The sequence below is a fragment of the Psittacula echo genome (genome assembly GCF_963264785.1).
Source record: "Psittacula echo genome assembly, chromosome: 4".
Classification (NCBI taxonomy): Eukaryota; Metazoa; Chordata; class Aves; order Psittaciformes; family Psittacidae; genus Psittacula; species Psittacula echo.
The window spans coordinates 81,183,117-81,759,832 of record NC_137738.1 but is presented as its reverse complement, the minus strand read 5'-3'; the positions used below and the strand labels follow the sequence as shown (position 1 = coordinate 81,759,832).

Here is a 576,716-nt window from a genome sequence, read left to right as displayed (position 1 = left end):
TTTGTTATTTGTAATGCACCATTGTTTCCTCACAGTTTCCTCCTTACTGAAAAGAAACCACTGGCTGTCACTTATAAATCTTTAGAAGAAATATATTACTTGGGTTTGAAGAAATTGTCAATAATTTAATTCTCACAAGTATTCTGTATTATGGGTCAAAATATTGTACAAAGTGTACTCTGCATCCCCAGCAATTCTCTCTTTTGTAGTGGGTCCTTTACAGTTTTACTAGTTATTCTTTACAAAATCACTCTGACACTATTGGATTGAAATATTTTGTTCTTGCAAAGAACCATGCCCTTTGTATACTTGTAGCTGTTAGCTATTACATTAGCTGAACATAGTTTAACTACAGTTTTCATAGTCAATTATTAATGAATATTTTATTCTATGTACTGTATTATTTTGCCAAATGAAACTGTTGTGACATTAAGTATTGTGCAGGGGTTTTTGAGGTTAAAATGAGAGAAATTGCATTTGCAGCAAAATTAGTCTATAAAATCTGTTGTGTAATTACAGGATAATGCCAACAACGTAGTCCAGTGCGTAAGCAAACCGTCTTACCTCCTCATCCCTTCATTAGGGTGACTGATTAAGCACTCATAGAGCTGAATCCTAACAGGGCAAAAGCCTGCATCTCTGCAATTCAGGCTGTATTTACTTGCACTGCTAGACTTCCATATTCTTTGAAATATCAAGCTTTTTTTCATGTTTCTATTTTGACCTACTCAGGTCCTAACACTCATTTAAAAATATGTGCTTTTCACACAGACAGCCACCCCAGGCTGCAGTGACTTTCTGCAGGCAAAATTCAATGGGAGAGGCTTTTTTGTTGTCTGAAACACTCCAGGGATTACTGATGTTAGCAACTATTTTTTATTTTTTTTTGAACCTTCAATCTGCTTATGATGCTTTCAAATTCCTTTTTGCTGAAAGCACTTTGAGTCCAATTTTCTGAAAGCACTTTGAGTCCAAAACATATATTTCTGCCATTACAATTGACATGGGTTTTAATTTCAGACTAAAAGAATGTTGATTTATTGTTTGGTTTTTCATGATGCTTTTAGAAAGGCTACCTTCTGCCTGACCTTCTAGGACAGGGTGTCCTTACAAGGCTTTTGGGGAAAGTAATACATAGCTTTGGTGCTGAACTGGAAGCTACAGACACCTGCTAAGAGCCCCTCTGTAGCATCCCTTAGCTCTACATAGCCAGAAGATGGGTTCAGCTGCATCTGGACAGGATCAGAGGGAAGGAAGGATTTTCTGGTCAATGGATGGCGCCCTGAGAACCTGTTTCAGGCTCTGTGCAGATTATTCTCTGTTTCAATTCATTTATCTCAAAGAACTCATCACAGCTGGAAAGTTGTATACAAGGAGGCCTCTTCGTTTGTTGGCTAAGCAGAAGTGAATGATTTCTAACAACTTAGGTAACACTTCTTCTTCCATGTCTTAAAAATCTAGAAATTGATTCATCTTTTATATAATAATCCTTGATGGTCACTTTACCCTTTTTTCAATTAAATGATGATCAATACTGGGTAACCTCCATTCCCATATATCCACTCGTAGTTAGTATTCAAGCCAAATTGTTGGATTTTTCTCCGCTGAGATAGATATACACTCAGTTGATGGTATCCCAGATATTATCTTCATCCTCCTCTTACATGAAGGCTTCTTTATTAATGGCAAGAGACCAGTTCTTAATCATAAAAGATGATTTGTCATGAAGGAACTGTGTTTAGATTGATGTTTTCAATTGACACACGAATTGCAATAATATTGCACTTCTTCATGATCTAAAAGATCTTTATAGCAGCAAAACAGGGACATGAAGTGGATATGACCATGGGGGAATTGTATGTTCAAGTGGTAAAAGGCAGTGTAATGTCTTTAGATTCCTCAAGACACTTTTGTGAAATACATGTGAGGATGTGTTGGGAGTCTTTCTGCTGACAAAGCCCAGCTACAAAAGATTGGAGAGGCCATGGGGATCTGTGGAGAAATTTCTTGCTGAAATTTCTCTGCTTCATGTTGGATTATGAAAAAAAATTAGGAAAAATGGCTTTAAGCCCTCCAGTCGTGTTGCTATCTTCTGCTTAGAATGGAAAATCAAGACTGAAGTGTTCAAAAGATGGACTATGTTAAGATAAAATAGCAAAATTTGAATGCATTTAGTCAAAGCTTCTCTCAATCATGCAGCATGCGTCCCCATTGGTTTGAAGTCAGAAAGTGTAAGTTGTTAAAAAAATTACATGCAAGCTCAATCAGCTCTTCAGTCTAGAGTTTGAATATCCTACAGACCAGCTTCCAGTGATTTCAGACAATTGCTTGGCTCATACTGGGACAGAATCACCAATAAATGTTTCCGATTGTATACTTCATTACAACTTTTCAATGCATCTTTAACTTCTTGGACCTAGAATTCCCTATGCACATTTGATTGCAGCCTAGCGTCCGGTGCTGATAACCCTGTTTCTTGATGTAAAGGTGCTCAGTATAATTAGAGACTATTCATGGCAGCTAGCAACACAAATCCTTTTCCAGATGTTGGAACTTTCACACCATTGTAATTTTTTAAAGGCAATTTGTGGCATCTCTCAAAAACTCAGAGACAGGCATTTACTGCTGAACCTGTGCTTTAGCAGTCTTTGCCTTATTACAGCAGATTTTTAAAGTCTTTTGACTGAATTCTTAAATGGCAAATAATTAGGAAAGGAGAGGTGAAGAAAATTCATCTAAAAACATTTGCTGATGGCTTTGTAGATCTCACTGTTCTAACTAGAAAGCATGTGAGGCAGAGACAGTACTCATGCATGAGGCAGGGAGAAATAGCATTATTCAAATGTTAAAAATAAACTTTGCAAGACTTACTTTCCCCAGTTTTAAATATGGATTCTTTCAGCAATTAGTCCCCATATCCTGCCAGGTCTGTCATGATTTATTTCATTGTTTACAGAAGAAAGGTTCTGCACTATATACTGAGGCATGGGCAACCTTAGATACTTCATCTAAGACCTCTCCATTTATGTGGCAGATAATTGGAATGATAAAAGCAAGATCACCACCCTGAAAATTGACAAAGAACTGTTCTGGCTTCTGCAGGCCTAGGAATTAAAATTTCTCAAATTGGTTTCAGGCATTCTGTTCTGCTGTAAGTAGCTGCCTCTGACTGTGTGCTGAGTGTGTCAGTGAGCAGGTTCTTGCTGCATGGGGAAATCATTAAGGTAGGGTACAAATTTAAAGCGTCTCAGCTATTCTATAGTAACTGTTGTCTAGATACACATTCTGCACAAGGGGTTGAAGCAGATGTAGTGGGAGATGGTCCAGGGCTTTTTCTGGCTGTCAGTAAGGAAGGCCCAACAATAAATGACAAAATAGCAGCTTCAGGAAGATAGCACAAAAGAAAGATATAGATAGTTAATAAATCTTACATTCTTTCATGTGTTGGGAACCTTGATTTCATGCAGCATCAGATGGACCCCAGATGGATTTTCCCATGGCATGCTGGGCAGATCCCACCCATGGAGAGGTTCCCAGCATCTGGAACCTCTAAAATAAAGGTAAGAGTAAATCTTTACTACTCATTTTTTCCTGTTCTTTTTCATAATCCAACATGAAGCAGAAAAATTCCAGCAAGGAATTTGGACCTTGCTCCCGATGGCCTCTCAAATGTGAGAAATATTAGAGTGAGGAGTTCTGTGGGCTTTGCTGACAGCTCATGATGGCTGAGAACACTGTGAATGCACACAGAGTTCAGAATTTTGTGAGTGAATTCTATGTAAGCCAGGAAAAGAGTAGCCTTTGCAACTTTGCTCTTAACACTGCATTTATAACTCCCATCCTTGCTATATGTTCTCACCAGCACAGTTCTCAAATGGTATCTGTGGGGGACTGGATGCCTTATTTCTACCACACATGTTTTTGACTGAAGCTACTTTGCAGCATCAGAAATTCCTAGGGAATATCACTAGCAGCTGCTGTGGCTTCTTCCTGGAAGTGTTTTCACCTTTCCAGTGGTGGTACTTTGGCACGTGTGCCAAGAAAATAACAACATATAGAATTCTATAACCGCTCCGGGACTTTCCTGAAGGGTTTATTTTCCCTCCTTTTACTCAATATGGCCCATTATAGTGGAATAAAGCATTATAATTTTGCCTCAAGAAGACAGAAATATCAGCTCAGTGAGGGGTGTGCTGATGTACACTCATGCCCTACTTATCAGCTTTACAGAGGTGTCAGGAGATGCTATGTCTTCAGCTGTGTCCACTTTGCCTTTCTTAAAATAGGAGGGCTGCCTTGTCAGCCTATATAATCAAGCTTGAATTGTATGGTGTGGTGCATGTATCCTTACTACAGCAGTATGTCCCCAATGAATAAACTAATCCTCTTTCGGCTTTATGAATAGCCAAATCTTTTGGCTATAGGATATCAATAAAAGGCTGACATGATATTCTTCCTCGGCTCTGAACGGTATGGGCAGATTCGTCTGCTGCCATATACACTATGATGAGGGATTGGCACATGTGGGAAAAGATTGCTTCTCTGGAGGATACATGCCAGATAAAGTAGGGATTTCTGCCTATTTGTAAGAAAACATCCTCTGAGATTACATGAGGTTTAGTGTTTTAACTGTTTATGTAGCTGAGCTGACAGAGGGATGTAGAGAGACTGTCACTCTAAAAATTTCAAGTTTAAATTACTCCCTAAAGCACTCATTGCTGTTCGTGGTTTTTAAAACTCATACAACACGTTGAAACCAGAGAAAAATCCAAATACAGAATAAAACTGAAGCTATAAATTTGCTGAAGTTACCAAAGTTATTCTGAAGCTAATTATAACTGTATGCAAAACAAATGAAGTGAGAACTGAATTAATGAAGACTAGCTACCTCCCACAGGCTAATGAGGCATGCTTTATACCAATAGCTCTTCAAATTGAAAAATTAACCATGCTGCAGGAAAAAAAACCCAAAACGTAAGCAAGCAACAAAAAACATAAATTATTAAAAAAGAGTTGTGGAAGTTTGTTAAGGACAGCACAGAAGACAAGAAAAGCACTAAGATACATGCTCCCTAGCTGTTTAATAGTCTTCCTTTTCATACTTTTCTAAGAATCTAGTTACCTTTTGTTCTCCTCTGCTTTGACAGGCACTTTTAGTACTACTGGGCTAGAGAAAACAAGAAAACCTTGGTGATTTGGGGCAGGCTTTTTCAGTCTGCCTTGAACATTTTCCATGGTATTTAATTTTAAGAGTACGTGCCCAGTACTGTGTAGTAAGAAAGGCAGTTTTGTTGGCTGAAGCTGATTCTCTACCTCCCAGTATACAAGCAAGGGTTATTTTCTGTTTGTGTTCTGTGGCCCACTTCAGCTGTTCCCCATTAAGCTATTATTTCTTCCCTTTTGTAATCTTCTATTTCATTTTATCTGTCTGTTGTACTCTTTTACTTTCATAAATCAAAATCCCCGTATTCAACTTATTTCTTTTCCTTGTTGTTGTGCATCTGCAGCCATATTTTTTGTCTGGTGCAATGTGCCGTCTTTGCCACTCACTAGCAGAAATAATAATAACAAAGTGTTTGGATCAATATCTCGTCTGTTCAGGAGAAATGTGTAAATCTATGCCTTAAAGAGGCTACATGCTATCTGTTTCATGGAACAGCATATTTATCTGCTAGATTTTATTTACACAGGGAAACTGAATTTCAAAAGCAATGAAAGTATTACATAAACTTATTTGATAATGCCTGAATCTAAATTTGGAACATTTCCCTGAAAAATATACTACTTTTGAAAGGCTCCTGAATCATCTGCAATCAATATTGTTTTGTTGCACCTTTTGTTAAGCCAAACTGAAAATTTACAAAAAAGGAAAAAATGGAAAGGTAAACAAAATTGAAAAGAGATACATTGTAGCAGCAAGGAGGTGAACAAAGTGTTCTTGACCACCACCTATCACAATTCCCTTGCTTTATATATGCACATACAGTATAGTAATTAGAGTAGTAAAACCATCTTTCAAGAGATCCATTTCACCTCTCACCATCAAGGAAACAAGTTTTAACAGTTATATGAAGCTGAAGAATCACATTTTCTATTAATATACTTCAATAACTGCTTAAAATGAATAAAAACTATTTCTGGGGAGAATTTCACATAAGAAACAGGTTTTAAAGGAAAGACAACTTCTTCCCACAGACCACAGCAGGACCAAATCTTTTTAAACCATTCCTGGCAGACTTATGTTTTACGTGTTCCTGAAAATACAAAACTAAAAAGCCCATCATGCCCTCTATTTTCTGTTATTGAAATGTCTCTACTGAAATGACAAATTATACCAGTGCTTGATTGTTCTCTACTTTTAGAAAATTTCCCAAGGTTTAAGCTGTTCATACTGGTTAGGTAAAATGAGAATTTATCTTTCGGTGTCAAATCTTGCAAAATGGTATGAAGCCCTGGAAATTCTGGAGGGAAAGCTGGCCAGCTTCCCCTTGTTATGCAGTTCCAAGAAGTCTGTCTGCTTTAGACAAGGCATTTGAAATATGATAGCTAATGTGAAACCTCTCATTCCTTCAGAGGCATCTTGCTTACAAGTAATAGCAAGTCTTGGATGGAATTCACTTACTTTGTGGTTGGTGTAAATCCCAACATGGCAAAGAGCAACCTCGTAAAATGGACTGTTGTTCAAACCAGTTCTCCTAAATGCACGGGAACTTAAGAGGAGGATTTTATTTGATTTATTGGTTCTTACTGGCTAATTATCACAGCTTCCAGCAAATGCCCAATAAAATGGAGTTGCAAAGTCTTTGTCACTATATTGTGCAATTAGTTTAAGTAAAAAGGTAGTAAATCACTTTGCTAATCCTAGTGTATTTTAGTTTTAGACTTTAAAAATAATTTATGGTATTAAGGTCTACTTGAGACTTCTGTGTGAAAGTAGAACTGATTGGTTAAAAGGTGCAAAAATGGCAGTGTTGTTTCCAGGTGTTTGTGAGAGCTGTATTCTTGTAATTGAATCATGTCTTTGCTTGGTTCTTTATCACATTACTTCTGAATTCATGCTCAGTGACATTAATTTTGGTATAACACATGACTTATATCTGTTTACTCATTCCTTTTTATCCCTTCTGTCACACTTCTTACTACGGTTTTATGACATAATAATGAAAAAAAGGTTAACTCATCTTTCTGATGAGCTTTTTGCACAGAAAATTTACTGGTGTTGGCTCTGGCATAAGTATATCAGCAGAGATGAACAAAAGTGTTTCTGTTCTTCCACATTTAAGTTGGTTCAAACTGTCTGGTTGAATGATTTCTACATTGCTAACCTTAGCTCAGGGAAAAGCCTTGGCCTCTTCTATAGGGCTGAGAAAATCAGTTTTATATGAAGACAATCTCATTGCAAGAAACAGGAATGGGTATACATGCTACTTTCATTAAGGGAAAGCTTCTTTCTGCTCCATGGCAAGGATAGTTCTAATTGCCCATTTTTGAAAATGGATCTGAAAACTTACAGTGTAATCACATATATCAATTTTCAAAATTAATCCAAAATATAAGTACATCTCTTTTTAGGTGTGTGCCTTCTCATATAGAGAAGCAAAACATTTAGCATTTGATAGTCCAGGGGACAACTTCTAAATACTATCCAGAGAATGCAGTCAGTTCTTTTCTCCTTATCGTTACGTGATTGCAAAGTTATCAGAGATGTATCTGTTTATACATACATGCACATTATATACCTAGGCAAACAGGATTATACTTCATGACACTTTCTTCTTGAACCTTTCCTTTGCATGAAAACTAGTGTGAAAATACTTCAATCACTTATATATCAAGTCTAATCTAATCTATTCAGTAAACTGTTGTCTCTATTTTATCCCGTTTGCTTTAAAAGCACTTTCATTTGCTTTAAATGCACTTTATCTCAAAACCAAGAGATACTATTTAGCTAGTGTTAACTTTTTGTGAAAATTCTTTGTGTTGACATGATATACACTTCTAAAAATAAGTTACTTCTGATTCACTGATTCAGATAGCGGTCCCTCCTGTATTAAGGAAAAAAATCCCTTTTTTAAGGTGTTTGTGAACCAGTCAGGACTAGATTTATCCAACTTAAGTTTTGAAAACCAGAAGTTAGAAGCACAGATGTTGGCATTAACTCCTGGCTCTGAACAGAAGCAAGATGGGTGCTTCCCCATTCATTCGTATTAAGACTGGTAGGATGAATCATGCTTTGAAAGAATGTATCTCTGAGTATAGAGAGAGCCTAAACTGGTAATTTAGATGTGATGCCTAATAATGTTTAGAAGAGTAATAGCTGGTGAGATCAATTTAACCCTCAGGAAGCATGGCTGGGATCATTTGCATTTAGTGTCTTGTTTCTAAATGATCATCATTATTTATGGTGAGCTTCAACATAGAATCATAGAATCATAGAATAGTTAGGGTTGGAAAGGACCTTAAGATCATCTAAGTCCAACCCTCTGCCATGGGCAGGGACACCTCACACTAAACCATGTCACCCAAGGCCTCATCCAACCTGGCCTTGAACACCGCCAAGGATGGAACATTCACAACCTCCCTGGGCAACCCATTCCAGTGCCTCACCACCCTTTCAGAAAAGGATTTCTTCCTTATATCCAACCTAAACTTCCCCTGTTTAAGTTTGAACTCATTACCCGTTGTCCTGTCACTACAGTCCCTGATGAATAGTCCATCCCCAGCATCCTTGTAGGTCCCCTTCAGATACTGGAAGGCTGCTATGAGGTCTCCACGCAGCCTTCTCTTCTCCAGGCTGAACAGCCCCAACTTTCTCAGCCTGTCTCCATACGGAAGGTGCTCCAGTCCCCTGATCATCCTCGTGGCCCTCCTCTGCACTTGTTCCAACAGTTCCATGTCCTTTTTATGTTGAGGACACCAGAACTGCACACAATACTCCAAGTGAGGTCTCACGAGAACAGAGTAGAGGAGCAGGATCACCTCCTTCGACCTGCTGGTCACGCTCCTCTTGATGCAGCCCAGGATACAGTTGGCTTTCTGGGCTGTGAGCGCACACTGAAGCTGGCTCATGTTCATTTTTTCATCGACCAACACCCCCAAATCCTTCTCTGCAAGGCTGCTCTGAATCTCTTCTCTGTCCAACCTGTAGCTGTGCCTGGGATTGCTCCGACCCAGGTGTAGGACCTTGCACTTGGCATGGTTAAACTTCATAAGGTTGTCATCAGCCCACCTCACAAGCGTGTCGAGGTCCCTCTGGATGGCATCCCTTCCCTCCGGCGTATCAACTGAACCACACAGCTTGGTGTCATCGGCAAACTTGCTGAGGGCGCACTCAATCCCACTGTCCATGTCATTGACAAAGATGTTGAACAAGACCAGTCCCAACACCGATCCCTGAGGGACACCACTTGTTACTGGTCTCCAGCCGAACATTGAGCCATTGACCACAACTCTTTGCCTGCGGCCATCCAGCCAGTTTTTTATCCACCGAGTGGTCCACCCATCAAATTGATGTCTCTCCAAATTAGAGACAAGGGTGTCATGTGGGACAGTGTCGAAGGCTTTACACAAGTCCAGGTAGATGACGTCAACTGCTCTGCCGCTGTCCATCAGCTTCGTAGCCCCATCATAGAAGGCCACCAAATTGGTCAGGCAGGATTTCCCCTAAGTGAAGCCATGCTGGCTGTCACCAAGCACCTTGTTGTTTTTCATGTGCCTTAGCATTTCTTCCTGGAGAATCTGCTCCAAGATCTTGCCAGGCACAGAGGTGAGACTGACTGGTCTGTAATTCCCTGGGTCATCCATTTTCCCCTTCTTGAAAATGGGGGTTATATTTCCCTTTTTCCAGTTGTCGGGAACTTCACCTGACTGCCATGATTTTTCAAATATGATGAACAGTGGCTTAGCAACTTCATCCACCAGCTCCTTCAGGACCCGCGGATGGATGTTGTCAGGTCCTATGGACTTGTGTACGTTTAGGTTTTTAAGATGGTCTCGAAAACATAAGCAGGTGCAAATGATTCCCAAACCTTGTAAAACAACAGTTCATTGAACTTTCTTTAGCTTATTTTTGGACAGTCCTTTGTTCAAAGATATATTGGGTTAGCTGTGATTCAATGTATCTCTTGTAAATAGGCCTGTAAGCATGTTTAGCATTTGTAAGTGGCATGTTTTTTTTAGTTGATAGCGCGGACAACCTTGTTTTCTCCTCAAACAGCTATAAAGACAATGTTCACCCTACCATTTAATTTGGAATAGCTGGGAAAGCATCTCCAGAAAGATAGTCATAGTTCAGATAGTAAATTCTTAAAAATTAAAGTTTTAGAAATAAGAAATTAATCTTGCATTTCCCTACCCTGGAAATTTCAATTCAGTTAATGTTGCTGGAATGAGTTTGCCCACAAAAGTGGAGACAAAGAACACAAACCAAGCACACAAGACTGCTCATACATTTTGCTGTTAGTCAAGTTTTAGATAAATCCTCTAATATTTTTTTGTTTGTTTGTGTAAAAGGAGTCCTTATACAAATGCCTCTCTAAACTTTACCTTTCCTGTTGGTAAACCTGGATGGAAAGAATAATTTCATGTGTCTGTTGAGGTCTTGTCTTCTCTGAGCTATGCTTTTATACCTTGACCATCTCTTAAAAGACATCGCTGGAAAGGATCCCCTCTCTGAATCTATACTTGAACAAGGATTTATCACAGTTTATGCCTTTTGATATGCTGTACCTAATCCTTTTCTTTTGGTGGCTTGTTTTTTCATTTTTTTTTTTGTCTTCTTTTTCTTTTAATACAATTTCTAATTTTCGTAATTATTTTAAATTGCCTCCATTATTGTGAAGTTATGCCATGTTGACTTCTTTGTGATGTTTCTAAAAGCATTTTGGTAAACTGTGAACATTTGTTTTGAATTTTTAATATGTTGTCTGCCTAAATTTTGCAGTTTTGGCTTCCTTTTCCTTTTTGTTTCTCTCTAGAAGTTTTTTTCATTTTTAACATAAGTCTTCTTTTTCCAGTTAAGCGCTGCTACAGTGGCTATGTTACTTTTCTTACTCTTGAAAAAAATAATTGTAATTAATTCATTAGGATCTTTGAAAATAAATTTTAAACCAGGTCTGCAAAGTTGTCATTCATCTTGTCTGAAAAACTGCTTTGATTTCACACACAAAAAGTGGTTTCTATTCAGTTTCTATTGCAGTATGTGAAATCTGATTATGTTTTCCTCCTTAGCTTCTAATCACCTTCAGTCTTTCACGGTCACTATCACTGTCCTAGGTGAGCAATCTTGATACTACACTTATGATTTCAGCCTTGAATTTCCATGCCTATAAAATTATTATGTTACTTGTTATTCATTCGTTAACCTGATTTGACTGCAATTTACAGATGAAACTGTCCTAAACCTGGTTAAAACATTTCGAAAATAAAACAGGCAGTGTAAAAGAAGTTAGTCAACCATCTCAAGGTCCCTTCATCTCTAGATGAAAAGTATTTCTAGTAAAGCTTGGAGACTCCCATAAGAGTGACCTTAGAGTCTAATTGCTTATACAAATTGTAGCTATAGATATATCATATATATCCAAATATGTATTAGTGTAAGATGTAATTCTATGTACTTTTCTTTAATGTAATTGTAGCTCTTGGTTATTCAAAGCTTCTCCAATAGAAAATAGCCTAAATATTGTTAAAGATATCTGCTATTGTAAGATTCCAAGCAAAGCAGATGATACAAATATAAGCAGGTAAACTGTAGCAATGGTCTAGAAATCTAATCGATAATGTAGGAGACATAACAAAGATATGGGACTGGTAAGAAACACCTTTTCTGCCCTTCAAGTCTCTTTACTCCAGAAGGAAAATATGAACAAGACTTTGAATTCTCTTGTTCTACTATAAGGAAGATCCTTTTTACTTCAGTTTGTCCAAAAATCCCCAGACAAAAACTGAATGCAGAAAATAAGAGAAAAAAGGAGAAACTTGACCTAACTTAGAAGAAGGGCAGGGCAAGAAAAATTAAGTCCACCTCTGGTATAGCTGGAGAGTTCCACAAGCAAGATTATGCTTAAAATCCGGGGAAACAGTTGAAAACCAGGAAAACTGAAAGGCTGAGAATACCTTGAGCTCTCTTCAACAGATAACAGTAATATTGCCTGCTGTTCCCAGCAAAGTGAAATTGAATTGCTTTCTTGCTTTTAAATCTAACAGTATTAGTGTATTACTCTCAATAAATTGAAGTTTGGATGATAAATCCCAGTGTAAAAAGCTACTTTCAATTCCCCATTTATTGGAAAGGAAAAAGCCTTTATGTAAGACATCTCCATTAGAGTTCTTCGATTTGTCATACAGCTCTTAATGGAGGATGCTTAACCCACCCTTAAGTTTCACAGTTATCTTGCTCTAACAAAACAGATAAAGAGAAATAGAGGAAAAGAAGCAATCTGGAAAATTGGGTTTTTGTTGACATTTGCAAGACTTGAAAGGACTAATATTTCTGTCAGTAATCCACACTCTAGATTGACAGTCAGCCAAAACACCTAGTCTGGATGCAGACTGGGATCATCCCATTAGTCTTATCTCCAATCCTTTTCTCCAGGTGCGTTCAACTAGGCAGCAATCTCACTTGTTGTGTTGCTTCCCTTTAGAGTCCTCAGTAGTTCAGCGGTGATGGTAACACGCTTGCTGGAATTTTGGTAGTACACAAGGCCTGCAAAGTGTACTTTGAAAAAGTATACACTCTTCAGCTCTTTCTGTTATGGTTCTGTGTCAATTGCTATTTTCATTAATGGCTCCAGTTTACCAGAAAATGTTACGAACTTATACCTGCTTATTTGTATTTGAATTCACAGTCAAGATATACTTGCTAAACCTACATTTCTACAGAATTTCTACAGTGTATCAGGGAAGTCTGCCAGAATTTATGGGAATCAAAGGCTGGTGTGATCTTCACGGAGCAAGACATTAGCCTGTTCTATAGATGGGCTGAAATACCCATTGCAGTGGATCTGCTGTGCTGAGTTTGCTAAAGGATATTGCAAAAAATACAGTAATTCGTAAGGAAGTTTTACTCTTTCCTGCCCCAACGCTTGACTGTAGAAAGTACAGATATATTCCAGCAGCCAAGCAATATTTTCATATTTCTTTTACAAATGAACTATGGACTATCTGTTTATAATGAAACCCAGCTTTCACTAAAACAGCCAATTATCATGAATAAGTTTAGCTTTTTCCATTGCATTCCAGAAACACCAGCTTTACGGGTCCCTTTAATTATACGGGTGAGCTATGATCCCCTGAAGCAAAAAAGGAGTTACTGCATGACATTTGATGATATACCATACAATGATTCAGCGGAAACTGTATGTCATTGTAATTCAGGCCTGCACATTTTCTGGTGCCTATACATTGTGAAGTGATGAGAATTCATTCTTCACTTTATCAGCTAAGGTAAGAATACTTTTCTAAAGTTAGAAGATAGAAAATATCAGTAATTTAAGATCTAACTTCTTAATACTGGCTTCATTTTAATGAAATTAAAAGATGAGCACATTTTTATTAAAATGTTAAACTTACAAGGCAGCACTCGTCCAGCCTGCTTTGTTAGTCAAAATTGGTTATGTTCAGTTAGTATAAAAATATATTGCTGCTTTTTTATGTGTATACATATTTATCAGCAGAGGTAAGGTAAAATTCTGCAATAAGATCAGAGAGATAAAATGCAAATAATTAAATGTTTGTCTTTCTAAAACAGGATTAGCTATTATGAAGTTTAGAGATAAAGCAACTCACTGAAACCATAAAGGTTATTCATAGTATAATGTGCTTCTGTTCTGCTTTGTCAATCAAAATTTACCTTACTCTATCAGCTTCAGAGGAAAATGCATCGCTATTTGGTTCTGCTTGTATCAGTTGAAAAATCTTATGTTGGTACTCAGACACAAAGGGATCTAAATTAAACAAAGATATTTGTCTCTAAATTACATTTTTTAGGTTGTCAGAGGTCTTCTGTTGATCTCCAGCTTTTCCAAAGCAAGATTAAGTAACAACATATTTCTTACAGAGACATCTTAATGCGGCAAGTGACTGTGGCAACCAATCAATCAAAAGCACCAGAAAAAAACTTTTTTCTTAACTTCAAGTGCCTCTGCATGTATCCACTGCAGGCAAGATGGAGAAGTTTAAACACTTGTTTAAACATAGTTCATATGGAGAGTAGCTGAAATCTTCTATCAGCCTTCAGACTCTATTTCATGACAGTGCAGACAGTCCTTGAGCATTCTCTTGCAGTCTCCCAGAGGCTGTCTTGCTATAACTGTATAGCTTTTATTTTGGGATATCCACAATCCTGAAATGAAGCATGGAATGTTTCTGTGAAATAGATTCTAACTGAATAAACAGCCACTTTTCTGTGCTTAATGTTTCTTTTCTCCATGTGCTGAGATGCGAAGATATCAGAATAGAAACTGAGGTAACAATAAAAGAAATAAAAAACTTTGGGCTTATTTAATTATCAAAACCTGTCCCTGCACTACCTAATAGTAGTAATAGTAGTACTATGCTCTGAAAAGTATAGTTTCTAAACGCAATTAATATGTTCAAAAATCTATCAGAATTATAAGAATTAAGAAGTTTTTCTTAATTTATAGGAACTTCAGAGGGAAATGTTACAGGTATATCAATACAGCACAGTACCTAGCATAATTAGTCCCTGTGACTGCATCTGTAATACTAAACTGAGGAGAGTTAGGGAATAAGACTGAGAGCACATGTACCCAGGTTTGCAGCATGCAGTCCCTGGCATGATTTTGGCCTAGGGCCAGCTAGCACTCTTCCAGATAAACCCCAAACCATGTCTGAACTTTTGTATGGGTGAGGGAATATTCTCAACAGGCAGTTGTACGGCTACATGCACTCTGCAGAGCACTAGGAATTTAGAGATTATTTCTTTCACTGGGGTGAAAGAACTGCGAATGACCTGCTAAAAACTCATGTAGCAGAAAACACTGCTGGCAAATTACATTCTGGTTAAACAGCTACTAATCAGTTAGTTATTAGTTGGTGCTGCTAACTAATAGCTAAAGTATACAGGATGACAGCCATTTTCCTTTTCCCATATGTTTTGTCTTGTAAATTGGAAAGTCAGCTGCTTGCTTTTCCATTGCCATTAAAAAAAAATTGCGTTTGGAGTACATCTACAAAGATTGTTGGGCACACTCGTCGCAAGCTTGCTTTGCTCATTTGCCAAAACAACAGGATACTAGCCCAATTCAATCAAAAGAAATGTAAATTTAATTAGAAATTAGTGCCATACTGAGTCAAAGACAATACACCTGCAGCTGGTTTTGCACAAATGCGCCTATCTGCAGATTGTTGTTTGACATGTAGGCAGAACGTGTTTATGATACTATATGGGACCCTCCTTTCTCTATCTAAAGTCCTATTCTGAACAGACTGTACTATTAAGTGATATGATTTTCAGAGAGTGAATATGGTCGGAAGAATATCACAGGCAGGTAACTGAGAAGAAACTATTAAAAATTGAATCAGTTTACCAAAATTTCTCTCTATATAAATTCATACATACAAAGAAGTCATACAAAAACAATGCTAAGATATAATTCGATGTTCAAACTGTCCATTTCGGCATATTAGCCCAAGACAAAGGTGACTTTCAGTGATTCAGATGGAAAACTTTTCTGAATATTTAGAAAGTCTGGAATCTAAAATTTGTTTGATGTGACAAATAGGTGAAAATAAATGGTAGTTTTCCCTAAGTGTATAAAGAAATAGATGACAATATCTATCTAGTATCATATAGTTTTTCATCTGTAGACCTCAAAGAGGTCATGACAACTTCAAAGGTGTTTAGACTATATTCAAATGTAACAGAATGGAAGACCTGTCACATTTGTGTTCTACAAAGTAGTTTCTGAAGTGCTGCAGAGGATAATAGACTTAAGACTTGCCAGTGAATAAAGCAGACAAAACTCACAATAAATAGTGGAAATAATCTATTTTAATGTTGTTTTTCACAGTACTTTTTGTGGTTGTTTTTTTTTTTTTTTAATTTAGCAGAATATACCTGTTTATATATCTCTGTCTGCTAAGAGATATTAGACTCCTTTTAAAATATAAGTAAAAAAAAACAAACCAAAAAATTCCTTTCTTTCCAAATCAGGGTTAGATGCTGGAAAGCATTGACTTACACATATCTGATTGTGGTACTCTGAAAAAAATCATACCTTCTGAAAAATTTCTTAAATGTTAGATAGTCCAGATTACAGCAAACCAGATGAGAAACATTACTCACAGTTTAACAGTGAAGTTTATGAGGACAGATACAGAAGCTCTGTCCAGGGATGAGTACTTGCTGGAGGTGAAATATTTGGTATGTGGATAGTTGCAGTCAGCAGCCTGATGTTTTACCATCTCAGGAAAATACTCATAGTATAAATACACTTTTAATAGTAAGAGGTATAGAGTAACAGTTGCAGAACCCTTTTCATCCATGAGTACATAGTTCTGTAGTCTTTCCCAAATTAATAACTTTCAAAAACAGAACTGATAAAGGCTCCATAGTAGAAAGCAGGCAGAGGTCTACTTGGATAGAATGGACTAAGCAAAATCATTGGTTTTTTTTCACTCAGTCTTTGAATGTATTAATGGCTTTGAAAGATCTAATGCTTGTTATTTGGATCAACAAAGAGGTGAAAGGGTGAAAAATGAGAATTACACAATTATAGAAATGTTTGTCAGAAGGGACCTCTGTATGTCAAGTAGTCCAGCCTCCCTCATGAGGCACTTTATTAGATCAGGTAAGCTTTGACTTTGTCTGGCAAAGTAATGAACTCGGCAGTTTCACAGTCTCTCTGGGCAACATGTTTCAATGCTGCACTATGCTAATGGTGAAAATTTGCTTCTTTAAGTCCAACCAATACTTTCCAAGCCACAAGTTTATGTCCCTGTTACTTGAGAGTACTGGGAAGAGGTTGAGTCTCTCATATTTTGCACTGCTTTTCAAATAGTTGCAGACAGATATCAAATCATCACTTAATTTTTTCTTCACAAGACTAAATAAGATATCTCTTCACATCTCTTTCAAAGCCATAAATTTTAGGCCCCTGACCATCTCTGTAGCACATCTTAGAAAGCTGTGTACTCTTTAAAGTTGAAATGGATGCAAATGGCTAACTTACCTCTTAGAAGAACATTAGCCACTTAAGTTAACACACGGTAAGCTAACTGCAAATGATGAAACTAACATCAAAAGGAAAGAAAAACATAGTGCATAATTGTGATGAGTGCAGCTGGCAAGGTTTTGCTAGCAGGGGACTGCAGGCATGGCCTCTTGAGGAGAGGCTGGGGCTGCCCATGCTGGGCACAACTGGTTTCAGGCTGGGTCCAGTGAACCCACTGTGGGACAAAGCTAAGTCCCTGAAAAAAGATGGTGGTGCCTCCATGTAATATGTCTAAGAAAGGATAGAAAATATCTCATGAGCATGGGAGGAAGGAGAAAAATTAGAGAGAAACAGTAGTGTGAACAGCAACGTCAGAAAAGAAGGGAGAAGGTGGTGTTTTAAAATTTATCTTTGTTTCTCACTACCCAAATCTGTTTTAACTGACAATAAATTAAATTAATTTCCCCAAAGCTGAGTCTGTTTTTACTGTGATGGCAACCAATAAGCAATCTCCCTGTATTTATTTCAACTCTTGAGCTTTTTCATCCTATTTTCTCCCCCATCCTATTGAGGAGGGGAAGTGAGTGAGCAGCTGGGTGGGCAACAGGCTGGTGGCTGGGGGTAACACAGCACAACAAGAAAGGACAATAACTGTTAATACAGCTTGGACAGTGTTCCTGCATTAAATTTATATCAAACCAAGAAATAGAAAATTAATAAAATTTTTTATCTCAACTAGTGATAAGCAACCAATTCTAATGAAGTCTTTGAGCCACTGACTGCTGCTGGCTGATGATTTAGTTCTGTTTCAGTTTCTGAGCCACTCTGATTTAATCACTAAGAAAATTTATTAATACAATTGTCTAAGTGTGATGAAAATGTACATTAATTTTCTTAAAAACATTTCACACTGCATTCGTGAACACAGATAGCAAGAGAGGTAGAAAATACATTCTAGTGTTCTTCCCCTCTTCCCCCTGCCTAGTGCTAGGTGATTGCATTAGAAGTGGGATCCACCATTAAAAGTGACTACAATGGAGGGTTTCCTTCCTGTGAAAAATCTTGCTTTTCAAAGCTTCGTTCTGTGCCAAGTAATTCTAAAAGAGTCCCATTGATTCCATTGATTTTTACTCAAGTAAATTACTATTATTGATGTGAGCTTTCTTGACAAGTATTTCAGTAGGTAACTTCTTGGGTGTGGTATCCTCAGGATTTCAGCTGTTTGGCATTACTGTTCTGTGTATCTATCTTCCACTTTAATCCAAAAGCCATGCCAGCAGATGGGATCAAAACTTTCTTTAGAGTTAATGCTTATAGACACTAAATAAGATAAACTGAAATAATCTTACTTGAGAGTATGTATCACAAGATAGATGTTGCAGTCTACCTAGGCATATCCATGTCTTACTGTACTGTTGAAAGAGAGAACCATATGCTACATGAAGCAGACCACCATACCATAACGGTAGATTTATTAAACTGCATTAAGGCAATGGATCCTAAGGATATTTGGATGGAATGCAGACCAGATTCTTTTAGACTCTTTTCTTAGGTTTGGTGGGCATTTGCTGAACTAAGAGTACTTTGATCAAAGCAGTTCCTACAGCTTTAGTGAATGACATACACACTCACATACAGGAGAGTAAATGGGTTTCACATCCTCTGAAGCGTCAAAGTATCTTTCAGACTTTCAGGCTTCTTGTCATTGTTTTCCCTAAAGTATATAGCTACAGCTGTCAAAAAATCTCTTTTTCAACAGAATTTAGTACAGAAACAAAGTGCAGAATTTTAAGGCCTCAGAATGTAACAAAAAGTATTGACAGTAATGAGGATGCAGGAGTAAACAGGATTGTTAACAATGGAATAATTTACTTGGTACATACCTCAGATTTCTACACAGCAAATTCTATTGCTTGCTAATCTACTTTATAGCCAGTTGACCGTTAGTTTACTACAATGAAAACTCATGCTACAAATACCAAACTTGTTCAAAATCCAAGATACGTACTTTTGAATTATAGCTGTTCTGCAAGTTACTCTCTACCCTTTTACTCTGATGATGGATGAACTAAGATCTGTAAACATTCTGCTTCAGAACAACATACAAAAACTGATGCATTTTTATAAGGGACTAAAGGTTAATTCAAACCTACGGTCTGAGGGATGCTGTCAGTTTGTATTTAACACAGGGATCTCTGGATTCTTTTCTCATTTTTTATGCTTGTCAAATAATTTCCTCCACATGCAAAGCCTTCCAGCACACACATGCCCTGACTAAGAAGGTTAAAACCAGTTTGAATCCTAGGGTAGCTCTTGCTTGTATTTTTTAAATGCAAACCTTCTGATACTATTTTCCTGATGGCCAAATTCCCATTCTTTTCCACCTATGCATCTTGTAGGAATAAAATGGACAGCCAAAGTAATCTTAGGCAGGATTGACTCCTCTTGGTCAGCTCAAAATAAGTCACCTTACTGTGTGAGGCAAGATCTCCTCTGTTCTTCTTGTTCTGATTTTCTCTGAAATCTTAGAGTCATGTTACTTATCTTTTTAGCTGGCATCATGTTGGGTGCCTTCAAAATGTGAAAGAATACTCTGTATTCCATTGCATTCTTTGCCATCTCTCAAATTAGGACTGAAATAACTATTCAAGGATTACGAATGGGAGGCCATGCTGCTAGAAATACTGCTTAATTTCCAATGGAGATCTCCAGTCACATTTTGCTTTGATGACCATGAAAGATACCCTCCTCCTCATTAAATACATAGAGAACTTATATAGAGACTGGCTCATGAAACACCTACAAATTAGGGAAAGTGGATCTTACTCTTAGTGCTGGAGTATTTTTAAGATCTTGGGTTTAGTACCTCAGTCTCTCACGCTAACAGAGCAATCTGCTGTTGTTTTGTACATAGCTGAAGCTGTAGATCTTCCAAAAAATTGTGCATTTTTTTTTTATTACATCTTACACTGGGCAAGGATCAAAATAAATTTTAAAATTTTAAACAGCAAGTCCTAGGTTTGTGAGGAGACTTCTGGAAACCAACTCAAACCTTCAGTCTTTAGAACCTCTTTGTTTCAGGATTCTTAGGATATCACATCCCTGATTGTACTTAAACTGAGATATATTGCATTTTTTTTGTTAGTTGTTTAAAAAATTAGATTCACTAGGGTAAGACATATACTCAACAACACTAAAATAGTTTTTGAGTTACAAGTAAAGAAAATCTTAGGATATTAAACTATTTGGCATACAGTTCAGTAGCACAGGACACTGTAACCCATACAGCAGTTGCTATGGGAAGATTATTAATATTAATAGAAAATCTGCATTCTGCATTAGTCAGTCTGTTATACAATAATATTATTCATACTTGATGTAAAAAATTGAGCAAAAGGAAAAAAGACCAGAAAAAATAATTTTTCATTAAGTTTCTCAGATAGTACATAGATATTCACAGTTCCTATCTTTGCTGATTCACACCCATTGAATTAATAGGAGCTTTGACAACAGTCTCATTAATTTTTGGTAAAAGTCATCAGCTCAGAGTGTGCCCAGAGTATGTGCATAATCATGGACAAAATGCAGATTTTTTTTTTGCAACAAACCTTTTGTGTATATTTAAGCATGTGCTTAACTGCTTTGCTAAGCAAGAAAGGTCTTGGTGGTAGTGATTTCTCTCTGCTGAGTCTTGTGACCCTTTGGTACTGTTATCTGTCTTTTGACAATTTTAATGTTTGTGAGTTGATGGAAAATCTCAATTTTTCAGTTTCTTATTAACTGGCAAATTTTACAGTCAAGATAGGATGAAGCTACTGTTGTCTTCTGACTTCTTTGGTGAAGTTAAGCATAAATGCTTTGCTTAATTCAGGTTTCTACTCAGGTGAAATCTCCAGGGGTCAAGCAGAGAAAATATCCACAATAATTGACTCTTTCTGTACAAAGACCATCTTTATGAGTTCCTTACTAATGTAGGCAAAAGAAAATTCACTCTCTTATATAGGATTTTACGGACTTTTCTATTTGGGTCCAGTTTTCCCAGTAATCTGCATTCTTAAACTTTATATATTGCATGGTACCATTCTAACATTTACTGGCCAGACATAAATTTGCAAACAACTGCAATCTGTTTTATGTTGCTTCCCTTTAGAAACCTTCAGGATCTTTTTTTACAACTTCTGGTGTATTAGCATGTGTACCAAACCTTACTGCACTCGCAAACTGTTTGTTTTTCACAGCTGTCATAATAAGCATTCAGGTTTTTGAACACAGCTTCTACCATTAATCTTTTTACTAACTAGTGTGTTTTTTTAATTTTGCCTATCTTGAACTTCTAAATGTTAAGCCTCTGGTTTATTTCCTTTATCAGTTTCTCTGACCAGCCAGAACAGTCAGGGATCATGATTCTGTTACTCTATGTATGTGTCTGGGTGCTGACAGCACTGCCAGCTCTGATTGTCCCTGCCCAGTTGCTTAGCTGCCCATGGCACAAGACTCCACGTCAGCCTCTGGGACCATCACCCCCTTCTCCAGCAACACTACAGCAGGGCTGCTCTGCAGCAACCCACAGGCCTGCCCTGCCGGGCCATGGGCCCCACAGAGCTGGACCTACCCACAGCCCCCAGGCCCACATCCTGGTCCAGCTTCTTCCCAGCCCAGTCCCTACGGAGCTGCCCCATGACCCTGATGCCCTCGGCTGCCCTGCTCCTGGCTGATGGAGTGGGATGGGCCCTGCTTGTCCTGACGGACCCTCAGTAGGGTCTACCTGCAGTTCCTGGCACCTGACCCAAAGGAGATGATGGCTTCTGCTGTGTCCTGATAGTATGTGCTCCTCCTTCTGTAAAGCCTAGTTCTTCACTGGGAATGTAACAACCCCCCCCAGTGCTGTCTCAGGATCTTATGGAAAAGAAGTCTACATTTTTTTTAGAATCTGAATTTTAAATCTAATCATTAGCTCCCAAATCTTCAAAGAGAAAAATAAATAAGGCAAGTGTTTGGTATATTTGTAAATGGATTTCGTACTTGTCCACAGTTATAGTAGCATTTTAAACATTCTGAGATTTCTTCTTTAATGAACCATATTGTTAATCTAGTTTTAAATGCCTCTTTTTGCCTATCAGGTAGATAGCACTCAGCAAATTGTTCACCAATTTTTGCTTCAGTGCAGCATGCCACTTTGCTTATTTTATTTATAGATCATTTGTAACTTCGAGAAAGCTAGTATTTGTATGTCATCCGTGTTCTTTAGTTATCTGTCTGGATTTGTTACTAAAACTCTCATTTTACATTTCTTAGTTTGTTCTCATCTAATAAAAACCCCAAAATGCCAGCCATCTAGTGATGGATGTTCATTGTTTCGTGGCATTGTTAGTTTTCGTGGCATGTTAGTTTCTGACTTGAACAGGTGGAACTGACTCTAGCTGTAGTGCTGCAGAGGTTAGAAGCTGCTAGGCATCCACACTGACACAAAGATTCAAAATAGTAAGGAAGATTGGAAAAGAAAAAAAATCCTAGAAAAAAATCTTTGGCAAAAGATGTATATACTTTATTCTCAGCTTTCATGTAGTGTTCCTCTAAGAAGCAGTACCAGGTAGGACAGAAGCCTCTTGGGTAGGGGTGGTTGCTCTTTCCTTCAGCAGCTGCTCAAGGAGAGAAGGTCCCAAGAACTGCATGACATGAGGAGAAACAATCAGAGAAGGACAGCAGTGAGGTGGGGGCTTGCAGTTAGTACAGACACTGACTGGAAGAAGAGGGGGGACAGAAAGGCTTTGGTAGCCATGGAGAATGAAAAAAGTATCCCATAGATCAGAGGAGATTGTGCAGATTGTGCTTCATCTCAGAAAATCTTTGAGTTAGACAGCTGAAGCCAAGTCAGCAAGTAAAGGTCCATGGGGCAAGCATATAGTATCCAAAAGCAACATGGTATAAAACCGCAAGAGATTCAGGTTTTACACGATACAATTTGTTTGAGCATTTGCTACTTAAGATCTACACTAGTTTACATAAGAAAAATAATCTGGTCTTTTTTTTTTTCTTTTTTTTTCTTTTTTTTTTTTTTTAAATCTAAAACTACTCTGTTTTTCCAGCCTATCAGTGTAAGAAAAAATTCCATGTAGACTTGCTTCAAATCTATGTGCTTCTATCACACCATCGAAGACAGGGCTAGCACAACCCTCTCGGGCAGAGACATCCTGGAGAGCTGAGTTGGATATTGCTTTCACCTTGGCAAAAGCCAAATCATCACTTTCAGGAAGACCCATAGATTTCAGTTTGTATTTGGTTTATGTGGTAAGGTTTTGCTAGCAGGAGGGGGGCTTCAGGGGTGGCTTCTGTGAGAAGATGCTAGAAGCTGCCCCTATATTGCGCAGAGAGAGTGCCAGCTCCAGCACCAGCTGACTTCAAGAGGGATCTAACATGACCCTAACAGTGATGCTGGCAGCACCTCTGAGTTAACATATTTAAGAAAACATAAAAAATACTGCACAACAGCACGTGCTAGAGAGGAGTGAGGATACATGAGAGGAACAACACTGAGGACACAAAGGTCAGTGAAGAAGGAGGAGGAAGAGGTGTGCCCCCGTGGAGAGCCCACAGTGGAGAAGACCCCTGATAGTGCCTGTGGGGGACCCATGCTGGAGCAGTCTGCTCCTGAACAACTGTCTCCCATGCAAAGGACCCACACTGGAGCAGTTTGTGAAGACTCACATTGGAGAAGCTCATGAAGGATTGTCTCCTGTGCAAGGGACTCCATGCTGGAGCAGGGTAAGAGTGTGAGGAAGAAGGAGCAACAGAAACAACATGTAATGAAGTGATAATAACCCCCATTCCTGTCCCTTTCCACTGCCCAGGGAGAGGAGGTAAAGAATTTGGGAGTGAAGTTAAGCCTCGGAATAAGAGAAGGGTGGAGGGAAGTAGGGAAGATTTTGTTTGGTTTGTTTGTTTTAAATTCACTCTAATTTCTCACTAGCGTCCTCTGTTTTTAACCAGCAATAAATTAAATCAATTTCCCCAAGTCGAGTCTGTTTTGCCTGTGATGGTAATCAGTAAGTTAAGTTCCTGTCCTTATTTCAACTCACAAGCTTTTTGTATTTTCTGCCCTTGAGTTGTTGATGGAGAGGGGGTGATAGAATGGCTTGGTGGGCACCTGGCGGGTAGCCAAAGTCAACCCACTACACAGCATGAGAATGTCGATGCTTATCATCCTCTTAAGAGAAAGGAAGAGAGCCCCACAGGCAGTGAAGCAGGCAGCAGCAAGGTAGATAGTGTGGACAGCTTTATCAACTTATAAGACTACATCATGTTTTTATGTTATGTTGTTACTCTAAGACGACTGAGGAAATTGTGCTTAATGTAGGTGGTCATATGCAACCTCCGGTTGATATATAAAGGCAAACTCTCAAAGAAAACTCTCACATTGCTCAAACCAGGCGAGTTTTAAAGCATCCTTTTTCCTGAGGAAAGATGGATCATCAAAAAAACAGGCTAGTCAGTTTAATTTTGTACTCCTGATGATGAAATTTATGACCTCCTGATGAGACCATATTTGAAATTGAGCAATCAGAAGAAGAAAGTGTGAAACAAATAGTTGTTGACGTGATAAGGAGGGGAAAGCTCCAACTATTGAGGCCCATCTGTTGCATTAAAGATGTCTGCCTCCCAAAAATTGTAATCTGAAATAGGGTGTCAGACCAGGGGACATAACAAAATGCAAGAAAGGGCTCACTAGAGGGGTATACAATAAGTTGGATTCAGTTCAAGATTATGATACCTAAATGTAAGCACCCACTTGTTTTTAAAAACATTCTCAGTGTTTTAAAATAGCATTTTAGTCAGTGGAGGCTAGTCAGTCCTGGATGTTCCCAAGATGCAGTTGTCCACAGTAAGAACCTAAGAGGTGTTCAGTTTCCAAGAAAGATGCATCTGGATGTTCCCTTGATGTCCTTGGGTGTACAAGACATGAGGCTGTTAAATATGATACAGAACCTGTGAGAGATTCATGTCCTTCTGAAACAGCATCTGAAGGCAAAATGGGATATAGCACATTTCAAGCATCAGTAGGGATCTGTCTATATTAGCAATTTAGTTTACATGAGGAATCCTCTTTTGAAACAAATCTCCTACCATTCTGATCTTCAAAGCTTTGGTTCATGTCACAGAGCAACCTTGGATCACATTGACGTGACTTTTCTCAGATGAAGTTAAACTAGAAAGCATGCACATCCAGAGTGCATTTATTATGTTCTAGCTGCCGGCAGGAGCTTCTTCCTTGGAATTAAATTAAAGCTAGTCTGAAATAAGTCCCCTGAAAAGCATTTGGAAATCCAGTCCTCTGCACCTAGAGTTTTCTTTTAAATGTCCACTTCTATCATATACGAGTACTTCCTAAATAGATGCAGCTTTTGTTTATGCAACTGAAACTTACTCTTTGTGTTCCAGTCAGCTGCAGATTCCTGAGTTTATGCATGGTAACTTCAACCTAAGTTTATGTGTGTCAACCTCAAACTGAATTCCATATCACTTGGCAAAATCAAAAAATGGGGTGTCTGACTTTGTAATTCCTATCCAGGACATGGACTTGAACACCATATTATTAATTATAATTACCTAAAAATTGTCTTGTAGGGATGTTGCCATAAATTGTCCTCCCTCAAGCCATAAGAACTTCTCAAGAACACATATATTAGGCATTCACCAAACTTACTTTATAGTATATGTTACTGACATAATCTATGAAGCTTCATTCTTCATGGAATGAAGGCAAAAAGTGGTCCTAGTTAGAAATATTAAATTACATTCTATATGGTTCAAGAATAGATAATTACTATTGAAATATTACCTGTTAAAATCTCAGGTGGTATGATCCTCTTTTCTATTGGTTAAGAATTCAGGTGAATGATATATAGCTTACTTAGAGTAATGCTAAATAATGTTATCTACAGAACTGGAGACTCAAACAATTTGTATGAAAAGGAATTACTGTAATCATCTTACTGAAGAGCACAAATATACTTCTGCCACATCTTAAAAAAGGACTAATATTGGGCCTCTGCCCAGAAAATTGAGACACTCATAGAATCACACTATTGTTGAGGTTGGAAGAGACCTGGAGATTGTCCAGTCAAACCAGGAGCAGGTCAAGTAGAGGAGGTTGCTCAGGGATATGGCAAGTCAGATTCTGAATATCTCTAAGAAGAACTGAGACTCCACTACCTCTCTGGACAACTGTTCCAGTGTTCAGTCATCTTTACAGTAAAAATGCTTTTTCTAAAGTTTAAATGAAGTTTCCTGTATTGCCTCTTGTCCCGTCAGTGGATACCAGTGGGAAGAATACAGCTGTGATTGCTTTACTGCTTCCATCAGGCATTTGTACATGTTTATAAAATCCCCTTCTGAACCTTCTGAAGGCTAAATAACCACAGTGCTCTCACCCTCTTCCTGTATTACAAGTGCTCTAATACCTTAATCATCTTCATGGCCCTTCACTAGACTTGCTCTAGGACATCTCTATCTGTTACTCTAAGGAGCCCAGAAATGAAAACCACATACCAGATATGGCCTTAACTTTGCTGAGTAGAGGGGAAGAATCACCATTCTTGATCTGCTGGCAACGCGCTTCCTAACACACCCCAAGAAAAGGTTGGACTTCTTTGCTATGCTCGTACATTACCAATTAATGGTCAAATTTGTGTCCATCAGGATCCCAAGGTTCTCTCAGCAAGTCAGAAGTCTGACTGAAGCCAGCACAAACATCTACAGCTCTTCCTTTGTACGTATTTGCCCTGTATCTAAAAAGCACTATCATCTTTTCAAAAAAGATTTCTCCTCTTTTGGCTCTCAGAGCTGTAATTAAACCAAGTGTTCAGGTCACAGGCCCACATCCATAAAATACCTTGTTGACTTCTACTTTCTCCCTAAGTAGATAGAAACACACATTTGGTAAATCACAGGAGATGCTAACAAATAAAAGCTGTAGCCTTTGCTGGGGGAATGTTCTGTCCTCTCCATTTCTCAAAGCAACGGAGAAACCTCTAATATTTTACTTTCAAATGGGCTATGTTGCTGTCTTGGCCACTTTATTAGTTCCCAGGGTTGCTGTCTGAGTGGGGAGGTTGAGGAAAGTTCCAACACATGAGTTGGGAAAACAAAATCAGAAGGATTTCATTGGGATGCCAATTTCATTGGCATGTTGGTATTTTGGAGCAGTTCTGCCGGGAATGGCCAGAATATTTGCTGGCTTAATTTAAAATGTCTTCTGCAATTGCTACTGAAAATAGCCAATTTGTCTCTCCTCAGCAGAGATTTGCTTTACATGGTGACATCCCCACCCGTAAACTGAAAATATCTAGGATCTTGTTCTAGTTGAAATAGGCAACAGGCATCATTGATTTCTTATATATCTCAAGTTTGCCCAAGATTCCATGAATCTTTCTGATTCTTCGTGATCTTGCAGCTTCTGTATTGTAAAGGTATTTAATCATGTATATATAACTTTGTGTGCAGTGAATAAGGTAAAAATGACTTTTGTATTTCGTAGAATGGAATTTTAATTCACTAAAGTTATATTTTCCAAATATTTACCAATATGCTAATATTTACTTCACATAGAACTAATAAAATTTATTCTAATTATATAAGTAATTAAAAAAAGACTGTTATGGGCATTTAAAATGTAAAGCATATGAAAAAATATTTATTGATTTATGATGGTATATGTTTTTAAGATTAACTAATAAAATGTTCCTCATTGTTTTGTAGTGCACTCTTAAACCTGATTTTAATGGCTATTGTGGGGGTAGATTTTAAACGGATATAGAAACAAGGCCCTAATATCTACAGCTGAGCCTGCCAAGCTGTAGAAAGCAACACTTCTGTCCCATTGTAGACATAAGACTAATAGTAATCTTCCATAACCCAATGCATAATGCATCCCTTTAAATATTGAAACAAATTTGCCTGGAATAGCCTGGATCTCTATAATGGAAATGGCTGTGTTAATGTTTTACTGATTACTGTATATTTTTTCATGGGTTGTGTTTATTAGAAATATTTTGAACTGAGAAGAATGACTAGAATTAAGTAATAATTTAGTTTTGGCACTATTTTGTCTGCAGAATAAGCAGCTTATTTTTATGAAAAAGAAAAAAATGTTTTCATTCTATATGCTGGACTGCTTCAGTTTAGCATATAAAATATTTCTTTAGGTGAATTCAGCACATCTTTATAGGAGATTGCAACTTTAAATTAGGTCTTAAAGACTTAATAGCAGTTATTACTTTAAATAAACCTAATAAGATCAGGCTATATCAGTGTAATTTTATTTTAAGTGTATTAGTTGGTTATCCACAGCTGACAAAGACAAAAGAGTTCTGCTTAGGGCGCTCTTTCATCTGCACTGATCCATGCTAAAACCACCAATATAAGTTCTACTGGAATATTCTGTGGGCTTGAAACCAAGAAGTAAATATAAGATAAAGTGGTTAGCTAAGAACTGTAACCATTGCTACTGTTTAGACATGTTGCTTTTTAAGATTTGAGCACTAGAAACAAAACAAGTACTAGAATAACTCCTGGCTTGTCTTGTAAAATGGTTACCCTTTCCTTCACTACAAGAGATTTTGTATCACATGGTTCAGCATCTTGAAATGTCAGTAGCCAGTTTAGATGGAGAGATTACAAGCAAAAACCATAAATTAATTTTGCTTCCTTAAGTCTAGCAAAAACAAGGAGAAACATTAGGAATAATTGATAGTGACAGGATGAGAGAGATATAAAGAGATGGACTGGGAAGTATTTAATGACTCTTTGTGGTGTTACATCTGTCACACTTTTTGTGCTACATTAAAGTTTCATTATTTTCATATTTCTTGTGTTCGTATTTTCCCATCCCCTTCTTTCTGCTAAATTTACCAAGTAATACAATGTAGATAATAGAGAGCTATTGCTGCAAATGTCATTGAATCTGTTACTGGACTGAATAAAGTATCTCAGCCATGCATTCCTTTTCATAATACATTTTCAATTAGTGGCTTTGCAATTCTATACGATATAGTCTCACTCTGGTGGTTTTTTTAATATAATCGTGTACAATGCAGTGAGTTCTAAACAGAAATTGTGAGACTTTCATTATGCAACTATTAATAACCTGAATCAATTTCATTTACACGAAGACAATTGTTGCACAAGTCTGTTTTCTGAAGAAGTTTATTCCTCTAAGGGCTTGTCTTCTACAGTATCTTAACACAAATGGATTAATTATGCTTATCTGAAAGATAACAGTCAATCTGAGGGATTCAGGTTTTCCTTGTTTCAGTCTTCTTCTGTCCATCTCTGTTCTTTTATTTTTACAGCCTACACATGTAGCACAGTGTTATGATAATTTGGAAAAACATTATATCTGTCCGAAGAAGCTTTAAAACTTACATGCTCTTCAGGAACTCTGGTTGTTCAGTCAGTCTGGAGAGCTCAGTTAAGACAAGGTGTCTCTCTTCAGCAGCAGTGCCTAAAGCCCATTTATGTCTCCTTGGGATTTTTGTGCTCTTCACCTCTCTTGTAATCTAGTCCTAACTGGACCTTTCATAAGAGTCATGTGTCCCACCAGTCACTATTAAGACTTGTTTGTCCCTGCAGCACAGCTATCTGGGTCTACTGCAGTGGCAGCAGTAAGCAGCTCTTCTGTTTGGCATAAGAGTAAAAGGGTGCATGGGCCACTGGTGGTTGTGAGTTCTTGGTGCTTGATGGAATTGGTTCTGCTGGGTCCCTCTCCCCTAAATGTTCAATGAATACCTCTTCTCCTTCCTCCTCCTAGTCAGAGCTGGGCACTCCTATTGCAGAGCTGCTTTCACCCAGCTCACTAAGAAGCAGTTGTTTGTAAGATTCCCTTAAGTAGGGGTAGGCTCAGAGCTTTCTTTGGTGGCTGCGTCTGCTTTCAGCTATCTGTCACCTATTTCCTTGGCTTATACTGCTAGACTGACAGTTGGGATTTATGTGCAACTTTTCCCTTTCTTTCGCAAGTTCTTAGAGCCACAAACAGAATGAACCTTTTCATCTATCTTTTGTTTCTTTTTCTGTTTAATGGGTTACTGCTGCAATTTGTTCTGATCCACCATCCTTTCTCAACAGGTAAGGCTTTGCTAACATCATTGCCAGCCAAGTCCAACTCATGACTATTACCACATCTCATCAGAGAGTTGCAGAACTGGCACTACTCCCAAGATCATCTAGTCCAATCCACCAAGTCTTGGGAAGCAACAACTTTCACTAGACCATGTTGCTCAAAGCCCCTGACCTTGAACACTTCCAGGGATGGAGTATCCAGAACTTCTCTGGGCAACCTGTGGCAGTGCCTCACCACCCTCATTGTAGAAACTGCCTTCCTCATGTCCAAGCTCTCAGTTTAAAACCATTGCCCCTTGTTTTGTCACAGCAGACCTTGTAAGAGATCTCTGTCTGCCTTTTTTTGTGAGCCCTCTTTGTATATTCAAAGGGCACAATAATGTCTTTGTGGAGATGTTGTTATGGCATGAAATTCTAAGAAGCTGAGCTGGAAGGCAATGTCCAGCTTGGGCTGAGCACTGGACTAGCCTGGTACTTCTGCTGTTGCACAAGGACTAAGTTCTGTCAGATGAGTGATGCGTACTTGATCCTCAGAGGTGTATACACCTTCAGTCTCTAAGAGATCCTTCAAAGGTGTGCTATCTAAAACTCAGCCTTTGCTGTCATCAGCAGTATAACTGGTACATTTTTATTAATTCTCTGATGGAATTTCATTTTCAAGTGCAAATTCAAGATTTGATGCTGGATGTGCATTTGTTTTATAGTCCTATTGCAACTATTGCTTGCCACTATCCTTAAATAGTCCTCCAAAATATTTTGCCAAAGTTTAACTCATGTATCAGCCTTGGATCTTGATTTCAATTCTGCAGCTTATTTAAAGACTACGTTTGTTGACCTTCAGGCTTATTACAAAACTTTTTCAGTTTTTTGCCTGAAGATGTCATTGTGAAGAATTTATAGTGCTTGTTCTGTGGGGTACCTCTGTACTCATTAGCATTTCTCAATATATCAAATTTCATTGTTATTTACATTACACATGTGCTTGAAGATTTAATGACAGAAAGATCTTCATAACACTCCTCTTAAAAAAAAAAAAAAAAGTTCATTTGAGACAGCATGTGCCAAGACTTGTGGAATCCTGATTTTGCCGGTGGGATTCTCTTCCTGGGTTGCAATTGTTTCCCTAAGATTTTAAAATTTCTGAAGAAAATGTCTATATTTTCTAATAGTGTTTTTCTTAACAGCTTCTGATTATTGAGACTCTGATGGGCTTCTGTTGTTTACTGAAGATACTGGTCATATTTTAACCACAAAAAAAAGAAATTTGATTTATTAGATAAATAATGCTATGTGTAGATTATGGATCCATCAGAATTTGTTGTGGAACTGGAATGCATAAATACATGTAGCTAATAAATAGACAAGTTCACTCCACTGTCAACAGGACTTAAAATAATGGAGTTCCTCACTCAGGTAAGACAAGTAGAAAGTTGACTGAGATAATAACACTGGAGGCTGAAATCCAGACTGATGCTCTGCCAGTAATGCTTTTTTTACTTTTTCCAGAATGAAATAAAAAGAAAAAAAAGTTCTTTTCTTGCTGATAATTATGAAGCATGACTCTTTCAATGATCAGTTGCAGACGGGTTGCTATTATCTCAAATATTTAATCTGGAGATGCTCTGAAACGTTAAAATATGCCCCACCTATAAGTGCCTTTTAAAATAGAGAAGAGGAAGGAGCACCCAGACTTCATAAGAGCTGTACTAGTCATATTCAGCCATAGAAGCTGCATAGTTATTGATACACAATTCTTTATAATTTTCTCCTCACTCAGTTGTCCATGGACTACATAATTTCACTTTTATGCTTGTTTTAATCATTATATCCCAAAGTATTCCTCTGTCAATACAATAGTGTCATTCACTAAGAAAATAATTCGTAGTACTCTAGTTTTAAATCATCTCAACCTGAACTCATGCTAGCATGAATAAAGTAGACAAAGCTGTTTTAATAATTGTGAGATTACAACTGCTGATAAAATTGCAAGCTCTCTAAATTGCAACTTCAGAATCAGCAGAAAACAGGAGGAAAAAAAATCCCTTCTTCATGAAGGGTAGCATTTTAGATTGCTATTTCGGTGAAGTGCATTAATTCAATTAACAGATTTGCTGAAATATGGACGCTACTGCTTCTGTAGGTGTTTTTATAGGTATAGTGCAGAAGTGTTTCTGCATTATTATTTACAGACATATCTGTTATAATGTCGTACTCTATCGTTTTGGATTTTTTTTGAAATTGTCTTTTTAAAATTATGTTTCGAGAAGAGAAGAAACAAAACAAATGTGGCATTTGCAATTTCAGGGGCCTGGATATAGAAATCCTTCTGTTCAGCAGAGAGATGTGTAGCGAACTTGTCCTTAGAAATCTATTTTTTCTCTTGACATTTGATTTCTCTCTTATTTTAATTTGCTTTCCAACTGCCTTCAGTGGCTGTGTGTGACGAACATTGAAGATGATGGCTCCAGAGAAATGGTTCTATAGCAAATGTGATTATATGGACTGCATATGGAGCTGTGTGTATGCAGGGTGGGAAGAAGCATGGTTTCCTTATAGTCACACACAGAAGTCATATATAAAAGGTTTTCACACTGGGTTTGTGGGTTTTTTTCTCCTCAAAATTAACCTTCTGTATTTCTTTTACACTTATCTTCATGGTTGGTCCTAGGTCAGACTGAAGATTAAAATCTCCTTCTCTCCACAAGCCTAACAGTTCCTCTGATTTTCCCTGATTTTTCATTTCTCTCAATAATAATTTCTTAGATATCCAGCCTATTTTTAAAAACTGCAGATGTAAATAAAATGGATCTGAAGAAGAGACATTCATTAGCATGTATTCAGGGATTAGAAAAGTCTGTCTGATTCACAAAGCAGAAATGGCTCTTAGTATCCAAGTCCTCTTCTAGACAAAATTAGCAAAGGCTGCAGCGAAGTTAAAGCCTGCTGCTTGCAAAATTGAAAATTGGTTTCCTGGGGCTCTCTGTAAACTCTTCATTACTTTACCCAATCATGGTTCATTAGCAAGTTAACAGACAGAAGACCAGCACACATTGAGATATGTTCAGAGCCAGCACTTCCATCTCCTTGAACATCACTTCAAACTTGAATGTCACAGCAAATTAGATATTGTGTCAAACTGCATCTTCTTGTCAGCTGCAGTACAGATAGTGCACAGATCATGGCCACTTAACCTCTTGAAATTGTCAGGTGCTTTTTATCACACATTTCAAGGAGTACCGCATACGTTTGATTCAAAGTGACTCTGAATGAACAAACAAAAGATCTCAAAAGGCATCCAAGAAAAAAACAATTTAAAAACCCATAGTTAACAGTTTCATGTAAAATGGACTTAATGTCTCTTATTAACTGAAACCTAATTTGCTAGAAGAAAACATACATAGGTGACATTATTGCAGTTAAATGGAAAGCTAAAAATAGATACTAGGTTTTAGGGAAGTGTTTGCATTTTAGCTACAACATAATTTTGAATTACAGTTGAATGCCAATTATCTAGATCCCCACCTGAGTGCCTGTGTCTGTTTCCTATTAGCTACCATTGTGTTTCTCCACAGTGTTGCCTGATTTTCCAGAAAAACTTTTGCTCTAAATAGTTCAACACAGTGAAATGAACTGTATAAAAATTACTAAAGAATTAAAATGCTTCTGTGCAGCTGCTGTTTGTATAATTTTTCATGCTATATTTTTCATGAGCTTTTATGAATTTTGAAAAGAAAAGGTAAGCTGGGCATTAATTGAAGCAAACTGCTGAAAACTAGCTGTGGAACTGGGTCTATTTACTACGGTTTGCAGGGTTAGTGGGAACAATTAGTGACACACTTGGGTTTGTCCCATTGCAACAGGTGCAAATAACTGCAGTGGCCTGCATACCAGCCACCTTATCATGGTGGTTAACTTATGGTTTGGACCATTTGTTAATCAGTGGTGATAGACCCTCGTTCCCTATGCAGTTAAGGAAAGAAATTTGTTACAGTGTCCAGAATAGAAAGAACAGCTACGAGAAGCGCCTAACTGGAGCACATAATGACTAGTTCACTGTATTAACTGCATAGGGAGTGTACAGTGTGCAGCAGGCCTACAAGTGTGATTGCTCATTGCCCTCTTGAACATCTGTGCTGCTGCAATCTTAACACTTAAGCACCTGTATTAGGTCAAGTCAATATGGCTACCAAGATGTGTAAGCAGAATTTTTAGTGACATCTAAGAGTAATGACAAATGATTGACAGTCCCCAGACAGGGACTGATTACTTCTAACATCCCTTTGTGAGTAGCTTAATTTTGGGGGGCTTTTCTGGGGCTACTCAGTGGAATTACTCTATTTGTTGTTTTCAAGAACCATTTTCAGTGGACCCCTAGGCTAGTGGTTGGATACTCTGTTGGTTCTTTCTGTGTAATACTAAACAAAGTACTTTTGGGAGTCTGATGATCAGACTAGAACTACATATAGAGTGGATGAGTGCATTGGTATACCCCAAAATCAAGATCTTTTGGTCATTTGCACAGAATCCTGGCAAGGACACACCACAGTTCCTTTCCAACCTGGGACTCAGGTCCTCTTTATGTGGGAAATGAGCAGAGAACTTGTGTGTGACTGGGTTTTTCTCTGGGAGTGCATGAAGGCATGAAGGTGACATAAAACTTGAAGTTTCAAAGCTAATTTCTTCAGCTGATCCTTGGCTTGCCTTTGCCTTGCCTTGTCAAATCCTGCTATTGTAACGGGGAGTGAACATTCTGTGCTTCCATTGCTAGTGGTATTCACTTCCAGATGACTGTTATTTATTATCACAAATTCAGTAAAATATGGCAAACTGCAATTCTGAAAATATGCTTCATACGAGGTGCCTAAGGGAACAACAAAATATCCTCATGCCATCATCAGTGCAATTTCCACATAATGTATCTGTCAGTATATACATATGCGCCTATCTTTATGGGGTTCTGAAATCTGTTTGATGAATTATAACCTATTTTACTCTAAAGACAATCGATCAGCTGAGGGTTGGCCTTTTGTTAGAAATGTTAACAAAAAAATAAATCACTCTCTAATTTATTGTCAAAATTTCAGTTGTTCATAATTCTGACACAAAGAAGTTGCAACTATTGTAATACATAGAAACTAGAAAAATAGCACAAAATAAAGCATGTTGAAAATTACATTACCACAGCACTAGGTGGGTGGTGACTCAGCTGAATACTTGAAAATCCCAAGTCTGAAAACTGTTAGCATCCTTTCATGAATATACACTTCAGACAACATGCATAATCAGATAACCTATACAAACTGAGGATAAGAGATAAATGAGTGGGAGGCAGGGCAGGTATTGTGGCAGGCTGCGGTCAGCCATGTTGTTGAGAGGTCCCTGGCTGAGAAGCAGCAACCAATGAAGATATCAGCCTCATGGAAACTAACTGGAGGCATAATAAAAGGGATGGAATATATATTTCCTTTTGTAGCACACATAATAAGGCTGAATTAAAAAGTTTATACAGCTAATCTATGCATACTGTACCTGAAAATTTCTTCTTATAGTAGATGAAATTTATATACAAGTCTATCTTACGGTTAAAATGATTTTATCTAATTTAATTATCAAGCAATATTTTGGAAAGCTCTTGATTTGGGGATTATAAATGTGCAGACATCAATAACTAAATATGTAGTTCTGAAATCACAGTTTGTCCTTTTGCCCCCCTTGAAATATGATTTCCTGTCTGTTGCATTGATTTTACTATTATGAAAAAGGCATTCTCTCTTAATTATGAATTAGCCTTAATTAGAATGAAAACTCAGGTGACAAAAAGTCTACACTAAGATTTAATTTCCATATTGGATTAGGTATAGAAATCCCATATTGGTTTCTCCTGAAATAGTGTGTAAGCACTTATTAAGTCTTTATCAGAACTGTAAAGAAAATGAACTTGTAATTATATTTAGATTTTGCATAGGAATCTAGGAGTTGATCCATTGTCTGTAATATGGACTACAATAGCCTGAGAAGACAATAAGCTTCATCATTAAGAGCTGAGGATGTTACTTTTTTGATTGGTTTGTTTTCATACAGTTTCACAACCTTCTTCATAAGACTAAGGCTGTATCTACATTAGCAAGTAATTTGGCAGAGTAGTAGCAGATCGCAGGTTGAATCCACTGGTGTTGGGGCCCCACATCAGCTCTAGTCAGAGGTTTTATTTTGGATTGAATTTTGTCTAGTCACCTCGATTGGATGTCCTTATTATGGATGTGGTTTAAAATTGCCTAAAAGGCGAACAGTTTTGGATCATCACGTTTTCCACTTCCAGATGTTACAAAGTACATTCATTGTGTACCTAGTGCATAGGCTTCCAAAGTGAACCTTGTCTGTGAGCATCATATCTGCTCTGTGGAGTGAATTACTCAATGTGTTAAGTGTGGATGGTGAGTGATAAGTGAAAGCTTCAATTCAAATTCTACAATTGCTCTGAACCAAATGTTAAAGGATCTGCAGCCTGCGTGGTACAGTAAGGTCTGATAGGCATGGATAACTCCATTTTCAGTATCAGTTTCAATGCTTTGAGAACTCCATATCATAAACACTTGCCAGAACTTTTCTTGATAACCCACAGAGTGTTCTACCTTAGCAACTCCCAGGATTAATAGTACTGGGAGCTCCTATGGTTCTGATTTTGAAAAACAGGATAATAAATCAAGATTTCACTGCCAGCACGTCAATAATTAGTGTAACACTGAGGAGCAATTACAGTTGACTTAAAAGTGAAGCCTTTTGCATCAGTATTAAAGTGAGGCCAAATTTGAAAAAAAATGTTACAGATCCTGTAACCTTAAAATAATATCACTGATGCTCTGACCTGCCATCTTCCTGGCCAGGGTTCTCTAATTTAGCTGATGCTAGCACACATTAATCTGTGTTACTAAAGTGTTTTTGGATGCTGAGGCAGAGGAGATATTTAGCTGATCAGTGGTTACTATCATTGCACTATGGGAATGGCATGTTATTTATTCCTGTGGGAAGCTCTTCCGCAATAAAACGTAAAAATATTAAAGTCTGCCTGAGTAGGTGTTGCCTTCACATGGACAGCGATGATTCCTTAGGCTGGTCACATTTTACACTTTACTCATCAGAGCAGAGCCTAGGCTTGGTAATAGTTAAATTGTTTACTGAACCTGAAAGAACCTATTTACATTATGAAGTCTTAGACTCTGAGTCTGGGTTTTGGAATTCAGTATCAGCCTTATGGTCAATCATTTTTGAGGTTTTTATTTCACAATTCACTAGCTTATGCCTTGAACAAATGAACAATTAAAGTCCTAACGGAAAATTCCATTTCCATCCCTGTATTACTTAAAGCAATCGGTTACTCTGCAGCTCATTGCTTTTGCAAATTAAAGTACTGAACATCTAAACAGGTGGCAAAATAAATCTTCTGCTGTATTAGAGAAAATAGGGTGAATTTGTAGCTAAACGTGGTGTGTGGAGTGAGAAAGGCAGAGTAACCCTATACAGGGTGCACACTTGTATAATGCTGCTCCTAAAATTATATTCTGAGCTATGTAATTTTCTTTTCTGTTGGAGACTGACATACAAGAACACCAAAAGTACAGACAACTTTGAAAAAGAAAAAAGAGGAGAAGTCTTCTTAAACATGTTCTGTATCTTAAAGAAAATTCTGCTAACCTCCAAACCTGAGACTGCACATTACAATTATTGCTCTTCTAACAGTTGCTTATTATTGGCAGTGTTCAAGGCCAGATTAGACAGAGCCTTGAGTGACATGGTCTAGTATGAGGCGTTCCTGCCCATGGCAGAGGAGTTGGAATTAGATGATCTTAAGGTTCTTTCCAACCCTAACCATTCGATGATTCTACGATTTACATCTACAGAAGTATTTATAGACATAATTATCACCAAAGCATCACACTAGAGAACTGCTATGTGTTCATTAGATAACCAATTAGTGCTAGTTCACTTTATAACAGGACCCCTATAGCTTTATAGCAGGATTAATCAAGTTGTCTTTGGCAAAAATTTCTCAGAATAGCATGGCAGACTAGAGATGTGTGTAATCACTCTTCCAGTGGCATTCCTAGGCCACTATAGAGGGGTTCATGACAACCTTATTTGCCAACTTCATTGTTTCTTTAAGATGTGTGCCAGGGACTGCTCTTTGACATTCAACAACAACAGCAACAGAAAAATATTAAATTAAAAAAATACATTGGCTCAAAGAGCCAAACTCAAGTAAGCCCAACAAAAGTGTTATCTCATTGGGTGACGCTGACAGCACCATTGCTGTATGTATCTATCTGTCATTATACATGGCAAGAAAATATTCTCAGGCTAGTATTTGTCTGTGTTCACATAGCTGTTGCCTCTCAGAGAGAAGAAAAAATTAGAATTCCCATATATTCCCTGCTATCTCACTGTTATTTTTTTTGTTTATTGTTGTCATGGTTTAGCTGAACCCACGACAATTGCGTTGCTTCATTTTGAATGGACAGAGGGTGCAGAGCAGGCTGGTGGACATGCTAGCTGGCTGCTATGTGACAATCCTTTGACATTTCAGCTGGTCACATGCTCCCATTTCTTTCCTAGTGGTAACGCTGCTGTAAATTGCATCTCAGATTGAGGAGATTCAGAAAACTGATAGCTTATTTTTATTCTGTTAGTTAAGTGCAGTCTGATGATTTCCACTTCTGGACCAAGAGATCAGGAGGACCATGGCTAAGGGTAGAGAGAGGGAAGGACAAGGAAGACAGCTTCTGTAGAAGGAAATTTTAAAGAACGACCTTTTCTTCAGCCGGAAGTTGTGTCCTTCAGCTTAGTTATGAAAGGGGAGCAAACTAGGCTCAAAATTTAAAATGTATTGGTTTTAAATCTCTGTGATTTGAAATCTCTTTGTTTTTGAAAGCAGAAACTGGGAAAAAACCTTGCAGTCCATACATGGATAGCATGTTAATCAGGAATGTGACCCTGTCCTGGAGCTAATTCACAGCACAGAGAATTGTCTTAGTTGTCATGTTAGTCTCATTTATCAACAACTGGTTACTTGTCATATGAAAGGTATTTACTTATGTCTTATGACACTGATTATGAAAATATGAGTAGCAATATTACTTGCTTTTTGTAGCTGAAATAGTCTTTCAGTATTTCCTCTAGGTGAAACATTGAACAGTAATAGTGGAAATGTGAGTTACCATATGAAAGAAGCCCTCAAAAAACCCCACTCTTGCATATTTTCTTAAGTAAGACAGTATCATTTTAAACACATAATAAATAATTTGGCCTTCTAGGAGTAAGTTAAAAATTGATCTGCTGAAAAACGTCATCTTAACAAGGAGGTAAACACTTTCTATTCAATTTTTAAGAGCTGGCATTTCATCTGCTGTTTTCTTACTAGTGTGACTGACTACTAAAATTTGAGAGGCAAGTTTTGAAAGGATTATAGGAAAGTTTTGTGTTCATGCTGAAGGAACTGTGTTATTAAATAAAAAATGGTGTAAATGTAAAGAAAAACTGAAGAAAAAAAAATCTGTTTGCTTGATAAAGACCTTTTGTATGTCAAAAAAGTATATAGCCAAGCTCTGAAGTGTATTATGCAATTGAAAGTAATGTGTTATGCAGTGTTGCCTCATGAAGTTTAAATATATAGTTACCACCATAAAAATTGCTTGTGTGATGTTGCTGCTGCATGATGTTCTGTTTCCTGAGAGAATCTGAAAGTCAAATTCCCTAAAAAGAGATCTTAAACCAGCAGCTCCGTTTACATAATTTTCTGCTGAAGCTTTCTGCAATGCTGACTGCTTCCTAGTCTTGTTTCTGAATGAAATGAGTTAGTTGACTGCACACTATATTCCCTGCTATTTGAAGGGTAGGAATAAATTATGGTCCCTCTTGAGGTATGTGTCCTGTATAACTAGACTTTGTATTTTTATTTGATGCATAACATTATGTGAAATACACACAAGAAAATCTGAAATCACATGGAAATGAGCAGATTTCAGCTATCCAGACAAATCTGCTCACAAAAGTGAAAGATATGGCAGATTTAGTTTGTATATTTTTTTCCTGAATTCAGGCAAAACATGACATATATTAACAAGGGTCAAACAAGTTTGATCACAATCCTCAAAGGAAAGCATACCAAATGCTATTCCATGAAAAATGAAATAAAATTTCCTATTTTTTAGTGTACCTTTCTAAATTTTGATTTTCCAAATGTGTATGTAAAGTTTTTATGTAGTAAAAATGTGGATATACAGTCAAGTAATTCAATAATATAATTTTAATTTACAAAGACAAAAAGATCTTGTCGTTTATGTGGAAACACATGCATGGATTTGTATGAAGGAATTTTTTGAATTCTAAAGTACAGTCCTGACATTTTTGGTAATACTTATAGCTGTTATACAGACAGATTTGAAAATAATGCATATAAATATATACAGCCAGAATGTAACATTACAGGAACATTTGCTGGGTTAGCTTGTTTTGCGGTTGCTCTGCTTTATCCTACAAGTGCAATGATACACTGACACAAGTAATGCTTAGTCATAACTGACACTACATAATAAAAATATCAAAGATGTAGGAACAAAAATGTTCATAAATGAAATATCTGAGACAGGAACTTGAAGAAGGAATTAAGAGCTACTGCAAACATACCTGTCCGGCAGTTGAGCAGCTTGGTGCTTCACTATGCTTTACATGAGAACAGCAGATGAAAACTGATGATATACAGCTTCTACTAGTCCTAAAAGCTTGTTTCCATATCACAGGTGATGCAAATCTTGTTTTCTTTGGAGTTACATCACAGACTAATGTGACCTCTTGAGCATAAGCTCTAAAAGGAGGAGCTATAGATGTGTAACTATTGGACTCAGCAGGCTGCTAATTTTGATCAAAGCCCTGGGAACATATTCTTGTGGAAGGACATGAAAGTGCCTAGGGAAGAATGAAGATGGAAATCTATTCTGTCTGCTTATGTTAGGACAGAGAACTTTTTCTAAAGTTGTGAAAGTAGTGCACATCACCTTTTTCACATCATAGAGAAGACTAGTTGTAGAGTAGTGCACATCACCTTTTTCACATCATAGAGAAGACTAGTTGTAGAGATAATCTTTACCTTGATTTAACTGCTGTTGATTAGTGTGCTCAGATGTAAGTATAAGAATGTTACAAATCAAATTGTATCAAATAAATAGCATGCATATTCTATTGAGACTTGAGGTAATTGGAAGAAAGCTGGTCTTCAGCAGAAGTGACAAACATGTTTGTGAAAGAGTAACTGTGGAATAAATTCAGAACAATTTCATAACTGTGACTGGAAATATTCCATCTCACTGCCAAGAAGTCAGAGATGCTTGCTAAAAGTCTTTATGCTGAATAACTTCGTATGAGCTCTTTTTTCTCCACGCTGGACATATAGAAGCCCTTAATTTGCTGTAGTTGTGTCAAAACTCATTGAAGTCAGCCAAGACCTTAGCCATTAAGTTCAATGGAGTTTGGAATCGTTCTGTAATATTTAAGTGTTTCAGTATTAATGTCTCTTCTTCTAGTCTATTGATGTCCTTATTCATTCCAAACAGAGAAGGCTACATTTTGTATTGGCTGAAGTAATGTTTTGTTCTTTTCTCTGGGATGATGGGAACTGGCAGCCTTGCCCATCCCACCCTGGGGAGCCTTGTGCTCTGTACTCTCTTCTTGTTTATGGTCTTACTAAAGTTCATAGTAACACTGAAGTGTTACTAAAATTTACTTTGGAACTGATGTATAAGGTAGGTGGAAATTCAAGGTGGGTAGGGCTAGATGATAAGAGTACTGGCAATGAGAGAATGAAGCAAGACCAGCTAGCACAGATGCCAAGGACAATTTTAACTACACAGAGAGGAAGTCAAACTATTGACAGAGAGAAGAAAAATTTTGAAAGCCTTGGAGATGAGAAAGCGTGTAAAAAACTTTCCCATGAACACTGGACAGTGCAGTTCGGTGATAACAGTCTTAAAATAGAGAGATTGATGGTAGTTCTTTCTTTCAAAGAATGCTTTCTAGCACTAACAAGTTTCAAAGCTCTCCCTGAAGTAGATCTTATATGCTGACTTCAAAGTAAAAATAAATTCTCATTGGTGTCATTGATAAAATCAATTAGGGTAGTAGCTTTACTTTGTAAGGAGAAAGCTCTTTACAAAACAGTGCTTTTAATTGTAGTGCAGTTACAAGCAGCAGCCTTCAGTCAATTACTGAGTTACAGCACCTGGGTTAAAATGAACCAGTTTTGAAATCTGAATCACTGTTTTAATATATGTCAGGAGCAAAGAAATGGAAAAAGAGAAAGGTTTCAAACCTCATCTCTAAAAAAGTATCATGTATTAAATGAAATCTTTTCACTGTGTCTCAGCTACCAAGTAACAAAAGAGACTATAAATAAGAGGTGAGAAGAAAGGAGTGCAGACTCAATCACTATTCTGTTAGAAAAGCCTTCTCCAGAGTATGAAATACCTCCCATCATGGTCACCACAGTCAGTTGTTCTTTATGACAATCATAAACTAAGCTAGGTCTGCCCTGACTCTTTGCTTTTTTTAGTCAGACAAATATTGGTTTTACTGAGAGCTAAAACTAAAATCCAAACAAAGGAATAAAAGTTGTAACAAGGTTATTTGGCGCTTTTTTTTTTTATTTGTTTTCTTTTAGTTTGCTTGTTTGTTTGTTTGTTTTCTGTTTTTAAATGCACTCCAGCACCTTGAAGTTGAAAATATAGCCAGTTAGCTATGGAGAAGAATAGGTGGAATAGAACCATCTGCTGATCAGGTTTCAGCAGCTAATGGAAATAGTTACTTTAGCTAATATCATTAGTATCTAAAAGAAAATGGCTTGACAAACAGAGAAAACGAAATTGGAGTTGTAGGCATTTTAAATTACAGTTCTCCACACCTCTAAGTGATACCAGCTAGTGAATGCTCTCTAGACAGATGGTGGGAGTAAAATCTCAGATTCAGTTCTGAATAGTTAGAAAGACAGCGCAATCCTGAGCAATGCTCAGAGAAAGAAGTTACACTTCCAGTGTAACTGGTACTCACAAGTGGATGAAGTGCTGCTTCCAGTGGAGTAAGGAGTGACACTTCACCAAGAAAAAGCAACAATCAGTCTGTTCCTCCAACCTATGTGATCTGTCTCAGATAGATTGGACTTCTCTCTTTTGCCAGGGACAACTATAAAGCATTCAAAGATTCAAATTAGATTCATTTTTCAGTGATGGTGAGCAGATGAACATCAGTGTGTGTGGCCAAGCTGTTCTGAGCTGGCCAAGCTGGCATATAGAATCATAGAATAGCTAGGGTTGGAAAGGACCTTAAGATCATCTAGTTTCAACCCCCCTGCCATGGGCAGGGACACCTCACACTAAACCATGTCACCCAAGGCTCTGTCCAACCTGGACTTGAACACTGCCAGGGATGGAACATTCACAACTTCCCTGGGCAACCCATTCCAGTGCCTCACCACCCAAACAGGAAAGAATTTCTTCCTTATATCCAATCTAAACTTCCCCTGTTTCAGTTTTAACCCGTTACCCCTTGTCCTATCACTACAGTCCCTGATGAAGAGTCCCTCCCCAGCATCTCTATAGCCCCCCTTCAGATACTGGAAAGCTGCTATGAGGTCTCCACGCAGCCTTCTCTTCTCCAGGCTGAACAGCCCCAACTTTCTCAGCCTGTCTTCATACAGGAGGTGCTCCAGTCCCCTGATCATCCTTGTGGCCCTCCTCTGCACTTGTTCCAACAGTTCCATGTCCTTTTTATGTTGAGGACACCAGAACTGTACACAACACTCCAAGTGAGGTCTCATGAGAGCAGAGGGGTAGGAGAAGATAACCTGTAATGTTTTAAAATACTTACAGGTTAATATTAAAACCTTGAACTTAAGTAACTCGTTTATCTCCAAATATTAATCAATTCTCATGTTGATGACTTAGTCAAAATTATCAGTGGTTAAGAGGTCTTAATCTGTCTTTCCAATCAGATATGGACATCTTCAAGTTGAGGAGTTATTTTTATTCCTAGATGGATGACAAAGGGTGAAACAGCTATATGTTTGAGGCACTGTACCTGGCTTAATAAACTGAAAGATTTGACCACACTCTACATCACCTAAGTGTTCTTGTCTGCTTTCCTCTTACATGCAGTAAGGCCCTATCTAGGTGGATTTCTGCTTGTCCTCCAGACTGAACATATTCCAGAGACCAAACACATCTCCTGAGTATGCGAAGTCTAATATCTAGGCCACTAGCTGACCTTCCCTGTTTTAAGAATGTTTTACATTTTTCTCATTCTATGATTTGTTTCAGTAGTTAGCTTATTCAGTTATTTCTTCCCAGCACTCTTATTATTAATCTTTAATAACTTTTTCTGTACATGTCATGGAAGTGAAATGACCAGTTCAAAATAACAGGGCAAGATGTCTTTGAAACATAAGGAATAACATTAAGACTGGGGAAATATGAATAATTTCTTTACTTTGTCACTAACCTACAGTGTGTCCTTGAGATTTCTATATTTCTAGATTCTATCTGTAAAATGGTAAAAATAATAATTAAATATATTCTATGCATACATGTATGTGTTCCATTTTATACATAAAAGCCATTTTCTTCCAGCATTTTACAGCCTTTAGTATAGGCCTGTCTGTCAAGCTTTCAGTGTTAAAGCTAGATTACATTAAACAAAACTGGCTACTCTTACAAAGGGGAAACACCAATCTGCTGGGTGAGACATACGAAAATGCAGACTCACCCATCTGCCCCCTGGAGTTCTGCAGGATATACTCTTTCCTCCAGCCTTGCTTCTTAGTCCAGTGAATTTCAGCATTTTCCCAAGCCCCAACAAATTCTAAAGAAATCCTTATGCATTCCCAAGGTAACTTCCTACAAGTACAGGCAAACTCCATCCTCTCTCTAGAGTACCAAATTCTCACATTGTCCATCATTCCTGCATCTCCAGGATGTCCTCTTGCAGTGCATTTTCAGGCTTTGCCTGGCAATAAAGAGTACCTTCTCCATACAGAAGATTTGGCTGAAAGAGTAAGCAAATGCCAGAATAGCTGGTTGTTCTCTGCTTCAAAGACTGAGTCTTTTTTTAACCTCAAAATGCAAACACATTAGTCTGCGTATGAACAAGATAAGCACACCCATATGCTCTGCCAATCCTCCTACCCCAAGTTTGTAAAGTCCTTGCATTATAGGGAACTGCTATGTCCAAAGTGGTTCTTTATAGTTCCCAGCCCACAGGTGACTGTCTTTTGGACTGAAGACCCTGTAGTTCTAAAACTAAATTGATTGCTTTAGTCTTGCACCTTCATTACTCTAAAAATGAAAGCTCTTTGAATCTCTGATTTCTTAGCCATGTAAGTTCTACGATGATCCCCCAAAGACCAGCTTGCCAAATAAAAATACATTGTCCTGCAATAAATGTTATGAAAAACCTACTACTTAAAAGAATATCTCCTCGTTATAATGAAAAATATCAGTTGCATTACAGCTCGTAGGGTTTCTTTCTTATGTTTGAATGATAAAGGCTCAGGAAACTGATTGCTTCCTGTCAGCAAGAAGGTTGTTCTATGAACTGAAAGTTGTGAGGATTGGACAGGCTAGGGCTACATGGGATTCTGTTTACTGGAAATGTTAAATAGATACTTAATGACCGAGAAGGAGTTTTGTAACTTTTACAGCAATTGCAAAGGAGTTGCACAAAACATTTGGTACCTTTTTCATGAAATATTTGGATACATTTCTACGAAATTTAGTTGTGATGATGTAGGCTGTGGCAGAGGAGAAAAGCAAAACAAACAGAACAAGTTTAGTCTATTACAGAAGACATGTTGATCTAGGACCTCCAGAGACTGCAGGATTGATAAAAAGTTGGTGGTTCAACAGTGAATTGCAAGATAGAATAAAAATAGGAGGGTGAGATAAACACTCGTGACTGGAGAGGGAGGAAAAGAACTTATAAGTAAGTCATAGGATCCAACATGACTAAAATCTATTTGTAGATTTATTATTTAAATAAAACACCAAAGGATGGTATGCTGTACTGTGGTCAAAACCAATTAGCGATGGTATGCTGTACTGTGGTCAAAACCAATTAGCATAAGAAATCCCAACAAAACTTGATGAAATAATGCAACAGGTGACTGGAACCTGCTTAGAAAGTTTACTGAGGTTCAACAACACTGTCTGTGAAAGAGTCTAAACTGCACAGGTGGAAGAATAGCTATTCAGCAGCTAAAAAGATCAGAAAGCCCAGTGAGATATTATTCCTGAACAAAAAATTGTCCAGCCAGTAGAATCTGCTTTATATGTTGGTATAGATAAAGACGTATGTTTTCACTCCAGGTTGCAGGGTAATGTTGGAACAACTTTACCTCATTTTAAATAAGCTAGGTCAGGTACTGGAAAGAGTGTAAATGCAATGCTATGCAGCAGTATGTATTCTGCAAAGGCAATTAGAGTTCTCTGCTTCTATGGCTAGCTTCCTTCTAATGAGTTTGCTTGCTACTTGCTTATCAAAGCAACCTAGTTCACAGAAAGCTATTTCCAATATCTTTGTAGTCTTTAAAAGGTCCATGTACCCAGATGTCATGATAATGTAAGACTGAAACAAATGTTATTGGACTATACTGCCAGTTATCTATCTGGTAACGAAACGGATACTGAACAAATTGTACTGAGATAGGTAAAATAAACAAAAAAGTCTAAAAAACAGATTGTGAGGGAAATACCAGCTACCCAAATAAATGATTGTCTTCATTAAAGGCTGGAAATAACACAGAGAAATCACTGGCTCAGTTACATTCCTCAAAAAAAATTTCCTGGGAGAAAATGGTCTTTGGCCTGCTCTCAATTCTCACTACCAGCCCCCATAACATAGGTGGACTTCAAGAAATTGCAATTTTTCTGGAGTAATTTCATTTTTACCTGGAGTAACTCTGGAGTAAACTTAAAATGCACAGATTCAGATATGGAGGCACTGCTTCTCTTTGCCAGGACCAGGCAACACTGGCATTAAAGGCAGGCGTGTACTCTGTTCCACGAGGGAGAAAGAAAAGAAGCGAAAAGATTAGGAAGCCTGCTAATATCAGCATACTAACAGTTCCTGCACATCATCTTTACATCAAAACATGGCAAGGGAACCCCCTCTTAAATTATTCCGTGTCCATGCTCTATGTTAGCTTCATTAATTGAGTCTGATTTTGTATGAGATAGACCAATTTGCTCCTTACTACATAATACTAGGACAGCTACTTGTAGATATATGTTGTTTGTCAAAGGCTTATACTAATCAAACCTGCAGCAGTCTGGTTCACTTTTAGGACCCTTTTATGTTCACCTTCTAGTGAGTTTAAACATTTTTTACTTGACCATTAAATAATTTCTTCTTCAGGTTGAAGTAAAAAAAGTATTAAATTTCAATTGCATTTAAGACCCTTGCAATGTTTTATCTTAACTAGACCTTAAACAAATCCCTCTTTAACTATACTGTTTTCCTTAGCAAAGGGAAATCTCTGCTGCTACAGCAAAAATTGCCTTTTCCAGTGCAGCTCTATTTTGACTTGTAATGAAATTCTCTACTACTGCTGAAATTGGCATCTTCTAAAACATCTTTTAAGATTTTTTTTTCAATGACAAATGTTCTCAGAACTGCCCTCACAGCAAGGTTTCTATTCATAACAAGAACAAGCAAATAGAAGAAAGGATCCACACAATTCTCACCTACTGTCTTCAGTATTTCCAGGACAGAGAGATCAGTCCATTGATTATTTTTGAAGCAACTGTCCCATTCACCCACTTCAAGGTCTTTGCTGGGAATGCACACAGATAAAGTACCTATTCCATAAAGACAAGAAACTACATATACAGCATACTAGAGTTTAATGCATTTTGCCCCAGCAAGAAGTCGTTTCTCCATAAAATGTGTGAACCTAATCTTCCTCAATGCAAAATAAAATATGTCAATTTAAATAACTACTTATAATGTAGTCAGTCATTCCAGCAGGGTAGAAATCTTACTTGTGATGTCCAACATGGCAAAATTCAGTCTAAATAACTAAAATTCAGGAAAGACAAAAGCAATGAAAAATCAGTTCTTAGAATGGAAATTGTCAGAGGCATTTATTTCTGTCACACAAAGATGCATACACATACACAAAATATTCAGTCTATTTTTTTTATTCTTTCCTATAACACAACACATAGAATCACACCATTGAGCAACTATGGGAACATTAGACATTCTATTATTTAATGCACATCCACCTCATGCACAAATGGGGTCTAAAACCTTGGGTAAATTTCAGCCCTAGCCACAGCTTCTTGACACATTAAACAGCAACTGGAATATGAAAGGAAGAAAGAGTTCTATACAGCAAACTTAAAAGCCAAATAGTAGATTTGATCACATTTCTAGAATCAAATTAACAGATCTCCCACACGTATCTCAGACTGTGATTCAGGTTTAAATCATGGTTAAAATGAACCTATTCAAGAGGGTTTCCAAGCCTCTAGCAAAGGAAAGGAAGTTAAAAAGTTGGTTGTTGTATTGATCAATACCTTTTTTTAGGTGGTATTGGTTATGATGTCCAGTGATAGGACAAGGGGTAATGGGTGTAAACTGGAGCATAAGAGGTTCCATGTGAACATCAGGAAAAACTTCTTTACTGTGAGAATGACAGAGCACTGGAACAGGTTGCCCAGGCGGGTTGTGGAGTCTCCTACATTGGAGATATTCAAGGCCCGCCTGGACAAGTTCCTGTGTGATGTACTCGAGGTTACCCTGCTCTTGCAGGGGGGTTGGACTAGATGATCTTTTGAGGTCCCTTCCAAACCTTGGGATTCTGTGATTCTGTGTGTCCTGGTTCAGCTACAGTTGCATTTGAATGTCTACAGTGAAATTTCAGCCCTCAAATGTATCTATAATTACACATGCAATCTCTGCAGCTGTTTCCAGAAGCACAAGAGTCTCTAGAAGCACAAGAATCTCTACAGATAAGTCTCAAGTAAAACTAGGAAGGATAGTGCTTTGTTGTAACTGAGTAAAAAAGCAGATAGTCAAGCTACATAGTCAAGATACTTGCCTCAGTAATAATACTATATACTTTCAAGTTGTATTTATGGAAATCTACTTGAGTATACTCTGAGGCACAAAACATGCTTTTCCACTGAATTCAGAGTACAAGAAATAACTGACAGCACAGCCGGCTTAAATGCTTCTTTGTGTAGGAAGACTGGCACCATGGAGCGTCATTGTCTCTGATATTGTGGCCCAGTTCTCACTCAGATAGTGATATGATAGGTAGGATTCATCCCATCTTACTCTGCAGTGAGGTGGTTAGTAAGCTGGCAAGCTAGAAAAGCTGTCCAAAATAGGTGAGATGAATCAATGAACAGACATATTGGTTTGCATCCATTGATGGCAGAAGAACTCTAGCATACTTAGCTGAAATACAGCAATTACATGAATTAGTCACAATGAATCCCTACACATATCAATCTCAAAAAAAATTTGGTTTACAACATCTTTATTGATACTTTCACCAAAGTCAGTCTCAGTATTATGTTACTGCCATTGTGATAAAGACATATCAGGGTCCCTAGCAATAGTTGTTAGCTAGCTTCAGTCAGCTGAAACTCTTTCTGCTCTGTCTGGCAGAATTTTTTAAAAAAATCCCCACTAAAATCTTTAATAATTATAATGAAAACAAGATGAAAAATATAAAGGAAGAAAATACCAAAAAACCAAAAAACCAAACAGAGGATAATGAGAAAGAAGGAAGACTCAGGAATAAAAATAAGAGAGGGAAAAAAGAAGAGTGAGGACTAGTGAAAGAACAGAGGTGATCAGTTAAAGAGAGAGGGAGAAAATAGCAAAGGAGATGGAAATCGGAAAAAAACCCCAAACAACCAGAAAGGAACAGGGAAGAGGTGAGAAATAAGATGAATTACTGCATTTGTTATAGTTAATGCAATTGATTTAAAAGCTGTTCATTTTAATGTAAAAAATTATACGAAATCCCTACTGTGTAGTAATAATATTCAGTTATATCTCAACCTTCCTTTTGCAAATTTTTAAGGGCAAAGCCCAGTATGATTGTTTAAGGAGTAGCAAACTAAAATAGTCTACAGGTTGATAACATTTATATCTAATTCTTCTGAAAGGTAAATTAATTCAGCTTGTTCATGGGAAAAAGAAATTAAAATAGAGGCATTTGTTTGATTAGTTAGGACTGTAAAACCAGTTAAATTTTGCAAAAACTCGTCTGTAAAAAGACATCATGACTTCACCCTCAGCCGCAACATAACATGAAAATGTTATTATTGTAACAAAATAATCAAGAAGAGACACTCTCATTTGAGTTCCTATTGTTTACTCTATTTCTATTGAATCAGCTTCCTAACTGAAGTAAAATCCTTGTCAGCATGGGACCATTAAAGCCGGTAATTAGAACAGGAGAAATCCTGATACTTTGAATGAAACATGGCAATATCCATTTCATTCAAAGGATTCCGTGAAGACAGGAGACTACATATTCAGCCTTCTTTTTGTTTGTTGTTCCTTAGTCTCAACCTATTACAGATTCTCTAAAATTACTTTATATAGAAGGGAAAAAAAAAAGAGTTGTGAAAGGTTATCAGCTTGTAAATTATTTGGTGAAGAGTAACATAGAATTGGCCTGCTGAGTATACATTATTTCTGTATTTTGTGCCTGAAATGATGTAAGAAAGCAGTTTATAAGTAAATAAGGTATGTCCTTCTTACCAATCATATGCTGTCATAATCCAATTTGCTGGGGTAAAATCCATTTTACAGGGAGACAAAGAATATATAGGCTGGTACACTGATAGCATATAAAACCTCCTAGTACACAATATACTGCTCAAATCAAGTTGCCACTTTAAGGTTATTGCTTACTCACTAGCATTCGCTTTATATTTTATTGTGAGACACTATGCAAATTCAAAACAAGTTTATTTCACAGTGTTTCTGAGAAGTAAGATCCAGAGTAGCAAACAAGAGACAAGCTAAATATATTTAAAACATGATCAAATTCACCAGTAGCAAGGATTATAATTACAGATAGTACTGAATGGATAGGGGTTTCTAATCTCTGAAATACGGTTCAGTTGTTGTGGTAGTTGTGGGTAAGGACCACAAGATATTGGTGTTGAATATCAGATACTGATACTTAAATAATGGGCTCCTGTTTATAACCTTTTTTTTATATTTCAGCTTCCCAGAATAACCAGCTTCACAGCCCTTTAGCAAGATACAGTTCCATGTTAGAAGAAGCTTTTTCAACAAACTGTCAGGATTGCAGTTCTGGGAAAGTGAAGTGCATATTCTGGTATGCTTCACAGTGCAAGGGAGTTATTCACAGTAAATTTACAGGATTAACAGCTTCTTCTTATGTCTGTCTAGCTGTACTTTTACTGCACAAAAAAACTAATCACATGTCCATATCTGAATGGAATAAGAAACTCCTTCTGAGATCTGAGACCATTTATTGCAAACATGTGACTCTTCATGCATATGTAGAGGTCTGAGTACCAGCAACATTCAGAATAATATCAAAACTTAAAAAAAATTTAACCTGTAAGTATTTTAAAACATTACAGATTATCTCATATAAATGCTCTCCATGATTAAATCATAAAACTAATATTTTTATTGCAAGCTGTGAAATGGTTGTTGAACTGAACAGATTAAGAACATATAGTATCTGTATGTAGAGAAAAATATATCACTGTAGTGCCTACAGTCTGAGACAGTTAATAGTGTTCATTGCAGCTCCAATCTTTTGTTAAAAAATAAGACAGAAAAAGAATATTTCAGTGTCAAAAAAACCCAACAAACTCCAACGAAACAAACCAAACTCTTACCCTAACTCCTGTAGATTGTTAAACTGAAATTCCAGAGTTATAAGTTAAATATGTATGTATTTTGAAAAGTTTTCCATTAAAAATCGAATACTAACCATATGAACTTTGGCTCGCAGTGAAACTTGTCAGCAAAGATAAGCTAGGCTTCAGTTCATTTGACTTTTAAAGAATAACTATGTATGTAGTTGGTAATTCTGTATGTTGGATTCAGATATTGAGTATATCCATTTACATAGTGATAAATGGATGACATTCCGTAATTGTTTTATGAAAACCCGTAGAGATTTGGAAGGCATGGACCTACCTGTGCTGACTCTACATCAGAAAGTATGAGCATGAGAGCAGTTTCCATGCATTTTTGTACACTTCCGCATTTTGCCTGCTTCTGTTTTTCAAATTTTATTGTTGGCAGTTTCTCTTTAAATGCATCTTTACATGAATGTTTGATTTTTTAAATATTTTTTTGAATAATTTTTTTTAGTAATTGTTTTAATAATTGTTTTTAGCAGCCAAAAGACTAATAATGAGGAATTAGTTCTAATAGACAAGGAGAGAAAGTCTGTCATTAATTCTTTGTACTTGAATGCACTGGCCATCAGCTGTCTGGTATGAAATCACAGTATCACAGTATCACAGTATGTTAGAGATTGGAAGGGACCTCAAAAGATCATCTAGTCCAATCCCCCTGCCAGAGCAGGAATACATAGATAAGGTTACACAGGAATGTGTCCAGGCGGGTTTTGAATGTCTCCAGAGAAGGAGACTCCACAACCCCCCTGGGCAGCCTGTTCCAGTGTTCCGTCACCCTCACTGAGAAGAAGTTTCTTCTCAAGTTTAAGTGGAACCTCTTGTGTTCCAGTTTGTACCCATTACCCCTTGTCCTATCATTGTTTGCCACTGAGAAGAGCCTGGCTCCATCCTCGTGACACTCCCCCTTTATATATTTATATACACTAATAAGGTCCCCCTGCAGTCTCCTCTTCTCCAAACTATAGAGACCCAGCTCCCTCAGCCTTTCCTCATAAGGGAGATGCTCCACTCCCTTAATCATCTTAGTTGCCCTGCGCTGGACTCTCTCCAGCAGGTCCCTGTCCTTCTTGAACTGAGGGGCCCAGAACTGGACACAATATTCCAGATGCGGTCTCACCAGGTCAGAGTAGAGGGGAAGGAGGACCTCTCTCGACCTATTAACCACCCCCCTTCCAGTACACCCCAGGATGCCATTGGCCTTCCTGGCCACAAGGGGCACAGTGCTGGCTCATGGTCATCCTGCCGTCCACTAGGACCCCCAGGTCCCTCTCCCCTACACTACTCTCTATCAGGTCGTTCCCCAACCTATATTGGAACCTGGGGTTGTTCCTGCCCAGATGCAGGACTCTACACTTTCCCTTGTTAGATTTCATCAAGTTTCTCCCTGCCCAACTCTCCAGCCTGTCCAGCTCCTCTGGATGGCAGCACAGCCTTCTGGCGTGTCAGCCACTCCTCTTGACCCTGCCTGACTGGGAGTTCAGAATAGGGCATAACAATGGTGAATTTTCGAGTCTGTAAACCTAGCAATTTTGATCCATAATTCAGAGAAATTACGAGAGCAAGAGATCCTAGGAATGAAATAAGAATTAGAAACCAGTTAAAGCACACAATGAAATTTTATTTTGTACTTAAAACACAGATGAGAGCAAGGTTTTGCTTGGTTTTTTGGTGTTGTACTTTGTTAGAAAATTGATTTGATTGAGTGCACAAATTTCTCATTCATAGAGCAGGAAGCACTTTTCAACTTAGGTTAACCTGGGGAAGATCCCTGATAACTAAGCCGCAAAAGTGTTGGGTGTCTGTCCCTTTGAAGTAACATAAATGTAGACCGATTGAGGGCAGCTGTTTTTCAGAAGTCCAGACCCTACCTGAAGTCTAGGTGCCCAAGGTAGAGGTCTCAAGGATGTACCTCTCCTAAATGAGAAACTGCATTCAGGAGTCTGGGTCTACCAGCAGTGTTACAATCTGCCTGCATGGTTTTCTTAGGAGGGATCTGCTTTCTGTATTAATGTTCTCTGGCAATCCAACAGGTGAAAATTTATTTTCAAACCAGAAACTGCATATTTATAACAGCATGATGGTTTACCTTAGCTTTGGTTGGGAGACTAATATCTGAATTCTCTTCTTTTTCCCAGACTTTCAGATCCTTCTCACACGGTAGGGTCTTAATTCTGCTTCTTATTGATTGTTGCTTTTCCTTGTACCTGGAATTTTCAGTTCAATTCATCTCTCTCCAACATTTTCAACCCAACGTAGAAAAATTCATACTCTAGTATGTCAATGGAACAGTGCATTTAACTCCACAGCATTGTAGATTGGAAGTCTTGTTAGACTTTGCTTCATTCCAGGAATAGGAGTCGAAGGTACAACTTGTACATTTTCTGACCCTGTCCCCTGAGTAATCCACACTTTCCTTTGCCTTTTTTTTCACTCAATTTAAAGAAAAGTGTCGATTTTCTTTTGTTCTTATCTTCCTAGTTATCTAATTGCAGCTAAAAGCAATCGTGATTATTACAAGGTGTCGTGGTTTAAGCCCAGGCCGTAAATTAGAACCACGCAGTCTACTTCCCTCCCTACCCCCCCAGAGGGATGGGGAGGAGAATCAAAAGAATGTAACTCCCATGGGTTGAGATAAGAACAGTCCAGTAACTAAGGTATAACACAAATCACTACTGCTGCCACCAATAATAATAATGATAAGAGAAATAACAAGGGAAGAGAATACGATACCGCTCGCCGGAAAAGAGCCCGACAGAAAAGAGGACGTGCCTTTCCGGGTAGCTCCCAGTTACATCCCCCGGCATGACGTGCTGTGGTATGGAATACCTCTTTGGCTAGTTTGGGTCAGGTGTCCTGTCTCTGCTTCCTTCCGGCTTCTCCTCCTCCTTGGCAGAGCATGAGACTCACAAAGTCCTTGGTCAGAGTAAACATTCTGACCAGCAACTGAAAACATCGGCTTTATCAGTATTATTCCCAGGCCGAAAGTCAAAACCACAGCACTGCACCAGCTGCTAAGAAGGAGAAAAACTGACTGCTGCTGCTGAACCCAGGACACAAGGTTTGTAGCATTCAATATTATTGTTGCTTTAACTATCACTTATTCTTTGCAAGGGAGGAGATTAGTTTGTTAGTTTAATTTCTATATGTAGTTTTGTGTTTATCTTATTATACAAATAATCCCTATTAGCTAATAGCTTTATTACTTCCAGGGATAATCCAGTTTATTTGTTAATGACTTGGAAGCCTACAGTCTCTGCTGCCTTGTATTAGAACATTTATTAACTGCAAAGCTTTCAGGTCTGGTATCTGACCACCTTAATTGTCACTGTAATTGATTTTACTTTTGACTTGGCATAGTGATTCCTTTGTAATTTGTTGATGATTAATGGCTGTCCTCTGGTTATCCTGCTTGGCTAGGCCTAAGGCATAACCCAGGCAATTAGTTTGTTTTGACTCTGACTTGTCCTAAAAGATGTAAAAAACTATTTAGTTCAAATTTATCATATGGGGAAACAGGAGACTCAGCACATTCATGTCTTCAGCCTCTCAGCTGAGCAGATAGAGGGCTACAGCTAGCTTTGCAGAATGTCGGTTTTCCCTTTTAAAGAGAGATGCATGAGGACTTAGCTTTCTATGGTTCTAGGGTGGCCCGTGTCATTTATCTTGCAACAATGGTGGGCATGGTGGGAAACAAAACTTCTATGGACAAGCCACAGGCAAAAATTTGTGCCCTTATACTTTAACGTATAAATATGTATATTAGATATTTTTTTATATATATAAACACCCGTAATCTGTAAGCTTAGAACTGGATAATAATCTTTAGTGTTAACTCTAGTTGTAGCCATTAAAGACATGGCTAACAGCCAAAATTGGATTATCCACCATGGAGCATAATTCTGGAATAGCTACTGAAAGATCTGCTTAAGCCAATCAAGACATTTGACAGTCTGTTAAGATAGAAGGGACAGATATGCCAACATCCCTTTGAAAGGCTTCCAAGATTTCACCACGTTGACATGCAGTTGGATTTAGCACTTTGCAGCTTGTTTTTTCGACTTCTTTCTCAGCTCCCTCCCTTCTCTCTGAGCACACTGCTAATGAAGGCAAGTGTGGTGCAGGTGCACATGCTTTTACCAGTTGTTTTATTAACTTGACAGCAAAACATACAGTGAAGCCTTAAAAATAAAACCCCATCAGAGAGACAGGCATTGCAAAATGAAGAAATCACAGAAAACAACCCCTTAAAATGCTTATTATCGTGTTAAATCTATTGGGTTTATCTACATCAATAGAGACCCAAATGTAATGTCTAAAGTATTGACTAAATACAAATCAGAACACAGATGGATTTTTTTTTCTAAATTATTTTGAACAGTGAAACAATTCTGTTGCATAAATATCTGCGTTCAGTATAAAAGTGTTGGTAGCTCAGTTATGGGAACTATAAAAAGCAAAACAACCAAATTTGCTGAAAACTTTGCTGCTGATTCCAAAATGCAGCTCCTTCCAGGGATAAAGTCTTCCCTTAAGCAGCTGTACCAGAACTCCAGGTGCAGTTTGTGAGCACAGACATGAAAATCAGGGCCAGACACATAGAAGTGACCTATTCCTGTTCAGGCTGATGTGACATTTTGTTCATACCCAGTAGTCTGTCTGCAGCAAAGAGAAGGTGCTGCGGGGCTGCCTTTTGGGCTAAGGAGCAGCCAGGAGACGCTGAACAGCCAGGACTCTCCAGCCAAGGCCGTATGGGGCCTGGCACTGTCTGAGCAAAGACTTAGGATGTCTGATCTGAAGGTGATACCTGTAGACTTCAATCCCCTCCTTCCAAAAGGCGTTCACTGATCTGCCTGGGGCCACTTGCAAGTGAGACCTGTATGTCACCAGATCCCCCTTCTCTCCTATGGGTAAGTCAGAGACCTCTCCCTGTGTCTGCTTCCAGGGGACTTGCAAACTGCTTCCCATATCTCTGCTCATCTCCACTTCAGAGACTGCCTGCTGTCTGGACTCCTTCCCAGTTTTATTATCTTCCTCCAGTGTAGAAAATGACTTGGGAATTATGCTGCTATCAGACAACCCTGCTTCTGTAATTGGTGGGGCAGGGAGAAGGGGAATTTCTGTGTTTCTGAGTTGAATATGACCATGCAAATGTTGAATAGCATGTACAGGTAATAGGACCTAGTCTGTGCTGGATCATTTCACAATACACTGAAGTAACTCCAACAAAGCAATTCAGGTAAGCTGGTATAAAACCTCTGCATATTGTGAATCATGCTATTCAGTGACTTTAGAAAAAGAGTTTACCAAATCAAGTTTCCTCTTATAAAATGAGAAAATCAATGCACTTTATAAACCCTGGATTTTTCTTTCTAACCTGTGTTATAACAATTTTGAAATCTATAATGGCAAATGTCATATCTGTAAAAGTGGTAAATTTCAAAACTATTAAAAACGTAGGGGACATTCACTTCTGAAATGATGTATGACATGACCTTCAACTCTTCATACTTTAATAAGAATGCAAGACTAACTAATTAGACTTCAAGATGACAGATAAGTGCTAATTATAATTCCTTTTGAACAGACAAAAGAAGGTTTTAAAAACAAATGCTTTAGAGAGGTGGCAGAACTTTGGTACTACTAGCAGCAAGATAGACAATGTGTGATGAAAAATGAATATCTTCAAAAGAAGTAGTGGGTGCATCTCAGTTTCAGTCCAAGATTAAGTTGTAATAAATGCTGTGAGAAAAATGACTTCCTCATTTCTCATTTCCAAGTTAAAATTTTACACAAAAATTTATTTTTCTATTGTTTTCATTAAATCTAATTTAATAGAGTTGGATTTGAAATATGAGGAATCTGCTATTCCAAAGTATTTTCTTCAGAAGAAAACTTCCTTAAAAATTATTAGATTGCTCTGTACTTTATATTTTTACAGATAAATTTACAAAGGGATCACTCGTCTATTCACTGTGATAAGGGAATTCCTTGGCTTTGTCACCTAGAAAGATCGTGAGTCCAAATATGTGCTTGTTAAATTTGGATAACTGCACTTTTAGATTAAATTAAGCAAAAATGTAAGCTCTAAAAAAGAGGTGATCCAAAAAGAAAAAAAACATTAAAACCCCTCACATTTCTGGAAGCATATGGAGCAAAGAGAAAACTAGTAAATGAAATTACATAATATTCTGCAATCCCAGTCTTTCGTAAAGTACTCTGTGATTGTATTTGGCTTGTGTGGCAAAGTAGCTGGTTGGCTTCTGTGAGAAGCTGCAAGAAGCTTGCCCAGTGTCTGATACATCCAATGCCAGCCAGCTCCAAGATGGACCCACCAATGGCCAAGGCCGAGTCCATCAGTGATGACATAGTTAAGAAAGGGAAAAAAACCCTGAGCAACAGCAGTTGCAACTGGAAAGAGAAGTATGTGTCAGAAACAGCTCTGCAGACACCCAGGTCAGTGCAGAAGGAGGGCAGGAGGTGCTCCAGGTGCTGAAGCAGAGATTCTCCTGCAGCCCACGGTGCAGCCCATGGTGAGGCGGCTGTACCCCTGAAGCCCATTGAGGTCCATGGTGGAGCAGATCTCCACCTGCAGCCCAGGGAGGACCCCACACCAGAGCAGGGGATGCCCAAAGGAGGCTGTGACCCTGTGGGAAACCTGCACTGGAGCAGGTCTGCTGCAGGACTTGTGACCCCATGGTCACAAAATGGCCTGTTCCTGAAGGACTGCATCCTGTGGAAGGGACCCACACTGTAGCAGTCTGTGAAGAACTGCAGCTCACGGGAAGGACTTGCATTGGAGAAGTTTGTGGAGGACCGTCTCCCATGGGAGGGACCCCACGCTAGATCAAGGGAAGAGTGTGAAGAGCCCTCCCCTGAGGAGGAAGGAGTGGCAGAGATAACCTGTGGTGAACTGACCACAGGCCCCATTCCCTGTCCCACTGTGCTGTTGAAGGGGAAGAGGTAGAGAATTTGGGAGTACATTTAAGCCCAGGAAGAATGGAGGGGTGAAGGGGGAAGGTGTTTTAAGGTTTATTTTTTATTTCTAATTACTCTACTCTGATCTGGTTGGTTATAAGCTAAATTAATTTCCCCAAGTCCAGTCTGTTTTGCCCATGATGGTAATTGGTGAGTGATCTCTCCTTGTCCTTAACCCATGAACCTTTCAGCATATTTTTTTCTCCCTTGTCCAGCTGAGGAGAGGAGTGACAGAGCGGCTTTGGTGGGCACCTGGCTGTGGTAAATAATTGTTCTCAAAATATTAGACTGCTTTGTCAATTCAGCAAAATATTCTCCGTTCTTAGTTTACCACCCTGAAAACCAGTGATGATGAATAATGCTTGTCTAAGCTCTTCATTAGCAAGACAGAGGTTTGTCAAACAGCAGAAAGCAGAAATTTTAGCTTGTTTTCTTGAAGAATAATTTGCATTTGCCTTTTATTTTGTCTTTCCTGTTTCTAATGGGTTATTACTGAATTTTCCTTTCCTGTGTCTTGCTCCACACAGACAAAAGGAATTTGTCAGACCGGAGTATTTAGATAGCTGTTTGCTATTCCACTGCATTTTAGGATTAATATATCCTCCAGTACATGTAAAAGAACTCATAATGGAGTTTGGAAATTGCCAAGAGGTGGGTTTTCTACCACCTACTAGACTGGCAACCTGAGAGGAATTTATTATTTTTCTCATTCAAGTAAAGAGTGCTGAAACTGGAGAAAAATGTGTGTCTATATATTCCCTCCAGTGTACCTTGAATAAATATAGAGAAACACTGTAAGGAAGGAAAAGTTGACTGAGAAATTATGATACTACTCAACAGTGCTCATAGATTCCTTTATGTTTTTTTTTAATATTTTATAGCAATATAAACCCATATACTCATAACCCATTAGTGTCATGTCTGATTTAGTTTTTTCTTGTGTACAATCTCAATTCTAAAAGATCACCATAGGTTTCTGGACATTTTTGCAAAATTCTTGTTGGTATTAGTTTCCTCTCTTGCTTTGTCCTTGTTGCAAACCTTTTTCTACTTACCATCACATTCATTACTATCCTTTCCTTCTTGTCCAAATCTGTGCAACAAAGTATAATGCTCACTACTTCCAACTTCTAATTTATTCCCATAATACCAAGTTTTTGTGTGAAAAGGCCCTCTTTGGAAACCCCTGAGGCTATTTGAGAACTCACTAGGTATACCTACGCTGTCAAATCTTATATATACTGTGTTCATTCCTGCACTCTCTTTCAGAGTAAATTGGTTCCCTTCTTGACAAAATGTTTCTGGAAGTAGTTCCCAGAACTGCGTCCTGTAGAGATGTAGAGTTTTCTAACACAGAGACCCTGCACGCCCCAAGCTTCTCTTTGGTGAAAAGCACCCAGGGCACAAAGCACATATCCTCAGCCTAATACTAGAAGAATCTGCTATGTTGAATCTGCTTTTTAGATCTGCATTGTAATATCAGATGATTTGAAATTCTTTCAACTTTAAAAACTTACAGAAAATGATTATTAAAAGCTTTGGGTGACCACTTTGGGAAAGGAGATTCGAGCCAAGTGCTAGGCTGTGTGGAAGTGGTCAGTCACCTCAAAGAAGGGCTGGCCTTCAGCAGTTTGTACATGAATAATGCCGTACAAGTTGGCCTACGATGCAGGTAAGTTATTACAGCAAGTGTCTTCACCTGTGTAAATAGACCATGGAACACAAATTAATAAAGAATATTTAATATGAACTATTAATAATTATACAAAGATAATAACCCCCCAAACTTTCTTTTTCTTTGTGATTCATCATTCTCCAGGCCATTTCTTTACAACGACATCATCCCATATTCATCCTATTCTTGTCACTCATTATTTACTTCTATTCTCTGTAATTTGCCATATATCTTATCTACAGCATAATACCTAGTTACAATTAACTAAGTTCTTCTACAGACATGAAATTTTGGGAAGAGTTAATGTTAAATTGGAAGTTTTAATAAAACATTTTTCACTGAAGAAGATGTCTAAACCTGTTTTTGCAATTAAATACATTTAAATTTACCACTATCTTAACAGTTAGAAGTAAAAGAAGAAAACATAAAGCTAATCCCTAAATCCATATGAAGATGTAACAACACACGTGTTTATTTTTAATTTATCTGTAAAAGTGAAACAGCACTCTCTGTCTTAGGGACATGTCTACAATAAATCCAAGAATATTGTATGGGTAGAAGCCCATTTGAAACATACATACAAAAATATGTAATGCCTTTTTATTTCAGAGAAGAGCCAACAATTTGACTGAAAATGAAAGAAACATTCCTGATTTGTTCATACAGAAAAAGTACTCCAGTGTTTTCATACAAAATATTGCAAGAATTTTATGCTGCAAGCCACTTATACACTAAAGAACAAAAGAAGCAAGATTTAAGATGACTGAGCAAAATGAGATCACCATGACAGAACAAATAACAGAGCAATCCCTCTGAAATTTGCAGGAAATAGACAGAAAGGAACGAAATACTGGGAGAGTGATGACATGAGAGGAATGGAATGAACCCATAACCTATCCCAAGTACCAGCAGGGAAACCTGGAATTGGAACTGCAGGCAGAGGGATTCTGCAAAATGCAGTAAATTGTGCAGATAAATTAAAAATCCCCAAGCAATGACTTAAATCTGGTCTAAGTTTATTAGTTATTAGGTAAAATTATGTTAGGATTTCTAAACCAAATTTCTAAATATGGAAACCACATCAGGCTCAGAAAATCCCTCCTGCAGGGATTAGTGAGATGGGACAGCACTTTGAAATGCCATGTGCTCTTCATCTATCTTCTTCATCCAAATCCACTAACAGCTGGTGCTGGTGCTGGAGTACTGGGACAGATGAGCCTTTAATAAGAACAGTATGCTCGTTCTCATGTATTCAAGGGGTGCAATTTTATGAGAATGCACATTTTGCTGTACTACTCCAAATACTACTGGAATAGGTACTTGCCTCTACAGAGGGATAGAGGTATTATATATAAAGATATGTATGTAAAGCCTGTTTACCCCAGTATAAGTGCATCACATGGAAGGGAGAGTGATGAGAACTTGGATTTATAGTGTATTTAAATTACCACCAAAAGAGTTTTTCTGTTTGCAGTCTGGTTTTAGACAAATTGCAATTGTTTCTGCAAACAATAAATTAACTGGGAAATGTGACGTGATGTGTCACAAATAACAGCTTTCACAGGTCACTACATCCACCTGCCTCAGCTCCTCCTCTTGCATGTCAATTAAGTCACCTGTGCTCTCTCTGGAAGTAGTATTTATCACCTCTGATGGGCATCTACAATCACTAGAGAAGCAGTAGAGAGCACTTACAACAAGAATGATAATGAGAGGGTTTTGGAGGCTGACAGATGCCAGTACCATACAATTTACTCCAGTCTCATATTGCTGTTGGCTTTTGATGTCTGTAAGTCACAGTGTACTCTGCCTTTAATCTCTACACACAGAGCTTTAGCAGCACTTCTTAGAGCAACTTAAATTGAAAGGGAAGAAATGCAATTTTGGGGGGTGGAGAGAAAAGTGGGTGGAATTGAATCTGTGTTTTACAGGCTCTCAGGAGCCCAGGAGTACTAAACTGGTTGTTTTACATGAAGAAACAGTGCATGGGAATAGCTAGCCCATTAAAGGGTGATCAAAGATAAGAATTACATGGGTGGTGTGTAAGCCAGCACAGGCAGGATGCAGGAACAACCACAAAACTATGGACGGAATGCAAAGAGTAAAATTATTTTCATTACCTCACCAAGAGGGGATCCCTGAAGCAGCACCTGGGCAGAGACACACAAGTGGGTACACAGGCCCTGCAGAGTTTGGTTCATGCTAGATCACTGAACCTGCTGGTTTTGCCCGTATATCAAGGATTCACACAGGAGTAGTTGATCACTGTGCTTTGATCTTTCCCGCAGCAGGGCAGGAATCTCAAGCCTGTTCAGTGAGATGCCTCTAAGTCTGCCGCAGACCTATGTGATCTAAACACAGATGTTCTGCTTGTCAAACACACAAGACTAAGCAACAGTTAGTATGATCCATGTGTTTTTCTACACCTCAGCTTCAAGTCACTTGAGCATGTTTATATTTTTCCTTGCTGATCTTCTGTTATTTTCCCAGAGGTGGGAACTTGATTTTTCTGTGCGGTGAAGTGATATTGCCAAGGCAGTACAGAGTGAGCAGTGGTTGTGTTCAATTATTATTATTGCCTATGTCAGCTAATACCCAACGCTACTGCAAAAGTGAGCAGGTCACAGACATCCTGCATATTAAACCATTCACAAGCTTCATCATGATGTTGTTATTCAGGGGCAGTGGAATAGGTTGGGACTAAACCTGTGTTTACATAGGAGACGATTTCTTGAGAGCACCAATGCAATATGTTGCAGCAGTCGCCAACTAGTCTGTAGTACTACATGAAAATGGACAACAAAGGGCTGAAATATCTGAGGGTCAAATAGAACATCTATCCTTCACAAAAGTTCTGTTTCACAATATGTCAGGAAGTGTTTTGTTAAGATGCTTTATCAGATGATGTATACATGTAAAACTAAGAGTTTTGTTGGAGTTTTTTTCACGGCAATATGAGACTATCTTGTGGAACAACAAAATAATGATTCGGGCCAAGACAGGAACCAAGGCACCAACATTTTATTTTCAGAATAATAATAGTGTTATTCCATACTGAACAAAGGAAGAGTAGTTTCATTGTTTGCACATCTTTTTCCTTGGCAGAAGGTGCCAGGTTTGAAAATTGCCTTTGTGATCCTGCTTCAAAATCAGTGCCAGGTTTGAAAATTGCCTTTGTGATCCTGCTTCAAAATCAGGAAAACGATTTTTCTCTCTCTCTCAAAACAACAAACAAACAAACAAAAAAACCCAAAAAAACAAACAAAAAAAAACCAAAAACCAAACAAGCAAAGAAGAGAAAATATCTGTCACAGTTCTGCCAGTTGAATCTCTTTTCCCTCTTTTTCCCTCTTTGTCCTGACTGGTGCAGGAAGGTTGGATGTATGGTATTGTACCCATAGATGGGTGCAGCAGCACCCTTAGAGGGAACACCATGTACTCCAGCACAGTACGTGTTTTTCTGGCTCATAAATCTCATCTATCCAATTGGCTTAAAGTTTACCAACAGAAGTATTTTTTCTGAGAAATGAGAAAACAGGTTTTAGCAGCAGAGGTTTCTGATTGTCACCACATATTTCTCCAACAGAGCTGTGAACATAAAATTTAGTCCCTGGGGGCCTAATTTCTGGTTTGGGTGTCTAAACTGTCTCTAGCTGTGGCTGTGTAACTAAATCAGGTGTGAATATGAGCCAAATTCTCCCTGAAGTCACAATCTGTAGGGAACTGAAATGGTTGTTTTGATTTTGTGATCACTATGTCATGTGGATGACTAAAGTATTTCTAAGAACATTGCATTTCTTTTTATAGTAGAAATATTTGCCATATTTCAGTGTGTGTTATTTCAGTGGTTTTATTTCTATATTCATTTTTATTTCAGTGTTTTTCATGTATTATTTCAGTGTTTATTACAAACTTAATGTTTTAATATAAAGTAGTTTATTTAAAAAAAACTGGTTTTTGTTTAATTGTTTAATTATAATTATTAAATTATAATTTATTTGTATGATACTGACAACGAGTATTTAGATTAGGAAATTCTTGGGGATACCTTCCAATCATATTTATAAGTAGATTCTCCTTCATAAACCACCTTATGGATTGGACATTAATTTGAAATGATACAAAGACTTTGGGGAATTACTTCTCTGTAGTAGAATTTTGACTGCATTATTATGCTGTCAACAATATAAGCTTGCATGCTAAGTTTGCTATTTTTATGCTTTTGAGTGGGTGCAAGCATCAATGTATATATCTTTTTACAGCTGAAGTGTCAGTCACCAGTCTCTTGTTAAAAAGCTTTCCTTTACGGATGGTTCTGATGATCTTAATTTGGGGGATAAGCAGTATTTGTTTGCTTCTCCAACTCCATTCTGTCCCTCTGAAAGATTATCTTCAAAGATAATCTATTTGATTGCTTAATAACCAAAGTACAAAACTTGTATAATAGCTAAGCTATTAGTGAAAATGGCAAATGGTCAACAGTCCTTAGCATAGGGTTGTAAACTTTCAGATTAGGTTAAGAAAAAAAAAAAACCTCTTAAAACTGTCTCAAAATACTTAATCCAAGTCCTCCAGGGTGCTGAGCATCCTTAAAGGTGTAACTTGGAGGATTCATCTGAGACTTGTAGCTGTTCAGACTCCTTACTTTCGTTGATTTACAGGGGAATATCATCCATATTAAAAAAAATACATTTAATCCATGATATCCCATTAAATTTTCCTAAAGAGGCATTCTCTTTGGCATAATCACAGCTTGAAAAAGCAGGCTGTAACACCTTGGTGTGTGATCTGCCTCTTCTGCTTTTCCAAGTAATAAATATTCTCAAAGCTAGTCCCATTCCTATTGATTAGCACAGGTGGCTGAACAGATGAAAAATAAGCTGAAGGTAATATTCTCATTTAATTTTTGAAGCTGCTGCTAGCTGGACTTTCATTTTCCTTTTGGGGACAAATAATTTCTGGAATGAAGGTACAGACATAACTATGTTATACAGCCATATTGTTATATTGCCAAGAGATACCACAGAACTGATGAGTGATAGCAACAGCTTTGCTGACATTACTGGATCATGTGGTTATGTCTGTTTTATCACACCACCTAGTGTATACATTCATGTCTTCAGCATGGGTTAACCATAGAAATGTCTGAGGGGCTCCTGCTCCTTACTATAAACCTCCATTTCTGTCTCCCAAGATACTACTAGCAGGGAGAAGCTACTGCAAGCTTTTTCCCCTGCATCACTATGGAAACTCATGAAGATACTATGAAAAGGAATTACAATTTCTTTTCTATTCTGATGGCTGGGACAGCACAGAAATGTCCCACACAAGCCTTTAATCTGGAGTATGTTGGCAGGCTCTGGTGCACATGCTGACCTCCACCTCCTGGCACTTGGAGCTCTGATCCTGTTCCGTGAATGGAGAGGATGCAATTTCCAGACCAAACCACTATATGCCTGCTTAGTGATAAAGCTGACATTTACATTCAGAGAAAACACATAAGGAAGGTTGTTCTTCTGAGAATAACTCAAGGGAGCCTTCTGCGGCTGATTCGTATTCACATCCTGGCAGGTAAAAGCCATGAGGAAAACCATGCAGGTTTTCACATATTTAATTTTTCCAGAAGGTGTGACTGTAAAGCAATCATGGAATATTGAAATAGTGTCAACATTCAAATGGCACTGCAGTATTTGCTCTCTGTCTTAAACGTTCATAAAGCTGTCCAGTAGCTGAGCCTCTATGGCTCACACATTGTTGTGAATTCACATGCACTGAATTTTTACTGTGGAAATTAGTGAAATGTCTAATTTTGTTTCATTCTTAGCCTCAGTACCTGATCTGAAACTATACTTTTGCAACTTTCTTTAAAGCTTATCTGTATCTGTTAAAAGTCTCATTCTTCATGGTTTTTTGTTTGTTTGGTTTTTCTTGGTTTTGTTTTTTTCTTTTATTCTCAAAACTGACAATGAGATTTTTATCTGTCATTGCCTGAATTAGGTAGGTAGCCTTATAGATTGACACAGCCGCTGGGTTTTGTCAGTCACCAAATATCACCTCTGCTCAAGCTTAAAGGATTGTACTTCCGATGCTTTGTTCACACTTGTCCTTCTAGCTATTTACAGCTCAGCAGTTATTCTGTCTGCACCATCAGCTCTCCTTTTCTGATATACATCAGTGCTCCTTCTGCTTCCTTTTTCTGCTGGCAGCGTAGTGCTCACATCCTTTCTGCCTTGAAAGCTGCCCTGTCCTTCCAGCATGCCTGTACCACTCAGATCTGCATGGTCAGTGGGGATTATCACTTTGTCAAAATGTTCCTACTATCCTGCTGGCTTTTCTTCGGCATTTGTTGTCATTTTACAGTTAGCCTTTTTTTTACTGAGTATACCCTTGATTTGACTGTGTTTCCAAATAACTTAATCTTATGCATAGAATTTTCATAGCTTGTTTTCTAGTTCTCAATTTTGCCTTTTATTTTCGCAACACATTCTGCCTATATTTTTTAACAATTTCGTCAGTGCTTTGTGTTGTTCTGTTTTTCCCCGTTAAAGTTCTTTTTTCGTTATTTGCCCTGTTTGCGTCTTCTAAGAACTCTGCAACTCAATTGTATTTCTTCCTCAAATACTTCTCCTTACCTCTAGAGAGATTTTTGTAAAGAGATTATTCTGTGGCATCCTGAAAATCATCATCTTCCTTGACTCTCTTACTGCCTGAAGTGGTTGGAACAGTACTTGTCAGAATCAAATTAACATTTTACATCCATTTTTTGTTGGAGTTTAATATGAACTTAATATTTTTGTGTATGTAGCACATAATCTTTGCCATATTGTGTAATTCTATAGACACTGACATCTAACAATTTACATCTGTGCCACTGCCTTGCCTGGATTTTGGTTAGATTGTCTGGTGAGTTTTGCATAACGACCACTAATGTCACACAGTCTCTTAACTTTCCCAGTTATCATTTCTGTGACCAGCTGCAATGCCACATGTAAGGTTCACATTTTCACTCATTTTCACACTCAGGCAGTCAGGCAATCAGGCAATTTCAGGGTTTTGGAGGCAATCCTGAATCTCAAGGCACCTTGATGATGATTTGAATATCTAAATAGGTAATAGAGTGATCTGATTGAAATTCTGATGAGTAACATTTTGTGGGGGAGGAGAAGGCACTAAAGAGAGCTAAAATGGATGTAGCTAGAAAACAGAGAATATTTCTGAATGTAGCGGTCTTTTAGAAAACAACAAATAATGTGTTATGAGATAGGATGAAAAGCTATTTTTGTGACAAAATGCTGCACAAGCTATATTCATAATTAGCAGTACATGAAACAAAAAATGACCTCTTAAACAGTCTTCAGCTTCTTCTTGCCAGAGCAAACTGAGAGGGACATGTTTAACACGTTTCATGTGGAATATTTTAAAACAAGAGGAGAATGCTGTTGTTGACACGGCCTTGGGAGTGTTTGTATGTGCAGGCTTCGTGCAAAGCGGTATGGGAGCACATTCCAGCAAATGGAACAATAGGGGACTGAAACAGTGTTTGCCTCCTTTCGTCAGGTTTGGGCATTTAAAACCAGAGCCTTACTCATGCTCAAGCCATTCTTTATATCGGTAAGAGACACACTGTGAACAGAAATGCCTCTTAGACATATCCCCTCATTTTAGTTGTCTTCACTTCCTGCCGGTTGTCATTGTCTCCCTGTCCTGTTTCATAAAGGATTTCTTGCAGTTCCTTGGCATATCACTCTCCTTACAGCTTACTATAATCTATAAAAAGACAAATTTGTTCTATGGAGAAGGAAATGTTGAAAGCCAGCTGTGTCTGCAATGTTTCCTTCCTTTATCCTCTGAACTGGATAAATTACCCTAAAGTTTAGCTTCTGTTTACAAAGTAACTCTTCTCTCCATGCTACTGCTTCCACCTGCCTCAGACAGTTGTTGAACTACAGTGTTTGCTTGCTAACGTTATTGAGTATATTCAATTAAATACCAATAGAGAATTTATTTCACCATTGACATTACTATGTTGCTGAAATATTACCTCTGTAGTACTTTAAATATTTCCTATGGCCAGCTGCTACATATGTGAAAGTGAGATTTGATAAACTGAGGGCTTTCTCTGGAAGAATCCTATTTTTATGAACCAGTGAAGATAATAGCAGACCATGGTCTTGCAGTCATGACAGCAAGTAACAGTATAAATGTGAGTAAACTACAGTTAATACTTTCTGCATATACTTCTGTATATAAGAACAGTTAGGAATAATCACAAAGTATGTAATGTTAACCAGTGATTATGTTCAGAAATAAAAGTACACACCAGGTTCTTTAAATTAGGAATTTAAAGTGGAGAGTACTTCATTCTCACCTAAAAAGAGAATGGCAGCTTTAAATAACAAGAAAGCTTCCTGGAAAAATCAGCCTAGAGTCGTTTAGCTTCAAGCTGGTTTTTAATTTCTTTTTATATTATTTTTAATTTGGGCAATATTCACTTGACAGGTGTTTCCGGGAACATACACAAAGCCTGAAATACTTTCAGTTAAACTGATAACAAACACTTCTATAGGGAGAGATATATTTCAGAGGAAGCTGTAGTTTAGTTTTTCCAGATCAGCCTCCCTAAGGCAGTCCAGAAAGTCATTCACATATGTAAGTTGAACCAAAGACTAGCAGACTTATACTAGTTTTAATGATTTCATGTGTTATGCATCAAAAGAGTTCTGTTTATTTTTTATTTATTGTTATTTTAGGGCATTGTGTTGATGGAGATTAAGCTAGAAACCACTGTCAGTCATTCCATGATGCTTCTTACCTGCATCTTTTTAGCTTTTTCTAAACATATTTTCCTCTCTCCTTCCTTCCATTGCTTCCTTTGGTCTTTCTTATTTCCTGCTTTCCATATTTTGCTATAAATCCACCTGTAATCATTTAAATGGTTTGTTTAAAGTAACGTAATACTTTGTAAGAATGGACACAAGCATCTCCTTGAGGGCAATGATATTTCCATAAAGCAGATTTGTGCAAGGTCTTAACTTTCATATTGTAAATATTCTCCTTTGAAATACTCATTTTAACTTAGATTCTTATTGTAAACAAGTATCTGTTTCAAGTAGTAAATCATCAGAGGTGAATACATGATGGATACGTGGAGGTACACCAGTGTGTACCTCCAAGATTCAGTGTGAGACAGTTAAGGTCTCTGGAGGACTGGAGAAGGGCAGGTATAATAGTACGTATCTGTAAAGAAGGAGAATGCAGAGAATTATAGAGCAGGCAGCCTACATTCAATAATAGAAAGTTATTGGAGCAATTTATTAAGCAATCAATTTGAAAATACTTAGAGAATAATAAGGTGATAAGACAGCTAATATGGATTTGCTAAGCGCAAATAATGACAAACCAGCCTAATTTACTTCTTTGACAGGATAACTGGTTTAGAGGACAGAAGACAAAGCAGAAGATGTGATAGTTCTTGACTTGAGTAAGGCTTTTGATGACATCCCCTATGACACTCTCAGGGAAATATGGCAAAATTGCGGGTGATGAAATTACAATAATGCTGATGCACAAGTGGTTGAAAAACTGTAATGGGTTAGTAGTTATCAGTTGCTGCCTGTCGAACTGTAAAGATTTGTCACATGCAGTAAGACAAAATCCTAATCTTGAGTTCTGTGTGAGTCACTATTTTCACTAATATCTTGGGGTGCTGGAATAAAAAGAAGACATTTATTTTCTGCATCCTGCAGGCCCTTAAAAACACATTCACAGGCATGAGGAGAAGTTAGCTGGGCTGAGTAGCATGAATGAGATCACCTCCTCCTCCAACTTTCCCCCACATCTTCTGCTTTTAGTGCTTGTGATGGCAATGAATATTGAAAATTAAGCTCCTCATGTACTGATACTTTTTTGCTTTCACACTCTTTTTCTCAAGAAATAGCCTCCATTAGTTCTGTCATTTGAGCCCATCAGGCCTCTATGTAGAGGTAAACCTGGAGCATGCTCTTACCGTTTTCCATTGCTTTGTTTTAGCTTTGGCTTCATTTGAGTGGTGAATTGAAATCAGGAAGATGAAATCCAACTGAAAAATAAAAAGTGAAGGTAGAAATCAAATTAATGAATGGAGAAGGTCCTGCTATACAGCAGCACTTGGTCTGTATCTTATGATGTACCAGAAAGTGAAAACTAGTCAATAAACATGATAGGTACTTTTCCAAATTTCAGGCAGGTATTCCAAAGAATTAATAGAAGTATCATATGCAGGTAGATAATTATTCTGCTTTACCAATGAAAGACCACTTACATGCTGGATAAATAATTTCTGATACAGAGTATTCAATCTGTAAAATAGAAAGTCCTTCTGAATCATGTCAGAAAGAAATCCATCATTGCTATTGTTTCATATGCATTGACACCCAGTCACACTGTAGTCTCAACTAAAGTTCTGTACCAGTTTTGTACACCATATTTTGAGAAGGAAGTATGAAACCTGGAAAAAGTTGAGAGAGCAGCTAAATTTTTAAAAAATATTACTACCAAGAAAAGATGGGGAAAATTGGATTTTATTCATCTCATAAAAAAGAAGACATTATGGAAAAGGTAAATAAGATTATGTGTAAAACATTTCTTGTAAAAAGACAGTATCTACGGATCTCCACATCCATTGAGAAGGGGAACAAGAAGTAATTGGTTTCAATTTACAGTAAGGAGAATTTACATTAGCAACTTTTCTCAGATAAAAATCATTAATCTTTTAAAAAACATACGAAAGGAATTTGGGAAATCCACAAAGATCTTTACATGTGCACAGTGGGAACCTGCAACAGCCAGAGTGCTTAGTTCTGTTAGGTGAAGGTAGTTAAAAAGACAGAATATGCATATTTCTCTCCTGTTCCTTCTGTTCTTACTGTGTAGAAACTTTTCCTTTGGTCTTGTTCTCAGGCTAGTAGCTTTCAATAGATACCTGCTATGCAACATACTACACACCAGGCGGTTCTCCTATATGATCACACCAAATTTTTCCAGCGAAAGAACCATTCCCTCCAGAGGCTCTCAACTCACCTAGAACACAGGAACATAGAGTGAACTGTGAAGAAAGAAATCAGATTGTCACTGAATGACGACTGAATAGACAAGTAGCTGTTAGGAAGGCTTTAGATACACTTGATCTGTGAGAAATTAGGTTGTGAATTCAGCTGTCTCCCCCTGAGCTCCATTTCTGAATGGTACTGGCTGAAACAGTTCAGCAATCTGTAGCACTAGATCAGAAAGCAGAATAGGTTTGTGTGCAAGTGCAATTCTCTTTTTGGGCTAACAGACACAGTGCCAGGTTACCAAAACTCTTAGATTGCAAAGTGGACTCAGCTTAGGGTTCAGGGCTGTGCATATCGATCTGTTGTGTTAGTTTACTTGCTATCTATAACCTGACATAGCATTGTGCTGTGCGGCCACAACCTGCAATTTCTATGTCAGCTTGTATGAAAACCTCTGAGACTGTTTCTCATTTGTTCTTCATTGCTGTGAACAGGGACTTTTACCAAATATGTAATCTACTGCTTTTCTGATGTATTGTCTCTCATCTCCCTATAAAAAACCCCTAAATCATTAGAAAGCCTTTTGGTCACCTTATGGTTTGTTGGTGAAGCTATCTTGACTTCCAAGAGTATTTTGCACAGGTGGTTAATGGTCTTGACAACATTTGAAAAATTAAATTTCTTATGAAAGGTGGTTAACTTGGTGGTACTTCTTAGTAAGTAGCTTGGATGAAAACAGTTAAACCATGAATTTAGCTGGTTTGACCAATAATGCTGAGTACATTTTAATGTTGTCCTTGTTTACACTAGGGTCTTGCACTACTTGAATAAGGAAGGCAAAATTAAAACAGTGTAATTTCCTAAAGTAGACAAGATATTTATACTTCTGCTTTTACTACTTGTTCTGCCTTTTAATGTGCATGCTAGATAAGTGTATATTAAGATATTACAGCAATAAAAGAGAAGAAAAGAGAGAGAGATTATAAGCACTTTGAGATCATTACATGAACAGGGCTTTGAAGAGCCAAATTAGTTTAAAGGCTTAGAATATGTGCACACTACGAAGTGTCAGCTGTTGTGTGGCAAGTCTTCATGTGCACATGCTCAGCCTTCAGCTTATGGGAGGCAGCCCAAGCCACAGTAGCTACCTTTAGTTTTTTAACATTTGGCATGTACACAGGAACAGTTACCACTGACTTCTCAATGTGCAATTGCTTGCATAGGAAGTTGTGCAGGAAATTCATGTGGCTCTGATGCATATGTGTAGCAGTTCAACGGCATGCTCCTAAATCATTTGTGAAACAAAACAATTGAACAACAATGATTCTGGAAAACTACTTATCAAAACTGTCCTTAGAAATATAGAGCCTTAAAAAAGAGGAAAAACATCCTTCCTGATATCCTTTCTGAAATACTGCCATTCCTAAGAAATATCGCCAAAAGTCACTTTGCTCTCTCTCATTTTATCAATGTGAAGGCCACCTAATAACACTGCTGTTTGTGCCCAGTAAGCCTGATTGATGAAGTAATTGTATATGGATGTCAAAGACTACATGACTCATGATGTTATTTAAGTGAAGGGAAACCTGAGTTCACTTGCCCTTGAGCCACTAAGTCCAGATTACTACCTAAATTCTCTTGCAAATGTATTGCCACCTGTTGAACACATTTTATTTCTTGTCTGTTTAATTATTTGCTTTCAGGGGTCTTTTTTCACTGGATGAACAGAGAAGAATATCCACATCATAGTCTTTCCTGGAATTTTTATCTGCAGCTCTTGGAGTAACAAGCATGTCTGAGGTATGCATTACTTACTTTTGAAACCAAGAAGTAGGTTCAGTATAGTAGGAGGGCTAATTTTTCCAATACCCTCCCAAAACCCATCTCCAGTATGGGTTGGTTAATACTCTGCTGTGATCTGCAGAGAATTCATGACCTCGGAGTCTGAGGGAGCAATGATTTGAATGAGAATGCCCAATGAGCATCCTTCTAATCCATTTAATTCTTTCTTTAGAGATCTCTCTAAAGATCTTCAGGTTTGGGTTTGGGATATTTTTTGTGTGTAAAAGTATGCAGTCATTGCTAAAGATGATCTGTTAAAATTATATCTAAATGTTCAACTATGTGTGTTTATGAAGCATATATGATGCTCAGCAATTATGAGTAAACTTTGATGAACACCTTTTCAACTGGACATGTGCTTTTAAGAAAAAAAAAATAAAAGAAAATAGTTCCCATAACCTTTTAATCCCTTTCACAAAGGAAAAATTGATTAACAAATCTTGAACATGTTCTAGGTGAAATTCTCATTTTGAATTTTTGTTGCGCAGTTACATTTTCTACCTAACTAAAGGAATTGGTTTGGAATTGGTGTATGTATGCTTTAGTTTACAGATAGGTACATAATGAACAGAATTATGCATCAAATACTTCTGTGTTGATACAGATATCATTCATCAAAAGCATACAGTATTATAGTGCTACCACTGCTTTGTAGAAGTCTTTGTAGGAGGTATCTATTGCAAGTGATTTGTATGAACTATATGAATTTATTTTTTTCCCTCTCTCCAGCAACCTGATTACAAGCATGAAAGACTCTGAATTCTGTTGTAAAACTTTTTTCTATCAGAACAAGAAAAGACGTCTCAGGATCCATGACCTGCACTGTCTCTACACTCTGGTGACACATGTAATTTTTGTCTCCTGCCATCAATAAGTCTTGTGTCAGAGTACAAGTAACTAGTGGGTGACACTGCCTTTGTCCAAAGTACAAAGACCTTCCTGAGCTGTGTAACCAAATGAATTCCAGAAATACTTAATCCCTTGTGCACTGCTGCTTGGCAAATGTCTTGAGAGACAGAGTAGGTACCCTTCATCTGAAGAAAAAGAGTCATAAACACAGAAATAAGTCAAAACAACTTCATTGAGAATAAAAATTGCTGCAGTCTGTAACAATGAGAGGGGAAAAGGGCATAACACTTTGCCAAAAAAATGTAAGACAGAATGGTAGGAACCTGATCAAGATCAATAGCCAACCAGTGTAATGCAAGGAAATGACCTGAACTGGGAGTAAGTATCAGGGGAGAATGAGAGGTAACTAACAATATCCATAAATTAAAAATATTCATAGAACTGTAAGACAAAATTAGAAAGAGAATAACTAGTCAATCTGACTATGAAATTGGTCAAATATCTTGAGGGCAGTAAAAGAAAAGGTCAGTTCATTGTGTATGTTAGCATATATGAGAGCCTTTGGATTCTTATGATTTCCGCTTGATACCAAAGCAGGCAGCTGCAGGACCCGCACACATTGTTCTTCACTGCAACCTCACTGTGAGTGTGTTAAGCTGGTAGGTACCAGGACTTGTTTTTCAGGTGGAAGAAACTCCTGTGTCATGCAGTTCCAGTGCACAAGGCTGGGTGCTCAGTGCACACAAGCCCATCAGTCTATCCAATTAAGTCCTACCCTCTCATCTCTTCTTCTGCACAGGATTTGAGGAATGGTCATAACGGAGGTAAAAGGAACTGGTTACTCTGCTGCTCCACCTCAAAACCGTATTTAGACAGGAAAATGGCAGTTTGATGCTAAGCTTGTTCAGATGAACATTTATAAATATAGCTAGTGGAACAACTTACTGAATAGTGTCATAGGTTGTCACCACAGGTGATAATTAAGTAAATTATCCTGCCTCAATTTTTGAAAAGTATTTCTGTAGTGCTGGCAGGGATTAACAGTGTCAGGAAGCACTTTTGACCCATATCAGGCAGGAGATGAGTTCAGATTAGAATGACTCCTTTTGACCTTACACTTACTCCTCCATTCTGAAAGCTTCTAGTTTTAAGAAACTAATTTTAATGGTCCCTAAATTGTAGTGCACACCTGCTCATCTGTGTGACTGCCTATCACCTACTTACTTTAACATTTAATGTGGGAGACATATGGTTTCCTTATACCTGGCAAAGCAGCCCTTTTCTAAACTTCTGTGCAACAATGCTTTTGCTGAGGGTTTAAGACAAGATAGATACTGGAGACTTCTGCAGTCGTATTAGCTCATTCTATGTCTTTGTAATGTTTTATCTGCCTCTTTGGGTACCAGATTCAGCAAACCGGGTTTCATATTGAATATGGGTTGCAGGTGCCATGTGAAAGGCCCAGCAGCTGTGGTTGTTCCTGGAACAGAGAGAACCTAAGACAGAGGGAATAGACACACCAGGAGGCATACAAATACGTCAGACCTCTGCCACTGGCAGTTTTGAGCTTTCTACCATTTTAAGAATATCTAAATAATGGTATACTCTTCTCACATTTCACATTCTTCTTTAAAAATATTTTCTGAAGGTGATTATATTGTATGCAAAGTGTATATATACATCTTATACTTTATAGAAAGCAGTGATACATACACTAGACACAAGTCACTCTTTCCTTTACAGTGCTCAAGCTCCATAATGGCAGCTCAGAGTGACTACTGTGCATCTCCAGTTGCATCTTTGTGGGGTTAACTCGTTGGAGGTTTGGATGTCTGATAGCTTTATAATCATCTTTGCTGCTGAAATGAATAGATTGCAGGAGAAAGCCCTGGTTTTACATGACCTTAGCTATTACATGCTATTATAAAGTAAGCTTTATGTAGGAAATTGTAATTGTGAGCAAATCATAACTTCGTATTCAGTCTCTGCTCAGAAAATTTAATAGTGATTAAAGATTTCTTCTGATTTTGCAAAAAATTATATTGATTGCCTAGAATAGGAAGCCACTTGCTCTATTGTTCCAGCTGCAGTGTGTTTTTAGAGAGGAATCATGCAAGGTTTCTTTGATAGTTGTAGTGTCAAGGTGTGTTATTAACTATGTTGTATAGACAGGACCTGTTTCTTCACCACTTTCTACTATAAGAAATCCTTTCTTTAGAGTATTTTGAAGTCAACACTAAATGACATGACAAAACATTTTGGCCATATTGCTATTTTAACTGCTTATCTGAAGATAATTTTTTATTATCTTCATTATGGGCTTCATTATGGGCTTCAGTACTGAGATATTCAATGTTTTGTCTAAAAGCAAATGGTTAGAGAACACCCAGATTAGTTACCATTCATCCATAAAACAAGAGTACTTATAGGCCATTTTGAAAGTATGAGTTTTATAATAGAGCACTTAGAAATACGATGCACTGTATACCTATTCCTTGAATCTTGTCTGTTAACCATTTAACTGCATCATCCAGTTCAATATTATACATCCTTCACTATATATCAACTTTCTGACTGTTTTATGCCTATGAGTAAACTCATGATTCTCTGTGCATTTTTTTGCCCTATAAGTTTAACTGAGGTCAATGTTCTGAACATTATTACAATCCTCCCACTCAAGACAAAATTATTTGCAGGAAATCTTTCAAGTATCAAGCTATAACTCAAGTTAGGTCAGAGGTGGGGGAGGATGAGCTGCAGAGAGGATTACTTCAATGCCAAATATTCAAGAATAGACTGCAAAACAAACACAAATCATAGTAGGCAAAATCACAACACACTACACATATAAATAAAACACCAGACACATTCTGGAGAAAAGCAACAGGGAATTTAGTTGAACTCAGAGTCAACGTATTTTTCCAATTAGCTTCTAGTCTTTTTAGCAAGACACTGTTTTGACCTTTGCTTTTTCATTTGATCATTTACACATTATAGATTTCCAAAACCACAATGTTTTAAGTGATGGTGTTGATTTCGTATTGTTTACAGTGTAGATATACTGAGAGTCAAAAATAATTTAAAAAAAAAAAGGAAAAGCAGCAGCTTGGAAGCATCCTGGGTAAGAGAGAAATGAGCTGAGGATTGAATTTTTTTTTTTTTATTGAGGCTTCTCCTACTTAATAATTTTATTTGGACTATGAAGTAGGGTCTCCAGATGATGGATGTATCACTTCTTAGTTAAATTTCCATATTTATCCTGGGTAACTAGTTTATAGGTGTCTGTTTGGACTGATCTCCCAGTAATATCTCAGGTCTTGTGCGTTTGAATACACTGGCTTACCTAAGAGATTCCCTCCATTCCTAAGGGACTTCTCTAATCTGCCCCGTCTGCATCATTTGTCCTTGTATTGCTGCTGAGCCTGGTGTGCAATGAATAATTCAACCCTCCTTCTCACCTTAGCCCTGAGGAAAAGATAAATTCATAATCTTTCTGAAAGTTGCAGCTTGAGTGCTGCTCCTCCTATCACTTCTCAACCAGGCTTTAAGCCTCTTCCAGCTGCTCAGACCATGATTTTCTGCAAAACCAAGGGTGTTTGCAAACTACTGCCTCACTCATGTTCCTGCAGTGTTCCTCAGTAGCAGAAGATGTCTTCAGCAGTGCGGAAGAAATCATTTTAGCCCATTGGTTAGATGAAGGTGGTAACAGTGATGCAGCAGGAACTGCTTACCTCCTTGCCCTGAGATGAGCAGCGCATGGTGGTTACCATCATGCAGTGTCCCTGCAAGGCCAACATTTCCAATTATGTCTTTCAGTTATTCAAAGAATAGGAACATCGCAAGAACCTGATCTCTTGTAATGCCACCATGTTGGTGCATGCTGATCTTGCACCGTTCTATATTAATCCTTTTTTGTGACATGCAGATGATACATAGACTACAAAATTGGTGCTTCTATATCCCTCGTGTGCAATGACTACTGGACAGCACCTTTTTGGTTCCCTTTCCCTTTCATTTGGAGTGAGATTTTTTCTTTTCCTATAAAAAACTCAAGGGTGTTGTGTTTCATGGAGACCTATTTGCTGACTGGTGGCTTCAGGTGCTTCTGTCCTCAATACAATTTTGAGAACCATAGCTAGGGAATGAGGAGGCCTGTACATGAAATAATCTTTGCTGGTTATCTACAAAAAGCAGAATTTGACAGGTACTATCACTGGTAAATAAATACTTCATAAAATACATGACTGCTGTCTGAAAATTGTTCAGATCTGCTGATTTTTTTCCTGTTGTGTTTTCTCACAATTAAAATGCAAGTATTTATTAATTTATGTGTATGCGTGTGAATATTCCCCGTCTCACAAACAACTTCTTTAAACAGTGGGTTTCTACCATTTGAGAAAGTGGCTGTCTTCTGTGTAGGACTAGAAGTTCCACAGAAGTCTAGCCATTCAATTATTTAACCTTGAAAAAGTTGATACAGTTAAGGTTAATTAGCCAATTATTTGAGAATTCCAGCCATCAAAGCACTTTATTCTAGTTAAGTATGTACATTCATTAAAGTCATCCCAGCCTTTTCTTTTATTGCTGTTGTTATCAATAAGCCTTTATTGATAAGAGGCCTAATTGTTCAAGAACGGAAACATTTCTCACTACCTAAAATATCTGGGTTATGAAGTAGTTCAAATTATGTGTCTTTTTTCCATTCAATTACCTGGTGTCAACTAACTAATTATGATCTCCTCAAGCAGATGCTTACTCAGGCACGGAAGAAACAAAGACACTATAATGAGAAGGTATTCCTTTTCCCCATGAAACTGATCCTGAGAGAAGTTTTTCATCTCAAATCTTTTGGGCTGCTATTTCCGTGTCACAGCTTTCCTGTCATTTTCCCTTTTTAGTCCTACTTACCTTTTACATCTAGGTCCAGATCTCTTCTACCTCTTCTGCCTAGGCAAGTGGTGATATATGCCATGGCTAGTTTGAAGGGTGAATGCATGCTGACTGGACATCTAGTGAACATGAAATTGTCAGACAGCACTTTCCAGCGCATAGTCAGACAGGAGTATGATGTGAGCCGAAGGAAAAAAGGTAAGAACTGAGGTGTTCCTGCCTTTTCCATTCTCCATTTTTCACTGAGATGCTTATCTTCATAAGACTTTGAGGAACCTCATGTACTTTGAAATTCCTATTGCTCTGTCATATTAACTTGAAATTGTCCTCATGTCTAGAAGTTACTGATAGACACAGAAGCTGGCGAAAAGATCTATCTATAAGCATTAAGTTTATGTGTTTACGTATACTAGTTTATGATTACTAGGCCATATACAAATGTGATTGTGTAAGCCTCAAACTACTCAAACCAGAAGAAAAACCATTGGTGAAGTCTTTGGGTTACTAGAGAGCAAACATAACCTAGATTACGTCACAAAATTCAAACTATATGTATGAAGTGTCAGATGTAAAAAGGCAACAAGGCTTTCTGCTTTTTAAATAATTCCAGCATCCCTGCATGAAGCATGCTTGTAAAACCTAAAATGAGAAATGAGTAACACATAATAGATAGAGATAATTGAGTAGAAAGTGATGATTAGAACGCGAGGGAGTTATCATGTGTATGCTGGCTTTTGTCACTGGCATACAGAACACTTCAGAGGCAGCAGGAAGAAGAAATATGGTGGCGGAGTCTGCCTCAGTGTTCATGTAAAAACTGAATGTATCCTTGAATGATCAGAAAATCTATTTTTCAGCAGAAGTGTTTCTCAGACATATTGTGAGCTACAGTACTTGTGCAGAGGTAGAGGACAATTTTTCAAACTCAAGTTTACTCTGGTCTTACAAATTCATCACAAAAAATGAAGTACAGGAAACAATGAAGTCTGCAGAGGCTTGCTCACAGACAAATGAAAAATCATGCAAATCAGTTTTAAAGTATTAAATTCTGTTAAATGTCAGCAGTTAGATTAATAATTTTTAGAAGCTACAAATCTTTGTTAAGTAAAGATTATTATATAAAGATTTTTTAAAAAATGAAATTGATTCCATGCATATGTCTTGAACTTCTCCTAAACTGTGACAGTATTAGTCTCAAGTGATTCAAGTCACAAGTAGAATAGCTAAAAGTACCTATTTATCCCATGTTTGTTTACAGCACAGAAATGAAAATACCAGACTAGACAAATTGAAAGGGACTTTTGTACAAATAGCTTTATCGATCGCCAAAAAGCAAATAAACTGGACAGTAGAATTCCCTCTACCAAATGACAAATGCATTATAAATCTCAAAGACATTCTTCAACTTGAAAGACTGCATTGTAGCTCCTGGAAAATAACAGAGAACATTGACCAAAGTATTTCATACAGTGGCATGCTATTTAGCAACAAGTAAATGCAGATCTGTAATATTTTTAAAGAAAATTAAAACATTATTGTGGTTGCACTAATATTCCTTTCTTTTCCTTCTTTTCCTGTGATTAGAATTTTATTGTTCCATAAGGATTACTGTATTGCTGTTTTGCAGTTTGGTTAGTCCAGATTTCAACCATTTGCTGTGTTGTTAACTTTTCCACTACAAATTTTAAAGTATTATGGTGCTATTACACTGCTATTTTGAAAATACTATTTCTTTTAATATATTGGTAATAAATATATTACAGCAGAAACAACTAAGTCTTAATTTAAAAAATGCAGAAAAAAAAAAGAAAGAATTTTGGGGTTTGTTTCATGGGATTTTTCTTAACAATATTTACTCTAGCTGCTTTTCAAGGACACCTTCCATATCATTTAGGTCTTTTTCAAATAGAAGCTCAGCTATACATCCATGCCACAATTTGTAATGGCTGTGTTTCTAGATAGTTTGGTGATTTTCAATCTTTCTTGGCTGTGATATCCTCCATCAAGAGGTAAACACAGTTAGGAATGAACTTGGCAGAAGGCATAAATTGGAAAGGAATTTAAAAACAAAATTGGAATTCCTAATAAAAATATTATATTTGAAAATGCAGACAAAATTTTTATTGCATTTGAAAAGCTTCAGCTTACACTAGCAGACTCATGTGACCTAAATCATTAAACTGCCTACTGACAACAGATATCTTAACTCTCTCTCTCCACTGGCAACATTTGTAATCTTCTAATGAACTGCTTTAAAATGCAGTATTATACAGGGTTTCTTAAATCTGATATTGAAAAGACTTTTCAAAAGCAAAGGCAAGACAGTTAAAGATGTCACAGTAGCAATCTTTTCCTTCTTGTGGTTGCTCATTAATGCTTTTCACAGAGGAAATCAGGCCAACCAATCATGCTTTTTCTAGCCTCTAATGTTCTTTGAGAAGCACACATGAACATGAGGATGCCTTTACTCTTGTTTTCACTCCCTATGTCTGATCGCATGAATCTCAGCTGCTTGTGGAACCATGCTTACCATGCACTGAAATGAAACTTCTCCCTCCTCGCCCCAGCTCAAGTATTTATTTCTACAAAGAGCAAGTAGAACCAGTTCACAAGTTCCAATTTGATGCTTTTTTTCCAAGTTTAAAGTACAGGTTTTTGATTAAATGCAGTATACAAGCATCTTCAGGGAAACAGCCTTTTCAAACAAAGTCCTGATCTTGAACCTGACAGTTGATGGGCATGTATGAAAGAATGATTCACCTTTTTATGCACACCCTCAATTTCTGTTGTAGTAGGCAAGAAACTGTGCAGGGCTTCACTTATGCACTGAAATCCCAAACATGGAAATACGTTTTACATACACCTAATAAGATTTTGTTTATAAGTGATTTGGGAATAATTAGGAAATGCAATTGAGTTTGGAGCTGCTGACTGATAAGAAAAGTAGAAATATGCCCTAAAACCATATTAAAAAATAGCCAGGCTTGGCATTCATGCTAATTGCAGTTTATTCATTGAGTTATCTTGTTGAATATGCCATGATTTCAGTGAGATACAACTCAAGACAAATACACACATTTAGAATAATGTTCTACAAATCTACCCTAATTACTAGCTAGAAGCTGTATATGTTTATTGCTTGATTCTGAAAGCTGCACACCATAATCCATTGATACACCTTGTCATGGTTTAAGCCCAGCCGGCAACCCAGAACCATGCAGCTGCTCACTCACTCCCTGCTTTCATCCCCCTGCTCCTGGAGGGATGGGGAGGAGAATCAAAAGGATGTAACTCCCACAGGTTGAGATAAGAACAGTCCAGTAACTAAGGTATAACACAAATCACTAGTGCTACCACCAATAATAATAATAATAATAATGATAAGGGAAACAACAAGGGAAGAGAATACAACCACTCACCACCTGCCAAATGATACCCAGCCCAACCCGAGCAGTGATCTAGCCCTTCCAGGTAACTGCCCCCAGTTTATATAGTGGGCATGACATGCTGTGGTATGGAATACCCCTTTGGGTAGTTTGGGTCAGGTGTCCTGTCTCTGCTTCCTCCCAGCTTCCCCTCCTCCCTGGCAGAGCATGAGACTCACAAAGTCCTTGGTCAGAGTAAACATTACTGAGCAACAACTAAAAACATCGGTGTTATCAGCGCTGTTCTCAGGCTGAAGGTCAAAACCACAGCACTGCACCAGCTACTAAGAAGGAGAAAAATGACTGCTACTGCTGAACCCAGGACAACCTCAATACTGGGAATTGTTAATTTTGAAGTATTTAACAACTCTTTGCTATTTGCTGATTTTATTCAAGAGGAGATGTGAAATTATTGAAAAACTATAGAGACATTTTCCTCTTCTTTCAATAGTGTATTGTACTTATACCATGATTAATAATCCACAAATCCAAACTTGTTTTTTCTTGTACAGAGGCTTTTTCTCTATGATTTGCACCAGGTTGACCGTATTAGAAATATTTACTAATTAAATACAAATGTTAGATTTTTTAAAAATTAAAAGCAGAATGCATCATCTTATGTAGAGTATGTATTTCTGACAGAAATGCAGCATTCTAAGAGCTTTAAAATATAATGACAGTATAATGAAATTAAAGTATAATTTCCCTATATTTTACTCCTGTATTGTGTATTTGGTATTATTAGTTAGACAAATGTTGCTCCAGCTTTTTTCACAGAAGCAACAAAAAGGTAAGAATATACTAAATAGACACTATAGCTGCTAATCTGATGAAAAAAATGCCCACAAGGCAAATAAAGCAGAGCTCAAAAGGATACTGAAATTCAGTATTTTCCGTTGAAGATGTAACTGAAGTCTATTTCTCCTGGAAAGTCCAAGTGAGGGAGATGATCCTGTTCTTCTATGTCTTGTTGCTATTTTTATGTAAGAGACAACAGCTAGGAGAAACAAGAGTCAAGTGCCAGGTGTTCAATGGCATGATCACAGTGTGTCTGCTCTGGATATGCTGAGGAAGGCTATTACATGTGAAACGACTTAAATTTGTCATTTCCTATGTACTTTACTTATGGACAGTTCTTGTTCCCAGATGTGCTTCTCTCATCCATTAGTTTTAATGACTTGTCTTGGTCCCCAGACCTGGTGTGCTAGGAAGAAGAAAGAACAGTCTTGCAATGACTTCAACTCTCTTCTCTTTGAAGCCTGGATGATAGATTGTTCTCAGTAATTCCCAGATTGTTCTCACTTTACCCCAGTGCACAACATCTTGAAAGGTCTGAGAAAATTGCCTATAGGGCAGGAATATTTGGTGAAGCAGATGAAGGGTTTGGGGCTTTTTTGAGTTTGGGTTGGGTTTTTTTTTTTCTTTCTTTTTATTTTTTTCTTTGTTTAAGTCTTCTTCAATGTAAAGCTTCCTATACCGTATGAGTCATCCATAGATTCACCTGCTGTCTGGGGCTTTGAGAGTAAATTCTCCTTATGCCTGGTTAAGGTGAATGGAATTGTCCTCATGCCCTGCTAATCAGCAGATGGTGTTTTCTTATCCTACAAGGCCGAGCAAAGTGTTACTGCCCATATGGGATGTCTAAAGACATGTCCAAATCTAAACATGAACCTGTTTAAAGTAATTTTCAGTATGAATCAATTTCTCTAAACAAGAAGTAATCCTTCCTCTTCCAGATCAAGTTCATGCCATCTGAAATTCCTGTCACATGGCACAGTGAAGAGAGTGAGAGATAAATATATGTAACTCCTGTGTGTAGAGATGATGTCTTTAAGGACCTCCCACCAGTATCTGATGAGAAAGAGTGATAATTTTGCAAAGTGACCTAGTTATCAACTATCTTGGCAGTCAGTTTATGAGGAACTTTTGAGTTTAGGTTAGGTTTTCAGTAGTTTTGGAGAAGTAGTGGAGAAGGTGAAAGTTGCAGCGATGGTCTACCAGCAACTTCCCACTCACATCACATACAAACAGATTATAAGGCAGCAAGGTAGTGTTCTCTCTGCCTGTTAATGGTTGCTAAGAACACATCTGTGACATGACCTTATACACCTCTATTCAGACAGTTGTAAAAACTTTACAGCAGATATTATGTACAACAAAGTCAAGCACTATCCCCCTAAGACCTAGGTCGTGGGTTGGACTTGACTGCCTAGGTGTCTAGTGGTATTTTAGATGCCTTGGAAGATCAGGATATGCCTGGACTCCAGGTGCTACTCTTAAAACATAGGGTCTTGTAGACCCTATGTTGTGTCTTCCAATCACATGTCAGTGTCCTGAACGTTTTATGGCTTCCTGCATCTAATCCTCTCTGTGCATGTTACATTGAGTCACTAGTAAGCAAGGGGGATATGGAAAATCATTGGTGGAAGAAAAAGAAGCCATTTAGTGCTACAGATTATATTCTTTGAGATACTCACATGCCGTAAACTGTGCACCTTTTTTCACCCCGTCAGACCACTACCTTTCTCACTTCCTAAAATCCTGTCTTTTATGACATTGGTGCGTTTGTGCCATTATGGGTACTACTACACATAAGCACGGAAGCAAGGAAGAAGCATCATTATTATAACAAGACTCACAGTTTTCTGCCTTACTTTCCCTCATTGTTTCCTCAGGTATTTCATTTTTTGCACACTTGCTCCTGTGCCATTTTCACAGAAGTGTCTTTGTCTCAAGAAGGAAATGTCCTGCCTACCTGAGTCTTCCCTTCTTTTCTTTTAGCACTGAACTACTTTTTTATTTATCTGTACCATATTAGAGATTCTTTTGTTTACTACTCTGTTTGCTTTATTCTCTTTTGTCATATGTGTTCTCATGTTTTTCTTCCCCATTACACTTATCCTTTTCATTTAATCTCTTTGTTTTAGCATATCAATGAACCTTTATTTGTCCTCTTTGCAATCTAGGTTTTTTCGTTAGCACATCATCCTATTTTTCCTGTTTCTCCTTACCCCCCACCCCCAAGCATTTTTATGGTGTCCTTTGTCTGCCTTTTTCTGTCACATTATCCTGCTTTTGCTCTCCATTTTCTCTACAGTGTCATTTTGGTATAAAAGAAATTGTATTGCATGTTATTTATTCTCTACAATTTTGGGTGAATGGACCTGCCTGTATACAGAGATACATTTACACACAGTATCCTTCAATTACTTCCAAATTGTCGCTATAATTTCAAGTGTACACTATATTTATAGTAGTTGAATTCTTCAATGTTTAATGTACTATAAATCTTTCACTCTTCTTTATTTGTACTCTGTCATAAAGAGGCAGTATTTGAGTTTTCTGTTTCTCATGTGGATGCCTTTAACATCGCAATGCCAGACTGCAGACAGGTATAAGGATGTGCAGGTGTATAAACTGAGGACAGCTGAGTTCTTAATCAGGGAGTTCTCAGATTGCCTGGATAGGAGGAGTGCTTGGCTAGTACAGACAGCAACACTTCCATAGGGAAGGTGCAACTGGGGTCATCACTCTTCTCCATGAGCTAAGAAGCTGCAGCTGGCACAGAAAAAGTATATGCAATGCAGGTGTTTCTAATCCTATCTCTGCTTCTGTTGCCATCGCTTTTGCAAGAAAGGTGACAAAGTCCTTAAATATCCCTGGAGGTTTTTGGCTGGTGTTAGGCTTTGCAGGGAGGAAGTCCCAGGGTTCTGCCTCTGGAATGGCATTTGTCAGGCATGACAGTGCCTCAGAAATGCACAAAATTTGCATGTCTGGTGTGAAAACAGTGTTATCTTGTTGCTTGGTAGAGTGGCTTTGAAATACAGAGAAAACTACTCTTTCTGATGCTGTGTAAGAAAAGTTAAGTTTGTTGTATGCTTCATCGTTGAAGAAGATATCTAAGCTGAAAGTGGTTGCTGCAGAGCCAAAGTTTCCTTGAGAATATGTAACAGGAAAATATGTACTAATGAGGTGACAGAATGGGCACGAAATTTAGTGTACACATGGATAAGCATAATTTTTGCTCTGCCTTGAAAAATTCATTTGAAAGAGATCTTAAGAGGTCACCTAATCAACCACCTTACCCTAAGGTGACCTATTCCTTTTTTGTCTCTTGTGAGGTTTCCTCAACATTTTCTTAAAGACCACTAACAAAGAAGATGCCACTGCCCCAAGGTAATCTGTTCCTGTGTTTCACTTCTGGCCATAAAAAAAAAGTTTTCCTGATGTCTCATCTGAATTATTGCTCCTTGTAGCTTAAGGTATTTTCTTCTCATATCAGCCATGCATGTGGAATAGAGATTAATTTCTTCCTTATTGCAGAATTCTTTAGGGATCTGGAGACTATTTTCAGAATTCTTTCAGACATCTCTTCTTTATGCTAAACAATCTCATTTTTTTTTTCATTTATTCAAAAAAATAGATTTTTCTTTCTGTGTCTGATTTTTGGAAGTTTTTCTAATTGTTCTGCATGTGTTTCCTAAAACTGAACTCATTCTCTTTACTGTATAGTAAAGAAAGTTTTTCCCATGTTGAACAGAGTGAGAGGAAGACGTCACATATCTTTCATCCTGATATTTGTCTTTTTTGTGAGACCATTCAATATATCCTGTCACTTCCAGATTCTTTTCCAAAGTTGTTCTGCAGCCTGTGGTCAGCTATTCTCAGTTCCACATGCTACCTTGTTCTGGTTTTTCTTTTGCTATTTATCTACTCTGCCAAGATCATTTTGAATTGAACCCTAGCCTCCCAAATACATGCAATCCCACAAGCCTCCTGTTGGCAGCAGAGATTGAAAAAACCCAGCCCTGATCTGTTTATTTTGTTCACAGATGCAATTGTAGAATAAGGCTGGATGCAGAGCCAAAGTCTGAGGAACTCCTCTTTATGTGTCATTCTGACAGCAGACTGATCCCAGAATGATTTAATCTTGCTCATGTTTTCTTAGCTTGCTTAAAAAGTTTCATGTGAGCGTCATCATACACAGAATAAGCCACTTCTTTTGAATCCATGTCACATTGATGAAAAAGAGAATTAGATTCGTTTTACTTGAGTTTTTATTAGTAAGCTTAAATTTCCAATTGATACATTTTTAAATACTAGAATTCACGTTATGCTAATTGACCTAAAGTCCATACTGTTTGTTTGCTCCCTTTCTGTCTTCTGTCCTTCATCTGCCATACACAAATTCTTAAAGGTAACTACTATAAATCTGAGATTGCTTTTAATGTGGTTTTCTACTTAGATGAAGTTCAGTTTGATTTTATTTTAAAGTTAGGAGTTTAAAGCATTTAAGTTATCCCAACAGTTTGTAAACAATTTCTTTCACATTCCGGAGTTGGTGTATTTTTTTGTCAACAGCAGTAAGCGTGATGAAAACTTTGTTCACTGGATTCAGTTGTGAATTCTCATGGGTTATGAGAATCTGCAACCACTGGGGACGTTTTGCTGGCAACATTGCTCTTATGTGCTGTTGTTAAAGAACACTGTACTTTGCTTGCACTAGCCACTTCCACCTGATGATCTGAGAAGGCTTAACCAGGCTTTGGGTAAATTTGAGAACATCAGGGCTCCTGTTTCACAGGAGAACTGCTGGCTGTTGTCTATTTTTCCATGGCATTGAAAACCTGTTTATTTTCTTTTACCACTAGCCTTATCTTAGATACAACACTGTCAGGAATTTACATAGCAGTGGCTAAACAATCAGGCAAATCAAAGTATGTTCCATTGGTTTACAGACGTTAATGGCTCACTTCTTGTAGGCGTCTTTTTTGCTGTGCAGTATGCCCATTGAAACAGTGGGACTAGTTAGACCGAAAGATTATTTTGAGATCATGAAGATGGTGAAGTTTGAGTTAAAATCTACAAAAGTCAAAAGAAATACTGTTTATTGCCTTGGGTTTTAGCTCAAACAATTTTTCTTAAATTTTATGGATAGAAAGATATTGTATTATCTCACATTCTTAAGGATGTAGTGTTGTCTACAGAGAAATTAGCTTCTATTTGTTTCATTATCTACCTATAACTTTCATCTGGGCACACAAACTATCAAGAGAACAATTTTTTATATCTATAAATTGAAATAGATTAAAAAATAAGCATATGCTTTCTGTCACCAACTAGAAGATTGATCAGCAATGTGTTATGTCTTTACTGTCAGAAGTCTTGGTGGTATTAATACCTGATATCAAACTATTTTTTTTAAGCAGCTGCATTCTAGAAAACAGAATTTCAGTGATAAGGAGAATTGAGATCATAGAATCATAGAATAGTTAGGGTTGGAAAGGACCTTAAGATCATCAAGTTCCAACCCCCCTGCTGTGGGCAGGGACACCTCACACTAAACCAGGCCACCCAAAGTGACATGATGAAGTAAACATTATTGTATTTATTTTATCTAAGGCAGAATTAAAGGGAATTTGGTGCTCAGTGAGAAAAAGGCTTTGCAAACTGTTTGATACTGTGGGGTTTTTAAACTACTCTCTTACTATGATCTGTACATATTCTCAGTATTCATAGACAATGTTATTTAGGAGAGGAAAAGATAGGAAGGTCTTTTAGGAACTTTGTGCTAAAAAGTCACTAGCTTATGGCTTGTAGGAGCTGTAGGTGAGTGCTATAAGATGCTTAATTCTAAATGCATTGCAAGCTTTGTGGCACATCATGTTGCCTACATTTGCCATGTTCTAGAGAGCTAAATGTTTCAATGAGCAGCTGTTATTTTCTTTTGTTCACTACAATGTGATATTCCTATGCTTTTGTGTAAATGCATATCCCTTCTCTGAAGCCTGACTATTCCAAAAAGAGATGTTACTTCATCTAGTGCAAAATATTTCACTTAGCTTTTGAAAATTTTCCAGGGAAGAAATCTAAGTCTACCACATATAAATATTTGTATTCAAGTTACTTCTCTTCTGCTGCAACCACTATGAAACGCAGTATTTTGTGCCAAGCTGCAGCTGCATTTACAGTGTAAAGTGACATGTGAGAATTTTTAATGAAGATAAGAAGGTGAAAACAGGAAATCATTCAATCCAGTTTTGTTCATTTCATCTTCTTGCATCTATTGCTTTAGGAGAGTGGAGAGGATGGCTTTACAGAGACTTGCAGACGCTTAGAGGTTTGAGTCTGTGCCCTGAAGGGGTAAGATCCAAAGGCTTGTATAGGAAAAGTGAGCGTACTGCATAAGCCTCTTTATGCATTGCCAGTCTTCTCACATACTTGTTTATGTGTGGTTTTTTCCCTTTTATGTACTTTTTTATATCATTATACTGGTAAAACCTTCTATCTTCTCACTTCTAATTTATAACAATATTTTTCTTTTTTAAAGATATGACAGAGGAGAAGTTCTGCTTACAAAAAGTAGACATTACAGACAGATTTAGCATGTAATAAGGCTACATACCGAAAAAATGTGACCATTTATGGTATCCAGAAATCAAAAGTATCAGTCTTTGGTCGTGCATGGCAGTCAAAGGTTTGTCTACCTCATTTACAGCACAATTAACTGTTGTACCAACATTTATAGCTGCAAGCCATGTAATCCCCATGCAGTGTTTGCTCAAGGATTTGGAGCCTTTATTTTTATTAAACAGAAAAAGACTCTGATTTCATTCGTTACAGCATAGGACACACGTCATAGTGTCATGGGTTTAACATTTATTAACATTTATTAACGTTTAACATTTATTAACATTTATGGGTTTAACATTGTCACCTGAAATATTCCAATTAAACCATTCCATAAGAAACTTTCCATAAAGGTTTCATAATGTTACTAATGAGTAATTTCCTACATATATAATAGAACCAACAAAGTTGATGAAGGACTTACACAAAAATAAGCATTCTGAATACTGTATTTAACTAGGAATGGAAGTTTTAATATATCACTATGAATTTATCACATCAGTTGTTTATTTCAGGTCATCCAGAAATAATGGTAACTTTTCACTAGTCTAAATAATTCCTTTTCTGTCAAAAAATGAGCAGTGATTGAATTTAAGCCCTCTAAATTAAATTTTTCACGAAGTTGAATCACTTGAACATGTGCAGCAGCACCAAGAACTGAGAGATCATTATCTTAAATCTGTCTGGAGGAAGAATGATTTACAAGATTTTTTTTGTTTGCTTTTTTTACCAATTCCCAATTTAATCAGCAGATTGCATCCATTCTGAGCCTTTTTTCGTCATAGCATGAAGACCTCTTTATGCAAATGAATTAAATTCAAGATATTTTCTGCATTTACTATATGACTCTGCCCTTTTGTCACAGTAAGAAGGATGACAATACTCATTAAAAATATGTAAGACATTAAAGACTGGTGATGACATATTGTGATAAACATCACAGAAGTATCAGGAAATGGCAGTCAATCTGGGCCCGAGGAAATCTTAGGGCTGCAGAGTGATTGAATCTCTCTAGCCTTCTCTCCCTCAGACTGTTCATCTCTTCTTTTGTCAGTGAGTGTAATGACACTAAGAACAGTACAAAAATAACCAATTCCTCTGGCATCTGTAGAAGTGTGGTTTCAAGATCCTTTTCAAAAAACCTTATTGCCCTATTCAAGCCCTCGAAATGACATTCATGTTCACTCTTTAATTCTTTTTTTTTTTTCTGTCATGGTTTAACCCCAGCTGACAACTAAGTACCTTGCAGCAGCTTGCTCACCTCTGCTCCCTCCCCCAGGTGGGATGGGGAGGGGAATTGGAAAAAGGTAAAACCCACAGGTTGAGATAAGAACAGTTTAATAAATGAACTAAAGTATAATAATAATTGTAATGAAAAGGAGAGGGGGAGAGAGAAGAATAAAATCTAAAGGAAAAAACCCAAGTGATGCCAAATACAACTGCTCACCACCCGCTGAATGATACTCAGTCTGACCCAAGCAATGAGGAGTCCCTTTTGGGTAACTCCCCCAAGTTTATGAACTGGGCATGACATACTGTCTTATGGAATACCCCTTTGGGTAGTTCAGGTCAGCTCTCCTGGCTGTGCTCCTTCCCAGCTCCTCACTGGCAGAGCAGAGAGACTGAAAAGTCCTTGATCAGGGTAAGCGCTGCTTAGCAACAACTAAAACATCGGTGTGTTATCAGCATTGTTCTCAGACTAAAGCCAGAACACAGCACTGCACAAGCTACTGGGAAGAAAATTAACTCTATCCCAGGTGAAACTAGAACACTTTCTTAGGACTGAACTGGGGATTTTACAGATCCAATCATCAGCTCCATTTCAGTACATATTCATGTAAAAAGCTGGATCCAAATATAAGGACAACTCACTGCAATGGTTTCATGTTTCACCAGCAGTGCTTATCAAGGTAAAGATACCCTGCTGGTTTGAAAGTAGTTGTTGTGGGAACACTATAGACTTGTTTCCTCCAAGTCTTCATGTTTTCTTTGTAAAATGCATTGAAAAGAGGTTTTGCTATCTTACAGCTTCTTACTTTGATTAGCAATTGCACTGAAATCAATCATCTGTATTGCCCTATACTGTTCTGGTAAGTGACTACTGTGGTGGCACCTCCTTTGGCTCCAAATGTAGTTTTAGCACTGTTATCTAGCTTGCTTGTTAGGCACAAGACTTCAGTGGATATCTGACAGAAATGAAAACCATGTCCAGACTGTGATCAGCAGTAAAATATGTAAAATATGTAAAATACATGGAGCCTGACTGGCCTTGTACCTCTTCTTGTTTATTATAAGGCTTATGTTCTTTCACTGTTTCACTGTCTATTGCCACACTCTTTGTTATTTACAGAGGACAACAGTGAGCTCTCAGCTGAAGTAGAATGCTGTAAGTGCTAATAAATGCAAATAATAATTTTATGTTGGTTTTGGTTGTTTTTTTTTCAAAATGGGAACCATTCTGTGATAATGTGTCTCTATGTTAAATGAGTATAGATTGATGGGGCTGTAACCCATTCATTATAACTGCCAAAGGACAATGCATGCTGCCTAACACATCACAGAAATAAGCTGTGTTATATGAATATTGTCTCCCTCCTAAACACATACTCTTTCCCAGTCACAGTATTACAGCAGAATCAGCGCTTGTGTTAAGTGCTACAAGAATATCTGAAAAAAATCAGGATTGATTTTCCAGAGGTCCCAGCTCAAACCTGACAGTTCAGATGATGCACAGAGTAAATTCTAGCACGTCTCTAATCTGTTCTTCAACAGTATTTCTGGCTTAAAATTGCGCAGACTTTAAAGATGCAACAGACGAATGCACTTGAGTACTTCAAGACACTGTTTAAGGAAGTGTTAATTGAATTGAATTTTGGTTTATGGAATTGCTTTTTCAGTACAGATGAACCCTGGATAAAGGTCAGAAAGGATAAAATCCCCCCATTGAATGTAAGAATAGCAGCTTGTGTCATTTGCTGCAGTCAGTTGTTTTCTGTTTCAGGACAAGATATACAAGCTGATAAAGGGAAAAGTAGCTAAAGTAACATTTTTATGTATCTTACATACCTTACAATATAAGGTAGTTTTGGAATTTACTTCAACAGTGACATTTGTTCAGTAACTTTTGTTTGCAGTTGGTCAAAGTTTGAAGCAATGGTGCACTTCAGCTGGTTTTGATAAATGATTCCTGCTAAAAAGAAAAAAAAATTATCTTTTAACAGAAAACTGGTCCTAAATCAAAGGCTTCTGCCACACTCCCAAATCTCTGTAGTTGTAAGAAGTTCCTTTACCAACAACTGTAAGTCATTTTCTCTTCAGTGGAAAAAGAGGTTATGTTTTTCAAATAACATTTAATTTCCTTATCTAATTGCTTTGGCATAAACAAGATACAAAAGCTTTTTCTGCTTAAAAACTCCTAACAATTTCTATTTTACATCAAATTACAGTAGCTTTGAAAAGAAATAATGCATCTGCAGATGCTGCTGAATTGCATGAAATTAATTACTATATGTGCAAGTTTTCAGTAATTAATTCCATTGAGGCCTGTAAGATCCATTGTGAGCTGAATTACATGCTTTTTAGTCTTTTCTTTTCTACCTGAAAATTGCTGTATCATATTTTAAAGCAAGTTAAAAAGTGGTAAGGAAAATATATTAAGGTCATCCAGGAAAATGCATTAGATTTTCTCTGTCATGCTCACAGTTGAAAGAAATCAAACTGTTACTGAGCTTGTGTTAGTACAATGTCCAACTGTTTCTAAATTTCTTTCTGGGAAGTAATTATCTGCTACTGATGTCATGACCATTCAAACTTACTGGTATCAGAGTTCAATCCCCACATAGGTTTTAATATAGTAAACACAAATGTTGCAGTCTTCAGAGCTCATGACCACTTATAACAAGCATTTCATGTCTTTTGTTTGGGTAAGCTGGGAAGAAGGAATGTTTCCAGAACATATATCCTCCAGATCTGATGCTGCAGGTAAAGCAGGCAAAACAGTCCTTAGACTGTGAATCCTGGCAGTGCCTAGGTGTAAGCCAAGTGCTTGGTTGATCAAATCAGAAACAGGTCTTAGACATACAGAGAAGATATTAGGGAGCTATATAGAAATACCAGTGTGGTTTGGAGCAGATTCAGGGGGCTGAAAAGGATTTTTAAGGTGAGAAGTAAATCTCGTATGCTGTCTTCAATGTTGTGCTCAAAATAGAAAAATGAATAAAACTTTCAGTCGCCAAACCCATTAGAGCAGGTTGGTGCCTTCAGTCAGACACTCCCTTAGGAGACCTTAGGTGGAAAGAAACTCTGAGAAGAGAGCAGTATTTTCTCTTCCTCAGGCACTGAGGATACGTGACTCAATGGCCTTTCTACTTTTTGCAGAGCCGTGGTATGTGTGCTTCTGTAACCTTTGAATCCAGACAGCAACTGGGTAAATGTAAGGAAAGCATGATCTGCTTTCTAATCAGCAGACAGGCTACTGCTTGAACAAGGCCAGTCAAAAACAGAAGGCAGTTTTTGCTTCTATACCCTCAGTGTGCTGGTTATAGCAGAACAGGGTATGTTGATTAAAATTCGGGACTTTTCCATGTGCATCAGATACAAGGTACATGTAAATCATGTTTAGCTTTTCTTGGCTGAATTAAAGGGTAATTATATGGTTGATGCAGATTAGAAGCACATCATAAAACTGCTTCTAGTGCTTCAATAACCATAATGAAATACAGTTTGGATATTTGGATTTCACAGAAATTTCTAACAGTGGATTTAAATTTTTTTACCGTGTACCTGATAAAGAACGTGTTCTTGCTAAACACATCTGCTTTCACAGCTACTTATATTAATGTCTACATTGTTAAAAGCACCTATATGTTCCTGACATGCAGTGGGTTCCTCAGCCATGACTTATTTACTGTGCTTTGGAGTTCAGCCCACTTTCATTAAGAAATCATGATAAAGCAGGTGTGTTATCCCCAAATAACTTTGTGGTTACAGTATCACCTTGGGAAGTTCAGGATAGGAGTGGATTGTTTCTGTGTGACTTGGAGAACAGAAAAGACATCATCTCTCTCATGCTCCTGAGAGCAGTAATGTGCCAAGGGCTAAACTTGAGTCAATTCTTTTTAGATTTGTCTCATTTTCCGGGGACAATTAATATGCATTGAGCTAAATAAAAGTAAATGTGTCAGTCTTTAGCCCAGTTGCTGAATGACACCCTGAGTTGTGGGAAAATATGATTCAACATGGTTGTAATAGCAATCTATACAAAGTAGGGCTTCTTTAACAGAAAAGACCCCTTAGCCTGGAGATAAAGGTAAGGGGACTTGGATCTACGTTTATTATACTTATATGAGAAGAGTAAACCTGGATGCATCTGGTGGGACTCCCTAAATACAAGTATGTAGTTCTATTTTTTTTTTTCTTTCAGCTGACAAGAAACTGACCATGAGCCAGCAGTGAGCACTCGCAGCCCTGAAAGCCAACCATATCCTGGGCTGCATCAAAGGGAGCGTGACCAGCAGGTCCAAGGAAGTGATCCTGCCCCTCTACTCTGCTCTCATGAGACCCCACTTAGAGTATTGTGTGCAGTTCTGGTGTCCTCGACTTAAGAAGGACATAGAGCTGTTGGAGCAAGTGCAGAGGAGGGCCACGAGGATGATCAAGGGACTGGAGCACCTCCCGTATGAAGACAGGCTGAGAAAGTTTGGGCTGTTCAGCCTGGAGAAGAGAAGGCTGCGTGGAGACCTCATAGCAGCCTTCCAGTATCTGAAGGGGGGGCCTACAATGATGCTGGAGAGGGACTCTTCATTAGGGACTGTAGTGATAGAATAAGGGGGAATGGGTTTAAACTTAAAAGGGGACGTTTAGATTGGATATAAGGAAGAAGTTCTTTACTGAGAGGGTGGTGAGGCACTGGAATGGGTTGCCCAAAGAAGTTGTGAATGCTCCATCCTTGGCAGTGTTCAAGGCCAGGTTAGAGAGAGCCTTGGGTGACATGGTTTAGTGGGAGTTGTCTCTGCCCATGGCGGGGTGGTTGGAACTAGATGATCTTAAGGTCCTTTCCAACACTGACCATTCCATAATTCTATGATTCTATTTGAGATGGTCTGCAGTATCTAGAACAGCTACACAAGGCTGGCAAATATGGCAGTGGACCAAAGGGACTATTTCACTTCATTGGACTTGCAGCTGGAGACCAAATGAAATCCCACCATGCCTGAAGTGGCCATATGTAGGCAAATAAATCACTCACTCTCATTTTGTCCTCTTTTTTGTAGAATGTTTCCTTTATTACTTTCCCTTGAGATCTCAGACCTCAGCGTGTAGCTGACAGAAAATATCTAATCTAAAAGCCTCCCTCTCCTAGTTTGAGGTATATGTCCTAGTTTTGTGTACTAATATTGATGTTTGAGTTGCTTCAAATCTGTCTACCAGTAGGCACATAAGCATTTATAGCACACAGGTTGCATATGTTAGTGATGATGAAGATGATGCTGGGACATAAATCGTGGTATTAGCTTCTTAGTCTCCTCATAGGATGTGTCCCTAGGGACACATGCTTGAGCACTGCTTTTGCAGAGTACTATACAACATTTTGAAAATGTCATTTTGCACTTTGATATACTTTAATTTCCGCCTGCAAATATTTAGTGGGTTAAATAATGTATTAAGGGTTAAATAATAACTGAATCTTTTTTGCTTATTTTAATTAAAACGTCAAAATATTCATAGAAATACAAATAATTTTTCAAGCTTATAGCTTGGAATTGAAAATGAGTTAATAGTTAAAATAAGCCTTTTTTTCCGCCTTGATCCTCTTTTTTGTTTGCAATATGACCTTGGGCAAATCATCTAAGCTTTCTATGCTTTGAATTCCCCATTCACAAAATATTGTCAAACTTGTCTGGATGACTTATTGATCTTAATTAACATTTCTTTTTGTTAACATTGGAAAAGTGCTTTGAAATCCATGGATGGAAACTAGGACACAAGGATACGAGGCCTTTTCTGCTGCTAACAAATCTATTTTACCAGATGCAAGAGATGGATGCAGATATATGTCTATAAAACAGCTATTCTGGCCTCCTGGGAGCAAGTTAACATTTTTCCCTGAGAGGACTTATCTGTTCATAGATCAGATAATCAAACACAGACACATTATGCTGGCAAGGTGTTTTAAAGGAGAACCTTGACTGAAAATAAAGATGCCATCATGTGAACATCAGCACACCATATGAAAGGCCTTGATAAAACTGAGGATTAAAAATAATGGCATTTAAAAAATGTGGGGGTGACTGCAATGAATCACATTCTGCTCTCAGTAACAACAGTGTAAAGCCAGAAAAGCTACATTTTAAATAAAAAATGCTTAGCAGAGGAGAACTTTCAGATTGATTAAAGCACATTGCCTAGATGAGGTTTCTGTGGGTTTACACCCCATGAACTTGAAAACAGAATCTGGGTAAGATGCAGAATCTGTTAAATATTCTTAATTCTTTCCTTATGTATCACAGAATCATAGAATTATGGAACTGTTTAGGTTGGAATAGACCTTTAATATCATTGAGTCCAGCCATTAACCTAGCACTGCCAAGTCCACCACTAAACCATGTCCCTAAGTGGTGCATCTACATGTCTTTTAAATACCTCCAGGGATGGAAAATCCATCAGTTCCCTGGGCAGCTGTTCCAATGCTTCACAACCCTTTCACTGAAAAATTTTTTCCCAATATCCAGTCTAAACCTGCCCTGGCACAACTTGAGGCCGTTTCTTCTTGTCCTCACACTTGTTACTTAGAAGAACAGACCATAAAGATGGAAAGAAGGCCACAGCTACTTTTTCCAACAGGGAATTGTTTTCTGAAAGTGAAATCTAGCCAATTAATGCATCCTCAAACAAAGCATTTTAAGATATGACCAGAAATATACATCCTTATTTCCTTTTCCAAGCTAGCTAGCTGACCACTCTCTTACTTACCCATGTGGGCACCAATGATCTGTCCAGGGGAAACCTTGAAGATGCCAGGAGGAACTGAAAGGCCCTGGGGTGAGCCTGTGGGCAATGGGAGCCCTAGTGGCATTTCCTTGATCTAAGGGAAGCATTCGGGGGCGAGGGGGTGTAGGCCAATCCTATAGCTGAACCTTGAATAAAAGTTGTGTCATAGATGGGGATTTGGATTTTACAAACACATGAACTTCTGTAAAAGCTGAGAATGAGAACAATGGGAACCACCTGACAAAATATGGCAAGAGTCTCTGCCAAGAGAAATGCAGGGGAGGACTGAGACATTGTGGGGCAGTTCACAACTGAAGAGCTGCAATGGACAAATACAAACTTCAGGAAAGACTGGAAAAGAAAATAGACACAGGGGAGCTAAGGAAGGTGTTCTTTGCACGAAGTAGCATCTCAGATTTATGGAGCTTTTGTAAAGAATGAACCACAGGCTGGTTGAGAGCTTTTGAATCAAGACCAGAGAAGAGACAACTGATAGCGGCTTTGTGGTAGGAGTTCATGGTGGGAGACCCCACGTCCTGGGTGGGTAAGCAAAGTTTTCTTTAAACAACTCAGCAAAGTTTCTGGATTGCACTCAGTGGCAGAGCTGCAATTCAGGGGGTCCCAGACAAGGTGGAGCAGGGGCCTACCTTGGGTGATTAAAGGAAAAATGGAAAGCACTGCACTTGGAAAAGAAGAACCTTTTTCAGTGATAGAGGCTGGGAAGCAGCTCCTTTTAAAAGCACTGGGAGTTCCTCCCAAAGGACAGAGAACTGTGCAGGAGCCAGCAGCATGCCCTTGGCAGCAAAGAAGGCTGACAGTGTCATGGGCTATATTAAGAGTCACAGCCAGCAGACAGACGGAATGGATTATCCTTCCCTGCTTGGCACTTGCTAGGTCTCCTCCAGAATACAGCATACAGTTTTAGACCCTCAGCACAACAAAGTAGACTAGGACGAATTAGCTGAGGCCACCAAAATAGTTGGGGGCTGAGCACTTGCCCTGTGAGGAGAGGCTGAGGAAGCTGAGATTACTCAGCCTGGAGAAGATATGGCTTTGGAGGAACCTAACAACAGACCCTAGTGCCTAAATGCAGAGTACTGAGGAGACAGACCCAGGGTCTTCACAGTGGTGCCTGGTGAGAGGATGAGAGGAAAAACTGTAAATTGAAAGAAAGGCTCAGACTGGACATGTGGGGAGTCTTTCTCATCATGAGGACAGCTCAGCAGTGAAGCAGGTTGCCTAGAGGTGTCAGGCAGTCTCTTTCCTTGGGTGGTTTTCAATATCAGACTAAGTAAAACTCCAAGCAACATGATCTGATCCTTCACCTAGCTCTGCTTTGACTGGGAGGCTGAACTGGTGTCCTGGGTTCAGCAGTAGCAGTCATTTTCCTCCTTCTTAGTAGTTGGTGCAGTACTGTGTTTTTGGCTTTCAGCCTGGGAACAACGCTGATGACACATGATTTTAGTTGTTGCTAAGTAATGTTTACTCTGACAAAAGGGGTAAAATGTTTATTCTGACAAAAGATCATTGCATAAGTAGTATTTACTCTGACTTTGAGTCTCATGCTCTGCCAGGGAGGAGGGGAAGCTGGGAGGAAGCAGAGACAGGACATCTGACCCAAACTAGCCAAAGGGGTATTCCATACCACAGCACGTCATGCCTACTATATAAACTGGAGGCAGTTACCCGGAAGGGCGAGATCACTGCTCGGGTTGGGCTGGGTATCTGTTGGTGGGTCGTGAGCGGTTGTATTCTTTTCCCTTGTTATTTCCCTTATCATTATTATTATTGGTGGTAGCAGTAGTAGTTTGTGTTATACCTTAGTTACTGGACTGTTCTTATCTCAACCCTTGGGAGTTGCATTCTTTTGATTCTCCTCCCTATCCATCTGGGAGAGGGAGGAGGAAGAGGGAGGGTGAGTGAGCAAGTACCTACGTGGTTCTGAGTTAACGGCTGGGCTTAAACGATGACAACTGGAGACCTCAGGCCCTTCCATAGCTGAATTACAGTATGAGTCTGTGATTCTAATAAAGAAATTGTAATGGGAATACCAGATTTTGAAGCTTTGGTATATTTTATCTAAACTTTGTAGGTTGTTCTGTTATGCCTCTCACTCTGGAAAGCCTTAAAGTGACTTCAGCTAGGGTCAGGCAGACACAGTAATTCAAGTGCCTAATTTCCATTGATTTATAAGGGACACAGGCACTTAGATAGGTTTGAGGAATTTGGACTAAGGAGCCTCCCTGTTTTTTTCCTAAGTATGATAGGTGAAGAAGCAATTTTTAGAAAAAATATATTTTAAGGCACCTAATGCAGTTCTCCTTTGCTCATCTTTCGTAGAAATGAAGCAGCTGGTAAGAAGGAAATCAGCTTCCTAATCTTGCAGAACTCCTGAACTAGAAAAAAGAAATTAAAATAACAATACCTCTCCCCAGCACAGTATCTTCATCACACCTGCACTCTCAACAAAGCATTCAGAAAAACTGGTTCCCTGAAACAATTTTCTGTTGATTTCATATCACAGCACCATGTGCAGAAAGAAGACCCATTCACAACTGTATGTATCTGCCAGAGTGCACTCCATCCATTTGCTGCTCTTTCTCGTACAGGCAAAGCAATCAAGCCACTTACTAGGGAAAACAGTTTTCCTCGTCATCAATATTAACAGGAATAGCTTAAACTATATCTGCCTCTTTGTGGGAGATCAATGTAAAGAAAATAAGACCAGCAGGAAAATTGCAAGACAGCAGTAGGAAAGCAGAATTAACTTTCTTACTGCCATGTAATTACCTTATTCTGTTTGGAGCCTACAAAGTAACTTTGTTGGGCTCAGGGGTTGTCATAAGTGAAAGGGTTTAAGAAATATTGTGTGCCCTGCAAACAACTTGGAAAATCATACTTTAAAAAAATACTGTCACTTTGTCTAACTATTTCTCTCATTTTGCTATTATTCATTGATTGAGTATGCTTAAAAGTGGGGAGATGGCATGGGGAAGGCCACACATGGGGAAAGGTTTAAGTTCTAGGAGACTGCTGTTCTAGAAGACAGTATAAACCTCCAAATCAAAAAATCAAGATGCATATTCAGTCGTGACTGAATACAAAGTTTAATACAGACAGCTCTAGAAGGAGTATTCTGCTTTTTCTGCTTTGGCCATGTGAGAATAGAAGAAGCTTAAAAACAAAAACAAAAATAAAACCAAAACAACTTAGAAACAGCTTTAAGAGAGAGGCTGAAGGACATATTCTTTCAACAGTACGACGTGGCCCTAAGAAAAAGCACAAGAAGTAAGGTGACTGTACTGAGAGAAAACCTTGGAACATAAGGTCTATTTTTCTCTGGAAGCTGACTTCTGCATCTAGGGACTTTACACGTTCTCTGTCAAAGCAGCAGAATGCATCAAATAAATCAAAAGGATTCAACAACCGACTTTTTCTTCTAATTGCCTTGTTGTGAGCATGCAGGTCAAAAAGGTTAATTAACATTACAAGCTGGTCCACTATTTTGGTAAAATGATTTAGATGTGGAAAGTTATGTTCCCTGTAAGCAGGTATGATCAGGGACTACTAAGCCCTATTCAGACAACAAATGTACTTTCTCCTGGCAATCTGAGAACAGAGCTCTGGCTTGTTTAACCTGTCTTGAAGTTCAAAGCATTGGAGAAGATAAGGCAAATCTCATTAGTGTGCTGAAAGACCTTTAGTAGCCTACAAAACTGGAGTACAGGGAAGAATCTTGAGTGATTCACTCAGATAATAAACATCTCTTGTAACAGACAATAAACAACTCCTGTATCTGTAACTATCTTAAGGCACATAGTAAAGTACTGAAAAACTTTAATGACTTTTTCTAGCTCCTTTCTGGATTCATCCCATTCAGTAGGGCCCTAATATTTAATAGTTTTACTTACTGAAAAGAAGAATGATATTTGTCCTACTCTGGGAGAAGATTAAGACTGGTCACATCAACCAGTGTATGTGTCATGCTTTTGCCAGCGGTCTGGCTTACAGAGAATGATGAAGGAGATAGAAGTGGAGTGTCCTGCAGTGGTTTCTGGAGCTAACAACTAATTGCTTGGAGGAAGGAGTTTTCTCACTCTGTTAATGAGAAGTGTAGTGGTTTCCACCAGCAAACACCTCTGAAGGGTTTATAAGAGCCAGGAGGGATATGTGTCCACCTTCTAGGCCATATGTCCAGTCAGTGCATGCTATCACACAGAAATGAAAAAAAATATGAAAGACAATGATGTGACAGATGGCTGCTTACGGCGGTGAATGCCTTGAATGTTCTGCCACAGCTTAAAGAAACCAAATATATGAAGTGACTTTAATATAAACAATTGCCTCTTCTATCATAGTTTCAATAAGACTTTTACCTTTGTTTATGTTCCTTTATTTCAGATTTTCTGAAGCTATTAAGTAGAACTACTTTCATCAGAACCATTTTAGAATAAAAAGTAGTAAAATAACCACTAACAGCAGAATATTCCTCATAGGATTTAGAAATATTTTTTCCTTTTACAGTCAGAAGCATTGGTTTGAGTAGTCCTAGCTTTAATTTTACAAAGCAACTATGTTAGAATCAAGTTAGGTAGAAAAAAATTATTTCCATATCCAAATTCATTCCATGAGTGTCATGGAAGTTTCTGGACTCCAGAAAGTGGGATAAGCTGTGGATGATTTTCTGGCAAAGAACAGCCATGTACCCAGATCAGCAAGTGCCTGCATGGAGCTTGACATGGATTCAGGGTCATCCAAGAGCAAAGGAGGACACGAATAAGGGAGTGAGAAAGCAAGATAAGACGGAGCTAGAATTTACTGAGTTGCTAAATTGTTGGCAAGCTTTGAAGATCAGGTTCTCATACCTGTGCTTAACCAACTATATGTTAGTTGTTAAGGGCCTTAAAGACATGTATCCAATCACAGTGTGCCAAGTTATTGTAAGCAACTTTAAGCAATAGTATATAAAGAGTTGGTGTTTCTGTAATAAACGGCTTTTGTCTGATCACATTGATCTCTGACTGAGTCCATTCCGTGACAATAAGCTTTTATGCAGCATTTTATACCTGGACTTGCAAGATACGAATCTCTGTCCAAAAGACCAGAGATAGGTAGACTTCTTTCCAGTGATTTTGCTTGTGTACTTGCTCTAGCACTTGTTTCAAACTGACTGGCTTTATTTATACCTGTAATAGTTCTTCTTCAATGATCAATGTACATGTGAATTAAGGCTAATTCTTGTGGAGTAGGAAAAACCAGAAAAGCTCATAATAGCAATCTTAAAGGAGAAAGGGTAAAAATGGTGCAGAGGTTAAGAAGTTCACAATTACCATGTATTTGCTGTATGTTTCTGCCTTCTTTGGTATGGTACCTCTCCCTCTCTCCATGTAGATGTTATCCAACAGATAACATAATTTCATGGATAATTTTTAGATACACCCAAAGAAATAACTTTTTTTTTTTTTTTTTACTATTGATATTTGAAGAATGACCTGGTAGATCTCTGTTTATGCATTACAGTGGAATCACACATTTACTATTAAGACTCTGCTTACGTGTTTGTTCTATCCATGCTTCATATATACAAGACAGAGCCTACCCTACCTGCACTATAAGTGAATTTATTTAGAAATCACCCTTCCTGGTGGTAGCTGATACTCAGTTACTCATCTGTGGCTCCCTGTTACATTAATTGTATCAGAGTGATCATGAAATTTGCTTGATTAACCAACCCATACACAATGTAAGCAGTATTGTAAACACATGAAACATCAGTATGGGATATTTTGAATTCTGACAAGTTCATAGTCTTTTTGTCTAAATTAAAATATGACCAAGTTTCAGTGAATTTCTGGCACTGACTGAGAGCGTAAGATGAAAAAAGAATTTAAGTACTGTATGGAACAACTGTACAATTCAGAGACCATATGTAAACTGTCACTTTGACAGATGCATTCCCCCAGACTATTATAATGATAATTTAATTGAGAAATGAAAGATCCCAGATTTAGTTCCCTGATGACTTTCCAGATTTCTATAGTATGACTAAGAAATAAATCTTGGTTTTTTTTTTCCAGTAACTTCTTCTGTATTTACGATTCTTAGGCCTTGTTCTTAAAACTTGGAATGGAGCTTCTGGGAGACATTGTTCATGTTTTTCTCAGCAGTTTGCCAATTTATGTTATACACCCTCTGGTAATTTCATTCACCTGATCGACCAAAAGCATGTCTGCCAGAAGTGTAGGCTGAATATTATTTGCTCCTAAGTGTAATCAATGAAGCCCTCACCTGAACTGGTGATGTTGATTTGTATCTCATCCAGTTATCTGAACTGGCAACATTAAATGTGATCAATGCAAAAATAAAAAAAAATTGCCTTTGTTTCCAGGGCTATCACTGTGTCTGAAGCTGTACAGTGTCTGCATAATATTTTATTTCCTTACATGGTTCCTTCCTTTCCCCAGGAATCAATATTGGCGCAGTCACTTTAAAAGGCATAATTGAAGGTCCTTGGTATGTAGTGAAAATTGGTCACTAGTGCCAACCTGTCTAAAGTTGCGGTACAATGAAGGAAATTAACAGATGAATCTTACTATGGACTTCTCATATTCAGTCACGTTGGAAATCTCTACTAATAATTCATGTCTAATTCATTCATGTTTGGAAATAATATTCCCAATATGCTTTCATATTTCTTCATAGGCCTGTCTATCACAACTGATATTGGTCATAGAGAAAATCTGGAGGAATTCCTTCTTAGATATGGGACAAGCTTAGCACATATAGTTTAAAAAAAAAATGGCAGAAGCTGATCAGATGAAAGATGAAACCTGTCATAACCAGAAAATGCTTTGTGCAAGTGTACTACCAGAAACCTAGCAAGCTCTCTCCTAATCTTCAGCCTGTTTTAGAAGACCTTACACTAAAGTTAGTCTCACATGTTATTAAACAAAGAAACTAAACTAAATTTGCTTTTTGTTTTGTGTATGTGATGCTGCTGATGTGGCTGTGATTGATAGTTTAAAGATGTAAGTGAAGCAAGACTTGTCAGAAAGATAATCTCTGGTATGAGAGATACAGGTATAGCTGGAATAAACCAGAGACCTCTCTGTGGTCTTAAAAATAAAAATCTGGGAACAAAAATTTATAGTTTTATTTTTTAATAATTATTTTTCATATTAGTGGACACTACTTACAATGAACTCATTAGCTAATGGAATTTGTTAGCACATTTCAACTTTTACAGTATTACACCTAAAACAAATTTTACTCTGTCTCATAAGCAGCAGGTACCTATTTCTCTCTCTGTCACTCCAGGGTTAATAGCATCCTCCTCTTCCTCCCCTCCCTCCCTCTTTTCCCTAAGTTCAAATCATCTCTTTCCCTCAAGCTGTCTAATTATTTGAGACAATCAAGCTAAGCTTAAACCAACTTGATTCTAAGGCGTTTGTTGCCTTTGTCCCCAACCCAAGAAAAGAATTGTCTGCCTGAAAGCCATCCTTCTTCCCAACTATGGAAGTTTTTTTTCTTTTTTTTTCTTTTTTTTGGAGGGGGAGGAGAGGAATTTGGGGTTTTTTGGTGGCCTTTTTTTTTTTTTTTTAATAAAGGCAGTGCTTTTTCCTGGAAAATCTTGTGAACTTCTGTCTTATGTTTTTACTACTGTACTGACAATTCAAACCAAAATAATTTCTAGTTCCTTTCTGTGTTGCTTTGTATGAGATGCTTCTTGAACAAAAGAAAATAAACTTGCTTTCCTTTCAGAAGGAAACGGTCTATATCCTTTCAAAGTGATGTGTCCCTTTCTCTCCACTTCTGTTTATTTTGTTTTGATTTTTTTTGGAGGACAGGATATTTTGTGGGAAAACCTCAATATGGGGTCTCAATCTAGAGGTAAATTCTTCTTAACAAAGGCCATAACACATTTTAATACTAACTTTCTTTAGCACTTCACAGTGTGCATAATGATCCTTAGAAATTCCACCTTTCTAATTGGTGTTTCTTCTGTGAGGAAGTGGGAGAAAAGCAGATTGTTTTGATATGGTTTTGGTTAAACAAATTGTTGTGATAACAGAAAAAAACTACTAAAGAGCACAAATATTTTAAAATAATCTAAAAACTGCTAATAAATCTGCTTTCAGTAATCTTTACTGCTCTGCTTAATGCACAGCAGTGTTATCTTGACAATTAATAGCAAATATAAAATATTTCTTATTGACAAGAATGTTTTTAGAGTTGCAAATACCTTCTTTACTCTTTAATGACAGGCAACATTTGCCTTTCAAAAGAAAGTGCCATTTGGTCCGTAAGATTTATGACTCCATAGGCACAATGAAAACCTTTAATTCTTTGTAATTGACCTTTGAAAATAAACTATATCACCAAGCTATTCACACCACAGAATTTATACCTTGAAAGTGTACTTCCATTGTAGGGTTTCAGATAAAGCAGAGAAAGTCCTGGGTTCGATCTTGTGGCAATCAAACCAATGACAGCTTCAATAACGATTTTTGTGATGAAAGTGTTGTTTTCTATGACTGAATTACTTGTAACATTTTTCAGTTAAGGAACACTTTTAACTTTTTTTCCTATCTCTCATTAGCCTCTCCACCTAAGTTAATATGGCATACATATTTTCATTTTATTCTTACCTTAAAGCCTTATTCTGTGATCTGTGATCTAGCTGTGTATCATTTGGTACGCATTTCATATTAATCTTTCCTGGATTTTTGTAATATAGTCATCTCAGTGATGTTTCTGGGTATTTAGTGGGTACCATCTGTCTGGAAAGATGATCACATATATAGCAATGAGATTTCTTTTTGGATGAAGCTCCAGTTTCCAAAAGCAAAACAATTAGATACTTACAGCAAAGCTTTTACTAAAAAATGTACCGTAATAAAGTAGAAACAAGAGGAAAGTTCATTGTCTGAACATAGTGTTGCTAAAAGTTGTTAAAAAAGGCATTAACTTTCATGCAGTTAAGGAATTTACATGGATCCATTTTTTTTTCATGTGCTTTAAACACTTGGGCTTTCTCCAAATTACCTGAAACAGTAAATTATTTCCTTCTTTTAGATCTTTCTCATGGTTTAAGCCCAGCTAGTAACTCAGAACCATGCAGCCACTCCCTCACTCCACTTCCCCCCTGCTCCCGGAGGGTTGGGGAGGAGAATTGAAAGAATATAAATCCCCCTGTTTGAGATAAGAACAGTCCAATAACTAAAGTTTAATACAAAACTACTACTACTACCACTAATAATAATAATGATAAGGGAAATAAGAAGGGGAGAGAATATGAAACTAAAATGGGAAAGGAAAAAGAAACAATAAACCCAAGTGATGCACAATACAATTGCTCACCACCCAGCGACTGATACCCAGCCCTACCGGAGCAGCTATCTGTGCCTTCCGGTGACTCCCCCCAGTTTATATAGTGGGCATGACGTGCTGTGGTATGGAATACCCCTTTGGGTAGTTTGGGTCAGGTGTCCTGTCTCTGCTTCCTCCTGGCTTGTTGTGCCCCTCCTCACTGGCAGAGCATGAGCCTGAAAAGTCCTTGATCAGAGTAAACATTACTTAGCAATATATAAAAACATCGGTGTTATCGGCATTGTTTCCAGACTAAAGCCAAAACACAGCATTGCACCAGCTACTAAGAAGAAGAAAAATAGCTGCTACAGCTGAACCCAGGACAATCTTAAAAGCATTTTCCAACCTAGTTGATTCTATGATTCTATCATGATTTAAATTTTTAACTATTCGTGCTTTGAAGTTAGAGGGTGAAAACATCCAGTGGTACAATCTGGGAGTTTTAGTGGGAGGTGTCCTTGCCCATGGCAAGGGGGCTGGAACTAGATGATCTTAAGGTCCTTTCCAACTGTAACTATTCTATGATTCTATGATAATCACCTGGCTGATGATGCACAATAAAGGTGGCTTCTTGGGTTTGGTCTCCACCCATTTCATTACACTGTTGTGTAGAATCATAGAATCATAGAATGGTTAGGGTTGGAAAGGACCTTAGATCGTCTAGTTCCAACCCCCCTGCCATGGGCAGTGACACCTCAGATTTTGCTCAAGGCTCTGTCCAACTTGGCCTTGAGCACTGTCAGGGATGGAGCATTTGCCTCTTCTTTGGGCAACCTGTTCCAGTGCCTCACCGCCCTTACAGTAAAGAACTTCTTCCTTATCTCTAAACTGAACTACTCCTTTTTGAACCCATTACCCCTTGTCCTATGGCTACAGCCTCTTATAAAAAGCCCCTCTCTGGCTTCCATGAATGGGCTTGTTTTAAATCACGGTCACCAAAATTTCTTAAAGGGAAAAAAAAGTGACTACACTGTATTAATCTTGTAACTTGATCTCAAGATGATTTTGCTGAGCATACAAAATGTTAAGTAATGGAATAAAGATGGATCATGTAACCTTCTGGACAGAAGACAATACTAAAAAAAAAATAAAATTCAACCCTGCCTTTTAAACTTAACATTCTTCCTCCACAGCAATATAATATTCAAGAGGAGATAGATAAATGGAGTGTTTTCAGAGCATATTGCTCAAAAACCAGTTTTTATCAAAGTACAGTCTGAGCTAGTGAAACATTTGCAGTACAATGTTCACACATACAAAAAAAAGACCTTAAATGGGATTTTTTTTATACTACTGGTCAAGGAAATCCTAATTGTACTGGGTTTACAAGCTAAATAAAACTTACTTTTTTATTGCAGATAACACATATTAAAACAAGACCATAGCCTAGGATTTGTAGGAAGATAGACTTAGTAGCACCTACGTTAAAAAGAAGAGAACAGAGAAAGTCCGAGGATACAGGAATGAAACCGGGATGCTTCTTCCTCCATTATATATTCCTGAAGGTCAATATGAGAGAAAAATATTCTAAAGTTTTCAGCTAGGTTTCTGGCTTCTCTCTCCTACCCATTAACTTTAGACAATTTCTTGAGCAGGGCTCTAGAAGTGATCCTTGAAAAATTAGCATGTTAGTTTGTTCATGCTGAGCTTGTTTAAGCACATTTGAAGAAATATTTCCTTTCTTTAAGTGCCAGGAAGGGTCAATTTTAGGTTCACTGAGGAGTAGCTTGGAGATACGCATCTTTGGTTATGCAAAAGTTTATGTGGGTTTGTCAGAGAAAGTAAAATTAAGCAAGTAAGCAATGGCATTAACCGTCTTAATTCTTGTAGCCGGACTAATCATGTTGTATATTAAGATGTATTATTGTCCAGCAGGAAGAGAATTTTCCATCAATCACTAAGGATAAATTTGGGTATGGAAAGAAGAATATCTGGAAAGACAGAAGTAAGCAGTAAAACAACTAAGATACATTCTGGATAAAGCAACTAACAATAATGAGCTACTTGGAAATGACCAGGTTTTCAAGGGAAGTTTTCAGTGACTTCAAAAAATGGTTTTCAGTGACTTGAACTAATAATTTTTTAATGGTAAGATAGTAATTGTTATGGTTCTTCATCTCTACAGCATTAACTTGATGAATTTTACTTTTTTCCCTGAATTATAGAAATACTGTACTGAAGAGCTCTATAACCATGAGTCATTAATCCTTGTTCTTACATTTGATACACAAATAAAAGCATAAACATTAAAATTAAATATAAATGAAGATTTATGCTTTTAGCAATGAACATTTGATTTCTTTGTACGGACTAATAATTTTTTACTGCTAAATAAACTTAAATTGAACATTTGGCATTTTCAGTTTCTACTAAGTACAGCATTTGGCTCTGTAGAGCAATATAGAGTCATATATCATATGCCGTAATTGGTGAAATTTTAGTTAAACTGCTTCAAAAAGACTTAAGTATATGTCTGCTATTTCACATCCTTGTGGCCCTCCTCTGGGCTTGTTCCAACAGTTCCATGTCCTTTTTATGTTGAGGACACCAGAACTGCACACAATACTCCAAGTGAGGTCTTACGAGAGCAGAGTAGAGGGGTAGGATCACCTCCTTTGACCTGCTGGTCATGCTCCTTTTGATGCAGCCCAGGATACGGTTGGCTTTCTGGGCTGTGAGCGCACACTGAAGCTGGCTCATGTTCATTTTCTCATCAACCAACACCCCCAAGTCCTTCTCTGCAGGGCTGCTCTGAATCTCTTCTCTGCCCAACCTGTAGCTGTGCCTGGGATTGCTCTGACCCAGGTGCAGGACTTGCACTTGGCATGGTTAAACTTCATAAGGTTGTCATCAGCCCACCTCACAAGCATGTCAAGGTCCCTCTGGATAGGACGTGTGTATACACACGTTTGATCCCAAGTGTATATACACTTTCATTCACTCTTTTTCAAACTATCCAGTGTTATCTAGGAACCACATTCAGTTCTTTCCAATGCTTATTGAAGTGCTGTTATCAGAAGTTTTCATGGAAATATCCTTAGAACCTGGGAAAAGCCTTGGCCACCCGGAACTCAGAGGGACCTGAGGAGGGTCTTTTTAAATGTATAGTCAGTTTTCTGAAACATACCCCTGCAGCCATGCTATATTTTCCTGAATATTTTCAGTCTCCCATGTGGGCTGTTAGCTTGTAAAAAGTTCATAATTTCATTATAAAACAGGGTTAGCAAGGGACCAGAAAGATCTGACAGGTTAAATCCGAATCCCCATTCACATGCCGTCCACATGCATTGCTTTGCAGAAGAGTGTTCTCCAAGTGCTGCAAAGCGAGTGCTTGGGCTGCCTTCTAGGACACTTTCCCTTGTTGAGTATGCAGGCAACATTTTCCTGTTTGTCAGAAGAATGAAGTAAACCTGATTAGATTTGTTCTCTGTCTGGGAGCAGGAAATTAACTTTGGAAATGATTTATATGTCTTGCCTGGGGAGGGACTTCTGCCACTCTGAGTTCAATAGTTCGATGACTTGACAGAGTTTTGACAGACTTCTCTTCCATATTTCTAATGTTTAATAGTTAGGTGTAAGGGATGAAAATGAGGCGGAATTTTTAGATTATATTAGTTGAATTCTTATATTGAGGTTTCTGCGTGGTTTTGTTCTACTGTTATCAGAAAAAGTTGGTCTGAATGGGGAATTATGGAAAGGAGAGCTATGCCTGCATTAGTGTGCAGTAAAGCAGATTTGAAGAAGGATACAATTAGGGATGAAGACCTGATGTTCCACACATGTTTTGAGGATTTTCACTTTAGACTAGCTTAGGCTACTCTTTAGTCTTCTGTCATGGGGAATGCTTTTCCCCATGCTTCCATATTGCCTTCATAGGCAAACGAGATTGGTCATAATCCAGATCTGCTTCATTTCTGCTCAAGCACAGAAATTTTGAGTATGTTCAGCTCCGTTCATTATATTCCCATGCAACATGCTGGTTTTGAAAAACAAGCAGTATCCAGAGAAAAAGAAAGCATAATTATAGACTCATAAAATAGTTTGGAAGGACCCTTCAAGATCATCTAGTCCAACCCCTCTGCTGTGAGTGGGGACATCTTCTACTAGATAAGGTTGCTCAGAGCGCCATCCAACCTGACCTTGAATGTTTCCAGGGATGGGGCATCTACTCCCTGTCTGTGAAACCTGTTCCAGTGTTTCACCACCTGCATAGTAAAAATTTTCTTCCCTATATCAAGTCCCTCCCAAGAGCTGCTTAGCCTCCAGCACCACCACTGCTATCCCCAGTCTGATGGCATCCCCTATCTGGCTGGGAGACGCTTAAGAACTCTTCAAGGATATGACCTATTTTATACCAAAACAGTGTAAAAGCAGGGAGAAAGATCAGCTAGGCTAACAAAACTGTGATTGTGAAGCTGTGAGGTCATGTAGTTTGTAAAAAGATGACTTTGTATACCACTTCCAGAGGAAGCAGCTTGTTGGTCTGGGATAAGAGGAATTAATCCCAACACTGCCTTTCACAGTATCACAGTATGCTAGAGATTGGAAGGGATCTCAAAAGATCATCTAGTCCAATCCCCCTGCCAGAGCAGGAACACCTAGATGAGGTTACACAGGAATGTGTCCAGGCGGGTTTTGAATGTCTCCAGAGAAGGAGACTCCACAACCTCCCTGGGCAGCCTGTTCCAGTGTTCCGTCACCCTCACTGAGAAGAAGTTTCTTCTCAAGTTTAAGTGGAACCTCTTGTGTTCCAGTTTGTACCCATTACCCCTTGTCCTATCATTGTTTGCCACTGAGAAGAGCCTGGCTCCATCCTCGTGACACTCCCCCTTTATATATTCATATACACTAATAAGGTCACCCCTCAGTCTCCTCTTCTCCAAACTATAGAGACCCAGCTCCCTCAGCCTTTCCTCATAAGGGAGATGCTCTACTCCCTTAATCATCTTAGTTGCTCTGTGTTGGACTCTCTCCAGCAGGTCCCTGTCCTTCTTGAACTGCGGGGCCCAGAACTGGACACAATATTCCAGATGCGGTCTCACCAGGGCAGAGTAGAGGGGAAGGAGAACCTCTCTCGACCTACTGACCACCCCCCTTCTAATACACCCCAGGATGCCATTGGCCTTCTTGGCCACAAGGGCACAGTGTTGGCTCATGGTCATCCTGCCGTCCACTAGGACCCCCAGGTCCCTCTCCCCTTCACTGCTCTCTATCAGGTCGTTCCCCAACCTATATTGGAACCTGGGGTTGTTCCTGCCCAGATGCAGGACTCTACACTTTCCCTTGTTATATTTCATCAAGTTATTCCCTGCCCAACTCTCCAGCCTGTCCAGGTCCCGCTGGATGGCAGCACAGTCTTCTGGCGTGTCAGCCACTCCTCCCAGCTTAGTGTCATCAGCAAACTTGCTGACAGTACACTCAATTCCCTCATCTAAATCATTGATGAATATATTAAATAATACTGGTCCCAATACTGACCCTTGAGGCACTCCACTAGATACCGGCCTCCAACTAGACTCCGCCCCATAGACTACAACTCTCTGGCTTCACTCCTTCAGCCAGTTCGCAGTCCATCTCACTACCTGATCATCCAGACCACACTTCCTCAGTTTAGCTATGAGGATGCTGTGGGAGACTGTGTCAAATGCTTTGCTGAAGTCAAGGTAGACCACGTCCACCGCTCTGCCATCATCCATCCACTGTGTTATTTCCTCATAAAAGGCTAGGAGGTTGGTCAAGCATGACTTCCCCTTGGTAAAGCCATGTTGACTGCCCCTCATAACCCTCTTATCCTTGACATGCCTTAAGATGGCACCAAGGATAAGGTGTTCCATCACTTTCCCAGGGATGGAGGTGAGGCTGACCGGTCTATAGTTACCCGGGTCCTCCTTCTTGCCCTTTCTGAAGACTGCAGTGACATTTGCTTTCCTCCAGTCCTCAGGCAACTCTCCCGTTTCCCAAGACTTGGTAAAGATGATGGAGAGTGGTCTAGCAATGACTTCCGCCAGTTCCCTCAGCACCCGCGGGTGCATCCCATCTGGACCCATGGATTTATGGATGTCCAGATTGCTCAACTGGTCCCTAACCCATTCCTCATCGACTAGGGCAAACTGCTCCATTGACCTGACTTCATCTGAGGTCTCAGGAGTACAGGGCTCTTCAGGACTGCCTCCGGCAGAGTAGACAGAGACAAAGAAGGCATTCAATAACTCTGCCATCTCTGTATCTTCTGTCACCAGGGCACCCATCCCGTTTATCAGTGGGCCTACATTGCCTCTGGTGTTAGTTTTATCTGCCATGTATTTGAAAAAGCTCTTTCTGCTGTCCTTGACCCCTCTCTGCCTTTTGATACTGCCTTTTCAGTGGTGTCACAGATCTGACATTTCACGGTTTACCTTTTAAATAAAATCACTTTTCTTTCCATCAGTCACACAACCTAGTCAGTAACATTTATTCTCATTTAGTCAAAGTCTTCCTCTGATTAAAGCAGTCTACCTTGTACTCTTGCCTTCTTCCTTTCAGGAGGAAGGAATAGCAGAGTTGCTTCTTAAGGGAGAGTAAGCCACAAGCTGAACAAGCAGGGAATGCGACTTTAATGACCAGACCAAAATTGAGCAAGACTGGTGTGGTAATGGGAGAAGGTCCATTCACAGTCCTAGACAAGGTGAGGTAATGGGTCATGTCCAGGGTCCATCTGGGAAAAGCAGGAGATAAATCTGGAAATGTGAGTACAGCACAGCTCTGAGGGATATCCAGGAGACAGGGCCAGGGAACAGTCCTGCTGTGGCATCTCTGATACAATGACTGACAGCCCTGGGCTGGGCTGAAGTGGGGCTCTGAGCTAAGGGCAGCATGGGTGAAGGTCCGGAGGGTCTGGACAGGGACAGAAAGGGATGGTAACACCCTCTGAGGGTCTTTAGTGAAAATGGCTTTACTAAACATCACCTCCCTCCATTGACAATTGTTCTGATTGCATTTAAGCTATTCTCAATGCTTATTCTCTGTCTGTTTCTTGTTGCAAAAGTGATTACATTTTCTTACTATGAATGGAGATGGGCCAGTACCAAACATTCCATCTGAAATTTCTTGAGCTTTGAAGAAAGTAACATATATGCCTCCAAGTCCTGCATTTATGATCATTCCTCTTCCTCATTATATTGTATATTAATCCTAGTGATATTTCATATATAGCCAGTAGCATAACTACGTTTTGAAATGGGGTTTAAATGTGGATTAGTTACTTATAAAATCCAGTTGTTTCAGCTATTCGCCTATTATATACTATATGCACCACAAAAGGAGCTTAGAATGGATTCCTCTCCAGGGACGGGACCCTATATCATGACCATTTCAGTGTTTGACTTTGAAAACCTTCATTCTACGTTGGAAAAGGCTGTAGGACAGGAAGCCAACATAAACAGCAGTGGTCGTCTAATATAACAAGATAGGTTCATTGCCCTCCACTCAGCTTGCCATGTCCCCACTTGCTCCTGAGATAGGGGTCTGACCAAGCAAGAGGAGGCACTGTGCAGTGAGCTTTGTGAGCTGGAGTACCAGTGTTTGGAGAATAGAAGCGGAATGCTTTATCTGAACTCACTCTCTTTAAACCCAGAAATATTTCAATTTACTTTCCTTCTAGTGCCGAACACTAGAAAAACTATTTGAAGATGTGATTTCTTGTTCAATTAATTTATCTCTTGTCCCTTCAACTAGGTAGATTTTCTGCGGTTTGTTCTGCTTTTATGTCACTGATTAATTTTTAATGTGTTTATGGTTCATTTTGCAAATATGCACTAAAATATGCTGTTTGTTAGGCAAACCCCAACACTTCATATTTTCCAGCTTTGTGCAATGCTCCTGATATGAATGGAGGCACTTCACAGAATTTCTGGGTCATACAGCAGCCAAGCCACTTTTACCACTAATAGGGATGAGACTGTAAGTTATACTCTTTCATGTTTAAAAATTTAATAACCAAGAAAAAAGCAAAATGATATAAGGTTTGGAGGAACAAAGCATATAAATTGTGATGCTTTCTTTCAGAAGAAACAAGAAGGATAATAAAACTCTGCAGTTCCTATCAGAGAGGAGGAAAGATTTTTTTGTCCTCCATGTATAGGATAAACTTACAGTGCTATTGCACAGCCAGAAGATTTTCTTTGTACTTGGAGGATAAAATTTCCCAGGCAAGGTTTTGTTCTAAAGGAGGAACTTTTAACAAAATATACGGACTGGAAGGAGAGGGACGTGTTAAAGACAACATGAGGGAATAAACTGACTATGGTTGACTGGGTGTTGAATATTTATAACACAGCCAGTAGCAGCTCCCTTTGGGCCACTTTTTTACCAAGTCTGGTGAATTTATACGCTGTGACAGGGCACATAGTTCTGAAAAGATCTATATGTATAGCATCAGGTATGGCTGGAATACTTGCAGGCTGTAAGGCTTCATCCACTAAGACTGTGTCTTTCTTGAAAGAGACAAATTTGGGGTACCTTTCCTGCTGAAAGTGTTTAGGACAAATAGCTAAAAAGGAAGATACAGAAGGCTAAAATGTGGGACCTAACATTTTGACAGAAAGATTCTAACCTTTACTTCCCAGATTACGCCAGGTCTTATCCTGGAACCCGTTTCACTAAGCAAGGCACTAATCCTGACAGCCTGTTGGACATCACATTTCTGTCACTTTTCCTCTTCACTGATACATGATGCAGAAAGCAGCATTTTGTTTTTGAGGTTCAGTACAGAATCTGGGCTTGCATCAGTCATAATGGCAGAAGCAGACTGAAATGAAATTCTGCCTTGGTGTGGGATCAAACATCACATACCTTTGGCCAGGATTTATGAATTATTGCCATCCAGGTGGAAAGTGAAATATTTTTTTCCCACTTCCCTACTATCTGCACAGTAAATTGCCAACAAATCTTCCTGTGTGGCCTTTCAAAAGTAGGGAAGATCAATCAGGGGGGAAAAAGTATTTAAAAATAACCTTTAAAAATGAATAGCTTTGAAAAATGTAGCATGGTTGCACAACAGATTCAATTTGTATGAGACTGGGCTGTCAGAAAGCTCGTCCACCCACAGCTTGTTCAAATACAGCTGTAGGGATTGGTGCATGGACGGGAGGTTGCTAGGAGGGACAGGAACCAGCTGACCCTGGGGAGGTGCTTGGGCGGCAGATATAAGGAATTGTAACTGCGCAATAAATCGTTGATGACCCGCATTCCGTGAATGCTCTATGTCTCAGCCCTAGTTCGGAGGGAACTAGTGCTTCCGTCCCTCACCACATGAGTAGCGAGAAACTACATACAGCCAGGTCAGACACTAAGCTGGGGGGGGGGGTAGTTGTACAAATCTGAAAGGAGATGAGTATTATCTGCAATAAATTTCATGACTGGCCTGTGCTGATCTAAACTTCTGGGGTTGAGGTGGAGGTCGTATTTTGGAGGCTTTCAGCTTATTGCCCATCCCAGGCATCATCTGCAGGGCAGCTGATGAGGGTGTCCTATTTTCAAGCCATTTGATGCACGTCTAGGAAGAGGTGAACACTACTCCAGCCTGTGCTGTGCAGAGTTGAAGAGAAAGGAAGCAGAGCCTCCTCTCTCTTCTCTTTCATATCCTCCTCAAACTGGTCCAGTGGATGAGTGGAGGTCCTTCCAAACGCTGGTGATCTACCCTAGATGTACAGTGTGAGCTAGTGACGGGCAGATACTGCAGCTGCTAACAGGCACAGTGATGGTGAACAGTGTCTGTCTGAGAGCAAAGGAAGAGAGAGGAGGCGCTGCAGGGAACAATCAATTGACTGGTGTGCTTTGGGATAACAGGGCAGTGTGCCACTGCTGATAATGTGCTGCAGCTCCAGAGCTGTGCAGGTGGCAGAACTGGAGACAGACTGCCAAGCAGTGCATGACATTTGATGACCACACTTTATGATTCTGTACTGTTTTTGTACGTGTGTCCCTGGAAATGTGATTTTTTCACAACAGTGTTCAGAGGAAGTGCTCTGTCATTCAGGATTTTTATATTTTTGCTGGCAACTACAAAAATCTCCTTAACTGAAACAAACAACACTGTCCTTCATGGGTCTAAAATGTGCGTGAAGTCATGAGATTTTAAACTGATACTGTTTTAATGACATTTAAAAAGACGACAAAGGTGTGAAATCTAGCACAAACAAATCTCTTATGCCACCGGTATTGTAAAAGTAATGTGCAAGTTCCTATTCTTGGAGGAAGGTTCATGAAACTTACTCACAAAGAAGGAAATAATTTACCACTTAAATGTGTGTTAAAAAGTCTACCTCTTCTGATTCATCAAGGTAGCTCAATGAACAGGGCTACCTGATAGCCTAAGACTAGGGTCCGCTCCGTACACTATAAACTGCTATGAGCAGTAGGGGGAAAAATGAGCCAAGCAGAGACTTCAGGCATTGCTAAAATTCATCCTTAATAGAGAAGAATGGCTGCCCAGCACAGATATGTTGTGAAAATGCTTCAGCATTTTTCCTTTATGCTTTATTAATGTCACAACACATTTAAATTCTGCTACGACAGTGAACAATGTAAAATAGTTTACATAAAATAAGAATTCAGACCAATACATTTAGAGAATCATACTGGATATGGAAATGACTTCAGGACTCTGTGTGTTAGCTACACGGAGTGCTGCGCACTTCTCTATTACCCTGACATTTCAGTGTCAGCACTGGCCTGCTACGTATGGCTGAGGATGCATCTTGGTAGTCATAAAATCTAACTCCTTACAAAAGGCACTTTGGAAATAATTATTTAGACAGTTCAGTACACTTCCAGCTAAAAAAAAAAAAAAAAAAGAAAAAAAAAAAAAAGAAAAAGTTGATTTTTTTTTTTAAAAGGATTCAGATAAAAAGAAATGAAAATTGAAAATCAGTGAAAAGCTGAACCAAAATCGTTGCTTGCTATATTTGTTTGGGGAGCAGTAAAAAGAAAAATGATACATACCTCCTTAATGTGTGAAGCAGATGTATCAAAGACATAAGCTATCTCAAATTACCTGTGTAGTACAATGTACCAAAACAAACCCCCTCGTCTGTATTTCACTGAAAGTGGAAGAAGGTTAGCACTTCTCATCAGTGGGTGTGGAAACCCATAGCCATCCAGAAGCCAGGGGCTTTTTCCCCAAATTATGTTTTCCTGCGTAAAGCTAGAGAGCAGTATGCTGTAACCTAGTTAATGTACGATGGATTGTAGAATGCAACAGTCCTGTGGGTTTCAATTCGGAGAGAGATGACTGCATAGGCAGGGCTGTTACCACCTGAAAGTCTCAGCTCTGGTTTAATGGTTGGTAGCACAGAAGCAGCACACCGATTTGCAGGATTAGCAGAAAGCTCAACTCAAAAGAGTATAGCCCACACATTCACTCAAGAGTATTGGACAATTCCAGGTTTGGAAGAGAAAGCTTGTTTGTTTATTCTGGTTGGTTTGTCAGCTTTGTTCTCCAAAATTTCCAGTCAGTCACCTGTGCACAAAAGTCACAGAATTATTTATTTACTAAACCCATGCATTTCAAATACTACCACATTTTGACACATTACTTTATAATAATATATGTTTGCTATTCTATTCAAGATTTATCCTTTCCCCAAAAGAAGAGTGACATTATATTTTACCAGCTGCTCCTGCAGCAGAAATCAGGCAGAACATGCAGAATTGTTACACTTTCTGAAATATGGTAACTATAGCTGAATTCTTGATTTCATTCCAAGAACTACACAAGCAAGCTCCTGTACACACTTCAGAGAAAACAAGGCAGAGAATTGCTTGCTTCTGAACCACGAAGCATGAATGCAGTGCTTATTTTCGCTCTCATTTTGCATCTCAGAGGTAAAAAGAAGCTTTTCAATTCATTGCTGAATTGTGTAAGATGTTTGTTTATTTTGATTGGTTGAAAAGATGACATTCCAAAAGTGTGTACCCATATAATCCAATTTTATAGAGTTTCTGATGCTGAAAGACTGTGTGTTGGCTTTGGGGATAAATGTGCTTTCTGCTTAGCTGTTTATCATTCATGCAATCTCTCACTATTAGAATTCCCTGAACCAACTAAGTGTTTATAACTGCTTATTTAAAACTGCTTTCAGAGTCCTCAATGCAGCACACAAATATGTTATGGTTGTGACTACTCTAATGCATTAGTTCCTGGATGTTATTCTGGGTTGAATGTTTTAAATATGTTTTTTTTCTTTAATCTTCTTCAGCCGTGTCAGTATTAATTTCCAGTTTATATTCTTGGGGGTATTAGATGACCTACTGAGATAAGACTTAGTGAAGTTAATTCTCATTCTAAATGCAATATATTTTTAAATAATTTTCAGTGTTTTCATATGGGGAAAAAATAGAAGCATAGCAATTCCACATACTTTCAAAAAGCACAACTTTATATAAAAATTTCAAAGTGCATCCTTAAATTGAGACACAAAGTATCTGTCTAAGGGATTGAATTTCAGAATTGTCACATACCTATTTCACTTAGTAAGAGAAGATATAAAGATCACCCAGACATGTAAGGAGGACAAAATCAACCGTGTAACAAGTGTAAAAAACTGTGGCAGTATTTCAAGGTCAAGTATAGTGTATTTTGTAAATCCATCATATGTCTGAAAAGTTACAATTTTGCTGTGTGTATTTTCTTCTCAGTCTGTGCTTATTGCACTTTATGGCTCTTGAATATCCAAGTAAATGGAGTTTGACACAATTGTGAAGAATGTTATAGAAAGAAGGTGCCTTTTACCTGCTGTGGCATAGTTGTACACTTACCAAATAGACTTTAATCAAAACCAAAACATGCCCAACCCCATTTTTTTATAGCTTAAACCCCAAGCATCTCACGGGTGTTTATAAATAGGACACGTTTTTCTACATCCACTCGTTTTCAGCTATTATCAAATGAACATGTCAGGATACAAGAGGATAGTTGTAACTTGGTATGATACAGGAGCTGCAATCAGTAAATAACTTCATTCCCTCCTATAGGTTGGGTTATATTTTCTGATCAGACACATGGTTAGATTGGTTGTCAGTATTCCCTCCTCATCTGTTTGCTGTGTTGCTGGCATTGCCTGGATTGGCTTTTGTTTTCCTATTTAAACATCATGCTTAGGCAAACTGTCTTTTCTTGTTATTCAGTTATATGCTATTTCATATTAGGAACAGTCAAGTCTTACGGACAGTCACTGGGAAATCAGAGAAAGTCACAAAAAAACCTCTTTCTTTTTCAATGAGAATGTTGTACTGTTTCAGTGGAAATTCCTGAAGCATGTTCATGCTTCAGGACTTCAGGAATGAATTTTTACAGACTGAATTTTCCCAAAGTCTACGTTTTGACAGAAAATGCTGTAACTGAGCTAGTAATTAATAAGGATGCTAGGTAACCATCTGGCAAGAATATTCATGGGTTTGTGCTTTTATAAAACAGATCAAAAAGCAGCGTGGAAAGAGGAAGACTAGAACATTGAACTAGCTGGTTCAAAGCAGCTGAGTAGAAAGGGTATAAGTGACCCATAAGGCAGGTCATGCCAAGTTCAGTCCAAAGGTCACTCTGTTAGTGGCCAGTAGCAGATGCATACAGAGAGTACTTAAAAGATGGCAGATATAGAAGGATCTTTCCCTTAGTTCACTTGCTTCTGCAAAACCAAGAGTAACTAACTTTTACCTCACAAAAGGAATGCTTGATGGTAGCTGGGAAAGGTGTTTTTCTGATAGTCCCAGGGAAATTCTGGTTGATTCCTTCTCAACACCAGAGCTAATGGTGATGCTTCAGCATAGCAGTGCAGCGTTTACCCAGACTTCCAGACTTCATTGCTCTTCTTATCTCAGGATGTCGGCCAGAATAAAATAAAAATAGCAATTTAAATTGATTCAATCTATTTGACCAATAACAAAGATGACACAGGCTTTTTAGGCCAACACTGCAATAGCCAAGAAAATGCTATGTGCAGCTCTCTTCCTCAATCTTCAGAAACTAACTGAAGTATGGATCTTCTAGGAGGCATTTGAAGACTTTAATTCAGTGTGTGTGCTGTTGGCCTTGAAGTGGCTCTAGTACAGAGAAAAGCCTTTAAGATTTCTTTGATTTTTAAACTAAAACAGAATCCAGCAGCTCTTTGTGTGGTTAATTACATGGAGCAGGTTTATCTGAACTGCGTTTCAGAGAAACACTTTATTGTATGCAGGTTTTGGCACTTTTACCTTCTTAAAATGAAATGCTTGAATCAGAAATAGGATTATGTAAACCCAGAGCTGACAGCTCACACTTCTAATACATAATTTTGTTTAATGTTTAAGATCACCAAAAAATATGAGCATTACTTGAAAAAATAGCCTTACTGACCCTCCTTTTCTAAGGTAATAGAAGTAAATTTGGCCAGATTTTACTGCTCATTGTAATAAAATTTTGCTGATCCATGGAAAATAGAACTTTAAAGGAATAGAAAAAACACCAATGACACCATTAGGCATTTATTTTGTTGGGCATAAGAAATAAGATGCAACAAAATTACATCTCTTTTGATAATACCCAAGTGATGAGGCTCAGGGCATAACTTGGCTACACTGGAAAAGAAGAGTCTTGTTGAAGCACATGAAAGCATTGCACAAAAGCAAAAACCAAAAGTTGTTTTTCTTCTTAAAAGCACAAGTACTTAAGTAATATTATTAAGAATATTTTAATCATACTGCTCTTTATATAATGAAAATGTGAATGAATGTTACAAACAAAAATTGTAGCCATGGAGGTTCATAAATTAAAGAAAAAAATGATTAGTTATTTTTATTTCCTGTAAGGAAACATGAGCCCTAAACAAGTGTTGCTAACATCTCATTCCAGCTCTGGTCTGCTACCGTCAGGGCTTCTGCAGCTCCTACTCTGCATCCTAATGGCAAAGAAATTGAGATTTAATGAAGATTACATGTATGAAAAAATCACACCGTTTGGGAGGTAGATAGATGCAATATAATTTCATTTTTTTCTTGTGACATGTAGAAAATGCCCTAAAAACCAACACAAAATGCTCTGCTTGTTATTTTGGACATCCAAATGATGAAGAGATACAGTTGCAAGAAATTTTGTGCTTAGAAGCAAATTATTCAGGAAGATCAAAATGATATAGTATCTGTCTCTACCCTTCTGCTGATCATGATGCTGGCTTGCCATAGCTACCTGATTAATAACCACTGCAGTTTAAAACATACTTTCAAAATACTGCTAGGGTCATTCTAAATGATGAAAATAATTGGAATGTTGCTGAAGTGCTGACTGATAATTTGGACTACATTGGCCTTTTGTGTTGGTCCTGCTGATTGAGAGTGAATTTTTATTGGTGGCTTTTGCAGGCAACTCTCCTATTTATACAGTATTTTCTCATAAAAATTATACTGCTGTGTGTCGAAGTTAATAACTTCAGCCTCCTTAATGTGAGGCAGACTTTGCGGTGGTTGAGATACAACAGGAAGGGGGAAGTAACCAGAAAGTGTCTGAGTAGTATCTACATCATACTAACATTTTACTCATCTCCTTCATCCTTACATCACCTTAGATTATTGCTGGGTAACCTAAGTCCCTTATTTCCAGGCTAGGGCACAAGGACCTGACACTGTTAAACTTTAGAGAGATCCAGTAATGTGATGTGTTTTCAGTCCATCGTGTGTGGGCTGGAGTTAACTGAACTCACATTTGTCCATTAAATTTTACCACTTTGCTAAACTCCCAACAAAAACTATAATTTAAGTATGATATTTTGGAAGATGGCATTTGTAAGCAAACATGCTACCATTAGCTAGCCATTATATCTTCCAAATTGGCAGGCTTTACCACTAAATCAAATTGAATTTGGTTTCTTGTTCTCAAATATCAGATACCTTGTTTTCAAAGATCCTGGGATATTTGCAGTTCAGGGCAGAGTAGCTGATAGAACTGTCATATATTTACTGATTTTGCTAGCAGCCAGCACAGAATGTGCTGCTGGAATGTCAAAGTTTAGTGGGCCAGAATTTTTAACTAAAAAATAGAGAAAACCTGATTATCATGTATGTGAGTCAGGCAAGTTTTTACTGGGGAGCTTAGTACTTCAGAAACAAACTACAAAAAAGGACAAGGAATACAATATGTGAAAAGCCCTCTAAGATGCTCAAACTTTCAAAGTTTTGAATGGAAATCTCACGACATTGTCATTGTTAGCTAGAATATTTATAATATATAAATAATGAGGAATAAATCTGGAATAATCTAAAAATGTTGTAAGGAGATTGTAAGCATCTGGAGGCTAATCACAACCCTCCCTCATGTCCTGGGTTCAGCAGTAGCAGTCATGTGTTTTTGACTTTCAGCCTGGGAACAGCATGATAACAACGATGGTTTTAGTTGTTGCTCAGTAATGTCTACCCTGACCAAGGACTTTGTGAGTCTCATGCTCTGCCAGGGAGGAGGGGAAGCTGAGAGGAAGCAGCGACAGGACACCTGACCCAAACTAGCCAAAGGGGTATTCCATACCACAGCACGTCATGCCAAGCATATAAACTGGGGGCAGCTACCCAGAAGGGCTAGAACACTGCTCGGGTTGGGCTGGGTATCGTTTGGCGGGTCACGAACAATTGTGTTCTCTTCCCTTGTTATTTCCCTTATCATTATTATTATCGGTGGCAGCAGTAGTGATTTGTGTTATACCTTAGTTATTAAACTGTTCTTATCTCAACCCATGGGAGTTACATTCTTTCGATTCTCCTCCCCATCCCTCCAGGAGTGGGGGGAGGAAGAAGGGAGGAGGAGTGAGCAAGCGGCTGCGTGGTTCTGGGTTGCCAGTTGGGCTTAAACCACGACACCTCACCTCCCTGTACAAACAAGTCTGAGTTGGGCGTGCTTGCATCAGTTTGGGCTACTCCCAGTCTTTGTGGCAGACTTGCAGTTCTCCCCCAAAGCAATATAGGCTGCTTTTTCCATGATCTTCTGTTGTGCTGACAGGAGAGTTCATGGAGCCATCCCTGTCCTGCAGTCCTCACTGGAAGGCTTGGGAAATAATCCTGTGACTCCTGCTGCACAAACAGAAGGCAGAACCAATATCCCCCTTCTGTTGTCTGTACTCAGGTAAGTGGTGAATAAAGCAAACAGGTGCAGGGGAAAAAATGTCTAATACAGTCATGGCTGTTATGGAACAAGCCAAAACGTTGCCCAGGGTGGGGACTCAGGAGTCACGGATTAAAAAATAATTACAAGAGGCTGGTAATGCAAGTCTTTCTTGGGAACTTTCTCTCTTTAGTTACTGGGAAAAACTGCAGTATGAAAGACTAGCAGAGCAGAGCAAATCTTTATAAAATCATTTTCCCTAGCTAAAGCTCCTGGCACTTGACATGGTAAAAGGGCAGCTATACCTTAGCTCACAAAGCTGCTACATTTTAGTCAGAAGGCAAGGAAATATGTAGAGATTTAAAATAAGTAACAGGAATTCAATTTTGGGAGACTGGATTATACCAGGTGCATCAAGCCTGCTTTTTATCGCTCAGTTCAGTGTCTGAGCACTATATGTAAGTAGGGATGCAAGGTAATTTCTTCTGCGCTCTGCATGGTTGAGGCCATTGTGCAGGTAATGAGAACAGTGTGGGCTACAAACATCATGACAGCATGAGTCTGGGACCTAGCATGCAGTTTGAGATGTAGGCACCCATTCTGGCAGACCTGATGTTGCTGGGATCAAGAAAACTTCATGGGATCAAGTGTCACTTGCTTCATAAATAGTGAGTTGTCACTTTTCAGAGAGCTCAGCAACATCCGAACTGGCAAAGTCCTTCATACACAAGCAGCTGTCTCTCTCTAAAGCAGTCCTGAAAGGTGATTGTGGATGGCCAAGGAGGCTCTCAGTCCGCAGGCAAGCCTTGCTCCTTCATATTTGCATGGTCTTAAGAACAGTAATGACAACAGAGTACTTGTTACCATATTCTTTCCTTCCCAAGTGAGGTATTTTTTGAAGCTAATGCACAGCTCAGACTGATGTTCCATGCTGCCACAGTCTGATTTCAGTTGCAGGATTTATCCTTTGTATTCCCACTTCCTCCTGTCTTTTTCAGTTCTACCTAGTGAGAATACTCTTGTAACAAGGCAGGAAGAAATCTGTCACGTACACAGCTCTCCCTCTTGGATGCCTTCTCCCTCTCTTTTTCTCTCTCTCCTTTAATTGGGCTAGAGATAAAACATTTAGCAATCTCTTTCCCTTTCCCCTCATTAGGCTAACAATGACATATTCTTTTTCCAGTGTCTTTAGGAGCACATTGCAGCAGCCACTGCTCATTATTAACACTGCAGGAAGCAAAACTTGGTGGCTTGATCCTGAATTTATGTAGATGCATGTAAATGAGAAGACATTTCCTTGAAATCAGATGTAATACAGCAGTGAAAAATCAATGGAGAAAGATCAGAATCTGGCTTGGTGGTGTTTTGAGCCTCTGTAACTGCTCATGTTATCTTATACCCTTATAATTTCTAATGAAGTTAAGCCTTAGGTACAGTGATACAAACAGATAAACCTCAGGCTTTTTACATAATTTTTTTCAGTCCTTTATGACATGTTTTACCCGACTTTGTGTATCAGTTTTCCAGTTTGGTTTTCTCACTTTTATCTATACACTGACAAAGCCACGTACAACAAATGCAACACTTTTTTCCCATACATATAAACCTAGAACTGTTCTTTCCTTTTTCCCAGCTCCCCTATTTTTACTCTTTCTTTATTACTATAAAAGCATTCTCAAATCCTACAGTCACATTACTTGCCTATATAATATTTGTCTATAGAGCTTATAAAAGAAAAAAAAAGTTACAATTAACCCACAAACAGTATAAGTTTCTGTACGCTAAAGGAAAATCCATTTTAATCATTGATTTGGACAAGGCAGCCCAAGTGGAAGAAGAAACTGTATGTATGAAACTGTATGTAATGAAACACATTTAATAGGATTATTAAGAAACCAAAGTACCTATAAATTTGAAGCCTGCATTTTAATGTATCTATTGTTCCATCACAATACCTTAAGGCACTGGTTAGTTAGCATAGCCTCATATTATGCCCGAGAGTGAGACAAATATTATGACCTTCATACAAAAGAATACACTGAGGCAGAGAGGAGTAAAGTGGTCCACAGAATCACAGTTGCATGTAAATAAACTAAAATTGAGAAAAGCTTGGATGAGAATTGAGTCCCATGTGGGTCATGTGTGGTTTCTCCCTTACATCAGCCTTTGGTTTTATCTCATTTGATCTTCTTCTGGCTCAAGCCTAAGTCCACAGCTCTTCTGTTGGCCAGCATCAGTGGGAAGGCTTCAGCGTCCCTGAGATGTTTCACCCCTCTGTACAGAGTCATTGCTTCCAGAGCTATGCCACAGTAACGCACATGCTCCTAGAACTTACAGGTAAATAGTGTTAGAACCTGGCTGTGTTCCTTTGAAACATGTGCAAAATTAAGGATGGTTTCAGCAAAGGACAAGCTGAGCCCAGCATCCCACGCTAGCAGAGCTTGCAAGGCAGCCTCCATGCTGATTCAATCACTGGCCTTTCTGCTGAGACTTTCAACAAAGGTGCTGTTGTGGGTTCAGCAGTAGCGGTCATTTCCTCCTTCTTAGTAGTTGGTGCAGTGCTATGGTTTTGATTTTCAGCCTGGGAACAGCGCTGATAACACCGATATTTTTAGTTGCTGCCCAGTAATGTTTAGTCTGACCAAGGACTTTGTGAGTCTCATGCTCTGCCAGGGAGGAGGGGAAGTCGGGAAGAAGCAGAGACAGGACACCTGACCCAAACAAGCCAAAGAGGTATTCCATACCACAGCACGTCATGCCAAGCATATAAACTGGGGGCAGTTACCTGGAAGCGCGAGATCACTGCTCGGGTCAGGCTGGGTATTGGTCGGCAGGTGGTGAGCGGTTGTATTCTCTTCCCTTGTTATTTCCCTTATCATTATTATTATTGGTGGCAGCAGTAGTGGTTTGTGTTATACCTTAGTTACTGGACTGTTCTTATCTCAACCCATGGGAGTTGCATTCTTTCGGTTCTCCTCCCCATCCCTCCGGGAGAAGGGGGAGAAAGAGGGAGGAGGAGTGAGCGAGCGGCTGCGTGGGTCTGAGTTACTGGCTGGGTTTAAACCATGAGAGGTGCCAATTAGTGCCAGTTGTGATAATGACTTTTTGTGATGCCAACACCTGTCCACTATGAACTGGACTGTGACCACCATCACATTTCCCATTAGAAGCTGAGCAGCTGTCAGGTGGTAGCATGGATGAATGATGTATTAGCTTCTGTGCACATCAGTAAATCAGACAATTTGTATTGTCTCTAAAATGCCTTTAATGTCAAATTATTTTAATCTCTCTTTAATAATGCAACTTCCTTCCTCCCTTTTACTGTTTTCTAGCTCATGGATTATTTATTCATATAATATCAAGTAACATTGTGTGTCAAAAGAAAACAAAATTCAAGTATTACTGGATTTTGAGCTGCAGACACAAAAAGCACACTTGCAAAAATGTACTTACATAGCCTTTTAGCAGCATTTGGAGGTGTAAATTGCATAATTATATAGCTGACTTCCGGCACAATTCCACCTTGATGGACACAGAGACCTGTGCAAAGAGTGTTGCAATAGATGTGTAGATTTTTAATGTGTGCAGATATAAATACAATGCTCTGGAGCACAAAAGGAGCTTTTCATATAAAGATGCAAAACAGGTATGTATGTGCAGAGATCCTGACCAAGAGACCATTGTACATGGAGTTAGTGACCCACATGGCAATTAGCCTGAACAGGCGCAGGACTGCAATATGCTGTGCACACATGGATCTTCAGTTCTGTGTTGTGCTGTGCACATCCTCTGGTTTCAGGATAAACTCAGCTGGCTCGTTGTATCAAAGCAGTCTGCAGGCAGCTGCCAGTGGGTTGCACCGATTGTACCACCCTTGGGTCCTTGCCTTCATCTAAACTAGCAGCAACAAATTCTCATGTGCACATCTTTTTTTGTTTGACAGTGAAAATGGTAATGGAGTTATTTGCTTTTAGGAAAACCTTGCAAGAGCTTAGAAGACTGAAATATTGGGTAATTTTTACACTGGCAGGATCTGCACAGGATGCTGTGCAGAGCTTAGAGGCCCATTTGATGGTGCATAACTCAGAGTTCCCAGCATCTGAAGGGATGTAAGACTACCTATGAGATATACTAAAAATTCCTTTCCCTTCGAACAGTTCCATACATTCATATATACACAAAGATGCACTCCTGGAAGTGCTGATGGTTTCTATGAAACTTACGATCTGCATCTCTCCATCCCTGCATCTGTGACACTAAAGAGACTTACTTACCATGGAGGCCTTTTTAATACTAATGCTGGAAAAAAGAAGGGGCTAAATTGATAGTCTTCCATATCCTGAATTTATTCAAGAAAAATCTTGGGGGGAAAAAATGAGAAAAAAGATATGTGGGAGCTGGAAGGTCAGTGTATCAGAAGACTTCACATGAAGAAGAGATGGAGAACTCTGGCATGATTTGGGAAAAATAACATCCGTGGGACCAAAGACAGACAATTTTTTTTTCTGTACCTATAACTTCATGTTTTGGGAAGAACATAGCATTTCATTATTTCTTAGAAGGGTGTTGTAAGGAATCCTAACTTGAGGAACATGGACTTAGGAAAGTTTCTACGTAGATAAATTGTGGAAAAAAAAAACCCCAACAAAACTCTTTCCTAGAGACCATATTCAGCCCATAGATTATGGCAGGCAGAAAAGGATAAGAGATGGTCTGAAAACTTACAGTATGCTATGCTATGCAAAACTGCTATATTCATTGCAAATCAAAAATGCAGAGGTCAGGATATAGAGAACAATGCATCTCTCTGGAAGCTGTGTTTTGGCAGAGCTGAAGCATTGGTTCTATGGACAAATCTGAGAAATTTAAATCCAGTGTTAGTGAACAAAACACAGGCCGTGCAAATTTAGTGGATCAGGGAATGGGTGTGAGAAGCAGAAGAAACAGCTTTGATGCAGTTGCATCAGGAACCTGCCTAAACTGATGGTGCCACAGTATAGCATGTTCATGTAGCTGTATTTTGTGATTGTTGGTCAGTGTGACTGTGACTTCTCATTTTCTGCTTTAGGCTTTTTTCCTTAAAAATAATTTAGATGAGAAGCAGAGCTCTGTCTCTGCCTTTTCAAGGCCAGGTTAGACACAGCCTTGGGTGACATGGTTTAGTGGGAGGTGTCCCTGCCCATGGCAGGAGGGCTGGAACTAGATGATCTTAAGGTCCTTTCCAACCCTAACTATTCTATGATTCTAAATACGCAGTTCTATTGTGGATAATAATCAGGAACGGAAAAGAAGAGTTTTGTTAGTTATTTTCTGTAGGCTGCATACTCAATGGCTGTAGTCATTACAGTTTCAAGGACTATTAGCTGAATTACAAGGAACTTGATCCAAACTTGCATCTAGTGGATTTTTTCTAGGCATATGGAAAACATTAATTTCTGTAGGTATTTATGAAATGAAGACCCATTAGGGATTTTTGTCTACAGTTTTGCAAAACCTTCCGAGTTTCAAAACAGGTCGCACATTGCCAGCGCACTGTAAAACTATCCTACTTTATATCTGCAAAATAAAGGATGAAAAATACCTTTAAAATCTCCAGTGGAAAATAAAATCACCTAAGGTACAGAAAAAGACAACTGTGCATGCACAATACACACACACATATATATATATTCACTTGAGACACTGAAAACATATATTGGAAATGTTCATTTTATCTCTCTTGACTGAAGCAGAATGACTTTTCTCAGCAAGATGCTGCATGTAATGTACCATGGAGAAATGTCTTTTCAAATGTATTCCCTGAGTGGTGTGGATAAAAAAGGTTCCGTATGATTTCTACTTGTGAGCTTGTGCAAATCCATGTAGGTCTACTTCAGCCAGCAATACTTCAAAACAGGTATCTTCTGATCTTCTGGAATAATATAAAGTGTTTTCTTTAATAATTATGAATATCTTTAATATAGAACTTGTTAAATTTTTATGTAATAGCAGACCTCATATCTCATGTGGAATGATGACTACTAATACAGGTGTATGCCATATACTAATTTTTTTGATTTTTAAGCATAGCATTTGTTCACTTGTCATAAGAAGATTTAACATGAGAACCCTGACGGTATTTTAGCGTTAAAATATGACATCAAGTTCCAGAAGGTTTTTTGCTCTCCTTAGACCTATAAAGTAAATGGAAGAGTCTTCATGCAGATAATGATTTAAGGAATGTGACAGCTCCTTACATTAATCAAATTGTTAACAACATACCAGATACACTACAAGTTTCTTTGCCTCCAAATAGTTTCATACCTTCAAGGACTCTCCAAAACATGACACACGCAATGCATTGCATATTGGAATACATTATCTCTGTTGTTAGGTCTATTCAAACAGAAGCTGAAACCCCTATATTTTAAGCAGTGCTGATGCAGTGCTTATTTTGTTGCAGTTCAACACAAGCATTTGCCAAAACTCATTGCATTGTGTGCCTTTAATTAATATGCCTTTCCATCTTTAATACCAGAAAATATTAATGGAAACTGGGTCATATAAGCAGTAAAATGAGTTCTAAGAGACCTGAAACAAATAGCATGTGTTTTGGCACTCTGGTTAGCTTAGGTTTTTGAAATGTAAGCAGGATCTACAACTGAACATTAGAAAGAGATTTATTCTGTACAGTTTAATCATCTTGTTGCAGTCTTTGTCAGAAGAAAGTAAGAGGGAACCTTGTGCCATTTGCAGTTCTTGTTTAGTATCTTCTTCACAGGAAAATGCTGCCAGGATATTAAAGTCATCTGTTCTTTTGGATAATAAGGATGTAATGTACCATTCTGACCTTTCCAAATGCTGTGCTTCAAATTGCTGTTCATTAGATACTTTTTCTTTTTTTTTCTTGATTAAAGTCTTAGTAACCTGTAAAAACAGAATGGAATAAAACCTAGTCAAGACATGGCATATCAAGCATGATCAAAACAGAACCACACATTTGTATAGCTCAGGGGCTAAAACAGACACTAATGCTTTTTGTGCTGTATCATTACTGTGTTCCCACGTAACAAGCTAAAATGATGTTTCTCATGACAATCCAGAGTCTCAAGCTGAAGAACTTCTATTTGGTTCAAAGTTTAATTACTAGAATAAGAAAGACTATTTCTGTGATCTGTAGAAAAGTTTCAGAGATAAAGTCATAAAAGAACTGAATTATAATCCTCAAATGGAAATGTAATTAAATGATAAAATATATATGACTGAAGGCCAGATTCTGTTAACCTTATTCATCTTTGTTGAATCGCAGATTCTTAAATTCAGAAATAGATATTAAGGGCAGAGGAAATTGTACATTATTGTCTAGTCTAGACTCCTGTGTGGTCCCAAAATTATCAGCCTTTGTAGCTTCTGAGATGCAGCACATCTTTCAGAAGGATACAGATTGCTCCAGTGGTTAAAAGATCCCATTGTTAATTTGGTGGAGGGGGGACAAGATGGTATTCTTGGCTCCAGCTAACTATACATTTCTTTCTCCTAAGTTAGAGAGCTCTGAACTGTCAGAAATCCTGAAGGCCGTAGTCAAGCTACTTCTTAGTCTTGACTGAATTAACACACAGAGTATCTTTTGTGTTTTGCTATTGGTACATTTTCCCTAAGTTTTGTTCACTTTAGAACTATTTTCTGTGTATCTTTTTGGTTTTCAACAAACCATAATGGCACTTGGGTTTCCAGTCAAAGTTTAACAAATGTGAACAAATAATTCTGTGCCAATTTCTGAATACTATTTACCTGTTTACTCTTACACCGATTATATCTGTCTTCAAATAGCATCTCATTCATAGTTCATATCAAACTTATTATCTATATTGACACACTGTTCTTCTCAAAATCATTATTTTTTCTGGCTAACAGGACTAAAACAGACTAGAACAAAAATAAACTATTAATAAAAACTAAAATTAAGACACAAACTGTCCCTTTGTATACAATTTTTAAAAAGTCAACATACCGCTCACTTGTGTTCACAGTTCAGTTCTGCTACCTGTAAATGCCTGTATTAATGGGACTTTAAACTGTGTGTTTAACACTTTAGGCTTGTTTCCACTTTCTTTTCAATAGTGACGTGGTTTTGCTCCTAGTTAACCTCTGACCGGGAGAGCTGCCCAGCATTGGGACCGATGTTACAGAATTACATACATATTCGGTGGTGTGACTGTTAATGGTGCTCCTGAGAAAGAATAACTCAACACTGGTGACAATGTTATGAATGCCTCCTGAGGGACTGCACTATCTGTCAAGGCAATCTGTTAACTGCTGTTTGCTTTTTCTGTCCCTGTACATCAGTAAGCATTTTAAAAGCGCTAGGTAAGAGCCTTTGTATTAGCACTTATCAAACCAAATGACACAATAGGAAAAATATCTTTGTGTAACAGAGGAAATTGTCTAGTCTGGGCAATGAATTTCTTTTAGTGGTTTGTATCACACCCACAAGTATTAAGAGATGAACACAGGGATGCAATGACAGGTAACAATTCACTTGATTCTCAGGAAAACAGATTAGTATAATCAAGCAGAGCAATAGCTTAAGATTCTGTTCATAACAGACTTCCTTAGATACATTTTTTTCCTGAGTCTGAATGTTAGTATTACTGAAAAATACATTTCCCTACAAAAGAAGCAGAATTTCAAGATGTTGGTTTGTGCTATGATGCTGGGTCCTGGGAGAAGGCAAGTTATCAATCAGGAAGGGTTTACAATGATACTGTATTAACTATTTTCTCACTTTCAATTCATATAGACAGCTCAGTATCAAAAGGAAGCAGAAGAGTCAAAGCAACTAATTTAAGATTCTTTCAGAGATCTAGTATTCACATGGATGCACATGTGGGTAGCTAGGCACATGCACACAGATATATCGTGACCTAAATGTGAATTTACAACCTTTTCTAGTGTCTACATATTTGAATTAGCAGTATGGCATATCACCACAGACTGTTCTGTTCTGTCTGGGGATGCCTTCAAAGGCATTCTTATTGGAGGCACTAAAGACTAGAGATATGAACTAATTACTGTATTCTGACCTCAAGTAACCATGCAAACCATGACAACTGCCTGCTGAATCTATAGATTCCCTGGAGGAAACATTTCTCCACTTTCTTGATAAACCACAATTCTTGGCATGCCTTCCCAACAGGGCAGTACATGGAAAAGACTGGAACTCCACAGCACTGCGGATGGCTACTTTGCCCACCTACATGGGTAAACTGAATCTGTTTAATGGTCATGAATGTTTTGTTTTGAACTATTATAAAACCAACTGCCCATAAAATGGAACCGTATGGCTCTTCCTCTTAGAATGTGATTGCTGTCACTTTACCCTACTTTAGTGCTACATGGAGAACTACACAAATGCATCCTATCAACAGCAGGACTAGGCACTTTCATTTTTTGCCTAATATTAAGCCTACATAAACTTCAGCATCATAGATTTTATGTTTTGTTTCCAGTGGACTGTGAAAAAGAGCCTAGAGAATAACAAATGCACAAATTCCATTCAAAACTAGACAGAAGAAGGAATGAAGTCTACTTAAGCAAGAATAGTTGAGATAAGGTGTTTTAACAGCGTTAACTAGTGGCAGGACATTCTGGCTTTTAGTTAGAAGAATATAATTTAAGTATAAAATTCAGTTTTCTTACTAGGATCTTGAAGAAAGGACAGAGGTTTTACGTTATAAGCGCTCTCACTGTGTTTATGAAACATTTTTGTGTGCTCCCAAATATTTAACCAGTAAGACTAACCCAAGAACACTAATTTATCAATGGATTGTAACATTAAGATTTTTCTTTTGTTTTTATTTCCTTCTGCCTTCTCTTTTTTTTCTTTTCTCTAATATTTTCTTTTTTTCTTTTCCCTTTCCATTCCTCTAATCTTTTCTCTTTTCTTTTCCCTCTTCTCTCCTCTCCCCTTCCCTTCTTTCCAAAAGTCATAATCACTGGAAATAACTTTTTTCTCCTACTGGAGGCACAGAATAGATCCCAAACAACTGAAATTTACACAGCTTATTATTTAGCATGGCAAGAGCTAGTTTCCTTTTGCCTGGGGTTAAAGGAATGTCTGGTAAAAGTACAGTCTATTTTAGAAAGGGAAATAGGTGAATGTTGGCACTAGGATTCAGGGAGCACTTTTTTTATACTGCCTAGAATTTTTGAATTTTTATGACAAAGCAGAAATGAAAGCAAACTCTCCATATTTGCACAGACAAAAGTAATTATTTTGATAATTTTGAAGTCATAAGGAAATTCTAATGCAAAGTCCTAAAATTTAATATATAACCTAAAAACAAATTTGAAAACTTTATTTCTTCTTACAGAGTAAAGTGAAATCTAATGTGTCCAGAAATTAATGGAAAATGAAAACAGAGCATGAAAACTACTTATTAAGACAATTAAAATTGCACTTACGGATATTTTACTGATTTTGGATTGTTCTGTAGCATTTTCAAAAGCATTAATCTTTTATACGTGAACAATCCCCGTCTTCCCTGAAAGTTACCTAAGCGTAATTTCCCTGCCAAATAGATTTGTGGAATAAAAAAATTTGAGTGCACACTGAGTACCTGTGAGGAACATGTGTAAAACTAGGCAGAATCCAGTGGAAATATGACTGCTTCCTTGTCATCTTACCAAAGCCAACACCCAATGACCACCTCAAAAGGCTCCAAAGAGCTACTGGTTCAGAGAGGTCACAGCTGACTCCAATTTGCAGTTACCAATCCATTGCTTTTAGAAGCACAGGCTGCAAGAAACCCTTTTACTAGTCAAGTGGACCCGGAGCACTTGGTTTCTTGTCCTCCTACGATGTAGCTGGAGTAGCTCCAACAACTTTTAGAGCCTCTGTCAGGGATGCTGGGAGCAGTGTCTGGAGCATGGCTTTGGAAGAGTAAGATTGGAAGCCCTGAAAGCCCAGCAAATACTTGACTATTGATTGTCCTACTGGGATTCACGTGGCCCAAAACCCACAGCACAAAACAGAATGGGCAGGACTTCCAAGATCACTGCTTGTGCCCCAGGGCCTGAGCAACAATACCTGCAGCCTAGACAGTACTTTCCTCACCCTTCTCGAACTTCTCAGTGCTCTCCACTAGCTCTGTATTTAATCTCTTCAAGAAAAAACACTGTCCAAAAATTAGCTACTCTGGAGAAGACTTTCAAATTTCATTCCCTCAGAATTAGAGTTTAAGCAGTTTGCTCATTGCTATAGCATCAGATTATACAATGGATTATTTTGTATATCTGCATTCTGTATCCATATATATGGATATATGCACTGCAAATATAACAGACAGCAGTTCAAGGTCTGTGCTAAAACACTTAACATGTCTCTGGTGCAGTGGAATGCTAAAACTTTAGGCACATAAAAACCATATAGATTTCAATGACATTATGCATACGCCATGTTTTGTATTTCCTTAACTTTTTCCTGTATCAGATCCACCTTCTCTTTTAAACAGGTAAAATAAATATCCTTTTATATTTCTCTGATTAAGAATATCAAAGCTCATTTGTTTCATATTGCATCATATGTGTAGCACTGAATTGAAGGCTTGATTCAAAGTCTCCTCAAGTCAGTTATAGTTTGGATTGGCTTGAATTTGATGACTGCTGTCCTTTTTGGCCACTTTGGCAAAAAGCCACTCCATTTCCAGTCCCGGATGAAGAATGCTAGTCATGCACATAACACTGAAGGTGAAAAAAAAAAACTTATTGGGAGGTCAACAACAAAGAATGAGGCTTTCCACTTTTTGTTAATCCAAACATTTGTGTTTCTGCTTTAGGGATTATGGTTCAGCAGATGCCAATTGTTTACATTTCGGGAAATGGTACCTCTGGTATGTATAAAGGGATCATCCTGAAGTGAGTCTGCTTGATCTCTATAAATATTTGGAGGTAGTGTGCTACTTTAATGGAATTAATGTAAATCATGGAGATTTTTATTGGTACACAGACTACACTCCACAGAACACCACCGAATTGACTTGATGTAGCCCATTTATTAAACTGTCTTCTGTACTCTTATATTTAGCACAGTATAATTTTTAGAGATGGATTTTCGAACCTATACACCTATGATCAGACCTGCTGAGGTGAACGGGATTTTTTGTTACTGTAGTAAGATATGACTTCTTCTGTTTTTTACTTGCTTTGTCAGTCTGACACTGAAACTTCCTTACAGGTGTCAATTCTTGGAGTTGTACATAGTACTCAAAGGTACAGGGAGAGAAAGGAGCATCTCAGAAACCATACAGGCAATTCTTATTAAAGGCTGATGATTTAATGACATCTTTTATAGCTTATGGTAAGTCAACCTTTTGTGGTTTTAGTGAAAAACTTACATGACTTCTCATTTATTTTTCAGAGTTATTACATTTATCACTCTTAACTGTCCTTTGCTTGGATCACAGTCATTCAAATCTCTTAAAGCATATGCCTAAATACCTTATTGTTTATTCTTGCATTGCCCTTTCTTCTCCTTTTGTCCTTGCCAAAATCATTTGCTGTCCGTTTTCCAGATTCCCACAGAGAACTAGCTGTGCCAACCATTTCCATGTGATGGGAATACCTGCCCTTTTGTTGACAGGACAGGCATATGCAGTATTCTAGTGATGTATGTGTACCGCTGAAGCATATACATTACATGCTTTAAGTGAATTATTTGCCTCAGTATTTTTACACTTAGCTCACTCTGAATCTGCAGATACTGGAATGAGATGAATTATTGTCTATAGTTCACAAATATTTATAAAAGAACTGTTTTTTTCTCAAAAATATATTATGAGAATACTAAACATATTAGAATATTACAGAAAAAATTCCTGGGGTACAGAGAGAGTAGAAATGCTGATAAAAAGACCTGGAACATGAGAACAGGAGACACAGATAACATTCTTCTATCTAATTCAGGATGTTTTTTCTAGTGCTGGCATTATATAATGCATTAGAAAAGGCTGCAGAAGTCTCAGGTCACTGTATGCTGTTCTGTGGTGCTGTGCAGAGATATAATTATTTCTGATCTCATAGACAAAGCTTACAGTACATAAGTGGTGAAAATGCTTTCCACTCAACTACCAATTAAGCGAACAGTCGTTACAAAAAATCTTGCACTTTGTACTACGTCATTATTGTCACACCTTAAAAATCTCTGGACAAAGATTGACTGTGAGAGGATAGCAAGCTGGATGAGATTCTGTTAACAAGCTGATGAGAAAATGAACATTGAGCCGGCAGTGTGCGCTCGCAGCCCAGAAAGCCAACCGTATCCTGGGCTGCATCAAAAGGACCGTGACCAGCAGGTCAAAGGAGGTGATCCTGCCCCTCTACTCTGCTCTCGTGAGACCTCACTTGGAGTATTGTGTGCAGTTCTGGTGTCCTCAACATAAAAAGGACATGGAACTGTTGGAACAAGTCCAGAGGAGGGCCACGAGGATGATCAGGGGACTGGAGCACCTCCCGTATGAAGACAGGCTGAGAAAGTTGGGGCTGTTCAGCCTGGAGAAGAGAAGGCTGCGTGGAGACCTCATAGCAGCCTTCCAGTATCTGAAGGGGGCCTACAAGGATGCTGGAAAGGGACCCTTCACTAGGAACTGTAGTGATAGGAAAAGGGGTAATGAGTTAAAACTTAAACAGGGAAAATTTAGATTGGATCTAAGGAAGAAATTCTTTACTGAGAGGGTGGTGAGGCACTGGAATGGGTTGCCCAGGGAAGCTGTGAATGTTCCATCCTTGGCGGTGTTCAAGGCCAGGTTGGATGAGGCCTTGGGTGGCATGGTTTAGTGTGAGGTGTGCCTGCCCATGGCAGGGGGGTTGGAACTAGATGATCTTAAGGTCCTTTCTAACCCTAACTATTCTGTGATTCTATGATTCTAAGCAGTAGGAATATAAGACTAGTATTGCACCACCTTATGAAGACTGATGATGAATATACTTTGATTAAAAGATTATGGCTGAAAGTGAAATGTCAAAATAGGAAGTACATAAAAATAAGATAGATCTGAAAAGACAATTAAGAAATTTCAGAGATGATGTTAAAGTTGGCAACTTAGAAACACACTGGTATGCAAACATGCATTTTGACAAAATGCAGATTCATATATTTCAGAAATCTGGATACTAATATATATTCTTTGATTTTAAATTCATTGGATTCATGGAAAATATATAGAAGTCATTGTGTCCATGCCAACAGAAACAGCTGCTCACTGCATAACAAATGAACAAGAAACAGCAAATAGTTGAATATTAAGTGCAATTAAAACATCATTTTATAGCCCCAAAGTGTGCTTGAATAGGCATCTAAAATACTTGAAAAATCCTAGTAGCTAAACTGTCAGTGCTCCCTATTGATGAAAGTCTTACTCGTCATTTAATTTAGATCAAGCAAAACCAGAAGAGTTCAGAGAAAAACAATTTTTTTTTAAATGTGAAATGAACTTGAACTAATCACTAAGCCAAATTACTGCTAAGCACTGAACTAAAAGTCTTCTAATATACATCATAAATATGTATTTATGGGTAATGGGAACAGCCATCATTCTGCTTATTACCACTCAAAAAAAGAATGAACAAACCAAACCCCACTTCAATCTTCTGGAGCAAACCTGTTATCAAACTCTCTTCTGTACATTTAACATAAAGAAAAATTCTAAAGCAATGTGACATTTTATTAAAAAAAAAAAAAAAATACGGAATGTAAATCCTTATCCTTTAAGGCAAAAATGAACCATCAGATTCTTGAGTCTGGGGAGGAACTTTGTTGGCACAGTTACTTCTCCTGAAGAACCCATTGCTTCTGGGTCACTGTTAGAAGTGTCTGCTATTCCTAAATTTTCACCCAGCTCAGATTTGAGCATTGATTATCCAACAGGTCACCTCTTTCTTGGTGCATCAGTGTAATTGCTTATTTCGCCAAATCCACTATGCTGAAGTAGAACAGAAAGATACAGAGCACTCATAGCACACACAGGATTTAACCTCTGCTCCTTTTGCTGAAAGATGGGGGTGGTTCATGCTGATAGTTTTAGCTTTTCATCCTTATGAGAGTATGATTACTGACTGGGTTATTTCTTATTTACATAAACACTAATAATTTGTTGCCTGTTTATATATTCTGGAAAATGATGCATGTATTACCAGCCCTTACTCGACCATTACTTAAAAAGAAACAAACCAGCCAAAAGCTAGGTTCAGTCTGAAGGCTTTAACTTCATGTAGGCACAATGTTAAAGCTATAGAGAGTGGAAAATCTGTTGCCCTGACAAGGAAACCTTGTCTGTTAACAACTGCCTTTCTGCTTATATCTGGGCACAGGAATTTTCAGGAGATGGTTCAAGTCACCCTTTTCAGTCTACATTGTCTCCTGATTTTGCAACTGATAATTCGACAGCCTTTATGGGTAGTTTCTATGAAAGTACTGCTAAAATCCACACAATATCCCTTATCCCTTGCCTGAACTTCAGCTGGCTGTGCTAGGTAACATCTGAGATTCACAACTTTTTATTTTTCAGAGAAAAAAGGTCTTCCATCTTCTCTCACTTTGTGTTTCCATCTTCCACTTCCATCTTGAGATTTCTGCCATTCTAACGCTTCACTTTCTTAGTGCATTTAACTAGGGAATAACTAAAGAGGATCCAGTTGCTTTTATTCAGGAACTGCTGTCCTAACTAAAGTCTTTGAACTTGTAATTATCCTTTGAAAGTCTTTTACTGCACCATCTATGTTGAAAAAGGTTTTATTTCTTAAAATGTCAAATGTAGAAGTACATTAAGTGAGACACTCAGAGCACACAAATGCATCTGTGGAGTCGTGTACTGAATACTACTTTCCAAGAGGATGAAAGTATGCAGAATGTACCTCCAGCTTGGATTACGATTGTAATCCCTATCTATTCACACCATGATATTCATCCTATTCCTCATGAAGACTGCCATTTTTAAGTTGCAAAAGCCTACCATCACCAAAATTGCTTTAATGTATCTATGTGCAAATCTCCTATTAACTCCACAGCAGCAGTGATTAGCAAAGGAAGGGTAACAGAAAGGACAGGGAACTGCAGCTGAAGGACTGTTACACTTCAGATACTTCATAGTAGTATCCGAAAGACAACACTGGGTTTACTGTTCTAGCAGTGGGGAAGTCAGCTCCTAAATGAGATCTTGAAGAAAAAGTCTGCTTCTTTAATGACTGGTCCACTGTGCAATACTGAAGACTTTGGAACTGCACATGTTAAGTTAGTGCCCAATTTTAGACACGTCTGCGAAGTGTAGTTCAAACCAGACATTTTAATTACAAAGTCAGCAGATATCTTATGCTCTCTCAGGAAGACAGAAGGGAAGCAAGAAAGGTGACAACACTAGTTGGATTGACATGTTAGAGAACTGATGAAGACCATGATAGAAGAAGCTGGTAAATATACATACTTTTTCTGTGATCAGAAGAGGCTGCCCTTCTCACATGGGATATTTGAAAAATAGGTCCTATTTTCTCAAATAGCAGCAGCAGAACAAGATGAATTGAGATGAACTAATAAGAACAAGGTGATGCTGAGATGAATGATGGGTTATCATTTCATACAAAAGCTTGAATCACTCCATGTACTTGGCATCCCATTGGCTTTGTCAAATTCAAAGGTTTACAGAGAATATATGGAAACACTTGCCCTTGCTCTTCTTAGGGCAAGCTAGAGAGAAATCAAATACATTCTGTTTGGATTCTGTTGAATTTTTAGCCCTGCTGGCTCAAGAGCTCCTGAGGAAAGAAGTGATATTCTATCCAGTTTCTAGCAGCAATAATTTGCTGCTGTAACAACTTGCTCTGCTACAGCTGTGTTGGCTATTCCTAGAGCTCGTGCTCAGCAGAGTGCTTATGGAGGATGCAGCATTTACCAGCTTCTCCACAGCTGTGTTCAAGATCAGAAAAAAATGTAAGAGAAAGTGGTTGGGTTTTTTTTCCCCTCATTTCATGTATCAGTTCTAAGGTACGATTTAATCGTCTGGAAAATTTGTATGAAGTACAGATACACAAATGGAGTACCAACAGACTTGCCAACTTGTTCCAATGGTGCATCTAAACAATACATGGGAAACAATTCAGAAGAGACATAATAAGAGAAAGGGGCAACTAGGGAAAAGTATGAAGATGAGGAGGTTCTGAACTTATAAGGTAAAAAAACCATCCTGTCCTGCAGAAGTATCAATATTAGTGATGAGGCATAAACCAAAATGTAGCCACTTGATCTTCACTCTGAGCTAGTGGGCTGGAAATTAAAAAATTATCTTTTTACTCTTAAGTGGATTATCACTGATTGAAGTCACCAAAGAAAAATCTGGTGTTCAAGATTTTTTTTTTTTTTAATGAAGCCACATTCCAAGGAAAGTTGTAATTTGATATGCAACATTTATTGCTACTTTTGAAGACAGTGCTGTAAGAAAATCACTCCACATCTTACTGAATAGCTTTTATATTAACAAATCCTCATATGTTCAAGTGCAAAATTACCATGACAGCAAAAGAGAAGTGGTTCTTTTAATTTGCTTTGCTGTTTTGAAAATCCAAGGACCTGCAAAAAAACTGGATAAAACTCATTGGTTTATTCATGATGTAGAAATATCTCTTTGCTTCTACAGGAGTGATAACTGCCTGGATTAGGGCAACTAAGATGATTAAGGGAGTGGAGCATCTCCCTTATGAGGAAAGGCTGAGGGAGCTGGGTCTCTATAGTTTGGAGAAGAGGAGACTGCGGGGGGACCTTATTAGTGTATATAAATATATAAAGGGGGAGTGTCACGAGGATGGAGCCAGGCTCTTCTCAGTGGCAAACAATGATAGGACAAGGGGTAATGGGTACAAACTGGAACACAAGAGGTTCCACTTAAACTTGAGAAGAAACTTCTTCTCAGTGAGGGTGACGGAACACTGGAACAGGCTGCCCAGGGGGGTTGTGGAGTCTCCTTCTCTGGAGACATTCAAAACCCACCTGGACACATTCCTGTGTAACCTCATCTAGGTGTTCCTGCTCTGGCAGGGGGATTGGACTAGATGATCTTTTCAGGTCCCTTCCAATCTCTAACATACTGTAATACTGTGATACTGTGTGGATCTGTGAAATTTGGTGATTACTTCACGTTAACTATAAACAGGGGCACCTCTGTTGTGCCTTGTATATGCTAACAAACGACAAAAGTTATTGGATTGCATAATATTCATGACTAACCTGGAGAAGACTTAGAATCCTATTCCATAGCAATAACAGAGTGAATGGAAAGCTGTTAAGAGAATTAAACCCACTGTACAGAGATGTGAAGCATAAAGCCCTAGTTAATGACATAGTTAACTTCACTTCCCCATCCCCATCAATACAGTTTTGATATTCTTCTTTGGTCCACATTACTCATGTATATCCTTCTCATCCAGCAGTACATGACCTTGTTCAAGTTATTTATTTTTTTCCTGAAAAACTGAGATGATGGTAAAATTATTTTTTTTAAACAGCAATGAAATGTGTTACACATGTATGAATCAAATGAAGAATTTGATGGCTGGATGGCTGCACGCAAAGAGTTGTGGTCAATGTCTCAATGTCCAACTGGAGACCGGTAACGAGTAGTGTCCTTCAGGGACTGGTGTTGGGACCGGTCCTGTTCAGCATCTTTGCTGGTGACATGGACAGTGGGATTGAGTGCACCCTCAGCAAGTTTGCTGATGACACCAAACTGTGTGGTTTGGTTGATACACCGGAGGGAGGGGATGCCATCCAGAGGGACCTCGACACGCTTGTGAGGTGGGCTGATGCCAACCTTATGAAGTTTAACCATGCCAAGTGCAAGTCCTGCACCTGGGTCAGAGCAATCCCAGGCACAGCTACAGGTTGGGCAGAGAAGAGATTCAGAGCAGCCCTGCAGAGAAGGACTTGGGGGTGTTGGTCGATGAAAAAATGAACATGAGCCGGCTTCAGTGTGCGCTCGCAGCCCAGAAAGACAACCGTATCCTGGGCTGCATCAAAAGGAACGTGAACAGCAGGTCCAAGGAGGTGATCCTGCCCCTCTACTCTGCTCTCGTGAGACCTCACTTGGAGTATTGTGTGCAGTTCTGGTGTCCTCAACATAAAAAGGACATGGAACTGTTGGAACAAGTCCAGAGGAAGGTGACAAGGATGATCAGGGGAGTGGAGCACCTCCCGTATGAAGACAGGCTGAGAAAGTTGGGGCTGTTCAGCCTGGAGAAGAGAAGGCTGCATGGAGACCTCAGAGCAGCCTTCCAGTATCTGAAGGGGGGCTATAAGGATGCTGCGGATGGGCTATTCATTAGGGACTCGAGTGATAAGACAAGGGGTAATGGGTTAAAGCTTAAGCAGGGGAAGTTTAGATTAGATATAAGGAAGAAATTCTTTACTGAGAGGGTGGTGAGGCACTGGAATGGTTTGCCCAAGGAAGTTGTGAAAGGTCCATCCCTGGCAGTGTTCAAGGCCAGGCTGGACAAAGCCTTGGGTGACATGGTTTAGTGTGAGGTGTGCCTTCCCATGCCAGGGGGGTTGGAACTAGATGATCTTAAGGTCCTTTCCAACCCTAACTATTCTATGATTCTATGACTCTATAAGAATATTATTCTGAAATGTTATCTCTGTCCACCAAAAATGTATAAGTAAGTCTAATTTAATTTCCACATTTTTGTTTCAAGCACCTCAAAAGAGGTGGTGCTGAAAAAAGGGTAATTTTAGCATGCTTACTCCTTCATCTGATACTCTTTTATCTCTAACATCTGCTTTCTTTGGTTGTCACTTGCAGGATATTTCAGGGTGGCTAGCAGATCGAGACATTACTTCATTATACCAATATGAATAGCTGGGATTTACTTCCTATTTCAAGTGACAACAAAAACTGTTCAAATGTTTCTTATACTAATGTCCTGGTTTAGCAGTAGCAGTCATTTTTTCTCCTTCTTAGTAGCTGGTGCAGCGCTGTGTTTTTGACTTTCGGCCTGGGAACAAAGCTGATAACACAGATGTTTAGACTGACCAAGGACTTTGTGAGTCTCATGCTCTGCCAGGGAGGAGGGGAAGCCGGGAGGAAGCAGAGACAGGACACCTGACCCAAACTAGCCAAAGAGGTATTCCATACCACAGCACGTCATGCCCAGGATGTAGAACTGAGAGTTCCTGGAAGGGCTGGATCACTGCTGCGTGGGGGTGAGGTATCGTTTGGTGAGCGGTTGTATTCTCTTCCCTTGTTATTTCCTTTATCATTATTATTATTGGTGGTAGCAGTAGTGATTTGTGTTATACCTTAGTTATTAAACTGTTTTTATCTCAACCCGTGGGAGTTGCATTCTTTCGATTCTCCTCCCCGTCCCTCCAGGAGCAGAGGGAAGAAAGGTGGGGGGGAAGTGGACTGCGTGGTTCTGATTTACGGCCTGGGCTTAAACTACGACAACTAAAAAGATCTCAAACACAATATTTTGATTAGGACAACAGCGATACTAAACTCTTACTGAATAAATAACCTATCAACTGTTATTGGATAGAGTTGCACTTCTAAAAAGAAGGAATTGAACTTCATAGTTATCTCAATGAGTATTGTTTTAAAGACAGTACAGATTTATTAAATCATACCATAGCTTTTTCAAAATACTGCAATGTATTAAAAAACCCTAAGATTAGAATTGGCTTTCATTTAGCTGATGAAACTCCACAAAATGCACTGGCAGATATTTTGAAGTTAATTTTTTCTGTCTTCCAGACCCTGAGATTTACAAAATAACCTGTAACTGGAGGAAAACAAAACACAGACATCATTTCAACCTGTGCAACTTGAAGCCAGTGACTGATGTCTGCATGGACAGTTAGAAGAGCTGACAACTATGTGGAGCTAATCTAGTAATAGTGTGCTAAATTTTGCTACTCTTCTAACTGAGGCAAATTCTCGGATTCTTTGAATTGCTATTCAAGTAATTCAACCACTCTCTTGGCAATAGCGCAATGAAATGTTGATTTTAAACCTATGAGAATTTAACCCAGTAAATACCCCAGTAAAACCCGCAGTACCCCAGAACTGCTGCATATGAGGTCAGACTATTTTATCAATGTCTTCTAATCATACTACTTGGTGTGAGGAATGATCACAATTTAAGTATTAGGAATTGCATCGTGGCCTTGGTGGTATCTTTAAAAAGCAGAGTTTTTTTTATTTCTGTCAATCCTCTTGTTTATTTTGCTACTGCCCAAAAGACACAAGTTCCATCTTTTCCCAAATGTAGGAATCTGCAGTGCATGTGGTTTAATCAAAGGACATCAACTTTGCTTACAGGGATGGAAATTAAGATGGCAGTTCAGTATATAAAGCTTTTCTGAGAGAAGCTGGGTTTTGCATTTCAGGAAAATGTTTCAACTCTACAGGAACTCCAGATGTGGAGGCCTATGACAAGAGTCTTGCATACAACATTAGTCTCTCCACTCATTGCCTAGAGACAAATTTAGATGAGAGTTGTTGAATTTGCCTGTAAGTTTGAAAACAGTCACAGACGAAGGAGGGCCACATACTGTCCAGATTAATGTTTGTCAGTCTGCTTCTGGACCTGCCAAATGTAACTAGACAATGTCTTCTGAAAGCAGGAAGCAGATTTGATACCAAAGGCTATACACAGGCAGTGTCTCTTAACTTGGGGCTTATGTAAGTGCATATGTATACATATAGGACAGAAGCCTCTACCTAAAATCAGCCAGTCACCAACTCTCCTGCTAAACTACAGCACGTATCCAGAGATCCTCACTCAATTATTAATGCATCTGCTGCTAATTTCATCATGCAGAGTGTGAATTTGTCTTTCCACATCGAGCTCTAAGGGAAGTTTGCAAGAAATATAGAACTTGTCAGCACATGAGAGTCAACACATTACTGCTGTGCTGTAGCCATTTATAACGAAACTAAAATGAGCACTCACTTGTTTGGCATTAATTTAACGTCCCACTTAGCTCCTATCAGACGTAAATAGCTGCTTCATCCATTTAAGCATTTCTGTTCATGCACATAATAAAGTAAGTACCTGTCAAGTAAGCAGAATTTATAACTGAAATAAGAAATGGATGAGGAAATTGAATGTTCTTAATATTAAGGCTTTACAGGGGCGGCATCAGACTTTTTTTTTCTGGTCACAGGTATCTTGCTGTGAGGTTCACCTTTTATCCCACCTTGCAGAGACAATACGAAGACATGACATGTATATGCATATTAGATTGCCAAAAACATTTCTAAAAGGACTATCTGTTCAACTTATGGCACAATTAACAACAGCTGTAGTTGTCAAACACACTCAAACCAATATAAATTAGCTATTCAACCTCTTGGTATTTAAATGGCTTTTATGTCCCCTATTTTAGAAAAACACAGTTTAATTTTAAACAGCATTCTAGTTATGATCCTCTCTTGAGGAAATTTTTTATGAGAATGAATGGAGGTAATGACTACCATTAGTCACTGCCGTTAGCATAATACATTAGAAACAACAATATTTATAACAGGCTATGACATGAGAATTAAAATATGACTTTCTATCACTTATGTATTCTTTGGCTACAGCTGCTTGCTATTTTCTAAAGTTAAACTGATAGAAGTCTGGTAATGGTATATTTAATAGCATGTTCATCATCAGATCTAATTGTTTTCCACCACAGGGTATGAAGCTTTATGTCCTCTACCAACCCAAACCAAACAGCCATACTGCTTAATGGCTGTTCAATTAATGTTTATGGTGCTACTTTTATAACCCAAGTTACAAGACAAAAAGCTCCAAGCAGCAATTTAAGAACCTCAGAAGCTTAATGGGACTTTAACCAATACAAAACTTACTAAAATTCTGTAAGGTCCCACACTTGAGGATGTGAAATAGAAGAACTTAGTCAACATTAGAGAATTCTTCCAGGACAATGGTATAATTGCCAAAGGAGGAGAAATCAGACCTTCACATAGGGTGAATTGATGATTGAGAATCTTCAGGCTGGTTGCTTTGCAACTGGTGTTCATGCTGGGTTAAAACAGAGAAGACTGTTCATCCCAAGTCATGCAAAGGTCAGACTCTGTTGCTCAGATTGCACTTATTCCCCTGACAGTGATTTGCCCTCAGTAACTCAGGTGCTCTCCACCTACTCATAATTCTCTCCCCTATTTAGCAGAGCTCATGCTGATTAAAAGGAAAGAACAGTTCAAAGACAGCTTTCTCTGTTACTGCCTTGGTACATATTAATTTTTGTCTCTCCCTTTTGTACTAAGCCTGTAGAAAGCAATGTAAAACTACTGTAAATACGTTTTCACTGGACAGGTGCCATTGTCTTAAATGATGAAAGTAAATGATTTCTGGCTTGCACTGTTAATTGTATATAGCAGTAATATATTCATTCAGAGCCTCTCATTTTAATTCAGACACCCTGATCTCTGCTTTTAATGGTGCATTGCATGCCTGCACTTCTCTGACACCCAGGCAATGAATCACTGACACTCCTCAGTCCCCCAGGGTAGCTGGACACAATTAGACAAGAAAGAACCAGACTTGAGGGGCGGTGAAAATTTCCTTTAAGGAACTACACATTTTTTGACACCACAAATGCTGATTGACATTCATTGCTGCAAATACATTTTAATAGAACTGCTGTTACTCTGCCTCTCCTCCCAGCCTCCCAGGAGCTTTGTAGATCAACATGATGTTCAGAAACAGGCAAAAAATGCTCTGCAAAGTTTAAAGGCTGTCAAACCTTTTTGGCAACTTCCCTCCATGAGCCCAGCTGAGAAATGACAACTTATCACCTGACTGGCTGGTGTTTAAAGCTGACTGCTTTTGATTAGGAAGCAATGAACCTTCCATTCCGGAGTTCATTTTGTGTTTCGTAAGCACCTCTTCACTCAAAATTATGTATTTGGATTTGATTAGTGTAATGCTACAGTTTTATTATTAGTAGTAAATACAGGCATCTTTTATGGTGTTATTGCACACTTAGGAGAATTTCAAGATGGTTACAGACTTGCTTTTATTTCTCGTGTATTATGGATTGACATTTAAAAAAAAACCCCAATAATAATACATGCCTATGTTGCAGGTACTCACTTGTTGTGCATTGCTCCATATGTACTCATACTTCTCTGCTCCAGCAGGAAGAGTGAGATGAATACAATCCTGCCTACTCAAGGACAAAGTACTGTGTCCTCAGCAGGTTAAGCTGAGCTAGAAAGAAAGTTACTGTGAACTGCAACAGCTAACCCCTTCAATGGAAAACTCCTGAATTAAATTCTATGCTACAGACTTTGTTATTGATACTTCAACAGCTACTGATGTGGAAAAGCACAGTCACCAGAGGTGCATGAATTAAACACTGAACTGCTTTTTTCAATGTCATCTAACTCCATGAGTTGCAATGTGAATGCTCCGGAAAGCCTGATACACTTTATCTTCTGACAGCCTTTCAACTGAATGTCCTTTCACATTATTATGTAACTTCCAATGATCTGCACTGTGAACCTCGGTAATAAAATTCCATTTCATGTCTGGAGACCACAACTTTTTTGGACAGTCAGTTTAGACTTAGAGGGGGAGAAGTGCAATTGACAGGAAACAAATGCAGAGTGAAGTCAGCTGGTCAGGTCAATAAAAGCTAAAAATAGTATTTGACTTTGAGAGAAGAGAGTTCATAACACAGCCTAAAGGCTAGATTCAGTCCTAACTAAACAATTATCTCTGTATCAGTGTTATAAGGACAGCTTAGTCACCCAAACCTACATGCTGCAGAGCGTTGACAGATATAGCTACAGAACTCACCAGTAACACCTATGATTAACTAACAGCTTAACGTATTCATTACGAGTATGGTCCACAGTGTCTTGTATCTATTAGCCTCAGGCTGAATATTCTCCAACATTTAATTCTACCTACCTCTAGAAAAATGCATATACTTATACAATTTATCTTATTTGCTTACCTGTTTTCATAGATCATTGCTGTAGTTCATGAGTACATCAACATATCCCAGTCATTAGGGACGCTTTTAGAAAAATACAAATAGTCTCACTTCAGCTGCAATTCAAGCTATTAGTGGAATATTAGTGTAATATATAATACTTCTCTGGCTTTCATTAATACCAGCTGGCTGTCTCAAAGTCTGTACTATGTTAATTTCCACAGTGTCTGTATAAAGATGCAAGACAAGAAGTTCAGAAAATGTTTTGGATGAGGATATTTAGGTCTTGTGTGCCAGTGATGACTCTTGATTTTTGAGAACTTTAAGTTAAGGCTAGTGAAAGCTGCAGTCTTTCAGCACTTCTGAAAACAAAAGTGTTTTCATTGCTCAACTAAAAATGGAAATTTCTATTCTATCTTTTGAAAATGTTGAGAGTTATCAACAGAATTGCCTTCTCCTAAGCAAATCCCATTCTTTAATAAACAAGCAATGCAACATCAAAGCCACAAGAGAAAAGAAACAGCAAAGATAGTTACAGAAGTACACAAAATCCACTTCTGGGAAACCCCATAGTCCCAGTTCCTTGAGGTGAATGCTGCACATGGGGAGCTCAAAGTGAAGGCCTTGAATGGCCTGTTCCATTACAGCGAAGCTCTTGTGCATTGGACTGTGCTTCTCTCCGTCCACTTTTCAACTTCTTGCTCCACAGCAGAGCACTGGGAACAGAATAGGCTTACCTCAAACTCCAAGGATAAGCATATGTGTCAAACCTTGTGTTCCCTTAACTCTACACAATTTAATTTTTGACATATACCTGAAAAGGGGCTAAACTGCCTTTCGGGCCTGAATTGAGGATATGTATACACACACACACACACACACACATATCTATACAGCCGAAAAACAAAGTCAGAAAATGCAAAGGAAGCCATGGAAGCAGATGAACCTTGGTATTTTAGCATGAAGTGCTGGATTGTTCAAGATGGGGAAAAATTAGAATTCTCTTTCTTCTTCTGCAGATTCCTGTTCATCTTCTAGAAATATATGTAGGGTCTTTCACCCTCCTGGAAAACTTTTTCACTTATTAAAACCTGACGTTGTAAAGCCAAAAGGAATAACTCCTCTGAGTTTCCATGAACATTAAATCATTTTCTTTAGGCAAAGAGTGAAAATGATCACCTACTTCCAAGTCTCTCTTTTAAGCCTTTTTAGGAAATGTAGTCCAGTGGTTAGGAGACTGGGATATAAGTAAAGGTATTTTGGTTTTGATGAGTAGCATTCCATGTGATACAAAGTAAACAGCTTCTCCCTTCCATTTGCTATGTAGAAAGCACAACTAACAATACAGGCATCAGTCTTCTTATTCCACAGTGCTATAATGTGAAAAACATTTCTAAGGGCCCTAGATTACTAGTTAGAAAGCATTAACACACTTAACCATAATGTAAGTAAACCCTTAAAAACCCTACATATTTTCACCCATTTCATAATCTCACTCACAGCCTACTTACTTAAAACTGGAGTGCGCATAACGTGACCTAGGGTTTATTTTCAGCTTTATCTAGGAGGAGGAATCTTGAAAACTATACTGATTGTTTTCTCAAGTCTAGAGATGTGTTACTTTTAATAGCTTTTGGCCACATTCTTTAAGGTTTTTGGAGAGAAAAATCTACACCTAAAGCAAGGCATAGTTCAAATTTTTATTGCCATCTGCAGAAACCAAATTGAAAAATAGCATGGGCAGAAAAATGCCATCACTTTCAGAACACGCAATGAGACGGAATGGAGTCCTCTAAGAAGACTTCATGCTGTTTTGCAGTGCAGGAGACCAAGTTTCAGGTCTGCTTTCTGTTGTACAGTTAGAAGGAGTAAAGGAAGGACTGTGGCTGTAGCAGAGTATGGGAAGTGATGGTGTATACAGGACTGATGCAAGTATTTGCACTGCCATTGCACATAATCTGCCAGAGCAGCTGCAGAGTAATTCTGCATTAGTGATTGATAATGCTTTTGGCAGCTAGCTGAAACCTTTGGGATGTTGCTAGCTATCATCCGCAAAACCTGAAAATGGCCTTTTGTTTCCCATGCTGTTTACTGAAGAAACAAGCTCATTTATAATCACTAAATGCAATAACTGCATTATTATATGACATACTGCTATAAAAAAGCTTATTACAGAAAAATACATCTTTCACATACGTTAAGATCTTTAAATTCTGTTAAAGCTTATTACTGAAGACTATTAAAGATCTTTTTAAAGATCTTTTAAGCTTATTACAGAAAAATACAACTTCCATATACATTCTTTAAGATTTTTAAAGATCTTTAAGGTCTCTTCCAACCCAAACCACTCTACAATTTAGCTTAGATGATTTAGGAAACATTATATTTATACTTTCTAATATAATTAGACGATGTTCTTTAGTATATACAAGAAGACAGCCTTCAGTTACAGGACCCCTTGCTGCCCTTCTCTCCACAAGACCTAATTCATTCTGGATGAGACTGAATTAAATATTTGTATCTGGTCTTAAACAATAGTGGTGTGACTCTTTTTTGTTTACTGTTTTCCAGCCAAATATCCACTGCTGTAGATATATTTACTTTCGTACAGGTTTTCATTGTCCATAGTTTGCAGCAACAATGCTACAGTAACTGAACCTTATGTAAATTAGTAAGTATATGTTCACAACAGCTCATGAAGATACCAAGATTTTAATAGATGAACAAATGGAGAATAGAAGAAAAACCCCAGAAGCTGCAAAGTTTGTTTTTAACATAAACATCTCAATGAGTTAACTCATTCCAAAGGAAGTTGATTACTCCAAATATTTGCATTTTTAAAAACTATTTCTATGTTCAACAGATTGCACAAATATAGTTTGATTATTTATATGTCACTTTTGTGAGCAAGATAATTAAATATTATGTTTCATTACCACAGAGAGCATAAGAAATTATATGATATACAAAATTATATATATATCATATATAAATTATCCTGTCCCAAAGTAATATGCATAATAGGTATTAGTGTATGAGCTCTCTTCCAATGACAACTTAAGGTGAACTAGTTTAAAATAGGTTTTTTTTAGTGATTTTTTCAGACTAAGGTAAGCTGAATTACCTCACATTTGACATAAAATAAAAACATATAGACAAATAGGACAGCTCACCTGATAGACTGGAAGGTCACCATAAGTCTCAGTGCTGGCATTTCCTAAAGAGGGTGGTAGTGGCAGGTCCAGAACTTGGGGCTGTGAGTCCCAACCTGAGGCACAGTCCTTCAGGTCCCACTGATTTATTGCAAATGATGTCGAACACTCTCAATTCCCTGAACAGCATTCAAAAGCTACAGTACTTCCCTAAGGCTCCAAAAAGCTGAAAATCAAGACAAAGTTGGGCAGACATATTCAATGAAGAACACAGAATTAGTTGTCACATTAATATTTTAGCTTAAATGATTTAGGTAGATTCACAAAGCATCTCTGTGTCACAGGGTTAGTCTAAATGACAGAAAAGTTTCTAAAGATCTCTAAAATAATGAATGTGCACAACAGAGCAAAAATGAGGAAAAGGAATAAACTAAATACTGACATTTCTAGGTTTTTTTTTTTAACTTTCTGAACTTTTTTTGGCAAATTTACTGTATAACTTCAGTGATGTAATTTTATCTCAGCTTTCTCATTTAATGTCTTATTATAACGCTACAAATTTATGAAGAGCTGCCTCCAATACCTTTTCTCCACCTGCAATCTTCTACTTGAAATGAAGGCTCATGGTCTATGCACAGTAGTACGAGTATGCTTTTATCAATGTAATAAAAAAGGAGGTTTGTAGCACTGAATTTTATGAACACCAACACTCTTTATGCAGATAATACAGCAGAGTAATTATATTCACCCTGAGCAAATTACTTCTGAGTGCTGGTATGGATGAGAATGGGAACTTGTGAGAAGAGGTTGAGTTGGAGTTGTGTTTCATTTCTTGATAATATTAACATAATCAAGTCTATGACAGAGTAATTAAAATAACTTCTTATTAAAAACAATGGATTGAGAAATAATTTTAAGATATAGGCTAAAGAGGAAGGGATTTTTTTTTTTTTTTAATGCATTAGTTAGCTGGTTTCCTTAACCAGCCAATGGACAGAAGGTACATGCAGAGAGTGTTTTAGAGTACCTGGCTTAGGTACTCTGAATTATTTTCTGTACACTGAGATAACTTCACATAGAGGAAAATGATTCTGATCAGTGGGAATATAGACATTTTTGTATAGCTTTGAGCAAGTTTACTGAGTTGGCAACAGGCAACATTTTGGATGTCTCATGATATTCTCCAAAACAAACAGATTTCTGTGAAAGCATCAAAACATAATTTCTGGGACCCTTATGAGAATTGTCCCTATACTACGATAGGACATTACCACAGCTGTCTATTTGTACATTAGGCAAGACAGTGGAGTTAACTGGCACTGGGAAAGCTAGTCTGATACGGATCATTCTGGTGTTGTTTAATTTGTAATATGGATAGACAGAGCTTCTACTTGCTCTACGTATTCCTTCTGACCTCTCCACCATGCATCCCAAGCATCTATTTCTGCATCTGACTGAAAAAAGACACTGGTCAGGACAGATTCATGGCCTGACAAAGGAAGGCAGTTCTAACATTCTCATGCATGGGAAACCAGCACTAGAGTGTACTGTGATACATATTCTTCAGTATACTTTCATGAACATTTGCTGATATAAGAGGAAATTTGGTTATTTTGTAAATGACCAAAATCTTGTATTTTTTCTGAACTGTTTGGTATTTTGGCCAAAATCCTTGGACTGAGCAGATTCCCATCATGGAAAATGTAATTTGAGGTGGATACAGCTGCATTTATAGAAAGCACTGGTGATTGTAATGGTAGACAGTATTACCAGCCCTGCCAATAGTACATTAACAAAATGAAAGAGAAATGGAAGCATGACAGGTGGAAGTTGTGTAGCTTATTTTGGTGTTTTGCATTTTTTCTGAGAGAGCTGTGAAGGAGAATGAGTCATCAAAATAAGTTCAGATGAAGAACATGGTATAAAAATTACTTTATATTAAAAATGCAAACCCATTTTCTAAATTCTTAACTATATCCTTATGGTTATTTTTGGTTGAATATGTATTACAAAGGCTGGTGTCTTATTTCCATTAGTCTGGTTAAGTAGACTCCAAAGTAGAAAAAACCCCAAACAACTGCGAGTCTAAAATTATCACTAAAATGGTCTAAAATAGAACTTCTGTTTTTCTAGAATTGTCAGCACTGTGAAGTTAAAAAATATTTAGGACTTTAGGATCCAGTCCTATTGTACTCAGTGCTATGGTAAAGACATTGGGTATTATCAGCAGCCTCCAGCCCTTATCAGTGTTCAGATATGTATTTCTTGTTCATCAAAGACATACAGCATAAGAAACTTACAATGGCAACAGGCAATGCAGCTATAGAAAAATACAGCTATAATATAAATGGAAAAGAAAATAATAACAGGCTTTTTCAATGTAAGTTTTGTATATATGACCATGTTAGTGTAGCTGCTTCACTCAGTTGCCTAGTAAAGTCCAGCAGAATTCAAGTGAGGATAGTATACCTGCACCATGGATGAGAGTTCAGTTCTCAAAACAAATTACAGCTCTGAATACATCCTGTGTTTCATTTCCTGATGCAAATTCTTACTGTTGCCTCCTGCTTTGCTAATTGCACTTTATTACATCTCTTCGACCTGCTGAGTGACCTTTCCCAAATTATTCAGCTACACTGTTTTTCTAATCCTCCATTACAAAGAGATTAAAATACCTGCTTCCTTCAGTAAGCATTTTGAGCTCTATGCAGGAACTTTTTTTAAGTTCTGTAGATGCTATTCAAGCTTTTTAAGACCTATGCAGTATTCTTGGTCTTAGAACAACAGCTAGCTATCTTTCTTTTAAATAAGCAATAGATTCCCTGAAACACCTATCCCACAGGCCTTCACAGTCTAGTGGGCAGCCCATTTTTGCCTTGGATCTGCAAACAAGATGAGTAATGCTGTCATTAAAGACCATGTAAAGAAAAGTATTGCTCCTCCTTCAAAAACTTATTAGTCCTAACTCCACAAAAACAAAGTGGTGAGTACCATAAATGGATGAACTTGGGTGCCAAGTTGGGATTTAGAGTGAGTGACAGTCCCAAGCAAGTACCTTCTACTAAGTATTTTTCTTGCACATGGCAAAATTAGTTTTGATGGTACCATAACTGAAGTACTCTTCCTAAGTCAAGGTTATTTCACACTGCCCATAGGCAGAAAATCGTCTGGAACGACATAATCCAGTCCTGAACAGATATGTGTTTTGTTTGAAGTTAATGAAATTATAAAAATGACTGCAGATCAAATTCTGAATTTTATATTTCCTTTTCATTCCTTGATGTCAGCATGGATTTTTAGTGAGTGAAATCTGAGTAAGATCTGCAGGACTGAATTCTCCATCAAAAAAGCTACTTTGCCTAATTGAAATCCAACGCAACAGAGCATTTCTGTCTGCTGTTTGTATCTTTACATCATGATTCTAACAGAGATATTAAAAAGCTATATAATGCTCAAATACCACACAGAATGAGAAGAACCCTATCACATACACATACTCTGAGAATACTAAGCTGAAGTCCTGTATTAGCAGAGAACAGCAGCATTTTATTTGAATGAGTGTCCTTGATTGTCTTTTCAGCTAAATTAGGTATATGAACAATTATGCTCTTCTGGGAAAAGAGGTGAAAAAAAAAGGAGGGGGAGAGGGGGAAAAGAAAGACCTTTCCACTGAATTTTGCCAGTGTTTGTACAGGATTGTTACAAAGTTCAAGAACAAATATAATGAGTTATTATCTGAGCAATGAACATGGAGTCGGAAGAGAATACAGTAAATCACAGTACAAAATACCCGTACATTTTGTTCTGTTTACTGTGCAGAAGCAAAGAAAAAAAAAACCAAACCCACACAGAATGCTAAGAAGTCATAAAAGCGCAACTCAGCAGTTTGCACCTCTGTCTTGCTAGTGGTAACACAGTGTGAAGGTCCTGTAACACAAGGGCATATAACGAAAGTATTCCTGTGAGCAACCCATCCATCATCAGCTAATGCATCCAGCACGGCAAGAACAATGCCAGACATGATATAAGAAGGTACTCTCACACTTTATAATAACACTGTATAATAAGAAACTATACCTCAATTAAATCAAGAGTACGGCAGCAACGCAAAGAAACAAGAAACGTTTTCAGAATGAATTCTGCTCTTATCAGGGCACTCAAGCATTTCCACTATCCTACTCATGCACCCAAATGTTGCTAAAAGATACCAGAAAGTTCTGCTCATTTTTGTTCAGCATGTTGAAAAATTCTTTGGGCATATGCAGGATTGACAAAATCAACTACACAGCTTTTTCTTTCTATTTTTTTTTCTTTTAATATGTGAATGATGACTTATACTATTACAGCATGGGTGTGATCTTCCTCCAATAAACCTTCCTTCTGATTTACAGATTTGAAATATAAAAGCCTGAAATTGCCTTCTCAATAAATCTTGCTATTCTCTGGTAAAGCATCCTAGATTTCAATGTTAATTCTTAACTATTTTAGGAAAGGAGGCACTTACGCCTTTCAGTAAATACTAAACACAGTTCTTTAATAGTGTTTATGTCAGAGAATAAACATTTAAAACAGTGACATGTTTCTAGTAGAAATTTAGAAATCTGCATTTCTAATGCTTAGATTGACAGAGATTGCTTCTGTTTGAGAGTAAAAAACTTTGTTCCAGATAAGCATGATTTAGCGATGTATTTTAACCATTTTAAAATGTTCTCCTGAGTTATAATATAAATTACTTAGACAACCAGAAATTGTGAAAGGACAGAAAATCTTTCCTGTATTCCTTCTGGGAGCCACAGTTTTTAGATTCCACTGTTTCAGAAAATAAATACTGTATACAGCATGTCTTCACATAAAGATATCAGTATATTCATGAGCAAAGCTCATTTGTCTATTAATCACACAGACCAGCAAATCTTTCAGTGGGAGTCATTTTCCTGAATGTCTCCAAAATGAGTGTTAACATCTAACCTATGGAACAGAAACAAAATCAACTGAAGAAAAAGGAAGGGCTTAATGATTTCAAAGGTTTCAGTCAGGTCCCAATGAGCAATAATAACAGCTAGAAAAACGTAATTAGCTAACAACAGAGTGGAAGATGATGATCATCTCTGAAGCTGTAATTGGTCTGAGAAAGTTACCTGTGTGCCTGTTCTGGCTCCACAGACCAATACAGTAAAATGGATAACGTAATACTTTTTTTTTGATAACTCCTGGGTTCTAATAACTGATTGAGGTCACAGAGTGCATCAAAGTTTCTAATGGAAGGCAAAACCCATTAAACTTGGTTTTCTGTTCAGCATTCAAATATTTTTTCAGTTTTTCCTGTAATTTTACTTATTAATTGGGGTTCTTTTTGTACTTTAGTTCATCTGTTGACAACAGAGGTGACTTGAAATAGCAACAAACATGATCTTCATTCTTTTGACATATCTTTAATTACAGCCATCCTTTTTTTTTTTTTGTACAAACTTTATGATCTGTAAGTAATTTTTTTTTTTTATACCTACCTTGATAAAATGTCTCTACAAATGAACTCTGTCCTCCTGAACCAAAAAAATATATATGTTCTGATATTGGGATAAGTGCATTCCTTGTCAAATAGGATGAATTTACAACCTCTTCTATGATTCTGACTGTATGAACATTTTTCCCAAGCTACTTATTCTTCTTGCACTCTTGAGCTATTTCCTGAAGTAAATCCATACTATCATGACAAAACGTTAAGCCTTTTAACTGATACATTCATATGTGCTTAACTGATACATATCATATATGTTCGTGATCCTGATTCCAATGGTATGTTAGTTGCTTATTGCAGATACTCAGTTCATTATCACAGTCCTGGCTGTAGTCTGGCAGCTCCCTAGCAATAGGGAGACACAGCCTCTTCCAGCCTGCCATACTTAGTGACCAGGTCTTCACATCTGTTCTTTTAGAGCTACCACAGACACACTGATCTCTTTTACATGCAGTCACTTACTTTCACTAACATCAGTGTTAGTTGGTTTAGAAGTCAGAACATGTTCAAGTATAATGGAGTAATTATTACTGGGTTATAGACTGAACGTGGCATATGCAGTAAGGATTATCTCCAACTTTATGGCTCTGTTATTCTGAATGGGGGTTGAGGACCTCATTGAGCCAGAAAAACATTGTCGATATCATTTGAGGTGAGGTCAAACCCCCTCAGAACCTTCCTCAGGCTCTTCATTTACTCATTTGAAAATTTAAGACCTTCTTGTATAAACAGCGCAAGATAAACTGTATAGGAAGGAAATAGTTATATAGTTCATTTTCTGATAAAGGTTGCTACTGTAGGGATATCTATTACAGTTAGAATGGCTCTTGAATACATGCAACAAGTCTACTAGACAAAACAGACAAGTAATGCATTTTTCCTCATCTGTTTTCCAGAAGCTTGTCCCTGGTGGTGCAGCTCTGGGGGCTCTGCTCCAGCAGGTGACAATGCTCTCAGCACCTTGGTGCTTTCTTCCTACTCTGTTTCTAGCTGGAAAGAGAAAAGTGTTCCCTCCTCTCAGACTAAATTTCCAGCAAGTGAAGCTGTGTCAGTACAACATATAAAGCTATAGATTCTGTTGCTATGCCATCCACTCCGCTATCTGATCACCATTTCAACAATGTGGGCTGTCAAATGTTGCACAACCCACCTCCAGAAACCATCAGTTTCAAAACTGGCTCATTGATTCTATTAATAACAAACACTTTTTGGAATCTGCATTGTTTGAACATAATTTTCTTTTAAAAATCAAACTGTTCTTACTCATTCTTTTGATATTTTATACTAGTTTTCAGGACCTCAGAATTATGACTGACCTGAACTGATGGATGTGGGGAGCTTTTCACGGAACATTTAAAGATCACTGTTAAGTAGAATAAACAGACTCTCGTTACTCTTTCACAAATTAAGGAGGTGGATTTTTTGTTAAGACATAGCTGACTAACTGCAAGAGTTCTTCAGAAACTGGTGTGAAATATGTAGTTAGCACAGAACAGCACATGCAGTGATGGATAATTTTTCATACTGATTTCCTGAAAATCAATAGAACAAATGTTTGAATAAACAGTTGCTTGCACTGGCTTATTAACCTACTTTTTCTAAATAATTATCGTATATTTCACAATGCATCATTTCACTGATACATACAAATTTTTTTTTTTTAATCTATAAAAATAACGGCTTTAAGGTGGATTTTGAGACAATAACATTAAAGGACATACTCTGTGGTAAAGCTGTATTTACTGGAGACCGTTCCCAGAGAGTTCACACTAGTTACCCTCACACAAAAATCTGATGCACAAGTGAGAAATTAAATTTATGTACTTTGCCCTGGATCTCACCTACTTCAGGTATGATCTGCTCAGTTTTGTGCAATTAATCATTTCAGTAAGGCATAGGAGCATTTCCTGAAGTACGTATATACTAAATTCTATAATGTATAATGATTTATAATCACAGTTATACCAGCATGAAACTGTATTTATAACAGTGGAATGTATTTTTCTGGTCTGTATAGATATAACATATACTGACTGAAGCACATTTGTATAATTGTATGCAAGGTGAGTAGATGGAAGCTTTTTACTGTAGTGGTGCACTCATTCACTGATGTGACTGTAATATGCAGACAAATCTTAATGCCCTGTTATATCACTTTGGCCATGTAGAGTGGTTGTAGCACATAAATCAACACAGTTTATAAGAGTCTTGAGGCAACCCTCTGGAGAGGAAAATTAAGCCCTTTATAACATAATAAAACCCAACTTGTGGTTTGTAAGTGACCATTGAATACACTGAATACACTGAGAGCCAGAAAACATTAAATCAGACAGACCACAGTCATGGAAAAGATGCAGGCACAATAAATGTGCCTGGAATTGTCTATATCTGGTGTGCAACATCATCTGTTTTGTTTATTAACTTTCACCTAATTTAACAATCATGAGAGAGGAAGAGAACTTACACATTTTGTATTGTGATTAGGTTGATATTTCTGAGTGAGTAGATGAAGTCATATATGAGCTGAATTTTTTTATGTTTCCAGCAATTTGTCTTCTATCAATATATAATCTGAAGTCTATACAAGAAGGTTATCCAAGATACAACTTTATGTTTAAATGTATTTAACAGAGAAATGAGAGAAAACTATGCCTCGATCCATGCCATTGCACAATAATACCTTTAATGTCCTTGCCACTCTCAAACATAAAAAAGAGAAACCTACCTTGCAAAAAAATAAATAACAAACTCCTGTCTCTTTATAAACACTTTTTTTTCATACAAAGAAATGATAAATATTCTCATAAGCAAAGGTAAGCCAGTATCGTATTTGTCTATGTCATGTGACTAGTTTGTTTCCAAAATGTAGGCATGCGTTTAAGAAACACCAGCTCTTGTTCTTAGCAGGAGCAGTATACCATACATAAAGTATACCATCTTATATTTATCATTAAAAGGCCAGAGAAGACTTCTTTTATCTAAATACATGCAGGTAATCATACCATATAAAAGCAAATGTTTTGATTGCCATTATACCTTAATCACTATGCTCCTATGCAGAGAAATATTGTGGGAAAGAATTATTTATTTTAAAAGTCTAGCCGAATATGGTTCTGTTTGTGAGTAAAAACAAATTCACAAATAAAATAGGAAACAAGAAAACACCCTGAGATGTGGCAGAGCTTACCTGACCACTTCTCAGCAGATCTGCTGCTTAGCTGTCCAGTGCGGGTGAATCCCTGAAATAGTGAGACAGAATAAACTCAATGTAACCATCACGTAGCCTACTAAATTCATTTTAACATGTCAGATAACAAAAGATATGCTTTATAAACTATTCAAAAAGAGTTAGCATGCAACTCCAGCTGCAAGAGATTTTGTTCACAAACTGAACAGCAATAGGCCTCTACTTTATTCTCATCAAAAAAGTAAACCAATCACATTGACAAAAAGCCACTGTAAACAAAAAGACTGTATTTAAAGGAATAACAGTTTTGGCAACCCTACCATCAAGTCTTCTATGTTTGGTTGTTTGTTTTTTTTTTTTCTTCATCAAAATTTAGGTTATATATTTGTTGTTAGCAAGAGTTGCATTACTATTATTGTTAATTTTAGTTCTGTTTATTACCTTGAGGGTTATATATTGTAGAATAATTTTGTTGTCACTAGTTAATGTTAATTAGTTGTTTTAATAGCCTATATACCTATTAGTTATCTTTTGGTAGGTTTACTTTTTTAACTATCAGTAAATTAATAACTGAGAATATTTAACATTACTGTTGCATACTCAAAATTACAGAGTTACTATTAGTGTTACCTGTTTAACGTTTAGACATCCTTTGAGTCCTGCGACATATTTCCTTAATAATCATCAGCCATCAAGTCTGATAGTCTCAAAAGAAATATCAGCCCTCTAAACTGCCTTCAAGGGCGGTGATATTTAGCACTGAAAATTACAAATAAAGTTTTTGAAGTTGAGTACCAACAACTGGGCAGTGACACTGATGATTTGTTTATCAAGACAAATTGCTATATACTACGAAAAATGCAGTCAACGCACTCTTCTGAGTGAAAACAAATAGGTGAATCTATGCAATGCTTACATGTTGAATGGGATATTTAATGTGCGGGGAAACTCAAAGGTTGAAGAACTAGCATTTAGACAGTCTAACAGTGGTAAGTGGTAATCTTACCTCTTTAAACTCCATTACACTCTCACGAGAGACATGCTAATACAAACAAGTCAATCAGAGTTTGTGTTTAGCAAGATCAAGCTTAGAGGATAGTTTAAAATCCATTTATTGTTCTAAAGCATTTTTTTTTCCATTAACATGTTATACATTAGTGGATACTAACCATGATTCATGTAACAGTTTAGTTTGTTAACTTTTAAATTATTTAACAACCAGAAGTTATTAATACAACTTTTAAAGTCTTACACAAAAAATCTTAAAACAGGCTTGGGTTCATTTTTGTAATTTTTATATAAAAAACATTTTAGGCATCTCTTGAAAGAAATAAAGCAGGCATTTAGAGCTAGAAAACAAGTAATTCCAAATTTAGTTTGTTACAAAAGGTTTCAGCTTTATTGACAAATTATGGCAAACATATTTGACAAAATTATGGTTTCCTATTTAGAGAAGCTTACACATGGAACTTTATGTGATCTTTTTTAACAAATACAGGTTAAAACACTGAACAAATTCAGTTAGCTACATACATACAGTAGCTGCTTGTTTTCAACCCCATTAAAACAGCATTTAAAATTAAATTTACAAACTTAATATTGAACATCTTAATCTAAACTAACATATATTAAAGAAGACAGGTTAAAACATCTTATCTACAGCTTGATTATTGTCTGGTTCAAAAAAAAGGGAAAAAAAAAAGAATCATATTACAGTCTTTCAGCAACCCTAAACAAAAGCTCAGCTAGTATGTAGAGACTCAAGATCTGTAACAGGGTCATGCTTTTTAAGTTACACACAGCAATGAATACAACCAACAGAACATCATCTTTGAATGGTTTATAGACAATGCTTGCCAAAGGTTGTTGTCTCTGTTTTTTTTAAGTCCGTGTTATAAAATAATACTAATGTCAATGTCACTCCAATGTTATAGGAAATACAAGTAGTACATAGGATAATAATAAGCAGTAATCCCTAGGATAGAAAAGAAATGGACTATTACTTGTCTTGTTGCTGTTTATGTGGAGACCACATTAATTGTCTTTGAGATGAGGTCACAGATGAGGAGGACCTTCAATATCTACCATAGGGGTGTTCCCTGTAACCCCCTCTGGCTGACCTTGGAGGTGGCGCCTTTAGGCTGGAACGGGTTGTAGCCCATTCTTCTTGTGCTAAAAACAGAAGAGAAAAAACATGCTTTGTAAATATCTAAACTTGAAGGAACAGAGTGATGCCACTGCTAATGGCTGACAAAATTCTCAAGCGTTTTGGCTGAAAGCTTTAGAAAAATAAAATGAGGACAGTGCCATGATGCATTTCTTTATCCTGCCATAAAAACTTACAGAAAACTAACCACCTACTTCTCTACACAGGCAACCTGTCTATCTCAGGATGAAAAAAGGCTTACTCCTTCACTTTCAGCTGAGAATGAATACCTACTGTGGTGGCAGTAAAGTCAGCTCTGGAAAAATCACTGCACTGAGCTGCCAGCTGAGAATTTATTTGATGTTTTGAGCTTCAAGCATTTAAGTTAAAGCACCAATATGAATAACATTTAATGCAGTTGGTATATTCATAAGATGAGGAGTTGAATCATGAAAAGATAATAGAAATACATTCGATATTTTACTTCCATTTGAGACCAAAAGGAAGAAAATAATGGACGAAAAACAATATGAATAAATGATGTTACTGCATTAAGTGAAAGAGTTTTGCAAAATAGTTTTTACTTTGTATTATCTTTCAAATGCTTTTTCAAATTTTGTGAATGTAATACACTTGGGAAGGCTAGTTCAGTTTTTACAAAACTTGTACAATTTTTTTTTCCTCTCTCCCCACAGACAAGGTATTTCTGGAAGTTAAATATTCCAAAGCATCAAACAGGAAACTACCTACAATTGTGGTCCAGTGGTTGAACCCCAAACTTGAACTCATATCAGATCATTTGTATTCTCAAACAATTTCTGGTCTTGTCTTCCACTGACTTCAACTGATTACACAGTGATTAAAACTGAAATGCAGAAATCATCTAGCTTACATCACATCATAGTACAGTATTACTCCTGTTACAATAGTCACAGAATGCAACTTCACAAGGAAGTTTCAAAATTTCTACATACCCCCCTAAAGTTATACGATATTCTGTCTATGTCTTTGTAATGAAATATAGAAATTATTTAGAAACCAGTGTGGCAAATGTTATTTTCTGTATTATTGTGTTTTATTAGGGATCATCATGTTTGTATCACATGTGTCCTTAGGATATTAATGTCTGTAAAACACAAAAGTAAGGATCAGGCCTTCTGATACTGGGACAAAAAAGAATAGTTTTTAAAGTGCATAAAAACCAGAGATCGAAGAGAGGAGTTTAAAAGATTGAAAGGTGACTTGAAACCAGTGGGAAGGGAAAAGGAAGCTACAAATTGATGACAAAACCATACACTTGTTGTTGCTATCAAAACAAAACAAGCTGATCACTATAGTAAAATAGATCCTTTTTCCTAAGTCTGAAGTGGGGCTATAGTATATCTTTTAGTAACAGAGTAATAAACTGAACCATCCACTCTCAAACTACTGCTGCAGATTTGAAACATTGTAAGTTCTTCCCCCATAAATTTAAAAATCCATGTGTATCTAATTTTTAAGAGATACATAATTTTTATGTTTTGATCCATGCAAAAATTTTGTAAGTGCCTGTTGAATAAATCAACATTTCAGAAGACATTTTCCTTGCTCTGGTCTTGGTTTAGACTTTTGCTACCCCATTCAGCCAGAAAGTATTGAAATGAGTACTCCTGACTCAGCAACGTCAATAAAATTAATCTATATAGAATATAAATGTGAAACCTGCTGAACTGCCAGGTATAAGGGGATAAGCTGTGAGACAATATGGGACATATTAGCTATGGTGAGCAGGGACAAAAATATTCATTTCACATAGCCAAGAAGAACATATTTTTACTACATTTTTCATGTTACATGCAACTTTCTAATTTATTTTCTGTTAGGCCAAGCAGAGATGTTCTTTAGTTCTGATTCCTGATGTACCTGTACAGTAAATCCAACTTCAGTTGATTTTTCTTTTTTTCTTGTATTTCATTCACGCTACTGGAAGGAGAGATTGGGCTTTCAAGCGTCAGGTCACTGCCAGAAAGCAGTAACAGATTCCTAACTTTTAAATAGTGTTTGTTCCAATTCAGTCAAAGCACTGAAAGATTTTGTTCAGTTTTTTAACAGAATTACCTAAATGAGAATAGAGCTTTCTATGCAGAATAAAATACATAGGCTAGCATATGAGAATATTAAAAATCAACATTTCACACATTTCAATGAAGGCTAAACTACATTTCATTGCATCGTCAGCTACTTGATTAATGGAATGATTGCATTAAATATAAAAGGGAACTGGAAAAAAAATATCTCTATTAAGACATGTCAAAGATTTTCTTTTATTAAAGCAAGCTTTTAGAGTGACAGTAACATTTTCCTCTCAAGCAAAGGCTTCAAGGATATGCCTTTTAGAGCAGAACAAGAGTTCAGTAAAAAGTCCATGTTTTGATTTCCTTGGTCTCATTTGCTATAGATAACTTACTAAAGTTCAATCTTCACTAGTTTCTCCTTAAATAGTTTCTTCATATCATTTGGTTAGGATGAACTTGAAATGACAAGACTCCCCAGTGAAACTAATACATACAGAGGTTTTTATTTCTCTTCTGCATCTTGATTAATGTGTCTATTGGTAATAGTATAGAATTCCAAATACACAATAGTGATATCATTGATACAAGAACAGAAAAACTTGTTTGGATTTTTCTTTTTATAGGCATGTGTAATAGTCCAAATAAATTTTGGAGCAATATGGTGACATATTAGCTACCTGTATGGAGTGGTGTGCCGATACTACATTTTCAGTTTACTGTTTCCAAAACCTTTACAATAAAATATATTTTGCTGTCAGTCATATCACACTTTTAGCCCTAACACAGGAAGTATGTGAGTAAATAAGTTACAACCCACATTCTATTAGCAGAAACTTTGCAAAATTGGAATGTTACCCAGCATGGAAAGGACCACATACTGTCCACCCACATGGGAATTCTTTTCTCTGCAGGTCAGGAAGTCTGCCTAGGTAAAGGAGAGTGCGGTCTCCTGGCCATGGTAGGGAAACTGAACTCTTTTTAAATGTTGTATGGGTGGAAAATTACAATGCTACTGATATTTAGTATAGAGAAGCTCTGCAGGCACATACAGTATTATCACATGGTGGCATCATGTTGAACTGTGAATGGGCTCAAATGCAGGTTGGAGAGGATGCTTATTTCCTTCCTCTTATCTTCTGATGATTTTCATTTGCTCCTCTGGGTACAGGTGTTACTGGCCCACTAATTTGCTCATTTCAGCTACTCCTTTAGTGAAATCAACTGTATTTCCCAAAACCAAAGAGTGAATTTGCCCTTTCAATCACATCAGAGCTGTCAACGAGTGTTTAATGTGTTGTTATGCAGATTTCTTTCCAGTTTTGGTTTATGATATTCAGATATCAATAATGTACTGGCTACTCTGCTAGTGTAAATAAAGTATTATATACCTACTGACCTCCTTATTTTCCAAACTTCATTTTAAAAAGGAATAAAAACATTGCTTATGTTAAGAATTATTATTTCTGGCCATTCACCTTTGAAATTTAAAAGTTGCTGCTGCCTATTTTAATTTCTTAAATAACATTTACAGACTTTTAAAAGTTCTTCCTGAAGAAATGGAATTCAATATATATGGACTTTCATTTAGCAGGAAAAGAACCACAGTGGCCCCCTTAAAAAAAATCTGAATACCTGTCAATTTTTTACCTCACTAATTGGAGTATCTAATGTTGCTACAGATCTACAACTGCAAAAAAATGACCTATATTCCAAAGACTCCAGGAGTGAGCAGAAGTAACAGAAAAGAAGTTTGATGAAATGGAAACATTTTAGTTAATGAGCCTGTTGGTTTTTATTAGGCATAATTTTGTTGTTGGTATCTTGTTTTTGCTAATCACTGCTGACTTCCGTGGCCAGTAAGAAAATAATTATCTGACTCTAGAATAAAATCCCAAATGTTTAAAATGGCTATCAAAGTTTGCTTTTGTGAAAAGATAATGCCTTATGAAAACAGAAAAACGAAAATATAAAACATAAAAAACCTGTTAAAATTCTGAAAGTTATTTCTTCTCTGCAAGACGTCATCTCTGCAACTACATTTTCTTATTTTGTTGCCCTGGAGTGTGAGGGGAACACTTGAGGAGAGCTGCAGAGCTGAACAGAGGCTCAGGCTAACATGTATTTGCAGTGGACATCTCTGGAGAAGATTTGGTACCAGCTGGTCTTGCTATGGAACAAGAAACATTCCTGTTGTGATTTTTTTTGTGCACTCCATTTATTTTCTTTTTCTTTAAGCTGCTCAGCATGTTCTCTTGTTGAATATCAAGGGTTTTACAGCCATAAGAAACCAAAGTCTACAGTAGAAAGCTATTGCCTAGAGGGTTAAAGAAGTGACAGCCAATATGATATAGTCCTAAATCCTCAGGTTACTCATTCCTACAGGCAATCAGTTTCCATATAGTAAATTCAAAAAACCTGCCTTTGCAGTATGTTTCATTACACCCTTTAAAAAATGGTATGTTTGCTGTAAAAGTGCTTCAGGTTCAATTACCTTTTCCTGAAGTGTCACTGCATTTTCAGAGAGGCCCTGGGGATAAGTAAGATTTAGATAAAAAAGGAGAAGCTTTATTTATATAAATGAAAGTCACTAAAGTAGTAAAAATACTCACTAAATGTACAACACAAGGACAAACCAATTTCTTGTTCCATTTGAGTCCCCTACCCCACCTCTGGACCGAAACACCTTGATATAAAGGTGAAAGGTACAGTCTTTCTGGCAATACTCATATAATAGGAAATGACTGTATGTTACCCGTTGGAAGAAGCTGTTTTTCCTTGACTAAGAGTATTCTTAAAGTAAATTGCTGCTGTGGCTGTAACAGTTTCTGGTACAGAACAAGAATGGAAATGTAATTTGTAGTACAAGTCTCTAATGCTCTTTTTCCAGTAACATGGTGGACCTATTTGCTTGATTTCGAACTTTAACAAAGAAGGACGATGGTCACATCTTATTTATATCTGTTTGGTAATGCCACCATCAAAATATGAATCCATAGGTAATACACAAACGAAAGTTTTGGGATTACAACTTTTACTGGGAAAACACTGGCCTCTCATACTGTAGGAAAGGATTATATATTTATTATGGAGAAAGCAAGATGACATGGAGCAACACTATGAAGAGTCTCTGAATCACACAATGGCAAAAAATTACAAGATGCAGCCACACCAAAAAAGAAATCAGATTATTAGTAGGTTTTCCTACACAGATTTTTGATGATGAGCAATCTATCTGCATGCTAGTTTTCTTGATGTGGAAAGTTGCTCTTTCATATCTCCGTTCCAGTACTCGACGGTAATATTTTTCTTTCAGCATCTAGGGGGGCTCTTGACAAAGGAATCTATCTTTAGGAATAGTCTTAAAAGACTAAAGCCATACAGACTACCTCAGTAGTCACACAGATATTTGGGCAGCTGTTTAGGTAGCAGAAGGCTCAAAAGACTCTTCAGCCTTTTTGACTCCCAGGCTGATTTGCTTTGTGTTTCAGAACATGTAAAAACAGTGGAATCTGGGTTTTCTCTGAGACACTGTGCCAAAATGGGAACGAAAGAGGAAAGAGAGCCTGGACATTTTTAGCTTAGTAAAATGAAGTGTTAATGAAATGGAAACTGAGAGGAATTTCAGGTGAAGAGCAGGTAAGAGCTATAGCCTTGGAGAGAGATAAGTAACTGGGAGAACCACTAGTGAGTCTGTGAATCAGCATGTCCAGGAGCTGAAGAGATGTGCAGGGCAATCATCGTGGTTTAAGGCGGATTCATTTCCCTCCTTCTGACTCCTGCGCAAAGAAACCCTGTGGAGTCCAACCTTCCTGCTCCCTCAGTGACATCCAGTCTGCCATCCATTATTATCTTCTTACACCCTGTCTTTTTCACTTTTGACTGTCCCCAGTGACTGAAAAGAAATCCACGCAGGCAGCTTAATAACTGACAGTCAGGGGTCCAGTTTTTCCAGGAATTCGGTGTTATTGCCCACTTGAAACATCTCTCAGATGTTGCCATTCTCAGCTAAGAAGACATATTGTATGCTTTGCTTTCAGATACTAAAGTTGTAAGTTATGGCAGCATGATTCTTTATAGCTGAGGAATCTGAGTATGCTTGGACATTAGGATTATTTTAGGTGCACTAATGAGTGTCGTAGCAAATTTTTTGGTGGCTACCTTAATAAGAAATGTGAAGTCATGAGCATAGCCTCTTTAATTACCCTGGATACTTCTTTCAATTTGCTGTATGCTCCCTGTGAATTGATACTTGAAGCTCACCTTTAGGATACATAAAGTAATTGTTATTATCACAGGCAATCAGCACCCCTGGTTTATGATTGATCGAAATTATATGTTAGCATTTTTGCACTACTTTTTGAAATTCAGATTGACTCTTTAGTTACTGCGTTCTTTGAATTATATAAATACTTCCAGTATCTTTTATAGACATTATTGATCTAGTAGCTGAGACTATCTTTAAAGATTATTGTTTGATCAATTCCTAGTAGACTCAGTAGCTCTGATTTACTGTTTAAATACAGGATTTAAGTTAGATTTTCTTCTTACTGGAGAGTCAAAATGAAAAAAAGGTCCCAGTTTTTAACCAGCAAAATTCCTTTGAATGTGGGGTCACGAAATCGTGTAATTTTAATAGTTGTTGAACTATAATGAACTTGTTTGTCTTACTACTTTACCTATGTAGTACTGAAAGCACAGGAAAATTTATAGTGGTCCATCTATCCTTTCCCAAGCAGTGGATATCATCACATAAAAAATGCCTTCTAGTACAAAAGTTGAGAAAAGTGCATATTCAGAGCACTTTTTTTTCTACTCTTCAGTCTGCACTCTGCATCCTTGTCATGGAATTTTCCAGAACTGGGCAACAATACAAGTAATTAAAGCACAGATCATATGAACAGATGCTTTAAAATGAAATATATACATTAACAGTATGTGATTTGCATATGAATATGTTGTTTCCTAATAATTTTACATTTATATTAATTGCTTACACTCTGTAATAGTAAAGACCTTATCACTTCTTCCTGGTAACTTATTTAACATCTGAATCTTGCCCACAATTTTTGGGCACGATTTTATTAATCTTTGGTCAATTATTTTGGGACAGGTGGCCAAGAAGAGATAAAAAGAGCTATTCTGTTTAGATCGTTAAGAAGTACATAACAGCAATTAAGATAATGGTATAATTTTATTTATTAGCTTTCAGTGGTATTAAAAACATAGAAACTGCTTTTAGTTCAGAATAAAATAATTTTCGTTCCCATGAGGAAAAAAACCCCTCTTCTTTGCAAGGTCATTATACTGCATATACTTGGAGAGAGCACACCACAGTAGAGATGGAGTGTAAGTGGAATTTGGGAATTGTGATTAGTAGCTCTACTCCTTGCCTCCTCAGTGCCCCTGGATAATTGTTTAATATTTCGTGGTATGGCTTCCTCAGTGGTAGAATGAGACAGGAATACCTACCTCCCTAGGGTGTTCTGACATATGATTAATTGCCTGAGCAGTAAGAGAAAAGTGCTATAGATGTGCTGAGCAGAAGAACCAATAGAAACCAGACATTTAACTTTAAAATGAGAACAGTGAGGATTATTTTCTTCTAGTAAGCCTTCAAACTTCTCTCTCCATGAAAAGATGGGTGGAGACAAAGTATTAAGCAATGGTTGGAAACTTTGCCCTACACAAGCTGATGACTGAAGTTCAACTAACATTAGCAAAGCCAGGCTTTCACCCCATAAATTCACACAGAAGACAGCTGCTCTTTTCTTGTGCTATAACTGGAGAAGCATTACGTTAGACAAAAGTCAGGAACAAGTTTTGTCTTTGTTTTTTTAAGGCGAACATCTACTTCTTCTTTTTTTGCTCTTCTCCTCTTTTGCTTGTCTGCAAAGCCTGAAACACACACAGGATGTTCTGCCTGTGTATCAATGTATTTAACAATTTTGTGAGAATAGCTGAAGTGGCTATCCTTCAAACCACAAATGGCACCTTTCTTATTTGAAATATGGAATCTTGTCAGAAGACAAAAATGTTTTCAAAACACAGGCTCAAACCCACTATGCTTACTTGTACCATGCTAAACCCCACTTATTTCACTAAACCTACTGCTTATATAGTATATATGGTTTCAAAACTAGAAATATTAGGAAAACCTTGTGATTTAATAACCTATTTTCTGAAATTAGCTGCAACTGTTCTAAAAAACTATTGTCCCTATGTTTGACAGCCCCTTCTCTTCAGGAGGGCTAAAAAATTAGACTGCATGGGTACTCCAAATATGCTTTAGTATTGTGAGCTGCCCTGGCTTAAACTGGTAGTGGAGAATCACAGAAATCCTACAGCTGATTTAGCACTGGAGTAGATGAGGAGTGCTCATCCACTCTGCCAGCTCTCCCTGGGGGTAAAGTAATGGGAGCAAGAGGAGCAGTGGCTACTGGAGAAGATTTCTTAAAAAGCTTCAGCCACTGTTGCAGTGAACATCTGCCTCAGACAGGGAAGGAGCAGCATCAGAGCACACAGGTAGTAGTCGAGAAAGTGCAACAGGAGACAGACTGGTATCAATGCTGCTGTGAGGAGAGTGTGAATGTGACAGTGTGGAGAGAGTTTTATCTTTCTCTTATTTTCAGTAAATTATTTTTCTATCATTTTACAGTGAACATGAAACGTGCAGTGTTATACTGTGTCTGGAATTACATACATAGCCAACAATACATGCACATCACTATTACAGGACTTCTGTCTTGGATTCTCCACTCTACGGTTCCCATAGTGAAAGGCAGTGAAATTGCCATTTGAAATACTACATAAGAAAGTTTTGCATGATTTACTTATTCTTATTCTGTCATAGAAAATGATTTATAATTCAGGAGTCATAGAGGAAGCACAACAAGTCGCTATAAATTAAAAGCACTCTCTTTTCTCATGCTACATGTGGACTTTTTTCAGCGTTGTAGCAGAATAACTGAAGTACAAAAGTTTCAGGATATACAGTCAGTTAAAAGAATGTGACAGATTTAAATATGGAACTTTCTAAAGAATTATAGCCTAATTAAAACACTGATTTGACAAAACAGCAATAACTTCAGTATCATCCCCACAGTAGCTGTCATAGCCAATTCAAAATGTGCTCCTTTTCCTGCAGAACTTCAAAATCATGCTCTTATGAAAATCATAAATCTCTTCTAAGGGAATGAATACTATTTGGGAGACAGCTAAGGTGATTCCTTCAGTAAAAGAATTGATTAAATTTTGCAGAAAATCAAGGAACTGCTTTTGACAGTTCATTCCATCCCACAGAGTAGGAACTGGATCTCTGATACTCTAGTAAGTATAGGAATGACTGAAATAGAAGATTAAAAGAGGGCAATTTATTTGGTATATCTTCTGTCCATATGCAGTAGAAGTCTTCAATGACTCCTGTTTCTGGTGAAAGAAAAACAGCACTGTACAGGAAGACTCAGGATCACTTCTGAGTTCCAGGGCTGGGTGCCTGCCTGTTCCATACCCAGGGAATGACCAGATGCCTCTATCGGCCCAGAATAAAGGTGGTCATGCAGGCTGAAACAAGGACAGCAGGGACAGAAGCATGGCACACATAGCAAGGTTGTTAGCCTGGACAGCTGGAGAGGCACCAGGACTCAGGTGCTATAGCAATATTGGCACACAGTGCATACAAATAGGAATGATTTGCAGAGTGAAACAGCTGATGCTGAGGACCTGATATTCACACTATATGGCTTTCAGAGACTTTCCATTTCAGACAGGCCCTAGTTTGAGCCTCTGAACTGAATTCTCACAAACAGTGGGAAAGTGTCTTCTGGTTTATTTTCGAACAAGAAGTCCTGTACTTTGAGCCCACTCAGTGCTGTGAAAAGAAGACCAATAAATGGAGACAACTGGAAAATCTGATTCATAACAGCACTCCTGATCCTATGCTAGTGGAGACGCACAGGGCATGTGCTAACTTGCCTGTCAGGTGCTCTGTAGAGGCACAGCAGAAAAACTCCACCACATTGGCACAATCTGTGTCCTGTTGCCTCTGAGATGTCTAATCAACGCTAAGATGCTCCAAGACTTAGAAACCAAAGAAAGTTTTCTTTGGTATGTTGCCAATGATATTTTCTACCAGATACAAAATACATGTGCTGAGATGATATAAATGCACAATCAGTGCACATTAGTAAGGCTTTATAATTAATGTTAGCAATGATCTTCACAGTCACAAGCTGTGTGAAGTCAAACACTAATGAGAAGAATCAACCTGTCTTTTACATCCGCGTTATCTATCACTACCTTATTTGAGAATCTGATTTCCTACATTTTAAGACTAGGCTAGAAAAAAGAAAATAGGGTAAAGAACCCATTAGCACCCTGAACATAATGAATATTAGGACCAATGACCTACAACACCAAAGTTAACAATAAAAATGAGAAAGAACTTGGACTTGAGAGAGCTGAACAAAGCTCTTATCTTTGCCTTCAGAGCAATTGCTAAGAATTGCTGCTTTTTCAAAATATACAAATATTACTCTGTATACACTGTAGTATGGCTCCATCTGGCTTTATCACTGTCATAGATTAATCAATAGACAATTTATTTCACACTAGGATGGTAGTTACTTGAGTTCCTCCATGAAATAAACATGCTTATGTCTTGTAATGAAGCATGAGAATTTGTGGCTCCTAAATAACATCTGTTCAATCAACCTATTTATCAGAATTCCTGATGTTTGAACCCTCCATACATTCTTTCTTCCTCAAATTTCATCACTATATATTTATTTTTACTTTTACTTTATTTGTTCAGCAGAAACAATCATTGTTATTAACCCCCCCCCAAATTACTATATAATACACTCCTCAGTACAAACACAAAATTAAAAAATAAGCAAGATAATAAAAAAGTAGTGGAACATTACTGTACATTTTTAGATGTTGGTCCTATAAGGAATTTGTTTATAAAGTGCTGTCTGTGTAGAGCACTACTTAGTAAACTAACTGTTATCACAACTGCAAAGCTTTCATACTGAGCGATTAGCAGGGAATTATTTGTGAAGTAGTTAAATCATTGTGGCAACATGTTACAACTTAAATGATACTTTGCGTTAAAAGGAATTACACGAAAAAGTTAATGTTCTTCAATTTTAATTGAAGACGAAGTTATTTTAAAACCAAGTATCAGTTGCTTACAGGTAAGCAAGCCCTTAACGCTGGAGTACAATATGCACTACAAAATGTAGTAGTTAGAGAAAATGTACACATATGAAAATTTTTGGTGAAGACAGGACACTCCTTGCCTCAATGGCAGCACATGCAGTAATCAGCCTTGCAAGCTTTTCCTGTGTAGTAGCAGGAGTGTGAGTGGAGTTCACTTATGTCTTCCCTTTTTGTGTCGGTGACAAGGTATAGATTAACCTTCCTAACTCTTGCCTAATGCCTTTAGCAGATAGTGTTATCCTAATTTAATTGTGGTGCTTTAGGAAGTTACAGATTTTAAGCCTCCCCTTTAACCTTCTACCTAATGTTTCTGCTTTTCTGGTAGTAACAACAGAAGTCCAAGCGTACTGATCTCTCAGATACTGCCGTTCATGACCTAGCATCAAAAACATAAATCACCATCATTTCCAGGTAATACACAAGGCAGTATATGCACCAGGCTGTGAACCATAGCATCTGAGAACAGGCACACTCCTTCTTTCCTTCATCTTTGCTATGGCAGTTTCAACCTTTTGAAGTGGAGGCAGGAGCTGCTTCTTCAACCTTCTGCAGCAGAAACCGGCAAAGCTTGTCTACTAGAGTCCCCAGCCTCGGGAATAACTAAGACAGAAATAGTAGCTGATAACTAAAGCCTTGAGTGCTCTGAACAGTGCAAGGGAGAAAAAGGATTCGGATAAAACAACAGTGAGGCAGGTCATATATAATTAATATAGCTTATAACGTACCGGATGCACCTTGCTAGCAAGTCCTACTATCTCTGTTATCTTTCTAAAGTGGCCTGACACAGCATAAGAAGCACAACACTTCTACTAAGAATGCTGGTTCCTCTAAAAACCAGGGAAAAGGAGGAAGAAATGAGAACATGACAGTTTACGAAAGGTATTTCGTTTATAGTGGTCCTGTCCAATGAAGGTGCTTTTTGGACTCGGGCATGACATTACAAATGGGCAGGAAGATTCTCAGTTACCGAATTTTTAGTTGTCCATTTTATTCCAAAGGATTTATATCATTAAAACTTTAAATAAATGCTTTCAATAGATACCTCCTCAGATGACAACAGTGCCAGAAGGGAAACCACAATATTATTAAACTGCAATGAGAGCAATGGATATAAACTTCTTGTTCATAAGTTAATCCAATTTCATGCCTCTTGTTTTAAAACATAAGCATCATTATCAAGTTAAAATGACATTGCCACCTTAGTTTAGACTGCTAGATTTAAATTTGCATCTGCAAATATCAAGACCTTCAGTGACCTAAGTATCACATGTTTAGTGAGTGTGATTAGAGGGGAGGATGCTTTACGTTTTTGAAATCTGTACAGTATTTCAAATGATTAACGTTTTAAAGTTCCTGCTAAAGATTTCTTTATCACTCACATGAAGAAGCTTGTAAGGGCTATGTCCACAAGATATTTTCAGGCATATGTCCTAAATTTATCTTCCTCAACCCAGAACAACAATCTTCAAAATTCTCTAGCAGTAGCTGTATAATCCTGACCCTAGAAAAAAATTGTACGAATCTCATAATTCCTTAGTAGTGCATTTCCAGGTGCCCAGAGGCTGCTTCAGGGAATGCTTTAAAGTGTCTCTACTTTGATCCTCTGAGAGACTGGGTGGCAAGCATATCAAATCACAATAGAGTTGTGCTGCATAAGGGGTTTCTGTGCTCTGAGTTTTCATTCACAGAACATTCCTAAGTCATGGGAAATAGTGGGATTCTACGTACATCCCTCTCAGCTGACTTTGCTATTGTCTTGGGATGTTCCTTGGTTGGAGCGGACCAAATTCCCAGGAACCTTCCCATCAGAAACTGAAAAAGGAGTCAAGGCAGTTAAGCTGTGGATTTTACAATGGTGAATAGTATGCAAGAATTCATCCTGCCCAGCCTCAGAAAAATGACTTGGGCCCTTTCTTGTTTAGCACTTCCATCTTATCAAAAGAAAGATGGTTTCCTGAGAACAACATGGTTCAGGTGGGCTTTTCTCTGAAACACCCCCATGATCTTTGCAACCCTACTGTGAACAATCCCTAAATGCGCAAATCTTGAGAACTTCTGAGGAAACAGCGCCCCCAGAAAGACTTCTCCACAAGCTCTTGTAAAAGGAACTTAGAAGAACCCATAAGACAAAAAAACATCTGATACTTCTCAGGCATCCAGATAGAAAGAAAATTATAGCAGGCAGCTCATATAGGGATACTGTGGTGCTGTAAATTACTTAACAAAATACAGAAAGCTCTGTTTTGTACTTTAAAAAAAATTATGTAAGCATGAAATAGCATTGTTATTTGGTCAAAGCTACTTCAGGAAAATGAATAAAAGAAAACCTTCTCAGGATTGAGAACTGTGCTCTCTAACGATAAGTTGGAAGCAAGAGGATGCACGGCAGAAAATGAAGAAATGCCAAGCTATTCAATTTTTGATAATTCAGATACTGTTGTTGGAAAGGATAAGGGTGAAAAGTCATTACACAAAACATCTAAAAGACAACAAGAAGACACCAGTTGTACATTCATGTGCCCTTTGTGTGTGGTGTTATTCAGACATATATTCTGAATTACAGATTTTGCCAGAAAGAGTGCTAAAGCCGTGTTGTGGAAGGTAAAACAAGGTGTGAAACTGAAATGGGGTGAAAGAAAGACTGTGTTGATTACTGTAGCTGAAAAATGGATAGCTGATTTCATACAGTGGGATGGGTTCACAAGACTCACAAAGAATTGCAAAACATCCTGAAATTCTCCCGGAAACAGAGAATTACGGTAAAAGCTATATGAGGATGAGAAGGGTTGGCACCAGGCTGCCTATTAGCTAGGTGGGAGGCACTGAAAAAGTCAGATACAGAGAGAGCATCAGCATATGTACCAAGAATTCAGAAAGTGAGGAAGTAAAGCATATATTCTACAGCTCTGTATATTCAGATTACCTTCTCAGATAAATGACAGTAACTTTGGGATAAAGAAAGCTCATTTACAGATTGCCAGAGCACAGAACTAGCAAATTTATTAGTTTGCTGATAAGTGAACCAACAGAAGCACAAAAACTCACATGTAAATGTATCCGATTTCAGAAAGTAGCAAAATTGCAACCTGGAATATTATTCAATTTTAAAGTTTATTCCGGGTTATTGCTAACACTATTCTAGACCTTTGTATTCAAATGGCAGCTCAGAAAATAGTTTAGGCATAACAGAAAGTCCACACTTATCAACCATACATTTAAAGAAGTCTAGTAAAGCAAACCCAGGCATTTTGAGTTTGTTACAGCTGCTAAATGAGAAAAAAAAAAAAAAGGCTTCATGCAGAGCATAAATTTAGTCATCATTCCAGTCTCTGAACACTTTGTAAGCCTTAGCTAATTAGTCCATTCAAAACCCCTGCTGCGAAAACAAGTAATATTCTTCTAGTTTTACAAACGAGGGATTGGAGGAAGAGTGACATTAAAAGCCTTGCCCAAACACACAAGATTCAGTGTGGGGGTGTCTAGTTAAAAGTTAAACAGTGGGCAATTCTTACTGAGCTCAGACTGTGCAACCTTAGCAATGCATTTGAGAGAAGTGGTAGACAGGGGATCTGTAAAGGGGAGGAAAGGCTTTTCACTGCAGGTATAAAAAAGTACGTACAAAAAGGAAACAAAGCAAAGCGTAACTGAATCCACATTCATAAAGCTAAGATGTTATTGTTACTACTTCTTTAACACTGAAAATGTACTTCAATGAACACTGTATTACCCAACTGTATTGTGAGTACTGGTTATACAAAACATTAAGTTATTTCTAATTATATAAAGCAATCATTTTGACAATGTCTCAGCAGTGTCTTGTGATTTCTGTACAAAGGAAACTGCAACTTTGCATTACAGTGACATTTGCTTCACAGCTGCATGAATAAAATTATTTCTTTCAAGCAGCAATCCTTATATAACGCTTTACTACAACTTTTACTCCAGCAGCTCTGATTTTCACAATGCTCTGAAAGTCACCATGTAAACTTGTGATACTTTATTATTAGTAGTAAATCAAGCATAACATCTCTGCTGAATATACTAGTCTTTAATCTGACAATAGTCAGCTTTCCCCTCTTATTTCAGTGAAAATGTCAAACTAAAGTTTACTGTGCCATGATCTGATGGTACAATGCACTGAAAAATATTGATAGGAAAAGATGTACTAGATTCTATTGTCACTAATATCAAAAAACAGACCTAGAAAATGGACTATACACATCAGAGCAACGTTTTCTTTTCCTCTCTTGCCCTCGATTCCCATGAAATGGAACTATTCCAGCTCAGACACAGACTAAGTAGGGAGATGCAAAGAACACAGCACTCCCTCCACTCATAGTGCTGTGTGTAGCACAAGATATTCCTTTATCTTGGTGCATCGGAGGTTCCCATGGTAGTACAGCACCTTTTCCTTCCACTTTGATTAAATTTGTATTTCAAACTTGCTGGCTGAAGTGATGCATATGACAGTAGCAGATGCATAGTATTGTTGGCACATCAAGCAGACTGAAAATTAACACTGAAATATATTCAGGTACTAATCAGAAACTTCAGTGTTGCTGTTAAACTGATCTGTGACTGTGATTAATTTGCTTTGTAATTTTGACTGAAATTGATTGGACTGTGAGAATGAAGACCTTAAGTTAAGTCCACTGTAGGAGAGGATCTGGCTCGAGATCATCTTAGGAACCTGAATGCCCACAAGTCCACGGGACCTGATGAAATCCATCTGCAGGTCCTGAAGGAGCTGGCAAATGAAGTTGCTAAGCCACTGTCCATCATATTTGAAAAATCATGGCACTCAGGTGAAGTTCCTCATGACTGGAAAAAGGGAAATATAACCCCCATTTTCAAGAAGGGGAAAATGGAAGACCCAGGCAACTACAGACCAGTCAGTCTCACCTCTGTGCCTGGCAGGATCATGGGGCAGAATCTCCTGGAAACCATGCTAAAGCACATGAAAACCAACAAGGTGGTTGGTGCCAGCCAACATGGCTCTTGATTGACTCTTCATCATGGGCTGTAGTGATAGGACAAGGGGCAGTGAGTTCAAACTTAAACAGGGGAAGTTCAGGTTAGATATAAGGAACAAGTTCTTTACTGTGAGGGTGGTGAGGCACTGGAATGGGTTGCCCAAAGAAGTGGTGAATGCTCCATCCATGGCAGTGTTCAAGGCCAGGTTGGACAGAGCCTTGGGTGACACGGTCTAGTGCAAGGTGACCCTCCCTGTGGCAGGAGGGTTAGAACTAGATGATCTTAAGGTCCTTTACAACCAAAACCATTCTATAATTCTATGATCTGTCCACTTTTTCGGTCCTACTTCAGTAAGTCAAAACTCACTCACCCTAAAGATACACAAATCCATTTTGCTTGGTCTTTGTAAAAGCAAAGAAAGAAGGACAAGTATGAGGAAGTAATTTCTGAGTTGTAGTGACAGATTTTTTTCTTTTGATTTCACACTTTTCCTGAAGATAGAATAGACCTTACCGTAGCAGTCATAAGCCTCTTCACTTGTTCCGTGACCATAATCATAATATTCAGGCACACTGTAACAGATTCAGATAGACAAGTCACTATTATTATAGGTAACCAACTCAAAACAAAAACAGAGCACAGAAATGAAATGTGTTTTAACACTTTTACATGATAGCATAGAGCAGCTAGTTTCAGGTTAATGAGAATTTAAAAAACACGAAGAAAATGTATCAGTGACAATAACAGCTATTGTAGAGCACATCACATTTCTTATCGAGCATAAAACATATTTGGCCCTACAGAATTAAACCTAGAAGATGTCACAAACACTGACAGAAATTTGATTTGAAAAAATTAGGTCTGAAAAAAACCCACCCACTTTAATATTCACTATTGCTAAACTGCCAAAGAGGTGTTAATCTCATCTACCCGCAATTCCAAACATTTATGCAGGATCAAACTCAGCGTAGTTTGTTTCCCCCAAAGCTGACTGTATTGTATTATTTGGAACCTTATCTTTACTGGAAACACCAACAGGTTTTCAGCTTTGCTTCTGAAGAAGCTGTATTTCCACTGCTTGTAGAGAGAAACCTGATTCTCCACAGCCTTCTTCCTTATGCAGTCACTCGACACCCATTGAATGTTTTATATAGTAATGAATAAAATGCATAATCAATAAAATGGATATTGAAAGTAGTGAGGGACAAGGAGTTGAAAATCAGACTTAATTATGTCCAACCCACTTTTTCACTGCTTTTTATTCCTGGCGCCGCAATAAAGAATATCTGCTTATCAACTTAAACTTTGTTGGTGAGTTCCTGGAGATTTCCCCGAATCAATTAACAAAAATTATGTATGGTCATATTAACATGTTATCAAAAGATTTCAGGTCATAGTTGCATCCTGATAATCAGCAATCCCAGCTACTACCTGGAGTGGACATCCCGAAAATTTGACCTCTAAGAACTAATGAAACAGAAATGTAATTATTCACATTTTTGCTTGACTGTTATTTACAGTTTGCATTGCGGTTTTGGTACCTGGTACCAGATTCAAGATCTGACTACTACTGTTACCAGATACCAGGTAGACATAACAAGAATCAGTCTCTGCTGAGAAAAACTTAAAACCTTCATGAACTCTACTCTATTTCTTTTGTCTGCAGTGGACCAAACAGGAAATATAACACTTTCCCTGTTGTCAATTTTTTGTTGTCACTTTTGCTTCTTTTTGCTTGGACACTGTGTGAGGTAAAACTCTTGCAAAATGAACAGAAGCAGGCAATCAGCTCAATATTGCATTATTTATAGCAGTATTGCTCAGGCAATTTTCCATATTGGATTGTCATTTACAAAATATTAGTTTACACTTGAAAGAGAAGCTTAGTTGACAGTGGATTGCAAGTAAAAACATTTCACAAATGCAATAAACAACCAATCTGTAACAATTATTTTCTTAAACTAATTTTGACTTCTTTGCTCACAAACTGCCTGTAATCAGATTTTTACTTTCTCGAACTTAGAAGCTATCCACAACTATTCTCAGAATAATTTCTGAGAATAATTCATATGCTTATCTCACTTGAAAGCACTGATTGCACATATCTGGCAACTGACATTCAAGCTGTTTTGATTCAGGACACGTTATCCCCTGACTGGCTAGGCGCAGCTCTCATAGTCCGTTTTCAGCTACAAGTATTTGTGGTTGTTTTTTTTTTTTTTTTTTAACTGAAAATGCAACTGTAATCACTGTGCATTAATTTAGTAATTTAGCCAGAAGTAATTTATATGAGTGGATAGTACACTGATGTCAGTATCTCAGGCAGATGAAATTAATTTGCTGAAGCAGTTGCAGAAAGTGGACATACAAGTGACATGAATGAAAATGAAGTTAAAACTTCTAAAGATTTTTCCCAATACCAGCTCAGCTCTATAGGAAATAATCACTGCAGAGAATTGCCTTCCATGGTAATGGGAACCATCCAGTTGCTTGAAAATTAAGTATATGTGTATATGTGCATGTGGTTATGTATATATTAAATAAATTCATCCTCCTATGGAGGTACTGCAAGAAACAAACAGGAAGAACGCATCTTTTATTTGTTGATCATACTAAGCTTTCTGTACAATTTTGCAATGATTCTAGTAGCCAGTTAAATAAAAATTACAGGATTATGTAAGGTGAACTAAAGTGCTAGCAGCACCAGGGTTAAACCATGTATCTAGTCATATCTACAAAGCTTGTGGTTTACGATAAGGAAACTGCTTGTTCAGAGCAGACAGATGAGATACCAGCCATATCTGGCAGACAGCGCTATGAAAACCCTTGTGTAATACAACTCAAGCAGCAGCATTTTGGCATACTGCCTTCTCTGGTGGGTAGAGGAGGTGTTGGACTAGTGAGTGGAGTTACAGGAGAAGGAACCCCAGAACTCTCATCTGTCAGCAGATAAGATGCTAATATTTCTTCCTGATATATTTTACAAAACAAAGTAGCTGCATCCAAAGGTCAGCTTTAAAAGGAGTGCATCTGGCACCCAACCCAAAGGCCAGCAAGTTATCAACAGCTGTCCTACCTTCAGTCATCACAGAGCATGGCCGTGAGCTATTACCAGCAAAACATCAAGAAACATCAGCAAAACTCAAGACTTGCAAGAGCAGGTCAAAATTCATTTCTACATGATTGTTGTTGCACATTTTTTATTAGAGAAAAACACACAATTATACAAACAATAAGGATGTAAGATAAAAATCTTGAACAGTGAACATTCCAAACTGAAATACATTATCAACAGAATATGAGGTTCCAAATACACAAACAGTTATAAGAAACAAGCTGTATTGCAAGTGTAGAAAGGAAATGATTTGCTATACACTGCATAGTTGATGTCTGTGAGCAGAATACTTAACATATTTCTCAAAACACATAATTCATTGCATAATACATGATAGTGATCCAAGAGCTGCAACTTTATTTCCCTGAACAATACACATTTTTCATAGATTTCAGACAAAATGGTATTTAGTCTCTTGCCAACTCATACTAGAAACTGTTCGGAACAACACCTAAGTGAAGAAAATGTGTTTCTTAGTATGAAATACCTGATTTAAACTCACATTTTGTGAGTCAGACTGCTTATCCATTAGTGTGTTTTTTTAAACCTTTCTGAATATTCACCGTAATTTATCACATTAATTTTATTTGTAACCATTTTATTGTATTTTTTAGCAAAGTGAACAATGAATGATGTTTAATAAAAACAGGTTATAGAATATGGCTTCACATACATAAGGTCTTTTTTTAAATTACTGAATTACAGAGATGTAGCTTGTTCACATTATGCCCAACTGTGAAAGGAAACAATCAGCAAATGCATCCAGCATAAATAAAACTTGTTTATATAATTTTAAAGTTCTCAGGCTGTTCCTGGAAAATACAGTGATCATGAGCTCTAGAAACCTCAGTCTCTCTTGATAGTGCTAATTGGAAACAAGACACCATTATCTGTCATTAGCAGTCATTAGGTTCAAGCAACAAGAAGTGTAATTTACTGGAGTACACACACCCACCTGAAAGCAGGATGCAATACATTTTATAAAGCAGGTAAGATTAACTCATTAACAACTTCGCAGCTTTTACTTCCAAGTTTTCAAAGCACTGCACCATAACACCAGACTTCTGAAACATAAAGGTCTTGATGTGCCATGACTTACTTAGTAACCTTCTAAATGTACCTGTCATGGAAGAATTAATAATGTACATGTGACTGTGAATCTCAGAATTAATTATTTCTATATTTGAAATGGCTTGCAGTCTGAGAAGCCTGATGTAAATTTTCTCTACGTATATGATTTTTTTTGCAACAAAGATCTATGATTTTGTCCTCATTCTTATTATGTGGGCATGAAAATTAATAATAAATATACTGTTAATCTTCATAATCATAACCTAATTATGTTTAACTTTTGGTTTTGGTTAGCACTTTTGAACCTGTTCGTTTTAATGATTTGGGATCAAAATGTCCATAAACTTGTGATGTCTTCATGCAGATAAAGACAGTTAAAAAAAAAAAGAACAGGAAAAATGTTCCTTATTTGAGAGATTAGGGCCCCCTGAGGTGCCTTCCAACCTGAATTATCTGGTGTTCCTATTATATGAGAAAGACTCAAATACAGAGACTCTGCATCTAAACAGCAACCTTAAAAGCCGACATAGGCTTTCAACCTCTCATTAACTAGGGCTTTTCCAAACTGACATCAGCTAAGCAAAAAGGAAGCCCAGTTTGACTGTGTCAACACCATGGGAAACCACACAGCTTACTATCCAAAAGGTTGTAGAGAATGGTGCTTTAAGGGAGTTTAAGCAGAGAGCTGCAAACAAAAGACTTAAGATTGAAGCCATAAAACTGTGACTCTTTGGTCAACAAGTCACCTCCATGAAGGGTGATGTTCACCACTCAGAGATCAATGGCTTTAGGCACAGGAAATCACAACACTAATGAACAGACTGCATTAGCCTTTGCTCAATCTCTTTCTGCACCTGCAGGAAGCTGCTGGCAAGAAACCCTGGGTTAGCAACATTTCCATCTGGTTCCCTGGCTGCTCTTACAACTTCTGTGACATAAGGCAGCAGAATTTTGCAAGAACTGAAGAATTTGAGTACTTCTTGTTCCATCATGGTTTCTTTTTGAGGGGGTTTGCTCTTCCTTTTTCTCTTTTTGTCTTTGCTTTTACTTGCTGAGAGAAGCATCTAACTTTTTATTCTCTTAACTGTGGAGCACAAAATGTGGTTACAGACATACAATGGGCCCACTAAAGCCAAAGCTGAAATGTACAAGAAAGGGTTCATCTGCTTTAAATACTACTAACATGTGAATCCATATAGCTGAAGTGTTCTGTAGTCTATGAAAAGATCCTAAGAAAAGAAAGATCCTAAGAAACTGGAAGCCTTTTATTTAGACCTGTTGACCTACATCTAACTGATTTTTTTTTAATTTTTTTTTTTTTTTTTTTCTGTTAAGGACATTATTGTACCTTATTTTTTCTTTCTTAATAGTTGTACTTTTTAGCTGTGAGAGTATATTCCAGAATATGACAAGATATTTTATTAGGAAATGTTTGGGAAGAGCTAGTCAATTTAGAAAAGAGGCTTTTGGTCAACCTTGGAGTTGTAACTCAGCTATTACAAGAAGCCAGTCAGTCTTCTTTTGTGAAATACTCAATTGGTCCAAACTAGAGATTCAGCTCTTGCCAGTGAAGTTCCGTGGTTCAGAGTCATAAACAGTTGAAAAACTTCCAATCTAGCCTTTGAAGAAGTAAAACTATTGAGTCTTCCCTCTCTGTGTTCATAGAATAGTTAGGGTTGCAAAGGACCTTAAGATTTTCTAGTTCCAACCCCCCTGCCATGGGCAAGGACACCTCACCCTAGACCACGTTGCCCAAGTCTCTGTCCAGCCTGGCCTTGAACACTGCCAGGGATGGTGCATTCACCACTTCTTTGGGCAACCCATTCCAGTGCCTCATCGCCCTCACAGTAAAGAACTTCTTCCTTATATCTAACCTGAACTTCCCCTATTTAAGTTTGAACCCATTCCCCCTTGTCCTATCACTACAGTCCCTGACGAAGAGTCCCTCTCCACCATCCCTATACCCCCCTTCAGATACTGGAAGACTGCTATGAGGTCTCCACGCAGCCTACTCTTCTCCAGGCTAAACAGCCCCAACTTTCTCAGCCTGTCTTCATACGGGAGGTGCTCCAGTCCCCTGATCATCCTCGTGGCCCTCCTCTGGACTTGCTCCAACAACATGAGAGTGGCAGTCAACAACACTCAACAACATGAGAGTGAACCAATATTATATTTTAGGATTGGTGCTCTTTGAAGAGGGATTCATGGCCTTTGTTTGCTTGCAGTCAGCATCTGTACTTCAGACAAATACAGATAAACGAAACTATAGTACTCCTTATAGATATATTCCTGTCTGGTTTAGCTTCAGGTAACAGATTCTTGAGCTGAACTAACATGCAGGATAATTCACAAGGATCCTTAGAGGTGGGATTTAGTATTAGTAGACAAATGTCATTCTTTTACACCTCCTTAAATGTGTCATTTAAGGTCTTGGTCTCCTATCTCCCCTTATTTTTCTCTTTCTGTATATAATTTCTGTCGAGTAATCCCTGGAGTTTACAACTTTCAACATCAACAGTTGATACAATCAAATACTACGCTAACATGATCCTGTCTAATTCTACTGCATTTGTTTTATGTAAGACTGCATTTGTTATGCTTCTCCCTCCTACACAAGGGAAGGAGCCAGCAGGATTTAACACATAGTTGGGCATGAAACAAAAGCTATTTACACGAAGCATTACACTTCTTGGAAGATAGGTGAGCCAGATTTGCATTCACATGTATTGCAATATGTGCAATTTTTATAAAATAATATTTCATAATATTTCATAGTGGAAATGTGTGAATGAAGAAATAACCCTCCAAGGAATCTGAAACTTACACTGGAACATCTCTATTTAACAGAGGATTATATCCATAGGAAAGATTAGAAGTCTTTTGAATAAAGGAACTTCTTGTAGGATTCAGACTTAATTTGTAAATATAGTTCCTTACTGAACAAATCTTTAGAACTAATGGAATAATACGGTTAACAGTTTAGTGAATAACATTTCCCTTTTTCTGAAAGCTCAAGTTTGAGTGTATCCAGTATTTTTGACAAGAATGTCTCCATTACAATACTCCCTGGATTTATTCAGTAGCTTACAACATGCCCGAAGTTAAACTAGACCTCATCTGCCTCAAGCATTTTTCTATGTTTGATTTAATGCTACTACAAATCTGAATTAAAATTTAAAAAAAAAATGAAGCCTGTAGAGTTATACAAGCAAAGGAGTGGAGAGACATCACAGTTGCAAGATGGCTTTGGGTTCTGAACTTTTTGCAAAATCTTAAATAGAGACCAATCTGCCATTTATTTGCAAAAACCACAAACACACCGGCATTTCTGTTAAAATATTCTCCATGCCACTGTACTTTTCTCATAAACACAGAACTATGACTCAGTATTTCAGAATATAATACAAAATGTCTGCAGGCACAGTATTTGCAAAGAGAATGATGCAGAATCTTAGGAATCCTATCCAGTTTTACAGGAAAACTTTTCTCTACTTCAAAGTAATGACATTTGATTCCATTTTGCTCATTGAATCAAATAAATGAGAAGTGGCATTTGAAAACAGTTTCTGATGATGAATGTGATAAGTGGATTGCTGTGAAGATACATAAAATGTCATATTCTAGGCTTCCTGGCTTGATTGATTTCAACAGGTTGGAAATAAAATACAAGAAAATCTTTATTTATGAACAGGTGGATATAAGCACAAAGCCAAAATGAAATATGACAAAGTATAAATACAATGCATACTGGTTAAAAAGTGAGAGAATGCATCGTAAGGAAAATAAAAATGAGTATCCCTTTTACTAGGAACCAGTGCAACCACTATACCTGTTGCAGCTTGGATTATATTTATATGTCTATATATTTTACTATATAGTAATATTTTGACAGTGAGAGAAATGAGTAAATCTCTGATCGTATCACCAAAAGATTTAACCATGTGAAAATCTACTAAATAAATTCATAGTCCTGTCTAGCCATGATTTGAAACTAAGGACGAAACAGAACTATGGACATAATAGAACTTCATTGAACTATGGACAATCCTCTCCACAACTAGTCTGAAGGAACTACAAAGCAAGTAGTCAAAACCAGTGGGACTGACTGATTAAATAAAGGTATCTGATCACTGCTTTAATAATTTATTCCACTTATTCCACATTCAAGATCACTGACCTCTCTCAGTGTTTTCCTTCTGAATGCACCAGAACATGTGAATCTGAGAAATGCTGTGTCCTAAAGCTCCTGAGCAAGACATCAAGCAAGAGAATATGTCTTTGTCTTTAAGACTGTTCAGAAATATTGAATACCTCGTTCCTTGGTATTCAACTCAATAGACAATTAACTTATTATTACTGACCATTTATGATATCTTTTCCTTGGAAATCCCCCCACAGCATTATAGCTGGGGATTCAACTGGAGTGAGGGTAGATATCTGGACACCTCAGGGAATACTGAACTACACTACAAGTGGTAAATACAAACACACTAGAGACACTGGCAGACTTACCAGAAGTCTGCCAGGCTTCTTCCCTCTTCTCAAATGTTTATTAGCAGGTAAGGAAACTAACAGCTGTCATTTGAAGACTTGAATCCAGAAACATGGAGAACTTACCTGCTGTACAGCAGTCATCTGCTATCGGCAGTGGTTTTCTCAATTAACTGTTCTAATTATATTTTCTAGAAGTCTTCAAATGAAGTTATTCTTCAAAAAAATTATCAAAAAAGGTTCTGCACATGATGGAATATAAGAGTAATTTCTGTTATACAGGTAGAAGCTTTTCAGGAATTTTGACTCCAAGATCTTTGAACAATGGATAAGCTTTTCAGTTGTACAACGGCAGTGTAGTAAAGTGCTGATCAGCTACTTGGATTTCTAGACTTTACAGTGATGCTAATGAATTAATGCTGTTACATTACTTACAAGGACAAAGGCTGGCTCTAAACTGGGTGGCTTCTAAACAAGTATCATATCAGTAAAAGCTATGAGCAATCAGAATGCTGCTGCTTTCTATCCCCTAGATTCACAGTATCAGGTTTTATAACAGTTCATTCTTGCATAATCTTGGAAGGCTTATTTACTCTTCTCATGACTTCAGATGTCAGTGAGAAGACTTACAAAACAGATTTTGTACTGTAAGTTGCACTATTGTTGTATGCACTCTGGAACTGCTGTAACAAGGCTACATCAATACTTGAAACTCCTCAGTCTCTTGAAAATTTTCTATCTATGTTGTTTTTTTTTCCCTAATGAAATTTCCCCCTTTTCAGCACAAGTAAGGAGACACTCCAGGCCAGAAAGTTCATCCAGTGCTGCATTTATTGTACTATGAGATGTATTATAGTCTTCAGTTTGTGTTCATTTGTGTATGTAGATGAAAATGCTACACATGAAAAATAATGATCTGATATCTTTATTATGAGATCATCCTGAAGGAATGGACTAGAATTATTTACTATAATTTAACACAGCATAAAAAGTATGAAAGTCAGTATCCTATTCCAATAAGAATACATTTACTTTTTTAGTCCTTGAAATATCAGATTTACTTTAATTGTTCATAAAAGGATTTCTATCAGTCATAAAGATCCCACGAATCAAAATGGAGTTTGACAATGGGATTACTGTCTTTTTATTTGTAACAAAACAGTTTCCTTAGTCCAATTAGATTATGCTGTGTTGTTATCCTGAAGTAAACCTAGTCATGCACGAACAAAAAAAGGGAAAAGGTAACAGAAAATAGAGCTAGAAGGGACTTAAAATGTCACCTAGGTCCTTACATGTAAGTGTAAGCACACAAAATAATTTTATATGAATCTTTACTGAAAATTGTCTAATGTGGTTTTAAAAGCTACCAAGCACCCTAGCCCTGTGTTACCATACTTCACTCCCTTCTAATATTAATACTAATTTCCTGTTACTGAAACACAGGCCATGACTTTTTGCTGAATCCAAAAGCAGCTTGGAGAGAATAGTCCCCTAGGTAGGGTCCATCAAAGAACCAGAAAGAACTATGTACTGCTGTCTTCATAAGTGTATTAGTCTGAAAGCATTACTTTTCTAACAGCACTGTGAAGAACTGATCTTTGGAAACAGATGTACATGCAAGGTCTTGGTATCTGGAGGTCACATAAGGGTAACCAAGATGAACTGTAGCTCAGGCAAATATAGGCTGCTGATGTAAATAATGCCTGGAGATTCAACTGGATAAAACATTCTTTGCTTTATTCCTAAATCATTTTGCAGCATGTCTCTGCACTGAAATGATTATACCACAATCCAATGAACTGGGTTTGTGTGACAAGATTTTGGTAGCAGAAGGGGTACAGGGGTAGCTTCGGTGGGAAGCTGCAAGAAGCTTCCCCCATGTCCAATAGAGCCAATGCCAGTCAGCTCCAAGATGGACCTGCTCTGGTGAAGGTTGAGCCCTTCAGTGATGGTGGTACTGTGTCTGAGAAAACATGTTTAAGAAGGGGTAAAGCCCCCCTGGCAATAGCAATTGCAGCCAGGAGAGAGGAATGAGAATATGTGAAACAGCTCTGCAGACACCAAGGTCAATGCAGAGGGATGGGCAGGAGGTGCTCCAAGTGCCAGAGAAGAAATTCCCCTGTAGCCCATGGTGCAGCCCATGGTGAGGCAGGCTGTCCCATGCAGCGCATGGAGGTCCATGGTGGAGCAGATCTCCACCTGCAGCCCAGGGAGGACCCCATACCAGAGCAGGGGGATGCTCAAAGGAGGCTGTGACCCTGTGGGAAGTCAGCACTGGAGCAGGTTTGCTGGCAGGACCTGCGATCCCGTGGGGGACACACACTGGAGCAGGAACCCCATGGGAAAGACTTGGGTTAGAAAAGTTAGTGGGGAGGAGTGCGAGCAGGAAGGAGTGGCAGAAACAACATGTGATGAACTGACCACAACCCTCATTCCTGCACTGCTGGGAGAGGGGGAACAGGCAGAGAAAAACCAGGAGTAAAGAGAAGCCTGGGAAGAAGGGAGGGTTGGGGGAAAGTGTTTTTAAGGTTTGGTTTTATTTCTCATTATCCTACTCTGATTTGATTGTAATAAATTAATTTCCCCAAGTTAAGCCTGTTTTGCCCATGACGATAATTGTTGAGTGATCTCTCCCTGTCCTTATCTCAACCCATGAGCCTTTCATTCTATTTTCTCTCCCTTGTTCAGCTGAGGAGGGCAGTGATAAAGTGGCTTTGGTGGACTCCTGGTGTCCAGCCAGGGTCAACCCACCACAGCCACATAAGTGATATGTGCTGAACTGTTGTCCATGTTACATTGCTGTGTATCAGATTAGAAATAAATGATTCCTAAATGCCCTGTACTAGGAACCCACACTGCAGAAAAAGGAGCCGTAAACACAAACTGTACAGTGGATAGCACGAACTTAAGAATAAACAAGAATAACGAGGGAAAAAAAGTTTATTTGAAAGGCAGTAACTTGCTGTACATTCAATCTCAATGGTTGAATATGCTCTTGAAATTTTCAATGGGCTGAGTCATTACAAGAATGTGAATCAGAATTTGAGAGCCTATTACAGGTTGAATTGATGGGTGCTGCTATGAACATACAGTTACTGAAATACTACTACATTGATATGGTCATGGCAACTATCTGTCATAGCAGGAAGGTGAACATAGGCAGCATATATGCCCTGAAACTTGCTCATTATATTTTTGTTCCTAGCATTGAGAAACAGGAGCCCAATGCGACTTTGCATATGACAGCATAGCTATAGGTATAAACCACAGATAATTGTATCTTTTGAATTAAAGATAATCCAGTTAGATGAAAGCCATGCCAGTCAACATGAAATTCTCTGATACTGCATCTTTCCTTTCTCTCTTCTTCAGTCCTGCAAGATAATTTCATTTTGGCAGTTACTTAGCACAATGTGTGTAAGTCTTCAGATCATTTAAAAACTGCATTTAAGACATATTAATGCCATTTAGGTTCTGTACTACCACTAACTACTTAAAGAGGAAGAGATGACATGACCTATAATATGTATTTCTGCATTAGAAACAGAAGTTTGCTTGTTTGCTTAGCAGATGCAGGATGGGTTTGCAGTGTGTTTGACAAACTAGAAAGAAGTCATTGTCCTAAAGCGATTGGCATATCAGCATGGAATGTGTGTCCAGAGGACTGTTGCTTATAGTATTACATAAAATATTTGTAAGATTAAGAGTAAATATCTCGCCAAGAATCGCTTCAAGACACTAAAATTGGATCACTGTCATTAGCGAGGCTGAGTCCAGGCAGGCAAGAGAAATGCCCTTTACCTATGTCATCTTGCAGTCACAGCATAGATGACAATATGCAATGAGAAGGCCTGTGTCGCTGTGGGATGGCATATGTAACAGTAATATTTTGTACTATTTTCATCTATCTTTTATCACTGAATTATTTATTCATCTTGTCAGTATGTTACAGGTTTTCTGATATTTGCAAGTCAATTTCCAGCCTACGATGGGAGTTACAGACTCTCCTTTCTTTAGTAAGCACCCACTCAGCAACTCATTTTGCAGCTGAACCATGTTTTTAACAAAAGCCAGACTGAAAAAAGACAGAACAAGTGAACCAACCAGAGCCCTGAAAGCCATTGCCAATATACCAACTACCTGTTCACAAAAACCAGAACTGAATGTTTCTGCCAGGTAGTGTGGAACAAGGAAATTATATCAAACCCAAATTTTAAGCTTTAACAGACAATCATTGACTTTCTTTTGCTTTTCCCTGTTGGGCACCATTGTTTATACTACATATGGTTGTACAGGTTATGCACTACTGGATTAAATAGAACATACTCCTCCTGGTTTGTTCTGTGATAGGGCAGTCAACCCCAGATTTCCTTAGCATTTCTTGGATATGAGATATGGTACATTTGAAATGAAACTGCTGGTGCTGGCAGAGACACAGAAGTCAGTGGAGATGACTACAGATGTGACAGCAGAGCTAAAGATGGCTTTGCTGGCCATCATGATTTTCAGCTGATTCACCAGCAACTGAATCACTTCCACAAAATTATTCTGTTGGTCTTGGCTGAGGAGTTTGTCCACAATTTGCATGCGGTACAGTCTAATCCCCTACCAAACTCTGAGTAACCAAAGAGGCAGATCTTGCAGATTCTCTTGCAAAACTTTTCATCTTTTTCTCCCGGTGATCTAGTGTTATCAGTCCATGAATCCTGGACAGTGGTGATGGTTCAATGGACTTAGAAGCTCCTGCTAAGAAAATCAAAAAGTGTATTATATTTGGAAAACTAATAGGATTCTCCTACATCTTCTGTGTTACAGTGAGTTGAAAATCGATATTTATGTTATTTTTGAGTTTTATGAACTTGCTTGTTGCCCTGTAAAAAACATATCTATTTCTTGAAATGAATATCTGGGTGGGAATGGAAAGGAAGAACGGTTGCCACCACACGTTCCAACATGGTTTGAAGGTAAGAAGCCATTGAGAGTATCAGTGTGCTTGAACTGCTAAGAATCATCAAAAAATGGACAAGTAGCAAACCTTTATAGGCCAGCACAGGAATGACATTTACCTTAGCAATGGAAATTGGACAGCATCTGACAGAATAGCTCGCAGATGAGGGCTGAGTCTAGATAAACAACTGTGCAGTAATAGTAATTTTGTTTAATGACAATTTTGTTAGTCAACCAGAATATACTCCTTACAAGTTTTTAAGTACCAAGTGGAAAAAAAGGGAGTGGAAAATGTAAGTAGATATTAACTGGTTGTTGAGATGTGATGCTGCTGTTCAAAAACATCAGGTGAATTTTTTCCCTTACCTCCCTTCTGCATCTCACCATTGACACCTGTGAACAGGAATGGTGAGGAACATAGATGGCAATCAAGTTCAGAAGGGGATTTTTACTTCTGAATAGCATGTCTAGGATCTGTATTTTTAAACAAAGTTGTCAGACTAGAGTTTCAGGAGGTAAATCTAGCTGGCAGAACAGATTTGAGTGTTCTTTTCCTGATTTCCAAGTGTCCAGAAAGTAGTATATAAACTTTACAACTGCTAAGTATCTCCTGGTGTGTCTGGGCTGGCAGATGTGCTTATCACTGAAAGCCATCATTGCACTATATGGAAGGGAGAGGAAAAAGAGTTTTCATTGAGAAATCTGCACTGCAACATTGCCCATGGGAAGTATGTCAGATCTGATGTCTTCCCTCACCCGTTGAAATGGTGTTTCCTTGTTCTCTTTGGCATTGGGCAAAGCTTTTATTCAGATTACTTTAAAAACTGTATTTTGATATCAGCATGAACAAATTTCTAAAATTAGCAAATTTCTAAAATAAGCAAAGTTCTAAAATTTTTATTGTCCTTGCTAACGCTGCATTTTTTTCATGGAATCTTATAAAAAATGGTTATAGACACGGTTGGGAAGGGTAGACAGTTATCCATTTAAATCTTTGTCTTCAGGTTCTACCGTATGTTCTGGGATAGGAAGATGAGGAAGAAAAAAGGTGGCTTCAGGATACAACTTCTGTTAGTTAAAGCAAGATGGACCTCATCAGTATAGACTGTATTTGTCATAGCCCATAATTTTCTTCTTCCTAAGTCTCTCCAAACATAATAAGGTACAGGTGGCACTTACCGTAGCAAGGGTCCTGATGTTCTCTTTCTTCAGGTTGCTTATTGGGTCCATTTTGAAGTGCTCTTGAAGTGTCTCTGAGTTCATTCAGCCATGCAGACTTACTGTGGGTTTCATTCCAGTCTCATCCCAAGACTCCACCATGGTCTCTTCCACAAATGACTCCATGACCCTATTTTCAGCCTAAAAAGCAGACTGCTGCCATGAAGGACAGAGCTGTCTGTTTGCAAGGATGGCATTGGTAGAGTCTATTAGAGAAGGACCTATACAAAATGTATTTCTGGGCCTGCAACACTGTCCCTGACTTTTAGCACAAATCTTAGGTAATTGTGCATGAAAGTACAGCATTTATCTTTACTTGCATCTGGATGGTCTTGGGGCTTGGTATATTTGGTGCTACTGCTACTAAATCATAATCTTATGTTTTAGCACAGTGGTGTATGTCAATAGTATGCTTATCTTCTCTGCTGTTGGCAGAGACTAAATAATAAAGTTTAAATCAGACTTCTTAGACAATGAAGGACTTAAGGAATATATATGGGCAGAAAGCCTCTAGTGAGGAAATGTGAAGCAGATATTATGCCTGGAAGACTAAGGTATAGGTAAACAGATGTAGTGGTGGCAGGCTGCCCAAACACTATCTTCACTCTATCCACTGGGTGAGTAGGAGAACAAGGCACAACTCACTATGTGCTCTGCTTCAAAGTGCCTTGAATTCAGCTTGCATTCAGGCCACCCATGCCATTCCATTCCATCCCATCTCATCCCATCTGTTTGTGCCCTCACCCCAACAGTCTTCTATTTGAAGCAATGCAGAAAGCAAGGTTTGCTCAATATGCATGGTGAAACAGTCAGACAGTAGTTTAACTTCTCTAACGATTTCCAAATTTATGCCTTTACAAGCCACGAAAAGTTAGTGGAAACTCTGCTCTTACTGTGAACAGAAATCTTGGTGCCCTGTATTGAGCCACTAACTACATTTTTTTCTCATCTGCTTTAGAATTACAGTCAATCCCTGCAGAGGGCAGTAATGATATTTTTCTCACTGAGCACAGACATAGTCTGCAAGTTTTTGTTATTTATTTTTCCCTGTAAATCACACACTGGGTAAGATGAGTAAGTACTCTGAAGCAATACTAATCATCGTTGGGTGTGCACATGCTATGTCCTACTCATATGACTGGAGTATACTAATAACCAAGATCTGAGATGATCTAGATGTATGTACCTTCTTGATGAGCCAAATATTTTGGTCATGCAGTTTCATTTGTTGTATTATTTTGGCTCAGTAGGGAGGCACTTCTGTGAAACTAAATGGCCAACAAAGAACAGAAATCCAAATCGCATATCTAATGGTCCATTTGTTCTTTAAATCTTTGAAATGAGAAGTCCATTGTTCCAAAAGTGCCTTCTTTGAAATCAATAGTCTACTTGTGGCATTCAGCATCACTCAACATGGATGACTGTGTTGTGCCATATATAACAAAAGGGAATCTTTTAGTTGCGGATTTTAAAAAGATTAGATATTGTGGATGTTAGTAGAAAATGTATCTGATTACTAAACTTAACAGCTGTTTAATTCACAAAATTATGTGACTAAGTTTTGGTTTTTGAGTCAGATTATTACTGCCAGTTCTAGCCGGATTACAATACACTGAAACTTGATATATTTGTCATTTAGTTGCCTGGGACATCAACTTGCAAAGAAATTACAGGTTAATTCAGATGATATAAAGCAATGTCATAGGAAAGAGATTTCCAACTAATTATTATTTTTACACTGGAAGCAATATCTCCTGTGACAATTCATGACTGTAGCAAAAGATGAACTGAATTCTTTTCAAAAAAGTTGGAGTACATTTGACAACAAGAATATCTACCTACACAATGGCATGATGGGTGCAACTAGTAATGTATAATTACTTAAAAGTGTTGTTAGAGTACACTTGATAGGGTTCACATTTGGGTGTGACAAATACTTTTAAATATACTTCACTGGTTATAAAAATACTTATGAAGTATTTTCTTTTTCAGCTCAAGTACCATTCACTACAGCAGCTCAGGAGCTGATCGCAATTCTGACAGGCATTTTCATCAGTATAGCATTCAACAGAGAAGATGGTTAAACAAAAAGCAAGCTAAGGTCTTCCAGTCTTTGGAGTGCAGAACCCTCCATTTACACATTGCTTCCTTGCCCTGTGAGAATCACACTAACTCAGTTAAAATCTGTGCCTTGTTAAGATTTAATTTGCCCCTCCACAATCTTACATGTACTCTTAGCAACCCATAAGAGCATTTTCTGAATAATTGGCTGGAGCACCCTTTTATCCTTCAGTTTAACTGTGAAAAAGATGTCAATCCATATTCATAAACATGGACCAACTGTCGAATTAATGTATGAGTGTGTGATGTACGAGTAGATAAAAACCAATCATTTCTGTTGCCTCATTTTAGTGACACAAATCACAAGAGATATGAATGCAATTTTCCCTGTTATCACACAGAATAAGGACATAAATTTCCAAACTTATCAATCCTGAGAATTGCTGAGAAAGTAACTGGCTGAAAACAGGAACTCTGAGCCTTAACTTTAGTCATGCAGTTTCCTTCTATAGTTTGCCTTGATGGTGAATGACAACTGCTGGCAAGTATTTACCATCATAATTATTTGAGTTTTTTATTTCCTTCTGGTTTTGCCTAAAATATTGTAAAAGCCATAAATATCAGATGGCCTTGACAACTTCACACTAGCGAAAGCAAAAAAATTGTAGAAACAAGTTCAGAATGACATCAGATCAGGAAATGATGTAACGACCTGCTTTAGAAAAAATACACTTCATGTGTACAAATTTAAAAGCATAGCTATTTGTATTTTTGCTTCATTTGAATGATTGTGCATATAAACTGATTGCCATTATTACTTTTGACAGATTTTTAAAGTACTGAGATTTTGTAGAATTAAATGTGGAAAATAAAACTGGAAATTTACATGAAATGCTAAGAGGAAAGAAAATGTACTTTGAAAAATTCGTGCAAAAGTACAAATACTTACCTTTGTGTTTGGGTGGCATAACTGTTATCATATGCCTCATAGCTTGGTTCATCATATTCACCCCCATATCCATCATCATATCCCTAAGGGAAAAACAGAATGCCACAGCTTAGAAGAGAGATAAATCAAAGCATATTATCAACTTGCAGAAGTAATTTGTGTCAACATATACATACTATGTTTGCCCCATATTATGTAAAACATGCAGCCTACTGATGAGAATTGTGATTTGTGAAAAACAACATGTACATTGCAAGGGTAAAAAAAAAATCCATTATTCATTTAAGAACTTGGCTTATTCATTGATAAACTGTGGTGTCCAAACCACAGTGCTTCAGTGGGATCTATGTAGAATACTGATGAATGATAATAAAAACAATGATTTCCTATTTTTTATAAAAATGATTTGATAAATACCTATAGATGAAACGCAAAAATGGCAGGAAAAATACATTGACTATACAACATTATTAAGAATATTATTGTGATAGGATCATAATATTCAATGTATTTAACACTCCTCCAACCTGTGAGAAAAATATTTGTGCATGTTTGCGAAGGAAGAAATGAGCTATGATTTTTTATAAATAAGTTACAGTAAGCACTTTTTCCTTCACTGAGCATCCCACTCCCTTTAAAGGCATGCTTTTCTGTGACAAGTTAATAAAGACTTTTAATGCAGATTTATCCCATCTTACTCGGCTCCTAACTGAAGGGCTCAGACAAATGCTCTGTCTGCTTAAGCTAGAGACACACAAGTAACTTCAGAAGGTAGTTCAGCTCATCTAATGCCTGAATCTTCTACTGAGGGTGCAGTGGGCAATTATGATCCATTGTAGCTGCCTCTGAACCAGGGAGTGCTCAGGAAACAGAAAATAAAAAAACTATTTAATCCAGTGGATGACTTTTGATATGCTTTTTTCGTAGAACAGAGTAGGCAGGAAATGCTGCATGGTAACACTTTTTTCTCTCTAAATTTTGGGAGCCAGTATTTTTAGTTAAATAGAAACCAAACGTTTTGTAGTCCCAATAAAAATTTCCTATTATAGGAAGTGCCAAAGGAAATAGGGGGCTTAAAAATCTTTGTTAAATTACAACAGAAGGCAATTTTTTTTTTTTTTTTTTTACTCGCACCCTATGTAAAGTTTAGCTAGCTTGGGCTAGAAGGGACAGCATGAGGCAGCTCCAAAATAACAGCAGTCCAATAACAATTACTCTGGTACAATATCATAATCACACAAAGTACAGCGTCAGTTTGTTACTGTTAATTAAAATCTGTAATGGTATTGAACTAAATTTCACTGGTACACCTGATTTAAGTAAAACATACAAAGGAGGATATATTCAGTTATGTCTCATCAGGTCAAGCACATTAAATATACTTCTTCTTATGGTCTCCTACCCAGCAGTGAGGGTGAGTGTGAATTCCAGGTGGGAGTTTTCACCCCTGAGGGGTGCTGCATGGCCTAAAAGAAGGACAGGACTTTGGATGGTGACTACTTCTTAGGCATTCACATCAGCTTGCAGTAAGGGAAAGCTTTTCCTGAGGAGGAGGGAGAGTCCTGTTTTGGGGAATGGCCTTTCCCAGAATTTGAAGTGTACACAAACCTCATCTTCCATTGTAGGTGGAAGTGCATCAGTTTGACTTGCCTTCATTAATATAAACTCAGAGCAAAAAGTACAGTTAAACACCTATCCCTGCAGACTACAGCAGTATATTTAACATCATATAGCTAAATACACAGTCTTGCTTCTGGGGACAGGATAAGAGAAACAATGAAGCACAGGAGATAGACGTTAAGTCACATTGATCAGTATGCTACCAGGTGGGATCCTGCTATTGTGAAGATGAGGGTGATGCAAATTCTTGTACAAAGCTGAATAGCTAGAGGAAAGACATTTCAGCATGCTTACCCACTGTATGAGATAACAGGAAGGGCAACAATTGCAAATTAGTTTTCTCAGTTTCTTGATGCCTGAGGTGGATTAATGTTCAGCACCAGCAGGGCAGAGAACACTTGTTAATATCTGACATTTCTGTGGGTTCATGTTACAGATTTTAACAGCCTCCCTGAAGGCTCAGAGCGGGTCAATACAGTGCAAATGGTTCAAGTGGAATGGTTGGAAAACAGAGTAAAAAAGCATAATGTATCTATAATAAAGAAAAAAATATTTTCTGGATTATGTTCTCTTATTTGTGTCCACCTGTATCAGAATTATCTTCTAATAATATAGGTGAATTATTTCTGTAAAGTACATACTAGCCTTTTTTGTTTTTTTTTTGACATCCTTGTCCCAAAGAAGCCTTTAGGCATCTAGGATTGAGGTCCAAAACAGCTCCTTTCACATCCTTGAAGTGCCTCAAACTTGTGAAGTACTTTTCTTCTCTTTAACCTTCAGCTCCCAAGAACCTAAAACTTTAATGTTTGTAAGTATTTCTTCCATGCACATTTTGAGAGATGAAACACTCAGGTGTTGTGTAGATCCTGTTAAGATCCAGAAGCTACAAATTTGAGGATATTCAAATTCACATATTCTACACTCTGTGTGTGGTGAGGAGAGTGCTCCCAACAGCAATTCTGTATAAATCCAGAGACCATAACCCAGGATGCCCTCTCCAAATGCATTGCAATCTTCTAGTTCGCAATAGAGTCAGACTCCTTCATGCACTCTATAGGTCTGTTAGTTCTTACACAAATCACTACTGCTACCACCAACAATACTAATGATAAAGGAAATAACAAGGGAAGAGAATACAACACCTCAAGACCTGTCGACCAATACCTCGCCCCCCACTCTGCAAGTGAGCTAGCCCTTCTGGGTAACTCTCAGTTATCTCCTGGGCATGACATGCTGTGGTACGGAAATACCCCTTTGGCTAGTTTGGGTCAGGTGTCCTGTCTCTGCTTCCTCCCGGCTTCCCCTCCCCCACAGCAGAGCATGAGACTCAGAAAGTCCTTGGTCAGGGTAAACATTCTGACCAGCAACTGCAAACATCGGCTTTATCAGTGCTGTTCTCAGGCCGAAAGTCAAAAACACAGCACTGCACCAGCTACTAAGGAGAAAAAAGTGACTGCTACTGCTGAACCCAGGACAACAATCTAAGTTACTAGTGCTATATCACCACTTCACTGAAGGAAAAAGGGTTGATTACCCACGCTGTCAGTGTTCTGAATGTGACTTTTTTCTTCTGTAATTTCTACAATTGCATTTACTTCACCAGAAATTTTCACATGTATGTGTTTAACAGACCATCCACCTGTAAGCTGTAATTCCTTTTAATTGACATCTGTGCTTTTCAAGCAGAAATCTCAGGTAAAGTGACTTTGGGTGTGATCTGATCAATATCTGCCACTGGAGAATCCATCTCCACTCTCATCAGACTATTAGAACACTTGTATACAAAGTTGATAGGGTCAAGCCACCTGGTTTCAGTGAAAGGAAAGAAAGCCCTTCCCTAAATCACAATTCTTTGAAGAGGTCAATGAGAGCACAGACAGGCAGGACCTCAGGAAAAATAGGTTCCTCTGAACCTTTGAAGTTACTGATGAGGTTTAATTTTCAAGGCTACCCAAGGGACTGAGCTTGGTTGCCTGGGAAGACTTTTCCTGTGTGAGGAGACTTTTTACCCATGGTAGCTGCCACCACTCAGAAGAAAAATCTTACCGGAATGAACTGAAGAATATGAAACAAGAGGAATTACTAGAAACAGTCAAAGGCAAACTGATAGCCATTTCTAGGGTAGGATTTTATGCTGGGGTATTTTTATCTCAGGTATTTCTAATTAAAATATCTTTCTGAAACATAAGAAGAAGACCTCTTTACTTTGTGTCAGGGAAAAGGAAAGTGAGTCTTTCAATGACTAGGATTTGCTCTGGCCTTACAATGTTACATCCTTAACCAAAGATAAAGGAACAGAAATACACATCTGGAGCTGCAGCAAGGCTAACAATGTTTATAAAAAATTCTGGATGACTTTGGGGGGGCTTGGTATATTTTAGAATTAAAAATAATAAATAATAAAAAAGGAAAATATTAAAATACAGCTAAATTCAAGAAAAAAAATTGAAAATGAACCTATTTAAGTATCATAGCAGCCTTCCACTATCAGAAGGGGGCCTACAAGGATGCTGGGGAGGGACTCTTCATTAGGGACTATAGTGATAGGACAAGGGGTAAGGGGTTCAAACTTAAACAGGGGAAGTTTAGATTGGATATAAGGAAGAAGTTCTTTACTGTTAGGGTGGTGAGGCACTGGAATCGGTTGCCCAGGGAAGTGGTAAATGCACCATCCCTGGCAATGTTCAAGGCCAGGCTGGACAGAACCTTGAGTGATGTGGTCTAGTGTGAGGCATCCCTGCTCATGGCAGGGGCGTTGAAACTAGTTGATGGTCCTTTCCAACCCAAACCATTCTGTAATTCTATGATTTACTAGTCTTTGCCTACAATGTGAACATAGGCAAAACTCTATGAAGAATCTCAAAATACCACATAAAATTAGCATTGGGAACACTGACTTCAGGAGCAAATACACACTACTCTACCACTGATAAAAAAAATTGTGGTCAGGGAAAAAAAGGATGTAGAAAAATAAAAGGGACATAATTGGAAAAAAAGCTTATATTCTACTACCTGAGAAAAAGTTAAGTATCAATTTGATTTAATGCCCAGGGTACCATTGAGAAAGATTTATTTCTTTAGATTTACTCAAATCCTCTCCAAGTTTCAGATGCTGAAACAAATATGAGATATACAAACAAAATAAGTATCATCAATAACAAGGGTATCATAATCTAATGCAAACTGATCTCTTCAAACATGAATTTCCTACTTAATGTTAAAATCCTATTTCACACACTAACAGCCCACACTCAAATGCACTAAGTTTAAATCACCTCTTCTCTGAATAGCCTTAGAAAATAGGATTTTCACAGCATGCTCTGAAAAATGGTAGGTTTCCACTCTGGGAAACCTAGGATGAAATAATTCTAATAGTTCTAATGAAAAGTCACAATATTTTATGTGTGTCTTGGTGATACTTGATAAAATACTTTATAAGGAAGTAAAAACTATTTTTTATATATATGAGATATCCCAGCTCCTTCTAAAGTGTCAAACTGCAAGATATCTAGACTTTTTATTTAAAAAAAAAGCAAGACACAAACAACAATAAGTCATAGTAAATTGAGTTATGCAAACCTATTTGGCAAAGTACAAGAAAAATGTCTGCAGCCAGAGAACCAGGGCAACCTTTCTCATTAGCTACACCCCGCTGTACACGAAAATTAGTACTATACCTCAGAGAAGGTGAGGGTATAAAAATCCACCTCTATCTGCAACTCTAAGTAAACCCAGTTGTTTCCCAGTAAAAGGAGTCTTTGTATAGTTTCCATTATTTCCTTTTCCTTGGTTCTATAAATCGCTCTCTTTTCTGTTGTGACTTGTCCACATCTATATTTTCTCATACATCCATATCACTTTAGTTTAGAAGGCTAAAAGCCAGTTACCTCCCACTAACCTAGCGGGAGATTCCCATAAGAATCACAGGGTAGAAATAAAACATTTTTAGAGCGTAAAGCATCCCACATACTTTTGATACCTATTTGAGAATAAGCTGAATTGCTCTCCAAATGAGAACTTTCTTTCCAGTGTACTATAAAGAGAACCTAGGACAGATGTATTAAATTTAGATAACTAACCTTTAGGTACGTAAGTTAGTTCATAGCTTGAAGGAATTTAATTTATTGCTCAGAGAAAGCTGAGCTTGTAAAAATCAGTGCTGCTATGCTTAATTTTGAAGCAACCTAAGACCCAGAATGCAATCAGATCCCTGTGAATGACACGTGGGGAGGGGTGGGATTGTCAGAATAGCATCTCAAACAGATGGCATTCTCTTCAGGCATCTCAGGTTAGATAGTGTCGAATGTGACTGATTACACACCTGTAACTCAGGAATTGCTAATGACTATTGAATTTAAGTCACACTTCTTTTGCTGTATATGAGACACTGGAGAGAAAATAGAGAAACACATCTAGGAAGCATTCTCTTCCCAGATGCATGACTTGGCTAGCCATACTGCCTGTTTAGCTTAATTAAGATTTTCCTGAAGAGATGACTAAATCATGTCACAGAAAAATGGCTTTTTTAACCAAAGCTAAACCAGATCATAGCTATTATACTTGGACCTGTACTGCTGTCACTTCTTTCTCTACTTGTTCCTTTTAAAAAAACGTGGCAGACAGTGCCATCACAGTGTGTTCACAGTGATCCATGAGGGCTGAGCTGTTTGAGCCTCTCTGAAGTGCTGCCAGGGGTAGGATTTGCCTTCCATCACTCCTGAGTTTGGTGCTAAGTCCTCAGGTCATTCTAAGGTGGGGCAGCTCTGAGTGGGTGTAGAGGAACACATCTCTATATATGCAATTCACTCAAATAGCAATTTCCCTTTACCAACTATAAAGAGGACTAAAAAATGTAATTACTTTAGATTTGGATTATGCAAAGTTGCAAACCTGCAGTTGGAGTAGATGAATCTCACTGAAGTACCTGGGAAGTTAGTCTGTTGCTAAGCAAGGATTCCCACAATCATAATTCATGCTTAGAAACTGAAATCCTGACTAAATTATTCCATTGGTATGTATGCCCGCTATTATATCTGGCCTTGGGTTCTTCAGGTATACCTCCAGGGTCAGAAAGAAAGAGAAACTAGATATTATCAATTTGTTTAAGATGTTCATCCCCTGCATTAGTGAGATCTACCAAGCACTTTGAAGATGAACTGAAAGAGAACTAAAGTGGCACTATATCAATCAAAGTGATAAATAATAGTAATAATAAGAAAAATAACATTGAAATTAAAATGGGAATACTAATCAGTTGAAAAATCAGAGCATTATGTTATGGACTTCATAAATGCAATATATAAACTAAAGTCTACAATGTCGAGACAACCCCATGTAGATGTGCTTGCTAAAGGCAATGAAGTAATCTTAACAAATTCAACATCTTAATGAAATCATTATTCTTCACCTACTAGCAATGGGAACACCTTAATAACTGAATAGTAAGCCAGAAGTGAACAAGTTTTATATCCTCATGGGAATATGATTGAAATTTCAGTATAATCACAGCCACTGAAATTATGCAGATTCAAAGCAGAGAACATAAATGAGCTATTCATGTCCTCATATTTCAACAGATTAAAAGCAAACCTTGAACAATTAGGGTAGTAAGAATGAGTCAAACTAAACAAGTTTACTACCCAGAAGTCCTAAAATTGATTGTATGCAGAATAAAAATAGGGCACAGGCCACAGAAGCAAGTAGCTGTGCAGTGCCAAAGCAGTGGCAGAAAACAGAATCTCAGATACTTCAAGAAATTGCTGAGTACTCTTCTAAATGTAGGCTTAGGTTTCCCCCACTCCTCTCCTTACCCCCTCCCGTAATTTTCAAACTAAATATAAAATGAATAAATAACACTTAAAATACATTTTGGTGCACTGAAAATCAGAATGGAATTAATATGTAAAAGAAAATCTAATAGAAATGAGACTTTTCTTACTCCTTCCATATTTGCAAGACTGTGGCCTACAGCATAATTTGCCACGGCAATTATTATATTACAAAATTCATCTAACATCTTTATTTCTTCAAATCCTTCTGTTAGCCCTCCTATGCTCCTGAAGTCACATTAACACTTCTAACTCATGTATCAAAACTCTGTATTATCAGCAGCTGCTTACATCTATTTAACACGTTGCATTTTCCCTGGCCTCTAACCTTGCAACCATCAACACTGAAATAATTTCTTCTCCCATTTTACTTTTTTTTTTTTTTTCTCCATATTGCCTCTTCTTATGGAATAGCATCCCAACCTCAATGTCAATCCTTTACTCAGTTCCCATTGTGCAGGAATGTCTCACAAAAACATCTCTTTCTTCCAATATCAATAAAATAACTTATTTTGGTAATAAGCAACAACTGCAGGTGAAAAATAATCCAAGGTAACTCCTTTGTGTATCTGCATTAAACTGCATTTTTTCACATCTGTGATTCCAACATCCCTGAAGAAAGGAATTTTTAATTGTCATCTTTACTGATGACTCGTACTGTTTTACTCAGTACTTGAGGATAATATATTGCAGTAGCATGTGATATACTATATGTGATACATTGTCACCAGCAAGTTGCACTGGTGACAATATATTACATAAACGACACTTAAATGAAAGATTTACTTTTCACATGAACTGAAATTAATAGAGTTGAAAGCAGCCTTCGGCTGCCAAGGGAGGATGGGCTGTAATAAACCTGCTGTTGGTTTTAATCTCTACCATATCTATTATTTGTCCTTCCAACATTTCAAGCAAAGCAGATGGTTAAATCCTTGTGCATCCTGATGCTCCCCTAGCTGTACAATCAATAGATGGAGCAGACATAAAATCTATCTATGGAGCAATAAGATTTCTTGAATCATTGATACAGAAATCAGTATAAGTATCTACCAAGCACTGACAATTCTTCTGTCTGCATTTAGCAAGTTATCGATAGTTGAAAGCATTTCACAACAGTTTGACTTGCTAGTCACAATGCCTTAAAAGTAAACCATTTAAATCTTAAATAAGCTTTATTCTAACGTAGCAAATGAAATTTCCAGGTCTTGAATGGTTGAGAATTCCACGGAGTTCTCCTTTTTATTTCCCAACCTGTGAAAACTGTACTACAGGATCCATCTCAGAGCTTGTAAATGTGCAAGTAAATGCTGAGGTAAAAGCAAAGAGCAGAAATGCTTTGACAAGTGCTTTACAGGACCCTGACTTGTGTTGAATTTTAAATCAAACTTCACTCTGGTATATTATTAATGATGGAAATAGGCAGATTAAATACAACTTGACCAAATGCAAGATAATGCACACTCACAAATACATCCTCAAATTCTATGAACTGTCCATGCCTTTGAATTTACAGAATTCCCTCAGGAAAAGACTTGGAGTCATGATTAACAGCTAGGAGATCTGTCCACTTCTCCTGCAGCATTAAATAAAAAAGCTCTACAAAAATAGCCTTATGTTTTCTATTGCAAGAAAGCAAAATACATAGGTTAATTCTCTGTGCAATCCCATTGTTTTTGATCTGTTTTTATCCTCTATTACATATATTTAACAGTTAATTCCATTACTTACTAATACATGATAGTAAAAAAACCTTCACAGTGGAATTAGAGACAAAATAGTTTAAAGTGCTCAAAATAACACAGCAAATATTTATTTATCCTGAGTATATATGAGAGTTTAGGCTCATTAATTAATGAGCTCATATATATATTAAACATTAATGTTGGAATCTTTATATCCTAATCTTTGTCAGACACCCTCCACCTTTTCCAAAATTACATCTCTTGCTGAATCAAATTCCAGCTGCCCTAGATTGTTACAAAGGTAGTTTATCACATATTTCCTAGAATCTAATTTCATAGAAAAAAAATTCTGAAAATAAATTCAGACAATAAATTTTAAATTGTCTTGCTTCTATAATTCATGCATTTTCCATTATTTTTATTCATTGCACAAATATTTTAACTCTTATATTCATTTTTCTTACTTATAGAAGACCGTAAGGCAGTACTTAGAAGACATAGCAATAGCAATTCTTATTTGTCATTGTTTTAAGCCATACAGCTACGTAGTATTTCACCATGATACCTTTGATTTGCCAAGTTGCAACCTGAACAGTGTGTGTCATCAATTTATGTATTTGAACTGACCAAACTTTATTTAATTTAAACTTAAATTTTGAAGAGCTGGAATAATTAAGCTTACTATGAAAAGCAGAAGTAGATTTTAAATTATGAACTATGAGGAAACTAAAACTTCAGTTGATAACAGTCGCAGCACTGATGATGAACTGTTTTTCTGCTTATGACAATGATTAAACTTGTTATACAAGTGCTGCTTACAGTGAATGCGGCAATGTTTGCACTGCTTCTGTTAATCATGTTTGAACGAATTTGTTCCTGGGAATTCTTCTTGGTCCTATGCACTATAAAGGAATAAAAAAAAAAGTGCATACTCACAGCATCATCCTAACTGCAATATTTCATTTTCTAACAGATATTGGCAGATGAAGAAATACAGTTTAGCATGGTATATAAAATGGAATGTTTAGAGGTAATGCAAAATTTTCTTCTTGGTTTTAAGAGATACGCAAGAAGAATCAACTTAACTAGCACAATCTTGTACAGGAATTACTGCAGAAAGGCTAGGTATAATTGAAAGCAAACATGCAGAATGTGATGGGACTTCTCATTTGTGAATATAATAACTAGCAAAACAGTAAGAAGTGGTTAATACTTCTTGAAATACTTGTAAGTAGTCTTTAAATTGTTATTCCCTCAAGTTCAAGCATGCAATTAGAGAAATTAAGGATCAAAAAGAACAGATCATCGATTAGGAGTCCTTGTCAAATATGATTGCTCTTTTCAGCACATTTTCTAGTACTTTTTCTAATCAAATTGTAACATTGCAGTAGTAGGGATTCATTCCTCATTTCTCTTGGGAGACTGTGTGACAGCCTAATAGATCTTTGTGTCAGACACCTCTGCTAACTTCATCCCATATGACCAAATATATCTCACTCTACCAGTGAGAGGCATTCTCCCAACCCAGTAGTCTCAGATGTCTGTGTTCTATTCTTCCGTTTTATTTAAAAAAATAATTATAAAGATTCAAAGTTAAACGCAATCCTAACACAGACATATACTCCTCAGCAGATGGCACAGCAACAATCCAGAAGCCTCAAATCTGCACAGAAACCCTATATGGATCCTTTTCTTTTCCTTGGCTAAAGAAAACAGATATACCAGAAAAGATGTCCTGTTGTTTTTGACTGTAGTGGATCAAGAGTGTCAAATACTACGAGAAGCCCCCTAAAAGTGAAAGCCCTCTAACATAAGTGGCTCTCAGGTGCTGATAGATGACCTGCTTGAATTAAATACTTAAAAGTCTGATGAAATATTATTCCATTAAAAATCAACCAAGAAAGTCACAGGAAGTCCATACAGAACTCAGAATATGGCCTTCATAGCAAGATGCTCAGCTTACTCAGCAAGTTTTCATGCTGTGCACCAGATTGAATTTGCAGATTTTTAAGGTGATCGAAGTGATGCAAACATGGATCACAATAACAAAATCCATACTAAATACAGAATGAAAATCCTGTTATTATGTATGGCACATTCCTAGACTCTGGTGCAGCCTGACTGTCATACTGCAAACAGGGATGCATCATGATTCCAGATTGTGGCAAGACACATGAAGGAAGGAGGAGTAGTAAGAACAGTTTCCCTTATTGAATGCTACACTCTACCATGAACCATAATCATGTTGGTTTTGCTTAGTCTTCACCTGTCAACTATCATTCATGATAGATAATTCAGAAAATGGACCAGATATTTGATACATTAAATTAGTTAAGTGCATTAAAGACACAGAATCAGGTAAAATTGACATATCGAAAACACTATGTAGTATCTCTAAGTTAATTCTTCTAATGTTCGCAAATGGATAAAAAGATAGAAAAAGCATGAGAAAAGGTAAAAAAGGTCAACAGTCTGTTCATTAAGAGACTATTCATCTCAGAATAGTGATTCTGACCTTTTTTGACATAGCCTGTCAAAAAAAAAAACAAACCAAAAATGTTAAAAATATTGTTGGACTGCCAATCAGTCCAGTACTGATTTTTACTTACCATATAGAACTGGTAGTTCACGTCTAACAATACCTTTTCTATTCTAAATGCCCCAAGCGAGACACTGAAAGCAGAGCTCAGCAATCTTCTCAACCATGTCTAGGGCTGGATTCCCAAAGCTGTGCAGATCATCCTCTGCCACAACTGCTCCAGTCGCTGTGCTGTCTACTGATGGTGTCCAACAATGTAACTGAAAATGGATCTGGAGAATCTCAGTGTTTCTTTTAGTCCATCTCTTTAGCTTACAATTTAATTTTTACTAATATATCACAATTTTTTTCAACTATTTTAGTATATTCACCAATCTAACAAGATTTTGAATACAGGAACATTTTAACATGCACTGAACCACAGAAAGCATAGAATCAGCAAATCAATTAGGTTGGAAAAGACCTTTAAAATCATCAAGTCCAACTGTTTACCCAGGGCTGCCAAGTCTACCACTAAACCATGCCACTAAAGGCCTCACCTACATTGTTTTTAAACACTTCCAAGGATGGTGATTCTACCACATCCAGCCTGTTCCAATGCCTGACTACCCTTTCAGTGAAGAAATTTTTCCTAATATCCAGTCTACATTTCCCCTGATGCATCTTGAGGCCATTTCCTCTTGTCCTATCACTTGTTACTTGGGAGAAGAGACCAGCCACCTCTAGCATTACCATATCAACTTCACTGTTCTGTGCTACACTCACAAATGTTTTAGAAAAGGTGCCAAATAAGGATTTTTATGAGCTCCTATAAACCAACAGCAAAGTTTCTATCTGTCCACTGCAATTGTAATACCTGATACTGCTTTGCACTGTAGAAATACAGGTTTTTGAAATAAATGGGTTCTTGCGTCCTGGGTTCGGCTGTAACAGATATTTTTCTCCTTCTTTGTAGCTGGTGCACTGCTGCATTTTTGACTTTAGCTTGACAACAGTGCTGATGACACACTGATGTTTTTAGTTGTTGCTAAATAATGTTTACTCCTATCAAGGACTTTCCAGTCTCTCATGCTCTGCCAGGGAGGAGGGGCACAAGAAGCCGACACCTGACCCAAACTAGCCAAAGAGGTATTCCACAACACATCACATCATGCCCAGCATATAAACTGGGGGGAGTTACCTGGAAGGGCAGATCGCTGCTTGGGTAGGGATGGGTATATCAGTTGGTGGGTGGTGGGTGGGTGGTACTGTGCATCACTTGTGTTTATTGTTTTCTTTTCCCCTTTTATTTTTATATGGTCTCTCCTCATTATTTCCCTTGTCATTATTATTACTGGTGGTAGCAGTAAGTGGTTTGTGTTATACCTTAGTTACTGGACTGTTCTTATCTCAATCTGTGGGAGTTACATTCTTTTGATTCTCCTCCCCATCCCCCGGGGAGCAGGAAGAAAGGGTGGAGTGAGTGAGCGGCTGCGTGGTTCTGGCTTACCGGCTGGGCTTAAACCACAACAACACAGTTTATTAATGCATTAAGGAATATACACATAAATTCATATACATATCTATATATACACACTCAGGCACCTATCTTGTTCTTGGGTACCAGCAATATTTGCATCCCTTTTATTCAACTGCATTGTATACAATTGTAGACATTGTATACAAAACCATGTGTACATGTTTTTGAGGCTCACTAAAAAGGATGGAAGGCAGAACGTAACGGTCACTATAACTATAAATGTCGTGGTTTAAGCCCAGCCAGCAACCCAGAACCATGCAGCCGCCCGCTCACTCCCCCCCTTCCTCTCCCATTCCCGGAGGGATGGGGAGGAGAATCAAAAGAATGTAACTCCCACGGGTTGAGATAAGAACAGTCCAGTAACTAAGGTATAACACAAATCACTACTGCTACCACCAATAATAATAATGATAAGAGAAATAACAAGGGAAGAGAATACAACTGCTCACCACCCACTGACCAAAACCCAGCCCGCCTCGAGCAGTGATCTAGCCCTTCCAGGTAACTGCCCCCAGTTTATATAGTGGGCATGATGTGCTGTGCTATGGAATACCTCTTTGGCTAGTTTGGGTCAAGTGTCCTGTCTCTGCTTCCTCCTGGCTTCCCCTCCTCCCTGGCAGAGCATGAGACTCAGAAAAAAATGACTGCTACTGCTGAACCCAGGACACTAAAGTCTCTGGTGTGTTGTAATTTCTAATTCCTTTTTCAGAATTGTTTGCAAAAAGAAGCTTTACATCTTGACCTGCCTCTCAGGCCATATCCTCAGTTATATTTCCCTATATGCCATAAAATACTTTTAGTCTGTTTATTTCTATTAATGCAGCTTTCAGCTTTTCTTGTTTGTTTCTTTATATTTTACTTGTATACAGGGATATTTTCATGGTATGAAATAGAGTTAGCAACATCCCTTAATCAATTCCACTTCAGAAAGAGAAAGTAGGAATGGAATGAAAAGATGTAATTCCTTAGTTACTATGTCCTTTTAAACATTGTTTTGGCTCTTCATACACTCACCTTTACCTTTTTTTATGCTGTGATAATGCCTTGCCCTGAGTAAGATAAAAATCTATATGTTTCTCAGGTAATCTTTGTTTTAAAGAGCAACAATATTAAAAAGATTTTTTAAATGGAATTCTCTGAAATTTACATAAGGTGTCAGGCACCAAGCTAAAAATGCCACTACATCAGCTCTAGAAGTACTGAAGGAAGTTTTCATAGCTAAATAACAAAGTCAAAGAAGGTAAGTTGGCATCATCCGCTTAGAAAAGGAGAAGCATATGGATGCATTTTTCACTATCAGTTTAGAGACAAGGTCAGCTAACTTAGACTCTGCAAGAATATCTAAAAAATGAGCAAAATGTAATTCTCACCTTACAAGCTATAATGACAGAGATTGAAGATACTGTCACAATTCTGTAAAGCCTCAAAATTTTCTAAAAAGGGATGGTTCATGCTGGCAATGTTTCATCACTAACTATTCAGCTGGTAGACCACTATTCCACAATGGCAGTATTATCTCCTCATTGGCATGTCCTTGTTCTGTTAATGCCCTGGAGAATATAAAGACATTGATTTAGCTGTGATTGTAATGGTCAATGACTCAGGAATCCATGTGAAAAAAACACCTTCATGACTCACAGAGGCAGTATCAGCACTTTGTGCTTCATTATAGCATTCGGTTGGGTTTTAAAATAAAAAATCCATGCAACTAAGTTTCCCCAGACAAAAGTAGGAATTAGTCCAGTGTAAAAATATATACGATTACATAAAACATCAAAATATTAGTTAAAAAAGCTTTAATTCTCCTCCTTTTTTTTTTTTTTTTTTTTTTTTTTTTTTTTTTTTTTTTCCCCAGTTGAATAAGTTCTGTTGTGCAAGTTTGTAAAACTCAGTTCTGAACACTCCAGGAAATAAATACATAAAAATGTACTTGCTGACTGCAACAAATTTCTCACTTATGGGGATATGGATTAAAAGGAAGCTGACTCTTTTTTGTCACTAGTCTCTGTTTTCCTATGTTATCATAAGAATTATCCAAGTCAGGCTCATGAAAATATTTGACACTGCTGAGTCCAAGAACTCTACTGGCAAGAGGCTGGAGTAAACTCCTTAGCATCTTAGAAGCCTAGAACCTGGCTCAAAATTACAAAATATAGCACTTAATGGCAAGCATCATTGACACAATACTAATTTGTTAGTATTCAAATCAACATTAAGGGTCGCATCACTGGTGATCAAAAGCAAGCCTTCAGCTTTTGAATTGTAGTTATCCTGCCAGTTGAAGAAGGCTGTATCTCAGTTTTGACCTTGAGGCAGACTAACGAATGTATCTGCAGTCAATGCAAGAATGAAAATCAGAGCAGTCAACATAACAGAAAATATTCCTTGCATAAATTAAAAGTAGCATTCTTCGTGTCCATTTTGCCACCTGTAGTGTCTGAGGATCCAAAGGTTTCTTGTATTGCAATGGAAAAATTGAATGCAATCGACAACATAAAAGTGACTTGGTAGTATGGGTAGGATTATTCGGTATGGGTATATGGGTAGAGTATATGGATTATATGGGCAGGAAAAAAAACCCTCGATATAAAAAATTTAGATTGAAGTCAATTTTGATCAGCAACACAATTTTCTTCTTTGGAAGAGGTCTTTCTCATCAGAGCCTGCTGGAGGTCAAAAGCACAATTTAGTGGAGTTAGTTAGTTTAAGTCTAACTCATTTTGGTGCCAGTGTGAAAACTAGGTGCCTCACATCTGACCACAAGGCAGAGAGCTCAATTCAGCAGCTACACAGGTATTTACTGTCATGTTAGACATCCTAGCATATCCTGGCTTTTGCCTCCTAGTCCAGCAGAGAAGAGGTCCCTCCTGTGGATCCTGTGTGACACCATTGGTCTGCTGTGGATGTCTTGAAGGCTGTAGGGTCCTCAGATGACATAAGAACCTGTGCACGGAGAGCCCAACAGAACCTAAATGGGGAGATTCACTTGGAGATGAAGGGTGTAACTACATTAGGGTTTTGAACTGGGAGCTGTCTTAAGCACTGGTCCTCTAAAACTGAGGCTAACTACAAATATCAAGTCTGAAGTCTTGAAGCACCTAAGATTGAGATTTATATTCCTAGAACTTTTCTTCTGGGCAGGCTTGTAGCTTCAATCTTGGCAGAGCTGAACAGCTCAGAAACTGTATACTACCAATTCCTAATTAGTGTCCATTAAATAGAAGTTCCTCACGTATCATACAGGAAGGTTTTGAGCCAGCTGGCATGCCACAAGAATATCTAATACATACATCTATGATTAGTCTGCCCACAAAACACAGCTGACACCACTTCTTTTTTTCCAGAAGTGCTCAATACCACAATACTGCAGTGAAGTGCCAAACCTGGTACGAAACCTATTTTGGCCTGAAGCTACATTTCTAATGAGAATGGTTATTGCTACAATCAGGCTTTAAGCTATTCTGTGATACCAGTACTCTTCCTTAGTTGCAAGTAACTCCTGCTTGGGAAGAATATAAGGCTGTTGTCAGAGGATGTAGGGAGGCAACTAGGATGGCTAAGGCCTCCTTAGAATTAAACCTGCCGAGAGGGGTCAAGGACAACAGAAAGAGCTTTTTCAAATACATGGCAGATAAAACCAACACCAGAGGCAAGGTTGGCCCACTGATGAATGGGGTGGGTGCCCTGGTGACAGAAGATACAGAGAAGGCAGAGTTGCTGAATACCTTCTTTGTCTCTGTCTACTCTGCTGGAGGCAGTCCTGATGAGCCCTGTACTCCTGAGGACCCAGAGGAAATTGGAGGAGTTTGCCTTAGTTGATGAGAACTGGGTTAGGGAGCAATTAAGCAATCTGGACATCCATAAATCCATGAGTCCAGATGGGATGCACCCCCGGGTACTGAGGGAGCTGGCTGAAGTCATTGCTGGACCACTCTCCATCATCTTTACCAAGTCTTGGGAAACGGGAGAGGTGCCTGAGGACTGGAGGAAAGCAAATGTCACTCCAATCTTCAAAAAGGGCAAGAAGGAGGACCCGGGTAACTACAGACTGGTCAGCCTCACCTCCATCCCTGGGAAAGCGATGGAACACCTTATCCTTGGTGCCATCTCAAGGCATATCAAGGATAAGAGGGTCATTAGGGGCAGTCAACATGGCTTCACCACGGGGAAGTCGTGCTTGACCAACCTCATAGCCTTTTATGAAGACACAACAAGGTGGTTGGTTAATGCAGAGCAGTGGATGTGGTCTACCTTGACTTCAGCAAAGCATTTGACACAGTCTCCCACAGCATCCTCACAGCTAAACTGAGGAAGTGTGGACTGGATGGTCGGGTGGTGATGTGGACTGCGAACTGGCTGAAGGAGAGAAGCCAGAGAGTTGTAGTCTATGGGGCGGAGTCTAGTTGGAGGCTGGTATCTAGTGGAGTGCCTCAAGGGTCAGTGCTGGGGCCAGTATTATTCAGTATTTTCATCAATGACCTGGATGAGAGAATTGAGTGTACTGTCAGCAAGTTTGCTGATGACACTAAGCTGGGAGGAGTGGCTGACACGCCAGAAGGCTGTGCTGCCATCCAGCGGGACCTGGACAGGCTGGAGAGTTGGGCAGGGAATACCTTGATGAAATATAACAAGGGAAAGTGTGGAGTCCTGCATCTGGGCAGGAACAACCCCAGGTTCCAGTACAGGTTGGGGAATGACCTGTTAGAGAGCAGTGAAGGGGAGAGGGACCTGGGGGTCCTAGTGGACAGCAGGATGACCATGAGCCAACACTGTGCCCTTGTGGCCAAGAAGGCCAATGGCATCCTGGGGTGTATTAGAAGGGGGGTGGTCAGTAGGTCAAGATTGGTCCTCCTTCCCCTCTACTCTGCCCTGGTGAGACCACATCTGGAATATTGTGTCCAGTTCTGAGCCCCGCAGTTCAAGAAAGACAGGGACCTGCTGGAGAGAGTCCAGCGCAGGGCGACTAAGATGATTAAGGGAGTGGAGCATCTCCCTTATGAGGAAAGGCTGAGGGAGCTGGGTCTCTTTAGCTTGGAAAAGAGGAGACTGAGGGGTGACCTCATTAATGTTTATAAATATATAAAGGGGGAGTGTCACGAGGATGGAACCAGGCTCTTCTTGGTGACAACCAATGGTAAGACAAGGGGTAGTGGGTACAAACTGGAACACAAGAGGTTCCACTTAAACTTGAGAAGAAACTTCTTCTCAGTGAGGGTAACAGAACACTGGAACAGGCTGCCCAGGGGGGTTGTGGAGTCTCCTTCTCTGGAGACATTCAAAACCCGCCTGGACGCCTTCCTGTGTAACCTCATCTAGGTGTTCCTGCTCCGGCAGGGGGATTGGACTAGATGATCTTTTGAGGTCCCTTCCAATTCCTAATATTCTGTGATTCTGTGATACCTTTTAATTTAAGACTTAAATCTTATTGTTTAAGTACACAATATATCTGTAAAGGCTTTGTTTACAGATAGCATTCTAATTTTCTTTTGAAATATTAATTTCACAGAGGTGTAATACATCAGATTTTGCTTTTGCTTTCCCCTTTACTGAGAAAGCAAAACCCATTGTGTATTTCTGTTTCCTGAATCAGCTTCTCTGCTTTTCATAGAAACTAGCATTGATCACAGAAATGACAAGTAGAAAAGCATTTTTCCGCATGACTATTCTGTCTCTTGGATTTTTCAGTCCACATGGTAGAAATGTCATTGATATTTTGGTCTGTTTATTTTTATGAAGTTACAGCATACGAACAACAAGTTACCCACTGAGCTAAGTGTGGTTTCTCCTAAGAAAAGTGTGAAATCTCTCATGTACTGCTCATGTACATCAAAACCAGAAAAGCAAGTGGGAATTTTTGCATTTTAAAATCAGAGAAATGTAAGTAGGTATTAATTCAGAAATTGAAAAAATATGTTATACTTAAGTTGTAAATATTTATTACAAAAACTATCCTATTAATATAATTATACTGATTCTGTTGAATGTATCAAAGAATTCAACTTTCAAGCAAACCAGTGATATAACTAATTGACACTATCCCTGTTATACAGATGCAGAAACCAGAATTTAAAAGAATTAATGTAATTAACATGTTCAAAGTGAAAATCTGTGTCAGAGCAACGAAAAAAACCTTAAGAATTACTTGCATCATATCACCAACACAAATGGTATTAGTAATTTCTTGCTCACATCAGCTTTAAAAGCAGATTTGATGATTTGGTATTGATGCTATTGGAAAGGTTGTTTTATAAACCTTTTAGGAATATCTTCTCAAACAGCTTCACCAACTAAACCACTTCAAGATCCATGATTAGAAGTCCTCAGTCAATGATAAGAGGTTTACATCACCTCAGAATATGAAAACTATTGTTGAAAAAAGTTGTTTTAAAATTGCACTGAAATACATTTCTATTTTGATGAGGTTAAGTGAGTGGCTTTATTCATTACAGTCTACCCTCCTACGATTTTCCCATTATCTCATAACACTCGATGAATTTTCAAACTTATTCTTTATGATTTGAATACTTTAAAGCTAACTTGACAAAGAGAGTATTCTTTTGCTTTGTCAAAACAATTCCTTACCTCATTTCACTAACATATAAGGGTGTAGGCTGTCTTTCAGACCTTCATTTAATGTTCTTTGATCACACATTTATAACAGTAACCCAAATAAATTAGAAAGATTGCAAGACGATGAAACAGTTGGTGTAACAATTACTGGTGTTCATCAGTGTGTCTGAGAACTGACAATATCTCACGATAATTATCTGAAGGAAAAATTTAACTGGCTTGTTACAAAATTATGATTTATCTAAGCATATCTGTTATTTAAATATAGGGTTTGTTTTTTTTTTTAATTATTTTATCCAAAGGGAATAACGGTGAAGAGTTTTCTGCCAATATTGTGATATTGTCATTTTTTATCTGTATTTTATCTTTTAAATTAACCTCACACCATATTAATTCTCTTCCATTATTGGATGACTACAAGCAGGATTGAGACAGGAGCACTGATATATACAAATCTGAAATTTGCTTGTTTAAACACTTATTTATACATATACCTTAACATTACATTTCAGGGTAGTAAGATTAAGTGTGACCAGGAAAATCAAATGTTTCACCCCTCAGAAACAGCCTGTGTAGAATTTTCACCTTGTTTCTTACATTAACACTTGCTTTTGGTTAGTATTTTTAAAAGTCAAGATTATTTCATAATACTTGTTTACATTTCCATTAAAATAAAATTAAATTTTGGGGTTTTGCTTCTTTAGATTTTTCTGTGAATATTTTTCAGATTAAGTTTTTTGTACTCCTGCATTTTTCTACTTACAAAATTCTATCAAGAGAGTTTATAGGCCTTCTGATGTCTGTCCAACCATTCCTGATGGATACTGGCATAAAAGTAAACTAGTAACACAAACAAATCAAGGGAGACTATGATGAAAATCTGGAACTTCTCTGAAATTTACAAGAAGTAGAAATAAAATTAAATCTGCATTTTCATTTAGCCATAACATCTTTTAAAATAAACACAAGTTTTCCAGTGAAATTTTCCTTTCAAAAAGGTGAAACCTTTCCCTTGTTTTGCCTTCTGTGAAGACATATGCCTGAAGGTTGATCTTAAGAACTGCTACTAGTCATGTATGCATAAAAGTTAGAACAACCTTCAAAGAAATTTGCTAAAGCATTTGCAAAATCAATTTACTACCTGCACTAGTAACTGCTAATCAAATAACTTGTGCCAAACTCAAAGGCACCACGACCACTTCATTTTTCAGTCTTGTCAAATACAATGAATTAGATTTAAAACACAGACTACTTATATAACGCAGGCTCCTCAGTGAATTAACATATTTTAAAAAAATTAAATTCCCTAAAAAGAGGTGTGATAGTCAAGTAAAGAAAATAAAGGTCCTATTATATGTTCAGTTGCCAGGTATATTAACAACTAAAAAGAAATTAAAGAAAGCCTACAAACATTTTAAATCATGGAGGAGACATGGCTGAGGACTCTTAGAAGGAAGTCCAAGAGTCCTGGTTGTGCTGGAGGAGCTAACACCTCTGAGGGGTACTGTGGCTGAGGGAAAACCACCCTGGGGCAGAAACTGCTGCGGGTATGTGGCCCATGGGCAACCCATGCCAGAAGAAAAAAGCAAGAGGCAACAGACAAAAACAAGGACTGAAGAGTAGAAAGAAACCACCACTTCTTATGGATCACACTGCCATCGCCAGAGTCTTCAAGAAAGTCAGTCAGCCTCATAAGAGAGGATCATCTTCAAGCTGTAGAATATCCTAAATTTACTGCTTCTTTAAGCTCTGCTGTTATGATTTCCTTTCTTCTTCAAAGACCACTTGACTACTTTGAACTCTTTCCTTTAGTCATAAGCACCTTAGCGAGCCATTTAAATATAACTTACAAATAATAAATTTGCTAACCAATATTGGTGACCTGGGAAGATATTTCTTTTATGTAACCTTCATCACCATTACATAAAATAGAGCAATGTAAGAAAAAAAATCATGCTAGAGTCTAAATATAAAAGTTAGAATGAACAGAAAGATACAAATTAGAAAGTTGTTGCTTTAAGGCATGTTCCAATAGAAACATCAATGCAGCACTTAGCTATGCTACAGATGACCGGTGTTTCTTAGTTGCTTTCAAAACATGTTAAATTGCAACCTCTTGTAAGCTAGGTGCTTATTATTAAGAATCAGATATCTTGGAAACATTCTACCCTGTAGTGTCCATATTTATAACCAACAATAGGATGCCTGTCTTTTTCATTTAGAATTTAATTCAAGATCTTCTGTGGTGAATAAGGCTGTTAAAAGCTTACAATACTGATTCCCATTTTAAGATAGAGAGTTTAGGAGAAGAGGTGAAGGTAACAACCTGAGCCTGGAGGAAGCAGAAGTCTGTAGGATTTAAGTGTTTGAAGCTGAATCATAAAATCATTTAGGTTGGAAAACACCTTTAGGATTGTAGTAAAACAAAAATGAAAGGATCTGGAACCTTAAAATTAAAAACACAGGAGTAACGTCTAGCCTTTTATTCTTGCAAATAGTGAAAGTGATGTTAAGAAATCCTGGGGGAAAAGTAAAATCTCACAAATTAAGAAAAATCAAGGACTGCATCTCCCCACAAAGGAAGGTGGAAGGTGTCCCTGACCATGGCAGTGGGGTTGGAACTAGTTGATCTTTAAGGTTCCTTCCAAACCAAATTATTCTACAATCTTTTGCTATGCATCTTCACATGATGCCTATCCTTCCTGTTAAGCATGGATCACAACAGCGCCTTAAAGCACAAGTATCTGTGCATGTGTATGTTTGAATATCCTGGATGTCCAATTGTGAGATATTTAGACAGTACCTCGAAAACATCCTTATCTTTTCTGTAACTGCATCTTACATATATTATGCAGACTTGATGTCCTCTTTTTCTTATGGATAGAAAGCTTGTGATCTAATTAAGTCAAATAATCTTGCATAACAAAATGAAACTATTTTACATTAAGCTTTGATGTATGTTTCTTCCTTATTCTAAAATGGCATTTCTGTGAGCTGCAAGAAATTTCTAACTGCAGAAATCTTTTCTCCAGCTAAGGTAACTTGATTAGCCCCTTACTTCTACTGACAGTATGTATGTTTGTGCCCAACCTCTGTGCTGGGGTTGAGGAAATTACCTGTGAAGGAGTTGTAAAAAAATTCAGATGCAAAAGCAAAACTTGCTCGTTGGGAACAGCAGACCAACTATCTCCTCCTGACAGGCATGCTCATTACCCTGGCATGGGAGGAAGCAGGCAGGTTTCTGATTCAGTTCCAGTTCTGTATTTTTCCCTGGAGTGGCTCAATGGAAGCCAGGAAACTGACAATCCCAGCCAAGGAAAACTACAGCACATCAAAATGTAGCAGTGCCTCAAGACATTTGATTGTCCTATAACTGCCTCACAGTATTTCTCTCTCCAAGGCACACCCCACAAACTTTAGCTTCAGACAGGAGTAAAAACCATGAGATTTAAATGAGTAAAGGTAACTTATGATCATAATTCATGAAATGCACAGAAACTGCAGGTTGTAAAGATACTGAGTGAAGGAACTAGCTATAAATAAAAACCTTTCAGGAGTGAGAAACATTCCCTAATATAAAATGCAGGTAATATGGGAATATTTCTGCATGCATAATATAGCCTCATCCCATTTCAACGCTTGTCTATTTAAACCCCTAAGTGACCACCACTGCTAACATATGATAAGCAGATAAAGCATTCAACATGAAAAAGATAAATCTAGCAGCAAAATCCTAACTATAAAGGTTTAAAATTGGGTATGACCACACCTTAAAAACCATATTAAGTTTTGGTCCCCTCACTACAAGACAGATATTGAGGTGCTGGAACATGTCCAGAGGAGGGCAACGAAGCTGGTGAAGGGTCTCGAGCCCAAGTCTTACAAGAAGCAGCTGAGGGAACTGGGGTTGTTTAGTCTGGAGAAAAGGAGGCTCAGGGGGAACCTTATCGCTCTCTAGAACTACCCAAAAGGAGGTTGTACTGAGGTGGGTGTTGGTCTCTTCTCCCAAGTAACAAGCAATAGCACATTAGGAAATGGTCTCAATTAGAGCCCAGGAAGGTTTAGATTTGATATTGGGAAAAATTTCTGTAACAGAAGAATTGCTACACATCAGCACAGGCTGCCCAGGGAAGTGGTGGAGTCACCATCCCTGGAGATATTTAGAAGATGTGCAGACGTGGTGCTCCGTTTAGTGGTAGGCTTGGCAGTGCTATGTTAACAGTTGGACTCAATCTTAAAAGTGTTTTCCAACCTAAACTATTCTATAACTATCAAGAAGAGAGTCCAAATGACAGTCTTCTGAGGCTGGGTGCTTTTTGCATAGCAAAATCGAATCGAAGGCAGACCCATGTGTGGAAAGCTAAACTTGTAGAGTACCTGGAAAGAAGTCTGGATGGCATCTAGCAGTTTATCACACATCAAGATTTGTCTCAAATTCAAGAGAAAAAAATCTGGTTTAGAAAAGGTTTCAACTGTTTGATTTGAAAAGATATTTCCTGGCCAAACTACATCTGCACATTATGGCTAGCTCACTATTTCAATGACATTAACTGTCCAATAGTTTCATACTAAGTTTTGCTCAAGTTTATTTCAAATGGCCAAAATTGATGCTAGTATACTCCTAAAGAAAGGGTAAAAGTACATGTTGATGCACAGAACACAGCTCCTTCATCCAAGCCTGTGATTCTACCTGACCTAGCCAGAGCTTCTCTCTGGTCCTTTTGGTTTCTTAGAAGCAGATAGTATTGCAGGTGCTGACACTAGAATTACGCCAAAGGTTAAGTGACAAGAAAGCGGTCCATTACTATCTTTTCATATTGTCCATAGGTCAGATTTTGTGTCTATAACAAATGTTTATTCTTATATTTTAAATGAAAACTAAAGATTGCTGCTCCCTCAAAAAAGAAAACCAACAAAAAACTCCAAATCAGTATTTTCTCCAATTCTGTAGATAAGTCAAAACAAAAACAGATGAACATATAGGGAAATTAGCAATACAAAAGTAGCAGAATCAAGGAGTTTGTAACAACAGCACTAAGAAAACAACATTTTTTTGACTGAGTGTCCTAAGTTAAATATCTTCCTTACAGAAAAAGAAGCTGAACTAAATTTACTGAATGCAAAAATAAACTACTGAATAAACACAGACAACTAATGGCACTCATGATGGTAATGCCTCTCTTCCTGTCTTTGCGTTACTTTCCACATAAGGAGAAAAAATATCTGTATTTCTCTATCAAATGACACTGACTGTAGCTCAGTCTTTCACCTCTACTTTATCTGCATGTTCAAAGAAATGCTACCTACAAAAATGACCAGATACAAAAAAAGAGATATTAAAATCTTCAGTTATTCCTGTATCATTGGGCATAGTTTAGACTAGTTTTATTAGGTTTGTGCTTTGAGGCCAAATTTCTCAAGCATATCTTGCTACTAATTAACTTTGGTAGAGTAGAAAACTTGTATCTAAGAGGAGTAAAATTAAGTCCTTAGGAGCATGGGGAAAGTTAAAACTTTCTGCTAAAACAAGCTGGATTTGAGCTGCACCAGTGGCAAGTACATTTTGCAGGATTAAGTAAATTTCTTATTACTATAACACATCTTATATATTGCAAGACTGCTAAATCTGTGGCATACAATCCAGAAGGGGCATTAAATCAGCACTGCAGGTATACTATGCAAAGAAAGCTAACTCCTTTTATACAGTGTCTTTTTTCTTTTTTCCAAAGGGAGACAGTTATGCCTTGCACAAGTATTGTTAGGGAATAGCAAGCGGAAATCTGCATTTTGTATAAAAATATAGTTATGAAAAGTATTGTGTGTCTTAACTGTAGGTGTAAAGCTGAGCTATCAGAAAACAGGTAATGTATAAACAAAACACCCCACAATATGCAATACTGTATAGTAAGGGAAAATTCTCTTAGATCTACATTACTGATCTTAGTTCAAATATGCTACATCCTCTCAGTATGCAGAACTTACACTGATATCAACAGGAGGTCCACAGAGTCAGCGGAAGCACAATATGAGAATCAAGATTTCTTGTGACCCAATATAGATTCTTCCAGCATCAATATATTATGTAAAGAAGAGTGTATCTGTGCAGTGTTTGCAAATGCATATTAATCTGATGAAAAACATTTATGAAGTAAAATCTAACTTCCAGAATGTAGGTATATGTATAGCCTGACTTTTAATTAATTACAGGTTTTAATGTTCATTTAATGCATTTAAAAATCATAAGTTTTATGAAAGAGCTTACATTAAAATATGTTTGCATATAAATTTCTTTTGTACATTTATGGAACAGAAAAAGACATTTAGGGATTTTGGGCTTGGAAAAATTATAAGTTACTACAGGTAAGATCTAATGTGAATTGAAAGATAGCAGTTACCTATAGGTGTATGCTTACTCTAAATTTAATCTCATGTTTTTTCTAGCTATCACAGAATTATGAAAATCTGTACACTGGAAGGTTGGATCTTGAGATTGTCTAGTCCAACTGCCCCTTGCTTACAGCATTTTCTCAAGACTAGTCTGGTTTTGAATATTGTCAAGATGGAGTCTGAGCAAGCTATTACAGTCTGACCACCTCCTAAGTGAAAGAAGTGGCTTTATTGCAGGGTGAACTTACAGACTTTACTGGCCATAACCAGCCTCACCTGGAGCCTCTATCCACACCCCCAACCCATAGGCACATGAGCCACATTTTAGCTTGGTCTTCATTCCCTGTACCAGTGACACCACATGAGCGCTTGTCTTCATCTCAGCCACAGCTATGCCTGGCCACAGATGCTGTTTATCTGGACCTCAACTGTGGGGCTTCCCAAACTGAGCTTAAGCCTGCACTGGCCATCTGCATGGAACTGAGTTAGTGACTGCACAGGTAAATTGGAAGAACATCATAAGATACAGCTCTGCAACATGTGTATTGTTTCTTTAGATATAAAACATATAACACACATGTATTGTTTCTTTAGATATATAACATATAACACACATGTATTGTGTCTTTAGATATATAACATATAACACACATGTATTGTTTCTTTAGATATTTGTGCTCTCAGATACTTATATTTATTATACAGTACCTTCAATTATCCCATGCACTGTGTTACAGCTGTAAATGTCAAACAGCATATAGATTGTTTTAGGTAATTAAAGGACTCTTCCTTAATAATAGCATTAAATTAGCTTTCTTGTAGTAGGGATGCAAAGAACAAATTAAACTCCAGTTCAGTCTAAAAAAAATGCTCTTGCTTGGTATAATGTCTATTGAGGGAGTGCTCAGCTCAGTGGGCAGCCCATTCAAAGAGAATTTGCCCTCAAGTAGCTAATTTTCTCCTTATTTTTGCTTGAAAAAAGAAATAATGATTTAATGGCTGACATTCAACCACTAATTAGTTTTAGTTTGCATATATTTGCTTTTCTTAAACATTTAATGATTTTCATGCGATATTCACACAGCTAGCAAACTTCTCACTTCTACTAAGCAAATACATGCTTAATAAGGAAACAAAAACCCCAAACCAGAGAAAACAGTAAAGACAAAGACAATGCTCTAAGTAGGAAACTTTTGACAAAGGATACAGTTCATAATTCCAAGCTGTCTTAAACTCAATCTCAGCAGCTTTTTAGTTGATTTTTGCCTAGATTCAGTTTAATTACAATAGACTTTTATCTCAGCAGTTTCAGAAACACTATTGACCAAAGAAATAGTGTAGTCTTGCTTTTGTGACATGAACAATTTACTAACAAATATGGAACTATATAAAAGGTAGCAAAGGAGTCATTACAAATATGTGACAACTAAGATATGTGCTCATCAAATGTGAGAGAGATGAAAATGGTGAAATAAAAAATATAGTCTGGTCACTTTCTCAATCTCTGAAATGTATCTCATGTATCTTTTCTCCAACCATCATATTACATCAATAATTAGAACCTTCTATTCATTTGATGATATATAGTTGTTCTGATAATTTTTGAAGTGTGAGTTTTTAAACTGTAATTAAATAAGAAAGGCAGACATACTGAAGACAATAGAACACCTAATGTTAAAATACGTAAAACCCGGTTAAGTGGAAGTTAGTGATGAGAGGACTGCTGTTCAGATAAACCCCTAAGTCTGTGACCTTTGTATTATATGCTGTTGATAGTCAATAATTCACAACCTAAGGAGGAAGAATAAATTTAGGAAAAGGAAGCAAGAATCACAAAAGCATCTCTGACTGCCATGTGTTGACAAGAAAGTTTTTGTCCAGAGACTATTTTGCTTTCACTACCAATTAGAAGGATGTAGTGCCAGATACCAGAGAAACTGAAGAAACAATCAGCTGATAATTTTCTTCTAAAGATAATTAAGTGTCCAAGCACCTCATTTCTCCAGAGCTGTAAACTTGAGGTTAGTGAGTTACCATAAAAGTAAAAACTGCTAGTAGGTCTGAATCCTATTTTCTCTTATACTGTTTCCTTAACCATACTTGCATGGATATATGAGCAAATAAACCTTGTATGCACATTTATCAACAGGCCCATGGAAGACTGAAATTCATTTATATACTTCTACCACCAAACTTACTTCAGTGTACCAACAAGTAGCTGAAGAAACTTTTTTTTTTTGCCTACATATAAAAGATTAAAAGTAGATATACATTAGAAACATTTGTTTATTTCACTCATTGTTAAATTATGATCAGCTTGTTTTCTTATCAAATTGAGCCACCACTAAACATCACTAAACCTTACTTAGACCACATGATATTGTCAATAGCATAAGAGTTTCTGTTTAAATATATAATAAAAATAATCTAGAAGAAAGGTACTGAGTACTGACTCGTGAAACAAAAAGTTAGATTGCTTCTTTGAAATAATATTGAATTTAAAAAAACTTCTAACTTAGACATGGTTGGAGACAGACAATCAACACAGTTTCTCCAGAATTTCTTAAAACTTGCAGATACCACTTGCTCAAGGTCCTCAAACAACTTTGAGAGCTAAAAATACAAACACCAATGCAAACTAACATGTGTTGAACCAGTCACCTGACTATCTTCTTTCTTCTCTTCACTACAGTTGTTATACTTAGAGAAAAAGCAGATAGCAGTTTCTGATGTATATAGTTGACTGATAAGGAACAAAGGAGTTTAATCAATTGCAGCTGATAATGGTGCCTTCTTTACCGATTTAGGCAAACTGGATGCACAGGCTAATTTCCTCATTAACTGACTCAGCCAAATCTAAGGTTCATGAGAGAAGATTTTGATCTAAATACCTCTTCAAAGTACAAATGGTTTTTTTTTGGTGAATCTACTGACATTTTGATGATGTTACAGTTAGGAATTTGTCAGACTACATCACTGCTTTGGTTGGATCAAGGCAGACAAGAGTGCTACAACATTCAAAGTTAGCTGGAATGTTAATTTATGAAATATTTGTTTAAAATAATTCATATCCCTGACTAGCTCAAGCAGAAAACATATGCAAAGGATGTATTGGTTTATGCGGCCATCTCTGACGAAAAAATATGATTTACTCTCTTTTCCACATAGTGGTAATTGCAAAGACTGTATGACTGTGACAAGCAATGACAGAAAATAAACAATGAGGACATTGTTCCACTCCAGATTATTGACCTTAAATATATTAACAGCCTAGTAAAGAGTATTTAGAATAAAATAAAGAGAAGTTTATTATATATAATTTTCAAGATTAAGGAAGGCTGCTTGAATGAAAATACACAGCTTAGTTCTTTAAAAGTTAGAAGACATGGATGAAATTAGGGCTGTTGAATACATGTCGATAGCCATTCGTAGCTCTTTGTGTATCTTTGCAGCTTTTCTCTAGACCTTAGGAATGAAACCCCATTCCTAGACAATGGCAAACTGAGCAGGACATCTGTATATATCAGGAACAGGTAATCCTACACAGACATAGCAATTGCCAGGAGCACAAACAGGGGTTTGTGGAACAGACCATCTCGAAAGACTGACACTCAGTATCAAATGAGGACGGGGACTAATGGAAAAAGATTTATGAACAGCAGTCCTAAACTTTATATGAGATTTACCAGAAGAGATGGCAACAAGGTCCTTATACTAGGGATAATGTTGAAGGCAAAAGCTTATTCACAATTACTAAACATATTATATAAATGGAAGAGGAAATGGTAGTGTTAATTTTCGTTGCAGGGTGATTTTTTCTTTATTTGGATTATAGAAAGAAAGGAGGCAATTGTTAAGTATATCCATGGCAAAAATTTTTGCATTAAGGTTCAGAATTTGTCATTACTATTCTGATAAACTGTGTCTGATGCTGCTTCTTTGAATCTTCTGATTCCATCACTGCTTTTTACCTGCTTGAAAATTTTGACATCTACACAATGTCAGTCACACTGCAATGTTCTTTCAAATACAACATCTATTCTAGAATTTCTTTGTTTCTTATAAGCATATGAGACTCAAAACCACAAAGTTTTGGCAACAATTAGACTTCAGCAGTCAATCCATTCCTACTTTCAGAATGTAAGCCCAAGGCATTGGCATGACTTAGTCTGAGTCACAATCAGGTCAGTCTTCTTTGTCTATTCACCTCCAGCCCCTCAGGTGGCTATGACCTTTGGGCTATGTTGTGTGAAACAGAACCTGCTATGTCAAGGATTAGGGGAGGAGGTCTGTCAGGTAACATGTCTCCAGATACCTCATTTTTAAGATGCTACAAGCTATTTTTCTGATGGATTTGAAGGTTTGATATTACTGAAATTTTCTGTTGCATGAGTTTCAGAACTAGTTTCTGCCATATTTTTAAGTTATGAGCACTTAAAAGAAAAAAAGAAGCACTGAGTTAATTTTCATAGGCAGGGAGCATGTCTGAACCTTCAGAGGAAATTGTAAGCTCAGATGCCTATTAAGTTCCCTGATCATAAATTCTCTGCCAAGTCAGATTTTCTGAAAAAGTAAGAGCTGTGGCAACTGCATCAGTTGTGTTTCCAATACAGCTGGGAGATGATTCAGATACTGTACAGTACTTGTATAGTGGTAGAACAGATTTTCTCATGGTTTGAAAGCTGCGTTCTCTGGTCCAGGAGATAGTGCCAAGGATCCAGGATCCACACGTTCTGAGCTTTAGAAAGTCTGCTAATTAGGCAAAGGTTATCTAATTTATATAATGAAATGGTTATCCCAGTGTTTTTCTAAACTATATTTTTAATATGAATCTATACTTATATTAGTTAATAGAGAAATAGCATGAATTTTCTCAAAGCACCCTACATCCTATATAATTCTTCCTGCTGTTTCTATGTCAAATGGGCTTTGTGCAGTGTAGGATACTTATTTCTGATCATCACAGGATAGGGTTGGGTTCTGTACCACCAAGCATGTCCTTTGGCTCAATTCAACTTTATTTCTTTTTCAATTTACCTTAAATGTGTACAAACATGCTGTTGCAGCTAAATGAATCACAGACTATCTTACCTCCCTGGATACTCTTTGCCAAAAGCTTATGTAACAAGCTTCTAGATGCAGACCTCATGGGGGAATCTTTCTGTTGATTTTAACAGCCAGTGAATCATCATGCTTTTAGAACACATTTTTTGTGCATATTTCTAATTACAACTTGCACTCAGTCCTTGTAAAATTTTAACTGTGGCTTCATTTTCCTGTCCAGGGCTTTTATGAGCATCTTTTAGTAGAAATCCTTCTGTGATGTTTCATTTCACTTGAGTAATTTTTACGTTTATTATACATGAGCTATTGCAAATAGGCATTTATGACACCTGCACGTGACTCAGTGCTTGGAAGTATAGTCTTGTCCTTGTTACAACCCAAGGAAAAAATCTATGAATGTTTAGCACTGCTTTCTCTAAATGTCTCTTCTGTTCTGTTTTACACACTGCTGGAGAAATATTTAGACTCTTACAACAAATAGTGTAATAATGTAAAATGCTGCCGGAACTAACTTTTATAAAATGGAAGAGGCATCCTTTACAACATTACTAGCATTTTTTTTTAATTTATTCAGCATTTTTTTCAGATACTTTACAATGGATTCTTTAATCTACCTTACTGAATTGAAGACCATAGCTGGCATTTCGGAAAGAGGAAAAAGAAACATCCATGTAAGACTAAACACCTAGTTATGTGGCAGTGCTTGAAGAAGTAATCTTATTGTATGTTTGTGAAGCTAAAGAGTCAAAACCATCTGACAAATGTCTTGCAGTCCTTTTGGGTAGGCAGCACTAAAACAGGCATGATAAATCAATAGAACAAATGGTCAGGCCAGTAATACGCCTCACCTTGTGCTGTTTCTCATTAAATACAGCAGCAATTGAGGAAAAAACATTACAGCATTCAGTGTCATTAATGAAATGTACTATCACAACTAGTCTGCTGACCAAGTATATTGTCTGCAATTTGGTTACTCTAAAACATTTTTCATAGAATCATAGAATAGTTAGGGTTGGAAAGGACCTTAAGATCATCAAGTTCCATCTCTGCTTCCATGGGCAGGGACACCTCACACTAAACCATGTCACCCAAGGCTCTGTCCAGCCTGGCCTTGAACACTGCCAGGGATGGGGCATTGACAACTTCCTTGGGCAACCCATTCCAGTGCCTCATCACCCTCACAGTAAAGAACTTCTTCTGTACATCTAATCTAAACTTCTGCAAGTTATGCAAGGGAATAATGCAACCCTTCCCACCCCAACACCGCAGCAAAACAAAAACACCCACACAGAAGAAAATAGCAAATAAATTAGAGCTGCTCCTGAGAAAGACCCAGGTAAGTCCTTCTACCCTGTCTTATTGCCTTGACGGGAATTTAAAAACATTCTAAATACCTGCCAACTTTCTTTGTCTCTTGAATTATAATTTTGCTATTAGAAGCACCAGTTTACTGCCCTCAAACAGAATGCAGGTCACAAGAACAGGAAATTGTGATTTGCTTGATGCATTTCTGTTTTGCAAGCTGCTTGAGGGGAATCTTTTAATCAGAAGGAAAGAACCCAGTAAAATGCTTGTTCCCTTTTATGAATAAAGAAAGTACACTGGGATTGCAAAGAAATACTGTGATCCTTTTAGATAAATGGTGAACATCACATGACATAAATAAAATAGATTAGCCTACTTCTAATATTTTTAGCTTGAGGTTTTTGTTTTTTTCTTTTTTTTTTTTTTTTTGGTGACTTAACTTCTTTAAAAACGAAAAGAAAGTTAGGGTTAATTATCAGATATTAATTGTAACTTTTAAGCAAAACAAACCAATTCAAGATGTGGGTTTGTACACAGGGCTCTGAAATCTCACCCTCTAACCTTTACATGGATTTACAACTCAGCGGTGCGTAATGAGTACAGCCTCCACTTAATGAAGCCGGATCTCTATATTTTTAACACTCATTTGGAAAACCAATTAACTCTGACTCTATTGAACAACTTGAACAGGAAATAAATCATGTGTTAAAACACTGGTGAAGAGCCAGACTTTCTGTAATTAGAGTACTGATTGCCCAAGGCTGATTGTGTGGTGTGCAGCATTATAGATTGACAACTTCAACTGTCCAAAGCAATTAAAATTGTGTATGTTCCCCTTGTTACACATCCTAGCATCCTGAATACCACTTCATCACATTTATCCTTCAAATCTGGGTTCAAGTTCTTTATGATTTATAAGAAGCATAATATCCCTTCTTCAATTCAGGAAACTAAAGCAGTTCTTTGGGTTTAAATTACATCCAACCTGAGTATACTGCAGGAGTTGTACAGTGAGTCAGGTGGGAGACTACATAAATTTCCTAGACAACATTTTTACAGGTTCACTGATCACATGCAATGTTTTCAAAGAAACTGGAATTTTTTATGGCAAGCCTTACAATATATTTGCTATGACTTTCTTTGCTCTTCCATGTTCATTGTATGTATTAAAACAGAAGACTTTATCCAGCCTCGGGAATCAAAATCAGTCATAGCATTCAGCACTTCTCCAAATGTTTAGTATTACCTCCATACTTTCATTATTTGGTCTGTTCCTGTCTGAAAAAAAAAAAAAAATAAATGTAGGAATAAAGTAGAATACTTACTCTTATCATGACTACCTGTCTGTCTACTGTCTCCTGACACTACTGACTGTCAGGGATTCTGATTTGGTTTAGTTGGTGGTCTGAGTCACTCATCTGTCCCTTGAACTTAGACTAAAATACATACATGAATAAGGTAAGTGTCTATAATGACAGGGGCTAAATGCAATCCTCATACAAACCTTAGAATTGAAGCTTAAGTCAGTTTGCATAACTTCCAAACTTCCTACATCTATAACAGCATTTCTTGACATGCACATATTTCATCTTGAATACCAGCTAGAAATTTCAATTAAGGATAATATGGGTAATTTCTGTTAATAAATTCTAAGTAATAATACATGACCTGTAAGTCATGCTCTAGAAAAACATCTCACAATGACCATACAGTACTTTGACAAAATATTTCAAGCACTGAAGTTAAAAGCAGATAAATAAATTTGGTAAGTAACTGAAGAATTCATCATAAATGAAATTCCTTACAAATTCAAATTCAGGCTTGCAGTGACTACTACAATTAGCGTGAAATCTGTGGGTTTATACATGGTATGTGAGTACTTGATAGCCAGAGGCTCCATCTCAAGAACCATTACCATACTGTTATACTTGGACTCTGAGGTTCTCAGAGTGGCTGCCTTGGTTCCTACCAGTTAAATTTCCAAGGGGAAGAGTCAAGGTCTCTGGCAGTCTTAGCAACGAACTGTGGAAATGAAGGACTAGTCCCTACCTCTGAACCTAACTTGGATTAAATACATCTGGATGATTTTTGTCTACTTATTTCTCCAGAATTCTTGGACAAACCCTACACCAGAACTTTGAAAAAAAAAAAACAAACCCCAAACCCATGAAACCAAACCCAAACCAAACCCAAACCGAAAACCAAACCAAACAACCCCCCTTCTCCCCCCCAAAAACCCCAAACAAACCAAACAAAAACCAACCCAAGAAACTCAACAAAATCTACAACCAAAACCAAGACCAAAACATCACTCCCCCCCCCCCCCCACCTCCCAACAACCTGGTAAAGGATTTCTTCAAAGAATGTTTACAAGCACTTCTGATAATTTTTTCAAGCTGGGGATGGTACCCTATGTCAGGAAGATAATAAACGAAACACATCAAAGAAATGTAATCAGAAGCCCATTTATGCAACCTTAGCTTCACAGTACATTGCAAATGAAAACATAATTAAAGTTTTGAAAATGAGTAGAAGAAAGATAAATGTGTGACAGGTTTCTGCCAGATATACTATTCTTCAGTTGTAAAGGCCTAGAGTAGAACAACTAAGACACTCCTCCCACTGCAATGTTTCAGTGGCTTGGACAGGCATTAGGTATAGTTAACTCAACTTTTACAACAATAACATCTGGTGCACATTCTCAGTAGTTTCTGAGCAACTACTAGTGCTATATGCCTACCACAGCTTATGCATGTTTGTTTTTCACAGATCTACCATAATTCAGAAAGCTTTGAGATAGTCTTAACTTTGGTTACTGAAAATGAATTAACAAGGGTGTTTCCTTGCTTATATCCCTCCTCAGGAGATAAAGAAGCCAGATGGTGTAGGGACACTTGCTGGGAAACTCTCAGCTGGTAGTTCCTTTAGCAACTCAACAGATCAAGGTATCAAATTATTTTTCAGAGCCTGCTACAATGCTTGCATGAATAAATACAGCTAATCTCATATAAAAATCTATTGATGTCCTGGGTTCAGCAGCAGCAGTCAGTTTTTCTCCTTCTTAGTAGCTGGTGCAGCGCTGTGGTTTTGACTTTCAGCCTGGGAATAATACTGATAAAACCGATGTTTTCAGTTGCTGGTCAGAATGTTTACCCTGACCAAGGACTTTGTGAGTCTCATGCTCTGCCAGGGAGGAGGAGAAGCTGGGAGGAAGCAGGCAGAGGACACTTGACCCAAACTAGCCAAAGAGGTATTCCATACCACAGCACGTCATGCCGGCGGATGTAACTGGGAGCTACCCGGAAGGGCATGTCCTCTTTTCTGTCGGGCTCATTTCCGGCGGGCGGTATCGTATTCTCTTCCCTTGTTATTTCCCTTATCATTATTATTATTGGTGGCAGCAGTAGTGATTTGTGTTATACCTTAGTTACTGGACTGTTTTTATCTCAACCTGTGGGAGTTACACTCTTTCGATTCTCCTCCCCATCCCTCTAGGGGGTGGGGGGGGGAAGTAGACTGCGTGGTTCTAATTTACGGCCTGGGCTTAAACCATGACAATTGAAGACACTGTTATATACTTAAGATCTAGGTATAGAAAGAGTTTTTGCTACATGATTAAATCTACTCCTGTCTTATAGCTAGATGCACCTCATGAACAACTAAGTCCTAAAAAAAAAATCCCTCCTTCTCACCACACATCACATGCAAGTATTCAAAACTGAAAATACCTTATTAGGTGTTCATGAATAGAAGACAAAATCACGCTTGAAATGAAAATAGAAGCTTTAAACACTGCAATTATTAATACTATGAACTATTTATAAAAGATAAAAACTTCGCCTAATACAATATGATTTTATTTATGAGAAGACTTCACAAATATAGATCATAAAGGTAACAGGCAAAAGTAGCAGTATGTGTGAAAAGCCTTTTTGAAGGTAGAAATCAAGTATTTCAGCTTGTAAATTTTACTTTTGACACAGGCCCAGAATCTTTCCACTTAGTTTTAGGCATGTGACTGAGATATTTAGTTTGAGAGCATTGTTGCTTTACAATTCTTGTACTATTAACTGAGAAAAAAATGGAATTTTTGTAGATAATTTGCCCTGTATAAGATGTGAATTGCCCTTCAGTGGAGTTGCTAGGGAAACAGATCTGATAAGACAACATCTATTCATCTAAAAGACTGGTTCAGAAATGCTGAAAAAATCATACTCAGAAGAATAATTATCAGCAATCACTATCAAAATAGAAAGACGCAATAAAAGCCACAGGGCTTTATCCTTGGTCCAGTGCTATTCAGTATTTTAATTACTTTGTGGTTATTAAATACAGTTGCATAGAAGACTTCAAGATGGAAAGGTAACGCAAATGTGTTGGAAATTCAAATTCATAACTTGAAAGACATTTTGATATATTGGTTATAATGTTAAAAATTTGTTTTCTAAGGCATACCTGTGCACTTCAGGTTTCTGTAATAATCATTGCTGGAATAAAAAATTATATACTTCACCAGTTCAGTCTTTGTTTTTCTCAGAATTTTTTTTATCAGAGTCACTATTTTTATCTTTCCTCCTATTGTATGTGTATGCACTATTTTATTGCTGATTTAAAGAAAAGAAGCAGACCTTTGCAAATGGCTGTAATGTCAGATGTGGAGAACACCACCACAAATAACATGTCTTAGAGGAAGAAAAAGAGCAAAAAGAGCAAGAAAAAGAAGTAGAGATGAAGTGCAGTCTCAACAGATGTAACATAAAACGTTATGTTCTTAGAAGTAAAAAGGAGACTTTTTCGATTAATATGAAAGTACACAGAGAGAAGGAAAGGATTTGAGGAATGGGATGATACTGGTGAAGATGATTGAATATTTATTAAAAGGATTAGCACAGCAAATCCAATTTCAGCTTGTTCCATATTGCTCAAAGAATTAAAATCATGTAGGAAAAATACATTATACACAATGTGTGATTCAGAAAATGATTAATTCAATTCACATTTAGTATACTAGCGGGGAAACCTTACTTAAAATTAAGAGTAACTTACAAATCCATGTTTTAAGTCAGGTTTTGCCATTGTTCTTCAGTGAAATGAATGGAATGTCTACCAGAGTTTGCACCTCTTTTCATGATGAACAGCTTCTGGTAATATTGAAGAATTATATGCTATATAAAAAAAATATAAAATATATATAAAAAAATCCCTCCTTCACTCTTTTACAGAAAATGTAGAAATATTTGAAATTACAACAGAAGGGTGGGAGAGATACATACATCTTATCTGAAGCAATTTCAACACATTTGTATGAAGTGGTTAGATTTCACAAAAATGGCTGTAACACACCAAAGAAGAAGGGAAGCAAAAAAAAATTCAAAAGATGAGATAGCCAAGAAAAAGGAAAGAAGGGGAAGTATAAGGTAGTGTGAGTAGAAAAGTGCAGAATGAGTGAACAAATGATATAATTAATATTTACTTTTATTCTTTTAGAACTTCAGATTCATATTGAGATACCCAGGATAGCTCAAACCTTACAATATATAGTGCAACCTAACTGAGAACATGACCTTCTTCTTACCCAAGAGAATGACAATAAAAAGAACTATTTTCTTCTTTAATATGAAACCAGAATTGTGCAAGTTGAAGAACAGACAATATTTCCTCTCCATGAGGGCCAAAAGACAATAGGTTGATGTACCAAGGGAAATAAATGAAGCCCCAACACTTACTGGTATTTTAAAGAGCTAATCAGACACAGAGCTTGACCTACTAAAGTAGATTATAATTTTTCTGAACAGGGAGGTCTAGAGCAAATGACTAAAAAAAAGCTTTTTAAATTCTTATTCAATAGTGGTAGTGGATAGAATTTTGTTTTACATTTCTAGATTAAATAACTCATCCACTGCAATCCCCTCCTCCCAGTGAAATACATTAATACTTGTTAGAGTCACTGAAGAGAATTGATTCTTGCACCATGCCAAGTAGATTAAGGGGTAAAAACAGACTGGGACATCCCTACCCCTCTCCCACCAGCACCTTGAGGAGACCACGGAGGCAGAACAAGTGTGCATCTGCAGGCAGAAGAGCCTCTGAGGGCTTGTTGTTAGGAAATTCAGATCTGATTGCAAGAGCATGCCTGTGACTTGTCTGTCGCTAACTATCCCTGTGCAGCCTTAATGCTGTCAAGAAGGCTTCTGCAAACAAAAAAGACAACAAAGGTCGTTCCTAAATGTGCTTATCAATAAGGAGCACAAAGTACAAATGTAAAGTTATGGAAATAATTAGCATGGCCATGCAGAGTTCAGCATGGTATAGGTGCAGTCATAAACACTAACAGCATTTTCTGCAGGACTACCCCAGGAAAATATACTTAATACACATTTTACATGGAAAAGCAAGCTTTTCAAATGTTCCTAAAGTCTTAGAAATTAATTCTGACCAATGAAAATAACAGCAATAATGGCAGAGAGACATCTAAAAAAAGTCTGAAAGATGATACTTTCATAACAAGTATCTAAATTGAGATGACTTATTTCTGGGTATTACTATCTTGCTGTCAGCACTGAAATTGTGGTAATTTTATGAGGTAGCTAACTTTCAAATACTGCTGTTTATCTACACTGCTCAAAGACATTGAATAAAAATAAACAAATTTACAGCCTGGAGGAGAAATTCTGTCCAGTAATAAATAAAACATTTTCAGCTCTACAAATCCTAAGCCTCATGATTAACCTTTATCTTGAGACAAAAGTATTACTCAAATGCAAACAAGACCATTTTTATTATTCAGTAATATAAACTCACAAATATATTTCTAAGAAAGTTGCTAATTAAGTCTACCATCCACATAAAATCAAGCCTGTTATCATCATTCAATGTTGGAGCTAATTTCATGAGTTATAGTCAGCATAGAAAACTACTGGTAGGAAACCTATTTATTTCAGATACACATAAACATATAAAATGATTAAATGGACACAAAACCAGCACATTTATTAAACAACTCAATTTTATCATATTAATGGCTGTATAATCAACCGGAAAGTATAAATTTCCAAGTCTTTTCAAACAAAATAAATTAAACAAGAATGGAAGAGCAGGAAGGGATGGACTATTAAGTTTTCAGAAAAGCACATTTTCCTTTGATTTTAGTGACGGGTTTTCCTGTCAACTGTGGAACAAGGTTGTAATATGGATAACTTGGAGCCTGCACACAACTGTGTCAAGTATATTCACTACCCTAAATCACAAGAGATTTTTGCGGATCTATGGAGTATTTCACAAATTGGCTTTTGTATTATACATGTTAGGGTCAACTGGATATTTGCTTAAAAAAGGAAATTAAAAGATTAAATCCTATTACATAAACCTTGCTTGCTTTATAATGCCTTATTAAGCAGGGGTAAATAGGATTTATGCTAATCCACAAATTTATACCATTAATCGCATTTTACAGTGCATTTTTTTTTAATTTTTTTTTTCTATTACATTTTACAGTCCTTTCAACATTTCCTGAGTTTACTAGACATTCATGGCATAAAATAGCAAGGACGACTGCTTGGATTAAACATCTTGCCCGATCTATACAATTACAATTTGTATGGTCATTACCTGACACTAGAATGAGTGATGAGTATTTGACAAAGACATGGCAATTTGTTAGCATTTGCCTGCTGGCCTGAGTGACACTTTAATATTACGTCCATATTTTGTCCTGGACTCTTTTCAAAGTTTTCTGATTAAATTCTAGGATAGGCAGTTGCTGCAGCCTCTAAAGCATACTTTTGAAATAACTTTGATAATGTTCTGTCATTCATATATTCTGGCACATTCTTTTCTACATAGTATATGTTCCATTCTTTACCTTATACCCCTCTGTTCACAAATCACTGTCACTAATAATGTTGCACGACAATCAAAGTGCTGCTTATTTGCACCGCATATGGTCACCAGCTGTAAGATAACATCCAAATACAAGCTAAACTAAACACTAGCATACACTCTTCTAACATTAATCATTCAGGATTCTTGGACAAGGCAGCTATTAATGATATAAAAAACTGCTACAAGGGCAAATACAACATCAGCCATTTTAGTCTGAAATTGCCCTGTATTCTAGAAAGCCTGCACTTGGAGTATTGTGTGCAGTTCTGGTGTCCTCAACATAAAAAGGACATGGAACTGTTGGAACAAGTCTAGAGGAGGGCCACGAGGATGATCAGGGGACTGGAGCACCTCCCCTATGAAGAAAGGCTGAGAAAGTTGGAGGTGTTCAGCCTGGAGAAGAGAAGGCTGTGTGGAGACCTCATAGCAGCCTTCCAGTATCTGAAGGGGGCCTACAAGGATGCTGGGGATGGACTATTCATCAGGGACTGTAGTGACAGGACAAGGGGTAACGAGTTCAAACTGAAACAGGGGAAGTTTAGATTGGATATAAGGAAGAAATTCTTTACTGAGAGGGTGGTGAGGCACTGGAATGGGTTGCCCAGAGAGGTTATGAATGCTCCATCCTTGGCGGTGTTCAAGGCCAGGTTGGATGAGGCCTTGGGTGGCATGGTTTAGTGTGGGGTGTTCCTGCCCACGGCAGGGGGGTTGGAACTAGATGATCTTAAGGTCCTTTCCAACCCTAACTATTCTATGATTCTATGATTGCTGCTGTATACATCCCAGACTTTGTCCCTCCTCAAGGAACAGCCTGTGGAGGCTGGCTACCATGCACATATACACCTACATATACAAACACTCCCCAACATGTATGGTTTGTTGCTCTGGAAGTGCTAATTTTTGCATAGCTGCATATTCATACACTGCGCAATGCAATGTGCCCTTATTTTTCCTGTAGAAGGGAACTTGACTCTGATTGCAAGGAACTTGCCTCTGAACGTGCAACTATAACAGCTTGATCAACATCAGTACCCCAAAGCCAGTGACTCTGATGCTACTGCTCTCTATAGCTACCTGAGAGGCGGCTGTATTAAGGTGGGTGTGAGTGTCTTCTCCCAAGTGACATGACAAGAGGAAATAGCTTTAAGTTGTTCCAGGGGAGGTTTGGACTAGATATTAGAAAAAATTTCTTCACTACAAGGGCTGTTGAGCATTGGAACAGGCTGCCCATGGCAGTGGTTAAGACACCATCGCTGGAGGTATTTAGTTGATGTCTAGATATGGTGCTTGGGGACATGGTTTAGCGGTGGGCTTGACAATGCATAGTTAACGGTTGGACTCAATGACCTTAAAGGTCTTTTCCAATGCAAACAATGCTTTGATTCTATGACCATATTGATGCACAAAGGATTAAAAGCAAGCATCACCCGTCATATCTGTGTCCAGTTCTCCAAGCCCTTCCTAATGCTTCCTCTGCACAGTGGCTTTGGAATCTCATCAGTAACTTTTGATGTGGTTTCAAGATGTATCTTCAGATTATAAATTGATCACAAAGCACCCAGTGGCATTGTGTCCTTCCTAAGATAGATAGGTTAAGGATTTAACTGAATGGAAAACCTTCAGGGAAACCTAGGCATTGTAGAGAGAAAGGTGATGCCAACAGTAACCTCTTGTAATTCATTTATGCCTCTTTTCCTACTTTTCTCACAGTAATTTTGACTGTGTCATTTATGGCTGAAAATTTCTTATCTTGCTAAACTTAATACCTTACTAATGCTTTACTTCATTACTATTTCCATAGATTTTAGTGGCATTATGCATCAAGCAATATGAGAAAGTTAGCATCTGCCCCATGGCTTTTTAGCCTGGAGGAACCACTTCCAATCAAACCAATAAGCAAAAATGAATCCTGTGATTTATTAATCTATTTTGCAATAGCACTGTTGATTAACACATGAAACAATTTTTGTATTTTTTCTGTTAACAAAATCTGTAGGTGCTTTTCTCCCTAGCTCTATTAAAATGATACATGACTTTTATTTCAGTCTAGCTTTTTTTGGCTTTCGTATAAAACAAAGGAAAATTGCTAATGAAGTTGAAGCCTTTTTTCCCCTAATATTCTAAGTATTAATATATGTTCAACTCAAAATAAGTTCAGCTAATTCTTCTAGTTCAAATCAAGCTCCTACATACACACATTTAGATAGGATGGTGCAGAGGCACACATTTTTTTGTATATTGTATAATAAGATATATTTATTGCATATTGTATTGTTGTCGTAATTGGAACTCCAACTTGGACTTCTGTTAACTGTATTCACCTTATACTCGTAATGAAAAATTACAGTATTTTCTTTTTTAGTTTACTTCATTATAAAAAATATACAACCCCCAAATAACTTCAGTTTATACTCATCGTCTCATATTGAAGCTAATGGACTGTAATTAGAAGGAAAAGGAAAAAATGCTAAACTACATCTCCTGTTAAAAAAGATTTTTATGCATGAGTAATTAATTGAAAACTAAACCCCATAAATAGTTACAGTTAACAGTTATTCCTTTTAAAATTTACTGTTCAGCATGTAACACGTCTAGTGTTAAACAACGCTTTGCCAAACATATAAAGAAGAGGTTTTTTTGAAAGAGATTTCACGTAGGATAGCTTGAACATACAGTAGAATCTGTACAGTGATTCATAGTAATTGATGAGATTGTGTTGGAAATATATTAATTTTCTATTTTCGTATTTGTAAAATGTTAGTAACTTGTGTACTCACCACTTTTTCCTCCCCTATCCTGTAATAGGTACCCAATTAATAATAGCCAACAAAGTGTTACAATGATAACCCACAGCAAAAAGAGCATATTGCCCTCAGTGATGATAAAATTTTACTGCAGCGCCAGCCCCTTCTAACAGTTTGCAATTAATGTACGGACTGCTTTCGAGCTATGCTCTTTGCTGTACTCCATCAGCATCCAGGAAGTCCCCAAGGCTTCTCAGAGCTCAAGAGGCAGCAGAAGAAGAACATTACATAGAAGCCCCTTAGATGTAATCTTTTCAGAGCATAAAACTGGATACTCTGCTCCAATCTCCTCAGTACAGCAGAGCTGGATTTCAGCTCTGTGCTGGGTCTGTAACAGTAAAGGAGCTAAAGTAGATGTTTTCCATCATGATCCCTATTTTGTTCAGTGAATTAATTTCCCCTTGTAGTACACCTGTAAAAGATCATATTCATACTTTGATGTGTATCCCTTTTAGGACTGAATGTTGCAGAATGTATTCTTCCATTCCAGTCAGGTCAGTGGTAAGCTGCTCCATCCACACGACTGCTCTTCTTTGATCTTCAGAGATGCCTGCTCTTAAATGATGTTATAGATGGTTCATACTAGTAGGAAAGCTAGACAAAGTGGTAAGACTAGGCATCCATATTTCATGATCACTGAAATATGTTTTGTTAGGTGCCATTGTGTACAAGACTGGATCTAAGCCTAACTGTATCAGATGCAGTAAGGAGTCATTGTATTACCATCTGCTACACAGCTGACTGAAAGTAATGCTAAGGTGAAATCCTACTTTCCAAAGGTAAGGGAAGTATTTAACCTTTACTCACCCCTGTCTGTACTTGTTCTCAGCAAGCATAAGGAGAAGATGTGTAAGTCTACCATCAGAAACTTATCTTTACCACCCTCCTTGGAATTTTAAATCTGGAAATCTCATTTCAAACACACTAATATTTTGTTACTAACTGGAGTTCATAGTTACATATGGGGAGAAAAGTAGCTCTGAATATACAAATACCAATACTGGCTTCTTGTCCATGTCAATATTATTGTTTTCATTTGCAGCTGCCATTATCTGACCCGTACCTTTCCACATCGGTATTTATTTTTGACATAGTTAAGTATTGAGGCTCTTGATCTTGAAAAGGAGAGTAATATAAAGCAGTGGCTTAGTTTCATTACTGGCAACATCCCAGTGCATATTTCCCAGGACTCTACTATATCACACTATACATTACCTCAGTCGACAGCTTTGGGGCTGTATTTTATTAAAATGTTAAAATACCAGCAATTTCTCTTTTAACTATAAAGTATCTTGCATGTACATTCAAAAGTGGTCTCTGTAGAAAATGTATTCTTTGTGGAGAAAACCCACAGTTCAATATTTTCTTGGCATCATTTTTCCAACAGAAGATGGATTTAATTTGAAAAACAAACACCAAAATGAAACAACCCACAACAAAAGCCCAAACAAAAGTATCTGGTAAAAACTAGAATATATCTCTATTTACCTCTGTATAGCAGTTAATATACTGCCAAAACCATACAGTTTGATTAAGAGTATTAAAAGTTGAAAAAAGCAGAAACTTTTAGAAGTTGCTACTGTCCCTCAAGACTGGGGAACAGTACTGCATAGTGCTGTAACATATGAAAGTGTTCTCCTTCCTAAGAATTAGACCATAATTTGGACAATTAATAAAAGCAGAAGGGAATTTGTTTTACTTAAATGCCTAATACAAAATCTAGAATTGTATGTATTCAGTAGAGACAGTGATTCTGAAGATTGGTTCTGGTTATTTGTTTCAAAATAATATCCAAGGAGGTATATCCAGATGAGCATTATGGAAAAAAATATGCAGTGTAAGACTGTTTTCATCTCTGAAAAAGATTAATTTTTAAGCAACCACCCACCATAGACAGTCTCCATTCTCTTTTCTGAATTTATTTGTGATAAACCTATCTGTGATAAACCTATGCATTCACTGGAACTACTCCACTTTTATAGTACTGTGAGAACAGGAGTCAGACTCCAGCTATTTATTTAACTATCAAAGAATCCCCCATCACCGCTCTATGCTCTGTCATGTTATGTTCAATGAAAGTTGATATCAGCAGTGGAAACTGGCAAGCAAAGATCACTACAACCAACTGCTTTAATATATTTATGAATTAATTGTTACAGATGCATTGTCTGCAAAGCATGTCTGCTACAGCAAAATGTCTAAAGGCAGCAATTTCTTTTACTGAGGAAATGTAAGATTACATATTAGTCTCCACAAAACCATGTTTGGACAAAAAAACATGCCTTTTATGCTTCTTTGATGGTACCCTCCCCACAGAAGAAGTCCTTCTTCCCTTATTTCTTTCAGCCCTGCTCATTTTTTTTGATATGAAGTCTTCAAGACTGTAAATCTAAGTACAAATAGGCATGACAATGCAAAAAAAAATGTCATGAGTATGCTGTGATAAAAAACATACACGGCATCTCAGCTGCAAAATTTATCTGGGAAGATGTTAAACAGCAGAGAGTTTTTACTCAGAGTTTTCCACAACATGGACAATTAAAAATAGCCAACTCACATTGAAAAGAATGTAATTCAGATGCAAAACCACAATATAAAGATGCTGAGTGCAAGCAACACGGGAATTGAAGAATTATTGTGTAAGCTTCAGGAAGCCTCTAAGCTCTGCAGGTAGATGGCTGGTGGGTGTGTGTTCAAAATGTTATTGCTTTCTTATGATTATATTGTTACTCTCTTTTATTCAAAATGACAATAAACCCTTCTGGTTTGAAAGGTCTAAGGTCTTGCTTATCATTACTGTCTCTGAACCGAAGATTACTGGTATAGTGATATCACTGTGTTATATTATCTGGTTATTTAGTTACGTATAGTAGTAGTCAAGGTTGGAACTATCTAGAAAGGGCAGGAAATAAGTAATCTGCTTCACAGTTTCCCACTGCAGATACAACTTCTCAGTTACAGCATGAATAATTTAAAACTGCTAGCACTGAACTGCAGACTTACTATAGTAGCATTTATTAAAAAACATGCTCATTTGAAGCAGCAATTGTTCTGCTGCCAGGGCACAACCCTTCATAACACCCCTTTAACAGGCTGGTTTTTTTTTTTTTTTTTGTTTTTTTTTTTGTTTTTTTTGTTTTTTTTTTTTTTTTTGTTTTGTTTTGTTTTTTTTTTTTTTTTGTTTAATTAAGATAGACCTCTGATTTTTCCAGTAGCTACAAAGTGCAATGCATGAGTACCTTTCCCCATTTGTTTTTCATCATGTATCACTACCCAGAGGCAATCATTAGCTAATTTGCTGATTTACAGTTGCAGTTTATGAGCTTTAAACAATGCTAAGTCATTATGGTTCCATTTTAGTGTTATGAGAGGAAAATCACTGCCCTTTAAGTTGCATAAAAACATTTCTCAACCTATGTGTTTCTAGCTTCTCACACATCTAGAACTGTTATATTGCCTTCCTTGCTAGAATTAACCCTAAATAATGTTCAGTCTGCTGCTTCCTCCTAACTACAGAGATTTCTTTTTTGCCACCGACCACAATCTAAGCATGCAAAATAAGTATACCAATAAGAAGTAGCAGCTATTGCTTACTCAGGTTCCTAGTGAAATCCAAGCTGAAAAATAAATTGGTTACTGCTGCCTATTTTGGTTGGTTTTCCTTAGATGCCTGAGACATTTTTTTAGCATATTGTAAAAGGCAAGCAAATAGAATCACAGAATCATAGAACAGTTAGGGTTGGAAAGGACCTTAAGATCATCTAGTTCCAACCCCCCTGCCATGGGCAGGGACAGCTCACACTAAACCATGCCATCCAAGGCTTCGTCCAACCTGGCCTTGAACACTGACAGAGATGGACCTTTCACAACCTCCCTGGGCAACCCATTCCAGTGCCTCACCACCCTCTCAGTAAAGAATTTCTTCCTTATATCCAATCTAAACTTCCCCTGTTTCAGTTTGAACCCATTACCCCTTGTCCTGTCACTACAGTCCCTAATGAAGAGTCCATCCCCAGCATCCCTATAGCCCCCCTTCAGATACTGGAAGGCTGCTATGAGGTCTCTACACAGCTTTCACTTCTCCAGGCTGAAAAGCCCCAACTTTCTCAGCCTGTCTTCATACGGGAGGTGCTCCAGTCCCCTGATCATCCTCGTGGCCCTCCTCTGGACGTGCTCCAACAGTTCCATGTCCTTTTTATGTTGAGGACACCAGAACTGAACACAATACTCCAAGTGAGGTCTCACGAGAGCAGAGTAGAGGGGCAGGATCACCTCCTTGGACCTGCTGGTCATGCTCCTCTTGATGCAGCCCAGGATACGGTTGGCTTTCTGGGCTGTGAGCGCACACTGAAGCTGGCTCATGTTCATTTTCTCATCGACCAACACCCCCAAGTCCTTCTCTGCAGGGCTGCTCTGAATGAACTGAAGTACAGCATTTTAATTGCTCTAATGGGTACTGATTGGTAATGTGTTTAAATGTTCCTCTGCATGCTAGCAAAAGAGTACAGGGAGATGATGGTGGATGGGACACCGCAAATACCACCCTGCCTAGCTCCTCCCATCACAGGAAGGCGCATCCATCACTGGCTATTGGTCAACTGCATGTTATTGGAGGGACTGTGGATCAAAGGGCTCTGAGCATCAACAGCTGGAGACATGCTGTGGCCTCAGGGATGTGATACGTGGGCAATAGTAACTGGGGAGACTGGGATTCAGGGGCAGGTTTCAGGAAGACTGAGTTCTGAGGACAGCTGCTGGGAGATATATCGTATAAGATTCGAAGTATATATATTCCATATATACTTCCCACTAGCAGACCCTCATCCTTCTCAGCCAGAGAGGGGAGTGGGATAAGGCTGCTGGTGCTGTCTGTGTTTGTGTGAGTGCCATGTGTTTGTCTGTTCTTTATAGCTACACATATATATGTGCATATTTACTGCATAGAAGTGTTTGTATGTGTGCCTCCTGGGTGTACATGCTCAGCCTCTGTTTTAAATTTTGGTGATTCCAACATGTTTTCTGTAAATATGCAGTGGGGTAGAACAGAGCCTCTGGCTGACAAGTGATGCTACAGGAAGGAGATCATCCTCTGGACAAAGCACTCTGGTTAAAATTTAAGCATGTTGTTTTCAATATCTTCCATGTATTGCCTCTAGAAAGACCTAAGAATGAATGAGCGGTTAGGGATTCTGATAAAGTCACCAAACCTTGCTGTTGATATGACTTAAAATTCTCCTAAACCTAATTTAAAATTTAATGCTATACAGGTTTTTCTCAAACACATCTGTGTGTACTCTGGAAACAGAGCAAACAATTTCTAAGGAGAAAGCATCTGGCATCTCAAGTTTCTGGTGCAATTTAGAAAAAAAAAAAAAAGAAGTTGGAATTTTTGTTTGTATCTAAAAAAATGCATTAGGCATGCATTATGAAGCTTTACCATCAGGCAACTAAATCCTACAGTGCTAAATTATAAGATCAACCTCAGCCTAGTTAACATGTTAGTTACATGTTAGCTAGCAGAAACAGTTACACGTTATTTTAGCATAAATAGTGAAAACAATAACCAAGCATCTCAATCGTAACAACAGCACCACGTTGGTTAAACTTCAGTTAATTTTGAAAGTGCTTTGAGTCAGACTTCAACCCCAGGCAACTGCTGAGCAGCAGAACAAGGGTTGGGTTGACCTCAGATTACTTCACCATATTAAATGGGAGGGTAATAGCCAGTAAACCCCAGCTACAATTGCTGGGAGGTGAGTGTCTTCTGTATTTCTACTTTGCTGGAGGATCAGTTAGCACATTGGTCCTACCCCTTCCTACAACAAAGGTCTGCTCCAATGCTGCTAGATTTTATGTTCATTTCTTACATTTGTGTTTCGAAAACCACATGGAAAAGTGGCCCTGCATACAAGATAAGTCAGGCAAGATGCTTGTAATGATCTCTGTTTACGAACTTGCAAATTTTTAACATAGGTAAGATGTTCTCCTTCAACTCACATCAATATAAATCTTCCCTTGCTTTGACCAAGTAGTTGCATATTTTGTTGAGGCATACTAAATATTACTTGCACTCTAACTAAATATTGCTCTGCATCATGTGATAAAGCATTGTACCTATAAGAGGCCCACTGGATCCTTGTTCGTGACAAAGCCCTAGGTAGCCCCAAATGAATTCTCTGACTGTCTGTACTTGCTAATCTGTCCTTAGCTGCTTAATAAATGCTGAGCTGCACGTGCTTTGCTTTAATGTTACCCTTGATGATCTGCACACAATCAGTAGGAACAGCGAGAACTGAAGTGAGCTGCCTAAATCAACCCAAGAACCAGCATCTCACCCCAGACAGACTGTACTCTTCTTTGCAAGCACTTTTACGAAGCAGAGGAAGAATCTAAAAGCTTAAAGACATGAAAAGTTCCTCTAGAGGTCCAGCCTCCAGAGCCTAATTAAAATAAACACTGCAAGCCAGATTGAAATCACTGTAAGATACACCCACAATCATGCCCAGTCCGCTAATAAAACCTGCACACACACACATTTCTTTTGATGACTGGTGAAGTAAGTACTTCATAAGACACTTGGAATTAATGCAGTTACAGTGGATGTGTTTTGCATAAGGGGGATCTGTCACTGCAAAGTATTCATTTAAAGGCATTTGGTATACAGTTAAGAGACTTGAGTTGAAAAATGCAGAGCTAAAATAAAACGACTGCAGAAGCAATTTAAATTATAGTCTGGAAATCTTCCAATTGTCTTATAGAATTTAAGGAAAAATGTAAATGCTTTGGAGAAGGAAAAAAAACAACCTGCAGATCTCTCTGGTTGCTGATGAGATACTCTAGTAAAGGAAATAATTTAAGCCAGTGAAAACTTACACTTTCTGACTTAAATTAGCACTAATGAAATGTACTGTGACAGCACACCTAGTTTCAATTTTGGATAATCCTGAAAAAGGGCACCTTTCTGTGACAACAACATGTAATTTGTTTAATGATAACTTGTGGAATGACATTTTATCTAAGGCAGAAATTTATTTTGAGATTTTTACATTTTGGTATTATATTAAAAAAAAATCTCTGGACACTGACTTAGCCATAATTATTTGAAAAAAAATAACCTTTTTAAAGATTACATTACTTGACATTTTTAAGAAGAAAAAGACGATAGAGTGTAAAGTACTGCTTCGGTGGCTGTTGTAACTGGCCAGGATTCTCTTCGGACTATCCCCTGTACCACTGAGCTCTCACATTTTCTGGAACGCACCTCTGTGACCTTATTTGTTTCCTTGATAGTGCCAGGCCTTCTCAGGAATTACTCTGATATTACTGGTGCCATGATTCAGTCTCTGTGTATGATCCTAAAAATGCCACCTTTTCTTTGCATGATAGTTTAAATAATCACTTGTAATGTAGTTAACTTCTTTCACAAGAAATGCACTGTGGACTTCTCTCACCATTTATATCTATTCCCTCCCTTCTGCAAAAACTTTGCCTTCATCCTTACACCTACACAAAACATATAATAAGAACCACCAATTCCTCAGTCCGCCCCCTCCCGAAATTCTTCTAAGGCCAGTTCTGAATATAATCCTCTTTTCTCTAATAATAAAAATGCACTTGCTATGACTTACTCTTGCAGATTACTATAGCACTGATGATATATGCAGCAAACTAGTCTTCATCCCGGTACATTCTAGCAGTTGGTGCTTGCAACACATTACTTCACCAGTTTAACACATACTAGACTGCTATCGGAAACATGGTGGACTGCTCAATGACTGTTCAGTGACTGAATGCCTTCATGTGCTTCCAAACATATTTGAGCGTATGTGTCACCACTGACCTTAAATTCCTCCAGGGGAAAATGAGGAACTTTGTTCTGAAGGATTTCTTTTTTTTTTTTTTAAAGCTAGCTTATTTATTCCTTCCTATGCATGTGATTAGATGATGTTTTGAAAGTAAACATGAATTCAGCAAAAAGTGTGAGGATGCCTGTATCTGGCTCTGTAGAGATGAGCATCCATGATCACATCCAGATGAGGCTTAGTGCAGTGCTGCTCCAACACTGCCACAGGGCTTCAGAGGATTTAAAGCAGAGGCAGAATATTCTCCTACTGGCTCAAAGGCTCCGGAATTTAACTACACGCAAAGACATCCCAATAGGATTTGCAAGTTCAGATCAAAATATTTAGCACTGAAATAAGTGTTAAAAATGAGCCCAGCAGAATAGCAGGTAAGCCCCCTAATCTTTCTCTAGTGCTACCTACTTACTCTAGTGTAACTCCTACTGCTGGTTGGTGTAAGTAACAGGAAAACAGAGAGATGTTAGTGGGAGTAAAGTTCTCCTAGAAATAAATGATGCAAAAAAAAAGAACTCAATGAGATTGTTCAAAAGCATTTCAGGGGTTGCTTGTGTGCCTGGGGATTTCATGTGAACACTACTAATAGAGCTATTTAGGAAGGAGGAAGACGTCTGCAATCTTGTCATATCCTGAATCATACTAAGCTGGCTTTGTTTTGTCCATTAGATTCTTCCATTTACATATTTGTGTTTGTCTTATAGCTCCCTAGCAGAAATTTAAGTAGTCCAGAAAATGTTGTGCCACTTTGTTAAAATACATAAATAAAAGTGTTATAAAATTCAGTAAGATTCTGCAAGCTGCCTCCCACATCAGAGTCATAAATTGATCTTGGATATAGGTTTGAAAAACAAGGCAAAAAACATCTAACATCAAGATAGTTTTGGAAGTGGGAGGATGACATGCTTGATAAATGAAAATCAGAGAGTGCACATGAAGTTTTCAAAATGCTGCAATAGACCAATAAATTCCACTCAAATGGTTACTACATAATGAATACATTTGGGACGTTACGCACAAAGGCCAGGAAATATGGTCAATTCATGTGACAAGCAACAATGGATACTTTCTGAATCACAGCAACAACCTTCACAGAGTTGAAAACAAAAACATGCAAGCAGATGAATCCACTGCACTTTCTCGCACAACAGAAATATATCTGAAGGTCAACCTGTATTACTAAGCCAGTTTTAGGTATTTGATGAATGTTTTCTTAATAGCATTTCTCTAGCCAGGCCCAACAACTTGTAAGATAGTTTGAGTCCAAGAGAACTAATTTTTTGATGAAACTGGTATGTTCTGAGAAAGAACTAGGTTCAGCTATTCAAAACAGTCAGCCCCAAATAGGTTTAAACAAATGGGTGACCTAAAAGCTTTTGCCTAGTGACAAGCTAGAAAGTGAACATCCCACTCATGTTAACACCATAAACTCACAAGAGGATGTATTTTAAAAATTTTATGGGAGATGAGATTGATGGAAAAAAAGAATGACTTACTAAAATATTCCAGGAAAATAATAAAAAAATTCTGAAGCCCAATGAAGAATTATTCGCTAATAATCCTGGACAAGGCATACATCTCCAGGGGAAGAATTTCATGGTGTTTCTAACATTAGAAATGTATATCAAAAAAAATAGTGTGTGAAGGTCTGTTTAAGTTTTAAATTTTGAGAAGAATGCAATTTGGCATTTTGCCAGTCTTTACTGATGTAAAAAAGGTGGAGAGAAAGATGTACAAACTCATAATACATCATGGCTTCAATTTTGTAGTCATATAAGATCGAGTCCTGCAAGGCGCTGGCTGTTAGGAGACTTTTTACAATGCATCAGGTTGATTGAACTATTTAACTTCATATATTTCAGAAATACACCTTCAGAGGAATCATAGAATCATAGAATAGTTAGGGTTGGAAAGGACCTTAAGATCATCTAGTTCCAAACCCCTGCCATGGGCAGGGACACCCCACACTAAACCATGTCACCTAAGGCCTCATCCAACCTGGCCTTGAACACTGTCAGGGATGGATCTTTCACCACTTCTTTGGGCAACCCATTCCAGTGACTCACCACCCTCACAGTAAAGAATTTCTTCCTTATGTCTAACCTAAACTTCCCCTGTTTAAGTTTTAAACCCATTACCCCTTGTCCTGTCACTACAGTCCCTGATGAATAGTGCATCCCCAGCATCCTTATAGCCCCCCTTCAGATACTGGAAGGCTGCTATGGGGTCTCCACGCAGCCTTCTCTTCTCCAGGCTGAACAGCCCCAACTTTCTCAGCCTGTCTTCATAGGGGAGGTGCTCCAGTCCCCCCTGATCATCCTCGTGGCCCTCTTCTGGACTTGTTCCAACAGTTCCATGTCCTTTTTATGTTGAGGACACCAGAACTGTACACAATACTCCAAGGGAGGTCTCACGAGAGTGGAGTAGAGAGGCAGGATCACCTTCTTCAACCTGCTGGTCACGCTCCTCTTGATGCAGCCCAGGATACGGTTGGCTTTCTGGGCTGCGAGCACACACTGAAGCTGGCTCATGTTCAGTTTCTCATCAATCAACACCCCAAGTCCTTCTCCGCAGGGCTGCTCTGAATCTCTTCTCTGCCCAACCTGTAGCTGTGCCTGGGATTGCTCCGACCCAGATGTAAGACCTTGCACTTGGCATGGTTAAACTTCATAAGGTTGGCATCAGCCCACCTCACAAGCGTGTCGAGGTCCCTCTGGATGGCATCCCTTCCCTCCAGCGTATCAACCGAACTGCACAGCTTGGTGTCATTGGCAAACTTGCTGAGGGCACACTCAATCCCACTGTCCATGTCACCAACAAAGATGTTGAACAAGTCCGGTCCCAACACCAGTCCCTGAGGGGCACCACTCATTACTGGTCTCCAGCTGGACATCGAGCCATTGACCACAACTCTTTGCGTGCAGCCATCCAGCCAGTTCTTTATCCACCAAGTGGTCCACCCATCAAATTGATGTCTCTCCAATTTAGTCGAACACTTTGCTAGGTATCATCTGTTACGAACAACTGACCAGTCTTGTTCAGATATAAACGTGTTTTACAATGCATGTGCAGATGGCCAGCCCTGTCCTGAGGTTAAGCTAACAGGACAATGATGTGAGAAACTGCTGGATGCTGCAGGCAACAGAAGGACAAGAGTAGCTGGTCAGTCTTAGCCTGGCCTACACTGGCAAGGCAACAATGCAAGAAGACACTACCAGAAACCATGGAGACTGAAAAGGCAGAATCACATCCAATAATAAAATCCTCCTTCCTCAGGCATGATTCTCCAACATGCTAAGGCCTTTAGTACTGAAAAGAATCATTTTTTCCATGTCTGTTGTTTCTTATTTTTCTATACCTACAACATCTTCTTCCATCTGCTCCTCCTCTCCAATCTTTCCTCCACTTCATCACTTTGGTTCTCTTTTCTTCCCTTTATTAGTAACACTTGTTCCTCAATACAAGCATAGCAGGGCTTGTTGCTTTGCTCTCATTCTCTCAGCTAGGCTTTTAATCTCTATCTGTCACACAGGGACATGTAATTCCAGTATTCCAAATACTTCTGTCTTTCTTTATACTGCATTCATTTATTTCAACACCCTCTTTGATTCTTTTCTCTGAAAATTCGAGTTTGCTGCATTTGCTTGCTTTCAAAATTTGCTTTCTTTATCTTACTTTATTGCTTCCTCATTTCTTTTTTCCCTTCTTGCTGCAAATTTTTCTTCGAGTCCTTATTGTTGCCTAAATCCAATTCAGTACGCTTGTACCAATTCAAATCCAGAATAAAACTGGTCCACTGCCTACACAAGATGCATTCTAGCATTTTCCTTTTAGATGCTAGAAAATTGTACAGTCTGAAGGTTTATTGTATTCTTGCTGATTCTCTTTCAAAACACTTTAAGTATCAGTGAATGCATAATTTATATGGATGCAAAAACAGTCTGAGATAGTCATGCAACTGTACAATTCTTGAAATATCTGTTTGCTACAGTTTTAGGAAACAGAGTAATTCTCAGGAAAAAAACAGTGTTGCCTCACAAGCTGGAAACAGTATTGCTCTGAGCATATGCCATTGCTTGCAAGATATAAATACTGCTCTTGTGAAACTAATCTGATACACTGTAACTGTATTTTTTTCCCATTTGATTACATTGCAGAAAAGTTCATGCAATCTAATGTGATAATACCGCATTGTAAGTCCATGTAGAATACTAAGTGTTTTGGGAGCAAGTGTTTCTCATATAAATGACCTTTATTCTTTACCGGTATTACAGAAACATACAAAAACGACTGATAAAAAAACCCTCTTTTCTTGTACAGTTTTCCTTTTAATGCCTCACTGAGCGAGCTGTTGTGGTATCAAATGAAATATGAGGACGCTTGAGTCTGGGGCAAATACTTAATGTGTGACATCCTGATTTTCAATTCTGATCCTTACTTTTTATTGAAAATTTCACTCCCCAAGATCCAACCCAAAGTTCTCAATTTGTTCTTCATTATTTTGAGCACTATTTTCATTGTTCCCTTTCTTTCATTTGTTTTCTGCTTTATAATTTCAGCTAGAGACATGGCTTTCAAGTCAATAGAAAATGCATCTATTGTACAGATTAAAGATGATTTTTATATTAGGTTTCTGCTGCTTCATAAGTGTACCTTTCAGTGTTTTCACACAGAAAAGCATGGAGTTTTGCATCTTGTTGACGTGCAACTGTGGGAAAACAGTTTGTGGAGTAACTTTGGTGTTGACATTAACCTACATCCATTCTTTCATTTCAGTGCAAGAAGAAGCTTCTGTTCAATTTAGATTTAAGATCTGCGAAAGTTCAGGTGATAGGGAGAATTGTCTTAATTCAAAGCAAACCCAAAATTTAAAATATGGGAATAAAGCAACTTTGAGCACTGTGTTTGATGAACTGATTCCTTGAAGAGACTTACTGAAAAGTTAATTTCTAAGAGACTTTCTGAAAGCTGCATGCGAAAGTTCCATTTGCTTGTTAAAAGATGTTTGAAATTTCTTAGCTCTTTTGTATCAGTTTTTCAACCAATCACCCTTCCAAAATGAATCCCTTAAAGGACTGGACCCTGATACACATCAATGGCAGTGAGCTTTCACTTACCCTTTACAACCCCTCCCACTGGTCCACACTTTGTTAGAATGTACATGTCTTGGCCCAGACTTGGCTTTACCGTATGTTTGCAAAGTGCCTACTATACACTTGATGACATATAAATAATGCACAATGACTACAACATTAATTCTATGGGTTTGGATACGTAATCAAGAGAAGGAAATATGAAAGGTCTATTCATTTTTTGGCTGGTTTATTTCTCTCTGTGAGCTCCTCTGATACCAAGAGCCATTTCTAGAATCTCTTACATACATTGCTGAAAAAGTCTCATCTGGCAAGATGAATGTGGTTTTTAATATCACATTCATTATGACAGTGATGACATACTGCCTACAAACTGCAGCTTGTCTGGAATTCCGGACAGACCTCACTTCCTTAGATCAGAGATACTGAAAATGATTTCCAGTATGTCTGATAACGTTACTTGTTATCAGTAACAAGATAAACTGAAAGAAACGCCATCTATAATCTGGAATAGAAAGCTTCTGGGTGAGAACAGAGGAGGTGAAACAAAAATCTGAAGAACACAAAACATGGTGTTGGGGCATGACTGAATTTTCTGTCTCACACACAATGTGAAATGTCTTTTTAGTAAAGTCAGCAGTACCAAGAATAAATGCAGGCCAAGCAGATCAAAAGGATCAGTATCCAGATAGTAGTGCATTGCATGAATCAGCAATATTTATAGGGGATGACTGGAACAAAGATTACCCTTGTATTTTTGCTGTCATAAATCCATGGTGAAGGAAAAGTTGTACGGTAGCAATAAGCTTGCAATGAAAAATATCAAGTGCATAGCTATCAGTTTCTGTTTTGCCTTTTAAAAAATGAATTAGAGATACAAATTGTTCATTATCCATATTGTGGTTATTTGCCCCCCAAAAGAAAATCTGTGTGCTTAATATAAACACATTTTTAAATAGTCATTATGCTAATAACTTTCATGTGCAGAGTATATGACTCACTGAAAGTGCAGCTGTGCTGGAAGTACCTCAATGATTTGACAATATTATGAAGACAATTTGCAAATAGAGACCTGAGTATATTTTTACTGCATTCAAAGCTACTTCATGTATAACAACTTCTATTAAGAGAACATCTTTCTCAAAATGAAAAGTTCAACAGAATATATACTTCTGTAAGAACTTTCTGCGGCTTCGTTAAAGAGTATTACAAGAATATCTGATAGTCTAGCACATCCTCTTCATAGACACCAGTATACTCTGATTAGGTCTAGTTGAGAACTTCACAAGTTCTCTAAGTTTCTAAGCTCCCCCAGTTATGCATTCACTATTAATCTAAGCGGGGTCAGAGCACAGGCCTGAACACAAGTATATGACGCTGTAACATGGTGTATCTGCATGAAGCTATCAGTGCTTAGCAAAATCTAACTATGACCAGATGTAACACGCAAATCTTCATTCCTCTGTGCACATTATATCTCTCTTTCTCTCTCTCTCTTGAGCCTCATAGCTGTTGATTTGCTCACTGCACTGAAAAATCTCGAAGATCTTCCACCAATCAGAGGTTGGCTGAAAACTTCCATTATCAGGAAGAACTGAACTTTCTATAACGATTTTGAGCTCTGCAGCTTCTAGAATCAACACAGTTATGTCATGACTTTCATGCTGGGTCTGGTATTGCAGCTGTAAATCACAAGCTGAAGCTTGCCCTACTCCTGAGACAGAAACTCCTCAGGGACCAGTCAGAGATGATGGAGTGAGCTCCAACATGAAGCTGTCACAAGCTTCTTTTCTGACCTCTTACTGCAAAGAAAACTTACTAATTTCTCCAAACAGACAAGTTCTCAAGCAGATACAACTAGTTTAAATGATATTCATCCTTAATGGAAAGAAGGATGTGTATCTAAAAGAATCAGCCTCATTTAACATGTTCCTATAAGTGGCTCAGTCCCCATGCTGATGACATTAAGGAGCAGTGTACCACTACAGGAAATTCTTCCATACAACAGAAAATCTCTGGGAACAATGAGTGTTTGCATCTTTTATTTGCATACTATCCAAATAACTTTGGAATCTTAAATAAACACACATAAATTAAAACATAGTCCTTCACAGCTGAAGATGGTTGGAACTCTTCAGTTCTCCATATCTTAGTAAAAATGATTGTGAATATTTTTAACATCTCATTAAATAACCTGGTTACAACATTTCACTTCTTTTCCAAGCTGCTTATGGGCCCTTGTCAGTTCCTATCTATTCATTCTGAAATGGACCCAACACATAACTTCGGACTAGATTAGTACTTCGAGTATCTTACAATATCTATCACCTCTATTATAGTTTAGTAGGATTGTTAGTCTTATACCTAATGCATGGCATTTTAAATCTCATCACAATTTTATTGTTAAGCAAAGAAATGATAGTCATGTCCTGAAATGACCATCAATGTGAGGCTGACTCAGTTATCTCCAAGGGGTGACTTTATAGCTTCGAGAACTGACAGATTGTTGTGTCATGAAATTCATGCAGGGCATGGTATTGCAGCTGTAAATCACAAGGGCAACTCATGCAGTGGCTGGCACCCTTTGGAATAATCTTTACATTCCTGTTGTGTTCAATAAGCCTCTTTGTTGAAAGATTATGCATGATGAGTTTTTTTTTGTTAGGACCAGTAAAGGACAGCTCCTATGTCTCTGACAGTGCTTGCTAAAATTTAAACAAGGCTTTTTGTTGGGCATTTATCTATACCTGTACCCCTCCAAGGACTATAAAGGACAAGCAACTCTAATACAACAAGTCAATTTGTCTTTTGTGATTTGCTTTAGGCATTTTTAAATCTAAACAGCTCATCTAAAATCCTGGAAGAACTGTATAAATTAAATAAATCAAGCCATCACAGCTGGATTGTACTAATATTTAGGCAATCTACTACATTTTCTGCTTTGTCTGACAGAGACGCCCTGCTCCTGCTAACCAGGTCTATTCAGAAATCATGCCGCAAGAGCAGGTTACATCATGGTCCTGGGGGAACTTCTGAACTTGGCACATACTGAAATGTTACTTTGAAGTTTATGGCTTCCATTGCAGCCCCGGTCGATGTGCAGTAAAAGATAACCACACACATTTCAGGTTCCCCCTTCTCTTGACCTCTAGCTAGGTACTAGAGTAAGGACAGTAATACCTAGGAGATTCAGCCCACTGTCCTAACTTCATCCATGACAAGAATTCATCTGTTTTACATGTGCTTCCATAAGGCCTGAAATTGTTACCACTGCTCCCAGATGGAAGAGCTGTTTCAACCTATTAATGTGACGAATAAGGTGACAGTAGCATTTTTGACAATTTGATAGGTGGTCCAACGAGAAGTATCTCAGGGGATAAAAGCTTGCTTCAGCACATCCAGTAGTAATTTTCTTGAAAGATCTCATTTTCTACCTGGAAATACAACTGTTCTCATTTTGCTATCTGTCTCCTTTTTCTGAAGAGCCACTCTGGATTTACAGTGATGCATTCATCTATTATTACATCACTTGTACTTCTGAACTCAGCTCAGGCGATGGAATAAAACTTGCATGACCACCTGCCAACACAATGTTTGCTATCCTTATTCCTTAAAGACTGCATATTTTTTTTTATGCAGCCTTAAGGACCATGATAATTAGACAACCTATAGATCATTTACGCAAACCTGTATGCATCCTAAGAATCCTGCTGGTTTTGTTAATTTGGTGTTCATTTTCTTTGTTTCCATATTGTCTTCCTCTCAGTGGATGAAGTAGGCTACAGCAACACTCAGTCTTTTATACAGCATCCTTTCTGTTGACTTTCAGACTTTTTTTCCTTATTAAAGAAATGATAAAGCAGCCATAAAATTCTAGGCTGCATCAACCAGGCTTCATGAAATAAATAATGTTTTGAACTTAGAAACAACGTATATTTTTGGATTTTTCACTTTGCTCTTTTAAGAAGGTCAGCAATTCTCTGGACAGTTCAAGAAGACAACCTCAAGTGATAAAACTTACAGTGCAAAATTATCCAGCACTTTTAGCAGAGCAAAATTGTTCTTTACAAAACAAATTATTATGTCAGTATGCATCATTTTGAGAGGATGGAAAATATCTCAATAATTAACTGAAGGAAATTTCCTTCCCAAAATAATGTTCTAATTCTATACCATAGCTACCCAACATCTAAGTCATAGAAATTTGTACACTTACTGTGGCAACACCGATACACAGCTTTAAATGAAACATTCAACAAGATTATCTCCCGGCTAGGGAAGGAAAAGCCTCATGTTACTGAAGCTGGGAAGTTTGTTTTAACATCTTTCAGCTTTCATTCATTGTTTCTGCTCTACAGAATGCTAAACAGCTTCTCAGGTTGTATCCAGTGACCTGTTTGCTTATCCCCAAATATATAAATTCTGATCAAATATGGATGAGTTGGTAGTTTCCAAACAATGTGGAAACTTAGTTCTTAATAACAATTTCTTTCCTCCAACGCAAACAGCAAATGACTGTGTACACTGTATACAGCTCGACTGAGGTCCTGAGGAAAGAAAGCAGATCCCTTAAAAATTTTGCCGTGTTTTTTTTTTAATTAATTCAAAATGGAATTTCACCTGAACAACGTCCTCATTCAGCCAGGGACTATCAAAGCAGTATTGCCTCCTTGCCACACTGTAGTCTGCTTTTCTTCTAGTAAGGTGACAGACTCATCAAAGCAGAAAGGCAGGATTTTTTTAATCACAGAATCATAGAACAGTTAGGGTTGGAAAGGACCTTAAGATCATCTAGTTCCAACTCCCCTGCCATGGGCAGGGACACCTCACACTAAACCATGCCACCTAAGGCTTCATTCAACCTGGTCTTGAACACCGCAAGGGATGGATCATTCACAACCTCCCTTGGCAACCCATCCCAGTGACTCACCACCCTCACAGTAAAGAATTTCTTCCTTAGATCCAATCTAAACTTCCCCTGTTTAAGTTTAAACCCATTACCCCTTGTCCTGTCACTACAGTCCCTAGTGAAGAGTCGATCCTCAGCATCCTTATAGCCCCCCTTCAGATACTGGAAGGCTGCTATGAGGTCCCCACACAGCCTTCTCTTCTCCAGGTCCCCACACAGCCTTCTCTTCTCCAGGCTGAACACCTCCAACTTTCTCAGCCTGTCTTCACACAGGAGGTGCTCCAGTCCCTTATCATCCTCGTGGCCCTCCTCTAGACTTGTTCCAACAGTTCCATGTCCTTTTTATGTTGAGGACACCAGAACTGAACACAATACTCCAAGGGAGGTCTCACAAGAGTGGAGTAGAGGGGCAGGATCATCTCCTTCAACCTGCTGGTCACGCTCCTTTTGATGCAGCCCAGGATACAGTTGGTTTTCTGGGCTGCGAGCACACACTGAAGCTGGCTCATGTTCAGTTTCTCATCAATCAACACCCCCAAGTCCTTCTCTGCAGGGCTGCTCTGAATCTCTTCTCTGTCCAACCTGTAGCTGTGCCTGGGATTGCTCCGACCCAGGTGTAGGACCTTGCACTTGGCATGGTTAAACTTCATAAGGTTGGCATCAGCCCACCTCACAAGCATGTCGAGGTCCCTCTGGATGGCATCCCTTCCCTCCGGCGGGTATCAACCAAACCACACAGCTTGGTGTCATCGGCAAACTTGCTGAGGGCACACTCAATCCCACTGTCCATGTCACCAACAAAGATGTTGAACAAGACTGGTCCCAACACCGATCCCTGAGGGGCACCGCTCGTTACCGGTCTCCAGCCGGACATCGAGCCATTGACCACGACTCTTTGCGTGTGGCCATCCAGCCAGTTCTTTATCCACCGAGTGGTCCACCCATCAAATTTATGTCTCTCCAATTTAGAGACAAGGATGTCGTGTGGGACAGTGTCGAAGGCTTTACACAAGTCCAGGTAGATGACATCAACTGCTCTATCCCTTTCCATCAGTGCCGTAGCCCCATCATAGAAGGCCACCAAATTGGTCAGGCAGGATTCCCCCTTAGTGAGGCCATGCTGGCTGTCACCAAGCACCTTGTTGTTTTTCATGTGCCTTAGCATGCCTTCCAGGAGAATCTGCTCCAAGATTTTGCCAGGCACACAGGTGAGAGTAAGATAGAATCATTCCCCTCTCCCCCCTTGTCAAGTTTTCTACAAAATGAATGTCATGTAAAAAATCAAGCTGAGTTATTTGGAATTTAAGTCCTGTTATCAGAAATAATTTAAGGACTTAGAAGCCTGCTTTGCTTGCAAACTGTGTGTGATGTAAGATCCTAAATTTCTGGATCCTGGATAAAGAAAAGAACCATACTGGAATTAATGACATCCAGGATGGATGTATTTTCTTGAATGATGTACAGAAACACTTAGGTAACTAAGACTGGTACTCACAGTGCTGTACCCTCTAGCACTCTTTAGCTGTCCTCTTGGAAAGGTTGAAAACAGAGCTTTGCATAAATCCAGATCTTCACCAAGATTTTGGTGCCATTGTTTGGGTTGCAAGAAGCCAAGTCCTGCTCTCAGTGCTGAGATCTCTCTGGTGGCGAGGTGTGTATGTTACTTCTGTAGAAATTGTGCAAGAGTTTAATTCTTTCCTTTAAAAGGAAAGACTCTTTTTCACTCCCCTCTAGAAGAGTAGAGTAAAAGTAGTCCTTTCACTCTTTTTTAATTCAGCATTTCATTTGCCCAACACATGAGACATTGACTTTAATTTTTTCCTCTGCTTCCAGGGATTTAAAGCTTCTTTCCCAATGCTCCCTGCTCAAGTGGATACCACAACACTGGACTGCAACAGATTCTGCAGGAGGAAAACACTTGCACTCCTCTACATATTGCACTGTGAATGGAAATAAAAATAGTACACACACTAACCATTGATTCAGCCATACAATTACTAACTACAGCTACAACTGACGTAGTAACCTCACTTGTAATTATACTCCACTACTATACACAATTAGACTATGCAAATACAAGACAAATCACTTGCATCAGATTTTTACCTTAGAAAACAAAACTGAAAGCTGAGTGAAATGAATAAAACAATCAAAATTACTTCCCTTTTGCCCCACTCCATTGCTCTGTGTTATGTTCAGCACATACAAGCGACTTCTGCTGTTTTTTTCAAAATGGCAACTTATAATCGGCACCTCAAGAGAAACAAGCTAGAAAGGCTCCAAATGACTTTCTGGATTTATTTGTTTTGGATGTTTGCATGAAGGGTGGCCTTGCAGGAAAGTGAAACGGCTGTTCTGGGAAAGTGAAATATGACCAAAGTATTGTGGCTTCTAATTTATTTGATAGATGCACTCAGACTCCACAACTGCATTTCAGTGATTCTATGCTTTTCTTTTTTCTTTTCTGTTTCTTCCAGCTACAGTGCTCATATTTAAATATGGCAAAATCTAACTTGCAATGAAACACAAGCCACTTCTGCATCTCCCCTACAGCCTGATTTACACACCCTTTACTTTTATTTGTTTATAATCCTTTTTCTTTACTTGCATACCATCTAGTTAACTGATGCAGATCTGTCAAAATACTTGGAAATCTCAATGTTCAAGATTCAGTTTAAATTTAAAAACACTTATTATTTTAATATTATTGATAATTAAATAAAAATAAAACAACATTGTAAGCTTTTGCATAACTGAGCAATTTTGGCAATAAAACCAAAGTGAGCCAAACCAAACCTGGCTCTGAAGCCATTTCTTGCAATAACACACAAACAGGTAATGAAAATGGAATAATCTATTCTTAAAATAAGTTTTGAAAGAAAGAAGCATACATTTTAACTCTGCATGTAGTTAAGTATTACAAGCAGTGTTTGTTCAAAAAGTACCATGACTGACAGTAACTGGTCGGTAAAACTGAAAGAAATATTTTTGAATTTCAACATCTTTTCTTTTAAATGTAGCATTTCTTAATTTTTTTTTTTTTCTTCTCAGAAAATTCCCAGCTCTAGCGCATGTGAGGACTGGTATAAACGTGCAAAGTCTTGATAAAGACGAGTGCATGAGTACATGTGATTACAGAAATCCAGTGTTGAGTAAAATGATGCAACATCAGAGTTGGACAATTTATTTTTAATATACTGAAATATGTATAATATTTCATTATTACTAAAATACTTCAAATGTATTCTTGCACATTTTACAGTTTAGTCCTCAGAAAGAATAATCAATAGTGTTAATAATTTAATTTTATGCAATTTTTTTAAAAAAATAAGAAAAAAAAAAGACAAAACTAGGAAAAGCTGTGTGAGTCTAATACAGGTCAAGAGAAACTAAAATTATTAAAATCCTTCTGTATAGTACATTAATTTACATCTTGCCCCAAAATAAGACTCACTTTTCATATATCTGGTTGGTTTGAAAAAGAAACAACAATCAGGGACTGGAAAGTCCAAATCAAAGATGACCTTAAAGCTGCTGTGTTCCCATTCAGACTTAAATAATCTGCATTTGACAGACACGTAGCCATCAAAAGAACTGGTGGTAGCATATTATCTAAAGGATGAGTAATATTTTCATAACAGAAACTCAGTAACTGACCCCAAAAGAGTTGGAGGACAGTAGGAACACCAAGGCTAACTTAAAGCACCTTGTTAGGAACTGACATGTAATGTTATTCACTCCACTTGGACAAATACACTGATTTTGAGAATATTTAACTGCGCTTTTACTGTATTGCATAAAGCGGTGCACGGGTATGTTTGCAAGAGGGTCTTGGGATATAAGAAGAATTTACTTATCTAATTTCACTGAACAAACATTGCACTCTTTATGATTTCAGATGTTGCATTCCACAGATTTTTACACCATACTAAGAGCTGCAAAACAACAGCCAGTAGTCAGAGAGATATTAGCTGTCTATGAGCAACAGCACTTAAATGACTATAGAGGCTATTAAAATTCAAGCAACCATAATTTCAACAGGTCTATATGGAGAAAGAACATTTTTCACCTCTAGCCTTCTGTTTTATTGTCCTGGAGCTGTTATACTGCATCTCCCTCTTCTAGTGATTGCTATACTCTCTAAGAGCCCTATAGGTCAAACTCAAAGTACTGTGTTTCATAACAAGATCAATTTTCTCAACATTTTTGCTGTGGTTTAAAGAGGTGCACTAAGTCTGCACCTTTGATAAAATATAACTGATCTGACTGTTTTACAACTGAGCACATTTGAGAACTAAGCTGACCTCTTCATCTGACAAAGAGATATTCATATAAATGCCCCAGTCACTTTGATACCACATTGCTAAACAAAATATAGAACACCCCCCATGTACTTCATCCACTCCATCTGATCACACAAGTAAACCTATTATTTCAAATACTTGTTAGTATCTTTTTTTTCATATTAGAAAAGAAAAAATATGTGTTAAATCTTACTTCTCTGATCCTTCATGCTGATTCCTTACACAGTCATGCACATTGCTAGCTGTAGAGGAGCTCTGTGCAACACCAAGTCCCTATAAACAGACATGCTGGAAAAAATTGACCACATTTTTCTGTTCTGCAGCTATAGATATACGCATATCTGCATCAGAATGCAAGTATGCATTTATATACCCAAGCAAGATTTACTGGAAATGCTGAGGCAGTTGTAGAGTCAAAACCCCTCCTCCTTCCAAAAGCAATACAGGACATTCACATGCTGCCTCTGGAGAAGCAATTGCTGCTGTGTGGCTGCAGGTGGCCTGCATCCAAGGCACATCTGGAGACAGCTTTCTATACAATATACACATGGGGTATATATATGCATTCCTATGTGTATGAAGATGTAGGTTCACCTATATATTTCAGCATCCCTTAAATACCCAGAAAGAACACGCATATTGCTGGACAGGTGCTTCTGTGCCCAAATCACAGAATCACAGAATCCCGAGGGTTGGAAGGGACCTCAAAAGATCATCTAGTCCAACCCCCCGGCAAGAGCAGGGTAACCTAGAGTACATCACACAGGAACTTGTCCAGGAGGGCCTTGAGTATCTCCAATGTAGGAGACTCCACAACCCCCCTGGGCAACCTGTTCCAGTGCTCTGTCACTCTCACAGTAAAGTTTTTCCTGCTGTTCACATGGAACCTCCTATGCTCCAGTTTACACCCATTACCCCTTGTCCTATCACTGGACATCACTGAGAAAAGCCTAGCTCCATCATCCTGACACTGACCCTTTACATATTTGTAAACATTGATGAGGTCACCCCTCAGTCTCCTCTTCTCCAGGCTAAAGAGACCCAGCTCCCCCAGCCTCTCCTCATAAGGGAGATGTTCCACTCCCTTAATCATCTTTGTGGCTCTGCGGTGGACTCTTTCAAGCAATTCCCTGTCCTTCTTGAACTGAGGGGCCCAGAACTGGACACAATATTCCAGATGCGGCCTCACCAAGGCAGAGTAGCACAAACATTTTTCTTCCTAACTGAAAATCAGAGTTGCAAATGCACTGAACATAATGAGGGGAAAAAAAGATTATAAGCATGTAAGACTACTTTTCAGGCCTTTTATTGTGCTAAAACCAAATTTTTTTCAATTATCCTGAGTAAGCACTAAGTATATGGATAGAGGCAACTGGCTAAAAGGCCCATCAGCCAGAGAATGAAATAGAAATGTGCTCTGTAACGTCTGCCTTTGATTTTAAGTGCAGCTGCTAGATATGTATCTCTGCAGTTTTATGCAGAGGTATTTTTTACAAGATGACAATGTCACAAATGTACTAAAGAGACCAACATAGATGAACTCTGATGAAAGCTTACTGCAACAGGAAGTATCTTTAAATACATGCCTTTAAATTTGAGTTTAACTAAAATCTTATTTTGGAACAATCCATAACATTTTTTGATTAATATAAACTTATACCTAAACTGTGCATTTTTACTATATTAATAAAGTTAACCTTTTAGCTACACTGAAAATTCCTAATAAATAAAGATAATACACAAAACAGAAGTACTCTGTCAGGTGTACATGAAATCTATTGCTATAAAGAGCACTTGGTTTACCTAGTATAACAAAAAGTCACTAATCTGAGTTCCCCAAAAGGGTACACTGAAAAACAAATGAGTAAGACTGCTATGCTGGAGGCAAGGCTGGTGTGACGATGTTAACTGCCATGGCATCTTATGACCCAGAGCCTTTCCCGAAACTAGAGCTCAAGGCTTCTGCCTGGCACAGCTGAAGTCTCTGCACTTACCAGTCCGCAAAAACTGACCTGTTCTCATTACCATTGAGTTTGTATGTGTCTGGTTCCCTGGGAACTGCCCACTCATGATGAACCTTGCAGTCCAAAATTATTTATTTTTTAGTATCTTGGTGGACTAAACCTGGATAAGAAACTTTGGGAAGTGAACGAGAAAACCCAAGCCTTCCACCCATACTGAATTCACACAGTAACCAAACTCTCAACAGCTCTAATTAAACTGGACTCATCCCAAGTCTTTAACAGCAACTCTCTAAGTACAAAAAAAAAGTTTGCAACTCACTTGGCAACCTACCATAAAAAAGATAACATGGATGGAGTTACAGTCACATGATAATGTTTAGTCAGCAAATGCCCACAGAGTTACTTTATACCAACCAAGATTCCTCTTCATCAGGTAGCCGAGTGACAAGTTGTGACAGTTCCAAGTGACAGTAGAGAAGAATATTTGGTAAAAGGCTCCTGAACAATCACACTGTTTAATGATTAAATGGTGCACTGCATGATGCAGGCAGATTCTGTCTCTATGGAGAATACTTCATGCATTTTTTATGTAAGATCTTAGGAATGAATATAACTGCATACACCATGAATATTTAAGGACCACATGATCATCTGGATGATCAGTTGAGAGATGCCCTTCACTTAGAGCTCTATATAACAAATATAAATATTTATTAGGTTGTGGTTGTATTAAAGTCATGTATAATACTAAAACATGTACAGCTGCATCAGCATTTTCTTTTCTACTCTGTCTAGCACAGAAAATAATTTTGAACAGAAAACTTGATAATTAAGGTCAAGGAGAGAATTATTTTTGCTAAGTAAGGAGAGCCTGAAGAAGACAACAGAAAAGCTTATTCTCCACAAAATCTTTCTGCAGCATTTATAAGTAGATGTTTTATGTATTTTATGAGAAAAGTTTAGTCCATTGAATACCTATGATTACTAAATTATTATTAAATAATAATTATGACATAAAATAAAAACAAATAAGGAAAATTATATAATAAAGTCTGCTTTAGAGCACATTGCCAGTTTGTAAGAAATTCATAGCAGTGACGAGTACGAAAGCAACATTCATGTTTATTCATGTTTATTGATGCATTGCTCTCAGGATAGTTCCTTTGGTCTCATGAGGCAAGCCTTATTTATTCAGACTATCATCTGTGAGATGGCAAGTACCACCTATAAGATCCAAAGTACAATTTGCACAGGTAAACAAAAAAACTGTAGAACTGCAGGTTCCCAAATACGGAAGGTTTAATGCTGATGGTGGTTTTTGCTCTTAGAAAAACACAAAATATTTGCTATTACTTTAATTCTATATCTGTGTTGCTGGATTTTTTCGCAATAAATATATTTATACTTTCCACAGCCCAAATTCTCCAAAGTTTAAATAACTAACTGAAAAATCCACTCTAACTTTGTGAGACAACCATTCACAGTATTCTTCTAAAGCTCAATAGGTTCTTTCAGGTAATATAAACATTATCCTCCTTATTGCTATTGTAGTAAAGATAAAATTCGATTTTTCAAGTCACAGCAGATGTAACTTGAATATAGCTTAGCTCTTCTTCTAAGTGCCTTGGGCATATATAGGTAATCAATCATATTTAATCAATATGTTGTTCAGCCATGCAGATTAATATGTCTATAATTCCAGCTTCATTCAAATGCTCTTTAGTCTCAGTACATTCTTCATTGATTTTTTTTTCACCCAAAAGAGGCACAGAATTAAGTAAGTGCTGTATCTTAAAACTTGGAAATACCAATTTAGAAAAAAAAAAAAAAAAGGAAAATAATCTCCCTTGATTCTCATTATATCCAATATATTTCACTATTTTAAGGTTGGGAATAAGACTTCTTTGATGTCTATTGTCTCACTGTGAATATCCTATGGGGATTATAGGAATAGACTTCAAAAGTAGCAGAATCAAGTACCAATTGCTCGCTTTAACAAATACATTAAAGCGCTAACACAGGTGCAAGTATGTCATGAAGAGGAAGTACAGCTTTTTATACAGTTTCCATCAGAAGTGGCAGATAGAATGCATTTAAAAGCCCTATGAGTTCCAGTTTAAAATATTAACAAAAGCTCTGCAACCACAATTTTGGGGATCAGAACCACATGTAAATGCTGATTCTTCTTTTTAAAATGTTGAAGTGTGACAAAATGCTTCTTATTGTCAGTCTTTACATTGTCTAGGTTGGCACTGAATAAATGAGCGTAGTTGTTTCAGTTTGAAAACTACTGAAAAAAGTTAATAATCATTGAGCACAGAATAAACAGTTGAATGTGGTGTTTGCTTTCATTTTAAATAGCTTGAAATGAAGGGAAAACCAGCATGACATTAAAAGCACCATCTATCTTACTGTGTGGTTCTTTTCCAGTGACTTTCTAAAAGCATTGCTGTTCACTTATTCCAGAAGATAACAAGAAGCTGTGTTTGTGTGGTTTGATCAATTAAATGAGAGGCAAGAAAGAGTAATTGTGTTTAAAATTGCTTTTTAATCTGGCTATCCTAGGCCTAGGAGCTGTACCAGCTTCTCAGTGTCTCAAAAGACTGACCTATTTCTTGCAAAAAAAATTATGTACTTCATTGTAAATAGATGAAACTCATCTAAGTATTCATATTAAGATGAGTGGCTTTCTGTGCAAAAGTCTCCTTTCTTATCCAGGAGAAAAAATGCATTTGCAAGTAAAATATAAAAGCAACACATATTTTAGTCCCATTTTTTTCATTTTTTTGTCAATTCTTTGCATCTGGGGTGCTAAGTCACTTCTAGATTCACATTAGACCTCTTAGCAAGGCTCATCATAGCTCTAAAAAAATGTAAAGAAAAATATCACTGCACAGCTCATTACTAACTCCTGATTCAGAAGGCAAAAGTACAGCTCCAGAGTCAAATGCAAATCCTTCCAACACAGGATCTGAAAGCAATGGTATTTTTGGCTTATATTTGGGTTAAGTGCTCTTCAAATATTTAGGTTTAATCTTGAGTGAAAAAGTCTGGATGCTCAGATTAAAATATATAATGCTGAACACTGGCTTTATTGCCTCAACAGGATGCTCCTTCCAGTAGAATATCTACTCAAGCACTTGTTAACTCTTCACTTTGGTATAAATCGTGAACCTCAGTCAGTCATGTCTATTGCATAAGCTGCCAGCAAGACCTTACTTAGCCTTTAAAGTTGCTTACTGTTGAGAAAAGACCCCAGAAGTCTCCCCTCAATCTTTAAAGATGATACTAGTGTTAATTTTCCTTACTATATGTCACACACGTGATAAAGTAGATGTCCAACCAAACAAATCTTAACCTTTGTAATGAAAAAGTGGCACAAAATCAGTCTTACCATTGCCCTTGCCAATAAAGATGATGATGCAGAACTGAAACAATACCTGAACTCATTTTCAATTACTCTCTCCTATCTTGGTGCACTGATAAAGAAACATTTTAAGATTTGTAGATGGGACATCAGCTGTCTAACAAGACAAAACTAAAACCCCAGACTTCAACTACACAAGATGAAAAGAGGTAATTAAAATGCCATTCTAGTACCATTCTCTCTAATTGAAACATATCTGCCCAATGCAATGTAGATATGAACCTAATTTACAGAAGTTGTTTGATAAATCCCAAACAGACATCTTGTCATGAGTTCTAACAAAGGAGCCTACTGGAACTCCCTACCATTCACAGCAGGCTTTTCAGCATCCTCAGAGTAACAAAATGGTCACTGGTAAATCCGTGCTTTTGAAAGGTTCCAGACTGAGTCATTGCTGCAAGCTGGTCATGGCATGTATTGCTACACATGGAAAGAAGAATTAAGTAGTAATTCAAATTAATTTATGTACTGCATTTATGGAAGGAGTAGGAGTATGATCCATAATGCATTTAATGGGGAACCACTCTGAGTGATTTTCAGTTAAACAACAAAACAATACAACAGAACCTGAGGTCCAGAAGGCTGCTTTTTAATAAAGTTTTGAATCCCTTTCAGCAACTAGGGACAACTTCAGTATGGTGGTGTTTGTAGATCAGGAATGTAAAATTTTATCTCAGAGAGGGCTAAGCTCAGCTTAGTGAAAGAATCTTCTTTTGAATAAAGTTCACAGTGACTAGGTCAAGCTTCTGCTCTGAACTGAACTCTGGCAGATGTCTCCTTCAGCAGAAAAGGAGCACTTACAGATTGTTCACACTGAACTAAGGTTAGTAGCCTTGAACCGCACTCTTATTCACAAGGTGTGCTGGTTTGGGCTGGGATAAAGTCAGTTTTCTTCACAGTAGCTAGTACTGAGCTATGTTTCGGATTTGCACTGAAAACAGGGTTGATAATACGGAGATGTTTTAATTCTCACTGAGCAGTGCTTACACAGAGTCAAGGCCTTTTCTGCTCCTCACCCCACCCCACCAGTGAGGGGGCTGGGGGCACACAAGAAGTTAGGAGAGGACACAGCCAGGACAGCTGATCCCAACTGATCAAAGGGACATCCCATACTGTATGATGTCATACTCAGCACATAAAGCTGGGGGAAAAAGAACGAAGGATGGGGACGGTCAGAATTATGGCATTTGTCTTCACAAGAATCCATTATGCATGATGAAGCCCTGCTTTCCTGGACATGCCTGAACACCTGCCAGTGGAAAGTGGTGAATGAATTCCTCATTTTGCTTTGCTTGCATGAGCAGCTTTTGTTTTACCTGTTAAACTGTGTTTATCTCACCCCATGAGTTCTCTCACTTTTACCCTTCTGATTCTCTCCCCCAGTCCCACAGCGGGGGAGCAAGTGGCTGCAAGATACTTAGTTGCCAGCTGGGGTTAAACCAGGTTACAAACCCAGGACCACCTCTCTGACCACAGAAGCTGCATGCAGCTGTTAGTTAAGCTCTTCATCAAAATTCACACACAATGATATGATTTTAAAGTGAGTAAGGTTCATGTAGTACGTATTTATTTCTTTTTTCATCTATCTTCTATATGTCTGTACCTCCTCTTCCTGTGGGTAGCCTTCCGAAGTTCCTCTAAGATACTATGTACACTGCAATAAAAGCTATATATCTGTTTCAGAAATAAGCAAAGAAGAAGGCATGAGGTGGGTCACTACCCCTTCCCTTCTGAAAGTTGTTTCAAATAATTTTCTCTTTGCTCGGGCTTGACATTCAAAGTGTTGAATGTGAGTATTTTCACTGGTGGCAAGAGTTTTCCTGAGAAACCTTTAGATATCTGCTTTTATGGCCTCTCAGAAAGGCCATCAGGAAACCTCAAAACATTTAGATATTGGCTAATTACAAAAGAGTGACCCAAACTTTCAAATGCTTATGCAAACTGATTTGAACAGTTAAGATGTTTCAAGGTCAGTCAGCCCAATCTCTGATTAGCAGTGCTGAGCAAGTAGCTAAAGATTTTGTTCCTGAAATGCTGTTTAAACATTAAAAAAAAAAATCTGCTGCAGCCACCCTATTCTATTTCTTGAGTTCACTTCCAGCTCAGCATTCAAATGGCTGCATTCTATTGGAGCAAAGAAAAATCAAAAATATCGATACACACAATCAATGACTTTGCACTCGTACACAACTGCTCAAACCAATGGTGCTTGTACCATTACATTTACTAGTACTGTAGATGAAAAACAAACAAAGAAAAAGAAGAAAATATTTACTAAATTTATAATATTAATCTTACATTACAAGGGCTCTGTTTTGAAATTTGTCACTCTTGGATTAAGAAAAGATGCAGTTCTGCACAGAAAGTGTCATACATTTTGATACCAATGGATAATATACTACCTATCAAGGAAGGATATACTTTTTAAGTTCCCTTTTTAGCAGAGCTATCTTCTCATTAAAGATGGAAATTGTGTTGAAGTAAAGAATAACAGAGACTAACCTTCTTCCCCTCCTTTTCTGCAGCTGTTGTTCAGTTGTGATTCTTGGCATTAACAGAATGTGTGTCCCTGATTTGAAGTGGACGTGATCTAATCTCTACTCTGTAAATACAGATTGTTGAGTAAAGCTTTATCAACAAAGATTAATTTCTGTTTCAGTTTACTTTTTTCTGTTCTAAGACTATTAATTGAATAAAACGGCATCTGCTCAATTATAGCGTATCTTCTCAACAATTCTCCTTCTGATAGGATTACAGAATGGGTAGGATGTTCATTTCACCCTTGGATTTGCCACAGCTGGAAAAAGTCAGACATCATAACTGATAGTACTTTCCTCTCTACCTGGATATTTGTTGTTATGGTGATAGTTCCAGAAGGGAACATTAATGAGGACGACTTGAAAGCTTTGATGTTTACAGAACAATTATTTTTAACATCTCATAAGAAAAGGTGACAGTTCCACTCTTTGCTAAATATGCATCACTGGATCAGCTTCCATGAAAACTACCCGAATTTCTATTTGTTATGTGTCTGTAACATAATGCTAAATACAAATTTACATGCATCTATTTACATGTAATAAAAAGGTTTTTGAAGAACAAAAAAAATATGATTTTCTCACAAAGGATATAATGTTATTCCTAAGAACTCGCCTACAGTAATGAGTGACTTTTAATTATAATACAATCTTTAGAATATCTGTATTGCTCTTTCATGACACCCTGAGATGTAGCCAGCATATATGAGATCTACCTTCTCATATCCAAAACTGTGCTGTGAACAATTCTATGAACCCACATCACCAAAACCACAGCCGTGGAGACACACTGCATCACCCAGACTGTAATTCACCACAGGGGTAAGCAGTAGAGACAGGAATTATTGACCTGGAGTCTTCCAGATCAGAGGTACTCGATGTTCACCACAGAGCTTGCTTGGCTCACACATGTTATGAATGCACGCAGTTACTTACATAATCTTCATAGGCCTCATGTGCAGGTGGCGGGGGTGGTCTGTAGCCTGGGACAGCCGGGGCGCCCCTTGCTCGAGGGGTGGGGACGCCCCTGGCCACTGGTGGGACGGGTAGGGCTCCACGGGTCACCGGCGCTCCTCGGGGTGCTTGGGCACCTCTTCCAGGCAGGGGAGGAGGAATCGCACCCCCACGTCCCCTGAGGGGGTAAAAAAGGAATGATTACCTTGGGGCGAACGGCAAGGGAGGACACAAGTGCCACCGCATTTTACAGGCTCTTACATTTTTACTGTTATTTAAAGTGTCATATAACTTTGGCAGCTACAATGTTAAGCACTTTCAGGCAATATCTCAGGCAGAACTCATATTATGGAAAGGCATTACTTTTACACCATCCAGTGCCTTTTACACCTCATCTTGTTGCTCATACTAATGAAATTCCGGATCATCGTAGTTCACAGAGTTGCAAAGTTACTCCAAAGTAGTTCTAGAAAAGAAAGAGAGAAACTTTTTCTGTTGCTCTCAAACTATTTTATGACAGCAGTCATCACTCTCATTCTCATGTTTATTGGTGGGTGGGAGAGACTGACTGGCAGAATATGCTGCAGTATGGCAGAAACTTGCAAGGCAAAGTAGAGCACGAGTATAAAAGCAGAGTGAGAACTTTTCTGTCCATCTAGTTCAGCACAAGGGAAGTGCAGCATGGGATTCTGCTTTCCCCTACTGCGCAGAGAGAACAGTAGCATACATACAAGCACAGGGAGGTTTAGCATCTTCCTATGCATTTATATGATATCCACCTTGCTGTATAGCACTTGGTAAGTCAGAAGAAGTTGTTACTGGTTAAAAAGAGGTTCTTGTAACTATACCATATGGCTCCCTGGAGCCTTCTCTTTTTCAGGCTGAACAAGCCCAACACTCTCAGGCTTTCTGATTGGAGAGGTACTCCAGCCTCTGACCATTTTCATGGCCCTCATCTAGACCCACTCTAACAGGTCCATGCCTTTCTTGTGCTGGGGTTTCTAGAGCTAAATGCAGTACTCAAGGTGGGGTCTCCTGAAAGCAGAGTACAGAGGGACAGTCACCTTCCCTGACCTGATGGTTAAGCTTCTTTGATGAGGCCCAGGATACAGTTGGGTTTCTGGGCTGCAAGTATGCATCTGCTTTTCATTCCTTAGGGAATCCTTTTCAATCCTTATAAATTGCTCTCAATCACTTCATACTCCAGTCTGAGCTGACACTGGTGATTACCCATGTGTAGGACCCTGCGCTTGTTCTTTCCTGTACTTCATGAGGTTCACATGGCCCACTTCTCAAGCCTGTCAAGGTTCTTCTGGAAGGTATCCCTTCCCTCCAGCTTATCAGCTGCACCACTATAAATATCATTATGCTATTACCGTAAATTATTATCATAAATATTTACGTTAAATACTTCAGGTTTGTTTTTGTGTTTTTTTTTTTTTTTTTTTTTGTTTTTTTTGGTTTTTTTTTTGTTTTTTTTTTGGTTTTTTTTTTTTTGTTTTTTTGTTTTTTTTTTTAAATATTCTCCCAGGGTATCTGACTGGAGAATAAGCAAAGCATCCAAGTTCCTGTATCTGTGCAACTGATACAATCAGTCAGGCATCTTGCAGGAGCCAGCACTCCACTGATTATGCTCTGAACCTAATTTAAAAGCTGCCAGTGTGCTGCAGTGATGTCCAGAACGTTATTATTAAGTCAGGCCCTTCAGATATCTTAGGTGTAAGGAAGACTCATTTCTGATCCCAAAAAGACTTTGTGTGGAAGATGGTCATGAATGCCAAGTGTAAAAAATCCTTTGTATGCGCACCATATTACTGATAAAAAATTCCATTCAAGAAGAACTGAGCGAAAACATGATGGACACCTTCAGGGGAAAAAAGAAAGGTCATAGGCAAGATCAGCCAGTTCAATTACCAAAGAACAAGCCCTCTGTCAGCATGAAATAAGGTACCTCCATATCCTATTTCTTCCAAATAAAAGTAGATTTCTTAGGACCTACCCTGAAATGATGTTTATGGACACCTAGAAGTTGCTAGGTAACTTAGATGCCTGAGGCAACAGATTTCTTAAGGGTTCACATTGAAAAATGTGTCTGAAAGAGTGTATTAAGATTATGTATTGGCCTCACAGAAGAGCAGAGCTATTACCTATATCTGCAAAAATACTTGCAAGAATTCAAGAAATATTCATATATCAGTGGTTTTAGATGACGACAGTCTAATTCATATAAAACTGTTAATCCATGCAATAGATAATTATAATACAATATATACAATATATTGTATTATAGATACAATAAACATACAGAAAAAAAAATATGTAATTGCTTGGCAAATAAAAGTTCCACCCAGACTATGTAGCCTTCTCTGACTATACTATGTCACTGACCATCAATTTAATGCTACTGACCACACCACTGCTGTGCCAACATAGCAATATTCTTTCCTAGAAATATCCTTTCATCAACTTCATAATCTGCTCTGATTTGTTGTTTGATTATTTGTATACCACTCACTGTAGCCTGTGAATTGTAGGTGACAGAACTGTAGGCATAACATAGATCATACAAGTGATCAGAAGGAAAATACTTTGGTTCACTGACCATGATGTGTATGTGACTTTAAATTTTTTTTTTAGATATGCTTGTTTTGCCATTGTTTATACTATCTAAAGCCATTAGCATAGTAGTTCAGGTTACCACACCTTGAAGGAGCTGCAGGTGGCACACGAATCCCTCTTCCTCGAATGCCCCGTCCACGTGCTGAATCCTCAGAACCATTCAAATATGACAGTTCTCTCAGCTGTTCCTGGCGAATTTCATCATTATAATCCTAAAATGCAAAAGGTAAAACTTGCTGAAAGTTTGTATTTTGACTAGGAAAGCACCCAAACCAGAAAGTTTGTGTTTTGAAAGTTTTTATTCTGAACGTTTTGTGTCTTGGCTGAGCTCCCAATACACTCAAATCAGAAATTACATGGACGGCATTTGGGTGAATCATTCTGCAGTATCACCTGCATGCTGAAAAAAAACATACATTGGGAGCGGGCAAGTGCCTATAGTAAGCGGACAGACAAATTTATATGGGGAGTAAAGGTGGCCATAAAGAACATGTACACACAGAATAAAACACACAAGTCATAGTAAGCATAAACACAAAGCATACTTCAAAAATATATCTGTATACAAGATGCAAATGGACTTTCACATATAAAAGGTACCAATCTGAAACAACTTGAAATAGATCAAAAAATGCCTTTTACATATATATTTTTTTGACAGACACCCCTGGCTATCTTTATGCACTTAAAACGCAAATTCCACCTTACAGTGCACCTTAGTATACAGAATTTACACTAGAGCCATTTGAATAGGTGGTTTAATCCAGTACCAATTAGTACCATTGAATATAGCCTTCAATTACTCTGTTTATCTACTAAACAACTTCTGATAAGAGAAAAGAGCTCTCTCTTTCGGATTGATAAGTAACAAAGATATGTTTACTATATAAAATTGTTAAATGATATAAAATGGGCCCATTCCAAGAGTACAGGGTATCAACTTTATCACTGCAAACTCAGTAAACAGAACATCAGATGAATTTCCTTTCTTACTGATACAAAATACGTAATATTGGGCAATTTTTACTTATTTTGTAACCTCTGTCTCAGTCAAAAGTTCCTTTTTTTAGCTTCCTTCCTTTGGTGTTCTGCTCTTTGCCTGCTGATCACAGTAATAAGAGCCCAGTGCATCAGCCGGCTCACTGGCAGCACAACTGTGCAACACATAATTAGTGTTTGAAAACATAAAGGATTACTGAATTTCAGCTATTGAGTTTCTCCATCCTTCGAGAAGCAACTGCCACTGACTGTCATGCAAGAGTCTGAAAATGCTACAGTGCTACAATGCCTCCTGTCTTGGATGAGTGACTGTCCAGGATGTACAAGTGACACCTCTTTTTAGCCAAGTTAAACACCTAGCAAACAGTTAGATGGAATTGCGGTGTTCTTCTCCCTCCTGAGGAGGTCCAGGAAATGTGTTTAAAGACATGATGCTGATCTTCTGTGTTCTAAGAGAGTGTTAATCTGGTCACAATTTCCCTTCTAAATTTCTACAGACTGCAGCTGGAGTAAAATCTATTAATGAAATTCAGAAAAGAACCTCATTTACACTTGCAGCAGAATCATAATTGAAATCAAATCCCTAATTTGCTAGTAAACCAGTTCATGGCTTTGAGTTCACACCAATCCCCAAATCCTTTTTCACATTTTTCTACCATTCTAACATTAATGGTAATAAGCAAAAGACATCTTCCTAAATCAATGCTCTGTGTAAAATACAGAGGGAAAAACACAGACAGAATCAGTGATGTCACATTTACAGCAACTGCTAAACAGGTACCATCTACTGTGGCTTGCTTAATATCATCTGTTATGCATACTGGCTTTACAAGGATTAGGACTTCCCACTTGCTGATTAAGTTCGCCCTTTGGACTCCATACCAGTGCTGGGACTGCACTTCATTAATAATGCAAGAAAATTTTGTAAGAGAAAGATGTGGGGAAGAGAAAAAAAACCCCAACCAAACCAAACCAAACAAACAAACAAAAAAAAACCCAAAGAAAAAGAGAAAGGACCTGCAAGGGACAGGAATTGGAACTGTGCTGCTGCATTTCTCTTTTTTTTGAAACACTTTCTTATGAATGAATTCTACCAGAAATTGCCACAGAGCTGCTATTCCTTCCTCAGATACACATCATTTTAAATCCTACTATTGATGAAACAGAAAATCCAAATAAAATTTATAACACAGAGCAAGATCTGCAAATCTATACCATTGTGCTATACAATGCCCTTAGGTTTTCTACAGGTTATTTACTGCATGTCCAATTAAGAAGCATCTACAATGTAGTTTGAAATGCAAGCTAAAGACAACAAAGTACATGAAGACTGTAATTAAGATGCTCTCTCTTTCAGGATGGGATCCTGAAAGAGAAAGATTTCAATAAAAATTTATAACTCTATATAGATCAATTATCTTATGTTCCATTCATAAAGCATAACAAGGATCATAATTTCTAAACCTAAAATCTGAAATTTTCAACAGAAAGGCTCACTTCAACTCCTTCATTAAAAGAGAAACATAACACTGACTTTATCTTTCATAACTGCTACATGAGTTTAGCTAGAGTATCCTGCTGAATATTTAATTGTAGCTGAATTCAGAGCCTAGCGCATGAGCAAAATTATGCTGCTGAAGCTTCATATATATCTAGTCCCAAGAGAGAGCACAAGATGTTGCAAGACATACCTGTACTGAAGAAAGTATAATGAAGTAGGTACACAGTGCAGTAGTATGCTATGTTTTAGAATAATCCAACCTACTCTTCATTATTAAAATAAGCTCATGGGAAATGTTCTGTACTTCTCAGTTTTTCTTCTAGTTTTCTAATAATCTTATAGCCAGTCTATCAGCTGATAATCTACATTAGCCTATCTGTTTTGCTCTTGTTTATATCCTTAAAGACATTACTACCTATGAACAGCTTCACTATTTACTGATTATACTAAGGGTGCCATTTACTTGTACCACAGTGGTCAGTATTTGCAAAGAACTGCTGTATGTGAGCTAATTACCCACGACTATCCACCTAAAATTGCATCTTGACTTTAGAAATACCAAGAATTTACAACCTTAGCAAAGTCAGTAGCACCATAAACTGTAATGTTTATGTAAGTGCCTGAAACCAAATTACATATTCAGATAAAACTCTCAGTATTCTAGAGTACATGAACATGTTTACTCCGGATTACCAAAAATATGTTTATTAATGTCGGTTGGGAATGATTAATTAGGTTGCCTTGACCGCTGTAGAAACAAAGGAAGCCCATTAGCATCAGAGTCCGACTGGTGGCAGCTCACCCAGGGCCCTTCTGGCAGCAGCAGCAGAGAGGTGAGGCAAAGAGGGAAAAGCACATAAGCTGCTAGAGAACTCAATAAACCATTTTGGTAAAAAATAGCAAGTATGACGCAAGCTGCAAAACCTGATCTGAATTAACAAGAACATGTAGTGACAAGGCAGGACAGTTAATAAAGAAATCAAAGGGTAAGGCATAGACAGACTCAACAGATTTTGGGAATATATATCTATCATTAGCATAATAAAGGCTCACAGCAGTCAAGGATAAATCAATCCCTTAAGGACTGTGATCTCCTGTCCTGATGTGCTTCACACATTAAAATTCTTTCCATGTGTTTGAATGATTTGCACTATTAAAAAATATCATTATTCTTATCTGCGACAGCTGGATTTCATTCTAACTCCACAGTTAAGGGGAGAGTAATTTAGATTAAATACAAGTTACCTTAAGGATGCAGAGTTATGTAAGTCTAGCCTAAAATTATAATTCTTAATACTTTGAAGTATTAATAGGGCTCACTTAGTCCCTTATACAGATGACATTTTATAACACATACACATTCCTTACACAGTTAAGCTAGCCATTTATCATGCGAAGAGCAGACTATCTTCCACAGTGTTGCTACTACTAGGACAGATTTACAGGTATCTTCAGTGCACAGACAAACAACTACATATTAACACTTTGTATTTAAGTAATCAAATTCCCTGATTTTAACTAAGTGAAAAAGTAGTCACAAAAATAAATGCTTTTCTTTTAGCTATTTTCTCTGTAACTCTTAAAGTGCTTCCCAAAGGTCTCAAGGTACCAGTAACTCTAATTTATGGCTGGCTTATGCAGAGGTCCTACGGTTCTAGAAATCTCAGTCTGCATTGCCTGAACTATCAAATACTCTCAGGCACATAATATTCTCTTAAGCTCTGTGTTGTCAAAACAGAGCACCACATTCACAAGCATAGGTAAGCCCCATCCTGAGATCTTCTCTTCTCAAGCTCTGGTAGGAGAAAGAAAACAGGATTGTGATTCCTGCAGCACTTCTGCATCCCGCCCAGCTCCCAGTACCACTAAAATAGCTCCAGGGCTCCATGTACTTGAAGAGATTCACTGAAGCCAGTTTCCCCTAAATCCCGATGTTGCTGCCTTGGGGCTATTTTCAGGCAGTTTAAATTCCAATTAGCTTAAAATTTCCATTGAGTACATGCTTCAGAAAACCCATAGCCAGACAACAGGACACAAGGCTCAATGAATTTTAGATGGAGCTAAGTGACTTGGATATGGTCCTTTGTTTGTTTGTTTTCAGATGCAGACTAATTTTGGACACTAAACCAGACATAGTCCACATGCTCTCTTGTTTGTATGGGGAAGTACTAAGCCCCTGAAAATAACTGGTGGCACCAGTTCCTGGAGTTGCTGATTCTTTGTGTTCTTTGTGGCCTCACAAGAGTGAGCTGTGCTATGATTCAGCTTCAAAGCATGGTAAGAACTACACATCTGGACTCCTGGGGTCAGGATCTGCAGTTCATTAGACTGAAGAGGCCAAGAACCCAGGAATTCCCACTTGCCAGCTGAGTACTTCAATATCAGACTGTTACAAGAAAGAGTAGCAGCACTGGCTGCTCAGCACCAGAAGAGCTTGGTGAACTAAATTCTGAGTCAACAGAGATACTTGGCATTTCCTGATATTTCTTTATATTCTAAGATCCTGTCCAAAGACTCCAATGCATTAAAAATGTAAACATATGGGACTTTTCATTGCACATACCCAAAGCCTTTCTCTATCACTGTCTACTTACTTAGACAATTATGTCAGGGAGGCTGGACAGCCCTCTCCATCACCTAAAATTTGAGTGAGACAGTGCCTCATCTGGGCATGCAAACTAGGTGGATGCAACTTCATTCTTTGTCTCTCTAATACAAATTTAAAGTTCACTGCAAAACATGAGATTAATCTGTAGCTGAAGCCATGCCCAACCAAGCAATTCCTATAAAGTTCCTCAGAACCATGGGAGCTGGCTCTAGCCCACCCTGTGTGGGTGTCTGATAGATATGGCATATGTTCTCAACAGTATATGGAGGAGCTCAAAATGGACAGCTGTTCTGATGTTCCTGGATAAGACCCATACTCTCTGAATCCATGTTTAATATATATGCACGGTTTCCTGGTTACCTGCAGTCAAAGCCATCTGTTAAGATGGCTTTTTGCCCATTTGCAGACTGGTCTGATTATTTCACTAGAGCATAGATGCCAGGTAATGATCGGTTTAGATGGACAGCCTGCAGTGCATCACAAGTGACAATGCTTCTGCCAGAAGTCCTCTTCTGTGACTTCGATATTGCATTAGCAACACATGCCTCTTTGCATTTGCCAATATATATTGGCACTTACGTAAGGCCATTTTGTGTGCATGCAGTTCTCCGGCAGCCAGCAACCCCAATAAATACATAAAAATATAAATATAATCCATATGAGCTCAAGAAATAAATAATTTTCTCTAAGCAATCAGCAACTTAGCCAGACACATAGCTATAAACATCATATATCACTTTTCCTTGCCACATATGCAAAAAAATCGCTGTCTTTACCTGCTTATGGTCTATCTGAGAAATAAACCTTAATTGTGTGGGTCACCCTTAGAGATTGAAAAACATAGAACAGACCATACCTTTCTCACAATAGCAGTCTGAATGTGTTGCAGCCAATACGAGTTTCAGCTTATAAATGCCTATGGGCAGAATGCAAGCAGACATAAGCTGGAGCCACGTACACTTGCCTTTGAGGTTAGTTGACAGCTGGGGGATTTGTCAGCTTGCCATAGACAGCACTAACCCAAGCATGGATGTCATTTTTCTCTTTGAGCATGCACAATTAAATCTGCCTGGCATCATCAGCATGGGGCATGGCACTCTAGAAGCAACACGGAGGGGAGGGGGGATGTCTTGCTCTTCAGCATCTGAAGAGAAGCTGCCAATCCCAAAGTGTAAATTGTGCACAGGCAACAGTTAACGAAACTTTGACCTAGATATTTTAGTACTGGCTAGAACAGAGCAAAATAAGCCTCATCTAATTGTATAATCAAATTAATCTTTTTTTTTTTTTTTTATATATACTAAAGAGAGCTTTCAACAAAAGATTATTCCAGTTTACATGAAAATGCTGCTAGCCACATAGAACAAACACAATGAAGATGGGTGTCTGGTGTTTTAAAAATTTTCAGAAACTTGTATTGCGTATCAGCCATTTGCCCCAATTTGTTCTACCCTCTTGCTCACAGGCCCCCGAACAAATAGATACTGTAGTCTGCAATTCATTTAAATGACAACTACAATGCCACAGAAGTCACTTAACTGACTGTCCTATCCCTGAATTTAATTCTAAGTGAATCCTGGCTGCCAGAGACTAATGCTTATTTACAGCTGTCACTTGAAGGGGATATCATAGAATCATAGAATAGTTAGGGTAGGAAAGGACCTTAAGATCATCTAGTTTCAACCCCCCTGCCATGGGCAGGGACACCTCACACTAAACCATGCCATCTAAGGCTTCATTCAACCTGGTCTTGAACACCACAAGGGATGGAACATTCATAACCTCCCTGGGCAACCCATCCCAGTGCCTCACCACCCTCTCAGTAAAGAATTTCTTCCTTAGATCCAATCTAAACTTCCCCTGTTTAAGTTTGTCGTGGTTTAAGCCCAGGCCGTAAATCAGAACCACGCAGTCCACTTCCCCCCCCCACCTTTCTTCCCTCCGCTCCTGGAGGGACGGGGAGGAGAATCAAAAGAATGCAACTCCCACGGGTTGAGATAAGAACAGTTTAATAACTAAGGTATAACACAAATCACTACTGCTACCACCAATAATAATAATGATAAAGGAAATAACAAGGAAGAGAATACAACCGCTCACCAACCGGTACCTCACCCCCACCCTGCCATGATCCAGCCCTTCCGGGAACTCTCAGTTCTACATCCTGGGCATGACGTGCTGTGGTATGGAATACCTCTTTGGTTAGTTTGGGTCAGGTGTCCTGTCCCTGCTTCCTCCCAGCTTCTCCTCCTCCCTGGCAGAGCATGAGACTCACAAAGTCCTTGGTCAGTCTAAACATCGCTGTTATCAGCTCCATTCCCAAGCCGAAAGTCAAAAACACAGTGCTGCAAAAGCTACTAAGAACGAGAAAAACTGACTACTGTTACTGAACCCAGGACAAGTTTGAACCCGTTACCCCTTGTCCTGTCACTACAGTCCCTGATGAATAGTGCTTCCCCAGCATCCTTGTAGGCCCCCCTTCAGATACTGGAAGGCTGCTATGAGGTCCCCACACAGCCTTCTCTTCTCCAGGCTGAACACCTCCAACTTTCTCAGCCTGTCTTCACACAGGAGGTGCTCCAGTCCCTTATCATCCTTGTGGCCCTCCTCTGGACTTGTTCCAACAGTTCCATGTCCATTTTATGTTGAGGACACCAGAACTGAACACAATACTCCAAGTGAGGTCTCACGAGAGCAGAGTAGAGGGGCAGGATCACCTCCTGTGACCTGCTGGTCACGCTCCTCTTGATGCAACCCAGGATACGGTTGGCTTTCTGGGCTGCGAGCACACACTGAAGCCAGCTCATGTTCATTTTCTCATCGACCAACACCCCCAAGTCCTTCTCTGCAGGGCTGCTCTGAATCTCTTCTCTGCCCAACCTGTAGCCGTGCCTGGGATTGCTCCAACCCAGGTGTAGGACCTTGCACTTGGCATGGTTAAACTTCATAAGGTTGGCATCAGCCCACCTCACAAGCGTGTCGAGGTCCCTCTGGATGGCATCCCTTCCCTCCAGCGTATCAACCGAACCACACAGCTTGGTGTCACTGGCAAACTTGCTGAGGGCACACTCAATCCCACTGTCCATGTCACCGACAAAGATGTTGAACAAGTCCAGTCCCAACACTGATCCCTGAGGGACACCACTCATGGACTCATGTCACTGGTCTCCAGCCCGACATTGAGCCATTGACCCCAACTCTTTGCATGTGGCCATCCAGCCAGTTCTTTATCTACCCAGTTGTCCATCTATCAAACTGATGTCTCTCCAATTGATGTCTCATCAAACAAGGATGTCGTGTGGGATGGTGTCAGATATACAAAAGAATTGATAGTATGAACACAGCATACAGCAGGCTGCAAGAAGGTTGTTGTGGCCACCTACTCCTAAAGAGATCATTATGGATTTGCACTGGATGCTTACACTGGCTCTGTCCTGGGTTCAGCAGTAGTAGTCACTTTTTCTACTTCTTAGTAGCTGGTGCAGTGCTGTGTTTTGACTTTCAGCCTGGGAATAATACTGATAAAGCCGATGTTTTCAGTTGCTGGTCAGAATGTTTACCCTGACCAAGGACTTTGTGAATCTCATGCTCTGTCAGGGAGGAGGGGAAGCTTGGAGGAAGGAGGTACAGGACACCTGACCCAAACTAGCCAAAGAGGTATTCCATACCACAGCACGTCATGCCCAGGATGTAGAACTGAGAGTTCCCGGAAGGGCTGGATCACTGCTGCGTGGTGGAGTTATCGGTCGGCAGGTGGTGAGCAGTTGTATTCTCTTCCCTTGTTATTTCCTTTATCATTATTACTATTAGTGGTAGCAGTAGTGATTTGTGTTATACCTTAGTTATTAAACTGTTCTTATCTCAACCCGTGGGAGCTTCATTCTTTTGATTCTCCTCCCCGTCCCTCCAGGAGCGGAGGGAAGAAAGGTGTGGGGGGAAGTAGACTGCGTGGTTCTAATTTACAGCCTGGGCTTAAACCACGACAAGCTCCTAGGAAGGAAGGGATGTGATATGACTGGTCTTCCTCTGGGGAAACCCAGTTGCTTCAAAGGAGACAGGGGGAAGAACAGGATTGCCACTGCTCTTCCCCAGATGTTTGCTGGTGCTCCACTACTAATGAGATCACTAATTGCTCTTAAGGCTGGACATTTAACTGTTTACTATAGTCTACATTAAAGCCAACGAAAATAACAAGCTATACATAATACCTACGCATCCTTCTTCCTCCAAAATATGGCAGGTGGAACCTATATTGCCTCCTGTTCACCTCTGTAGGTCTGCAGACTGTCAAAGATAACAAGGATGGTAAAAGCAGCTAACAAAAATCAGACATGTTTACACTTGTTTAGTGTGCCTGTCTCATCCAGCCTGGCTCCATCTATGCTCTCCTGGTCCCACATGGCACATTAAACAAAAGATGCTGCTTGACCTGCGGAGACTGGAAAGAGCAGTGAAGGATGGTAAGTCTGGGCAAGAAAATATCTTGCTATGGGCTTGTTGATTGCCCTTTCTTTTATGGCTTCTGAATAATTCTAGAATTTTTAAAAATCCCATTTATACATTGCACATGGTGCCTTGGGACTGAACTTGATACATGACACAGAAATTAGATTTCAAAGCAACATCAGTATTATTTGACTTATTGCAACATAGGGTTAGAAAAACATGAGCTGTCCTTGGAGTCTTGTCAAGTACTAAGTCTATTACAAATGCAAAGCAGAAATGTTCTTAATAATGCTATTAGCATATACTAAAATGTATTAATACTCGCGGTCTAAGTCAGGAAATAGAGAGTATCTTAAGTTCAGTCACCACAGTCCCATTGTAACATCCTGGGAGCAGGTGCTGGTGGAAGGGTGATTCATCACTGCTGCACTGTCTCGACAGAGGAGCTGTGAGGATTGTAGCTTGGTCTGTCTGTCTGGTCCTTTGTTTTTGCAGAATAAGGATTTCTCCAGACTAACCCACGTTATGGTTTAGATACTGTGCGTGGATCCCTTCAAGAACCTTGTGTTTTATTTTGATCATACAGTTTAGCCATAGCCTGTGCCTAGGTAGGTTTTCACAGGTTCAGAATAAAGAAGACCATCTGTATTGCTGATACTCTGACCGGAACAGCATTGTCTCCTCTCCTCATGGCACAGCATCATCACCATCATCATCATCATCAGCAGCAGCAGCAGCAGCATCTCTGCCTGGCACAGCTGCTTGGCAGAGAAGCTGGTGGCACAGACTGGGGCAAAGCTGGACTGACAGTGAGAAAAAGGATGAAGAACATCCCGCCTTTGTCAGTCATAGCAGCAGGCAAGGAAGCTCCTTCCAGAAATCTCAGGCTGCCATCAAGGCTTGGCTTTGGAGAGGCAGTAGTGCCTCAGCATTCTCCCTAGTCAGAGGTCAAGGCAGAAAACACAGTATCTGTATTTCTCATGCACTCCTTCTACAAAGAAATTGGACTAACTTAAACTAAACAATATTGCACATCCTTCCCAGAGCCAATACGTTTTTGCATAGCAAGGAAAAAATAAACCAAAACATGCTGGGAAGTAATAGCACCGTAAAAACATAAGAGCAATTTTCTCTGCTGGAATCAAACATATTTTAAATCTGCTTGGTTTGAACTGCTATAATCTAAATTACTTTCAGTATTGAGAGATTTATGGATAGCCAGTGTAATGACAGAGAGAACAACCACAGGAGAACAAGCAGGTATGAGAGGAGCCCCCCCTTCACACTAAATTCAATAAGCATGAGGAAAAGAGTGAAACAAAGCTGTTGTTAAATCTCAGGGTCACCATCTGAACTGTCGCAGAAACTAAAAATATTAAAATAATCTGGATTCAGCTTTCTGATTTACACCAAACTTCAGGTGACAAAGAGTGCAAATACAGAAATAACAAAAAAAACCCCCAAAACCCAGTGGAAATAAAGGCAAGAAACATATCAAATAATAGAAGTTAAAATCATGCATTATAAAACTAAAGTAAATGGCAAGCTCAATAAACTAGCAAGAAACACTTTCTCAAGTATGTAACTTAAAAAAAGCTGATTTAATAATTCCATTAGGCAGGTATGCATCAGGTATAAGGTGTAGGTTTTGTATTTTCAGAGTAAGATTTAAGACAAAAGGAGACGTGATTAAGGAAATGACAAGCAGTAATGGAAGGTAGAAAATAATTTAGAAATAAATCTTAGACCATGCACCAACGAGAGATACGCTCATTCCAAAGTGTCTCCACTCTTTTTAAAGTATATGGTGCATGAAAGGTTAGGAATAAAGTGCATAAAACTGAGCAAGTGCTATAATTAATGCAGTGATATAGGTGAAAAGATTGTCACAGTTTCAAGCTCAACAATTTAGTATGTAACATGATAAAAATGTTATCAGTTCTTTATTTCTTCTTATTAAATTTGAATAATTTATTTTTGAATTGCATAAAGCCCTGTAAATAAGATTATCCACCAGCAGATGTGGCATCAGTATTTATAATGTCTCTTTTTCTGCTCTGCAGTAAACATTAAAGAAGGTTTCAGGTGCTTTAACACAATTACCACTGGTTTTTTATTTATTTTTTTCTTTTAACAGAATATCACCTAATTCCTGCTTATTGCCAGGTAGCAGAAAGTTCTGCCTCTCCATATCTTTTAGCTTCTCATGTTGCTTCATGGCTGGTGCATCTAACGCTTCCCTCCCCAGCTGGCTGAACAAAAGGATTAGCTTTAATTCAAATGCAAACAATCTAGACTCAATGGGAAAAGTGAAATAAGATCCACAGCTGAAGAACCTTCTAATGGAGAAAATCTCAACAACTGAAGATCCAGACCTAAAGGGGGCCTACAAGAAAGCTGGAGAGGGACTTTTTCGAAGAGCAAGTAGTAACAGGACAATGGGGAATAGCTCTAAACTGAAAACGGGTAGATTTAGATTAGACATTAGGAAGAAATTCTTTACTGTGGTGAGACACTGGCGCAGGTTGCCAAGAGAAGTTGTAGCTGTCCCATCTCTGGCAGTGTTTAAGGCCGGGCTGGATGGGGCTTGGAGCAACCTGGTCTAGTGGAAGGTGCCCCTGCCCATGGCAGTGGGGTTGGAAATAGATGATCTTTCAGGTGCCTTCCAACCAAAACCATTCTATGATTGCATGATTCTATGATCAAGCACAACTATTAACCCAAGGACTGGCACTGTAACAGAGGGAGAGATGTAGGCTGTCATGTGGAATGATGCGATAAAACTTACAATTAAAAAATCTATGTATAAACAGCATCCAGAAGTAGAAGCCAGCTTTTAAACACATACAGTTATATCAAGATATTCCATTTAGTATATGAGTTTCTGTAATTAATCCTAGCTTCTGCATAGACTTAAGTGTTGATCCAAATTTGGTATATTCCTGCATCAGGTAATCATCTTGATGATATGCACTGGATACAGGAGTAAACTGTATCATGAACAGTAAAACCTCAGGTATACCAGAGAGCTGCAAATAGGATCAAAGAAGTCAGATTTAGCTATCATATTGCCTAGATAATACCAGACTCATTAGCATATAACTTACTCAAGTTAACTTCTGACTCGCAAACCCACTGGTGTATTTTCTTATAAAGTGGTTTGTTTTTAGAGAAACATAACATGATAGAATTTAAACTAAACTTTCAAAGAGTTTCACAGTGATAATCTTATTGAAGACTGAATTCTAGCTTCCTAATATCTGGACATATTTCCTGTAATAAAAGAAATAAATAGCATTCAATACTTTTCCATCATTTCCAAGGAATTATACACGGCACAAAAATGAGAAAACAGGGAAGGAGGTAAAATGGGTTTGGAAAATACATGTTCAGTTTCTTTCCTTTTCACATAATTATACTTTTATACTGTCCTGGGTTCAGCAGCAGCAGTCACTTTTTCTCCTGGTAGCTGGTAGCAGTGCTGTGGTTTTGACTTTTGGCCTGGGGATAATACTGATAAAGCCGATGTTTTCAGTTGCTGGTCAGAATGTTTACCCTGACCAAGGACTTTGTGAGTCTCATGCTCTGTCAGGGAGGAGGGGAAGCCGGGAGGAAGCAGAGACAGGACACCTGACCCAAACTAGCCAAAGAGGTATTCCATACCACAGCACGTCATGCCGGGGGATGTAACTGGGAGTGCCCCGGAAGGGCACTCTCTGCTCAGTTGGGCTCGTTTTCGGCACGTGGTATCGTATTCTCTTCCCTTGTTATTTCTCTTATTATTATTGGTGGTAGCAGTAGTGATTTGTGTTATACCTTAGTTACTGGACTGTTTTTATCTCAACCCATGGGAGTTACATTCTTTTGATTCTCCTCCCCATCCCTTGGGGCGGGTGGGGGGGGAGTAGAAACTGCGTGGCTGACTTGCCGACTGGCTTAAACCACGACAGTTCTTTTTTGGCACCCAACGTGGGGCACGAAGGGTTGAGATAACGACAGATCTGACCGGAGTGTGTCTAATCGTATTTGTGATAAGCATTCATTGTTTTGGATTAACAGTCACTCATCACAATGCTGATTTATTGGCTCTCAAAGTTGTTGGTTTTGATCTCACAGTTTCAATATGCCGTGGCTTACTTAGAGCCGGTATTTGCTGTGTTAGTGTTTTTCAAGTGTGGGGCTTGGGCTAAGTTTATTGTCTCATTGTACTTTATGGTAATGACTTGTAATACAATAGAATCATTGATCACAAAACTGATCTGGCTTGTGTTTCCAGTGTGGTCACCACCTTTATACTTTGGGAAGTACATAATAGAAGTGCTTAGCAATAACACATCTTTTCTCTCCTTCTCGGGTGGTCAACCTGTGAAGGAGACATTCTCTTACCCTCCCAGCACCGCCCCCCCCTGACCATTTACAGCATCGTTTGAGAGTTTCAAAGTTTTTGAATGGCTTTTTAATACTGTTGAGACCTGTTTGCTGATTGTGATGGGGGTCACCATGTTGGCACGCATATAGAGTGTGTTTTGTTCACAACCATTACGTCTTATCTCAAGAGTTAAGCAGAGTCGGGTTTGGGCCTTGTCTGGGGTTAGACGACGATATAGGGGGACCGAGAGATCTTCCCCGAGGCTGGACAGCCATGAGTGGCAGGGTGTGTGGGATAGTATGGGCAAGTATCTAGGTCAATGGGCCCCCCCCAGTGCTTTGGAATTTCACCACCGAACAAGTTCAAAATCCAGAAGAATTGGTAAAACACTTAAATGAGGTGTGTTTTCATCCTGGTCATACCAGAGAGGGACAAATCATGTCAACGTGCTGGGGCTTGGCCTATGTTTACCGGGCCTTGTTCAACACTATCCAGCACCTTCAAAAGGAAAAAAATGTCCCTGGATCTGAAGGCAAAGCAACGGACAGCGCAGCTACTCCAGCTCCAAGCACAGCAGCTACACCACCAGTCCCGCTGTAGCCAAAGTTTGAGTAGCGGCTGTACTTGTCGCTGGGGGTGGTGTCATATGTCTATATGTCCTGGGTTCAGCTGCTACTGCTGAACCCAGGACATACAGACATAGAAAAATACTTTAAAATTATTTTATAAGAGTGACCCTACCTAGTTTCTTAACTATTTCAATGCGTACAGTTCTGCACTTGCAAACATTTTTTTGCATTTATTTTTTTATAGTACTTAAATAATGGCATAAAAGTGCATATATGGGGTCCTCCCTGCTGCTTATGAATGCCCATCACTGATTTGTATCAAAATGTCTGTGTTTCTTTGAAGCTATTAATGTGGCCCTTTATCAAAGAAAAACATGATTAGATTTAATCTGTGCTATGAATCAGAAATTCACAAAAAAAGGAATAAAGTTTCTTTTTTATTCAGAGATGAAATATTGTTTTCTTTTTCTTATGTTATAGCAGGTAATGCACATTTGAGAACTGGGTGAAATGAATGTTCATAAAATTGTTTCCATGCCAAATGTTAATCACTTTTATATTGAAACTAATTCTTCAGTCTTTCCTGAATAGCTAAAGCAAAAAGATTCCATTATTACTTATTAAATTTGAAGAAAAAAACAAGTATAGGTATTTAAAATACAGCATATATTGCAGATGAGCTCCTAAGGGAATATTAATAATTAGTAAGGTGGCTAACACTATTATTATCATTATTACTATTATTATTATTATATTAATCCTAAAAATACAAGGTCAGATTGAGGATGTATTTTAACATTTGAGTGAGCCTGACTCACATGCACTGAAGGACTTTGCTGAGCTCAGTGCCACCTTAAAACTGGACTTGCTAATTCCATCTGGAAAGAAGGTCCCACCATCTGTTAGTCAAGTGGCACGTTAAGTTGAATTTGCCAAGCAGATTTCCTACTCAGCACAAATGTGATACATCAATTCAGAGCCCATGTATGAGAGCCACTGACTCCACCTGTGTTCAGGACTTCAGGACAGCTACCCACACGTACAAACCCCACAAACACATCCAAACCAGGCACCCAGAGCCTTGCTGGCTGTTAGGACAATTCCTGATGTTCTCAAATCCAACCCCCCTGATTCTGCTTTAGAATCATGACTGGGGTTTGAAATCAGCCATATATTCTTCACTAAGAAAATAATCCCACTGATTTCAGTGCTTTTCTGTGACAAAAAGCTGGGGCAGGCAGCAAGTTGTGGAGATACAGGATTTTTTGTCATATAACTAAAAATATAACTTCATTTTTATCTAAAAATAATAGCTAGTGCTAATGAATCTTAGCTGTGAACACAAAATTAGCAGCTGAAATGATGCACTGAGTATTGATTCCTCACTTGCCTTCTATGTTGCTAGAAAGCCTATGGTGAGCTACCTTAACACCAAAAGAATAAATAGGTGCCACCTTAAATTACAGGTTTTCCAACTAAAAATATTACATAGACTTACAGTATAAGCATCTGGAACTCAATACAAGTGATTGTGAACCCATTAGTTCCAAGCTGTTATTTAATCATAACTAACCCAGTTCTGCATTATTGATTTTAGAAGCATGGAAATTCGTGCTAGACACTCATGCTTTCCCATTCAAGCAAAATGTCTTAAATTTAATTAAATGTGTCTAGTTTGGGAAAAATAAATATCACTTTTTTCAATATAATAATTCACCTCATCACAGAAAAAGTGTGTGGAAACTAAAGAAATAACAGTAACTTTGTTACTTGTTTTGTCAAATGAAATACTGCTATAAATGGAAATAACTGAGATTAGTTTATTTCTTTTTTCATAATTCAAATGATCAATTATTTGAACTGAAATGTATTTAATTAAAACTGAAATATATTCAATTGTTTTAAATTTTCAATGTCTGCCATTTGTTTTAATGACAAATCTGGATAAGTACTTCATATCAGTGTCTCATTATGCATTTAAATTCAGCACAGCAAGCCAGGCAAACATCACACCTCCAGGTGCTAAGTACTCCCAGCTTCTGATGGCTGCAACTAATCCTACTTAGCAGCAAAGGTAGATTATTTTATTGAATTTAAGACTTCCAGCCCTGGGGTTTATGAGATTAAATTGTCCATTCCAGCTCTCCTGGGCAGCTCTGACTAACCCACTCCGTTATTTACACCCGCCACTGCTCCAGCTAAGTGAGTTGGGTAAAAGTTTCATGATTCTCCTGGATTCGTAAAACCTCCTGTAAAAAAACTTAGGCTGAAAATTACTGTTTTAACCTGAAATTTTGAAGTCCAGGCTTTGCTGATGTCATCCCACAGCCTCGTTCAGGCATTCTGAGAATAATCATACCTGATACTGCTATTAAAACCTCATTTTTTTTCATCTCTTGACTTGGTGATTTCAGGGTACACAAGCTGTAAATTTTAACTGCTCTCAAGTCTGCTCCTATAGGCCTGTTCACCAGCAGCTAAACCATTAGCATTATTTTTCTGGACATTACAAACATGAGAAGACAGGTATCAGTCACCTTTTCTTGCCTGTATATTTTCATTTGAGCATCCACTTCCTTGTCTCTGCTAAAGGAGGAGTTTACAACTGACTTCTAACTAACTAAAATTGTCTCTGGACAATGTGCAAGTCAGCTGGGTGACTGTGAGTTTATTTTTAAATACTTGGCAAGCTGTGTCCCATGACGGATCAATCTCAAGAACACCAAATGCAAGTCCATCCCAATCTTACACTTCCTCCCGCATAAAGAACTGGACCAAATCAAAAATAAGCCTACAATAAATTTAGTAATTAATTACAATTTAATGATAATAATTTCATTTTCAAGTGGTTCTACCTGTTCTCTGGACACTCTGAACTTCACTGTAATAAAGTGCTCCCCTCAAATGTCATTTGTGCTGTTGAGTATATACTTGACTTACCAGACTGGTAAGTACTATCATCCATATCCTTATGAAAAGGGGTTTGAAGCAGAAGGCAGCCGAGAAACATGTTAGAGGAATCTTTATGAACTATTACAATATTTACTACTGACCAATGTATTAGTTATCCTCTCTTCCCAAGCCTATCCCATAGTTTCTTCAATACTGGGAAACCTCCAAACAATCCTTTCTTAATATAAACAGAGCCTTATAAGTGCCACATTTCTGCAAATGTCTGGAGAGTGTACCAGGTCCTCTTTTAAGTGGAAATTTCACCTCATTGATTGCCTTCATTTGGGTTTATTTCAGACTGGCAGAGATTAAGCCTTGTGGAGAGTATCTGTAAATATACCAGTGTCATGGTTTAAAAGCAACTCTATCCCAGTTGAAAACAGGACAATCTCATAAACCTAGATATAAAGAAATTAAAGAGACACCACTTTCCAAGCAATGCCAAATGCACTGCACAAACCAGGAGCACTTAAATTTCTCCACATTTTGTCCTGTTGGCAAAGAAAGCTTTCCTTCACCTCTCCATGGCCATTTCCCAGCAACAACTTAAAATATCCAGAACGAAGGAGAAATGCTCTACGGCCACAGCCTGCAATGCAATGCACCATCAATTCAGTTTTATACAGCCAACACCGTGTTTGAAAATGTTGCTGGTTTTCCCTTTGGTTTTTTAAATCAAAACATCTGAGGGGGGCTCAGGGACTGGTTATGGACTCAAGCATGACTGATTAGAATATCTCTTCTGTATCCTATTGGGTCTCTTTGCTTCTTGCAGTTTCTGAATTTTCTATTTATTTCCCCTAACATAATTCACAGTTAGAAGAAACCATTCATTTGAGAGCTTCCAACCAGAAAATCCTTTAGGTTGTTCCAGCAGTGCACTAGAAAAACTCACCTTCATTCTTTCTCTTTTTTCTTTTGTTCCCCCAGTATCTTACTGGATATTCTGGTTCTTATGGTGCAAGTTGTCACAGTATCCGAGAAATTCATCAGAGGAAAAAGAATATATCCTGATTCAAAACCACACAAGTTTTGGAGGCTAAGATTTCCTAAATTTGCTGGGTCTTATAGGAGAGAAGAAGGGGAGAGCGACTGAGCAGCTGTGCTATACTGAGTTGCTGGCTGGGGTTATCCTTGACAGTCCCACTAATCTTCTTTTTCCCCATCAGGGCGACATGTTTGAAGATTTGGAAAACAGAATTTCCACAGATAAAAAAGAAACAAAGAAATAACCCAAGACACCAGGTTCTCAAGCACTGATGAGTATTTCTAAATAGAAAGTGTTTTTTTAGATTTCAGCAGGTGAACTTGTAGTTTCAATGGTCAAAACTAACAATAAGGTTTTGGCTGGGAACACAAATATTACAGAAAAGCACTCCATGGCCATTTAAGGCCATAACTTGCTTGAACTTGAAGCTTGAAAGAAAGGCTACAGATGGAAATCATAACTGTTCAGACTGAATCTGCTCTATTTTCGTTAGGCTTCAGAAAAAAACTAGTGCTTTGATCAAGACAAACTGACCACCTGATTCAAGAAGTCATTTTTCCATGATTTATTACTTTCCATGGGTACTTACTTGACAGTTAACACAGATCTGTCTTGACTGATGGACAAAGTCTTCAAATCAACAGAATACGCCACTGTTTGAGGTAGAGAAAAGAGATGTGACTTGAAAAGTCATAAAATAAGTGTTGATATAGCCACTGGATATTATTACCGGGTATCAGATGCTATCTTGGCTCCTCTGTGTAGGACTGTCTGCTGTTAAATTTGTAGTCAGGATCAGTCCTTTTCCACCTACACTCCATTTATTATTCAAATATCAAGTATACACACTTCCATAACTAAAACAGACCATAAGGACACAGAAGCCTTTTCCGTTGTATTCCTTCTTCACGCGCTAAGGACCTATACACCATCCAACTGTCCATCCTCCTGCAGTTCCCAGTTCTCGACAGGTACCATAAATCTGAAGTTTGGTGGACAGCAGATATCACTCTTATTTTCAAAATGGGCAAGGAGAAAGAGCTGGAGAACTACATGCTGCTAAGCCTCAACTCAGTCCCTAGGAAGGTGATAGTGAAAATTCCCTTCAAAAGAATTTCCTGACACATGAGGGACAAGCTGGGAGCTACCAGCATGGACTTACAAAGGAGAAATGATGTTTGGGTAATGTCATTGCCTTTTACAATGAGAAGACTGGCTTGCTGGATACGGTGAGAACTGTGGATGTTAATTACCTTAGCCTCAGTAACAAGCCTTGGACACAATCTCCTTTAACATCATCACTGACAAAGTACAGGCCAGATTAGAGGACAATGAGGTGGACTTAAAATGGTCTGGATGACTAGGGCCAGGGGTTGTGATCAGTGGTCCAAAGTGCAGCTGGAGGCCAGCCAAAAGTGGTGTACAACAGCGGCTGGTGCTGGTTGGTGCTAGGTTCAGTAGTGTTCAAAATCTCTCTATGACTTGGATGATGAGACAGAGTATTTTCTCAGCAAGTTTGCAGCTGATACAAGACTGAGAGGTTTAGCTGATTCACCAGAGGGCAGTGCCACTATTTGGAGTGAACTTGATATGCTGGAGAAATTGGCAGAGTAACCTCATGAAGTTAAACAAGTCCAAAGTTCTACTCATTCAAAGGAATAACCCAGGCACCACTGCATGCTGATGGTTCTGGCTTGAAAGCAGTTTTCTGAAGGTTTGCAGGAAAAGACACTGGTGTTCTTGTGAACAACAAACTGACCAGGTGCCAGGAATATGCCCTTGGGGCAATCGTATTTTGGGCTGCATTAGGAAGAGCATTGCCAGCAAGTAAAGGGAGGTGATTATTACTGTCTATTCAGCACTGGCGAGACCACACCTGAAGTATTGTGTCCAGTGCTGGGCTCCCAAGTACAAGAAAGATCCGGAGGTATTGGAATCCATCACAGAGCCACTAAGATGATTAAAAGAGACAGAAGCATCTTTCATATAAGATGAGGCTGTGAGAGTTGGGGCTGTTCAGATTGGAGAAAGGAAGGCTCAGGGCAATTTTCTCAATGTGGATAAATATCTGGAGGGAGGGAATGAAGAAAAGGGAGACAGACTCTTCTTGGCAGTGGCAACAAGACACTTCTCTGACAGGACAACAAGAAATGGGTGCAAACTAAAACACGTGAAATTCAATCTGAACATAGAAAACCATTTTTTTTCTGTGAGGATGACTGAACATAGGCACAGGTAGCTCAGAGAGGTTGTGGAGTCTCCATCCTGGCCAACTGGCTCTAGGTGGTCCTGCTTGATCAGATGACCTCTGAAGGTCACTTCCAACCCCAACCACTCTGTGATAATGTAAAAGGAAACCCTATGTTATAAATTATTTGGCAGCTTGAAAACAAATTTCAGATTCATACTAGTAACCCATACAAAAGTCTGCAGCTGAATGACTCATTTCTTGTGCTGAATTAAACACTCCCTGAATGTGGGCTGAAGTAATTTTGAAAAAGGGTCTGTTGAGCTGTCATCACACTCTCCTGCAAATGTAAATTAATACTTATTCATAGCATTACACCCCCCTCCTTTAAGATGTAATTTAGTCTTCAGAGTAGTTCTGTTTCTTTTAGGTCTGAGATTTTCTTACCATGCAAGCTGCAGATCATCACAGTAGAATACGCCAGCTAAGACGAGCTAGGGTTTACCTGCATGTTCTATTTTGTCAAGACAGCATACATTTACAGCCATGTTTTTAAAACGCACAGTTGTGCAGCCACAAAAGACTGGAAATGCAAAAACCCATACTTGCACAGAATTGTAAATCTACTACTTCTATGTGCAATTGTGTGTGCCTGTATTAGTACTCATCCTGTATTCACAAACACAGATTTTGGAAGGAACTAGTGTTCATTGCTCTGAAAATGCATCTGCATTTTTCAACATGGTACACATTTTGTTTTCCTAACTGTTTTTATACACAGTCGTAAATTAATGAAATATCAAACTCTGTGACTTACTGCAGGATTTTTTTATGGTTACCTTAATGATAACAAGGAAAGGAAAAGTCTCTCTGAAGATTTTTTTTCCCCAGAACAGGGCCATTTCAAAGTGCAGAAATGTTGATGAGTCATGTTACAGAATAAGAGCATAAGAACTTTTTGAAAGCAGTATATGGTATACTCTGCTGACAGTCAGAGACACATTTGCACAGACAAGCTTGTCTGTCTACAGTTACAGGCAAGATTTTAAATGTGAACTTAGTTTCACCTTTTATTTTTTACAGCTTTTAATTGCATTGTGGTAGCATACTTGACTAATTCTGTCCCATGGCATACAAAATGAAGAAAGCATTAGTGAACTCACATGTTTAATGAAGGCAATTAAATTTAAAAATCAGACAATAAAAATATTCAGCAGTGGATTATGCAATTTGTTTCCTGGGAATAAAATACTTGGATTTTGTTTTCTCATTCCCCAAGTGATATGTATTCTAACTGCAAATATTGCTACTCTGACAGTCCATATATAAATGTGTTTATTGATCCTCTGTAATGCCAAATATTTTGTATTTTTATTAATGTGGAATGGAGTGGTCCTATAGCAATTCAGCATTATAATCCTGCTTTCAAGCACAAATCTTGGGTGCAAAATAGAAAAAAAAAAAAAAAAGTGCAACATTTTCTGTCTAAAAATCAACAAATAGCTTGCTGCCTAAGTATAAAGTCAATGATCTGAGCCTCTAGGCTAGTATAAATAGGACAAAAGTAAATCCAGTCCTAGAACCTGATTTTCACAGTAACCTGTGAGAAATGCTAAATTCTTTTTTCTCCCATAATGACAATGGTCTTGTCTTTCATTGCTGAAATCTGATACAATAGATTAATTATCCACAAAACTTTGTAGTTCCTCTCCTTTGGTTATTGTATAGCTCCATGATTGACTTGTTAGTTATTCAGCAGTGAGTGCTGATATGGAAAATACAATATATTACTCCAGTGGAAACTATGGGAACTAGTTGTCACCAGTGATATTCCAAGCTGGCTTCTAAGACAGATGCTGGATAATGAATTTCCTGGATTAAGACAGCAGAATACTGCAACGCTCACCTAAAGTTAATACACCAGATGTATAAGTTTTGGAAAGATGCTCATCCATTTAAGACACTGATGTGATTAAACAGGTTTTTGAAGTGAGATATAAATCATCATACATTATTAGTACTTCTCATTTTAATGCACATACCAAGCCTGACATAAAATTACAGTTTACGTATTTCATGTCCATCTGGCACAGATGAAGAAGATGCAATAGCAAACCAATTTACCAGTTCTTAATTTTAAATTGCTAATATATATCTACAGTTGAGCACTAGCACAGTCCAGCTCCACAGAGGCTGAGACAGAAACAACTAATGAAATTTTCACAATATCACACTTTTTTTTTGCCCAGGTGCACTGTTTCATTCTAAGTATAGGATACACACATGCTGAGGATTTATCAAGGTTACAGGGTGAAAGGAAAATGTATCTCAAATACACTGCCACCCAAAATGAAATCTTCACTGCAATGGCTTCCATCTGGATCACACACAGAGATTTCTTTTTCTCTCATAACAATGCTAGGAGTTTTTTTTTTATTTGTGTGAACCATTCTGTAACAGGCTGATTTTTTTTCATTTCATGAAACAAAAGATTAAGCGCTATAAGATGGATAATATGATAATTATTTAAAAACATATCAGATTTAATAATATGCATTTCTTATCAGACAAATTCAGCTTTTTCAGTTGTCACTCAAGCCTGAATATAATAACATGGTAATGATGCTTCATGCTATTACACCGTATTGCTTTATGTCCACTTAAGCCTTCAGATAATAAAATGCTTAAGGAAGATATTTTATTCGCTGTTTTAGCATTTTCTATCTATGATTAAGTACACCTGATTACACTGTCATATGGACTGATGCCAGTTTAGCATGAGGACGTTGCCTAGCAATTATGTTTGGCTAAAGTATTATATATTACATGTCTTTACTCCAGGCAGAGATTGCACTGCTATTTAAAAGCTGGAAAACATCAAACACAATGCATACATATGTATGCGTGTATACATATACATATATATGTATGCATACGCATATATGTATGCGTGTATATATATATAAGTGCTCTTATGTACTAAATGTCTTCCAGATGATTTGTGTCATTATAGATATGTGCTCTTTTAGAGAACTTGTCCTCATGGTACTAGCAAGAAAATTGAAAAATAAGAATAAACTTTCTATTATCTCATGTTTTTCAGAGAATTCTAATGAGTTCATGGTTAGTCTCTTTTTAAAAGCCATACAAAGCATTTTGTTTTAGCTCTCTGCTGGTAACATCATACCTACTTTAGCAACTTAAAGGAATTTTTGCAATCATATTACCTATATTCAGCCATCAGTTATTTGAAGGTCAGTATTAAAAGATCACCAGTCTGTACCAAATACAATGACTCTAGCAGAATCTGTTGTGTATTTATTTTTATATATATATATACAAACACATAAAACACATTCCTCTTTGTGAGTTTTATTTTAGTCTTTATTTCCTCAGTTTTTTCTGAGTATTTTCCAGCTACACTAACCTGCCAGCACTGCTCTACCCCCACAGCAGGTGAATGGCTCCATGCATATTCTCATTAGCACTATCTAAAGTTGCTGTGATTGGAGTTTATTCTTTGAATTCATTCCCCACTAGGTAATATACACCTTTATGCAATTCAAAACTAAGAAAGAAACACAGTTAGGACTCCTTGACTTCTGTTACAAGTTTCTGTTTAAAATTGCTGCTAGTTTTGCAGGTATTACTGCCAATTACATCTCATTGAAGATGTGCACAAAGTAATCAATTAGCAAAGCTATGTGTAGGCCACACTATGCAATGCCTCTCTCTGCCTAAACGTGTAAATTGTAATTGCAGAATAGAAATATGTGAATACAGGAATGGCTTTGAGATATGTCCCTTGATAGGGATGTTTAGATAATGAGCATGAATTTTCTATAAAGAAGACAGAGAAAAAATATATAGAGAAGTCTTCTAGTCATCACCTAAGACAATTTATAATCAAACTGGACAAGAGAGCCTTGGGTATACTGCAGATCTTAAGACAGAGAATGTTCTCATATAAGGACAGATATCCAGTACATGATCTATCACCTCATTTTCTAATTTTGTTTTTGGTTTTGATATTAGTCTGGTTCTTTACGGTATCACAGGCTTATTTAAAACAGATTCATTTATCTTGTATTTAGTGGTAAACCATCTATGGTAGTTTTAGTGGTTTGGGGCTTTTTTTGCTTTCCTTCAGTACAACAAATACTAGTAGTTTATTCTACAACAGTATAGGAAAAGTGTCAGCTACACACCACACTAGCCATCTAACACAACTAGATTGCTCATTCATCCAGATCTTTTAAATCTATTAGCCTGATGGGAAAGGTACGTGAAGGTTTTCAAATGCCAAATTACTGAAATTTGAATACAGTCTAAATTACTGAACACTTTCATATGAAGCACAAGTCTGCTGGGCACTAGCCTTAAAGTGACCTTGGCAGAGCTATTTACAGCAATGTTTTAGACGCACAATTTAACCTGGAGCAAAGAAAAAGGCATTTATCACATCAGGGTCTGCGTAAGTAATTCCTCTTATTCTTGTGCTTTGGCACCCACTCAAAGGTTTTGTGTAAAGAACACAAAACCACCACCAAGGTCCTATAATCAGTTTCCATAGCTCAAACAGGTTTGTTACAATGAAGTAAGATGTCTGCTTCAATGGATGTCAAAATCAGCTGGAAAAATACCCTGTTCACTATAAACTGTTTCAGGCAGACTGCCACAATATATGGCATGTTATAGAATAAGAATTGTTATTAGTATGAGTAAGTTGCAACACATTCATGCACTGCATATTGTAATGCTCTTCCTCTGCTTACTCAAACACCTGAACAAGCTCACTCACCTAAAGTCAGCCTAAACCACAGGTTTCTTGATTTTTAGCCTGAGGCTGATGGAATATTCACTGTACTAGACACAGCAGGGAAAGAAGCTGCCTCTTTATGTATTCTCTGGGAAGCAAGACCACGTGCTATTTGTCTATTTGTCTATTTGTCTATTCAGTGCTACAGTAAAGGCTGAAGATTGGCTTTCATTATAAATTATGTTTATTTTTCTCCCCAACATAAAAATCTGAGTAAAGAAAAATCAGGGAAAAGAGATGTCTGACTCCAATGAATTCTTCTAACAAAAATCAATCTGAATGCCTTTAACACAAGTTTGAAGAATAACCTATCAGAAGTTATTAAACTTTCTTCTAGTAACTAAGTCAGGCTGTGCCAGTTCCAACAATCATTTTCTGGGACATCAAAGAAATCCCAGAGTCATAACTTCTTATTTGAAATGAAAATATAACATTTCTAGGCTTTTTCCCCTCTAAAGACAGAGCTCACAGTGTAATCTGATTGCTGCAGAGACATGTCAGTGAAAAAGGGCGTGTTGTTCAAGGATTTCCTTCCTATTCCGATCAAAAGGCTCATGAGAAATCTTGTTATGAAAATTCAGAGGAAAGAGAGAAATACGTTTTCCTTTAACTCAGTCTTCTTCTGTTGTGTCCATGGGAAATCCTGAAACCGCTACCTTTCTAGGACTTGAATTTCTTCCTTGAGCCATGTCCTACTGCTTTGTCCTGGACAGCTAAAATCTGTTCACCATGCTCAGGCCAGGAAAAAATTGCATTTATCTGAACAGAGGAAATGAATTTAGCCTGCAGCCACTAGAGATTATTCAAAGGGGAAGGGAGATAAAAAAAGGGTGGGGACTATCTGGAGGGATGGAGAAGATTTATGGAAATCAGTAGGAGTAGATTCCAGGGTTATCTGCTCCTTGTGTTAACAACATATGCAATCACCTGCACTGACTGTTTGCTCTGATTTTTCACATTATCCAGGGGCTATGTGTGTGAAATAATGGGTATGCATTTACAATCATCAGTGAATAACCTTGCAATATCCCTGGTGACACTATCCTCCAATCTCCTGCTTCTCATTTATTATGTGGTAGAGATCTTTGGCAGCTAGCACAAAGCCTGTAGAAGCTGTAAGTGTGATCAGGTCTGCTCTTCATATACAAATGCAGTATTAGAAGATACACGTTGCATTTTCATGGAGGGCTAGAATCACTAAACACAAACTGCACTTAAACTCACCTACACATACAAGTAAAACAAACAAACAAAAAAGAAAACAAGAAATTTTTTGCTTCATTTTTGTTTAAAATGTTTTTGCTCATCGATAAACTCGTCAGAATAGTAACAATATTGTTTAATGAATTCACTGATTGAGTGCATGAATAGCTCCTGCTTGATGTCAAATATATTTAATAGCTGTTTACTTGAATTATTCTATTTAATCCATGTTTATTTGACAGATTTTCAAATTATGTTGCTAAGAAATTTTGTGTTTTGAAAAATTTTTTCATTAGTCATGTCACTGTTTTGAGAAGTAATATGAGCATTAGAAAGAATCACTGAATGCATCAGATGAAGAGCAAAATTCTTATTATTAAACTTGTCACTAACTGGAGACCGTCAGTTATAACCACTATCATCTCACTTTTTATTAACATTAGTAAAAGAGAAAAAAGCACTGATGCTGAGGTGCTGCAGCTGCTGTGGTCAGTAAGAAAGAACCTCTGGCCTCCAAGAGGCACAGGCCCCCAAATGTCAGTTTGCTTCCCTCATGCAGCTCTGTGACAAAACAAGGGAGCCTACAAGTTTATTTTATAATGCAAAATGTGCTGTTAGAGCTGTTGATCTCTGACATACAGGCATTTTTTCTGCTTCCCCTCCCACCAACACTGCTGTCCTTCAGCATTTCTGACATCTTAAGAAAAAACCTATTCTTTTGAAAACTCATCTCAGCACAAATTAGTGGAGAATCACTGTTCTTTCCCCGATCTGTACAGCACATCATTTCCGATGACAGAAGCTTGCAGCACCCAGGCAAGGAGCAGCAAGGAGTAACTTGCTGATGTTGCTTGTAAAGTTGTGCGCATCATGAGCCTCCAGGACACAAGTGCAGGCCGTTTCACTCCTAAAATCTGTGAGAAAATGAGGCCAAAGGTATCTTGGGGTTCTTGCTCTGAAAACCACCACAGAAAACATTAAAGGGACTGGTGGCAATGGTATTGCTAACAAGTATCCAACTGAAAGTAAGTATGAATTTTCAAACAAAAAGCTTTACAGCAAAACAGAGGCGGCAGCTGCAATTTCATTTCTGACAGCTCACCTTTCTCTCCCTGAACTGCCATGCATCCATCTTTTCTACAGCCAGATGGAAAGGGCGTGTGGCCTGCATGTTGGTTAAATTATCTTGCCATTTATAGCAGCATATAGTGGAACTGCATTACATCCAGTCGAGTTATTTAAGATTTACAATAAGGGTAACAAGAGTGAAATCTGGCCATTTGTCTGAAGGTCAGAGTAAAGGCAGGCACTTAAGCTCTGTGCTAATCAAAACTGCAAGCTATTTAAAATACTAGATGAAGAATATACATACATATTTGCACACAAGGTGGCTTAGGATCTTACAAACGGAACTAACAGCAGAGCAGGAAGAAACAGATGGTGTACAAAAACATCACAAGCAAAGAAACAAGACAGAAGGAGCAAAGTCACCACAAAATCAGGACCTGTCAAACAAGTACCGACTGCAGCAAAGACACACTCAGGCAGACACAGGATCCATAGATGTCTCAGGGCACCATGGAGTGCATTACTGATTCTCAGGTTTTGTCAGGATGTCACTGTGTTAGGGTGACTCCAGCAGCATCTGTTAGCCTGTCTTCATCCCCCAGCCATCTCTGCCACTGCCATTGTCTGGCCTGTCAGTCTGCCGGAAGTCTAACCATGGGTTTTCAAAGGCCATGGGTGAAATACACTGTGTGACAGCAATTTGCTCTCCTTTTCCAGTCACTGTTTAATCTGTGATCACTCCTTATTTCTTCTTTCTCAGCCCCAGCTTTTTGCTCTGGTCTATTTATAGACCTCTCATCATTTTAAAGATCATTCAGCTTTCATAACTGTTATTCTGGTTCCAACCGTTATCCCCATCTTGCAGTCGTCACCAGCCTCGCCTCTTTTTCCAAGGAGACACGATTATTTTTTTCAGATGAAAATTAGGAGGAGTTTGCTAAAGGAAAGAATAAAACATCTTTTCCACCTTATGGCATCTATAATAGACAAGGAAGAGCATCATTATCTGATATCAGTGAAGTCCCACTTATACCACTTACAGTCTAGGACGGGGGCACTCCACCACATGTCATCCAGGTATTATAGTATGGATGTCATCATGCCTATATGAAAGGCCAAGTGAAAGGCAATGTAACAGTAAGGGTACCTGAGGATAGTCTTAAATTAATCCCTCTAAAGCTCCTTTTCTAAAAGCTTCGTTTATTCTTCTATGCAAGAGTCACCCATGAATGGGAAAGCAGTGGCACCATAAGGATGATATGTTCAGATTTTTTAGTAAACAGTTTTCCTGTTTACTAAAGAACAGCCTTTTATTCCCCAGCATGCTGGATAAATGACCTGCCAATAAGCAACTTGTAGCTAAGTCTATACCCTTGGGCTACAGACATTTCAAGAAGTCTGCTGTGTTTAGTATAGCCATCTGTCTGGTGTTTCTCATAGCTATCATTATTTTTTCCCTGCCTAAGTGGGTCACTTGTATCATCATCATCATCACTTGCTGTGCTTGTTTGATGTAGTCTGTCCATGTGCACTATTTCTCAGCAATGAATCTTTGCTGCACTTCAGCAACAGAAGGTTATAATAATCTACGTATCTGTACATATATTCCAGCATACTGATATATGATGCAATGTTTCAGGAGGCATTGCTTATTTTAGCATCTCAGACACAGACACTGTGGTCAACAGTGGTCACTGTCCTTGTTGAAAATTATTTATGTAAGATTGACATCAGAATTTTAAGTCATTATAAAGAAAGGAATTAAGGGTAATTTTCAGCTTCTTGCCTTTTCCCCCTTTACTTTTATCCCTTTTCTAAGCTACTGCACAGATTCTTGACTCAAAATTTGAGAAAGCTCTGATGTAGATATGTTAAACCCTATTACAGCAGAATCACTAGTTAGCACCCATCTTTCTCACACATTTATTAGTTGCAGCTTCTTCATTATCAGTTGAGGTCAAAAGACCAAACAAGTAGATCATATTATCCACTTACAAAGCTTTTTATATTTCAAGCTCTTATACCTAATTTATCTTCAAACTCCCCTATGAAACAGGCACAGTAATTAAGTATGATTATGCATATTTTTCTAATTAGGTATCAAGTTGCCTCAATGTTAAATATCTTCCACGAGCTTATACACTGAATCAAAAGCAGGAATCCTCAACCTTCTCCAGTGCTTGACTACAAGTTCACGGGCATCTGGGAACCTACCTACATGGGGAGCTGATCTGGGTTTCGCCAACAACACCAAGCTGGGTGGTTCGGTTGATACCCGCCGGAGGGAAGGGATGCCATCCAGAGGGACCTCGACACGCTTTTGAGGTGGCCAATGCCAACCTTATGAAGTTTAACCAGCCCAAGTGCAAGGTCCTACACCTGGGTCAGAGCAATCCCAGGCACAGCTACAGGTTGGGCAGAGAAGAGATTCGGAGCAGCCCTGCAGAGGACTTGGGGGTGTTGGTTGATGAGAAAATGAACATGAGCCGGCTTCAGTGTGTGCTCGCAGCCCAGAAAGCCAACCGTATCCTGGGCTGCATCAAAAGAAGCGTGACCAGCAGGTCAAAGGAGGTGATCTTGCCTCTCTACTCTGCTCTCGTGAGACCTCCCTTGGGAGTACTGTGTGCAGTTCTGGTGTCCTCATCATAAAAAGGACATGGAACTGTTGGAACAAGTGCAGAGGAGGGCCACGAGGATGATCAGGGGACTGGAGCACCTCTGGTATGAAGACAGGCTGAGAAAGTTGGGGCTGTTCAGCCTGGAGAAGAGAAGGCTGCGTGGAGACCTCAGAGCAGCCTTCTAGCATCTGAAAGGGGCCTATAGGGATGCTGGAGAGGGACTCTTCATTAGGGACTGTAGTGACAGGACAAGGGGTAACGGGTTAAAACTTAAACAGGGGAAGTTTAGATTGGATATAAGGAAGAAATTCTTTACTGTAAGGGTTGTGAGGCACTGGAATGGGTTGCCCAGGGAAGTTGTGAATGCTCCATCCCTGGCTGTTTTCAAGGCCAGGTTGGATGAAGCCTTGAGTGCATTGGTTTAATGGGAGGTGTCCCTGCCCATGGCAGGGGGGTTGGAACTAGATGATCTTAAGGTCCTTTCTAACCCTAACTATTCTATGATTCTATGATTCTGTGATTTTATGATTCTATGACATATTTAGTCATCAGGACTAAAGGAGTTAAAACAACATCACCATTAGCACCTCCTTAATATGCTTAAAATTGCTAGTCATGTGATACAGAACCCCTATGGGACTGTTCCACTCTTTCCTGCATCCAAACCGTCTGTCTCAGTGCACTAAAAACTTTCCCCCTGCATAAGGAAAATACAAAAGATGGAGAAGTTGAAACATATGGATAAATCACTATGCAAAATTCATTATTAATTATAACATTAGCTTTTTTATTATTTTTTCTTTCTTTTTTAGCATACTTATAAAAGTAAATAATAAAATGCTGGAAACAGCTAGAAGAATCCACTTACAGAAGTGCAGTTTAAGCATCAGACTGCAGTTAAGCATTGAACGCTGGGTCAAAGATATCATTAGCATAATTGCAGAACAGCCAGTGGAGCTCCCACAAATGTGAATAACAGTGTAAAGGGCAGGTACATTATTTACACATTAATTTCTCCTGGACTTGAATAAAAAGATAAAAATCATAAAGGGCTCATTTTTTCATCTTCTTCATTCAATTATATCAATTAAAATATCAGTTTACAAAGCACATAAATTTTCATTTGGATCCAGTGGAAAATAGCAAGCAGTGCTTGCTTTCTTGGACTTTCATTCCCTGGTTTCTCTTATTCCATTAGTAGGTCTTAAAGCCAACCTGTGTTTCCAGACTCAAGCTTTATTGGGAAACTCTTCTAATTCTCATATTGCTAAATTCTGGGAGGATGTGGCCTGACTCATACATCCCACATCACATGTCACATGTATGAGAAAGATGAACATACCAAACATTCTTTTTCAAGAATAGGAAAAAGGGCATATCTAACACCTCAGACATTAAAAAGCATTTTTCAAAGAAGAACTGGCCATCCTTTTTTCTACAGAAAAGATGCTTTCTTTTTAAACAAAGTTACGAGTTTGCCATTTGTTAAAGGGCTGAACAATCAGGAAAGAAGTTTTTGAGACATTTGGATCCAAACGTGTTATATCAGATATTTAGAATGATTCAAAAGAGAGATTCTTGACTGAGTTACAAAGCTGAACAGAAGAGAAAAATTCAAGGTCAGGTTTTCATTTTTAATGGCATATCCTAAACCAATGGTTCCAGTTATGTCACTGTACATATATGATGTATGTATAAATGATATAATAAGTGATGAAAAAATCAAGTTTGATAGCATTATTAGTCTCATTTCTATGAAGACATCAACTTCCTGTATTAAGCCACACCAGAGGCCAAAAAGGCTAAGGATACACACTATTAGACACAGAAATTCAGCCTAAGCATATTCAAGCTCAGATCCTGAAACTTCATTCCTGACACAATCAGTCTAGTGATGAGAGATTTAACTTGCACATATACTTAACATGAATAACATCTGCTTTCTTTGGGGGTGGTGGATGAGAAGCAGAGAGGAAAAGAAGGAGAAAAGAAGTTCTAACTGCAAAGTAGGTTATCAGCTGGTGGTGGGAGACCCCCCCTGGGTTCCCCCTCCTCTTCTGGCAGATGGGTTTGGTCACCTGAGGAGTGTGGTGGTACTGCTGCCACACAGCTCTTGCTACTGGGTGTCTGTGTCCCAGTATGCAAGGAAGGAACATTTGCTGCTCATTAGCTGTTTTTAATGAACTGTGTAAAAGAAGACAGGAGTTTGATGATAGGGCACACCAAGTAATCACCTGTTTTGAAACTATCACGTTGTTGAGGACCTTGTCACTGGTTTTTCTTTTTAAGGTCTGAAACACAGACATATCAATTTCTGTGTGAGATGCTATTCATTATTTTTGTTGTCAGTCTCTGAGATTGAAATGTTAACAATACTATTCTTCTCATGTCAGAAACCTTTGTTCACAGATAAGACACAGTAAGCAAGAAGCTCCTAGCCTTTGTTGGTGTTCAATCCTTGCTACCTAGTCTCTGTCAGAGGTATCTAGTATCTGTCAGAGGTAAATTTTACCCTTATTTCAGAGGTACTTCTGAAGACAGTATGTACTAATTACACAGGAAGGCATGAATTTCAGAAACACCTCCTGCGGCCAATATGCTTTTAGATCGCCCTACAGGGGATAGCCTCCATTTGCACAATGGTTTGGGCTTTCTATCTATGTCAGAGTTGGGATGAAAAAAAAAATACTTAGGATACATGTACTGGGTTTGAGTGGCCAGGTTTTGGTAGCAGGGGGGCTACAGGGGTGACTTCTGTGAGAAGCTGCTAGAAGCTTCCCAAATGTCCGGCAGAGCCAATGCCAGACGGCTCCAAGACGTACCCACAACTGGTCAAGAATAAGCCCACCAGTGCTGCTGGTAGCGCCTGTGGGATAACATGTTTAAGAAGGGGGGACAGAAACCTGCGCAACTGCAGGCAGACAGAGAAGTGAGAATATGTGAGCAAATCTTCATTCCCAGTTCCTCTGTGATGCTGTGGGGAGGAGGCAGAGAATTCAGAAGTAAATTTGTGCCCCGGAAGAAGGGAGACGTTGAGGGGGATGTTTTAAGGTTATTTTTTATTATTATTATTTCTTATTATCTGACTCTGATTTGATTTCAATAAACTAATTTTCCACAAGTTGAGTCTGTTTTGCCTGTGAGGGTAATTGGTGAGTGATCTATCCCTGTTCTTATTTTGACCCATGAGCACTTTGTTGCATTTTCTTTCCTCTGTCCAGCTAAGGAGGGGAGTGACAGAGCTGCTTTCCTGGCCACCTGGCATCCAGTCAGGGTCAACCCACCACCAAATACTATATATACTGAGCCAACAAATGAGATGGGACAATGGATGTGGAAAAGTTTTTGCTCACGATACTACTCTTCTTCCCTTCACACAAATATACAGCAAGGAATTGTTTCCCCATTAAAAACATGAAAATCAGAATGAGTGTTCTTTAAAAAATCTTAACAATGACAATTTTATCCTCATGAGTATGTCTTTTAAACTTCTCTCTTCTAAAAACCTTGCTTGTAATTTAGGCACAAACATTTCACTCAGACTGACCATCAGGTAATAGCAGTATAAAGAAGAAAACTTACTGATCATTCTAATTAAGTTTACCCAATAGTGCTACCCATTAGTCATTTAGGTCATTGCTGTATGCTAACTGACTTGGGTTTTTTTCTCGTAAAACTATGAAACAAACAGATTTATGGGTAGAGCAACCACAGGTTAAGCAGGTCTGATGTTGGTTAATAAAATCGGAAAATAATTAGAAAAAATATTACCCATGCCAGATTTCTTTTGGCACAAACAAGCAGGAAAATTAGGCTGTGTAGTTAGTGCCAAGCTGGATAGATTTGTACGATAATTCTGAAATGAGGTATGGGGTTTATGACAACCATCTGCTGAGATATCTTCCACATTCTGCCTAAGTGAAATTAAAATATTGATCAAAACAGTTTCTCTGTGAAGTTGGAAAATTTAATAGTCGAACTGTTACCTACATTAGCATATTACAGAATCTGTCTTCTCTTCATAAACCGCAGATGATAAAACAAAGAGCTTTCCACATGTAAGGTCAATTCTGCCTTTTTTTGATCCAGCATTCCTGAATACTGGAAGCCATTGACACCAAAAGTGAAAGTGAGTCAGAGTTAGCTCTGAAGTTGCAGATACATTCCTGAACATTTCTTGCTCTGTTTTATCTGGTCTTGAAGGCAACGAAACTTCATAGGTTCCCTTTACTCTTTTTTCCCAAAGTTCAGTTAGAATTTATTACAATTCTTTTGACAAGAGAATTCCTGTATTCCGGAATACACTTTCAGGATTTTTTTATGTATTTATATTTAACAATGATCCCAGAATGGAGGAGCATCCTACTGACACCCCAGACTTCATGGTCCTGTTAGAGCTTTCTTTTCTCTTAATTCAGGGCATATTTCCAGTTTCCCTAACCTTGAAATGTAACAAGTAAAATAATGAACTACCTACCTCTATATATGGACTACAACACTACACTCAAAGCTTCTCTACAAGCAACTGGGTCTTCAAACATGACAGGTTTATGGGATATAAGTTAATGTTAGTTATACTAAAATAAGAAAAGAGAAGTTATATTTATTTTAATTTTCTCTAAATAGTTTAGTAACTATTAATGTGTTCAATGATTTAAAATTTATTTAAGGATTGGCAGAGAATAAAGAGTGAACAGTTACTCACACAAAGAACTGAATACCTCTGTAGTTCATTCTTGCAGTTACCTGACTCAGTTACCCTAGGGATTTCACAGCTTCCAGCAATGTTTTAACATTGTAAATAAGTATGGAGTGACTTCTGTATGTTCTCTGTAGTCCTAAATGGTAGACAGAAGAATTTTACAGGAGTCTACAATTGCTAAAACAAATATTAATACATATTTAATAAAGTACTCAGTAAATATTGATGGGGATAAGACTAAGGTTTACAAAATCATGAAGAAGTATGACTATGGATAAACTGAATAAGGAACTGTAACATACCAAACCTCTCTTCTTCCACTGATCAACCCTCCCAGCCCAAGGAGCAGAGGGCAGTCCACTGAGCTAGCACGAGTGAGATTTAAACAGGTGAAAGAAAATATTTTACACGATAGGTAGGGAATTTTTAAAACTTATTTTCACAGGAACATGCAGAGGCACATGGTATTAGCAGATTAAAAATGAGGCAAAACCGTAATCAATTGCTATAATATATATATAATTATACATATATTATATATAATTATATATATAATATATATATAATTATATATTATATATAACAATATATATAATATATATATAATATAATATAATATAATATAATATAATTAGGAATTGTCATTAAAGCTCTTTGCTGAAATCCAGACCGGTTTATTTCTTTCAGGATGCTCATGAAAATTCAAAAAATACAGCTGTAACTGAATGTTTTCACAACATTTTCACAAGCTACAGCCAAAACCAATAAAACAAATCTAATGTCTGTTATTCTGATTTTTCTGTATATTATTTTTAATGGTCCTTTCACAAGGCATGTGGATTATTTTCACGAGAGCAAGCCAGTATTGGCCGGGCGATACAGATTACGTGCATTAGTCTCTTCCATCTCTAAATCCAACATAGCTATAATTAGCATGTTAGTTTTCATGCTGAGTGTTTTTCTATTGATATTATTACTCAAACAAAAACATTCAAAATAATTCAAATCAGGAAAAACTCCAAATCTCTACAAGGCTTTCCTTCTAGGGCACTGGAACTCCTCTATCATTCCTTCAGAAGTTTCCATTTCAAACAGTATGCCTTATCCTTCAAAGGTTTATCTGCTGTTTTCCATGAGTTTTTGCAATTACTGCAGAACTTGGCAGCTAGAATGCTCAGAAGAGGCAGAACTTTTGAACACAGATGTGCTCTAAGAACCAATATAGAAGTGAAAAGAAAAAAAAACATTGCAAAATACCACATTTCTACACTTTTCCTGCCTGAACAATAGTTAAATTTGCAGTGGTCCTGAACACAAGGAAAACATCATAAAAATGAAAGTGTGTTGTTTTTTTTTATTATGTCTTTTCAGTGATAAATTATGTTCATACAGCTAAAAGAAACATTTCCATTTTAAACTGTCTTGCACAGTTTGCTTGCAGAGACTATGTTCATAAGGATATGGGTACCTGGCTAATCTTAGGCAGGTTTATTCCTGAAATTCTGGCTTCGGTAATTTTATCTTTAGGTATTCCCATCTTTTACCATTGTCATCACTATAACTATACAACACATCCAGTCAACACAAAATTAAGTAAGTCCCATTTTGCTTCATTAATCTTAAAAAAATAAGAAGGTAAGTATCACTTGAATGTTGATCTCTCAGTTCTGAGGATGATATATGTATAGTCCATAACCCTTAATCAAAGTGCGCTGATTTCCAGTTTGGACTTTGGACGTTATCTAGGGTTTGAGGAACTTAAAAATTTAAACAAATCTTTAGAGCTAGGAAACCTCAAGAATAAACATGAATGAAAACATTTAATCTGAGCTTGAAAAGAATGAAAAAGTGTGGTTCAGCCGTTTTCAAATTATTTGATACTGCTGAAGGAGTACTCCAGAAAATTATTAGTTTTTTTAATATTGCCTTACTCAATACATCCCATGCGGGTCTGACAGAAAAGTCACAGCACAAAAGACAGAAAATGAAAATTTCATTGTGACAGAAATTTTCCACTTGGGAAGCATTTTCAAGCTTTTTAATTCCCAGCTGGCTGGAGAGAATTATAAGTTATCAGAAATCTCTTATGATACTATCTATTGTTAATGTTTTTAATATCTCCCACAGTAAAAGCTCTAAAAGCAACCAAGCCACTGACATCTTCTTTCCTCTTTCACAACCGCTTTTATCTCATTAAAACATAAATAGAGCTACCTAACTCACCCAGAAAAGATAAAAAAGGCTCTCCTTTTTTGTGCGTCTGCTTACTTCCTGATTGTTTTGGTTATAATTTTTGCACAATAATGCCCCCTTGTTGTATGCTACATTTTTAATATTCTAGGATTGATAGACTGGCCTTTTCTGGGTTAGTGTGGGGTTTAGTTCTTGTATATGCGGCTTCTCATGCTGACTTGACTCAGCTTGGTCATGGTCAGACTGCCATAAAAGAAGATGCCAAAAATTTTTCATTCAAAAAGTGGAACAATTAAGAGTTGTCGAAAATAGCAGAACTCCCTTGGGCATCGAGGAGAGCTCACTTCCACCAGCCGAGGCCTCCTGAGAGGGCAGTACACCCATCCGAGAACCAAAGTGGTTGTGGGTCCTCAGACTATTTTGGAAACCTGCTTTTTGTGATTGACAAATGAATGACGTATGGGATTATGAATAGTCACTATGACAACCTCTGTATTGCTGAAAAGCTCTGTTGATGTGTATTTATCACGTACTGGCAGATTTAGGTCATACCTCTGACAAAACAGGGACAGTGATGAATTCCCCTACCAGCCTGCAATCACTTGCTCAGAACTGAAGACCAAGTTTGCTTGATTGTAAGCCCATGTCAAGCAAGTCAGTGAGGGTAACTATGGTCATACAAGGTTTCAGAACAGGTCTTAAGGTTTTTTGACAAGGAAGTGCAGGAAAGTGCAGGCAAATCAAGTAAGATGTCAAGAAGAGCCACAGAAAATGTATGGATGCAGAACTGTATTCCACTCTTTTACCTTCAATTTAGAAGAAATCCATACAGGAACTTTGCACTACACCCGTAATTGATTCACCTCTATCTCCTTCCACAAATGTTCCTGTGTAGTCAAGACCTGAGATTCCTGGATGAAAATCATTACAACATTATAATTAGTAGACTCAGCTACATAACATTACAAAGGCAATACACTACTCACCAATAATCTAATCAAATGAATGAGATGTCTTAGGCTCTTAATTTCTTGAAGTGCTCCTCCACCTCCCAACAACTTTTATTGTCTTATTTATATGATGTGAAGTACCAGGGTCCCACATTATTGGAAGGCTATTCTGCTTCATGTTTATTCGCAGGTCGCAGACCCATGGAGTATCTGAGAAGCCATCTCTCAACAAACTAAATCATACCTTGAAGCACACAGCATAATGACTAAGCGCTGAATATAATCTGAATGTGCTCTGTGTAAGAGACCACACTTTATCAGATACATTCTGTGCCTAATTCTGTGTCCAAATATACTTAAAAAGCCGCCCCCGTATCTCAGCTCACATAAGTCCACAAAGATCTTTTGAGATCAAGAAGCAATGGCAGCTTTTACCAGCCAAAGTACTAACTTCATGGCTGTATCACACCTGAATGAAATCTTCAGCTTAAAACAGAACACCTCTGTTGCCTTTATTTATAAATTACACTTTCTTGGCAAGTCCTGCTGAATTACTTATGCGAGTGGCGCAACTGAGTTTTAAGTCTGTCGCTACTAGAACAAAAACCTAAATCGAGACATTAATTTTCTGAGAACATTAAAACGTAATGTAAACCAAAATTTTGGGAAACTATTTAAGCAACAACATGAAAACGTTCCTTTATTAATGCAGGCTGTACTACTACACTTAATCAGGACACAGATAATTACGAAATCTGGTTAACTGGGACTTTTCCTAAGGAGCTGAATGAAACCAAATGAGTTCTGACTGGCAAGGGACAATGGTTAATTGGGATGATAATTCCACTTAATTGGTATGCCTGCAGGCAGTGAAGTGGTCTGTGAGGTTCAGAGGCTAATCACAATGCTCCTTTCCTCAACAGACCTGTGCACATCCAAAATCAGTAAACCAAAATGGTTTTAGTGTCCCATGTGGATGCTAAGCACGGCTCAAAGTGTCACACTCTTCCAGAGGTAAGCATATTAAGCCTTTTAAGGAATTTGGTAGTACTAAATTTTTCCAAGTACATTTCATCTCAGAGTAAGGAAATCAATGACCAAGAATTTTGCCTAATGGTGGAATATTTTACTGTCAAAGTTTCTCTAAGCCACCAGATTCCAATATGCAGAAGTGTAAGACTTAGTTTCTTTTGCTTCCCATGGAGTTTTGCTGAACTAAATCCAGCCTTGCTAAAATGCAAAACCTGGAATGTTTATCTCAAAAAATTAAAGTTTTGCTCTTCCTGGATGAAGACGCTATATTGAGGTTCCTCTTGACCACAAAACCAGTTTTCACATAGCTTGTAGACAACATCTTTAAAGCCTGTGCTCTTCCAATTTCTCTGAAAACTCTCAATTTCAAATTTTCTGACACAGCTGCATTAGCCTCATTTCTTTAAGGAAATAGGTAAAAGATACATTTTTTATTATTTTTCCTCTTACTATGTCATAGAAAAATGCTTCATTTTAAATAAACATAAATTAAAAATAAAGACTTTATGGTAAGATAGGCAAGCTTTTGTATAAACTCCATCTTTTCCTGGAGCATATGAAATAAAAATGGAAAGTCAGACAGAAAAATGGTATAGCAATCACCAAGTATCTGGAAATTAATACACTGCCATGTGTATTTATCACACTAAAGAAAATACTGAAATCATTAAAGAGTAAACGTTCAATATTTAATCAGTGTTAGACTCTAGTTAAAAACACAATCATTTCCTCTTATTTGATTCACTAATTACCTGATGCTGATACACAACTTTAAAATATTGACAACTGTAAACATCCCTGTACATGATGGGAGATACCATTTTTTCCATATTTATTTATTTGGGACATTTGTATAATTTGCACAGTTCTGTATTGGCCAATCATTATCTAGAATATGTTTCATCATTATCTAGAATATGATTCCTACATTCCTTTGGTGAGTGTAGTGGTACAATTTGAGCCTGTGGGTTAGTATGCCACTTTCTGGCTTGGACAGTTCAAGACCTAAGTCTTTTAAAAAAGGACCCATATAAACTATTATGAAGGTGGGGGATGTATATGTGGGGAGAGGTTTACACTTCCCTTCCTATAAAGTACCTTATTTCTTTGCAGTGACATTTTCAGGAAAGGAAGAAGTAGGAAATAGGCCTGTTCCCAAGACGAGTCACATTAACTTCATGAAAATGAAATGTCATTAACAGTCTCTCAGAAACCTCCTGAGGCTACAATCTCAAAATCATGCTTTTTAACTGGGAAAGAGACTCTTCAGTTGTTCACTAATTTATATTTATGGCCTTATAATGTATGAATTAAACTAGCAATTTTATAGAAGTAGAATACACCTTAGCAAACCCTATTAAAATAATGAGACAAACAAAGTCCTTTTTATTAACAGCAACACTTTATGGCAATATCAGGCTCCACCTTTTCTAACTTAACCTTGAAAAAAAAAGAAAGTGCTTCTCTGGTTTTAATTTAATTAGTAACTCTCCACTAAAATATCTCAGTCCTGAAATATCTAAGGCCTTGCAGGGGATCTGGTCTTTGTAACGTTAACTGCTTCTCCAAGCATGAGTGCTCTTCAGAGCATGAAGAAATTACTATAATAGATTCCAACTTCTGGGCTGTTTATCGCTGCTATGACATCTGTCCATGGATATTATGTAGTCACCTTTCTCCCTTATTCATGTGCATAAACCTGGAAAACCTTTTTTTGTGCTATACACAGCCCATGGTAAAGATCCAAAAATGAAAGCAAGTCTTGTATTTCCCTGGGACATAACCCCAGGATCTCACTCTGTTAACACTGTTACCAGAGGAATTTGTACTCAGTGGAACTCTACACTGATTGATTGCAACAAAAACTTTGATATCATCCTAGGTCAAAAAGTAATTTAGTTATTCTCCTTCTTGTCCAGTTCCAATTATTTCCCACAAACTACATGTATCATCAGGTAGCTGTAGGCTGCATTATGCTACTTGGGATTGCAGTTTTCTTACTATCTTCCCCAGGCTCAAAAGACATCGGAATTACTGTTCCAAAAATGCAGCAAGATCCTTGCATGAGAACCCTTTCAAATCCTGCCTTTATCTTCAAAAAAAATAGACACCTATGGAAGACCTGGGTAAGAATAAATGCATATGAAAACATAACAGTGAACTTCTGAAAAGACCTTATACTCAAACTGTCATTCCCAGGAATAGGAGTCCCAACTGGAGCATACCTGAAAGACTGTCAGAGACTGCCACACTAACTTATCTACCCTAAGCATTCCTGAATCATGCTAGTTAAATTGTTGCAGATCCATTCTGAACCAGGAATTTTTAGCAACTGTATCCTGCTATTTTCTTTTCCTTTCCTCCAGCAATTATGAGTGCATCTTGCCTTGTCTTTCAACCACCCATTGCAGGGGAAGCTCATTCTGACACTCTCCTTTGACACCAAAAGCATTTATTTTTCACCTTTGTTTTAAATTTTTATATCCATGATCTCCCCAGTCTGAAGTTGCCCAGAAGAGTCTCTCAAGCAATTCTGCAATGGTGAGTAATGGTAACAGTTGCTTATTTGCAGATGTCCTGAAAACACAACAGTAAAGGCCAGCAGGCTTCTCTTGCCGATACCCACCTTCCAACTGGGATGCATAAAACTTCTGAGTTGTTTCTCCTTCTGCTGTATGGCCTTAAGCATTCAGAATTGCAAACACATACCTTAGTCAACAAATATTTCATTTCCATTAACCTTTGTCAAAAGTTCCTGCTCCTAGAGTTTGACTTAGACCAAGCAATGATCTGGGAATGATCTATGCTGTGCTCAAGAACTGAACAACCTTTTGCAAATAAATACCCTGGACAACTGACTATGTGATTGCCACCCCCCACATCCTCCTAGATGACAAAGCCTCTGATGTGTAATGCTGTGCCATTCTGGAGGCAAGCAGATTTCATTGGCATTAGAGTTTTGAAACTTCTTTTCTACTCTTCTGTTTGCTAATCTCAGTGTAAGACAGATGTTACCATAAACCCATTAGCATACATAGTAAGATATTTTGGTTTGGATCATCACAGTCATAGATCTCCAAATTATGAGAGTGCAACATTGTCAGAATAAAGCCACAGACTCTACTTCTCATGAGGACGACTGTATACAGAGCCTGTATTTAAGTGTTGTCAGAAAAAATGCATGAGCAGCCCTGGGAAGAAGGACTCAAAGCTAGGAAATCCTTTACAGTTAGGGCCAGATATTTCTCAAGCAACATGTGTGAAAAGGTGATGTTGTCACACACCCCTTCTCACATCTTTGCAGGTGTTGTGACATTTGAAATAGGCTTTTTAATAGCAATGAGCAAAAATTCAAATGGGAAATTGGACCTTACTTTGTCAATCTCAATGAAATTAAAGCTATTAATAACACATCAAAAGTGTGAGCATGCTGTAATAATTTATCATAATTTCTCTTTGAAATACAGAACATGGGAGGCTCAATATATTAATGGCAATGTGCAGTTTTTATGTGAGTTTATCAGCTGTTGCATATGTCCTCTTATGAAATGCTTTCATCTCATTTAAAATGAACACTATGAACAAGTATTGTTTTCTCATAGACTTTGGAATTATTTTTCGTAACTAAAATAATTACAAAGATTTACACTATAAAACTACTTTTCCTGAAAATTGAAATAAAATATAAGACACCTGATTTTTTCATAGATGCTGCAACCACAGACAGTATCCTACTGCTCTTCATCAACTTTTTAAAATCTTGCTTTTTAATCAATTAATTTAATTTTCTTTAGTCCCGTTTGTTTTCCTTTTGCTTTCCCATCCCGTTATTTTTATTTTTACTATTCTTCTATGCCTTATATGTGGTCTCATCTCCAGATGGGAAAGATCTGACAAACACCAGCTTCTCAAAGAGAAGCTCCCTGGTGGGATCTGACACACAGTATGTAATGGTACCCAAAACAAAGTGATCCCTTTTTTTTATACCCTGTCTAGCAGGGAAAGAAGAGACAGGAAGATGGTTCTTGACTGCAAGGACAATGTTCACAAGAGAAGATTCAGGTCCTTAAGAGTATTGGTGTGCACACGTTACAGACCACTTCATCTGTGAAAGAAAACATTCCTTAAACTGCTCTTACTATATAGGAAGAAAAAATATATAATGGGACCAACTTTGTCTTGGGGATATCTGCTAGATTTTGTAACACGCAACTGAAACAAAACTATAATGTTGCTAAAACAGGCTAGGTTGCAATTACTTGAAGAACAATCTGAGTTCAATGTAGAGCAAGTCAGCAGTGAAACTATCCCAACAGACAGCGTAGGCTCAACTTGAAATCAATTGATGTGCAGGTAGACACTGATCTTGGCTTGTTTTCTGTAATTTTGTATCAGGAATACTATTTTTAAAAAGTCTCCTTTTTGAAACTTGTTCTTGACATCCCTGTCAGAGAATGTGAGTGTGCAGCCAGAAATATTATTGAAAGCAGGGAGCAGTTTAAGAGCATCTTGCAGGCTGCCCACATAACCCAAATGCCACAGATATGAAAAAGGCAGAACTAGGCAATATGCTGTTTAGGTTAAATGCCTATTTCAGAGCAAAACCAACATAAAAATGACAGTAAAAAGGATGGACAAGCATTTTTTAAATGTGACTTTTTAAAGGTGACTGATAGTGAAAGCAAAAGATATTAGTGAAATGAGAGTGATCAGGTAACCAGAGCTTAAAGAATGGTGATCAACTCCATATCATCTGGGGCACTTTAAGTGAGATTTGATACCTTTCTGAAATGTACATTTAGTACAGCTTTTAGGAGAAATTCTACCACCTGTGTGGTCTGGGACTGGAAAGGAATAGCTGTACTTCACAGTTTCAGAATCCATGAATCTGTAAATTCTCCCTTGATTTCCTCTTCACAAGTTCGGGGGACACAGAACTGCCTGGATTATTCCCATCATGCTCAATACATGCCTGAAGATGACTTTAAGTTCCTTAAGGATCAAAAGCTTTTCTGACCTCAATACGATACAGGGCAGATGCATTCTTTCCTACCCTTATAACTATTTTCCCTAGAAATACTGTGAGTCAAAAGAAATTTGTCACCCGTAGAGACAGGAACCAGTCAGTTTATGCCAACGAACACAAACCTCTCAGGTGCAACACATAATGCTTTACTCCTGTACAAAGAAGGAAAACTGCCAGGTTTAATAACAAAAAGTGATTCTCCCTCCCCTTCCTGATTCTTGGTCTCTGATCAGACTGGTTGGGAAGATTCATTTTTCCATAAATTAAAGTCCTCAGCTGCTCATTCAAGTAGTTTTCCTTACCCACCATGGGTGCCAGGCAGTAGGAGAGCACTTGCTGGGCAGAGCAGCTGGATGACCTGAGAGCAGGAGGTGCAACTAAGTCTGGTGGTCTCAGTATAAGGGTAGCTGGATGAAATCTAACAGCCTAGCTTTACATAACAATAGACTACGTTGTATTATAGTAATATACTTTCTCATAAGTATAGTAATATATATCATTATACAGAACACAATACATAAACTATAATAATATATAAGAATATCCTCAAACTCAATGTAGATGCTCTATTCCCCCTGGCCCTAAACTATTGTGCTCTGCTCTGCTTCATCCTTTATCACTGCACCAGGGGAAGTTTAGATTAGATATTAGGAAAAATTTCTTCACTGAATGAATTGTCAAGCACTGTAACAGGCTGCCCAGGGCAGTGGTTGAGTCAGCATCCCTGGAGGTATTTAAAAGATGTGAAGATGTGGTGACTGTGGGCATGGGTCAGTGTTGGACTTGGCAGTGCCAGGTTAATAGTGGGACTCCGATGATCTTGAAGGTCTTTTCCAACTTAAATGATTCCACATAAAATCACTTCTAGCTTAGGAGTGACTAAAGGGCTGAAGTAGTACAAGTCAAGATTTGATATACTGTAAAAATAGTCTTTAACTATGGCCCCTGCATACAGTAATTTACATAAAAACAGGCTCGGGTTTGGCAGAAAATTAAATATATTCAGAGTTTGTTTGTATGCTATTTTAATAATAAGGATATTACTCAGCTGTTTAGTTTGAAATGTGACACAGAAGAAATCACTTTTTTAAAAGTGGTACTACAATACATGATTGCACTACAAACAAAATAGACTTTTGCATTCCAGCAGAATATATGATTTCTGACCATGCAAAAACTGAGCTCTGAGCGAAGAGTGATTAAAAAAATTAAACCAGAGATCTCTCTAAACATACTGCAACATATTCACACTGTCTGGGAGACAGATGGAGATGGTAAAACCGCATTCTCATGCAGGTATGCAACAGCATATCAGGGACTCATACCATTTTATGACATGAATCACCTACTGTACCACACTGAAGATGTGGTAGTGAAGCAGACTGTCAGGATTCCCATCACGCAAATATTTTTCAGAGTTTTATATCACCTCTGTCTTTAACTGTACCTGCTTTCAGTTTGGTATGCAAGCTCCTACCCTGGCTGCAGTTCATTTTACAGACTGACGTAGATCTATTGAGTGCTTTTCAAAGCAAGATACACAGAAAAGTGTAGACCAGCCAATATCCAAGGCAAAATCTGTCTTTCTGATGTGTTTATTGGCAGAAAAGAAGTCTCAATCAAAATCAGAGCAAAATCTTTGTTTAAATGAGCATTGGTTCCTTTCAGTGATGTTTAGCCGATCAGTTTAAGGATAATGACTGAGAAGCCGTTATAGCTGTTTATTGTGTAACTTAGCATCGTGTTACATATGCAATTGACCTTTTTGATACTGAGGGGATTTTCTTAGCCTCTCAGATAACAGCACAGGTTTCTGAACCTGATGTAAACACACTTATTTTACACCTCTTGATTGCTTTCCCCTTTCTGTTTTAACTTGGTGGAACACGTGTGTTTAGTACCTAAGGAAATCCTACAGGCTAGAGACTTCTGACTAGACTAAAACACTCAGAAATAGTGTCTTTAGAACAAACATTATTTATTCACCTCCTCAAAAGTAAAAAAGATGTAAGGCAAATAATGAAAACAATGAACAGCTGTTAACTGTCACTCCAAAAGTATTTTTTAATTTTTCTCTCCCAAGTTCTCATCTCAATGACCTTTTCAAGCCCTCATTGCTTGGAAAAAACTCATTTTCCGCCTGCCTTTTCCTGCCAGTTTTCCTACTGACAATTCTCGGACAGTATATGTCTATTTATGTAACCCCTATCCCAGGATCAACTACTGTTCAATACCTTACTTTTGAATTTTAACACAGTTTATAAAAGTGAAGAAACAGTCAAAAGGAAAATTCTGAACAATAAGGATTTTCCATTGCTTTCAGTTCCTTCTTGTACTGTCCTGCTCAGGCTAACTGTGTGGTAAGTATCCATTATAAACAGAAATGTAAGTAGGTACATTAATCAGAAATAACCACAAATACTGCCCAGCTTGCCACAGTCTGCTTCCAAAAATTTCTCACTTCCTCCAATCTGGACCTAAAACTCTGATTTTCAATGCTGCTGTAACTGAGTTGTTACTCACTGGGTCATTCACAAGTTACGAAACCATGAAAATTATGCTGAAGTTGAATTAGAGTACAACAGACACAAATCCTGTTCTAGCATGTCTAAAGGAGATAGTTCAATTTTTTTCCCTGTGTTTTGTTCGTAAGGAGAGTAAAAATAAACTGCATGCATCAGTTTTCAAACAGCTGAGAGAAAAATGGCAAGCAAGTAGGTAGTCACTGTACTCAAGAGATTTAAATATGAAATATGAGAACTATACTTTCGTTGATGTCTGCATCCACTCTCAACCTTCCTTTCTCAACAAGCTCCTGCCTCTATTCACCAGTGAGTGAATCATTCCCACCATTATTCCCAACTGACTTTAATATACAGTTCTGGGTACCAGACTGCCTCACTCCTCTTTCTCCATAACATCTCCAGTCAGCCCTGTACACAATTGATCACTAGATTCTAGTGTCATCATATGACTCTTCAGAAAGATTATGCCTCATAGAGACTTTCTTTTTAAAAAATATCTTATATACCTACAAGAGTTTCATTTTGTTTTAATCTAAGTCAGCAACAGCTTCCCTTTTTAGTCAATGGACTATGGGCAGCTCCAGAGGGTGATTCCTCTCTTATTAAAAACCTTCTCTAGCTTCAGTCTTACTTTATCTTTGTCTCTCATCTTGATGTTTCCAAAGTGAAGTGTCTATATCTAGCAGGGAGGCAGGATATAAGATACAGCATAATTCTCAGCATTTTTTGTGTGTTAGTATAAGTGGGCTGATGGCTGGGAATGCACTTTGAGGCACCACTCTCACATAAGTCTCTTCACCTGCTTAATGACTACAGATTTTGCTACAGGGTCTAAGTACTGCACCACCTGTGTCCCTTCTACAGATCTTACCCCAAGGGAACCTGTTGTGTTGAGAGAAGAATATGCTCAAATGAAATAAATCAACCTAAAGACACAAATCTCCATCATCAAAATCTGATGATACACCATACAGATTTGACAGACAAAGGATTTTCACATACTAGCTCCTTAAGAAAATTGCTACAGATAGACCTATTTAGGGAAACTTTCTTACGAAAAGGTTTTGACCCCTCACTTACATCATACAGGAAGATCAGGTGTCACTAATACAATTCATTTTATCAACAAACTTTCTCACTGAATATGAAATCAGATTTGTTAACAAATCTATTTTTATTAAGACATAAAAAACATTAAAGCAGCAGTTAGACTCCTTTCTCAATTGTTTTGCAAGTTGCAGTCTTCCTCAACTATTCAGCGAAGGACTTGTGACAGGCTGGTCACAGCATAATCAACACACAGTCATGCTGCTACTGCAAGATTTTCTTTCACTTGCTACATTTCTTTTCCGCTGCTTGCAACCCAATTAACTTCTGGCTAACTGGCCAACTCCAGCTGTAACTGACAGACATCCCATAGTTCTAAAACAGTCAGTCCTTCCCAATTTCATAAAAGTGCTCATCCAGAAGGATGAGGAAGATCCTGGTAATGCCCTTACCGAAGAGCAAATGCCCACATAAGGTCCACAAAAAAGTCCCACAAATGAATGAAGTTGTGAATGTCTGGAATATATAAAAGTTTCAGACAGGGAACACAACACCTACCTGATCCCCCAGACTCCAAACACAAGACATGAAGTCATTAGAAATCAGCTCTAATTGGCTCTGCTGCTCACACAACTGCTCTCAGACTATGATCTCTTATCCAGTTTCCTGACTTTTTCCTAAACAGTTTTTTTTAAACTAACATTACTGTTGCCTCATTTCAGTAACACACAAGTACACCATCCTGCATTTTTCCAGCTACGCAACTGATATTTATGGAAACATTCTGCTTTTTTCTGCATCATTAATGTTACTGATACAGTTACCATCTCCAGGGATTAAAGTCTGTATCTTTTCCAGAATTCCTTTTATTTCTAATGTTCCTTGAACTCATTTGTATTATCAATCACACTGCTGGCCATATATTCCTTCAGAAATATTCAATTAAATATGGAATTTTTGTTTGATAAATTTGATTGCTATTAATACACCTTCTGCATCTTTTCCTGATTTTTATACAGTGATTATTTCTAAGTTCTTGCAATCCCTTTATCACTGAGTCTGAATGAAAAACATATTAAACTTATTGTTCTTCTGTAGAAAGAAGTTTTCATAGTCAACCAACAATCTTTTCTTTCTATGTTGATATTCTTGTTTTTCCTTTAAAAATCTCTCATGCCAATGAAGTTTTGTTATATTATTCCTTGCCACTAGGATACTCTAAATCTTTCAAAACACCAGGAGAATATACAATTACATATTCTTCACTTACTGAAACCTTCTCATGTTTTCACACACTGAACATATTTAGGTTCTTGTCATTGGTCTCACAGAAGTCCGTTCTGTGGACCAATATGCTTTTACCCTTTATACAGATAATTTCTGAACAGGTTTATGCTATGTGGCATGGCACAGCAAATGAGACATCCATTTTTAAATATCTCCATGGATGGAAGTCAAAACTTTCATCAGCCACACCAGAAGCTGTTGAAAGGCAAGAAAGCACACTGTTGATTTATAATTCTCTCTTTGATTATAGGAGAAAGAATATTAAGAATAGTTGGGCTGGTTTTATAATTTTGTATTTACTGGGGGGAAGAGTTTATTGAGTGATTCCAGAAATCTGTTTTGTTCATCATATTTATAAATTATATAAACAAAAAATTGAATTGTGAACTTCATTTAAATTTCATTTGAAGTTATTCAGGGCAATGGAATCTAAAAGTTTCTGCAGAAAACTGCTGACAGAACTCATATTCAATTATTAGAATAAAACTGTCAGACAAACAATGTGTTGATAAATGCAAAACAATACACATGAAAGTACTTAAGTATTGATAAACATAAAAATACTGAGTGTAAATAGCTCTAAACTTCTTCCTATCATTCAGGAAGATGCCTTGGATTTTTTATAAATGCCGTTTGAAAAACATCAAATCAGTGCAAGTGAGAAGTATGATAGTTCTAGAAAAAGCCTCACACTAAACCACAAAGTAACAGAATGATCCATTTCACTAGTGTACTGCTTCTTGACTACAGAGATGAGGCTTCTCTGTGCTGTCCTGACCATCCCATTCAAACAGAAAAAACAAACAAACCAGGAGTTAAGCTAAGGAAAACGAAGAAAGATGTGGAAAGGATAGCCAGAAGTATACCACATGGAGAATCAGAGCTACCTCTGCTTCTGTACAAGAAAAGATGGGGGACTTAGAAAGAAACAAATCCAGAGCAATCTCGGAGTGAGGATTGGTCTGCAATTAGCCACTCTTCCAACCATGCATGAAGATGAGGGCACCCATAAAGCATTAAGCAGCTGCTTTAAAACAAACAAGAGGAAGTGGACTTCCGGGTTTTTGGTTTTGTTTTTACACACAGTGCATAACTGAACTGTGAAACTCATTAACACAGGATGGTTTTCTGAGGCCAAATATTTAACTAAGGTTCAAAGGAGCATTTGACAAGCGCAGGGAAGAGAAGAAAAATCTACCACAGGGTATAAGGCAAGATGGTCCAGACATAGCCTTGAAAAGATTCAATTTTTGACTGCTGGAAGCTGAAAGAACGCAACAGAAGAGAGATTACTCTGTATTAGTGCTTTTCCTTTCATGCTTTCCTAAGCGAGCATAACTCGGTGTCCTCAGAATTGGTTACAATGACATTTGCTACATTAAAAAACCCACAAGACATAAAGTTTAAGAATGCCACTGAAACCTTCTCTTTTCCCCTTTTTAAAAGGAAACAAACAAAGAAAGAGGAAACTAAACCCACAAACCCCAGCACATTGCCTGGGTCTTATTTGCAGAGTGCCTTTCAATTTGAATTAAGGCACAAAAAGAAGTATTTTTTCTGGTTTTTTTTTTTTTTTTTTTTTTTTGAGTCTACCTCCACAAATGAATTAAACCTCAAAAATCACATTGTCATTTTGTTGAAATAAGTGGAACAGATATAAAGTAACCTGGCTAAGCTGCAAACCAGTTCCTTGAAAGAGCGAAACCAAGTAACTCTCATCTCCTTCAGTCTTACAACAGCAGTAATGTCCTTTCTTTCCTCATACTGATGGCTCAAAAAAACACTATTGTATGTGATGGAAACACATAACAACATCCTGCACATCTTCTTTTTTTTTTCATCATTATGACCATGAAGTTGCAGCCTCCTCACTGGATCAAATACCCAGCTTTTACTGATGAGATGATTGGCCAAATCTGTACTCACACACACAGCTCTGAAATGAAATGTCGGATGTGTAGGAGGGTCTGGTGGTCCCTCTGAGATGAAGGGGTTTGTAAAGTCTATGTGCAACACCATAGCCAACTTCTTGCCACATGTAATAGACCTGCTATTAAGAAACCAGGAACAACACTCTATGATTTAAATTTATCTGCATGAATTTTATTACCTACACACAAATAATTGCTTCTGATCTCCCACTGGTAAAAAACCTACACCGTAGCAAGAGGAAGCAGCAAGACAAGCCAATAGAATTGCTGATGAATACAGACTCATCAAGTAAGTTCCAAATATTTATTTAAACTACAGCCATGTCTCTGTAGTTCACTCAGATTAACTGTCATTGTAAAATCCCTGATTAGGTTAATGTCCCTAGTTAAACTGAAAGGCAAAAGAAAGGTTGGCTCTGGCAGCCCCTTTTATATTGATTCCTTTGTGTGTCAGAGGGAGATCACCAAGGGATTGCTCTCACAGACTAAATACGCCCTTGGCATATATAAAAAGGTCTTAATCCGCTCAGAGTGGGAGCACATGAGGCTGTGAAGTAGCTGTACCACTCTGAAGCAGCCAGAGACCTGAGCTTAGGCAAAAGATACTTGCTTGTCAGGCATGCCAACAGGTGACCCACTCATCACAACACAAATGTAAAGAGATTTGAGGAATTATGTGCTCTTTCTGTGGCTATCTGTTTTGCAGCTTCACAGCAGAAAAAAACAGTAGTCTATACATAATTAAGTAAGTAAAATAAGTACACAAATTTCAGTCAGTTGAGAAATCCTGGAGTTTAGTTTTCAACTAAAAAGGTTGTTTTAGTGTACATCTCCACCCCCAAACCTTCACTTTAAGGGATAGTTTTAGGGTGATTTTCATCAAGCTTAAAATGAGTGATTTAAACTACACAAGCGCTGCTGTTCAACTGGTCTATATCGTGCTTAAGAAAACCTCCAGAGCTTATAAAAGTCAAGAACAACTGTCACAAGCTATGCTAACTTTCTTGAGGACACTTCTGTTTGAACATATTTATAATAATTTAATTTGATAATCAATCTTCAGGAAAAATTGCTGTGAAGAGGTAAAACGCTATGACATTCTAGGCCTTGACAGAACCTCTGATTTTTTTTCCTTGATTATCAAAACTTACGTGTGAAATTGCCATAGATATTGCACAGTGGGAAAAAGAGAACCCAGCATAACTCAAATAGCTGCTCAAATAATTTCCTTACCCATTCTTCAATAATTACTGCAGTAATTGTTTTTTACTGGAAGTATGTTTGCAGAATGTGGAAGTATAAATTGTTTACTTTGCTGGTGGATAAAAGATGTCTCTTTTAGGGATGGAGCTATGTTGCTGCTTACCATCATACTTAAGGAAATACATATATCTACAGGCCAGTCAGTCTCCCCTCAGTGGCCAACAAGTTCACGGAGCAGATCCTTCTGGAATTATGCTAAGGAACACAGAAAATAAGGGGTCTGTTGGTTACAGCCAACATGGCTTCACCGAAGGCAAATCATGCCTTACAAATTGGGTGGCCTTCTATGATGGGGCTATGGTGTTGTTAGATATGGGAAGAGTGCCTGATGTCATCTACATGGACTTCTGCAAGGCATCTGACACTGTCCTGCTCAACATCCTCATGTCCAAATCGAAGAGGCATGAATTTGACAGATGAGCAACTTGGTAGGTAAGGAACTGGCTGGATTGTCACTCTCAAAGAGTTGTGGTCAATGGCTCAATGTCCAGCTGGAAATCAGTGACAACTGGTGTCCCTCGGCGATCGGTGTTGGGACTGGTCTTGTTCAACATCTTTGTCGGTGACATGGACAGTGGGATTGAGTGCGCCCTCAGCAAGTTTGCTGATGACACCAAACTGTGTGGTTCGGTTGATAAGCTGGAGGGAAGGGATGCCATCCAGAGGGACCTCGACACGCTTGTGAGGTGGCCAATGCCAGCCTCATGAAGTTCAACCAAGCCAAGTGCAAGGTCCTACACCTGGGTCAGAGCGATCCGAGGCACAGCTACAGGTTGGGCAAAGAAGAGATTCAGAGCAGCCCCTGCAGTGAAGGACTTGGGGGTGTTGGTCGATGAGAAACTGAACGTGAGCCGGCTTCAGTGTGTGCTCGCAGCTCAGAAAGCCAACTGTATCCTGGGCTGCATCAAGAGGAGTGTGACCAGCAGGTCGAGGGAGGGGATAGTCCCCCTCTACTCTGCTCTTGTGAGCCCCCACCTGTAGTACTGTGTCCAGCTCTGGGGCCCCCAACACAATAAGGACATAGACCTGTTGGAGTGAATACAGAGGAATGTCATGAATATGATCAGAGGGCTGAGGCAGCTCGCCTAAGGAGAGAGGCTGAGAGAGTTGGGGTTGTTCAGCCTGGAGAAGAAAAGGCTCCAGGGAGACCTTAGAGCAGCCTTCCAGTACCTAAAGGGGCTTACAAGAAAGCTGGAGAGGGACTTTTTACAAGGGCATTGAGTGACAGGACAAAGGGGAACGGCTTTAAACTGAAACGGGAGATTTAGATTAGATATTAGGAAGAAGTTCTTTGCTATGAGAGTGGTGAGGCACTGGCACAGGTTGCCCAGAGAAGCTGTGGCTGCCTTGTCCTTGGAAGTGTTCAAGGCCAGGTTGGACAGGGCTTTGTGGAATGTCTAGTGGAAAGTGTTCCTGCCTGTAGCAGGTAGGTTGGAATTAGACGATCTTTAAGGTCCCTTCCAACACAAACCGTTCTATGATCCAACCCCAACTATTCTATGATTCTATGATTTTGCCTACTGAGGTTCTTTGAAAGAGCACAAATAAGACTGAACTCCTTGCCAATAATATAGCTATTCAGAAACAAAATATTACAAAACCAGAGAGTGTGAAATGGTATGTAAATAGAGATTTCATTACAGAGCACAGAAGAAATTCCGAGAGCTAACAAAAAATGTGCAAAATAAATGTCATATATCTAGATATATCTAGATATGGTTATGAGAAAAAGTATTACTGTGTACTGTATATACTACAATACAGTCAGTGCAACACGGCATAACAGATAGTTAGTAACTGTGGTTTGTACTAAATATAAATTACTATGTATACAGTAAATGCATGTTTGAAGTAAAATAATTTTTTTTGAAACATTATTTAAGGAAGGACCTTCAAGGGATTAAACTCTAAGATTATTTAATTGTTCCAGCTGAAACAAACTGGTATCAAGGCTTGCTTTTAAATCCCATCAAATCTAATCTTTTTCATACACATTTCTGGTATGAAGAATTTCCTGTATAAAATCAGTAACTTTTTATTTCACTGAAAGCCTCTTTTTCCTCAGTAATCATCCACCTTTAGTTAGGAAGAGTGAAGAAATGATGCTGGAGGCTGGATCAGTGAGAACACTTATTCTTAAATGATTGGTAAGAAAATTATTTTAATCAATAGTATGGACCAAGGTGAAATAAAATGATTAAAGTTAATGACTCAGTAAGAGATTCAGGCATCTAGAAGAAAGCCTGGAAAACATTGCAGCCTGCATTCACAACAACCTGCATTCACCTGCTGCCTCATCCCACTAGTTCCTAATAAAGCAGTCTGATAAACACCCTCAGAAAATACTGAGGTATGCAGGCAGATGATCATGAGCAATTGTCCATCAATTGAACTGCATTAAATGACTGTGAGTTTATTCCCAGCCCTTGAGTGGTGCTAATGTGCCTCAATTTAAAGCAGGTATAAGTGGCTATGAAAATATATGCAAATAAGTTGAACAGCAACTCTTGAAGTGGTAATTGGTTCAATTTCTGACCACACAGTTGTAAACAATCTTTTTAAAGTGGTTGTGCCACCGCAGCTGCAACCTGCCCTCTACATAATAGCTCCCTGTTACAGAGCACTCACACATAAAATGAATGATCAGTATCTGCTTCTCTCCTCCTCTCAAGGGATGCTAAACATGTCAAATAAAAATGCTTCACTTAGAGGGATAAAATGGTTATCAGCAAAACATTTTGCATATATTAAGAAGCATAGAACACCTAAAGATGGTATAGCCCCTTACTGTGTGGAAATCATAGCTTGTTCAGAAAATATGTTTGTATGTTTAGATGTAAATCAGACTGATACAATCAATTCTTGTATGAATGATGTAGCATTTCATTGCTCATTAATGGTGAAGAAAGTTTTGCAGCATTTAATTGCTAGGAACGTTTTAAAATCAGCAGAGCTTGTAAAACTTCTAAGCTCTTTCTCCTTTAAAACATCTCTCCTTCTAGTTTGCTGACGCTGCATCCCATTCTGAGACACTGAGATGTAACATCAGTGTTAGGTTCCTCACCTGTCCCTGGCAGTTTGTAGCCAGAACCACTTGGCAGTCAGATACCTATGAATTTTACTGAATATGTGTTGATCACAGAGATGAATCTGCAAAACATGCATCCTCTTCCTAAGCATCCCTACTGTTTGTACTTTGCACATAGCTAATACTGGATAACTTGCTGGATTACATCAACATCAGTTCCAAGTTTAATCTTTACCCTAAAACCTCAACTTGGGAAAGCACATTTTGGTTTTTTTTTTTCCTAGGTTCCCAAAACCCACAATTGAGCAGGCAGTTATGTTTCAAAACTCCAAGGTATTAGTCCTATTTACTTAATCATGGGTCTTTTGATCTGTCATATTTTAATTACATTGAAATTTTCACATTAAAAGCAACATAAAAATAAAATTGGGGGTTCAATTATTCACAGATATGCCTGCTAGAGGCATACTAATGCACCACCTGAGGCCAAGCTGCCTGCAGCTTTGAAACATGTTAACATGTGGAACAGTCAATGTAAATAGCAGTGCTTAGTTTCCACCTCTGACTTGGAGGTGAAATCTTCACTAGTAAAAATTTTGATACTATTTTTGGGCAAGGCTGCAGGTGAAAACTAAGTAAATGCATTGAAATAAAAAGTAATTGTTCATTAAATCTTTCCTTCAGTTAATAAACACTCAATTATTTCCCCTCCAGCCTATTCTACATTTTTAGCTTCTTCTATTATTAAGTTTTCTAGGCATTTATTTTCAAATTCAGTTTCATTAAAACTTACAGATAAAGTATAAAGGCATTCTTCCATCTTATCGATACAATCGGTGTTATTTCTAAGGGCAATATGTCACTTAAATTTCATAAAATTCATAAGCGATGTCAAAATTTATTTGAATGGTTTACTGCATCCTCGATTTGTTATAAATAAAACTGTTAGATTCTACTGCTTTCATGCCTGTCATTCAATTCTAGTATTCACTGCTGCAATAAATTATGTTGCAACCAGCCAGTTAATTGTAAACTGTTGTAAATCTGAAATGAAGCAGAGGGGATAAAACTAACAAACAAGTCATAAACTAAAACTGTTACTTGTTTGTACTGTTTACTGCTACTGTCAACCAAGTTCAAAATCCTGCAACAAAGAAGCTGTTTTTATATTTCTTCCAGTGCAGCTATTATACTTGTTCTGGAAAATACATATAAAACTTATCAATACATTATGTGTCACACAAAATATATGCTTTCACAGATGCTGAATGTTTACAACAGAATCATACCACAAGTTTTAACTCCACTCTCATCACACACTGTTCTCTCTCCCTTGTTCACCCAGAACAGATTTTCTCAGTACTGAACAGAGTATATAATGGTGTTAAAAAATGGTGTTCTATGCCAGGGGGCATAGAACAGGTACCATCACCACTGCATCAGCTGTAATGCGCGACCTGTCTTTTGGAATGAAGAGGACGTACAAAGATAACTCTAAACAGGAGCCTCTTACACAAGCAAATTAAAGTTTGGCAAAGTCACAAACAACTGGAAATAGGGTTATCAAAAGGACAGAGACTGAGAATCTTTGTAATTAGCCCTGTTACCATTTTTAGCTACGACACTTCAGACTTCTCAGGAATATGTTACTTAACTATAAATTTTCTTTCAGTGTCACGGCTTGGCAGATTTTCACCATTAACTTGCAGCCAAAATGGGATTCCATGTTATGGTGCCAGTACTACAACACTGACCTGATTTGTTCCTCATATTGTATGTGCAAAACAGAGTCAGAAATCATGAAAAAAACAAAAAAAATCTGTGTCTTATGGTTATTTCCCAGAATTGAACCAGTATTTTATTACCAGTATTCCAAACCTGGAAATATAATAAGGGGATAGACCGGGAAAATCAGAAAGGTAGAGTCAACTTGTTTAAAATATAACTCATTTATTAGAGGCTCTCACTTGGTGCCAATAAATTTTGCTATTTAAAACAAATATCCATTTGTTTTTTAACAATTTTAAGTTACTTATTATTTTATTCTTAAAAAAAAGTTTAGCTGCTCTAAAAAATGTGAATCTTTAAAATATAACAGTACTTAAATACTGCACTCGTAATTTATTCTCTTTTTCCCCAGCCCCCCGCACCAAATAAAACATTTAAGTTCTGCCATGAAAATGTGTGTATGCCTCACCTCTCTTACCTTGGCATTTACTGAATCTTCCCATTATTATTGAGATATATGAGCATTATTGCACTTCATTTTTTACCACAAATAGAAACAAGCTTCCATTATATTTTTTTAAGGGATTCAAGTTCTGAACCTTTTTCCAGTGCTAAATAGGACAGACCTCAGACAGTAACTCATGTAATTCTAGTACTACACAAAATAACTTTTATTTAGTATTTAGCATGCATATGCTTCAATTCTAGGATAAATACTAAGTATGATAATGTCATGGAATACTGTATAAATGTGGAGAAAATAAATTTCAGTGAGTTTGATGGTAAATCAATAGGACAAAAGGTAAGCATTTATTTAGTATAAATCAAAGCGAAAAGGTTCCCAGCTTTAGAATATGTTTCTGTGCTCTCCTAGCTGATGAAGGGTTGCTAAACTGTGGCCTGAGTCATGACAACCTGTCTGAACAGAATCACCTGAGGAACGTTTTACTCATGCTGTTTGCTCCACAAGAAATTAATTAACTTCATTAGCAAGATATTTAGCTAAATCATTAGATATACAAAATGTTTTTTACAGACTTAAATGTTCAAAAGTCTCAAAAGTATACTCACATACTAATGACTAATGTCTGCGACCAGAAAAAACAAGCAACTAAACCATTCTTCCCTTCCAAAACCAAGAAAGGAAAGAAAAAAGAAAAAAAAAAAAAAGACAAATTGAAATAATAAACTATCTAGAAAATATATCAGTGGATCAGCTGCTCAACTGTGACAATTAATGGCCTGTGTGGCATCTCCCTGAAAAAATGAAAGATGAATGTTCAACAGAATGTTTTTTGTTTTTCCCCTTGAGCTAAAGGTGCTTAAAGAAGGCACAAATTCAATGCAGCAAAACCATAACCAGTCACAGGAGGATGCTGTAAGCCACTTACGGGAACGAGGAATTTTTTTATTTCTTCCAAGGCATGACTCATACGAGAATACGCCTCTCCAGGTGGAGCAAACACTTCAATTAATACGTGAAGCTCATCACTCAAGTGCGCGTATTTGGCTTCTCCACTTTTCCTTAGTTCTTCCTCCTACAAAAAAAATGTGGATTTTTTTTTTAGAACTGAGAATCTACTTATTTTGTATTGATTTAGCATTTACAGAGAACATGACAAAAGGACATAATACAGCAGACTTCTAAACCCTCTGAGAAATAAAAGTCTAGTACAAGCCACTTAGAGATTTAAAAATCAATTTTGAGTGTTTGAATGATAAAATCAGCATAATTACCATCTATAACAGATTTTAATCAGCATAGTAAAAACATGCTAAATACTCCAGAAACAAGTGCTGAAATATTAAACCTATAATGGAAAAGCTGCTCAAATCTGTCTGAATCTTAGTTGTTCACAATAAAAAAGAAAGACCCATTTAACATTCTGGAGCACGTTACAAAATGCTATTGTTTATTAAAGCCTATAAGCTACTTAATGACTATCTGAAGGCTGCACATTTTAGTATCACTAAAATAAAGCATGCCTTAGGAGTACTATTTGAGATATAAGGTCTGAGTTGTTCCAGTTCTGATATATGGTACCTATACAATCTAATGTACACTGGTTAAGATGGTGATTCACCTCACGTAGATTTATCTTGGCAATCTCTGAGTTCCAGTTTTCCAGCTATAAAATAAGCCTAAAATACCTACTTTATGTTAAAGTAATGTTTTAAACGTCAATCCACTTTTTTATACATGGCTTTGAGATAGCAAATGTAAATTGTAAAACATATTCATAGTAGTTACCTCTACATAAAAAGCAAAGATATAAAATAGTGATCATGTGAATAGCGTTGGCTGTGACAACATAATGAAAAAATGTTGTCATTACTACAAGCAGATAGCAATAAGTAATGCTGAAGAAATGATGAGTTAAAAACTTCAGAATTAATTTTGAAGAAAATATGTATTTGCGCAGGTCGAGGCAGTTCGCGAGGGCAGGCGAGCGGGATGGTGAGCACTTGCCATATGACCAGGGCCCGGTCTGGGAGCTCTGCTCTGGCTGCCCCGGCAGCAGCCAGCGTAGGCACCCAGACAGAGCCGATGAGAGGGGAGGCTGCAGTGCAGAGCTCGGAGTGTAGAGAGTGCCTGCACTGGTCTGGTGAGGGAACGGTGCCCAATGGGCAGGGCTGCACTCGGTGCTCCCTGGTGGAGGTCCTCCTGCAGCAGGGGCTGAGCTGCGGGATGCTGTTAATAGGCTGCAAGATGTCAGGGAAGCTGAGAGGAAGCAGGACTGCCTCCTCCAGGCCCAAACTGTGCAGGCGCCTCAAGCGTCCCCTGCAGCTCATGGAGGAAAGAGGGAGGCTGCTAACCCAGGAAGCTGGGAAACGGTAACAAAGAAAACCAATGAAAAAAGGAGGAAGAGGACAATTAAAAGCAAGTGGCTTCCTCCTAAGGGTGGTGTCATAGTCAGGGGTTTGGGTATCTAGAACATGGGACTCAATTTAGGAGTGTTATAAAAATTCAGTCTTAGCCACGACTGATTCCAAATATTTTATTCAGATTGTTTAAGGGTAAGAGGCAATAAGCAAGCAGCGCTGGGTGCGCAGGGGAGTCTCCGCTCCACCAAAGACGCACACCTCAGTGTCGTTTCCCGCTACATTTATCCTCTAAAGTTACATGCCTATACATATTCATGATCTATCCCCGCTTCGTATTATAATGAGCTAAAAGGTCCTTTGCACATGCGCACTGCCTCCCCATGGTCATGGGCGAGGGTCTCAGGATGAAGTAAATGAGTCTTCCTCTTGTGAGTAGGGGTCTTCAAGATGAAGTAAACGAGTCTTCCTCTTCTTAAACTTTTCACCTTTGGCACAGTGGGACACCCCAGTGGTCACACAATTAGCTGAAACCAGCCATATCTGTAATTCTTCTGGTAACTAGCAAAGATTTAGAACAGGGTGACCTTCCTGCAAAATTTATTGCAGGATGGGCAGGCAAGGAGTATCTCTAGCTAGCAGATATTTGGGAGGCTCTGTCTTTGAACTAACTGATAAGTAGAAAGATGGTGTGAAATGTTATACTTTAGTAGGCTAGTGTGAAACAATTAACTCATGTTTAGTGGGGCCCCTAAATTCCACAGACTTATACCATAGCTTTCTTTCTACAACTTAAGTTAAGCTATAAAGTACTTTATATTTTCCAGGCACTAGCATTTCTTATATCAAGCCCCCTGTATCAGTTTGACACTTACACAAAACTTAAATTCATTCACTCAATATCAACATTACAAAACCTGTAGCCATATAATACACAAACTTTACTTGATCAGCAAATTAAACATGTAAGTTTATTACAGGAGGCCAGGTCTACTGGGGGCTGGTGGAGCTGCTCTGATAAAGAAGGGGAAGAGCAGTTTTGGTAGGAGGCTTGCCAGACTGATCAAGGTTTCTTTAAACTAGATATGTTGGGGGAGGGGGGCATCGTTCCATCCCAACACACCCAGTCAGTTGCCAGCACCTACAATAAATGCTCAGAGCGATGCAGAGATATTCCAGCCGCTCCAGCCAATGAGCCGGCTTCATTTGGAGCTCGGCTCAGATGCCTCTACACAAATGCCCGTAGCATGGGGAACAAACAAGAGGAATTAGAGATGTGTGCACGTCTACAGGGGTATGATATAATAAGCATCACAAAAAGATGGTGGGATGGCTCCTATGACTGGAGTGTTGGAATGGAAGGTTACAGGCTCTTTAGAAAAGACAGGCCTGGCAGGTGGGGAGGGGGAGTTGCTATTTCTATTAGGGACAGGCTGGAGAGTATGGAACTCTGTCTGGGGATGGGTGAGCAGTCGACAGAGAGTTTGTGGGTCAGGGTTAAAGGGAGAACAGCAATGGGGGACATTATTGTGGGGATCTGTTACAGAGACCGCCTGATCAAGAGGACTCTGTGGATGAAGTGCTCTACAGACAGATAGGAACAGCCTCATGCTCACAGGCCCTTGTTCTCACGGGGGACTTCAACCACCCTGACATCCGTTGGAGAGAAGGTACGGCCCGGCACAAGCAATCCAGGAGGTTCCTCGATTGTGTGGAAGACAACTTCCTTCTGCAAGTAATAGAGGAGCCGACAAGGAGAGGTGCCATGCTTGACCTCGGGCTCACCAACAGGGAAGGGCTCATTGGAAATGTGACGCTCGAGGGCAGCCTTGGATGCAGCGATCACGAGAATTTGAGAATTTGGTCGAATTTGAGATCCTGAGGACAGTGAGAAGAGCGTGCAGCAAGCTCACTGCTCTGGACTTCAAGAGAGCAGACTTTGGCCTCTTCAGGAACCTGCTTGGGAAGGTTCCATGGGATATAGCCCTAGAGGGCAGGGGGGCCCAAGGCTGTTGATATTCAAGGATCACCTGCTACAAGCTCAGGAGTGTTGCAACTAGAAGGAAGTGCAGCAGGAGGGCCGGGAGACATCCTTGGATGGATAAGGAGCTGCTGAGGACACTTCAAAGGAAAAAAGAGACTTATAGAAGGTGGAACCAAGGACAGGCGGCCTGGAAAGAATACAGGGATGTAGTACGGTAAGCTAGGGCCCAGGTTAAGAAAACTAAGGCACAGTTAGAATTAAACTTGGCTAGGGATGTAAAGGATAACAGGAAGGGATTCTATAGGTATGTAGCAAATAAAAGACAGACTAGAGACAACGTAGGCCCCCTCCAGAACTATCAGGAGAACTGGCTACCCTGGATTTGGAGAAGGCTGAGGTTCTTAATGACTTCTTTGCCTCGGTCTTCACTGGCAAAGTCTCTGACCGCACCACCCAAATCTTCGAAGGCAGACACCGAGACTGTGAGAATGAAGACCCTAGGCCCACTGTAGGAGAGGAACTGGTTGGAGACCATCGTAAAAACCTGAATGTACACAAGTCCACGGGACCTGACGAAGTCCATCCGCGGGTCCTGAAGGAGATGGCAAATGAAGCTACTAAGCCACTGGCCATCATATATGAAAAATCATGGCAGTCAGGTGAAGTTCCTGATGACTGGAAAAAGGGAAATATAACCCCCATTTTCAAGAAGGGGAAAATGGATGACCCAGGGAATTACAGACCAGTCAGTCTCACCTCTGTGCCTGGCAAAATCTTGGAGCAGATTCTCCTGGAAGGCATGCTAAGGCACATGAAAAACAACAAGGTGCTTGGTGACAGCCAGCATGGCTTCACTAAGGGGAAATCCTGACTGACCAATTTGGTGGCCTTCTATGATGGGGCTACGAAACTGATAGACAGGGGTAGAGCAGCTGATGTCATCAACCTGGACTTGTGCAAAGCATTCAACACTGTCCCACATTTCATCCTTGCCTTTAAATTGGAGAGACATTGATTTGATGGGTGGACCACTCAGTGGATAGAGAAATGGCAGGATGGCTGCACGCAAAGAGTTGTGGTCAATGGCTCGATGTCCGGCTGGAGACCAGTAATGAGTGGTGTCCTTCAGGGATAGGAGTTCGTTCTGGTCTTGTTCAACATCTTTGTTGGTGACAGGGACAGTGGGATTGAGTGCGCCCTCAGCAAGTTTGCTGATGACACCAAGCTGTGTGGTTCGGTTGATATGCCGGAGGGAAGGGATGCCATCCAAAGGGACCTCAACACGCTTGTGAGGTGGGCTGATGCCAACCTTATGAAGTTTAACCATGCCAAGTGCAACGTCCTACACCTGGGTTGGAGCAATCCCAGGCACAGCTACAGGTTGGGCAGAGAAGAGATTCAGAGCAGTCCTGCAGAGAAGGACTTGGGGGTGTTGGTCGATGAGAAAATGAACATGAGGCAGCTTCAGTGTGCGCTCACAGCCCAGAAAGCCAACCGTATCCTGGGCTGCATCAAGAGGACTGTGACCAGCAGGTCGAAAGAGGTGATCCTGCCGCTCTACTCTGCTCTCGTGAGACCTCACTTGGAGTATTGTGTGCAGTTCTGGTGTCCTCAACATAAAAAGGACATGGAACTGTTGGAACAAGTGCAGAGGAGGGCCACGAGGATGATCAGGGGACTGGAGCACCTCCCGTATGAAGACAGGCTGAGAAAGTTGGGGCTGTTCAGCCTGATGAAGAGAAGGCTGCGTGGAGACCTCATAGCAGCCTTCCAGTATCTGAAGGGGGCCTACAAGGATGCTGGGGATGGACTCTTCATCAGGGACTGTAGTGACAGGACAAGGGGTAACGAGTTCAAACTGAAACAGGGGAAGTTTAGATTGGATATAAGGAAGAAATTCTTTACTGAGAGGGTGGTGAGGCACTGGAATGGGTTGCCCAGGGAAGTTGTGAATGCTCCATCCCTGACGGTGTTCAAGGCCAAGTTGGATGAGGCCTTGAGTGGCACAGTTTAATGGGAGGTGTCTCTGCCCATGGCAGGGGGGTTGGAACTAGATGATCTTAAGGTCCATTCCAACCCTAACTATTCTATGATTCTATGATTCTATCTTAAGGTTCTTTCCAACTCTAACTATTCTATGATTCTAAAAATATGATTCTGTATCTGCTTTTTATAGATAGAAAACATAATCATAGAATCATAGAATGGTTTGGGTTGGAAGGGACCTTAAATATTATCTAGTTTCAGCTCCCCTGTCACGGGCAGGGACACCTTCCACTACATCCGGCTGCTCCAAGCAGTGTCCAGCCTGGCCTTGAACACTTCCGAAGCAGCCAGAACTTCTCTGGCAACCTGTGCCAGTGTCTCACCATCCTCACAGTGTGGTACTTCTTCCTAATATCTCATAATTATCTACCCTCTAATCACAGAAAAAGTAAACTAATTTGCTTAATATTGGCTAAGAAGTTATAGCTTTCTGTATATACTAAAATACTTTTATGAACTTTTAGATTTTTTATATCTAAGATATAAAACCAGTAACAGTAGCTTACAATTCTTATTTATTTATTTATCATTGCTTGAAACCAAAAGTTTCTGCAAGATGCTATGCTTCAAACAATACACATCCAGTTCTTTCTATCTACAATAGAAGATCCAGCCCCAAGGACTTACTGATTTTTCACAAAACACACAATGGTTTCATCCTTTAGCTCCAGAACCCTAAATCTTAGTCATGATAAGTCAACATTTTGCAGATGATGATAAAATCATAACTCAATAAATGTGACCCATGATTTTATTTTTGAAAGTTGAAAATTGAGATAATCGTTTTCAACTAAAAAGTAAAAAGATAAGCAGGACAGAAGGTAGAATATCTTTATCTTTACACTTAAAGTATCTTCGTCATTTTATCTTATCACTTGAAATCTCACCAAAATGTCCACAGAACCAGAACATGAAATAACACTCTCTCATGAGACGTTACAATGCTTTTCAGTTCTCTGGAAAAAAACCCAAAACATATGATTGTAACTCTGGAATAATTTGACATGAAGTATTTCAACAGAATTAAGTTTTAATAGTTGTAAAGTGATATACTAGTAATTGCTTAAAGTTTCCTCCATAATGCTTTTTAAAAAGTCTTTTAAAAAACAACAGAAAGCCCCCAAAGTCACTGCTGCGAAGCTGACATCCACACTACTTAAATTTAGGATGACAGGACTACCCCTTCTCTTGCATTTCAGTGGGTTTTGTCTCCTGCTGGTTGCAGCCTAGTTGCACAGAGTTCCCATAAGGAGTCAGAAAGCCTTCCTGGAGCTCAGCTTCAGTTTAGTTACATGGAACCGGAGTCAGTTCATTTCCCGCGATCTTTGCTCAGTGCGAGTAATGGCCCAGTCCTTGGGAATGATCAGGAGACTCTCCCTTAAACCATGCTTCTGATCCAAGCTAAAACACTAATGAATAAACACCCCACGTAGTACGGGTAAGGACCGAGATGGATTGAGACTTTCTGGCATCTGCTACATGAAGGCAAAATGAGTGACATTATCATATATCTATCTTATATGGTGCTATTTATAAGGTTATGTGAGTGCTGTTGGCCTTGCAAGACTGCACCTTTAAGGGTCTCTAATGCATCACTCCAATCACCTATGGACTTTGGCTATTTTTCATACAATTCTGCCTTAACCACCTGTTAGGTCCACCTATTCTCCGTGGTGCTGTTTGTAACTTTTGTCAGATTCTCACACCTTTTTATGTTCTACCATTTCCCACATCATGTGCAGTTTTCCAGAACCTGTTAAGCTTGCACAGCTTTGGCCAGGGTTTACCTAGCAGCCTAGTCATTTGCCTCCAGCTCTATCATGGGGATTGTAACTGCTTAAGCCTACTCATGTAGACATGTATGGAATCACTGTGAAAGACACTGTGCATTGAAAGCCTGCTGCATTCATTGTAGAGAACTACCTTAAAAACAATCAAATGCAGCTTATGTCTTAAGCACTGGATCTTAGGGGGAAAGATGTGAAAAAAAACCCAACAATGCGAAACAAAAAAACCCAAACAAAAAACCCTAACAAATGTAGGACCTGATCAGCTCTGATTTGTAAAATGAACGGAATAGATTTCCTGGGCTTCTGGATCAGTGATGGCAATCTCTCAGGACTGACCCTCAGGTTTATATGTTCTTATTTACTTCATGGTGATGTTGTTTAACTGCACTGCAGGGTAAGTACAGCAGAGAAAAACACACCACGCTCCAGAGACAACTACCCCTCGTCCTATCCCCTTCCACTCCCTTCTGCATGCCAATTCCCCTCATCCGTCAAGACTTACAGTACCATATTCCACACCCAAACCCAGCTCCCCTCACCCTATGTGCTTCAGGATTCCTTCACCCTCATCTGCTGCCCTACAATGTCTGTCACAGTGCTGAAGTCTACCTGCCCTTAACCTGATGCATGGCTCCATAACCTGCTCCCTCATAAAAGATAAGTGTTTTGAAACATCTGCTGTGTTTTATAATTTCCAGTTGACCAAAGCAGGGAAAATGAATTATAAAACTCTATAGCAGAAATTTGAGGAGTACTGGCCTCTGCGAAAGTGAAGCATGCGAGTGGTAAGGCTATAGAAGCCAAGAAAAATGATGAATTATCTCTGGATGAGAAAGCAACCTCACCATTTTAAAAGGATGTGTGTTGACAGAGAACTGATTTCTAGCTGGAACCCTGGCCAAAATGCTTCTATAAAACTACTGGAAGAAACTTGACAGAACAAATGGAGTTTGCATAGCAAACAAAATTACACAACCCAGATCAATGAATAAAAAGTATCCTCATAACACTGAAATAACAGAATATCCAAGAATAATAGAAGCCTGCAGCAGGAATTGTGTAGATCTTAGAGATGAATTTCATCAATAAAATGCACAGAACTTCCTATAATGTAGCAAATACAGTTCTGAAAAGAAACAACAGGTAATCAAAGAACAAAATGAGAGCTGCAGTGGATTTCTAACCTTGCAAGAATTTGCAACTGAAAGCATAGCACAGAATTAGACAAGGATGATAATCACAGCGCTGTTGCTACAGGGGCATTATTCATAAGATCAATGGACAATTCTACAGAAGAAAACTAATGAGCATAAAGATTTGCAGACGTAAATCTATTAATGTTTAATATGGACATAAATGCAAAACTAAAGATGTCTGCAACCATGATTGCAGTAAAAGTAACAAGTGAACTATATAGTAACAACTAACTCAGAACAGGTATTTCAGGTCCTAGGTCCCCCATCAGTGGAGAAACAGAGAACAAAGCAATCCAAACCAAACCAACCAACCAAACAAATGAAAAAAAAAGAAAACAAAAAATGGAAATAATTTGAGAATGGATGTGGTAGAATGGGACAGTTCTCAGCAGGGTACAGAGTAAAGCTAGAATAGCTTAGCCATCCCCCGACTCTTATTTTTAAACCAGTTATTCTCATTCCAGGAAGAAGAATCAAGAAGGTAGAGATGGTGAGTACATGAGGAATGCTCACATAGCAGAGCTAAGAGAGTGGGTGTACAACACCTGCTGTCAGCCACAGAGACCCTCATAAAGAAATACAGCCATGCAGACAGAACATTGCTTCCAACAGAGGAAATCTGTCCAGATACAGGTGACAGAAGTTATTTTTCTATACTTGATGCATCATGAAAATTCTTATAGTTGCTTTGGCAAAATAGAGCAGAGATTTGTGTACATTCAGCACTAGCTTGGGCAAATAGGCCCTTCAGTCCAAGGGTGCTTTATTTCCTGATGCTTTTCATAATGAAATACAAGAACACCTTAATGGCAAAGACGTACTAAGCTGTACCTAGATCATATTTTTGTTTAGATAGGTGAGAAAGAAAACAAAGACAAATCAATAGAAGAATGTGATAACAGAACTATTGAATGACTTTTGTAAAGAGCCCAAACACCTGGGGTGAATGTTAGATGAACAAACAATATAAATTCTGTGAAAGAAAATAAATGTTTAGGAAAAAGGTTAACACAATAAAGTGGTGTGTGCCAAATCTGAGGCTACAACCAGTGACCACTGTGACCAACATCTAGTGATATATGTATAAATTACCTGTCAGAAAACTGATAGAGCAGAGATAGAGTTCACAAACCTACAAATGTTCCTACATTATACAAATCTAAGCAAAAGCTAAAACAGCATAGGTAAGAATCACCCAGTGTCCTGGGTTCAGCAGTAGCAGTGCTCAAACCACAACATGCAGTCATTAGACAACTGCTTTGAGAACTAAACAAGCTAAAAATGAATATAGGCAATGACCTGCAAGTTTGTAAATATAATCCAGGAAATAAACTAACATCAGGAAATGCATAATTACTATAACTATAGATGCTTCCTAAGAATATCATGTTCATCTTAAAGCTTATGGTTACAACTAGGGACCAGTGCTTTCAGGATGTCTTTAGATTCAGGATGAAGACTTAGTCTTAATTAATGAGAATACAAAATGTCATGGTTTTATTTATCAGAGTCTAATTACCAATTTCTTGCAACCAAGTTACATAGTAGGTTATTTGAAATCCCACAAAGCAGTTACACTCTTCCTATGTGCAAAAACATATATGAAGGATTTATTTCTTTTCTCAGTAAAGTTGTAAAAGTCTCATCAATGAATTACTAGTAGTTTAGTTCCATACTAACACTTGCAGGTCAAATTACATGCAGATAAACTGACATATACAAAAACTTTCTGGCATCAGATGCTTTCCCTGGTGTTATGCTCCCCCTTTCACTGCCCTGGGGAGTCCTAAGGTTAATGGCTTCAGCTGGGGAAGGGGCATTGCTGTGAGTTGGCAGCACTGAGTTCTTTGCTGAAAGGCATATAATACTGATGGTGACATTTTATAGAATGTCAGTATGTAAACTAGGGGAGTTGTCTGTGAGTCGTTCAGGAGTTGCTGATCACTGCTTGGGATTGGGTTAGGTATCAGTCAGCAACTGTATTGTGCATCGCTTGTGTTTCCTGGGTTTTATTTCTCTCTTTTTGTTGTTTCGGCATTTCATTACAGTTATTATTAATACTACATTTTAATTATAATAGTATTTTATGTTATTTAAATTATTAAGCTATTGTTATCTCAACCCACAGGGTTTTATGTTTTTTCTGATTCTCCTTCCCATCCCATCGAGGCAGTGAGCAGCTGTGTGGTATTTAGTTGATGGCTGGGGACCATGATAACATGCTACATAAATTGGTCTCTCCATCATTTTGCAACTTCATTCCCTATCCAAATTCACTGTATGGTAAGTTTTACATATGCTGTGTACTTTTTCTTTGCTCTTGTCATGGTTTGAACAGCTCTTATTGTTGCTCAGAAAGTGATTTTACCCAGCTCCCGGAGTTGCACTCTAATAATCAGTAACTGACCTTGATGCCAAGTCCCTGTTTACAGCTCTGGAGCCTTCCTTATCATCCTGTGCCTTTGCTTTCAAGGCCTCCACATCTGTCCCAGCCCTGTACTTTCCTATGCTTGAGTTCTATTCTAGGGGCATACCGCACCCTTTAAATAGAATAATGACTTATTACCACTATCTATTAGTTACAAATATAGTACAAATCTAGGTAAAAGCTAAAATAACATAGTATGAATCAGTTGGCTATTAGACAATTGCTGCTAGAAGTAATTAAGTTCAAAAGGAGCCAAGCCTGACAGGTCCCAAGCCCTGTGCTGCTGCCTGCCCCCACAAGACATAACGGCAACACCATCCTTACTGAGACACAGGGCTGCAAGTGTCAGGGGAAAGAAAACATAAGATTACTTACTGCCTTCTCTGAACAGGTCTGCAAAATACTCCTGGGCTTTAAATCCAATCACTTGGGCTCTGCCACAGTGTGAGCTGTGATTACTAGAGCTACTGCTGAGTATGAGGCTCTTCACAAAGTGACCAACACTAATTAGCACAGACCACACACTCAAACCTCACCATTACTTTAAGAAGGGCTCCTCACTACAGGATTTTGTTCAGCTACACCGGGCTTGCTGGCAGTCAAGTGCCAAATCAACATATTCAGATGGATACAATTATTTAGTGATTTTTTAAAAATAAGAGTAGAGATATTTTATAATGGCTGATGACAGTGTAAGAACTTCAAGAGCTTAAGCCTGTGGCACAAGAGAAAAAAGATCATTTGAGCAATGCAGACACAGCTTTGTTTACACTGGTTGGAAGAAAATGTATTTTCTTTTCCTCTGCTATCATTCTTACTTTCTGGAAATTGTTCTACTAGTTGCATTACATCTTTCTAGATCTATTTATTTCACTGTGTTTGGAGCTAAGTTATCTTGGTTTTATAAATTGTAATCAGGTTTTTTTAGACACAAATATTACAAATGTTATGGACACAAGAAAGCTCCACTAATGTTTTAGGCAATTCAACATGCTAGCTGATGATAAATGATCAGACATCTTGAAAAGAAGGTTAACTGTATTTATGCTAATATTCTACACACTGATAATAATGGTAGTGTATTTATTTATCTGTAATTCTTATTATTCAGGAAACATTCATCTCAACATCTGTGAATTAGAAACAGTGTTCTCAAAAGCCGTGTTTAATAAAAAGAGTATTTGCCATTAAAATATACAAACAGGAAAATTTAAATTAAATAATTATATATATTTTTTCTTTTCCATCATTAAGTTGTATATTATTTTTATTGTTATTATTAATATTGTGCTGTCATTATTGTTACTACTATTATTATTGGTCCTATAAGAATGCAGCTTTTTATCCAAGGAACATACAGACAGAATATTTGTATCATAAGATATGCAAACGGTATTCTGTCTCTAAGTACAGGGACAAATATGAAAAACATTTACAAGTTCTCAAGGTTCTGAATGAATTCTTTTGCTATGCACTATCAAACTGAAATATAAGTCAACTTCAGTTATATAGTAGTCAAGTACTTGGAAGATTATGGTTTTGGTCACCTGAAGAAAATACTAGAAAGACTATCTCTATCATAGACAAAATTCTGGATGGAAAACTCTATGCCTACTGTATTTTATGTATAAGCAGAATGAAAAACTTGTATTTCCAAAGAGTCAACCCACAGAAGGCTACTTTGCAATTACCTCTGACTATGAAGGAAACTGAAGCTTCACTCTGGGAATTCATTTCTTTGTATATTTAAACCCAATTTCACAATGAAAGCTCCAAGTACACACTTAAAGGTAACTACTTGCTTAACCACCCATTTGATGAAGAATGCTTCCTGAAATACCAGCCTAGAGAATAAGTCCACTGATGCACATAGGCACTATTTCAGTAACTAATTGCTGTTGTAGATGGCTACATAATGACATTTCCAAGCCTTTCCCAACCTAACTATGTAACCTACCCCCTTAGCTTATAGCTTCCAAAGAACTTGAACAATCATGACTTAGGCATGATTTTGATCCAAACAACAGATTCCTATTCAATTGCTTCCTATCGCTGAAATCTATAGACACTGGAGTCCACAGTAATATTCCTCAGACACAGAAGTGTCTGACGAGCAACACAGCATTACGGTGAAGGAGATCTGATAGCTATTTCAGGCTTAAGCTTCTTTGGGATTCATAGACTAGTGAGGGACTAAGTTAGATAGATGATCTGAATATACTGCTACTGAATACAGAAGTGTCCCTGCTGCTGTTTCATTTAATCAGGTAGCAGTTGGAGCGTTCATCAAGTTACACATTACAAAAATTAGGAAATAGGTGTTCGTTTTGGGGAATTTGCTAGACAAATCCCACAAGAACCATTTGGAGATATGTTCTGTTAAACTATTCATAAGTGATCCAGAAAACGAGTCAAACAGCAATAAGATTTCTCCAGTGATAAAAACCAGCTCTATCTGTGCACACTATGAAAGAATCTAGACAATGTTATTTCAGGAGAAAGATTTTGGAGGCATTACATTCAGTTCTACAGAAAGGATTTGTCCTGTGTGCAGTATCAATTAAAAGGGCATTCTCTATTACATATTTTTAAGAAAGTAAAAGAAACCAAACTGCAAAACCTGTACGATTCCCCACACACTGAAGAACATTCTGGTGTCTCAGTTTAAAAAAGTATTAGAACCAAAAAAGATCAAGATGAAAAGGATGATTATGAGCATGGAAATATTGCCATATGAGAAGCTGAATATGAAAGTCTTGGCAATTTATATGTCCCTGCAGTTCAAGATGTCCTTAAACAACTAGTACTTGGAAAACCTCTCATCTTTCACTGCTTCTGTTCTTACCTAAGCTTTCAGTTCCTCAACCTGCAGGAGCTGCAGACTGAGCCCAGTCTCATGTTATTCTGTCTCATTTTGAAACGTGAACCTTATCTAGTGGGGCGCGATGTGTTGCATACATACAGAATAAAACAACATGCAAGTTTTTCTCCTATGGTATTTGTAATTTCTTGCTGATGTATTAGGTGTATCTGTTTTATTAAACAGCACCTATAACATAGATGTGTATGCTTAAGGCAGTTATGTGTCAAATATGGAACTCACTTCTAATTATGTTTCTATTATTTGAAGGCTGCACATTTTGTTAAAGGGAACCTGTTACTAATTAGTATTCAAATGAGCTCAATGTAGTATTGCAAGTGCCTCATCTAGAAAGCAAGGCAACACTTCAGCCACTCTGATTGCTCATTATAATCAGAGCTGAGGGAGTGCAGAGAAGGAAGATTTACAGGCACTTTCAGCTTCAAATTCAGGAATCACAACTGCTTCAAGATGTGCAAAGAGCCGACCTCTGCCTTCACTTCCTCACGTGTGGTGGCAGCCTCCCCAGCCCTCCCACACAGTGGGACTTTTTGAAGGATAATGTTGTTACATGTCTGACCAGCCCTTTGAAATTAACTGGGAAGGAAGCCCACGCAAGTGCCAGGCTTAAAAGCTAGAAGTGATCATCCCATTTAACTCCTCATGCTTTTTCTAGTGAATCTCCACCACTGAGCAGGTTTCCACGGTAATGCTTTGTACCCTGAAATGCAATGGTACCCAGGATGCAGGAAAAGTCCTTCCTTGGGATAAAGTAAGGGACTTCCCCTGACTGCCGTACTGGCCCAGGCAGAGGAACAAGAATGGTTCAGCTTACAACAGTTTAAAGACTTGGCTAACATCTGTATTACAAAGTTCATTTTCCTGCAACTGGGCTGATTGCCAATACTTATTTCCTAAAGGCTGTCCCTTGATTAACCACAACACTGCAAACAAAAGTAGCAAATGGATTCGAGCATCCTACCAGCAAATACAGAATTCTCATGCAGTGATATGGAAACCACACTGGTGGAGTGAAGGCATGCTGGCAGTGATAAATGGAGCACTGGGAATTAAGGAGGAAAAGGAAGTTCATAAATAATTGGTAAACACAGTATTTCTGATGGCATTTACACAGGCCAAACTGTTTCAATACCTGAAATGACTTGGAAAATGCACCACCTTCTGAATAAGTATTTCAAATAGCAGATAAATAAAATGCTTAAAAAATAAACCAGTGTGTCAAACTCTTTTTCACAAACACATCCTTTTTTTCTGAGCTACATTTCAACGTTTTGCAAATAAGACATTTCCTCTCACATGTGACAGTCACACATGACTTTGTAGGTTTCACTTGCTTTTTCTTTCCTTGTAAGATTGGGTTCTCCATAATGACAAAGAACACAAATGCCCTTCTCAATGGCAAAATTATTTGTTCCTTTACTATCCACAAATTGTAACTACTCGTACTCTATTAATTTAGACAAATACTTTTTACTGAGAGTGCAAGTTCTTGGATGATTTCTCACAAAAGTGTCAGAAGTAGTTAACAGATGAGTATGTTGTAGCCATATTACATGTATCATGATTTTATGTCTGAACAAATTTACTGAATTCAAATAAAATTGCTTGCAAATAGATTTTTGGTCATCTCAGCTAAGGAGGAGATTTGCTCTGCAAATGGAAGAACATATTTTATAATATTCTCATAATGGAAAACTGTAAGGATATTAGTCCAATATACGCTGTAAATGAGTCCGACTAAAAATCCTGAATTTTTTAATGAGTAGTGATTATAGTAATTCTAATAGCAATTTAGTTGAAAACTCATTTTCATGAAATGTGCAAAGTACTCAGAACAGTTACCATTCAGGGAACATCCAGCTCCTTGCCTGTGGAGCCTAGACCTGACCTCAACTCTGAACCACAACAGAGTGACTTAAGAAGCTATGACTTGTAAAGGAAAAGGAAGTAAAAATTAGTTCTGCCAAGTTTTTTATCTTAAGGTAACTTGGTTTCAGGGGATGACGGTTAGCTTTTGGTTGGGGTAACTTAGGCTGTGACTCCAACAGGTACTCCAGTGTTCCTCACTCTAAGTTTTTAGAATATATTATTTACACAGTAGAATAAAGATGCATCCTCAGTGGAAGGCAGACTGACTCCTTTTGCAAGGTACATAAAAATCCTAGTCACAGAGAAAGTAGCCTGGAGAATGCCAAGGGCTTTCCTCTGGGAAGTCCAGGGTTCAGAATTTCATATTCTTTCTGCTGCCCCAAAAGAGACATCATGTATGCATTCTCCTAAATAGCACTTCCCCCTGGCTGAAGTGGTCACTGGTACTAAACTGGTTTGGCCAAGATGTCAGTGACTAATTGCACATCGGGCATTTCCTCTAAAAGTTCACAGCATGCTGCTCCTGCTACCCTCCCCAGAAGTTCCCATCTCCCACAAGCGCTCTTATGGTGTCCAAACTGGAATGGGCTATAATAAACACATCAAACAAACATAGAATTGAAAGAGTAAAATAATTTTAAAACTCAGTTGAAAGTAGATCACTGTACTCCAGAAAAGGTTAAGTGCCACCAATCCTCATCAGGCAGCTAATTTTACTGCACTAAAAATTAATATTCATTTTGCACTTAAGTTTTATCATCCAGATCATCCTTGGCAATTTAAAGCACTCCTCCAACCCCCTTTATGCCCTCAGATTTACGCAAGAAGAGATAACCTTGTGCACAGGCTCCGAGTGTTGCAAAATTTTCATTAGATGGTAGCCATATCTCAGATAATCACAAAATATGCAGATTACATACACCTATTATAGTCAATACTGCTTAATGTCACCATCAGCTAGTTTACCACAAAATTTCCTTCTATTAAAAGCTTTTTCCCAGGAAACACTGTAACCTGCCTTTGGCTGAAAATGAAGCATTTTATTTGTTTTCCAGTTCTTGAGTGCTTTAGCACCTGTGGTCTCCCTTGTTGCTCATTTTCAGTACCAGTGCAAATGAACATAAAATAAAATTGAATAGCAGCCTGTTTACGGCAGACTTCTTCTGTAGCTTTGAGACAAAAGATGAGGGTATTTTTATTGTATGAGCATCCTCAAATGTTCTGACTGATACTAAATGCTGAAAAAAAACACATTGCCTTTCCTTTCTTCCTTTCCTAACCTGAAAAGAGGCTAAAATAAAAACCGAAATAAATCCTAAATTAGAACTACGTGCACCACAGAAACTGAGCAGAGCTTTGGCTCCTTAACAGACTTAGCTCCTTCTACTACCTTTTCCATTGAACGGGGGTTTTTTTTGTTTCAAAGTGTGCAAAGAACGAGGGACTCAAGTTCTCTGAGGGTATAATCAGGCTCCCTGGGCTGTGTTCAACCACAAGTCTCTGCTGATGTGAAGGGTCTGAGGCACAGGCCTCAGTTTGAAAAGACAGTTATAGGACAGCTGAACAGTTACTTGAGTTCCCCCAGCAGGGTTCATTTACCTTGACTTAGGTGTCCAGAAGTGAGATATTTCAGCCTAAACTACTCATGTGAAGCTCTCAATGGAAGGGAACAAGCACTTTCAGAGGGTAACTCATCTCAAGCTGAGGTTGGTTTTCAAGATGATTTGGAAGTTTAGGTGAATAAATCAGTTTAAGGATCTAAATACCTTTTTGGATCTACTCAAATCATGCTATTAAAGAAGTAAACAAAGTACAGTTGGCCACTATAAAAATATATATAAAAAAATAGGCCTAGCATCAGTTGGGTTCTTTTGTAAAAAAAATGTTAGTATGAAGGGGAGGAGGGGAAGTACTGTAGCCATGTTAGTAAAATCTAAAGATTGCTGGCATCACTTTTGAAACTGGCTGAAGGGTTACAGTCATCATTTAACTATTCTGGAAAAAGGTAACAGAACCAGCATGAACCTGAAACATTGCATATAGTAATTCTCACCTTCAAACACCTATTTAAGTGCTAACTGTTTCTACTGGGCAAGCCGGATGAAAACTGCACTACTTTATTAGCAACCTAGATGTTAGACTGCTGCTGCCACAGAGGGCAAACAACAAGGTGGAAACCTACACAGTCAGGCAAGCGCTAGTTGAGGTACTACTGTTACCAGCTTCAAACATATTTCTTCTGCTATGCAGTGTAATTTATCAACCAGAACCAGTCACTGACTGCAAAAACAACACTGGGCATCAGATCCTGGTATGATTTAAGAGGGACAATACATTAATTATGAGAAACTCCATTTATTTTATTTTTATTTTATGCAAGTGACAGGGGAGTTTGACAATGATGGAGTTTCCCAGCAGAAAAGCCACACAGTGTTCAGTCTTTGACCTTTCTCCCAGGACCTGTGGGAAAGGTGCTGCACAAGAACAGCTGATTAATTAAACCTCTCTCAGCTGTGGTTTACCAATTCACCACCAGTAAATCGGTCATACAAGGACAAGTTCTGCTCCCCTGCATTCTGAACAACAGCAAGGCAGCCATCACATTATATTACTGCAAGCTCCTGAGATGCACAGAGCAGTCTGGAAAAGGTGCCTGAGATGCCTGTCTGGTAAACACAGCTTGATCTCTTGTCCATTAACAGTGCTCCTTGCATTGCTGCCCACCTTGTCTTATCCGCCTCCAGGCCTTGCACTGTCCCTCCCTTGGTCCTTGCTGCTGGCCCCTGTGAGGCTTCCTTCAGCACCTGTGTTTCCTTGGCATGTCCTTCTTCCACATCCTCACAGAGAGCACTCCACCAGACAGGGACTTACATGCAATATGACTGACAGGAAGAAAAGATGTCTGACTGCCTTCATTCCTTCGTTTGTAGGGAAACAGGTTGTTTGCTGCTTTTTGTTAGTTTGTTTTTCTTTAATCAAATGTTATTAGCTCACTATTTCAAAGTAGTGCTGTAAATCCCATTCTGCCACACAGTGTTTGTGTGTAGAAATGCTCAATGGCAAGTAAGTCCTGTCATCAAACATTTCTTGCTGCTGTTGTTTTGGCACACTGCTCATCAGTGCCTGCCTTTGCCAGTCCCTTCTACCAGTGCCACACAGGCAGCAAGGCTGGTAAGCATCCAGCCAGAAAGACAGAAGGTCTCTCCACTGCCCACCACTTCTCTGATCCCCTCTCACACTGGTTTTCAATCTTTCTGCCACCTCAGACACATGCAGGGTGACAACTGAGATGAACCATCATGTTCACTGTAAAGGCAGGGGATCTGATTCTTCCGTGTCTGTGGAAACGCAGATCAGCCACTGCAGCAGCCTGCTGCACAGGAAATAGAAATTAAATTCCACCTTCAGGCAGATAATATGGAAAATAAATTTAACCAACCATCTGCATATAATGCAGCAATGATCCTGAACTATCTAAACAACAGCTTCAGACCATTGGCTGAATTGAAGTCCCCAAACAGTTGGCTTTGTGGGTAGTTTTGTGCTTAGGAATTGCTTTTCTTCCGTTTCTACTGTGAGAATATATTTGACTAAGTGTTGCTAGTACCTTCTATCAGATAGGATGGTACAGGACTCTGGACACTGAGTAGGAATAACCAGAGGTCCTACAAATTTCATTTGCATGGAACTCAGAAAAAACTATGTTTTTTTTAGATTATGCAGCTATCAAGAGGCATGAAGAAATGCAGGAATGCAGCTACCAAGAGGAATGCAGCTATCAACGGATGCAGGTTTACCTGCAAAATTCTGAGTCCTTTCCCCCAAGTCAGCACATGTGATTGAAATACTTGCAACTTTGACGAAGTCCAGAGCGTTTTCTTCTTGCTTACCTTATGAAAGCGTAACACGGGGGGGGGGGGAGGGGGGGTAAGAAATGTAATCTTTAAAAAATGAGGCTAGAATCATTAAAAAATGTGTGGGAAATATTCCTAACAGGGTGAAGGGGAGAAGCAGACAGGGTGCCTGCCAGGCCCAGCCAGTCCAACACAAGTTCAACAGGTAGGGCTCCCTGAGATTCTGCAGATCCAAAGGAAGCCTTTAAAGTACATGTTGATGTGATGGGGTCTGGTTTAGCTTTAAGTTTGATTTTAATTTGTGAACATACAAGATTTACTTAGGCAGATGCCTAAGTTATGTATCAGTCTTAAATCTCAGGGATTGTCCTTTATCTTATTATGTGTGTGTATGTGTCCTCATACACAAAATAGACTATCATAAAACATAAACACTATTAAAACTCCTAAAAGCATATTTTACTTTCAGGCCAGAGCACAAAGGGTCAATGCAGAAAAAGTGTCCAAGATCAAATAAATCATCACATTTGCCAATACACGAAGCCTGTGACTGCTGACTAGTTTTGCAATCTATCCACAACGTATCTTTTGAGTCAGCCACCCACTGTTTCTATAATTTTTTGAATCTAAGCACAGCATGCAAGTGTTTTAATTCAGACTTGTTCTTCCGCACTGGAAAATCAAAATATCCTGGTTTTGGATTCGAAACCCGCAATGTCTAAGTTCACAGTATTTTTTTGGTCAACATTACAGTTCACAGGCAGCAGTATCCTTTAGTGTTTCTAGTATAATTCACTACAATGCTCATCTCAGTGTGGGGCTTTTTTCTTGCCTATTTTCAGTAGACTGCTTTGTGGTTTACTTCTCTTATTTCCATTCATTTCCTCCTACCCAGATGGGTCAAACATATTTGCACACATACACATTGGGGAATCTTTTTATCTGCTTCCCAAATGCATTCACAAAGAAACAGCTGACTTGAAAACAGAATCCTTCTGTTCCCTGCTCACAGAAAATCAGCTTTCATTTTCAGGAGAAAAAAAGATAGAAGGCTAGAGAGAAAGGGTACAGTATGCAATACTGAAGGTGGAAAATCATACCTTTCTCTTTTTAGGTACATTGTTTACTTAGGTTTGTGTGGGCTTCCTGAAGGCCTGTGACACCTTCATTGCTGATATTCTGGTCCTAGTGGAATGGCAAAGGGATGTGACAGTGCTCTGTGTGATGGAAAATGATGGTTTTAGAAGACAGCAACAGATTTTTCTCCCTCCATTTTTTGTCTTTTGAGGAGACAACTGTAGCTACTGCACTGTAGTTCATAGAATCATAGAATAGTTAGGGTTGAAACGGACCTTAAGATCATCTAGTTCCAACCCCTCTGCCATGGGCAGAGACACCTCCCATTAAACTGTGCCACCCAAGGCCTCATCCAACCTGGCCTTGAACACTGTCAGGGATGGAGCATTCACAACTTCCCTGGGCAACCCATTCCAGTGCCTCACCACCCTCTCAGTAAAGAATTTCTTCCTTAGATCCAATCTAAACTTCCCCTGTTTCAGTTTGAACTTGTTACCCCTTGTCCTGTCACTACAGTCCCTGATGAATAGGTGCATCCCTAGCATCCTTGTAGGCCCCCCTGAGATACCGGAAGGCTGCTTTGAGGTCTCCACGCAGCCTTCTCTTCATCAGGCTGAACAGCCCCAACTTTCTCAGCCTGTCTTCATACAGGAGGTGCTCCAGTCCCCTGATCATCCTCGTGGCCCTCCTCTGCACTTGTTCCAACAGTTCCATGTCCTTTTTATGTTGAGGACACCAGAACTGCACACAATACTCCAAGTGAGGTCTCACGAGAGCAGAGTAGAGGGGCAGGATCACCTCCTTCGACCTGCTGGTCACGCTTCTCTTGATGCAGCCCAGGATACGGTTGGCTTTCTGGGCTGTGAGCGCACACTGAAGCCGGCTCATGTTCAGTTTCTCATCGACCAACACCCCCAAGTCCTTCTCTGCAGGACTGCTCTGAATCTCTTCTCTGCACAACCTGTAGCTGTGCCTGGGATTGCTCCGACCCAGGTGTAGGACCTTGCACTTGGCATGGTTAAACTTCATAAGGTTGGCATCAGCCCACCTCACAAGCATGTCAAGGTCCCTCTGGATGGCATCCCTTCCCTCCGGCGTATCAACCAAACCACACAGTTTGGTGTCATTGGCAAACTTGCTGAGGGCGCACTCAATCCCACTGTCCCTGTCACCGACAAAGATGTTGAACAAGATCGGTCCCAACACCGACCCCTGAGGGACACCACTCGTTACCGGTCTCCAGCCGGACATCGAGCCATTGACCACAACTCTTTGTGTGCGGCCATCCAGCCAGTTCTTTATCCACCGAGTGGTCCACCCATCAAATTGATGTCTCTCCAATTTAGAGACAAAGATGCTGTGTGGGACACCGTCAAAGGCTTTGCACAAGTCCAGGTTGATGACATCAGCTGCTCTGCCCCTGTCCATCACTTTCATAGCCCCATCATAGAAGGCCACCAAATTGGTCAGGCAGGATTTCCCCTTAGTGAAGCCATGCTGGCTGTCACCAACCACCTCCTTGTTTTCCATGTGCCTTAGCATGCCTTCCAGGAGAATCTGCTCCAAGATTTTGCCAGGCACAGAGGTGAGACTGACTGGTCTGTAATTCCCCAGGTCATCCATTTTCCCCTTCTTGAAAATGGGGGTTATATTTCCCTTTTTCCCATCATCAGGATCTTCTCCTGACTGCCATGATTTTTCAAATATGATGGCCAGTGGCTTAGTAGCTTCATTTGCCATCTCCTTCAGGACCCACAGATGGATTTCATCAGGTCCCATGGACTTGTGTACGTTCAGGTTCTTAAGATGTGTGATCAAAACTGCTGTGTGGTGGTGTTTTGCTGACTGTCAGCTTTCACCATGCAGGTAGGTTGTTGTCCAGAGAGGCAGCATGGCAGAGCCTCTGTGGCAGACTTCGAGAGCTAACTGGAGACCAAAACACTCATGGACAGACATATGCCACCATCGGTACTGCTAATAAAAATTGGCAGAATAGCTACAAGAGTTGTTAACAAAATATAGTCTGTGCAAGGTACAGCTTATGCTTGCCAGTGCCCGTATCTTTCAGCAATGGCTATCAGATCCAGTGGGAATACTCAACATCACTCATTAGAGCTACATGAACAAACACGTAATTATAATTTTGACTAATGAGGGGTTAAAACCAGCAGACATAAAGCCTCCTGAACAAGAGAACTTTCTATCTCCTGTTTCCCATTATGTTCAGGTAAAAAGGCTGTAGCACAGATTATTTGTGAACAAGATGGAGAAATGCTACTTATTTCTCCCATTAAAAGACGCAGAGCGGGAGGTCTGGTATTACCTAACGAAGGAGTACCGGTAACAAGGTCTAGAAGTACTAGGAGAGTTCTCATTGCTACTGACGCACAGCTAGACGTTGAAAGACAAGTTTAAGAAACAGCTATCCAATACTGATAAAGAGTTACAGTCTCACTTCAAAATCATGACTTTAAAAAGTTTAACAGGCTTTTAAACATTATTTTCTCTTTGAATAAGCTTTCCTGCCCTCTGTAGTCCAGCCTAATTTCACTTAATATGATGCCATGTATCTTCATAAATCTGTAACTGCGTTTGACAGCTATATCCATACATTTGCCTTTTTGCTTTTCACCTGAAAAATCATGTTTTAAGCTCCTGTATCATTAACATTGTCATTACTTGAAAATCAAAGGCAAGGACACAGTAAGTTGAATGCCCAAGGTCTCAAAGAGCAGTTCAGGCTGCACCAGCTGTCTTCTGAAGGCATTTGAAATCACTAGGAATTAAGAGAAACTCCTTTTCAGAGTGACCATAAGGCACAACTTATCCTCTCAGAAGTCACCTCCTCACTTGGCTAAGGAGAACGTGTTTAAATGGTGCTCACTGCCCACTGTCTGAGAACAACACATGTACGTCAGCGGAAAGCCAGGAGCTGCATAGCTGCCATAAGCACAGCAGAGACCCCACGCTAATATTCTCTGTTGTGAGGCAGATTAATTCTCTCAGGCTCAGCACGTAGCTGATGTTTTCCATTCAGAGTTCATTGCCATTAACTGAGGAAGGCTGGCATACTGGTTTGTTTTTGTGCTTTTTTTTTTTTGTTTGTTTGTTTTTTGTGTGTGTGTGTGTGTGTTTTTGTTGGGGTTTTTTTTTGTTTTTTTGGGGGGTGGGGTGGGGGAGAAACTCAGTCTCTCTCCCTCATTTTGTCTCTCTCCTGTTACAGTTAGAGCATCCCTTCTTTCAGTGATCCACAATAAGTAGAAAAAATCTTTCCCCGCCCTTACTTTGCAAAGCTCAAGCACATGCTTCTTCCAGTTCAAGGAAACGTGACTTCCAAAAATGCATAGCTGTGAGTTGGTCCACCAAAGTCAATTCACATCCATTACTTCCCAAAGGTCACTACTCTTCATTCAGAGAGGTCTTTATTCTTTCAAAGGTAGTGCAGGATCTAAATCTTAACTGGATAAGAAGCAGCAGTTGTGAAACCTCACATCTCACATATACCCACTGTCGCCTTCTGCCTGGCTCTAGGCACAGTACCACAAACCATCCGTCCCAATATTGAGAAAAATACAGATCAGATTAGGTTATCTTCATTTTCCTTTGGGAGCCTGCCCTGCCTTCTTCATTAACTATATATAAAACTCAGGCTCCTGAATTAAGGGCATTCAATCCCCCTGATGTGGCTGGATGAGTACGGTTCAAAATATAAATCATTATATGATCCTTAAAGCACACACTCTGAAAATGGACTTACACCGTTGCTACAGTTTAAAGCCCATCTGAGAGAAGAGAGTGAGATTAATGAGTCAGTCCATTAGAACCATGGAGGCAATTGGCAATGGCTACTCTGTGGCTGTGAACTGGATACGAATTAGTAAAAATATTTAAGATAAAGAACGATAAAAGAGTTTCACTTCAGGTTCTACCACAGCTTGAATTGCTTTCATTTTGAATATACCATTTGTGCTAAGGTTTAATTAAATTAAAAAAGATTTATAAACCAAAAAAATCTAAATACAGAAGCAGCAGAGAGAAATCACAAAGGCTAGAAGCAAAATGTCCTATATCCTCGACATTATTTGCAGACACAGCAGCTGCAGGGCTCAGGATCACAGTGCTTAATGTATTAATGCTCTCCTGGCCAGCCCCTGAAAGCATCTCCATACACTATCACAGGACTAAAAGCACTTATGCAATGCTTTACTAGGCTTACATAGATAAGATGAGCATAGGTTTTTTTCTCACCCAAACCCCTCTTTTCATAGGCATTGCATCTCTGAAAGCATACCTACAAAACGAACACAACACAACAGCAAAACTGCAAGTGGCATCAGAAAATATAAATGTCAATAGTCTGGAAAAGATACAACTTTTCTTACTAGATTACTGAGTTAATTAATAAATTTATATCTCGGAAATACTGGAACTCCCAGTAACATTATACATCATTAAATCTATTATTTTCTATTTTATTCTGAATTTCTAAATATCTACTTTGCTGTGCTCTATGTTAATTACAGTATATTGAAAAACAAACATTTTAATTTAGATTCTCTTTTCTAATTTTGCTGGCTGAAGGACTTAGACTTTTCCTTATATCCCTGGAAAATATTGTGTGTGCAAGTGTTTGTATAATCTGACTTTATGTTTCTAAGCCAAACAACAAATGAAATGAGCTGTTCACTGGATTCTTTACAGTGTATTTTGTTCATTTCAAAGTGAGACATACTGAACAAAAATCATCCCTTGAAAATAGCCACTGAAGCCAATGCAGCATGAATAAACTTATGATTCAAACTGGAATAGGTACAAAGAGAAATGACTACAGTGCTCAAAAGTACTAGGACTCTGTTTTAGGAGAAGAAACAAAAATAGCTTTGGCCTTTTGCATACCAAAAGTCAAGACGAAGAAGTGACATACAGGACAATGTGAGAGACCTTAGAGCAACCCTCCAGTACCCAAATGGGGCCTGACAGAAATCTGGAGAGGGATTTTTTACAAGAGCATGGAGGGGTAGTACACGAGGAATGGCTTCAAGCTGAAAGAGGGTAGATTTAGATTAGACATTAGGAAGAAAATCTTTACTGTGAGGGTGGTGAGATACTGGCACAGATTGCCCAGAGAAACTGTGGATGCCCCATCCCTGGGGTGTTCAAGTGTTCAAGGCCAGGTTGGATGGGGCTTTAAGCAGTGGAAGGTCTAGAGCACTTTGGTCTAGTGGAAGGTGTCCGTGTCCATAGCAGGGGGTTGGAACTAGATGAGCTTTAAGGCCCCTTCCAAGAATCATTTTATGAGTGCATAATTCTCCCTCTCAAAAAAAAAAAAAAAAAAAAAAAAAAAAAAAAAAAAAAAAAATTGAAGAACTATATGCCTAACTACCAGAGAGTATTTTTGTCTGGAGACAGCCTTCAGATGCCAGTAATGGAAGCAAAACTCATACATTGAGTTTAATCAGGTCATTAAAATAGCTATGTAATAGGATTACAGACGGAGCAGGAGCAGCAAGTCCCCTTCTAGTGCAGGGAACTGCAATCTTCTGACAGAGTTGTTATGCTGAGTCTTAACTTCATCCTTCTTTGGGTTAGCACTTCAGCATTAAACATATGCTGAAGCTTCACTGATTTCCTGGAACATTTACAATCTCTGTTGCCTACTAGGACAGTCAGTCTGAGAGTGTTTGGAGCTTCAGGCTAATCTATGAGATAGCTGCTGTATCTTCTTTTTGTAGAAGCAGTGCATTTCTGGTAAGTAACTCAATTATTGTTACAGACACATGAACTGCTTAAGTATGAAATGCTTTTATTAGAAGAAAAATAAAGGCCAGACATACTGATTTGTTTTGCATTTTTCCAAAATACTTGTATTTTTATTTCCTTCTGTATTTGTATTTTGTCCAAAATACAGGAGATATATGTATCACTAAATTCCTTTTACCATGCAATTTCCTATCAGTTTGAAGAGACAAATGGATGCTACTGTAGCAATTATATTACGACACATACAACAGAGTAAAATGGAGAATGAGAAACTCTAGTAGGACTTTATGGTTGATACACATAATTTTTAAATTTAATGCTAATATTAGAATCAAATTTTAAGTATTTCACCAAAGCATACTTCACATGCACACGCGGACACAACTATATCATTAATTTGCACTGTATTTGTTATAGGACCACCAAGTGCTCCCAGCCAAGCCTGCTCAAGACCAAGGTTTCCTTGGTCAGCCTCTCCTGCTCCTGGAACTGAATCCTTCTTGCCTTTGAGTTTTACTGGATCAGCTTGTCATTGAAGCGAAACACAATGCCTGCTGCTTGAGAGGCTGTGTGGATCAACCTGAAGGCACATGAATAAAACTGACTTCACTGCAAGGGACTGGCATTGCTCAGCTCATGGACACTGTATGCCTGAGCAGGACACCCCACCCTGTGCCAGTGAACAGTGGTTTGCTCTTTTTACCCCTACCAGTAACCAGAAGTGTGCTGTGATTTAGAGCATGCCCCATGACCAAACCTTTGCACATGCACTGTACAGCTTATTTTCACATCTGACTCCTAATGAATCCGTAAAGCCTATGCACTGAACTTGAAGCAGACATAACAGGCTGTTAAACAGGTTATGTAGGTGCTGATTACTGACTTGCTTAATTGTTATTTTGTACCAATTATTTTGCTACTGAATTTTCCAAATGTCCATCATGGTTTTCTATGTTCCTAGTCAGGTAAAGCTGGCAACTTTCTAGAATTAAGAAACTATTCTTTCAAGTGTAAGACCACAGTAATGACTACATTACCAAAAGGAACTATAATATTACTTTATGTAGCATACAACCATGAGCTCAGTTCTGTAACCTGCAAACTTATCTGAGGTCACAGTCCTTCACAATTGTTTAGCCTAACAAATCTCCCTGACATGAATAATTATTTACAGGATGACAGTTAACTAAAACCAGTATTTGCTTCTTTTGCAGAATGGTGTAGTGACAAGTTTATGATTAGACCTCTGTTGGATACACTTCTCTACTTCCAATATGAAACAGAACAATGTAAAATAACTGATTTTCAAGTGTATTATATCAGGACATCACAATGTTATGCTGTTATACATGATATGAGTTACATTACACGCTTTATATTTTCAGTGTATTTTCACATATACAGACATAGTGAGAAAATAGAGAATGAAAAACAGAATATGGTGTGTGTAATACTACTTTGCTCATTTAGAGGAGTTACATATTATATATCTATATAACATTTTAGCATGCATTTCATCTCAGCTTTGTAAGGAACGATTCAGAAAACCCTGACACCTGATAGAAAGACCACACACTGTCCAGTAAGCTCCAGCAAAGCATTAATGATGACTTTTTTTACACAGGTGGCAGAGGAGCCAATGAGGAGAGGTGTGCTGCAGAACCTCGTACTAACAAAGAAGGACTGGTTGCGGATACGATGGCTGGGGCAGCCTTGGCTTCAGTGACCATAAGATGGTGGAGTTCAGGATCCTGTGTGGAAGCGCAAAAGTAGGATTACAAACCTGCACTTCAGAAGGGCTAACACTGGCTTTTTCAAGGACCTACCTGGAGGAATCCCTTGGGATAGGGCTGTAGAGGGAAGGGTGCCCAAGAGAGCTGGTTAATATTCAAGCACCACTTTCTCTTCAGAAGAAGAATTTCAGAAGGGCTAACACTGGCTTTTTCAAGGACCTACCTGGAGGAATCCCTTGGGATAGGGCTGTAGAGGGAAGGGTGCCCAAGAGAGCTGATTAATATTCAAGCACCACTTTCTCCAAGCTCAAGATCAGTGTGTGTCCCTAAGATTAAGAAATCAAGCAAAGCGGGCAGGAAACCTGCATGGACGAGCAAGGAGCTTCCAGCAAAACTCAAACAGAAGAAGGAAGTTTACGGAATGTGGAAACAACGACAGGCCACTTGGGAAGAATACATGAATACTGTCAAGAGTATTCAGGGATGCAACAAGGAAGGCTAAGGTCCATTTGGAATTAAGGACAAGAGTTTCCTCTGCACCAGTATGGGTGTCAAGAGGATGGGGCCAGACTCTTTTCACTCATGCCCAGAAAACAGGATGAGGGCAGCGGGCACAAACCGAAACACAGGAAGCTCTATCTGAATATGAGGAAAAACTTACTTACTTTGAGGTTGACAGAGCATTGGAACAGATGGCCTAGAGACACTGTAGAATCTCCTTCTCCGAACATACTCAAAACTTGCCTGCATATAGTCCTGTGCAACCTGCTCTACGTGAACCTGCTTTAGCAGGGGGTGGCCTAGATGACCTTCAGAAGTCCCTTCCAACCCAAATCACTCAGTGATTCCCTGATTTGTAACAGGCTGAGAAAATTTCAGCAGCAGCTGAAATTGGCAGAAACCGAAAGACTAAAGTGCCTATAAAGTTTCATTTTAATTTCCATGAAAAGACCAGAAAAATATGGCAATAATTTTAAAACACTGAATTTGAATGGAGTACATTTTCTCCTAATTTAATTTTGCTTATCTAATCACATTTAGCTATCAAAGTAATTCTGTACTTACAGTAAGTTCCTGCATAGTGTGTTTCCTCAGCTGATGGTAAAATATCTTCTATTCAAAATACTATTTTTTATTATATTTAAAATCCCCATTCCATTATATTCATATATGGATGTATTCTATTTTCCTCATTTCCTTATGTTTTCTAATTAACTTAATGTGAAAAAATGTGCTGCTTTCTTGCTTGACTACTTCATTTCACTTTATTTATTACAGAGATGAATGTGCTAATGAATTTTTGTAAGGTTGTTTTATTATTGTTGTTTATTTGCTTTATGGTTGGGTTTTGCTGTTTGGTGTTTTGTTTTTTTTTTTTTTGTTTTTTTTTTTTTTTTTTTCTCCAGAAATCTAACTTTTTCCAGACCTGGAGTGCAGGATAAAGACCTAAGAGCACATGTACTCTAAGCTCAGCTGTGACATGAACTTCTTTTGTGGTCCTGCACTAGTCATTTAGAGCAAGGGATGATGGATTTAGTCAACCTGAACACAGCATGCACCACAAGCTGCTTCAGTAATAGGAAGAGCCCCAAGAAATACTCCGTCTTACAGACTACTTGAGAGCCAATTTCCTTCCCTATTTTTCACGCCAGGAAGGAAATGCTTTGATGCTACCCTCCAGCACAGCAAATCACGATAGCTCTGGTTTCGCTTCAGCTGAGCACCACTCCCCAGCCAAGGGGACCCAGCTAAGCCACCTGCTCCAGGGCTAGGACAGCTCTCTCCTGACCAAGAATTTATCAGCTGATGAGTTTGCTAATGTTGTTTTCCTCACTGGTTTTTAGCAGCTTTCTATCCCAAAGGGATAACACTAAATAGTGTGGAAGGAAAATGAGGGGCATGGAAGGTAATTTTGTATCCATGTATTTACAAAGAAGATTTTAAGTATTTAATTAATACCAAAGTTAAACATTTTCCTTGCACCTGACATTTTAAGGCTTTCTTCTTTAGGAATACTCTGCTGTTCTCTCTAGATGTTTCTGTAACACTAGCAGGAACTGGTACAGAAAACAGTATTCAACTGAAAGGAACAATTTGATACAAAATTTTCAAGTTTGCAGTAAAGCAAGGAGATGTAATTGGCAATTTAGATTTCACTGTTTTTAATAAAGGGTTCTTTCAACTTGGAGCACAGAGGCAGTAATTCTGTAACTTGCTAGTAAGCCAGTAAACTGCAAAATATCCAATAAAACATTGAGGTTTTAAAGACAATGACACTTAAGAAAAATCTGTGCACTACCTTGGAATACAGGTATTGAGCTCAATTTCAGCAATGAAAAACAAGTCAGTTGGGTGCTATAACTGAAACCTCACCAAAAATCACCCTAACCAAGTCATGTTTTTGATATGACAGACAGAAGACAAGGGAAAAAACAAACAACCCAGCAGAATACTTTGAACTAGAATTCTTACTCAGCTATTAATTACATTTAATAGTAAACAACTTAGTGGGAAAAGAAGCATTAACACCTCTTAATTTTGAAAATTAACACTGCTTTCAGTTAGAGGCAGTACTAATATAAATGTTAGTAAAGTTAGCAAAGACAATTTACTTCATAACCCACATTAACATTGCTCAAATGGCGGTAAGTCAGCATCTCACAAAATGTCTTGAACAAATAGGATCTCAGCACTGTGGCACACAGTGCTATAATGTACAATAAAGCATATTGCTATGCATTATTGCAAACCTCCAGCATAAGCTAATAGTACAACCTGAGCAACAAAAACAATCAAGAGCTTTCTTTTCTGAAAGTAATTAAGAAAAAAAAAAAGTGAAAGAAAAAATAGCAACATGGATGGGAACACTCACTATTTATCCTTTTCTATTCTGATGATGCTTAGAGCTCTCATTTGGATTAAATGCATTGGGTGCTGCGGTATGAATGGCCTCATTAATCTGGACTCTGATGAATATATACAACTTTAAAAAGACAAGCATCCCTTTGAAGTGCATAGGATGACTTGCATTTTATAAAGTATACCAAATCACCTTCAACAAGAAGAAAAAAAAAAGGAAGGTTGCTAGCTATTTTGTTACTGAGATTCAGAAACCCCACAGTAACCAAAATAGAGAACTAAAAAACAGGCCACAGAACTCACTGCTTGGCACAAATTTAAGCCTGTCCACTTCCATCTTTCTGCCCACAGCCTTCTGTCAGGGGGATTACCTTCTCTCAAATATCAGTAGTTTTTTGAATTTGGTGTAAACATTTATCACACTGGAATAAAGCATGCAGGTGACAATAACGTCTAGAAGACATGACAGGCTACCATCCTTAGGGGAAAGAAAACTGGTGTTGAACAGTCTGTTTTCTGTTGAAAGGTAATAGGAAAATATTCTGCTTGTACATGGAGAAATAAAACACAGGTACTCCTTAAAAGCCTGCACATAATGCTTACACATTTCATCTTTAAACAATAGAAAATTAATCAAAGCACTCTTCTAGGTGAGACTGCCTCCAGCACAGACTGATCTCCACCTCAGGAGAGCTTTTGGGTTTGGCTGGGGATGGTCTGAGAACTGTCTGTGGGGTGAAAAACAGCAGGAAGAGAAGCCAACAGCAGAAAGTGCCAGAAATACAAAGTAACAAGGAGTAACTGAGAGCATTATCTTTTGAAAAGCGTTTCCTACAAAATATTTTCATAGCAAAAGTATATGTAGTTCATTTAAGAAAATGTGCATTTGGTAATAAAAACATGCAGGTTTCCCTGTACCAGAACCTGGGCAATACTGGGTATGGCCTGGCTAACGGACCCTTTTTTTCCAGAAGTTACTACGAGAAAAGGTTATCATTGACAGCCTGTCATAAAGTAAACCCAGTCTGCAGAACTGCTGAACGCAGTCAAATCTCTGCACTGAAATTTAATGAAATAGAGTAATCCTAAATAGGCCAGTTATTGATCCTGTACCAATTATTCACGCATTCAGTTCTAGCTTCTTCTTGGACTCTTACCTTCTGAACCATAGGGAGCTGAGTTTTGCCCAGAGCCAGGCCCAGACACCAGCAAAGCCCACAGAGCTTGGCAGCTCCAGCTGGAGGTCTGGCAGCAAAGGCACTGCCTGCTCTGAGGAGGCAGAAGGAGCAGCCTGAAGCTGCAGGGGATGGACAATTGCCAACTCAAACAACCCTGTGTGTTATCTTTACTCCTGCATTAAGCCATGGAGTCCTTTGGGGAAAAAAATCTGGAAGGGGCGGTTGGGAAAATAAGCATCAGTCTGCCCACAGTATTATCCACCACAGAATCAATCATCCACAGACTTTAAAAACACTCCATAGACCATTTCTGCCCTTCACCTTCTATTATTCTCATCTGAATGTAATAGAATTGTGCTGTGGGGTCATGGAAGGGAAGTGCCACTGAGTGAAGTCCCATGGACTTTGCACAGCTGCTGTGCCCCAGTGCTGGATATCTCAAAATCCTCCCTATGAAATGAATGTGAAAGGTAGCAGCCCTAGTCCAACTTTTTTTAACCAACTCTTTTTTTTTTTCCAACTCTTTTTTAATTCTTAACTCAGATCCCAGAGAGGAAGTGCACCACAGAAATAAGTTCCTTGGACCAAGGCTCTCCAAGACAATGACAAGGTGAGTTGCTAACACTTCACAGGACAACCTGGTCAAGTGCAGACTTGGCTGGAGTAGGTCTGAATCTAGTGTAAGTTGGACACAATACTACACTGGCAAAACTGGACTGCATACAAACACAAACAGGGAAGTATCCATATGACAGTACGCTGGGTGGGCTTACGGACTCAGGGCTCTGCCACCTCAGACCTCATTTCATTATACTATTTTCCAGAGGATAAATGTCATTAACTTTTTGTTGAGAAGTTTTTCTTCCTTTTGGGAAGTGAATAGATCCATAATGGAAAGGTTTTGAAATTAATATTCCCCTTTTTCTTACAGGCAAACCCAGTTACCTTCTAAGCACTCCGGAAAGAATGATACACCAACTACCAAGAAGGTCATGGCAATTTAAATACTTAAAGGATAACAAACCTCTGCTTAAATGGCTAACATTTCCTAAGTGGTTTCCTAAATGACCTGAAAGTTACCTGATCTATAGAAGTGCAAGGAAAGAGGAAACAACATACCAAGCTTCACAAGCAATAATTAATGAAATCCCACATGCAGCAATTTTCAACACAATTACTATGTTCCGGGGTTCACTGAGACAAGGCTGGGCAAAGCAAAAGCCTCCTTTAGACATAGCAAGGGCTTAACAACTTTCATTTTTTTTAGGAGCATTCTAAAGAAAATATTAATCGTCTTCTCTGAGGTAAAATAATAATTAAAAAAATGGACCTCATTTCTCATATTAAGTTGCATACACAAATATGTTAGCACAGCAGCAATAGCACAGATTTTGGTTTGAAAGGTCTCTAATTTATAGGCATGAAGTAGAGCTGTGTAAATAATCTGCAATGAGTATTTAATTTACTGAATTTTGACCTTTGCTTTTGCCTCCCAAAGTACCTAGCAGCAGACTTTTGATGTCAATGCCTTTTACATGAGATTAACGAGTGAGCTGAATTTCCGCAGTATTTATTGACCACAATGTTATTTCACTTCCCTGACTGGGTGAGCACTTTAGGCACATGGAATTAGGAAAAGTACTTTACCAGGAGTATTTCTGGATGTGATTCTAATATTTTCTAGGAAGACTTGATTGTTCAAATACTAAAGAAGCTACTAGAAAAGGGATGAATAAAGAAGACTGATTAACTCATCCTATGCCTGCTCCCTTGGTTCACTGTTCGTGCCAGTTTTGGCAGGGATAGAGTTAATTTTCTTTACAGTAGCTGGTAACTATGTTTTAGATTTCGCTGGAAACAGTGTTGACAACACAGGGATGTTTTTGTTATTGCAGAACAGAGCTTACACAGAGCCAAGGCCTTTTCTGCTCCTCACCCCACCCCACCAGCAAGTAGGCTGGGGGTGCACATGAAGTGAGGGTACACAGCTGGGGCAGCTGACCCCAACTGACCAAATGAATGTGTTATATACTATCATATGCTGAGCAAATGATATATGACAGCATATAAAGTTGGGGGAAGAAGAAGGAAGGGGGGGATGTTTGGAGTTAAGGCATTTTCTCTTCCCAAGAAACGGTTACATGTGATGGAGCCCTGCTTTCCTGGAGGTGGCTGAACACCTGCCTGCCCATGGGAGGCAATGAATTAATTCCTTGCTTTGCTTTGCTTGTGTGTGTGGCTTTTGTTATAAGTATTAAACTGTCCTTAACTCAGGAGTTTTCTCACTTTTACTCTTCCTGTTCTCTCCCATTCCACTGGTGGGGGAGTAAAGTGAACAGCTGTCTGGTGCTTAGTTGCCAGCTGGGGTTAAACCACACCACTGTTTAAACAAATATCCAGTCTACCCTTCCCCAGCATCCTGCCTTGTACCCTGCTTCTTCAAATCCACATGCTCTCAGGAAGACAGCAAAACTCTTGAGCTGCCCTTGACACTTCTAGAGTGCCATCAACATTCAGGAAACTACGTGAGTGAGATCCGTGGTCATTAGTTCTTCCCACTTTAAGTTATGTTCTAGTTTGTTACTTTTAAAAGCTAAACCCCTCCTTTTACACCAAGCAACCATTGTTATCATACTCATTTCTAGGCTCATGAATCCTGTTTTTCATGCCCCACACTTTCATTTTCTTCTTAATGAATCCAATATTAACTTGAAGATCTACTGCAAAACATTACAGAAAATGCAAAGGGAAATAACAGGCTCAGTGTTGCAATGGACAGGTCACTAAGCCTGCTGGATATCTGTAGATGGAAGGAGATGATGGAGCTGAACTCCACCTGGCAGATACACATTGTAAGAAAATTGATGTCTAGAGGGAAAACAAGGAACAGGATCTTCTGAAATAAACATGCCCGGGTTTGCGAGGAGCTTTCTCTGAAGTTATCCCTTTATTACAACACGTTTCAAACTGCCAGAAAAGGAGGATCAGGAAACCATACCTGAATCTTTCCTACAGCCTTACACCATGGTTGCAAGATGTGGCATGTCAAACCACTTCCAATATAAATACTGGATATTATGGCATAAAGCTTTTCCTCAGACAGAAATACATCTCAGTATGTAACAACAGACTTTGAAAATCTCTTTCCCCACCTCCTGTTTAGAGGGAATGGTAAAAATCAGTAAGGATGATTACTCAGACGAATACTCTTACTGGAAAAACAGAATGATTTTACCCATTTCACCCAGGCTGGAAAGATCACGTAATATCTGATGCATGCCTGAGGAGAAGAACTGTTCAAAACTAAAGCAAGCAGAAAAATGTTTAATTCACTACAATGGTTTATCAGCTGTGCTCCCAAGCAAGCATCATGAAGATTTTCCTGACTACAGCATGGCTGGGTATTCCTCGACAGCTCTTTCCTGATACTCCATTTAAGCAAAAATAAATTAATAAAGCATTTTATAACAGCTTAGAAGTTTCTAGAATGAGTGTGTGTGGCCAGGAACCAGTGTGTTCTTTATGTCTATCTAGAAACTGAGACTCAAAATATGGAACAGTTCACTAGCGAGACAGCCACTGTCAGAAGCAAGCACTTCTGACAGGACTTTGAAGTTTGTTTGTATATTCCAGATTTGTGAAGCACTGCCTCATATCTACTGAATTATGTGACTTCAAGCCATCATCTGCAACTTCATCTTTCCAGGACTTCTGGAATTTCTTAGTGTGATTTTTATGGCACCAGCTTGGAGGCTGAAAGCAACTGTCAGACTGTGTACCCATTCCTCACCAAGCTAGCTAGTGCCACTCTGTACCTCTTTTCTGAAGCACCTAATCCTTGGAGGAAAATCTGGACTTCCATGTGGAACATTATACTTAAGAAGGAAATTGTACATACATCTACTTCCTCAATGAAAGTACAAACGCTGTGAACTATGTGGAGCCATCTCTTCTCACACATGCTTTGGAAGACTAATTTTCCTCTCAGGCCAGGGAAAGGAGAGATGGCAGAAGAATGATGCAGCGGCTGCTGCCAATCCCTACTGACCACTCTGTCTGCTTTAATTGACACCACACTTACTGATGCTGGGTTTTGCTAATGCAAATGATGTGCACATGTGAAAAAACACTGAGCTGTGCTTCTTAACACTGGCGGTGTTATCCACAGCACCCTCTTTATGGAGCTTACTCTGGAAATCAAGACTGACAGCTTGTGAGAACTTGGCACCCTGCCTGCTCTTCAAAGCCCCAGGCTGCCAAAACCCAGTGATTAGAGAAGAGAAAAGGGCTTTCAAGCACAACAAGAAAAGGACACAGCAAGTGAGACAACTGCTGTGTACACAGTAGCAATGCTGGTGGCCTGAAATGAATACTACTGAATAGCTGGCAAAATGTTTAAGAGACTCAGAAGTTCAGTCTAGCAGCAAAACTGGGGACTGGAAACACTGAGAAACTGCAGAATCAAATATAAAAGCAATTCTGTTTAAACATACACAGGTGATGAAAGTGGCATTCATAGCATGTATGAGAGGTACAATAAGGATTTAGGAATTCCACATTAAGTTCCAGCTAAACTTCTTCTGAGTCAGAACATTATATGGAACAAAGTTATGCCCAGGAAAGAGTAACCAGGCAAAAATAAAATCTAGCTACAAGAAATTCAGAATTTAAGGAACCAGGAGTAGTCACAGGAATAACATTAACCTCTTCAATTTAAAACAAAAATACTTGGTCCACAGATACAGACATACGCTAAAAGCCATTTTACACACAATAGGTAATTATTCAGGCAGCATGAGGCATGTTACACAGAGCATGCCAGGTCACACCAGTGGATATGTGAAGTTTCACAAATATGGAGGGTGGGAGGCAAGCGTTTGCTAAGGTCCAAGTTCTCAGTACAGGGTGTGTGAGATACCCTAGGGCACTTAAAATGGCACACACACTGATATTAAAGCAAATCAGTACTCAACATTGTCTGTAGAGCCATTCAGCATACCTTAAGTAGGACAGCTGAATTTAGTCAGACAAAGAGATTATTGTACACCTGTCATTAAATTTCCATCAATTCCAACATAACTTTAAGTACTTCCTTTCCATGTAGCCACCTACATTTATGCATCTCAATGAGGAGCTGTATTCACCAACAGCATGGATTTACATGCGATGGTCAAAGTTTTGGTTTGTCAGTGGCAGTGCACAAGATGGATTGGTGAAAGTAGGGCAGGAACCTGACATAAAAAACATTGCCACGGCTTGCATGGTGTCCTGGTTTCAGCTGGGGTAGAGTTAATTTTCTTCCCAGTAGCTGGTGCAGCGCTGTGTTTTGGCCTTAGTCTGAGAACAACGCTGATAACACACTGATGTTTTTTTATAGTTGCTTAGCAGCGCTTACCCTGATCAAGGACTTTTCAGTCTCTCATGCAACTGGGAGGAAGCAGAGACAGGACACCTGACCCAAACTAGCCAAAGGCATATTCCATACCACAGCACGTCATGCCCAGTAAATAAACTGGGGGGGAGGAATGGAACGATCACTTTTTGGGTCAGGCTGGCAGCTGGAAGAGGCAGAGAGTGAGTGAGCAGCTGCATGGTATTTAGCTGACGGCTGGGCTTACTCACAACACATGGTCTTGGCAGGTAGAAGGATGTTTATTTTTTCCCAAATTACACACCAGTCAATCTCTAGGAGACAGTATTTTTTTTTCCCTTGGATGGAATCCACATGCCTTCACTAGCTTCATTAAATAGGAAGACATTTGTTATTTTTTGGGGTTTTTTTTAATCTATGCTCTGTGTTGTACCATGTCAGAGATAACACTATATCCATATTAATTAACTCATTTCTTTTTACTGTGGCTAAATATGTTGATTATGATGCTTCTTCCTTTAAAAGTTTATCTTTGATGGATGATGTTATTAAGAAGCTGATTGTTTTCCATTTTCAGGAACACTTTCGGCTTCAGAGTTTACATACAAATTCAAAAGATAATTATATGCTGTTCCTCAGAATACTTTATGCCATACTGCAATCTGCATATCCCCTAGAAAAATGTCACTTTTCTTTGTATTTCAGCATTCTCTTTATATTATGTTGCACAAAATACTAGTGTCATTTTCACAAAAGCTGCTTGATAGGTCTTTCTTATCCGTGTCAAAACTAAATTGAAATACAGTATTTAAAGACTGCTCACCTGAACCAATAGTCTGCCAGAAACACATTTATGAAACGACTAAACAGTGCCCCAAATCCTTCTGAAATAATGTTCATATTTGTAAAATTTTGGAACTACGGAAAAATAAAGGCCAGTGAAGAAATCAGGAATGGACAGACAGTAAGAACGTATTTCATTGTGCAAGACAGTGAAAGTGAAAACAAGGTATAACCAGCTAATAAGATTAATAAGATACAATTACATAATAACCACAATGTGAGATTTATTATGTTCTCTTGCACATAAACATAATTAATCTATTAACATCCAAGTAGCCTAATTTTTACTTCTAGATGAAAATTTAAAAAACTATACACAGCAATCTAGTATGTAGGAACTATTATTCACACTCATCTTGGTAACTTTGATCTTAATATCTAACTAAGGTGAGAAAAAAATCTGGGCACAAACCCTACGTATTCTCAAGCTCAACAAAGAAGTTTTCTCCAATGATGACACTACAGCCTGTCAAAAATTCGTACCACCCAAACCTCTTAATGAGATTTCAGTATGCATCTGAGTACATTAAGAACTGTGTAACAGGACAAACGAGTGGGAAAATATTTGGCATATCATACTAATCTAATTATGTAAGAATTGTGCACAAACCTGAAAACTACACTAATAAATTTTTCAGACACAAAATATGTGTCCTGGGTTCAGCAGCAGCAGTCAGTTTTTCTTCTTCTTAGTAGCTGGTGCAGCGCTGTGGTTTTGACTTTCGGCCTGGGAATAATACTGATAAAACCGATGTTTTCAGTTGCTGGTCAGAATGTTTACCCTGACCAAGGACTTTGTGAGTCTCATGCTCTGCCAGGGAGGAGGAGAAGCCGGGAGGAAGCAGGGACAGGACACCTGACCCAAACTAGCCAAAGAGGTATTCCATACCACAGCACATCATGCCGAGGAGTGAGAACTGAGAGTTCCCGGAAGGGCTGGATCATGGCAGGGTGGGGGTGAGGTACCGGTTGGTGAGCGGTTGTATTCTCTTCCTTGTTATTTCCTTTATCATTATTACTACTAGTGGTAGCAGTAGTGATTTGTGTTATACCTTAGTTATTAAACTGTTCTTATCTCAACCCGTGCGAGTTGCATTCTTTTGATTCTCCTCCCCGTCCCTCCAGAAGCGGAGGGAAGAAAGGTGGGGGGGGGTAGTGGACTGCATGGTTCTGATTTACGGCCTGGGCTTAAACCATGACAGTTCTTTTTGGCGCCCAACGTGGGGCTTGAAGGGTTGAGATAACAACAGATCTGACCGAAGCACAATGCTGATTTATTGGCTCTCAAAGTTGTTTCTCTTGACGCCACAGTTTCAGTATGCTGTAGCTTACTTAGAGCCGGTATTTGCTGTGTTAGTGTTTATCAAGTGTGGGCCTTGGGATAAGGTTCTTGTTTCACTGTACTTTATGGTAATGGCTTGTAATATGGGCAGGCTCCGGCAGCAGGGCGAGATGGATGTGGCCGTGGACTTGTACCTGGCCGTCCCGCTGCTCTTCACCGTCCTGGCCCTCGTCCTCGCCTCCGTCTTCGTGAGGCTGCAGGGAGCTGAGGGGGAGCGGCTCCGGGAGCCAGCGGTGGCCGAAGCGGCCCGGAGGAGTGGCCCCGGGGACCAAGCGGCGGCAGGAGCGGGGCCGGAGGCCGGGAAGGAGGCGGCTGCCGAGCAGCGGGAGGAAGTGGCAGAGGAGCCGAGCCCCACAGCCGAGCCCAGCCCCGCGGCGGCCGAGAGCATTCCCCAGCAGCCATCCGCCGAGCTTCGTGAGCCTGAGCCGCCGGAGGATGCAGGAGACCACGCAGCATTTCCCAGCAAGGCAGAGGAGGAAGATCTGGACTCAGAAAAAGAGAAGCTGGTGGTGAGAGAGCCTTCAAGCGTAGCAGCATCATTTGAGAGTTCTGAAGGTTTTGAATGGCCTTTGGGTACCCTTGGAACCTGCCTGCTGATTGTGATGGGGATCACCATGTTGGCACACGCACAGACTGTGTTTTACCCACAACCATTTTGTCTGATCCCGAGAGTTAAGCAGAGTCAGGATTGGGTCTTGTCTGGGTTTAGACAATACAGGGGGACCGAGAGGTTTTCCCCAAGGCTGGACAGCCATGAGTGTCACGGTGTGTGGGACAGTATGGGCGAGTATCTAGTTCACTGGGCCCCTCCAGTGCTTTGGAAGCATCGGAGATGGAAGGCAGCTGTGTGGAGTCCCCGAGAACAAGTTGCAGAGACTGCTGCAGGGGAGGGTGAATTATTTTGAGCCTGATGGGCCCGTGACACTTCAGGCCATCAGGGCAGAGATGCAACATAGAGATGGACTCATGATCGAGGGGTGGACTTTGCAATGGGCCTCTCCTGCTCTGAAAGACTGTTACAAGAGATGGAGCCCACCATCATGGACCAAATGGACTCAGCAGCTTTATAGGGATTGGTCCATGCACTAAGATAAGAGTGCACTGAGATGAAAGTGATGGTATATTGAAAATGTGGGATCTGAGCATGATGTGAATGGTATGGAATAAGGGGTGGATACTGTCCTGGGTTCAGCAGCAGCAGTCAGTTTTTCTTCTTCTTAGTAGCTGGTGCAGCGCTGTGGTTTTGACTTTCGGCCTGGGAAAAATATTGATAAAACCGATGTTTTCAGCTACTGGTCAGAATGTTTATCCTGACCAAGGACTTTGTGAGTCTCATGCTCTGCCAGGGAGGAGGAGAAGCCGGGAGGAAGCAGAGACAGGACACCTGACCCAAACTAGCCAAAGAGGTATTCCATACCACAGCACGTCATGCCGAGGAGTGAGAACTGAGAGTTCCCGGAAGGGCTGGATCATGGCAGGGTGGGGGTGAGGTACCGGTTGGTGAGCGGTTGTATTCTCTTCCTTGTTATTTCCTTTATCATAATTACTATTAGTGGTAACAGTAGTGATTTGTGTTATACCTTAGTTATTAAACTGTTCTTATCTCAACCCGTGGGAGTTGCATTCTTTGGATTCTCCTCCCTGTCCCTCCAGAAGCGGAGGGAAGAAAGGTGGGGGGGGGGGGGGGTAGTGGACTGCATGGTTCTGATTTACGGCCTGGGCTTAAACCACGACAATATGGAACAACCGAGCTTTCCCACCTTGGTATCTGAGCAGTAACAATAGAATACAAGTAGGTCATGTTCGAGAATTTCTTCTACTCAGTCTTGTCCAAAGGCACTAAAAAAGCTACCTGACCATATCTAGACTTTATCTAAATACAGGTTTGAATCCAAACTCAAGCTCTAGCCTTTACCTGTGAACTCTCTTGAGCTTAAGATGGTGAAAAATGCATGTTCTTCTTATCCCTTAGGATAGGAATAAACATTCAGGCTGGGTGTTTCAAATCCAGATATCTTTACACCTGCTCAAATTAAGCATCCATTTATATCACAGAATCACACGATCACAGAATAGTTTGGACCTTATAGATCGTATAGTTCTACCCCTCCTGCTATTGGCAGGGACAGCTTCCACTAAACCAAGTCGCTCAAAGCCCTGTCCAGCCTGGCCTTGAACGCTTCCAGGGATGGAGCATCCACAGCTTCTCTGGGGAACCTGTTCCAGTGCCTCGCTACTCTCACAGTGAAGAATATCATACAACCATTACCAAGCCAAAGAAGAAGCTTGAGCTCCTTCTTAAGAAAATTTGACATTGTGTACATTGTATTCACACCACCCAATTTCAGGCATGGACTGTAGCTGGCTGTATGCGAAGAGTAATGTCCCCTAGGCTATGGCCAGTGTAGGCTCACAGCCTCTCCTGGAGGACAGAACAATGCAAGAGTTCACCTGTGGTGATGTCAATAGCAATGCATGGAACACAGTGAAGGTGCCCCTGCTTTTCTGCCTGAGCTTTCTCAAACTTCAAAGACAAGCACGTCCTTGGACTCTTACAGAATTTAGTGTCTCTATGTCAGTTGCACACCAAGGGTTGTGCAGGTACAGAAAGAATAAATATCTACAGAGTTGGAAATTGTCCAGATTTAATAATATGATCTCCTTGAACTCAGAACAGAGTAACAAACAGGAGAGAAATTAAATCCAACATTAAAAAAAACCAAAACCAAACACATGTAAATAACTAAAGGCAGCTCAAAGATCCAACAGGCTACAGTGAGCCAGACACAAAAGGCATCTAAAGAAACTAAAAAAGAATAAACAATATAGAAATAGCATTTTATGTGTACTCTCAGCACTTTTATTCTTGTACCCTGACATGCCAAAAGATGACAGTATGATTTCTAGCATTTCAAAACACTCAGATACACTCCTATCAGTCCAGAAACACATGTATCTTCTTAATGATACTCAACTGTGGCCTTTTGCATATATAATGAATAACTTTTCTGTATTTAAAATTAAAATGAGAACATACATCATGAATCATTTGAAGAAATAAAGGAACAAACTATCACAAATATATCATGGTGCATAGAAAAAGTCCCAGTTTTTCATGCCCCATAATATTTGAGTCTTAAAGCAATCACACTTCCTTGAAGTCTACAAACCCTTTTCTTTAACTTACAGAAAATGAAAGAAATAAATCAAAACTCAAGATACGGAAACCTGTTAGACTGGTATCACCTGTCAGAGCTTTGTTGCAACTCTTACCAAAACATATTCTTTCTTAGACTTTATTTCTGGTGTCAGGAATCTCTTCTATATTTGCCTGTAATATTCTCACCATACTTTCAGTCCCCCACACACAATCTATTCAAAAGACACAAAAGGTATTTTTTTTTCTAATGACATTCCTTCATAATATGCAACAAGAAATCTGCACAAATAGCTTAGCAAAATTTAATTAGGCATGCTGAATGGAAAAGCATAACATATGCTTCTATGCTAGCTAATGCATTATGAAGGGTCATTTGATGTTGTATTTCATGGTATAAGGTGATAACTTACGTGTGATAGAAAGGAATTGTCTCCTCAATCATATTAGCTTTTTCAATTATCTACGAATATTATTTGCCCCTATTTCTCCACTCATAATTTTCTAAAACACTGAATACTGTTTCTAGAGCCAGGAAATAACACTGGATGCATTAATAATTCAGTATACAATGACAACTCGTAGATTCCAGTGCTGTATTACAGTCTACAAATAGCATAAACAAAACACGAAAATTTGCCTTTATTGCTATATAATACAAGCAAATTTTATAGTTGAGATGTGGAGAAGACCAGTTTGGAAACAAAAGTCCATACAAAAGCTAAAATGGTCTATGATCTGTCATAAGCCCTTTGTCACTGAAGCCCATATGAAAAAATACAACTAAGTTTATATGAAAGTTTACTGTTGCATTCTTAAGCTATGCAGGTAAAATCCTCTGAGCTATTTAGAAACTATTTTAGCAATTCTTAATACTGATGCACTTTAATGCAATAATGTAATAATTTTCATTTAATCATGAATTTGTATTAGAATTATTCTATCTGAATATGCATCTATTGATAATAATACATAATGTATATTTGGTAGGCCAAGCAATTACCCTATGTGAGCCTCATTTAAAAACACCATAATTGCTGAGTTCATTCTCACATTATTTTACATTTCATGCAGAATATACAACACTAATGTTTCACCTAAATACTTCAAAATAAGAAGTCAACAGTATTATTATAAGTGTTAATCCACTGAATATGGCCTACCACCATAAAGTTAAAAGCATTTCCAGCAGCTGTGTATAAATGGTATTTGGGGCACCACAGATTCCCCACAATATGTGTGATATGTTAGGCAATTTTTTGGGTATCCTTCCAACGGCACCAATGCTTTCAGTTCCATTACCAAACAAAATTAGAAATAGGATAGGAACGTGTGTTAATGAGAATTTTTAATTTTACTTTAATTTTACTTTTTTTATTTTAATTTTTACTTTCCCTATAGATAATGTGTAACTTGAAGGAGATTTCATCTACTTTCAGGGTGTACTATGCATAAGGTAATGAGTGGGGTGCCAAACCTGCCCCTCCAATATGGGGAGATCTGCAGATCTCTTCGTATTTTCATTACAACTCACAGAACAATTCAAATTATAAAGAACAGCTAGGCTGGCATTTAAGGCAGTTAGTTTTGTATTCGTAAGAAAAGATACTGGACTGTGTATTTAACTATAAAGTACCACAGGAGGAGTCCTATGTTCTCAAGCTGTAGGAATGCAACAAATATGTAAAAGAATACATGCAGGTGGATGAAATTAATAAAATTCCCATTCACACAAGAAGACATAAAAGATGAATTGATAGTTCTTCCCTAGAAACCTGAAAAAAAGTGGATTCTCAGAAGAAGAGTTAAGCTGTAACAGTTGCAACTCTTGTTTCTAGAACCTGAAACAGAATTGGCTTCCTCAAAGTGAAATAGGAACTTCAATAGTCTCACTCCCTCAGTGACTGTGGGATCAGGAACAGTCAGTATTCATCTCAAGTACTTCCAGCTCCCCAGGAGTCAGGTGTGGAGCCACAGTTAGTTATGTAGGTCAGTGAGGACAGTGAGATGCAACCCATGTATCTAGAAGATGTAGATGTCCAAAGAGAGAATAGCTGTCTTATGGAGGTGGCTGAAATCCGCTACTCAGAGGGCTTAGAGAGTACCTTGCATTGGAGAGCTATTGGAGTAATCTCTCTCCCCAACTACATACTGTGATGTTCAGAACAAAGAGTTGGCAAGTGAGAACTTATCCATATGTTTGTGTGGTAGGGCTGGGCAGTAGACACAGGACAAGCTGACCACTCAAAACTGGAATAGTGCAAAATTCATGATAAGAAATTTCCCCCCCCCCCCGAAATATCTGGTGTATATAATAAGCATTATCCAACTACATTAATAATCAAAACTGTATACAATCTAGTTAGCAGTGTGAGACACCACTTTATTCCCTGTGACAGCTGCCTGCACCATGGGACGTGAAAGCAAATCTACAGATTCGTTACTTTGCTGTGCTTACGTAATAAAAAAAAGGAAAGAGAAAATGGCAGAAAACAGACAAAACTAAACCTAGCTATTTCCAAAACAGGAACTGTAAAAGATGGAGGCTCATATGATCCTTATAACAGATTTTCTGGCATCTGGATCATCAAAGGGACAAAAAAACCCAAATGAATTATTTTGATCCAGAGGTTCAATATCACGTGATTTATTTCTATGGACTTTTTAGCACCAGGATTGAGCCTCCTGTTTAAAACAAGGTAACAAAGAAAAAGGTTCCTACATTTCATTATATGATGACTGAGATTCATTTCTGTGGAGCATGTTTTCGCAATTGCAGCTAAATCTTTGAAAGGACAAACTAAAATATTAATTCTGTTTGCAACAGTTGACACTAACAGTTTGGCCTTGAAACAGTAAAACAGAATTAATAATTTATTTTCAAACTGTTCAGGAGCACACATTTGCTACATCAGTTTAAAGTAATGTGAAACTTTCTTTCTGGACTTACAAATTCACCTACGGATCAAGTCTCTTAATAGCCAGAGACTCAATATAATATCAGTGTTACACTAGAGTTGAGAGTTATCTACATGTTTAATTACGTTTTTAATTAAGGAAGTAAGGCTTGCTGGCCATTCCCTACATCTCCCTAACCCATAAAATGGATCTCTGGAGAAGGATTAACAACATAATACAGAGGAAACATTCTTTTTCTTTCCCTCTCATACCAGATAAAAAACATTTGGTAACAGACTTCTTTAATATAACAGGAGATGAAGTGGGACTTACAGATGGACAGAGAAACACAACAGTTTATTAATTATTTTTTCCCCACTTCTAAAAGTGACTCTTAAGTGAATTTTTCAAAGTTTATAGATAACCCTTAAATCTTAACCTGCTGGAGCACCAAAGAACAAATACACAACATGCAGCCAATGACTTTCACAAGTATTTACAATCATAGAACGGACGGATTTGCATGTTAGGCCTAAATTCAGCAAAGTATTTGCACATCCATAAACTAAAAAAATCCCAACCATGTTCCTATGTCTTCTAAACACTGTTTGTGAGATTAAGGTCTGAGTTTAACTGCCAGAGTTACTTCTAAGACTTGGTTTCAAACAAACTTCTCAAAAGCATGAAAGGCAAAAGACGACAGAAGATGTGGATCAGGGTAAGGCTTTGTCTGCATATTTTAACTGCTAAACAATACTCCTCCCATCTCCTCCCCAAATTCTGTAAAAATAAAAAGTCCTTCTTTTGGATTATTAATGGAGTAGATCTGATTTAAGACACTGGAATATCCAACTTCATAAACAGGTAAAATATAGTACCAGTTCAAAAAAGGGAAAAGAACCTGAAAGCCTCGAGCACAACTATAGGTGTCCTTAAGAGTGGTGTGTATTCTACAGGGATAACAGATCACTCATGCTTTAGCGTTCCTGGAAAGGAGCTGTTGTCAGATAATACATAAAATTAATATTTCTCTTTTTCAGGGAAGATGAAAGGAAGGTGGGGTTTTTTGGTAATATATGGCTATAATCTCCATTTAAACCTGTATGGATTTCCTTACAGCTGTTATTGAGAAGCCACAAATTACTGCAGATTGCATAACAACTGTACCACAATGAAGTTATAACTCTAAAGTTATATTGATGTTGGGTAGACAAATGAAAAAGGAATGCTACATTACAACAGTAATCAATCAGAAAAATAATCCAGAGACTAATCAATGTCTCTGAATAAAAGAACATTAATCCCTGGTGGAGATGTAAAAAACAAAATAATATCTAGATTAGCTATCTAACTACTCACCATCTTCTCCTATTATGTTTACCATGAAATCGAATTTCAGAGGGCTCCAAAGAGCTGTTGCTCCAAGTCTGATTTTTTCATTATTCTATTTAATTGTGTGCACTGTAATTTAATTTACTGTAATGCTGCCTCTATTGTGGCAATGCAAAATTCCTTGTAACAGTAACCCATTAAAGTATATTAAAAGCATTTATCATGATCCTCAAGAGTACAGATAACATAACACACAGAAACCTGGGATTTAACATAACTGCTACAAATAATTTGAAGCAGTTCTTTTTGCATTTATCTATATGCAAAACAGCAAGAACAACAATCATAAAACAAAACTCAGCAAGATCAAACCTGATCTTTATGAAGCCACACGTAGATAAATAAAATACTTTGGAATATATCACAGTATCACAGTATGTTAGAGATTGGAAGGGACCTCAAAAGATCATCTAGTCCAATCCTCCTGACGGAGCAGGAACACCTAGATGAGGTTACACAGGAATGTGTCCAGGCAGGTTTTGAATGTCTCCAGAGAAGGAGACTCCACAACCCCCCTGGGCAGCCTGTTCCAGTGTTCCGTCACCCTCACTGAGAAGAAGTTTCTTCTCAAATTTAAGTGGAACCTCTTGTGTTCCAGTTTGTACCCATTACCCCTTGTCCTATCATTGTTTGCCACTGAGAAGAGCCTGGCTCCATCCTCATGACACTCCCCCTTTATATATTTATATACACTAATAAGGTCACCCCTCAGTCTCCTCTTCTCCAAACTATAGAGACCCAGCTCCCTCAGCCTTTCCTCATAAGGGAGATGCTCCACTCCCTTAATCATCTTAGTTGCCCTGCACTGGACTCTCTCCAGCAGGTCCCTGTCCTTCTTGAACTGAGGGGCCCAGAACTGGACACAATATTCCAGATGCGGTCTCACCAGGGCAGAGTAGAGGGGAAGGAGGACCTCTCTCGACCTACTGACCACCCCCCTTCTAATACACCCCAGGATGCCATTGGCCTTCTTGGCCACAAGGGCACAGTGTTGGCTCATGGTCATCCTGCCGTCCACTAGGATCCCCAGGTCCCTCTCCCCTTCACTGCTCTCTAACAGGTCGTTCCCCAGCCTATACTGGAACCTGGGGTTGTTTCTACCCAGATGCAGGACTCCACACTTTCCCTTGTTATATTTCATCAAGTTATTCCATGCCCAACTCTCCAGCCTGTCCAGGTCCCGCTGGATGGCAGCACAGTCTTCTGGCGTGTCAGCCACTCCTCCCAGCTTAGTGTCATCAGCAAACTTGCTGACAGTACACTCAATTCCCTCATCTAAATCATTGATGAATATATTAAATAATACTGGTCCCAATACTGACCCTTGAGGCACTCCACTAGATACAGGCCTCCAACTAGACTCTGCCCCATAGACTACAACTCTCTGGCTTCTCTCCTTCAGCCAGTTCACAGTCCACCTCACTACCTGATCATCCAGACCACACTTCCTCAGTTTAGCTATGAGGATGCTGTGGGAGACTGTGTCAAATGCTTTGCTGAAGTCAAGGTAGACCACATCCACCGCTCTGCCATCATCCATCCACAATGTTATTTCCTCATAAAAGGCTATGAGGTTGGTCAAGCATGACTTCCCCTTGGTAAAGCCATGTTGACTGCCCCTCATAACCCTCTTATCCTTGACATGCCTTAAGATGGCACCAAGGATAAGGTGTTCCATCACTTTCCCAGGGATGGAGGTGAGGCTGACCAGTCTATAGTTACCCGGGTCCTCCTTCTTGCCCTTTTTGAAGACTGGAGTGACATTTGCTTTCCTCCAGTCCTCAGGCACCTCTCCCGTTTCCCAAGACTTGGTAAAGATGATGGAGAGTGGTCTAGCAATGCCTTCTGCCAGGTCTCTCAGCACCCGCGGGTGCATCCCATCTGAACCCATGGATTTATGGGTGTCCAGATTACTCAGCTGGTCTCTAACCCATTCCTCATCGACTAAGGCAAACTGCTCCGTTGACCTGACTTCATCTGAGGTCTCAGGAGTACAGGGCTCTTCAGGACTGCCTCCGGCAGAGTAGACAGAGACAAAGAAGGCATTCAGCAACTCTGCCTTCTCTGTATCTTCTGTCACCAGGGCACCCATCCCATTCACCAGTGGGCCAACCTTGCCTCTGGTGTTAGTTTTATCTGCCATGTATTTGAAAAAGCTCTTTCTGTTGTCCTTGACCCCTCTCGGCAGGTTTAATTCTAAGGAGGCCTCAGCCATCCTAGCTGCCTTCCTACATCATCTAGCAGCAGCCTTATATTCCTCCCAAGTGGCCAGCCCCTCTTCCATGACCTGTAAACTCTCCTCTTCCACTTGAGCATACCCAGCAGTTCCTTATTTAGCTACACAGGTCTCCTGACCCTCTTCCTTGACTTCCTACGTGTCGGGATGCTCTGATCTTGAGCTCGGAATAAGCAATTCTTGAATGTCAACCAACTATCTTGGGCCCCTTTACCTTCAAGCAGCCTTGCCCATGGGATTTCCCCTAGCAATTGCTTGAAAAGGCCAAAGTTTGCCCTGCTGAAGTCCAGGGTTGCAATTCTACTTGCTATTGTACTGGCCCTACCACACAAGATCCTGAATTCCCCCATCTCATGGTCGCTGCAACCAAGGCAGCCCTCAACCTTTACTGCTTCTACCAGACCCTCCTTGTTAGTGAGGATGAGATCCAGCAGCGCTCCTCTCCTGGTTGGCTCACCCACCATTTGGATGAGGAAGTTATCATCCATACACTGGAGGAACCTCCTGGACTGTGGCTGGGTTGCTGAGTAGTCCTTCCAGCAAACATCAGGGAAATTAAAATCCCCCACGATGACCACGGCCTGTGACTGTGAGGCCGCTCTCAGCTGCCTGTAGAAGGCCTCCTCAACTTCCTCACCCTGATCTGGTGGCCTGTAACAGACACCCACAACAGTATCGCCCCTGCCAGCCTGCCCCTTAATTCTCACCCACAGACTCTCAACTCGCTCGTCCCCTGTCCCTGGACAGAGCTCAGTACATTGCAGCTGCTCTCGCACATAAAGAGCAACCCCACCACCCCGCCTGGCTGGCCTGTCTTTCCTGAAAAGGACATAGCCCTCCATGAGTATATTCCAGTCATGCGAGCTGTCCCACCACGTCTCTGTAATTGCCACCAGATCATAATCTCCTGACTTAACACAGGTCTCCAACTCCTCCTGCTTATTTCCCATGCTGCACGCATTGGTGTATAGGCATTTCAAGGAAGGAGATGAGCTCACCAATTTCACCCTAGGATTATAGGAGGCCTTCCAGTCTTCATCAATTCTACAGTGCTGTCCCACTGGGGCAAGCCCAGTTACAACCCCATCCCCCTTCAAATCTAGTTTAAAGCTCTCCAAATGAGCCCTGTTAATTCATGCCCCAGCATCCTTTTGCCTCTGTGAGATAAACCTTTCCCACGTGCCATCATTCGGACTGGTGCCTTATAAAACCAGCCGTTATCAAAGAACGCAAAGCCCTGCCTGCAGCACCAGTCTTGTAGCCAATTGTTTATGGACTGAATTTTCCCATTCAGTCCCACATCATCACAGGAAGACGGAAGGAGTGAGGAGAAGATCACTTGAGCCCCAGACTCTTTCACCATCCGCCCCAAGGCCCTGTAGTCTTTCTTCATCCCCCGCAGACTGTGGGAAGCAGCTTCCCCCCCACCTGTCTGGAAGACCAGCAGCGGGTAGTAGTCTGTCGGGTGCACCAGGCTGGGGAGCGCCCTGGTGATATCCCTGATCCGGGCTCCAGGCAGACTACACACTTCCCTATGATGAGGGTCAACTCTGCATATCGGGCCCTCTGTTCCTCTCAGAAAGGAATCGTCTACTACAATGACCTTTCTTTCTTTCTTATCAGAGGCAGTCTTGAGGTGCGAAGTTGACCGCCTTTTCCTATGTGACCTTGTAGCACATCCTCACCTACCTCTCCTTCAAGATTCAGGGCCTCAAACCTATTACGGAGGGGCACCTGGGGAAGCATATATCACTGTTCTGAAAAGTATAGATGAGAAGAAACAGCAGTGTGAAAACATCTATAGTACCCCAAATTGCTGTAAGCCATTGAGTTAATTTACTTATAATTTCCCTGGATCTTTTTTTAATCTTCCTCTCTCTCACACATGAATGTGCTGCATTTCCTGATGTTAACGGGTTTTTTTGAGAAAAGTTACTGCCTGCTCCAAGGGCACTGATGTTAGTGTCAGGACTTACACTGAGCATGCTGTTCAGGTTTGCACATCATGTGCAGGAGAAGGGGATCTCCCAGTTGTCTGTATGGTCTCAGAACCAAACCTTTTTTGACGAGGTAAGATGCCATAGTTCCCTTGTAGACAGTGGCAGCAAATGAATGGCACCACAAAGCACCAAATGATTCTCTGGCTGATGAAATCTGAATGACCTGGAATAAAGTAGAGTTTGGCACAGACCTGGATGTCAAACTCAGACTTTTGGGTGTCAAGTTGGCACCATTAAAGACAGAGGGAGATGGCAGCTGAGCTACTCGTCAGTTTGTTTCTAATGCATAATACATGTGTACACAGCTCTGCTCACTTTGCTGGGGTGTTTAGAAAACCTTACGATATTCCACAAACAAAAGATTTTAACTATTTCCAGGTCAAAAATGGACTAAACAAAAGTTGGCAAAACAAAATGCATTTAATCTTCCACTACTTCAAGTAATACATACTTTTCTTCACTAAGGGCCATCTTTAGCCTTCCCACATTCCTCTCTTTTGCAACTTACTCACTTTGCCTCCTTTGAAGTTTCATGGTCCTCTATCACTTTTAACTCACAAAAGAAAGAATAAATCTGAAGCACTATTTCAACATTTTGCCCCTTGGAAGCAGTCTAATTTAAAGAAAGAGAAGAATGTGTCCTGCCTTTAAAAAAAACCCCACAGTATAAGTCTTACAAATATCACGTCAGTGCTAAGGAATACATAAGTCTGTTTTAACATCGGATGTGAGGGAGACGAAGACTTTTAATATCACTACTGCGCTGCATCAGTAATAAAAGAGGGATTTTTCAGCATCTGTTTGAGGTCTGATATAATTCTTTTGTGAGGGCAATGTAATTTTCTTAACTATCAGCCTTGGAGTATGAAATCTTTAACACAGAGTTAAACTGCCCTTTTGGTTATTCCATTTTGAAAATGCCATCGTGGAAGTATCATGCCACTCCACGAATCAAGTTAGCAGGAAATACTCAGAGTGATATATCTGGTGGAATATCTGAAACCATTCTAACATATCGCACTTCAGACTGGGCCCTTAGTCTAAAAACTGATACAAAAATATGTGGAGGTGGCATTTGAATTTCATTTGCTCAGTCTGCAAAACACTAAGAGTGATCTATTCCTCTTACTGGTCATCAGCAAAACTGCCACTGGTTTCAGCAGCACAAGAACTCCATTTTTGGGATACTAAGTGTGCTCCAGGAGATCTTACAGATTTCCCTAGGAGTCAAAAGAGATAATTCCAACAATTTTGAAATTTTATTTAAATTACAAACATTTTAAGAACTTAAATGAGTGCCCCACACTCCTGATTGTTTTAACCTATCTTTGCATGCAACCAACCTATGGATTTTAATTTTTCATCAGTAATTGATACAGGTCAAGGTTAGAAAGATATAGAAATTTCAATTTTTCTGCCATCTTTCCAATTTAAAATAAAAACTTGTGTTCCAATTTTCCAAGTGTATGCAGAAACTTAGGCCTTCTTATATAATACCAAATAATTTCATAAAAACCAGCATATCAACAAGGTCAGAGGCTTCAGTTCCACTTCCTTTAATGAGCACATAAGCTTGCATAAATTGTTAGGTATTTATAGCTATTTCCAAGAAATCATGGGTGAGTAAGTCACAGAATCAATGAGGCAGACTGTTTCCAATATTTACAGCCTCTAATATATAGTCCAAAATTTGTCTCAGAGACAACAAAAAGGCCTTTTTTTTTTTTTTTTTAATTTCTTCAATTTAAGGATTTCTCTCCTGGGGAATATTCACTGAATGAACTGCCAGCACAGCAGTCTTCACTGCGGTCTTTTTGTTACTGTTGCCTCAGGGAGGGCCTGGCTGAGAGATGGTCAGGAGATAAATATGGTGCTTCTGTGACCCAGCAATTCCTGATGACTAATTCTTGACTTATGGTAGGCCAGATCTTGCACTGGTGAAAACACGCTCCAATACTGAGGAACAACAGCTACCTTGTGACCTGTGTCCCTTTTCGGCAGGGGGTGTGTGTGTGTGGAGTGCAGAGAGGGGGGGGTTGGAGGGTTGGGCACTGCACACAGGTAGAGGATCTAATTATACAGAAATAAGGTGCATAAACAGGGCTCTAGCTATAATAGCGCAATACTTGTTTTCATAAGTAACATGTAGAAGCCTGCTGACACAAATTTGGAGTCTTCACTCACAACTGAAGAATTTAATAAAGGTGCAACTAAAAAATTTCCAGCTGCCATGAAAGCAGGAACTAGTTGCTTACTGAGAGACTGGTATAATGGGCTGTTTGGAATTGACACTTTTTCTTTACCAGCTGCGTGAAACTCAGAATGGAAATGTCACATCATCCACATTTAGGACATGGAATAGTCTGGAGGCTTATTCAAGTATGTCTCAAGAAGACCCTAAGTTTTAAACCAAAGTGAAAGGAACACTGTTGAATAATTTGGTGATAATCGGAGAGTAATGCTATTTCAGTTATAGTCCTCTTAAAATGCAAGTAGTGTCAGCTACTGGGAATTTCCTACCAATATGTAACAGCATTTATTAAATGGCTTATGAAATGATCTTGAAACTTTGGAAACGATTATGCATCTTTTGGGGATAGAAGATTTTGATGTTAAATACTAAAGGAATTTCAAATTGTTGATGGAAGACAGACATCCTTAGTCACTGTGTAGAAGATATCGTAAGGAACTGGCTAATATAGAATGACTTACACTCAGACATGACTTACAGCTGTATATCACACACACATCCTTCTCCTTGTCTCTCTCCCGCCACACATGTACATACGGATAAAAAGCTTTTAAAAAGCCTTCCTCAAGGCTGATTCCTCTAAGCAAGGTCAGAGTAGAAAGCCATCCAGCCAAAACAAAGGAGACCTGTTCTTAACCCAAGAGGTATGGGGAAAAGACAGTTTTCTCTGCAGCAAGATGAGCTATGTACTTAAATGGGTTCTAAAACTCAGGGAAGTCAGAGAAACCATCTTAAATCTCTGACATAAATGTGACAAACCACCTTTGGAAGGAAAAATCCATGCAGCAAGGAAACAAATAAACTTTGCAGAAACCGAAACAAATGGACTTTCACAAAATTTTATAGCACAAACTGAAACAGCCAGGGGTTACTGTGTTGCAGATCATTGGAAACTGCATATATTGAAGGATAACAGAAATTGATCTTTCTAGCCAGTGTCCAAATCGAAAGTTACTGGTCAGTGGTATTACGGAGATGCCTGTTAACACTGATGAGCTTTCTCATAGATAAGGGACAATCTATCAGAAGGCACCTATTGATTATGCATGATACTGATATATGCACACAGGACCATCTGCATACCAGGAAGGGAAGAATTTGTCCCACTAGGGCATGTAAACTGTATCTTAGATCAATGACCTTATATTTTTGAGTTTGTTCCCACCAGCAAGCCAGACAGAGAGGTAACCAATAGAAGCTGCAAAAACTACCAAACCAAAAGATGCTCCTGACAGGAATGTGGCCCTAACAAATGATCTGGGGAAAGACAATATTTCCATAGAGTGCGGAAGATGGTCTCTTCTTTTAATCTGTGCCTCCAACAGGTTTAAGTTTTCTCTGTATTACGAGAAAATATGTTATTTGAATTTTTTTCAGGTAAAACCTAGCTCTAGAGTTTGAAAGCCATGATATTTGTTGACATCCTTACTTACAGGAGAAACTGAGAGAATGGGGATTACGAACCTTTTGCAAATGATCCTTTAAAGATTTCAGTTTCAAAATATGGGGTGCTGTGCTTTCTGTTTGTTTCCTTTTGCTTTCATTTTCCTTTGTTGCTGGTTGCTATAGTCCTTACAGCCTCACAGCAGTAAGCATCAAGATGCTGCAGAGACTTAGGAAGAGAAAAAAATGTGCTGCAGCAGAAGCAGTGTGCTGCTGTAACTTCTGCTCCTATCTTGAAGGCATGCAGAGGGCCTAATCCTGCTCTGTGTTGTAAAGCCATTTGTGGGTGTCCTGGGTTCAGCAGCAGCAGTCAGTTTTTCTCCTTCTTAGTAGCTGGTGCAGTGCTGTGGTTTTGACTTTCGGCCTGGGAATAATACTGATAAAGCCGATGTTTTCAGTTGCTGGTCAGAATGTTTACCCTGACCAAGGACCTTGTGAGTCTCATGCTCTGCCAGGGAGGAGGGGAAGCTGGGAGGAAGCATGGACAGGACACCTGACCCAAACTAGCCAAAGAGGTATTCCATACCACAGCACACGTCATGCCTGGGGATGTAACTGGGAGTGCCCCAGAAGGGCATGTCTCTCTTCTCTGTCGGGCTCATTTCCGGCGGGTGGTATTGTATTCTCTTCCCTTGTTATTTCTCTTATCATTATTATTATTGGTGGCAGCAGTAGTGATTTGTGTTATACCTTAGTTACTGGACTGTTTTTATCTCAATCCGTGGGAGTTACATTCTTTCGATTCTCCTCTCCATCCCTCAGGGGCGGAGGGGTGGGGGGGAGGAGTAGAAACTGCGTGGCTGACTTGCAGACTGGCTTAAACCATGACAGTGGGGATAAAATGGCTGTAAGTCCCAAGGTGCTATAACTGTAGAGATAAAAATACAAAGCCAATAAGACTTTGATAACACAGCAAAGGAAAATCTAACAGATAAAGATTAAATGGGTGAGCACCAATTAGTGATTAAGAACTAGCTACTGATTCTTCTAGATGTGAGCCAGTTTTCTAAACCCAGTGTCACATATGGCTCTATCTTTCCCTTAGAGATTTTACAGCTAAAGATGATAAAGCAGTACTTCAATGAAATGGAAACACCTTACATAAGAAAGAAACATTTTCAGGGATTTTGCATAATGTCCAGACCAAAACTCCCTGCAGGCTGAAAGTAAACCTACAGGTTCTGTTTCTTAAAAAAATTACAATTGACATTTTAATAGAAATTCTCAGATTTGTATCTCCAACTATAAGAGCTGAAATCTCATGACAAAACATTGGGATTAACTAACATAGCTACAAGCTAGAGCGAGCAACCTCATCCACATGAGTGGAGCAGAACCAGTGTAAAGCCTGCTGCAACAGACTGCTAGGCAAGTTATTTATTGTATGAAAACAGTCAATTCATTACACTTGTAATGAGATTTCTACTGTCACTTCAGATTAAATGTTTACCTTTACAATCGCCTCCCATACTGTTTGGAAAAAGAAGAAAAATAAATGGAGAAGAATCAAAAGCCAAGCAACTTGACATGACTATGTAAAATCTCATCACTACTTGTTCTGAAGAAGGTATTTATAATACTCTATTGCTACAGGAATGACAACTGTTAGTGGCAGCATGTTAGCCAGCAAGACAGTGACAGTTCAACCTGTTCTAAGAACTCACTGGAAAGTGGCAGTGCTCTTAGGTGGGCACAATACTCAGTAGTCATGACTTTGCTCAACATGTTAAACAGTATCTTCTCTATGAGTCAAAGATAAATGGGAGTCATTCAGCTAATAAGGATTTGAAATGATAGCTACAGTTATGCATGCCAAATAAAAAAGAAGTATCTAAAAGCCAGCATCTTCCGTTCTGTCTACTAAAGTGTTCATGTCCAGTGCTGCAGTTACACTTGGGCATCTCTTCAGCAATTTCTGACACAACTTTCTGTGTCACATATACAAGCTCGTTGCTATTTTGTGCATAAGTGGAGTTTTTCATAATATTCATTTTAAGTAAGTTGCATTGCCTTTTCAAATTAATGTATCCTTTTACCATACAGCAGGTACAAGATACTCAAAACTCAAGTCACACTTAGCAAGTATCCCCTGAGGCTCTGAAGAGGAATAGCGCAATTTCTTTAGTCTCTCAAATATATCCACACATTTCTTTTTACAAAGATAAGGAAATTCTGAAAAGGAGATATACCTCCCTTGACCAGGGTCTGCTTCCCAGAACTGGAAACTGTCCCTTCATATGCCCAGAATTACAGAATATGGCCAGAGTGGTTCACTGTAGAGCCAAGCATTTGCCTACTGTCATTTTGGCATTAAAAAACCCCAAATCAGTGGATCGGTTCTTTTCAGACATTAAGTATTTACAGATTTAGGGCACAAATGTATTTAGTATTTTCCAGCACAAATTCTGTTTCTGCTGTTCTGATACAGCTCAGCATCGAGCTGTGCTGGACCACTGGGGAAAGCCACATGTGCTTGCAGTCTGCCCACGGACTATAAGGGTTCATGGTATAATATAGATAGCTTTAAGGAAACTCTACCTTACAGAAAGAAATTACACAGATGTATCTTGAAAATTCCTCCAGAAGGAAGCCTCGTTCCCCAAAATATATATGTGGTTTCTTGTACCATAGGAAACAACCTCAAGCCTCCAGACTTCATAATTTGTATTTAAATCAGTAAAAAAAAAAAAAAAAAAATACTGCATAAATTGGATTTTTAGGCTTGATTTATGGTAAGAAAACTGTTCTAGCCAGACCAAGCTGTATTTTTCTTAGCAATGTAGCAATTCGTGCTATTATTTATGCTCACATTCAAATATATTTTAAGTTTTACCAATATCGCAACCTGGAATATCCTCTCTGAAATGCTAATTGTAACTATAACCCATCCCATGATCACTCTCAGCCTCTTTTGCTTGGAACTCATAACAGTGATGAACATGGATCAGGTAATTTCTATCTCTCACTGCAATTACACAGGGATTTTGGTTCTCTTTGAGCCAGTAATGTCTAAATTGGATTAAGATAACAGTCGCTTACGAGGCCTCCTCTAGAGAAGTTGCTTTCATCACTGCTGTATTAACACTATTTTACTCTAGAACTTAATTTTTTACATGATTCTCATGAGTTTCCCTGAAGTTCATACTTAACTTGAGATTATGCATAAGGACTAAATACTCTACGAACAGGAGAAAAAATACCTTGAATTTTGTTTTTGCTGACATACTCATGGTGAATTGTAATAACTGGCATGCTGGTACTGTTCGTTATGTTCGTTGAATTTCGAGATGAAATTCAAATCATATGATAAGAAAAGTAATGGATCTCAAAATCAGAGGACTTAAGTCTATCTACTTATGTGCGTTTAAACATCATCAGCTGGTAACAAGCCCTTCACACCCCTCTGTCTGAGCAATTGCTACTCTTGGCAGTAATAATCTGAGTGTGTGGCTGAGAATGGAGCTGGCAGATGCAGTACTGATGCAAATTACATCTACTTAGCAGCACATGCATTCATTCATCCAGGGAGTCATTTTTTATCATTCCAGGAATAAGCCAAAAGTCATAAAATATTTTACTTGTCAATACCTAGAAATAAAATCTGCAGTGTATTCCACATTTATTATCATAAAACATAGCGTTCAACAGATAACTGAGGCGTCAGGATGCCCAATGTCATAAAGTTCTGAAAAAATGGAATACATTCCATGTGCCTAATTTATCTGGTTTGTGGGGTGGCTTTTTTTTTTCAGTGTTATGCTTGGAGACCTCATAATGCCTGTGTGACTGCTTATATGCACCACCAAGACCAAATAATGCCAATCATAAAATCCTGATTAGTCTTCCCTTTATTCTGGCATATTATTGCCTTTATTATTTTAGCTACTGAATGACAGAGGTGACAGAAAGGGAAGCAGAGCAATGCACAACATTACTAAAGACAATATACAGTCCAGTGAAATTAGCAGTCATTATTTCTGTGTTAACCATAACACTGCTCTTCTACAGACTGTAACGTAAGACACTGCAATCCAATCACTACTTGTCCACTGGGTTAGATACATGTGAGGCTGCCTTACTTACAAACACTTACCTTAGGTTCATTGACCATTCAGTGATTTCAAACACTTTTTTTTTTCCTTTTATCTCTAGTGCATTTTTACACACATTTAAGCAGAACATTCACCTTGTTGTATTTTTTTTAGAATTATGCCCTGAATAAATACTCCATCTCTTTTTTTTTTTTTAAGTCCCACAGAGGTAATGTATATGAGCTATGCTTTCCTAGGAGAAATAGACTTCTCTCAGAACAAATTAACTTTAAGCTAGTTTCTATTTTAGGCAACTTATTTAAGTAAGACTGGTAATACAGTAACTGTGGAGGTCTACAATCATATGTGAAGCAAGTATTGCATAGCAATATTTAAGCAATTGATGTAACTTGAAAAAAACAAACTAGCCTTGCAGTCAGTCTATTAATTGGGTCTATTAATTGAGTCATTAATAAGTATACAGACAATCTAAATATAACAGCTAAAGCACAAGTATTTTGACACTAATTGCAACCAGAATCCAGACACAGTACCTTAGCTTTATCCCTCATGGATCCTTTCCCAAGGATGGACATTTTTGCACCTGTTTCTTCTTGTAACCTCTTCAAGGAGTTCCCTCTTGGTCCAAGCAATTTCCCAACAAAATTGAACTAGAAAGCAAATAATAAAACTATTTCAGACCAAGAGGTATGCTTTCAAAAACTTCATAAAATTTTGTAAACAGTCTGCTTAAAGCTTATATAGTTCCGAGCCTAATTCATCAGGGTACAAGTCTGGAGAACCAATGTGTCCTCTCATCTTGTGCAAAAGGCAGTAAAAGCATTCATGGTCTATTTGAGCCTCAGGAAGCTTCTCTCTAGGACAAAAAGGGCCAGTGGCTGTTCGGGTTTAGCAAACTGCTAAACCAGATCTTTGCTTATCAAACAATATCGGTAAACCCCAGAGAATATACACATTGCTTCCTGGGTTAGCCAGCCTTATTGGCAAAGTAATATATTCTGCAAAGTTAGAGCTTTAGACGGATTTTTAGGAATTGATGTTTTACACATTGATTTTAAAATAAGTGTATCATCTTCAAATAACTGTTTTGCCAGCAACAGAACACCACAAGCAATAGATCACTGTAGATATTCAAGGCTATTTTCTGAGTTGATTTTAAAAAACACTGAGCATTGTCTGCCATGCTGCTAATATTCTTGAACACAGAGCAGTTCATGCAAAACATACAACAATGGGGTTTTTTTCCATATGAAGAGGACAAATGTCTACATGAAAATCTGAAGACAGAACAATAAATAAATAAATAAATAATGTTATGTCAACACAAACTAGCAAAAAGGGAGGAGTCTATTAAGTTACAGTCATTTGTTCATTCTGAAATCAATAGTATCTTCAATTTATTATTTTTCATGCTTTCCAAACTCTTTTAAAAACACTACGCTGTCTTCGGAAGTTGACTGGGGACTACGAGCACTTGTTTAGGATGTTTCTAAATTCCTAAATTATGTTCAGATCTGAACAGACAGCACCCTGGCCTGGCTTTCAACAAAGAATAAGCTTAGCTAAGGAAAAAGATGTGTAATTGTATCAACATCGTTGGGTTTTTTTTATTTCAAAGACAGAGAACATGACACTAAGAAACAGCAATCAAGATTACACTGTCAAAAAAATACCTGAATGTCTAAAAACGTGTCATAACACACCTTGCTTTGAAGTACATATTCTGAAAACAGAAAAAATAGGCAAATACTCTTGCAACCATTTTAGCCGGCAAGAATGTACCAATACAAATGCATCAGCCATGTTTATAACACCCTAACTCAGAATCAAGCCAGATACCACAGAACTCAAGCTGATTTTCAGCCCACTGTCTTAATTACAAATCTCTTGTAACTTCCTTCAAATACTGGTTAAACCATTGAAGAAAATAATACATAATCACAGGAAAACAAATATGTAAGGTGAAATCTACTGTCCCGTAAACCAACAAAACTGACTTCAGCAAGGCAACATGTCTAGGGGGAAGTACTAAGTAGTAACGTTGTAGAAAAACCCTACCAACTTTGAAGCTCCAATAAAAGCTTTTTCATGCTTGGGTGCTTGGGTGTTTTCGAACTCTACCTGTTGATTTAATACAAGTTATCAACTGTTTGATAAATCCTCCCCCATTTTGGGAATAGGATTTAGAGATGATGCCCTATCAAGTCCTATGCCTTGAAACTGTAGTTATGCTTCTTCCAGAGACAATGTGGCTTAGAAGTTATTGGCTTCAAACTGTTTATTTGATTTCGTTGGACAATAAACCAAACAGTGAGGAAGAAATAGCAAGGACTGAATTTCGACTTAATACTAGACCTTGGGCTAAGTCTAGTGATAGAAATAAGATTTCAAAAATTACACATTTCCTGTGTGTGAAGATTTATTAGAGAAGGCTGAGAAAACAGCAGAGCTTTTGTTCCCCTTACGTGCAGAATGGCTGTTCAGAAGTTACAACACCAAATATTTTGTGCCACTTACACATCACCAATCAGAGAAGAACCATCTACAGCTGTATCCTTTCAGCAGCATCTCTTACTATTAAGAAAAGCTGCCCTTGAAAGCTGAAAGAGCTATACTGCTATGTAAGTTTGGAGAAGACTATGAGAAGGCCAGCCAAAGCTTGACTCCATTTGTTCTCCAAATGGAATAAAACTATTAAAATACACTCTATGAAGATTTATGTTGACCATTTACATTTCAGCACTTCATAAACTGTCTAATAATTACCTTGACATATTGCTGCAAAGGAGCAGTATGGCCAGCATAATCTATGCACTAAGTGGATTTTAATCACTTCACAGGAAATAAGTGGCTAGGGATTTTAACTCTATTGATTATGTAACAGACAGACACAATTCATCCACCTTCCAAAAAAAAAAAAAGTATCAGGAAGCAAGCAGTTATTTACAACTGAATAACTGAATTGCTTTCAATTTGTTTTTGTCTAAAGTTGCAGAAAAGCCAGTGCACTATATCAGACATTCAACTATTGTGCTCGGTCTTCGTAACATCAGTGTAGGGCCATGGGTTATCCTCTGCACCAGTCTATAATCACGAAGTCTGAAAGTACTGGTACAGTAACTCAGACTCAGTAATTTAAGAAAAAAAAATCCTTTCTGTTCACACATAGGCAAAAACAGCACACGAGAAAGTTTCACTGAACAGCAGAAATCGTAACAAATTTGAAACACAACTTTATTGCCCTTACTTATTTTATAAAGGTATGCTAGACAAGAACTTAAGCTAAACCAATTTTAATACTGGAAATCTACGACTCCAGTTACAGCCACATGGATAGCTTCCAGACATATTAGGAGAGCACAGATAAGAAATTATGACATATAGAAGAGAGAGCATTAACAGAAAGCTTTCATTTCTGAGAAGAAAACAGACTCACTACTTCAAAAATGTGGCCATCGTTGTCATACTAGGTGTTTTTATGGGTGGCTTAACTTTTCAGTCCTGTTTATGAACACAAAGCTAAGCTTTGTGCATCTTGTAGAAACCCTTCCTGGTTTATGGCAAAGATTTTGCACATTATTTTCTTAGATTTTTTTTATCATTTTGTCTTGAGGAGACAGATGCATGTATTCAGGGGAAAATGATCAGCTGATAGCAGGAGATGCTTTACTTAAATGCACATGATGCTTTGTCACCAGCTATGCAGTAAACTTTCTCCTGTGCAGAAAAAAACATTACAGAGAATATAGCTCTTTCAAGAGTCCACAGCCAGTCTCCCCAACATCTTCCCCAACTAATATACATGCAGTTTTTCACCAGGTTCATCTGCATCTTGATTACTTCCACACTCCACCCTGCACAAGCAATCAGACTGTAAAATGCTCAGAGCCAAAACTTTGGATTCTCAGTCTCCATAAAAGTTTTTGTTCATAAAACTTTTTTTAATACTCATATGGAAATAGCCAAAATGTTATTATGCATTTGAAACACAGAAATTATTTTTTCCCAAAATTGTGCTGCTCCCATCTGTCTGCAAAGCTTTATACTTACACATGGAGAGTACTTACCAACTATGAGACATTCTGCTTGAGTCTACATGCTACGACTGAATATTTAAAACCAAAGATTAGATACCCAACAAGCATATAGAAAATGGAGAATTCTTACGAACTAATTACAAGAAATTTCTTACCAAAAAATTACCTATGTTAGTAAAAAGCTTAGGGTTGTGCTTCATGCATAAATAAATACATAATCACAGATTTGCTCATCTCCAAACCCCCTTGCAGTAAAACATGCTGCACATCAATATACCTCACTTGCTTCTGGCTAAGACACTGAGAACAGAACCCCTAAAACCAGGTGTTGTCAAGCTGGATCACAGCACAGGCAGTCTATCTCCTAGTGTCGGTATTTATTATGTCAATAAACCATGGTTTCCATGAAATGCCAGAGATTAATTATAACCTGGGCTATAAAGAAAATGTGTATAATAACTAGCTCTTAAAATATGTTCTGCAAGCTACATATAATATTGCAATAGTCTTAAGTGTACTGCACTTAAGTACTGCAGCACTTCAAGAAGATTGCCATATATTTAACCTCATTGTCATGTTTCAACTTACCTCCTTTAATATGGACATATCAAGTGCTGTTCTCAGAAGCCATAACAACAGCAGAATTACCACAGAATTTAAATTAAGCATACACATATACTTGTAAGTTGGTATTTATAAAACATCTGATTTATGTAATGTTGCAAACTCAGGGGAAAGTTTCTTCACTATATAGCACATTAAAGCAAATTTTCTGGGAGATGAGCACACTGGGAGTTTGAATTTTGAAGCGGGCATCAAAGGCAAACAGACATGGCTCCACTACTGTGTCTGTGTTTTATAAAGCGTAGGGAAAAGAAAGATAGTGACCTTGTGCTGTAGAGGATCCGTAGCTAATAGTAGCATATTTAAATGTCCTTGGCTCCCAGCACTGGAGCCCTCTCACTGGGGAGGAGCCCACCCCGACATCCTCAAACGGGGCTAATGGAGCTAGCTAATGGAGCTAGGCTGATAGAAGCTGCTGACTTTCATCACTGCCTCATTTTTTTAATGCTGAGAACTGTAATCAACCATTGATCTTTACCTCAGTTGTATATAGAGGACTCACTTTATTCTCAGTATGTGATAAACTGGCTTTTGAATACATCAGACAGCTATAAAGTGGGTCTTGACAGACTCACCATACCAACAGGCTAGCATTCCTACTCTGCTTATGCATGCCAAGGAATACTGTGAACTTCCTGAGAGCTGGGACATGAGCTGCAAGGTCCAGCAGGGTGACAACAAGGTGGCTGCAGGGGGGCTCCCTGAAGCCAGCAGCAGCCTCTAGCTGAGAGCTGTCACAAGCACTCAGGACACCATCCCGTCAGCCCAGCACTTGGCACCATCAGCAGCACATCAGAAGTTACTCCATCATATATCAGCATTGGGTACTCCCCATAAAACCTATCCTATTTAAAACCACACCCATCTTTCACCTCACCACACTTCTGCACATGGGGGCAAGAATGGTAGTGAGCGGCTAAACAAAGAATCATATCATTTGCTCTTTTGCAACATAAAGCTCTAACCTGCAGTTGTTTCAAGACTAAAAACTCCATTTAATGTTTGTAAGGATTTTGACTACCTCAAGGCAGCATACCATAGGTACAACAGATCTAACATAGACTGCATCATTAACATTCAAGCCTCAAACTAAACAAAATGATTGATAGAAAATGTGTGTTTACATTTAGAAGAATACTTGTTTCCCTGTTTGATGTAGCCCAAATACATCCCTATTAGAACTGCAACATTTCTTATTTAATAAACACTATTTTAATAGATTTTTACAAGCAGAAACAAAGAATATGCTTGCCATTCAGAATAACTGTGTGTGTCAGTGACTGTTTCACAGATCAGCGTTCAGAACAGTAACAAAACAAAGATAAATAAGGCATGGGGCAGACAAATGTTTCCAGCTGTAAAATAAAGCAGCACAAAACCCTGAACTGTGAGAACAAATTACTTTCTTTCAGAAACAGCAAAACAGAAATAGCATGGGCTTGGCAACACGAAATTGGTGTGTTATTTCTTTGTGCATGCTGCTCACCATTGCTGTCAGCTCCTTTGTGAGGAGACAAAGTGTCTTTCCATTTTTGGAGCTACTTATCTTCACAAAAACCTTCCTTATTCATGGGAAAGAAAATAACATCTTTCTAAGTTCAGCTCTGTGCTAAAGAAAAGGGGAGGAGGCAAAGATATTCACTCCTGAATAAAACCATACTGAGACCTGCTTGCAGATTAGTTTTCTTCCGGTCCTATTCTAGGACTTCTGATAGTTCATTTATTTTAGAAGAGTGTTTAAGAGTATCTCACCTTATGATATGTACAAGGGAATTCCCTTCATGTTAAGGTACTATTGGGTGACTATAAAGGCAAATTTTATTTTTCTCAACACTGTAAGCATGACAATGCCTGCAACAATATGCTTTAACTTTTAGTCAGCCCTGAATTGGTAGGACAGTTGAGCTAGATGAGTATTTTAGGTCCCTTCAAATGGGAACTATCAGATTCTATTCTATTCTGTTCTGTTCTATTCTATTCTATTCTATTCTATTCCTATTTCTATCCTCAGCAGCTTCTACAGAGTTCAAGTTCGCCTCCCTCTATATGTAGCTCCTTACCCCAATATCTCTTCAATACCTAGTATTTTTTGGCTTTCCCAAAATTAACTTAGTGTTATAGATGAGGATGCAATATTATTTTTTATTACCAGGATGTGATGTTAGCTGTCTCTGGAGAAGGGATTCCAAGAAACCTGTTTGGTGGAACTGAATTTTGCAGGGCTCTACTTTAGCAAGGCATGTCAGGAGACAGAAAACAGCAGAAGCAGAAAATGAATGTACTCTTTCAGAGCGGCTCTGGAGAGCTACTGTAAAGGACATGTGATAATGCTTTCTTAAAGTAAAGTATTGCACTACTGAATTTTCACTGCAGCAGTCCCAAAACCAAAGGAGAAGGCTGTCCTTTCTTACAGAGCTCACTCGGTCTCATCTCCTCATTATGCTTTGAACAATAACTCAATGCCAGGCCACAGGGAATAAAATTAAATGCTCAAATGGAAAATACAGCTTCTTGAAAACTCTGGGCCAAATTAATTCCTAGTTTAAATCAACAGAATTGCCCCAAGAATAAATTAGATCAGAGTATCAAAGTTTAAATCATTAAAGCTACTGTGATGAGATTTACCTGAGAAATAAACATTTTTTTATGACACATTTTTAATCTTGAAAAGTGCTGGGAGTTCATATTTACAGTGTGCTCAAAGAAAATGCTGCAACATTTGCCTGGCTATTTACTAGCTCATAGCAAGCACCTAAATTTACAGTGAAAAAATATTTTTGGCATCACTCCATGAAACAGATGGTCAGTGACTCCACACAAACAACTTCCAGATATAAGTCCACACTGAGATAGCAAAAATATCCCCTCACTTTTCACTTTTAGTATTTTCTGTCAGAATTTGGTAACAAGTTGTGGCATGTAAATAAAGCAAATGAAATAAGTCTTAAAATTAAAATAATCTTTCTGATTAAAAAGACCCAAGAGTTTGGTGTCTGGGGTATATTTACTGAGTTAAACACTCCTAACTTAGGAAAATCTTTCGTACATGCATTAGCAGTGTGATAATCTGCTATTTTGCCAGACACCCAAACATGTTATTTTGTGCAATTTTGTTTTTAACTCTGACATGAAGCAATTGAGGAAAAGCCAAGGAAGCAACTGAAGTTGTGGGTATATATTAAATCTGTAATTAACAAGTTTAAGGTGTTTATTATTTTAATTGCAGAGATATCCAAGGAGATTCATCATACCAAGCACTGCACAGACATGCAGGGAGACATAAACTTGAATGTTAAAAAAATCAAATAGGCCTTGTTGAATGTATGTGGTTACTATTGCTTATTTTGATGGTTTGGGAGTGATCGCAGAAACGACTGCCATTAAAATCACTGGGCTTGGTTACGAAAGAGGGTATTACTCAAGGTAAGGGCAGCATGATGAGGTTCTGCTGACAGGAGAAGAACATGGGAGACTGAGTTTTCAACTCAGAATTGAGAAAGAGGATCCTAACATCACTATTTAATCTTTGGCTTTTGCCTTTCTTATAATTCTTCAGCAACTTTGAATAACACACTTTTTCTTAAGCTTATCCCTATTTGGTCAGCCCAGCTGGGGACAGATCAGAATGGCTCTCGGGCTTTTTTGCCCATGTTGGGGAGGTTAGAGCTGTTAGTAAACTAGCCGCCAGCCAGAGGTCATGACTGATCCCAACCCATGTCTCTAAAGAGTCGGAAAGTTTTTTGAGGGCTGACCGCTCCTTAACGGAAAATTGTCCAAGAAGAGCAGTATTTTTTAAAACTGCAGAGTATACTGAGTTAACCATGATTATGAGCCATTAGTGAAGCCATATTCTATTGAATCAAGGGCAAGAGGCATCATTAGGACAAAAAGCCATCTGTCTTTAAACATTCATGTTAGCCAAGCCCGAAGCAGTCAGCTTTTACTATTCAGAAATAAAATACAAGGTAAGTAATAAGGGGTTCTTGGAATTGTGTATCTACGACTGCTTCATTTGAAGGACATTATCTAAAATGGTATTTCTACAATTCAGACAGCAGAAGTGCACCACTAAACTTTTTGCAAACTGCACAATTAAATAAGTTTATATTAAGCATATGCAAAGGTATGGAAATAGGTACTAGGACTACAACACTTAAAAGCACAATCAACATTTGGCTAATTGGGTTTATTACTCCCACAGATACACCACTTATTGGTCACAGTAACAAACACCATCTGCTCTTTGCTAACTGGCAGCATCCTACCAACTTTTCTCCAACTTGAAGAGTTTGGATTGTAAAAAGAAGATCTGAAAGGGTTGTAATACAGTGGTATTTCCAAGCACACCATCTTACTCCTGCTGAGCTGAATATGATTTCCTATTAGGTGAAAAATTTCTCTTTGCCAGATGTTATATTTGCAAAGTTAAGTACTAGGTCAACAAGAACCAGGATAAGTTAAGGCTGAACACCCAACCGTAAAACTAATGTATCTTTCCCACATACATTAGTGATTCTGGACTAATGAAAATGTAGCATAAACCTCAAATTTCTTTTCAGTCAAGGAAATTATAACAACAGTTAATTTGGATCCAGTACATTAATGAACTGATTTAACAGACATGCATATAGTATCTAATTTTGTAGACAGCATTGTATTAAATCACAAATGGTTTATGTTAATCTAATTAAAAACTCTGTTAGTCAACTTGATTTTGCCTTTCGTTATTAAAGTAATTATACTTACAGCAGCATTTATGCATCTATTTACATATTCCAAGCACTACGCAAACATTAATTTTATCTTCAAGTCACGTTCATAATCAAAGCAAGGCATTACTTTAAATTGATTGACATATGCAAACTCACATAACTCTGTGGAAATTAAACCAGCCTGTGAAAGCACTCAAAAAACATTTTACAAAATTCTGGTTCTTCCCCTCCCCTCCTACATTTTCTGCACTGGGTTCATTTTTTTTTGTTGCTTTTTATCACTAAGGACAAATACAACAAAATACAGTGTTTCTTCCTTACAGCTCATTACCTTTTACTTTTTCTATGCTTGGAGAGGAGAATAAGTAACTTTCAAGATTTCTTAATGAGGAGTTAGCTGCTCTGAGGTGATAATGCAATAAAATATTTTAAGAGGAGCAAAGCATTCCAAAGTAACACTGTCAAGGTGAAACAGTTAAGTAAAACTGTGTCAACTCAAAAACTGGTGCTGAATTCTGTTCCCAAGTTGTTCAGGTAGCACATCTGTCTGATTCCTACTTAAATTTCAGCTACATTTCAAGATAAAATTGTGCCAATTTAAGACAACAGATGTGGTCCTCTACTTGTCTGTTCAATCAAATCTGGCAGGATAGAACACAAACTGACAACAAAGAATATATACTGTTAGATTTATTGCCATTGTTCGTGAGCTTATTCTCAAAAGCCACATATTAAAGCACTATGTTCCAAGAGCAGTGGGTTTTTTAGGTGAGGCACAGCGTGCGTGGAACTGGCCCTACCCTTTACACCTGAGGTTTATCTGCCACAGCCTATCGAGTTTGGACGGTGACAGCAAAGTCCTCAGGTCGTAGGTTTGATTAGAGTGTCCTTCTCTTAGATGGAAGACCTTACAAGGCTAGACCAGTTCCATCTGCCTGGGTTTAAAGTTAAAGAGTTTTCCTTCTCATAGGATGGCTGTCCAAAGGCAAGTGTGAAATGGCTTGGCTTCGCGAACGAAGATTTGGGAAGGGCTTTACTCACGCTTTCTGAACAAGACTGTCATCTCCTGGGTCAATCTCAAGCGACCAGCGTCACAACAGCACAACATCAAACGTCTAGGCGGGATTCTGACAACCGGATTTGCCTACCCCACATTGCCCTTAGTCATCGTGCTTGTAGTAAGCGTGGGTAAAGCCATCAATCAATCAATGTTCCAAGAGCAGACTCCACCCTAATCAGACTAGTTTTCTTAGATGTTTTGCTCAAGGTGATGAATTTATGGAAGGAATATAACCAGTATTAACTCAGTATTTGGCACAGATAGCTTTCCAGTGGTTTTCACAGCAAGCATACGGGACACAGAAAGACCCTCTCCATTGTCCAAACTGAAAGTGCCCCAGCTTACTCTACAGCATGCAAACCAGAGGCTCTGCAAGGCCTCCTCTTCCACAGTACACAGAGATAATTGCAATAGTAGTAACAAAAGAATTTACATTTCATTTTACACTGATGATTGTAAAATCAAGCTTAACATATATATACTCACTCTGTAATCCGATACAAACGCAACAGATTTGCTAAATGTGAAGAATCAATCCCTGTGCTAGATGCGCATACAAGGAATGTGATTTCCCCCCACACACTCAGTATTAGTATTTGTGTTTATAATTTGACAAGTTGATAGCCTGTAGTACTCACTAATTGCAAGCTGGAATACCTACTCAGTTTCATTTAAAAAAATGAAATAGAAAATATAGAGTTTTATAACATCTGAGTGCCAAAAGCTTCTTAAAACCTGAGACTGATTTGCAATGCTTTGTTGATGGCATTCCTTCACAAGTGACATAACTGTGTTTCAGACTCAGTTAACGTAAGACAGAAAAAAATACTTTCAGGACAACATCCTGAAAGAAGAACAAGACATGCTGTATGTGACAAATGAGGGGGCAAGAATGAGTAGGAAGGCCTGAGTGGCTTTAAATAACATAAACTGTAATATCCAACAGTCTTGCCAGTGCCATACAATTCTGGAGTGAAAAAACCTGACTACAATGCTCCTACCTCATGAAACATTAAATGACCTGCTAATCTTTTTCACTTGCACCTTTTTTTTTTTTATCCCCTGACTCGCACTTGAAAGAATATTAATGAAGTAATATTAAATTCTCCTCTAACATAAGATTAAGAAATTCCTCAGGTATATTTAACAACTGTCTAGTTTTAACTTAATGTTTATTACATTGCAATTACCCTGTTTCAGCACACTTACAATCTTCAAGAAGGATGAAACCTGAACTAAAGACAACCATCAATGCAAAAAAAGAGCAGTGAATATTTTCCATTCACCTTGTCAAGCCAGTATGCCCCCAGCTCTAGCTGTTCAAAAGAGCCAGGAGTGATCTCCTAGAAGCATTAAAGTGACACAGTTAGCCATACCCAAGTAATTAATTAACTTGGTATCTAGAAGATGTGTCAGCCTTTGAAACTCATTTTCACACTGGCATCTGACCCAGCTGGGTGGCTGTTGCCCATGCTGAATTTCAAGCACATCAGTCCCATTCAACTCTCTAGTCTGCCTTGAGCCTCAGTCACTCAGTGTGGGCTGCTGTAAATCCCCAGTTTAGCTGCCTCATTCATTAACTTCATGAGCTTTTGTATCTCACACGTTTATGGAATTCATATATTCCAGGTCTGGAGCTAGGTGTTCAAAGTCTAGATTCTGCAATGGACAGAAGAGCAACTGCTAGTCCTCTTGGGAACTTGCAGCATACAGTGCTCTTTTACGTTGCCCCCTACATTCAAAGTCTTTCATGGAGTTACAAATGATGAAAAGTTTTGATTTTCACACCTTCAAGCACTTATACCCTGAGTTATTCGTTATATTTGTCTGCCTGCAAATGCTGAACTAAACTAAAAAAATCCACAACAAATACATGACAAAAACAAATGTGAAACAAAAAGCAAAATTAACTTTCAGTGGACACTGGGGGAAAATGTAAGTGTAACTTTACATGGAACACCATATTCTGTGGAAATCTTTAAAGTCCTTTGAAGCTTTTCATGTAGTAAAGACCATTTATGTCTTAAAGCAAAGTAGAGGAAACAAAATGATAGATTTTTAAAGGTAAAACCTAAGGATTTGTTCCATGTTTAAGTTTCTGGGAATGTTTTCCCACTGTAAATTTATTTACAAAACGATCATAATCCCCTTAAAACTGAATACACCTGTAACAATATTGCACCAAAATAAGAATGTACCAGTGCACTTCAACCTGCAACGAGATCAGTTTAATCAGTTCAATCACATTTAAGCACCATCCCCAAAAATCACAATTAAAGTGGTATCATCAATTCATAAGAGAAAATGCCTTATGAAAAGATATTTTATTTAAAAGCCAGTGCATAACTTTGAATTTCATTTAAAGCACCTAAATTTCATAGATATTTGCCTCAGATGATAACTTTCATCTTTGCCATGCCTTTTCTTATGGCAAGTACCCTCCTGTCATTTGCTTGTAAGTACAACAGCAAATGGATATTTCTGAATGCATTTTAAAAGTGTAATTTCCAGATTAATATTTGTCAAATGCTTGTAGATGTCGATCATGGACATTACATGTTGCTTGGCTGCTCTTCAGCTTCTCCATCCCACACTTAGAATAACGGAAAGCAGCTGTCTTGTTAATGTTTTGCAAATGCAAAACAAGTGAACTCCAAGCATGCTATGATTCTATGCTAAAAACCAAGTATGCCCAAATCCTAGGGGGGCTTTTAGCTCGTGAATTCCAATGTCACAGCAGTCAAGCCCAGTGAGCCATTACTATTCTCTAAGAAACACCACAGAATCTTTATCAAGTGAAAGTTTCTGATTTAGAAACAGAAACAGTACTATGAGAACAAAAATGGAATGACAGGAAAAATGACTGTGAAAAATAAAAGTAATAAATTAGGAAAGGGAATGTTCCATTAAAATCCTATTTCCAAATCATGAAAATACGGGGGGAGGGAGAAGAAAAGAAAGAACTGAAATATGTTATTTTGGATGTCCATCTGTAGACAACAGTGAGAAAGAGGACAAGTTGTACAGGGAAACTGCTTGCTCCAGCCAACTTTACTCCTGTGTGTTCTCAAGATAGGCCAGTTGGAATGCCTGAAGTGACAACACACCATGTCCCAGACAGAGACCTGCACTGGTGGCTCTGAAGAAGTATGCATCCTGTGGATGTTGTAAGAAGTCTGCACAGACTCCAGAGACATACTAGAAGCAGCAATTTCCAGTCCTTATATAAAACAAAACCTGAGGAATGCTGGAGAACTTCTGGAGGCCAAACGTATGTCTTTTGGGAGCTGAAAGTTGGGACCTGCAGAGCAGCACTCTTTGCAAAATTCTCATTACACCATGTGCAGATTCAGAGAGAAGGGGATGTGCCAAAGCAGAGCTACAATCACAGGCTGAAATAATGGTGTTAGGAGGAACTGAGATTCATCTGGAACTGAGGATACCACTAGGATATGAGGAGTCTGTACAAAAGCAAAAGACCTCATTTTAGATATAAAGGATTCAGCTGTGGATATCCTTAAAAATCAAAGCAGTTACATATGGAGGGTATGGAATAATATTTGATTCACTTAAATATTAGAATGGAAAAAAAGATCTTTTAAAAGTCTGAAATTGCATTCAAATGAGAAAAACAAAAAATTACCATAATCCACCAGCCTAAAAAAAAACCCGAAAAAAACCAAACCAATGAAAAACCAAGACAACAAAACAAAACCCCAAACCCCAAAATAAACAAACGTAAAAATAAAAACCACAACAGGTTAAGGAAAAAAGGTTAACGAACAACTTAAAGAATAAAAAATTAAAATAAAGTATTTTCAAAGGTTTGGAAGCCAGAGAGAGAGTTAACAGCCATTCAGGCTATAAAAGCAGTATTCAAGAAAGATGAGGTCAGAACACAAAAATAAAATGCTTTTTCACAAAAAGTTCATAGTTCATAGTGGAGGGAACTGTGGCAGGTTGGGAGGAAGGTAGTGCAAGGACAGATTTCTACGTATTTCCAACTAAATTCAAAATCAAAAGGAGCGCGACCACCAGGTCGAAGGAGGTGATCCTGCCCCTCTACTCTGCTCTCGTGAGACCTCACTTGGAGTATTGTGTGCAGTTCTGGTGTCCTCAACATAAAAAGGACATGGAACTGTTGGAACAAGTCCAGAGGAGGGCCACGAGGATGATCAGGGGACTGGAGCACCTCCCGTATGAAGATAGGCTGAGAAAGTTGGGGCTGTTCAGCCTGGAGAAGAGAAGGCTGCGTGGAGACCTCATAGCAGCCTTCCAGTATCTGAAGGGGGGCTATAGAGATGCTGGGGAGGGACTATTCATCAGGGACTGTAGTGATAGGACAACAGGTAATGAGTTCAAACTTAAACAGGGGAAGTTTAGATTGGATATAAGGAAGAAATCCTTTTCTGAAAGGGTGGTGAGGCACTGGAATGGGTTGCCCAGGGAGGTTGTGAATGTCCCATCCTTGGTGGTGTTCAAGGCCAGGTTCGATGAGGCCTTGGGTGACACGGTTTAGTGTGGGGTGTCCCTGCCCATGGCAGGGGTTTGGAACTAGATGATCTTAAGGTCCTTTCCAACCCTAACTATTCTATGATTCTATGATTCTATGTTGAAGCTCACCATAAATAATGATGATCATTTAGAAACCAGATACTAAATACAAATGATCCCAGCCATGCTTCCTGAGGGTTAAATTGATCTCACCAGCTATTACTCTTCTAAACATTAGGCATCACATCTAAATTACCAGTTCAGGCTCTCTCTATACTCAGAGATATATTCTTTCAAAGCATGATTCATCCTACCAGTCTTAATACGAATGAATGGGGAAGCACCCATTTTGCTTGGCCTTGGGTAACATGGTTTAGTGTGGGGTGTCCCTGCCCATGGCAGGGGGGTTGGAACTAGATGATCTTAAGGTCCTTTCCAACCCTAACTATTCTATGATTCTATGATTCTAAATTGCCAAAACCCAGCATAAACAGTAAAATTAGTGAACAGTAAAACACATCAGAGAGTTGAAGAGTTGAGATGGCTATTTAAAAGGGAAATATTTTCCCAGCAATCTATCAGTGTTCTCCAAAAAACAAAGATGGAAAAGTAAGCAAGCAAGCTGATCTCATATACCTGATCTCCAGAAGTATTTATTTCACAGGTGCTTTATCAAAAGGTCTTTATAAAACTAGGCTGGCACGGGATTAGAAGGAAGGCCCTCTCATGGAGAAGTTTAAATGATAGGAAAAATTTGGGGTAAATGGTAAGGATTCACACCGGGAGGAAGTGATTAATTGAGTCCTGCTGGGATCCTAGTGGGAGACCAAAGCTGGAAAAAGCAGTGAACAGTGAGAAGGCATATTGTACTGATGACGCTAAGGTAAGTCAGTGCTGTGAAAGCAGGGCTGGCTCTGAAGAACTACATGTTATGACACGTGGTGACAAAATGACAGCTGAAATTCAATGTAAATAAATGTAAACCACATTGATTGAAACACATCCCACCTTTATAAATAAAACGATGTGCTGATTCTAACACCTCAGAAATTATGTCAGGAAAAATAACAGGTAGCTGAGTTCACAGCAGTAGCGAAAAAGCAAACTGTATGTGCTATGTTACAAATTATTAGGGAAGGAGTAAAAAAAACCCAGAGAATAGCATTGTGCTACTTTATAAGCCAGTGATACCACACCACCTTGAAGACTATTTACAGTTACAGATCTCAATTTCAGAAACGCCACAGTAGGACTGGGAAAAAAAAAATATGTTTCTGTACAGTGACAAAATAGGAACCACTGAATGAGTCCTGAGCTATGATTCCTCACTCTGGAACACACAATTGAGAATTACAACAGATTCTTAAAATCATGAGGAGCATGAAGAAGGTCAATGTACATGATCTCCAGAGCCTCCTCTACGAAATAAACTGGGGGACAGCAGAAGATCCTAGGCAAGCAGCAGTCTCAAAACTAACAAAATAAAACTTTCTGCCCAGGATTCCTCCAAATTTGAGTTTTACAAGTGACTGACAGAAGAACAGCTACATCAGAAGAAACCACCCTGAGCTCAGGACATTTGTGTCGGAAGCTGGGATAATATTTTGGAGACATATCTCTGGACAGTTTGACTGTACTCACATTCATTTTCAGTTGGTCACTGCTGGAAGAGCTAAATCACAGCAGAGTAATGTTTTTGTTATAAGGCACAGAAGTCGTGGCATAAAGTAAATGGATTATAATGTGATGTACAATATTTTGCAGGAGTTTACAATAGTCAAGGATAATCTGAGTGTTACAGTGAAGCGAACTCATTTTGTTCATATTGTATTGTACTGTAAAATTAATTATGATTTTATGCAACATTTTAAGTTGTGGTATAATATTCTCCTTTCATACTTCAGGCATATATACAGAATTCTTTTATTTCTACCCAAACATAGTTGTCTTAACCAGATATGGTAAAAAATACATATCTGCAGTACACTTTGATCCATATGTTAACTCTATAATGATACAATTTTTAACAGTCCTCTGGAGTTGTATCTACAAGATTTTGTTCAGATGCAAAGACAACAGTTTACAACAGTGATGGCAATTAAATAAATTATATTAATCATTTAAATAAATCAGCAGCCCTGCAAATACGTACCTACAGTGGCATGTTTCCTTCTGCTATTCAGAGGGAGCTGTCATGTGAATTTTTTATTTCATGCAGACAGAACAGAGAAACTAATTCCTTGCATTTCTTCAGACTGCAATGTAAAAACTAGGCTAAAGACCTAATCGTACTTTCCTAATTTTCAGGAATTACATTTTTATGAATAACAAATGGATGTAATGTAACTAATATGGATGTAACTCACAGAATTATTGCTCACCGCTCAGATTCTGACGCAATTCTCACACTCATATTGGTCTGCTTTAGATGGAAAAAAACAAGGAGAGTGCAAAATGTGTTTCTTCCTGATTTTTCTTATTTATTTACTAAAAATGCAGTGATTAATTGGTCTGATGCTTACATTTAATTATAAATTAAACTAAAAAAAAGGTTATTATTCATCTCCTGTAAATATGATTTTTAAAGATAACAGTTTCTTGCTTTGCCATACAAAGAATAGCTAAACCAAAATAAATGTATTTGTGATACAGCCTTTTTGAGTAGCAGCATTGATGAAAATTTCTTAGTTTTACTCTGTCATTGAAAAGCGTCAAATTTATTTACGATAGAAGAGAATTCATCATGGCAAAGCAAAGAAGTGAAAATGTGTTTGATATTGGATGCAGATATTAAAGTTTACCAGTAAAACACATGGGGTTAGTATTTATTTTATCTTTGTAAGGTTTTGAGGTAGATAGCAAATTTCTTAATAATTGTTTTTGAGAGTTAGCTACAATGTGATGAAGAACTGGTTATTATTAATATAAAAGCAATCAAATTTGTTTGTATAAAATTATAAGATATGGAGAAGAGGAGCAATGAGTCAGAAAGTGACTCAGAGATATTTACAGCACAGGATTTATGGGAAGACTTAAGAAAACATGACAAAAATATCCTTTCATTATCACAATTACTCTTAATTTGCAAATCTGAGTCTACTGTATACTGTGAAAAAAGTCATTAAATAAACATTCAATGTAGTAGTTTCTCCTCATTTTCATGTAAATGGTTTTAAAGTGCTCTGATGCAAACTGCTAAATGACAGCTTTCAGAGCTAATCAATGGTTTTTGTTTTATACTAAATGGATTTTTTAAATGCCATTGTCAGGAGACACGTACGTATACCAATAAGTCTGTATATCTTAAATGAGCTCCATCGAAAATCTTGTACTGTAACGTCTCATTTCTTTATAAGCACAGCACAGTCCCCACTGACCTGAAAACTAGAGGTAATCCATGTGCCAGTGTCTCTGAGCAAAATTTAGTACAGCATATCTGAAAACAAGTACTGTAAATCAAGCAGTAAGCAGAAACAATAATTTATTAGGAGCTATAAATATCTTCCTATACTATACAAAATGGTTCCTTATAACTGAGGTTCCCCTGTACTTCCGGAAAATGCAACATCGGAGAAAATGCATCTGTTAAAAACATACTGGGCATGTTTCCCCTCTGAAGCAGTTTCTTCTTAGCTCTGCCTTAGCTTATATTCTAACACGTTTAGTAAATTAATATGAATCCTATTTGGCTAAAGTGACTTTACACAGCTGATCAAATCAGTTTCCTTCTAGTTGCAACTACAATTTCAAGCCCATCATCCCATTAAAAATAAATTCCAGTGCATATTAAATTTATTAAAATAAAACACTATTTAGGACAAACTTCAGGAATAAAGACTGTTGTAGTCCTGCCAAACAATTGATTTCTGTTTAACTTCATTAATTCCATTTTGGCACAATCCACATTAGCTCACATAGATGCATAAAAGGAAGCTAAAAATTGCGAGAAACTATGGGGGGCTATATTACACTGGGAAGCAGTGCCCCAAAGGAAATTGTGGAAGAACCATAAACTGGAGAATTTTAACTTCAAGCTGACTAAAATATACATTATGCAGTATATACAACACAGAACTGCTTTCTGTGCTTCAAAGATTCATGTCGATGAGTTCCAGCCCATTTCATTTAAAATAATGACCACACTGTGCTTTGGATTATGTGTCTGCACAGATTTGCAAACCCCATGTTTACATTTCTCCACACTGGAGCAAGCGGGCAGATCACTGCTCTCAGTTCCACAGTCAAGCAGCTTTGCTTCTGCCTTCTCAAGTTATTAAACCACTGAGCAGAGGAGGATGCACAAGCTGCATGTGTGCACATACACAGTACCAGTTGACAAACTCAGCATGGTAGCTGCGCATTGGTACTTCTAACATCATTACTGCCCAGCCAAGGCTTTGTACCGGTCAACAAGCCCTCTTCCACACAGTCTTTGAGCAGCCCTTGGAAATTAACCAGGCCAGGACTGATTTCCAAAATGCATTTTTTATGATGTCATCTTTTTTACAGACAGAGGAGATTTAATGCTACGTATGTGGCTTGACCGCAACAGCTGGCCACAGAGCCTAACAGGCACTGGCACTGCTAAATTAGCTACTGTAGATGCAGTCACATGTACACTGGTTACAGCTGAAATCCAAGAGCAAAATATTGTTTCTGCTGTACTGAAGTTTTTTTCTTGATTAATGTTATAAGACTCTTAAAACCCTGTGAAATGTTTGCATTAGAACAGAATTTCCTATATACAAAGTCACTCACTGTTTAAGGTATTACACATAAATATTTATCATTTAAACCTCTTTCTCTGTAAGACTGAGACAAGATTATCGATTACTATTACACCCTTACGAGACAGAAGGCACGAACTCGGTCTGTATTCTGAAACACTTTTTAAAAACTGTAAGGCAGGAAGTAACACTTTCCAAATAAATGTAATTAAAGGTTTTTGAAGGAAGAAGATTTTTCCCCTTTTACCCAGGTGAGTCAACCACCACATTACTGTCAGCTGTAGCAGCAGAATTTTGTCAAAACACATTTTGTAACACCTTGGTAACAAAGAACGCTATCTCATTAAAAAACAGGCCTTGTATGAAATAAAAAATATCCAATTCAGTACAGAACATAAGCAGAGACAAAGATCAAGAATTATATGGATCAACTGAATGTCAATTCATGTATTTTTGGGAAAAAAAAAAATTAAATAATATTTTACATCCGAATGATGCATCATAGAAATGTATTTAACCAATTAGAAATATTTAAATAAAGCTATTAGGAATGTTTAGATGATAATTCAGAAAAACTGTGGATGTGATAAGTATATTTCCTATTCCTGGATGTGCTGGGTACAGACAATGTTAAGATGCTACTGAGAAAGCTTAGAAGCCACAGAATGTGAGATGAAGTTTCTTATCATGGACTACACCACCCAGGTGAAAAGTAAATGAAGAAGATTAGAGGAAGGGATGGACAGTCCCATGCCAATGTTGAGTGTTTCACTACAGATTTTGTATTGTACAAATCACTTAGGCATGGAACAAAGTTATACTTTTGCCTAGACGTCCAAGGAAAACACAGAGAAATATTGGCTGCATTAGAATACCTGTGGGGAGTGCCGCAGCTATGGAGATTATGGTTTTTGCTGTTATAAACCCACAACAGGTAACTGTAGAAAGCATACAGATCAATGGGAAGGCTTGAAGACATAGGCAACCACCACCAAAAGAAGACTCTTAGGAACAGCAGCTGCAACGCGCACTGCTAGCAGACTGTAGGTGAAAGGCTAAACCCAGCATCCATAAAGGTGCTGTAGATAGCTCTGTCTGCCACTGATTCCAACCATGAGACAGCAGTCTTCACTGCAGGCAGTGCTACTCAGCTCTACATCTGAGCTAGCCAGTCTGAGGGTATCTCACAACTCAGGATCATGTGTTGCAATCACATCTCCTCCATAGTTAAAACAGCAAAGAAAATCCAGTATAAACAACTGCTAGATGCCCCTGTCGAAGAAGGTGCTAATTGAAAGATTGAGGCTTTGTTTACATAGCGGTATTAAAATGTATTTTAAACAAATTATAGAGTAGCTAAACTACATTTAGCTCTTGTTTGGACACATTCACTCAGAATTTATGTGGTCTTAATTTGAATTATTTTCTGTCATTATAAATATATAATAAATTAAAATAATTAGGACAACAAAATTCATTGCACTTAATTTTTCTAAGAATCCCAAAGCAAACATCCTCCTTTCATGCCAAGAATTGTAGAAGTCTAAATGTTCTGCCTTTTGTTTTTTACACAGAGACACTAAACACCTTGCAAGACCTTTCTGATGCTGAAATTAAAGTTGCCTTAAACCCCTGTTGAGAGAACTTGATTATTCTGCAGTGCACATGATAAATTAACTGTTACTTGAAAGACAAAATATCACCTTTCCGTCATAGCTAAGTGGGAACTGTTCAGTCAGATGGGAGAGGTTTTGAAAAGTTATGCTATGTAACAGAAAATATTTAGAAAAAAATAATTACAGCAATCGCTGCTGCATCAACTGTAGTGTTAGTCAGATTCTTTAACATTTGTGTCAGATTCCCCGTACTAACCTTTCCCTAGTTTGGAGGCATAAAATATTTTGTTTAAATAACAAATATTTCTTACTTCAGTGAGACAACATAATTATTGAGACGAAGCCACTTCAACATAAGGCAAACATGCTGTGATGATATCAAACAACCTTAATGCATTTTTTTTGGAAGAAAAAATTATTTTCAGTAAACAGTCTTAATGAGGAAGCACAGAAATTTACAGCCATGATACCTTAGGCTTACAAAATACACCATCTCTATTTCAAACATTTCAAGCACAATTCCTGCTAAGAACCTTATTACTTCTTCTGCACTACTCAAAGAGCATGAATTTTCATGACAAAGCAAATTAACTAACAAATGTTTGCTTTCTTTTCTAACAGGGGTCTCACAACACTTAAGAGAAAAATGTCAAACTGGAAGTAGGAAGAGATCTCGCCCCATGGAAACAGAAACAATGCCTACCAACAAGATATTCAGAAGGCTTAACATAAAAATGTTTTAAAGAGCAATACATCTGCAAAGGTTTTCTCTTTTTGCTTATTAACTGCATTCCATACCACTTTTGGCAATTCAGTTTTTGTCTGAATTGTCTTTTTACCCTTCTTTCCACCTTTTTTGTTCACAAGAAGTTGAAAATTGAATCATACAAAATGAGTAACTTCTGCTGCATGAGAAATTCCTTCTGATCAAAGCTGAAAAAATACTGAAACTTAATTATTAAAATATGAAGTAGGTTTATAACCTACTCTTAAGAAATTTAAAATATTTTCATTATTTCAACAAATTATTTGAAACACGATTTTTCATTAACATAGCTTCTTCTCTTCTGAGACATAAATACTCATTAGAAGTTTTCATAACTTAAATATTACACCAAACATATTTCAACCAGGGTTTTATTTCAATATTTCAGACTGTAGTAACACACCGCCATGAATGGTTTAATACATTTAAAATACAATTATAAAATCAATTAGAAACACACTGTTCATTTTTTGAAAAAAGTAATCTAAGTAGTCTCCAAAACAACAGAATTACTTTTTAGCAATTATCTACACAGCAGGTTTGCCAACCATACCAAACTGGGAGGTGCTGTTGACTCTGTCGAGGGATCTCCTCCAGAGGGATCTAGATAGATTGGAGCACTGGGCTATGATTACTGTGATGGAATTTAACAAGTCGAAATGCTGGATTCTGCACCTGGGATGGATAATGCTGGATACAAATATGAACTGGGACAGGAGTGGCTGGAGCAGCCCTGCAGAAAGGGACTGTCGTGGTTTAAGCCCAGGCCGTAAATTAGAACCACGCAGTCCACTTCCCCCCCCACCTTTCTTCCCTCTGCTCCTGGAGGGACGGGGAGGAGAATCGAAAGAATGCAACTCCCATGGGTTGAGATAAGAACAGTTTAGTAACTAAGGTATAACACAAATCACTACTGCTACCACCAATAATAATAATGATAAAGGAAATAACAAGGGAAGAGAATACAACCGCTCACCGACCGGTACCTCGCCCCCCACCCCGCAGCATTCCAGCCCTTCCGGGAACTCTCAGTTCTACATCCTGGGCATGACGTGCTGTGGTATGGAATACCTCTTTGGCTAGTTTGGGTCAGGTGTCCTGTCCCTGCTTCATCCCGGCTTCTCCTCCTCCCTGGCAGAGCATGAGACTCACAGAGTCCTTGGTCAGGGTAAACATTCTGACCAGCAACTGAAAACATCGGCTTTATCGGTATTATTCCCAGGCCGAAAATCAAAACACAGCACGGCACCAGTAGAAAAAATGACTGCTACTGCTAAACCAGGACAGGGACCTGGGTGCTGGTTGGCAGCAGTGTGAGTCAGCAGTGTGCTCACAAGTTTGGTTTGCTCCAAGAGAGCAAACCACATCCTCAGTACATCAAACACAGCACAAACAGCTGGTCAAAACAGGCGATCATCCCATTGTATTCAGCATTGCTGCGGACTCACCTTGAGTACTGTGTACAGTCTGGGCCCCACAATTTAAGGACATGAAGGTCCTTGAACAAATCCAGAGGAGGGCAACAGACCTGGTGAAAGGGTTGGAATGAAAGTCCTATGAGGAATGGCTGAGAAATCTGGGCTTGTCTTGCTGGAGAAAAGGAGCCTGAGAGGACACCTCATTGCTCCCCACAGCTTCTTGACAAGTGGATGAGCAGAGGGAGGTGCTAAGCTCTTCTTCCTGATATCCAATGACAGGATGCATGAGAATGGTTCAAAGCTGCTTCACAGGAGGCTGAGCCTGGTCATCAGGAAGCATTTATCTACCGAGAGTGGTCAAACGCTGAAACAGGCTCCTAGAGAAGTGGCCAGTGCTCTAAGGCTGCTGGCATTTAAGAGACATTTGGACAATGCCCTCAACAACTTAATTTGGTAAAGCCCTGAGTTGGTTATACAGTTGGACTAGATGATCACTGGAGGTCTCTTACAACTGAAATAATCCTGTCCCATTCCATTTCACTCCGTTCTAGTCTATTCTAAAACATATTGCTGTAAAAGTCCTCACTTATTCAGGCTCAGGAACTTTTCATCTCAACAGTACCAATGTGATGACGTTTTATGCTTTGTAGTCAGAGCTTAGATAATGGCCTACTTTAGAATTTATCTTTTGTCATTCAAGCCATGGGATGATTCTTACGTGTCAGACCTAATTTGCATAGTTATAATTGCAGTTTAATCTTGGTATTTCAGAGAAAGTTGTTCAACAAAGCTGACGAAGAATAAAATCAGATTTCTGATGTCACTGTACTCTGGTTCCCTGCAGTTTGCACTGTAAAAGCCCCAGTTCCTAATCATGGCCCTTATTACAGAAAGAACTTGCATGTGTTCTCTGAATAGGGTCTCCATCCCATCTCCAATATCCACAGAACTTGCAAGAATTTAGTTGTCTTTAAATTCTCTGCCCCTTTTAAAATGCAGCTGAAATTAGTAAATAGATGAAAAAAAAAAGTAATTACAGGCTGAAAGATAATGAATATTTCTACTCACCCCTCTCTGCAGTTATGGGTTGTTTCTCTTTAACTAAAGGAGGGGTTTTTTATTATTTTATTTTTACTTTTGCCTTTCAGTTCTGTATCTTCAAACCTAGGCAGGTTCTGTGAGAAAAACATCTGGCTTTGATTTTCACGTTTGGTACACTCCGCACACATCTCTAGTCCTCAACAAATTCCTGTATCTCAAAACTATTTCTGACAACTGACTTCATTCAGAGCATGGCAAAAGAAACTGGCTGCTCAGGAAAGTAAGTCAAATACAGCTTGGGGAAAATTGCCAACACAGATATTTTGTGACCTTTTGCCATCCTCTGACTTGTAGCATTTGCAGCTCCAAGTCTCTGCCCATCACTGCACCATTTCAGGCAACCTGGAATAACCTTGATAACACTTTAAGAGGAGAAAAGTGGTGTCATTGAACACCTTTTTTTTTTTTTTTTAGAAGAACATATTTGTCTCTGAATGGGAAGTGGTTTGTGAGAATGGCAATCAGTTTTAGCAATGCATGTTTAGAGATATCAGTGCTCTTCCACATGATTAAGCAGAAGTACTAAGCCGTTTCTGTAAGATCATTTCCTCCACACAGTTTCAAGTAAAGAATTGCAGAATGAAACAAAGATTAAAAAGTAGGAAAGGAAAAGGGTTGCTAATATCTGGAATAACTTGACTAGTGTCAAATGACAGACAACCAATATCACAGCGTAAGCTATCAACTTATTTTTACAATTAAAAACAAAACAAAATTATCTCTATCTCAGCAATGTGTTAATGTCCTCAAACCGGGCTGAGTTAGAAGATGCTGCTCAAGCCAGATGCCTCAAAGCATCAGATCTCTTCTTTGAAAACTGTCCGGAACAGCTGGTCGTGCTATTCAGTAATGCTATTTCATTAAACTTTTTCTTCTTTGTATGAAGGAATATCTTCAATAGCTTTTTGAATATTCTTGAAAAGCATGTTAAGCAGATAGCAGGCTATATAATGATTGTATTACTACAGCACTACAAGAGGAAAGTTCCACCATATAAACATACATTAAACAGACATTCAGCTATTCATGGCCATTAAAATGAGTTCATGTTAAGCAGAGATCTTTCACAGGAAATCTTAAAAACAAGAGGACTTCTGTAATAATACGCTAAAGCCCTTTTAAAAAGTACAGCAGCCATCTATACACTCTTCTTGCCAATATTTCATCTTCTTGTTCAGCCCAATGCTACACTTAAATTTGTGCTATCTGCAAACACCAGGTAGTTGCTACTGATCAGTCCTGGAGTGATGCCATTAAAATGGTGCTGCAGATTTACACAGCCCAATCTGGTTTGCTCTACACTTGTTCTCCACTGCCCCAGCAGCCTCTGGAGAGTCACCACTGGTGAAATCCATCATATGTTACAAAACCACTGGAGAGTGGGGGTAGGAAAATATCGAGCCGTGACCTTTGCCTGTCCTCCAATCAGTCCTCAGCAATGAGTCTGGATGCACTGTTTGTAGAGTATTTGTTGCCCTTCAGAACAATGGTGCTATCTGCTGCATTTTCTACAATTAGAAAAATAGGTGGCTCCAATACTGATCCTGCTGCAGAAGCATCACCAAAAATAATCCTAGAAATCCCAAGGAACTGAAACCAATGCTCTAGGAATACTATCAGGCTGAAAAACTGTTTCTTTATTAAACTCTTCTCAATCCTAATATCATAAGGATGCTCTTGAATTAAGATATGATCTATGTGACCTTTTGATTTCTTTGCTGTTTATTCCTTATGGAGAGTTTTGTTCACTCTCCTCTGACTAGACAAGAAAATTCAATAACTAAATCATTGCTGGCTTAATTATTTGTAGTTTTCAGATTTCTGAACAGTTTCAAGTGATGTACACTTGAATCTTCTATTGATGAGAAAAAAAATTGCTTGGTGGATGATGTAATGTGCCTAAACCCCATGATCCACTACTGTACAACTCATCCTTTTAAGTCTATCCATACTTTTTCACAAAAAAATTTGGAACATCACTCTTAAGGGCAAATCTTGCTTCCCAAACTAAATTGACATGCAGTCTTCCATGGCTTTAAAGAAAACCTAATCCCAAAAGGCACAGTTTAAAATATCCTTGAAATTACAATATAGGTGTATATATAGAATACACATAATAATATGCAACATAAAATATGTAAAAATGTTTGGTTGTGGGGTTTTTGTTTGGTTTGGGTTGTTTTTTTACAGGAGAGATTTCAATTACAGGATGAGTTTATTATATAAATATACTGACACATAACACTGAGAGCCCTGGTAATAATTATTTTCTTAATAATCTTCCTCTACAAACTTCTGTTATTCCTAAATTAGGCAGTTCAACATTTTTCTTCAGCAACAACAATATGTATTGTTACAGCAGAACCCCATGAGAAAGTGTTCAAAGACGACTTCAGGCTCCTTTTTATTTAACTTCTTTCATTACCATAACAATAATTTTTTCCTCATATCCAAAAGGCAACATATTCAGAAAAGACTGAAGTAAACACGATTAAAAAGTGGAAGAGAAACCAGGTATTTCTAAGTGAAAGTCTGAAAATCATACCAAAGAAGTTCAGCATAATCTTCTCATGCTCAGACATGCACGTATCTCAAATCCTTCATTCAAAAAGAACTGAACAGCTGACAGTAAAAAACAGAAGAAACCATTAATCTTTAGAAATCAAAGAATACCAGAGCTTCCTTCAATACGGTTCAGTAGCCCTTTGCCTATTTTACATCAGGAAACACCATCACAAAACTCATGTTTCTGTTTTCAAGCCACATTTGTTTGATGTGTTCACAATGAGATTAATTTAAGGTCTGAAGTATTGCACAACCTAAGTCTGTTAATATCAGCTCAAAATACACGTGACACAGTATGCATCAAAAACCCATTTTGCAGATTTTGATTAGTGACTGTCTATCATTATGCCTATTACGAAATTACCTTAGCTTTTCTTAACATCTAAAAGTATCTCATCACCACTTCTTCTGAACAATCTATGTACTAATCTTAATATGTGGTTAATGGATCTCACGTTTCCATTAGAAAAGGCATTGCTTAAAAAAAATTACAAGAAAAACATGGGAACTAACAACTTCACACACAAAACACTTTTTCAAAAATATACATTAGATATTTACTGTCTGACAGACATCTTTTTAATGTGTAAATCCTGCCTGACCAATTTGGTGGCCTTCTATGATGGGGCTACGAAACTGATGGACAGGGGCAGAGCAGTTGACGTCATCTACCTGGACTTGTGCAAAGCCTTCGACACTGTCCCACATGACATCCTTGTCTCTAAATTGGAGAGACGTCAATTTGATGGGTGGACCACTCGGTGGATAAAGAACTGGCTGGATGGCCGCACTCAAAGAGTTGTGGTCAATGGCTCGATGTCCAGCTGGAGACCAGTAACGAGTGGTGTCCCTCAGGGATCGGAGTTCGTTCCGGTCTTGTTCAACATCTTTGTTGGTGACAGGGACAGTGGGATTGAGTACACTCTCAGCAAGTTTGCCAATGACACCAAGCTGTGTGGTTTGGTTGATACGCCGGAGGGAAGGGATGCCATCCAGAGGGACCTTGACACGCTTGTGAGGTGGGCTGATGCCAACCTTATGAAGTTTAACCATGCCAAGTGCAAGGTCCTACACCTGGGTCGGAGCAATCCCAGGCACAGCTACAGGTCGGGCAGAGAAGAGATTCAGAGCAGTCCTGCAGAGAAGGACTTGGGGTGTTGGTCGATGAGAAAATGAACATGAGCCAGCTTCAGTGTGTGCTCGCAGACCAGAAAGCCAACCATATCCTGGGCTGCATCAAGAGGAGCGTGACCAGCAGGTCGAAGGAGGTGATCCTGCCCCTCTGCTCTCGTGAGACCTCACTTGGAGTATTGTGTTCAGTTCTGGTGTCCTTAACATAAGGACATAGAACTGTTGGAACATGTCCAAAGGAGAGCCACAAGGATGATCAGGGGACTGGAGCACCTCCTGTACGGAGACAGGCTGAGAAAGTTGGGGCTGTTCAGCCTGAGAAGAGAAGGAGCAGCCTTCCACTATCTGAAGGGGGCCTACAAGGATGCTGGGGATAGACTATTCATCAGGGACTGTAGTGACAGGACAAGGGGTAATGGGTTCAAACTTAAACAGGGGAAGTTTAGATTGGATATAAGGAGGAAGTTCTTTACTGAGAGGGTGGTGAGGCACTGGAATGGGTTGCCCAGGGAGGTTGTGAATGCTCCATCCTTGGCGGTATCACAGTATCACAGTATCACAGTATGTTAGAGATTGGAAGGGACCTCAAAAGATCATCTAGTCCAATCCCCCTGCCGGAGCAGGAACACCTAGATGAGGTTACACAGGAATGTGTCCAGGCGGGTTTTGAATGTCTCCAGAGAAGGAGACTCCACAACCTCCCTGGGCAGCCTGTTCCAGTGTTCTGTCACCCTCACTGAGAAGAAGTTTCTTCTCAAGTTTAAGTGGAACCTCTTGTGTTCCAGTTTATACCCATTACCCCTTGTCTTATCATTGTTTGCCATTGAGAAGAGCCTGGCTCCATCCTCATGACACTCCCCCTTTATATATTTATATACACTAATAAGGTCCCCCCGCAGTCTCCTCTTCTCCAAACTATAGAGACCCAGCTCCCTCAGCCTTTCCTCATAAGGGAGATGCTCCACTCCCTTAATCATCTTTGTCGCCCTGCGCTGGACTCTCTCCAGCAGGTCCCTGTCCTTCTTGAACTGAGGGGCCCAGAACTGGACACAATATTCCAGATGCGGTCTCACCAGGTCAGAGTAGAGGGGAAGGAGGACCTCTCTCGACCTACTGACCACCCCCCTTCTAATACACCCCAGGATGCCATTGGCCTTCTTGGCCACAAGGGCACAGTGTTGGCTCATGGTCATCCTGCCATCCACTAGGACCCCAGGTCCCTCTCCCCTACACTACTCTCTAACAGGTCGTTCCCCAACCTATATTGGAACCGGTGTTCAAGGCCAGGTTGGATGAGGCCTTGAGTGGCACAGTTTAATGGGAGGTGTCCCTGCCCATGGCAGGGGGGTTGGAACTAGATGATCTTAAGGTCCTTTCCAACCCTAACTATTCTATGATTCTATGACTGCAAAAGAATAGAATTAAAAAAGCAGTCTGCACCTCTTCAAGCAATACTGATGTCAAGGGTTTGAGAGAAAAATTTGCATGTGCAGTGTGATTTTTATTACTTTATGGTAATCAACAAAAGGAAATAATGCAGTCAGACAGGTTTTCATTTCACTGCTTTTTAAGAAAAGTTTGGGGATTTTACAAGTAGAGTGAAAAAGAGCTGTCTTTGTTGATCAAGCAATACGAGTGATGGATTTACCTATACATACCTCTAGAAACTTACACTATGCGAAAACCTTTCACGCTAATAACTGGAACAATCTCTGTACAAAATAACTATTCTATGAAAACCTCAAAATGATTTGCTGACTGCCACGCAGATGGAAAAAACCGATAATCTGTATTTCATTAAATAAAATACACTGATAAGTGAATAACTGTTAAAAGCATATATTGTTGCTAACCGGGATTGCAATATATTTCAGTATGTAAGTCATTTTTTTCTAACCAGACACCTTGTTTTTTTCTGTCATATTTACTGTCCTTTTACTTACATAGTATAAAAAAATCTTATTCAGAGGCCTATCTAAGTAGGAAAGTTAGGATACACGATCAAAGATGTCTGAGGTAATCACAGAAGAAATAAGGATTTGGAAAAAAAAAAAAAAAAGGACAAAAAAACCCAGGTGAGTGTTAAAAATCGTATTTTTCAGACTCAAAGAATTAGTAGACCAGAGTCCACCTAGAAGATGGAGTCCTTTGGTTAACAACTTATAAAATGTGGAGACACAAACCGAATTGCGAAAATGTTGCTTTTAACAGCTTTTAAATAGAGGTGTACATTAAAGATGACACAGAATTTCTGAACATATTATTAGCCACCATTTTGCTGTTTTGACCTGCAAATTATCAGGTATAACAGAGTTGAAACTGTAGTCTGGTAAAAGCCTACATTATTAAAATAAAATACCTGTGAGTCGTTAAGACTTTGAAGTCTTTTGCACAGCCATCAACTTCTAGCAGATCAACAAGGTATACCTTAGGACTTACTATGTTTAAGGTTTCCAACATCAAGAACCTCTAAATGCACATACATTTTGGAATGCCCAGAAGGGCACTGAGAACTCCACTACTGAAAGCCAGATAAGAAAGTAAGATTTGAAAAGAAACAAATGTGGCCATCTCCACTCTGTGAGGTGCCAAGTGATCTAGGTAGTTAAATTCTTCGTCTATCTCAGCAGTGTCTTGGCAGGTACCTATTATAGCAAAGTACACTCCTTTTACAGAGACTTAAAAGTAAGGGTCCAATTCTAGCTCAGTTACAATGAATGACAATTTCTAGTGGTATCATACCACTGCCAGATTCTGACAAAATAATACTGACACACAGAAACATACCAACATTCATAAAAAAAAAAAAAAAAAAAAAAAAAAAAAAAAAAAAAAAAAGAGAAAAAATGAAAGTCGGTGAGGGACTGAGATGTCTGAGCATAGGTATCTACAGACACTTAAAACAGGGCATCCTGACCAACCTTAGACTGACCCTTCAGAAAGGCAGGCATCTTCACCATCTGTTAAGTTTCATTTGTCATATCTCAAAAATGACTAGAGCATCTGCTATGGTGCCAAAGGCGTGTGGAGAGGTAAATCAATTCCATTCAGATTCTTGGTCACAGAAGTAACTGGTGACACTGAAGGAATGCCAGCCCTACTTCATACTGTCAACAGAGGCAGATTACCCCAGTTCTCTGAGCTCATACACAAGAATAATCTAACAGTTTGGGTTAGAAGGGACCTTACAGATCATCCAGTTCCAACCTTTCACTAGACCAGGTTGCCCAAAGCCCCATCCAACCTGGCCTTGAACACTGTCAGGGATGGAGCAGCCACAGCTTTTCTTGCTTTTGGAAAATTATTTGGACTCAGAAAAATTACCACAGTTAACTTTTACATACTGGCAATACTAACCAGTTTAAATACAATTATTCCTGCTAATAACATGGATTGTATTGACATTCAGGTTTAAGTACTGGCAAATATTTTTACATTAATTCAAACTCTGTTAGGGCTCTGTTCTGAATTTTATTATATCAGCATCCTGCCAAGCTGACGGATAGTAACTGGAGAATTGAAATGTGCACAAAAAATAGTACTTGCCCTTGCATTTACTAGGAAAGAAAAAAATGTTCAAAATCACTGCAAGTTAAAAACAAACGAACAACAAAACCAACCCTTAAGTAGCTTGCTTGCTTCAGTTGCAATGGAGATATTCTTCAAGGTCAGATGAAACATGTATCACCCCTGTAACTCCACACTGGTGTCAACTGAGGCAAACAACCTCATACACTGAGGGCCAGCAGAAAAAATAGACAGCTCAAAAGACAGATCTTTCTTGAATCCTTCCTATTAAAACATGTCTTTTTAGTAAATGATGTTACTTAATTGCTGTGCTAAGTCCTCTGTTTTTTTCTTTCTATACCCAGGGAAACCTTCAGAACTGTTATGACCCATTTTTACAGAAACAACATTGAATTGCTTCTATCCACATGATATGAAAATCAGTTTTAATAAAAGGTCTTCTGAAGAAAATTAATTACAAATGTGTAAGGATCACCTCTGCTATTTCTTTACAAGCAATCTGTTTTCCATATTTTTTCCTCTATCAGCTGCATTGGGCTACCTACAGAGTTAACAGCAGGTAGCAAAAAACTGACAAGATGAAGAATGCGTTCATTAACAGGGAATTTACATACCCCTGGCTCATGCATCACCCACAGCTTACACAATTTTAATGATTCTTCTGAACTGACAAGATGAGGATGCTCCCACTCTGTGGGACTAATCAGAACCAGTAAAATGCTTCAGTGACCAAAATTGGACTGAAAGTTGTGTAAGCGGTTATCTTGCCTTAAAGACAAATGGGGATAGTGGGCGTTCATTTTGTTTCTCTCAATTATAACATCCTCTGAAACAGAAAACCCTGTAAAGAAGGCAATGAAGGCATAAAGAATTCAAATTGAAAAACAGAAAAATAATCTTACTGGAAAAGGCACCTGAGGTTTATACAGATGGACTAAATATTATGTAGACATGTCCATTTCTGCATTCATCTTCCTGTATTAACAAGGTATCATTATACAAGATGGAAATTTCTATTAAATGACAGAATGTGACAGACTACTCGTCAGCAAATCTTTCTATGTTCAAAACTGAATGAAGACAGTTCATTCTGTTTTATCAGCTGAGGATATCAAATGCCGAAAATTGTATCTTTATTTCTCTAAAATGAAACTATCATGCATTTGGTATAATCAAGAAGGAAATAAGATGTATGTCAAGCTAGGAGAGGTTCCTAAAAGTGCATTAAAAAAAAGATACGACTTTCAAGGTTAGACGCTGCTCAGTGGATCAGTCTGCTTTGCAGAAAATGAATTATTTTAGCAGGCTTAAAAAGCAGGAATTGCAAGCTATGTGACCAAAAGTCATGAAACTGCTCAGAGGATGCAAAATTCATATTAATGACTTCTCTCTACCAAGTATAGTGTCTCTATAGACACATTGTCATTTTCTCTTTGATCCGCCATGCTTAGAAAGGCAGGAACTTTTTAGGTCACAAAATCCTTATGGGGCACTGAACTGGCTAGATAATTTTGGCTGAACTCAGTTTCAGAGGGCATATAGACTAAACCCATTCAGATATATCTTGAGGAGATACCAGTGCAAATTGGAGGCACAGTTCAGACTGGTATATAGTCCCTTATTATCTCCACAAATATGTTCCTACTGCAACAATAAATCTTTAAAAGACATTTCTAACTTTGAGGTCTTAGATGTATTGATGTTTATAAACCTGAAAAGCTTGATTGAATGAAATATATTATTGCTGTAATCTCCAACCCACAAATTACTTCCCATTGAAGCAATATAGTGATTTCTTTTCCCAGAACTGTAAAAAACTTAAGAGCAATAAATCACATAAAAATCTTATACAGGAATTTTAATGCTTTTATTTTTCCCCTTCCTTGTTTCTAATGCATAAACAAACAATACCAAATGTCGTTCACCCTCCTGGGAGAGCACACTTTTTCTGGCCAAGAACACTTGCTTAATCATTATGGAATTAAAAGGGAAAAAAGTAAGGAGACAAAGAAGGAAAAAATCCAGACTAATTAAAAAACGGAGAAGTGGGTAGAGTGAAGAGCTCAGTATCACATTCCTCACATTCTGACGACTGCCACGTGTTAATGTGCCTTCTGGTAATATTAAACAGATCCAGTTTTTATCCACATTTCCCTAAACAAACTTGTCTAGTTAGGTTGAAGAAAAATAGTTAAATCACCTGCTAGAATATTGAGGAGTATCCTGCAGGGACAACACAGACCTCTGGTACTTTCCTCCTGTGTGAGTGTAACTCACTTGGACAATAAGTGTTGACAACCCAGAAAAAAAATTCCTCTGAACCTAGCATGAGAAGATGCAGCTATAGCATATCATTCTGCAGTATAAAAACGTTTGTGCAACAATTAAGACCAGAAGTCTATTAGAGGCTGACACACAAACACATACTCATTGCAAATACGGCACTATCTAAATTAACATAAAATTAAAGATACAAGTCAAAACAAGAAATAATAAAATATAATACCTATTATTATAGTGACCAATCCCATCAACATAATACATAGACTTTTCAGCTTTTTGATTCTTTTGATTTGATGTATATTCAACAATAAAACAGCAGCCAAAAAAGAAAACTCACATATAAAACTAGGTCAGTTAATACCTTCTTGAATATTTATGAAGTACTAGATATAACAACTGTACTCTTATATAAGTATTTGCTATTTACATTTTATAATGCTTTTCATAGTTTATTTCTGCGACAATTTTCCACTAATAATCTTGAAAAGACATTTAATTACATTAATTATTTGCATGGTTAAGTGCATGTAAGGTTTTTTCCACTTCCTTTGTTTAATTTCATGTTTTAAGTGAGTGAACGTAAGTTAAACATGTACTGAACATAAATCCTCTTCTAACGAATTTATGAAGTCAGTGTTGGTTTAAGCAGCCTGTTAGCATTGACAGACATAGTGGAGACACACAGTTATTGCCAACAAGCAACACAGCAATGCTTGGAGGAAGTCATCCTCAGGACATCCATACGCTTGGCTGAAAGAATTATTATGTCTTGATGTGTTATTTGACACAGCAGGAGTAGGCCAAGAAAAAAGTAGGATTCCTTGGGAATAAAACAGTACGTTTTGAACATACCAGATTTCAACTCCAAAGATGTGATGTGCATGATACAATCTTAATGGCCACAGTGGCTTCTGTCCAGAGGACCTAATGCACTACCCAACATAACAGTTTGACTAGAAACCCTCAAAATGCCAACTCTGCAAGGGTTACGTTTAACAAATAATTTTAGTATCTTTTTAAAATTTAATGTGGAAGAAAATTATATTAAAAAGACACCCTGACAGGGAATATTTAACATTCACACAGTTTACGTTGTATATGAGTGGGAGGCAGATTTTTGAATAATTCAGTGGTAACAAGCCTGTATGTGAAGAGAAGGGTGAGGGATGTGAGAAATTAGTAAGAAGGAAAGAACATATACACCTCTCAGAGATCCGAGAATGGCAAATCCAGTGATGCCAGCATATAGGAGCCTACTAAAGAGTTGAATGGACAGTGCTCCTAAAAATGAGAAATACAGTTTCTTAACAGAGGATTCATAAAATACTATAATGAGGAACACCGGAGCAGAGTCAGAAGAAAAAAAATTATGTGGTATGACAATCAGTATATTCATAAATGCACAGCTATATCCATGGATTAAGAAATTCTTTACTCTGTAATTTACCACATATAGCTAGATATAAAATCACCTGCAGAACCTGCAATATTAGCCCCTATACATAAGAATTGCTGAAACGGCATTTCTCCTTCCTGGTACAATGCATTACTGAAGCATTAAAATAAAAAATCCATTTTTTTTTTATTTTTTTCATTTCCACAGAAAGAAAAGTGTAGCTGAAAAGACTGAAGGTGTCCATATGTAGATCATACATAGAAATGCTAAATATAGAATCATAGAATAGTTAGGGTTGGAAAGGACCTTAAGATCATCTAGTTCCAACCCCTCTGCCATGGGCAGGGACACCTCACAATAAACCATGCCACCCAAGGCCTCATCCAACCTGGCCTTGAACACTGCCAAGGATGGAGCATTCACAACTTCCCTGGGCAACCCATTCCAGTGCCTCACCACCCTTTCAGTAAAGAATTTCTTCCTTATACCCAATCTAAACTTCCCCTGTTTAAGTTTGAACCCGTTACCCCTTGTCCTGTCACTACAGTCCCTAATGAATAGTCCATCCCCAGCATCCTTGTAGGATACAGTCAGAACAGAATAATACGTATGGAAAAGAATCTGTATCATCTGCTGTTAAGGAAAAACAGAAAAGACTTGTGACGTATTATAGAGAGATAAACCAGTCTGTCTGAAAGGGGGGGAAAGACAAAGAGTGAGAGACAACCAACAAAAAGACAGAGAAAAGAAACACATGATCAGGTGTCAGCTACATAACAAATACAGAAAGTAAAGGGCAACACCTGTTAATGCAGCCAGGCTTCTGTAAAGTTTAACAACTAGCAAGAAGCCAAGAGAAAAATGGGGCCCTTTATATCACTCAGACTGCATCCACTAATGACTTGGAACTTCACATGCAAGGAACAGCTTTAAAGATTCTGCATTTCACACACCTAATTTGCCATGCACAGGTACAGGCAGGTGTCTTGTGAGATTTTCAAACATGCCAGAGGAAGCAGGGAATCCCTCTAAACCAATAGACAGTTATTTATAAGATCAATTTAGGCACCTAAAACCTCAGCAGACACCTACCTACAGCCAGCTTACAGCTTGGAAAACCAGTCATGCATTCTCATGGCAGCTGCTTTCGAGCAAGAGTATCAGCAAGCAGCTGTCAGACAGAAATGCACAAAGGGATGCTAAGCAAGAGTACAGAAAGGTCTGCAAAGTGAGGGAGAGACCTGCAGTGGTTAACTCTCAGCTACTTGCATCACTGAGAGGATGTCTGATGCTTTGGTTTGCACGTCCTGTAACTCAGAACAGCTGATAAAAAGTAATTTATTATGTATTACTCAATATATAATTTATAATATCTGCTCCTGCTGAATTCTAGTTTATGCCCTCAAAAATTGTTCTCATAGCTGATGTCCTACCAGGCAAATAACTGGTATTAGCAGAGGCCAATGGCAGGTGAAAATGTACTGCTGTTCCACGCAGATGCAGGTGTGACCACCTCATGTGCGCTACCTTACAGCCACTTCCCCTTGTATCTGATGATTACAGCTGGCTTCACACAAATGCAGTGATGAGCTTAGCGGAGAAGAAAGGTGGCTTACAATTTTCAGTTCCAGATTTCTCTAACCAGTGAGATGAAAATATGTGAGGATTGTTCATAGTCACACAGAACTGAGGAGGACACTGTGGATCACTGAGTTGAAACACAGGCTTATACTATACAGTAGCCCAGAAAACATCTATTTCTCCAGCACACAAAAGGGCACAAAACAGTCAACAAAATACTATGATAGACTTACGTCCTAGTAGAAAAGACCAAGACCTAAAAACCATGGCAGATGAGGCAGAAGAAAACAGAAGCTTTCAGAAAAACACAACCATTTGAAAAACTGTAAGAAATATTTTTAAAAGATCATGGAAATGATGTTGCCAGCTCTGCTGTACCTCATTTTAGCTCTTCATTTTGCACTAAATCTGTTTTCAGTTCTAAAAGCTGAAGTCTGCCACCTTGTCATACATATTGATGACTCCTAACTTACAGTGTATATTAATATTAAACTGGAGTTAGGAAGACTACTTCTACAATAAAAAGGCTTGCTTACAGATATTTTAAAATAATTAAAAGGATAAGTAGCAAATAATTTTGATATTTGCACACCTTGTCATCTATAAAGTTTAAAGCCCATCCATTTTATGGAATGCAGCTTTCGAGAATTGTCCTGTTACACATTTAAGAAAGAAAAAGACACTGACATACTTACATGTTTTTAAGAAAAGAAAGATGGACGAGCAGTAAAGCATTACTACTCTTCTTTTTGCAGAACCCAATAGTATGAAAAGAGTTGGGAAGCTTTAAAAAAGCAGCTAAATCCAAACATGCCAATAATCATTAAAGAGGACATGTTGAAAAGAGATAGGGAGCTTTAAAAAAGAAGTTAAATCCAAGCTCTGTAAGATTTAAGGATGTATTTCACTGGTCTGTTAAACACTTACAGCTACCTATTTAAATGTTCCCTTTTCCTTCACACTTCAGCCAAGAGTCCAGCCTGTGAATCTCTGACTTTGGGTAGACTGTTCAGCTCAGTAACACAAGGTCCATATTTTCAGTATTTGTTCCAAGATTGTTTCCAATACTTAGAGAAAAACTCTATCAGTACAATGGACTGACTGAAATTTTGAAGGAAAATGATGGAAGAAGAGATACAACACAACGGAGGAGAAAAGGAATTTTCTTACATTATGAAGTCATTTATGCAATCAACTAATAATTATGAGTAGGATTTGAATCCTTCCCTTCCTTCAAGAAAGGCAAGAAAGATCTAAAGACAGAGGAAAAGCATTTAGGAATCCCCAAGAGTTATGCATACAAATGTACAAAAGGTTGGACAAAGTGCACGAAGTGGGATTTCTAATCCATTGGTTTTTGTTAAAAAGGCAGTAAAATTATTACAGATCAACAGAAATAACAAATTATTTCAGCTGCGTATCAGAATGGTAGTCTGGTAGTCATGACTTCTGCTTGCTTTAAGGGTCACATAAATAAGCTCGTATTTGAAAGTCTGACCCAGATATAAAGATTCTGCATTTCTCACAAAACCATTTGGTACAGATAAAAAATTAGTATTTCAATAAATATCCAGTCTTGTGCTCCAAGCTAAGTGATAACAGACCCCTTCAAGGGAACAAATACCGTGGTACTGAACTATTGATCATTTATACTATCACAGATTATTTGAAGATACTATTTCTGTATCCTCGCTGCAGCTTCCTTGCCTACCTTCTGTAGATTGCATGAGCACATCTGGTGTTACATCAAGCATATACAGTTACCTTAAATTGTTTTCAGGCCATGGAATTAACTATTATTCACATTTGCATACTACTCAACTATGCATTAAGAAATTACATTTATCACTTGCACACACTATTATTCGTGAAGTGTTAACATGAAAGTCAGAGACCAACATTTAAGCTTCTGTACAAGTTAACCATATTTTTTACTTTCTCAACTTATTTGTTCTATACAATTACTATGCATTTTCTCAAACATTAACAAAAGACAACTCACTCTCTTTCCAAGAATGATAAATACAAGATATATGACTCTATCATCTCATGATTAATAGGGTCTTTTTTATTCATGAAGTTAGATGATTCATGAAGTTAGAAGAATTGTGGTCAACGGCTCGATGTCCGGCTGGAGACCGGTAACGAGCGGTGTCCTTCAGGGATCGGTGTTGGGACCGGTCTTGTTCAACATCTTTGTCGGTGACATGGACAGTGGGATTGAGTGCGCCCTCAGCAAGTCTCCCGATGACACCAAGCTGTGTGGTTCGGTTGATATGCTGGAGGGAAGGGATGCCATCCAGAAGGACCTCGACACGCTTGTGAGGTGGGCTGATGCCAACCTTATGAAGTTTAACTATGCCAAGTGCAAGGTCGGAGCAATCCCAGGCACAGCTATAGGTTGGGCAAAGAAGAGATTCAGAGCTCTCAGTTGTGAATGCTCCATCCTTGGCGGTGTTCAAGGCCAGGTTGGATGAGGCCTTGGGTGGCATGGTTTAGTGTGGGGTGTCCCTGCCCATGGCAGGGGGGTTGGAACTAGATGATCTTAAGGTCCTTTCCAATCCTAACTATTCTGATTCTATGATTCTGTGTCAGACTCAGCTGAAAAATGTTTATCATCTTAGACGTATTTATTCCAAAGCCTAGTAAAATTGCTTTACACTGCTTCAGATGGATACAATAACAACCACTTTTCACTGTTTTTCAAATTAACACAAAATTTATGTCAAACGATGACCTTAAACTTCATGTGTTAGAAATTTCAATTAAACTTCAATTAAAACTTGACAAATATACTGGATGCGAGAGTAACATAGTAATAACAATCTACTATATCTTCTAATCACACTCCCCTCAAAAAAAATCTTGAAGCTTCAAAATAACCACTGGCCTTCTGAACCCTGGGAAGAAAAATGCACAATACCTTTTTTGTTTCCCCATTACCCATTCAATCCTCCTCTCACCAGACTGAGAACTTTACTTGTAATTTAAGACTAGTACAGTCTTTTCCTTTAAGACTTACTGCAAAGTAAGTTGATAATAATTCCTGGCAGTTTTACTGCTATTCTTCTATACATTTCAAGTGACTATTCCTCCTTCCATCCAGTAAAAAGATGAGCAGCACCCCAAAACAAGGGTACCTCATCTCCCTGTAAGTTACACATCAGAGTAATAATGAGTGTTATGGAAAGATTTTAATTGAAAACTGCCTAAAAATTCAAAAGGGACAGCTAATAGGTAAATTACAACATCTCCTGAGTCCTACACTTGTTGGTTTTCATTATAAGACAGTGCTGGCTGAAAACCCCCTTTCTTAAATAATTAATAGACTCCAGAGGCCATGAAATCAAGTAATTAAAAGTGAAGTTGTACGTCAGTGAATCTAATTTTATATATTTTCACCATTCAAGCGCTAAAGAGAGTATCTGATATTTGACACACCTGTTATATACAGCTATGATACCAGACTGAAATAGCCTGTTTTCTTTCTATTTTCCTAGTTATAAAAGTATGGTGTAGATAATTATTCAGAAAATGAGACACAGCATACTAACTGAAGAAAAAAAAATATTTGTAATTTACTCATTCATGCTACAGACTGTATATTTCAACAGATTTCATGTTACTTGTGATAGGAGGATAAAGGTCTTGCTGCAACAGTTATTTATTTCCAGGTTAAAATTAACTGTTGAAGAGAATATGTTCATGATAAGCTTGAACAGTAACTTAATGTGCATTATTTTAGGAAAGCAGTTTTGTGCAGATATTTTTGAAGCACAGCAGACTCCACAACATTACTCTTTTTTTTATTTTCCTTTCCTTGCTTTAGAAGTCTTTATTCTAGAAAAAAAAATCTATTTTTATACACCCTAAGAATACTCCCACTGCCTTCAGTAAAACTAAATAGAGCATTTGAAGATCTAAAATATATATAAGTCTTTGCAATGCCACCATTGAATTCCTAATATGCCATTATTCTCAACCTGTTATATCAATACATAAGAACTTTTTTCAAATGTCACTTCAAACTACTGTTTCAAGAGAGATCTCATTTTGACCACCCCACCCCCAAAACAAACTTTTTTTGTCATAAAGGTCTCCTGATTTGTTTTTGCAGCATATGACACAAATGCAGTCTTCATTTACAAACAGATGCCTGCTATGTTACTATTTCTTCTCCTTAAGCATCATATATTTTAAACATGATAAATGAGAAAAAAGTTCCTGTAGGCTACTTATCCAAGCATCAGTATGCATATATCAGCATAATAATGACGATTAATATCAATCATGAAATAATTTCAAATTATTCCCACTGTAATCACTCCCTGTAAAAACGAAAAGCAGCGATGCATGATGCATGCAGGGAATATGATTATGGTCAGCTGGCAAAAGAATCTCAGACTTACAGGAAAAACTTCCTCTAGTTGCTCAGAGTACTTCAAAACTGCCCAGCCTTGTTCAACTGTGAGAAAGGGTGTCTATTTTTGGGATGCCATACCCAAGCCATATCTGTAATGAATGTACCATGTACTGGATGAGATGTGTCTGTCAGAGCTATAAAAACAAAATTCAAGAGTGTAATGTAAAGAACTGGGACATGGACACGTACACATGACACCATACATTTTGCATTTTTGTATCTATCAAATCACGCTGAACAGAAGAAGGCTACTCTGTAAGATGAAGAATCAGCAGTTGGGTCTCAAAATAACTTCCAGAATTGTATTATATACATCTTTTCGTTCATACATCTATGTTTGTTTACTACCCTTACAATAGCATCGCACAGCAGTTAAACTACTACATTGGGAAAAAAACCACAAACCAAACTGTCTGAAACTGCAGCTTGACCCTTAGCAACCCTGAAGTCACTACTGCCAGAGTACTAAAGGATATTCCACATGACAGCTGAAGTTAACAGTGACTAACAGAAAAGACCGAGACAAAGTATGAGTGCTGCTGGTGCAACAACACAGTAACTTGATTTAAAGATCTCTACAACCCCCTTAAGTCTGTTCCAAGCCTTCATTGCAGCAGTTGTAATACAGCTCATACGCCTTTCTTAAATGCATGAACTAGTTCTTTCTACACCCCATCAGTGCATCCCCATCATCCTAGATCAGTAAATCAGTCTGTAAGCAAAACTGATTTTTGTTTCCTGTCACAAGAAAAAGCCATATATATATTTTATATATATATATATATATTTCTCTCTGTGGGGATAAGACAGGGGACCTGACAGTGACCCAGCTTTCTCGATACAAGGATATTTGGTTTTAAAGTAAAAACGTAAGGGCATATTTCCTTTAGAAAAAACAATCTTCTGTCATAAAGGCTTAATGTTATATACAGTCAAGTGTGAATTCTTTTTGTTGGTACAGGATAGCACTAGTATGAATAAGCTAGTTTTCTAGGTGGTTCTGGCAACTACATTTGTCTGCTTTCTACCCAAAGATGACAAAACAGTGCTTTTAGAAAACCTGTTTACATATGAACATTTAGCATGAAATCTATCACGCTGGAAGAGCCTATTATTCTCTAAGTAAGCTTCTAGTCTAGGTAGCATTTTAACCAAAATCATCTACAACCAAGGTAAGTAGCTCAGTAAAACAAAACAAAACAAAACCAAACCAAAACAAAAAGTGCTCTTTTACTAAGTACCTCCCTCTAAAATTGTACATCATACAGTCTGCAGATATGTGGGTTTGGGAGGATGCAGGGGACATAGCTGAGATGGAATCCTTTGTAGGAGGATCCCTTCTCTCCTTTTCTTTCTCTCTCTGACTGAAGGGACTCGTTCCACTGTTGTTCGAGCACAACCTTCAGTCAAACTTGACAAGCATGAAAGGGCATTTGCAGAATCTTTTGCAGTTTCCAAAGTATTTTAAGGATTGATCACTTTGTTCAGTGATAAATTCAAAGGCAAACTGTTATCTCAAAAATTACTTCTGGATCTCCTTCCCCCAAACATAACCATCTTCCTCTGTGGTACCAGTTAATTCATCCCTTATGATCCCATTTGCAGTAAAAAGCTCACATGCATAGACGCCTCATGTTATTAGCATTCATTTTCTTGGCTGACTAAATAGGCATTTTGAGATTACAGTACTCCTAATACATCAGAAATGCAAATTAAAAAATCATATATTATTTAAAAATAGTCTTGTTTCTTCACTGCACTGAGTATCTGCTATGGAAAGTGATTTGTTTGGCAGTCTTCTCTTGCCAGCTGTGACATGAAAGTAACCAAGCTTCTGCAACCACTTATATAACAAGGCTTTTCTTAAACCAGTGTAACTGTTATTAGCTCCTCTATCTATTCTGAATGCTACTTTTTGATAGTGGGAGAAAACAAAGATTTTTTTTCCCCCTTTCTTGATTTCTCTGGATCATATGCTTGGCCTATATATAGACTAAAACCTTAGTAACATTATCCTGGACTAAATTAAAAGCATTTCTAAGTATGCAACAACTAAGGGTACTTTCGACCATCCACGAATTACCTTTAAATTCACTAATTACTACTAACAATGAAGATACAAAAGCACTAAAGCTGACCTGAGCCACTTAGCCTACTGAAAAATCCCACTGCAGTCGGCAAACCCCTAGCTAACTCTGAATTAAAGGAGTTTTTAAAGTTTCCCTTTAAAAAGGGAAAACCTATCAAGAAAACCCAACAAGCTGATTTAAAGACAGTTGGTATGTTTTAAGAGGCTGCAGACAAATACTATTTGAAGGTCTTCTATCTGTACAATCTCTCTAGGCAACCTGCTCTGCAGCTTCACTGGCCTCATGCTAATGAAGTTTCTTTTACCCAATCTGCACATTTCTTGTTTCAAGATATGCCTGCTGTCTCTCATCCTCCCACTACACACGACTGTGAAGAGTCTCCTCAACACCCTCCCCACAGAAACTAGGGAGGCTCCTCTTTTGTCCCCTGCAGCCAACTCTTCTCCTGACTTGTTCAGCCAGCTACCTCAGCCTCTCTACACAAGTCAAGTGCTCGAGCCCCTGATGATCTTGGCAGCCTTGCACTGAACTCCAATTTGTTGATGTCCTTCTTGTATTTGGAAAATTAAAACTGGACATGGGCACACAGGTAATAACTTTATACTGGCAGCAGATGGACACATTGATTGCCCTATCATCATTCCTTTCCCAGCCTACGTATCCTTCATCTTGAATATGAAGAAAAAGTTGGTCCTCCCACTTTTGAGCAGATGGTGTTAACTTGCTTACTAAGCTCCTAAATTCAGCACTGTGGAATGCTGATGTGCACCTAGCTCTACAGGTGCAACTGGAATCTATGTAATTGGTTTGCAAGCTGGAGGCTAAAGCCTACCAAAACACATCCTTGAAGAGATGTGGAGTGTTTTGGCAACCATTTCCCACGAAAAAAACTCAACTAATTTTCTCTCTCCATTGAGGGAACTATCATGAGAGGATTATGTAGAGATTCCCTCTTCCCTACATTTCATCCCTCAGGTATACCTACAGGGTAATACATTTTCTGTTCCCATTATCCTGTAGAATCTTTTGAAAAAAAATCTTTTACAAAAGGGAACAGAAGAGAAATTATCTAAAAAGTAGAAAGCTGTGTTTTCTACTTCCCCCCATCATCTCTTCCCTCTAATGAAATTACAAACAACATGATGTTAAATGCTCTGAAAGTCATTTTACCTTTTTATGCAAGTACGATTTTTGCAATCTCCAAACATGTGACAAATGTAATTATGCCTGAAAGAAATAAACTACCTCTTCTCACAGAGGCTGGAAGGATACTAAAATGTGATCTGTACTAGTGTTAAACTAATAACCGTGACACCACTCCTGCCTCTAGAATTCTGTTAGTGTCAGCACTTACATTATGTACCCCTCATTTGAGGGGTTTATAACTCTGTTCTACGTGAGTTAGCTACTCTTATGGGATTGCACAACATAGTTGTTAATGACTTTGTTAGTGACATTTTCCTAAAAATGGCTTAAATTTAAATTTGAAGTTTTTGAAACTCCCTTGTCTGTTACATGATGCAAAGCACAAGCAACTTGCAACTAAAATAAGACACTGCAGTAAGATAAAATGCATGCAAAATGTGATTTATACGCCTGAATTTTAAAATGTGTATTTTACAAAGTCTGGATACAAGAGTTGAGGTATACAGTAATCACCTTCAGTATCTTCACACCCAGACATGGTATCAGGGATTTCTGGAAAAGAAGTGAGGTTCCCATCAAAAAAACCAAACCAAACCAAAATAAACAAACAAAAAACAAACAAAGAAAAAACCAAACAAACAAAAAAACCCAAACAAAAAACACTTTAATACCATCATCAGTAAGAAGTGGTGTAAGTTTCATATGTGAACATATTTATCTAGCAAAAATTTGGTATGCTTTCTGGTGTTTGGAAAAGTACTTACAAACCCTAGAAATCTGCAGATAACCTATCTACTTAAGTATAACAATGATCTTGGGCAACATGACAAATCCACTGGAATGCTTGAGAATACAGACTCTCAGGTCTGAACACTAGCAAACCAAAAAATTACTATCGCGCATCATGCTGGGACATAAGTTGTGATCTTACATTATATCTACTTTTTTATTTATAAATAAAGCTATGCACTTACAGCATCTAGTACCTACATGAGTAACTGAGCTCAAGTTTTACAGCTTACACACACACAAAAAAGCTATTTATTACAAAGGCCACTTTCACTCAATCAGAAAATCAGTATTTAAAGAAAGGTGATAAGGACTAGCCTAAGACAGAGTTCTCTTTTACCCAATCTGAAACAATACTGCCAACATATCAGAAAAAGAAAAGGAAAAAAAAAAGAATTTCTTTCTGGCAAAAGCAGTCTGAAAACATAAAACTTGCACTAATGATACTGAGGACAAATTTTAGTCCAAAAATCCTCGATTAATCCTCTGCCTGGTCTCAGACTTATTTTATTAAAGTGGTGTTACAAATTAAACTTTTCTTTCCTATTTTTTTCCCCTCAACTAGGAGTAATAAAAGAAGAATAGAAAGGAATACAAGAGTTTTGGTGGCTTAGAAAACGAGAGACACAACCAATGCTCCCACTGATGATTTGTCTGTATTTGACACTGCTGCTATCAGCTACCATTGCTCTCTTGCTGATCTTTTTACATGTCTCATTTCCTAGTTATGTTATGCTTTCCAGCCTGTCAACTCCTTGGAGCAAGACCAGTTTACATATTGAGCATGTTGAGTATAAATGGTGTCTCCCACTCAGTTTTGGCCTTTGAGTGGTCTGCAATATGAAATGTTAAAATTATGACTAGTCTGAAAGCCTAGCTTGAAATATGTGAGGCCTTACTGCCTTCCATCAGAATAGCACAGAGTAAGTCCGTGTAAATCACAAAGTGGCAATTTAGCGCCCATTTTTGATTTTAAGTACAAGTTAAAGGAAGAAAACAGTAAACGCTGGAGGCTGAACTATATATCTGCACACATAAATAAAAGAAAATTTTCCAAAAAAAAATCATATAGAACAAAAGGGGAGAAAAAGTCCTTTGATGTTGGGAATATTTTTTTGTGCTACTTGTTTTTTATTATGTTGCCAATGCTTTAATTACATTGCTAAGAATTTATACAGCTGTCAAGCTTAAATGAAAGAAACAAATCTCTACAATGTTATCTGGAATACATGTTATTCTCTGCAGTCAGAACAATTTTATGAAGCAATGTCTGAAGAGGTCTGAGCAAAATTTCTCAGCATGACAAAGAGGTTAACTCATGTTGTGGGAGCTGATTTCAACAGCAGTGTTATGAAAACAAATACATCATTAACAAAAATGGGGACCAATTAAAATCAAGTTACTTTCTGTACCCACTTAAGAGTTCCGCAAGATTGGCACAGGCCCAGAAAACACTGGAGGCAGGGTTCATTTCTTGACGGAAAATGTAAGCACACGATGGATGAAAAGTCAGGTCCTAAATAAGTCAGAAAAGAAAAATGCATGTGTGATGTTTTATTCATGTATTTTACTGAAAGTACAGCTAAAGTATTTGTTTGAATTTTCCAAATACTTATTGTCATTAAATGCAGGACAGAAGATACATATGTATTTTGGGTTCCGGGTACAGTTGGAAATACTGAAAAACTGTACTGAATAGCAGAATCATGCACCTTGTAAGAAAATTTCAAATAAGCAAAATGAGGTTTTCAGGTTTGAGAGGCTTTGTTTTTTTCTGTTCAGTTGGAATACTGGAAGACACTGAGAAAAAGAAAAATGAAGATGACTGCTTTTACACCTTTTCTCTGCTTAAGTGTACACACACCTGATTATCAATATTCAGAATTAGTTGGGTAGGTCATACAAAAGTGATTTAAAGCAAACACATCTACAAACATCTATTTATTTGTAGCAAGGAAGTCGACAATACTGAAAAACTAAACTTGAATTTTTAAATATTTCTGCTAGTGTATTTGAAATAAAATTAATTATCAGGATGGAAAACATAGATTAATAGGAAATTTGGTATGAAGCAGCAATAAAATAGTATACAATTTAAAGATACTTTTTCTAATATCCGAGCTGCTTAATTAGGTCTTTTATCACTTTTATCACTTTCACTTGATCAATTTTATTGAAGTATTTTTCAAGAGATTTTTCTGAACCTTAAGTAAAAAAACACTTTATGTAAATTTTCTGTAATCATTTTCTGTATGTCAGTGGCTCCAGAAACCAGAGATTAAATACTATTAAATTCCAGATTAAACACAGAACATAAAGGAGTTTTTGCTGCTATTATTCCTGGTGTTGTGTGGATCTGAGATTATAAGTGACAATTACACTTCAATATGAAAATTAAGATGGCCTTAATTAAAAAGGAAGTTTGAATGCCCCCATAAATTTATAAAATAAAAAGTGATATTTTGTCACAAAGATGCAAGACCTCATAGCAGTAGATGTAATTCAAGATATGTGAGAAAACATTCTTTATTTAACCTACTATTCACAGCATCAGTTTCAGTGCAGTACACTTTATTGAAATTAATATTTTGTGCCTTCTATCAGTCCACCATTCAGACTTCTTTTCAAAAAATTCAGATGAAAAACAGATCAGGCATAATATTTACACTTAGTTTGGCATCAGTCTAAATTTAGTACATTTTCAAGTGTAAAGGCTGTTGTTGTCTTGCATGGGAAGCAAAAATACTGGTAAGGTAGGTAAAAATCCCTGTAATGTAGTCAGTCACTTAGCTCTGTTTATTAGAAAGAGGAAAAGTAAAAAAAAAAACAGTTCTTCTCTTGCAAATACTTATTTCATACAAAATTTGTTTCAAATGCCCTGTAGGAACATTTTAGTGGAGAGATCCACTCTAGGGTGTAATGTATACAAAATAATATAGTACTTTGTTGTTCAAATCACCTATAATTTCTGTTTTAATATATCACAGAGATTAAAATAACCTTATGAGATTTTAGTTGAACAAATAAATTTCATTTCAAGTGCAGCACCTCCAATCTGACATGTTATATACAACATAACCAGTTTTACGATGACTAAGAATGAGAAAGATGAATTCAGTCAAGTCATTCATCATTCAAGGAACCATCATGAGACAGGAAAAAAAAGAATACCAAGAATCTGAAATTTAACTTAATTTACAGTATTCATCAAGTTTCTTCCCCAGTAACACATACTCTAAAACAGTGTCAGCCTTTCAAAAGGTAAGGGGCTGGATTCTATCCTTTTTCTTTTTTCCCCCCAAAAAAGTGGTACTTAAACATCCAGGAGGAAGCCAGCAGGAGTTAGGGAGCTCAGCTGCAGCCAAACTGTACTTCTGGATGAGACTGTTATTGCCTATCAGCTGAGCCTTTGTGCAGGGAAAAGACTTTATTATACTGCATCCTCTGAAGACACAGTGCCTCACAGTTTGCAACTCTACATCATGGAAGACATAAAGATGAATCAACCTGCTCTTCATCTTTGTCACCCCTACGAGGTCCTGGAAGTTAGCAGGGAGGGAACCAGTAGAGGGAAAAAAATGAAATATAATCCTGTACTTAAGCTGAGATTTTGTTTTAAAATTTTGTAACTTTATGATTCACTCTAGCACCAAATTGCAATTCATTTCATTTACAATATACTTAGATAATTATTTATATTTAATATTTATATGATCACATACTCTTTTATTTATAGGCAAATCTATATTCAATAATCACATAATTAGAAAAATATTAATCATCATCTTTTGCTCAGAAGACATTACACTGATTTCTGTCTCTCATTGAAAAAAAGAGAGTTCATTATCTCCAGGTGTCATCACTTCCAACTTCCGTAACTGATAACTTGGAAAAATTTCTTCCTTAATTAACTGCAGTTCGTTTTTTTGGTTGTTTTTTTTGTCTGGTTGGTTGGTTTGGTTGTTTGGGGATTGTTTTTCCCAGAATGTGCAATTTCCATGTAATTGAAATTTGACAAAACTGGCAGTTCTTTATCTTGAATGTAAACTGCCATAAAACTAAGTAATTCAGCACTTTGGCTCTAAATTTGTGTTATTTCAACTCCATTAGATTTAGACTAATTTACCTGTTGACATATCACAAGGAAAAGAAATATCCAAACTCAGATTTAACAAAATAAGAATCTAATTTCCCGAAAGAACAGCTGCAAATAAATCACTAAATCTATATATTGAAAATTACTTGGATTCCTTCATCTTGAACAAATAGTGGGTTTGGGAGCTGAGGAGGTAATGAGTCAAACCAAAATAACTCTTTTTTGTAATTCATATGAAGAGAAAATGCTTACTGAAAATTCAAGGTTTCCTAGGGAAAAAAGATAAAATCATGACAATACCTGAAGGTGTAAGTGACACTTGTTTTTGCATTTTGACCCTAAGCCCATAAAGCAACTGACTCTCTGATACTTATGTATTACACGCAAACAACAAAGTTGTCCACCAAGCCTCTAAATTATGGGTTCTGTTTTTCAACAAGATAATTTCAGACTTCATTTTTCTTCTTTCATAACCCACTCTTTTCCCACATTTGATGTACTTGAAATATACAACATGTAACTGATAAATGGCAAAATCTTTATGAACAAGCCCTGGGTATTTTTATGCAAATTTCAAACTGAACAGGTACAAAAGCTAAAAAATAGAACAGTCTGTAACAAACAGTCTGAGTATTTCTGTTGGTTTACCTTGAGTGGAATTCACATATAAATGAAAGTGAAAAAAAAATAAAATCGCACTATGGGAAAGGAGAAAGCATCAAGAAGTACAAGACACTGCATCACTGTTTCAGGAGTTCTGAGGACATTAAAAAGATCTGCTGCAACTAGAGGAGTGTCTGTAAATGAGATGCTGTTTTACTTAGGCTGCTGAGATTTAAAAAAATTAATCCCAGAAAACATCATTACTGAACTCTCAACTAACACCCTTACCTCTTTTTAGATCTCTATTTTACAGAAGAGGAGAGGCCTCTATCTTTAACAGAGCTGGTAACATAAGACAGCTGTTGCTAATCACAGACTTTGATTTTATTTTCCTGTTGTCTGCACCAGCAATTTCAGAAATCAGACCACAGGCACTTGAGTAGAGACTATTTTATAATACTTACTCTGCAACTTCAAGAACTATTTAGACACTAGAAGCCTTTTGTGTTCAGTTAACTCTTGTTCAAAACATAAAGCATGGCTTCTGACTCTACAGTTATCACTGAAGGGATCTACCCTCAGGGCCATAATAAACCTTTAGGCCTCAGGTTCCTTTGGAGCAATTTGTGTTTCTACATGTAGCTAAAATAAGAGCAAATATATTTAAAGAATTAGTCTCATTCCTAAACAGAGAGTCTGTAAGCCAAACAAATTATTTTTTTTATTTAGCTGGTCAGAATTTTTTTCCATAATTTTATATTCTTGGACACTTTCTTCAGATTTACAGAACCCTGCTCACCCATCACCAGCCAAAAAAAGCTTACAGTGAACAGTCAATGAATAATTTAAAATACAGCTTTTTAAAAAGTAAATGCCTCTCAGGTGAAATCATACAGCAATTCTCTTAGCTGTTTATAACTACAGGTCTGATCCACTGCTCTTATTACCATATTCTGCTAAATATACACAACTAAGGTGGAGGGGGAGTGTTTAACCCAATTTCTATTTTTTTATTATATATAAAACAATATGAAGTACCACTGTGTACTGATTTTGATTATCCTAATATATATAATTCATCAAGAAAAGACAAGACACAAGACCACAGCAATCGGCAGTTTGATACAAACGGCAACTGCGGTGCTTCCAGGATGGTTACTAGATGGCAACAGGAAACCTGCACAGTTATAGGAATAATTCCATGCCAAGCACAGAAAATACTGCTAGCAAATCAACTACAGAAACTTTCTAAGAGTGTATTTTGCATTACTGAATGAGTACTGCATTTCCACCGCACTGATTTTTTTCCTCCTTCACTGCTCAAAATCTGTAGAAATACTTTATATCTTTTACTACTCATTAATATAATAAGCTCATTAAAATAAATTAAGGTTAATTTAATCATATTCAGGCACTATATTGTATATATTATTGCATTTGTCTTTTAAATAGTTTGTCTTTCATTTTACTATCTTCATGAAACAGTATTCTGAATAATTATGACACTGATGTTATAAAGTTACAGCCCTATTACACTCCTATTAAGAGCTTCAAGTCACCTACAGCATTTACACAAAATATCATAAATCTAGTCAAAGAACCTCAGGCTATGCAGCAAGAAAGTTAATTCCTCGTAGCACTGTGTGCATTTCTAAGGTCTTCACCAATTGGATGGTTACATTATCTCAGTTTTATATTCACCAGTCAGGAGGTAAATGTCAGATGGAATCACTGAATCTCAGTTTTCTACATCTTTCATTTTGTTGATAGGGTATGCATTCATTGCAAGTTATTGCTCTTACGAAAATATAAAGCAAAAAGCTGAGACCATAATCAACGCTAATGGTGAACCAAATATTGTGATAATAAATCAGTAAGAAGAAAATACTCTGGAAATAAATTGAGATGTTTACTATTTCAGTTTGAATACTAATCAAATAACTGTTTAGGTAAACTACAACACTGTACATAAAAAAAAAAACCCAAAAACAAAACAAAAAAAAAACCAACCAACACAAACCAAAACCAACATTTTTGCCTTTCATGTAAAAAACAACTTCAGAAAAGCCACTCAATTTGGGGCTCTTCTGCAATAACAAAAAATGCTTTCTTTAATCATAGTATGTAGCAGTGATAAGAACAAAGTATGAAGAAATTACGAGGTGGAAAGACATTTAAATTTTATACACAGGGACATACACTGTCAAAAGTCATAGCTTGTAGTAATCTTGCTACTTTATTTTAAAACTTAATTCACCAGAGAAAATCCCTCAACTCCTGTACAAAGAAGATGTTGAATTTTCCGAGGTTTTGAAGCATTTTCTCTTTATTCTAGTAGAACACATTTTTAGTAACTGGACTTTCATGTCCTAAAATGATGGTAGATGTGAAAAAAGCAACTATGAGAAAACATTTCAACAGCTTGCCTAACCTAAAGACCAGCTACAAAACCTACTTGAAATAAAAAAAAAATTGTCATTCACTTCAATAGCTTTTCTGAAAGGCCCTGAAACAAAAATCAGAACATGTAATAGATAATAACAGGTAAATTCACAGAGGAGCTTCATTTCTAGTTTGTTTATTTTTAATATCATGAAGACTGCATGCTAAGAGTCGATAAAATGGTTAAGCGTATGACTTTTATCGTTCTATTAAGAAAGATTAAACTTGTGTTAAGACTATATTTACAGTACCTTAGGATATTGTTTGACAGGGATCAGAACTCTTTCTGACAGCTTTATGTTTTTGTTGCTGATAACATCAAGATATTTCTTTTCTTCATCTTCCTTCTTGCCTTCAGAACTCTGAAATTTTTCAATTTCTGAAAAATATTAAAAGAGAGAAATCAGTGACAAGGTATTTGTCATTGTCAGAAACTTCAACCTTATACATTATAATACAGACTGTGCTTTGCACACCTGTGCTGTTTGCACTCATGTGACATGCACTGTTGTCTTTGGTAAACCTGGAATGTCAACTCTGCCTGTCAGCACTGGTGATAGTCCACAGCTCATACTCCTCAACTAATTCTTCTCCACCTGAAACTGAAGGTAAATGATCTCAGTGGGAGAAGGACAAGATGAGACTTACGATTCCATCCATCTTTTAAAGTCTAAAAGACTTTTAAAGTGTTTTAAAAACTATTACATCATCACAGCTTCATACTGTTTTTGTAACTGTGACCTACCAGAATTAAGCTGGATTCTACTGCAATGGCTAACAGTAAGTAAGTGCAGTAAAAAACTGAAGAATCATCTTGCCGTTACTGAGTTTCCATTCAAATGCTTCTGAATTATTTAAAGGTTGTACAAAATAAGATAAGAAATAATGTTAATTCTTGCATAAAACAATTCTTCATTAAAAAGAAATGCAGTAAGTAGTCATTCTATATATAGTATTGATGGCATGCAGAACATTCAATGGAATTTACAAAAACAGCCCCAAAATATATTCAACTTGAATAATTTTGAGTTGTTTATTCCCTAAAGCTCTATAAGCAACGGAGCGTAACAAACAATTGAATTTATTACCCTGCAAAGAACATCTAATACAGTACATAAGAACTTCCTGATAGTACAGGTACTACTGAAAAAGCTGCATTTGCAGCAGTATCATTACTGACAGCAAAGAAAATAGCAATGTTTATAATGAGTTAGTTATAACTGAATTATAGCTGAAAAGGGACAGCTGTGGGTCTGAGAAACATATGGTTTTAAGGCCCAGAAAGCAAACATGGAGAAGAACAACACAGCAGCAGCAATATGTATCATGTATACAGGTTTCTTTGACTTACAACAAGCATAAGGAAAAATGTATATAAGAGAACAGCCCATATCACAATTTGTTCATAGATGTTTATGCTGCCTATTCTAAATCAAATTATTTAAAGCTTTCACCAGCAGACACCTCTAGAATGCCACAAGCTCTTTCAAAACTTCTCAGAGAACACACCTAAAAGAACTCGAGATACACCCTCCCTAATTTAGAGTTAAAAAGTTATTTTATTAATCACTAAAAGCGTCAGGAGGAGACGTTTAATTTTTGTAAAATACCTGAATATACCTTGGAAAAACATGTGGTATGTTGCATTCAGTGGGAGAGAGGAACGTGAAAAGCAGCAAGCATCAATTATGCATGAGCTTACAAAGCAATATTCTGCAGTAAAATACTTACTTTGGGCAGGTTTAATAGAGAGGAAGTCCTTTTAAAAGAGCTCCAATGCAATTATATAAACGTTTATGCTATGGGGGTGCCGAGGGGAGAGACAAAGGTGAACAAAAGAGAGGAAAAGTGCTGCAAGTGCAGTAAGTACTGGAATGAAATGAAGGCATTTCTCAGGTGCATGGGGAACACTAGTGAGATAATTTTCGAAGGCAAGTAGGGAAGGTGTATTTATTTCTACACATATATTAAACTCGAATCACAGAATCATTTAATTTGGAACAGACCTTTAAGATCATTGAGTCATACTGTTAACCTAACCAGACATCATGTGGTCCAACCTCCTCTGCAGAGCTACCTGTAGAGACAGTGGCCTAGACCACAGCTTTCTAGCATTTCCGAGGAGAGAAACTCCATAAGCACCCTGGACAACCTCTACCAAGTGCTCAGTCACCCTCACAGTAAAAAAGGGTTTCATGATGTTCAAAACTGATCTTCAGCACTCACCAGACTTGTAGCTGTAAAATCCTGTAAATACTGTCAGGCTGTTTATGACTTTTGTAAAGGGAACAGCTTTTTCTTCCTTCACTGACTTAGCATAAAATAGAATAGCAGAGTGAGTAGCTCTTTATTTTTTCAGAACTATCTGCTTTACTCTTACAGTGCCAATAAAATGATGTTAATTACAGTTCACTTCAAAGTACTTGACACCGATTACAAAACTTCTGTCATGAATCTAGCTTTTCCATTAAAATTAGGCTTTCCACAGTAAAAACATCTTTTTGCTACACTCAGAGTCATGTCAAAACTCATCAAAAAATAATGTTCTTCTCATCAGCCTGTCCAACCTACCAAAAAATGAAAGCTACACATCCCTTTATGCTTTGCCTTCCACATACAGGAATTACATAAGCCTACCCTGCATCTTACAGTGGTGGATTGACTCTGGCTGGACACAAGCGGCCCACAAAAGCTGCTCTATCACTCCCCTTCTCAGCTGGACAGGGGAGAGGAAATACAACAAAAGGCTCATGGGTTGAGATAATGACAGGGAGAGATCACTCACCAGTTACTGGTATGGGCAAAGCCCTCAACCCCTTCTTCCTGGGCTCAACTTTATTCCCAAATTCTCCACCTCCTCCCCCCAAGTGGCACAGGGGTTGGTGGGTTGTGGTCAGTCATCACACATTGTCTTTGCTGGTCCTTCCTCACACTCTTCCCTTGCTCCAGTGGAGGGTCCCCCCCATGTGAGACAGTCCTCCACAAGCTGCTAAAACGTGTGTCCTTCCCATGGGCTGCAGTTCTTCACAGATTGCTCTGGTGTGGGGTCCTCCACAGGCTGCAGGTGGAGATCTGCTTCATCATGGACATCCATGGGCTGCCAGGGACAGCCTGCCTCACCACGGGCTGCAGGGGAATCTCTGCTCTGGCACCCGGAGCACCTCCTGCCCTCCTTCTGTGCTGCCCTTGGTGTCTGCAGGGCTGTTTCTGACACATACTCTCACTCCTCTCTCTGGCTGCAATTGCTCCTGTGTAGTAACTTTTTTCCCCTTCTTAAACACACTATCCCAGAGGTGCTACAACAGTCATTGACGGGCCTGACCTTGGCCAGAGGCAGGTTCATCTTAGAGCCAGTCTTGCATTTTCATTTTGTTTGAGAATATGCGGAAGTTTTGGGACAGAAATGATGTCTTTGCTCAAGTTAATGGACGACTATTTCAACTATGTTTTTCAGACATTACTAGTATGTGAAGAGGAGTCTACAGGTCTACCAAGTGTGAGACATCCTGTAGGACTTCTAACTGTTTTCACTCCAATGTTTAACTCATTGCAGCCCTCATGCTTCTGTTTTGCTTGTTTGTTTTTGGTGCAGTCACTTATAAATCCCCTGAGGGGAGGGAGAAATAAAATGAAAAAAAACATAAAATGAAAAAGCAATGGGAGCCTCATGGATGAAAGACTCCCGTGAGACAAACTTGAATGTCCATGAGCATACAGAAACATTCAAATCTTCCCACATTAGGCAACCTGGATGTGATTTGAGTCATCAAATCACAGAATGGTTGAGGTGGGAAGGGACTCTAGAGGTCATGTGGTCCAATCTCCCCTGCTGAAACATTTCTGCCGTGGTAGCAGCAACACCAATGGCTTATTAGCAAACATCTTGTCTTTTATAATTAAAGGTTATTAAAAAGCTACACAGTTGCAATCCTGAATGCCTACAATGATGCTAAAATCACAAAACCCCCATGTATTTTTTAAATCAGCAAATACTCAAAATATACATGAAAGTTAATTTCTGTCTAAGGTGTTTCAGTTTTAAATGAAACCAGGGCTGTTGGATTTTTTTTTTTTTGGGGGGGGGAAGTAGATGGCCCAATAAAAACACTTGTACAAATTAAATTTGTATGAAACATCCTCAGAGGTTTCCAGTCACAAAAAGGACATCCAAACCCCTAAGGATAGGTAATTTAGAAGTAAAACCACTCAGCGTCTAATGGAAATTGGGAGGGGTTATTAGGACAGCACAATCAGCCACAGGCTCTGAAAAATTAGCCAGTGGCTCACCGTACTCACCCAGAAACACGTGCATCTGCTAACAACATTCCTCCACTACACATACACATACACACTAGCTCACACAGCTCATTGGGATGATTCAGGGAGGATAATGGAGTAATTCCTATTGCAACTGACACATACAAAGCAATACCTCCACTAGTGATGAGTTTAATACCTGTACGAAAACTGTGGGTCAAATCTACTATCTATGCCACCTGTTGTAGACAGGTACGAACTGAATTTGTCTACACATGCTCTGTGAGAAGAGGCTGAGGGAACTGGACTTGTTTATTGTGGATAAGGGACAGCTTTGGGGAACCTAACAGCAGCTCCTCCATCCTTGTGGGAAGACAGGCTCTTCATAGCAGTGTGTAATGAGGATGAGAGACAACATGGTAAAGGTAAAACAAGAAAGGTTTGGACTGGGTATAAGGAAAAACTTCCTCACCCTGAGGACAGCCCAGCAGTGCTGCAGATGATGTGTCATCTCTTTCTCTGGAGGCTTTCAAGACCCACTTGTATAAATCTCTGAATGACCCAGTCTGACCTCATAGCCAGCCCTGCTTTGAGAAGGACATTGGACTAGAGATCTCCTGAGGTCACTTCACATCTGAATTATCCTATGATCCTATAAATGCAATACCTTTCAGACCTATATTGTTTGTCAAATTTTCTTGAACTTCTCCAAAATACTTAAAATGTTATTGCAGATACAGTTAGAAAAGGACATAGAAACAGCATGACTGCATAAGCTCCATGTCCTCCGGAAACCTTTTTAACAAAATGTAACAATATAGGTATAAAAGAAATAAAAGATATAAAGAACTGATTGACTAAAACCCAAAGAGAATTAACATGAAAACAAAGGAGAAAATGAAAGTTTATTGCTGGCAGCTGCTGTATTGCTAGAACTACAATGTGCAGTTCACTAAGTAGCTGAACTCAGTACAGTTCTCCCTTCTTACGTCTTACCTTCAGAGCAGCTTAGATAGTATTATGAATATGCCATCAGTTAGATGAAAGGTAAACTTGAAAGTTGCGGATATATTTTTATTTAATCCTGAGTTTCTTTCATCTGAGAAAGAAACTACTCATAAGAAGAGGAAGTAGAGAGCATTAAGATTTATTCAGACCAGAAAAAAAAAAAAAAAGGCAAAAAGCACCAAAAATATCAAGAGTGTATTTTTTTTTTTTTTTTTAACATAACTCTAGGTGTCCTTGAATTAAACATCCTAGAAAACTGTGTTGCTATGTTGTGTAAGAAAAAGAAAGCGGTTCTTTGTCAACAAAGCTTCCACTGTGTTAAACTCCATTCAACAAGGCACTTTAAGACATGCTGAAGTGCTCTTCTGGACCAATCTGAAGAGAAAACATCAATGCTGTGCTACATACTGCATAGTGCGGAACAGGTAAGTAAGGGTGAAAGATGAATCAATCAATGAAGTTGTAGGTAAGTCCCCCTGGGGAGATATTCATTACCTATGAATATCCCTGACTATCTGAAAGCTGATGATACTCTTGAAGGGATGGCTCTGCCGAGCTGGAGCAACTTGCAGAAAGCAAGCTTTTCCATCTCTTCACAGCTTCTAGAAAGGAGGAAATATATTCTTTTTCTCTCTTCAGACACAGAACTTACTAGTTACAGTACAGTCTGTTACTCTGCCCTCAGAGCAAGAGAGAGAGATTAACAGCTGGCAATATTACTTAGCCTTTTTGTGTTTTTTCTGTACTGTGAAGTAGAACAGCTACAGAAAACTAACATCTGGAAGTAGAAAGTATTGAAAATTCTGAAAAGATGCCACTTACTGAAGCTAAGAACCAGTATAAAATTTTGCTTGGAGTTCACTCTTCTCACTGACCTCTCTTGTTTTTTCTGTTAGCAATGCCACTAATGAGCCAATAACTTCTGTTCACCCAGTTATCAAAGTATCTGAAAGGAGTTTACAAACCTTCAAAACAGTAGTTTCCATTCAGAATGTGATTTCAGATCTCAAAGTCGACTGTACCTGAAAGACTGACAGGAAAACTCAAGTTCACTGCGGAAAAGAGGATGAAACTCCAAGTAAATGTGAGGAATTGCTGAGAGGTGGAAGAGATTTAGAGTGTCTTAGAACATGACCTTTGCTTCTCAATGTGCTTCTGTCAGCATATAGAAAATACTGGCTCTGTGTACACATACTCTTATATAAAATGAATAGTTACATATAAATATACTTATTATTTATAACTGATAAAAAAGCATGAAAGAAGGAAACCAAAGACTCAGTGTTGGTATATATGTGATCATACTGATTGCATTTACTTGCCTACAATGACATTCTCTCTTAAAACATTTATTGCTTCATGACAAAAGAGTTCATTTACAGAAAAGTTGTATCCAGGTGCTTATTAATACTATATAACTAACGTACATATTAAGTTTGTTTCTGGCAAGTGTCAAGTTTAATGATGTTCAGATATTTACCAAGTGTTACCAGGATTTCATAGTTCCTGTCACAATGGAAGATTACTGATCTGCTTCCACTGAAGTACATTTTAATTTACCTTATTTCAGACTGAGAGCAACAATTAACAAATAATACCTTTTGGATAAATTGACATTTTAATTAAGGACTAAACTAGTGATATCTAACAGCAGAAAGGCATGTAAGCCTTCATTCACAAACCCACTGGAGAGCATATATTTGCTCTGAGCCTCCACTTGGAATTCTGTACAAACAGATCCCTACTCCAGAGGACCAGTGATGTACACTAAAAGATGATCAACCTCCCTGTACTGCCTCTTCAGAGGAAATTGTCAGTAAAATTAAAAAAATACTGCTGGTGTTATGCAGCAACATAAATTCACACACTTCTAAATGTACAGTGAAAACTGAAGCAGCTGTAGTGGAGAAAATAAGATATTTTAATAATCTGTACAGATTTTATTGTACAGTCTCCTGTGACTTTTTCTGCAGAATTTTCAACAAATTTGACAGAACACACTCATGCCCACACCACACTCATTAGTTTTTCCTCATTTATGTCATGTCTAAGCACTGACTGCTAAAATACTAGTTGCTGACATGACAGAGGGCATGCCAATGTGCCAATGGTTGGGCCAGTGTACCACTCCTGTCCAGTTTAATGGAACAGCCATAAGATAAGGATATAGAAAACAGCCCAGTAATCATTTCAGAAGTAGGAACAAGTACAGATAGGTTTAGAAACTACGTATGCACTTTAGTTAACTGACACCGAGTGCTCTTGGCTACTATTTATTTATGCAGGAAAGAGCACTTGGCAAATGAGGCAAGATTAGGGCCATGGTCAATGAGAAAATGAACATGAGCTGGCAGCGTGCGCTCGCAGCCCAGAAAGTGTGACCAGCAGGTCGAAGGAGGTGATCCTGCCCCTCTGCTCTGCTCTCGTGAGACCTCACTTGGAGTATTGTGTGCAGTTCTGGTGTCCTCAACATAAAAAGGACATGGAACTGTTGGAACAAGCGCAGAGGAAGGCCACAAGAATGATCAGGGGAGTGGGGCACCTTCCCTATGAAGAAAGGCTGAGAAAGTTGGGGCTGTTCAGCCTGGAGAAGAGAAGGCTGCGTGGAGACCTCATAGCAGCCTTCCAGTATGTGAAGGGGGCCTACAAGGATGCTGGGGAGGGACTCTTCATCAGGGACTGTAGTGATAGGACAAGGGGTAATGGGTTCAAACTTAAACAGGGGAAGTTTAGATTGGATCTAAGGAAGAAATTCTTTACTGAGAGGGTGGTGAGGCACTGGAATGGGTTGCCCAGGGAGGTTGTGAATGCTCCATCCTTGGCGGTGTTCAAGGCCAGGTTGGACGAGGCCTTGAGTGGCATGGTTTAGTGTGGGGTGTCCCTGCCCATGGCAGGGGGGTTGGAACTGGATGATCTTAAGGTCCTTTCCAACCCTAACTATTCTATGATTCTATGATTCTTATGAGTGAACATAAACCAAGTATCCACACACTGTTCAACAAAAAGTAGGACACCCAAGTCCAGCCTGGAAATAGGAGTCTCTATGGCAAATTTAGAAAAGAAAATTTCAAGTAAGAGAACTTGTATTCATAGGAAAGAAAACACATTAACACCACGTAATGTAATTTCATTACAGCAGGTTGACACAAGGAATTAGAACTCATCCTAGAGAGGTATTACAGCCTGATATTGCAGCAAACAAGATGCATGCTTTTCACAGGCTTATCAGCTTCCCTTAAGACTACTTGTTTGCATTGTAGAGGCCACAACAATACATTAAGAACTACAGATGTCAAGGAGACTTGTTTCATTTCCTGTAAATATCCTTCAAGTCCTCCAACTACATTTCTATGAATCAATTTTAAAAGGTGAAAAAAACGTGTCTGAACCTGCCTGCAATCCACTTTGTCACTGCTGAACAGGCAAGTCTGTTATCTCGTCAAAGAGAAGGCAGGGGCCCAGGATACAGTTTTTAAATAATACGAGTACAGTGTATGCTCCTGGCATGTATCCAGAAATCAACGATGTGAAGTCTCTTTTTTTTCCTTTACTTCTTATTCAGTAAGAAAAACCAACCCCACAAAACCTTTGAGAGTTAAGATCCATGTCAGCAGCTGTACTAACCAGACAGTATGGATTCACACACCAAGAATTCAAGCATCACAAGCAAGCTCACTCACAAAGACGACATTTTTTTAGATAAAACTAAATCCAGAGTAAGTAGGAGTGCTGATAGTCAGAAAACTTGGCAAGAAACCCAAGAAGCTCCCAACAGCAGTGAAACCTGTTTATGATGAATCTACACAGCTGTCAATTTGTTACAGTCTAGGACTGAGTTTGAACCCTTGCAGAGCCCTTGCACAAGTGGATATCCATAAACGATACTCGGGTGTTATACTCCTAACTCCAGCTGGCTGGAAGACCTCACACTGGCATAAAGTGGCCAGGTATCATTTTTCCACCCTGTCAAAAAGAGGCATTTCTTGTTCTCAACTCCACTTCAAAGTGCTGCAGCTGTAACAGCAATGTATCCTAAAACCAAATATATTCTCAGCTCCCAAGTACAGCTTTTCATCATTTAAAGTCGAATTCAAAGCAATAGCACCCATTTTCAAGGTACTTTCTAGCCTGTGGTCCAGGGCACATTAAAGCTTTAAAGTCTATGCCAGATCCTGGGAGAAATCAGTTTACTCCTCAGGCACACTGTAACTCACTATATTATCAGTGTTGAAAAGACTGGGTTTAGCTCTGTGAGAAACAACATATTTTTTCCAAGAGCCAATCATTCCAGAAGTCTAAGGTCTTCTAGGACTCATTTCCAAATATCTGACCCCATGCATTGCTTTTACCTTGTTGTCATTACTACAGATACATGGTAAAAAGAGAATTAAAAATTAATTTCAGTTTCCTATAGGTTTGTGAACAATATCTTTCATCACCTGTCCATATATGTGATATCCTTATTTCTTCTTCCTCCCACATCTCTCAATTTCTTAGGTGGACAAGGAGGCAGCAGATATTTTGACTGACTCAGGGTTTAGTTTAAGCATCCATTTGCTGCCCTTCATAATGGATATGGGGCTGAGCTACCATGTTATCCCTACACACAGCCACTATTTAGAATATCTCCTCTAGACACAATGACCAGACTTCCTTCTTAAGATGTTAGAACTTCACATGTTTGGATTTTTATCCTTATATGGATATAAGCTTGAAGAAATGTTAAAAAATTATATGGGGACAAAGAGCCTGGCAGACAAACAGACCACTTAACCGTATAAGCCAACTGTATTTCCTTGGAAATCTCTCCTTTAAATGCCCATAAAAGACATTTCAATACTCTTGTTTTTTCCCTAGTGTCCTGGGTTCAGCAGTAGCAGTCAGTTTTTCTCCTTCTTAGTAGCTGGTGCAGCACTGTGTTTTTGACTTTCGGCCTGGGAACCGAGCTGATAACACCAATGTTTAGACTGACCAAGGACTTTGTGAGTCTCATGCTCTGCCAGGGAGGAGGAGAAGCTGGGAGGAAGCAGGGACAGGACACCTGACCCAAACTAGCCAAAGAGGTATTCCATACCACAGCACATCGTGCCCAGGAGGTAGAATGGAGAGTGCCCGAAAGGGCTGAATCACTATGGGGTGGGGGCGAGGTGCCGGTCGGTGAGCGGTTGTATTCTCTTGCTTGTTATTTCCTTTATCATTATTACTATTAGTGGTAGCAGTAGTGATTTGTGTTATACCTTAGTTATTAAACTGTTCTTATCTCAACCCCTGGGAGCTGCATTCTTTTGATTCTCCTCCCCGTCCCTCCAGAAGCGGAGGGAAGAAAGGTGGGGGGGGAAGTGGACTGCGGGGTTCTGATTTACGGCCTGGGCTTAAACCACGACACCTAGGACTTGAGATCACTAAATACCTTAAAAATGCATAAGCACGAATGGGAGGGAATGTAAAAAAATTGTATTTGATCTAGGAGGCCATAGGCTGCCATTATGCATGCTCTTCATTACCTTTCTCAGGTAACAGGATATCTAGATTTAAACTGCTTAGTGAATAACATACAGCAGCCAAGTAAGGCACTATGAAACCTATACGAATATTTGTGTAGAACAGGATAAAGAACTACAATAGAACTCAGAAAATTAAGTAAACAGAGACATTAAATTTCAGCTGAAGAGCAGAAGTACTTTTCAGCCTATTTTTTTCTACCAATACAAATCTAGTGTATGTCCTGCTTTCTTTAGAAGCAATTCTTTCCTCCAGCAAAGGTAGCTGGCAGGTAAGCTTTTGATTGTAAGCGTGAGAAAGAACTACCATACTTAGAATTGTCAAGCTAATGAAAATGCTCGCTATAGTTCTGTGTATCTGGTAACATCTTTATTCCTTCCTGTCTCTTCCAGTTTACCTGTCACCTTCATGAATTACCTCACTATTATTGTTCATTAACAGACATACAAAGAAGTCATTCTGCTGAGATCTCTTTTTTTTTCCAGCACACTGATGAAACAGTAGTGAGGTCTCTAAGGCTAGCCAGATCTGGGAACTGTCCTGCCTCACAGCAAACATCCTAACTAACCATGTCAAGATGAAAAAGCTCATGCTGTTGCAGCTTGCATATCATGAAATATTTAATAAACAGGGAAAATGCAATTCACAATGAAAATGTTAAAGGAAATCACTCAGTTTGCCTGCATTTTATGTCTCAGACTAACAAACCTTTCATCTCATTACATGTCTGCTGACAATCTCAGCAGTTGGTAAAAAGAAACATCTGTCAATCTGTTCCTGTTCTTAACAGTGCAAAAGACAAAGAATTTGAGCAAACTTGCACTGACTCAAGTATGCTGAAGAGTTTGTCAGTTGTCTTGATTAGCACCAGAAACAGCCTTTCAAGTTCAGAAAATGCCATGGGCTCATTCTCAAAAAAAGAAGATAATTTCCAGGATTACACCATGTTGCAAGACAATCTTTTCCATTGCAGTTGTTTAAGTGCTGAAGGAGCTGGCAAAGGGGCTTGCTAAGCCACTCTCCATCATCTATCAGCAGTTCAAGTCTAGTGGGCAGGTCCCAGAGGACTAGAAGTTGGCCAACATGACACCTCTCTGCAATAAGGACAAGAAGGCAGGCCTTGGAAACTATAGGCCTGTCAGCCTGACCTCAATACCAGGGAAGGTCATGGAGCAGATCATAAAGCACATGTGGGAAAACAGGAGGGATCAGGACCAGTCAGCACAGGTTCATGAAGGGCAGGTCCTGCTTGACCAGCCTGATCTATGATAAGGTGACCCACCTGGTTGATGTGGGAAAGGCTGTGGACATTGTCTGTTTGGACTTAAGTAAAGCATTTGGCACTGTCTCCCCCAGCATTCTCCTGGACAAACTGGCTGCTCATGGCCTGTATAAATAGATAGTTCGCAGGTTTGGAAACTGGCCAAGTTGAAACTGAGCCCAAGAGTGGTGGTAAATGGTATCACATCTAGCTGGCAAATGATCATTAGTGGTGTTCCTCACAGCTTGGTGCTAGAGCCAGTGTTGTTTAATATCTTCATTGATAATCTGGATGAGAGGATCGAGTGCACCCTCAGTAAATCTGTGGATGACACCAAGTTGGCTTGGAGTGTTGATCTGCTGGAGGGTAGGAAGGCTCTACAGAGGGATCTGCACAGGCTGGATTGATGGGCTGTGGCCAATAGCATGAGGTTCAACAAGGCAAAGTGCCAGGTCCTGCATTTGAGCCACAACCTCATGCAGTGCTACAGGCTTAGGGAGAGTGGCTGCAAAGCTGCTTGGTGGAGGACCTGGGGATGCTGACTGGCTGCTGAACATGAATCAGTGTGTGCCCAGGCAGCCAAGAAGGCCAGCAGCATCCTGCCTTGTATCAGAAATGGTGTGGCCAGCAGGGCCAGGGCAGTGATCATCCCCTGTACTGGGCACTGGTGAGGCTGCACCTCAAATCCTGTGTTCAGTTCTGGGCCCCTCACAAGAAAGACATTGAGATGCTGGAGCAGGTACAGAGAAGGGCAATGAAGCTGGTGAAGGGTCTGGAGCACAAGTCTGATGAGGAATCGCTGAGGGTCCTGGGGTTGTTTAGTCTGGAGAAGAGAAGGCTCAGGGAGGCACCTTATCACTCTCTGCAACTGCCTGAAAGGAGGTTGTAGTGAGGTGCAAGTCAGTGTCTCCTCACAAGTAACAAGTGATAGGACAAGAGGTAAAGGCCTTAAGCTGCTCCAGGGAAGGTTTAGATTAGATATTAGGAAAAATCTCTTCACAGAGAGGGTGCTCAGGCATTGGAACAGGCTGCCCAGGGCACGAATCACCATCCCTGTAAGTGTTCAAAAAAACATGTAGATGAGGCCCACAGTGACAAGGGTTAGTGATGGTCTTGGCAGTCCTGGGCTAATGGTTGGACTTGATGATCCTAAAGGTCTTTTCCAACCTAGCCGATTCTATGATTCTATGAAAAAAGATCTGCTCAGGCTCAGTCCAACACAAGAACTGTATTTTGATGCTGAGCTAATAATGAATTCAATATTTTTGTGGAAGTGTTTCTTTTCTCAACAAATTTAACCATTTTATACAAACAGTACTCCATCAGGACTTGGTATGCATATTGTTGGGGCTTTTTTAACGCTGATAAAAGTCATATAGCTTTCCCTTTGTTTTAGAACAAATACCACCAATAACTGCTGACAGCACTCCCAAATCCATCATTTCATTTTTATGCAGTAATGAAAACAGAAGAGAGATTTTTGTTTCCATCAGAAAATATCCAGCAGTCTTAGTACTGGAGAGGTAAAATTGCTGATAATCACTGGGAGCATGTCACTTCTTGCACACACACATCATTACAGCTGTCCAGCCAGATGACTGAGAATATTAATGTTCATTTTTGAAGTACTTTTTCAGAAGGATGTCCTGAGAAAGAAGTACAGGTCTTTACACACACCTACAGAAACAGAATGTACAAGTGTCACGATTTAAGCCCAGACAGTAACTCAATACCATGCAGCTGCTCACTCACATCCCCCCATGTGGGATCAGGAGAATTGAAAGAATCCAAATCCCACGGGTTGAGGTAAGAACAGTTCAATAACTAAAATATAATAGAATACTAATAAGGGGAACAACAAGGGGAGAGAATATAAAATTAAAATGGAAAAAAAAAAAAAAAAAAACACAAAAAAACCCACAATAAACCAAACAATAAACCCAAGTGATGCACAATACAATTGCTCACCACTAACCAACCAATACCCAGCTTGACCAGAGCAGCAATCTGGGCCTTCTGAGTTACTCTCCTCAGTTTATATACTGGGCACGATGTGCTGTGGTATGGAATACCTCTTTGGCTAGTTTAGGCCAGGTGTCCTGTCTCTGCTTTCTCCCAGTTCCCGGCTTCTTGTGCCCCTCCTCACTGCCAGAGCATGAGACTGAAAGGTCCTTGATAGGGTAAGTGCTACTCAGCAACAATTAAAACACTGGTGTGTTATCAGCACTGTTCTCAGACTAAAGCCAAAACACAGCACTGCACCAGCTACTGGGGAAGAAAATTAACTCTATCCCAGCTGAAACCAGGACAACAAGCAAATTTAAGAGAAAAATGACTAAATTTTTTGGAGGGTGTTTTTTTTTCTTTTTCCCTTTATTTTTTTTTTGGGGTGGGGGTAGTATTTTTGGTTCTGTTTTTTTAAGAGAGGGGTAGGATAGACAAGATACAAAGTGGTACTGACACTTCGTTTTTCTTCTGGTTGTTTTTCAGAAGCCTCCAATTGTTTAAAAACCTGCCTTGACTTAAAAGACTATTTAATTCTCAAAAGTTAAATGAAGCACTCAGACAGCTTGCTGATTATTGTACAAGAGAAAGCATTAGACACTCAACAGATACAGCTCGTTTGCATTATAAAATGCTTCTGGAAAACCAGAAACCCGGGATAAAGCTTGAAGGCAAGCAATCTGAGAATCTGGAGAGAAAGGTGTCAGAAAAGCAGAAAAAAACAAGAAAAGAGATGAGAGCATCATTCTACGTAACAGGAAAAAAAAAAAAGAAGAGAGAGGAAAGACAAAAGTTCATGCCATACTCCATCAATCATCTGTTTGAAGACAACAATTTATCAGGCAGGACATGAAAAATCAAGGTAACAAATCTGAAGACTGTACCTGAGGGGGCGAACAAGCAGAGATATCAAAAAGAGGAGAACTGGAAATGTTTCTGAACAGGGGCTAAAAAAGAAATGGGCAAACATAGACCCTCTCACCAATTAACCATGCTGAACTCTTACTGTTAAATATTAATTTACGCTTTCTATATAAAAATACATATATTTACATGAAATGTTTATATACACATTAACTTTTGTCTCTGTGAACTAAATTTAACTTGGTAGCAAACCTTACTTCTTACTCAATACTCATAGGTTTAAATGGTGCCTTTAGATCTGAACGTCACTACGGAGAAAAACCTGAGGCTGGCAGTTCTCAGGCATCAAAATGGAAACTGCCAGACGTTCCAGAGCCTGGCAATTCTTCTTGCCTTCTGGAAGGATGGAGACACACAGGACAACTATGAAACAGCGTGTATCCTCAGGTGCACCAACTAACAGGAATGACGGTGGAGGGGACATGAAGGGGCACTGAAAAGCCTATTTTCTTCTACCTGAGCCCAAACTACTACAAAAAAAGTAGAAGTGTAGGAGTTAGTTTTGTAATACAAGCTAACCAGTGCTCTCTTCAAATCACAAAATCCCTCAGTGTCAAGGAGTATCCTGTGAACTTGAAATTGAACAACCATACTACCCAATGGACAGAATGAACCTGGCAGGACTCGCTAGCATTCCTCCAGACAATTTTGGGGCACTGCTAAAGAGCCCTCTATCCAAGACTTGGGACTAATCACAATAAAAAGTCTGCACACACCCTCTGTTTTGGAGGGCAGGGGACATTAATAGCATGGATGTCGCAATTTTCACACCAATTAGTTTCAGTACCAAAGAACAGTCCCAGGTATACTTAGTATACTTATGCAGACATATCTCATGCCTGCATGGATCAGAGCCTGGTGTATTAGGAACACCTAGTGATTCTCGAGTGTATTCCAGGTTTGGGTTGGTTTTTTTTTTTTTAATATAATATAATAGGTGGGGTTAAGATTAGGTCATATTTGCCTTTTGCCTGTGGACATGTAATTTCCTTAAGAGCCTCTTCTTACAGGCTTTATGAAGGTGTAAAAACAAAGAGTAAAACCTGAGAGGTCATTTGTATGCTTTATCTGTTCTTGCTGCTAGTCTTAGCAGATTCTAAAAAACAGCTCTAATATCTCAGGGATGGGGGAAGAAAGGGCAGAGCAGCAAAGCTTTGGAGAAGAAAGCTTGGAGTACACAGCCTGGTTAGTGTTACTGCAAAGCAGCATTACCTGATAAAGGAAGCTTTAGTAGATAAATGAAATCAGGGTATGAAGATCAGGTCCTGCAAGGAACCTGCCAAAGGTGAAACTAAACAAAAACAATCCATTACATCATATTATATCCTTCATATAAATGAAGTTTAAGCACAGACTACATGTTAAATGCCACAGTGGTATTTGCTACTGAATCCCAGGAAGCCCAAGGCATAAGCCAAGCAAGGCCAAGCAGACAAGCTCAACTGTCTCAGCAACTGAGATAAACATCATACTTTAAAATACTTCTGCAACTGAAATCGCACAGACAGACATGAAATAAATTTTTCATAGAATTAATTTCAGCTTTTAAAGGAAAAAAATAAAAGTCATATGGCATTACATTTGAGTCCATACATCTATCTACCGGTACTGTAGAACAGTGCATGAAAAACACATCATTCTGTAATCAAACCAAAAAAAAGTATCAACAGCTTGCTAATAGAAAATATTCTTTGAATGGCACATAAAAATTCAGATTTTTGAACCTCAACATACAAATAAGGGACATGGAATAATAACAAGCTTGTTATTCTTTCTGCATTCTTTTCTTGCTTTTCTGCCTAGAAATTGGTGCTGCTAACATGAACACTCCAGTGATTTAGCCTTCATTAATCAAAAGATGTATGCTGCTCTATTTCAAAAGATGTATGCTGCTACAGCAAACATCTTTACCAATTAAAACTGCAGCACACAAATTAAAGGCTGGGCTATTGTTATAATATAAAGACAGATTCCAGTGTGTGCAAACAAAAATGGTGTAATTATTAATGTAGTTAACTGAAAAATCTTGGAATAATGTAACTTTTCATAAGTAGCTGTCTGTCTTATCTGCCAAGAGGAAATGGAAAATTTGCAGATTTACCTTTTTGTTCTATAGCATATTTTGGTTGTTGTCTGTCCTCTTCTATTAATAATCTCTTCCTCACACCGTATGGAAAACATTTCCTAAAGACAAATTCTATGGATTTGAAAATAAATTTTTCAGAAGAAACTACACTCTTTATTAAAGGAGAAGTATCTGAGAAAGCTCTGTGTAGGAGACCATAGAAACACTTAGCTGACAAATTATAAGCAGTGCAGAACAGGGTAAACAAAAGACATCATCAAACTGGAGCAGAATCTTTTACTTGTGTGACAGCAGCCATTAAGGTCGCAACTGCATGCCATGGGCATCAGCACAAAACATGCTGTGAAAATATACTACATTAAACAGAAATATAAAAATACAGTGCAAACATACATTCTAAAACCATGATATTTAAGGAAAAATAAATGTCTATAAAATCCAGGGCTAAATTCAAGTGCTTAATTCATACCAAAATTAAGAGGAATCAGATGACTATCTTTTGAAGACTCTCCTTAATGCTTATGAATAAGGCCAAGATTGGATCACGAAGTTCTCTACAGACGAGTGTAGCACTAGAACCAACATTACAAAACCTGCATATGATTCCCATTATGCTAGCACAGTCTCATCTGCCGGATTAAAGGGTTCTTTTGAGATTCGGATTCCACCAAATATGCTCAGATCAAGAAACACACCATTATGAAACCAATGGGAATAAGACAAGAAAAATGCATTACTTGTTTTCAGTGAACATGAAATAATCCATTCCCTGTTTTTACTTGTCTGTTTTTCCTGTTATGTACAATTCCAAACAAAAAGTGGTATCTGAGCAATGAACATAAATCTACAACACTTTTCAATACTATCGCTTTGAGAAAGGAAAGGACTAGTCTTAATTTTCTCTAGATTGTTACCACAGTAAGAAATTGTTGAGATAACAAGTTTTCCACCGTAGTAACAATCTTTATTTTCTTTTACTGTTGATCTCTACACACAAAGAACACCTGAGTTTATACTGAAATCCTTAATTTTTATAATTTACAATTAATTTTTGTACTTACGGAAGAACTAAAGCCTTGTGGATATCTGCTTACTGCCTGACAACCAGTAATTATTGTCTGATAAACCCATGTTTGGATCCTAAAAAAAACAATCTTATCACACTGGAGCAGAAGTCTCTCTGCAGTGGTCAGAACCAGCTCTGTTTTGGTTTCTTTTCACTGGGAGAGATGCACAAATGTCTTCCAAATCAAAACACTTTTTATGTTGGTGCAAAACAAGAAGGGTGACACTTCAAAACTATGGCATTATTTAGAAGCCTAGCCCCTACCCTCAAAACTCAAGAAGGCATCTAATGCTAATCTTAAACCCAGAATGATTGTATATTCATTTCTAGGAGCCATATTTCTGAAGGAATTCAAGTATCTAATAGGGTGAGCACCAAATTCTGGACTCAGACAAAATATTCACAAAGTATACCAAACTTCTGAAAGAGTTTAACTATTCTGGATAGTGTAAATCTCATAGGAGAATATTAAAGCCGTTCAATAACCATATTCTTCAGACCATAACTTTGGGTATAGGCAGAGACATCTGGTCTCCATTACAGTGACAGAAAAAAAAAAAGCCACAAGACAACACAAAACCACCAGACTGAACCTGTTCCTGGTAATTCCTAATCAAGTTATCAAATAAGACATATTAGGAGAACAAAACAAAGATGTTGATGGAAGAATGGGAATTTGCCACTACAGAAAAACAGCCTGTTTTGTGTGGCAGGGGAAATCTCAGCTTGCCACCTGCCTACAGAGTTCTGCAGGCACTGAAGTGGAGGCAACACTTCAGAAAACATTTGCAGAAGGATGAGGTAATGGCATCGTAACTTTTAAAGGAATCTCGCCTCACATATGAAGGGCTACATGAAAAACACAAACATTACACAAACAAGCAAACAAAAAAAAATAGATCTTTCGCAATTTGACAAATTAGGAGTAATCCTAAAATTTCTACCTAAAAGACAACTTCCCTTGCACATTTAAATGAATGGGGACCCTATTCAAACATAACGACCAAGAACTAAACTCTAGAGTGCAAGACGCATACCCTTAAAAGGCTCCATTATGTAACATGCCTAGTATTTAGTATTTATGACACTAAATAGTCATAAACACACTAATACAAAAAAGTAATAAAACTTAATTGCTCATCTACTTGCAATATTTTTTCAGAATTTACAAAATGTAGTTGCCTCTATTAAGCATTACAGCTTTTATTTCAATGTTAGCTCATACATTATTCTCTCTACTAAATCTTCATTACTAAATATTAAAGAGGTACAAATAAAAGTGTTTGTTTAAAATTTAAGAATTGGTTTCTGATACAAAACTGATTAAGTGGTTAATAGTAGAATGGATACACACAATCACTACTTACAAGGATTTTTTTTTCCGAAAATCTGTTCCTAAGAATGCATTAAATTATGTAAAAAGCTGAACAGGAAGCTCCTCAATTTTGAATAATAGAACAGTGTATCTCATCAGAGAGAGAAAAGTTTAACAATTCAGCCACTGCATCTCAATAATAATTTTTTTCAATAATTGGAGGTGTAGGAACTGAGATGCAGTTTACAGGTGTTAACCTGAGGATCATCACATGGGAAGCAGAACGCTATTTCCTTGAGGATCTGTAAGAAGTGGAATGAAGGTGAGCTTCATGGGCAAATCTTAACTGGGAGATGACATCTCAGTAATAAATGCATGACTGCGTGGACGGCAGAACCAAGAATATGATTATGAAAAGATGTGAAGACAGAAACATATTCTATTTGGTGTGAAAAGATTCACAGGTGAAATTCCAAGAAAGGACAGTACCTACCAAGAAGGTTATTTCAGAAGTGTTTTGAAGGGATACAAATAAGGCAGATTTAAGCTGTCACCCAGACAGAAGGATATGGAAGCAACAAGAGATGAAAACAGTCTATGTGAGAAAATTAGCTGGGTAGACAGATAGGAAACACTGATCCTACATTGACCATCACTGTGCCTATGGCAGGAAAGAGGGAAGTCAACCCACATTCTCTCCTGACACCCTTGGGTTTGAGTAACACCCTGAATTGTCTTGTGTGTATTTGGCATTGAAGGCAGTGTGATATTCCTAGTCAGAGGGATTGGCTATTAGCTATGCAAGATGCATAAATAAATTGTAAAACCAATAATGCAAATATTACAGCTGTCAAATATAGCCAGTGTTATGAATTATTCTGCACTGTGCTGTGTTTGTCACAGTCCAAAATTTATTAAGTCATGGATAATGCAGAAAGAAGAAAAAGATCTCACAACAGAGGTTAGTTCCTTAATCAGATCGGTGGAAGATTCTGCAATGACATGAGGCATAAAATAACCTGAACATAATTGTAGTCGCTTCACAATGAAGTCAAAACAATCATGGCAAAAACTGGCTGTCCACCTATACATCTTTCATGTCCACCTGAACATCTTCTATGTTTTGGTTATTTTTTCTAATTTAAACATGGTGGGTTTTTTAAATTATTTTAATTCACTGCTATGGTAGTGAATTAATAAATGGCACATAATAAAAATCCAAAAGATGTGGGATTGCCTTAAGAATGGTCTTGAACACGGTAGTACTTCTAAATCTTCAAAAGACCAGTCCAATTCTTACAGAGATTATTATGTCCTTGTTTCACTTCTACTACTTCTACTCTGAGAGCAGCACTGTTGAGCAGTGCACTGGATCCTCACTGTGCAAAGCTTTCTGGTCCGAAGTTTCAACATCAGTCTCCAGTTCACACAGACTTTGGCTACTTTCTGTCACTACCCTCAAAACATGCTCACTTCATCTGAATGGCTCTGCAGAAATAGCATAAGTTACGATTAGGTAGGTGACACCTGATTTTCTATTCCACTGAATACCAGATATTCTAAAAAGATATAAGGTATTTGCACTCTCTGCTACCTTATTTTTAGCAAAAAGGATGACGTTCGTCAGCCATCTGTATAATACAATATATACTTCCAGAGGTTCCTAAGCAAAAGCACAATTCTTCCAAATATTCCAATGCTATATGCTTTCTATACAGTCTGCAATTGTATTGATACTGTACAGATAAATCACTATCTTAACATCAGTGTAATTGAAGATAGCAATGACGGCTGGAAGGCAAACCAATACAAAATGTGAAAACGTGGCATGGCATAAAAGTGAAGAATGGCAAGATTTGCTACTTCATAAAGGATATGTTGTCTCATCACTGCCTTCATAGCCTTCTGTTATAAAGTAAATTACTTTAATCTATACTTTTACTTTTATAAATGTATTTGTCAAAGGAGATGTTCATTACCATGTACTTATAATCTGGCTTCATGAAAAAGCTGATCTAGAGATCCTTTGATAAAAAAAAGATTGTATTTTCAAATAACAATTGATCTCCAGAGTGTGACAGACCATTTGATAGATACTGGAAACTACACTCTCAGGCAGTGCAATTGTTATGCTTTTATTAGAACCTTGACAACTTACACCTCACATCAAAATACAGGTGCAAATAAACCCCAGCCTAGCCCAATTATCAAAGAAGGATCAAGTGACTAACGACTGCACCATCTCAGCCTTTGTATGCTAACACAAGCGTAACAGTGACCTGGAGGAGTGAATTTTAGCAGCAGTTTCTGACAGACACTGTGCTTAGAAGGTGTCTTATAACCCCAGAAGATGGTTTCTCACAGTATCTAAGATCTCAGCAGATACATGAGGGTAAGTACATTTATTTCCAAAGGGGTATGCATGCAATCAGTAACTGTATCATCCTACCCACTTGTCCTCCTATGAGTCTAAACTATACCATAGGAAGAAGAAAAAAAGAAAAAACAACTGTTTTAATACATTCTCTATTTCATGTGATTCTTCAAACAAAAACATATAAAAAACCCACAAAGCACTGATTATCAAAGTAGAAGCAAAAAGGTTTGAGTAACCAGGCTAAAGCCAACTACATCTACGTATGTATAACTAGCAAGCATCTTGTGGTATAATCAGCAGAATAGCAACAGGCAGTAATAAAGTACCTGTCCCTGCAATTTACACCTCTGGTCACATAAATTTCTTCTCACTTCTTATGATCAGGCAAAATAAGTACAATGAACATAATTTAGCTGTTGTACGTTTTCTCTTTCCCAATGAAAGTATGTCTGTGCTTTACTGAAAAAGCATTTACTTATGTTTATTGCGATAAGGTTAAAATAAATTGCATAGCTATTTTTATGTACTCCTCAGCTACTAATCTGTCTTGATTGCTGATGAATTCTTTATAGTGTGATGTTATAAATATTTCTTATAAACATTAATATGCCATTTTTCATAATGAATATATGCATTGTTGAATACATGAATGCTGAATACACAAATTTTGAAATCTTTCGCCTGTCCAATGCAACCTAACGCTGAAACACACGTTATGTTACTCAACTTGAGTGTGTTTATTATTCCTTGGAAAATTATGAATCTGATCATCTCAGAAGTATATATCATTACATAAGCCACAAATACATAAATATGTCATCTCACTGATTAAAACCCCATTTTTCAAGGTTTATCAGCAAATCTGTATACATACAGCTTAAATATACAATGAAAATAACCCTCATTTGTTCGAGCATATATTTCACTGATAGCAAAGAAACACAGGATCTTAAAATAAATGCCAAAGTAAAATGAGAAGAATAACGACTGTGACATTTATTAACAAGGAGAAAAAATATCTGAAGAAGAAAGTGAATTAAATGCTGGCACAGACCACAGTAAAAATAAATAGGAATAATTCTAAAACCAGTCTTCAATGTAATCCCTTCAACCCAAATTATGGAAATGCACTACTGAGGTTCTCCATCTTTTAACAACATCATGAAACACTGACACAATTAATAAAGCATCTACCACCTCAAATGGAACCATTTTTTTAATACATCTGGTTTCACATTTTTCATTACATATTTATCACAGCTCTAAAGGGCACAGTTACAGGTTTGCTTGCTGCAAAAGCCAGGAGGTAGATGAAGCAGCAGAATGATGTTACAAAGAGAACAGAAACAGTGATCAAATGGCATAGACAGAGAGCTTGTTGGAAAGACTGAAGAGCCATGAAAAGGGAACACAGTCAAAAGGTCAACACTGTTGAACAAGTCTCCTGGCTGCTTCTATACAGCACTCATCTTCCAGCTTTTGGCTTCTTTCACATCACTATTGAACATAGAATAAATTAGACTATTACTGTTGGAAGGGACCTATAATGATCATGTAGTCCAACTGCCTGACCAAGTCTGGGCTGCCCAAGTTAAAGCATGTTATTAAGATCACTATCTAAATGCCTCCTAAACACTGACAGGCTTAGGGCATCAACCACCTCTCCAGGGAGCATGTTCCAGCATTTGAAGACCCTCTCAGTAAAGAAATACTTCCTAATGTCCAGTCTAAAGCTCCCCTGGCACAGCTTTGAACCATTCCTACATAACCTGTCACTGGATACCAGCAAAGATCCTACTCAAGTTGTTCCCAGTCTCTTCCAACTTGCACATGCTCCCTCCTTGTTTTTCACACTCTGGCTTAAGTGTCACTAAAGAGAGAGGTGCAGAACAAAAGCGAGTGGCTGCCTGTGAATAAGTTACAAGCACATACGGATATGATGGAAGACTGTGATGTTTCATGGGTTCTAATGAAGAAGTTGTTCTGCTTGTCCAGGCTGATTTGCATTCTTGTGCTATTACAACAGTGGTATGTATCAATGTACGATAGCTGCTAACAACTTACGAAACAAGATTTTAGCTGTATCTGCAAAAATTAGTTGAGGAACTTTTGCTACAACTTGCTCTAAGATCAGGCAAGTCATCTAGCTTCTAGTAGCTAAAACAGCAAGAGTATCCAAAGGTCAGGCATCCAATCCATGCTTTTGAGCTTGCATAAGTTATGCTGGTTATCACCTAACATTTTTTTTCTTTTTAAGCTTAACTTTTGTTCAGCTTTCCACTTCTGTGGCTCTCCTTCGCCAAAAGAAATGATAGCATATATGGAAAACAATCAGAAACCTCAGCAGTCATGCTGTAAAAAGCCCTACAGATAGGAAAATATATAATCCATTTACCAGATATGGGATTGAGAAAGAAAAACAACCCTGAGCAGGAGGAAAACCTGCTCCAAAAAAACCACCACCACTGATACTGCATTCCTGGTGAAGAACTGGGATGCTGATAACTCACAAAACAATCCTGCCCTTAACCTAGGACCATGGATGACTGGAGAGGTGAGAAATCAGAAGAGAGGAGCAGATACTTACAGTTATTGATTTCATCATATTACTAATAAATCTCAATAGAAATTTTATTCTTTTGAACGCATTAGCATTGTTACAGCTGGAGAAAAAAATATGTGGTTGTTATATTTTGATCAGATTGCTAAAGCATTAATTAAAGCAACAATAAATTCTAATTCTTCGATCCTCCTACAGAGTGCCTTGGTTTTGACTACCCATGAGAAATTATGTAAATAGGAAAGAATCTTTGTGTTTCCTCCTGGAGACTGAGAACAAAATGACAAGTGTTAAAACACATGATGGAACACTGCATGAAAGAAATAAAAAGAAATTCCAAATAACTGGTTTTCAGATGTATGAAAGAGCATGCTACTGTTACAACAGGGGAATAATGTGGCAAAACTTAAAATGAGAAATTAATCAGCAACTTTAAGCTATGGGCATGAATTGTTTGCTACATGATGGTCAGAAGTCAGGTCAGTTTTTATTGCACAGACAACCCAACCTTCACAACTTTGTAGACCTCAATAAAATCCTTTCAAGAGTCATTTCCATCTTTCAGAAGGCACAGAGAGCACACATGCCAACACTAAGGCTGGCACCACAGCTTACTGGAGCTGAAGTAGCTACCAGACCAGTGACAACCCACTGCAGCAGGGAGTACCCAGCACCTACACAGGACCTCGCCCTGCTGCTTCCCTGGCTATCTCCTGACCATGTCAATGTGAGCAATGCCAGTCTAAGGCTAAGCATCAAAAAGGGACATATGGGAGAGGTACAGAGTAATTTGCAAGGTGATGGACATTTTCTGTCATCTACTTTGTAACAACTAAATATTCTTATTTGGTTAGGGTCATCTGGATAACGAAAAAACCTATGCTGTTCCCGTTCCGCATATTCTTTCCTCCTCCTGCTGCCACTCCCACAGATGTACACATCCACATCCCTATTGCACCAGCTCCTGTTGAGATTCTCATCAGCTAAAAAGCATTTGAGCTATCACTGATTAAGAACAGTGTTGGACTGAATTTTCAAGGATGCTGTCAAGTTCATTTTTATATACACCACACTGGAATTTCACCATTCTGCAATTAACTGGGAATTCATTTAAAATTACTTAAAACTTACGGGAGAAAGATCATGTATCTCATGAAGTACCAATTTATTTTACAGACATAAAATCCTCCCAAGAGTGTCCCTAATCCACATAATTTTTGACTGATGTTTGCAATAGAACATTTTCATCAGCAGATATTCAAATGAAAATACATATGCCTGACCATCTTTTTTAATGAGTTCACAGTCAGAGAGTACATAACCATTATCCCATATAAAGCTGGAAAACCTCACTATGAAGGTGACCAGTACACATGCAGGGATTGTTGAGTTAATTTACTGAACTGCTCTCCAAGCTGCACTGAGAGGGCTGAAGGTAAGGAATCAAAGGTGCAGAGGCAAGAAGGAACAACCAAATGAAGAAATGACATAGTTTAAACTACAGAAAAGGTATCTGCAGAAAGGCTACCACTGGAGGAGAAACGTTCCCCAAAACCAGCAGTGTTACAGAGCATCCAGGGAAACAGGTTGTCCAATTTCCATCACATGGTAGTTTCAAGATCAATCTAAGCAGAGGATCTTATAACAACATAGCTGATTCAGTTTAGGTCATGGCAATATAGAAGATGTGACTTTCCAAAGAGCCTTATTTTTCTCTAATTCAACATATTTTTAGTATTTTATGCTGCTAAGACATTTCTACTTAGCCAAAGTTTGCATGGGGCTTGTTGTAATATAATACATTGCATGTACTGTCTCTGGACTGGAAATAAGTTAACACTGGTTTACATATCTTTGATAAAAAACATTTATAAAAAAATACACTTGAGGAGTATCAACTTGAAACATTAACATATATGAAGACAGAATTCAGCTTTTCCATAGCAGAGAAAAGGCAGAACATGGTAGAAATATGGAACATCTAAGAATTCAGTAAAAACAAATAGAAGAATAAAATAGTATCTTCAAGCGCTCATTTAAAGAGGCAAAGTAATAGCTCAAAATGCTGAAGTAATAGTGGCTCCCAAACTTTCTGAAGCAACACCCTGTGTCAGGGAACTGGCCCCTTAGCCCTGGCTGCCCCTCCATTTCTAACCACAAGCATCTCCCACTAAATTATGTCCAGTGTTTACCTTGTAACAAGTATCCTGGAAGCTTCTCAGCATTTCTTTAAAAATCATAACTGTGTATTTACAAGATATAAAAATACTTCACAAAGGAAAAGTATTAAAATACAGTGAGTCTAATACTATTCCTTCCTAAGGAGCAGTGTAAGTAACAGAGGAAGAAACACAATCAAGAAACAAAAGTATTTCTCACTGTGCACAACTAATAAAGTGGTTACGGAAAATTAATAAAGGCAAATGGATTTAAGCATAAACAACTAATAGTAATACAGTTATGAGAGAGTTAGAAGTTATTTTTTTCTCGGAAAAATCTAAAGGCAGTATTTATTTTTCTATATTTTCTGTGATTATTATTTTGTACTTCATCGTGTATGAAGTATGACAGTACCTATGCAGCACTCTCTGGCTGTGTTTGTGAAGTGGCCTAGCAAAGTGTTTTAGGCTCCAATAATGCTATTACCAAATGTAGAACAGTGCTCTGCCCTTGGCTCTGCAGGCTTTACTAATTCCTGCACTATTATGAACGCAAAACTTCTACAAAGTAATGCCCAGAAGTCAACGTTTCTTAAGCTGTCCACCCTGGAGAAAGTAGTAGACTTCAACTCTGAAGACATTAAAGCACTCATTAACTACGTAATAAGTCAAAGATCTGCACATTTCAAAACTGAGACTAATAGACGTGTGTGGATTAACTCTTCATAGTTGCTGAAGGCTAGATAGGCAAAAGAAACTACGTGCAGTAAAAGCAATTGCTGTTCAACTCTTAATAGTTACAGAACTTGCATAAGATGTGGGAATCATGGAACAGGATCCACTTGTTTAAATGAACGCTACCTTGCTTTGTCTAAAGTTTGGGTAAGTAGGTCTGGAAGTGAGCATCCTAGAATAGGCACCTAAGGCTCCTCTCTAATCAGTGGAAAGCAGCACATGCAATGGAATATTTGCAAAGATGGCCAGTCCACACAACTGAGGCAACCCTCTTTTTCTATTCATATTCTGCCTAGAGCAAGACAGAACCTGATCCATTGATTTTCAGTGCCCACTGCTTCCTACTGAGCATCCCACAACTAATGTTAAATACATGCACCCCTCACAGGATGCAATTTGGGGTATGATGGCAGTGGTAGCCATCTTTAATGTAATTTTCCTGAGTATTTATGGATGAGTGCAGTAGCATTGGCAGAAAACTTTCAGACATAGCAGGAAAGCATCCCGTGCTACAATGGGACAGTGCTAGGAAAAGAGGTGAACTTAATTGCCATTTGGGACTTAGAAGGTATTCAGGCAGACAGCGTCATCCATTGATTAACTTCTTCTTCAGTATGAAGGGACACAAATGTAATCTACTCTTTCTGAAAAGAGGCTACTTTGGAACAGCAGAAGGTGTGTCTTAATGTCTTCTGCTGAATTCACTGCAGGGCATTATACAATTTCACTCTGAAAGTAGAGCTACTGTTCCTTCACAGTTTGATCAACTGCGTATGGACTGCTTATGATGATTACACAAAGACTATGGTATGAAATGCATTTCAGGGAAGAGTAAAAACAGTGAAACCTTTCTAAATCTCCTGAAAACTAGTATTTTTTTCTTCCTCAAAAGCTTTTTACCAAAAAAACCCACCACTATAATGAATATATAAGAAAAAACAAAGAGACCAGAAAGAGAATAAGGGAAAGGACTAGGTATCTTTCCTAGATGGAGCTATGTAATCATGCCACATAGGGAGCTATTCATCCTATATTTAGAATTATTAAATTAGATTCCCTGTATATTAGACATCCAGGTACCTCAAACTCATGTCATCAAATGTCAAAATAAAACACGAACCTTGTATCTCTTCTTGTAATAGGAAAAATCGATTGTATTACTAGAACTGCACTATTACTAGAACTATTGTATATACTGTATATACTAGAAATATTGTATTATAGACTATACACAGGTAATTTTGAAGTTTTAGTAAATGTAACTTTAATTTGAGTAGGCCCTCTGGCAATAATCAATCTAAAATTATCAAAAAAAATTTACAGACCTGGTAGGCACCATTTTTTTAAACACCTCTCCTCTGAGAATGTGCAAGCCAGATGGAGCTAGGGCATAGAATGAAATTTCTATAAAAACTGCAACATATTCAATACAGTGGGGGGGGGCAGGGGAAAAAAGTAAAAAAACAAGAATTTTATTTCAAAATTGTTCTAACACACAGTTGACAACAAAAGTTGTCCAAACAAGGTACTCCCAAATCTACTCTTAGTTTTCTGCATGTTAATTTTACTTCAAGTTTGCAAGGAATGTTAAATGATAGCTCAATGGTATACTACCCGTGCTTAACTCATACATAAGCATCCTGATGCCTCATTAAAAAAGAATATCCTTGTGATTCTGTTGACAGAAAAAGCCTTCAGCATAAGTGGCCAGTCTTACCTAAGGTAAATTTGGCAGTACAGGCCAAACAACTTGCCCAATACATGCAGGAATATGGATCAGTGCCCTCCTTCCCCAACACATCTAGTTTAAAGCTGCCTTGACCATCCTGGCAAGTCTTCTGCCAAAGCAGATGCCTGCCCACAAGAAGCGCTTTACCGCTTCCCTCATCTTTACCGCGTGATGAAAGCCCAAAACCAGGTATTTCTCCACTACATGCAAGGCCACCTTCTCTAGTAAAACCAGGCTGACGAGCCAAGAGCACCAGACAACACCAGAAACAGAGAAAGCTCCATGATGGAATGACTATGCACCTTTCCTTCTCAGAAGCACCTCTTCCGAGATCCAGAGATCCACAGGTCCACAGGCTACTGCAACTACTGCATGCACCATTGCATTCCCATCCTTCTAAACACCACCAACAGGAGTATTAAAGAATGTGTGAAATGAGTATCACTGAGGTTAAGAAGGGAATCCTGTAAGCCTTCTGAATGAATGGTAATTGATACATATTTATTTCCTGAAACGCACAATGCAGACAGGTTGATGATGGCATCACAAATGATACAGTTAGAACTACTCACATCAGTATCTTTTAAAACATAAAGCCTAAAAGGGTAAGATTCCTGAAATTAAGGACATGGGAAAAAAAAAAGTAAGTTGTCCTAATCATAGAATCACTTGGGTTACAAAAGACCCTTAAGATCACCAGGTCAAACTGTTAACCTAACACTGTCAAGTCCACCACTAAACCATGTGCCTCAGTGTCACATCTATGCAACTTTTAAATACCTCCAGGGATGGCAACCCAGCCACTGCCCTGAGCAGCCTGCTCCAATGTCTGACAACCCTTTCAGTGAAGAATTTTTTTTTCTAATATCCATCTGTTGTAATAATCTAGTATCCATCTAATATCTAATCTAATCTTGTAATTTAATATCCATCATGTTGTAATGTACTCGGATGTGTCTCCTTCCCCTCTTCTTATCTGAAATGAAGAAAACGGCCTGAAATTTCAAGTTCCCCTTCTCATTCTACTCTGTTTCTCCTTCTCACTGAAGACAAGGATGCACAATCCCACATTTAGATGCCACAGCCACATGGAAATGGAACAGTCTCACAATCATAAAATCACAGAATAGTTAGGGTTGAAAAGGACCTTAATATCGTCTAGTTCCAACACCTGTGCCATGGTCAGGGATGCCCCACACTAGACCATATCACCCAAGTCTCAGTCCAACCTGGCCTTGAACACTGCCAGGGATGGAGCATTTACCACTTCTTTGGGCAACCTATTCCAGTGCCTCCCCAGTCGCACAGTAAAGAACTTCCTCCTTATATCTAACCTGAACTTCCCCTGTTTAAGTTTTAACCCATTCCCCCTTGTCCTATCACTACAGTCCCTAATGAAGAGTCCCTCCCCAGCATCCTTGTAGGCCCCCTTCAGATACTGGAAGGCTGCTATGAGGTCTCCACGCAGCCTTCTCTTCTTCTCTAGGCTGAACAGCCCTAATTTTCTCTTGCAAGGACCTTGCAAGGCCTGGTTGAACTTCATGAGGTTGGCATTGGCCACCTCACAAGTATGTCAAGGTCCCTCTGGACAGCATTCCTTCCCTCCAGTGTATCAATCGAACCACACAGCTTGGTGTCATCGGCAAACTTGCTGAGGGCGCACTCAATCCCATTGTCCATGTCACCGACAAAGATGTTGAACAAGACCGGTCCCAACACTGATCCCTGAGGGACACCACTCATTACCGGTCTCCAACTGGACATCGAGCCATTGACCACAACTCTCCATGCACAGAGTTTGCATGCAACTCTTTCGCCACACACAGAGGTGAGACTGACTGGTCTGTAGTTCCCTGGGTAATCCATTTTCCCCTTCTTGCAAATGGGGGCTATATTTCCCTTTTTCCAGTCGTTGGGAACTTCACCTGACTGCCATGATTTTTCAAATATGATGGCCAGTGGCTTAGCAACTTCATTCGTCAGCTCCTTCAGGACTCGTGGATGGATTTCACAAGGTCCCACTGACTTGTGCACGTTCAGGTTCTTAAGATGGTCTCCAACCAGGTCCTCTCCTACAGTGGGCCTAGGGTCTTCATTCTCCCAGTCCCTACATCTGCCTTCCAAGACTTGGGTGGTGTGGTCAGAGTATTTGCCAGTGAAGATCGAGGCAAAGAAGTCAATAAGAATCTCAGGCTTCTCCCAGTCAGTGGTAGCCCATTCTCCCACCTCCTTCTGGGATGAAGTTATGGTAATGTGTTAACAGCATTACCAGTCTGAGAATCCAACTAATTTCAATGTGTAAGTTCAGGTGAATTAAGATGAGGATGTCAGAAGGACAAACTCAATTTTTGTGTACATTATGTGATGCCATTTATGTTATGCTACTAGGCTCATTAACTGATTTAAGGTCTGATATCTTAGCATAGAGATAAATGTGCTGGTATTAACAATACTGTTTCTCTATGTAGGTCACAAGAGAGTAGCAAAGTGAGTAACACCAAGATGCTTCCAGTGTACTATTTAGTGAACAATCTTTTTTCCCAGAAAAACACAAAAACAAACAAGAAAAAACCACACTCACAAAACAAAACAAAACAAAATAAAAAAAAAAAAAAAAATCAAAAAAACAAATCCACAAAAAAAACCCCACACACAAACCCACAACAGTTGTTATAATTTCTTTAATTCTACTATTAATTCTTAAGATTCTATGACTAAGCCACTAATATTTCTCCCAAAGCAGTAACTCTTACAAAGACAGATAAGCAATTGCTCTCATCTTACGGCTAGCTCAGTTCCTTCCCATTCTTTCCCATAAACTCTGAAAAATTACATCTTTCTTGTAATCGATCTTTACAATGATAAACATTCACAGGGTAATTTGTTCTGAGTAGGATGCCTGTATTTTGTTTGCACCAAAAACCAAATTGGCTCCCAGGCATTTCCTCTTGGCACTAATAGGATTTAAGAGATTTAAATAATATAAAGCAGTCTTGTGCAACATATTGAACTTAAAACTGAGCACTATTTCAGTGTATCAGGAGTATTAGTAACTCTAAAGAAAAACTATGGTATATTTAGAGGTATGTGGAAACACTGAATTACATATATTGATACACTTGCAACAACAAGCAATAGGTCTCAGCAGTATGCACTACCTACCTTTTAGAAAGGTGAGTTATCAGAAGCAGATGCTGAGAAACTTTACCAGCAGTCAGTGCCTGGTTCAATATTTGAGGAACTCATGAATGCTTTCCCTTATGAATTAAATAAGAATATTTGGTGGTAACACTGAACATCATGAAGAAAACTGACCAAACTGTTTGCAGTCAGTACTTGTGTTTGGAAACCAGAACATGCGAATCAATCTTGAGGAGGAATAAAAAGAGGCATCACTTAAAAGTGACATCGAAACACCCTGTGGAAGACTCACTGTTCCAACAGCTTCCCAGCACAGGGTTTCCTCCTGCTCTGTATTTGGCACACTGCTTACTTCCAGTCTCCTCTCCAAACTTCATGTGACCAAGAACTCTTCTCTTCAACCTCTTCCCTCCTCTGTCATTCCAATCTTGGCATCATAATTTCCCACCACTAATCCTCCCTCCTTGTTCTCCAGTAAGCACTTACAAGTATTTCTCAATTATACACTATTGCATACATCATGCTGCTACCTTTAGATTCAACTGTTCAATGAAGTTGACATTTCACCCAGACTGATCAATATAAAAGCAAGACTAAAGTGTAAGACAAGCTACACATTGTGTCACGTTATGTTTAGTGCTAAGTTTCAGGAGATTCATTTGGCACAGCACCCTTTTTTCCTCCCTGTATGAAAGCCATCACAACTATGGCTAGATTTCCCTCCCACCCCCATCCCCTCAGTCACAACAGCTCTTATGGGGGGGGGGAGGAAAGGAGAAGGGGAGGAAGGAAGGAAGGGAGAGAGGAGGTGAACACATTTCCCAAGTTATTCCAGATGAACATACACTTTCAAAACATAAGGCAGGAACTAGCAGAAGAGAATGTTAAATAAAACTTTTCTTCTGTTATCATCTGAACTAGTAGGAATGTTCCAAAAAGGAAGGGCAGCTTTCACCTATTTTTGGCCATATTTATAACACAACTAGTAATAAGCATGACAGTTTTGATCTCTTTAAAGACTGTTGAAAAAGTGAATGTTTAAATACAATGTATTGTTGAGTATTTCAAGTATTTCTCTAAATGCTGCTAACGAAGTGTAAGGTTCTTGCCACACTGAGGTCCATTGAAGTTCTCCAAGTACTTTGAAATTTAAGGTCAGAAATCATGCCAATGTGGCACAAATCAACCATTTGTAAATTCGCTTATACAATACTAACAGTCTCCTCTGTGCTGAAGGTCTGAGCACCATTACTAAGCAACAGTTACGTATATCTTACTGGTCATAACTGAGTAATGACATTTTATTAGGAGGTTTAACAAAGCTGCAGAGACCATATGGCTACAATGCTCAGTTGATGCATTTGCTTCAGCACTGAACCTCATTTTTTTTCCACAAGACTTCAAAGTAGATCGTAATTATAAAGCTTCAGTCTCGCACTACAGATGGTCCCATCACTCTTTGATGGCCAATTTCAAAACTTTCAGAGACTCTAATAATGAACCTTAATAAAACAGACAGAAATTATTACACACAGATTGAATACATGCATGAACACACTTAGTTCTACACAGCATTTTAAAAAACAAATATTCCAACAAAGAAATTCAAGTTTATCTATTAGACCACAACAGCAGCCAAAGATAGATCATTTTGTTCTTATACGTGAATGTTAAAAGGCTTGTGGTTATCCTGCACTTAATTACTCCATAGTGCCATAAATCTGCTTTTTCTTAAAGCTAACTGTAGTTATTTGACTAATTAATAAAATTACTCATTAACAGTTTTACTTGTGACCCAAATACAACCTTCACCAGAAGGTATCTATAAAAAGGAGAAAATACTGTTCTACCCAAATACTGAGTATCCAGGAAGCAAAGACTGAAAAGACAGGGCAACAAAACACCTCAATGCACAATTCTGTTCTTAAACTTCTTACAAACAGGTTAATGGAGTTGACTGTTGCTGTAAAAACAGCCACCCTGTCCTGCCAATGTACTCTGTTTATACAAGCCAGTTACTTTGAATGTTTTCATACACCAACTCTTCTGTTTACCAGAGATTCTCTCAGTTCTTGGCTGCCAGCTCCAGGAATAATGAAACATGCCAGCCCAGACAGAGCCACATTGATTGTTTCATAAATGATACTGCAGACAGTGCTATCTTAATTCATTTGAAGCTGTTTATTATGGGAATTTTCTTTTTTCCACTGTTTCCTTTCCAGTTGGTTTCTCACTTAATACTTCCTGATTATCAGGTCTGTCAACATCAAATAGGAACTCAAGTCACACTGTATTTTTTAAAAAAGAACAACTCACACTTCCTTATGTTCACACATATTACTAACAAGTATAGACAATAATTTTTGAAACAATTTTTTGTATATTATTAAGCCTTCAAATATTGAAATTTGAAACTGTTTTGAAAATTTTAATAGATTTCACAATACAGGTTTTAAAATAGATTTTACAATGAAATAAAGCTTAAAATGAAAGTGTAAAGATTTGATCCAGTTACCTATATTTCGCAATTCACTACTACTACTACCACCCAATATGCTAGATACCCTGTCTAACCTCCAGCTGCTATTCTGGAAGGATACAGGTCTCCCACAGTACCTGTGTCATACCTGTACCTATCAGACCTGCTAATGTCTTCAATGGCACAGGACATCTCAAATAGCATAGGAGCATGTTCAGATAAATGAACAATCCCACCTGAGGTATCTTACAAATAGAAATAATAAACCAAGAAAGCTTACTGAAGTAGAATTCAGCTCAAATTCTCTCCATTTCACAGATGACATTAACTAGATCTGCATCAACTGTAATAAGAGCGTAGAGCTCATCTTGCATGTAGCTATATAAATGCAGGTGCCTTACAAAAGAACTAAACTGCACCCAAATGTTACATATAGCAAAAACAGTACCATCCCAAACAATGAATTCTGCAAGGCAGAATGTCAGTGTGTCATCCCTACTTTGCAGGTTGTCCCAGCATCTGAAAGTATTCTGCTGGCAGACTTTTTGAGCCTAAATTATTAGCAGGCCTTACTATCCAGAAAGAAAAAGAAAAACAAACCAAACAAGTTAAATACATCTTGCGTCATACAAAACGTAATGAAATACTGGTTTAAAAGTGCAATTGTGAGAGAACAGTGACAGAGGATTGGTTACCCCAACTAGAGGCAGGCAGCATCTGGACACCTAATTCAGCAGGAAATAGCCATTCTAAATATAAGGTGGACGGAGGGTGAAGAAGGCACATGGATATAGTGGCATGGTTCTCTTTGATGAAAACAATGATCAGTTAGTTACCTCTGAGTTGCCAGTTACTAAAAAAGTTTTAACAATTTCTATAATATTTTACTGATTAAAAGAATACTATATTTTACTTCATCTATCACAAATTAAATGCAATACTTCAAAAGAAATACGTCTTTACAACTGTCCTGGGTTCAGCAGTAGCAGTCATTTTTTCTCCTTCTTAGTAGCTGGTGTACTGCTGTGGTTTTGACTTTCAGCCTGGGAACAACGCTGATAACACCAATGGTTTTAGTTGTTGCTCAGTAATGTTTACTCTGACCAAGGACTTTCTGAGTTTCCTGCTCTGCCAGGGAGGAGGGGAAGCAGAGAGGAAGCAGAGACAGGACACCTGACCCAAACTAGCCAAAGAGGTATTCCATACCACAGCACGTCATGCCCAGTAGATAAACTGGGGACAGTTACCCAGAAGGGCAAGATCACTGCCCGGGTTGGGCTGGGTATTGGTCAGTGGGTAGTGAGCGGTTGTATTCTCTTCCCTTGTCATGTCCCTTATTATTATTGGTGGTAGCAGCAATGGTTTTGTGTTATACCTTAGTTACTGGACTGTTCTTATCTCAACCCATGGGAGTTACATTCTTTTGATTCTTCTCCCCATCCCTCCGGAAGAGGGGGGAGGAAGGGGGGGAGGAGTGAGCGAGCAGCTGTGTGGTTCTGGGTTGCCGGCTGGGATTAAACCACGACAACAACATTACCATTTTCAGCCCGATTTCTGCTCGGGTTTCAAAATTATCTCATTTAGAAAATCCTCATAATCAAGCTGAAGCTTTTGATTAGTAATATTTACTTTGGGATACTAATACCCATGGACAAATTCCCATTCAGTTTCCTATTATTTTCAATTAATCTTATGGTATACTGCAGTCCTTTTAGACACACTCTCTCAAGCAACAGTGTGTCCCTGAGAACATGGCAAGTTCAGTTAATTTTTCATTCTCAAAATACATTACAAAACTACATCTTCTTTGTATACAATATGATAACTTCAGATGGCACCTCAGCTCCAGTCCTTAGATGGGAACCATTAGATTCAGAAATTTCTTCTCTCTGTTTTTAGGGCTAGAAACTGAAGCTGTATTGAGTATACGGTAAACTCTTCCCAGTTAAGCGTATATCCTTCCAGCACTTTGAACTGTGTTTCATACACTAAGAGAAACCAGTTTTAATACAGTCTTCACAGTCTTTGTAGCTGAAGAGGCAAACCCCATACATTTCCCTGTTCAAATTAGAGTAAAAAAAAAAAAAGCCAACTTCCTTTACCTCTGCACAACACAGAAACACCACACCATTTTCTTCTAAGGAAGAACATATTTCTAGCAGCAGGGTGTCCTCAAGGCTAACTTAATGCTGCAGAATACCTGCACAGCCATTCCTTAGCTGCCTATATACTCAAAATTAATGAAATTTTAATAGGACTTTGGTAACACAGAACTTGAGTTTTATCTGTCTGCATCGCTCTTACTGCTCTTGAAAGAGAGAGGCCAACCACTCAGGATGCAAGCAACAAATATAGGGCACAGTCGGACTTCAAGCAGGCTGGAAAACATCCAAGCTAGCCAACTGTCAGACAGACATTTTGACAGGTGGGAAATACCTTTTCATGTATTTTTCAATCATCAATCATGATACAATATACGATGTTGTTTTTTCTAGTCCATTACCTTGAGCTGAACGAAAACCATCAGCATCAATCTGTTTTAATACACTAAAAGATACATTGGCCAATCTATGCAAGACTTCTAAAATATGCTTGTTCTTAATTTCAGTAACACATTGTAAGTGAAATAATTTCCTTCCCATCCCTACCCCAAGAAGCTGCCAATTTCACAGTGATTACAGAAAACAAACATGAATATATTTACAGTTCAAAATAAAACTTTTTTTAAACATCCATTTTTTCATTTTAAAGAAAATGTATGTTAACTAAATAATTAGCTGTCCTTGGCAAAATCTATTTCCATTTAAGTTTCTTGTCTTCTCAGAGCAAAATAAATTATTGAGAGCTTTTATAGCAGCCTGTTTAAATTACTCAACAGTTCTTAGGGCTTCCTGTTCTATCTTTCAGGTACTGTAATAAAGAAGATTTTATTCAAAGCTTCAGTTCTCAGTCTACTCAGGGTGCCCCAGCAGTTCATTTCAAATCAGAAAGTCTCCCTTGCGCACGACTTTGGCTCCAGAGTGAATGTAGCAACTAGCAACTATGCAGAGAGGGATGTATGGACACCACATCCATACACTGCCAGGACAAAAACACCTCAGCAGCTGTTCAGCAATCCCAGCACTTCTCTGGATCCATTACCCCAGGCAGCACAGACATCTGAAAAGTGCATTGCTCTCCCTAAACATGCTGGGAACAGTTTGGATACAGAGTTGTCAGTATTCTAGTCGGTTCAGACAGATGTAAGTACTGATGCCATGCTTGCTCTTCCAGATGCTATACAAATCTTGGCATAAATAATATTACGGGACAGCAGTGTACAGCACAGTACAGTTACAGCTGTAGAAACATAAACATATAGAGTTAGGCTGCATTTTTCCAATTCTGAGTGTTTAAGACTATTTTAAACCATATTTAACAAACTTCCATGTAAACAGAAATGGTTAACAATATTTTCAGAAATCTGTGCTTTTGGGATGACATTTTTTAAATGGTACAAGATACCAAACACTGGGCTTTCTGTTTGACTTCACATGAATAACCTGATCAAATCAAGAATTGATAGAAATCAGGTTCAGAACTGAGCAGTTACTGCTGCTGAGCCCCGAACTGCCTTTAGAAGGAATAATTTTTAAGAATCTCCTAACACGGGCAGATGCAATGTTGAACATCACTTATTTAAATAGATATGTTAAGCATGTATATTTCAACAGACCTAAAAAGATTAAGGAAAAAAGCATATATTTCAATAGCTAAGTTTAGTGGATTTTCTGCTCCCTTGTGCTGCCATGTTATTCTTCTGGTCTGTTTATATTTCAGAGGCCCTTGTCCTTGACTGCTTTAAATCCTGTATCCCAGCCTTTCTGGCACATGAACAAACAATGCTAAAAAGAAAATGCTGTGGACAGCATTGTATCTTACACATATTGCCATCAATTAAATTGATTGATTTCAAATCTCCAATACAACATCATCGGCTTTAAGCAAACCAACTCCAGAGCTTCTGGACCATTCTTTTGATGTGCAAACACTGAGATTACACAATCGCAGTGTGTTTACAATTCGTGAAACACAAACAGGGTAATAGGGTGATGCTTCTTCACTCTTCTTTTGTGTGTGCATTCTACAGCCAATGCAGTAACACCAACTGCTTTCTCACCAAGCGGCTTTCTCTTCAGCCACTGTTTGCAGGGAAATTTGAGAGCGCCTTTTAGCATGTGTTAATGGTTTGCAGGTAGTCAGTGGAAACAAACATCCTACTTTGTAACTTAATTGATTCTGAAGATATAATTTATTTTCTTCCCCACTATTTTTAACATTTTTTATTTTTCTGCAACAAAGAGAAGAACTTCAGTATTTTCTCAGGAAGATTAAATTGGAAGCACCCAGACTTTTTTTGCATGTAGCACCTCGCAGGCAGTTAGACTAGGTGATCACTGTAGGTCCCTTCCAACTGAAACAGTCTATTCTACCATCTGAACCTCTTCTCTAACATCCTGTTTCTTTGTTATTTGCTTCCAACACAAAACTGACCTTAGCAAACTGTACTTACAAACAATATGGATGGACAACTCTGGCCATCAGTAGCATTATATTTTTAGAAAGATTAGCAGAAGCTTCTGAAAAGCAAGATGTTCTATAACCACTTCCCATTACTCATGAAATGGTCCAGAACAAGGCACAGATGCTTCTTGGCTACAGAAATTAGAACCAGCAAAAGTAAAACCATGTTGGAGCATGTGCATGTAAAGAAAGTGAGGAGAAAATGAGGAAAACGGGGGTGGGGGGGGTGGGGGTGGGGGGTGGGAAACGCCACCAATCAAACAAAAAATCTCACATGTGCTTTGCTCTCTATATCATTCTTTCAAACTGCAGCAGTTCTGAATCATTTATTAAATAGATTAGAATAACTGAGGTTTTAAGAAAGGAGCAGCAAACATGGCAGCTTAGGGAAATAGGGTGGAAGGAATCACCTAAAATGGACTCTAAAGCAAAAGCAGAAACTGTAACATGAAAGTTGTTCTGTAGAGAATGGAAAGGGAAAGCATACAGTGAGGCATGTAGTCTCATGACGCAGAGATGTACAAACCTGACGGGCAGGAGAAAGGACAAATTAAAGGGATTTGACATAATCAACATCTCAATTTACACCTACTAACTAAATACAACAGGAGTAACAACCTTTTTCTGGCCCAGAGGCCAGCTGTTACGCACCACTTGCATCTCTTCACGTAAACTATCCTAACCAAGGCAAATGCCCATCCCAAATAGCGCCTACCTTGTGCTAAACTCTAAACCATGCCCAGGTCTTGTCTGAGAGAATTCCAGCTGCATGGAAATAACAGAAAATATCCCACCAATTTAACAGTGGGCAAAAAATGCCAATCCTTGTGTCCAAGTCTTGGTCCCGTTTCATTTACTACTATTGATAGAGTATATTTTATATATATACAAAATATATATATAATATTGATAGAGTATATATATATAGATATAGATATATCAATATATATATTGATATTGATTTGTGCATGGCAAGATGACTGGGAAGTGGATTACAGAATAAGCACTTTTGGATTTCCTCACCACTTTTTCACATCCTACATAGGTTCCCAGTCAGAGATACATTTCGGTTCACTTTAAAGTGAGTCGGTTTCAGATCCTTCCATCCAAGCCTCATAATTCTGCAAGTACACCAGGGAAACATGATCCAGTTCATGTGGTCATTAGGTGTCACATCATCAGTCTGTCCCAGAAAAATACACAACAGTGCACTCAAACTATGTGAATTCAGTTAGGCATTAGATCTGGTATTATTTAGATACATACGCATATATCTATGTATAGGGAAATAACCATCTCTGTATGTTGCTTTGCAATAACAATGTGGGACTTCTGGATTACAAAATGACCAGGATCATTTCCTGACCCACAAAGACAAGGTAAACATGACAGATTTTATATTAGGAGCATTCCAGCATCCAGTTGTTCCCAGTGAAGTGACCAACTAAGCCCAATGCTTCTCAGAAGTTACTATATGCTAAAAGACTACCAATTTAGAAGTCCCTACCCAAACTTGTAAACAGATGCCATCTGACCTTCCATCGATCATTAACTTGGTTATTTCCACCTGAGGAAAGGAAGAGTAAAATGTTGTTTTCCTGATCTGATAGCATCTTTTCCCCACCAACCTTAAACAGATTTAAAAATATATAAACCACTCTGCAATGGAGAGTCATCTCAATTTATTTGTTGCTAGGTTACGCAGTACTTACAGAAAATGAAAGTCGAGCCTCAGCTTTTGATTAAATGCCCTGTAGAGTTAATTAGTTTCACAGGAGGACTATAGTGCACAATTATTTCATTTTATAGGTTTTTAATGCACTCCTTAATTTTACAACTGTCTGCCTTTTTTTTTTGTTGTTTGTTTGTTTCTGTTTGTTTTTTGCTTTTTTGTTTGTTAGGTTGTTTGGTTTTTTTTTTTTAAGGGTAAAAAGAGGCAAATAATTCATTTTCCAGAATACCTCACTAAAGTACGTATTCAAACACCGGAATAACCTTCCAGGGACATTGTAGAGTCCCCACCAGTTGGAAGTTTCAAGATGTGACTGCACAACATGCTAGATAATCCCACATAGGCTTCCTTTCTCATGGAAGGTTACACTAGAAAATCTTTCACGGCCCCTTCCAGCCTGAACTGTTCTATAATTCTTTAACCTTCCTGTAAAATAAAAGTTGGTTTTTCATAATTCATTCAAAGTCAGTCACATCATGGTTAACTGCATTCTGTACTTCACTGGATCTTTAAAGTAGAACAACTAAAAGCACCAATTTCTTCTGGTAGAATATATCTTCATACCTCGGCCTTACCAAGTGAAATATTCTTACAATATATTATAATTATTTCCTCTTAGCACTCAGTTACATAAGCACATTTGGTCCTTTAGTACTTCATCCTGTACTAGTCACAGCAAATTATAGCCTCCTGGTTAAAAAGCCTTAATTATTAAACTAGCTACCCAAATGTAGTTGCATCTTTATAATCTGGAGTTTCATACAGTTCTGAACACCAGTTGCTAATCAGAAGTTACACATAACAGGCAATTTTTGATCATATGCAGGCCCCTTCATCAGAATCAGTAATGTTCATTACCTCTGGTTCTGCTGTTGTTTCAGAAACAGACTACTTCTGTGATTGTTTTCAACATAATCATCTTTTAACCATACCTAAGTTATGGTTCCTTCCTCTGTTATAATTCATTTTCTTTGCAGCCTGCTATGAAGACTTATCAAAGGCTTTGTGAAAATCCTAGAACATTAAGTCTGACAGGTAACCTTTATGTAATTTACCTACTTGTTTTGGGGTTTTTTTTTCCCCTGAATAGTCTGAAAAAACCACAATCTTCCTTAAAGGAACGCTTGATACTTTCACCCAATCATACTACACAAACGTACTATTCTGTCTTTAATTATAATCTTTCATTTACCTGAAACTCTCAAGAAACCTTTTGAACCACAACTCACAATCTCCTACCTGCACTCTTAAGGACAGTATCACAGTAGTGATGGTGCTGTCTTCTGCAACAATTACTGGTTAAGAAATACAGCACGCTCTACCAGTTCTCCATTTTCATAAATGGTTTGGTTCAGAGTATCTAAAATCTGCATAACGCTCTAAAGTATGTGACATTTCACAGACATATAACAACAGGCAAAGTCTCTGTCTGTGGTATTTATAGCCTAGTTCATAAAGCTGTTTAGAGAAACATTATCGAGAACTAATTCACTCCTGTTTTACTTCATATGGGTATCGCTATAGAGGCAAATAACATTCAATCAGATGTTTTATGAAATAATAATTTTGACCCTCACTTTAGGGAATGACAGAAAATGGAAGTGAAACAAGAAAGCTGTATTGTATGTCTGCGCATGTATATATATATACACACACATATACTATATATATGCATACATATACACTGTATATATATATAGTGGTATCACCAATACCATCTCCCATAACATGAAAGACAAATATTTTCTAAAAAATTAGGGAATTATTTAAAACAAAATTTAAAACACATATATAAATAGCTCATCTAACTACTGTATTTCAAATACAACCATTCATGTCAAAACATACTCTCAAAGCTGTTTGTTCAGTACAATACCATGGCAGTTTTCAAAGGTGTAATTCAAGTATCAGGCTTAAAACTGGGATTGATTCCTTGTTAGAAAACATTAAGGTCATGCTCAGACCTTATTTTCTCCTAACACCTGATGGGCTGAGGTACACGTTGTACCTAGGGGTAGAACTCCAGCTTTGCCCTCCCCCCCCCCCCTTTTTTTTTTCTTTTCTGTATTGCTTTCTTTCTCTTTTTTCTTACTGGCCTACTGACATGAGCAGATGGCTCAGAGCAGAGGCAAAATGCCTCTGAATATGCCAGCAGATTAGGGAATAGCTGCCTTCTCTGGCAGTCATTCTTGATAACACTAGCTAGGGGAAAATGAGCTGAAGCAGCACAGAAGAGAAATAAGCTGGAAGGTTTACCTCCAAACAAGCTATATGTGTCACTACTGGGGATGAATTGTTTATAAGCAAAAAGCTACAATATCTGCATAGCTATGCCAAGATATTACTGCTTATTGGAAGCAGATTCTACATTCTTTTTGCTGGTGACTGTCCACCACACTATTCCACCACAGATTATACCATCTGTTATATTATCTTCATACAGAACTGATTTACTGTGGGCTTTTTAGAAGCTGTTTAGCTAGCCACTGTTTCTCCATTGTTTTTTTCCATACACACATATATAAAAATACATTTATGTGTGTAGCTACTCTAGTATTCCCATCCTATCTCAAGAAAATTAAAGTGAAAAAGGAAGTAATTGTTTTGCTTTAGAAAAAGAACATTAAACAAAAAAAAAAACAGCAGGAGTTGACCATGTGGAGAACGCACACTGACAACCCCATCCTGTGTTCAAAGCAATGCAAAACTGAATGCCTAAATAAGGTAGTAAAGCTTAAGAAACAGAGAAAGAAATAGGCAGGAAAAGTTGGTGTTGGGAAGCAGGCAGACAAGAGGGAAGTATCTGGTTTAACTAATTGTGTTGAGTTTATTGTATTTTTGTGACTCCTCATAACTATTATGGCTCCCCACATTTGGTATTCCACTTTTTTTTTCTGTAGGTTGCGATGAGAAACAAAGAAAACATCTTGCTAGCAAGGATTGATTTCTGTTTGCAGTTGTCTAAGAGCCTATTTCTTTCTTCTAAATGAAGACAGTCTTCCAAGTTTCTTGATTTCTTGAGAAATCTTTGCTTAACACTGCCAAAAGAGAGTGCAGATTTGACAGGAGCTGCAAAGACATGTGAAGCAGTCTCACTTGCTGACTTGAACAGAAGTACAAGACAGAAACATATCTCAAACAGACACATGACTCAGTTGCTCAATCACTGATCATTCACTATAAATGAATATAAACATGTACAGGGTCAACATTGGAGGAAGAAGTTGCGGAGGGAGCATGTGCCTAACAGCATCTGCAGAGCAGCAAATTTGTTTCCATTTTAATTCAGAACATAAGAGCATTGTGAATTCAATTCTCAAAATTTAAACAAATGGGTTTTTTTTAAAGAAGCTGTATTTGGGTAGAAAAATAATTTAAAATGAACACTTCATCTATATTCAATATTACAATTTTTCTTATTCCCCTATTTCACACTGTACAATAGATGTTTTAAAGCAGGTGTTTTAAAATATATGAAGGGTGGTACCTTAAAAAAATATAATTACCAAACCCCCAGAATTCATAGGTATATTTTTGTCCTTATGGAAGAAATTCAGATTTACTAGCAGGGTGTCTTAGAAATGGTGCTACTCACTTGTTAAAATCCTTGGCACTATTAGCCACACTTTTAGATTAAGCTGAAATTTAAGGAAACACCACTAAGCGCATTTCTGACTGGCAAAAAGGGACATTAAAGCTAATAACAAATGACATCAAGAAAACCAGAGCTAATGAGTTCCTTTTTTATTTCAGCCTTTGTTAAAGTGCTTTGATTAGATGATTAACACAGTAATATTATCTTTAAAAAAAAAAAAAAAGTAAAAGATCTTGGAATAGTTTTGGGTTACAGACTATTTATACAAGTCATAAGTTTTTGTACTGGTTGAACCTCATGTATTTTCTCCTAAGCTCATATAGGTAAGACACGGCACAAAGCTCACGCAAACAATACTGGCTAAAGTTGTACTTTATGCTCCACATATAGCAGTTCTCTCTCTGCACCACTGTCCTGGAACTGCCTGTCAATTTGAAATTTTGAAAGACCTTTGAAAATTACCCAGCTTTTAAAACCAAGGATCTTCAAGAGCAAGTGTGCTCATTTCTACTGAACAGAAAAATCACTCTTGCATCAGTCCTCTAGAAAGGTTATCGTACATCATGCTTTCAACAGGATGTCTGGGAAGATGTCAAAATACATTTCCTCTATTGAACTTGTACATATAATATTTTCACTTCGTAAAAACAAAGGAGCAGTTTAACAAAACTGAACTTAGAACATACTAAAAATGAGATAAAATGTGTAACGAGCTAGGAAATAGTTATGTTTACTTGCATAAGGGTTCTGCCAATAACATGCAGTTTTAAGCTGAAATTGCATGCACAGAAGACATTCAGACCTTTTGGGCACCCCATCAAGCTTTCAGAACCACACTTGAATTTGAAAGAAGACTGTACAGTATAAAAATTTAAAAGTTTCATCTTTTCAAATCCTATTTCTCCTCCTAATTCCTCATAAATTAATCTCCAAATTACAGTTTCCCACTGCTTTGGTGGACTTAGAGATGATCTCATTGGGAATTTTTAGACTGAAGATCAAAAAAAGCTTTGCTATTACAGTTTGTAAAATGTAGAAGACGTCTGACTTATTTTTTCGAGGGAAAAAAGAGGCTTATAAAAGGTGGAAGCAAGGACAGGCAGCCTGGGAAGAATACAGGGATGGTGTCCTGGAAGCTAGGGACAGGTTAAGAAAGCTAAGGCCCACTTAGAATTAAACTTGGCTAGGGATGTGAAAGATAGCAGGAAGGGATTCTGTAGGTAACTAGCGAATAAAAGACAGACTAGGGACAACGTAGGCCCCCTCCGGAAGCTATCAGGAGAACTGGCTACCCTGGATTTGGAGAAGGCTGAGGTTCTTAATGACTTCTTTGCCTCGGTCTTCACTGGCAAATGCTCCGACCACACCACCCAAGTCTTCGAAGGCAGATGTAGGGACTGGGAGAATGAAGACCTTTAGGCCCACTGTAGGAGAGGATCTGGTTCGACCTGAACGTACACAAGTCCATGGGACCTGATGAAATCCATCCACGGGTCCTGAAGGAGCTGGCAAATGAATGAAGTTGCTAAGCCACTGGCCATCATATCTGAAAAATCATGGCAGTCAGGTGAAGTTCCTTACAACTGGAAAAAGAGAAATATAACCCCCATTTGCAAGAAGGGGAAAATGGATGACCCAGGGAATTACAGACCAGTCAGTCTCACCTCTGTGCCTGGCAAAATCTTGGAGCAGATTCTCCTGGAAGGCACGCTAAGGCACATGAAAAACAACAAGGTGCTTGGTGACAGCCAGCATGGCTTCACTAAGGGGAAATCCTGCCTGACCAATTTGGTGGCCTTCTATGATGGGGCTACAGAACTGATGGATGGGGCAGAGCAGTTGACATCATCTACCTGGACTTGTGCAAAGTGTTCGACACTGTCCCACACGACATCCTTGTCTCTAAATTGGAGAGACATCAATTTGATGGGTGGACCACTCAGTGGATAAAGAACTGGCTGGATGGCCGCACACAAAGAGTTGTGGTCAATGGCTCAATATCCGGCTGGAGACCGGTAACGAGTGGTGTCCCTCAGGGATCGGTGTTGGGACCGGTCTTGTTCAACATCTTTGTCGGTGACATGGACAGTGAGATTGAGTGCGCCCTCAGCAAGTTTGCTGATGACACCAAGCTGTGTGGTTCGGTTGATACGCTGGAGGGAAGGGATGCCATCCAGAGGGACCTCGACACGCTTGTGAGGTGGGCTGATGCCAACCTTATAAAGTTTAACCATGCCAAGTGCAAGGTCCTACACCTGGGTCGGAGCAATCCGAGGCACAGCTACAGGTTGGGCAGAGAAGAGATTCAGAGCAGCCCTGTAGAGAAGGACTTGGGGGTGTTGGTTGATGAGAAAATGAACATGAGCCGGCTTCAGTGTGTGCTCGCAGCCCAGAAAGCCAACCGTATCCTGGGCTGCATCAAAAGGAGCGTGACCAGCAGGTCGAAGGAGATGATCCTGCCCCTCTGCTCTGCTCTCGTGAGACCTCACTTGGAGTATTGTGTGCAGTTCTGGTGTCCTCAACATAAAAAGGACATGGAACTGTTGGAACAAGTCCAGAGGAGGGCCACGAAGATGATCATGGGACTGGAGCACCTCCTGTGTGAAGACAGGCTGAGAAAGTTGGGGCTGTTCAGCCTGGAGAAGAGAAGGCTGCATGGAGACCTCGTAGCAGCCTTCCAGTATCTGAAGGGGGGCCATAAGGAAGCTGGGGAGGGACTCTTCATTAGGGACTGTAGTGATAGGGCAAGGGATAACGGGTTAAAGCTTAAACAGCAGAAGTTTAGATTGGATATAAGGAAGTTCTTTACTGAGAGGGTGGTGAGGCACTGGAATGGGTTGCTCAGGGAGGCTGTGAATGCTCCATCCCTGGCAGTGTTCAAGGCCAGGTTGGACAGAGCCTTGGGTGGCATGGTTTAGTGTGGGGTGTCCCTGCCCATGGCAGCGGGGTTAGAACTAGATGATCTTAAGGTCCTTTCCAACCCTAACTATTCTATGATTCTATGATTCAAAAATCAATTATGTTTTAAACTTCTTATAGCCATCCTTTAAAAGTTCAGGTTAAGGAGCCCATATTTATCGGTGTCATTGAGGTAATTGCATGTCATTTCCTCTGCTGGTTGTAAGGACTTCCAGTAGCTATTTTATTATCTGACCTAAGTGCATAAATGATTAGTAAAATGCGAATTGGCAAGTGTCAATTTAAACACTGCCTGCAGCCCATCGTGCGTTAAAAGACATAACACATTTTTTTAAATAAGACTCTAGAGATGAAATGCTGGCCTCCTTCACGCAGGGAAGAACTCCAGCATACAGTCAAGATACTGTCATGAAAAAAACCAACAAGATACTGAATACTAATACTCTTAAGCCAAACAGGAACAGGCACCCAGCTGGAAAATACAGTCATCACTAGAGATTAACACAACTCCAACCTGCATTAGTTTCAGTATGAAACCATTTTTCAAGCTTTTGCACTAGGTTAACATTTATCCTTTCTGAACCGGGAGACAGAATTCCAGTATCAAACAAACAGAATTCAACAACACTGATATCGTTGTAAGCACAAAATTATATGCTAGAGGACTTCAGAGAGCCCGCTAAGGAGGCATCCACAATGTGGAGTCAGCAAACTGGGCTCTCCTCAATTCTGCATCGTTCATTATCTGAGAAGGAGAAACAGCTAGTCATTCAGTGCTGTGGTTCGTTGTAGAGCTCACACTATTGCCCTTCTGCATCCATCCATCCATATTAATACAACTGTCCTAAATAGCATGTGTTAGTGGAAGTGATGCTTTATTTGGTCTACAGACTTCCAGGAGTAGTCCACTCTTCATCCCAATGTAACGAACAGGCTTTTTACAGAGCACGGGCTTTTTACACAATGGTGCACAGTTCCCTTGGAATTTAATCCCCATGATGTTGACCCAGAGTGGCATTACAATTTTTCTGCTTTCATTTCCCTTGCTTCCCTTTTGTGTTGCTCACTAAGTCCAACACTCAGCTGCCCAACATTTCTGCACACTCTTGTTTAAGATTTGCTGTGAAAGAGAAAAAAGAAACAGCTTCACAGTACTGCAATAACAGAACTTTATTAGAGGACATGCCATTTTGATCTGTCTATTCCTTGAGCAAGTGTATTTCCTGTAAATCTTCTATACCTTCTTACTATTTCAAGCGCGAATATTCTGCTGTCTTTTGCTTACTGCTTATTCTTCATTCCACAAAAAAATCAGTTATTCATAACACTTTTCTCAGTGGTATTTACTGAGGGAGGGATTCCATATGAAGCTTCCATGGAAGCTAATGGACACAATGAGTGCTAGGAGATTTTCAAGAATGCTCTCCTGGAAGCACAAAAGCAGTTCATCCCCTTTAAAGGCAAGGCAAGTAGGCAGACCAAAAGATCCCCTTCGCTTAACTGTGAGCTTCTGAGTCTGCTCAAAGCAAAGTATGCCAGAGATGGAAAAGAGAACAACACCCACTGAATACTACATTGACAGGGCGCGCGGAGATGCAGTTAGAAAAGTGAAAGCTCAGCTCAAATAGAAATTGGCCAGAGACATCAAAAATAAGTGTCCTGGGTTCTTCAGGTATATAAACATCAAGCAGAAACAGAAGGAAAATAATGGTCCTTTATTAAGCAGGAGGTGAATGTCACCAACAACATTGAAAAGGCAAAAAGTTCTCAGCATTTTCTTCACCTCTGTCTTTATCAGCACTGCTGGGCTCCAGGCCTTGGGAACAAAAACACAGGTTGATGAAAAGACAGACCCACTCTCAGTGAAGGAAGAGTTGGTATACGTGAACGGTTACAGGAGCTTGACCCCTACAAATCCCTCAGCCTTGACAATATCCACGCAAGGGTGTTAAGAGCTGGTTCTCTGTAACCCCTGAGAAGTCGTGGAGGTCAGGGCATGACCCAGAACACTTCTACCCAGAAGGCAAATGTCACTTCCATTTACGAGAAGGGCTCAAAGGAGGATGCAGGAAATTATCAGCTCATCAGTCTTACATCAGTCCCTGAGAATATTATGGAAAAAAATCCTCCTGGTGGCTATCTCAAGGCAAATCAAGAACATGATTAGGAAAAGCCAACATGGATTCATCAGGGGCAAATAGTACTTGACAAACCTGACAGCCTTCTATGACAAAGTAATCTGCTCAGTGTATATGGGACAAGCAGTGGACATTGTGTACCTGGACTGCTGTACTATAGTGGTACGGTGAAATTAAAAACAGAAAAGAACTGCATTCCTTACTGTTGAAGCTTGGCTTCTGAAAGTATAACTTGGTACTTACCTTAGCATCCTGTATTATATGACTGAAGACTTCCTCCTATTTCACATTTTGTATAGTTCTGGAAGAAAAGTGATGTCACAGTGTCAAGTGAATGTACATGCTCTGTATCAGATGTTTAAGAAGTAGATTACTGTCGTCATGCTCTTAGCCTGACCATCAACAGCAAATGTTCTAATAAAACCAAACTAAACTCTTGGAGAAGACCATGTTTTCAGAGTCTGTGGGGTTAAAAAAAAAAAAAAAAAAACAAACCAAAAAAACAAAAACACCTAACCAAACATTATGTAATATCAAAGCAAAAAATACAGAGCCAGACAAAACCCTTCTTGAAAGGGAGCTGTGTAGCAGCCATACCAAGTCAATAATAAAGAAATGCACATGGCAGTCCGGTGCTAGAAGATTCCCAGCTGGGTCCTCAGTAAATCTTCCATGAATTGCCCTTTATCACTGAAAGAGCAAGTAGTGGTAGCAAGATAAGAGCACCAGGAATAGGTGTTATAAAACAACCACCTGACAAATCATAGTTAATTAAAAAGAAAAAATTCTATTATGAAGAAAGCTGGAATATTGAGCTGTGATTAACAGCCAACAAGGTAACATAAATGATCTAGCTAGAGATAGTGTCATGTTGTTAACTTATCATGGACAGGATTTAATAGCAGCAAAGAAATATTTTTCAAGAAAAGTGTATGCTGCTTGACAAAAGCCAGAACAAGTCATGCCAGGTGTATATTTGTGTGGTATGCCCCTGCATAGCACTGTTAGTATTTTCTCAGCGTGATAAGATGCACTTCCAGAACTCTTCCTGCTGATGATGCAAGTATTTTTCCCCCTACAGCTTTCATCATATTACACTAAAACACACATGTAAAAACTTTCCTGCTTCTACAACCTTACGGAAACCCTGTTTTGCCCTAAACTTTGCGGCTGGCACTATCTTATCTGTTGTACCTGTTCACTGATAATGCAGTCTATCCCACTACTGCCATTTCACACCTCTGATTACCAGTATAGGGGTTTAAGATTTTGTAGATTTTTCTTTACATACTGTTTAGTCACACAAGTCAATTTACATGGACTTACTCCTCAGGGCATCCATTCAACTAAGCTCTGATGCCTCAGACACATGCTGGTTGTCTCTGCTCAAAACCTTTTGTTTCCTCAAAAGGAAACTGATACTATCTAGCCCAGCACTCTCCCTTTTTTCCCCCCCACTTCCTGCCTATCCACTTACAGTCTTCTTCGTTGCAACCCTGTAAATTAGTAATTTGAATATATCAGTGTTTAATTTGAAAAAAAAAAAACAAACACAAAAACCAAGATGCTGGTTTTAAAGAAGTACGTTTGATAAGCATGCAGGCTGCTACTGTATCTTTGTTTAGTTTTATGAGGTTGTGAAATTAGTACATCATCTGCAAAAATTTAAGCAAGAAGGATGATGAAAGAGCGATGAAGATACATGCTTTGCAACTTAATGGGTTTGACATTTGTTGAAGTCAAAATAGAATGTGAGGGTGCACAAAAGGTAGAATAAAGTCAGAAGCGGGCAGAAGCAGTTTGCAATTTAAGAAACAAAGAAATGATTTAGAAAAGATAATGGTGTTGCAAGAGGTACACTAAAAATGACTGGGTTATATTATTTTGCAAAAGAAAGAACAGTGCAGTCTAGATCCTATTGTGAGAGCAGGAAGGCCTTCCTATCCAGACCAGGATGCACTAGTTATTCGTTGGTACACCTGCAGAAATAATCAAGGAGAACTTCCAATGGAGAGAACAGTTGGAAAGATGATGGGTTCAACACTTGACTGGAAAAGACCAAAGGTTACCAAACAGACCTGTTACAGATGGCAATGGAAAGCATTTTTACAGACATGTCCACAGAGAAGAGCTCTCAACCAAACTGAAAGTTTGAATGAGCAGGTAATATGAACAGAGTGACACTTGGACAGGGGCATCTCCAGAACGCACCCCAAACCTTGCTGATGAAATTTACAAGAAGCAGTTTTGCAGTGATCAGTTTCCTGACAAGCAATAAGCGACAAAAACCATCTATATGTACTACAACACTGTATTTACACAGTACCTCACACCTGCCTCCTAAACCTTGCAATCTAAGTGAGACAAGGGCACCACAAGGCATAGGACAACAATTCAGAAGTGCAAGAACTATGAAAAAGGATTCTTAATTAATATTTACTTTCTCTTTCATAACTTCTAGGTGCAATATCCCCACTAAAAGGTGGAAAACACTGACTGATTATGCAAATGTGTATATGTATATAGCAAATATATATATATGTATCTCTCAAATAACAAATACCAGAATTTCCGCCCCCACATCCACTATGCAGCTTAAGCAACAGGCTTTCATACATTAGTTCCTAGGAAGAAAGCACTATAGGGCTTTTGCACCCAAGAGGCCCATTGAGGAAGGTTCCATTAGAAGGATGGCACTCAAAAGAAATGGTTAGTGGCCATGGGTTATTCAGCCATTTCAAACGAAGCAATACCAACAGTCAAAGAGATTATTTATTTCAGCCCCTGAATAATACTTCTTTTGTTCACAAACAGTAACTATGCTCCTCAAACATGTCCTCCTAGATTTTCTCAAGGAGGCACGTGCTGCATCAGCTCTCAGACTGATGTTCATGCAATTTACTCACAGTACTTGCTTAATTCTATACTTCCACAGGGCTGTTGTCAGGTTTTTTGATTAAAGTGATAGCAATATGCTTATGATAGGTTCATCTTTGGATTTCTGCTTGCTTAAGTACTGAAACACTCTCATCCTACAAGACTCCTAATTCTAAGCTCATTTAACCAAGACTAGCGAGCACCTGAAAATCGTTTTTTAAAGGTCTCCAATAAACTTTTACTGTAAAATGGCACTGGTTTTCTTTTAGAATAACTTTTAAACAGGGTAAGATCATTATCCTGGCAGTACTGTGACATGCCTCTAGACCAAGCATCGTTTCCCAGTCCATGCACCTCAGGCTATAAACACTGAAATCACAAGAGATGATGAAATTATAGAATTCAGAGGTCATGAGGTTGTAATGGCATTGACACTACTCAGCATTCAAATAAGGGACTAAATTTCAGAGGGCCTTTTGTCAGCTAGATTAAAAAGTACCTTATGGAATACTATCAGCAACAGAGATGTTTCACAGGTCATTATGAGACAGTTTTACCTTAATTCACTCACTTTTTCCATGGAAAAAAAAACGGATACCAAGCTGCTGTCTGGACTGAAAGCTTCTAAGATGAACACACAATAACAATCAGTAATGGTTGAAATCATATTCCCAAATAATGAACTAGTGAACAAAGCTGGTGTTGAAAGACGCATCCAAAACTTCATGTCTTGGCAAGTGAGCTGCTTAAAAACACTTCAGTCTTCCAAAATCTAAAAATCACTTTGATACTATTGGCAGCAGCATGGTGTGCAAACTTTAGTTGAAGGCAGAAGCAATGTAATGCAGATATTCTCAGCAGTTTGAGTTAAGAGAATTTACTTTTACTGAGCAGTACTGTGTAATTTCACAACATAGCTAAATATTTAGAGTAATAGAAGAATTATGTAATTTTCCAACTTAGGGATATACTTTCATTACTTGATACCATTTTTAATAAGCCACTTGGAAAAGCAATTTAGCATTTATTAGCCATTTTACTTTGGAGTCCCAATTCAGTTTTTAGTACAGTCTTTATGCACAAACCCTATACACGCTGCTAAAACATTCACATGTAAGCTTCTTCCTTACTGCACTGGTGTGACATCTGACAAGTTTGACATAGCAGACACTCAATAACCAGCTTTTCACTGGCTTTCCTCCTTAGGAAATTTAGTGGCATCTTTTAGAAAAGGTCAAGTTTTTTTCCTATTAGTTTTACCAGAAAGCCTCAGGTTTTCTTATCTGTGCCTTCTGTTCTCAGCTAAGCAACATATGAACTCATTATTTTTTATTTGACATTTATTATCTTCTTAAATACTGTCATACCTAACGCCACCACTCCTAGACTCTGATAGAACTCAGTGCTTTTTATAGTGCCAGGAGAATGTCAAACGATTTTGAAGTAGGCTTTTTCCCCATAAAATGTCAGTGAGCTCATAGCCCCCCAAATCCCATCTTCAGGCATTCCTGACATTTTTTATAGTTTTCATTTTACTTTAGCAAGGGAAAGAAAACAGGAACCTGCTTAAAAATAAAATAAAAAAATAAAAAAAAAAAATTACTAAAGTCTAGTTATATCCAGTTATATTTTTCTACACTGCTAAAACATTGACAGTATAGAACAGGAATATTATTTAAGGATAAAGAACATGTTTTTCAACAGTAAGAAGATTAACCATCACAGGGTAAGAGAAAAACAAATTCAAGTCTGGGGAAAGACACTCAGAAAAACTGTCTGAAGACTTTGCATTAGTTTTCAATGAAATAGCTTGAATTTGGCATATAAACAAATCCACCCACTTTGGAATGTACATACAAGAAGGAGCTCTATAGAGGCCAAACTTCACACTGGAGGAAAGTGGAAGTTAAATAAAAAGACCATGGAACTTACATAATGTGGTAAGCAACGACCCTAGGTACAATACACCCATTGCTATCTCCCAGGAAGATCCATTCTCGAGACCAATGACAATAAAATTTAGATGAACTACACAAAACTTCAAAGATTTGGACCATCCTGGAGAAGAGTCGTAGATCTGGGTTAAGACTCAAGAAACAAATGTAGCACATTCAGGAGAAAAATTAACACAGTAAATTAAACAGAGATACTAACAGACAATAATTCAGCTATGTGGCCTTCAACACAAATGGAAAGGTACAGAAGTGCTGTGGGACAGTGAACCATGTAACAAAATCCCACCTCGCGCAACTGTATGAAGCAACCAACTATTACCAGTCCTGCCCAAAGTACAAACCAAGAAAAACTAAATATGAAGTAACAATAAAAGAAATCATGTAGTAAAACAATCTTAATTTTCTAAGTATTGCAAAATAAACATGACCAAAATGGCCACATGACAGCTTGGAATGTACTGAACTAGCCCACCTACAACAGTTTAAGGGTCAACAGCTTTTGTACTTTGCATGTAATAAAAACTGTTACTATGCATAAATAGGATTGAACAGGAAACACAAATATCAAACTAGATGTTCTCAATGCAATCTGAGCTAAAAGTGACCATAAACCAGTCTGGAAAGATCTGGCAGCTACAATTCTTCAGAATTTGATGAAAAACAGAGTGGAACAAAAGCCATATATAATGTTGTTTCACATAAAACAGGGACTCATACTTTCAGTGTTACTGAAGGGAATGCTTATCACAAGATGGATGAATAAATTTTCACTTGCTATATTAAGGTAAAGCATTAAGGCCAAGCACTTTACGGACTTCAGGTAAAGCCCTTGGTATAAAAGAAAATTTTGGTCTAAGTTTCCAAGATCATGATTTCTAAATAGAATATGCTAGAAGGCATACATGAACATAACCACAATGACAGATTATGAAACATTCATTAAAATTTATCAACCTAATATCTGCATTGAGAGAAACATTAAGGCTTATAGCCCATGTCAAAAATAAAGTCAAATGGAAAAACACCCTTACTGTTGTCACATTAAAAAAAAATCACCTCTTTGGAATACCATGGGCAAAATTATGATTATGTTGATTGGGGGGGGAGGGAGGAGAGAGAAGAGGCAGGAGAAATTAAACCATAAAGCTGCAAGAACTTGGATTTTTTTTTCTAGATGACTGTTCTCCCTTACCTGAAATAACCAAGGAGAAGATGCTATTATGTGTAATATGATCTTCCACATCAATTGTTTTAGTTTATTAATCTGCTGTATCTGACATGGAATATAGAATCATAGAATAGTTAGGGTTGGAAAAGACCTTGAGATCATCTAGTTCCAACCCCCCTGCCATGGGCAGGGACACCCCACACTACACTATGCCACCCAAGGCCTCATCCAACCTGGCCTTGAACACTGCCAAGGATGGAGCATTCACAACCTCCCTGGGCAACCCATTCCAGTGCCTCACCACCCTCTCAGTAAAGAATTTCTTCCTTATGTCCAATCTAAACTTTCCCTGTTTCAGTTTTAACCCGTTACTTCTCCTATACCAAATCCTTGTTTTCTTGAGAAACAAACGAAAACATGTGAAAGGGAGGAGAGTAGCACTATATGCCTGTTATGGATGGGAACACAGCTGAGAGTTGATTCCCACTAATGACAGAGACATAAAGTATACGTTTTTGTCCAACTGTATTCAGTGTAGTATATATGTTTATGCTCACTGTGACTGTTTGTCAGAAAGAGGCAGGAAAACACAGATGTGGAGCTGTCCATACTTGGCCGCATCAGGGCACCTGGCCAACACTCTCAGCGCAGACAACAGAGAGATCATAAGAAACTGCAGGACCCCATGAGTAAACAGTTACAGACCTGACATAAAGCCAGTTGTTTTTCCAAGGGTATAAAAGCAGAATCCTCTTGTAGCCAAATCTGAAGCCTCACCTATGGGTGGACAGACCGCAATAGGAACTTTCCCAATTACCTGAGACTCCTGGCATCGGCTGCAACGGGGTTTCCGAGCTTGAAGTGCGGGCCTGTATGATGATTTGGTGGTAATTGGTGATGTATTTGTTTTTAATCTCTGTTCTCTCTAAGCAGTAATGATTCGATGCATTGCTAATTTTCCTCTGTAATTTACTCCCTATATATAGATCTCTGACCTGCTTCATAGTGCTAGTTTCCTATATGCATATATAGATATATACTTGATCTGTGTTACTGTGCTTGTTTGCTTTAATGTGTTTATTTGCTTTATGTGCTTGTTTAATAATCTGCGCATATTAAACAGCTAGTGTGTGGTCGTTTTGTAGCATACCCTGCCTGTTAGCAGAACAACTCCAAAAGGTAGACTGACCTACACAAACAGGGGAAGTAAGACTGCAGTGCTTTCACAGGCATACACCTGCCTCATGAGACACAAGCAGCACACATCTACACATCAGTGCTAGCAACAGGAAGACAAACATTTTACCTGAAATTTCAGTTAGATGACACACTTCAACACTTCATGTTTCTGACATCTAGAGTAGAATCCACTAAGCAATCAGGGGGTGGGGAGAATAATCTTACTGCATTGTATCTTTTCCTAATTTTCATTCTAGTAGTTTTTTTAAACCAGTGAATGAACCTGAATTACCATTTAATGAGCACTACTGCAAGTGCTAGAGCTAGCCAGAAAAGCCTTACAGTAAGTTGTACCACAGCCTTCCAATGCATTATGAAATGTGCATATATTTTTTAAAATTACATTTATTACGTAAGATGAGAAAATTAATGCTGATTTAAGCTTAAATGACTCAATTAGAATCATTCCAGTTGTTTTCTTTCACCATGCAAGCCTGTAAAATGCAAAAATTGATATGCAAAACAATCTTATCTTGAAATTGCCACTCAAGACCCCTTTTTTAATCCATTGCTTTATGTAATCTTTTTATGATTTGCAGTTTGAAGCTGTTTTTTATCACCTCTAATTTTTTTTTTTTTTTTTTTTTTTGCAGTTTACCAATAGCACAGAAATTTGTTTTAAAGACAAAGGACAGTTTGCTGCTTGTGAATTGGTGCTCACATCACTGAAGTTTTCTGCTCTCTCATCTGCTGCAGACACCACAGCTGAACATCTTCTCAGTAGAATCTCAGCATATCTAACCTTTCTTTTGTGAAACCCCAGAAGGCTGGACAAAACACTCACCATCATCTCACCCTGAGAACTTATTAAATAATTCTAGGTGTGGTAATACTCACGTACTTTGAACCATATTTCTATCGGAAGATTAATTACATTTAATATAGGGATACATCAGAATGTTCGGAAATTCCATCACCTGAGTTAAGTATATCTCTATGGACGCAAGATATACAGCAGTCACCAGTCCTGGAACAGTGTGCCTTGAAGTATCCATCACCTGGAGAATACCATCATCTTTTCAAAGCAGCCTTAGCAGTGTTACCCTGAATAATCCACACACTGGGGCAGACACACGGTTATGGCCTAAAACATGAGTAATCAAATGACAGAAGTAAAGATTCTTCCATAAGATAGTCCACTATTTTACTGCTACTGTATTATATGCACCACTGTTTTAGGGTATTAAAAAAATATGTATACACCCAGTAACTACTCATCTGTGTGCATGGATAAGTAGAACATGTAGCAAGTGAAGTATATCACTTTGATCAAAATTATGCACTTTAAACAAGAAATAAAGTATCCAATTTAATTTTCATTCTGACATCTTCCATGTACTCTGCTTCGTCTTTCTGAGTTCCCTCACCAAACAATTTTCCCCTTTTCTAAACATACGCTATCCAGTTACTTGCCATTTCTCCCACGATAACGCCTTCCACTCAACGTTTCTGACATCCTTCTCCAGTAAAGCTGCCACCTTTACTTTCAGCTCAAGTCTCCTGTGAAATAAAACCAAAACACCTCCTCCTCTTCACATTGCTTCTGAGGACAGGAGAAGAGTGTAAAACAGAATGAAAGTGGCTGAGGTTGTGAAGTTCACCAATTATACTGGCTGCTTAGAGAAAGGCTGAGGGAGGCATCAGTTACAAGGGGAAGGCAATGCAAAGGAACAACCTGGAAAAGCAGCACTGATACGGCAGAACATGGACAGTCTCTCTCATCTGTAATAAGACCACTGATATAAATGAATAAAAGTCCAAGTTCAAAGCTCATAGCACTAGAACACTTCAGAGTCTGAAGGCTCTATTACAAAACCAAAGACAGAAACTCCATATTTATCTGTTCACTACAAGGAAGATCTCTATTGCTGTTTAGCACAAAATGGGTAGCATCACAGATAATAGATGGTTGTGTTTAATTATTGCATAATTTAATATATACAGTAGACATGTATAGTGTGTCTCTGATCACATAAAACAGAAAAGTATCAAAATCATATAACTGTTCACAAAAGCTTTTTGGGAAGAGCTGAACTTGATTTGGATTTTTCTTAAGTAACAGCATTTTCAAATGCTTATTAGCAGCTACTTTTATCTAGCCATTTTAACTAAATAAGGCTTCATTAAAAGCTTCCAGAAGTCCTTATTAAAGGTTCAATATTTCAAGCTTTCATCAGTTTTAGACCTAAACAGAACATTTTACACCTGTTAATCCAGAATTTAATTCTTCTCTTCATTAATCTTTTTCTCTGAATCATTTTCTGTCCCTTATAATCTTTCACTTTTTTTTCCTCTCCTTTTTCCACCCTTCCTTCATTTTCTGTTACTTTTTCCCTAGTCGTCCTTCTCTCCATTCTAGTTTTACATTGTCTATAAAAAAACTTTAAGGGCTGTGAGAAGAGACAGAGGTGAACTGTCAAGAACTGGAAAGTTACAGCCAAAACTTGGTATTGTCATCTGATCATAAAAATAAACAAACAAAAAAAAAACAAACAAAACAAAATAAAACATTATCTCAGTCTTTGCAGCAGTTGGAAAAAGTCTTCTTTTCTCCCTTGCACCTGACATATAATTTCTGATCGTTCATACACTGTAGGGCAGTGTCCTGGGTTCAGCAGTAGCAGTCAGTTTTCTCCTTCTTAGTAGCTGGTGCAGTGCAGTGTTTTTGACTTTCAGCCTGGGAACAACGCTGATAACACCAATGGTTTTAGTTGTTGCTCAGTAATGTTTACTCTGACCAAGGACTTTCTGAGTCTCATGCTCTGCCATGGAGGAGGGAAAGCCGAGAGGAAGCAGAGACAGAACACCTGACCCAAACTAACCAAAGAGGTATTCCATACCACAGCACGTCATGCCCACTACATAAACTGGGGGCAGCTACCGGGAAGGGCTAGATCACTGCTCAGGTCAGGCTGGGTATCGGTCAGCAGGTAGTGAGCGGTTGTATTCTCTGTCCTTGTTATTTCCCTCATCATTATTATTATTGGTGGTAGCAGTAGTGATTTGTGTTATACCTTAGTTACTGGACTGTTCTTATCTCAACCCATGGGAGTTATATTCTTTTGATTCTCCTTCCCATCCCTCCAGGAGCTGGGGGAGGAAGGGGGGGAGGAATGAGTGAGCGGCTGCGTGGTTCTGTGTTGCTGGCTGGGCTTAAACCACGACAGGCAGCAGGAGTATTTTCATGATGAACAGATGGTTTGTGTATTCTAACAAGCTGGTTCTGTACAAACACCTTTTTGTCATGCACAACCCAACATGAACTATTACATATCCAGGTTACCTCACAGTTTAGTCCTCCAGAAAAAAAGAAGAGTAACAAAATCAGTAATGTGAGCACCTGTTTTCCCACATGCCCTGGTGTCTTATGGATGCTTTTCCTTTTCCACTAGTAACTAAGCATTTCTTATGGGATTTTGCACAATCTGATCCATTCGTGTTTACACTGAACCATTTGCAGCAAGCAAAGAACAAACCAACCACCCCAGTAACAGTATCAATGCAGCATCTCGAAGTCCCCCACAGAACAAAATAGAGTTAGAACAAATTAAAGGACATTCTGCAATAGTGTATTTACAGAGACAGAACAATGATATTGTTAAATAGGAATGTGTAGGATCTGGAAAAAAAGTCCACATAATGTAAGAATTAAGCATGGCAGATTACTCATCAGTGGCTTTTGAACATAACAATAAATAGATGTAGATGAAGATAAATATATGAATATATGAGTATAAGAACTTCTAAATTTTACAATGAGCTAAAGTAAAGCCCACTACTTTGCATACAAGTATTAGTGAAATAAATGCAAGTATGCATCTGTGAGAAGGCCACATCTATCAGATACCTCTCCAGTCCTATGGATACACCATGCTAATAAGTACTGTTTACCAAAATTAGCTCTCCATTTTCCTGTTGAACTGAATACAGGGAGGGAGAAAGGTCTCTTGGAATTCTCCTTCACTTCATCATTCCTTAATTTACTCTTCAAACTTCAAAGACAGTAAATCACTTCAGAGTTTGGTGATGCTCATTTCAGCAGAACTGGGAAAAAAAATCAATTTAAGTTGCAAATTGGAAAGTCAGGGAGCCAGCTTCATAGCTGCAGCAAATTAGCACAGTCCTAAGTATTTAGCAAAAATAATGTCTCACTCTTTCCCCAGCTGAACTCATGCTCTGACCCCAGAGGATATGTGGCCCAACCCCCAAAGGCACCAAGTTCTTACTGCAATCTCAAGACAAAAGGCAAGAAATTGATCTGCTTAAAAATACTCAGAAAAATCAGTCATATGAGCCTACATTATACTAAATATAGAGCATAAAAATTTACACAATGAAAGACAAGAAAGTAACTCGCAATTTTTCCACAAGCCATTTTCAAAACATACACACAGAGTCCCTGATTTCATAGCAAGTTCTTTAACTTCAAGCTTTGAAACATACGTTTGAATCATAGGGAACATTAAACTAGGGGTACATGCAAAGAGAGGATTTGATTTTTTTCAATGCTCACACCTCCCAGGAAAACTATTTTTTCTCCAATCTGTAATGCTGCTCTTTGGAAGTTAATAGATTATGAGCCGGGGGAGTTGATCCTTGCTTTTGTTTTTGCTGAAGACTGCCTTCACCAGTTAGCAAATCTAAACTGCTTCCATTATCAAAGTAGTAGAATTCTTTTCCTTCCAGCTCCAAAGCAGAGCCAAGAAGGAGGAATGCAGATTTTAAGGTATCTCTTACAGACCAGCATGAAGTATTACTTTTCCCAATAGCTACATCAATTCCCAAAATTCAAAGTATTTTATAAATCAAAAGCTTCTGAGGTTTACATCTTTTGATGTAACCTTTACAAGAAACAGACACTAGAGCATCTGATGAACACTTCAGCACATACAGAGAAATTCAAAGGCAGCAGTGGCCTGCCCTGTGTCTTTTAGGCTTTGGATCATGCTAGCCCAAGAACAAACAGGAATACCCATTTCCAGCTGAGTGTTTGAAGTTTTAAAGATGTCTTTGGTTACAGCACAGGCAATCATCAAAACTTTGTATTACGTTATTTAAATGTGGATGATCTTCAACATCACAATAATAACATTACAATAATTTCACTTGATAAATTTTTCAGTATTGAAACTAAAATATTCCATTTTAACAGCAAAACTTGTAAAATCAGGAACAGGCATAAGTTATTCCATGAGGTTTGGGGGGGTTGAGTGGAGTTATTAATCTGCTGAAAGCCTTAGTTAACTTTTCTTCATAGTTTTTATTAGTTCTAGTCCTTTTTAGGATAAGGAAACAGCTGTACTCATTTCCAGCAGGATTCTAATTAAAATATGACAGGATTTACAGAGGACTGTAATAACCAGGATTATTTTTGCCTGCAAATTTAAAAAGAGTAATTTTGTATTAGAAGTAGTAATACATGTTTCTTACAAAATACTTTTCACTTAGATATCTCAAAGATTAGAATGAAAATCAGCATTAGTCTACATCTTGCAGATGGAAGTTTTAGAATGTATTCACTGAAGGTATATTGTACAAGGAAGAAACAGGTCAAAACTCCATATACTATGCACCTTAGACCGTTACCAGAGTATCAACATGTTCCATTTCTCTGGTCAGACTGCAGAGTCTTTATTTGTTTATACAGCCAAAGACTGCACTGTAGCATCATTAAGGTTCCCTACTTCACTTACTTCATTTTAAAACCTCTCTGCTTCCTCACTTATTCTGATACGGAGCAATGATATTCCTAACCCTGTGTTACAATATAGATCCAAGAAATGAAAAATGCAACATGAAGAAAAGATGAAAGCACACCTTCACATTTTTTTTTTCTATTATGCACGCTTCATTAACACCTCAAATTCTTGAGGAAAACATCTATTTATTCTCAAAAGCTTTTAAAAGAAATACGTGTGTTTGAGGTCAGCCATGACCATTTTTCCTTCAAATTCAGCAGTCTGTTGAAGAAATGAGATTTAAACTAAAACAGTTTTTTGCTTGTTTTTGAAAAGGCACTCTTACCCTGAACCAAAGTGCCAGGTAACTGCAGTGACCCTGCAGGTCAAGAAAACACTTTTTCATCTAGGCAGTATGTTTAGCCTCCATAACAGCTGCAAGGCACAGTTTGTGATATGCTCCTATTTAATAAAACTTGGAGAGGAACTACCAAACAACAGCTATATTTTTGTGTTCTAAAATAAGACCCAACACATCTCATACTTTGAGCTCGAAACCTGTGTCCTGAGATGTCATGGAGGAACCATTTCACTCTTATGGCATTGCTTTGGTGAGCTAGGTGGATATTCAGCCTTTCCTGACTTATGCACTGGTCACTACTGATCGTATCAAATTTTATAGACTATTCAATAGCCCAGCATGCTAGAGAAAATCTGGTCATCAGACAATATCAGACTGTCTGCATATTGCTTAAAGGAGAAAAACCATGCATCTGGTGCACAAAAACTGGATGTATCTATTAGGGCAGACTAGCCCTTTCCCAGAAGGTGCTAGGAAATGAAGTTCTATTTTGGGATATGGAGCCCAATCATGCCACCTCCTGGTTAGAAATGGCCACTCTATTTTACACATTACACAGGTGTTCAGTGCTGGGGAAGCTAACAGTGGACAGAGATTTTCTACTCAACTACCCACCTTTTACATATGTATATGCATACATACATATATATGTATGTAATAGCTGGCAGATTACCCTCCAACAGCTTTTGATATATATTCTTTGATATATATATATTTATTTTTTTTTTGAGGCATAAGGGAAGAGATGGATGATTACAGTAGGTGTCCCCTGAATTAACACACTAAGGAGATTAAGAATGAAAGAAATTTACTAAAATAATTCCCAGAAAAAATAAAAAATACTTCTCCTTCCAAGAAAACATTCATGCTGCCAAAAACAGCACACGCTGTTGATGAGGCCATGGCCATCGAGATAAGCCTCTGCAAATGCCTTTGACCTTCCCTTTAACAGTAGGTACTAAATTCTACTATTTGCACTGAACTGTGCCTTAAGCAGGCTCCACAGATTCAAATAGCACCATTTAAAGAGTGAACCACACAAGAGTATCAGAATCTAACTTTCAGTTAATGCATTTATATTATTCCCTCTTTGCAAGAAAATTTACTGTTTCAAAATACATGTTTTCTAAGATTGCAGATCAAATGGTCCTAAGCTGCTTCAGATACCTGAAAGGGAGAGGTTTTTATTATTTTTCTTTTTAATCTCTTTCTTTTTTTCTGCTCTTAAGCAAGCCCACCTTTTATGACTAACAACTTAGGGTCATAACATTTACAAAGGTTGCTTTGTTATATTCATTCTAACATTTTATAGCATTATTATAGTAATATTTTCTAGTATTTTTTGTTTTCCCTAAATCTGGTTATCACCTGGGATCCATCTGCATCACATTCTGCAAAGCAAAAGCACTTCCTAAGATTATGAACACATACCATGTTCTCACAGCATGATGTTGTCCTGGGTTCAGCAGTAGCAGTTATTTTTTTCTCCTTCTTAGTAGCTGGTGCAGTGCTGTGTTTTTGACTTTCGGCCTGGGAACAGCGCTGATAAAACCGATGTTTTTAGTTCCTGGTCAGAACATTTAGTCTGACCAAGGACCTTCTGAGCCTCATGCTCTGCCAGGGAGGAGGGGAAGCCAGGAGGAAGCAGAGACAGGACACCTGACCCAAACTAGCTAAAGAGGTATTCTATACCACAGCACATCATGCCCAGGATGTAAACTGGGAATTACCAGGAAGGGCTAGTTCACTGCTGGGTGGGGGTGAGTTACCAGTCGGCAGGTGGTGAGGTGTTGTATTCTCTTCCCTTGTTATTTCCCTTATCATTATTGTTATTGGCAGTAGCAGTAGTGGGTTTCTGTTACACCTTAGTTACTGGACTGTTCTTATCTCAACCCGTGGGAGTTACATTCTTTTGATTCTCCTCCCCTTCTCTCTGGGAGTGGGGGGAGGAAGGGGGGGAGTGAGTGAACGAGTGGTGTGGCTGGGTTTAAACCACGACAGATGTATTAAAAAAAAAAATAAATAAATAAAATCAAAACTCTGTTCTAAAACCTGCAGTATATTCTCCTGATTTTCATGATTACAAAGATATTAGCTACATCAGTCAATATATTATATTTGTGTAAGGTGTAAGGACTGCCTGATAGCACGCTAATGGCAACAGGAGATTCCCATTAGCTTTAGTCAGCTTTCAACCAGGTTTGTAATGCACATCACTGCATTATGGAAATTTTAAGTACCTTGTATTCATCTACAGCTTGCACAGATATTACGCCTTTTTTATTGAAAAGGATCCAAATGACAGATACATAAACCTAGTTTCTAATGAAACCAAGGTATCTAAAATACATGCTTTAAACATCAGGGTGTTTCCCAAGTCAATCTTCCAGTTATTTACACTGGATTCCTTGGGACAGCAAAGTGCACAATCACAATGATTAATAGAAACTATTTTGTGAACACAGATTTCTTCTCACCTGATATAAACATCAGCAAAAAAGAAACTATAAGCAGAAAAGTGAATGCTCACAGATTAATATTAATATCTAATGTATCAGTTTGTGCTGTCTAATCTATTTTGTAAGTATATTCTCTCAAGTAGTTTTCAATGGAAAATTTTATAAAAATTAAAAAGTAGCAGAGGCCTGACTTTAGCAGGACACAGGCTTGACCAACAGCTTTCACATCTTGGGCCAAGGATGACTGTCATATTCCAAATTGCCAAGACAAATAATTTTCATATAGCAATCTTATTATTATTGCAGGGTTTTAATAGAAACATACACTTATTAATTAAATCTGCCTTCTTATATGAAAAACAAATGAATCTCTAGAAGTCCAAACAAATCCAAAACCCACATAAGCCAACATATTAGTTGAAATCCTGAACATGAAACAAAATAAATTTGCATTACATCAACAGTTTTCAGACTGGAACATTTATCGCATGCTTGTATGAAAGACTGTACTAATGCTTATTGAGTGTAAAGGCTAAGTAATTATATAGATTTTGAATGATCATGCCCTGTCCTACAAGGAGCTTTATGACACTGAGCCATATGAGTCTAATTGACATGACTGGAGGTTTAACAAACTTGTGCTATGCCACGTGGAATAATCTAAGGACTTAAGATTAAAGGCCTGATTCTTATTGCCTTCCAAATGCCAAATGAAAGTATGAGGTCAATTGTACTGTCATTACATAGAGAAATTAGCTACCTCATTACCCAAGTAATGCTGATATTTCCATGGGGAGAGCTGATCTTACTTTGGCCAGCTCTTCCAATAGCTCTTTATGTTTATATTACAAAACGCATAGCTAGCTTTAATAATATAGTATGTAAGAAGTCCAAACCCACACACATATAAATATACAGACATACATAAAATTTTGTTTGGTCCAAAAGTATATAGACAATTAGCTGACACTTCAACTTATTAAAAATAACACTCATATAAAACAAGTTTTGAACTCCCAAACAGTTCTAGCTGGTTGTAGCTTTCTATGTCATCCACATCTTCACTGCTAAAGTCACACATTCATATTTATATTCATAATCATAGACACCTAATGCAAACTAATATTTACATACATGCAAAAATAACACACATAAGCAGTTCATTAGTTATCATGGTAAGAAGTAGCTCTAGAATAGAGAACCTCTCAGTTGTCACTGGAACTTTACAGCGTGCTGTGGCATAAACACAAATACAAAAACGCCCTGCTCAACAACAAGCTCTTCACTTCTGGTATTTTTCATCTGATCAAGCCTTATCTGACATCATGCATTGATCAGGGTATCACCTGGCTAGAAGCACTACAATTTTACCTAAGAAAATAACTACCTGTAACCAGTTTATAGTAAAATCATTTACAACTATCCATGGAACAGTGTAATCCTTCCAGTGACTGTAAAGCCTGGTACACAAAATAGTTCAGTTAATACAGAAAAGCTCTCTGCCTGTTCTTTAGAGTTTTGCTACTTATTAGAACAGGTCTTTTGTTTTCATTGCTGATTATACTATAACAATAGTATAATATTCTAACATATGAGGTGAGGTGTCCCTACCCATGGCAGGCAGCTTGGAACTTAGATGTCCAACCCAAACCATTTTATGATTCCATGACTTAGGTGGATTTTCCATTTCTAGTAGTGTAATAATCATGTAGGAACCACTTCTGTATGAAACAGGTAATGACTCAAGGGGAAATAAAATATCTTCCAATTAAAGCACTATATTAATCATTTAGAGATTAGGTTGATTTTCGGAATCCACCACATGTTCCCCTCACTGATTTTTTTTTTTTTTTTTTTTTTAAGAGAAATTGTTTGTTTATGTGTTCACACTCTGTATCTCAGATGCTACTTGCACGTCTTAGATACACATTCCTCATCTTTCTTTGTGTTGTTTGGCAAGTATGCAAACTCTCTGCCACAGGAAACCTCCCTTTTCTGTGGGTTTCACCACACATTGCACCATTCAGGCTCTAGCCCAAATAATGGCTAAAGTAAATAATTTCTATTGATCCCTCAGTGGTGAGGGGTAAACAGCTACCAATTCAAGCATGTACCTGACACAGGTCAGCCTGTAGGACATAGACCTTTATATTACAAACATAACTTATTTTAAAGGCAACAAATTACTTAACTACACCAAAACAGACAAGGAAAAGGAATAAATCAAGCAAACAACAAAAAACAACAGAGAAAAACATGGGGTCATATCTTTATGAAAAAATCCAGCATCATAAACTGAAACATATTTTTGGAATGCCTATTACTTGTGTGCCCATCTGCAGCTTCAAACAGCAGCATGTCTCTCCTCAACCTCAGGTTCTAGCAACACACATGAAAAAATCACAGCACTTTCAAGTCAGCATGAATGCTTGAGGCTCTTGACTCTAAAGCAGAAACCTTCAAATTCAGACTTAGGCATTTTACACAAAACCTACTGGCAATCAAGAAAGCTTAGTATACCAGAAAAATAACACCTAGCCACTATTTTTATATATGTAGTTGAGCATACATTGCATTTTAAAGAAAAGAAATCCAGAGTAGGGAAGCAGTGCTTCGTCTCAGACATATGCCAGAAATGCAACATTACGGAGATCCTTGCACCACAGATCCATGTTCTTTGGGCATTCAAAAAGAAAAATAAATCTGCCAGTTCTATACATTTCCCCTCTATTTATATCCAGCAGCAACAAGTACATTAATTCTTGTTTCCTTAAAGTAGCTATACTCTAAACTTAATGAAATTGCTTTAATAGCCATCATATATTAGGCTCCAAAATGAATCTCTAGAAAGCTTGACAGATGGTGTTTTGAAAGATAATGCCAGGTATCTGGTGTGAATATGACATTAGCATTCCCTACAGGCAACTCACCTTCACCTTTTAAAAATCCACTAAAACACATACAGTCCTCGCTATACTAAGAAAGAATGAGAAAACTAATCATTTATTCGATCTCAGTTGTCCAAAATACAATTTACACACAGACTTGATTCCTAGAAACACCTATTTTATTCCCCGTTTTTAACTTCACTTTGCACACTTTCGATTTTGTCCTTCACGCATTTTCCTCCTTCCCCATGCATACAAGCACACACTCTCAGTAGATACCTCCCCCCTCTGGGAAAAGACCGAACTGCAAGGTGCAAAAAATAAATCTCTCCAATAAGGGCTTTCTTTGTCATACGCTTATTAGAAAAACAACTGTGAAAAGTACCGCGGCTGCCCCTTCAGCAGCAAGGCAGCTATGACAAAAGTGTGCTAAATGTGTCGGTATTCATACTGAATTTCCAAGCTATCAAACAGAAGCACTCAAACAAAACCTGGACTCAGTATCTTCATTCACAGTCAATAGTAATTACATAGACTGCTGACAAGACATAGACAATTATTGCTGCCAGTCCAAGTTTTAATCCATTATGATTTTCCTTAAGATATAACAGAACTTTGGAAATTATTCACCACCTCTGAATGTGCATTTATTTCAATTTGTGACTCTCTCAAGGGCCTAACCATACACTTCCTTGCGTTAGCTTCATTCAAGCGTTTGATAGGTTGTCCTCATTTATGTACTGTTCTTTAATACTTTTTTACATTACATTCCAAGTTTAACAGGGATTCTTGAGGTTACTATTATATACCTCAGAAGAAACAGAAGTATAAATAGAAATTATTGGGTTACACTTCCGCAGGAGCTGAAATGCTGTACCACAAGGCCTGCACTCAATAACTATGTTGAGTAGTTACAGAAAGATACTAAATGATAAACTTTTTTTCAAGAATCTCCAGCAGAACTAGCTCACATAAAGCAAGGAAAGCAGAGTAAATTACGATGAGCAACAAAATGTTACAAGCAGTAAATTCTGGATCCTCAAACGATACCAAGAGAAAGTGCTCAATGTCCTGGATGAAACAGTGTCATGAAATTGATAAGCCATATCCCATCAATGCTTGACATTGCACAGTCAACTAGAAGTGTCCCGTTAACGGCACAATAGCATTACCATGTAGACCGCATTACTTCAGCATGGGAAAGAAGAAATAATGAGTTTAATGAGAAACCAGCGTCTGCCTTTGTCTAAGTAAGACCGTGAAGTACGGAAGCCCTTCCCGCAGCGGCCAGCCAAGCACAGCGGAGGCGGTGCACCGCCATCGAGCAGCCAGGGCAACCCGTTTCCCAAAGCGGGGAGCAGAGGCACAAGCTCGCTGCCAGCGGAGGCGGCCGCAGCAGAGCCCCGTCTGACGGGTTCCCCCAGCGACAAGCCCGGCTCGGCGTCCGGGACCACACAAACCTCACGAACTGCCGCTGCCCGGCCGCGGACAGCTCCGCGCCTTGCCACGTCCACGCGTGGCCAGGTCCCCGCTCGCGGGCCCGTCTCAGCACCGAGGCTACAGGGAGCGGGGCCGCGCCACCCGGTCCGACGCCAGCACGGACACACGAGTTCCCACGCTTACGCCCGGCCAGGGCTGCCGTGCGCCGACACGAAGGGTGGCCCCCGCTCCGCGGAGCGCCCCGGACTGGGGCAGAGGCGGGGCGGCGGCAGCCGCTGGGCCGCGGCGAGCGGAGCCTTACCGTCTGCCAGGAGGCGCATCGCGTGAACAAAGGAGGGATCCAGGCTATCCTTCTCGGCCATCAGCTCGGGCAGGTACTTCTCGTGCTCCATCGCCTCGTGGCCGCGGCGCCTGGGCACGCCGGGCCGGGCTGCGCGGCCGCCGGCTCGCTGCGCGCCTCCGGTCGGCTCCTCGTCGCCCGCCCCGCTCGTCTCGCCGCTCGCAGGTGCGCCACCCGCCCGCTCGCCACTCCCGCGGCGGGGCGCTGCCCTCAGCGGCGCCGGCGCCGCCTCCGCCGTCCCCTCGCGCCGCGCGGGAGCTGGGTGGAGGGGGGGCCGTGCGCGAATCGACGTCCGCCACTGCCGGGGCGCCTTCCCCCTGCCTTTACACCCTCACCCCCCCGCCTCCCGCCACTGAGCGACCCTCGCCCACGGCCGGCCTTAACTAAGGAGGCGGGGCCAGGAGCGCCACGCCCTCCGGACGCTCCCATTGGCAGCTGCGCCCCGGCAGGCGGGGCCTCACGCGGGGTACCCGCTGTGCCATAGGCTGTAGGTGAGCGGCTCGCCCCGTGGAGGCGGGTGGGGGGCGGGTTGCGTTAAGGGTAGTGGGTGTGCGGGTGTACCTGCGTGCGGCTCAGCGGCCGGTGCGCCTCTGCCTGGCGTGTGGTCTCGGGTGTGCAGGTGTGACTGTGCCCGCGGGAGACCGGGCGCGCGTGTCGCGCGGCACGTGAAAGTGCGCGCGGTGGGGTGTGCTGTGTGCCTTGCCGTGCCGGGGCGCGAGTTTGGGTGTTGCGGCTGCGCCTGGGTTCGTGCCCCTGCGCTTGTGTCAGCGCGCGCCTCCGCCTGTGCACGGCCGCTGCCTCTTGCGTGGGCCCTGGTGCCCACGCTGCGCGCGTGTTGTGTCCGCGAGGCGGCGTGTGCCACCCGGTGCGCGTTCCGGCGGGCGCGCCGTGCACTCCTCTTGTGGCGCCATGCCTGCCGCTGCGTGCGCGGGACCCTCACCCGCCCGTCCAGCGCCGCCCGGCTGCTGGGCGCTGTCCATGGTGCTGAAGCCGCGGGCGGGGCCGGAGCTGCGGAGCTGCTCACTGCTGCGCGCTGCTGCCCCCTCTCCTCCCTCCCCGGCGACCCCCACGAAGCTCAGAGCTCCCTTCCCGAGCCCCGCCGCGCTCCTCGGCTCGCCAGCTCTCCGGTAACGGGGTGCTGCCCCGGTGCTGGAGCTGCCAGACGGCGTCTCCGCCGGGGATGTAATCAGATCATCAGCGATCGTGCACGGCGGCTTCAACAGCGCCCCAAACGGAACGTGTCCGCCCACGGCTGCTGCTTGGTGCCCCGTGGCCCTGAGGGGAAGGGGCGATCGCCTCCGGGGAATGCCTGGCTGCTCCTTCAGGAGTAGCTCTCTGCAGCCCCCACGGCCCCACATCACGGAATTAAAGCTACTGTGCAATTAAAGTGTGTACACTTGGAGTAAACAAAAATGATTTATATTAGAATTTAGCTTGTAGTATACATTTACTATAGTTTATATTTATCCAGCATTTTCCCCAGACAATTTAGTAACATCGTTTGATTTTGAGGGTAAAGAAAAGATGCTTAACTCATCTTAAGATGTTAAAACTTCATTTGTGGGACCTCAAGAGGAAACAGTCAACCACACAACATGGTGTGTTATGTACAATCCCCATGTGAAATTCTTTCTTAGTACTAAGCAGTGAGACTGCTAACTTTAAATTCTAATGAAACAAATAGTTGCTGGAATAATAAACTTGTAAGTCACCTGCTATTGTTAATCTCAAGATTTTTTTGTTGTGGTGTTTGGATAATTTTTTGTAATTTTTTTCTTAGCAGAGAATGAAAGAGCAAAGAAAGGTAAAAATCAAGACAGAAACTCTGTAAGGACATCCACAGGTTCTGAAGACATCGCACAGCCATTGCATAGATATTTGGTCTGTGATGTTTTCAAAATCCTAAGATATATGCAGGCAACCTTTACACAATTTCCACTCAGCATGCAGATAATTGAGAGACTACATGTGTTTACAAGAATATGTAGAGAATGTCACTGACCAATGTGTTATTCTATAGGATTTCTGGAGGGAGAGAATAAAATACTTGAGAACTAAGTTCCCTGCTGAGAAAGAGTAGCAGCAGGAGAACAGTTGATTTCAGCAAACCTGTGAAACACTTAAGAAGCAGAGAAGACTGATAGAAAAATTGAAAGGCTTACTTGGCAATCAGCTTTTACTACAAATTCGGTGTGGGGATAAAAGGAAGACATAAGTCCTCCTGAAAAAAAAAAAAAAAAACCACATACACACACACACACAAAAAAAAAACCCCAACCTAAAATAAAACAAATAGAAGGATAGAACTAAGATATTTTGTTAATAATTTACCCCCGTTCATTTTACTGCATGAATAGCTTTTCTTCTTTCCCTTTTAACAGTGTAACAAGAAATGGCATACTGTTTGCAACACCGCTCAGGAGTGTCTTGCTTGAGAGATTGCCTCTATCTTCAGATCATGCTTCTATGGTTCTGTTCATTAGAATAAGCCAGGCTAGTGCCCCTTCATTCAAAAAGAGAGAAGACTGGTGATTGATAGGTGTATTCTCGTAAAGTACCTTCAAGACGAATCTGAAACATCCTCACTCACAAGCAATCCTGATCTGGTAGCTTTTGAAACTTGCCATATGGTCATGTATATGGACAATGAGTGTTGGGGGCTTTTCATCTGTGGTGTTAGAAGAATAGTGTTACTTTAGTCTGTTTAATTGTACTTAACCTACTTAGATGATAGGAAGCTTTGATTTAAACACCTTTAAGTTTATTGAACAGTGGGAAGCGCTACATTCATCAAACTATTTTTTTTCTGGTCAAAAGAGTAGAGAGCAGATTTGCTTCCACATCTTTTTACAGCCAACTAGACAAAGACAACTTTCCTGTAAGTTCATTTTTCAAAAGTTATAAAGTTAAATTGACTTTCAGTGATACTTAGTCTTCAAAGCCATTGAGATGCTTTTCTGAATTTTACCTTATACCTCATTAAAAAAGAAAAAAAAAAGGCATTAAAATCTGTCAGACAGGAAATATAGACCTCTAATGACATCAAGCATGATTTCATTGCTAGTTGGAGATCTTTTTTTTTTCATACCTAGTAAAAACCAAAGACACATTTTACAACTTCTTAGTTTCAAGTGTCAAGCCAAATTAAAGTTTATCTGTACTATATTTTCTTATTAGGTCTGATAGTGAAGTGGATCGCAGCATACCAGATTATAGCTTGTTTGAAGATAGAACATGCAATAATCATTATGTATTTTTACCAGTGCCAACTAAATATATGTGTACTATCATGTAGCACTGAAGTCAAAAGGCAGTAGGAGCCAACAATTGCAGGAAAATCTCCCAACTTTCCAAATGCTTATTTAAAAATTATGAAATCTTTTGAGAATATGCAATAGAATAAATGGTCAGTGTAAGCACAATGACAACGAATTGCCCTTCTGACACATCACATTAAAGCCAATACAATAATTTAAATGAGTGCAGTTATACATGTGAGTACACCTAAGACCTCATACACACACCAAAGATCAGATTTGTCAAGAGTTTTCAGTTTCAGAAGTTCCATTTGCATTCAAACTTCTTCTCTGTTACACTTGCTTTAGCTATGTGTAAGGGTTATCTCGTTCCTGAACTGACTACAGATGAAAATAAAATAACCTAGAGAGTTTTGTAGGGATTGGTGCATGGATGGGAAGCTGCTAGGAGGGATAGGAACCAGCTGACTCTGGGGAGGTGCTTAGGCGGCAAATATAAGGAACTGTAACTGCGCAATGAATCTGTTGTTGACCCACATTCCGTGAATGCTCTATGTCTCAACCCTAGTTCGGAGGGAACTAGTGCTTCCGTCCCTCACCACACGAGCAGCGAGAAACTACAAGTTTCTCCTATCATCCATGTTAACCACATTCTTCCCTTAAGTGGAATTATAACTGATAATATAAAGAATAAAGAAGTGGCAATAAATGTCCAAGAAAGAGAGAATGTCCCACCTCCTTTAATTTTTTAATTCCTTCTTAGGATACTGCCTGTATCCAGGCTCCATGTGATCTCTGTCCACTGGCCTGTGGATACTAGACTTTGGACCATTTGGCTTCCCTGTTTGATAGTGGGGCACCTGAACACACAAGCTGTTAAGAAAAGCTTGTTTTCACGTAACAACAACAGGATGATGTACTGGGCTCTGGCCAGAGGTGGGTCTGGCTGGAACTGGCTTGCCTTCTCCTTACAGAGGTCACCTCTGCAGCCCCCCACACTGCCAATGCCTTGCCACACAATCCAGAAGGGAAATGGGCATCAGCAGGTATGCAAGTCACTGTCGATCACCTTCAGACTACCCCAGGCACAGCAGACTCAGCCATATGGTCCAGTCGTCAGTGGAATGGTCTCCATGGCAAGTCCCTAATTTCAGTAGAGTTTTGGTCTCTCCACCTACTTCCTTCCAAGACATTAAATAAAGACAATAAAGACTTGGTGAGATGAGGACTCCAGAAGATTTCAGTGTGAGTTCCAGGTGCACAATGAATGCTGACTAATAACTTTGTTTATGATACCCATATCACAAATTCTTAGTTTATCAAAACACATATCAAATAAAATTTTGTATATTACATCTCCACTTCATATTTAGCATTCTTGACATGTTAAAAAAAAAGTAACTGAAAGGGTAATCCAGGGTAAATGCCATGGAAGGAAGCATAACTTCACTGAAAGATCTCCTTTGTCATTAATTTGGGATAATTTCAACCAAAATAATTAACTATAAAACAGCAGTCGAAGAAAAAAAAAAAGTGCTTAAATAAAAATGAACAGCAAAGAATAAAATACAGTTTAGAATGCCTGTTCTCTTCTTTCTTCCCTGTGATGCTACCAAAACTGACAGAGAAGTTGTGAGTCTACGACTTGCCTATAATTTTCTCCTCTCCACATATAGGTAAACTCCAGATCTTATATTTTGCTTGCCTGTGTTTGAAGTTCTATCTCCACTGTTCCTTCTAACCTTTATATTACAGGTTATCCGTTGCAGGTAGCTCAAACACTTTCACTATCTTCTCAGTGATCATAGCAGTCTCCACTTCACCTGTTTCTTCTAACCTTACTGCAAGCAGTAAGTAATAGCTGTCTGAATTTCCCTTTCATCCTCTACCTCCAAGATCCAAGCTGACACTTTTCATACAAAACCTCCTAGTATATTGCTTTCTAATTTTCCTTTTCACACGACGCAAAATGATTCTGTTGGTACCTTTCGTTTACTTTTTCCCTTTCTTATTGTTTCCATCATCCATTCCCAGTATGCAAATCTCCCTTTAATACAAATTTCTCCCTTGAAGGATAACAACAATAGTAAATAACCAAACTGAGGTACAAAGAAGGTGATATGTGATATAGAATAGTTGAACTAATGTTTTCAGACACCGATGACTCTATCTTGAGCTAATCCTTCAGTTCAGTTAAGCACCAGTTATAAAGCACAAAGAGTTACTGAAGTTGAGTGTCTTACTTAGCTTTAGGCATGCAAAAATCAGATGTCTAAGCCTACTTGAGTTACCACAGACACCTACAGGTTGAAATAGACTCTTTCAGCAGATTATTCATCTGACCTCTTTGTTGAGATGAGTTATCCTATGCAAAATCTGATTTCTCTCCTCTGGATCTGAAGTCAACAACTAGATTAGACATAAATATTTATCTTGTACATAGCAACATTAGTTCGAATGAATTCAAACAGATTTCAGTAGTGTATAACAATAAAGAGACCAGGGGAGTTTTTCATTATGTAACTGATAATGGAAAGAAAAAATAAGTCTTCCAAAAAATGAACATGATTTGCATGATGAAATATGTTCTACTTCAGGCATGCAGGGGTAGAAAGGCACACTCAAAATAAAATGACAGAATTTATCTGAGGAAAAAAAGGTGACGCATGCCTATGCATAGTTTATCTACACGCAAGTAGATGTACAAATACCTGAAGTAAGTATTATACCCAAGTATTATACCCAAGTGAGAATAGAATGGTTTAGAGGATGCAAAGGGTATAGGCTAGAAATATAGAGATTAAATTACATATGGAAAAATGTAGAATGAATTTAACAAGCTGCTTCTACCATTTCATTTAGGAAGTGAACTTTCATCCAAAGCAGAAAGCAAAGAAAGGGAAGCTTGTAGGCATGGATGCAAGAAAGCTGATAATACAATATAGTTCTGCTTATTTGCAGATTTTATTTCAGTTTGGGGGATTTGATAGGGGTTTGGTTTGTTTAAGTTTTTGCAATGCATTTTTAGCTTTTTATCCAGTTTTGCTTAAGTTTAAATTTCGTTCAGAGAATATTTATCTGTAATTGATTAATTAGCAGCTTGATTTTGTTAACTTTGCTTCCTTAAGAAGGATACAGTAGAGACACTGTCTGAGCTTAATTACTTTATTAATCAGGTACACAAAGCCCATAGCCAGACAACAAGGTAAAATTATTAATCTTTATTAATCCACTGGTCTATTGCAATGTTGCTACATCTGAAGTGGAGCAAATTCAGCATATGATTTAACATATGCCTATTTATGCATTTACAATATGTAGTTCTACAGAATTTAGCAAGTTCCCACTATTTAATGTAGAAGTACATAAAGAAAACCCCAGGCCAAGGCACTCAATGACTTTTTTTGCCTTGGTCTTCACCAGCAAGTACTCCAGCCACACCACCTGCCCATGGCAGGGGGGTTGGAAGTAAAAGATCTTTAAGGTCCCTTCCAACCCAAACCATTCTATGATTCTGTAGAATCATCTATGGATGGTATCCATCTGACAATCTTAAAAACTAATATATAAAGCTACAGGACATGCAAATCATCAATAAACTGGGGAAAAGAAAAAAAAGAAAATTCTTCACTAAAGTTTCAAGATACTTCACAATATTACAAGGTCAGACAGAATTCAACTAACTATACAAACCACAGTCAAATATTATGGAAACTTTGTTCAAAATCAAGTATGACATGGAGGATTTTACACAGTACAGCATATTTCTAAATCTGCATGCTGTTAAGTGTAAACGTACATATTTTTTTATTATAAATCAATTTGAAGTGTGTAATAGTAGCAATTCAGGAGTTTAGGAAGAATGCTAGTTATTAAATATAGGAGTGGAAGTAACTACCCTTTAGGACCTTGAAAAAAAAGAAGTTTTGGACCTTTAAAGGAATCTAAATCTCTTCACTTTCTATATAAAGAACTATTATAGGCAGAACATTTCAATAGGATCCTAAACTTTAGGAACAAGTGAGGTATCTAATTTAGGATTAAGTGCTGATTACCACCAATATGAAACAAAATCCCTACAGAAAATGTCTTTTTTGACAATGTATGTTCTAGTTCAGCAGACGTCTGTGAAGTGATACTCATCCGACTTGTAAAGATTTGTCTGTTTTTAAGAAATCATGGACTCGTAGACTCAGTATTTCACATATGTTTCAGTCTTACTGGATTACAGCACATTTTCTGGAAAAGTTACTGAATGATTTTAAGGCTCTTAGCAGTAAACAAAAGAAGGTGTATAGAAGACTAAAAATATTTGAAAATCAAGCTAACATTTTTTTAACTGTAAACCATGGATAAATTTTATAACATATTTCACAATATCTTTGAGCATATCTAAATGCATATTTTTAGTGGGCAACAGGAGATATAGACATTTCCATTTCAGAAGAACAAAAAACTATACCAGCTCCGTGAGTCATTTTTTCTTAGAGAACAAGGCCTTTATGAAAACATTTTTAAATTCACAGTTTCTCTCTTTAGGTAAGAACACATTGACTAAAATATTGTTAGCTCACAATGAGCATTCTTATTCATAAGATTTAGAAAAATCAGTATGAACCCAAATTTTAAAACCTTCAGATCATGAGTAGTTTCAAAACTTTTAGGCAAGCTTTTTTCTTCTCCTTGCTTCTTAACATTAGCAAAGGCTTTAATACACCCAGCAGTTCACGTTTGGAGAAATTGTCAGTATTTAGTTGCAATAGGTCTCTAAGAGATGTGCAGAATAAATGGAGGAGGTCAGGAAACTTAGAGGAAATTTAAAAAGCAGGCAAATATTGAGCAAGTTGGGGATGGGAGAGGGAAATGTTTTCAGTGTCTGACCAGCACCAGCTATAAAGTAATAAGAATGAAAATGTCAAAAGCTCAGCAAATGTTGTTAAATCTGCTCATAATGATGGAGTTTATTTCCCATTTGTGCCAGATCAAATGGATTTGCTGTATTAGTCTCAACTATTGCAAAGCTCAGTTCACCCATGGAGCAAATGGATGATGAGTCATTCTTTTTCTGAATAGAGCATTAAGTGCAGTCTCATCTTGCAATTATTTAATTTTCAAAATAAGTCATTCCAAAGCTGCATGAACTCCGTGATTTTTTCATTTTTTCTTTTTTTTTTTTTTTTTTTTTTTTTAAAGGATGAAATTTAGGGACAGATTGTACCATTGCTACCTATGCTTAAGCACTGCCCCATCAGTATCATACTTATTTATCTAATTATTTCAAAATGATTTTTATAATTAATTTTGTAAAACTACTTTTCTCTGTTCCTTTATTTGCAATTTTATTTTTCATCCTCATATACCTTATTTTAAACATAACTTGCTCATGACAATACAACAAAACATTAATATTTCAAATTCAGAATGGACAGCTATTGAGGATCTTTGGAATCATTTCCCAGAACAGAGTGCCCAAAATGACTACAGTATTTACAATGCTAATTGAATCCTTTCATATTTCCAAAATGTTTCTGATAAAGTCCACTAAAAGGAGAAAAATAAACAGATTGTCATAAATGCATGTAGTTTTTAAAATATCGAACTATTGGTGGGTTGGGTTTTTGGGGGTTTCTTTGTTGGGTCTTTTTTTTTTGGCTTCCTTACCTGAATGACCCCTAGTTTTAATATTAGTGTTGTTATTGACAATGGACTTTGAATCAGGCACATGGACATTGCAGCAAATGTCCTGCAGTTTGGTGGAACTCCTAGCATGCTGTCCACCAGCACTGCCTTCCACTGACTCTAGGTGAAGGTCTAGTTTTGTGCTGGTCTTTAGAACTGAAGGCAGAGGAGTATTCTCTGCCATAGAAAATGAAATAGACTTCTTTTTTATTATAATTTATTTATGTATTTCCTGAGGGCAGACTTAGACACTTTCTTTTGGGAACTTTAATCATTCTCAAAACAAAACATTGGTGCATCGCACTATATCAGATTGGTCATTTGAGTTGTTTCCCAAGTAATTTAGAACAATTTCCATTTCATCTATCCTTTTCCCATTTCCATTATATACCATTCAATTTATATTCCAGATGACTAAGGTCAAGCTGTATGTCATCTTGACTAGTGACTTTTAAAAAGCATTCCATGTGTCTTCTAACTCTTTGCAGAATTACGAAGTCTTACTTTGCTTTCTTTTTTTATTTTTTTTTTTTTTTAAATAAATAACTGGAGTACTTATGGTTGGTTTCTGCACTGCTGCCTGTCTTCTGCTGAACCAAACTGCTTCTTATCTTGTGTAAATCTATATTCAGAGACATTTATGAAGATAGCATGTGTAGCTGAGTGAAAGAGATTGCTGAATGTTGAATGCAGAGTGGCAATACATCTTTGCATCTACTTTTCAGTTCATTTCTGCATATATATTTTTCTACCATAAACAGTAGTTTTTACATTTAATTACAAGAAAAAGCAAATAGGGAGAGAGTCATAAAAAAAGTGCAGGGAGGAGTTTTCTTAACAAACTCTGTACTTAGGTGCACAAGCATAAGCTTGAAAAGGGTACTAAATAATGTACTGGCAGTTACTCTTCATGGAAAGGTAGATGTCTTATCAAACAACACAATTGTTCTCTGTAAAACAGAGAATTTACAGGTAATATCTCAGTTGATATTACCATTTTCCTGAGTCACCAAACCATCTGATGGAAAAAATTCTTTTATACTGAGGTTATGTATTTCTAATGAATGCAAACGTGCATATGTTACCATAGTATCTGATCACTTATACCAGGAAACAGCCATTTGTTTAGTAGGAAAACTGCAGATAGCCCTGTAAAATACAAATGTTGAAAGAAAATGTGTAGATTTTGCCTGCCACACTTATTTCTGGTTCATAAAGTTCCTGGTTTAAGCCCAAAGAGTTGTGCTGGCTTAAATACAGTGTATTTACTGTAAGGAATATCTCATAAGGTTGGAAGTAAGCAACTTCAAGAAAGACCAGATGCCAACTATAGAATTTCTGCCTCAGCTTGCTTAACCTTGCTCCCTGCTCCTCCAAGGCACATGGCTTGGACATTAATCAGATGGCTGCACCTGATTAGATAGAGAGAAAATCCTTTGACAATAATAGGATCAGTTATCTGCATTTCTTATTTAGGACTGTAGGCTATGTTCTGATTAGAAACCACATTATAATTTTATACATAAGATTTTAATTACTTAAGAAAGAGGCTTTCAGTTGTTTAAATAATAGTTTGAGTTTGGCTTTTTTCCCCAGAAATAATACTTACTACAAAACCAAAAAGAAATAACATTTCTTTCTTACTCAAGAGACAATTCTGTGCTATACTCATCAAATTGTTGTTACCTTTCTTAAGCAATTTCAAAGAAATTTCTGACTTGGAAAACAGTGGATTTTTTCAAATCTTCTTAACCTTATCGAGTTACCTGTTCCTGTAAATTGATTTTATGTGGTTGCCTTCTGGCCTTTCACAAGAACTCTTTTCTGGTTTGACACAAAAGGAAATGATGAGTAGCAATTGTAACTATCAATTACCTAACTCTGACCTCATCTGTTCATCAAAGTTCTTTGTAATTTTTCCACACTTCTATGGGGTCTTCTTGGTATTTCAGGCTAACCAAACTAGATGGTAGGCAAAGTTGGTGGTTTACATCAGTAACTTGGCAGATGTTAGATTTGAAATGTGCTGTTATCATACTCATTTTAAAAAAGCCCTATAAGATCACTGAATGTAAATGAAAGAAGTGAATTAGAGACGTACACTCTGGGGTGAGAGAAGAGCTGTAACTCCCGTGATTTGTTTGCTACAGCTCCATATGAAACCTTGATGTGTACCAGTGTTCTTCTACTACGTGCTCTCACCTGCTAAAGGTTGCTCAGAGACTGGAGCTCCAGCTTTAGAAGGAATAAGCAATACCAGGGCGGGAGGAGTAGAGAATAGACTTGACCCAAAATGTACAAGCTAGGGAAAAGGAAAATAAATAACAGCCCAGCAAACAATAGCTGTCATCTTGGTTTTGTGAACCTTCCTTTGAATGCTTGACAGTTTATTTCCCTACAGTTTTTTGCTTTGCTTTAGGCTTAAGAAGAAATTATTTTAATTTAAGAACCGTGTTACATAACCGTGCTATTCTTTTAACTTATTCAGATACTATTAGTTTAGTAAATTACTGTATGAAGTTGATGCCCAGCTAAAAAAGGAATGCAATAACTGTGTTTATGCCAAAATAATTTATTACAGCATCAGATAAAACCAATTCAGTTAAAAATAAAAAGGAATTATCTGGTGCCTCATGAGTCAAAACAGATAAACACAGGCTTGTAGTTAAAAAGATGCCAAAAACCCCCAAACCAACAAACCAGTAGTGTAGGCTATAAAATTACACTCCTCAGAAACTAAACCAGGTATTCTATGGCATTCAGGTCTAGGCTGTGCACAAAGTAGTTTAAAAATATGTGTATTTTTCTTGGTTAAGCTTTACCTTGGGTTCTGTTATTTTAATTTTTTTCAATGGGTCACCTAGCAACATCGTATATGCTACCAAGACATAAGCATACGCAGAGTCCCTCGTGTTCCTTGTATGCTTAAAGCTGTCACTGGTAGATATTCAGTGGCTTTGAAGCTTGAGAAAGACTGCCCTGGGTCTGTCCTTCTAAGTATTTTTTTCTCTATTCTTCCACTGGGTGCTGCAGGCCCAAATTATTCATATGCTATTTACTGCATTTGTATTCAAATAGTTTTGTAAGACCTTTCCACCTGCCAGTGCTTGCTGTAGCAGTGAGAGCTATCCTTATTACTTGGCAGACATGTTTCTATTTAAGAGGGGGAAGATAAGTACATGTGTGCTGTGAGTGACCTCAATATCATTTGAGAGTCCCCATTTTCTGAAAGCAAGCTGTAGTTTCAAGAATGCTCCTAATGTAGGTGTCTATGTAGAAAATACTTTAAGAGTGGCACTGCAAACCTACTACCACAGCAATTTGACGGCTGCCAGCACTGCAGTGCAGTTGAGAAGAATGACCCATTTCTGCACAAGCATAGGGTCTTTGAACTGAAGATTTTCATCCCACACAGCGGGGCCAGCCCCTCACACAGCTCTGTGACAGTCAGTTTCCTCACTGAAATTCTGGAGTCATGGCTGATCACACATTCAAGATAAGAGTCTACCCTGTGAAGTGGAACTGCTTCACTCAGAAGTGTTATTGTTAGATCCTGTCAGAGAGCTAGCATTAACATGTCCTAAGATTCTTGTCAAGGCAAAAGCCAGCTTTTTCTGAAGAATATTATATTGGTGGAGGTGAATTAGAGCCTAAGAGAAAAGCATACTTCAGTCACAAAAACATCATAAGGAGATTAACTTGTAGGTAAAAGCAAATTTTATTTAATCTGTAGGTAGGGAGACATTTTTAAGTGCCTGAACTCAAAACCAAGACAGTAGCTAAACTGTCTGAAGGGATACTGCCAAAACATCAGTTCTTTAAGCTGCTAAGAAGAGGTTTTTCAAATATCTGGTAAGAACAAAATACATTTCAAGTTTGAGTTGTAGGAGAGAAGCAAAGGCTGCACTGAATTTCTCACAATGAAAAATAACCCTACTGCTGGCTAAAAGGACACATCTTTAAAACAATCAAAATTTGCTTCCTAAAGTACACAACTTTACAGTGGTTTGCACTTACATTTCAATCTGGCTTATACATCTTGGTCTCCTGAGTCTGGAAAGCATCATTCAGTACATGCATACCCTGGTTTTGACCCGATACAGATGCAGGCAGCATCAGGGGCAGACAAATGGACCCAGGAACTGTGAAGCAGTCACATATGCCATAGTCTAGTTACGATTTATGAGTGTAGGTATTAAAGCAAAAGTGAGAAAAGTTATGTATTTCTGGTTATTTTGTAAACTGCAGTCATTATTTTTTCATGTAAAGGTGGCAAGGAGGACTGGCCTGATTTTCAAAAGCTAAAAAAAGTCACCTCAGAGCCCTGCTTCTCTACAACATGGAAAATGTCCTCAGGGCATCGGAAAATTTAATAGTAAGCTTTAGGGATACCTAATATTGTAATACAGTAGAAATTCACCAGATTAGTTTGAGCAATACCAAATGATCCATCTAATTATAAAATGTATTTGTTTGGTTAGACTTGTGAGAAGTAACGAAAAAACTCCTCAAATAAACTTACTGAATCAATTTATAATATATGACAAATTAAGATTACTGCAGTGTCTCACAAGTGTCTGCAAAACTAAGTAAAAATTAATGATAAACAAAAATATGCTCCCTCTGCAGTTTATTTTCATCCAGCTGCATCCAGCTATGAAAGGGCTATCAAATAAAACACTAATTAGTAGTGAGTTCAAGACAATTTCTCAAAGTAACCCCCTGGCTTCCAGGATTTTTTAATACTGCCACAATTCAGGAAAGTGCCTGGAACTGCACAAACCCTGTGGCTGCTTAGGAGCAGCAGCCAATCTTTAATATTGGTTTGCTTTCCAACCACCATATTAGCTGACTTGATTCCACTTATGAAGTCCTTACTCATGGATTGTATGAAAAATGTAGGTATATCGCTGAGACCCAAAGACTCTACCGTGAAAATACAGATTAGACAATATAGAAAATAGAAAATACCTTCTGTAGAAGCAGATTGTGTTTTAACATGCTGGGATTCATTTCAACAGAAACTATAGATCTCAAGGACAGCTACCTGACTTTGAACTAGTTAATGCTATGTTACTTTATAGTTAATGGAGAGAAATAAGCACATCTAAAAGTGGATTTGTCTCATTTATTTATTTATCTGCATTGACTGCAAAGTGAGGTTCATCTTATTATAATAGATGTAGGCAACAGATTTTCAGATACTACCTAAAGTTGGATGGATACCAATCTCTGTGTAGAACTTCTTCAGTTCACATGTGATCCATGTTGACAGATCTTTTCAGGTTACTGTAAGCTACAGTTCAGATAACTTTAGGAAGAACAGAGGTTGACCATTGATCATTCAATTTAAGGACTTTTTACAAACATACTTGTCCTGAGTATATCTGAACCTGGGAACTTCAGCACACCTTCCTCTTCTTCCTCCACAAATTGAACAAATAGAGATTTTAACTTATGACACAAAAAAAGTAGTGCTAATAGATACAGTAGCTCAAGGAGAATTATTCTGTGGTCCTGCTTTTGAAATTCACACCCTTTTATCTTTCTGTTTTACTGTTCCTTTAGAGTTTTAGAGAGAGATCACTTAAGAAATTCCAGTGATATTGATCCTATACCCACTTAGGTCTTTTATATCTGGACTTTTGCCAAGCAAAATATTGTCCTTTACATCGATGATCCCAAAGCCCATATCAAGCTTCTTATTTTAAAAGTAGAGATATTTGTCTTGTTATTATTTAATTTTCTTTCTTTTCTTCAACCTTTCATAGCATTGTTCTAATGTTAAATTCTGAAGCCAGACTAATACTTAAAAATGTTGCTACACAGAGTAAACAACAGTGCATATTTGTTCTGGATACTGTGGTTCACTTGAGAAACAACAGAATTAAAGGTTTTACCCTACTTGGCTATATCATGCACCTATTCACTAACATCCTTTGTTTACTAGGTCTCCACCCTCCACCCCAGCATGCAGATTGTTGCTGTTCTAGGAAGCTCAGGCAGAAAGTTTTGCCAGTTTGTGTTGTGCTGCTGCTTGTGGTTCTTCGCCTTCTTCTTTCTTGTACCCCTTCTTCTTTCTGAGAAGATTTTGTGAATTCTTAGTTTTCAACACCAGGTCTTCTTTTGTAATGCCAAGCCTCCAGTTTTCCCAATCTAAGTAATTTATGCGCAGAAGCACAATGAATGATCAGCCTCCTGACTGCTGGTTCTGTGTCATGTCTCTTTATTAATTGTAGGATTTAGGATGTGCCACTTTTGTCTAGTTCAGACGTTATCAACATTTACAGCTAACCTGCACCAGTTGTAGCTAATAAGTAGTGGGCTTTTAATAGTTAAAACACAAAATGTATATAACCATTTACAAAATCTGACGTAGTAGCTAAGGTACCAAAAACTTCTTTATAAATGTCAGTGTATTTCTGCATTTTAACTGTAATTTATTTTCAGGGGTTTTGAGAAATAACAGAAAGATTTCTCATTGCTCTTCTATGGGATCATGTGGCACATTGCATATATAATACCAAAAACTCTTCGTACAGTTCTATCCCAATGGGAACAGAAAGAAATTAAAATTGTTTAGTCTTACAGTTCCAAGATGACCTAGTATTACACAACCAATAGTAAGATCTCATTGTTATCATATGGATAGTGATCTTTTGTTTTGATTAACTAAGAAACGCTTTCCATTAAGAAACATTATTGAAGCCTTTTTGGGAGTGAGTTGTATACCTACATTATTTGTAGGAACTCTGACAGAAGAAAAGTTCTAGTGCCAGGAAAATACCCATAGCTGATGCCAGGAAATTATCTTCAGATTTGACTGGACAATAAACTACAGAAAATTGCTGTTTTCCTGTCGGGGTTTCCATTATTGCTTTTGGACTGGCAGCATACCAAAGCCACAGAGGATCTAAGCATGGAACCCTCCTCTTCCTGCAACCACATTAACATCCACTGCAGTGAGAAGTACTGGGAGCAAAATCTCAACCCTTTGCTTCTTGGGGCAAAGTTAGTTTAAGAAAAGAGGTACAGGGGTGACTATAGAGATCTGGAAGGCATATCTAGAATCTCCTACTTGTAACCTCTTCACTCTTGAAGATTAGGAGGGACACGATGCAGACATAAATAAATGTAATCAGAAGAAAAGCATTAATTATAGCTCATCACATTCAACAACTTGCATGAATGAATACAGATCTTTCCCAACTTGATTTTCATAAGGCATTTCATATTCAACCGAATTTTCCCAAGCTGTAATTCAATCTGTGCTTATGATTTTTCAATTGCTGGGGTGAGCAGCTTGAGAGAGGACACCTGCAACACTGGAGCGGAGTGGGGGGAGATCAGCATCCAGAAGCCTCACCTCAGAGTGACAAGAGCCACTGAGGGAGCCTCAGGTCCTCGACAGGACTTGCCCAGGAGCCGGCAGCTCAGCTGACGCGAGCAGCTGACTCACAGGGGGCGGAGCCAGGAGGAGCGGCACCAGCCCTGACTGGTTAAAAACCTGCCCCTGGGAGCGTGAGCGACCAGAACCGCTGCGAACAGGGCGGGTCGAGGCAGTTTGCGAGGCAGTTCGCGTGGGCAGGAGAGCAGGATAACCCCCTGATCAAGAGGACTCACCTGGAGCGCAGGAGGAGGAAGGACTGCTTGATTGTGTGGAGACACGTAGATGGACTGACCGACCAGATAGATCATAGTCATAACATGATCAAAAGCTGTAGTGAGGAATAATGTGGGTACCTAGACTGAACCTTCCTGCAGACATGCAGCCGTGCAGGTCTCTGGCTGCAGCGAATGCCTGAGCCTGGCACTTGTATTGGAGGGAGCCAGTGACACCGCTTGTGTGCGGTGTGAGCGAATAAATGATCTGCTCAGGCAGGTGGTTGAACTGAGGGAGGAGGTAGAAAGGTTGAGAGCCATCAGAGAATGTGAAAGTGAAACAGATTGGTGGAGCCACACCCTAAGGCAAGGGCAGAGGGAAGTGGTTGAACAAGTGATGGACCCCTTCTCCCCAACCATCAGATAGAAGGAGTGAACTTAAGGGACAAGGAGGTATGGAGGGAGGTCTCTCCTCGGAGAGGTAAGCGAAAACCCTCGCAATCCCTTCCTCCCTCCCAGCTGCCCTTGAATAACAGGTATGAGATCTTGGAACTACAGGGCCAGGTAAATGGAGATGGAGGGGTAGATCTATCTAGTGACTCACCTAGGGCTTGTCACTCACCCCCATGCCTTAGAACTTCTTCAACCAAGAAGAAAAGAAGAGTAATTGTGATGGGTGACTCCCTTCTGAGGGGAACAGAAGGGCCCATCTGTCGACCAGATCCATCTCACAGGGAAGTCTGCTGCCTACCTAGGGCTCAGATTAGAGATGTTAAAAGGAAACTCTCTGATCTGGTGCAGCCCTCTGACTACTATCCGCTGCTGGTTTTTCAGGTTGGCAGTGATGACATTATTACACAGAGGGCAAGGGCAATGAAGGGAGACTTCAGGGCCCTGGGGTGGCTGGTTAGGGGGTCTGGTGCGCAAGTGGTGTTTGCCTCCATTCCTGTTACAAGCAAGGGTGGAGAGATAAATAGGAAGAGTCTAAAGATTAATGTATGGCTATGTGACTGGTGCCAAAGGCAGGGGTTTGGGTTTTTCAATCATGGGCTGCTACATGAGACACCTGGTTTGCTGATGGCAGGTGGGATACACCAGTCCCAGAAGGGGAAAACGTTTTTGGGGCAGGAGTTAGCAGGGCTCATTGACAGGGCTTTAAACTAGATATGAAGGGGGAAGGGATGATAACTGGGCCTGTTGGGGACAAGCCCAAGAGAAACATGCTAGGGCTTGAAGGATGGCAGACTAGGGAGGACTCTCAACCTATCGTTTCATTTGAGGGAAAGGATAGTTGTTTAGACCCTGTCCCGCAGGGGAAAAAGGGTACTAGGGCAAGAGTTAGCAGAACTCACTCACAGAGCTTTAGGTTAGATTCAAAGTGCGAGGGAGTTGTAGCTGGGTTTGAACTGGTGGGGCATTGTTCTAGTATTAATGAAGACCAGAAGGCCTCCCGCCTCCCAAGGGTGCCATTAGCATGCTCTGCTCACTCCCTGAAATGCCTGTACACCAATGCACGCAGCATGGGGAATAAACAGGAGGAGTTAGAAGTCTGTGTGCGGTCTAAAGGTTATGATCTGGTGGCAGTTACAGAGACGTGGTGGGACAGCTCACATGACTGGAATGTGGTCATGGATGGCTATGTCCTTTTTAGGAAAGATAGGTCAGCAAAGCGAGGTGGTGGAGTTGCCCTTTATGTGAGAGAGCGACTAGAATGTATTGAGTTCTGTCCAGGGGCAGATGAGGGGCAAGTGGAAAGTCTGTGGGTACGAATTAAGGGACAGGCTGGTACGGGTGATACAGTTGTGGGGGTCTATTATAGACCTCCTGATCAGGACGAAGGAGTTGATGAGGCTTTCTACAGGCAGCTGAAAGCAGCCTCGTAACTACACGCCTTGGTCCTCATGGGGGATTTTAACTACCCCGATATTTGCTGGAAGACTCACACAGCTGATCATTCACAGTCTAGGAGGTTCCTCCAGTGCATTGATGATAAATTCTTAATGCAAATGGTGGACAAACCAACTAGGAGAGGAGCGCTGCTAGATCTAGTACTCACCAACAAGGAGGGTCTGGTTGAAGTGGTGATGGTCAATGGCAACCTTGGCTGCAGTGACCATGAGATGGTGGAGTTTAGGATCCTGTGTGGGAGGAATAGAATACCTAGCAAGGCCACAATTCTGGATTTCTGAAGGGCGAACTTTGGCCTCTTCAATCAATTGCTAAGGGAAGTCTCATGGGAAAGGGTACTAGGTGGTAAAGGGGCTCAAGATAGTTGGTCAGCATTCACGGACCACTTCTTCCAAGCTCAGAATCAGAGCGTCCCAATGGGTAGGAAATCAAGTAAGGGAGCCAGGAGACCAGGATGGTTAAACAAGGAACTGCTGGGCAAACTCATGTGGAAAAAGAGAATCTATGGATTATGGAAGGAGGGGCTGGCCACTTGGGAGGAATATAGGACAGTTGTTAGGGGATGTAGGGAGGCAATTAGGACAGCTAAGGCCTCCATGGAACTTAATCTTGCAAGTTGGGTTAAGGACAATAGAAAGGGCTTTTTCAAATGCATAGTGGATAAAACTAACAAAAGAGGCAATATAGGCCCACTGCTGAATGAGGAGGGTGCCCTGGAGACAGAGGATATAAAGAAGGCAGGGGTGCTGAATGCCTTCTTTGCCTCTGTCCTTACTCCTGCAGACTCTCCCTGGGGGCCCCAGATTCCTATAGCCCCAGAAGGAGTCAGGATAAAGGAGGAGTTTGCTTTGGTAGATGAGGATTGGGTTAGGGATCAGTTAAGCAATCTGGACATCTATAAATCAATGGGTCCAGATGGAATACATGCACGGGTGCTGAGGGAGCTGGCAGAGATCATTGCTAGGCCTCTCTCCATCATCTTTGGTAAGTCGTGGGAAACAGGAGAGGTGCCTGAGGATTGGAGGATGGCAAATGTCACACCAGTCTATAAGAAGGGCAAGAAGGAGGACCCGGGTAATTATAGACTGGTCAGCCTTACCTCCATCCCTGGAAAGGTGATGGAAGAACTTATTCTTGACACCATCTCTAGACATATCAAGGATGAGGGGGTCATTAAGAGTAGCCAACATGGTTTTACCAAGGGGAAGTCATGTTTGACCAACCTGATAGCCTTCTATGAGGAAGTAACTAGGTGGATGGATGATGGTAGAGCAGTAGATGTGATTTTTCTTGATTTCAGTAAGGCATTTGATACTGTCTCCCACAGCATCTTATAGATAAGCTAAGGAAGTGTGGGCTTGATGAACATGTAGTGAGGTGGATCAAGAACTGGTGAAAGGAAGAAGGCAGAGAGTTGTGGTCAATGGGGCAGAATCTAGCTGGAGGTCTGTGACTAGTGGAGTCCCTCAGGGGTCGGTGCTGGGACCAGTGCTGTTTCATATTTTCATCAACGACCTGGATGAGAGAACTGAATGTACCCTCAGCAAGTTCACTGATGACACTAAACTGGGAGGAGTGGCTGACACACCAGAAGGTTGTGTTGCCATTCAGCGAGACCTGGACAGGCTGGAGAGTTGGGCGGGGAGAAACTTGATGAAATTCAACAAGGGCAAGTGTAGAGTCTTGCATCTGGGGAGGAACAACCCCATGTACCAGTACAGGTTGGGGGTTGACCTGCTGGAAAGTAGTGAAGGGGAAAGGGCCCTGAGGGTCGTGGTGGATAGGAGGATGACCACGAGCCAGCAATGTGCCCTTGTGGCCAAGAAGGCCAATGGCATCCTAGGGTGCATTAGAAAGGGTGTGGTTAGTAGGTCAAGAGAGGTTCTCCTCCCCCTCTACTCTGCCTTGGTGAGGCCGCACCTGGGATATTGTGTCCAGTTCTGGGCCCCTCAGTTCAAGAAGGACAGGGAATTGCTTGAAAAAGTCCAGCGCAGAGCCACAAAGATGATTAAGGGAGTGGAACATCTCCCTTATGAGGAGAGGCTGAGGGAACTGGGTCTCTATAGCTTGGAGAAGAGGAGACTGAGGGGTGACCTCATCAATGTTTACAAATATGTAAAGGGTGAGTGTCAGGATGATGGAGCTAGGTTTTTCTCAGTGATGTCCAGTGATATGACAAGGGGTAATGGGTGTAAACTGGAGCATAAGAGGTTCCATGTGAACATCGGGAAAAACTTCTTTACTGTGAGAGTGACAGAGCTCTGGAACAGGTTGCCCAGGGGGGTTGTGGAGTCTCCTACATTGGAGATATTCAAGGCCCGGCTGGACAAGTTCCTGTGTGATGTACTCTAGGTTACCCTGCTCTTGCAGGGGGGTTGGACTAGATGATCTTTTCAGGTCCCTTCCAACCCTTGGGATTCTGTGATTCTGTGATTCTGTGATTCTGTGATTTTGTATTATGTCTAAAAGAATACAATTTCTGTTTGTGCCACCTTTTACAAAAGAGATACTTACTTTTCCAAAACCCTTTTCTAGTGAATGATATATGTCAAATGCCAATCTTTTATCCCTGGTTGTTAGCACAGTTAATCTTGTATCTTCATTAGTAGCAGTTGAGTCAGTGAGAAATGTGAAATCTGATTTGATGTTGCATAGGAAAGAGGGGGGAGTTATTACAGTTGCAGATGATAAAATCTATCATGGTTAATGTATTTGGTTTGTGTGTCCAGGCTACAGTTTCTGTGAGAAGCTATGAGAAGCTTCCCCCATGTCTGATAGAGCCAATGCCAGCTAGCTCCAAGATGGACCTGCTGCTGGCCAAGGCGGAGCCCATCAGCAATGGTAGTAGTGCTTCTGGGATAACATAGTTAAGAACGGGAAAAACCCTGGACAACAGCAATTTGCAGCCAGCGAAAGGAGTGAAAATGTCTAGGAAAAAGAGCTCTTCAGACACCCAGATCAATGCAGGAGGAGGGCAGGGGGTGCTACAGGTGTCAGAGAAGAGATTCCCCTGCAGCCCCTTGCGCAGCCCATGGTGAGGCAGCTGTGCCCCTGCAGCGCATGGAGGTCCATGGTGGAGCAGATCTCCACCTGCAGCCCATGGAGGACCCCACACCAGAGCAGGGGGATGCCTGAAAGAGGCTGTGAACCCATGGGAAGCCTGCACTGGAGCAGGTTTGCTGGCAGGACTTGTGACCCCATGGAAGTCCTCCTCCAGAGACTGTCTGCCATAGGAGGGACCCCACGCTGAAGCAGAGGAAAGATGCGAGGAGTCCTCTCCTGAGGAGGAAGAAGCAGCAGAGACAATGTGTGATGAACTGACCAGAACCCCCATTCTCTGTCTGCCTGCAATGGGGAGGAGGTAGAAAATTCGTGAGTAAAGCTGGGCTCAGGAAGAAGCAAGGGTTGGGGGAAGGTGTATTAAAAATTGGGTTAATATCTCATTTGATTCTTATTTCTCTGATTTGATTGGTAATAAATTAAGCTAACTTCCCCAAGCTGAGTCTGGTTTGCCCATGATGATAATTGTCGAATGATCTTTTCCTATCCTTATCTCAAACCACAAGCCTTTCGTTACTTTCTCTCCCCTGTCTAGCTGAGGAGGGCAGCGATACAGTGGCTTTGGTGGGCACCTGGTGTCCAGCCAGGGTTAACCCACCACAGTTACTAGTTCTTACTCATCTGTGTTAGCATGTGCTGCTGAGATCCTATGTGGTCATTTATTAATTCAAAAGTTTGTAAAATATCTATGGATAAAACACATTTGTCACAGAAAAGACATAGGAATGCTTCTTACATTTTTTGTAATGTCATTATTTTTCTCTATAGTGTTTCATTGAGCCAGCTATAATAAGGCCAAACCAAGTAGTGATTAGCAGTAGCAGGCTTGGCAGGAAATGAAACATCTGGCCCAGCGGGAAACAGGACAGTGGCCTCTCCTTGACTGCTATAGATCCACTTCAATTGAGGTCAACATTTGGGAGCTTTCAAATATTCTAACAGTTTGCATTTGTTACATTTGTTCCAAATATGTTGTGACCTGAAACAATTACTGTAATTTAGCTTGTCCCCCACATAATTTTTAATTGCAAGGTACAGAGGTTTACTTCATAATGACCTTTTGCAAATTGAAGTCTACCTGTGGAGCAGTGGGACAAATTAGTAGAGTTGGTATTGTAGTATTTCACTGATTTGTATTTCAGAATGAATAGATTACAGACATCTAAGTAATTTCCACTATTTACCTTCCCTATTTTTGTAAGGAGAAACTGTGTAAAATGGCTACTGCACACTGAAATATCATTAATTTCCTTTTTTAAAAAAGTTGTCAACATAGAAGAAGTTTTTACGAACCAGTTTCTGTAGACTGTTTTGAAGACCAGATGGAACATATAAAGAAATAGTCTTATTCTCAAGGTAAAAAAGTTTAATATTTTTTACTCATCTATTCCTTTAGAGAATCCAAAAATTGTTGATGCCTACAGCATGAATTTCAGAAAATTAACCAGCTTTTGTTTAGAATATCTAATGATAGCGAATCCATCAGTTATATTAATAGTGTGAATTGCTATCTTCATTTTATCTTTAATGGGTTGTTATTAACATTATGTTTTTTTGTCTCTAAGTTATATTGTTTATCCATGTAATGCATACAAACAATAGAGGAAAACAGCTGGCACAAATCCTCCTAATTCAAGCTGATTCAAGTTTATACCAAGTGACAGGCAAATCTGAAATTGAGTGCAAGCTATATTGGGAAGATATGATGCTGTGCTGCACTATGACTAAAGCCACTTTTTCAGAAAGAAAATGAAAATGAAAAATACAAATTAAAAGGTGGTATGATGGATTAAATTAGAAGATAACGAAGGAAGGATTTTTTTTAATTGGAATAACAAAAAAAAAAAAAGTGATGGACATGCATACTTTACATGTTACAATCATCTGTAATATTTAATATGGCTTATGTCTCCCATCTCCTATTCTGAAATATTTGAATTGTAGAGTAATTTAATACTATCTTACATGCAAATGAATGCATAGAGCTTTGTTAGAATGAAAGGGGTCACTAGGCTGAGGGTGTGACAGGAAAAACAGTGTCTAAAAATGATCATGTTAAAACTGCCCTTGGGGGAAACAGCTTGAACTAATTTTAAGCATCAGGGAAGACTGGGATGAAAAGAAGACCAAATCCCCTTCAGTGTCAAGACGGTGCATGCTCAGTCACATTGTAATTTCAAATGTGAATGTTAGAATACCAAGTAGCTGGAGTAGTTCAGCTTCTTGTCTCAAGTATGTGTGTACTGAGAAAGGGACAAATATGGGATATTAACTGTTAAACAGTTAGACATATCTTGTTAGCATGTCTAGGAAACACTTGCAATATCAAACAAAAAGCCTATATGGAGATGCCGAGCCACTGAAAACTGTACTTGTGAAAAATAAAGGCATCTCTAATTGAATTGCATCCAGTAACTATGAAATATATGTATTCAGCTATATGGAACCTAAGGTGTCAAATCAGGAAATGAATATTTGAGAACTTAAAAATACATAGTTTTGATTTTTCTAATACTACATGCAAAGAAGCCTCTGCTGACATTTATGTATATTCACAGTATCACAGTATCACAGTATGTTAGAGATTGGAAGGGACCTCAAAAGATCATCTAGTCCAATCCCCCTGCCGGAGCAGGAACACCTAGATAAGGTCACACAGGAATGTGTCCAGGCGGGTTTTGAATGTCTCCAGAGAAGGAGACTCCACAACCTCCCTGGGCAGCCTGTTCCAGTGTTCCGTCACCCTCACTGAGAAGAAGTTTCTTCTCAAGTTTAAGTGGAACCTCTTGTGTTCCAGTTTGTACCCATTACCCCTTGTCCTATCATTGTTTGCCACTGAGAAGAGCCTGGCTCCATCCTCGTGACACTCCCCCTTTATATATTTATATACACTAATAAGGTCACCCCTCAGTCTCCTCTTCTCCAAACTATAGAGACCCAGCTCCCTCAGCCTTTCCTCATAAGGGAGATGCTCCACTCCCTTAATCATCTTAGTTGCCCTGCGCTGGACTCTCTCCAGCAGGTCCCTGTCCTTCTTGAACTGAGGGGCCCAGAACTGGACACAATATTCCAGATGCGGTCTCAAATTCGACATGCAGGACTGCAACAGCACTTAACACATTAGTATATATTAGTATATATGAAAGAAACCTCATATAAGTCTGAATGCTGTCTATTGCAAAACATTTACAAAATGTGCTTTGGCTTGACTTTCATTGTTAAGCACGAAAATAGCATTGCAGCATGTTACCCATCGATGCATTTAATAATGAACCTTTTTCTTCTCATTCTGTGTTATGATGAGTCATTGTTTTGATGAAAATCTCAGCCAAAAGATTCAAGCACTCTCACCTAAAAGTCAAATTGCTGAGGATCCCTTACAAAGCAGTAAACCAGCACAGCTCTTACTGGCTGTGATGAGCAATGCACACTGAGGATACTGAAAACCTCTGAGGGTTGTAGCCTGTGAGGAACAGACCAGATAGTTCCGTTTTAATGTTATGCACTTTTCTCTTTAGGAAAATCTCATTATTAACTTCAGCTTGAAACAGAAGTTCTAACATAATACTGTCCTTAGTTGTTAACAGCTGTAGCTTGTATTGCAGCTGTAGCTTGTATTGAATATACCGGATTCTCATTAGTCTTCATTTAATCGTTGTTTAACAAATGATCTTTTTTCTTTAAAAGGCCATCAGTACTATCAGTACTACAAGTCAATAATTATGCTGCAGGAGAGACATAGCTTACTGTACATATAAATGCAGTGTATGTGCATATGTATGTATATATTCATATACACACACATCCCCCTTGTTTGCTTAGGTTATTTAAGGAAAGCTTCCTCTCTTCAGTAATGCCTCATCTGATGTCTGAATACTTTTTTCTCTTTGTCATTATAGATGTTTTTTCTGCATGTGGAAAGCGAACTGTTCAGTTCACGCACTTTCATATCCTGCGTCTTCAAGACAGGGAAGAGGATTTTGGAAGGGGATGTAATATATTGGATGTTCTGAAATGCTATAGGAAGATGAGATTAGTGGGTTCCTGCTGCTGATCTTACACATATAGGTGCAGCAGGGACTGCTGGCTTCCCTGGCCAGGTGCTGGTGGCACCAGAGGTTCCCCATGGAGGGTCTGTCAGTGCAAAGCCTGGCAGCCAGGGCCCATCCCAGCACCCCAGCCAGGAGCAGGGCAGCTGGGGGCACTGGGGCAGCCTCCTCCCTGGGGAGCTGGAGTGCAGGGTTATGGGGAGCTGGAGACTGGCCCTGCTACAGCATCACTGCGGTAGGGGCGGATGGCCCCTTGCAGCTGACATGGGGTGTTTTGATGTGGGCAGGAGTTAGGGTAGGACTGGTGTGGTGGGGAAGGCCATAAGAGTCAGGGCTGGTGGTGCCCATGGAAGCCCCAGAGTACAGCTCCAGAAGAAGCAGCAATTCAAAGCTATAGGATTTGTTCCTGAAAATTCCTTGCTGGGATTGCACATCCCTCACAGATAGCTTCTGCTGAGATGTAGGCCAACAGTTTCCAGAAACGAAATACATATTGATCTGAAAGAGCAGTGAAAACGCTCTCATTTGTTTGACTTGGCAGAGACTGATGGGTATAAATGTTCTGAGTCACTGCTTACGTACCCTGAATATCATCTCTGTCTGCTTAAAAAGCCTGTTAGTGTCATCACTATTTTATGGCAAGGCAAATATTGTGTTTGGAAATACGTAGGTTACCGGCATACTGTGCTGCCAGGCAGTTGTTTGCCCTGTTAGACTTTGCAAATGATCTGGGGGAGAGAACCAAGCCCTCGCCCGGCCAGGCAGGGATCAGCCGTCTGTGACGGTTGGAGGCTTGTCCTTACTGCTAGATAGCTCAAGGTGAGTGTCGGGAGTGTACATGTTTAGTAGCATGATCATGGGCTATTCAATGCCAGCTGCCCTCAGTGCCAAAGGATGGCCTGGTAGGGATGTATCTATACAGTCTATGAAACGCATTTGTCTCCCCTACTCTAAACTACGACCTCTTACTCCCTTCCTATAAATGCAATGCATCAAACATTTAGTATTTTTAAGTGTTAAGGAAGTTAAAACTGGGCAACTTTTAAGAATTTCTGTTATGTTCAAACAGCACTGTATGTAATGCTTTCTTGCCTACTTGAGGCACAAGAAGTAGGTTGTCTTTAAAACTGCTCTGTAGTTATTAAAGTGCTGTTAAAATTGTCCAAAATATGACTCTTCTTTGCTGTAGGACATGAAATGAAGAGTGTTGTTAATCAGCATGAATTAGTTTCCGTGATGTTTTCATATGAGAAAAAATGTATCTTCTGCACACACCAGGTCACTGAGTCTAAACTTTAAAGATTTAATACTGCCTCTACCAGTACAGGCTGTTGAATCTTAGAATTAGTAAACTGGTCATTTAGTGTGGTTTGAATATGTACTTGCACTGAACATGGCAGCAGAAAACACAGATGTATTTAATTATCAAAAAGTTATTTTTAAATTTACAAAGTTAAAACAAGGAGTCAAATGCACTGCCTGACTCTACTGTTCTCCAAGTTCCTTAAAACTGTGCTTTAGAGACAAATAAATTGGTTTTACTAACTTCAGGTACAGTGTAAAAAATCCCAATTAATCAGATGAGCTAAATTAGGAAGGACATGTATAATAGTGTTAAAAGTTTCTTCATGCATGTTGCTTTTGAATGAGGTACTGTGAACAATAATCATAAATGTGTACTAAATGGAATAATCATATTAAGGAATCAATACACCATAACTTGGTATTTTCTTATTTGAACGCATGGTGAATGACAGACACATTAAAATATACGGCAGCTGCTTGATAAATAATTTTACCTTCCTTAGTATTTATTATGCACAGGAATACAACAGAACTGTCTATCAGTCCTAAAATCTCTTCACGATTTGTATAAGAATGAATACAAATCAATAGTTCTGTTGTATCCTTTGAGTAACCAAAATGGATGAGAACATGGTGACAGTCTGTCTAGGCAACGCAAGACAAACGTCTTCAGTGAGTAACAGGATATGTACCACAATGTTTTTCTTTGTTGGTTAATCAAATACATTTCTTTATTGAGTTTGGTGATGTTGTACATGTTTTTGAAGAACTATTTCAACATGCTGTTAGTTTTTCTATCACTACTATTTCATTCAAAATATTGAAGGTATTTATTTTGTTAGTATCTTAAATTGTTGAGTCATTTATTTCTAAATATGTCCTTTTCTTTAGCAAACCTTTCCTTCACACTAATACCAAAACTGACTTGTTTCATAGCACCTATTCAGACTTCAAAACTATAAACATCTCCAGGAATGTTAGGTTTCAAACAGTAGATATTTTTTGATTTAGGCTTGCTACATTGAAATCAAGTATCATTCAGCCTCTTAACATGCTGACTTGCAGAGGTAATTCTGAAGTTTCAGAGCACAGACACACGTCAGGCTCAATGCTTTCTTCCTTTTCTGGAGCCCAAGTATGACAGTCAGCCAAGCATATTAATTGTATAGAAATAATCAATTGCATGGATAGAAGCTAAGGAAATTTGTTTTCTTCAGAGCAGTTTTGCTGTAGTCCATAAAAGTTAGTGTTAGGCCCCTGGTGGACTCTGATGTGCTGTACTTTAAGAAAGACATACATAAACTGAAGAATCTAGAAATCACTGTGTCTTAGAAAAGGTGATTTCAGGGGAAAAGAAAGTGAGTGCATTTTTTAAGTCTAAGAAACAAGCCGGGAGGGGGGGGAATAACTTATTGACCTTTTTTGTGGAGAGCAGTGCCAGAACTAACGGGCTCAGAATCTCCATTACAAAGATTTCAATTTGAAAAAAGAAACTGTTTTGGTTGTAGGTGTCTAGGTTTTTCTAACAGGGAGCTGCAGGGCAGCCTCTGTGAGGAGGTTCCAGCTGGCTATAGCCAACCCACCGGCTGAGCCCCACAGCAGAGATGGTGGTGCCCTGGGGAAAAGGTGTTTAGGAAAGGGTAAAAAAATCCTCACAGGCAGAGGAGGGAAAACAACAAAGTCAGAGGAGGAGGTGGAGGAATTGCTGCAGGCACCAGAGCAGAGATTCCACTGCCCCTTGGGGAAGAGCCTACACTGGAGCAGGTGGTTGTTTCCTGAAGGAACTGCAGCTTGTGGAAAGCCCATGCCTGAGCAGGGAAAAAGAGTGAGGAGGAAGACATGGCAGAGAGAAGCCACCAAGTATCAACCATAACCCTCCATCCCCCTCCACTGCTCAGCAGGGTGGGGGCTGTATAGTATTCTGGAGTGAAGAAGTGAAGTTGAGCCTTTGACAAGGGCAAGGAAAGCTGTTGTTATAATGTTTGTCTTTTTGTTTCTCACTACCCAAATCTATTTTAATTGGCAATAAAATAAATTAATTTTGCCCAAGTGGAATCTGTTTTGCCTGCAACAGTAATTGGTAAGTGATCTCTCTGTTTTATTCCAACCCCTGACCTTTCTCATCCTATTTTCTTTCTCCATCCTGCTGAGTGAGCAGCTGGGTGAGCATTTTACTGTTATGCAAGGCTAACCCATCACATGAACAAGTAAATTTTCTCTAATGCAAGACTGAAAATGCTGAAAGGGAATGGCCAGGGAGGCTTTGGAAATCTCATTTAAGATCTTTAAAAGAGGGTTAAATCAACATCTACCAGAATGAGCCAGGCAGAGGATAGACTAAACAATGTCTCGCAATTCTGTACCTTACTTTGCTATCATTTGATAAGAATGAAACACTCAAAAAATATAAAAAATTAATTATTTTTTTTTTTTTTTTTTTTTTTTTTTTAACCAAGGAAAAGATATTTTTTTTTTTCTGTATGGAACATACTATAGGTCACTTTAGAAAAGACAGCTAAGGTAAACAGCAGCAGTTCCATAAAAATGTGATGGAGAAATTGAAATCAGTCACATTGAAGTGCAGTGTAGAAGTATATAGAAATACTGTCATTTTGCATTCATCATCTTATTTCTTTAAATAAAAAGAGGTTGATGACCAAACAAAAACTTTAAAACTTAGAATAATGTTGTTTCAGCAAATGTCCTGCTACCTTGCAGTTTTATCCTTCCTATATATATATATAGTTTAAGAAAGTTAAACTAAAAAATAGAAGGACCACTGGAATAATGATAGGAATAGAGAATCCACCTGGAGAAAAATAACCAAAAAGGCTGTCTTGTTCAATTTAATATGGCAGTTGCAATAGCTTACTAAGCTGATCACTCTTAATAAATAACATATGTGGTTAAATATAAGGGTAAAAAATGAGTCATTAAATCAAAATACAGCATTAGTCTAGGATCTAGACAACAGTAACTCAAGAAAAGAGTATTAATGGCACACTGCATTTGTGCTGGTAATGAGGAGAAAAGTTTTAGCCATTAGAAGAAAAGTGACAATATCCAAATACTTCATTGTAGCCCAGAACAGATCCTGTGGTCTGTGTCCATAAGACTTAAATTGATTTACTTTCTTAGATATTTAGAATAATTTACAATCAAAACATTGGTAGATACAAAACATTCATCTCTGCAATGCTAATCAGAAATACCACAAATCACATTTTTAAAACAAGTATGCAAAATTGGAAAGTTGATACGCACAGTACATAGGAGCAGAGAAAGTTCTATTTTATAGATTCTAAAGAAAGACATTGTGTCTGTTTTGTTGTCTACTGAGACGTTATGATCCAGTATAAAAGAGAAACATTGTGCATTAAGAAGATGAAATGTATCTACTGCATTTCTTCCAATTATTACTTTGATTTAAATATTTATAAAGCTTGACATTCTCCCTCATGAATCAGATGTAAATCATCAGTCATAGATTAGCTGGATAATAGATCTTTAAGATAAGGGTTTTTTTTTATAAAGCAAGTAGAATTTTAAGCAAAACTTTAAATAATTATCCTTTGTTTTGTGTTTTGTCAGCTGTTCATGGCTGAACAGAAAAAGACGTAAAGTGCAACAATAAATAAAAATAATCTAAAAACTTTGGGTGAAATAAATCTCAGAAACTTTTTTTTTCTTCTACGAAAAAATAACAAATCCATCTGAACACACATGTAGATTACAGAACTTGACTTTCTTTCATTGTCTTTCACGTATACATAATTGCAGGTTGCTTGATAGCTGACATACCAGAAGTCTTATCAGGTCATCAGCTGGAGACAGTATAATCTAAATTTGTTAAATTTGAATCATACAAATCTATTTGCATAGTTTAATTGAGCAATAATCTTTCCAGATTAGTAGCTTTTCCAAGATGGTTGCTGAAATGAGGATGTTCTTATAAATGCCATTTTAAGCATGTAGTCATGTTTTAAAAAATCACATGAAACTCACTTCTTGCATTTAGAAGGGGAAAAAAAGTCTTTTTATTCCACTTTTTCTTTCATTCCACATTTCCATTCAAGAGATTTCTAACTTACAGAATTCTAATTCCAAATTATGATAATATACTGTTTCATTTTGCAAGAGATAGTGGAATAAAATGGGGAGGGAAACAAATGACATACTGTCCTGGGTTCAGCAGTAGCAGTCATTTTTCTCCTTCTTAGTAGCTGGTGCACTGCTGTGTTTTTGACTTTTGGCCTGGGAACAGCACTGATAACACTGATGTTTTTAGTTACTGCTCAAATATTTAGTCTGACCAAGGACTTTGTGAGTCTCATGCTCTGCCAGGGAGGAGGGGAAACCTTGAGGAAGCAGAGACAGGACACCTGACCCAAACTAGCCAAAGAGGTATTCCATATCACAGCACGTCATGCCCTGGATGTAATTGGGAGTTACCCGGAAGGGCTGACTCACTGCAGAGTCGGGCTAGCTATCGGTCGGTGGGTGGTATTGTATTCTCTTCCTTTGTTATTTCCTTTATCATTTGCAGCGACCACGAGATGGTCGAATTCGAGATCCTCAGGACAGTGAGAAGAGCATGCAGCAAGCTCACTGCCCTAGACTTCAAGAAAGCAGACTTTGGCCTCTTCAGGAACCTGCTTAGTAAGGTTCCATGGGATATAGCCCTAGAGGGCAGGGGAGCACAAGATTGTTGGTTAATATTCAAGGATCACCTGGTACAAGCTCAGGAGTGTTGCATCCCAACTAGAAGTAAGTGCATCAGGAGGGCCGGGGACCTCCTTGCATGGATAAGGAAATTCAGGAATTTCCTTTTTTTTTTTTTCCATTCCTGAAATTCAGGAAACTTCAAAGGAAAAAAGAGGCCTATAAAAGGTGGAAGCAAGAGCAGGTGGCCTGGGAAGAATACAGGGATGTTGTCCTGGAAGCTAGGGACAGGTTAAGAAAGCTAAGGCCCACTTAGAATTAAACTTGGCTAGGGATGTGAAAGATAGCAGGAAGGGATTCTGTAGGTAACTAGCGAATAAAAGACAGACTAGGGACAACGTAGGCCCCCTCCGGAAGCTATCAGGAGAACTGGCTACCCTGGATTTGGAGAAGGCTGAGGTTCTTAATGACTTCTTTGCCTCAGTCTTCATTGGCAAATGCTCCGACCACACCACCCAAGTCTTGGAAGGCAGATGCAGGGACTGTGAGAATGAAGACCTTTAGGCCCACTGTAGGAGAGGATCTGGTTCGACCTGAACGTACACAAGTCCACGGGACCTGACGAAGTCCATCCGCGGGTCCTGAAGGAGCTGGCAAATGAAGTTGCTAAGCCACTGGCCATCATATTTGAAAAATCATGACAGTCAGGTGAAGTTCCTTACAACTGGAAAAAGAGAAATATAAGCCCCATTTGCAAGAAGGGGAAAATGGATGACCCAGGGAACTACAGACCTGTCAGTCTCACCTCTGTGCCTGGCAAAATCTTGGAGCAGATTCTCCTGGAAGGCATGCTATGGCACATGAAAAACAAGGAGGTGCTTGGTGACAGCCAGCATGGCTTCACTAAGGGGAAATCCTGCCTGACCAATTTGGTGGCCTTCTATGATGGGGCTACAGAACTGATGGACAGGGGCAGAGCAGTTGATGTCATCTACCTGTACTTGTGCAAAGTGTTCAACACTGTCCCACACGACATCCTTGTCTCTAAATTGGAGAGACATCAATTTGATGGGTGGACCACTCGGTGGATAAAAAACTGGCTGGATGGCTGCACACAAAGAGTTGTGGTCAATGGCTCGATGTCCGGCTGGAGACCAGTAACGAGTGGTGTCCCTCAGGGATCAGTGTTGGGACCGGTCTTGTTCAACATCTTTGTCGGTGACATGGACAGTGAGATTGAGTGCGCCCTCAGCAAGTTTGCTGACACCAAGCTGTGTGGTTCGGTTGATACGCTGGAGGGAAGGGATGCCATCCAGAGGGACCTCGACAGGCTTGTGAGGTGGGCTGATGCCAACCTTATGAAGTTTAACCATGCCAAGTGCAAGGTCCTACACCTGGGTCGGAGCAATCCGAGGCACAGCTACAGGTTGGGCAGAGAAGAGATTCAGAGCAGTCCTGCAGAGAAGGACTTGGGAGTGTTGGTCGATGAGAAAATGAACATGAGCCAGCTTCAGTGTGCACTTGCAGTCCAGAAAGCCAACCATATCCTGGGCTGCATCAAAAGGAGCGTGACCAGCAGGTCGAAGGAGGTGATCCTGCCCCTCTGCTCTGCTCTCGTGAGACCTCACTTGGAGTATTGTGTGCAGTTCTGGTGTCCTCAACATAAAAAGGACATGGAACTGTTGGAACAAGTCCAAAGGAGGGCCTCGAGGATGATCAGGGGACTGGAGCACCTCCCGTATGAAGACAGGCTGAGAAAGTTGGGGCTGTTCAGCCTGGAGAAGAGAAGGCTGCGTGGAGACCTCATAGCAGCCTTCCAGTATCTGTAGGAGGCCTATAAGGATGCTGGGAATGGACTCTTCACTAGGGACTGTAGTGGTAGGACAAGGGGTAACAGGTTAAAACTTAAACAGGGGAAGTTTAGATTGGATCTAAGGAAGAAATTCTTTACTGAGAGGGTGGTGAGGCACTGGAATGGGTTGCCCAGGGAGGTTGTGAGTGCTCCATCCCTGGTGGTGTTCAAGGCTAGGTTGGATGAGGCCTTGGGTGGCTTGGTTTAGTGTGAGGTGTCCCTGCCCATGGCATGGGGGTTGGAACTAGATGATCTTAAGGTCCTTTCCAACCCTAACTATTCTATGATTCTATGATTATTATTATTGGTGGTAGCAGTAGTGATTTGTGTTATACCTTAGTTATTAAACTGTTCTTATCTCAACCTGTGGGAGTTGCATTCTTCCGATTCTCCTCCCCATCCCTCTGGGAGTGGGGGAAAGAAAGAGGGGGGAGTGAGAGAACAAGCTGTGTGGCTGAGTTTAAACCACGACACTTAGAAAATTCCTAGTGCTGTACTTTGCTGCTTACTTCCCTTTTAGTTTGAGTAGCCAAGACATCTCTGTGATATTAAAGCAAGGGAATAAATTACTTACATTGTAATCTCCCTCAATGCAGAAAATCCTACAGATCCTTAGGTAAGTACCAACATATTTTCTGAAAACATCCAGTCAACAGAGAATATGGGTAGAAATGAAGGGTTTCTGTGTCTGAAAGTGAGGAAATAAAAGCAGAGGTGTCCCTGCCCATGGCATGGGGGTTGGAACTAGATGATCTTAAAAGTCCTTTCCAACCCTAACTATTCTATGATTCTACGATCATGACAAATGGGTATTGGTTGAGCTACAAAATTCTCATTCTTGAATTGACGTCTAATGACACATTCATGGAGTACTATTAGCCATTAATAAGACAGATTTATTGTACTAACAAGAGACAGTGCAGTCAAAGAGAAAGAAAATGGCTTATAAGGAAAAAGAAATTTTATCTCTCAACTTCTAACTTCTTGAAAGACTTTGAAGCATTCAGATACAGCCATCAGAATCTTTATTATGTGAAAGAAATTGTATTTCCTGATTTTGAAATTCAGTTATGATATTTGTAAAGGTTTAGAAGCTGTTTATTAAAGGTCACTTTCTGTGCTGAGTAGGTGGTGTGGATTCACAGGAAAAATGCTGGAAATAAGTACCTCTCTGGAAATGAAAAATTAAATTTCTTTGTAATCTCCAGGCACATGTTTCTAGACTCTATCTGGCCATGTCCTTCTGTAAAATAAAGCATTTGACATATCATACATCAAAATTCAGTGGTTCTTGCAAACTTCATGGGTATTTACCATATAGTAGCACAACTTCAGTTGTATACTGAAACAGGGAGTTTCTACATCTTGTAGAATTAAAGCAAATATTTAAATACATCCATTGCATGTTTTGAGAAACGCAGTATTTAAAATATGAGATGATCATGCACACATACACATCTTCCATTCACAACTGAAAATCATGGTAGAATGTTTTAAAGGGCAGTGATGAAAAGAGTGTTTTACAATAAGCTTCTGGTTTTGTGGAACATAAATCAACAACTGTACAAAAATAACTTTTAGCTATCTCTTCAGAAGACCTACCTGTGCCATTGAAGAGAATCTGTGTTTAATTTTTTTAATGTCCCCAAACTTTACACATATGGATAATTCCTTGGAAGCCTCAAAGAACATTCTAAGGTGGACTCCCAGTAAGACTTCATTAGGTCTTATCAGCTCAAGCAGGGTGGAAGACCCAATTTGACTTTTTCATGGCAAGATGTGTATTTTCATTTGGGAACTCCCCATCAGGCACCATTCACAGTCTTTTCCTTTATATCTCTTATTTGATTAAATTCCTTAATAACTTTGGGGTTTTCTATTTTTTTCTTTTTTTTTATTAGCCTATTTTTCTTAGTATACTTTTTTGGTAATTAAATTGAAAAATGAATAGAAAGAAAAAGTGATATGTGGTTAGTGTAACTGCTAACACATAATTTATTTAAGGTCTTCAGATGTGCTTGATCTTACCTTTACTACCTTGCAGTTTAAAGATCCCAGTCCAACCTAATAATACTCAAGTTTAATCTTTATGAATTAAATCCAAGAAGAGGACTTCAAATGGCATTTAAATGAAAATTCTTTTCATAAATGCAGAATGCCTACCGTTTTAATTTGATATGCACCTCAGGTTTTGAATATAAAGTTCGAATTGAAAGACAACTGTGAGTTACGCTTCTGCACAACCCAGCACCTCAACCCATTTAAGATTCAGAAAACAGATCCGCTCTACTTAGTAGGTTTTCTTAGAGCCTATTTAACACAATTCATGGGAGTGGGATTCTGTACTCTATGGCAACATCCCAGTTTTAAAAAATGTAATAATTTAGTCACTAACACACATCTAAAGGAGACTAAGCCTTATGAAAACATTCAACCTCTGTTTGCTATTTCTTGACGATGCGTCATGAAAATGGTCTATAAGCTGTTTTGTTGAGAAGGAAATTGTTCACTGCTGCTGAAATTTGGCTGAGTGTGGCAAGGAATTCAAGATTTACTGGAGAAGGAGAGAAAGTCAAAGAAGGTATGGCTGAAGTCTATTAACAAAAGTCTGAGAGATAAGACCTCAGGTCACATATTTTCCTAAGAAGGCTTTAAGTAAAAAACAAAAATAGAATTGGAAACAGAGACCACAGATTTCCCAGATAATATGTCCATTACACTATAAAGTGGTGTTCTCATTTCTGTTCTCACGCTAGACACTGAAGATGAAATTTCACATGAAGACACTATTTAGAAACATCTGGTTTTCCTGTAGTTCATATAGGACACCAACATTCATATTCCATTTTCCTGTTTTCTGTATTTCATGCAGGAGGTCAGAGGCAGAGAGAAAAAGGCAGTTAGCACTGTAATTCTTCTCATTGAAATGTCTAGCAGACAAGCATCCATTGTCAGAAACAGAATCTGAATTCGGAGCTGGGAAATGAAGTCACCTTCCCAGTTGAGAAATCATCAAGCTGCTCTCTGGAAATAAAAATGTCCTCAAACTTAATCTTAAAATTGTGATCTTACACTCTCGCCCTAGAAGAGCACCTCCAGACTGAGAGTATAAGAGATTAGGCAAGAAAGGCAGGCTCTGTTTGCCTTGCAGCCCAATGGTTTGTGTTGCTGGTTCCATGTAGTTTTGACAGTTGCATTTCATAGAATTAGCAGTCAACAAATCGTGTGGCTATTACAACACACCATGGAAAACAGGAATGTAGACTCCTATTGAAACAGTTCGAGAACTAAAATCAGTCATGTTCTAAGTAAGGGTAAGCATTTCAATGTCTAGAATACTATGCCACACCTTAGGCATCACTGAATGAATTTCCACCAAAATGTAAGTGATATTGTGTGTAAAACTCAAAACTGTTTCCTAATTATACTCCGAAAATGTCTACCAAATTCATTAGAGGCAACAAGATCCAGAGTTTATGAATCTCAGATGGCCTTAGAAGGCAGATAAGAAGAAAAATTTACACCTTTGGCATACATGGAAGAGAGTTTTAAATATCTAAACAAACGTCATGAGAAATAAAGGCATTAGGGAAGTTTAAATATTATTTTGCATTTTATCCCAGATGCATAAGTCCTAAACGGGATATAGCTTTATGTGTGCTTTCGGAATGGCATGTTCTACAGAAGCTAAACCAAATCACTTATAACATAAAGATCGCAATATTGTAGAGGGTATAAATGAATACACAATTATTAACTATTTCCTTGGGTGAGTTCTATCTACATTTAGATGTCTATAATGTTTAAATACTATTGTGTGTATGAAAGAATGTCAACCACGATGCAATGAATTTACTGATGGGAGCAATTATTTAGAATCAAAGACTTGTTGATTAAAGCTGTCAATTAAACTGTCAACTTAGAATCACAGAATCATAGAATCATAGAATAGTTGAGGTTGGAAAGGACTTTAAGATCATCTAGTTCCAACCCCCATGCCATGGGCAGGGACACCTCACACTAAACCATGCCACCCAAGGCCTCATCCAACCTAGCCTTGAACACCACCAGGGATGGAGCATTCACAACCTCCCTGGGCAACCCATTCCAGTGCCTCACCACCCTCTCAGTAAAGAATTTCTTCCTTAGATCTAATCTAAACTTCCCCTGTTTAAGTTTTAACCTGTTACCCCTTGTCCTACCACTACAGTCCTTAGTGAAGAGTCCATTCCCAGCATCCTTGTAGGCCTCCTACAGATACTGGAAGGCTGCTATGAGGTCTCCACGCAGCCTTCTCTTCTCCAGGCTGAACAGCCCCAACTTTCTCAGCCTGTCTTCATACGGGAGGTGCTCCAGTCCCCTGATCATCCTCGAGGCCCTCCTTTGGACTTGTTCCAACAGTTCCATGTCCTTTTTATGTTGAGGACACCAGAACTGCACACAATACTCCAAGTGAGGTCTCACGAGAGCAGAGCAGAGGGGCAGGATCACCTCCTTCGACCTGCTGGTCACGCTCCTTTTGATGCAGCCCAGGATATGGTTGGCTTTCTGGACTGCAAGTGCACACTGAAGCTGGCTCATGTTCATTTTCTCATCGACCAACACTCCCAAGTCCTTCTCTGCAGGGCTGCTCTGAATCTCTTCTCTGCCCAACCTGTAGCTGTGCCTCGGATTGCTCCGACCCAGGTGTAGGACCTTGCACTTGGCATGGTTAAACTTCATAAGGTTGGCATCAGCCCACCTCACAAGCCTGTCGAGGTCCCTCTGGATGGTATCCCTTCCCTCCAGCGTATCAACCGAACCACACAGCTTGGTGTCAGCAAACTTGCTGAGGGCGCACTCAATCTCACTGTCCATGTCACCGACAAAGATGTTGAACAAGACCGGTCCCAACACTGATCCCTGAGGGACACCACTCGTTACTGGTCTCCAGCCGGACATCGAGCCATTGACCACAACTCTTTGTGTGCAGCCATCCAGCCAGTTTTTTATCCACCGAGTGGTCCACCCATCAAATTGATGTCTCTCCAATTTAGAGACAAGGATGTCGTGTGGGACAGTGTTGAACACTTTGCACAAGTACAGGTAGATGACATCAACTGCTCTGCCCCTGTCCATCAGTTCTGTAGCCCCATCATAGAAGGCCACCAAATTGGTCAGGCAGGATTTCCCCTTAGTGAAGCCATGCTGGCTGTCACCAAGCACCTCCTTGTTTTTCATGTGCCGTAGCATGCCTTCCAGGAGAATCTGCTCCAAGATTTTGCCAGGCACGGAGGTGAGACTGACAGGTCTGTAGTTCCCTGGGTCATCCATTTTCCCCTTCTTGCAAATGGGGCTTATATTTCTCTTTTTCCAGTTGTAAGGAACTTCACCTGACTGCCATGATTTTTCAAATATGATGGCCAGTGGCTTAGCAACTTCATTTGCCAGCTCCTTCAGGACCCGCGGATGGACTTCGTCAGGTCCCGTGGACTTGTGTACATTCAGGTTTTTACGATGGTCTCCAACCATTTCCTCTCCTACAGTGGGCCTAGGGTCTTCATTCTCACAGTCCCTGCATCTGCCTTCCAAGACTTGGGTGGTGTGGTCAGAGACTTTGCCAGTGAAGACCCAGGCAAAGAAGTCATTAAGAACCTCAGCCTTCTCCAAATCCAGGGTAGCCAGTTCTCCCGATAGATTCCGGAGGGGGCCTACGTTGTCCCTAGTTTGTCTTTTATTCTCTACGTATCTATAGAATCCCTTCCTGTTATCCTTTACATCCCTAGCCAAGTTTAATTCTAACTGGGCCTTAGCCTTCCTAACCTGGGCCCTAGCTTCCAGGACAACATCCCTGTATTCTTCCCAGGTCACCTGCTCTTCCTTCCACCTTTTATAGGCCTCCTTTTTCCTTTGAAGTTTCCTGAGCAGCTCCTTATCCATCCAAGGAGGTCTCCCGGCCCTCCTGATGCACTTACTTCTAGTTGGGATGCAACACTCCTGAGCTTGTAGCAGGTGATCCTTGAATATCAACCAACAGTCTTGTGCTCCCCTGCCCTCTAGGGCTATATCCCATGGAACCTTACTAAGCAGGCTCCTGAAGAGGCCAAAGTCTGCTTTCTTGAAGTCCAGGGCAATGAGCTTGCTGCATGCTCTTCTCACTGTCCTGAGGATCTCGAATTCAACCATCTCATGATTGCTGCAACCAAGGCTGCCCTGGAGCGTCACATTTTCAACCAGCCCTTCCCTGCTGGTGAGCACGAGGTCAAGCATGGCACCTCTCCTTGTCGGCTCCTCTATTACTTGCAGAAGGAAGTTGTCTTCCACACAATCGAGGAACCTCCTGGATTGCTTGTGCCGGGCCGTACCTTCACTCCAACAGATGTCAGGGTGGTTGAAGTCCGCCATAAGAACACGGGCCTTTGAGCGTGAGGCTTTTCCTATCTGTCTGTAGAGCACTTCATCCACAGAGTCCTCTTTATCAGGCGGTCTGTAACAGATCCCCACAGTAATGTCTCCCATCGCTGTCCTCCCTTTAACCCTGGCCCACAAACTGTCTGTCAACTGCTCACCTGTCCCCAGACAGAGTTCCATACTCTCCTAAATAGCAACTCCCCCTCCCCACCTGCCAGGCCTGTCTTTTCTAAAGAGCCTGTAACCTTCCATTCCAACACTCCAGTCATAGGAGCCATCCCATCATGTTTCTGTGATGCCTACTATATCACACTCCCGTAGTCGTGCACACATCTCTAATTCCTCTTGTTTGTTCCCCATGCTATGGACATTTGTAGAGAGGCATCTGAGCTGAGCTCCAAATGTAGCCGGCTCATTGGCTGGAGCGGCTGGAATATCTCTGCATCGCTCTGAGCATTTATTGTAGGTGCTGGCAACTGACTGGGTGTGTTGGGATGGAACGATGCCCCCCTCCCCCAACACATCCAGTTTAAAGAAACCTTGACCAGCCTGGCAAGCCTCCTACCAAAACCACTCTTCCCCTTCTTTATCAGAGCAGCTCCACCAGCCCCCAGTAGACCTGGCCTACAAATTTTGGTTCCATGTTCAAGACACCCAAACCCCTGACTATGACACCACCCTTTCAACCATTTATTAACTTGGCCAATCCTCCTAGCTTTTTTAAGGTCCTCCCCTGTATCCTGGAGAATTGACGAAAAGACAATCTGAGCTCCAGAGCCCCCAAACAACTCTCCCAGGGCTCTGTAGTCCTTCTTTATGTTCTCCTGGCTATTGCTATCAACATCACCAGCACCCACGTGGATCACTAGAAGTGGGTAATAGTCCGTGGGACTCACTAGAGCAGGCAGCCTCCCTGCAACATCCCTGATCCGTGCCCCAGGTAGGCAACACACCTCCCTCGAGACCGGGTCAGGCCGACAGATGAGTGCCTCTGTCCCTTTCAAAGTAGAGTCCTCTACCGCTATGACCCGTCTCTTTTTCCTGTCAGCACCAGTAGTGATCTTCTTTACCAGTGAACTAGCCGGTTGTTTCTGGTGCAAGTGCGTTTCCTCCTTAGTCCCGTGCAGGACAGCAAAGTGGTTCTGGGTGGGGACATCAGATTTAGGAGGAAGCCCCTTGCTTTTAATTGTCCTCTTCCTCCTTTTTTTGTGTTGTTTTTTGTTGTTACTATTTCCCAGCTTCCTGGGTTAACAGCCTTCTTCTCTCCTCCATGAGCTGCAGGGGACGCCTGAGGCCCCTGCATAGTTTGGGCCTGGAGCAAGCAGTCCTGCTTCCTCTCAGCTTCCCCGACATCTTGCAGCCTATTAACAGCATCCCGCAGCTCAGCCCCTGCTGCAGGAGGACCTCCACCAGGGAGCACTGAGTGCAGCCCTGCCCATTGGGCACCGTTCCCTCAGGATACCAGTGCAGACACTCTCTACACTCTGAGCATTGCACTGCAGCCTCCCCTCTCATGGGCTCTGTCTGGGTGCCTACGCTGGCCACTGCCGGGGCAGCCAGAGCAGAGCTCCCAGACCGGGCTCTGGTCATGAGGTGAGTGAGTGCTCACCATCCCGCTCGCCTGCCTGCGCAAACTGTCTCGACCCATCCTGTTCACCGCGCTCCTGGTGTCTCAGTGCTCCCTGGGGCAGGTTTTTAACCAGTCAGAGCTGGTGCCGCTCCTCCTGGCTCCGCCCCCTGTGAATCAGCTGCTCGCGTCAGCTGAGCTGCCGGCTCCTGGGCAAGTCCTGTCGAGGTGGCTCTTCCCGCTCTGAGTTGAGGCTCCTGGATGCTGATCTCCCTCCCGCTCTGGTGCTGAAGGCGTCCTCTCTCGAGCTACTCATCTCAGCAATGGACTTATATTGTTAAATTTACCATTTTAAATTTTACTTTCTATAATGCCTGCCAATATTGTTTCATGCTTCCAATAGAAGACACTAAAATAATTCATAATATTGTCAAAAGTAAAAAATTAAATGGTGGAGAAACTGTTTTGTGTAGAGGAATCATTCTGGCCAGTGCTTATTTCCCGATTAATTTATTCACTTGTTCTTTTGCTTTATTTAATCCTGACTCCTCATCTTTATGCTTTTACTTTGCATAAAATGATTCCACTTCAGCTGCTTTACTTAACGTCCCTCACATGAGCTTGAAATCCCTGCATAAATAGTCTTATACTAAATACATTACTTTGCTGACTGACATTGGTATGCCTGAAACAGTAATCCTTCAAACATACCTTATTTATACTAAAGAAATGCAAGTGATGTTTTCTTGTAATCAGTAGTAAAACTCGGAACCTGGAGGGACATTTTCATAATTTTACTACATAGAAAATTTATATGATGCTCCTAAGTACTGGTCACTTACTTTTCACATTAAATTTACATTTCTAGAACATTATGTTCTGATGCATTCAACTAAATGTCTTTTAGTTTTTTCAAAAGATTATTTCTAAAAGTAATTTTTTGGTACAAAGGGGTCAACACTGATATGTTACCATGGGTTTGACTGTTACAAATAAATATGAATATACTCCTACAATTCAACTAGGAATATAAATAATAGTCATATTATACTCCCAGGTGGGTCATGAAATCAGGATTAATCTGTTCCTTGCAAGATTAACTTCACACAGTGAACTGCCTGCTTTGAATTAGTTTAGGAATCAAAGAATTGCCATCTTTTCCCAAGTTTTTTTGCATAATATAGGAAATCTCATAATATGAAACTCTTGACTTTAGTTGTGAACACAACAGAAAAGGAAATAAGAGAAGGTCTGTTCTTTCAATAATAAATAAAAAAAAAATCTTATTTTTAGTACCAAACTTAATGCATATAAAGAATATTTGATTATGAAAACTTTGTTTAAAAATAAATGAGATTTCACTGAATTAAATTTTTACACTACTACTCAGTGACAGAAGTCCAAAACTCAAATATGGGGTTTTTTTTAGAGAAATAAGATAATAGATATAGCAGATATCTAATGTTTTGTATCAATGAATTGACATACAGGTGAGACACCTGTGATGATACATGTTTTTGGTGGATCTGAGGAGAGAAGGTGATGTTCTAATCCCTCTAAGATCCCTTGGCACATGCCAAGCTTATTTTCTACAGTGACGTTTTGCGACACGAATTCCATTTTCAATTGAAGTCAGCGACAAAACTCCTACTGAAAGAGTTTCATCCTTCACACTTAAATATCTAAGCTACTTTTAGTCACATCAGATGGTAGCAGCAAAGAAGCGGAAGACTTTTCAGCAACATTTGCTCAATATTCTAATTTCCTGTTTTTTCAAGTCTAGTAAATATTTGAGAAATATAAAGAGGAGTTCAGCATAAAATTGTAGGTCCCATCCTGGTCTAGCTGGAACTTCAATACATTCCTGTGAGTCACTTGAATGATGGATTACTTCACACCACCTTTCTGATTCACCATAAAAGAATGACTGACAGCAATGCAGAATCTAGCAGCAATAGAACAGGCTGATTGCATCAATCTGTAGTATCTAGACTGCAAAAGAAGGTTTATTCTCCTTCTAGAGCAAGTCAATAATGAAAATTTCAAAAACAGTGAAATAGATGTGGCAGCAAATGGAAAACATGAAAACTATATAATGCTCAACAGACCTTTTTTTCTCATGATTTTAAGAAAGAAGAAAGGGTAGAAGTGTTGGCCTTGCCAACTTGAAGCCAATATGGAGGAAAGATGAAATATCCATCAGTGTAAACAAACAAACAAATCATCTGCGTTAGTTATAAATAGCTATATGTGCGATACAGGATATTGCTTGTGTGCCACTGCTAATATAACGTTAGAGACAAAAAGGTCAGAAAAGTGTCAGTGTGAAAGTCAGCTGTTGCCCTAAAGAGGTTCAGCCTTTTGGACATCAGTGAAAAAAGAACAGCCATCTTCAAATAAGCAACCTAATAAATGAGGCAGCAATGTGTGTAAGAATTGTTTAGGTAAAAGAGTAGAGTAGGGAGATGAATATAAAAAATTTTACAGAGTAAAGAAAGACCGAAAAATTACTATTTTATGGATAACTTTATGAGAGTTCGGCTCCTGACTTATTTTTCTGAGATGTACTGATCTTCCTGTCATTCATACTACAAAACACTAGTTCACATCTGTGTTTTGCAGAGAATTTTTCTCCAGAATTAGCTTTTATATCCGACATCATTGACAATCATTAACTAGAGAAGAAAGGAAAGAAAGAACTGATGCTTTAATGTATCAGTCTGTAAAATACTGTCTCATTGAATATTGTCTTATTGGTTGTTTGAGAGATTTTTTTGCTATATCCTGGTGACATTTTCTTGGTACGCTGATATTTACAGCTGAATGCAGTATCCTCTGAATTCTTTTGCCAGAAAAGCAAAGAGAGTTTCTATCTCTTTTCCCAAGAAGCTTCTTGTTCAAGAAGCTCGGATGCTTCTGAATCCATACTATTTAAGAGCATGCATCCATAATATTTTTTTCTTCTAAAAATTTCAATCCACTTTTTGAAAAGTAGGGAAAAAGAATATTAAAGTCCAGAGTCCAGAGTAAAATTTTTTTGTTTGTTTGTTTGTGTTTTTTTACATCTTTGTTCTCAGTGATTTCTTAGGCTGATTCCAGTTATTTAAAAAATCAAAACTAATGGAGCTTTAGAGTTTTACAAGAAAATTTATTACTTTAATATTGCACTCTTGGACTGTATCTGGAAGCTAAAATTTGACTGCTGTAAATGGCTGGTTCAAAAGGATGCATAATTAACTTCAACTGTCTTAATAATATTGTGCTGCGTTTTGACAACCAAACAGTAAAACCTCAGTATGAACAACTCCTGTTTTTATTGAAATCAACAAACAGAAGCCATAAATAATTGTTACATGCCCTGCTGGTAATATCAATTAGCTCGCATCATACAGGATCTACTGTAAACAAGTACATTGTATTGTACCAGAGGTTTCAGCTGCAAACGAAATATAAAGCTTTGAGATACCTGTGAGATAAATTTTGTCCTATGTGTTTTTCAGGGTTAGCAAAATTTGTCATGCTCAAAGGCTGAGATAATGTCAAGCATGTATTTCAAGAACAGTCATTATGATATAGAAGGCAAAATACAATGGTAAACTCTGAGGTACTCTAGCATGGTGCAGCCTAGGTAAGACCAGGAAGTGTAAGTGGAATTTCATCTGGAATAGCAGTTTAGGATTCATACATCACATAAAACTCAAAGATCATCTCAAAACCAGATTGAACTGTAAAATGGAAGCAAGAAATGGAAAGTGTGCTGAAAAATATGTTCCACTTATACACATGTTCTCTACCTCTTGGTCTGCAAGGAAAATGAAAGATGATTTAGATATCAAGCCATCGGTTCAGCGCATAAGAAACCTGAGTTTTCCTCTAATTTTCAGTTGGCACCTACACAGCACAAGACATTGCCTCACAAGGCAGTGAGGATAGCTGTTCTAATATGGAGTGTGTTGTAGATGCTTTACCAAAATTAACACACTGTGCTTCTCAGTAAGATTTTGTAGCCTAGGTTGGAGCACCTTTTCCGCAGAGGCTAGCTCTTCATTGTTCCTCAGGCTACCTTTGATACTGCCAGCGCGGCATTGGTGCCATGCAGGTAAACTGCTCCAGTGTCTACAGTAATGGACAAGTCTTCCCTAGTGCCTGAATTGTTGAATACTTGAAGTAGAGAACTCTTCATTTCTCCTGATGGGGCTTTTCTGTCCTTTCTACTACTTTACTAATAGTTTTAGGGAATCCTTCAATCCTGCACTTGTAGGCTATGGAATAGAAATGAGCCAACTATTCATAAAGTACAGAAGCCTCTACCGGGCATTTATTTTCCTACTAAAATTCTGAAGAAAACACTATAGCACTGTACAGTTTTGTGTTTAATGAAAAATCCCTATCACAACAACAAAAAGCAACAGATTTAGCAGCTCCTGCAAGAGTGACATATTTTTTGATGTTGAAGACAATTTTAAAATGTGATGTTTATTACATATCATGACTCTACATCAATCTAAATTAACATTTTCAATGCTAGCTGTCAAGAGCTGTGATCATCACAGATACTAGCTGCTCATAGTCACCACTGAAGTCATCACTCTGAGAGAGTATTCCAGAAAATAAAACTGTGTAAGATATTGAAAGTACTTGAAGCTTGTTATCACTGGTGAAAAAATCTAATGTACGATTTTGAATTTTCCCCATATTACCACAATCAATACTTATGCAGGATTCTCAAATCTGACACCCTTTTTTCTGGCACAGAAATGACCGAGGGAGTTAAAATAGCTTTAAGCTATCTTTAGTGTAGTAGTTCATAGCACAGGCATAGGACCAACTGTCGTGGTTTAAGCCCAGGCCGTAAATCAGAACCACGAAGTCCACTTCCCCCCTACCTTTCTTCCCTCCGCTCCTGGAGGGACGGGGAGGAGAATCAAAAGAATGCAGCTCCCACGGGTTGAGATAAGAACAGTTTAATAACTAAGGTATAACACAAATCACTGCTGCTACCACTAATAGTAATAATGATAAAGGAAATAACAAGGAAGAGAATACAACCGCTCACCAACCAGTACCTCACCCCCACCCTGCCATGATCCAGCCCTTCCGGGGACTCTCAGTTCTACCTCCTGGGCATGACGTGCTGTGGTATGGAATACCTCTTTGGCTAGTTTGGGTCAGGTGTCCTGTCCCTGCTTCCTCCTGGCTTCTCCTCCTCCCTGGCAGAGCATGAGACTCACAAAGTCCTTGGTCAGGGTAAACATTCTGACCAGCAACTGAAAACATCGGCTTTATCATTATTATTCCCAGGCCAAAAGTCAAAACACAGCACTGCACCAGTAGAAAAAATGACTGCTACTGCTAAACCAGGACAGTATCCACCCCTTATTCCATACCATTCACGTCATGCTCAGATCCCACATTTTCAATATACCATCACTTTCATCTCAGTGTACTCTTATCTTAGTGCACGGACCAATCCCTATAAAGCTGCTGAGTCCATTCAGTCCATGATGGTGGGCTCCATCTCTTGTAATAGTCTTTCAGAGCAGGAGAGGCCCATTGCAAAGTCCACCCCTCGATCATGAGTCCATCTCTATGTTGCATCTCCGCCCTGATGGCCTGAAGTGTCATGGGCCCATCAGGCTTAAAAAAATTCACCCTCCCCTGCAGCAGTCTCTGCAACTTGTCGGGGACTCCACACAGCTGCCTTCCATCTCCGATGCTTCCAAAGCACTGGAGGGGCCCAGTGGATTAGATACTCGCCCATACTGTCCCACACACCATGACACTCATGACTGTCCAGCCTTGGGGAAAACCTCTCGGTCCCCCTGTATTGTCTAAACCCAGATAAGACCCAAACCTGACTCTGCTTAACTCTCGGGATCAGACAAAATGGCCGTGGGTAGAACACACTCTGTGTGTGTGCCAACATGGTGATCCCCATCACAATCAGCAGGCAGGTCCCAAGGATACCCAAAGGCCTTTCAAAACCTTCAAAACTCTCAAATGATGCTGCTATACTTGTCACTGGGGCTGGTGTAGCTGCTGTGCTTGAAGGCTCTCTCACCACCAGCTTCTCTCTTTCTGAGTCCAGATCTTCCTCCTCTGCCTTGCTGGGAAATGCTGCGTGGTCTCCTGCATCCTCCTGCGGCTCGGGCTCGCCGGGCTTGGCAGACGGCTGCTGGGCGACGCTCTCGGCCGCCGCGGGGCTGGGCTCGGCTGTGGGGCTCGGCTCCTCCGCCGCCTCCTTCCCCTCCTCGGCAGCCGCCTCCTTTCCGGCCTCCGGCCCTGCTCCCGCCGCCGCTTGGTCCCCGGGGCCCCTCTCCCGGGCCGCTTCGGCCGCTGCCGGCTCCCGGGGCCGCTCCCCCTCAGCTCCCCGCAGCCTCACACAGACGGACGCGAGGACGAGGGCCAGGACAGTGAAGAGCAGCGGGACAGCCAGGTACAAGTCCGCGGCCACGTCCTTCCCTTCCTGCTGCCGGAGCCCTCCCGTATTACAAGCCATTACCGTAAAATACAATGAAACAAGAACCTTAGCCCAAGGCCCACACTTGATAAACACTAACACAGCAAATACCGGCTCCAAGCAAGCTACGACATACAGAAACTGTGGTATCAAAAAGAACAACTTTGAGAGCCCATAAATCAGCATTGTGCCTCAGTCAGATCTGTTGTTATCTCAACCCTTCCTGCCCCACGTTGGGCGCCAAAAAAGAACTGTCGTGGTTTAAGCCCAGGCCGTAAATCAGAACCACGAAGTCCACTTCCCCCCTACCTTTCTTCCCTCCGCTCCTGGAGGGACGGGGAGGAGAATCAAAAGAATGCAGCTCCCACGGGTTGAGATAAGAACAGTTTAATAACTAAGGTATAACACAAATCACTGCTGCTACCACTAATAGTAATAATGATAAAGGAAATAACAAGGAAGAGAATACAACCGCTCACCAACCAGTACCTCACCCCCACCCTGCCATGATCCAGCCCTTCCGGGGACTCTCAGTTCTACCTCCTGGGCATGACGTGCTGTGGTATGGAATACCTCTTTGGCTAGTTTGGGTCAGGTGTCCTGTCCCTGCTTCCTCCTGGCTTCTCCTCCTCCCTGGCAGAGCATGAGACTCACAAAGTCCTTGGTCAGGGTAAACATTCTGACCAGCAACTGAAAACATCAGCTTTATCATTATTATTCCCAGGCCAAAAGTCAAAACACAGCACTGCACCAGTAGAAAAAATGACTGCTACTGCTAAACCAGGACACCAACATAATTTATGATCACTATCCACATTTCCCTGCTGCTTCTCAAAGACATTTCCATAGGCAACTTTCCTGGCAGTTGATGAGAGCATTTTAAAACTTTACATTATAATGTTAAATTACGAAGATGGGACACTGTCATGTCAAAATGGTATTACATTTATAGCTATCGGAAAGCCAGTAGCTAAATTTACTCTTACAGAACAATGATCACTGGGCACTTAACATTTTCTTTTGCAGTCAGTACTACCACCACTAAATTCAGCAGTGTCATAGAACCCTGCTGCTTTTTTTTTTATTTAAAACCATGAAAATACAAAGAGGTTTGAGTTCAATGAGTCAGTCAGTGAGTTCAATGAGTCGGTCAGTGAGTTCAATGAGTCACTCAGCACTAACATTGTCACAATCCAGCACTACCAATACTCTGGGTGAACTTGTAGGAAGATGATATCTCTTTTTTATTATTATTATTATTTTATCAATTGCATTTTGTTAAAGATTGGTTTCATACCTCGCTATGCTTCTTGAAAAACACAGTACTCTTCTGACTTCAGCTCTTTGAACAACATTCAATCATTCGTTCTATGATCTTTTCAGCTGCAAGATTTAGAACTGCAAGGTACTATTTGAGACCTTTGAGTCCAGACAATGCAGAGCAGCAGCACTCACAAGGAAGAGAGAAAATTCGAGGGAAACCTTGTGGAACTTCTAAGACCTTATAAGGAGGGGAAAAAAAATCACCAGGACAAAAACCTGATTCATAATGTTAGCAACTTACCTTCCTATTCTTAATTAGAATCACTGCCAGAGGTAATACGTGTGAACAAAACACATCACATAAACTATTGTGAATTTCTAGAAGATCCACTGTGAAATTTCTAATAACTGGGGTTCAAAAGAGCTTTGCTCCTTCACTCTGCAAATCCATGTTTCATCACCTCCCGGATTTGGCTGGTAGCACCTGTTCTGTTACTCTGGTTAAGGCTACAGAATCTTGTGATTCATTTCATATACTTCTAAGAGCTATTCTACACCTATAAACACATGTGGTACACATTGACAACTCTCTTGATGCCCTTTTCTACTCAAATCACCTCTGAAGACCAGTTACGACTTGATGCTTTCTATCCAGTAAATAACGAGTTAAAATCTACAGTGATAGAGGTAGCAATCAATAGACATTCTTACCACACCCCGTGTCTCCAGGCTATGACCTAGGACCGCTTTGGGCTTCAGGTGGGTTTCATTTTCTGGGTGTTTTGTTTCTTTTTACACAGTGGACTTTCCAGGCCAAGAGACATTGTTAAATTTATAATTTGAGGTCACTGGGAACAAATCAAAAGGAGAACAGCTGTGTCGCGACTAGAAATAAGTATCAGTGTTCCATTAAAAAATGTCCTGCCTGTACACAGGCAAGTTACAGGTACTGGGTGTGCCTCTGTTCTTCAGCTTTTAAATAAACTGATCTTTCTCATCTCATCTGTCTTGTCTAGTTGCACTGGTAGGGCAAGAACTGCTTCTTCTGTATTCTCAAAGTCACTTGTCAGAATGAGACTGAAAATATGGTGGGGACATCTGCAGTACATTTTATCCTAGTCAATGAGAATTTCTACAACAGTACTCTTCTTTGATTTGGTAGTCAATTATTCAACAGCTTTCATCTTCAGATTTAGACTAAAGGTTCTTCCTGTTCCTCACTCTCTTATTTCTTTTGCTCTACTGATTTCAATTTTAATTAGGATTTTAAATATGGAAGATTTGTATATATATTTAATATTAGGTATTTGAGAAACAGCAGCAAACTACTGTATGTTTTAGTGATCAGGTTCAGATTCTTGTAATAGACTGAAGGAAAACAGTAAGGGTGCAAAACGTACAGGTGCGTTTCCATAAAAATTTCTCCACTGTTTGTTATTGCTTATAATAAAGGTGTTTAAATAGTATTCTAAATTAGAGCTAAGCTAATGTTAAAGTCTGAGATACGAAAAAGAATAGACACTTTCAGGCATTTAAAATTTTATAAATCAATATTTATTTTGACAAGAATTCAGGAAGGCAACACCATGAAATTAAATTAATTAATTATTCCCAAGCCAGTAATGGCTTTTCAAGCATCTAAATATTTCCCAGCTAATAGACACAGGAAGACAATTTCTCTGGGGCTGGCAGCTAATTGAGACTTGTTTTTATCTCCTCACTGATGTTTTCTCTAAGTATATTTGGCCACCCTTCGCTGCACTTGCACATTAGTGAAGTGTGAAGCAGTGGAATTATAAGGCTGAGAGCCATAATCATCCCTGCTCTGGCAAGGGCTGAGGGACAGCACACAGATCTTCCCATCCCCTGTGGGGTGTGCTGCTCACCACAGTTTAGAGGCTTTGAAATGCCTTGTTGGCATCAGCAGCTGCTCTTGCTTCTGGCACCTTTCTTCCCATGTTTGCTCCCAGGGCATCCCTCTAGCTGGACCCACCGAGCAGACAGCAGCAGCAGCATCAAGCCGTTTCCCTGACTCATGCTGAAAACGCTGTTCATGGGAGGAGACGATGGAAAGGAATCGTCTGGTGACACTGACACTAGAGAAGCCCAGAGATGTCCAGAATGAAAAAAAAAAAGCAGTCAAATCCTCTGTGAGGGTGACTCAGTGGTTACCTTCAGATAAATCATGCAGTGCAGTCATCATTACATGAAGTAGCTGAAAACTTTTGATTCTGATTGCTTAGGTTGTCAGACTTTGTCAAAAATGTTCTACTCCAAAACAAAGAGCTGCTTAACGTATTTCCAAATAGAAATGTCAAAGAAAAATACTTCGGCTATGCTTCTGTTGCTTTTTTCCCCATTTATATCCCCAAACCGCAAAGCATTTACGCATGAGGTCAACATTAAATGTTACACATGTGATAAAACACTATGCTGAACTAAGTCTTGACTCTCCTCTTTTCCAAGAAGTCTTGCTCAAACTGTGGTTTATATGTAAGCAGTTTCTTAGCTTTTTGTAGCTGTTATTATTATTGTGAAAAGTAATTATGAATATATCATATTTACTCAAGCTCTATTGTGCTGATTTTTTAAATAAAACAGGTGTTAATTCTAATTTAGTGACCTGCAGCCTGATTATTTTCTTCCATTATACCAATGCAATAGCATTAAATAATAGAATAATTAAGTCTATTTCCATGTAAAAGGTGGGAGTGCCTTCCCAAGCCTTAGCACAGCTCCATATTGTTTGTCAGCTCAGCCAGCAACCATGCAGATTTCAATTTGGTGTCTGTGAACGTGGAGCCCAGAAGCACTCTAGAAAAGGAAAGAGTAGAGTAATGCATGTTTGCCCTGTCTCAGATCTGGCACATGGCAGGGTTGTAGAAACCACTAGCCCCAGGTGCAGTTTCTTTGGTAGGTCTTACCTACGTAGTGTCAGGGCCAGATAACCTGGCTGTCCTTGAGATCAGTAGTTTAAGGCCAGCAGAAATTTGTATATGCATCCTACTGAAGTCAGTCATTCTTTCACTGCAGTCCAGACATCTACTGAAGGACAGGATGACCACAAGAAGGGCCAAGATTAGTCTGCATTCAATCAAGAAACTCATTCAGTCTCAACACTGTGAATCCTAAATATGAAATTCATGACATGATAAACATTTCACTGGCTAGGTTACAATTCTCTATTCAAAAATATATTTTATTTAAATTCAACATTATGACTGTGAAATAAATTCCTCTATTGGTTTTTACCAAGCTTCACAGGAAAACACAATTCTAAAATATTATGAGTATATATATATATGAGTATATATTAAAATATTTTAAGATTATGAGCTGCTAAATTTGGGTTTATACTGGGAAGATGATTTCAGCTATATGGCTGTGTTAATTACTATCAACTCAAACCAAAGTTCGTGGCTTAGCTACCTTTTAATTAGGAATTTGTTTTAATTATGTGTGTCTACAGTCTGGTCCTGAACATTTCGCTGGAATTCTGTCGGCCTGTGCGTGAAGAAAGTATTTTCAGGATTAAACATCTCTTCTGTAAAAAGTTGGCTCCATTTTTAATGGCACGGGTCTAAGTCCTCATTAATAAATGGTTACACAATGTAGAACACAATAATAAATCTTTTCATAGTTTTGGTTGCAAGAATAGATGAGAGTAATTGTAAAATAATTTGCACATTAAGACAGAATTTCTACTTTTGTTTATTAAACAACATGATTTTACTTTTTTGAAAGTGTTCATGACACAAATACACTTTAATCTCTTTATCCTTTTTGAACAAAATACTTTTTTAAAAGATTACTTTTTGTCATCACTTATATTAACATCTGTAAATGTTCAATGGTTACTGAATACTTCTAGCTGAGTTCCCATTAAGTGTTTCCTTTATTGTCCTTTTTGCTTGTTTAGTATGTCCTGATTAGCAATTTGATGCCTTATTTACATATTTTTCATCTTATAACATTCATATTTTATACTATGTGACATCTGTTCTACAAAAATATACGTCATTTTATTTCTGCTTCTCAGAAAAATAAGATATTCTGATTCAGCAAATACTACTGGGAACTGAAGTCTTTCCTATACTGTGCAGTCATCAACTCTACAAGTTTTCTCTGAGATTGCTGTATCACAAATACAGAATTAAGTAACTGCACTATAGGGCCCTTGTTGTCTCTGGAACTTCTAAAATTTGTATTGAAATTGATGCTATTGTAGTGATGAACTGTCATACCCTGGCACAGTTTCTAGATCACATAAATCCAAAATCTAGTAATACAATTTTCTTAGACTTTTTTACAAGCTTTATTTTTGCTGAAGTATTTATTTAGTTGAGCGTTCTGGAATGGTTGTTCCATAGGTGTGTGCACTCATACATGCTAAAGTAAATTAATCTGGGACATGATGACACCTTTTCCAGTAATGTAACCAATTGTAGCTTGACAATTTGTTGTGCATTTGCAGTTTCAGAAAATGATATAACCAACTTTTTCTTTAAAGATACTCTTCCTACCATTGTTTGGTTTTTTTGGTTTTGGTTTTTATTTTATTTTACTAGTCCCAGATCAGCATTGCATCCAGGACTTCATCGCTCTAAGCCTAGTGAGAACACTGAACAAAGAGGTGATCCTTGCCCCACAGATCAGGATTTATGAATTTGAACATAAGAAATAGTGTACAGAGACAGAGAATGAAAATCTGAGGCAACTAAGAAACTTCTGAACTTTACATGCTAGTAGTGGTACCCAGCCATTGTGAAAATGCTGCAGACATTATACCAAAAAGAGAAGCTTAAGGGAATTTTAAAGGAAATCATCAGAGGTTTATTGTAGGCATTGCCAGGCAGTTCATTTGAAACACTGGGGAAGGAGGAAGGAAGATGTTTGGAAAGAAAATTGTTTGAAAAATGAGACAGGTGAAAGACTCAGGGACAGGACTGACATCTTCATGGTGAATGTGAAATGATAGATAGGATGGGAGAGATCATGGAAGACCCTGAAAATGAAAAAGCCTATTGTGTTTTACATTTTAAAGCAGAAAGAATGAATGAAGCAATACACCATGAGGCGCGATATTGACTTAAACAAGTATTTCACTGTGTATAGAGACATAGTCATGGACAAGGCTACAAGGATTCTCAAGATAAAGAAGGCATGCAACAAAACGGCCAGTCTTTCAAATCAATGTGGGCTTTCCTCCTGTCAGTAAGGCCTGAGAAATAGGCAAACAGCGCAAAAGAAGACAGCTAGAGAAGCCTCTCAGGGTTGTAAATTACCCCAAACAAGAACATGTAGTTAATTAGCAAGACTAAACACGCATTCCAATGTCCTTAATTAATGACCCCTAGAGACCACTCCTCAAAATTCACAGTGCCTGTGCCACAGCCTTGTCTTCCCAAATTACCAAATGTATGAGTAACAAGAATTGGGTGGGAATTTCACAGAATGATAATGAATATGTATGTAATAAAGTTATATAAGATGTAAACTGTCTCTTTGCGGTGAGAGAAGTATCTTTTCGGGTATCTTCTGCCTGATAGGCAGAGCTATCCCCCATGCACCCAGTACCATAATAAAGTAACATTGGCTTTCTAACCTATCATTCTGGTTGAAGAGTTTATTTCTTGGATTTCTGTGACAATATCAAGGAGTCAAAAGGAGAAGTAACAACAGTCTTTGCATCATTGTTCTAAATAGATAGTCCTAAATAGATCGGAAAAAATACTTTGGCTTTTGACAAAGCAGAGAAACTTGAGACGGCTGAAGAGTTTGCTTAGTGGCTAAGCCTTACAAATCTGTTCAGTGCAAGGTACACCAGGAAATCTAAAGGGATATTTTTAAGCAATGATATCTGTATTACGGTCTCAGGAACTCTACTGAGAATTCTACTGAGAAGACAAAAAAAAATAAAGATAACAGAGACAAGTAGGGGGAAATAGGAAACCCTGTTTTGTCTATGCTCATCTTTGACTCAATATCCTGCTTAAGAAACAGGTCCATTGAAATCTTGGCGTGCAATGGAGATGTTTAGAATAGAAACACATTTGAGAATTATCCACACGTAGATACTAACAGAATATAAGTGCTAACAAATACAACTTTGGTCCTAAAGTGTTGTCTGTGCTTAGTTGCAGAACAGGAAGAAATTCTCAACATGCTTGTCCTTATCCTTGGTTCTTGTTGCTTCTCCATCTCCACAAAATAATCTAAGTATGGCAATGGAGTTTGCTTACAGCTCCCTCAGCAATTGCCTACTGCTACACCTGGAGTGAAATTCAGCTATGTGTAAAATGTCAGATAATTTAAGCCACTTGGGGGAATTAGAGATGAGTTTACAGAGTGCCTGGACTTTCAACTAGTCCTAGATAAAAAGGAAAAAAATTAATCTTATTCTGAACAAACAATCTTCCTGGTATTTTGTGTAGTGCCACAGATGCAGTACTCCTGAGTCCTGGGTTCAGCTGTAGCAGTCCCTTAGGACATCATGTTATTTGAAGGGATATATAGAGAGTCCTAAATACATATTGATAAGAGCTTGTCACTCTTTGTCATGGAAGTCAGAATCTCATAAAATTTTAAATAATGATCTTAACAGTGCACTGATTCTGAGCACATAATAACCTATAAGAAGACCTCTACATGCCTAGTTCTAGTTTTTAGCGTCACTAAAAGTGTCTTTCACATTCTGGAGTCTGCAGTACCTATAAAAAAGTTAGCATAGAGATCAAAGTTAACCCTGCTTCTAGCAACAGATACAGCACAGTAGAGTAAACACACCACTTTCCTCTGAGCAGAAGCTTAACACAAACACTGGAAAAGTTCGATTGATTTATCTGAACACTGGTTGTCTTGAAAGAGATCAAATTGGCACTTAAAACTGCAGCTGAACAAAGCCATAAATGGTTGTTTTAGAAAGTGTTACAACAGAAAAATATTTTTTTCATCAATTACTGAGGATAAAACTTTGCCTCTCCCCAAAGAAACTGCCATGAAACTAAGTCACTGAGTACCTACTGGCACCAATGTAGACTTTTCAAAGGTTAAAAACTCTACTGTGGCTGAAGTACTCTAATTTTGTGATAGCCTGACAGTGCCTTCTGTTAATAATTTTTCCTAGCCAACCTAAATCAGAAACATTTAACACCAGACATTTCAGTGTGCTACACTGCACAGAACATAAGCCAGTGTGGCAACAAGGGTGCTGGGTCCTTTTGAGCTCCTTTTTTCAAGATACTCCACAGACCAGGGGTGTTTTGCCCAGATAAGACTCCTTTGACTTCACATGTGTTCCTGTGGCCGTAAAGAGCTCCCTGTCTCTATGCCAAGATCAGGGTGACAGATTCCCCCTGCTTCCTCCTTATTACATAGAGCATTTCTATTTCACTTTCCTCTACCACACCACAATCACTGACGATTATATTCTGCATTAAAGTATGAAACCACCTAAAATACAAATCTCTTGAATGGATAAATTAATAGTACAACATTAGTCAATGAGCTGGCATGTACTTGAATGGGAGAGGAATTTGGCATACTGACTATACTTTCTGAGCCAACCTGTTCTTGTAGGTTTCCATGGATTAATTCCACATTGGTGATTAGGTAAATACTTATTAATCCATGTGTTTAATGGCCTGATATCTGTGGATTTTCAGACATTTCCATAGTTGGTCTTTGAGTTTACCATGCAAGATCAGTATAAAAGTGGAAAAGAAGATTGTAGGGTTGATAAAAGACTTAGCGATATGATTAGAAATTCCTGGCACATGATGACATTTTAAAGATATATGAAACATCAAACACTTTAAAACCACATCCTTCATTAACTTTACGGCAGAGTTTGACACTGCCATTTAGGACAGAGTGTGTGAAATAGAAGGAATTTAATACAAAACAAAGGAGGAAGGTAAAATAAACCCTGCCCTTCTCTGATTATCATTGAAAAGCTTTTTCTCCTTCCTTCCATTCTCCTTTTCCCCTGAGTGATCAGAAAGAGCATGTGTGTGTGTCAAATCATTCTGGTTTCAGTTTTCTGTGCCTGCTCTTTTCTGCTGTCCATTTTGCTGGTCGTCATAGTTACAGTGACCTCAGTTCTCCTCATCTTTCAGGGTCTTACAAGGATTTTTTTAAGCTTTCTCTTATAACAGTGCTTTGCAATGCCAGTTTGTCCAATTCTTTAACTGTTACTGTGTTTCTTAATCTGCTTGTCCCAGCAGTCTCGCACTTTCCTGTGCTGTTTCCTGACATCCTCATAATAAGCTGGAAGTGCTCCGTTTTCATGTTCATCCCAGTATCAGTTTCTTTCTGACAAGACTTCCTGACTTTAATCTTTACTTTTCTAACCTTTGAGTAATATTTTGGCCTTGTCTTCGTGTAGCTTTAAAGTGATATTTTTATAGCTCTTTTAGACTGAGTTAAACTAGATAGTCAGAACTGTATTATCTCTAACTGCTTTTGCTGTTCTTTTCTACTTCAGTCCCATCCTCTGACTTGTGGTTATAAAGGAGTCTGACCAAAAGGCTTTTGCTGTAATAGATAGGAACAAGGTCAACCTTGAAACCACAGAAACATGAGATGGCTCTTGGCTTCCCCTCAACACTTAATAGGCTCTAGCAGAGGGTCTCATATTGTCTCTGCCAGTCAGGCTACTACTTTTACAACTGCTGCCATAAAAGGGTCTAATCACTGACAGGGAGGAACAAGTATGGTGCTAAGTCACCCAGGGATGAGTGGCTCTTACTGGTTTCAGGGCTTATCTCAGCAAATGTGAGTATATCTCTTTTGACACAGAAAACTGTGACTCCTTGTTAGACTGGTTTTGCCTGACAAATTTGGCCAAAATTTTGTTTAAAGACTGAGATATCTATGATGGTTTCCATATTATCACTCAGACAAGTCTCAGAAACAAGTTTTATCTGTATCTTCTGTTGGTATTAATTCAGAAATGGACAGTAGACCTGAGGATAACTACTTAGTTTTACAGGCACGCACAGTATAGTTACATCAATAGTGTTATAGAATGCTTGAACAAGAAAAAGGGTATTTAACAGTGTTTACTTGGTAACCCTTTAAAAGACAATGACATATAATATAACTATCTATCCTCTAATATCCATTATGCAATTGTAGACTACCTAATTGTAGTCGTACCCTTCTTTTCCATATATACAAAGATATCAACTCTAAGATTGCTTATACGCATAGTCATCCTAAAGGATTTTAGGTATATAGTTACCGTTAAAATCTGCTTTTTAAAAAACATATGCCAATAAATATATTAGAAGTACATCTGAAACTGAAATACTGATAGTAAACGTACACAACTGCAGCTTTAATGGATACCTACAGCACTCTAGTGGACGTTCTTCATAAATGCAACATCAAAAGCTGGGGATTATCGTGGACAGTGAAGATTCAAAGGAAAAAGCCCTCTAACAACAAAAATTAAATGGCTACATAGTTAGACATGAAAGTTCTGAAAATGAGCAATAACATACTGCGTGCACACTAATTAAATTTGTTCAAGCAAACCTGTTTTAATTTAACAGCATTCTTGCTCTGCATTACAAATACAATGCAAGTAGTTTGGAGTGGAATGCATTATAGTTTGTGGTCATTTTATCTTTTGATCTACTAGCTCACCAGTTCAAGACAACTTAGTTACTGATCGCTTTACATGACTCATTTTTTCTTCATCCCACTGACTATAGGAGGAAAACAGTAAGCAATATGAAAGGGTAAAAGACTCTCTTCAGTCCTTATCAGGTCCTTCAAAAAGAAGATTTTTTTTTTTTTCTTTCTTTGCCATGCTTTTTCTATCATTGTGGAATGTCTGTTTTCAGTGCCTGGAGTAAGGGAATTCTCATCTTCAACTACCGAAGAGTAAGACAAAAATTAACGCATCTCTCTATGAGAAAAAACCATTTTTACTTGTTTTGCTTGAATATTTAGCTTGTTTTACTACATTATTCACCTCATTTGTTTAATTAGCATCCAGAAACTGCAACAGGGAAGCATACAAGTGCTTCTATATAGGAAGCTGCGACTGTCAAAATTATGATAAGTAGTAAATTATTTCCTATATGCATATTCATATATTTTCCTTCACAAGAGGTCTAAGTATCAAATGCAAGAATTAATATTTGCATCTTATTTCAATTTTCATCATATTTGTATGTGCTTTACCAGATGGAACTCATCTAGGAAAAGGAAAATCACATACAGATATTTTATTCATATGATTCTTATTTCAAAGAGGGTTGTAAACAAAAATGTGTCAGTAATTTTGTGTTAGGAGAAACATTCAAATACCAAAATTCTGGACATGAAGAGAAGAACCCTAATCAATTAGAATCAGAAGACAAGACACAAATGTTACAAAATTACAAAATTGAGAATTATGGTGTTGGGTCTCTGCACACTATTCTAACCTACAGCAAGTCTTGAGCACAAAGATAAATAGGCCATATACTACTGCTGTATTCTCTTACAGCAAGTGGAGAGATAATGGATGCTAGAATATTAACATCTCCCAAAATGCCATTTGAATAACTGCAATGATGCTGTGTGATGAAACAAAGAACTATGATGATGTATGTGTTAGCTTCCAGGAACAGATGGCACAATTTCTTTGCTATAGAAAGCCTCAGAAAAATGTGGCCCCATTGATTTTTGACATTTCAGAAGGAAAGCAACAAATCAGAGTTCTGAGATTTTTCAGCATTTTCACAATTCAGGATGCTAATTAGAAGGATTGTTGTTTACCTCCATGGACAAGATTTGCTCATGATTTCCTGCTTTACTCGGTAGCTGCTTTCATTCTGTGATTCTTTTCAGACAGTTTGAGAGGCAGCAGAGAGGAAAGCACTTTAATAACAGAAAGAAACAAAATTAGGATCCACCCACCTGTACTGAAATTTTAAGAATACAGCAAACCTGCCCTTCTCAAGGAAGCATCCACAATACAATGGATGTAGTCAAGGATGAGACAGTGCATTTACATTCCTGAAGAAAGATCCTGTTTGCCCAAGTGACACACTTTAACTCTGTTTACATCGTCTGAAGAAATGATATTTTCACAGGTAGGTTTTATTAATTTGGTACTTTTCAGTCAATTTGGATGTCTGATGAATAATAATTTTATTTGAAAATAAACCCTTAATAAAGTTCTACAACACAGTGCATCTCCATTAGTCAATAAATACATGACAAGAAGAATGTATAATATACATCTCTGAACAACAGGGAAAGTTACTGCAAGTGTATGTGCTACTGCTTATTTGTAAGAAAGATGCTACTGTGTTAATGCAAAGCAAAATGTGTGTGACAGGAGGGGATTTATCTTAATGGCTTCACAGACCCTCTCCAATTTTAATTCCTAAATCCAGATACAGATGCAGCACTAGTGTTCATATTTGTGTGCATGTTTAAAAGCATACTTCCTTTCCCCTTCATTTCCTTTCTCTCTCTCTCACCTACAAACTATGGACAATATTAAGCACACTGTGATCAGGGTTTGAAAAATACTCACACATTAAGAAAAAGGCATCATCCCTTTGGCAAATGTCATCACCTCTGCAAAGGTCAGGCTTTCATTGCAAAACACACTTTTCACCACTTCCAGTTGTGAGGATAATTGTCTAAATGCAAATTAAGTGGGAAGAAAACTGTCTTCATAAGATCTCAGACAAGCAACTCCCCAGCCTCTGTGGTTGCTTGGATGTGTCAGCTTTTGCTGCTGTTACAGCAAGCCCTCTGGTCAGCCCTGAAACTGAGTTGGATCGGGTCATTTCTCCTCCCCTGCTGCCTGGGAGCTGCTGAGCATTACATATGCAGGCAGAGAAGCCATCTCTCCTGGGAGCAGCACACAAATATCGCTGTCTGCCAGGCAAGCACACGCTAGCAAAGAGCTTGTGCCACTACGCTGGCAGCAGCGAGGATGAGAGGGAAGAACTGAGAGGGATTTCTTCAATTTTTTAGCAGGTGGAGAAAAGGATGATGGTACTCACAAGCCAGGAAAGAACTTAGGATTGCAGAAACTTGCAGAACTCAGATTTCTTACATCCTTTTGAATATGTATATTTCACCTGTATTCATTTTCTCACTATTCTCTTTCCACAGCAAAAGAAGAGCTCAAAAAAAACCTGCTGGCGCATAAGCCCTTCTAGCATGTTTTGTTACAAATCTCTCTACTTCCAAAAAAGAAAATAAATCTATGAGGTCAATAACAAAGAAAAGGGTTTCCACCATTTAAAATGACATATCAAATATGAAAGAAGGAAAAAATGAAACTCTAAAAACCATAAATTTCTCTTTGTGATGGCCTGTCATTTTGTTAAAGCAAAAGATAGAACCTACCAAATCAAAAATCCAGTACAGAGGTAAACAAGTTATATTTTATTTAGATGTTCTTGCTATTTGTCTTTGAAAAATCCCCGAAATATAAACTTTCTCTGTAGTAGCAAGAAGTGCAATACCAGCTATACCCATACGAATATTTCATCCCTCTGTAGCAGGAAGGCACGTTCCTGAAATGCATGTTTTCTCTTGGGTTATTTCTTGTCTCATATGTTTTGGTTCCATTCACTCAAGGATAGTAATCTTTTGGGCTGCAGTTTCTACAAAACACAAAGAAGCTGTATTATTTACCTTGTACTGGAATTCAATCCCACCCAATGTCCCTATGCAAATCTCATACCACAATATTTTTCTATACAGGTAATCATGCTCAAAGTACGGTCTTGTTATCAAAAAGACTTTTTCCCCATGTTGAAAAGTTTCTTTTATAAACTAATCCATAAGGGTGGTGTTAAGTTTCCATTCC

The 576,716-nt window shown here is 38.6% G+C and overlaps 1 protein-coding gene across 1 annotated transcript; it reads right to left on the bottom strand.

Annotated features, from left to right (window-relative positions):
- Window positions 1-163,708: 163,708 nt before the first annotated feature.
- On the bottom strand, window positions 163,709-514,882 carry KHDRBS2 (KH RNA binding domain containing, signal transduction associated 2; the record flags this gene model as incomplete). Its single annotated transcript, XM_080615761.1, has 9 exons — window positions 163,709-163,806; window positions 180,541-180,599; window positions 197,880-197,962; window positions 272,108-272,303; window positions 274,829-274,956; window positions 333,176-333,322; window positions 392,781-392,897; window positions 445,127-445,254; window positions 514,792-514,882. The coding sequence occupies 9 exons, from the start codon at window positions 514,880-514,882 to the stop codon at window positions 163,709-163,711; spliced, it is 1,047 nt and encodes a 348-aa protein (XP_080471887.1).
- Between the last annotated feature and the right edge of the window lie 61,834 nt (window positions 514,883-576,716).